Genomic DNA, 509,592 nt, shown 5'->3' on the forward strand with positions numbered 1-509,592 from the left:
TATAGTGGCACACACCTAAAATCCCATTGCTCACTAGAATGAGAGAGGAATATTACAAGTTGAAAGGCAATCTGGGCTCCAGAGTGAGTCTGTGTCTCAATAAAGTAACAACCGGAAAAATGAGATTGCTAGTAACATTTGGATAAACTGAGGTGGCAAACTGGAGTATTTAGTAATATAGCCATCAACTCATCATTCAATGTTTCTGAGGTTCTTTTCCTAAATACGAAATGAAAATAATAATACTGCCTGATCAGTTTCAGGGGATTACAATAAATTCCAACAAATAATTTGTTTTCTCTATTTTTTATTCATGAATTATATTTTCCTTTTATTTTTGAGATTATTATATACTTAGACCAGTTCTTTTTCCCCTTCCTCCCTCCAAACTCTCCCATCCATAGTCTCACCAACATGACCACCAAAGCATGAACTGAAGAAGGACCACAATAGACATGCCGAAGGAGACAGGGGAAAGACCATGAAGCCTCAGCCCTACACAGAACCGCCGGCAACTACAGAATGCTGAGCGTGGCTTGCTAAGAAATTTTATAACCTAAGCATCTCTAACAACTGAAGCTTTGAGTATGACATGCAATTTCACGTTAGTCTTTGGTATTTCCGCCAGTGTGATTATGCAAGTCATACAAGGGGTATTGAATCCAAGGGAAGAGAAGAAAACAGTTCATACTATTGTATTATTCTGCTAGCCTCTTCTCAGCTATGTGACAATATTAATTAATCGGCTATACTATATGCATGCCACATTTCATGTATTCATTATGTTAAAGATTTTGTGGTTCTCTACTTTGTTTCATTTTTCAAGAATGGACACTCCAAGGATAATCCTTATAACAGCAGATGACTGAAAAATAGCCACATTCCAAAATCACCATGATGTGCTTAGGTAATTATTTTATAGATTGAATGTTCTGCAGACTTATGATATAGCCCATTAAAAGCTTATGCAGATCCAGGAAAGGCGCAAAGCTATACAGAGAAACCCTGTCTCGAAAAACCAAAAAAAAAAAAAAAAGCTTATGCAGAATTATGGTTCGGCATGAGTGCACGTGGGAAAAAAACACATGGCTGTGGTTGTTCACAAACATAATTTATGTTCATGGTAAATTTGGCTGCCATAAAAAGTATAGTCTTCAGTTCCTTTGGTGAAAGCTAGCCTATAGAACACCGAGAAAGCAGGTCATCTATACTTAACATGGGATAGATCATGCAGGACAGCTTGGACCCATTCCAAAGGTGATGCGTGCAATGATTTCTATGCCATTGGACATAGGTCATGTTCCCCAAATGGAAGTACATAGAAATATTTAGTCTAAAAAAAGATATATTATTACCTGTCTTTGCAAACCTGAAATTCTGTCACGGAGAAGATAGGTTTACATTTCCAAAATGTAAGTCAAGAATCATAATTACTGAGATGACAGTAGGCAATGGTGTGCCAAGTTCCTTTCCAGTATTCAGACTTTCCCAAATCAAACAGGGCACCTTGTGGGGCAGTGGCTCCTTGTCACTTTCAATGTTAAAGAAGCAGTTCGAGTTTTTGTGTCTGGTGGTGGGGGGGGGGACAATAAACTAGATCAGGTATTTCCCAATTATGACCTACAGTATCTAAGGAAGACCCAAAGATGGCTGTGGGAGTGATGTAGAACAGGACAGCATGGGATGCTCAGTGGTCTCAGGGGCTCTAAGCCCTCATCCTTGACTCAAGTGGAGCAGTCTGGCTTCTGTCTGTTGCTGAGTTCCTGTTGTCATTGTGTGTGTGTGTGTGTGTGTGTGTGTGTGTGTGTGTGTGTGTGTGTGTGCGCGCGCGCGCGCGTGCGCACGCGCCTGCATGCCTGCCTGTGTGTTTGCTTGTTTATTTAATGTAAGGGCTCTGTATGGTTTTAATTTTGGCAAAAAAAAAAAAAAATGGGATAGAGAAGTTCTACCAGGCAATTTATTTAAAACCACAGACATCAAATCTTCTTCTCCTGCCAGGTTTCCACAAGGATGTGATTTGAAGTCCGAAGAGTGATACACTGTGCTCAAACATCCCTGTGGCTCAACTTGAAAATAATTCCTCAAGTATCCATCTCCTTTCCAACACTGTCTGCTAATGTTCTTTTCTACATGTGACAACAGAAGTCATTCCAAGGATTTAAGATACCAAACACTTGATTAAGAAAATAAGCCATTAAGAATACAGCAAGTTTTATACAAAATACAGTTCAGAAAATCAATATAGGTGACTATGTTTTACTGATTTTTTAAACTTTAAAACTAAATATTAAAATGAAATTTTTTCTATGGACCTTATTTTAAATTTGGGATTTCATTAAATTTTCCTCCAAGGAGCCTCACAAGCTGAATATTCTCTATTTGATTGATCCTGTGTATAGATATAGCATCTATGACATATTTTGCTTATTTATGATGTCCTTAATGTCATTGTAGTCTTAATAATTTTTAGCAAGATTATTTTTTGAGACAGGATTTCACTGTATAGCCTTGGCTGTCCTGGAACTCACTCTGTAGACCAGGCTGGCCTTGAACTCACAGAGATCTGCCTGCCTTTGTCTCCTGAGTGCTGAGATTAAAGGTATGTGCCACTACCATCCAGCATTTAACAAGTATTTTTAAACAATCAGATTCTGAGGTTTTGGGGGTTCACTGAAAAGTAGAGATGGAATGTGAATTCATCAGATGTTCGAGAATATTGAATGTCATTAGAAAAACAGGAAGAATAATTTACACATAAAACTTATTTCAGTCCTATTAAGATATAAATATGTATGTCTCCTAGGATCTCTCTCTCTCTCTCTCTCTCTCTCTCTATATATATATATATATATATATATATATATATTCTGTCTATCCATCATCGATCTATTATCTCTATCATTTTTATAGCTTTGAAGGAAAAATACAAGTATTATCAAGCAGGCATAGAAAACAGAATCTTTGTGGATTGCTGGTGGGAGTGTAAAGTGTTGTGACCACTATAGAAAATAGTTTGGCAATTCTGCAAAAAGTTCCACATAGAGTTACTATATGACCCACAAATTCTACTCCTCAGTATATATGCAAGAGAATGAAAACCAGAGTCTTAAATAAAACCACCAGGCAGTTTTCATAGTAGCCAATGTGTAAAAACAACTCAAATGTCCTGCAGTGAATGAACCTACCAGTGAGCTGCTATTGCAGAAGGTAGGGATGAATGCAGAGACTCATCGTCGGTCAAAGCGCAGAAGCTATGTGACTGTGAGTGCTCAGTCCTAAAGGGGAACTCTCAGAAGTGTGGGCAATGTAAGTGCTGCATGATAGGGAAGCAAGCTTGTGAGATGCTGGTCTCTGGACATGGCATGGCTGCTACATGCTGAACTCATAGCAGCTTGTGGTCAACTCCACACAATCAAGCTACTTAAAGATCTAGCATGAAGGGGGAGGGGTATCCTAATGTTCCTACCCATAGTGAAGGAGCTAATGGCAACTGATGGTTGCTGAAGCAAGGTGAGTCACTTTTCTTTGGGTTGGGGGAGGCGCAGTCATTGGTTTTTGCCAATGTCCCAGTGGGTGACCCGATACCCATGCATATGAGCATCAGTAACAGGACTCAATGAGTTATTTAAAAGAAAAAGAGGACATTAAGTTGGGAGGGAGACATGCTGGGAGAGGTGCAGGGGAAGTTGGAGGGAAGGAATAGTGGGTAGATATGACCAAAATACATTGTATATTCATATGCAGATTTCAAAAAAAATTACTGAAGGCAAAGGCTTGGTAAATGTTCACTGAATTATTTTAAGAAAATTCTATGAAAAAATTAGAGAATTCAATCATGTAAGGAGGGAGAAACAACTCACGCTATAACTTATAATAAGTCCAAAAACATGATGTTAATTTAAATAAAACAAAACAAAAAACACCAACCCACCCAATATCAATCAAAACAAAACAAAATGAACAAATGAACATACACACAACTGTAAAAAACAATTATATATTGAAAGATATAGAATTGGTACAGACAGGAATTACAGTGGTAACTGCTAGGGGCTTGGAAGAGGAGGAGGAGGAAGAGGAGGAGGAGGAGGAAGAGCACCATAACTGGAATGGGCATGGGCACTCTTTGGGAATGATGAGAATGTTTTAGAATTAGACATAGGTAGTAGGCATATAACACATATGTTTCAATGGTTTCTAAACTGTTTATAATGATTAATTTTCATTTGGGAATTTCATGCCAATTAAAGAGCCATGCAGAGGAAATTAATTTTGTGAATCACCTCTGGGAATAAAATATTAAATATCCTTAGCTGTTGAAAACATGACAAAAGGTAGTTTTATCTTAAATTTAATATTAAAAAATGTTTCACCTCAGCTTCCCTGCTCAGAGGTGGCTTCTGTAGATTGCGATTTGTTCATCTCTATTTTATGAAATATTTGAGACAGTGTTTTGCTATGCATCCCATACTGCCTTGAACTTACTATACAGCCTAGGGCAGCATTGAATTTATGATTCTCCATCCAGTTTCTGAGATTATATAAACATAGTACCATACCAAGAAGCACTGGCTAGTTTTTAAGTGACATTGTTCAGGAGGAATGCTATGACTTATCAGCATGTACACATCAATTCCTGCTGTGGAATAATCCTTTTGTATGCTATGAAGATTCGTCTCTGTGATTAGTTTAATAAAAAGCTGACTGGCCTATAGCTGAACAGGACAAAGTTAGGCAGGAGAGCTAGACTAAGAATGGTGGGAGGAAGAAGGGTAGAGTTTGAAGCTGCCAGCAGATGTGGAGGGAGCAGGAGATGAACATGCCATGCTAAAAGTATGGTACCATCATGTGGCAAAGTGAAAATAAGAAATATAGGTTAATTTAAAAATGTAAGAACCAGTTAGTAATAAGCCTGAGCTATCAGCTGAGCATTTATAATTAATATATAAGTCTCTGTGTTGGTTATTTGGGAGCAGGCATTTGGGACTGGGAGTCTCTCATTGAGAGGAGAAACTTCCACCTACAAATCCCTCAGTCACTGAGTCAAATGTACAGTTAGGCCCTGGAAACCACTTCTCATCTGTTGTGTTGGTAACTGAAGGAACCTTCAGTTCATTTTAGAAGACCAGACTCACTCCAAGAGAAATGCATTATCCTTCTTGACCCAATGTTCTGATTTCCAGTAGCACCCAACATATCAAATCTCGACCCAAGTTCTAGAAGGGACAAACCATATATAGCTGTAGAAAGACTTTTCATTTTTATTTGAAATGACAAGTAAAACGTAGAAACTATCTGAGTTCACTTAGACTTGTGAATTGCTTAGTAGAAGAGAAAGGCGCTCACAAATCTCGGTCCATTTTAGACGAAATGTATAGGAAGCACAGCATAACTTGCCTTCTCAACAAGAAACTCCAAACTCTTCCATATTTCTCAGACCTCTCAGATCAGGGGTACATTTCACATGAAATTCCAGAAGAGAGTCTCTATACATTAGGCAGTAGTTATTTAATAACTAATTTAGAGCTCAACATCTTTCCTCCCCAAGCTTGTTGTCATGGGCAAGACTATGTGCCAATGACAGCCAGACATTGTTCATCACAGGGCTGGAACCTACAGCTTTTCTCCCTTTGGTGGTTCACCAGAACCAGAGTCTGGCAGGTTGTAAAGCCTGGTGCACAGTCTGTTTGTTTCCATAACCTTTTAATTAAAATTTTACCTGGAGCTTCTAATTGAATTTTATGTTGCAGACAGGCAACTTCTCCTGTGCTAACGACCCTGCTACTGTGTAACATCAGCACCACCATCCTTGAATGTACACATTTCTAAACTATGTGAGTCAGAAGCCAAATGGCTGGAGGAATTCTGTAGCTCTGTAGAAGTAAGAGGGGAATCACGTTTGTCAACTGGGCACAGCCTGCCTACCTTTCTCAATGGAAATTGTTTTCTTCTTTCTCTTCAAAATATTTATTGAATACCAAAATTTCCTTTTTTCTCTTTTCTTAGGAAAAAACACACAAACAAAAAAAAACTAATTCTCAATCCAGAACAAAGACTGTCAATAGAAAAATATCAGAGAATTTGGGCGCAAACTTCTGACAGCATTGAGTTTTTCATATTGACAGGCTACGCTTTCCAAAATAACATGATGGTGTAATCAGTATTTCAATTCAGTCAGCGTGAATGCAGCCCAGGTCTTTCTCTGTTCTTATCTTTTTTTTTTATTAATGCCATGAAAAGAAAGTCATTTTTTTTTTTTTTTTTTTTGCTTTATTTCAAATTCAACAAACCACTAATCTAAGGAAAGGGGACTCGATCTTCTTTCTCAAACCCAGGGTAACCTTGGCAGCACACAAGCCCCCATCAAAGGCAAACATGGCTGTAAATACCAATCATTTCCTATTCATAAAAGCTGCCCTTGACAGTCCAAGAAATAACAAATTACAAGTGAATAGTTCCCGAGAGCTTCCGAAGCACTTTAATCACCCTGAATCTGTTTTGATGTTGTTTCTTTGGAGGGGGATTATTAACAGCTTTGAGTAAGTACAGCCCAGCTTGTGATTTCTGGGTGTTCTACCTGAGCCGAGAGTTGGAGGCAGAAAAATTCACTGTCCATTATTGTTATTCTGCCTCGAAGACTAAGACATTCAAGATATTTGAATGCCATCTGTTCAGAAATCCCATCTCCTTTCTTTATATTTGCACCATAAAAGGGTGCTAATGAAATGCATGGCCTCCTTTCAGGATGATGACCTACAGGCAACTACAGTTCATTCTTTCTTTTGATTCCCAGGCTCTTCATTTCCCGGGCCTAATGAGTTCTTACAGTGTTGATGTTGGATTGGGAATACAGCGGAGGTGAAGGCATTTTGATGGAGTAGAGAATGAGACTAAATCTGCATGCGAAGGGCTATTGACCCCCGAGCCTGTGAGGCGAGGACTGAAGGTACAGTAGAAAGGGGTCTCAGCATCCTTCAGAGTTGAAGTTGTCCTCATGGGAAGAGGCCCTTCCTAGTTACAGAATTCTTTTCTTCCAGTCCTAGTAACCCACTGTTCATACAACAGGAACCATTGCCATCACTTCCAGGCAGGTGCTGTTAAGGATGCTAAAATAGGACTAGATGATAAGGATGGAGCAGGGATTAGTCATGTGAGCAGCTCACACAATGCACAATCAAAGAGCATCCAATTGTGAAGACTCTTGAACTATATAATGAGTTTTCTATTCTGTTTTGATATAATAACAAAGTCCTTAAATGGAATTATACTTAAGACTGAGAAGAGCCAGCTGGTGGTAATGTCGTATAATTCCATCAAGAAATTCAGCTAGCTCTCTAATGTTAAAGTAGATGCTTAGGTGATTTGATTTGTATATGCTTATCTACTATTTCCAGAAAATGACAATTTCTATAATCGTTTGAAAAATAATTCCTACAGTTTCTTCCCATGAACGAGGTTCTTTATTCCAAATCACGGTCTGACCTCAATTTTATTTTGTCATGCATATCTTATTACAGAAATGGAAAGTGAACTAGCTGGTCTATTCCAAAATTGTGTCTGTTGTCAAGTGCTGTGGTTCAAAAGATACATTTACAAGGTAACACAGCTCTGCTACATCACTGCCTTCTGTCAGTGAGACAAGAGTTTCACCTGTAGGAAAATCAGAGCTACTTCTGCCAGAGGCACCGGATGAGAATCTGACAGTTCAAGCAGCTTCATGCTTATACTTCAAGATTGGCAGTGATTTCATTTTCATATACGAGACACATTTGGGTGCATGGGCATGGACTGTGTATGTGTGTGTACAGTATATGTATGATATATACATGTATACCAGCATGCATGCATGTGTGTTGTATGTGGTGATATCCATGTCTATGTGCATGCATGTGAGTGTGTGTATTGTATATGGGAAATGTACACATATACATACATGTGTGCGTGCGTGCGTGCGTGCGTGCGTGCGTGCGTGCGTGTGTGTGTGTGTGTGTATACCTGTGGAGACCAGAGATCAACCTTAGCTATCATTCCTCAGGAGCTAGCTACCTTGTTTTATGAGACAGGGCTTCTTAATGGCCTGGAACTTGCAGGGTAGACTAGGCTGGCCGGCGGGCAAGCCCCAGGGACCAGCCTGTCTCTGCCTCCCCTGTGCTAGGTGGCACCATCACCTCTAGATTTTTAATTGTGGGTTCTGGGGATTGAACTCAGATCCTCATGCTTATATGGCAAACACTCTACTGAGCGACTTATCACCTTCTCTGGGGAGCACTTCAGTGTTGTAGTGCAGTCAAAGAGCTAACCAGAAAATTCTAGAAAGGCTTTGTCTTTCTCTTGGATTTTTCCAGAATAGTAAAGAAACACTACAGATCTAGGAATTTGTGACTCATGCATAATTACAAGGGAATATGGGCTCGAGACTGATAGTCTGACACCATTTCCTTTTCTAAGAAGAAAATATAAAGGATTTATTTAGGCATTATTAATAAAAATCACTGTGGCATTCATTATTCCTTATGGTTTAAATAATAATTACTGTAGGAAATTAAAATTCAACTAGACAGTGATGTTCAATATAACCACTGGTAATTGATTTCAATGTCATAAAATCTCCATTTTTACAGATCAAAAAACCTTGGATATTGGCATTTCATACAACTCAATCATTTAGCTGGATTTAGAAAAACTTTTCCACATGACTTCATAAAATATAACTGCAGCCACACTAATTTATTTCTTAATTGAATATTTAATTTATCCATGTTGCAGATTTTTTTCCCTAAAGGATATGGTTCATTACCAAAGTCTTCAATAAGTAACTTTATGTAGACTATGGATATATTTGCATGACTGTACACTAGTAATTCCATTTTTTTCTTCTAGGACTAGAGGAATGCTCACAAATATTAACATTTACAGGACTATTTTTTGAAATTTCTATCAGTTCTGAGACATCAAGTGTAAAAGTAATGTCCTTTCATAGAGAGCTTCATTGTTTGATGAAGAAAAGTCCTCAAAGAGAATTTATTTAATTCTGGGACTCTTGATATTTAATTTGCTTCAGTCTATGGACAGCCATTTTGAATACCCATGGTGTGTCTGTTGCAAGAATGTCTATTAGTTCCTGTAGTGCTCAACACATGGAACACATTCAAAGAACATTTTGGATCTCAAACTGAAGCATTGGGAAGCCTTCTGAAAACCCCTCAATGCCTGCTGTGGAGTTCACTTAGATTAAACATGCTATTCTTTAGTTTGGTAGCAGAGGAGAGGTAATGCTAGGAAGCACAGCCATACCTTACTTGTGGGAGTAGATTCTGCCATTAGAGTCAGCTAGAATAGACTGTATTTTCTGAGTTATCATGCTTTAGAGTAGAAAGAAGGAAAGAGAAACTTATCATGCTCCCCTGGGCTCTACTATGAAGACACAAAATGCCACTCAAAAGCTACAGACAGAAGAAATCATTGCAGGGTAAGCTCCAGGGAGAGGCCGCCAGTTTTATGTTCTTTGGAAACCCACAAAGACATCAGTGTTGTGTTTAAGTCTAGTCAGACATCCTTCCAGGCTGGGACATACCAAGTGACTCAGTCTGCCCCTAGGTACTCATGGGTCACAGGGGAAGGAAAGCCACCCTGGGGACTCTGTGCAAAGGCCTTGGCCATTTTCCAATTCCAAGAAAGCTAAGAGTGATTGTGACCAACTGAGTGGGAGGTGGAAGCTGAGTGAGGGGAATGGGGGAAGGGAGGTGGTGAACAATGAGGCTCCTTCCATGCCAGTGGCTTCAAAGTTTCCTCAAGATTCACAACATAAACAATCTTACTGTTGACACTGTGTTGTAAAAAAAAAAAAAAGCGAAACATAATAAATTTGTGTTAAAATAAACAAGTAAAAATTCAGACCCCAAAGATAGTCACCTGTGCTTCTTTCGATGTCTTTTGAGGTGTGCCTACTTACACTTTATACTGAAAATTCCATTCTTCCTGAAAAAGCATGAATTTCCATTTTTCAACTAAAATACCTATATCAAGACAATACTGTTCACAAGGGGCTGTTGGTAGACTCATCAGCGGAATAGATGTCAGAGAAAGGCGATATGTTTATGGTTTATTTTTTATTTTTAATGAATAACATATTCAATACACAATAGAATGAGTTTCATTGTGACATCTTCATACATCACTTCATCATTACAATTCTCTGCACTGTATATCAAATACAGTAGAAGCCCCATATCACAGGCTCCAAAGGAGGTGGGTGGCTCACAGTGGGTAAATACAGTGTGCCCACAGTGTAGTTGACCAGGGCACAGAAATTTTGATGGTAGGAGTTGATGTATTTGGTCACAAAATTAAATTAGTTTAATGGTAGAAGTAAAGCAGTGTTTTGTCCCTTCTACTAATAGTCTAACTGAGGAGTATCTGGGATGAGGAGCTTTCTGCTGGTGCAGATTCAGCTAGAATCAAGTTTTCGGGGACAGATGTACAAATGCTGTGTCACTGGTTATGAAGCAAAGATATTACACATGACTTTTTAATATCTCCTTAGAGGGATATAATAAAGAAAATGCATTAGCTTTCTAAGAAAACATATCAAATAAGGTGGATGATTCAATATATAAGAAAAATTTCCATTAATATTTTTCATAAAAAGCCTATATGTGAAGATAATTTTTCACTCAAACAGATTCACTCTTTGATGCTAATAGACTTAGCTGCTCAAATTAATTTTACATTTTGCAAAAACTGAAATATTATCTTTCTTACAATCTATGTGATTATTTTTTAATATTTCTTTGTACCCTCAAGCAATTTAAAATCTGCCAAGTAATATGTTCTTCCATAGGTAACAATCATTGGCCATCCTGAAACCTTAATTTTTATATTAAAGAAAAGTGTTAGGCTTAAGTTTATCAAGGCAACAAAATGAAACACACTTGTTTTAAAATATTGCCAGTAAGTAATAAAATATTTAGAGATGATTTAACTGTTTTTAGTTTTAAAAAGTTATTTTTAATATTTTTTTTGTAGGTGTAGTGTGAGTAGTGAAAATTAAAGCCATTGGTAGCTCAAATATGTTGCAATCAAAATTAAAACCTACAAATTAAGTATGTAAAGTCACTTCTAATGTACTTTTTGCTTATTTCAAACAAGGGGGATTATATGTCATCACCAAAGTAAGTTATTGTAAAATCATAGCAATCTCTGAAGTATTTTCGGCTCCTATTTAAACTTTATCAGCATTCACAGAGTTACAAAATTCAACACCAAATTCCATTAGACAGTTCTAGAATCATGCAAAGTCTTCTACATAAATGGAAAAAAAATTAGTGAATATATTTGGCACAAAGAAAACACTATCAAATGTCTCATCATTAATAATTTTTAATCTGAAATCCTAGACTCTGACCAGTTTCCAAATTTACTTTTTGAGTTTAATGGAAGGAACAGAGACTACTTTATTTATTAAATACTCTTCAATGTAAATACAAACTTAAAACTCTAAGGGGAACCACAATAAGGACAATCATGACAAGATATTCATAAGGTGCACTAAGTAGCATTTACATGTTGGTTATAACCAACGGCTATCTGATTGGATTAAGATCCTTGTAATCAGAAGGAAATGATACCTGGTACTAGAAAGCTACCCAACTTCTCAGTGCTAGTGAGGACATGGATCTTAAAAGACCAGCATCATTCCTAACTATATTTCAAATCTTGTCTTTGTATCCTCAACTAAGTGCAACCCTCACTCCCTCATCAAAGAATCTCCTCTTTAAGCAAATGGAGTCAATCACAGAAATCACAACTGATCCCCAATGCTGAGCCTCCCAGGGATACATTTACATCACAGCTCCTGCATATATGGCTCAGGGAACATCTCAGAAGAGGGGGCAGAAAGTATTAGAGCCAGAATACCAGGAAGTATTCCGCGAAACAGACTCTCCTAGATATGCTGCATAAATGAGACCTGAACAATGGCAGTATCAAGAGACGTGCTAAAGCAGAAGGAAAAATCATATGGGGTCTCACCCTTAGACAAAGAACTGCCGGCAATTAATGACTGCTGAGAGAGGGAGAAATAGTCTTTCTCAGGGATGAACTTCCTAATTGGTTATCCACTACAAAGTGGTGAGTCCTGAAACCATATACATACAAACAACACAAACAGACCCAGCAGGATGTATTTATATATTTGTGCATACTTATATATACATTATATATATATGTATATATACATATACACACACATATATATATATTTATATATAACAAAAATAATCAAAGAGGCTATCAATTTAAGGGTGTATGTGAGGAGTTGGAATGAGAAAATTGGGATGGGCTGGATGGACAAAAGAGAAGGTGGAAAGCGATGTAATTATATTTTAGTTAAACATGTATTTTAAAATTTTAAAAACCCCAAGGAGATTAAACAGTGACTTCATTTACTTAATATTGTTGTGACAATTAAAAAAAATATAAATTTTTGTGGGTTTCCACCCATAGCTGGTTCATCTCCAACACAATCCCTACACTTAAGGCTAGGACACAGGGTGCAGGAAGATTCTGAGACCCAGAAGTCTAGGACATCCATCTGCTGTGAGACTGTGTCTTCTATGCCTGACATGAAGTGGCACCCATGGAGTCTCACCAAAATGGTTGCCTGAACAAGATCAGCATAATGACAATATCAGTTGACATGACAATTTGGACTGGGAAATTTTACATGGTCCCACCCCCACACACGAAGAGCTATCTATATATGGTCAATGATTGTGAAGAGAGGGAGAATCAGTATCCTCCAAGGACAGATATCCACATATGCTAACTAACCCCAACTCGTCAGCCCTGAAAACATGACCATATTAGGAAACTAAAGAGACTGAATAGGTTATATATGTGTGTGTGTGTGTGTGTGTGTGTGTGTGTGTATGTATATACATATTGTATATATATGTATATATGTGTGTGTATGCTTGTACATATGTACACATATACACACACAAAAGAGTAATAAAGAAGATATCCTGAATTTAGGAGAGGGCAAGGGAGGACTCGGAGGCAGAGATGGAGAAGCAGGAGTGATATAGATGAAATTCTCAAAATATCAAAATAATTACAAAGTAATTGCATAGACAATTACCATTAGCTTTGTTATAGCATAAATTCCATTAGCATAAGGACATATGGTAGCCTATTCTGAGGGGTCTCTTTGGTAGCTTAGTATTGTTCATAACTGATCTCTTTTGTTTGTTCGTTTTGTTTTTTGAGATAGGATTTCTCTGTGTAGTTTTGGTGCCTGTCCTGGATCTCGCTCTGTAGACCAGGCTGGCCTTGAACTCACAGAGATTCACCTGGCTCTGTCTCCTGAGTGCTGGGATTAAAGGTTTGCACCACTGCCGCCCAGCCATAACTGATCTTCAAATGTCTTATCTAGGCTGGCAAAACGACTCAGTAAGTAAACGCACTCGCTGCCAAGCCTGACCTCTGAGTTCGATTCCTGGAAACATGCATGGTAAAAGGGGTGAACCAACTCCTTAATTTTGTCTTCTGACTTCTATAAGTGCATAGTGACTCTCCCTCTCTCTCAAAATAAATGTAAAAAAAATACGCCATATTTGTGGAATTTCCAAAATAGTGCATCTATGAAAATATACTTGAGTTTCTTTTAGCCTGATAAATTTAGCTTTTCTAAAGGAAACGATAGTAGTTTATTATAATATGAAATCTGAATTCCGTGATTATAGTTCATTCCCCAGTAAAGCAACTTTTAAAATGCATTGTACTTAAGATTGAGTATTCAAAGATATATTTACAGAATAGGCAAGTAAACCATGGAATATATTACAGCCCATTTTTAGGAAACTTTATATGTTATATGCATGCATATTTATACTTCAAATAGTGAGTGGTTTACCTATAATATATAGTTATATCATCTCACTGGAAGAATTTTATAGTGTTGGTCATGAGTAGAACTTTATGTATGGTATGTATTTTAGTTGAATTGAATATGATTAAAAATAAGTATACTTAGAAATTACCACAGATAAATCACTAAATTGCAGACAAATGTATAATTTTAAATATTGTTGAAACTTGGTTTTATACAACAAGAAGACCATGTCGTTGAGAGGTACAAAGATAATTCTGGAGCAAATCAGAAAGCCAGGCTGCATGCTCTCTATGGTCCTTCGTAGGTCTAATATCATACATTCCTTTTTGACCTTCCCTAGAGATCATTGGCATATTTAATATCTACTTACTTTTTTTCTGATAGAACTTCTGAGAGTTAACGTTTGAGTTGCCAAAAATTACCAAAGGAATGGAGAAAGGAAAAGTTCACCAAACATAGAGAAGTTACAGTTGAATAAGCAAAAAATTGTCATAAAGACTTGTTTGACCCCTTGTCTTCCAAAGATCTACACATACGTATTTTTCAAGCTGTGCTACATGATCTTAAAGAGACAGAATGGGGCTGGGGAGATGGCTCAGTCTGTAAGGCACTTGCTATGCATGTGTGAGGATCTGAGTTTGAAGCCTCAGAACCCACATACATCACCAGGCATATGGCACATTCCTGTCGCCCTAGCACTGGCAAGGAGTAGGGAACAGAATAGAAGCCCATTTGCCAGCCAGCCTAGCTAAATTGAAGAGATTCAGGCTCTCTGAGAAATCCTGTCTCAAAAAATAAAAAAGGAGAATGATTGAAAAAAGGCACGACATCTATCTCTGAAACACACACACACACACACACACACACACAAGAACGCACATGTACATGCACCCATGCACATTCAGTAACATGCACTTACATGCACACACATGTACCTGCTCTAACAAATGTGTACACACCATACATAGAACAAGGTTCACGGGATGGTTATTGATTAAAAAAAACCAAAAAACCCAGTTGTGTTTGAGTTAGACGATTTTAGAAATCTTGACCCCTAGTCTAAGGGATCTGAACTGTGGGGTATTTTGAATATGCTAGAGTGTTCAGTGAAGAGAGAAGAACACTCAAAGAAGAACACCATTTGAAGGAAGGAGGGAGAAATTAAAACATAAAATTAGTCAAGCCATAAAAAATATAATTAAAAAGTCCTCTGAGGCATTCTGTCATGATTAGCATGGAAAGTTACAACATTTTCAATTTTAAAAGGAGGTATTCCATTATAAAATGAAAGGTAGGCCTCCCTGAGTGTTATTTCATGTAAGTCCTTTCAAAGATCACCAGAATAGTTAGTTTAAATGAACGTGAATAAATATTTTGTAATATCTGGATGTTACGTTCAAACTGTGGAATGTAATTGGAAGACATTACCATTAATTATTAGGCTAACTCAGAAAAGGAAATGCGGAAACCATTTGCTGCAATCAGTTATTTGGGGGGAGCAGGTAGTGAAGAGGTGTCAGAACACAGTCTAAGAATGGAGTCATATGAGGAGAATTTTGATTGCTTGTGAGAAAACTCCAAGGAAACACAATAAGAGTTTTGTGACCTCAGTTTCTTCAGAGCATGAATTACTCTTAGAATGTGTTTTTGTGCTCTGCCCAGGTGTAGCAGACAGGAGTGAGTTTACTTCAGATTATTCATTACAATTGGCTATTGTTATCTGTTTTTATGCCTCTATGGAAAAACATGTTTTTGCCCTATGTAGCTTGTGCATCACATGTGGCTTGTCTTTGTGATTGTACACTTTACTCCTGTGACTCTCCTTAATCTCAGAGTATAAACTGTCTGATGCTCTGAATAAAGCTGGCTACTACATCAGACGTTAGTCTGCCTCATTTATCGCTTCCATCCCCCCAGGCCCCACCACCTCAGGAGTGGTACACAAATAGGTACTGAATATAGCTGATATTTCACACCTCTTAAACAGGAAGCCAGGAATTTTGACAAAGTCCAAACCTGCAAGAACTGACTTGACATACATTTTTGGCATGTCTTTTACATAGTAGGTCCTTAATAGAATGGTATGGAGTTCTTAGACCTTAAGAACTACCCTTGGCTCATCATTAATTTAGCAGCAGCTGACTTCTCTAAGTCAGCAAGTATAACATGAATTTGGCCCACACAGGCTAAATGGTGCTAGACTCATGCCTGTAGGTCAGGAATTATCTGAAGTGTTAACTTGCTAACATTTACAGATCTTCATGGAGGGACACTTGCTATGGAGTGACTCTCAAATAGAATTGTTTAGTGTCTTTCACAATATCTTACTGAACCACTGCTTTGCCCAGGTTGCTTTAGAAATGTGCTTCTCAATGAGCGAATGTCTTACTAATCTAGCCCATGTCCATTGTTCCCTTCATGCCAGGGGAGTCTTTCTCTGCAACCCTCACATTAGCCTGTGCTGATTAAAGGCACAATCTCCCTGAAAACATCCTCACATGTTTTAATGTATTTTCTTCTCAATTTCTGTGTAATGAGTTGGTCACTTACGAGCCCAAGGCAGTGACCTGCTTGGTGTAGAGAGGCCTATAGGGTTATGTTAGCGGAATAACAATGGCGGTGTGTGTGTGTGTGTGTGTGTGTGTGTGTGTGTGTGTGTGTGTGTGAGAGAGAGAGAGAGAGAGAGAGAGAGAGAGAGAGAGAGAGAGAGAGAGAGAGAAAGTGTCTGTAATCAGCCTTTGATGACTAAACACAATCTTTGAGTTAAGCCAATAATTCTTAGGTCAGCGCTGATGAGAAAAGAATATTCTGAAGCCTTACTTGCTTTCCTTCAGAATAAAACCAGTTTGGTTACTAGTTCTTGGAATTTACCATACACTAGGACTAGAGAGACCCCAGAGTATGAGGAAGCAAGTAAAAGACAAAAGTAGAAGACCATTCCCAAAGGACTGTGAGGAGGGGACAGAGAAGCTATCTTCTCTGCTTGCCCTACACCATAATCTCAATGACAAGAGTGTTGCACTGATTTGAGGGTAAAAGGTTTAATATCTCGCATACTTTGGGGCATTCGGGAAAGTGTTTTGAAGGGGTTCAGGATGTGCAGTTGGCTGATACAGCAGGGAACCAAAAGCCTCCAACAAACCTGTCAATCTAGTTGAGCCGCCCTGTGTAGATGCCCTGGCCGTCTGCGCCTCATCAACATTGACTGGCAACCCCCCAAGCCTACCTGTCCCTGTAGTCTGAATGCAGGGTAACCTTGCCAGCTGGAGGACAAATGCACTCTAGCCAAACCTTAGGAGGGACGTATCAAGAGAAGAGGGGTAAACCACAGTTCACTGCAGGAATCTGGGACCCACACACAAATCTTGACCTAGTTCAGGGAGGTCTCAGGAGTGTGTATCTATGACCCAGCGGGGCACCGAGAGATGATGCCTCAAGCACCCTCCTGTGCCTAGGCAGACTATCATGGAAGCTATAGGACAACTGATTCTCTTAGTCAGAACCCTTAGGGAGGTGAACCTCTAAATTTTAATTTACTTTTGTAATGGAAGAAGACCATTTACGTAAGAGTCTGAGATCAAGGAAGTCATCAGCAAATCCAGGTTTCCCTGCTTGATGAATCGAGAGTTCACAAAGATCAGCTCAGCTCTAGAAATATTGAGTTGTGCTTTTTTTTCCTACACAATGAACAATGCGCAAATTTCAATACTACCTATCCTCCAATTCTCCCAAGACATCTGATTTCTACACCGTGTCTAAGAATCCATTTTGCATTGTGATCATTTCCATTTTTTAAGGCTGACATTTCCTATGACCTCTTCTTTGGTATTGTAGTTTCAAAAGGACAAGGCTACATACATTGCAGTTCTCATTATCAGTACAATACAGACTTAGTTACTAAAGTGAAGAGATTAATCACAAGGCTTCTCAAGATTCAGGACAATTTTTCATCACACTTGGTCATATTTGGATTATATGATAAATGCTATGTAGCAAAATGAATGTAATGTAATTAAAAATTTAATGTTGAAGAATTATAATATCTCTTAGTTAATGATATTGCACATGAATTTTCAAGCAACACAGAAAGGAATGTTGTACAACTATCACTCATATAATCATGTAGAAATCTGGCATGGTCATTAAATGATGTAGATGGTTACGTTGGCATTTTCTAGTATGACAAATAAGGATATTTGAAATGAACTCACAGGCAGAGATTCGACTGCATCTGATTGCAAAGTGGAAGCCATTCATAATAGAAATCACATGGAATAAATCATGAAATCTACATTAAAAATAGACTCTCTTACATTAAGTATTTTCTAGTTCCTTTTATAGTGAACATAAAGCCAAGCTACTTCGTCAGATCTGACCTTTCTGCATGGCTTACCTGAATAAGATGAAAAGAATTTAAAAATAACAAAGGAAGATCTCATACCCAAACAGAGTTACAGATTAGAACCACAGCACCTTTGTATGACTGCCGCCTGAGCAAACTGGATGGAGTTAAACACACTGTGTTTGTTCATGCCTTGGTCCCCCCCTCCATACCCACCCCACCCCCGTCAATGGAGAGGTATAAATACGTAGCCTCTGGCCTTTTCAAACCTACACCACCATATTTCATTTATGGCATGCAATAAGGTCAAAGGCAAAGAATAAAAAGTATCCACAAGGGCTAACTTTGTCAATTTAAAATGTGGCTCACCGTCTGGCTCATTGTTAAGCAAGCTGTTCAAATAACGTCTTGGTTCACATGTCTGTGGGGCTCTGATAGGCTTCAAAGTCTCTGGGAAAGCCCATGCAAGTTTGAAATCTAACCCCCTTCACCTTGCCATCTTTTTCTCTCCCCTTTTCTGATCTCTTTAATCCAGAATCTTTAATAGAAAAATTCCACTGAAAGACTGGAAACAGCAGGCGCTCAGAATCCCATTACATGTTATTTAAAGCAACATCTGTAGTCTTTTGAACATGTCAAGAGCAACTTAGGTGACCTCTGGGGACTCTTCTTCAAACATGTCCTATTAAACACACACAAACACAAGTAAAATGTATTTTAAGGTCTGATTATAGAAAAATCCTCTCCAGAAACCAAGCTAGCACTAAACGTTTCAATGAAACCCTGTTCAAGAAAAACAAACAAGAGCCCCAAATCCTACCTTGATCTCTGATTCATTAATTAATGTAAGAGCAAGGTTGTTTTGCTTGTTTTGGATGAGGAACGTGAAGGAGCAGATTCTAGAATATAGCCGAACCAAGTCCAGTGCTTTTAAGGAGCAACTGTGTCTACTAGAACCAATACCCTAAATGATGTAAGAAAGCCATATACATGTGACTCTTCTTCTTCCTCAACCAGAAGACAACACTGACAGCATTTTCTATGTCCAGAAAGTGGAAGTGTCCACTCTCAGAAACAAAACAAAGCCACCCCTACATCACTTACGTTCTACTGTGATATGTATAAGTCAGAGAGGACCCAGGTTTCCTTTTTTTTCTTGTTATTTCTTTTCTGTGTTATGCTCCAGTCATTCTTTGAAGGGAGAGATCTTAGCATTAATGTTAACATCTAGAAAAATACCAATTCCTGTCATTAACTTGCAGAAAGAAATCTATAACCCAATGCATATGTGATTATAACTAGAGAGATAGGAACATACCGGATTTTGTAGCTTAATAGAAATGTTGTAATACAGTAGAACTTAATGATTATGGGTAGTCCCTCTAGACCCCCAATACTGTACAGATAAAGTCATTGTGTATGGGAGGAGGAGACCAGAGGATGACAGAGAGAGTGTGATAGGAACACAGCCATTACAGCAGAACAACACGCTCCCATAAGTAGCAAAACCTTAAATAAAACACCTCCCTCTGGAGTTTTATGGTTTTATAATAATTGGGATGGGAGACATTTAGAAAAGTCCAATGACAGCAGAAAGAAGTTCAGAAAAATAAGAAAAGAAAATCCACTTAAAAAGAATGTCTGGAAGGCAACTTTCATCAACACTTAATCAGCCGCTGGGCCTTCTTCCAGAAGTAAGAACCGAGTGAGCGACAGCTCCCGACAACGATCCCCCAAAACCAAAATCCCTCTAAAACAGATTTAACACACACCAGCAGCCCACTACAAAGCAACTCGTGTTTTCCACTTCGTGTTTTCGTTCTCACAGGCGCTTCTCATGTAGCCTTGGAGCCACACCGGGTCCCACAACAAAGCGAACACTTACCCGACAGATCAATACTCCCCGAAGCAACGAAGAAGAAATACCACTTACCTAGGAAAAGAAGAGAGAAATAGAGATTAAGATGCTGTCATTTCAAGACAATTATAGCAGTTCTCAGATGATCTGAGTCCCTGGCTGCTGGTATTTTCATAGTGAGCATCATTAAGGTTTTTTGGGGGGAGTGGGAGGTGGCAAAATTGAGTTTATTTGTACATGAAGGGAAGTTGGTGAGGAATAAGGAGGGTTTCCACTGTTGTATTGTCCGGAAACCCACTGTGAGTTAATTTCACTCTAAATCAAGGTGATGTGTTACCACAGGTGGGCTAAAGCAGGAGTTGTTAGCAGGAATCCGAAAGGAATGGAAATACACTTTAGCTGTTTCCAGGCAGAGGAAAAGATGGCCAGAGTCAAACCCCAGACAGGTCTGTACAATGAATCTCTGTCCAGTTACTAAAGATTCTGCTTCCCCGAACCAGGGCTCTCCATTCTCCGCACGCATTAGACTGGCCAAGTAGTTCCTAGGGCCAAAGTCAGAGGTTTTGAGGAAGAAGCAATAACCATAGCTTATTGCCTTCCAAGTCCTCAGATTTGCGACCATGAAATAACCACTATGACTTTCAGCTAACTGTTTTGACATATTTCAAATGACAAAGATTCAAAATGTGAATAATAATTTATATGAAACTTCTCATTTCAGTTTCTAATTTTTTTATAATGAAAAACTATGCCTCAGCTACCCACTAGGTAACAAGACAAGGCAACAGACACCGTGCACTAGAAATTAGCCCATATTTAAAACAGTGTGCAGCAATAGTCTACAGTACATAAATAACTACTTCAGTTGTCCTATTCTTATATTTATAATATGGAATAGTCTTTCTTCTAAAGCCTGAAGTCTTGTGACTATTAAAAAAGGAATTTATAATGAAATAACAGAATAGGAAACATAGCTGAGAGTGACATGCCACCCCCCCTCCCCCCCACCCATCCCCCGCTGCCAAAAAAAAGTCAAGGAAATAGTTTATAGGCCTAAGTTACTTTTGCATCTCCAAAATTATTCATAGCTGCTTCGTTCATTTATTCAGGAGATATCTATTGAATGCTTTATGTATATAAAAGTTGATCATAGACATTACACAGATATCAACTACTTATGAAAGCAGCATTGATGCTACCAACAACCTCACAGTTCAGGGGAAATGGATGTTTTTGTAGATATCAAGATGGTGGAAGGGAATTGTGGACCAAAGTCTTTACCAGCATGTAAAGGAGCTCGGACAACAGTGTGGCTGCTTACTCTTGTACTCCCTGTTGTATTGTGTCTGATATGGGACAGATTCTCCAGAGTGCAACTCTTATGTGCTTACAGGGACATGAAGGTTGGTGTGTATCGTCTCAATGATCCCCATACACAGGTCTTGGAGGATGGGGCCCATGTGCCTGCTCCTTTCACTTGGCCAATGCTACTCAGGTGTTGCATCTTCATATCTACAACATCTAATTCCCATCAATTCCTCTCCTACACAGCTACTAACCATCACTTTATAGGGAAGTTTCATTATTCAATGAATGACCTTTTACCAAATCCCTCACATCAGTTCCAAAGAACTCACCATCTTGGATAAGTGATATTTTTGTCTGTGACTTGGTCATATTTAATTCTTTGAAATAAATTTCAGACGAGTATATGGTATATATTTATGCATGGGTAAATACTCTTTGGAGGTTAAAAGTCTTTAAGAATAGGAATGGTTGTTCAATATAATTTAGTTCCTGTGTATAAGACTTGTACAGGGAATATTCAATGGGAGCAAAGAGCTAAAGATGGGAAACATGGGTCTATAAGCTAAGGATTGCGGTGATTGTCACTATCACAAGAAACCAAGAAGAACCACGAAGCAGACTTGTCCTAGTGAGGATTTCTATTGCTATGACAAAACACCATGACTAAAACACCTCGGGATCAAAGGGTGTCTTTGGCTTACGCTTACACAGCACTGTTCATCACTGAAGGAAGTCAGGGCAGGAACTTAAGCAGGCCAGGAACCTGGAGGGAGGAGCCATGAGAGATGTTGCTTGCTCTGGCTTGCTTGCTTATAGAACTCAAGACTACTAGCCCTGATGACACCACCCACAACAGGCTGGGCCCTCCCCCCCACCCCATCAATCACTAATTTAGAAAATGCCTTACATGCTTGCCTACATCCCGGTCTTATGGGGGCATTTTTTTTTCTCACTTGAGGTTCCCTCCTTTTATATAACTCTGTCTTGTATATAAAACTATCCAGCAAGCACACTTTCAAAGCGTGTCCAGGGGAACAAATCCTGTCAAGATTTTAGTTTTGTATTTCTAGCTACAAGAACGGAAGGCCGTCAAAACTTCTGCTATTTACACACCTTTGTCTGTGGTACTTTCCTGAAGCAAATCTAGAAAATGAGCATCCCTTTGTGAAAACAGAAAGGAAAAACCCCTGAGAATGCCCATGAGAATAGTCGGTCATTTTTACGGATGTGAATTTGTCTTAGTTTGGGTATTCTGATGACAGAGATGCTAAGGTAGGAAGCAATATGCATGGACTCTCTTATGATGTTCACCAAAGGATATAGTGAGGAAACAGGTGGACAGGAGAGAGATAGGAAGCTGGGGAGAAGTGGATGACACTTCTGAGAGGTGGAAAGGCCACTATAGAGTCCTTAGTCTCCCCCTAGAAGTAGCATCCTTGTCTCCACACTCAGCCAATGAGCAGCCAGAGTCAGGCTTGGATCATGACCTTTAAGGCTACTCTTCTTCTCTATCAGGTCAGCCAGATACATCCTGATGGCCTCCAAGCAATCAGATATCCAGAGCAAGGAGACAGAAGAGCGAGGTTGGACTAGTAGGACCAAGTGGTTAATGCACCATGATGTGAGACTGGTTTTGACATAAGCAGAGGTTTTAGCCTCTGGTGCACATTCAGAGTGTTGGAATGGACAGTCAGGAGTCTGTTTAGGTGAGAGGATGCAGGTGGAGATTTCTTAGGCCTCTGAACAAAAGTCTCAGTCCTAGGAGATCGTGACAGGTCAGAGTACAACTAGAAAGGAGAGAAAACCCCCACAAAAGACACAAGCATGATACAGTGGAGAGGGGGAGGGACAGAAAGAGACCCCAAATCAATGGAATTTGCAGAAGAGCATGGTGGGGGCCAGCTGAGGTGGAGCTGCAGGGTCTGGGGAGCCCAGGGAGGAGCTGGATGGGCTGGGTGAAGGACTGCAGGGCCATCAGGGAAGATGAGCACCGAGGAGGCAGGAAGCTCTTTCCACTGAGAGCATTTTATCAAGGTGACTGAGTGGAAGCCTGGTCTCAAGGGAAAAGCAATGAGTCATGGGAGATTAGGGTCAGGACCAGCAGGTGCTGGCTCTCTATTTCCTGCTTTTCTCATGATGGCAAGGACAGAGACAGGATATAAAAGACAGAAAAGCTCAGACTAACCGAAGGAACAGCATTAGGTTTTGAAGATGAACACGGAAACTTACTAGCAAATAAAATAACATTATAGCTCCTCCTGTGTTCTCTGATCCTAACTTATCTACAAGATGTTAAGGTTTCTGTTCTGGAATTTGTATTCCCAAATTGATGAAGCAATAGACAGATGCATCTGTGGGATTTAAGCCTCTCTGTACTTCGAAGTTATGCTATTTCCATTTACCACGCCTCCCCCTTTCACCAGACAAGAGAATCGATCTCCAACTGATTGTAATCAGGAGGAGAGAGCAGTCCAGTGTTCCTTCTTTCTTCCCCCTAATTGGGAATTCTCAGAGCAAGCCCGTTAGCATTCCATGGTTACCAGACTAAGGCTGTAGCTGCAGATTTTCCACAGGGAGCTTTTAGCCAACAACTAACAGATCAATGCCTGTGCTTTGTAGGAGATGAGGTGTTCCCATAGCCACCACACTGACCTCTTCATTGCTCACAGCTGGAGGGACTTCCCTACAGTCCCAACCCTCTGCCTACTCTTTGCTGATCATGGCAAGGTTAATAGGAAGCTATGCAAAGCATTTAGTCACACAGACATCACGATGGCTAAAGATCAAGTCAAACGGGTCATGTGACTATGTCCTGTTTACATTTGCTTTTATTTCACATTTTCTCAGGAATCTAATAGTGCTCAGATGAGACTCAGGGCAAGAAAGATCCTCTTCAAATGAGAAACTCCTGAACCCAGAGCAATTTCGTCCTGGTTTTTTGTTATCACGCCTATCAGTAAATACCACACATCAGTAAATGTCCCCAGTAAGAAAACTACATACACGTGAATGTGTGCACACGCACACACACAATCAATTGATTTGAGCTTGTTATGTTGCATTCCAAGGTACTATGTTTATGTCAGTTAATACTTTTCAGAAATATTTTATTTTTGTTTCGTAGGTTTTTACACTGAAGTAACTGTTCTCCGTGGGTTGCTTTGTATTGCAAACTAAATGAACTGAATCACAACCACCACCAGGCTAAAGCCAAGCAGACTGTTTTGAAGTGTTCATGTGGTTAACATTCCTATGTTTTTCTCTCACAAATGCTAATTTTCTATGAAAGGACCGGATAGCGCGTACCTCAAATGACTCTGTTTCAGTATGAGTTATTCCAGTGCTTGTGTGCTCAGACGAAATCGAAGCTGACAAAGGCTGCCACGCTATTAACTCACAACTTACTGTTACACAGGCAGGCATGTTTGGAATTCCAGTGCCAGCAAGGGCTCTAGCTACCCAGAGCCAAGCCCTCCAGAGGGGAAATCTGCCAGAGCCCTTTTAACCACATGCCTGTAGGAATTTGTGCACTTAATTAAATGCACAGACCAAGCAAGCAGCGGAGGGGTGTTTATTCACACACATGTCACGGGATCAGCAGATGGCATTGCATTAGAGACTGAAATTCCCTGATGGCATGCTACACATCCTGCAGAACACATCAGACCCAGGTATCTAGTGCCTCTAATATTTTTTTTATATAGGAAGAGGAAAATAACATACATAACTGTAAGTGGGAGGAAAAGCCTGTATGATGTTTCAGTCACCAAATTTGCAAAATATAGTTTGCAGCCATCAGTAGAGCAAGGCCTGCAAAAAAATGTTTTGGCAAAAATGTGAGTCATCCTACACCTTTTGACCACAAGATGAGGCATGATGTACAGTGCATAATATTTGGTGGTCTCTCAGGGCTGTGTCCTGGAAAAATTTTGATTCCTAGGATTTTCCTAAGATCGAAGTTGCTTCTGAACAGCAAACAATGCATTGTACTGGGGAGATGCTCTGTAGCCACATTCACACTCACAGTGAGAACAAGCAGGGAGACCTGTAGCAGATCAGCAGTGGGGAACACACTTACAGGGAATTCAGCTTCTGGTATTCATACCCTTGAGTGTGACTTCAAACCCACAGGACATGAAAGGTATATGACTCTCTCGGTTAGGTAATGAAAGGCCCCGTCTTGCTAGCATACTTCATGTGTGTATGCGTATGCACGGGTCACTGTGTGCACGTGTGTGCTGCTGGCTTTGAAGATATAACTTTCCATGAATTGTAGAATTGTAAAGTGAGGTCCATAGATAGGACCATGAAAGCTAATTGCCAGAAAGACCATGCCTCAGCTAAAGGGTCATAACTTCCATGCCACCTACTGTCTCATGCTCCAATGTCAGTTTGCACAAAGAGAAGAGGAACAGAGGACTGAGTCAAAACCAGTGGGTAATATTTAAATCAGCCCTGCTTCTATAATGATACTTCCATAAGCTCCTTAAACAGAGGGATAAGTCTTCAGAATTGGTTCACATATCAAGGTAGTGGGAATAGGCATGCTTAGAGAAGGTATGGGAACTCCCTAATCATTGCACCATACCTCGACCATTTATCTGCTCTTGGGTTAGAGTATTTAAAATAAACCATTGATAGTAATCAAAGTATCTTCCTGAGTTCTGCAAGCCATTTTAGCCATTGAGAAGCTTTGACCTGGAAGTACTACCCCCATTGAGGCTTCCGATAACTGTCATGCCTACGAGACAAGGCCAAGACAGGAGCCCTTAAGACCTGAGATCCAGAGTGCCAGCTCTCTTGGTTCCTGGATCCTGGATGCTGGAGGTAGACCAAGCAGAGTTCTCCAGAGAACACCGATGGACTGCGCTTCACCTTTCCCAGACCCTGCAACCTATCCCTTTACTTGCAAGTTACCCCACAAAATAAACCTTCCTTTTAACTATGTAGAGTTGCCTTAATACTTCCACCAATAGAGAAGAAAGTTATAGGAGTCCCAGATTCTGCAGGAGAGTCAACCAGATGTGTGGGCACCCTGGGTACCCAACTCCTAGGATTGACATCTGCTGAGGATATGGGGCTTGTGAGATTGACATCTTAACCTGGGGAAATTGTTTCAGAATTTAACTGAATTATTGTACAACTAATCAGTTGGGATCCAAAGAGTTGGAGAAATCATTTGGGATGAAGAAAATCATGCATTCTTTGGAGCCAGAATGCTGAGAGGAAAAACAGTTTATGTCAGGTCAAATACTTCTCCTTTACTGAATCCAGGTCCTGTCTACTCAGTTGAAGCAACCCACTCTAATATATCAGCATTTAATTTCCCACCCCAATCCTAAATGAAAAGGAAGAGATTCTGAATTACTACTTGGTGTCTTAATGAGTAACCATCTATTATTTAATAGGTTCATCAGCACAAAATAGATATTCGATAAATATTCATTGAGTGAATAAAAAGAATTATTTTGGCCTTTGACATTTCCTTTAATAACAGCAGTAATTAAAGTTCTTTAATGGAAGTATTAACAACAAATGTTTCTTTCATGGTCTTCAAAAGCACTAGGTGGATAACTAAGAGACCAAAGCTTTGCTGAACATAGATTAGTGAGGAGTAGGACTGATCTGCTCCTCCCATTGCATGCATGCTCACTAATGTAGATTAATCTCCCACTTTAAGCCAGTATTTCCTAGAATGGAACACAAGGCATAGGTTCATTGACGACTCAATCACCTCTTGAATTACAAAGAATTTTCACTCTGCTTGGAGCTCTACTATTATTCATAAATGACTCAACTTAACCAGCCATGAATTTTCCCATGGAAAAAGTCCTAACTGTTATAAAGTGTTTCAGAGAGCTGGAAGTACTATTCCCCATGAGTACTGTGCATGTTTAAGCATATATATACTAACTTTAAGTTTTCATTTTTTAAACTAAGAAATCTACCTGAGAAAACTCCTAGGCAATTTCTAATTTATAAGAAATATAGGCCAGTGTTAACCCTTAAATCCTCCTATAGACTTTTGGTCCACAAAATCACAGACTCAGAATGGTTTAGCCCTCTGGTTATTAATAATATCACTTGATGCTTTCCTGAAAATAATCCTATGTTCACTCTAACTTCAGTTTAAATCCTTCCACTTTGATGTATAGTTCATTATCCTGAGTCCAGCTGCATTATTGTGAAGTAATGGTACACTTTTCCTGCTTCCAAGGCTAAGGAAAGTGCCAGTGTCTGATAGTGACTTTCTGCACAGTCTTCTTCCATAAGCCTAATTCAGGAAAGCAGTAGATAGCCCTTAAGGATGGTTAGCTCTCTCTGTTATAGATCATGTACCCTTGCTTGCTAAGAGACTTGAGTTTCTTTGTATCTTGATAATCTCTAGACTTTATCCCCTCTACCAGGAAGTGTTACTAGAGTTTTCCTGCCTTGCCCACAATCAGGACAAATCTTTGTCACCCACCAGTCCCACAGCCGCTCAGACCCAAACAAGTAAACACAGAGACTTATATTGCTTACAAACTGTATGGCTGTGGCAGGCTTCTTGCTAACTGTTCTTTTATCTTAAATTAACCCATTTCTATAAATCTATACCTTGCCACGTGGCTGGTGGCTTACCGGCGTCTTTACATGCTGCTTGTCCCGGCAGTGGCTGCAGTGTCTCTCCTCCTTCTTCCTGTTTCCCCAATTCTCCTCTCTCTTTGTCCCGCCTATACTTCCTGCCTGGTCACTGACCATCACTTTATAAATAATATAAGCGTCTGAGTGATTATTTTATACATGGATTGTGGGACTGCGGGGCTTGGTGGAACCTGGAGAGAAGCCCTCCAGCAACAAGGAAGTGTCATCTATTTGAATATGGCTGATTGAATTTCAAAAGAAAAGGAAACTGGGGGTTTATCTGAAGGTCTTCTAATGCTATTGTCAGCAAAAATCCCTTAGTCTTTATCCAGTAGGGTTTAGATGGCAGAGACAGAGCTGAGTTGATGGCGTATGGCTGTTGGCCATGACGAGCCAGTTGTTCAGTTCCCAAGGACATATTAGCAGTTTAGTTCTGTATTCCTGTCTTCGTGTGTGTCTCTGGAAAGCTGGACCTGCTTTTTTGTCGGTTTTATCTTTCTGTGTCTCCCCACCTTCCTTCTCCAACACACATGCACAGGCTATGACAATGTTTATGACTGCTGTGTGGAGACATGAATTCTGGGATCATGGAAAGTGTAGCAAGGGGCGGGGGAAAGAGCTGTCCTGTGGTCTCAGAAATATTTTCACCTAAGTGAAAAATATCTTTGCAGCTTATTTTGGCAAAGAACCTGGAAGTGATGAATGGAAGGCAAGGGAGAAAGTAGAGGGCAATGAATTGCTTCTTGACCCTGGATGTCTCCTCTTTCTACTTGTGATAAAGCTGCTATGAAAAAAAAATCATCTCAATTTAACCTTTATCATAGAGGTCATGATCAGACTAGGGAGGCTAATGGACTAAGAAGAGTTAGATGGCCCAAGAGCCTTTCAAACTCTGTCTTGTGTTCCTCTAATTATGGCTGTTTTTCTCCTGCTTAGAGAAATGGCTGGTGTCTGTGACTTTACTCCGTCTTGTATCTTCTTCCAGATGTCACTAGGTCTCCTCTTAAGTGCCTGATCTGACAAGAATGGTGGTAGTAAGTAGTGCAGTGATACAGAATCTTCCCAGTGGATGGGGCGCTTTCAGTTTTAAATCTTATAAACTTACTTGTTCTTACTTGTTACCCTTTCTCTGTTTCCTAATTCTGAGGGAAAACTTGAGTGGGCTTTGAGATTGCTAACGATGTCAGACTCCAGGATGTAGAAACATAGGCTTTGGCTCTGGCATATTACCTGGAATATGTCTTGCCAGTTTGCTCTCCCCTGGCTTACAAAGGATGGCAAGCTGTGCAAAACCCAGGAAATATTTGCCAAGGTTGTCCCGTTGGCAGAGTGGTCTATTATAGAATCATGTATTTGAGTTCCTAATTTGGTATCTCTTTCCCTTAAAAAAATATAGGAGGATTTTTTATACCTATTAATATTGTCAAAAGAATGTTTTTCCATGAGGATAAAAATATTTTGAGTCTGTTTCAGGAGATATTTCCCCAAGAGGCTAATTTCTATGCTGTTAGTCAGCATAGAAATCTTGTCCAACTTGTCCAACCTTATGTAGCATGCCAGCTTAAATCTTCCTTCTTTATGTCTATTTCACACTAGGAGGAAGAGCTGTAGTGTTTGATGTCTGTAGTTGGTTGTTCTTTACTCTTATTACTATTTGGCGGCCTGCTACCCAGGTCCCAAATAAATCACCCTATTCTTCTTTCTTATGAATGCCAGGCCTTAGCTTGGCTTATTTCTAGCCAGCTTTCCTTAACTTAAATTATCCCATCTACCTTTTGCTCTGGGATTTTTATCTTTCCCTATTCGATATACCTTTGTTTCCTTCTTACTCTGTTGCTGATTGTGTAGCTGGGTGGCTGGCCCCTGATGTCCTCCTCTCCTCTTTTCTTGCTCTTCAATCTTCTCTTCCCAGATTTCTCTTCCTATTAATTCTCTCTGCCTGCCTACCCCACATATCCTTTCTCCTGCCCAGCTATTGACCACTCAGCTCTTTATTACACCAATCAGGTGTTTTAGACAGGCAAAGTAACACAGCTTCACAGAGTTAAAAAATTCAACATAAAAGAATACAACACATCTTTGTATCATTACACAAATGTTCCATAGCATAAACAAATGTAACATCTCTTCAATTGATAGTCCAAAATGGATGTCAAGTTCTTATTGATCACTGGTGAAACAGTCACCTAGAGGCCAGGGAAAGGCTCATTTAGTAAAGCGCTTGTCACACAAGCCTGTGGGGCTCATGCTTGGATCCTCAGCACCCACATGCTGCCAGGTGCTGCATCAGGTACCTGAAATCCCACCACTGAGAGGAAGAGACAAGAGCATTCTTAGGGCTTGTTGCTTAGTCAGTCTAGTGAATTGGTAAGATCTAGTTTTGGTGTGGGGGTGGGGACCTTTCCTCAAAACAGAAATCAAAGAAGACACCTGACATGGACACATACACACCCATTCCCACACGTATTTGTATATATAAAAACACAGACACACAACAGTAATCAATGAAGATTGACTTGTTTCTTTAATGCCATAAGACACCCCTGCAAAAGAGTAATTTGGCATCGACACTATGCTTGTTTTATCAAAGAATTGCATTAGACACGATTTCTCAGACTGCAGATGTAGAATGCTCAGATCTGTAAATCTGTTTGCAAAGAAGTGGGTGTGGAGGGAGAATAAGACAGAGAGGACCCTCTCTTTGAATCCTACTCATTTTTTGAATCTTGCCCTCCCCAAGAGCTATTAACTTTCCATAGGTCCTCATGGTGGAGTAGTAATGCCTATCCCCCACCCCTCGATCTGTAACGGAACATTGGAGGTCTTATGCAGGTAACCACAGCTACTGTGATTTTATGAGTGCAATGGCCATGCCATGTCTTTGGTCAGGTTTCTATTGCTGTGATAAAATGCCATGTTCTTTGAAGGAGGGTAGCAAAGTTTCCCTGCAGAACTAGCAGACAGGAAGCCTGGGGCCCCTGATCTCCAGGTTGGCCTTTTGTCCTCATAGCTATGAGAATTTGCTTTTCAGCACGGGCAGCACAGAGCTACCCAAAACTTCTCTCTGCCTGCTGAGGTCTTAGAAACTCTCCAGGTCCTCAGATTCTTTCTAGAGGACTTAATTGTAGTACAGGGATATACATCTCCTTGCCTCCCAGGCCAAGCTGATCAGGCTAACACCCAAGAGCATCATCAGATAGACTTTACCAAAGCCACTCACCCAAGGGGAATGGGTTGTCCCATTTCATAAACATTTTGGTTTTTCGAGATACAAATTCTGAAATTTAATTTTCTTCAAGATATGTGTATATGTGTGTATCTGTATGCACATATGAGTGCAGTTTCCCATGAAGGCTAGAAGAGGGTGTTGGATCCCTGGAGCTAGAATGTGATCTGAATGGAGCTAGTTGTGATCTGTCCAACATGGGTGTGGGGAACCGAACTTGAGTCATTAACAAGAATGTTATGTTCTCCTAACCTCTGAGCCATCTCTCCAGGCCCTGAGATCCCATATTTGATTCAATAAATATCTGCATAAAACTTCCTTTGGAAAAAATATACAACCCTTGTACATCTACAGCGAAAAATACACCATGTTCAAATTGAGACCTACCATGGTTGGTTTCCCAAAGAAGAGTTTACTTTAGATGACTATTTATACCTTCCTCCCAGTCTGTTTCCCTTCCTGCTTTATTTCCCACCACATCATCTTCAGATGACAGACTATATGGAATGAGGTTATTTATTTGTTTATTGCCTGCTTCTTCCAGGTCAAACAGCTATACATGAAGGCAAAGAGTTTTGTTCACTTTGTTAATTTCTCTTAGCACCAATACTCAGAACGATCAGTGGAACATAGTGACTAAAAAAATATCCATTAAACAAATGACCTGGATGAGAAGATCATGCTGTCCATTATAGGGCAGGCTTGTTTTGTGAGTGAGAAGGAGTGAGAAGGCTGGGGGATGCAGCAGGTTATACTAAAGACAACAGAAGGATCCAAAGGAGAACAGGAAGGGAAGGATAACTATAAGCAGGTGATGAGGGGGTACATTGTAACTTAAGGCATCAAGCAAAATGCAGAGGAGGTGTCTAATATGGCCTGGAGCTTCCTTCATTTACATCCCTGTTTTTAGCCACATTGACCGCCCCCCCCCCATCCCCCATAAGGCCATATGATGCCACTATGAAGTTTGGCTATTAGCATTGTCATGTATGAGTGAGCTTGAGAGGCAAGAATATGTAGGAGCACCAAGTCAAGCTCTGCCATGTCCCCATGGCATACCTGGCCCCATCATAAACTCATGCAAAGCAAGGTTTGCATTTGTCTATTCCAATCCTGGAATAGTCCAGTTATAAGAGAGATAACTCAGGGTGTGTGTGTGTGTGTGTGTGTGTGTGTGTGTGTGTGTGTGTGTAAAAGCACATATTACATTATAATCTAAAACCACTAAAAAGCAGTATCTTAGGTGTTCATGATACCATCACTGCCTTGACGTGTGTTTTCAAGCAAGTACAAGCCCCTTGAAATTTAGTTATACCCTTTTACCTTTGGCCTCAGTAGGACTTCCCACCCCTGTATGACTGTTTTCAATTCAGCAGATTTGTTCCTCCCCTCAAACCCCCAAACCCCCAGACATCCCAATGTCTGGTACTGATAACAAAACCTAATGCTCAAGACCAGAGTCATGTGGATAAGTTCCAACCTTCGCTCTTTTGTTCTTTAGACTAGCCAACCTGCAAATTGGTATGTGAGAGCCCGAGAGACAATGCCCATACCATAAAAAAAGCATGTTCCCAAAGCATCTCTCCGCTGCTGTCTCTATCACCACCCCCTATTTTGTCATTCATTGGTTGAACCTCTTGTTACCTCTAGACTTTGCTGAGCACCTCTGAAATAGGGGACTCACTTCTCTCTGGGCACTGGACAGTGTTAAACATTATAAACTATCTCTTTAAATTGCTGTTTTGGTTAATGGATAGTTCTTTCAGTTTATATTGTAAACACCCCTTCTAATGTTCCTTTCGTATATAGAAGCGAAGATATTAGCGATGGGACAATTTGACTCCCTGTTGAGGCAGTTGCTGTACTCTCTTGCAGCCTGGGCTGCCTTGAGCAAAAGGACTATCAGTTAAACTTCCAGCTGGACCATGCTTATGCCAGCAGCAGCTCTCTCCAGCACTCCATGGGTTCCTGGAGACAACTGCACAGAGACTGCAGCTCTGTGCCTGGGCTCCTGAGTGCACATCTGCAGCCAGCACTGTTTGAAAGTGTGTGCAGAATTTTTGCTATAGGGAGCCTCAATGAACTGTTTCTATGTTGGCCAGAGGGGGCGCCCTTCTCTTGATGGAGGGATTCCTTGTGTCTGGTACTAGGAGACAAGGCTAATAGATTGTTGCTGTTGAGGCCAAGTTGTGATTTGGTCCAGAGACGATGGCTGTAATTGGTCCAAACACCCCTTCCCTGGCTTTTAAGCAAGCTGCTAAGGCTCCTTCAATGAATTAGCTGGGAAACATTCTCTTGTTCTGCTTCCCCTAGGGGTGTAACACCAGTGCCAATAACAGCTTCTCTCGAGTGGTCTTTTCTTGCTACATTTGGCAGCATGGTCTGAACTGGTAACATTCAGAGTACAGGGGCAGTAAGCAGGACCCTTGGTGGCTTGGCCCACTCTCCTCAAAGGTGGTCTCAAAGGCTCACTATTGGACTCTGATTCCTGTCGGTAGACCCCTGAGCAGTCAAGCTCTCATCCTCCAGCAACCAGTGTGGAAACCTCAAGCCATGGCTTCCAAGAACAGTCTCCAGCCAACTGAAGCTTGAGAGATGAAGATGCAGTGGATCACCTGCTCGCCAGGAATCATATCCACCTACTCAGATTCTGCCCACCGCAGACACCCATGCCTGAATGATCCTGGTCAGTCTTGGCACCCAGATCCTTAGTTGTTCATCATAAGTCCAGGCTCTCAAGAAGTGCCAGGTGGCCTGTCTTGCACCCTGGCTCCTGAATAGGATCCCAGCAGAGGCAGGTACCCTGAGTTATCCAAGTAGCAGCCACTGGGTTGTAGAAGAAAGTGAAGAGGGAGAGCAATACTTTGAGAGCAGTCGGGGCAGGAAACAGGAGGGAAGCCAAAGGAGAGACATACTAAGAAAGTGGAGAGTTGATGAAGGATCACAAAGAACTAGAAAAAAGAACTTTGAGGCCATCCATCAGGAGAGATTGGAGAACTGCCAAGTCTTCAGAGCCAAGGGCCTAAAGACTCTTGCCTGACACCTGGAATACTGGCTTTGCCAAGGGCCCAGGGTCCTTACTTCCAAGACCTGCTTGTTTGGAAACTGTAACACTAGAGGTTACCACTTGTCACTGCATCTACCTTGCCTACTGTTGGCTACCAGGTATAGAGAGATAAAAGCACTGGAGACTTCTGATTTCCATCTGGAAGGATTCTAAGCCAGCTGACTTAACACCCATCAGCACCTTTAACCTGTCTGGAACTATGACCTATTCTTTGGTTTTACTTCTTTATTTTAGCTCACCTGTATCCCCTTTCCCAAAGGAAACCTTCCTTCTGGTCAGAGGTCTCTTCGACAATGGCTAGCCTGACTTGAAGACATTCACAAAAGAGACCTCACAATCAATAGAATTCGTAAAAGGCACAATGTTCACTCAAAGGCTGCTGAGCATCCTCTGTTGCTGGAACCAGAGAGCTTGCCCTAGTTTCACTTATTTTTATGATGAAACGCATTAACCAAAAGCAACCCAGGAAGAAGGATTTATTTGGCTCACAATCCCAGATCATAGTTCATCATTGCAGGGAAGTCACAGAGGCAGAAGCCTGGAGCTTGAAGCTTGATGATGTCATACCACATTCATAGCCGAGAGCACAGAGAAATCAAGGCACCCATGCTGTCAGCTTGCTGCTTTTGCCCTATTATTACACAGTTCAGGGGTCCCTGCCTAGGGAATGATGCCACCCATAGTGTTCTGGGTCTTCTCACATCAACCACTAATTACAATAATCCCCACAGACATCCCCACCGGCCAACATGATGCAGACACTTCTTCAATTAAGAGTCTCTTCTCAGCTGATTGTAGGTGCGGCAAGTTGATGTTGAAGAGCTGACCATTATGGAGACAGGGCATGACTGGTACACTCTACAAAGAGTTCAGTGTTTTCAAAGCTATAATATTTTACTGCACAGCTAATGTTTCTAGCTTTCTGGAAAATTCCATTTCTAGAATGACTTCTGTATTAGTTTCTTCTCCTGTTGCTATGACGTAATATCCCAACAAAAGCAACATAAGGGAGAAAGGGTTTATTTTGGCTTACACTTCCAGAGAAATACAATCCATCATGATGGGGAAAAGGCGGCACTGGACAGGGAAGGGATGGTGCCAGGTCAGGAGGCTGGCTGGCCACACTGCACTCACACTCAGGAAGTTGGACATGCATAGGAAGAGGAACCAACCCATAATGCCTCAGGGCCCACCACCAGTGATCCACTTCCTCCAGCAAGGCTGCACCTCTTAAAGATTCCACAGTCTTCCAAACCAGCACCAGCATCTGGGCAGCAAGTGTTCAAACATGAGCCTATGGGGGCCATTTCACAGTCAAACCACAACGAACTCATCCCTTATCAGTGCAAATAGCGAAGCTGTACATCAAAATGTTCTTTTCTGTTTCCTTTCCCCCATTATCTTTAACATGCTATGCTTACGATCCAAGAGTGAATGTGTTTCCCACCACACTCAGAGTAGGTAAGGGCATTGTGCACCCTGCCTCATCAGAGGGTGTATTTTATGGGGAAGAAGTAAATCAGAGGCATATATTAGGAAGCGCCCATGGGCACACCCACAGCACTGACCTTTAAAGGGCAGTATTAAGTACCGTGAGAGCAAAACCAGTAAGTGAATGATCTATGAAAGGTCATTTGCAACCAAGCAATATTTCCTCTCTCAGCACATAACCTGCTGCCTTTTGACACCTTTCCTTTGGGGTGATGTGGTTCCTGAAACATGGACCAGGCATATTTTCTCTGCTTTATAACGAATAATCTCAACTTGAGCTCATGGTAGAACTGGTGTCCTTAAGTAGTTCTTGTAATTTCTGTCGCTTTTAATGTTGGGTGTAACAAAGTGACATTTACATTTCTCTGGGTTATTCTGAGGTGCCATGGAAGTTTATGTTGTTTAGAATTACAAAGGGCCTCTGAAAACCCTAAAGAGAACTAATTTTAGAGAGAATAGTGATTTGCCTGACATTAGACAGCAGGGAAGGGTGTCTCAGCTCCAGGTCCCTCATCTGCTGCAATCTCCATCCTAAATATTAAGCAGCATGGGATGTGAAGTTCCTTATTTAGGAGTCTTTCTACAGCAACACAGTTATTTTTTATATCCATTTGCAACTCCCCCAATAAATTCCAAAGACTCCCAACTTTGCTCTTCCTTCATTCCATCCTTCTCCATATCAATTCCACATATGTGTTGGAAGGTCACCACCAATTTTACCTTCCAATCTGAATGAACAGACTCTGCTTTCATATTCTCCACTCTAGCTTCATGACCGTGACTTGCCAAATATTGTGTCTAAGGTGATTTTTGGTACTTCTCATTCTTCTGTGTGTCCACTGTCCCAAAGGAGAAAGAGATCTGAAGCAACCATGTAAGCTCATATGGCCCTGTGCCTGGTTAGAGACATAGGCACTCACTGAAGGGCTGACTCCTGTTGTCCTGGTACGGGTCTTGTTCAGCTTTTGCCTCCCTAGAAGTATGTCTACTCTTTTTATAATGTGAAATATAAAAGGGTGATTTGGTGACATCACAGTGATTTTTGTCACAGAAACAAGTTAAAACACAGCAGTCAGCCGGGCGGTGGTGGCACACGCCTTTAATCCCAGCACTCGGGAGGCAGAGGCAGGCGGATCTCTGTGAGTTCGAGGCCAGCCTGGACTATCAAGTGAGTTCCAGGAAAGGCGCAAAGCTACACAGAGAAACCCTGTGTCAAGAAAAACAAAACAAAACAAAACAAAACAAAACAAAACACAGCAGTCACTGGATAGTCATCTACATTATGTTGAACAACGGCATCCGCAGCCTCTGTCGGGGTGTGTACTGTGGACACACACCAACATTCTATGTCTGGGTGTGTACTGTAAATGCACACCAACATTCTCTGAGGCTAAGTGCAGCTGGTGGGGTGGGTATGGTATGTACATTTTCCCTAAGATTAACTTCATCCTGCCCCATCCCAGTGTATACACACACACACACACACACACACACACACACACACACACACACAAACACTACACTCTATAAAATCTGCTACAACTCTGCTTTCACTTCAAGAAGAAATAGAGGGAGCTGGATGTGGTCCAATATTCCTAAACTACAACATAAGGCTAAGGCATGAGAATCCCAAACGTAAGGCTAGTCTGGGCTACACAGTAAGACTTTGTTTAAAGAAAAAAAAAGATACAATAGAAAGACAATTTTATTATCTATGTGACTGAAGTGTTATTTTCTAGTTGTTAGCTAGGAAAAGTAAAATTTCCCAAAGACTTCTAATGACATACCTGCTTGTCATTCTGTGAGTATTTGAATAAAACTCACACTCCTGGATGCTGTGGGTGAGACCACTTGCATATGAGTCAAGTTCAGGATAGTCAACAGGGCTTGACTTGGATTATTCCCATCTGACCACCCTAGATTCCAGCTCCCTGACACGAACCTGTCTTCACTGAAGTATTTGGTGTTGCCTACCAACACCTCTGTGCTCCATTTTGCTCACTTATAAGACAGAAATGCTGCTATTCTCCTAGTCTACAAATACACCATATATAATGCTAAAACAAGGCAATGGAAAAGTGATTTTAACATTCCAGAAGAAAGAGACTAATTCAATGCTATTATAAAAAAATCACATTATTGCATTTTTCTATCTCTTTATGTAAAATAGAAATGAAAGATAGATGTGGAGGACTGCTCTGGAAAACATTTAGAACACAAACAAAGTGTTGCTTTAAGGTGTCTTTTCATTAAAAAATGCCAGGAAAAATACTATGCATGTTGAACTGTATATTTTTATGTGATATATCACTGCATCATTGAATATTTTTGATATGCAAATGCTGATGAATCCAAATATGAAAGTCTCTCACATTGATTGCCATGGGCTTTTGTACAATAAAGAGAAATGCACAGTAAAATTGGAATTCAAAGAACATTCTTATCAGCAACAACAGACTGGCAGTCTGCTTCTTTGCTCTGAAGCACAATAAAAACTTTTATGACATTCTGTAAGTTGAATATGAATTTATTGATTTTTTTCCATTTCTTGTTCAGAAACACATGGCATCAAACAAAGAAGTGACTTTGTCAATGCAATTCAAACAATCCAAATACTAATTTCTACAGTGTTCATTTTGAGATTCAACAAGATGATATCGAATAGGTACGGTAAAATTGTGAGGGAGCTAGCTTGTCCGGCAGAGCCTTGTATTTTGGATCCGTGTTCTACTGAGCATAGGCTCTACAAAGGAGGAAAGAAAAATTCTATCTGTAGTAAATAATTTTGAAAACTGAGACGAAATAAAATATAAATACAAAGTCTATGTGTGTTTGGTGCTGGATGGTCACAAAAAGGAGAGGCTCTGATTTCATCTGAGGCAAGAGAATCATCACGTCCCATTTTTCTTATAATAAAGCCATATTTTGTTTTTATTCAAATATTTATTTTTATTCTTTTTAAGTTATGTGTATTTATGTGTGTGTGTGTGTGTGTGTGCCTGTGAGTTTGCATGTGTATATGAGTACAGAAGTGGGAGGAGTCTAGAAGAGGGACTTGAATCCCTGGAGCTACAGTTCTAGGCAGTTGTGAACCACCTGATGTGGGTGCTGGGAACTGAACTCAGGTCCTCTACAAGACCAGTGCATATTCTTAACCAATGAGTTCTCCCTTTAGCTCCTCAACCCTGAACCCAAACCATCTACATACTTAAGCCATCACACAGTATTCTCAAAGGATAAGAAAGAACAGATAAATTTATGATCACATTCTGTCTCACACAGAACACCCTTCTGCACCAGGAAGAACGAAAGCTTCCTCCTCACATGAGCAGAAAGTTCTTCTCCTCCTACTGATCACAACAGGAAGCAGTATGACCTTAGAACAGGTTCTCTCTAAGAGAGCTAATACCTCCCAGGATAAGTTTTTGAAAAGTGTGGGGGCACTGTCTTGTTTCATCAAATGACGGGGGTCTCCACTGTCATAGGCCGCTTCCAAAGATGCTCATGCATTCCATAGTGTGCATCAGAGCTCCCCACAGCAATGAACTGACTTTCATGTAGCTGGTGTCCTTCTGGGCATCTGTGAAAGTGAAATCAGTTTATGATTTCCTGACCCCACAACTGAGCTTGGCTTCTGTATGCCAGCCTCACCCTAATGAGATAATCCAGCCCTGGAGCAAGCATGCTAACTAGCGGCTAGTTGTAGACACAGGTTTCTCAACCTCTCCGAATTAGTTCTCTCATCTACAGAATGTGAGTAACATCTGCCCTGACCTACTCCTATCTAAACAAAAAATGCAATAGCAAAGCCTTCCATCAACTGTGCAGTGCTGAATGAACCCAGTCTTAAATAGTTTCTTTCTTCAGTCATCCAAATGCACAGGACATAGCAAGGCCTTGGCACCCTCATTGATTATCTCAACATGATTATGATAATTGGTGATTTTCTATTGACAAGCCCATAATTACCCCAAATTGATTGGCAATGATGTGGCGTATACACAGAAATAACCATCTAATCCTATGCTAAAATTCAAGGCCCCACAGACAAACAAAACAATGAAGTGTATTTGTTCAGCATATCAACTCAATGATTATATACCCACGGTATTCGGATTTGTACTTCATACAAATCCACAAGCTGGAGCTTCCTATTAGATACAATTTGTTTAAGCTTGCCTGTTGTTTTCCTTGGGCTGGAACACCCCACACACAACGTTCGAGACAGGCAGTAACTCCAGTTTGTTCCTCTACTGGCTTGTTTGCATGTTGGATTTTTTTTTTTTATCATCGTTACTTTGCGATTTAACAGTAGGTGGCTAATGGAAATGTTGTTCTCGGCGGTAGCAGACTAAATCAGTGGGAAGTGAGGGGGTGGGTGGGGCGAGGTAGGGGAGAGGAAGAAATGTGTTTATACTTGAAGATGTCACATGAGGCAGCTGGAACCCCCCAGCCCTTGATGTTGGGATGGCCATGAGCTTTGCAGAACTCATCTACATTATTACCCGCTCTTTCACACTTAGGAATCTATTAATTTACAATTAGTTGTATGGATTTTCTAGTAGATTTGTAATTTCTGTAATAATTTACAGAGCACTGAAGAAATTAACTATGCCCCTTGGAAAGATAAGCATTACTGAAAGAGGAGATCCCAGCACGAGTTATTGAACACATCATTGAACGTCTGGGTTTTTAGCTTTAAATTCTAATTTAATTACAGCAGAACTGATTGGAGAACTCTATTTTACTATCTGAAAAAATATCCTTATTCACTTAGCTCACCCTACCCACACTCATAGTCATAAGATTTTTGTTTTTAATTTTATTTTTCCAAGACAGGGTTTCTCTGTGTAGTTTTTGGTACCTGTCCTGAATCTTGCTCTGTAGATCAGGCTGCCCTCAAACTCACAGAGATCTGCCTGGCTCTGCCTCCCGAGTGCTGGCCATAAGATTTTAATAAGAAACTTGAGATACAGATTATATATATTTGAGAATTTGAAAGGGGGCAGACTCATCTTTAGCCTAAAAACAAAACTGGAGAACTTTTCTCCTAATAATACACACATACCCAAACTCTCTTTCCCCAACATGACAAAAAATATAACAATAGCATCATACAAAAATGCATACAAATGACTGCAACTATTTAAATTATTGCAGTTTCCTTAGACATTGCAGGGAGAGAGAGAGTCTATGGGAGGAGGGAGGCAGGGTGACCAAGAAGCAACATTAGCCCCATTCTGAATGCTGTGCCAAAGATAAGGGCAGGGCACCGAAGAATTCTGGGGGGCGGGGGCGCAGCAAATAGGTGTAACTAGGACATTCTAGGAGACATGGATCTACTCACAGGAAACAAATGGGAAGGAAAACACAATTGTTTGTTACTGGGGATGGAGCCTAGAGCCTTGTTCACATGAAGCCAGTTCTCTACGACTGAGCCACACCACAGTCCATGCTATTATTCTGTTTTATAATTTCTTTCACACATTTGTTGTTATAATTGTGTGTATGTGTGTATGTGTGTGTGTGTGTTAGCCTTCTCCTTTTTGTTCCAGAAAAGTGTCCTGGAACAAACAACAGAATAGAGTGTATAAGAAGCTCCAGGGATGCTTTGCTCTCTGATTGCAATTTCTTGTTAGTTTACCCATCTGGGCACTAGCTAATAGATTATTTTCTTACTCTAGACTAGTGGTCACCTCAGAAGAGCTGCAATAAATATGTCATTAACAATTATTAAAATTTGGGTTGCCTGAACTCTGGAGTTGAATCAACTCAGGTCTTAGATTTTAAAAGTATTTTCTGGTTTCTTCTATCTGTAAACATTTATAGAGGAGATAAAAGCACAGTGGCTCTCCCAGCTGTCGGGGGTAAGATAGATTTTTAGTTCTGAGCCTGGCTAACTCATTGCTGCACGCCTATTATGTTTTCTTATTGTTCCCAAGAAGACACACTACTCCGGGACTTGAGCTGTCCATCACGGTGCCGCCCTCCTGGATGTGACAAGGGAAAGAAAACACACTCTGGATCCAAACTATCCTTGCTCACTTTCTTCCTGTTACCAGTGCCAGCTCCATGGAGTGCAAATACTGTTGAGGGAAATTTGAGTGGAAAGTTCTGGAGCTGACAGCCTATTCAATTACATACTACTAATAATTTGCCTCAAGTGATTTTTACATTCAAAGAGATGGTGAACATTAAATCTAATTATAAAAGACTAAATAACGGCTATAAAAGGATTTAGTGAAAAATCATGCATAATACTAAAAATAAGAGCCCTCCACAGGGGGCACTGGGTCCTCAGTGCGATCCTGACTGTCACTAACCATCAACCCCTGTGAGGTCACCCCACCTCTCCCGTCTCAAAAGACAACGGCTAAGACAATCTCTTCAGTTTTTCTTTAGCTGTGAAATTGTACAGTTTCAAATACCTTCAAAAACACTTCTGAAGTTAAAGTAGAGTGCAAAGGAAATCCAGGAACACATTTTAGAAGTCAGGACACAAAAGGCCCTGCTGTGTTCAATCCCAAGCACCACAAGTAGTGAGTAAATAAATAAACAAAATAAAAGCCAACTTTAAAATTGGAAATTTATAATTCACATTGAATCAGAAAATATAGTCAAGTCTTTCCAAAGGGAAAGCGTTACTTTTTTTTCTCTTCAAAGAACTAAAAGGAGATATTTAAGATGAAAGAGCAGCGACACATGAATATTCAGAATGCTAATGCCAATGAATATTTGCTGTGTGCCAGGGTTATAAATCTCATTCTCTTTCCCTGCCATAAATCAGTGGGATACGGTGACACTTACTGCCTTCTGGTGTTTGTTTCTGTTAGGTCTTGGAGAATTTAACTTCAGGGACATGATTACTCACTTCAAATCTTAAAAAACATTATGGCCCAGAAGTTATAACTCACATTCTAAAAGAACACAGGGACCTTACCATGACAAAAAAAGATCTCTGTGGAAACATAGCTCACAGCCTTACTCCCTATCTAAGGTCTTAGATCTTGGGGTGGTGTACACACTTGGATCAGTGAACACATATTAGTAACCAGTAGTTTTAGAAGATGCTATGCCTTGGTAGGCTTCCTTCTTGGCCATTAGATGGATGAGTAAATGAGCAACTTAGATCACTTTGTCAAAGGTCAGGCACAGCACCTGATTAGTTTTGTTTTTCCCACCTTTGGACTAGAATGTGGGTTGCCCTTAATTCAGTTCAACTCTGGGCTCACTACATGCTAATTGTTTACAGTTATAAAACACACTGTTTTCTTGGAGCTTTCAGATTGTCCTAAAATAAAAAAAATGGTTACCGTTAGCAAAGCTGTTCCATAGAAGATAATCTGAGTATGATTCCATGTGGATCAGAAATCAATCATTTATGGAACATCTACTGTGTAGTCTTGGGCACTTTGCCAATCATGTGACATACATTGCCTTCTCCTCAGGAGAAGGCAAAGTGATGTTCTTCCTTAACCAGTGAGAGGACAGAAGTTAAGAGGACTAGGTTATGCAGCTAGCATTTGGTAGATCAGAATCAAGCTTACTTGTCTTTTAAAAAACCTTTTTCACTTCGTTTCAGTTAGAAATAATTTTAAATTGACAGAAAAAATGCAAAATAAGATTCACTTCATGTGTCCTATCTACTATCTCACTTTCATAATATCCCTTGTCTTGTTATAAAGACAAAACTTAAATACCATTGTGGTTCTAGAATCATTTGAAGGTCCATAGTACATCATAATCCTTTGCCTGGGGAAGACATGAACAAATGACCGTTCACCCCAGACAGGGCATCAACAAAAGACTAATTAATGGAACTACTCTGTACCACCCCCAGCTTGGTGAACCAGTGTGTTCATTTGCCTACTTACAGGAACATAGATGACTCAAAACTAACAGACTCACTGAAAAGCCCTGCTCTCCTTTACTTCTTGGTGCCTGTGACAACTAGCTATTATGAACAAAAGCAACTTTAGTGGAAAGTGGGGGTCTCTTTGACTTACAAGTCACAGTCCATCCTGGAAGGAGGCTGAGGCAGAAATGCAAGGCTGGAACCTGGAGGCAGGAACTGAACCAGAGACCATGGAAGAATGGTGCTTACTGGATTGCACCTAGGTTTGCTCAGCCTGCTTTCTTTTGCAATCCAGAACCATCTGTGAAGGAGTGGCATCATCCACCAAGGGTTGAGTCCTTCCATATCAGTCACTAATTAAGAAATGCTCTCTACATATTCCTACAGGCTGGTCTGATGGTGGCAATTCTTCAACTGAGGCTTCCTCTTTCTCAGGTGACTCCAATTTTAGTCAAGTTGGCTAAAAGTAGCCAGCATCACCCCACCTCATTTTGGTAAATACCTCACTGATGTCACATCATAGAATTCCACCTGTGTATGCCTGCAGCTGGCAACAGGAGGAAGTGATGGCTGAGATCCAAAGTGATAGTTCTCAGACCCTCCTCCCTCTTCTAGAGATTGTTAAGAGCCCATTTCAATTACCATAGGCCTAGCTATCATTATATTGTTCTGCTTATTTTGTTACCATGACTACTGGACCAAGGTTATCTTTGCTCTATGATGGCAAGGAGACTCTTAGGGAAAGAGCAATACTTCAACAGTATATGACAATGTATCTCATGAGACTAGACTGTGTTCTTACTAAAAAAAAAAAAAAAGAGCTTTCAATATATTTAACATTGGTACAAAATTCTTCTCTATTGTCTTTGTTCCAATTTTCTTAATTGCTCAATTATGCCATTTATAAAGTTTCTTTCCCCCATGTTACTGGATCTAGTTAACGGGATACAGCCCCAGTTGCCTCATTTAAAGATAGAGCTAGGATGGGGTAGTAAGTAAGAAATCTTATATGTGTGAGCACCTTGTTTACACACACATTTTTCATCCATAAATAAACACTTTCTCATTTGTTTTTTGGAGTGGCTTTTTAATAGGATTTCACTAAAAGAACAAAGAAGTGACCGCGTTCCCACTTTCAAATGGAAGCATCAAGAGGCCTTGAATATTTTCTTCACTCACTCCTTGAACTGTGTCACTATCACATGGGAAAAACCTGGCCAAACATAGTACATCACAAGAAAGATGTCCCAGTCTCATCATCCTCCTCAACCATCAATCACCAAATTAAGTGAATGAGATCCTTCCAAGTCATCAGAACCGATGATGGGGGATGCATGGCTAGACCACCTGAGATCAGCCACTCACCTGACACATGTGCTCACGAACAGCGTCTCAGCATTATCCCAGGTCACCACATCCTGGGGATGGTTTGTTACACAGAACAGAAGTGGTACGACAGAAGTCATGTCACCAGGAGAAGGTGACTCCATACATCTTCAAACATGCATAATAAAAGGAGGATTTTCACCAACAGAAAGGCATTCCCTAAGAAAGCTGATGTTGGAGTCTCCAAGGGGAAGGGCTGACTGGAAGTGGCAGAGCTATTTTGCTGCTTAGGTCACAGTAGTAGTGGAGCCTCACTTGGGTGCCAGTTTGAGCTCTATGACGATCAGTGACATCCTACTGGTTGGTGTCTGGGCTGCTGTGCGTTGGCTTGTAAGGGAAGCAGAGGACTGCAAAGTCCACTCCTAGACCACTTGTTAGCTGATATGCTCGTCTCATTCAGAAGGCCTGCCATTTGGCTAGGTTGACGCACAGACCCTTGTTTTTAAAGGCAATTGAGGCAGCCAGACAAGAAATCAGGCCAGGAGGATTCTGTACAATGATGACCTTGTCTGTACCATGAGATGCTGTTTTACTCATGAGGCCATGTGGTCAAAAACATCCAAAGGAAACTCCCTGCCCCCTCCTTAGGGACCTTTTAAGAGAAGGAGATCGAGAATAAATTCTGCAGTTTTGTCTTCCATAAGCATTTCTGTTCAGTCACACAGAAGCCTTGAAGAAACAATTTTGCCCTAGGCAACAGGTTACATCAACGATGTATAATGTTCACCTACCATGAAGGAGATTGTATAACATTTGACAGAACATTCCATTTTTTTTTAAAAAGAAAACATCACCAAGAGATAAATTCTGTCTCTGAAAATATGACTAGCATTGACAATTAGTACCATCTGTGCCAAAGAGGCACAGAAAAGATTCACGTTTTATGCACTAGAATGTTGAGCATACTAATAAATGAAGATATAATTATGAAATCTGTTTGTAAAACTGATATTTCTACAAAGAAAATTTAATGGCGTATTAATTATCTGTAATTTTGTTGTATTGGTGGAAGAAAACTTCTTTTTCTATTTTTTTAAATGCAAATAGATTGGCCTGCACAAATCACCCAGCTTCATTTATCTCTATAGCACTGCCTGGAGAATTTAAAATAAATGACCTCATTGGCTTAGCACCCTGTGCATGAGCAGACCTGGAAATCGCTTTTTTTACTTACTTACATGAGATCTTACAAGCAATACAAGCTTTATAAGGGAGCTCTCTGTGAGTGTATTTCAACTTCTCTTTCTGTGAGTCCTAAGTCTTCCTTTGGTGACATTTTTTTTTTACCCACCTACCCAGCAATAATTAGAGTCACCACCACGAGAATGGCTGGGGGCAGGGAGAGAACACAGAAGCAGGCAGCAGGAGGTAGGGACAGCAGGACTCCAGCAGAACAGGAAGTTTCCTTCTCACACACTCTGACTCCTCCTTTCAACAATCCCTCAGCCAATAATAGCAGGGGGACTTTCTGAGACATCTCCTCCCCCAAACAGCACTTGCCAATTACCACCTAATTGCCAGTGGGGAGGGAGAAAGAAGTTTGAGCAAAATCATCCAACTGATGGGAACTGAGCACAGCTCAGAGATAGCATTCATTCTGAGAAACTGGTTCCTGCCATCCGAGGGAATATCTGTTACTTAAATGGGACACGTGCAGTGACAAAGAACTTAAAAAGAGACCTGTTGATCACACTTGTTTTTATTCTACCAGGAAATGGTCCTGGAGGGATTGGATAGTACCTTCCTGGAGTCCTATGGGAGAAAATAGAATCCCATCAAAGAGTCTACTTTTCTACAAAGATATCACTACACAACAAAATGATAGAGGGCTAAATACATCCACATGGAGGTAACAGATGTTCTATTACAATGGGCTCTGGGTCCACATCATCACTGGGCAAGTTCCTTGGATGCATCATGAGCTGGCTTCCTCACTTCAGGCTGAATGGGCAGACCTGGGGGACCTGTGTCTTGAGTCTTGGTTGGCAAACTTCCTGTAAACACCCAGATAGTAGTAAGCACTGCAGGCTTTTAGGGCCATAAGGTTCATGTCACAACTAGTCAACGTTACAGTGTGAAAACGGTACAGACCATATGGGAACAAATAAAGGTGGCCCTTCCAGTAAGACTGTATCTACAAGAACAGCTGGAGCATGAGACAGTTTGCCAGTACTAGTTCACTTATTTCCCACTAGTGATGTCATATTTAATTTCTTTGAGTCTGTCTTCTAATGTGCCAAGTAAGGATCCCTACCATCCATATCTTGGCCTCGCTCTTTTTCTTGGATACCATGCAGACCTTCAGGGGTGAAGTTGCACATGAATATAATGGGCTTGCATTCCAGTGAGACTGTGCAGTACTGACTTAGGTTTAGTGTAGATTCTTCTAGGATTTGGGTGTACAAAGTGGCCTGTAAGATTCAAATAAACCCAGATTGATGGGGTTCTGGGCCACCCACAGCAAGGCCCAGTGCTGAGGAATGTCTAGCACAGGCCTGTTCTGCATCTGGTATTGACAGTATACACTTTTCATTCTCAGGATTGCCCCAGCCCTGCTGCGCAGCAATAACTAGAATAGATTTCTCTTCCTTGGCCCAAGGGTTTGAATTGTGCAAACATATCCCAGGACCCTTTCTATAGTCATGCCACATCAATGACCCTTTCCTACTATTTTGTCCTTTTTCAATCTGCCTCCATTGGGTTCCCTCTAGATATATGCACAAATGTATGTCTAGACAAGTCTATATGAATATATGTAAGATGTACATATTTCTCCTTCCCTGCAACAACGTGGTACTATCCCACATGGAGACTCAGTGTTCCATCTCATGACAGATTAACTCAATGGCCAGTGAATCAGGAGAGGAAAGTAAATCTCAATAGACACCACATGAAGTTCACTACAGTTGAAGAAATAGTAATAAAAATCAAACCAATTACATCCTACCACAAAACCAGTCTTCACAGCCGGTCTTGTCTGTAGCATGAGATTTTCTAGAGTCTTCAACAAGCACACACCCATCTTTGCATTTCATGTTATAGGATTGGTCCAGTCTGGCCTCTGCCCACATCTGCACAGGGTGTGGATCCCACCCCAGGGGAAAAGTTATTATCAGAAATTTTGAAACAAGTACTTGCTAAATAGAGGGCTGATAATGGAGCCAAAGTCAGCAGTCGCCCGCTGCTCTGTTTTGCGCTGCCTATGAAGGAGTGTAGAAACATTTTAAGCAGCTTAGGGGCAGAAATAATGGAAAACTAGTGATTTTGGTAATTTACATATTTATAGAGACTGTAGGGATTTTAGTCAGGAAACAATGAGGAAAACAAAGTTGTCAGTGATCAAATGCTGCCTGCCACGCAGAGCTAAAACCAGCAATTTATGGCTAAGCTCAGTTACACCTTTGAAATTACTGCAAAAAGAAAAAGAAAATACCAAAAATGTGCATTTTGGTTCAGGTTATCAGCTTTAGAGCTCTATTAAATGGATGGATCTGAGCATGTGACATTTCATATAGTTCGAGAGAGAAAGAGAGAGAGTGAGAGTGAGAGAGAGAGAGAGAGAGAGAGGAAGAAAGAGAGGGAGAGAGAGAGAGAGTACATTATAGAGAATAAGAAGACAACTAAAACCAAACTGTGCACATGGAAAAGATTTCATATGTTGTTCTCTTTGGAATATCTGCTTTTATAGGAACAAAGGCTTTCAGTCAAAGGAATAACTCTTAGTATCACAAAATCCAAGGTGTCATTTACAGTGGAAAGATCTTTCCCATCACATTCTATCCCTGATGAGACTTGGTGATGTCTTCACCAACTCTCTGATCAGGACTTGGTCACTGATGCTTATAGCACCCATTTTCTCCACATGTCTGCTCTGCAATGAGTTAAAACTTTCACATTACCCACAGGTCACAGTGTCCACGTAGGCATAAGACCTCATACAATCTACATGCAGGCCAGTTACTGATGTTCAATAGCAATTGCTCAGCCTAGACAAAGAGAAAAGAAGAGACACTAGTTCTTTGGTACTCACAATAGCCTTATGAGGCACATGTTATGATCTCCATGTCAGACTAGGAAAGCAGGGCATAGTGTTTAGGGAGCTTGCTCATCAAGGCAATTTACAGCAGATGAGTGAGGATGCTAATGTCAATCAAGGTCATACTCTTAATGCCTCACCAGGGTCCACCTCTTCAACTGTCTGCAACGGGGACTGCACCTTTAGTGATGTAGAGGTTCCCACCAGATTGCACTGAAAATCTGTTTCCTGATATGGGAGTTGACTTAAGGCTCTCTACATAAAAACATCAGTGGAAGGCTTGTGGGAAAATAAACCACAGCAATTACTAAGTCGGGAAAGGAAGCCTTATCATGTGTTTTATGTCTTTGGACCACTTGTTCCAGTTTCATACAGCACCCGGCCTTTGTTTCCTGGGCGCTGTGTCAATTAGTTATACTACTAATTTGATATACTAATGTGTAGATCAGTAAATACTATAAGCAGCCTTTGATTGGCTGGAGATTGGTTAAATAATTAATCCACGATAATGGTTTCCTTCATACTGTCATAGGAAGGGAGAGGATGATGACTCCTTTAGATCGAGGAAGAAGGAAACAGGAGGAAGGAGAAGAGAAGTGAGGGAGGAAGATAGAGAAAGGAAGTAAGGGAGGATAACAAGGAAGGAGAAAGGAGGAGGAAAAGAAAGAGAAGAGGGAGGAGAGGGAAAGACGGAGGTGGTCCCTCCATACACTGAGGGGTGACTCAGACACTTCTCTCACAAGCAGCAGTGTGCATGGCCTATGTGTCAAATGAGCCCAGACTGAAGAGGGTGGGATGGCTGGGGCTTCTGAACCCCATTTTCAGCCAGCCCATTTCAGTGGGCCAGTTTCCCACACCATTGTTCTACCTGACCCTGGGTAGGAGGTAAGGAAGGGCCATCTCACCTAGGCTCGGGTCTCCTATGTTCTTGACAGGCTTGAGCGACACCAGCCCTTACGAGAGAGCTGGCTAGCCTCAGCGTTTGGAAAGATGCCCAGGAAGATCCAAGCAGAATCTTTCAAACCTCGCTTAACCACGGGCACCCATTCCCATCTCTACCTATTCCTACCAATGCCGGCAGAAATAAAGGTTTTTACTAGAAAAACTTAAAAAACGTGCAGGGAAGGGCTGAGACACATGCCATGAGTGAGTGCCAAACTGATTCACCTGGCCCCTGGGCTCCCTTGCTTCAGGGTAGACTAAGGACTTTGGTTTCATCTAGGCTGTTCAGTGGGAAACCAGTCCAGATGCAGAGTGGAGTCTGTCCCTGGAGACTGGTTCTTTGAGTGAAAAGCAATTTGGGGACAGGCAGAAACTTCAGGGGAGGCACTTTCTCTTTTCCTCTCAATTTCTGTGAATTCGGCATCCAATTATGATGCGAAAGGAGGATGAATCAGATGTAGACAAGCCTAAACACATCAAATGTTCTGGCGGAGAGAGGCAGCCACTGTGCTGGCTATTACACACAGATAACTTTGAAAAAACTCTTAGCTGGGACAAAGACACCTCAGTCCCCAGACTGCAGCTGACAGCCTAAGCCTTTTTTTTTTAAAAAACAATCATTTCTGCTGAAGTGATGGCTGGACTCCTGTGGAATGTCAAAAGAAATCCGTTGTATCAATGTTAGAAGAAAGACTTAAATGTTACCTTTAGAAAGACTTCCCTGGATGTCTGCATAGCATGTTGTTAGATTCTAAAGACCAAGTAAGGATTCTGTGCAAGTATGTATACTTATCTCACTGATGCCTGCCAGGCAGGACTTGCAGAACGCTCTACCCACTGCACTTCCCAGCCACCATGCTGCAGCCAAGCACCAGCAAGGAACCTGTTCTTCCAAGAGTGATTTGCTGCCCCAGGCACCTGTCAACAAACTCACGAGATGAATTGCTTCTCAGCTCTGGCTCTTTCCCCTTGAAACGTTTAAGGGATGTTAGTTTGGCCAGAGAGAGGATCTGTGGATTCTGGAGTGCAAAAGCTGGAAGTAGAGAAAGGCAGAGGCCATTGACCTCAGCCCCCTTATTTCACCAGTGAAGAATGGAAGGCTTGGACATGGATGAGAAAATGAATGTAACTTCACAATTACAAGTGAAAATCAATGTGAATCTGAACTTCCAGCCTGTGCATGGCCTCCGGGCCCTACCAAGGCTTCCAGAAGGCAGAAAAAGAAATCAAAAGGAATCAAAACAGGAAAAAAAAAATGTGTTTGCTGAGAAGTAAGAATAATTCCAGTGGAAACCCTCCAGAAAAGACTCTTTCATTGTCATTAAAATACATCCCCAAATCTCTTGCAGTTCCACACAGGATGCTGTGACTGCCTCTCTCAGAAACACTTGAGGACAGGCTTTGCAGATGGTTCTGGCTGAAGTCGTCGTTTAAACACATCTTTACACATTCACAAAGCAATTCCTGAGCTCTTACTGTATACTAGGCACAGGGATATAAAGTGAATAAAGGCCATGCCATGCTTGAATTGTTCAGAACTTAATGGGTTTCAAAGAAGGGGCTTTCAGAGAGCACTTGAAATCATTATATACTGCTTTGGTCCAATAAGAAGAAGAAAGTCCAGCTGATGGAAGCCCAGGGTGTGGTCAGATCTAGTGAAAAATCCATAGGAAAAGCATCTGGCAGGCCCACATACTTAAGGAACTTATCTAAGGTTTATGTATTTTATCCTTTGACTTTAAATGGGGTTTTGGGTTCATATTTCATTCATGAGGGAATTACCCAACTGTGCCTTTAAGGAGACCAGGATTTTCATTTTTCAACTTGGCAACTTTAAACCAAACCTGGGACGGTGGTTACCCCTGGATGGTGACATTAGAGCTGATTTTTTTTTTCAGTTTCACTCACCTATATTTTATAAAATTTCTTCCAAAATTGACTTTCGGAATACAAATATTCATAAATCGTGTTTTCAAAATCATAGTGTGGTTTTAAATTAAGTGCTAATGAAGAATATGTATCTATGGGTGATGTATCTATAGGTTAGTCCAAAATGTAAAATTTCTTTCAAGCTCATTGTATTTGATGGAGAGAAGGTCTGTATATGGCAGAGTTGTGTAAAATAGAATAAGCTATCCAGTCAGTCCTAGGTTCATTATCTTAATTTATAGGGGACTATGAAGATGTAATTAGAAACAGAGGATTAGTCCAGGCAATCAGTAGTAGGCGAGTCAATGAAATGTGAAAGTCTCCATCTTATAGCACTACCTTGGCAATCCACAATGCCTATCAATATATTAAGTGATCTTAGAATTTTTAAAAAAAGGGTTTAGTGTGTGTGTGTGTGTGTGTGTGTGTGTGTGTGTGTGTGTGTGTGCAGTTGCCCACAAAAATCAGAAGAGGGCATCAGATTCCCTGCAGTTGGGGTTACAAGGACTTGTCCAGTGTGGATAATAGAAACTGAAGTCTGGTCTTCTGCAAGAGTAGCAAGTGCTCTTAACACATGGAGCCAATCCTAACCTTTATAACAAATAGATCTAATATCCATAGGATGTGGCTAAGTTCTTCTCATTTCTTGTATTCATGTGCCAGCAAATAAGATTCCATATTTGTAGGCTTATCCAGCACATTGAAAGAGTTGCTGAACTATGCTGCTGGCTATGCATTTCTCAATTTTCAGCAAAGTACATATTTAGCCTAAATATGCCCTTCTTTAGTTTTCATCAGAAGATCTCTTCACTCTGTTCGACATTGGGTAGGGTGAGTTTTTATTTTGTTTTATCATTGCTATAGATGATGACCTTGAGGTAATAAATCAGATCAAGTTTTTACATCTTCTTTCCCCATCCATAAAACAAGGGCCAGAATATTGACCTATCTTGTAATGCATTTTACAAAATCAACATAAAGGTTTATAGTAATGATATTAATCAAATTAGCTATCAAATGACTAATAAGTAATTATCCACGGAACAGTGGCTCTATTATAATTGTATGCTCAAGATTTGCCGCTCCTCCAGAAGGTCTGACCCCATAGAGAAAATAATTAACACTAGTCCTTACCCTTTGATGTTATGGATGGCAAATAAGGTTATGGCCTTAAAGATCATTTCTAGAAAATGAATCCTTAGAAGTATTATAGAGCTAATGCTTTGCAATTTAGCCAAAATACTTTCTAATTTAAAAAGTACTACATTTATTTGTGTGTGTATGTGTGCATGTGTGTGCGTGCACGCACAGGCATGCATGTGTGCATACCTATGTGGCATGTTATGCATGTGGAAGTTAGAGGACAACTTGGGGGAGTTAATTCTCTCTTTCCACCATATGGCTCAATCACTATGCTTGGAGACAAGCATCTTTACCTATTATCCCATCTTACCAGTTCCCCAAGTATTTATGTATTTATTTATTATTTATTTATTTATTTGTTTGTTTGTTTGTTTGTTCGTTCATTTGTTTGTTTTTTATGACAGGGTTTCTCCGTATAGTTTTGGTGCATGTCCTGGATATCACTCTACAGACCAGGCTGGCCTCGAACTCACAGAGATCACCCTAGCTCTGCCTCCTGAGTGCTGGGATTAAAGGCATGCACCACTGCCGCCCAGCTCCCCCAAGTATTTATAAGCACATCTTTTAAACTAGCTTTATGGGGAGTCCTGTGAAAAATTTTGCATAATTTCTGTCTTCCAATAACATATATGTACACACATAATTTTGATAAAAATCAGGATTTGATGGGACAGTTTCTAGAAATTTCCTTTGAAAGGTATATAGGGAGAGTAGCAGAAAAGTATAAGTAGAATTTGAGACTTTTTTTTTAAGGAATGGCTAAGAATTCATCATTCAAGACACCACACACTTTGGTTACAGAACATGGAAATTTCAAGCTAGTATTGATAAGGAAGCTTCCTCCCGATTACATAGCTTTTACAGCACCACAAGGTACTATCCTGGCTGACTGGGGAGAAAAGTCCTCAACTATCTCACCTAGATGTGAAACTTGTAAGTTATAACAAACCTTACAAGCTTAGTAAACTAGAGGGGCCTGATAAGATAGGCCCATGCGTGTAATAGTGGCACAAATGTTAGGGGGACAACCAACTATGCTCTGATTGGATTTAAGGGCCCATTCAGGAGAAAACATAAGCCTGGTATGGTAAATATGGCCAAGAACCCATGACTGGGCAGCTCATAGGACCTAGGAGTGAACCTACTATTATTTAAATAAATAGACATACTATCAAACTTTCTTCTAAATATAACGATGACCCCTTATAGTCTTTTCCTAGGGTTCCAGAAGAGATGCTACCAGTGGCAAAGATTAATCCAAGGGATCTTGAATGAATCTAAATACACTGAGCTCTTTAGTTCATTCACTTTATTCTTCTAAGTCAACATCTCCCCATGCTGTGGGGGTATCAGTGTATAAATACTTACAAACAATAATACTTGGACAATGTAATGCGAGGTTTTCCGGGTCATAAGATACACACAAAGAGCAGTCATTGTCAGCTTCATTTGCAACCCAAAAGGGGAGTGATTAAAGGAGATGGGGTCAACTAAGGGTTAAAATCAGTTAATAAATCAGAAAGGAAAATTTATGTGCTCAAACTGTATTCTTAGAAATGGTTAGGTAAAAGTGTTAGGATTTTTATGTCACTAAGTCATGGGCAAAATAAAACTACCTTTTTTTTTTTCCCCCTTTGGAGCTGTATTTATCTCAGTCTAATTCCAATTGCACTGTTTTCTGGCAGGGCAGGGGTAGCCAGGCAGCCTGTGTCACAGCTTGATGTACCTGGTATGTTCAAAGCCCTTTTGTCCTTAGTTAATTGTTAAAGGGGAAGTCTAGAGATACCACTTGGGCTATGGGAGAAAGGAGGATTTAAGCTTAATTTGCACAAGAAACAAGGCTTTGTACCTAATATCCACCTGGCCTTGGTGGCTGTCTCTGTATGGATATTTACCTTACTTTCAGGAGACTAGCAGGTGGGCTGGATGCTTATCTATCTGCAGTTTTTCTTTGGATGTTTGAGAGCTATCTCAGATAAAATGTTTTTGTCCGGAGATGCTCCTGGCCCTGGATACTTGCTAAAGGAGATATCTGATTTTAATGCTAAAAAGGGGAGACAGAAGCTTGGAAAAAAAAGAAGTATTGCCTGTGTGACTGTTGTCAACACACTTGGGGGAAGTTTTCCAAATACCTTAATTGTACAGGGATCAATCACACCACTGGAAGTTCTTAGAATCAAATGGGAAAGCTATAATAGCACATATGAAATTTATAGCAGGAAACGGCTAATATTCAAAAGCCAATATCACCAAGACTCTTTAAGTCTTGGCTTTATCCTCTGGGGGAGCGCTTGGCTTCTTCCAGGTTTAGCTTTGTCATAGTCAGCTGAACTCCTACTTCATATTTCTGTGTCCTGCAGCATAAATATGTATCTCTGTATACATAAACTAGTCCAGTTCCCAGTCCCCATCAAAGAAGTTTCTTTGTGCTGTGGACAGTGGTTAATGAAAAAACCCACAACTGGTCAAAACACAGAAAATAAATGTCTTTGGAGTTACCAGCCACAAATGGGACATCTATAGGCTTACTAATCCCACAAAGGCTCAGGGAACATCATGGAAGAGGGAGCAGCAAGATTGTAGTCAGGGATCAACTAAGATTGGTATAAAATAGTGTCTTCTGGTTGTGCTAAGACTCACGAACTCACAGGAATCTGCAGTCTGCGGAAGGCTTGTACAAGACCAAACCAGTCAACATTCCAGCACGCAGTGGGTTGGGGCTCATGAGGTCTCAACCATTGACAGGTGATATCTGTTAGTTATCTTTAGCACTGTAGCTCCAGTAGGTTGCCTATGCTCCGGTGAGTGTCTCTAAATCCACACATATATTGCCAGTATGAACTGGACTCAGTTGTTTATAAAGAAACAAGAGGACATGCATGTGGTAGGTGTGGGTGGGAGAGTAGGAGGTAGGAGAGTAGGTTGAATAAGGTTGAAATACATTGTATGAGAGCAAGAGATTCTAGTGCTAATAAATATTATGTTTTAGAAAGCAAGTCATCCTTCAAGATTGGGGTGCTGTATAAGAAATACAAGACCACACAATTTTTTCTCACAATTAGAATCATATTAACAGAAGAAAGAATTCTTTCATTCGCATGAATCATTGATGACAGCTACAAGGAAAAGGAGCCAACCCTTCAGGTCAGTTTTCCCAAAGTGTTTGCACATCCTTTGTTTGCTGACAGGTTAATGTGGGCTCTGAGAAGAAAAAGGTTCCCACGGTCAAAAAGTAAGTCAGGAAGTAAGAGGTTAAAGCCAGTTAAGCCTGCACCATTACTGTATGCTGCCCATAGAACAAGGCTCTGCAAATGATATCTGTGGTTCTCCATGAGACGGAGCGGCAGCAGAGAATTCTGTAAAGCTGTGTCAAGGTCTACATGTTCTCAGAGAATGTTCATGTATAATACCTTAGGGATGGATTAGAGTTCATTGTTCATCTGGTTTTTGTAAAGTATCTTTGATACATAGGTATTCATTCATGCATGCACACATATGCAGAGATGCACCCATGCTTCTGCACATGGGTGTGCATGTGTGTGGAGATCAAGGGACAACCTCAGGTGTCAATCTTCAGTATCCATGGTGACTTGTCCCAAAACAAACAAAAGGTAATTCACACGAATAAGAGATTTTTTTTTAATAGTCTACCTGTAGCAGGAATGATGTGGGGTCTAATGCCTCCTAGTACTGCCTGGAGAATAAAAGCTGAATACACAGACAATCACATTGTCTTCCATTCTTGGGGTCAGTTTTAGGTTCATTTTCACTCTTTTAAACACAAGTGTCAAACCTCTCGGTTCCTGGGCTTGGCAGAAGATTCTCAGTATCCTCAGGAGAGCAGAAAGGGTCCCGCAACATGGTAAACACTATCTATTTATTCTAGACTGGAAGGGAATCATAACAGAATGAGCACCATCTCTTATCCTATTACAACAAGTGATCAGAATGAGCTTAAGCAGCGGAGGGAACAATGCAAGTTCTGTAACCACAGAACAGTCGCTCCTGGGTCCCGAAGGAGTGGTAGTTGACACGCTGCCCTATCTGTATAGAACTGCTGTCCACTCATTAAAAGGTGAGACAAGCATGCTCTAGATAATGCACTCTATCAATTAACTATCACACTTCTATGAACACATGGGTATATACAGATGAAAACATGAATAAACCAATATTAGCCGACAAATACTGAGTGGGCACTCTGGACCAGGCACTGTTCCTTCTAAAACTTCCATTCATTCTTTACTTTTTCTTTTCTTGACAGTGTCTCCTGTAGTACAGGCTGGCCTTGAACAACTATGTACCCCTGGGTAGTCTTGAACTTCTGGTCTTTCTGTCTCTCTCTACTAAGTGCTGAGATTATGCGTGTGCCACCACACCTGTTTATGTAGAGACTGAACCCATGTCTTTGCACATGCTAGACTGGTACTTTATATCTTTAACCCATTAAGATTATGTTTTTTAAGTAAAAGGAGACAAAATTGGGTGGGTAGGGAAGGGGTGGAGGGAAGGAACTGCAGGTTAATATGACCAAAACACAGTATATAATGCTCTCAAAGAAGTAATACAAATTTATAGAAGTTCTTAATATATATGCAAACATACATAATGGTTTAATTTTCCTATCTCTTTGAGATTGAGTGTTATTATCCCATTTCCCAGACAGGGAAACTGAGGAACAGAGCTATTAAGAGACTCAATCAGAATGATACAGTTAGCAGTTAGTGAAGCTATGCTTTGAATCCTGCCATCATAGCTGGGGAAATAGCACTATTTGTTCTATGAGTACAGTAATATGCCTCTTTAAAAAAAAACTAGGTTTTGATCACTCAGCTATCCTACCTAGGTATGAACAACAAATTAACAGATATATATGAAAAATATTCTTTGTTTACTTTCATCAAAAAGAAAATTAGATTAGGCAAAATATTTGTACAGAATAATAACTTCCTTAGAGACCATCTATTAATTTTATCCTTTAAAAATATTAATAGTGAATGGCATGGCATTTCTAGCTAACCCAGGAAATCACCTGGCCCTGGCCTTCCTTGGGTCTTCCAGGAAGAGGTTGGCATGCTGTGTTAGAGTAGGCAGGCTGCCTGCATTTAGAATGGCGTGAATCACTGGCATGATTAGTGAGGAAAATAGAGAGTCTCTGCTTTTCCAGAATTGTCTAGGAAACGACTCCAGTTCCTCATTTCCCTCTGGCAGGTGACCTGCTGACCAAGCCCCCATTAGACACCTTTCTCATATGTCACCTACTTCCACATCACATCCCAGGGCCACAATGTTCATTACAAGGGCTGGTTTTACCGCTGCGTGCGGCTCATTATGAATGACCTGTGTGCGTGAATGTACATCAGCAGTGAAATGACAAAAGGCAAAATAGCAGAATTGGCTCATTTCCCAGGGAGCTTTTGCAAATTCCTTGTGAGTCTCAGAGAATGTATTGTGGCTTATGAGCCCTTATCAACTCAACATCAGGGAAGTAGTCATAATCTCTGGTTGGTGTGAGCCATTTTGGTGTATTGTAGCAATGTCACCTCCTTCTAACTCCTTTTGATATCTTTGGAAGCCTGGCAGATATGGTCCTTTCTCTGAACTCATCCTATGCACTCACAATGGTTACATGGAGCTTTGGGGAAATGCTGATTAGGACATAGTTGTCTAGACTTCAGGGGTGATGAGACTGTCTTAAAGACATGAATGCCAACACTGTTATCAAACAGATACTGTCTGCTTTATGGGCACTCACTGGTCTTCTCGATTCCATTGTTCTTTCTCCAAAACTCTTCACTGTCCCATAAGAAGAGACATCAGTCTCCCTTGAGCACTTCAGAAATGTCTACCAGAACTCTACCCAAATCAACAATGCAGCAATTTGAATTTGGTGGGAATAATTTACCTGTACCAAGAGTGTGAGGTTGTCTACTTAACGGTGGTACCTTGGCTATTAAACATTAATCTGAACTTCCAGAGAGTGAACAGAAGGGGTTTTTGAAAGGGAAGACTTTTGTGAAACTCTTACAACCATTCCAAACCCAGAGGAGACTGTTCAAATGACTATGAATGCCAGTGTGTAGAGACAGAGAAAGACAAGAGGAAGTGCGGAGGCCTGGGGTACACTGGAGAACTTACATGTCTCTAAAGACTTTATTGTTGCTGCAGAGCAAGAACATAAAAATCCCCAAATTTATGAAGCTATTGCTTATTTAAGGACAAAACTTACAAACTGTATGAAAGACTCTGTATGCAAAACTAGCCTTGTCAAACATGCTATTTTAAAATACAAATGTTTAAAAATGTACTTTGGTGACTTCTCAGATTTAAATGTTAGCAATGAATTAAACATCTACACATATTCTGTAAGCCTTACATACACAGTATAGGGCCCAAACATTTCCAGAGACATAAGGTTTCAGGCATCTACCTTGAGTAGTCTCCACTCCAGCTCAGCTTACCTACATTCCGACAACTGGTATACTTTCAGGCTGTATGAATAGCCCCCAATTGGATCTAGTCCAGAGCTGGCCATTAACACCTTGTATGAGGACATGATTTATAGCTTTCAATGCAATGTATGGTTAACAGACATTATCTTATATGATTTTCATACTTATTAATCAGTGTGCTTTTATGATTAGATGTAGGGTGACATTATTTGCTTAATTATAATGGTATATGCATATAGGATAGGAATGTATATATGTACATGTTCCTAAAGATCAACTATAGCCTTTTCATTGGCTAAGACCAGATGATTCAAAAAGAAAACTTGGAGCTAAAATATTTTCTGAGTTATATATTAAAGGAGAGAGAAAAGGCTAAGGTATAATATGAAATATGAAGAAGTTAGTATAAACAGATACTAATCTTTAATAGTTGCATCACTGGTGAGTTTGATAAAAAACAGTCCTATCTCAAAACTCTTGTCCCTTCTAGGTATTTCTAGAGGACAAAGACCAACCTAACAGTCCAACAGTCCTGGATTCTGCCTTCCTAGAGGTGGACAGATAATCAGAAATGGAACCCACAGCAAGACACTATTGTGATTTAGCTAAATGTGTGTGATGTGACACTCAAGTTGTCTTCTAAATATTTGTGTTTATGCCATAGGTGACTGCCACTGACCACTCTGATTACAGAGACTTCTGTCTTCAGTGAGTTTCAATTATTGTAGAGACTTACAACTGACATGTTACCCCTTTTAAGGCTCAAAGAACATCATAAAAGGGGGTAGAAAGAATGGAGGAGCTGGACGAGGGGCGATGGGTTATGGAACCCTCTCTCCTGGGCATGATATGGTTATTTCACTCATAAACTCACAGAGCTGTGATTATTTACCTGCATGTGACTTGTGGAACACTGGGCTTATCTACATCCTGTTGTGGAGTAGGAAGGAGCTTATGAGGCTCCACCTCTTTCTAAGCATCTCTTCAGTGGTTCCTAGACTTCCTAATGCTGCGGCATTTTAATTCAGTTCCTCATGTTGTGGTGACCCCCAACTATGGAATTATTTTGTTGTTGTTTTTTGCTACTGTTGTGAATTATAATGTAAATATCTGATATGCAGGATAGCTGATATGTAGCCCCCAAAAGGATTATGACCCACGGGTTGAGAACCATTGGTCTATAGGCAGTTAATTCTGGAGGAGTGACTAACATTTTCTTCAGTGGTGTAGACATTAGTTTTTTTGGGGGGTGGGTAGGTTTTGAGACAGGGTCTTCCTTGCAGCCTTGGCTGTCCAGGAACTCACGTTGTAGACCAGGCTGGCCTTGAATACGCAGGGATCCACCTGCCTCTGCCTCCAGAGTGCTGAGATTAAAGGCCTGTGCCACTGCCACCCAGCTGTGTAGACACTGTTAAGCTGTCCATTGTCCTATAAGTAACCGTTCACCCATATGCCTGTAAGTTTTTTTTATAATTTAGATAACTCACTTTAGATAATTTAGATAACCTTCCTGGGTTGTTCCCAAACTGAACTTTAAGGGAAGCCAGATATAATTCTTGGAATTCTCCACCAGCCTTAGTTCCCTGAATAGCTGTTGGTCCCCGTCCCCACAAGCTGCCCAAAGGACATTTTCCCTGTTTAAACAAGTGCAAAAAATGGTCAGGTATGACTATTCCAACTGTGACTCCAGGGCAAGCCTTGAACACAGAGTGCTGTGCAAAGAGTGCTGATAAGTGCTGGTATAGGGCAGAGATCACAGCCATGACCTGAGTCAGCTGCCTACTCATAGTGTGCCTTGTGGCCAATCCCCCTGGGGCCTTGGTGTCTTCTCTAGTAAATGGGAAATTGGATTATGAGGAAGTGGCTTTGGTAGGATTGTGGGAGTGGCACAGATGTGTAAGGTGTGCCACTTTTGATGAGGTGACTGGGTGACTGGGAAACGGGTCCAGCTGAGAGCCCTGTCTGTGGATCATTCGTTCATCCACAGTTGCAGACGCTCTTAGAGCTAACCTCTTGGTGGAAGCCGAGATACAACTCCCATGGTACTTGATACAATTTCTCCTATCCAGTGTACCCATTCCCTTTACAAAAATCTAAATCCCATCCCTCATTATAGACTGAAAGTTGGTTGGTTAGTTTTGAATCACAAGATTTCAATGTGAGTTTATTTATTTATTTTTCCCTTTGTCAACCAATGAGTTCAAGTAGGGTTACTAAAAGGAACATGGGTGAGGGGTTAGTTATTTATAGAGACAACAATTTATCAGGAGTTACACCACACAAGAAAACGGTTTTCTCTCCCCTAGCAACCATTAACTGCCCATAGCTCTTCAGGAAGAGATGGAGCCTCATGAGCTCCTCCCTCTTCCTTGATAGGATATGGATGTCTTGTGCAGGAAATCACCGCTGATTTTTCATATACAACATATGACATGTGGTCCTTTGTGAGTGGCCTCCTAACTTGAGCATTGTGTTGCTGAGGGTCACCCAAGCCATGTTGTAACAACTAACAGTGTTTCTTTACTGGTGCTATGAATATTTGGTTGTGGCTAAAAATCTCCTAGTACAAACTGATGACAGATTCATGTTTTTTAATAATAATATAAAAGGCATTATATTCGTCGTGATTTTTCTTGACAGAAAGGCTGTATCATAGTATCTTATCCAGGAGAATACTTATTTCTCTCACTTTAATGGAAGCAACACTACTGATTTGGAAACCACAACTTGTTGTCCTTTCTTTTATCAGTTTAATTTTTATGTAATTCTTCCCTGCATTCTTTCTTTCTTCTCCCCAGCCAGGCTGTTTCCACCATCCTGCTGAGACTCCTGCTCTGTAGGCATGCACACTGAGGTCAACCTGGTTGGCACCATGGAACCTTCCTTCAAGTCAACAGGCAACATGAATGGTCCCATCTTTGAGCACCCTCTACCCAGTACCTTCAGACTTGACTTTGGGAATTCGACTTATTACTGGAGTGTCTCCGTGGTGATTAGGAGCAACAGGGAGTTCACTTTATCTCTCACACACTCCCACCCACCACACTGCAACTCAGTAAATGTGTTATAGATGGATTTCTGTTGTTGAGGTCCACAAAATGATATGTAAACTACAGCACCTTGGTGTGTCCACACTACATGAAGCTTCCTTCTGAAGTTTCCCTATTTATCTGAAGATTAGGTCTCCCAGAAGACAGCTATCCTGTTTTCTAACTGAAAGCTCATTAACCAAGGGAAAATAAACTCATGCCCAGACCATTGTTCTTCCAAGATCTCTCTAGAAATCATTTATTACTCTTTTAAATTGCCTTTGCCCTTCTTTTCCTGCTTTCCTATATATGTTTATGAACTTCCTCTTCCTATGATGCCTCCACACAAATATGTTCCCTCTTTTATGGCCTAAGAACAGTTTACTTTAGTAGATTTACCCCTTCAAACTTCAGAGGAGGAGGAAGGAATCCTCTTACCCTTGTATGTTAGCTGTGTTTCTCACTGTTATGATCAAAATACTTGGCAAGAGCAACTTAAGGGGGGAAGATTTGACTTTGGCCTATAGCTCTGCAGCCTACAATGGCAGGGCAACCACAGTGATAGCACAAGACAGCTGGTCGTATGACAGCCACGATCAGGAGGCAGAGAGAGATGAACGCTGGTGCTCAGTTAGCCACCTCGTGTTCAATATGTTCCACAGCCACAGCCCACAGCGTGGTGCGATGCACATTCAGAGTGGGACTCCCACCGCCCTGAACCTAATCTAGATAACCTTTCACGGATATGCCTAGAGGTTTGTCTTCTGCACAGTACTAGATCCTATCAGGTTGTCAATCAATATTAACCCTCACATCTTTTTGGACTTATTTGGGAATTTAGTCACAGGAAAATAGCAAAGTTCCTCAGCGCCCCGAGGAGGTTGGATTATATAGATAACCTCTGTTCATTCCAGAGAGGTGACATAGACTCAAGAGAAACTCTCTAAGATAGAATAGATGTCTTAATGCCATACTTGACATATTCCTTATGGCTATTGCTAATGAAATCCAAGTGCTGATTGGCTACTGTCCTTACAAATCTCCTTGACAGTTGGGTGCTGTTTGCAGTTCAGTTTTCCCCGGATATGGCTGATTTGGTGTTGTTTCTCTGTCCACTTGCAGGAGCTTGTATCTGATTACTATGAGAACCCTTTCAGGTGATCTGATTTTCTCTCCTAGCCTAAGTTAAATTAGCTGGTAAACTTTTCCTGGTTTTGCATCTCCCCTGTTCAGGCACCATGTGCTTTTATTATTCTTTTGAGACGTATGAGTGGTGGCCAGGCCAAGGCAGGGTAATGGGATCACTCCTCTCATTACTCTCATTGGCTCGGCTTGTGGCATCTGAGCAGTAGCAGGGATGAGAGGGGAAGCCGCAGATGCCACCTGCGGGTCCCCTGTCCTGGGCCCACTGCTCGGACTGCCTGCTTCGTTCTGAATTCCTCCGGCGAGTGTGTCAGCCCCTGATGCCGCTTCCATTTTCATTCTCATATTTCACTCTGTGAGCCTGCTACATGGCTAGACCTGACAAGAATAAATTTATAAGGATGCCAGCTACAGAAAGCCTTGAATACATTCCAGGGAAAGGTCCATAGGGGCAACAAAGAAATCATCTCTAACTCATTTTTGGAGCACTGTAACAAGGGCATTTTCCAGGAGAGAAAAATCATATTTTATTGTTGCACTTGTAATGTTCACAGCTGTTAAGGACTTTGCCACCTCTAAATGACAATATATTATGGATAGTATTCCAGCAGCTGTAAGGGAAAGCAGGGCCCATGCTTAGGGCTGGCCTGGGCTATTCCTGGCAGCTTCTTTTTTTTTTTTCCCCCAAACAAAACCAATTACTATATTGATGCTGGAATTGGGTAACTGGTTTTAAATGAACGACTCAGGCTTGGTATCAATTCATTCCCCTCCCACAGAAATAATTTTTTAATCATGAGAAGTGAGATGAAAAAAAAAATAGAAATAACATGTCACCTTGACCCTGTCACCTTGACCAGCCTGCCTCCACAGTGCTGGGGTTCTATCCTAGCCTCTGTGCTTGGACTGCATGTGGGTGATAGGAACCTGCACTCAATTGTCACGCTTTCTCAGCAAACCCTTTCCCACGACGCTACCACCCCAGCCCCACAGCTAGTACACATTTGATCCCACGGTAACGATGTGGGGTTAAATCATATGTTTTTCATAGTCATTTGCACAATGAAAATAGTGGGATTGGAGGGTTGCTGAGTGAACAGAAACAGTTACTTTTCTTGCATAGGACCTGGGATGGGGCCCCAGCTCCCACATGGTGGCTCACAACTATCTGTAACTTTATTTCCAGGGGATCTGACATTCTCTTCTGACCTCCATGGGCACCAGACAACATACACTCAGTACACTAACATACACGCAGGCCAAACACTCATACCCAGAAAAGAAATCTTAAAAGAGTTTTAAAAATAATTGTGAGGCAGCTGAGTGGTTACGAGCAGGAGTTCTATAGAAAGACTCTGTCTCCATGTTCTTGCTTCATGATTGGCTCCATGGCTTTGGACAAGTTTCTCAAATGCTCTAACCCTCCCATCTCTCCTCTGTCAGATGGAGACAATGTCATCCATCTCACAGCGGGGATGTGAGAATGTGAAATACTAACCACAGTTTCTAACACATATTCGGTACTTCAAAGACGTGAATTACTGTTAAAAAAAAACAGCAGTGGCCAAGAATAATGCCTTCAGAAGCCTTAAGAGGAGCATCATGGGAAAAAGACTAAAGCAGAAGTCTAGGGAACACTAAACCCATCAAAAAGTAGTGTGAAGTGTCGTGCATGCCTCTGAGAGTGGCTATCCCAGATCTGTCCCTATTGTATTAAAACAGCATCTTTTTTTAAAAAAGAAAATATTATTTATTTTTATTTAGTGCATTGATATTTTACCTACATGTATGTCTGTGTGAGGGTGTTTGATCCACTGGAACTGGAGTTAAGGACAGTTGTGAGCTGCTATGTGGGTGCTGGGAATTGAACCTGCATCTTCTGGAAGAGCAGCCAGTGCTCTTAACCTCTGCACCATCTCTCCAGCCCTCCTATCCCATCGTATTCCAAGTCTCTGGTCATTAGTTTTTAATAAATTGGCAAATGGACTACTGAAGCCATCGTCTAAGGAAATATTATCTGAGAGTATCCCAGGGATTATGATTCTACTCCTGAGTGTTGGGGTTACAGGGATGTGCCACCATGGTCCAGTGTGTGTAGTGCTGGAGACCAAAATCAGAGCTTTGTGCATGCCAGGCAAGGACTCTACCAAATGAGCTCCAGCCTGAGCCCTGCCCAAGCATCTGAGAGATGGGGGAAAGGTCACATTCAAAGAGGGAACTCAGTTAGGGCCTTTGGGAAGTTGAACTCCCAATCTAACATTTAGATTTACAGGTACCTAAGATGATCTTTGTCAATGCAAGCAAAACTCTATCCAGAGAGTGTAATTCACACTAAGTAAATTTCTGAGGGCTTGATTTATAAGCCAAACTGTTCAATCATTTGCCTTGCATGTTTACAAGTAAGTTTATAAGCCAGTTGGTCAGAATATATTCTCCACAACAGAAAGTCAGATTTGACACTGATAAGTTCCATTCTGGAAAACCAGATGAAGGGTGAGGGAACTGTAGCCATGATGTTTTTCCCCTTGTTAAAACTGGCCAGTGTAAAATGTTGACAAGAGTAACTTCTCAATAAACTATTGTTGAGTTGGAGAAAAGAATAAAGTAACAAAGAACAGGAGAGAGAGCAAAGGGAGGAATGAGGCGGGAGAGAGGGTGGTGGCTGACTATCAACACTCCAGGAGGACCTGAGCCCTGGTCACAATTATGCTGGGGCTCCCAGACATGCACCCGGACTTGCTGTTAAGGGCTTACTTGGTGTACTTGACCACAGTCAGGGGTGCTGACCCACCCACAAATCTTTGCTTAAAGAAATATTGCAGAAGAATTCAGAATTTGATTTTTATTTTACAATTAGCATGTGTGTGTGTGTGTGTGTGTGTGTGTGTGTGTGTGTGTGCGCGCGTGCGTGCGTGCGTGCGTGCGTGTGTGTGTGTGTGTGTGTGTGTGTGTGTGTGTATGTGTGTACGAACATGTGAATCCCATGTATGGTGAAAAAGAAAGATAACGTACAGAAGTCGGTTGTCTCCTACCCGTTAGGACCTAGGGATAGGACTCAGGTCCTCAGCCTTGGTGGCAAGTGCTTTTACCCACTGAGTTATTTTGTTGTCACAAAATGCAGAATTTTTGAAATTTTTGAATATCTGAGAGCAGGCTGGAGCCAGGAGAAATGGGACGTGGTAGAAGGCTAGTCTTCTTTCTCCTTTCGCCAGGCTCCAATGGTGAGATTTTACTTCCCCACAAAACCCTTCAGTGTTTTACTCTAATGTAAGTCCTGTCACTGTGGAAAGGCCTGCATATTTACAAGAGATGAGCTTTCAGCCTCATATCTAAGGAGAAAGCTTAAATGAGTTCAGAAATGGATTTCTTCTTTTTAAAAACCTCCATTTCCTTACATTAGATCTTATGGTATTGCCTGTCTGTCTTTAACAATAAGCTGCAGGCTTGAGAGCTCTTCCTCCTTCCTCAAATGGAATTGCTTTGGTTACACCTCTAATCTCATCATTCACTCCAGTACACACAGCAGGATGAATAATGATAGACGCCACCCTTAAAATTCTATTATGTCCCCTACATCCCAAGGCCCTCTCCAGAACAGACCAGGAATGTGTAAACCAACTCTCCATATTCCACATGACAAATCCCAAAACTGTATGGTATTCCTTTTATTGTCTTATTGACTGTATTTTGGATTCCTTCTTTGTTGTGGCATTTAATTCTTCCACATTTTATTTTCATAATTACACACAAAGTACGATGGTTTTCCCTTACCCACACAAAATACATTCAAGATCTCAAGTGGATGCCAGAAAACTATGGAGAATGTTAGATCCTGTATATGCCATGCCACATCCTCTTCATACATCCCTATGATAATGTTTAATTTATGAATCAGACACAGGAAGAGGTTAACAATTACTAATGGTGAAACAATGATTAAAATATACTATCATAGACGTTATATTAGTTTAGTCTCTCAACATTCCTAGGGTACTTGCAATGACATGAGATGGCTCTTGATGAATTGTCATCATTCACTACTCTTGTGAGTTGATTTATCAAAGTACTATGACCTGCTGGTGTCAGTGTAATAACACACACAGCTACTAGGGAGTCAACAGGCAGGTAGTGTACATACTGTAGATACCAAACTGAAAAAGATGGTCCACATATGAAGTGGGAGGGAGCGGAATGACATTAGACTCCACTACACTCCTCAGAACAGTGTGTAACTTAAAATTTATAGAACTGGGTACACTGATCCATGACTGCCATCCCAGTTGAGACAGGAGGATCTTGAGCTTGATGCCAGACTGGGACCAGGAGGACTCTTCAGGACCAGGAGGAGTGCTTCAGTGTAGCATCTTCTGGACGCAAAAAGGATATGGAATGCTGGAACTTAGCAGCTGAGGTTGTCTGCACAAGACCACTCCAGTCAACATTGCATCATAGATGAGAAGAGAGCTCACAAGTCTCCAATCCTAGCTGAGGAGACACAGTGGTCAATGGCTGCTAAGGGAGGGTCAGTTTTCTTCAGAGACAAGTCCTCTTATAGGTTCCCCATGGCCTCCAGTGGTCAGCTCTACACACAGCCATATATGGGCCACACTAATTGGACTCAGTAGGTTACACACACACACACACACACACACACAGGACATGAAGGGGAATATTCATTTCACTCCTATATGAAATTCTTAAAAGAAGAAAACTAGTATTCCATTTGGAAAACAAACAAACATACATTTAGGGGTTTTTTTTTTAGAATATTCTGGATTATTTATTTATTTGTTATTTAATTTTTGAGACAGAGTTTCATGCATCCTGGGTTGAATTCAGTAAGTAGCGAAGGATAACCATAAGCCTACTTGTACCTCCTGAGTACTAGGATTACAAGTGTGCAGTACCACACCCAGTTTATGTGATGCTGGGCATTGAACTCAGGACTCTGTGCATGCTAGGCAAGCACTCTTCCAACTGAGCGACACCCCCAGAACCGACATGGATGGTTTATTCTTGAACTTAAAGCAATATGGAAGTCATAGAAATATAAAAGCTTCTCTTGGGTCCACTCCACATCTCCTTGCTTCTCCCAGTGGTAATTTTGGTTCAGCACAGAATCCATAGCCTTCCTATCGTTCATTTTTTTATCTTCCTATAGCTCAAAAGAAAAAAAAAAACTAAACCAAAAAACAAAACAACAAAAACAAAAAATATTTACTCATACGGAAAGTTATTTTTTAAAAACGTAAGTAGGATCTTACTGTATGTAAGACTATCATTTTGCACTTAATAATATGTTTTGGAAATATCTATGTCAAATTGCATAGGGCTAACCATAGCAATTTGATAATTGCATAGCTTTCTATGATATGCACCAGACCATAGTGTGTTATGCCATTCTTTATTGTTGGCCACTGATGTTCCCCTATTTTTGTCCCCAACTTTATTTTCAGGGAAAGCAAATTTGAAAATTTTTATGCATGATATGAAAAAAGGTATAAGTAAATTAGGACAGCCACAAGAATTGGAAAGGCTGAGTTAAAGGACAAACATATCTAATATCTTAGTGATAATTGCCTAAATTTCCTTCAAGGCTATCCAAATATGCACTGATATCCATGATCCTCAAGAATCTCTATTTCTGTATGCTTCATGTACATTCCCTTTGTGACTCTTAGCTCAAGTGTAAGTGTGTATGCATTTTAATCATGCCTATTTGTCTGTGAATTTGACTACTATTATGAAGTGTTATGCATTTTTCTTGATAATTTATATTTTAAATAATATAATTTCTTCTATACATGGAATAGCTTTTTCTCCTGGTCTCACATTTGGTTTTATAAACACTTATGGTGTTTTCTTTCCTCTAATTTAGAAATTTTCAATTTATTTATTTATTATCTATCTATCTATCTAGCTATTTATTTATTTGTGAGTGAATGTGTATGGGTGTGAGTTGTGTGCAGATGTGTCATGCAGAAGTCATAGGAGGATGCTGGTTATCCCATAATATCATTCTTCATCTTATTCTCACAAAACAAGGTTTCCCCCTGAATCTTGAGCTAGACTGACAGCCATGAAGCCTCTGGAACCTTCCAGTCTCTGACCTCCATAGCCTTGGGATTACAGTAGTATGTGATGCTTGGACTAATGTTTTTTTTTTTATGTGGGTGCTGAGACTGTGAACTGGGGTCCTTAGGCATGTATAGCTAGCACTCTTATTCACTGAGCAATCTCCTTAGCCCTGGCTTGGAAAACAAGCAACCAACCAACCAAACAAGCCCACATTTAACTGTTACATTATTAAAGGTAAGTAAGCTATGATTATCCAATTTTCCTGCCTAGAGATAGGTTCTAAAGTCTGCTATAGGGATATCAAATAGAAACTGGCAATCCACCCAATTTAAGTTTACAGAATTTGGAGTCTAGGAATGGCAAGGCAGGTGTACTTGATGGCAGCATTTCAAAGAGTAAAAAGAAACACAGAGAAAGCTCCCAAGATCTGCAAGGGCTCCCACTGAAAATACAGCAGAGTCTCAATAGACAAAGAGTATGAGCAAAATAATCAAGGCCAGAGAAAGGACCAGAAGCAATCCCTAGTCTAGAACAGTATGTATTCTTCATAGTCAGATTATATCGGGATTGTAGTTGGCTCATGATCTCTGAGTATGTTTAGGACAAAAAGAGAAATCTTCCTTCAGGAAAGGAGGAAAATCCTTTGACCCACATTTGATGATAGAACAAAGCGGAATATAGGAACATAAAAATCTAGCCACCAATAAGGTAAAATTAAAAATGTCTGGTATCTAATAATACCTGACCCAGAAATAAAACAGATGATAGAATTAGCAGAGAGAGAGAGAGAGACATGGAAACAGTTATTACAGCTTAATTATGTGTGTTCAAGAAGCCAAAGGGAGCATGGGACATGTTATGCAGAGACATGGGACATACCAGAAAAAGCCAAGTCAAAGTTTCTAAAGGTTAAAAATAAGATAAGGATAAAAAAGATTACCAGTGGGATTAATGTCAAATTAGACATTATAGACACACAAAAACAGGAGAGCAAGAAGAAATTGCAACAGAAAATGTTTAGACCAAAACACAGAAAGCAATATAAGTGGTATATTTTGGGGATCAATTTTGTGCCCTGGGGTTCATGTTTAGAGGCTTGGTCCAAAGATAACCAGGGTACTGAGAATATTTAAACTTTGGGCTCTATATAGGCTTCAGGTATATCAAATTCGTTCCTTTCCCTGGCTTTGGTAATGTTGGGAGATGTGGAACATTTAAGAAGGGGCTCTAGGGGGAAAAGGCCAGATCATCAGGATATCACCCCTAGAAGGGGTTAACTAGGGCACTCAAATTGATCCCCACGGGGGTAGGTTGTTAGAGAAGATCCATCAGGCCCTTCTCTGTGCTCCGATTTCCTTTCGCTCACTCCCGCGTGCATTCCTGCCTGAAGACCATCTGTTAGAACATGTTCAACCAAGGAACCCTCACTGGAGGGTAAACCAATGGGGCCACTGACCTTGGACTTTCATTTTCCACACATAAATATGAAGTTTTGGTAAATACCCATTCTCTGGCATTTTGTTATAGCAATGGTAAATGTACTATTATAAACAGTGAACTAGAAATAACAGACCAAATATAAAAGTAACTGGAGTACACACAGGGAAAGAAGTAAAAAAGAAATGAAAAACATGTGAAGAAAACCAAAACGTTTCCAAATTAGATAAAAAAACATTTATTTCACTGACTATAGATTCAAGAAGGTGAAAAAACTATAAGCACGAGAAATTCATGAAGAAAAACTACAATGATATACATCATTGTCAATTTGCTTAAGCAGACATGAAAAGAAATCTCACAACTATCTATTGTTCAAAAGGACACAATATACCAGGAACAAAGAGAAGTATGACAACTGGTGTCCCTCTGGGTTCAAGCTGCAGGAGCTCACCAGCAGACCTACAAAGTGTATTACAAAAATAATAAAGTATTTCAAATACATAGTCACTAGTAATGGATGGAACATTTGGCCTGTATGAATTGATAAAGACTACTAGAGAAAAAAAAAATTGTGAACTTGAGTAATGCAAAGATAGTCTAGATAGATAAAAATCTCCCTGAAGATGATTCATTTAAAAAAATTAATTTCAACCAAATTAAGAACTTCCTCTTTTTGAAAGGCTCTGACAAGAAAATGAAAGAAAGTCCACAAATAGGAGCCGATATTTGCCAAACTATTAAAAAAAAAAACTCTCAAAAAATGAGCAGTAATTTACAATTCAATATAAAACAGATCAAAAGAAATTAAAAGAGACATTTTACAAAAGAAGATACATGGATGAAGAATAAGATCATGATAAAATGTTTACCATCATTAGTAATGAGGGATATGCAAATTAAAATCACCAGAGATGCTACACATACACATATGTAGAATGTACATTCCAGAACATCTGATCAGAGAGATATGACAGGATGTAGAGGAAAGGAAATTCTCTCATACTGCCTATGAAAATGTAAAATGATGCAATAATTTTTTATGTTTAAAAAAATCTGCCTTTTTTTTTTTTTTGGCTTTTTTGGTTTTTTAGAGACAGGGTTTATCTGTGTAGTTTTGGAGCTTGTCCTGGATCTTGCTCTGTAGACCAGGCTGGCCTCGAACTCACAGAAATCCACCTACCTCTGCTTCATGAGTGCTGGGATTAAAGGTGTTACCCACCACTGCCTGGTGAAAAAAAATTTGTCATTTTTTTAATATTTGAATATCTAGAACATGGATCTCACTTATTCTGTGCCTACTTATTCTTCCCAGACAAAGGAATACATGTGTTTACATAAAAGCTTGTTACAGGACAATCTTTTTGTACACTGTAAAGATGTTTCTCTGCTAGGGCACCTTCTGATTGGTTTAATAAAGTAGCTGAATGGCCAATAGCTAGGCAGGAGAAGATAGGCAGGAGAGGATATGCAGGAGAGGATAGGCAGGACTTCCGGGCAGAGATAGGAACTCTTGGAAGAAGAGAGGTGAGATTCTCCAGCCAGACACAGAGGAAGTGGGACACAGGGCACTGAGCAAAGGTAATGAGCCACGTGGCAGAATATAGATTAATATAAATGGGTAAATTCAAGCTATAAGAGCTAGTTGGAAACAAGCCTAAGCTAAGGCCAAGCTTTCATAATTAATAATGTTTCTGTGTCATTATTTGGGAGCTGGTGGTCCAAAGAAAGACCTGATTACAAAGACTTGTATACCTATGCTCAGAGTTGTTTGTTACATAAAACATATGAAAACTCACCGGGCGGTGGTGGCACATGCCTTTAATCCCAGCACTCGGAGGTAGAGCCAGGCAAATTTTTGTGAGTTTGAGGCCAGCCTGGTCTACAGAGTGAGTTCCAGGAAAGGCACAAAGCTACACAGAGAAACCCTGTCTTGAAAAACAAAAAACAAACAAACAAACAAAAAAAAACCACCAAAAAATTATGAAAACTTAATAGACAAAAAACAAATTGTATTTTTCCTATAGAATCCACCACCACTCAACAAAATCGAGTAAACCATTAATATATGTTTTTACAGGACTGACTCTCAGAATGATTATAATGAGGGGGGGAAAGACAAAAAATGATTCAAGAATATTCTGGATATATTAGCATTATTTATTTTGCTTATTTTTGAGATTGTATTTCATTGATAACATGTATCCCTTCTTTTTCCTCCCTCTAAATCCTTCTACAACCTCTACTCTCCTTTAAATTCATGGCCTCTTTTTTCATTAATTATTATTGGGTGCATGTATGTATTTGTATATACATATATATTCCTAAATATAACCTTTTGAGTCTGTATAATGTTACCTACAAGCGTTATTTTTATTGCTGTTGTTTTGAAATCAGGGCTCACTCTGTAGGCCTGATGTCACTATGTAGTTCATCCTAGCTTTAAACAATCCTTCTGCCTCAGCTTCCTAAGTAGCAGGGTTACGGGTGGGATCCACAATACCTGTCCATTCTGGAATTCTCAAAGACACAGATTCAGACTAACTGATAATCACAGGAAGTAAATAGCCATCCCCTGGCAATGAGGATCAGGAGTGGAGTCACAAAGAGCCCTGGGAAACATGAATGTGATTAGTCACTGTACTGCTCTCATACACGAACATATATGTCAGAATTTATCAAATTGCTATTTGAAATATGGCCCGTTGCATGTCAATGAACCCTTTACATTACAGCATTAAAAACTTAAATGTTAAAAAGAAAGTGTTGATAATAAGTTCTATTATTCATTGTTCATTTATTACTGTAAACTTTTTAAAAACTTTAGTCTGAAGCGACCAAACACAGTCACTTCCTCAGAGTTTCTGTGGGCTCATCTGGGTTCTCTGTATCAAGATTGCAGGAGTTATCATCAGGTGAACCCTCGGCTACATGCCCACTTCCTAATTCAATTGGAAGAGAATCTACAATCCATGCTCGCTGAAGATGCTGGCAGGCTTTCTTCCTTCTTTGCTGTCAGGATAAATGCTTCAGAATTTTTGCCTTGTTGTTGAATACAGTATTCTTTCTGTGACTGGATATCAACCTCAGGTTTCTTGTCATTTAGCTCCCTTAGTGTAACTTTATAATTCAGCATCTGGCTTTCTGTCAGTAGGAGGATGAGAAAAGAAAGAACAAAACAACAACAACAAAAAAAAAAAAAAAAAAAAAAAACATGCTGGCAAGATGGAGTCTTATGTAGCTCAGTAAGTCCAGGAGTGCTGTCCCATTATTTCTGTTGGCTGGAAGCCACAAGTCCCTATATTCAAGAAGAGATTCCACAGGGCCAGGTCCACCAAAATACAGAGTCATCTTAGTGTCATGTACCATGGAGACTTTTCTTTTCTTAGTAACATGAGTGATAAACTGTCAACATCACATGCTTGGTTGTGATACACACCTGTATTAATCAGGTCCTTTTCAAGTCCGAGTGTATGCTGAGAACTATTTTCTTCTGTTTGTGCATCCACAAAAATGAGCACATGGCATATATGTGTATATATATATATATATATATATATATATATATATATATATATATATAGTTTTCTCAATTTTTTTACATATATATGTATAGTTTTTTTCAATTTATTTAATGTGTCATTAATTTCTAATGTACTACAATGTAGTGAATAACTAATGATAAGTCATAGTTGTATTCCTTTGAAACATGTTTTTAAGTGTATTTCTGGATTTATTTGTATTTTACTTAATCAGTTTTGTTGCATCTAAATTTAGAAATAAGTTTAGCCTACAGCTTTCAATTCACTTTCTGGAATTTTGCTGTTCTAGCCTTAAGGAGTAAGATAGGAAACTCTAACACTTCATTTTCTTTGGAATTATTTATGCAACATGGGAATCATACCCTCTTTAAACATATAGTAGAATTTCTCCATAAAACCAGATACTCTGTTGCTGCCCATAGAGCAACAGAAGTTAGAGGAAAAAAAGGGCTCCTTGGCTGGGCAGCTCCAGGGCTTCTGTGTAGTCCCCAAGGCCATTGCTCAGAGGCCTTTCCCACTTCTGTATTTATTGTTCTGGAGCTTGGAAAGCCCACTGGACATACCCATCCCACCACCAATCCTTCCCTGTATTTTATCTGGGCAGTATTAAGAGTAGATGTGTATGTGTTTTGTGACTTTTGTTGTTATTATTCTATGCTTTGTTTTAAGCATCTCCTTCCCAGTGGGTCGGATCTGGTTTGCTTTCGAGGAAAGCTGAGGTTCACCTAAGTTTCTAATTATCTCATGTGTGTTGGTCTACCATAAAGATGTATGGAAGTGTTTTCCCGACACCACAGGGCCATTGTATACATCAACTCACAGTGTCTGTCACCCACAGGACTCGAACAAGATGAAGGCAGTCCAAATTCCAATATCCATTAAGGAGGGTCTCACAGAGTCCTACCCCTAGCTGAGGATCTATTGACAATGGATGGTTACCGGGTCTGGAAGAGTCAGTTTTCTTTGGGTAGCTCTACACACATGCATATGCTGGTAGCACTAAGTGAACTGGCTTTTCAAAAGAACACATGAGGTTGGCAGGGAAGAGTGGTGTGGTGAGAGTGTTGGAGGAATTGACAGGGGTAAGGTACAGTGTATTTAATCAAAGAAGAGTTTATTCACGTATGAAATTCTCAACAAGTTTTAAAAGATGATTCTTACACATTTCATTTTGAAGGAACTAGGTGAGACTATAAACCAAATATTGGTTATGTTTGCCATCTTGACACAGCTTTATTTTATTTTTAGGGAAAGGAGAGTTGAGTCAAACTTAGATGTGGAAATTTGTTAAGTAACATTACCCGAATCTCGGAGCATGTGCACCTGAACTTGGGGGAAATTTCCTGGGGTTGTACAACATTCGAAAGACTGTCTCGGAAGCCAACTGAGAGTCAAAACTAATATTGGCAGTGCAGTAGACTTTTAGAAAGCAGAGTGTTCATAATCAGACTTATGAAATTAATTGGAGCAGAACATGATTTTAAAGCTTTAAAAAATGTGATTCAACATCTCCCAATCCTAAGGAATTAGATTGGGGCTTTGTAGCAGGATTGGAAGCAGCATCTTCTAAGGTGGAAATGGCTTCTATCTTATTAATAAATAAAGCTATAGTGAAAACATGTTTCAAGTTTCTGTACTTTCCAAGATGATAACTCCTCAATAATGCAAATCCTGTGATAGACAGTTAAGCCATGCATTCATATTTAGATGTTGTCATTCGACTGAACATTTGATGGATAACACTGACTGCCACAGAATTAAATGGATTCAGGTAATTACTGTTTGTATAATTACCACGGACAATACAAAGCAATTAAATTGAAATAAGATGAGACAAACAAAAGCTGAGGAAAGTAAACAGGAGCTTAGAAGGTTTTTAAAAAATTATCTGATACCCTTTTTTTTCTATTTCAAAGTCTATTGCAATGTCTCATTAACACATTCAAGAGTTCCTTTCACTTTGGAGGACTTGAGATGAGTTTAAAACTAATTTGTGATAAGAAAGATGATATCAATTATGATGGGTATAAAGAATCTGAAGCAGGTAACTAATTGAACACTCAGAGACTAGAGCATGTGGGTCCTCGAATGTGAAAATGTAGCCCTTTCCAAAATACTGAATGTGCAGGTGTTCTGGGAAATCCTGTTTAATTCTCCTTGGCTGGGGACAGGGGGGTGGGGGGATGCTGCCTTGGCTCCCTACGTGTCTCACTGGGAAGCTTTTGAGAAAGCAGTACTTTTGTGGATCCCAAAGGGACATGTTCCACGCTCACAGGTGTCCTCTTCACCTTGGACCAACAGCAATTTCAATGTGCCAACCTGGAGAAGGGTAAACTCTTTGCCAGCTAATCTTATCTTGGGCAAGATGCCTGTGTTCTTCCAGGCTGCCGTCAGGATAAACTTCAATGTTATTCCCCAAGGTAACCAAAGGGAAGAAAAAACTGGAAACAAAGGAAGAATAGTGGCTACAGAAAAAAAAAATGTGCTAAAAAAAATATAACTATGCTCAAGAAGATACCACAAATACCACAAAGAGGAGCTGAGAGCTCAGAGACTTGAAGCTTAGAAGTGGCTGTCTTCTGTGAAGCCAAGCCTGTAAGCCACAAACTTCCATTAATGTACAGCATTTAATAATGCAGACATAATATGATTAATAACAACAATGTCTTTGCTTGTAGTTTGGAAAGAATCAAGTGTCCATATGCCTTTTCACATTTTAATGATCTTCATGATTCCATTATCAATGATGGGAACAATAAAATTAAAACATTAAAACCCAAACCGTTGCTTTCACTCCAGCTACCGATTAATGCAGACATGACACATCTCCTTCACTGCCACCAAATGAAAACCAGAGCTGGCTATTACTTTGGAAGTTTTCAATGCTGCAAACAGAAGAAACTGAATTAATCGATACCTTTATAATCCCTGGGATTTTCCAATGTCCTATCCATTTTTTAAAATGTCTAGCTAATCTCAGAGATGAAGGAATGAAGAAATGAAAATGATTTCTTGAACAATCTTCTACACAGGAAGGGCATACTCCACTCTGAACTGTCCTTGTGAGGGAAAGGAGGGGGTGTTTGAGGTTCTGAAGTCAACAGAATTCTGAGCATTTCTTATGTTTTGTCCTTAGAATGCAGTCTTTATGGCCTGTATCTTTAGAGCATCGCAAGGCCAGAATTACATGACTCAGATCTGCTCAAACCCACTCCGAGGGGCAGCCCTGAAATAAAATTAGAAATGGCACAGTAATCCTCGGCTTTTTATTATAATTTTATTTTATTTTTAAGCATCACTTACATTATAGCAAAATGCCCCTTGTGTCTGCTAGACTTGGGTACAAATGAAGTAGAAATTAGATACACAAGCATGCGTACGACATTCAATCATGGAAAAACCTTCATCCCTGTGTAAATTAAAATGATCCTCCGCACAGATGCGAGAGAGCTCCTCCAAGTAAAAACATTTACATGTAATTTACAGAATGTTTTCTCCCTGGGAAGCAATTGCTTCCCCCAGAATCATAAAAACCTACACTTTAAATGTTGACTAATGCTCAAAGACCCTGAACCAAGCTAATAAACTCTACAAACGGAAAGAGATCCAAATGGGAAAATGGGAAATAACCATGTATTTTGATCTTCTTGAGAAATGTTTATCTGATAGTAATTTTAGGTACTGTATTAAGCAAATTGCTTAAATTATAATTACTCATTTTATAAGTTTTTGCTCCCTAATGGTAGGGCAAGATATATATATATATATATATATGTATATATATATATATATATATATGTGTGTGTGTGTGTGTATTTATGTGTATATATGTATGTATACATGTATACACACATGCACACACTAGCTATGTATCTTCTAATGTGGATGTTCAAATTTAATGGTGAGGTTTTATCTTTCATATTTTTCCCAGCCCTCATATTGGCATGTTCATAACAGTGACTTATCCGTCATAAGAAGAGGTGATTTGCTGAGCCAGAGGCCCATCAACACAGTGAGTGACTTGGCTAGAGCTACCCAACATTGAAACACACAAGAGGATTTTGCTTAGCACTTGTACAATTCTTCCATCCCTGTGTTCATTGCTTGTAACTTTGGTTAGTAGGGGCTAATCACACCCTTGTTCCTTGTTTTCCATATCTATGAAATGAAAATAATAAATAGATACTGCTAGTCGTGGTTCTGAGGATAAACAAGATACTTCTAGTTCTGTGTCTAGGGAAATGTCCAGGAACGAGGGGATAAAAATTGGGGATAATTAGATCCTAAGATCTAGGATGCTGCTGTAAGCTGAGATGTGTGGACTTTTGCACCTCTGGCCAAAAGAGAATTGTGGCGCAGAAAGAGTTCTCAGTGTCGTATACACAGACGTGCCCCCGTCCAACAGGAGAAAACATTCACTGAGCATGGCCCTTCAAGAGAATTCACTCTTCCTTTTAGAAGATGAGGTATCCAAAGTAATGGGTGGGACATCCCTGACTGAGACCACCTCCAGGTCTTCGGAACTCTTGGAAAGCAATAGCATTTTTTTTTTTTTTTTAAATATGGCAAATTCTCAAGGCCCAGGGCATTATGCTGAATCCAAACTCCCCGAGGGTTCAACTGAGCGTCTGAAGTTACACGTCTTGGTCCCGGACTTCTGGTGGTCAGATCTGAGAGCGGTAAGCAATTTCGGCAAGGGGCTGCTATTCTCGCAGGTCTCTTGGACTATTGCTGTGTGCTCCAATCTGATGGGAGCAGACACGTAGGGATTGAGACACAGAGCCCAGCCAGCAGCTATTGTGGGCTGTGGCAGCCAAAAGAACTCAAGCGGTGTAGTCTCTGACTAGCAGGACTCAAGCTGGCACTTTGTTATGAAAATCAGGTGCTAGAGGGATATCTCCCCTGTGTGGAGGCCCAGTATAAGATGACAGGTAAGCAGAGATGTTCTTGGATTCTGTGTCTAGTCCTCAGGGAGAATATGACAAGGCCACTGAGGAAGGTGAGGGTCTGATATACCATTTATCTATCCCTGCCACAGGGACCCCTGACAGGGGGGTCGGAGTAAGCCTCATTTTGAGCACAGCAGTGTCAAACTGGATGCCTTCTTTGCTCAAACTCCTTGTGGATAATGAACTGCCTCACCTTGTTGCATTGCCGTGTATCACACTTGCTCAGAATATTAAGAGTTCCTGACCAAAACCAAACCAACCAACCAAGATCTTGGTTTTCCTGTAAAGACAGCAGGGCTGTCATTTCTGAGAATTAGCAGCCCATGGTTTTCCTCCCTGTTAGGGCCCCTCCTGGGTTGAACTGGGTCATCCATATGGAAGAGGGGCTCATCATGTGTGCGCTATGACAGGTAGATACACAGCTCGCTTCCTCTGTAACCTGTGTCAAACTGCTCTAGTAAAAACTTTAGAGGGAGAATAGATCTAGCCAGGGCCTAGGCTGTTCAAGACTAAGATCTGAATCCTTGGAAGATCAGGCCCCTGAAAATGAGAAGGATCTGAAGCTACAAGCCTTATTTAAAAAATTACATAAATGTAGTATAAAGGTTCCTCTGGTCCCACCCAGCCCTGCAGTTGGGACAAATCTCTCTTACCTGTGCCCTGCAGGTGCTTGGTCCCAAGTAAACACACAGAGGCTTATATTATTTACAAACTGTATGGCCTATGGCAGGTCTCTTGCTAGCTAGCTCTTATAACTTAAATGAACCCATTTCTATCCATCTATGTTTTGCCACGTGTTCTGTGGCTTACCAGCCTGCAGGCATGTTGGTCCTTGGGCGACAGGCTAGCTTCTCTCTAGACTCAGCCTTTCTCCTTCCTTTCTCTCTCCTTGAATTTCCCGCCTGCCTCTAAGCTGCCTTGTGATAGGCCAAAGAGGCTTATTTATTAACCAATGATAACAGCATATATTCACAGCATACAGAAAGACATCCCCTAGCACATAAAATATGCACATATGGTATCTAATATATTACATACAATTATGTTTTATATGTAAGTAATCTGGTATACTCCCAAGAATCTCACCCACATTTTGACTCTATTCTAGAACTGCCTTCTAGAAAGCCCCTGTTTAGCCAGTGGAGTGATAGCAAGCATGCAGAATGTCAGGGCTCGGCAGCATTGAAGAGCTGCAGAGACAGTGGGCAACAGTTGGAAGAGAAGCTGGGATGTGAAACCAGAGGCTGGGCTGGAAACAACAGGCCCCAGTGAGGGACTATCTGAAGGGCACAAGGAAACTCCATCACCAAACCACAATTCCAACTGTTTGAGAATCAATTTACTTACGAAGCAATCCTTTTTAAGCACTACCCTGTCTCTCTCTGACCTTCTGCATTACAATGACCAGCATAGGTAGCCTATGTTAAGTCCCTATTAATTGAATATGAATGAGTTTGAACATGACTGAGTTCATCAGAGGCTTTTGCCCCCAAATAACAGATGCCTAGAAGAAGGTAAGTGGGGCAGAGGGGTTGAGTTGTACTTTATCTACTAGACCCTCTGAGATGGGTTACTTGATATCTTAAACTCAGTTTCTTCTGAGAAGAAGGAGATAGCAATATTCTTCCCCCACATTCACGGAGTTTTATGAAGATTAAGTTAACAAGTAGATTAAGTCAAGGCAAGCACGTGGCCCGCAGGAGACGGTCCATAAACAGTTTATTAGCTGTATTGGTTTTGCGACTTCATGACTTTCTTTGAGTTGCCTAAAGAGCAACAGAGGAGGGTAAGGCCGTGGGATGGCTAGATAGAGCTGGGATGAGAGGAATTTCCATTTTCCTTCTCGCCGGGTCCTGTGTTGCACAAAAAGAAAGCTAGTGCCTCTCGGTGTCCAACACCATGGGGTAGAACACGCTAATTTCTATTTACATATCGTGTGCTGTCGGGAAACCCGAATCCAGTTGGTGTCTAGGAGTACTTGCTTATTGGCACACCATTATTCTTTAAACATGTGCCGAGAGCTAGCTGGTAAACGGTCCTGCAGGACAGGCTTTTAGGCAAACAATCCCCCATTGCTTTTTGCTCACTGTTTTCAAAAGCCTCTGTTAATGACTGCATTTCGATCAGATCTCTGAGCACAAATGAACCTCCCATCAAAACTCTAAGGGCAACCCATGATATTATCTTTGCCAATTGAAATTCTCAAGGTGAAATACATATGTGCTGTAATTGGCACCTTTGAAACATCATTTTCCCATGGAAAGCTTTCAAAGCTGCCGCCAGCAAATGCAGCCTGGCAGGTCCGGAAAGGCCAGGTCTGAGTATGAATGCTTCATTACCAGCAGGGCTTTACCCAGGTGACAGAGTTTCAGCTCCCTGTCAATCACGCCCATTGCTGGTCTCGAAGGAGTCCATAGGCACTAAGCCAGAGGCATCAGCCTGTGCAGACAAATAATTACCCAAGCTGAGCCATTTTACGGAGAGGCAAAACTCTTTATCAATATTGCGTGCCCAGAAGCAGTAGTGAAATCCGCAGCTTCTTCAGTATAGCTTGGAGAGCAGAGTGATACAGACAAGGAAAACACGGGCCACAGGCAGTCCTTGTTAATCTGCACATTCTTGGATTTCCATTATTGTAAAAGTTGCTTCATGTGATACCACAGTGAAGACTTAATGTACAGATTCTCCCCTTCCTTAGAGTAACTTCATGCCAAAACACTCAGTTTGGTGAGTCAAATGCTCTAGGCGATGTTTGTGTCTCACCAATATCATGTGATAGTGAAATCCTAACAGGTCTTTACTTAGGTTGTACTGTTAGACTTCTACAGAGAAACTGGACCAATTAACAAAATCTATATTTGCATCTATCTATCAGTCATCTATCTTTCTGTTGCTGCTGGAGTATATATACATAGCATTTATATATCCATTTACATATTGTTGTTGCCATACATTCATATATACTTATATAAATATATCTCACTTATTTTTGTTTGGCTTCTGTTAAATTTTCATAGTTCTTAAGTTTAAATTTTTCTTGGTAGTCCACAATTAATTCTAGAATTGGTCACATAATTTGTTCTAGACACCATGGACTAGGACTTTTCAGTGATTAAGTATAAATTATATATATATATATATACTTGCATATATATTTATGTATTATGAAGTTCTCCACCTTCAATAAACAGCCATGGGAAGTCAGTGAAATGCAGACTCCTGGCACCAGCCCCTCAAGACTGTGATTCATCCTAGTGACTAAGGAATCTAAGTTTTCACTAAATGTTTTTTTGCATAAAATGTTCACAGGCATTTTTGGGGAAATAGGTAATGCCAAACTCAAGACTGTGAGGATGTAGCAAGGCTGAGGGAGGGGAGGGAAGGGGGGGAGGGATGGAGGAAGAGAGAGAGAAAGGGGGAGGGGTTTTCTTCTTAAAGGGAACAGAGGATGGCATCAGGAGGACTCCAGGCGGATCCCCAAGGGGCGGGTCAGAATACTAACAATGTGAATGGACAATCCATGATTTAAAAACAAAATAGCATGGATAGAATAGGCAGAAGAGTTCATTTCATATCATGTGGGCATTTTCTCAGAGTGAGGTGGACCGGCCTCTCAGGAAACTGACATGAAGATAATGAGGCCATTTTCAAAGTCTTGCCCCAATTTCACTGACTGAACCTGTCATAGCAAACACATCCAACCCTAAATGTTGAGTATTATCAATTTCATTTTTGTTAAAAGTCCGAGTGTCCACACTGACCCTTCCCACACCCGGACAATTCTTGGCCTATATTTTCCAAAGTTGTGATGCTCTGAGTGTGGACTGGAAGTACTGAGCGCTTCTTCAGAGACAAACTTTCTCCTGGCGTCAGTATTTCTGCCTCTTTCTTTAGAATCCAAATTAGGACACAAAGCTGGTCCTTTGCTGAGGACTTCATAGCAGGGGCAATGAATAGTGGGCCCAATGCCCCAGCTTCTGTGGCCAGCTGTCTGCAAAGTGGGGCCGGCTGTCCCAAGCAAATACTCTCAGACCTCACTGCCGGCTCATCAACATGCTTTTCAGCCAGCTCACAAAAGGTTCCATTTAATGTGGGCTGTAAAGCTAGCTTGACAATAAATACAAGAAAAGGTCATTTGAGATTGAACACAGCTTTTCAATAATAGGAATTATGGGATGCAACACATCGCATGTTCCTCCTTTGCCCCAGAGAGCTGGAGACATTTTAGATCAGTGTTAAGGATGAGGAAATCTAAGATCGAATATGGAATGAATGAAGATCTTAACCTACAGGAGGTGATGGTAAGTCAAACAATCAGGACATTTGCTCACCCTAGGAAAAGATGTCCATTCTTGCCCTATATTTGTTTGTTTGCTTATTCATTTTAGCAGCTAAGTTAATGTGATGCCCTTCTTCACTGGTAGAAGACAGCAACTGAGGATTTCCTTTCTATAGGTGACATGCCTTACTTCTTCAAAGGTATTCACTTTCCATGACTTGTTCTCTAGAGATACGCCATATCAAGCAATTCACTGACTCAGCCTGCCTCTTCTCTAAGCCTACTGTTAGTCTGGGGATTTTGAAATAACACTGGTGATGCAACATAAAACACACCCTAACCTTCCAGAAGGTCTACAGGACATTAAGTAATGCATCTAGTTAAATTAATAAGGAAATAAAGACAAATCTGATAAAAGAAAGTATTGGATTTGTAATGACAGAGAAAGGATGGGAAATTAAATAGTAATTCATTATCTACCCCAGGTACTCCAGAATTCCTCTACTTATAAAACTAGAAGGATTTAATAGAAAATTTATACTTTTAATGAACAATCAATTAAAATAACTAAGTACTACTAGCATTAGTATAATTTTTTAACAAAGGAAAGTATGTGTATATGTTTGGGTTATTCATTTCCCTCTGTACAAAACTCACCACAATGTCTAGCAACATTAAAACATCAACTAGCAATGTAATGAGAAAAGAAAGCACATGAAGACTTCGTCTGTTCACATATACTTTATATAAGTAGTTTTAAAAAATCTTTAGGAGTGCAGCTATTAATGAGATTACTACAAAGTCAGATATCAGCCCCCTAAAATATTTGATGGTCGAATAATCCATGGAAGAAACTATTTCTATCCTTGTGGCTCATTTTGCAAAGTACATTAAGGGAAGTTTAAAAATTAGGCCTAACTCCTGTCCCACACACCTACTTAAGAAATGTGTCAAGGAAGCAGAATTTCCATTCTGAGCTAGTTTTTTTTTTTTTTTCTTCCAATATATCCATTGGCATGTCCATTCATTGTCATTGTTGGACCTCTCATGACAGTGTTCTGAACTGTCACTAGATTGAAGGTACAGGGTAAAAAAGAGGCTTTCTTCATGTCTATTCCAAGGACCATGGCATCCCCTCTAAAGGACCCTCCTTCCATAGTTAATTAGGGGAAAGTAACATAGTAGAGTGACTCACGCTCACTCATGTTCAAACTCAGACTCAATCTCTTTCCAGTAGAACTATGGAGAAGTAACCCAGACCTCTGATACATTGTTTTATTTGTAGAATGAGGATTAGAGCATTCTCAGATCGATGTGCTGTAATGGTTTGAATCTGGAACATTCCTAAAAGCCTACCTATGCATTGAAGGCTTGGCCTTCAGCTAGGCATGCCTTAGGAAGGTAGTAGACACTATAGCAAATGCCGTTCTACTAGGTCACTGGGGTCATGCCCCTGAAGGGTATCTTTTGTCTAGTCTTTTGTATGCTGGTTATCTCCTCCACTGCCCTCCTCCTGGTTGCCATGAAGTGAACAGCTTTTCCGAACCAGGCATTGCCTGCCAGGATGCTCTGCTTTACCATAGGTCCAGAAAAAAAAAAAAATGGAGCCAAGTACCAAAGCACATACACTTCTGAAATGCTAAGCCAAATGTACATCGTCTCCAAGTTGATTTCCATAGATTTTTTTTTCAGAGCCACATAAAGCATTCTAGCACAGATGCTGTAAAGGTTCAATTAATTAATTCAGGTAAAGCACATTTACCAACAGTGACTGTGGCCATTCATCAGAATAAACCCATTGCAAAGCTGAGAAACAAATGCAAAACAAACATGATACTTTGCAGAAAGTAGTACCATTCTCTTTTCTTAATTGAAAACATTTGATTTTTGAATTAAAATAACTTCCCTTATATGTACTTAAACATTTTTCTTATAGTGATATTTCTCTTTGTTATTTAGGGGAAGCAGTTATGGGTCTAATTCACTGTATGAGAAACAGTTGGTTGGCATTATGAAAACAAGTTTTGGAACTGGGAAGGAATTTCAATAGGAGATGAAAGACTAATAAAATTTGAAAAAGAAGACGAACAGTGTTTTGAACGATATGATCAAATATGCATTTTTGGTGTGTGCACATACGTGTGTGTGTGTGTGTGTGTGTGTGTGTGTGTGTGTGTGTGTGTTTTATGTTTGCAGCTCCACCTGTATGCACATGCATGTGGATGAGGCCAGTGGACAACCTTGAATATCCTTCCTCAGGACCCATCCATCTTGTTTTTTGAGACAAGATCTCTCACTGGCCCAGGCTAGTCTGGATGCTAAGCGAGCCCCACAGATCCATCTATCCACCTTCCCAGTGCCAGGATCACAAGTGAAAACCATTGACAGACTTTTTTTTTTTTTAAATGTGGGTCTGGTGATTGAAATCAGGTCCTCGTGTAAGCTAAGACTTGAGAACTAAGCTGTCTACCCAGCCCCAAATATGCCCATTCTTACAATTGCCTTGTTGGTCTTTCTACCAGGGCAAAGAAAAGGAGCCTGGTGAATTGTTCAGGGTTTTAGATGCCAATAATAAATAACGACCTCCTGGTAGTACCCAAGGAACAGCAGCCACCATATTGTAGGGTTTCCTCTGCTGGTAAACTGAACACAAAAGACAAATAAAATTCCTAACTTTCCTCACTTTTATATCTCGCTTTCTTCCACGTCTATTATTTTGAGGTCCTGCTGGGTAATCCTTAAAACTCGGTTGAATTTTAGAGATTTGTCCTGTCAAGTTTATTGTTTCACTGGGAAAATCAGCCTCAAACAGCACTCTAATAGCACAGGGCACAGCTTCATGTAGGTGTGGATAGTTCTCACTAGTCTAGCCTTAAGCTTAAATGTACTCCTTTTTATATTCATGATTTTTAAAAGATAAACCATTTTTAAAATGTCCTATTTAACTTGAAATTATTGGTTGATTTTCATATGCTTTTCCTCCATTAAATCATTATTGAATCTATCAAAAATAGATTTCTAATTCAATTATCTGAACATTGTTGAAAAATGTTTAAGTTAAATCTGTATGATTGGTAAATTGATCTAAGGAGAACATTCTGGAGTATGTACGTATTGTGTCTCAGTGTCTTATTTTCTAATAAAGGAAATAGTTATATGTGGTGATATATTGTGTACCCCCATATATTGTGTACCCTAATAAACTTATCTAGGGATCAGAGGACAGAGCCAGCCACTAGATTAGACTTAGAGGCCAGACAGTGGTGGCACACATCTTTAATCCTATCACTTGGGAGGCAGAGATCCTTCTGGATCTCTGTGAGTTCAAGGCCACACCCGGAACAGAGCCAGGAGTGGTGGCACATGCCTTTAATCCCAGCACTTGAGATCTCGTTTTTTTGCTTGGGAAGCACACACACCTTTAATCCTAGGAAGAGACATGGCTGGGTAGAGAATGATGAGGAGACAGGAATTAAGCAGCAGTTCAACTGAGACCCTCAGGGGTGAGGACTCAGAGACTGTCAGTCTGAGGATTGGTGGAAACAGAATTGGCTGAGGAGTTGGCGAGGAGAGGTTGGCTGTGGCTTGTTATGTTTCTCCGATCTTTCAGCTTTCACCCCAAAGTCTGGCTTCAGGTTTTATTTATTTATTTATTTATTTATTTATTTATTTATTTATTAAGACCTTTTAAGATTCACGTTACAGTTATACAAAAACAAGGTCAAATATTGCTTTCATCAACCTCACAAGAGATGACTGACGCAAATATTTCCACCTTCGCCCCCGTTTCCAAACTGTATTTCCCGTAACAAGGGAAGGCGGAAAAGCAGGGAAAGCCTCTCAGAATGTGAAGTGAAAACACAACAGATGGGCGAGCAGGAATCTTCTTTATAAAAAGTACCTGCTTTGTTTTGTTCAACTAAATTTAACCGGAAGCTGCCTCTGTAAGTAGCAAACTGTATCCTAACACAGGAATCTATTCCTATAACAAATAGAGCTTCAGCCTATCACAGTAGCTGAGCTCTAGCCGATCACAGGCTGCCATATGATCAGGCTATATCCATACAGGCAAACATCAAGCTCTAACCAACCAAGCCTTTTCTAACTATGAATGCCACCTGTTCTGGTGGCTGTGTGACATTCTCCGAACGGTTTCTGCTTCTGAGGGCTGCAACATTCATGGGCTGTTTTCTTGCACAAACAGAATCTGCCAAATTCAATTTAATCAAAGATGTTCTTCTAACGATGTCTTCCAAGTGCGGTTCCAGGCTCATGCACTGCGTTAGGTGCTACCTCGGTGTCTTTGCCGTTCTTGGGAATACCAGTTGCCATTATGTTGCTCATTATCCAGAATGTGCTAAGATGGTGCCCACTTGTCACCGGGAGCCACGGGACACTCAAAATGGGTTGTAGCAGCTAATTTTGGTTGTCAACTTGTCTAGATCTGGAATCAACTAAAAGGCAGGCTGCTGGGAACTCCTGTGAGGAATTATCTTGACCAGATTATTCGAAATGAGAAATTCACCCTGAATGTCAGTTCAGGTGGCTGTCCAGCAAAAGGAAAAAGAAGAAGGAAAGTGGACCACTTTTTGCCTGCTTGCCTTTACTCTTGTAGGCAGATTCACCTACCTCGATTTTTACTGTTCCTGCCTTCCTATTTTGATATCAGCACTGAGCTTCAGGTTTCCAAGGTGAATTGAAGACCAGCAGCTCTCTAGGGATCCTCCTGGGCTTCAGTGTAACAGCCTGGGGACTTCTGAGATACTTAGCTTCATGGACTGAGCAACTACTGGGCTCTTAGCTCTTAGCTTCTCCCACCACGTGAGAGAGAGAGAGAGAGAGAGAGAGAGAGAGAGAGAGAGAGAGAGAGAGAGAGAGAGCCATTGTTGGTTTTTTTTTTTTTTTTTTTGGTTTTTTCAAGACAGGTTTTCTCTGTGTAGCTTTGTGCCTGTCCTGGAGCTCACTTGGTAGCCCAGGCTGGCCTGGAACTCACAGGGATCCTCCTGCCTCTGCCTCCCGAGTGCTGGGATTAAAGGCGTGCGCCACCACTGCCCAGCTGAGAGAGCCATTGTTGAGTACCTAGATCATATTATGTAAGCTAACCTAATACATCACCTTTTAATACACATCATTCTGTATATTTTGTTCCTCTAGAGAACCAGAACTAACACAACTGGACTGGCCAAGTTAAGATGTGTTGTGAAAAACATGCAATAGATTTTGCAGAATTTGTAGAGGAAAAAAAAAAACCCACAAAATATTGGGTTAATAGTTCTTATACTGATCACAAGTACAAAGAGTCATTTGACCATATCAAATCAAATGCATGCTTTTGAACGTAATCACATTTTACCTGTTTCTACTCACTTCCAAAAATGTGGCCGCAAGAAAATATCACATGGGGCTGGTTCTTCTGCTGGGTGGTATTCATTTGACCCTTCTCAGCTTTACAGAGGTCAGCTACACACCTCCCCCCTCATCCTCTTAAGGGGCTCCTCAAATGAGAAACACATGCTGACCTGGCATGACCATGGTAGCTTTGGAAGGCCAAGACCTGGATTCTGTGTCCACAACTGACAGAGTATCTTCCCACCGTCTGGGAGGCGGTGTACACACAGATGGGAGGGGATGTCTTACTAGCAACATGCAGGATTTTGGGCTCCCAGAGCACAGATGCTCCCTGCGGGGCCCATGGTCTGATGCTGCCTGTCATGGTACGAGGAGACCCCACGATCAGCCAACTTGACCCCCCATTTAAAGCTTTCAGAGTGTGCTCAGTTCCCTTGTAATTGGTTCGCCCAGCACAACATTCTTAAGAGGAAGAAACTCTCAGGATGAAAAATGAAGCGAACACCCGGCCTTCTTCAGTTTACCGCGATGGTCACTTCCCCCACCCACGGCGTAGCCATCACCATCTGTTTCCTGTGATCTAATTACAAATGGAATAAGCTCTTGATTCCCCTTTTCCATCATCTGAACATGTATGACATGAAAATGTCTCCGAGGACTGCAGGAGTCCTCATTTTTGTCACGTCTTCCAAACAACTTACGGGGGCACCGTTATTTGTTTGTGTAGAAATAAATTTCACTGAGAGCTGTTTACATGACAGAGATTGATATGTGGCCTGTGTCTGTGCGCTGCCTGTTTCTTCAATTTGTTTACTGAAGACTATCTTAGGAAAACAGGGAAGACATGTATTTAACAGGAAGTTAAAGGGTTCGGTTTCTTTTTGTTGTTGTTTTTGTTGTTGTTTTTGTTTGTAAGAACCATGTAAAATTCTCATTCTTTAAAAAGTAATTACCACCCACTGGAGAGCCTCCTCCACCAAATGTTTCTGGATGCATAATTTGGTTTCAGGTTTCCTGTGCACCACAGAAAGGCTTTTCTTTCTGTCATAGCTGATCTTCACCCTTTCCCATCTGGGGAATTTGAACTCTATTTTTAGCCATTTCATGAGTTGCCAATTTAATGCATCTAAAAGAGTGCAGAGCAGATGTCTAAAACATTGAAGGTAATTAATTAAGTCCCACAATTTCCAGACTACACAAAAACAATTTGCTATTGCCTGTAAAATGGTATAATTGAGTATTATAAATGTTTCCAGGCCAAGTCTTGCTATGAACTATTTAGTGCATCTGTCCTAATTAAAGACCTATTGGAAGATTAATGTCTCGTAACCTGACAAACTACTTTACTTAGTAACAAATTATCCATATAATGACCTCAAACTAAATTTATATAACCCAAGAAGCCACCAGAAAGAACTTAACATGCACACGTCAATAGAAGAATTTTCCTCCGTGTATTCCTATCATCTGCCTAATGGTTTCCCAGCTCTGAACAGGTGTAATGAATATTGATCTGACCCCAAATCAGTTTTCCAAGGACATACCTAACTCTGGTCGAAATCCTATCAAAATACATAATTTCCACCCCCCCCCTCCAGCCTCCTTGCTGAACCCAACATATAATTCGCACTCAAGACAAAGACAGGTGAATTCTTTGTTGGGATCAAATTGGGAAACAAACTATTGGGAAACAAACTAATGGAGGAAGGCTTTATTCTGATTTCTAGTTTTAAAAAGGATACAGCCCATCATAATGGGAAAAGTATTATGGCAGCAGTATGACTTTTCCTGCCTAAAACTCTTGATTGGTCTAATAAGGACCTGAATGGCCAATAGCTAGGCAGAAGAGGGATAGGTGGGGCTGTGAGGCAGAGAGAATAAATCGAAGGAGAAAAAGAGCTGGGAGGAGGGAGAAAAGGAGAAGGAGAGGGGGACACCAGGGGCCAACCACACAGTCAGCCATGGGGTAAGAAGGAAAGGAACGATATACAGAAATAGAGAAAGGTAAAATCTCAGAGGCAAAAGCTAGATGGGATAATTTAAGTTAAGAAAAGCTGGCTAGAAAACCATGCTAAGGCTTGGCATTCATATATAAGAATAAGCTTTTGTGCATTTATTTTGGAACTGGGTGTTGGGCCCCTAAAGAGTAAAAAAAAAAAAAAAAAAAAAAAAGCCGCAAACTCAACTACGGTTTCATCATCAGGAAACGGGAAATGAACAAGTGGGTCAGTCTACAAAACTCCCCAGCACTGCTCCACAGGACATACTTCCTCTAGAAAGGCCCCACCCCCTAAAGGCTCCATAATCTCCCCAAAAAGCAACACCATGGGGGAACCAGGTATTCAAACACATGAACTTCCACCTGGCATTTCACAACCCAACTTCAATTCCTGATACTAACTACTAAATATTTTTCTTTCTAATAATTCAAGTTGCAGGCTTGCACAATTACTCTAAAGGGAATGTCATTATTTTTACAGAGTAGTATAGACACCAAATACTCAGTGAACAAAGTGTTAGGACACTGTTCTGCAGGGATAAACCTCAGGGTATCGCACAGAATTATAGTACCGAGATCATTCCAACCTAAAAAGCAAGCTAGAGGGACTGATCCTCCTTGGGCATTAGGGACATAATGTGAATCACATATCATGACACTTCTGTAAAAGTCAATGGCACAGTATCTATCTGATGGGCAACAGAGGGGTACTTTTGGCCTGTGTGGACTACACCTATGACATATCCTCATTTGTTGATGTTGTTGTTTTGCTTTTCAAGACAGGGCTTCTCTGTGTAGCCCTGGCTGATCTTGAAACTCTGTCTGTAGACCAGGCTGGTCTCAAACTCAGGGATTCATCTGCTTCTGCTGGGATTAAGGTATGTGCCACCACACCCAACCATATTCTCATTTTAAAAGTGGAAAAGCTTTTCTCTTTCTTGACAAATATACTGCCCTCACAAACTTCTTTAAAGAGCATTTTGATATGATTTCTAAAGCTTTCCAAGAAATGCTTTCTACCCAGGAAAGATTCACAAGAGATTTTCAAAATGTTCAGCATTTCTAAAGATCTCCCTCTAATGCACACACACACACACACACACACACACACACACACACACACACACACACACACACATATAGGTGACCATATTTTACAGCCTAAAATATAAAAATGCCAATGTTAAATAAAAAGTAATTATCAAATATTTCAAAATATGGTCAATTGGCCACAACTGTGAAAAATACATAAAACACATTAAGTAACATATATATGCATATGTGTTTTATATAAAATATATACATATACTGTTATGAATATATTATATATACACAGTAATACATATTATTAATATATGTACAATAGTAGCAGGCAGCCATATATATTGTGCTTGAAAGAAATATTTAGCAAGGTTTTTTTAGTGTGATAAGTACAATGGAAATTTGTTTATAAAATATAATTCACTCTCATGTGCACAGGATGCTAATAGTTCACAATTTTCTCTCCCCCAGCTTGTATGACAGCATTCATAAAATGAAAGCTGTGAAGCATTCCTTCTTCACAACTTTCCATACAGACTTCCTCACACAGGATACTAACTCAATTTCTTTTTCTTTTTTTTTTTTTTTTTACCAGCCTCTCATGAACTATGTATTTCAACAGAAATTCATGTTCTATACTTTTATGGGAAATAAGCCCAATAACATCAAATTGATAGAGTGCCCCCTCTTTCCTCTACTGCACCCACAGAGGATTTGATGTTCTCTTAAAATGACTTTTGTCAGAGTATATGGCATGGACAAGGTGCGCAGGGGTCTCCAGGTATACACTCTATGGGCTCAAGGTTTCCTTGTCTATTTAGAAAATGCTGGCAGTGAAACTGTGTGAGGAAAGACGGCGCCTTGTATTCATTCTTTCAAAACATTTCCTCATTGTAGGAATCTGGACCTAAGGAAAGTATAGTAAACATTTAAATTGTCTCGAGCCCCAGAAAGGCAATGGTGATCTCAGCATTTTGTCCTATCTTCTTTTATTTAAAGCTACTTACTGGACACTTGAGTTGTTTTTCAGAGTCCTCTAACTCATGCCCTACTTTCACTGACGGTGGGAACTTCCCAGTGGTCCTCACATGATAAAACTTTCCTATGGGAGGTGTCTCTTCTCCCTTGTAATCATACATGTCATTGGCATAAAGCTGTAGACCTGTGTCCTTCCCATGCAATTAAATTCCAGACTTCTCAGAAGTGGCAACTCAAGAAAAGTATGCTAACCTACTCGCTGACACATCTGCTCAGTGCTGAGTGAGTTGAATTGTCCACTGATCAACAGAGGACAGATCCACGTCTGTTTGCATGGATGCATGTGTGCATATTATCGAAGTAGTTAATTAGCAAAGAAATTCAAGCTCAGTAAGAAGATATGGTGATAGGTCAAATAATAAATGCTCAAATAATGTATTTTATAAATCTCACCCAGTTCATTTAATTTAACAGGCATAAATGATTTTTAATAAAAAAATCAGAGGCATAACAATTGGTTATATCTTTAAAATGCAGTTTTGTATTACACATATTCAACTGTGTATTTTAAAGATCGATGTTATTTTAAATTATGTGTATGTGTGTATGTGTGTGGGGGGGTGTTTGTGTATGGGAGTGTATTTGCACATGGATACTTGTGCCTGTGGCCAGAAGAGGAAGTCAGATCCCCTGCAGCTGGAGTTACAGATGTTTTTGAGCCACCCTCCAAGGGTGCTGGGAACTGAACTCAGGCCCCCTAGAAGAGTAGAAGGCAGCTGCTAAGCCAGCTCTATAGCCTTCGCAAATATGTTTTGGAGATTGTTTATTATTATTAGATGACTATGTCATTGACAGGTAAACATGAATTAATTGCTCAGAGCAGGCGATCTGTTATTTACTCATCTATTTAAAATTGATTTGAAACTAAAAACATATTAGGCTTTAGCAAAACACAATGAAACAATTTTCTCGTTCTTTTGCCTTAGACTAGCCCTCAGAGAGCAAAACTGCAGTCTTAGTTTCACAAATATTCAAGCTCATTATCCTTAGTTGGCATCTATGGCACCCGGAAGATCAACTCTGAATTGAAACCACTTAGAAAATATATCAGGAAACTATGCACACAAAAAGAGAATCTTTGAGGCATCTCTTCATGCATATATTAATTCACCCAACAATGATTAATATCAGGCTCTAGAATGCAGAAGCAGCTAACAATAATGTAACAGGGAAAGGAAAGTGCAAACATATGTTCCATCAATGCAGTCCAGGTATTGCATGATTCCTAGGTTCAAGTGACCACGTGAACTGACCTCAGGAGATCAGTCTTCCATCATCTGGTCTTCCTCCTGTTCTCTCTATCTCTTTCTGTTTCTCTCTATTTCATACCACACATATGTGCATACATACACACAGAGACACACATGTCTGAGTCTCTGTATCCCATACCACACATATGTGCATACATATGCACACACAGGCACACATGTCTGAGTCTGTGTCCATAGTGCATTATGATGCAATCCTTGGTGTAAATAAGTCGCATTGTACCCACTAACCAGTCTCTAGCTCACTGTAAAGCAAGAGGAAAATGTGATGCACAAAGATCTGAACTTGGAAGATGCCAGCCCCACAAATGGTTCCCTGGTGAAAAAAGTTCAGAAAGAAATAGGTTTTCCTCCCCTGGTGTAGTTTTATGATACAGATTAGCACAGGGAAGACTCTGAAGGAAGTCCTGAAATAAAGAAACCTGCTTTAAAGTTGTTTTCCTCAACTGTTTTAGCTTGGAAGCATTTGTTGCTCGGCTATACATTATCAGCCATAGGGAATAGGCAGTGACGCATAGCACAGCACACCTTAGGATTGAAATATTTGGACTAGACACATGGGATGCAATGAAAGTCATAACATATCCATCTTTCTCCCAGGACTCCTCCAGCTTGTTTTATAAAGAACTACATAATCTGAAAAGTTTCAATATAAAGCCAATGTGTTCACACAATAAAATAAGCAAATTAATTAAATGAAGTAAAATTAACCTTTGGCTTTCTTGTGTTGCAGCAAAATCTCCTTTACAGACCTCTGATATAACAGCCTTTGTTTCTTTTAAACATGGGATTCTATGATCTTGCAAAAATAATTCATGGAAGATGCATCCCATTTCTAATGCTTCTCTGGGTATTACAGTATAAAGCCCCATTCAGAGATATAGCACAAATAGCAGGCTCAACAACTGCCTTTATTTATCAACAAAACCATCCCTTAATATTTAAAATAGTCTTAAAGGAAAATGGGAAAAGCTTTGTTAAAGCTAGTACCATCCACTTCCAGAACACATAGGGGCCATTTTTTTTTCTCTTAAGAATTCTCCAACAGTGAAATTGACTTTTTTTCCCCTCCAAGTTCTTTAGAATGAAAGATAAGAGGATATTCCCCCAGGCAGGGAAATTCAAGGAACTCAGCATGCGTGGGTGACAATGATGTTTATGCTGTTGGGTGGCAGTTCTCTGTGTAAAACCCTTTAAAGGAAGAGAGAAATCAGAGCGGGACACTGAAAGGAAATGAGAAGGTGGCTACTTGTCTACTACCAATGACAGATGAAACCTAATAGCCGGAAGGTAGGTTGGGCAGCTCAAATAGTGACAGGTGAACAGTCAAAGGGAAGACCTGGGGTCCTGTTTGGCACGATGACATATGTGCTACCTATAAATCTCCCTACAGAAGAAAAATGCCATAAAAATGGGAACAAAGAGGGTGAGAAAGATATTGCTCAACTTTATCCTCAACACCATTTTACAACTCCCCAATAAACAACTGGCTTCTTAAGCTTTTGCTTCAGTGGCTTTTATAATAGGTGATAAAATATTTTGCTTCACTTCATCATCTGAGGCAATTTGATGTGCTCTCTAAGTAGATATTAGGTGTTTTGTGATTCCGTTATGACTTATGGTCTTATCTATTTATATGTTATGACCATCAATCTTCATTGACTGTGTTTGGAACAAGGTAGGTTTATTGGAGGAAAGAAAACACATCCTGCATGAAGATACTATCCAATGGGCTGGGGTCCCAGGTTGAATGGACAGGGGAAGAGGAGAAGGTGAGGTGAACATTATTTATTAGCATTTATCTCCCTCTCTCTGCATCTTGAATGGAGACGTAATGGGAGCAGCCACTTCATACTCCCACTTTATGATTTTCCCATACCTTCCCTTAGTTGTTTTTGTCAAAGCAACCAGGAAAGCCATCAATATATACAATTGGTGCCAAGAAGTGAGGTGTTGCTGTGACTATCTGGCCTTTTGGGGGAAGAATTTGAAACAGTGTGAGCCTGTGGGCTAGGGAAGCTGAAGCCATAGGATGCTGAAAGCAGACCCTCATGTGTTATGGTGGTAGGAGTATAGATGATCGGGAATTCTGCTGTTAGGGAAGATGGTGAGGACTGTGCTCTTGAGATTATAAAGGCGAATAGCAATTTTACTGGGAATTGGACTAGAAAGGCCCTTCACATTGTACTCTGGCTAAAACAATATGAACAACAGAATTCTGCCTACATCTTTAGAACCGGAAAAGCATGAGTTCAAAAGCAAGTGGCTGAGCTGTGTAGCAGAGGAAAAGTCAACATGGTAAAATACCCAGACTGTGCCATGGTTACTGCTCACTGTCCTTTGTCAGATCTACAATGAGAGGGAGGAGCAGGAAGATAGAGAAAACGTGCAGTTTAGTGAAAGGACCATAATCATGTTGACGGTAGCAGGGGAGAAGAAAGCAGTTGTAAGTGTTAGACATCAGTGCCCTTGAAGAATAACCTTGTGTTCTGTACTGAGTCGAGAGGACAGGCATCAGGAGGGAAGACCATGCCCATCAAACACAACAGCCTGTGAATATGCAAATTCATTGGAGAAAATCTGAAATGAGAATGGTGCTGACAAGTTTTTCTGCTCAAAAACGACTGCCCAGAGAAGTGCTTTCCTGGGTTTGGATGCCAAGATGCACAATGACAACTATATCTCAAGAAGATGAGGATCTGACTACATTTCAAAATAGGAGCAGAACAAGGAAGCCCCATTCAATGTGGTAGTGGTTTTCCTGGGCACGTCAAACTAAGAGTCATAAAGACTTATCCTGAAATTTCAGAAAGTCACTGAGGCCTGGGAATGTGTGTCCGAGAGAAATTTATTGGGAGGGGATCCTTAGAAGCCACTGTGTGAAGTTGTAAATGTGAGTACACATCTCAGCCAGAACTGTTGGATGTTGGAGGCACCAGGTCTTTGAGATGTCCATCAAGGAATGTTGCAAGTACTGAGTTTTCCCATGGGCTTACATGTGTGGTAGGTGTCTAAGCTAGAGGTGCAGTGCTAGCCAAGGTCACTGGAGCTCAGATGATCCTATCACAAGTTCTAGAGAGCAGACAAGGAGCCCCAGGGCTTGGTGCTTTTGTTAACTAGGACTCGCTGATTTTGGTTCTTATTTTGATCTGATCTTTCCAAATGTGAATGTTTAGGTTGTTGTATATTAGAAGCATGTAAGTTAGTTTTTGACTTTACAGAAACTCAGAGTTATGAGATTGCCCTGATGGGGGCTAGAGAGATGGCTCAGTGGTTTTGAGCACTGGCTGCTCCTCCAGAGGACCTGGGTTCAATTCCCAGAACCCACATGGCAGCTCACAACTGTCTATAACTCCAGTTCTAGGGAATCTGGCTCCCTTACACAGACACACATGCAGACAAAACACCAATGCATATAAAATTAAAGTAAATAAATCTGAGAGAGAGAGAGAGAGAGAGAGAGAGAGAGAGAGAGAGAGAGAGAGAGAGAGAGAGAGAGAGAGGATGCCCTGAGTATTAGGAGAGATTTGATTTTTGAATTGTTTTGACACTATTAAAACTGTGGGTACTTTTGAAGTTGGAATGAATATGTTTTACATTATGAGCAAAATATACGATTTTTAAAAATCAAGGTTGGAATGTTAAGGCTTAAAAATTAAGTCTGGGTGTCAAGTTGGCAAGGGGTAGAATTGCAATAGTCAATCTTTATTGTCAATTTGGACTAAATTAGGGTTTACCCAGGAGCTATGTCTCTGGGCTTGTCTTAGCGGAGGTTTCCAGAGAGGTTCAACTGAGAAAGGAAGGCCCAACATGAATGTGTTTTCACCAACTCAATGGTTATTGCCCAAGATGTCTAAAACGACAAAAAAGGAAAGAGACTGAGTTGAACGCTAACATTCATTTCTCTCTGCTTCCTGGCTGTGGATGAATGTGACCAGCTGCCTCCTGTTTCCACCGCCATGACTTCCAGCCATGATGGACTGTATCCCTTCTAAGTATGAGCCAAGAGCCATGGTTCTTCTTTCAGCTGCCATTGTCAAAGCAATGGGAAAATGAGCAAATCTAGATCAAGTCAGCTGTAATATACCCGTGAGGGATTCTTATTTGGGTCAACCCTCTCCCCTAGTAGTTCATCTTTACTAATATGAATAAATTTTAAAGTGATATTTCTGAGGGGGCTATAAAAGCTTAGGTTGCTAAATCTCAAAATGAGTTCAGAGAATGTGGTGAAAAGTTTTAAAAATGTTCAGTCTATATGGATTTCAATTAGTATTGTTTCTAGAATTATAGACTCACATCTCTTAATAGGGTCAAATTGTAAAGAGAAGTCATTTAAAAAGAGGCTACGACCTGCTATGGCTTCTTAGCCCCTCATATCTACTGCTTGTCATTGTCCCTAAGCTATGGAGTACCTTTAGCAATGCTCTTCAAAGCCAAGCCAATGGTCATAAGCACATTCAGTACAATGGGAAGCTTTTAAACAGGTACTTGCCCTTTAAGTCAGACTAGAACTGACCAGAAAGGGCTCCTTTCTAGGCAACCTATACCACTTTATGTAAAAATACACAACCCAGCAATTTCACATTTGCAGTCTCAAAGAGGCTGTTCTGAAAAGTGACAATAAAAGAGAGTTATGAATTTTGCTTACCATAAAATGTTGTTTAATGTTTACCTTCACATGTGAGCTCAATTTGATAACATAAAAATGCTACATTTATTTTAGGGTAAATGTGTTATATGGCTGTATTTGATATCAGAAAATAAATTCTGAGTAGTGAGCAACTGTTCTCCCCTCGTCTCTGGGTCTGCAAACCCCACCCCAGCTTCCAGGGTGTAAGCAAGATTTCTGAGATGCCAGAAGCAGTGGGATGTGGGTAGAGATTCCAACACCTTGCCAGGACCTTTTGTCTTCCTAGAAAGTACATATTTTTAGAAAACTGAAGAAGTGAAGGGAAAACAAAGAGGATGAGCCTCAGTGGAAAGAAGTGACCATTTCCAGAAAAGCAGAAGTCATCCATGAATAGTATTCTTCAGCAGCTCTGAACCCTGGAAGTGAAATACCAGCAAGAGTTCAGCTTTCATCCACTCATCTGCTAGGCATCAGAAACAGATTATCAGGAGAAAATGGCAATAAAATCCCACTTCTAATAGTCCAGTTCTCCAGAGCACTGAGGGATCATAAAATATTATATATATATATATATATATATATGAGCTCACATGTGAAGGTAAACATTAAGCAAATGTTATGGTAAGCAAAATATATATTAACAACAAACAGGCTATCCCATCTCTTTTCTGATTTGTATGTAATAAGTAATGGCCTTAGGGTGTCTTTTCTGAACAATTCTGTATTTAGTAAACTCTAACCTAGGGAGGGTCCAGGACTCCTCTGAGAACCCTCGGCAAGGATGCTTTGAAGATCCACACTAGCCCTCTCTCTTCTGAGCCGTTGTCTCCATCACCAAGTATGGGTGTGTCTGTTTGCAGGGCTGCATGCTCCATTGGGCTGCTCTGCATTTAACTGTCATTGAAGAACAGCTGCTGTCATGGACCAGGAAGAACATTCCCAAGTTCACGCAGCAGGTGTCCCTGAGAGTGTGTGCTTCACAGGATTTAGTTTTTAGCCCATTTTCCCTTTGGGTCTGTCCATGGTCAGGGACTGTCAGGGTTTAGAAGTGAACCCTAAGAGGGGGGAGTTCAGGCTGAAACTCAGGCCACCACCTCAATGTTTTCTACAGACACTCCTCAAAGTCCCACGAAAATCTTCATTTCTTTTTGGTTGTTTATATGATGTTTAATATAGAGTCTCTGAGTCACAAATCCAGAATTAATGCAAAAGAGTTTGCCATGTCCCAGTTGATTCAGACAGTGAGTATAGGCAGATGTGTGGGACAGTAAGGCAGGGAAAGCTGAGGCTGTGACTGACCAGGCAACTTCCGGAAGTAGTGATGGCCACTGACAGAAATGGAGAGAGAGTTTTTATTCTTTTCAAAATATATGTTTGTTTTTCATTAAACTGTTAATTGTAGATATCATTAGGATTTGGTGTCATAATTTCATACCTGTATACAGCGTGCCTGAACAGATACAACCTCCTTTTATCTACCGTCCCACTTAAGTTTGTTTGCTGGAAATACAACCTTGAACTTCCCACATGCTCCTGGATGGCTCTACCTCTGAGCTACATCCCTAGCCCCAGAGAAGGCTACACCCACTCTACATACTTCTAGAGTGGGAAAGAAGGGAAGACCAGAGATATGATTAATACTGTCACCCCGAAAGGCAATTGACCATTACACTGGAAAGAAAAACGTCAACTTCTACATAACCATACAGAAGTTTTCAAGATCTCAAGCATTACCTGCATTTTCTGGTCTCCTCTTAATTACTGTAGCATGTTGAGAAGTAAAGATATGAATCAGTTCATTCAAATGATTAATTTTATTCATCTTGAAATCATATATTTGTATATTCATTTTAAAAGTTTAAGATTTGACAAAGCAAGACAGTAAAACACTATGGGTGGTTTATTGAGGAAAGCTACCTCACAGTCCTATAGTAGAAGCAGATGCTGGTTCAGCTTCAGGCATTTACATAGCTACATTCTTTTCCAATGTATCCAAAGTACAAGTACAGATAAGACCAACTAGAGGAATTATTGCTCCCAAATCTATTGCTGGCTGTTGTGAATTATTGACCATTTAGATAAGCACCAGCATTTCTATGTTTGAAGGGATTCACAGTAAAGAATCATCTTTATGAATAACTATGAATGGGTATCTTCAAACATTTAACCCTTTCAGAACTTGAAAAAAAGACAGTGGGATATGAAGTGGAGTATGCTCAAAGTGCATTACATATATGCATGAAGATGGCTTTCTGCAACCAACCATAATTTAAAAAACAATACTAATTAACTAAAATCCTTGCAACAGTTTTGTGATAAATAGGATCATTGTCTAAGATGCTAGTTGTTTTGAGTTGAATTGCATCCCCACAAAAGATATGATGTCGCCCTAATATCTGTATCAGTGCCTGTGAGTATGACCTTATCTGCAAATTCTTGCGGGTGTATTTTAATTAAAGTGAAGCCTTATAGGATTAGGGTTGTGTCTACTTTACCATTACAGGTATAACGTAGGAAGAAGACAGAACATCTAGGGAGGATGTCATGAACACAATATGTAGAGATTGGATGGATGCATCTTGAAGTCAAAACAATGGAAAAGACTTCTAACAATACCAGAAGAAAAGAGAAAACAGGAAAGGATCCTCTGCCCAGAGTCTCAGATAATGTGCCCCCCCAATCTTGGTTTCATATTTCTAGAGTCCAAAATTTATGAGACAATAAGGTACTATTGTTCTAAACGACGTAGTTTTTGTTAGGTAATCTCTATGAAAGCAAAATGTTAGATTAGGCTTTTTTGAGATGAGGACCTAGAGAGATAGCTCTGTTGGTAACGTTCTTGTCGTGCAAGCATGAGAATCTGAGTTTGACTGAGCATTCATGCAAGAGTCAGATGTAGTCATGGGTGTCTTTAATTCTCAGTCTGGGAAGGCAGAGACAGGAGGGTCCCTGGAAGTCACTAGCCAACTAGTCTTGCCTAATCAGCAAGTTTCAGGTTCAGTGAGAGATTCAGCATCCAAAAATAAAGTGGGGAGTGATAGAGGCCAGCATTGGCCTTTGACTTCTACAAACACACATGAGAACCCATGTACATGCATACATCACACGTGCACAGATGCACACATGCACATGTCCATACACACAATTCAAATCAAATATGATTATTATTTTTCATCACAGAAAACTTTCTTATGAATGCTTGATATCAATAATATCAACTGTATTTAAATCTAAATAGAACTGTTGTTCTGTTCTTATATAATTATTTTAAATTTCAGTAACTGAATACTGGAGACAAACTTTTAGCAGTTTTGTAAGGAAACAAAAAATTAACAAATAAAACAAAATTAGAACTAATTAGAATGTGGCAACAAAATCACGGGAACAGACACTGGGGTATAGACACAGGCCTAATGAAAACATGCTTTCCAGTGTGTTGTTTTATTGATTAATTATCAACAGCAGTTCTCTTGTTGGGCAGCTATTAGTGAAAGCCAAAGGTAAATGAATATTTATGAACTTTATTTCAAAATCAGATAACTGTGTTATCTTTTAGCCACCGATGTGTTGTCTACTCTTGCATCAACGTATAAAGGAAGTCAAGCAGATTCATATCCCCAGGTTGTCTTTCCTTACAAACAGCTTTCTGCCACACAATAGGCATCACTATTTCAAATGAGCTGTGTCAGACATTTTTACCTATCACTTCCACATAAGGAACTAGAGGCCGTTCAAGAGAAATTTGGTTCTATTTCTTTGTTGTGCTTCTCTTTTAGATTACTTTTAGTTGTGGATATCTTACTTCATTTTCTAAAGCTATACCAAAATGTTTGTTTTCTACTAGAAGCTGGGAAATCCAAGACAATGTTACCGGTGCCTGCAAGGTCTCAAGGAGGGTCTTCTTGCCACATCATAGCACGAAGAAGTGAATGGGAGTGTATGGGGGAGACAGTACATAATTCAGGTCTCTTTGTCTGTTGCAAAGCCACTGATACTACAATAAGGGCAGACTTGACCTTCATAGCCTTTTCCAATCCCAGTTACCCCCTTAAAGCCTCACTTACGACATCCCATTTTGGGGATTCAGTTCCTCACACAAGGACTTTTGCTTCATAGTCAAAGCCCACAGCACATGCAGAATCAAATGTTTCAGCCCTATGGAAAGCAAATGAACCAGAAAGTTCAATCTTACCATGATAAGAGTTCTGGGGAGCTAGGTGGTAAATGCTTCTCTTTGTGCCTGCAGCTCAGAATGTACACTGGAGCTCCAAGAGGATTCTGGAGCAGACCTCAGGAGCACGCTGGTAGAGAGTCATGAAGTCTGCTGCCTGTATAACTCCAGCAGGCTGTTTCCCTCCTGAATCTCCTTCTCAGTGAGGCTCACCTCAGCCTTGATTGAGGTTTCAATATCTTTGCTTGATTTTGTTTTTTCCTTCTTGAAACATATCTACAAGGTTCAGTTTTACTAAAACACACTCTATTATTGATTTTCCTCCCACTGGAATGTAAATGCTAAAGAGGATGTTCCACTATATGGTTTACAGCTGTATCATCAAAGAATTGCATCTGGCACTTGGTAATCTCCCAATGGATACTATAAAAGTACATTACCAAGAAGAATTTTTGTGCTCACCATCACTGTGAAACACAGGAAGTTCTTAGTGGACACCACAAGTTCTGACCAATTTATGACTCGATGATTTTAGTTCTCACTTGTGCTTAAATATTTCCAAGGCATCACGGGGGATTGATTCAGTAAGCAATAGACTGATGGGAATTGCTTCTCTAGGTGCCCAAGTCCTCAGTCTATCATCAACTCTACATGGTAAGCGATGTATTATTTTTGAGAATTGATTATCTCCCACTGCTAAAGCTCCTGCTTGCATAATCACTTCAGAAGCATTTACAAGTACATGAAATCTGGGGGCTTCATAAATCTGCTGGAGGAGGATTTAGGTACCTCCAGTGCCCCTAAACTGACACAATGAATTGCTTAAAAAACAAAACAAAACAGAACAATAGTGCTCCAATCAAACAATACCTACTAAAAGCAACAGAGAGAAATGTCTGAAGAGGACCCAAGAGCTAGAACAACCATGGGGAGTGAATTAAAAGTCTGAATCCAATCTGATCTGCTAGCCATGTGTTGCCAACTGACCAATGGCAACTTGGCTAGGCAACTTGGATCCAACTCGTTTCTGAAAATACCCGTATGGTCAACATCACAGCTAGGGGCAGGTTGGTGGTCTGTGTACTCCCTCCACTCGACACCTGCTGCCCTGCAACTCATGGATGCCTACCCCCAAATTCTGCCAAAGGGTCATTGCTTTGTTAGCCAGCAGGCATAGGAAGCCTGAGAGAACACTGCATGAAAGATTCACCCCAAGGCACAGGGGTGGGAGGAGCCAGTTTTTCATCAGAGCAGAACAGAGTTGAGGAAGGTATTCAGGTGAATCTAGAGAACTCTACACTTCAAAAACTGCATTACAGGTATTTGGTTTGTGGCTTGCTTGGCCTAAAAAGACTGGTATCGTAATCTGCTGTGCTATGCACATCAATGAAAATTAATATTATAACATATAAATTATACATAAGTAATATAAAATATTTAGCATCATATATTATTAGTAATAATAACATGATAATAAATACAAATGTATTGCCATAATATAAAAGTCATATCATATATAATTAGCTCTTAGTATATATTTTGATAAATATAAAATGTATAATCCATCTATAGGATTAATTCCCATTAAATTTACTTTAAATAGTAAAAAGAGAAACCAAGCTACTTTGAGTTTCTTTTCTTTTCATTCTTTCTTGTTTTTTTTTTTTTTTTTTTTCAAGACAGGGTTTCTCTGTGTAGCTTTGGTACCTGTCTTGGAACTTGCTCTTTAAAACAGGCTGGCCTCAAACTCACAGAGATCCACCTGGCTCTGCCTCCTGAGTGCTGGGATTAAAGGCGTGCACCATGGCTGCCCGGGTACTTTGAGGTTTAAAGTCCATTTACATTCACACACATGACATAACTTAAATGCAGGAAACTTATCTGTGACCTTAGAAGTGGGGTCTGAGAAACTGAGTGTGTGAAAACCACAGTTGCATTACTCTTAGGTGAACAAGGTGGTTGATATGAGCCTGTGTAGCTGGTGGCTGGGAATTCTGGGATTCTGTCATCCTGACCCAATTCTGTCATGTTCCCTGCCATGCTTTGTACCATTGGGTAGTGGCCATTTGCTCTGCTTTAATCATCAGTGGCTGGAATCTCCTGGTAAGGTACATGCTGGTGACATCTATTTATCTCGCTTCCTTTGCCGTCTCCCTCTACCCTGCAGAAATTAGAGTGAGACTGGATGGGAAACAAGAAGCTAGCCACTGGCTCTTAATTCTCATTAATGTAGAATGTTGAAAATGTCTTTGTTATTAACCCAGTTATCCAATAGGAGTGGGTTTTGGGAAACATCACTGAGAGGAGCACACTTGAATCTCAGATGGTGTAGTTGTTAAAAGGAGCCAGGAGGGAGGTAGATGACTTCATAGACTAGGCTTTAGAAGTCCAGCTTTGCCTCCTGTGGCTCAGGAATCACAGCCAGGGTGGGCATTTACAGGAGAATGGCTAGGTCAAATGATAGGTGTGTTTAAGTTTTTGAAGAAATTGCCAGACTATTTTCTAAAGTGGCTGTTCTGCGTTTTATCTGTCAACTTGAGAAGAGCTGATGTAACAACCTGGCCCATGAATCCATCTACTTATATTTAGGTTATTTTCTCTCAGTAGTGTTCCATCATTTTTATAATTTGTACACTTCAAAAATTTAAAATTCATTTCTATTTATGTGTCTGTGCATCTGTGAGTGCCTGGTTGTCTGCAGAGGCCAGAAGATACATCAGGTACCCAGGAACTAGAGTTACAAGTGGTTGTGAGCTGCCTGATAAGGATGCTCAGGTTTGAATCTTAGTCCTCTGCAACAGCAGCAAGTGCTCTTAACTGTCTGAGCCATCTCTCCAGCCATCATCCCCCTTTAAATATTTTTAAAATTTTATTTGTAATCCGCAAATGTTTTAGATTGTATCTAATTTATTTACATTTGTACACTATTTATCTTGGTATTTTTTAAAGTTTGATTGTTCAGTGCCTACATTCAGACAAATAATAGAATATTTTGTGTTGAGCATGTACTCTGCAGTATCATCAGACTCATTTTACATTTCAAGTAGTAATTCTGTCGATTCCATTAAAAACTGGGGAGACAATTGATGAGCAAAGACAATTATACTACTTCCTTTCTAATTTGGATTCTGTTTATTTACAGCTAGTTGGATTACATTGGGTAGAAGCTGGAATGGAAGGTTGAATGGACACAAGGATGGAGAATACAGATCCTGACTTCATCCTAGGAATAAAAAGTTTAGTTTTATTTACTTTTAAGTATAATTTTAGCTGCAGATTTTTTTTTTGTCATACAGATTGTTAGGCAGGGGACATTCTCCTTTATTTCTAGTTTGCTCTTGAGCTTTTAAAAATTAGATTCAGATGAACTTTAGCAACTGCTTTTTCTGTCTGATTGAGATTCTGATCATCTGAATGATATGATCATGTGGGTTTTTTTTTCTATTTTAAGTTTGCTACTCTGGTGAATTACACAAATTAGTTTTCAGAAGTTGAATAAGCCTTACATTCCCCATGTAAATCCCACTGGCTGTGATGTATCTGTCTTTGGAAAATATTGTTAAAATCCATTTGCTAAAATTTGTGTTTAAAAAATTTTGCACAGTGGCTCATGAGCAACATGCAAACATGCATGCACAGCTTGTGCACATACACATGCAAAAAAGAGAATAAGGAAGAGGAAAAGGAAAAGAGATGGAGAGAAGGAGAAGAAGAGAAGGAAGACGAGGAGGAAAAAGAGTAGGAAGGAAGAGAGTAAGACTAGGTTAGACCCTGGCTCACAGTAAAGAAGAGTTGAAGTACACTTTGAAGATCAACTGTCAAATACTTTGATTCTTAAAACTCCCCTAGAACATTCTCATCAGGGGAAGCCTCTAAACAAAAACCAAAAGTGAAAAAGAAAAAGTGTAGTAGCCATGGGTATCATTTCAGTTTCCAGCTGTTCTCTTTGTCATATCATCTTGAACATAGTTCACCTTCCTGGAAAGTCATAGAATTTTCAAATACTTCATCAGATATTTGAAGATAATTAATTGCTTAATCCTTGGGCTCTCTACACAAGACATTTTTTTGCTGGCTCTGCCAGCCTCAAAGATAAAGTCTTCATTCTGGTGTCAGAGGCACCTATGTGTGTTTGTGTTTACATATGTATGTCTTTTCTCATTTGAAATATCTTGTTTTCTACTATCATTCTATATCAAACTTTACCCATGTTCCAAGCAAAGTTTATGATGGATTTAATCCATTTATTCTTTAATCATGTATAGATGGAGTATCTACAAGGTACAGTATATTCCTATACTGTAGGACCAAATATTCATTGAAAATCCTTGAGGAGCAAAACAAAATGTTTCCTTCATCTCCCTGAAGTCTTTATTACTTACTTAGGTTTTCAAAATTTATTTCCTGAATTCTGAAAGTATTTGTAATGTGTATTATATGTCAGTAAGAAACTGTACACCATTAATTCAATTGGGTGACTATGTTTTCTCAGTCTTGCTATGTTACTTGTATATTTCCATTGTGAGTGGAAGACAGTAAGTACAACCACTGTTGAGTTAACTAATTCAGATCTATTAAGTGAATATGAATATTTTTTAAAGGCACTTAGTAATAACCACCATCTTCATGATTTTTTTATATCTATTTCTGTAGTACTAAGAATTGAGCCCTTTAAATGCTTGTAAATAAAGGACATTATTTTTTACTTTCTGGACGTAAAATTACCATGACAATTATAAACATTGTTGACAACATTAAAAAATATGTTCAAGGTAGGTGTGGTGACACATTTCTGCAGTACCTGGAAGGCCTAGTCATGAGGATCAGTAGAGACCAGCCTGGGTTACATAGTTAGATGTAGTATTAAAAAATGAATGAATGGATGAATGAATGAATGAATGAATATGATGTGTATTCAGAGATGCTGGGTACAGCGAATAGAGAGGGTCTGGGGCAGTGATAATATGTCATCATTGGGCACCTCAATGATACTAAGCCGGTCAATAAAAAGTGCTTACTCTTGAGTTCACACCCACTATACACACTTTCCTTTTCAAATGCAGGTCACTTCATATCCTATTTACTGCCTTTGAATGTTAAGACACAATGGTTCTCTTTAGCCAGATGAATGGAACTCAGTGCTTCTGCATGGTTTTAAGATTTCTTTTCTGTGTAGTTCTAGTCAAACCTTCCTGGCTCCCCTCCTTTCCTAACCTTCCAAGGAGTAGATGGGCTAGTTTTATCCAGGTGGGCTGTATGACAGAATTCCTTATTACTTCTCATATACCACTCTTCCTAATCTTAACCCTCCAGGGAATATCATCTACCTTTTCCAGGACTATTTTCCTTCCAAGGAATAACCAGGCTCAATCCTGTCTAGCTCATGAGACCACCAGAACCAGGTACATTTTGTGAGCTATGGCCATAATCTTCTTAAGAGCCTTCCACCCCATGAATGGCCCCGACCCTCCTCTCAGACTCAGATATCCTGGGCAGTGATTTCTCAACCTGAGCCACACATTAGAATCACTAGAGAGGTTTAAAAAAAATACCAATACCTAGACTCATTATTCTCAGTCAGAAAAATGCATGGTGCAGAATAGGCTCTTAATGAGTATTTTTAAGCAATTACCTATTCAGTAGAAATGAGAATTGATTTTTTTTTTTAAAAAAAGCAGTAATGGAATGCACCTTAAGAACATGTAGAATAGTTTTGATATGGACTCGTATTCTTTGTTCCCAATAGTACAGGCTACTAATGACAATCGGGCAACATTATTCTTGTTCAACTGAAAGTGATTGTTATGTGGAAAATTTTCCTAAACATAATATATACGCAGTGGTAACTTCAAAGATAGGAATCATTAGAATGTATATCTGAGAGGGCAAAGGTTTTCTTTGGTAGAAAATTAATGAATAAGACTTTTGGAAGAAAACATTAACTGATATATAAAACAACTTTTATGATCTTTAAAAGGTAATTCATTTTTTGAAAGTAAAATTGGCTATGGAAATGTGCTAGTCAGTAAGGCCTTTGACAGGAAGTCCTGAAGACCTGGGTTTGGATACCAGAAGTCACGTAAGATGAGTGTAGTGTCATGCACCTGCAAGAGGCTAGATGGCAGGAACCCTGGGGCTTCCTGGCCACCAAGTTTATCCAAATCAATGAGTTCTAGGTTCAATGAGAAATGTCATCTGAAAACTATTGAGAGTGGTCGTGAAAGACACTCAGCATTGAAGTGTGTCATGCACATGTGATCACACGTACATGATCGCATACACCCACACACAAAAGATACAGCTAAGGTATTTTGGATCTTTCTAGTTCTCTTTTTAAAAGATGTTTAAGTTCTTTGAGACTCTCATCCAATAATTTGGTCATATTCACCCCCTCTCCCCTAGCCAGATCTACTCTCTGACCCTTTCTCCACCAATGTCCTCTTATTATTAAAACCCTATCGAGTCCAGTTTGGCTAACCACATACTTTCAGATGTGAGACCATCCACTGGAATGTGGTTGACCTACCAAGGGTTTTGCCCTTAAAGAAAATTGATCCTTTCTGTCTCAGCAGCTGTCAACTGTCAACAGCCCTTCAGCTAGTTGCAACACTTCCTACTGGGTCTTTGTCTGGCTTGAGGTTGCCCAGGTCTTGTGCAGGATGTCACAACTGCTGTGAGTTCACACATTTATCTGCCCTGTTGTGTCTGGAAAACACCTTCTTTGTAGTTGTCCACCACCTCTAGATTATACACTCTTCAGCCTTCTCCTCTGCAATGATCCTCAAGCCCTGGGAGGAGGGGTTATGGTATAGACATCCCATTTATGGAAGAGCATTCCACAGTCTCTCTTTCTCTGTCCCTTGTCCAGGTGTGAGTTTCTATGTCAGTCACCATCTACTGCAAATATAATTTTTTCTGATCGGTGTTGGGATATGTACTAGCCTATGGGTGTACGGGTAAATCATTGGGAGTCAGTTTAATACTGTGTCCACTTAGCAGTGAATTCTCACCAAGGGTCTATCCTCTTTCTGGCTGTAGATTCTTGGCCCCTACAGTGATATCAAGTAAAAAATTTTCTACTTCTCTTAATTTAATCTTTTGTATATCTGACAAGAGCAAATATGTATACATAAAGATATTACAGTGAACACCATTAATATGTCCAATGACTACACGCTAATAAAAAAGGGAAATGCAAAGTAGTGGATGTAGCTCAATGATAGGGTGATTGGTCTGGCATGTATGAGGCCCTGGGTTTGAACTGCATAGATTGGGTGTGGTGGTATGTGCCTGTAATTCCAGCACTGAGACTAATTGAAGCAGGAGGATCAGAAGTTCAAAGTCATCCTAGGTACATAGCAAATTTGAGGTTACCTTGGGGTACATAAGACTCGGTTTAAAAAAAAATAATTTAATTTAAATTCAGAGATACATGGTAAGGTAGACAAATTCTTTTTTGAAATTCTATCAGGGAATAATTTAACAAGCTTTCTCAGTTGGTCTGGATGAAATTATACCTAGGTGCTCCATGCTTGGGGTTTATGTCATGTTGTGCTGTGGTCCACAGGCTCACATTCCTGGGTTTCACTTCCCAAGGAGTCTCCTAAGTGTATGTGGTAAAGAGAGTGTTACACCCAGAATTCTTCACAGGGCTTTCTCTCTTTTTTTTTTTTGAAAAGCAGCTGCTTCTATGTCGGGGACAGGGGATGTTCTAGGGCAGAGAATGGGGGCAAAGAGGCCATGAGAGACATTTGCTGCACAAGGCATTGATTTAGCCGACTGACTTGAACAGCTTTGATCTGTCAGAGAGCATTGTTTCAAATCTGTGCCTGCTTTTGAAGGCAGCCAAAAGAGACATCAGGATCGGTGCACGCTCACAAACTTTGAATTAAACTTTAGGATGTGTATTCTTTGTGTTACAGACTCTTGACTGGTGAACTGAAAATGAGTCACCTTTTTCAATGAAGAAGAAACAAGGAACATGAAGGGATATTTTTAGGGGCCCATGAGAAACGTAGATGTTGGGCTGGCAAACAGGTAAAGCGCTTGCTGCCCAAATATGAGGATCAGAGTTCAGATCCCTGGCACTCATGGAAAAGCTGAACAAGATAGCATGTGTCTGTAACTCACTCCAGCACCAAGTGGGTGGTGGGTAGGGAGACAGGTGGATCTGGCTAGCCACCAGAGTGGACGTCAGGAGAGACCCTTTCTTGCAACATAAGGTAGAAAGCAACAAAGGTCGTGGCTTCCAGGGACACAGGCACTAGTGTGTGCACCCACACACGTGCCCGCACACACAAGAAGAGTAGATGCTGTACATGACTCTTATGCTTTAAACTATTCCATAAAATTATTGACATTAGCTATACAGGGACACAGATGACTAGGAGTGTGGGGGTGGGTCTACAGCCACAGAAACAGCAATGTGTTGATTCAGGACTAGAGTTAGGTTTTTTTTTTTTTTTTTTGCCTATCAACTCATCAGCATTTTTAATGCAAGAGGTTGGTTGTCTTCCATGCTCACTGTGAGTGCTGCTCTTCTGTTGTGTGCCATAGTGATAAAATAACCAGGAAAATGGATAGAGTGTGAAGCTAGTCTGCGGGTAGTTTTCAATTAAAACGTGCTTCTCATCTTACTGTGAAGTACCGTTACTTGCAGCTTTGGTCGATTTACATATTTCAATTTACATATATCACTTCAGTCTTAAAGGTACAGCTTCCAGATGTCTGGTTCCTTTTTAGGTGGGATTTTATGGTTTTGGAAATGGGATACCAAGAATTTCATTGAAAATACTAGGAATGTGTCCATAATATAATATGCAATGTGCATTCAAAAAAATGCCACATAATTATTCTTGGGTTTTCAAGTGTTTCTCACACTATATAAATAGAAAGAGACTGATGCTCTTAATTAGTCACATTTTAAAGATTTCCTGGTATTATTATTTATAGTGCTGGCTTACAGGCTCCACAGACACCATACGTTACCTCAAATTGTAATGTACAGTGTATACAAATACAGTAAATCTGTAGCATGTAAAAGCAGATACAAAGGTACACTGTATCTCTGTGTGCCAGATAAACAAATATTGCACATCATGAACACTGACAATATTTATGAGCTGTGAAAATGAGTATTATATTTCTCTATAAATTTCAGGCCTTTCTAAGGGAAATGCTGTTAGATATGAAAGTATGGTACTTGAATAACCACTTTAGGAGTTTTATAATGTTAGACAAATGTCATTTGACTAGAGATTGTATTTTGGATTATAAGCAGCTATTGGTTTAATCCAGAAGAATAAATGCATACACATGAAACTCACCATGATTTGGAAAAACACTTACATGTTGACCATTTTTTTCTTTCCTGACACAACTTCAGTGAGTCTTTCATAATACAAAAATCTGGGGTTTCTTTCCCTTATATGCTGTATTGAGAGAGTTAGACTCACATGGTCTGTCTGAGTGGGGAAGGTTAGGTAGGTAGAGCTGATGCTATTTAATTCTTAGGAGTTTCAGAATAGTGACTATCCTCCCCTCAACCCCTAAAAAGCAGGGCCAAACAGATGGCTCAGTGGTCTAAAATTGCTTTTCATGCAAGCCTGGCAACTCACATTTGAGATTTAGATCCCAAAGGTAGGAAAAGACCAACTTCCAAAGGTTGTTCTTTGACCTTCACAGGTACTTATGGTCACACATACACAGAGAATAATAATTAATAAATAAATAGTAAAAAAGTAAAAATAATGTAAGACTTGTTGTGGAATAATCTTTTTTGTACACTGTGAAGATTTGTTACTTGGATTAGTTTAATAAAAAGCTGAATGGGCCATAGCTAGATGGGATTTTGGGGGCAGAGAGGACACTGGGAAGAAGAAGGGCAGAGATGCAAGAGCCACCAGCCAGATGCAGAACAAGCAGCATGGACAGCATATATATGAGGTAAATGAGCTTCAGGGCAGCACATAGATGAATAGAAATGGGTTGATTTCAGTTATAGAGCTAGTTAGAAACAAGCCTAAGCTATCAACTGAGCTTCCATAATTAATAAGAAGTCTCCATGTGGTTATTTAGGAGCTGGCAGGCAGGACAGAAAAATTTGCCAATAAAGACTAAACCATTCCTTGATTGTTTGTCATTTTTTCTAATGTGTAGACTAGGTGGGTCCATACCTTGAAGCTCTGCTTTCCAGATAATAAATGTCTGTAGTTGAAAGTTTTCTCCGGGGCCCACCAAGCCCTGAAATCCTGTGGCCCACTTACAAAATAATCAAACAGAGGCTTAATATTAATTATAACCGCTCGACCATTAGCTCAGGCTTATTACTGACTAGCTCTTATACTTAAATCAACTCATAATTCTTATCTATGTTTAGCCAAATGGCTTGGTACCTTTTTTCAGTTCTGCCTTGGCATCTTGCTTCCTCTGTGCCTTGTTGGTGACTCCTGATTCAGCCTTCCTCTTCCCAGAATTCTCCTTGTCTGCTTATCCCGCCTATACTTCCTGCCTTGCTACTGGCCAATCTGCATTTTATTTATCAACCAATCAGAGCAACACACATTCGCAGCCTACAGAATGACATCACCATCAATTGTCGCTCATGATGATTCAGTGGAATGTTCCGGAATTCAGACTACAGCACAACTTTATAAACTTTATTAAAACAAGTGCAAACTGAATTTAGGATTAAATCATGAACACACTATTTTTCTTTTCTTCCTTATCGCAAAGTACCTACTTGCTAACAATGTATGGCTGCAGTATTTCTGATGTTATTATTGAAATATTAACTTTCTATAACTAAAAGTTCCTTTTAAGGGACTGGAGAGACGGTTCAGCAGTTAAAAGTACTGGCTGCTCTTCCAGAGCGCTGGAGTTCAGTTCCCAGCACCCACATGGTGGCTCACAACCACCTGGACCTCCAGTTCCAGAGGATCTGATGTCCTCTGCTAACCTTCTCAAATACTGCACTCATATGTACATACAACATACACACTTACACATGAATAAAATAAATCTTTTTTAATTAATTTTTTAAATTTATTTTACATACCAACCACAGTTTCCCCTCCCTCCTCTCCTTTCATTCCCTCCTCCCACCTCCCGTTTACCCTCCTACCACCCACTCCTCCTTTGTTCTGAAAGGGGCAAGCCTCCCATGGGAGTCAACAAAGTTGAGGCAGGACCAAGCTCTTCTTCCTGCATCAAGACTGGGCGAGGCATCCCAGCATGGGGAATAGGTTCCCAAATGCCAGCTCAAGCGCCAGGGACAGGTCCTGATCCCATTGCTAGGGGCACCACAAACAGAGCAGGCTACACAATTGTCACCCACTTATAAAGAGTTTTTTTTTCTTTTAAATTCCATTTAAAACAGGACTCATATGTGATTTTATTTTCCATAGTAAAAACAAGTTTAATTTTAAATATAGGCATTGACTGCCTAATTTGCCAAAACAAAACAAAATAGTTTTCATCTCTAGCAAGTCATAGGTTTTATACATTTGTCACAGTATATGTGTGTATGTGTGTAATATATGTATATTTGGGCTTATATATTAATATATATGTGTATATGCATATATATATTCACGTGTAAGTATGTGTAAAGGTGTGTGTGTGTGTGTGTGTGTGTGTGTGTGTGTGTGTGTGTGTGTGTGTGTGTATGTGTTATTCTGGGCTGTATTTGTAATAAACTGCCTCAGTATGGTATCATTTCATTAACTTGTAATAAGTATGTCACATTGTCCATTCAAAGTCAGAAAACATAAAGCTTGCTGGGTTGGCCCATGTGTTTTCCCAAGATTCCAGATTCCTCCAATGGCACTCTTGACACTCTTGACACTCTGTGTCACTCTGAGATTTGGCATAAAGCCAAGTCACATTTAAACAAACCCACTAACACCATCACACAAAAGACACCAAGCATATTCAACTGTCTCGTGCCACATTCCTTTCTTCCCCTCACTTTCCTCACAACACATCTTGTTACTGAAAACATATCACTTTTATTTTTCAATACTGCCTTTGCCACTGTGTGTCAGACCCTCACTAAAATTTGATAGCTGCAATGTAGATATTGTCTTGACATGTCATGCAGCATATCAAATATTGACCCTTGCCTCCAGCCTGGGTCTAGCCCTTGCCTGGACAAAGGACTCCAATGATGGGCTGTGTTTCATTCCAGAGACCGTGGCTGGGAACACACTTTCAGCACCAAGTTAGCGTATAGTGTCATTCTTTCTCACACACTTAGGCTTGCCTTGAACTAATTTGCACAATTAATCCTAAAGTTGCAGAGATCAGCAATAATCCACCATAAGTGCTAAATCAGGATACAAAAAAATAAATAAATAAAACTCAACATCCATTAAGCACTTTAGTGCCTACATAATACAGTACTAATAGTATTAAAATGTGACCTTGAATGTTACTTCTGAATAAATCAAAATCCATGCACAAAAGCCATCTGGTGGAAGTATATATATATATATATATATATATTTATAAAATCCTACAGCAAACAATGAGCAAAACTGTCCTCTCTGATATTTACTAATAAAATATAACATCCAGAGGTAATAAAAGAAATTTTTTGACACAATATCTTCTATATTCAACAACATTTTATTTACTTCTCTTAACCATATCTAACACATAAATTTCTCCTTGGACATTTTTTTTTCAAGATTTCAAAAATTACTTTTTCAATATGAAGTTGCTTTTTAAAAGATATTTTAAGGAAGGATTTGCTTTTAGTTGATCACTGATATGCAGCACATTAAAATGTATCAAGCTGAACACATCTTTGACTTATCAAAAGAAACTACCATAGAGATTTCTAAATTATGCAAAAGATGAGGATTTTTTTAAAACTATACAAGCAACAGTATGGACTTTTTGGCTAGCAAAGTCTAAAATAGTTATTATCTGGTCCTTTAGAGATAATTTGCCAAACCTTGATCTTAAAGAATTCAGAAATAGGCAACACTTCTGATTCTCTCTTCCATATATATGTATATACATATAATAACATACATATATAAAATTCAGGGTCTAGAGAGATGGCTCAGTGGTTAAGAGCAACTCTTTCTCTTACAGAGGACCCAGGTTCAATTCCCAGCACCATCTATAACTCCAGTTCCAGGGTATCTGACATATCTCTTTACTTTAGCAGGACACCAAGTATGCATGTGGTGCGCATACCTACATCCAGGCCAAACACTTATTAAACATAAACATAAAATAAATAAATCTAAAAAAAATCCATTTAAAGCTAAATATTTAGAGAGATTGAGTCATGCTACATAGAAATGGAATAGCCCCAAACAGAGGAAATATGGATGAGCCCCATTAACATGCTGGTGTGAGTTGTTGACCAAGTTGTATGGTCAAGAGCTGCTTGGTTTTCCCACAATGTGTGGCGATTTATGTCTGAAACACTTTCCTACAGCTCATGGCCAATGGGAGCTGATCGATCACAGCCCTTGGGAGCAACCTGTGCAATGTGACAGGCCAGTGGCATTCAGTGGCTAAGGGCTTGAGAGCTGAATGCTTCAAGTCCTGTCTCTACCATTTATTAGCTGAATACAACACGTGAGTTTGTTGACCTTTGAACCTCAGGTTCTCCATGGATTTAAAGTGAGGATATTGCAAAGAACAGCTCCTTCCTCAACGAGTTGCTTCAAGGATTAAGTGAGCTCAGACGTGTGAAGCAACATCATGTTGCAATGTCACAAGGGGCTGGACGCACCTGGTTGGGCACACAACTGTGTGTGGTAACACGATATTTGACAGTAATTCGGAACACCCACAAATGGTTTATATATTTACGCACTATAGTTTTTATTGTGACTGTACACACACGGGAGAAAACTAAGAAAGCCTAAAAGAGGCAGCCCCTTCAGGATTCCAGCGAAGGCATGTGATCACAAGAGGTCACTGCTCCAGGGGACAAGGTGTGGAAACAGAAGATAGTTGACAGTAACAAGCCTAAACTTATGCAGGCCTAAGCTAATGTGGGTATTTGTGTCTAAATTTTTCAACAACAGAAAAGCTTATGGTGCTAAATCTGTTTCAATAGAAAAAAAAAAAAAACTTATTGTTGTGGTTTGGATAGGGAATGTCTGTCAAAGACTCATGCGATGATGAAGGTTGGATCCTCAGACGGTGGAACTATTGAGGGGTAACTGAACCAGGAGAGCATTAACCTCATTTGTGGAAATCCACTGAGCAGTTCATAACTGAATGGGCTAATAAGGAATGGGCCCATCTGGAGGGAATGGGTCACTGGAGGCTTGGCTTGGAAGAACTCCTGTCATGTTCAGCAAGAAGTCAGCAGTACCCTCTGCCATACACCCCTACCGCCATGAGGTCTGCCTTGGTCAAGACCAGAGTAACGGAGTGGCTGACCCTGGGCTGAAACCTCTGAATCCATGAGCCAACACAGTCCTCCACTCCTGAGCACTGATTTCTTTTAGATAGTCTGTCCCAGTGACAAAAGCTGATTAACATACTCACATAATGAGAGAAAGAAAAAAAAATGACCTAGCCTTGTAGCTACATTGTAGAGCATTAATTACTCTGCTGTATTTTTACTGCACATTTTTCTGTGCAGGTAAACAAGCAGCATTCTTTTACAACAGCCTACAGTGTTCAGTTTATGACATGCTGTACATATTTGGGGAATATTTACTCTACATGCAGAGAGGATGGACACATTGGTTTTAAGTATCTAGCACAGAACTTAGATCCTTGTCTATGCTTGGCAAGTACTCTACCACTAAGCTAATATCCTTAATACTTCAATGAATTTTGAGATAAGGTCTTGATAAGTTACCCAAGATGGCCTAGAATTTGCAATCCTCCTGACTTAGCCTCCCGAGTTTCTGGGATCACAGGCATGCATACCTACCTCTGCGCAGTTTTAAATATAGTCAGGCATGACTTAATGGTGTGAATATTTTCTGAGGAATGCACTATAAGGCAATTTCATTTTCATGTGAACGTTGGAAACTTGTACTTAAGGAAGCCTAGACAGTACAGAGCCTTACACATTTGGATGTGAATGTGTGTGTGTATTTGTGTGTGGTGTGCACATGTTAGTGTGTATGTGTATTTGTATGCATGGATTTCAAACAGAACTAATTTCTACTTAGATCTTACTGCTTCTTTCAACATGAGATTCAAGAAGCAGAGCTTTCTGAAGCTGCTCTTACAGAAGCCACACACACAAGCCTGTCTAATAGACAGGACAATTTTCCTCTAATGAAATGAAAGGGGGTTTAAAGGAAGGAAGAAAGGGAGGGAGGAGGCAGGCTAGCTTTGGCTGCCCCGGCTCAAGCCCCAGTGGAAGTGTCAATACCAAATAAATGAGCTTGCTTTTCCTTGTTCCTGTGTGTCTTGCAGCAACATGGGTTTGCATTAAGCAGAAGAGCTCAGTTTTAACTCTTTGGTGCCCATTGACCAGGTGATCCCATATCTGCATCTGGAGTTTATTTATAATGGGAGCTTCAAGCAAGTGTTCCTAAACTTTTACCTTACTTAATGTCAGGGGCCATTTGGTAGTCTGGCAGTAGCCATCCTGAAACTTACATTGTTTGGATTGTTGTTGTTGTTTTTTTAATCATCTTCCCCTTTCAATTGTGTGTGTGTGTGTGTGTGTGTGTGTGTGTGTGTGTGTGTGTGTGTCTGTGTGTCTGTGTCTGTGTTTATGTGTGGTGTGTATATCTATCTGTTCATGTGGGTATGTATGTATATGTTTGAATATGTGTAATGTTGCATGTAGAGGCTGGAGATGGATATTCACTGTCTTTCTTGATCTCTTTCCATGTTATTATTTTGAGGCAAGTGTCTCACTAGACTTAGAACTCATCAATTCAGCTAGGCTGGCCCGCCAACGAGCTTCAGGGATCCACCTGTCTCAGGCTCCCCAGTGCTGAGAGTGCAGATGTATGCTGCCATACTTGCTTTGGTTGAAATGTAGAAACTAGAGATTGATTTTAGGTTCTCATGCTTTGTGAGGTCAGCACTTCATTGACTAATTTATCCCCTCAGCTCTGTTATTTTTGCCATTTAAAAAGCATTCTACTTTGCAATAATGCTAGGTTCACAAGAAGTTGCAAATCCATGTATCCACCCACCCACCCATCCATCTATCCACCCATCCATAGAGATGAAAGTTTCTACACCATTTCCCAGGCTTTCCCAGTGTTGGCTTCTACACTATGAAAACCAGGGGATTGACTAAAAGCATCGTTAATGAGTAGAATTAAACAGTGTGTGTTCAGTTATGTAAGAAACTGCTGAATTACTTGGCAGAGCGGTTGACATTGGCCTGTCCCAATAGCCCTGTAGGAGTTAGTGCTCTACCCCAGTCCCCAGCCCCACATCTCCACCAGCACTCACTGCCATGTTTTCAGCCATTTTGATCAGTGTGCAGTAGCTCACACTTTGGTTTTAATTTACAATTCCCTCATGAATTGTGACATTGAACATTTAAAGTGATTATCTGCCATCTATATCTATTTTTGGTGAAATTGATTGTGAATTTTTGTTGTTTCTTTCCATTATTAAAATTTTAGAGTTCCTTATATAGTCTAGAAACAAGTGTTTTTTTTCAGATATTAAATTAATGAATGATTTCTCTATTTTATGGTTGTCTTTTTATCTTCCTACCAAGTGTTACACAGAGAAAGATTTTTAATTTTAATGCAGTATAACTTAATCATTCCCTTTATAGATTACTTTAGTGTCATTTTTAATAACTTTGCCCAAACCCTAGATACTGAATATCTTTTTTTCTAAATATTTTATAATTTCAAGTTTTACATTTAGGTCTTTGAATTAATTTTGTACCACGTTATTAAAATACTTTTGAAGCATGAAATAAGATTAGAAACAAAACTAAGTTTATTGAAATTGTTATCATTCTTCTTCTTCTTCTTCTTCTTTTTTTTTTTTTAAAGAAAACCTTTGCCAGCTGGAGAGAGGGCTCAGTTGATAATTGCCTGATGTGCAAGCATGAGGTCATGAGTTCAGGTCCCCAAAAGGTCTGTGAAAACTGTGTGTGGCAGAATCTGCCTGTACCCCAGTGCTAGGAGAAAAGTGGACACGTAGTGCTCATTGGCCAGTCACTGTAGCTGAATCACTGAGCTTCATGGTCAGTGAGAGACTCCATCTTAAAAAAAAATGAGATGGAAAAGAATGGAGGAACATACCTGACGTCAATCTCTGGTCTCCACATACACATGCATACACACCTTTACATGCCTGCACACACTCAAAGGAGCATGGATATAGACTACTCAAATACCTTCATACTCTTACGAAATAACACATTATGACATTTTGACACATTAAATGGTACATGACAGTATAGCAAGAACTATGATCAATTCACAAAGCGATGGGTATGAAAACCTCTTCCAAGGTATGCAAAACACTAAAAAAAAAAAAATTCCATTGAAAAATGTGTGGTTTCTATTGCTCTCAATGCCACAGGCACTGTGGGCCCTGCTATCCTTTCCGGCTCCATTTATAATCAAAGCACATTCTAATGCTTTGAAAAATGTTACAGTGAATAAAGAAACATCTTCCCCATGCCATCCAGCTTCAAGATCCCATGTTAAGACTCCCTAATTTAGAAGTAGGAGTGGGCTTGTTCCATATGGTTCCCGAGATAAGAAACCCATGATCAGCTGCCAGATACCACATAGCATATCCCTAACACATGCTTTCTACCTCCACATAAATCATAAACGCGCATTAAATATTAGCTATTTATAAATGCCCCACTGCTGCCTACTAAGTAAATACTTTTCCTTATCTAGAAAATTCTGCAAGTGTGTGAAAGCCTTTCCCAGGAGCAATGGGAAAGGCTGTGGAAGACAACAGCTAAGACTCCCGTCCTTGAGCCACGGGGCTCTGTGTTGGGGAGAAAGGATGCCAGGTCCCCCCACTTACAGACCTTGTTCAGAGACCTATCACCTTAACCAGAACCAATCAGAAAACGATTCCCTATGCTGTCTACTGCTGAGCTCTGTAGTGAAAGGTGTTTCAAAGTGGTTGTTCATTTTCCCCCTCCCCCCTCCCCCCTGTTCTTCACCTCCTCACCCCTACCCATTCTCCAAAGCATGCCATAGAATGCTGACTGGTCAGTATCAGGGCACTGTGCTGTTTTCCTTATTACATGTAAATTAATCTACTGAAAAGAGAAAACGCAAGTGTTTAGCAGCACAAGGTTGTCCTGTTTTGACAGCATTTTAGTTATAGGTTCAAGAGTAATTACTGAAATAAATCATCAATAGGTGGTGGTGGCATTGATTTTATGTCAGCGCCCGAGTAAACTATAACCCAGCCTCGGTGTGGAGCCCTGTTCATTGTCTTTTCTGCTTTATTTTTGAATTGCTGTCAAAAAAAAAAAAAAAAAAAAAAAAAAAAAAAAAAAAAAAAAAAAAAACCTTTTTAGCTTCCACATGAAATTGCCTACTGAGGTGCTTTTCCCAGGAACCTTCCTACCTGCATCACCTCTTGCTCCCTGGCTCCCCGGTGCTCACCCTGCACAGTCTCCCTGGACTGCTTTACCTGTTCTCCTAACTAGTGTGAAATGCTAATGCGGATCTCCGTGATTTTCCAACAAAGCGAAAGGAAAATGTGATTACTGGTCAAAGGGTTTCATATTAACACTTGCTTCTGCTAATTTAAAAACAGGTTGGACTGCCGTGCAGGAAAACCAATTTCCTCCCTTAGCATTAGTTTCTTCTGCTACACTGTGCTTAATAAATATCCTCTGGGTCTAAACTAATGTGAATAGGGAGAAGGGAGCTGAGCTCTCATTCTATTAAATGCAAAGCTTGACATCGAGCTTGGATTTAATATTCCTCAGGACCGCTTTAAACTTGATCTTTAGAAACCAAAATAAACCACCTTCCATGGCTTTATGTATTTATTTATTTAGTTGTTTTCTTCTTCTTCTTCTTTTTTTTTTTTTGCTGGCTGGCTCAGGTGGAAAAATGGTCTTTGATGCTCTGAGTTTATTAAAAGTGAGTTAGGGAACTTTGAATGGTGGGCACTGAATCAGGATAATCAAACCTTAAATCAGGTCAGATGCAATGGTTCTTCATACCAAGAAAATGGTCATCCGACTGTTAACACAGGCAGATAGTGAGGCAGAAATAAAGACAAAACAAAAACACAGAGCTTCTACACATCTGTCCTGTTTCATCGGAACTTAAGAGATGCCCCCCCCCATTTCTCTTTAAATGTGCCGAGTGTCGTGCATTCTTTACTTTTCTAGTTCAAAACCAGACTCCCTTTCCACCCTCCAGACATTACTCCACTTCAGTCGATGGTGATGGTGACATCTCAACCAAGCTCTCCTACCTCCCAGCTCTACCGTGTATTCCAGGCTAGCATCTGCCAGGCACTCAGTCCACTTCACTGTGCATTTCCTTCTGTTCATTTCCACGGTTGTTAAAACATCAAAAAAAGTTTATACGAAGTACCAGTAACTTTATCTTTCTAGCATTCATAAATTATATATATATATATTAAAATCAGATTCTTAGTATCACATTTGAAAGAATTATCAACCTCTGTATTTTATGAGTAAGGAAACTGAGTTTTAAAAAACTATGGTATGTCTGAAGCAAGGAGCACAGGCCTGCAACTTGAGCTACTCAGGAGGCTGAGGCAGGAGCTTCTGAAATTCAAGGCCAGTCTGGGCTACAGAGTGTGTTCAATGCCAACATGAGCAATTCAGCAAAAGCCAGTCTCAAAATCAAAAAGAAAAATGAAAGTTAGCAACATAGGTCAGTGACAGAGTCCATATCTAGTATGGGCAAACTCCTAGGTTAAAAGCTAAGGGCTAAAAGAACCAGTATTAAGTCACGGGTTTAGGATTAAACATTTCCGAAACAGCAAGCATAGGTCTTGAATTCTATTCCATATCCCCTACTATTTCATCACATGGGCAAAGGACTAAAGATGGTCCTGTTGTTGTTGTTATTGTGTTTTCCCAGTTTCTTTAATTCCATTTTTATTATTCCTTTTAATTTTTCTCTTTCCCATGTCCTAACTGTCTGTGTTTGGGTCGCTAGCGGTATATCTGGTACTCACAGGTCAACCCCACCACGTAGCTACACTGCTAGAACAGTCTCTTAAGAACGGTTGGTCACCCTGTAGTGGGTGGTCTCTGGAGCTGCACTAGCAAGATCTTCTATGTTTCACCCAAGCACCGTGCCTTGAACAGAGTATACATTCAAAAGATGTTTGTGGAATGAACCAGTGAATATACATTTAGAAATTTCTGACATGCCATCAAAACATTTCCAAGCCTTCTCTTGGGGATGTCAGGCTAATGTAAATGTGAACGGGAAACTCAGCAAATGTCAACAGGCTATAGATAATCACTCTGTCTATCAGTGCAGGGAATTTACATAAACAGACATTTCCTTTGATGAGTGTTAAAGCTCATAACGAAAGGGAACACGTATTTTGAAAAATTAAACATCAGAATTCATACAGTGAAAATGTGTGGGCTTCCCATCAAAGACCTGGCTCCCCCTTTAATCCTCTGTCACCTTTCTTAGGTTAGTGAACACATCTGAGTCTGGTTTCTTTTTCTTTCTTTCTTTCTTTCTTTCTTTCTTTCTTTCTTTCTTTCTTTCTTTCTTTCTTTCTTTCTTTCTTTCTTTCTTTCTTTCTTTCTCTCTCTCTCCCTCTCCCCCTCCCTCCCTCCATCCATCCCTCTCTCCCTCCCTCCCTCTCTCTCCCTTCTTTCTCCTCTTTTTAAACAGCAAGCACAATGACACCTCCCTCATTTGACATTTGTGAGGGTCAACTGAGATCACATCAGCCAAGTGCCTGTGGGCACACAGTAGGTACTTCATACAGTTTATTTCTGTCCTTTTCTTTCCCTACTAAAACATGAGGGCAGAGGTTATATATCCCGAGAACCACAAGATGAAATGTATCACTTCAGTATCACCCCTTGAATATTATGCTGGTCTTTACCCTCCAGGAAATTATAATCTGTTGAAGGAGATGATTTTAAAAAATAGGAGGAAAACATCCAAGTTTTCCTTGTTAAGAATTGACAAGACACTGAATTGATCTAGATGTGAGAGTTTCTGTGAGCAGATTATAAATTTGAAAACTACAAACATGGTTTTCTTTTTATTGTTGTTTGGGTGCTAGGGACTGAGTCCAAGATGCCACACACACAAGACAAGTGTGTATCAAGCTACTCTTGTTATCTACCATGTTTTAGGCAACATTTTGTAAAATTGTACATGTACAGTCTCAACAAATTCCTACAATGGCATGGGAAGTGCCACTGTGCCTAGCTATTCAATCCTGTGATGAACACCCGACAGGAACAATTTAGAGGTGAGAAGGTGTATTTTGGCTCGTGGTGTAGAGGCCTCTGTCTGTGCTCTGCTGGTACTTTGCTTTTTGGACAATGATAAAATGGAAACAAAAGCTTGACAACGTTGGAATGCATTATAACGCTGGTGTTGGGCAGACGAAAACTGGCAGATACCTTGACAATATTGGAATGCATTATAACGCTGGTCTTGGGCAGATGAAAACTGGCAGATACCTTACAATGTTGGAATGCATTATAACACCGGTGTTGAGCAGACGAAAACAGGCAGATATCTTGACAATGTTGGAATGCATTATAACACCGGTGTTGGGCAGACAGACGAAAACAGGCAGATACCTTGGAGTTTTCTGACAAGCCTGCCTACTCTGGTTGCTGAATCTCAGGCCAGCGGAGGACCCTGTTTCAGAAACCAGGTGAATAGCACCTGAGGAAGGACACCTGAGGTTGACTTCTGACCTCCATATGTATGTCTACATGTGTACACCCACCTGCACACACATATGCAACCACAGGAACTCCTCCACAAATATGCAAAAAGGACCACTGAATTAATTAATACTTTTAGTAGCTGAAATATGAGTTTATCTCTAGGATGCACATTCAACAAACTATTGACATGGATGAATATTTTTGGTATTTGCCTGTTTATAAACAGTCAAATTCTCTCAAGGTTCTAAAAAATTTCTTGTGCATTCTCCTCCTTTCCTGTCCCCTGCTCTCCCCTCCCCTCCCCTCTCCTCCCTTCCCCCCCTCTCTCCTCTCCTCCCCTGTCCTCTCTTCTCCTCCCTTCCCCTCTTTTCTCCTTTCCTCCCCTCTTTTCTCCTCTCTTTCCCTCCCCTCTCCTCTCCTCCCCTCTCCTCCCCTCCCCTCTCTTCTCCTCTCTTCCCTTCCCCTCTCCTCCCTTACCCCTTCTTCTTCCTCCTCTTTGTTTCTTTCTTTGATTCTCCACAATCATAGCAATATTATTAAGAGAGGAGCATTGGTAATAGTTCTGCATTTATTTACTTAACACACATACCTGTGTGTTTGTGTATGTCCCTCTGTGTGTCTTACACACACTTGCACGAAATGGCTCACATGTGGAGGTCACAAAAGGACTTTCAGAGGTTGGCTCTCTCTTTTTAGCATGTCGGTCTTGGTACTGGACCCAGGAGATCAGGCTTGGTGGCAAGTGCCTTTTCACTGGCTCACCTCACCAAGCCCAGAGGTGCTTTTTATACAAACTATATTTTGGGTTTGAGAGTCTATCCAGAGGGAACTGGAGTCAAAGAGGACCAGAAGCAACTTCTGAAGATGGTGCCTGAGGCAAGGCAAGGGAAACAAATACACATATATATTCATGTGTATATATATGTATATGTATAGGATTTTTGCTAAGTTTAAGGAGAGAGAATAGATAGAGTGATTGAGCTTAAGGAGTTTATTGTTTAGTAATCTGGGAGATTGTGTTTCCAAATATTAGATTTAAATTGCCACACATCTTATTTTAAGAACAAAGAGTTATAGAAGTATGCAAGTAGATAAATAATTTCTGGACTGTTCACTAGACAGGAAAAAATTGAGATAGTAATTTCTGTGCATCTTCAAACTAACCAATTAAAAACTGAGCATATTATATTCCCTGGGAAATGAGATAGTTGGCTCTGGCTTGATGAGAAATTGTGGCATTATCTTGCTCTGAGAACAGGATGGAGGGAGCGTTTGTGATGCAGTCATGTACACAAGCTTCCAGTAGGGAAACAAAAATCATTCCTTGCATTGAACATGAGTGAATCCAAAGCAAGGACTTCTTTACACAGGCAACGGAAGAACTCAGAAGTCAAACACAGGGCAGCGATGCTAACTGTGGGGAGCAGAGCAGGCCACTGTGACCTTTCAGAAAGAGAGAAAGGGCGGATGTGAGTGTGCTCATCGGTGTGCTCTCTTGGTCACTATCATGAAATATCCACACTCTGGAGGCAATCAATTTATAAAGAATAAAAGGCTGCTTGGGCTCATAATTCTAGAGATTTCGAGTTTAGGTGGTCTCACTGCTTTGGGTCTCTGAGGAGGGAAACACAGGCTGGTGGGAGCCCACAGAAGGGTGAACTGCTGTATGACAAGCGAAGAAACACCAAGACAGGGAGAGAAAGAGACCAAGGTCTGATAATCTCCATTGAGAGTGTTCCCTGAATGGCCTAAGGACCCTATCAAGTCTCATTGCCCAAATGTTCTGCCATGTCCCAAAAAGGTTACTCTATGGGCTAGGTCTTCCACACAAGGATAGACATTTGGGGGGCATTTAACATGTACAGTGTGGGTAAAAGAGACCAAAGGACTTGGCTACCTAGCAAAATCTAAAACATTGGAGAGTGTGTCCAGGGGGAACTGGAATCACACAAGACAACAAGAAGCAACTTTTCAAGACGATGCCCGGGGCAAGGGGAGGGAGAAATGCCCACTGACTCCCATTGCAACCCACGTCCCTTGCTCCCCTTCATCAGTGAAACCTTCCCAAAGCCCAGCTGATTCAGGGTCCTGCAATATGTGGTGGCTGATCTTGGTTGTCAACTCGACCACATCTGGAATCAACTAAGATCAACTAAGACTCAAGTTGCTGGGCACTCCTGGGAGGGATTTTCTTCTTTTCTTTTATTGAATATATATATATATATATATATATATATATATATATATATATATATGTATGTATGTATTTTTTTCATGCACTATATTCTGATTAAGGTTCTTTTTCCTTCTACTCCTCCCAGTTTCTCCCCACCTCCTCCCCCTTCCAGATCGACACCCTTTTGGTCTCTCATTAGAAAACTGGCATCTAAGGAATAATAACAAAATATAGTCAGATAAATAAAAAAAAACAAACAAATCAGAACATGGCAAATCAAACAAGAAAAAGAACCAAAGAAAGAGTACAGGAAATGCATATAGATGCAGACACACACACACCTTTTCATACACAGCAATCTCATAAAACAAACAAACAAACCCAAATGCTGGGCAATGGCGGTGGACGCCTTTAATCCCAGCACTTGGGAGGCAGAGGCAGGCAGATCTCTGTGAGCTTGAGCCCAGCCTGGTCTACAGAGATCCATGACAGGCACCAAAACTACATGGAGCAACCCTGTCTCAAAAAACAAACGAACAACCAACCCAAACAAAAGTCATAATATGCACACAATAGACTGGTAGGATAAGAAAAAAAAGAAGCCCTGGCAACATTATGAGAAAAAGAACCCCCCAAATGCCTTGAGTTTGTTTTGTGTTGTTCACCTAATGCTGGCATGAGGCATGCCCTTAAGAGTGGTTTGTTTCCCTAATGAGATTTCCTTGGAGAAAATTATTTTTTCTATGGTGGCTCTGAATTGAATGTAGCTTCTGGGTTAGGCATGGGAGCATGTATCCACTTCTCCTTTCAGCTCTAGGACCCCATCTGGTGCAGACCTATGTAGGCCCTGTGTGCTGCCTCAGTCTCTGTGAGTTCATAGGTATTCCAGTTCTGTCGTGTCTAGAAGGCCTTGGATCTTTAATGTCTTTCATGCCCTCTGGTTAGTATATTCTTTTTTGCCTCCTCTTCCTCAAAGTTCTCTGATCTCTGAAGGGAGGGATTAGATGGGGACATCCCCTTTAGGGCTGAGTGTCCCATGGTCTTTGTGAGAGATTTTCTTTTCTTTATTTATTTGATTTAAAAAAATATTTATATACCAACCACAGTTCCTTCTCCCTCCCTTCTCTAGCTCTGCTCACCTTTGATCAGAATGCTGTGGATGTCTTTCTGTATTGGTTGATAAATAAAGCTGTTTGGCCTATGGCAAGGCAGCTTAGAGGCAGGCAGGAAACCCATATGGATAGACAGGAAGAGAAAGGAGATGCAAGAGAGATGCTGCTAGCCGCTGCCAGGAGAAGCAAGGTGTAAAGTGTCGGTAAGCCATGAGCTATGTGGCAATGTATAGATTAATAGAAATGGGTTAATTTAAGATATAAGAGCTAGCTAGAAAGAAGCCTGCCATTACCATAGTTTAAAAATAATATAAGCTTCTGTATGTTTATTTGGGTCTGAGTGGCTACAGGACTGGGCAGGACATAGGAATACTTTCAATTACAGAATAGGCATGCTGTATCTGGGTCCCACTTTCTGATGACAAAATAAATCAAAGGACATGGAAGAAAGAAACATTGCATTTTGCCTGCTTGCCTGCACTCTTGCTGGCAACTTCACCTGCCCTGTTGCTTCTGTTATTCTTCCTGCTATTAGAACCTATTGCTTCCACTCCTAATGTAGACTGAAGATCAGCATCTCTCTCGGAGTCTTCCAGGCCTCCAGGGTCAGATTGGGATTGCTGAGCCATCCAGTCCCCTAGACTGAACAATTACTGTATCCTCAGCCTTCTCTAGCATGAGACAGCCATGGTTAGATTGCACAGGCTGCATTCTATAAGCCAATCTCATGTATTTTTATCAGTTTCTTTAGAGAACTTCAACTAAGACAACTTCTAGGGAAAGTGTCATGAAGATTCTGCCAATAGGATCTCCTGTGATGGGTGACAGTGGCTACCTGGTAATTATGAAGAGGTTGAAGGCAGACATGAGGCATTCTGATGTATGTGAGCCGGGGTGAGGTAGGATGCTCTAGAGAAAAAGCATTCTCAGTGACTGCTGAAAACGAAGCGGCACCTGAGCGAGCCAATGTCCCTTCTGAGTGGATGACTGTCACGATGAGACAGCATGCAGTCAGGGCCAGGAGTCTGACCGCTTCTCAAAGGAACCAGGCAACAGAACCAGTCCAAACATTACATGCTCCTCTACACTCTCTACCTCGAGGTCAGCCAAATCATTTCTCATATGTGCCAAACAGAACAACACATAGGTTATACATTTAACCACGTAGCTGAGGCATGCTGGTGAGGTGGCATTTCCAGTTTACTCGTCACTTTTCCAATTGATTCAAAACAATGACTACATTTCTCACATCGGCCATAATTACAGATCGCAACTGCAGCCTCCAACCTGGTAACTCAACCCACGTCTGTGACAACAACTGAAATAGCCGAACTTGAAAGGCCACACAGGACTGTCTCATTCTGGCCATGTTTTGATGAAAATGGATGCTATGGACACAACGGTGGGGATGGAATAAGGAGAGCAGATGATGCAGTTCCAAGAAGACAGCCCTAGGGAATATGAACAAGTTCACACAACAGTCCGAACAGCTGTGTGCCTCCTCATCCCTGTCTCCACCCGATCGCTTGGGATTTTAGCACTCTGCTGACTTTTAGCTTCATCTTAAAGAGTATTAAGTTTCCACAGATTCTTTCAAATCACTACACTTACTATAATGTTTTCAGGAAGGAATTTGCTATGGCTGCTCAACAATAACACAACTTGCCAGGATGATTTTTAACTACCTACTAACTGATCAGTCATATGACTGACTACACACCCTAACTCACCTTGTATGTCAGTAAAATAAAGAGAAATGCAGAAGGAGCCTGCGATGTATATAGCGTATGTCACGACTCACAAGAAATGAAAGCCCTGTTTATTCATCTTTTTTAGGAACATGCGTTTCTAAGTTGTCTGCTCTGAGCTTTATAAATTATTTTAAACTGTTATGCCACTGTTGAAAAATACAAATGTGTGTTAATATTGTAGAGTAGGACTCAGCTGCTGATAATACAAGGGAAATTTAACTAGCTTATAAATGTTAAAATGTAAAAGCAAAGGAAGTCTCGCTATTCATCTTCTCTGCAATATTCAGACACTCATGAAATTGAAAGTTAATGTACCAGGGACTTTCATTATCTGACCCATTCCATCCTATCTATTAGATTCTCAAAGCACTGGAGACAGAGGACCAATATGTCACCAACACAGGACTGGAAAGGTCAGAAAAACGAAGCATCAATAAAGCACTTCTGAATTAAATTTCACAGAGCTCAGCAGAAAATATGCTCTCTGGACCAAGAGTATTTGTAAGAGTGGGACTGATGGCTAAATTTCAACTTCAGAAAAATAGAAACGTAGTTTCGATTTTAAAAATTATGTGAAAACGGTGTTTGTAAACACAGAGTAATGTGATTTTAGGCACTTCATTAGAACAATAATAAAACTACACTGCCACCACTAACTAGGTTTACAGGCACAGGATTGACCTGCAGATGCTCTACAATCCCCACACCCAGTCCCCACCACCCCAAGCACTGAGTAGACAGCTAAGACTTGTAAAATCAATGCGACTTCTCAACACCTTCTCATAAATCATGACATGATGTAACATCAGAAGAGTTTATTACAGTCACTGCTGATCTTTTTGTCTGAAATACTTACTTGTGATAAACTTGCTTAATCGGCCCAAATCCATGATTTCTCTGAGTTTCCCAAATTTAGACTCATTCTGCTTAATTAATTATGCAACAAACCCACTTTTGAGATTTGCTGTCAGTGTTCAATTATAATTAGGCACCATGAATTAGCGATTAAACAAGGCTTTCCTATAAACTGGCTGCAGACACAAGAAATCATACAAAAGTGTAAGAGGCAACACAGTGTGGCTGAGTAGCCGGAGGTGGCCGTGAGAACTGGGAGGTGGTGAGATGGGTAAGTGCCAAGTTAGTCCCTTGTTTCCAAGTTCCTTTGGGGAGTGATCAACAAGTGGTTTCCGGTTCCAAAGGATTTGAAGGGTGGACACCAAGTTTCCTATTTTACCCAGAAAACTCAAAAACAATTCTACAATGTAAAAACTGCTACGACTTTATTTCTAAAAGCGCCATTGTAACACTTAACATTGGAGTGACTACTATCTGAGAATAAATATTGTCAAGTGACATGAGCCCAGTGGCTAGCTTACTACAGCACTGTCACTTTTCCATTTGGGGGAACTTCCTTTATGGGTGAGAATGTGGGAGTGTTATGTTAATCTTAAGTGTGAAGTGAGATCTCCAGCGAAGGAGTGATACAAGACAGCTCTTCAAGGAACACAGAGGAAGTAGCTCCCACTGGTGTGATTATATATACATATTTTCCATATATATATATGGAAAAATATTTGTTGCACAAGGGACATCAAGAATGCAAAGGGTTCTAGTCTGGGATGGGTTGTGGCTTAGCCCGGGTGTCATAAGCAGGAGCTTTGTGGTAGAAAGAGGCTGTGAGACCAGAGATGATGAATGTGACAGCCACTCAGGAGGGGGCCTGATGGCCAAGACAGCTTTATGTTCTGGAATATTGGGGGAATTCTCCTAAATGCACTTTTGCCACTAAAATCAATTGGAGTTAAGTCCACATAAAAAGACGAGGAAATCCATTTGGCCTTTTTTTTTTTTTTTTTTTTTTTTTTTTTTTTTTTTTTTTTTTTTTTAAACATCTCTATCCTTAAAAGGAAATATATTTCAGTCTATGTAATTATATAAGGAAGTTAGCAATCACTTACTGTTCCTAACAGCAGAGAATATGATGAACATTAAAATGAAAAAAAAAAAAAAAGAAACACATTCAGGAAACTGAGGAAAATATTTATGAGAAAATTAAATTTACTTTGTGGTTTGAGATCAAAACTTACATAGGCCAGACTGGGGCCAAACTCCTCCCCATATAGCTGAGGACCCTCTTGATTCTACTTTACAGGGAAAATTTACTTTGATCTCTAAAGTATATCTTGTAAGTCTCCCCATTATTTTTCATCAATTACAGCTTTGATCTAATTATTTTTTCTCTGTTTTCTCTACTAGATCACACAATCCGACAATGAAGATTTTACTAAAATGTTACAAGTTTTCTTTAAGCCCCAAATAAAACTTCTTGAACAAATATGGCATATAATTATTTCTGGATTTTAATGAAAGGAGGTTAATATCCTAGTCCTTGACAATAAGGAAATATCCAGATATTTCCAACAGCCCATCATCACAGGTGATGTGATTCCTCAGACATCTTGGCACAATGAATTAAAAAGAATGAATGAATGAATGAATGAATGAATGAATGAATTCATCTGGAAGTTCAGTGGGCTCATTGAGTAAACACAGTTCTGAGTGCTTTCTGCTCCTTTCCTGACTGTACAGCTGTTGAAGCCACTGTGCTTCCCACATCTGGCCTTGGGAATGAAGATCTTGTAGGATATTTTCAAAACAAGTCTTTCTTGTTTCTCAGAGCACAAGTCAGTTGCCTCTCCCAAGCCTCCAGTTCTGTTTTGAATTCAAATGGAATCCGAGGATCTTGACAGAAGGGACCCCAGAGAGGACTTGTCCAATTGACAGCAGAGAATCCAATAAGTCTTTTCATCTTAAGCTGTGCGGTGTTACGTGGGGAGGAGAGTGAGAGCAGAAGGAATGCTAATAACCCGAGCAGGTTTGCGGGAGAAGTCTCCTCTGCTCCTTGCGGGTTACAGGCACCCATGTTTACCAATGAGAGCTTAAAATGAGCAAGTGCGGTAGTGCCAGAGATGTGAAGAATCGCTGGAATTTAACAACTTATTCCACTGGATTACAACATGGATATATTTCTTTCATAAGTATTTATATTTTTAATTCTTGAGAATTCTGTACAAACACACACATACACATACACATGAAACAAAATAGGATTATACTCACTCTTCATTTCCTGCCCCAAACTCTCTATGTCCCCCATAATAAATATTTTTAATACAGAAATAATTTGCACTTTACCCCTTAACATCTCTTGTGCTATACAGATGTTCTTTTAAAGGCAAGGTATTCTAGCCAGACCTACATATTCTTAACATCCTATTCACAGCATATCAAAAGAGGGAATTTCTTCCATGTCCACAGGAGCCTGTACTCCTTTTACATGTGCCAGGAGGTAAAGCTTTTGCATCCAGCAGATGTGCATAACTTCAAAAACTCTCTGCTATATACATTGTATGTTCCACTGAGCCAAGTGTATTGTAAAGGTTTTGAGTAACAATAGGAGAAAAAAAAATTGCCTAGCAAGAAGTGATTTAACATGTTTCCTGTTGCTATTCTCAGTGACTGCTATTATGGTTTAATTAGATCCTCCTGACAAAATTCATTATAGAAAATCCTTGGCTTAGTGAAGAAATAATAAACTCAGCTCATTCATAACCTATTAGTTATTCTACTTTTAAGGAATGGGAGTGATTTTTCCCCCTTTTCTTTTCCTATATCAAGGAAGCAAAAAAAAAAAAAAAAAAAAAAAAAAAAAAGAATTCTACAAGTAAGGGAAGCCGATGAAGTGAGGTGGTGGATGATAAGTAAGATCCATCAATCGTCCTGTCGCTCATTCACTACTTAATGAGATAGAAATGTAAATGGAAGTAGTTTATTAGGAAGGGGAAGAATAGAAAAATTGCATAAAAGTTCTTGTCTCCTTCAGTCAGTCCTGTTGCTATTACTACTGTTGGAAAGTGAGAGGCTCTCCTTGTCCCCTCCTCCCCCGGCTCCACTACTAAGTCATTTCTAAACAAACATATTTCTGGTTGCATTCTTGTACATAGTCTGCATCCCACACAGTTTCCAAAGTGAACCTCCTCAATTAAAGGTTCATTATCTTTCTTTCACATTTAGAACTCATCAATAGTACCCTATCACCTCTAAAATTTTATATATATATATATGTGTGTGTGTATACATATATGTATGTATGTATGTATGTATGTATAATTCAGCAAGTGAGGGTCCTCACTGTGTGGCAGTGATGATTCCTCACCTTCATCTTCTTGGCACAGTCCCCTCCAACCTCCAGCATTTACTCCACCCAAATAGAACCTTAGGATAAATGCCTCTCAGGTAATTTCATACCTGTGGGCATTAATTCATATTGGCCTTTACCTGAACTATCCTCATTTTTGTCCTAAACAGCTAAAAGCATATGGAGAGCAGGGTGGGCCACCAGAATGTGTTGCTGTGTTTAGAATGTGCATGAACATATGCCATCATATATTTGCACATATTCATATATGTGCTAGTGTCTCTTTCCTTCCTAGGAGGAAATGTAAGATCTGACACTGTAGTGGGGTCATGTCACGCATCAAGTCTATTATTTGTGGACTCGGGGACCACGAGTCTATCCAAGCTGTACAATGACACACCAGCGAGAGGGGCAGGATCTGAGCATTGTAAGGGTCCCATCCCCATTTCAGATACAGTTGCCAGGTCACACATGGAAACCATGGGAGGCATGAGCCTACTGCATTCACCTCCATGGGTTTATTTGACTCCCTTGAAGACCCGCTTCACATAGTAAGCACTTCTTCCTTTTGGCCTCCATTCACTTCCCTAAACTTGTAGGGCAAGTTGGTGCCTTTGTACAAACTTTCATTGTAGAATTAGTGGATAAATTGCTGTTTACTATACTCATGGTCTGGGTGGCCTTCTGATCTCAATCTTCATAGTGAGGGGCTAGAACCCTGATAGTTGAACCTGTCCTGTTCTGCTGTGTCTGGTGGACTTTAGTTCAATGGAACATTGTACTTTTTTTTTTCTTTTATATCTGCCTTGCATTTTTAAGTGCTTCATTGTCAATTGAATTTATATTTCAGTGGCCAAAATATTTAGGTGTGTTTGAATTCCAAACTTTTGTCCAAGTGGAAAGCCCTGGCTTGCTAAAGGTTAACACCCCTAATCGCTCAGAGCATGTCCTTGGCATTTTAGGGGAAGAATCTACATTTCCATCGAGTTCACTCAATATACAATTGGTTGGGCATTGGCCATGAGCTCTCATCATTATATTTGAAAAACAGTTAGGAGGTGTCATTCCATAAGCTTAATAAATACTCATGTTTAGGCTGGAGTACTAACACTGAGAAGGATCTAGGAAATCAGCTGTTCGAAGAGTTGCAAAACTTTCTAGCATCCAGAAAGCATTTTCTTCAGTAGCTCATGAGACTGCTCAGCAGGCTGAGTGGCTCCAGTCCATGCATGCTTTTCTGGAGGTGAAGCCCTTCCTGTGAGACTTCATGACATCTACAAATATGTGCACAGAACGAAGAGATTTTAAAATCGGCTCAGACACACTAATTTTCAGAAAGGCAACTGAGGAGGCAAACCATGGCTACAGCTGAGTTTGAAGACCAAGATAGTCCTATTCCTGATACAGTACAGATGCCATTACAACACTCTACTCTCCTCTTGTTGAAAATTATTGATACTATGTGGTCATCCTTTTAGTGCCGTTGTAGACTGACTTATAGAATATGTCAATTCACTGGGTTCTATTTATCCTCTCTCCTTTACTTTCTCTAATATAAGCATAAAAGATATGACTTTTCCATGCCATCTTGTATTTGTTTAACTTTTCAAACCCTTACGTTGGCAGAAGCATGGCCTCGGGCTCCTCAGTTACGCTTCCACTCCATCAAATGAATCAATCCCCATTTATTCTCAGGCTTCACTTGTCATAAATGCATTCTGAATGCATTCTCTTGTTCCAATTCCCTTAGCCCACCTCATTTTGCTACATTCCTTTTCCTGACCAAGGGAGATGATCTGATTAGGGTTTATGCTGAAAGCAGCCTCATGATCTTTCCAAGTCCCTCTGATGCCCTCGTATGTGGAGGATAACTGGTATCAATAATAGCTTCTGTCTGGATGCGAAGCAGCCACTGAGGCCGATACAAACACTACTGTTGCCTCTTTTGAGGTATGCCAAGAGACAGCTATGTGCCAGCATGTAAAGCCAGGTTCTGATGGATGAGAAAGCATGTAACAGCTGATAAAACCATAATCATAGGATAATGACGAGCCTGGACTATCTGATGAGGGACAATGGCACATTCTTCCAGTGTGACGCTAGCTATGAATGTAATATGACACATATGAATGATGAGCAAGGAAAGAGCTTGGGTCATTTTAATTTAAGAGTTGTCAACATTTTTTACACTCAAAGTTAATTTAAGAGATAAAGAGACTAGACACTGAATCAAAAATATAAAAACTAATTCTCACCTTATCTTCATGGCACATTGTTATTGGAGCCCATAGCCTCCTTTAGAGGAAGCATATGTGAGAGAGTGGAGGAGCCATTAGTTGGATATTGTGTGGTATTAGAGGCCCCAGGATTGATGTTGTCCATTAGAAAGGGAGCCAGTCAGACTTGGCCAGACATTTGTTACATGGATTTTCCTCCCAATTTTGCAGTATCACAAATTATCATTCTGCTAATGCTGGCCATTGAGGAGACCTTTCCATACTCTAGGGGGAGGGTCCCAGGAAGGGGGGGTGGTAAGGGGGAAAAGAGACTAAAAATTGCTCTAATTTCCTAGTCCAATGCATGGGAGCTACTGAACCCAATAGGAAACTATTCAGTGGAAACAAGAAAGGCATTGCTGCCCACCATGGGGCCACCTGCATTTCTAACACGCATATTAAGTACAGCAGCGTCACAACTATCAATGCACATATTTAAAAGAGACTCCTGGCATATTCTGCTCAAGTTCTATGTTCCCTGAACAAAAATGTTGCCATGGAAACCTCTACCATAAGACAGGTGTAGTTCTGCAAAGGACTCTGGGCTATGAAAGGCAGGTTCCCATGGCAACATTTTTGTTCAAAGCCTGAAGAATCTTAAATACATGTGCCAATACATATTATTACCCAGCAGGATACACAGGTGGGATTAATAAAGTTCAATATTTGTTCAACTAAAAGTTGTAATCATGGTAAAAATAAATGAATTAAAACTAGTTCCTATGGATAGCTTATATAAACAGAACTTAGAGTTGTAACACCATGCCACACGAATAAGTAAATATATGTATAGTATGAACAGATTACTTTTCTTTCACAAAATTCAGAAGGCAGGGAAATCGTCAGGAAAATTATGAATATATTTTAATCTTTGGAATTTATCTTCAACTCATAATTCATTGGTGATATTAAATCACCCAGACTTAGTATGGTAAATTAAGTGCATACTGCCCACCTGTAATAGAACCAATTATTATGGTGACCAAAGAGCTTAAGGAAAAAAAATGTCAGGTTGATTCATCTGTGTTATGGAAGCTCATGTTAATAAAAAATGCCAGTTGAGATATTTATGATAATTGCCATTTCCAGAGCCACAAAATATCCATATAGATATAGCAAGAGCCAAGGTAAGAAATCCTTTCCTTTTATCTTTTACAAATAATCCAGAAAATAATACACACCCCAAAGCAAATATTCATTTTTTTAAATGGATTACTGCCTTGTTCATTCTCATTTCACAAACCCTAGTCCCTACAGCTCCACAATAAAACTAATAAATACTGATATATCTCTTAAGAGGTTAGAAGCTCTGTTTTGTTGTTGTGTCTAGAATACAGATCATTTGATAGATACACAGTGAGTGAATGAATGAATGCATGAATGAATGAATGAATGAATGAAGTACATAAGCCGTCTGGGTAAGAAAGAAGCTTACATTTGCAATGCTGTCTCTTACAGAATTACCTAAGTTTGAAAAGGGTGTTGCAAGAGAAATTTTCTATTTTGAATTCAGATATGCATATCACTCTTTTTGATTGTTTCATAATTAGTATTGATTCCCAAAGCTTTTGCATTTTCCCTCTTCTTTTTGTCCCTAGCCATTTAATCAAGTGGTTAATGATCTACGATCAAATATTAAATGTACCAGGAGAGCCGAGCACATAAAGGAGCCCTGGGGACCTAATTTTAGAAAGTAAAGATTCCATTTTTTTTAAAAAATGCAATTAGTCAGCTGCTAATTTATCTGTTTTGTGAGTTATTTTCCCTACCTTAGGTTTTATTTGTCAGAGTGTCATGCCTGGGAACCTTGCATATTGAGTTCTGATTTCACCTTGAAAAAATAATTCAACCAAATTTTACAGATTTTCTTAAAAGTTGAGAATGTGACCACAGTTATCAAATTCATTTCCAAAATGTCCATCCGCTACAAGTAGATTCTTTAAGAGATACCAGTTTACCACAACCTTCCAAAGCAATATATCTGCTAAGTTTCAAGACAACAAAACTTCCAAGTGAGAAGATAATTCAGAGGTACCAACAGCTTAGCTTGAATGTATATTAAGGATGACAGGCTCTGGCTGAGCAGCAAGGAAATCAGTCCAGCTCTGATGACACTGTATCCCACCCCAGCATCCCTCCTCTGCTGAAAGGTTGTGCCAACTCAATCTCCTCCTTGGGCCTCAGCTTTTTCAAGCTCTTTCAAATGGCAGTCCTAGAATCCCCATTCAGATGGATTTTGTGAGCATGTTATTTACCTGTGAAGATATACAAATATGTGAGCTAACATCACTCTGTTGTTTTATTTAAAGTCTCTCAGAATTAAATAAAGTAAGAAAAAATATAGTTCTCATAGTTGAGAGAGAGAGAAAGAAAGAAAGAAAGAAAGAAAGAAAGAAAGAAAGAAAGAAAGAAAGAAAGAAAGAAAGAAAGAGAGGAAGGTGGGAAGTGCATTTAGCAGCCAGCCTACATCTGCTTCTCTGCATCATCAAATTCACTTCTTCCAAAAGGGAGAACTCAGGTATGGGACAGCCACTTAAGCCCTGAAGAGCTATGATGTCTACACTAAGATTTGTGTTTCTTTGCGCTCTCTCTCTCTCTCTCTCTCTCTCTCTCTCTCTCTCTCTCTCTCTCTCTCTCTCTCTCTGGGGAAATCTGAGTTGGAATAAAAATATGAAACCTGAAGAAACAGAAAGTTTAAGTTCGTCAAAGCTTACTAGAAGTAAATGTGCTTAATAATTTTCAGAAGTCCTCTAAGGAAACGAGCACTTTAGACATGTCAGAATTTTAGTATTTCCATGCAATCAGAGGGAAACTAGCAAGCACAACAATGCATCAAGCACAGACACAGTTGTTATGTTGCGTATGAAGCATCTTCCCCGTGAGGCCACATTCATGGTTTCTTGTTTGCCCACTCAAAAAATGTTCACTGCAGGTGTTTATACTTTGGAGGAAGCATGGAGACATGACTGCTTGTTTTACAAACCTTGGGTAAAAATCATAATCCTGTGGCATGGGGATGACTTGTCATAACCAAGATGTTACAAGATTCTCCAAAGTTTCCCCAGAGTGGGGATGGGGAGGAAACTCATGAGAGAGTTGAACCCTCCCCAGGTGAAAGGAACATAAGAACTTGGAACATCTTGCAGTGGGTATGAGTACCATATTCAAGAAGGGCCCCGGATGCATATCCACACTTCCTGTTTCCTTTGCAGTAAGAGGAACTGCAATAAATACGTAATTGGGGATTTTCCTTGTGTGATATTTGGAGGTGCTCCATTAAGTCAATCAACTTGATAAAGCAAATGGTGGTATAAATTTATGTTTGAGGCCTGAAGATGGCTTAGCAAGGAAAGGTGATTGAGAGCAGCCTGATGACATGAGTTTGATCCCTGAAATTCACATTGTGAACAGAGAGTACTGACTCTCACAGTTGTTCACTCGACCTACACACACACACACACACACACACACACACAGAGAGAGACATACTACATAAATTTAATACAAAATTTAAATTTATGTTCACTGTTAAAAGGAATATGAACCAACAAGATAATTAAAATTGTCCATTGTGCCGGGCGGTGGTGGCACATGCCTTTAATTCCAGCACTCTGGAGGCAGAACCAGGCATTTCTCTGCAAGTTTGAGGCCAGCCTGGTCTACAGTGCAAGATCCAGGACAGGCACCAAAACTATATGAAGAAACTCCATCTTGAAACCCCCCCCCAAAAAAAAATTGTCCATTGTGTTCAAAACTGTTAAGACTCAAATTAGTGAGAATAAAATGAAAATTTTATTTTTTTGCTTTAGAAAGGTTTATTATTTTTAATTATGCATACATGCATGTGACTATGGGAAGTAGTACATACTTATATGTGGGTACCTGCACAGGCCAGAGGTACTGGATCCCCTTGGAGCTGGAGTTACGGGTAGTTGAGAGTAACTTGATGTGGATGCTTGGAACTAAACTCAGGTCCTCTGGAAGAACAGTCCATTCTCTTAACTGTTGAACCACCTTCCCAGTTTCAATAGAAACATAATTTTAAACATCCATAAATGTTAAGCCAGTTTCAATACAACAGGATCACCTGATACGTGAAGTTAACACATTTGGTGCAAATTAAATTGATTAATAAATGGATGCACATTTAACAGATTAATAAATGGGTTGGTCTTACTGTGTAAGAGATTTGCGTAGAAGACTTCAGGCAGACAGCGAGTGTAGATATGGGATCCAAATGCAAAGCAATATGACCAGAAAATGTGCTTTGATCTGACACTGAAGACCTTCAACATTTCTTCTCTTTTAACTTTAAAAAGCACAGTTTCTATGACTTCATTTTGACGATTAACTAGAAGCACTGCTGGGTCCCGGAGAGACAAAAGCCTACAACATCTGCACAGACTTCTGTGCAGACAGATGGTCTGGGGACAGAGATGGAGTATCTAATGTAAGATACCATGGGAGTGGGTGGGGGGCACTGGACTCGCCAAGAGGAAAGGGCCACACTCGCCCCTTTGCCTTTCACAGCACCAAGAGGACCGACGATAATACGTTTCCTACAAGGTCTTGACAAGAATACCTCGAGGTAACTTTCATGATCGTCTTCTGTTTTACTAGAAAACTGTAGTGAAAATTGCAATCTGTCTGCTGTAGAACACACGGGAGCATGATCTCAAACTGATTACAGACTTGTAGAATCGTATCAGCATCGATTTATAAGGCAGAACCTGCAGCATGTCAGTGTGGCGCGGCTTTGTAAATGCAGCAGGCAGCTTCTGTGCCTGAGTCTAGGTGATCCCAGGAGAGCTGCTACAAGCGCCTTCAGGAAAACCGGGTTGCTGCTGGGAACCTTCGGAGAGCTCTTCAAAACCGCAAAGCGGGGGACTTGTAGGATCCTGGAGTTCTTCAAAAATGCATCCAACAACTGCCTAAAATTCAAACTTTTCTTTCTAACGTTGTGATGCCAGACCCTAACTTTTAGCCCCCTCACGGCAGATGTTAATTTTGTGTCACACGATAGGGACTGCATACGTGGGGAGCTACAGCTGGACATGCACGCACCACTACTTCCGACTGTGGACACCGCGACCAGCTGTTTTGGCCTCTTGTTTCTCTGTCTTCTCCACCTCTTTCCTTCCTTAAATTGCTTTGGTCTGTGTATTTTTTCATCGCAAGAGGAATAGGAGAGAATAAAAAGAGGCTTCGAGGTGAGGGAGAGTGGTATACAACAGAGCAGGCGTGATATGAAAGTGGAATGCTGGGTCAGAAAGGCACGGCGGGGCAAGGGGTGGTGGTGGAGAGAAACAGGCTGGAGGAATCCATCAAAACCCCGAATGTGTGAGAGTGACATCAGGAACCCATCACAATGCATGCTGATTGAAAAATAGAACAGGGCAGGCAAGAGGACTCAGGGAGCAAAGACACTTGCTGCCGAGCCTGACTACCAACACCTGAGTTTGATCTTCTAAACCCACACGCTGGAAGTAAAGAACAAACACCTGAAAGTGATGAAATGACCTCCACAAATACACCCTGGCATGAGTGTATCCACACACGTCCATACATACACCCTGGCATGTGTGTATCCACATACATCCATGCATACACCCTGGCATGCGTGTATCTACACACATCCATACATATATTCTGGCATGCATGTAACTATACACATCCATACATATACCCTGGCATGCATGTATCTATACACATCCATACATACACCCTGGCATTTGTGTACCCACACATCCATCCATACACACACACAATAAATAAATGTAAAAACGTGTTAAAAAAATATTGTTAAAGAAGAACAGCTCCCAGAAACCTCTTGCTGTTTTTCAAATAAATCAGCTAAGAGTTGGAAAACTTCCTCAGCTTTTAGTTAGCTGGCAGGGACAGAGGCAGCAGGAAGCAACCTGTTATGAAGCTCTTCATACTTCAACACAACAGAGGAAAGGTCCCCTGTTTTTTCATCCTTGCATCCAGGTTAACAAGGTAACTACCCCACCCAGCCGTAGTCCAGGCCTCCACCCTCACCTTGTATCATTCAGAAGCAAACTCACTGTTGCCCAACTTGGTCACATGCAAGTGGGTTTTGTACAGTAGCCATCCTTTTGTTCTGACTACGATGGGCTCCTATGGACTAATTTTTTTCTTTTTTCATTTTTTTTATAGTTAATAGACTGGGGATGGATTTTGAATTTCACACACACACATCCACAAAAGCCTCATTGCTATTGGCAATTGTGCATGGCTAACAAACATTATCAGAAGCTCCCTCAAACCATTAAAGCCAAAAGGAAAGAGAAAGAGAGGAAGAAAGAAAGGGAACAGAGACGAGAAAAGCCTATGATGTAAAGCCCATTTAGTATGGATTCAAGTTAATTATAATGGGATAGTTCAACCTATAAAGAAGAGCTGATTTCCCTTTTCAGATCTTCAGAAAGGTTGATATGATCAGTTCAATTCTAAAGTTCTTTTAAACATTGGAGTGTTAGGTTGCTCCTTTGTCAAACACGCACTTCTGAAAAATAAGTCCGTGCAGGAAATATGGATTCCGATCAGAACTGAAACAGGATTCCAGCAAGGGAATAAAAGTGATGAGCACGGGGTGGGGGGGGGGTGCAGAGAAAAATTCTTTGTATCTCATCTCCACTGTTCAGTTGCAAAGACATCCTTACCCAACTGTGTATGTCCTGAGACACTGGTAACTCCCCATATTGCACATCCTACACTCTCGGTCCATATTGTGATCACTTAGCCATCAGCCTTCTTGGTTTGTGTGCGTGCATCTTTCTTTCCCTCTTCCCTTCCCCTCTTCCCTCTCTTTCCCCATCCTCCTCCCCCTCTCCCAATGGGGGTCTCAGGTTTTGCCTTAAACTCACCACATAGACAGGAAGGGTGTTTGAAGATTCTCCTGCCTCACCAGTCACCATGGCATACTAGATAAGCACTTGGTTACCTGGGAAATATCCTTAGATCATGGATCTCCTTTTTCTCCTCACCTGTGTACTGGGATATGGGACATTAGGAGAGTGAGAAAGTCTCCACCCCTTACCATGCCTGTGAGGATTTGCTGATGGACATCTCTGGGTCTCAGGTCCTTTCCCTACATGCTTTGCTAACTCTTGACCCTCATCCTGACCCTACCCTTAGGTGTGGACCTTCTCCAAAGGCCAGAGCCAAAGTATTGGGGGCTCTGTCCAGCTCCCTAAGTCGGGAAGGTAGAGAACGGGATTTGTGATGGCCACCTCTTCTCATTTCTCTGTCGTGTGGCTTTTCCACAGATACCACTGATCTTCATTGAAATTCACTGGAATTTATTCACCCTTTTTCTTTCTCCTGTTCCTACAATTCTGTCTCTGTGTTTGCTATGACAGCAAGAAAAGGCGCTATTGAAGAAACAGCTAAAAGTAACTGAATACGGGCTGTACATGTTTGGAGACATCAGACTAAGGTGGGAAGATGTGGGAATGAGGTTTCCTAAGGGCTAACCACAATGTGCTTGCCTTCTCAATCGGGATTCTGGACCATAATCAAGTTTCTAACTCTCTCAGTGATGGGCCCCTAGCTATTTATTTCCAGGCCAGTCACAGGTTCAGGCGAGTGGCGAGCTCTCCTGGGTGAACAGTGGGTAAACACGTGGTTAGTACTACACTCGCTCACCATCTTCCATCATTCTAGCTTTCTGAAAGAATGGTGCATGGTGAGAAAAATGGCGTCTGCTGGATTCAGCACCTTGACATGGATGTTTGTTAAGTCTCACAACTCACCATCAGAGGTGTGCACAGGGGCAGTCTAGCCCAGCACACCACACGTGCTCTTTATTAGTGACGACCCAGGCAATAAGCGCATGCATCGAAAATAGGCAATTTGCTAAGTATTTCCTTATGTATGTCTCTATAAAGCATTGCCATAGCCAAGACGGAATACATATGTGTCGTTCTCCGATTTCCTCATGCCCCTTTGCCTAGCACTTTGGACATTTTGAGCATTAGCTGAATGGAAAAGAACTAACATTGGCTTCATTCTCCAAAAGATCCCACAGTATGCATGGCACCACCTTTATTAGAAGGTCTTGAGGGAAGACCTCAAATTTCTAATTATCTAATGGCTTTGCCCATCCATTTGGTCCTAGGCAGGCACTGTGCATGCCTGCTCCCTGTCCACGTCCCCTCGTGTGTGTGTGTGTGTGTGTGTGTGTGTGTGTGTGTGTGTGTGTGTGTTCTCCCCCCCACACACACCTCCATGTACTGCCCACTAAAAGCAGTTTTTTTTTTCTCCCACAAACTAGGCTGCATGTTGAACTGAAGTGAATTTGGGGTATGATTTCTTTTTAGTGAAATGTATCTTTTTTTCACCAGATGGAGCAATGGAACAAACCTTTCTGGCACGTTCTAGTCATGGGCTCTGAAACTCGATGATTAGAACTCCAACTAGCACTGTGATTATTATGTAAAGGAGTCAACTGCATGCAGTTGGAAGGACACAAACTGGCTCCAAACAATTAGCTCTTGTCACTCTTACTGTGTGAAAATTGTATGATAACGCTCCCGCCAGGGGCACAGAGCCCTGTGAACAGGGAGCCTGAATGTTGCGAGTCACATAGTTCCTGGATGCTCCATAAAGCCAAGCTCCTTTGGAAACTAATACTCTGAATGAATCCATTGCTTTGTGTGAATTATCTTTTTTTTTGTAAGCATACAACTATGATATAATAGGAAGAATTTTCTGCCTTTTCATATTGCTGAGATGATTTCCTCTGAATTACAGATAGTATGGCCTTGGCTGATAGGTAAGGATGTTTGCTAGGGAAAAGATACCACTATGGCAAATGCCAGAAGCCACTGATTTTACGAAGGACCAAGAATCTTCTCTTGCCATATGGCAACTGGAAGAAGCATTAATTGTCGATCAATACTCACTGAGATAAGATGTAGCTACTTTCCCTCATTATGTCCTTCTCAGATTTGTAAAAGGAACAATTTGCTTGAACATTCATGAATGACTTTCTGGGTGATTCTGTTCACAGCCTCACACAATACTAGACCTTTACTGGACCCATGAATACATAAAGATTTTATAGTATGTTCAAGGAGTTATGGTGTACATAAATGTTATTATGATATCATATGGCCTTCAGGGAGCTTCCATCATGACAGGAACATATACAGCACTCAAAAGATGGAGGATGGTGATGTTATAGCAAGCCTGGAGTCTAGGCATTTAGAGCCAAGGGAATTTGGAGTTATTTAGGCTTGGTTCCCATTTTACCACCATTATTTATAACCTGTTCAGACAGCCTTTATTATAACTATAAGTAGTTCAAGGATATTACTATATGCTTATCTCTTTCTTGAACTCCTCTAGAGGCCCTTTGAAACAACAGACAGACCTATCTTGGTATTAGCACACAGTAGGTGTTTGCGTTGTTGATAAAGGAATGGAGGAGGAGAAATTGTATCTTCAGTGCATGAGTTTGGGGCAAGTCTGCTTATAGAAGTGTGTCCTCCAGAGACAGTTAACAGTGTCTCCTCTGTCCTTTCTTCAGAGATGACTCAATTTGCTACCTTCAGTGTGCTCCCTACAGGAAGAATTACAAAACGAATATACAATTCTGAAAACATGCAGAAAACTATTAAAAGTGAATTTCTTTTACACAACTTTGTCCAAAATAAGCATCATTAATAGTTTTGTCCATTTTATCACCTTTTGTATGTAATAATATTACATTGCTCTTCTGTCTAAAATTGCCATTATGTGTTTCACATTTAACATTTATACCACTCTTTAAAATACATTTTATGTATATATTTGAGATTCCCAACATGGCATTATGGGACACATACAGCTATTAAAATACAATGAATCAAATTAGCATATCCACCGCCTCACATATTTTGTATGTGTGCATTAAGAGCAATGGAAACCTATTTATTTAACAAAAATCTTTGATAGGGCACATTTTCATTAACTTTGACCCTGGGAAGTAGAAGGGAGACATCACAACCCCAGATAAGCTCTTCCTACAAATCTGCCACTTTATGTTCTTTGAAGAATCCCTACCTGAAGCCCACCCCCACTCCTACCAAAGGAAAAAGTAGTTTAACTTTTATATCTGCGTATTTTAGCTCCTTGTATAAAACAATTACATATAAATAAAATTATGCAATGTTTAACTTTCTGGGTTTGAATTATTACACACACACACACACACACACACACACACACACACACATGCTTTTATACAGATAAATGACTACAAATAGATGAGTTTGTTTTATTTTTATGTGAAGCTCAGTTGTAGTTTATTAACAAAAGGCTTTACTGTGGAATTAAGCATGGGCATGAAGAGGGGAGAAGGGACAATAAGAGAGACAGCCATCTATGCCCTACAGTGGGCACAGGCTTCTTGAGAGACAGTTCCTCAGAAAAAAGTTTAATCAATAATCTAATCCACTTCTTTGTTCTTCTTTTGATATCATTAGTACCAGTCTAATTGTGTAAACAAGAAGTGCATGATAATCTTCTAAAGCCCATCCTTCAGTGTGGGATGGAATGTTCCATTAAGTTTTATTTTGGGGCTAAGTCATGTGAATCTGCCTCAGCATTTCCAGCCCTCACCTGGGTCCTGGAAGGTGGCCTGTAGAACTAGAATGATGTCACCACCTTCATGCCATTTGGTATTTTTAGTGACTCCTAAAGATCCAGGCCTGGGAAAGCTTGAGTACTCTGTCAAAACACACAGTCACTACACAGACAAAATATTTGACATGACTTCCATGCCTTCCCTACAAGTCTTCCCATGCCTCTTCCAACTCCAGGCCCCTTCTAGAGCAGCTTTCCCACCATGTCTGCCTCAGGCACTACCTGATGGCTACTTGTCGTAGAATATTATTTTAAGATGTGTTACATTTGTTTATGCTATGGAATATTTGTTCAACGATGCAAAGATGTGTTGCATTCTTTTATGTTGTGTTTGTTTGACTCTGTAAAGCTGTGTTACTTTGCCGGTCTAAAACACATGATTGGTCTAACAAAGAGCTGCCTTGGTCAATAGCAAGACAGGAGAAAAGATAGCCAGGGCTGGCAGGTGAAGAGAATAAATAGAAGGAGAGATTTTGGAGGAGAGATGAAGGAACAAGACAAGAAGGGGCCAGCCACACAGCTACACAGTCAGCCACACAGCCACTCAGTCAGCCACATAGCCACACAGTCAGCCTTGGGGTAAGAAGGAAAGAAAAGATACACAGAAATAGAGGAGGCAAAAGCCCAGAGGTAAAAGGTAGATGGGATAATTTAAGTCAAGAAAAGCCGGCAAGAAACAAGCCAAGCTAAGGCCGAGTATTTCTAAGTAAGAATTAAATCTCCATGCATGATTATTTGGGAGCTGGGTGGCGGGCCTCCCAAGGAGCCAAAAGAGTAAACAACCAATGATGCCACTTCTCCTTAATGTGTATTGGGCCTTCCCTTCCTATCGACTTTTCTATTCCTATGCGGCCCAAAGATCCCAGATGTCTTCGATAAGTGGCAGTGGTCCCGAATTATAAAAGAAGTGGAGAATCCTCAATGCCTTGTGACATCTCCATCCCCTATATGTCCCAGTGCTTTTCTCAAAAACTCGTGGAAAGGCTTGTGTGAATCCAACTCCTGCCCATCAAGTATATAGAGTGTGGAGTATTGATAATGATGACAAACGACCGTTCCTGATTCATTTATTACTGCATCATACTTCTAATTGTTATTTCAGAGAATGTTCCTTCCTGCAAAGAGCACAAAGTGTCCAGGAAAAAGCCTGCTGAATTATACAAATAGCATTGTGCCTTACTTATTCAGGTTTACCACAACTTTTGATTGTATGAAGAAACCATGTGGGCACTTGAGTCCAGGAGTTTGAGACCAGCCTGTGTAACACAATGATAACCCTTCTTAATAGTTTTTTTTTTTTTAAAGAATAAATAAGCAGGATGTGTTGACTCATTGACATTTGCCATATAAGTTTGTGCCACTAACCAACACACATGCTTTAAGTGCCATTTGAGTTCTGATTATTTTCAAACTCTCATTGACCAAGACAGCACCCACACTCAGCAGGTACAATGTATGCTTCTCAAGTGAAGCGGTAAGTGAATTAGTATACTTTAGGTTGGGTTCACTGACCTGGGAGAAGGTCGTAGTTGTAAGCCTTGGCCTGGGATCTCACTTCACTGTCTCACCATGGGTCCTGACACTATATCACAACCCCATTATGTTCTTCTAAACCAGTAACCATGCCAGGAATTGGCTTGCTGGATAGGCAGCCAGCCTCTAAACGTACCTTTTGCTGCAGTCTGGCATATGTGAAGAAGCATGTGCTCAGTGCTTGGCTTGTTCCTCACAGGGGATCCCTCAGTCTCGCTCTCATCTTAAAATTATGTTTAAATTGTTAGGGATCAAACCCAGGCCCAAATACGAAGCAAGAGATCCGCCCTCATGCCAGACCTTCCCTTTTTATGACTTTTCCCATGTCCCCCAGATACTCAAAATTTGGGAAGAATGATTAAGCCTTCCTTATTTGCCAACTACATCTCCCTCTGGCCTACTCATTGCTAAACACTGGTGTTCTCAGGGAAAGGGAACGGTTTTACCAGAATAAAAGAGGCCAAAGGAAATTTGCATGGCAAAGGTACACAAATCATTTTAGGCATGCAAATTATTGTTTTTAGGAGAATAAAAGGCTGTAAATATTTTGAAAAGTGGGCCCCTAGTGCCTCTTAAGTATTCTAAACTACACTGTGTGCTTCATAATTATGTAATATATAGAATACCAGCTGCTTTGAATAGTACTCCAGAGGTTTGGATGGCACAGGAAAGCTCTGCTCCCCCAGTGAGAGCCATAATCAAGCCAGCATACCGTGAAGCCACATCCAATTGACATTGAGTTGCTGGATTTTAACACACTTTGAAACAGATGTTAAGCCCGTGTGGTGTGGCTGCATAGGAGCATATTTTTTGCTTAAAAAAAGTAGTTTTATGAAGGTGTATACCTGTAAAGTCTTTTCATATTTATCATCTCATTAATATCTGTGTAAAGGGATATAGAGATTGCATTGGTGGATTGTGAGTATACTTATATATTACATATTTAAATATTTATACCTGTGCATTCAAATGTGTACATATATTTAGTTAAAAGACAAAACCTGGGATGTCTCTTTCAACTTTGGCAAAGAGCAGAGATGCAGGAAAGCCTCTGGAGAAGAAAATAAGGTACATTAATGCTCTTCCTTGGAATCTATGTCTGACACAACCAATAGCTTCTTTTGGGTTACTCTAGAAAGGAATGAGTTAATTATTTATAATCTGAAGGGTCCACCTTCCATTGCATAGACCCTGAGCAGCACCACTTGTGGGCACTCTGAAGTAATAAATAATAAGCAAAGAATCTGAGCATACATGTAACGTCTCTTTCTAGGATTTTAAGGCCAAGGGAAAAAAAGGCAACTTAACAAAATGACTTCAACCAGAGAGGAAAATAAAAAGTGGAATGGGCCTTATTCTTCACAATTAAAAGTTTAGGCACAGATTCACACGTTTCTTTGGAAATCACTGGGATTGAGTTCAGAGAATTTCTTCTGCAATTTCTAGAGAACTAGAAAGCCTTGGCTGTCCCCACGGGCTGTAGTCAAAGAGAGCCCAGTTATTTCAGGAAGAAAAGATGAATTTTGCTCCAGAGGCTCAGCAGAACAAATCCCTCTGAACTTCATTGGGCCGTCATGCTTCTAGACCAGCGGTTCTCAACATGTGGGTCACAACCCCTTCAGCAAACCGCTATCTCCAAAAAGTATTTATGTTACGATTTATAACAGTAGCAAAATTACAGTTACGAAGTAGCAGCGAAAATAATTTTATGGCTGGGGAGGTGGGCACCTGAACATGAGGAACTGTATTAAGGGGTCACAGCGTTAGGAAGGTTGAGAAACATGGCTGTAGACATAGGCACTGGAGTCAGACTGCACACAGCACACTAAGTATAGGGCCGTCCACTGGCCTCTCACCTGGTCTGTGGGCCAGCTTTCTCACCAGTCAATGCACAATGATGATTACAATGAAGACAGATGTCCTGATGTGACACTTGCATCTTAAGGGGAAGAGGACACAAGGTCCTCGAAAGCCTTTGCTCCACACTCTCAACTCAGAGCTCACTTTCAGTAATTAAGCAATCTGTATGTCTAGTGTTAAACAAACTATGATTTCCACTCTGTTGAGTCTGAGCAGAAACAACCGTCCTTAGGATAAAGGGGGACAGAGATATAGGAGGAGATAATTCATAGGAAGAAAACCTGGAGAGAATCACGAATGGAAATAATCTCTGTAATCATAGGTTTAGCCTCCACTTATCTCCTTCACCCGGGCTTGTGTTTCAGGTGAAGCCCAGGCCTGGACTTCAATAACACAAGTGGAGAAGTTGGGCAATTTAAAAAGTGCGTTGTGAAGGACTGGCGAGGTTTGCTTATTTACTGTCCTGCTAACGTCACTTTTGAAGCTCCACTCAGCGCCGATTTTCGGTGTTGCTCATGTAATAACAATTGCACATTGATCTTTGCTCCACTGCCACGGTCAGTTATCAGTGGTCTGAAGGGAACCACACAAATAGGTAACGAGGAGCCTTGCATTGGCAGGGAAACAAAAGCAATGGCCATTTTCTTTTTTCTTTCTTTTTTTTTTTTTTTTGTTTTTTGTTTTGGTTTTTCGAGACAGGGTTTCTCTGTGTAGCTTTGCGCCTTTCCTGGAGCTCACTTGGTAGCCCAGGCTGGCCTCGAACTCACAGAGATCCGCCTGGCTCTGCCTCCCGAGTGCTGGGATTAAAGGCGTGCGCCACCAACGCCCAGCTACAATGGCCATTTTCAATAGAAATGTTTCATAGTTTAATTTACAGGCATCCTTTTAACCGCCCTTTATATTTCTATTTATGATATTGTAGGTGCATTAACTTAGAGCCAGGCATTTCGTCCTACCTAAAACTAATCCTCTCATATCTTAATCCTCTTTTAAGGAGCAGTCAGCTAATAATGGAGAAAACCACACAGGACTCTGAGTTTACTCTCTCTTCCTCTTCAGTGAGAACCTTTGAAAGCCCACTGCCTAGGCCAGAATAGCAAACTATACAGCATCAAGGCTATGCTCACCTGAAGCTATATTTTATTTGAGTTGAGCTAGGTTTTAAAAAGAATTTGAGTCAAGGATTTAGGACATGCAAATTTCACATTAAAAAAATAAAAGTAGAACATAGATCCTTTAAGAAATCAAAACTGCTGGTAATTTGGGCTCCCATTTCCACATGGCAAAACTCAACAGGAGCTGCCTTGTTCACACACTCACAACACATGCTATTTTTTAAAGACTAACTACTTAGGGTGGAGTTCACCAAGGCTAGCACTCGATCTAGCTGCCCGTGTGGCATATGTCCACTGCTAGCTTTCCACTCACTTCATCCCTTACTCCCCACAGTGCTTCAAAGAGAACATCTTTAAAAGAAAAGTATTCCAATCAAACCCCATGATGAGCCCCTGTGGTGCATCTCTAGGCTCCCTAAAATCCCTGGGTACCGGGACCAGCTGATTTTTGGACTCACTGGTACTCCAGCGTTTCCTCGACTCTCTTCTGGTTCTCCTTCCCCTGTTCCTTCTACATCTTTTCTCCATCTCTTGGCTCATCCTTGCTGTACTTCCACCCTCTTTCCTTCACCCAGAGGATGTCTTCTGTGTTTTCTTTAGTTCCTAATCCCACCTGAGCACGGACAGTATCTCTCTCTCCAGCCCAGATTTCTGTCTTAAAAGGAGATCTGTTTATTGTGCTTACGCAGACAGATGGTTCTACTGACTTAAGGTATCAAAAGCAGACTCATTATAAATCCCTGCAGCTTCTAGCTGAGTCTACTGGCTTCTCATCACTATACGGTTTACATTTTTCTAAGGAACAGTTTCCTCACACACTTCCATGACTCCAATTAATTGACTCTCCCCTTCCAGGCCACGCATATAAGTGAATGCCGTCATTCCCTTCTGTGTGCTCCAGTCTAATTATCACCTAAGCTTCTGGAAGCCTATCTTTCCTTCTCAAGTACACTTTGCATATCAACAGCAGGCAAATCTTCCAGAAGTACTTTTATCTTCCAGTTAAAAGCCTACCCATGGTTTCAGAGTATCCAGTGGTCTTGGTTGGAAGACCACAGGATGCTCTGTCTCCAGAACCAAACTTCTTATCTTTTATTCTGAATGCTCCGTCATACCACTATGTTCTCTAAAATAGCCCTGGGTCTGGGCTATGCCTTTATTTATATTGTTTGTCCCATTTCTTACTATGTTCTTAGTTGTGTTATTTTCTCCCCAGATTTCCCATCTATTGCCACATTCTATGATAGCTTCTTTATCCTCTCATTTCAGCTGGGAGGGGTGGGGTCAGCATACCAGGCTGTAGCAGCTAAAAGGCTGTCATTTGTCTCAGATTGTCTGTGTAAGACTTCATGAACACAGCAAAGAAAAATCACAGTTTTCAGTGGTAGAAACACCTTTTCCTATACGGAAATGAACAATAGAAGAAACACCATACGCTGAAGAAGTAAAATATGAGCTTTGTTTTGACAAATGATTAAAAACAAACAAACAAAACAAACAAACAAAAAAAAACAAAGTTAAACATGGGCTTCTGAGACAGATCAGTGATTTGGGTGCTAAGTGCCAATTTTTGGTTAAATTCTGTTTTTTTTTTTTATTTTATCTTTCTTTGCCACAGCTCATTATATATGCAACCCAAGGTCCACTAAAAGAAGTCTTAATAGCATAAACTTCACTTCTGCTCATAAGCATAAAAATTGTTGGGTCAATTCTTTCAAGAGGTCTGATTTATTTGAATGAATTAGCTTGGGCCACCTATTTTCTCAAAGAAATCAGGCCACGCCTGCTGCCGCCCCCACATGTATGCCAGCACAGCCATAGCTCTGTCTTCATATGGCGACAGACGCCGGGCTGCTTCAAACCTAGAGATGACAGGCTGAGATGCAGCTGGTGATGTAACATTAAAGTAAGTAACATAATTTGATATTCAATTTACATTTTGACTGGTTTTTAGGTGCTGTGACCAAAAGCATTTTGGGGAGGAAAGGTTTGATTTCAACTTACAGATTTCAGGTCACACTAAGTCAGGATAGGAACTCAATGCAGGAACCTGAAGAAGGAGCTATGCTGCTCACTGGCTTGCTCCCCATGGCTTGCTTAGCCTGATTTCTTATAGCACCCCAGACCACCAGCCCTGGAGTGGCACCACCCACAGTGAGCTGCAGCTTCTCATGCCCATCACGAACAAAGAACATTTCCTACTGACAAACTTGCATACAGAGTGGGGTAGTTGGAGGGTAATTGGCCCCCATAATCCCATAATCTCAGGGAGTGGCACTATTAGGAGGTGTGGCTTTGTTGGAGTGGGTGTGGCCTTTTTAAAAGGAAGTGTGTCACTGTGGGGGGCGGGCTTTGAGGCTTATTATGCTCAGCATACTGCCCTGTAAGTCAGTCGACTTCCTGTTGCCTGCAAGATGTAGCACTCTCAGCTCCAGCATCACCTCTGCCTGCATGCTGCCATGCTCCCTGACTTGAGGATAATTGACTGAACTTCTAAAACTGTAAGTGAGCCACCACAATTAAACGTTTTCTTTATAAGAGTTGCTGTGGTCATGGTGTCTCTTCACAGCAATAGAAACCCTAACTAAGACACAGAGCCATTTTATAAAGGCATTTTCTCACATAAGAGTCCCTCTTCTCAGATACGTCTAGGTTTATGTCCCATTCACAAAAACTAACCAGCATACCTAGAAAAATAAAATAGCCCAAACTACACTTTAAATAACCAGCTTTTCAAAAGGCCAATTTTATAGATAGAAAGTCAACTCTTACAGTCCTTAGGAAGATAACCTCTGGCTCTTAGGGGCATGCTAAGTTATGACTCACATAGCAAGAACTCACAAGATGTGAGGATCTGAATCAACAGCCATGATTCTGAGCAGCTGGCCCCATGGGTGGAGGTGGCTCCTTCCCATGGAACTGGCATGTCACACTTTTCCAAAGGATGACATGAGACTTAGCCGCCCTTTGTTATTAATCCTTTCAATAGAACTGCCTCTGTTTTTGAGCAAACATTCAAGGTAGCTGAGGGGGTAAAGAACAATGACATGTGATTTCTATTTTCTTGCTTGTATACCTCAGTTTCAGCAAAAAAAAAAATGGCAAAGCATAATCACAGTGAAATGTATTCACATATTTTCAACAGGGAGGTACTTTATGAGGAATGTGTTAACTCGGTGACCATTTTGTGTGTGAACATCAGATTTACCCAAACATATGACAGTATAGTTATCAGCTTCTCATTTTGTGGGTGGCAACCACATTGGAGCTGTGAAACTGATTATGGGGGTCCAAAATAATTAGGCAACTGTTGTTGGTCATTTTGCACAATGACCGAAAGTCAATTCCAACTCAAACATGCAATGACCTGTGTTGATTCTAGCAGCACTCACCCCTGAGCACTGTGGCAGCCCTGATTTGGAACAGACAGTCTGGGTGCTTTGTACTATGCATGCTATCATACCACACATGCCAATTAAGGCTGCTGAGACACCTTGCCTCGGATTTAGATGACTGTTTGTTATGAATTGTGGTGGTTTTTCTGCACAAACAGAGTTTAGTGTTCTTATAGAAACGTAATGGTTCAGTTATGGAAAGCAGATTTTTTTTTTCTTCTCTTGTGTTTCATTTGGCAAAATTCTGAAAACAAAATATAACAGGGCCTAACAAAGTTTGTTTTAGAGCTGTAAATGTTGGGACTGGGGCAATGACTCAGTGGGAACAGTGCTTGCCATGAACCTGAGTTCACATTCCAGCAGACACTGGAAGGCACACATGGTAGTCCACATCTGTAACCCCAGCACAGGGGGGGGGGGGGGGGATTGAGACAGAAAGATCCCTGAGGCTCATTGATCAGCTAATACAGAAAAACCAACAAGCTCAAGATTGAGGGATAGACTCTAGAATGATTGGACCTTGACCTCTGTCCATCACACACACAGGTACATGTAAACTCAAATAGCACCCAATGAATATGTAACACACACACACACACACACACACACACACACACACACACACACACACACTTTGTTTTTAGATACTGTGGATACACACATGGGAGGATTTTTGGCTCACATGATACATCCTTAAATCACTTGAGGAACTCTACAGATTTTCTTTCTAATGGCTACACCAATTTCTAATTCTTTCTAGTAGAACCTAATGGCCTCTTTTCTACAAATCCTCACCACAGGGTATCATTCAGATTTTCAGTAAAGCCATTGTAACACACATGAAAGGTTCCCTCATTCAAACTTTAATTTTCTATCTCACTGATGATTAGTATCTTAGTTAGGGTTTCTATTGCTGTGAAGAGGCACCATGACCACACCAACTCTTATAAAGGAAAGCATTTAATTGAGGTGCCAACTTACAGTTTCAGAGGTTCAGTCCATTATCATCATGGCAGGGAGCTTGGTGGGATGCAGGCAGACATGGTGCTGGATGAGGAGCTGCTACATGTTGATATGCAGGCACCAGGAAGTAGATTGTCACACTACATGGTATCTTGAGCATAGAAGGCCTCAAAGCCCACCCCCACAGTGACATACTATAAGGTCACACCTACTTCATCAAAGGCACACCTCCTAATAGTGCCACTCCTTTTGAGATTATGGGGTCCAATTAAATTCAAACTACCACAATCAGTGAGGGTGGAAATTTTTAACATACATGTGGCCATTTATATGTCCTTTCATAAATGATTATACAGATACTTTGCTGTATTTAATAATCAAGCTATTTGCTTTCTTGCTATTTATTTTAGTTATATATTTTTTGAATATTTATATCTATTTTTTGGTTTTTTGAGACAGGGTTTTTCTGTGTAGTTTTAGTGCCTTTCCTGGATCTTACTCTGTAGACCAAGCTGGCCTTGAACTCACAGAGACCTGCCTAGCTCTGCCTCCCGAGTGCTGGGATTAAAGGTGTGCACCACCGCTGCCCAGCTTCTATCTTATAAAATGAACAGTTAAAATGTATTTATTCTTCTTATCTGTAATTTTTCTACTCTGTTTCATACTTTTATTGTTGTGTGGATGTTTTTATATTTGCTGTAATCTCATTTTTTTCTAGTTGTGTTAGGGTTTGTGCACAGGAGATATTTCCTTGACGTCTGAGATCTTCCACTAGAAAAAACATTTTTCTTGGGTCAACACTGAGCATGTATATGAGCATGTATATCATATATGATTATACACATTATAATATATATCTACAATACACACATGCACACACACACATATATATTAGTATATCATTTGATTATATAGTGTCAGAATGATTGATTTTAAAAAATGCAGTTTGAGTTGCTGACTTGGGTTTCATAAAACATTTTTAAATGAATCTTGGCTTGGGATTAAGATAGAGTTTTCAACAACTTCCAAAATATCTTCAAACACACTTTTGCTGTTGTGTTTCATATATGCTTTGTGATTGTATTCTCAGCATTTACAATTATAAAATCAAAATATTGATCACCCCCACCCCAAGCTGAGGAGCCATTGGCAGCTAATGGAGGTTGCAGGAAGTATAATCAATTTTCACTGAGGCTGTAGCCATCGGTAGGTTGCTCAGGTCTCAGTGCATGGCCCCACATCCATGAACATAGGGGTATCACTAACTGAAGGCTGTGGTCTTAAAAAACAAAAGAGACATGAAGGTGGTGGGTGGGCGCATGAAGAGGTTGTAAATGGGGAGTTGTAAATTTAAATAAGGCTGAACACCATCATAATACACTGTTTACATGTATGAAAGTTTCAAAGAATAAAATAATTAAGATATCTGCTAACACAGAAAAATAGTGAAAGTGCTCTGTTGACGATCCTCCAGTGTCAAATAATCAGCCAAGATTTAATTCTTTATGTAAAAGTAAATAAACACATTCATCTCATTAGTATGCAAATTTTGTTTAATATTTAATGAATAGCAATATTATATGTATACTAAAGGATTATTTTTCAGCAAAGTTCTTTATGATTTATTATCAGTAAATATTTGACATGTTTATCTATCTGCACAACCAGAGTCATGTGAAAATTTCTCGGGCAAAATGGGATCACAAGTTGAAAACAGGGTTTAAGATGCTCACTATAGCCCATTGTAGGTGAAAATATCACCTACATAACCATATGCCTATTGCACTCTCTATCTATCTATCTATCTATCTATCTATCTATCTATCTATCTATCTATCTATCTATCTATCTGCATATATATGTATATTATAGCTATATCAGATATCACAAGCAGCATTGAAATATTCATGTTTCTAAACATATAACAATGTTTCTAAACAAGTATAGCAAAAACACTAGGGAATAAATATTTTCAGTTACATTAATCTTATGAGACCACATGGTGGGGTCCATCACTGAGAGAAATGTTGTTACATGGTAATCTGTATTACTTATTAAAATCCTCATGTGTCTGCTACACAGTTGAGGGTCTCATTTCAAAGACTCAGTAGACTAAGTTTTACAGTCTATTGATAGAGATGTAGCTATATTCCCATCCTCTTATTCAAATGCATTTACATATATAAGAAATATGTCTTATGGATGTACCTAAAGTACAAAAATATTCTAAATGTAGGATGTATATCATCATTAAGGTGGCAGCCCTGATCATCCTACCCACAAGTACAATGAATAATTGAAACCTTATCTCAACTTGAGAAATAGGAAGTTAGTATAGCAACGAGAGAGAAATATCCAATTTTTAATGGACTAGTGTATAGTAACAAGAGCAAGTACTTTTTTAGCACAATGGGGTAATATACACAATTAGATTAGAAAACAAAGTACTTATATTCTGAGTCCTTTTATACATTTATACACTGCTTGCTGTGCTAGTGTGCTTGTGTTAATATAGCAAAAATACTGTAGACTGTGTGGCTGAAACAACAAACTCATTTTTCATAATTGTGGATGTTGGAGAGTCTAAGCTATGGTCCCAGGAAGGGCCCTTTAACTAGCTTGCGGTTAGCTGTGTTCTGGTTGTTTACTCACGTGGAAGAGAGAACCTCCTTAAGATCCCTTGCCCAGGTACCAACAGGACTTTAATATATGAATGTTGTAGAGATAAGTTCAGTTCATAGAACTTGCTGAGTGCATTGCATGGTGTTTAGCAGGGAAGTGCCTTAAAAATCCTCCTAGGTTAGGGGCACAAAAACACTAAGACCAAAGAAACATGGGGAAGAGAGTGGGCCGGAAGTCAACAGTCAAGAAGGATGCAGCTAAGCAACGTATGATGCGTGTCAGGTGCGTGTTTCCACAGATGAAACCTGCATCCAGCAGAGCTCAGAGCATCCTGGGGAGGCCAAGTTCATCAAGCTGGCAGGAACAGGTTCCAAAGTCAAAATGAGCCAAAACAGAGACACAAGGTCCCACCACAAAGATGGGACAGTGGCAGTTGCTCCATCAGGCACCGGTGATCAGGCTGGAAGGGTTTAAGTCAAAACAGCAGCAAATGCATTGCAATGAATGTGTGTTTGAGTAGGTGTATGTGAGCTCATTAAAAAGTTTATCATAAATAAATAAATGAAGAGCATACTGCTTTCTACTTTTACTAGAGTGAATTTCCCTTGGTGACCTAAGCTGTTGATCTAGCAGCATGGGTTATTGATATTGCCAAAGGATTTCTCATTGGCATATGCACACCACAATGATTCACATAGCAGCCTGAGAGATGTGTGAAAAAGCCAGTATGTTGGCACCATGCTTCTGTCTTCCTTGGTGATCTGGCTCCATGCCTAGCCCTACCTGTGGCTCTTCCTGACTCCCCTCCCTTGGATGTTGTCAAGACCTACCACACAGATGGTCTCTTACATGCCCTAATCTCTTAGCAAATGCTCCTGTAGCAGACCAGAAGGATGAAACCAAGACTGTTCCATGTGTTCCAAGGGTTTTGAAAACCTATTCTTTCCCTGGTAAATTCTAGAACTCTAAGAGGGTTTATTAGTTCATGTCTTTTGTTTGCTTTTTTGAAGGGTGGCATCTGAACTGAGTTTTTCTTCTATAATTTTTCTCTTTTTGCATTGTACCTGAGAAGTAAGTCTTGGAGGTTCTGAGATCTCAGTCAATACTCCTCAGTTCTTAGCCAATGAGCTTATGGGATGAATTTGCCCCCCCACCCCCCTTTTTTTTTTTTTTTTTTTTTTTTTTTTTTTTTTTTGGTTTTTCGAGACAAAGTTTCTCTGTGTAGCTTTGCGCCTTTCCTGGAACTCCTTTGGAGACCAGGCTGGCCCCGAACTCACAGAGATCCACTTGCCTCTGCCTCCCGAGTGCTGGGATTAAAGGCGTGCGCCACCACTGCCTGGCCGAATTTGCCCATTTTTGTCTGTGTACTCACATAGTCTTCAGGGTCTAACATAAACCTAAGAGATCAAGTTCGATATTCAGGAAATGCTTGTTGGTTAGACACAATGTATTTCAAAAATTATTTTTCTTTCCTTATTTTCTCTCAGCCCTTAGTTTTAATGCTCAGCTTTTCCCTTTACTGGATCTGTTCAATTTAGATCACTGTTTTGTGGTGGCTTGAATGAGCACGGCCTCCAAAGGCTCATATATGCAAACACTTTGCCCCTGGTGGAACTGTTTTGGATAAGAACTAGGAGGTTTGGTCTTGTTGGAGGTTTGTCACTGGGACTGGGCTTTAAGATTTCAAAAAGATGGCTCCATAGTGCAATGGATAGTGCATTGGACTTGAGGTGACAAAAATGATTTCAAAAGCCTATGCCAGGCCCAGCCGGCTCTCTGCCCTCTCTGTCTCCCTGCTTCCTGCCTGTCGATCAGGATGGATGCTCTCAGCTACCGCTCCTGTGCCATGCCTGCCTGCCCGTTTTCAAGTTTCCTGCCATGATGTGCATGGACTAATCCTCTGAAACTGGAAGCGAGCCTCCAATTAAATGTTTTCTTTATACATTGCTTAAAGAAGTAAAAAAAAAAAAAAAAAAAAAAAAAAAAGCTAGACTCTTACTGGTATAAGATAACATCATAAACAGAAGAAAGTGATGTGTCTTATGTGTAAGAACAGCTGAGATCAGGTGACCAATGGGCATCATGGAAAAAGATCCCACTGTGGTTACTGACATTGGAAGTGCAAGACTCCTTACTGCACGTGGGCATTTATAAGCTGCCACTGTTCATGCTTGATGCTTCTAGCTGAAATTCACATGACCAGAAGTGCAGGAATTTCATCTTAATAATTATCATACAAGTAGACACTTAAAACCGTGACTCTGATACCACTGGCTAGAAATTAATTATGATAGTGACATTCAAACGCCTCTCCTTTGCAATAAACCCACAAAAAGGAGTGATTACCATGGGTGTGATTAAACAGCACTGAGGCCTGTTTTAGTACCTTTAAGATTGCAAGTATTTTATTGAATTTCTACATTCACTGATGGAAAGACTATTTTAATACACTGTAGGTAGTTACTAAATACATCTTTTTAATCTCAGCTCCTTGTTTATGACAATTCTTTCTTTTTCATTTCCCTCTAATCAGATATGCCATTCAAGGTCTTGAATTTTATAGAGACATAACAGTACTTATTTATATGCTGGGAGCAATCCGTTTTCTCAACAGCTGGCAGAGCGGCTTAATATCTTAGCCAATCATTTTAAGCTCTAAAAAATTCAGCATTCTACAGCATGGTGAAGGAGTGACCTCAGAATGTTAGTGAGCCTGGAAAGCAAGAGACTCCTGCAAAGCTCCTTTTTTTTTTGACATTTCAGTTTTTTTCTGATGAACTTGAAACCATTTGATTATCAGATGACAGACTGTTTATACCGTAGGAGAGCAAAATCAGGGAGAGGAAAGTTGGTGTAGGTTGGCAGACAAACATTCATTAACAAACAATTGCTCTGAAGTATCTTTGGGGAAACAATTGGGAGGGGCAGCCTTTGTTCCAGAGGGACTGCAGCAAGCAATGTAGAACATACAACCCTGTCTTTAAAGAAACGACAGGGGTAAGAAGGGACTATACACAACATGCGGTAGCTGACAGAAGCTATGAGTGAATGACTCTGGAGGAGCCTGGGAGAAGTGGCCCCAATGACGATGAGACACTGGAGTGGAATTGGAATAGGGAGCAATCTGCAAGCTCAGAGGGAGCAGTCTGCAGGGAGCCACTGGAACAAAAGGGATTGTGAAAACAAGGAACACACGGATGCTTGTTTCTTGCTGAAGGCAGGTACCCAGGGCTGGCTGTGGAGTTAAGTCTAGGCAAGGATGGCTGGAGCTGACTCCAAATAGTGAAAACATGAGTGCAGGTGTACCTGTCCTGAGGAGTCAGACAACAGATATCCTAGTCCTGACTCTGTTACTTCCGAGTGTTGTCTACTTGTGTGAGCTGTTCAATAATTCCATTAATATCTTATCCACGTACTCAAGGTAGGTGACTGTCCTCACTTCAGGGGGTTGTAACGAAGACTGAAGATGATTTCCACCATAACACATGCACATACATTTCTAGCATGTTTTAAAACTATCTTTATTTTAAATGTCATTAAATGCCATGCAGTATGGGCATTTGGACAGTGGGAACCACTTAAGGGTTTGAACACAGTGAGTTCGGTTCAGCCTGAGAATATATTAGTTGAAAGAACTAATTGGGCATGGTGGCTCAGTCATGAGGTAGATGAAGGAGGATCGGGATTTTGAGGCCAGTCTGAACTACATATTGAAAATCTGCCTCAAACAGGAACAAAAAAAAATCAATTAATCATATAAACAAAAGAATAGGCCAGACCATGGATATTAGAGGAACAATGTGATGACTGGGTAAGAAGATGATGACCAAGGACAATAAGGGAAGTGGTGAGGGAGTAGCTTAGGGACATACTGAGTCAGTACTGGACCTGCAAACTGGCTGAATTTGATATTCCCCCCCAAAAATCAAAGATTTATACAACTATCAATAAAGAAATATTATAATCTACCTCACAGTGTATGAAGTAGCTTATTAAGTACAGTATGCATAACACACTCACCACGCATCACACACCACACACACACACACACACACACACACACACACACACACACACACACACACACACACACATGCGACATAAGACCCCAAAGCCTTATATTTCGTAGGGAGAGGGGTTGTTTCAAATATGTAATTTATCAACACCTGCTAAATACTTTTCTATTAAAGTGCAAGTTATATACAGTGCAATTAGCAGATCTTAAAATATTCAGTGCATTTCAGTGAATGCTGTATTTGTATCATATATGCTCAGTCAAGATATGGATGTCCCCGGAAAATTCTTCTAGACCTTTTCCTAGTCCACTGATGAGAAATCACTCATATAATATATATAACAACTAAAAAGTTTTGCTTTCTCTAGCACTTTATGTACACTAAATTGTATAGTATACAGGAATTTTTTATTTTTATTTTGAGTCAGGGTTTCTCAGTGTAGCACTGGCTGTCCTCGAACTCACACTGTAGACCAGGCTAGCCTCAAACTCACAGCAATCCTTCTGCCTCTGCCTCCCAAGTTCTAGGATTAAAGGTGTGCACCTTTTAGACACCTAGTATATACAGGACTTTTATAGTGAGGTTCATACTTATTTTTGAGATTCTTCTTTGTATTGTGTGTATTTGATTGTATGACAATATCACAAGTAGTCTGTTCATTCTCTATTTGATGCTGTATGGTGGTTTGAATGAGAATGCCCCAGTACGCTCAGATACCTTATTACCTGGGCCCTAGTTAGTGGTGCTATCTGGAAATTTCAAATAAGCCACTGAAGGTGGGCTTTAAGAGTTTAAAAACAGAACATTTTGATTTAATTCTGTCCATTTCATGCTTATGATTCAAGGTCTAAGTCCTCGGCTTCCTCTTCCTGACATCACACCTCAGTGCCTGCATCAAGGACTCTAATCCTTCAGAACCAAAAGCCCAAATTAACTTTTTAGAAGGAAGTTGCCTTGGTCATGGCATGTTATCACAGCAATAGAAAAGTAATAATGCAGACTGTTTTTTTTTTTTTTTTTTTTTTTCCTTTTTTTCTCAGACTCACATGAAGACTGTTTCCATGCAGGTCTCTGGGCAAATCTTTTGTCAACATATGTCTTTTCTTCTTTTCAATATGAGAGACTGAATTGCTGATTCCCACGCCTTCCAGATTGGCTACACCATTTTGTACTCACATAGCCAATTTCTAAAGACTCAGTTGGATCATATGCCTGCCAACATTTCAAGCTGTCAATCTTTTTAATTTCAGGGAGCTTAATATTTTTTTATAGTGGTGTTCATTTGGTTTCATCTTGAATTTCCTAGATGATCAATAATACTGAATATTTTTATGTGTAATTGCTATGCATTTGCATATTTTCTGATTGTTAAGTTTCTCTTTAATATTTTGCCTGTTTATATTAAAAATGGGCATTTTATCTTTAAACAGCTCGATTCTAGCAGTTTGTTTATACATTGTAGATACAAGTCCCTTGACAAATATGTGTATTATAAACTTTTTTATCTCAGTATGTGGCTTGCCTATTCATTTCCTAATTGGGTCTTCTAATGAACAGAAGTATTCAATTTTAATAAAATCCAGTTTACCAGTTTTCTGCGTAATGTTTAGTAATTCTACATCCTAGGAAGCCTTTGTGTTTTCAAGGTCATGAGGACAGTCTTTTTTTTCTACTAGATGCTTTATAGTTACAGCTTTTATGCTTATGCTTATGATTCATCTCAGATTAATTTTGATATACAGCATGAGATAGGGATCAAGGCTGCTTTTTCCATATGGATACTAGCAATGCCAACATCACTGATTGAAAAGATTCTCTCCTTTCTTCATTGAAGTTGTCTGTTAACTTGCCAAACATTAATTGACCATATGTGTATGGGTCTAATTCTGTCTTTTTCTATTCTGTGCCATTGATTTGTTTAACTACTCTGATGCCAGTAACACAGGTTCCTCTCTCTTTGGGCTCCACATCCCTGGATGTGATAGAGAGCCTAGACAGAAATCCTTGGTGAATGTAGAATTGCCCTTCTCAGAGTGGATGGTGTCTATGTGTTGCCCAATATATGAAAAACAGTTGGAGTGCCTGGCACCAGCCTCAAAGCTGGGGTGGCGTTTAACCCTTCCAAAGGTTTCAGCATCCCCAGTTTCCCATTTCCCTCCCTTCATTCTAGTATTGTCCAGTTACACCCCACAAGAGAAAGGGGTCTTAGTTCTTGAGTTGGCTTTATGCTTACTGCTGTCATTATTGGTAATATAGAACTTTCAATCTCTGTTTTAATTGTTGTCCCACCACTAGACATAAATACCTTAAAGCATTTATATTTGCATATATTGCACCAATCGGACTGCCTGGCACATGTAGAAGAAATTAAAGATATGGCTGTTTCGTGGGTGATTAAAATCATTTAAATGATTTCACAGTCATAAAATTAAAACTTCAAAAGTAAAAACATTTATTTGCCTCAAATATATGATTTATCAGACTTTTAATAATGACAGATATGTGGCAATATGAACAATTATACTTATGTTATGGTTCATTTTGAATATCATCTGGAAGAGTATCATATGTGGGGAGAGATAAGCTTCTTTCTATTAGTTCTATTAAATATAGGTATAGAATTTTCATAATCTTATATTAATAGTAATAAATATTTATTTTTAAAGATTTATTTATTTTTATGTTTTGTATGTGTGAGTACATGCATGTATATATGTGCAGCGGGCACATACATGGTACCTGCAGAGGCCAGAAGAGGGAGTCAGATTCCTTGGAACTAGAGATACAAACAGTTTGTGACTCATCATGTGGCTGCTGAGAGCTAAGCCTGGGAACTCTGTAAGAGCGATACAAGGGCTCTCAACTACTGAGCCATATTTCCAAACCTCCAAATATGTATTTTAATGGGATTTAATATGCAAATAAGTGAACACAAATCTGTTTAGTTATAAACATTTAAAAATTCACCATATAAATCAAATTTTAACCTAATCTGATTAGATTTGGTTAGAAAATTTTGTTCTTTCATCTTATAAAAAGATGAATGTTTTTACAATAATGTACAAATTTCATTTAGACATTGTAACTCCCGACCAACAAGTTATAAATGCTATTTATTGATTTGATTCATGATAAGAGGTACTATGATTAGTGCTGTTTTAAACATTAATAACTGAAACTTTTAACACTAACCTTCACCCACTAACAGAGTCATATCCAATAATTACTCTGACAAGAATATTTTGAGATCCTCTTTTTAAAAAGGAATTTGAGGCATAACGTATGTGAGTTTGCTTTCTTTTGAGTCATATAACTAGGGATGTGGCATAGAGGTGAAAGCTTTGGTATTACACAGATCACATCGACAGGTTTATCTAGTCTACAGATTCAAATTACCAAGCAAGGCAGAGACTCTAAGAAGTTCTCAACACTCATAATCCTAACATATTTTAAAGTGTTTACATAATTTCAGAGTTGTGCCTTTAATAACAATGGAATACTTTCTCACAATCCATTAACTTTAACAGTACAAATGTTTAATGTATCTGTGGGTGGAATTAAATGCATTTACATGGCAATGGGGCTTTTATGTAATGTTGTAACATGCTTTTAAAAAGCATATGAAATTAAACAATGGTTCCAGAAATGATATATCTTGAGCAGACTATTATGTAAGGTTAAATGCTTTTTAATTTTTTTAAATAGCAAAATGGGTTAAATATAAGATTAAGTAATATTTATTGAATACTTTCAAATCTTTAAATATTTTAAAATCTTACTAGTTTTCTAACCTAACAAGCAATTCAGGGTATAGGTGTCATGACCACTATGCAGTACAATGGTTCTCCACCTGTAGGTTATGACTTTGGGGGTCACATAGCAGGTATCCTGCATGCGAGAAATTTACCTTAAGATTCGTAACAGTAGCAAAATTACAGTTATGTAGTAGCAACGAAAATAATTTTATGGTTGGGGGTCACTACAACATGAGGAAGTATATTAAAGATTTGCAGCATTAGAAAGGTTGAGCACTATTAATGTAGTGTAATGTTTATTCAGGAATAATAGAATTTAAATATTTAAATATTCAACTTGACATATTAAAATAAATACTGGGCATTAAAGAAAACACCTTGGGAGAATGAATAATATTTTTCAATAATTCTGTAATAGCTCAAATATTTTGAAGATGGACACCCTACCTAAGAGCCAGTTTTAGAAAGTGGATTTGAATTGTTTGAACAGAAAACAAGTGCTGAGAGCCAAGTATAATAATTGAGAAGGAATCCTGACTAGTGGGTGATTTTATAGCTATCCACAAACTCTAAAATTCATTTGCACAGGCAGAAGGATGGTAACAGGCAACACAACCCTGAAGAAAACCAAGTTGGAGGACTGACTGTGCTACACCATTTTAGCATTTATTGTGAAGGTACAGTGCCCCAGACAATGTGGCACATGGAAAGGAATAAAACAGAGGACGGAATTGAGAGTCCAAATGCAGACTTGCAAAATATCTTGAAGGCTATTTTTGTGTAAATACATGGAATCAATATTGTCTAATTGTCTCAAAATACAGAACTAACTTAAATGGAGAATCAAAGTGTCTGTTTCCTTGCACTTTCTACTAGCCTCTGCATTAGAACATGAATTACCAGCACCCAGACTTGAATGTACACATACCTGTATATATTCTTATATATGCAAATACATTTTTAAAAATTCACTTCACTCAAATGTCTTTGAGTTTAACTTACTGTCCACTTTTTGGTTCCAGGTTCATCAAGTACAACAGCGATTGAATTATCATGTACCTTTGGGTGCTTTTGGCTATAAGAGTTTCTCATGTTTTACATCATTTGATGGATGACCTTCACAGTTTTAAGGTGTATTGCTTGAGCATCTGTACACATGCTAAGTTCAGTCTCGTCTCATACATGACATCTGCATTGCTAATCTGCCAGCCAATGGATCATTCTAGCTTTCTCCTCTTGCTTCCCTGTAAAGCATTACTCCAACAGGCAAGCAAAAATCTGGCCAGCCTGCCCCTGCCAGTCACCATTCATTTGCATAATTGTTCTATTTTAGTACATGAGGACAGTAGTTTCAAATGCAACAGAAAGCTCATGTACTGTTCAGTTTGCATTTAGTTTTATCATCTCCACTCATCCCTAAGTTATGTAGGCTGGCAACTTTCCCTACTGCTTACATCTGTAAGATTATATAATACATTTGAAAAAAAATCCTTCATCAATCTGCATTTCATCCTGAGGTTCCCTAATCTTCTAAACGATTTTTACATTTGCATATATCAGGAGTCATTGTGCTTTAAGATTGTATAGGTTTTGGCAAATGCCTAAAGTCATGTACAGTACCCTACCCAGTAGTTTTACTGCCCTAAAATCCTATATGATTCTTCTATACAGCTCTATGCTCTCTTCAAATCCTTTTTACTATCTTGATAATTAGGATGATTAGAATTCATATAAAATAAAGCCAGTTTAGACGAGTTTCTTTTACTTAGTAATAAGCATTCAGAGTCCTTCAAACCCTTCACATTCCTAGTCAATATGTCACATCACTGCTACAAAGTGAGGGCACTGCATTAGAAACTCTTATTCTAAAACTATATGAAGGCTTTTATCCAACAAAAGGATACAAATTTCTATGAGTTAAACACTGATGTGCTCTATTAATACAAATCCCCATATTTGGGAGTCATATTTGGATAAGAAAAGTAACTCCAAGCATTTCATCATTAATTTGATAGCCAGCATTCATTGCTTTCTCAAGATCTGATTCTGGATTCATATATGTTAATTTTTACTCTTCAGGAGTATCTTTTTTTTTTTTAGCATTTTTTAACATTTTATGGGTATCATAAATAAACTCTCTCCATTTTTGTTATCAATTTCCAAAATAATTTAGGTAGCCTTAATCATAATGTTAATGTATTAAATATCCACAGGGTTCTGTTTTAATATAAACACTACACCATAAATATTTTGAAAACAAAGGATTTAGAAATGTAAACCTTTAGGGCAGACATCTGTCACTTTATTGTCTGGCATTTCCAATAAACTCATCCATGCAGTTTTGATTCCTTCATCAAAGAGGAAGCTGAGCTGTTTGGGTTGACATCCAAACATACTTTTTTTTCCAAATTACTGCCTCCTCACACTGAAAGAAAAGCCTTATTCGACATTCATCGAATACTAATGCAGCCCTTGGTATAAGCCAAACATGTTTCTCTTTGATAGCTAGGGAAGAAACATATAAGGTGCGTTTAAATCACCAAATGAGCTATGTAGCTGGTGGCCCTTAACTTACTCGGCCTTCATTGTAAAAACCTCTGTAAGGGTGCTGTGACCACTGTGCAACCCAATGCCTGTGTGTCCTGTCTTCTTGTTGCTTCAGAGGGGGTCTTCCAGGCTTGGTCAGGCAGCAGGGGAGGGGGGATGATCATGAGTTTTGAGTCAATCAGAAGCAAGCACAAGGCTTTCATATATATATGATATATATATGATATGCATATATATATGCAATGCACACACACATATACACATATGTATCTATATGAACATATAAAATATACTTATATATTTGCCTCATGAAAACACTTCATATTCATATAAATTGGTCACAATCGTTATTGCAGAAAATTGCCCTCTGTTTGCTGCCACCATGGGAGACCATCATTCGTGATGAGACTGAGAAACTCATCAATGACAACTGAAGACTCACTCTAGTTGTGGTAACCATGCACAGTGTAAGCGATTTTTCTTTTCTTAGCTGTATTTGTGCTTCTCATCAATACTTATATCACTAGTCTTTGGCTTACAAGAAATTCAATGCAACAGTGGATGATTTAGCTCTGTGGTGGTTCGAATAAGAATGGTTCCCATAGACTTATGTATTTGAAGTCCTAATTACCCAGGAGTGGGACTGTTTGAAGGGATTAGAAGGATTTGGAGGTGAGGTTTGTTGGAGAAAGTTTGCCACTGGGGATGGGCTTTAAGGTTTCAATAGCCCAAGCCAGGCCCAGTCTCTCTCTCTCTCTCTCTCTCTCTCTCTCTCTCTCTCTCTCTCTCTCTCTCTCTCTCTCTCTCTCTGCCTATGGATCAGGATGTAGCTCTCAACTACTGCTCTAGCACCTGCCTGCATGCCGTCATGCTCCCCACCATGATGATAATGGACTAAACCTCTGAAACTATAGGCAAGCCTACAATTAAATAATTTTTCTTACAAGAGTTGCCTTAGTCATGGTGTCTCTTCACAGCAATAGAGCACCAAATAAGGTAAGTTCTACATATGTTGATTTCAGAGATCATCAAAACCCAGAATTTACAGTCATTTTTAGAAATTTCCTCATGTTACCCTAGGTGAGAAAAGTCCTTCTTCTGCATGAAAGATAACTATTCCTTTTCAAGTCCATGAGACCTAATTCCATTTTCATAGTCTATTGGCAAGAATAATTAGCAATGCCATTGAGATATTTTTGTAACAAAACTCCTATGGATTCTGTTCATGCCACAGATTGCAGGTCATTTCACTGAACATGAAAATACACTTTTCAGAATAATTTTTAAGGTTACTTGTTTAAGATTACATCATAATTTCTGGCTAAACTGTTATGCTTGTAGGTTTCCTGTCATTAATTAATCTTTTCTCCCTCTAGTATACTTTCAGGAAATTACTTAATTCTGTCTGCATGGAATATAACCAAGATTGGAGACAAACATCCTTGCAAATATTTTATTTTAAAACACTTTGACTTTTATTTTATGTGTATTTTGCCTGTGGTATCTATGCACCACTTGTATTCAGTTCCTGTGGTGGCCAGGAGAGGGAGTCAGATCCCATGTTACTGGAACAACAGACAATAGTCAGCCACCATGTGGGTCCTGGGAATCAAGCCCAGGTCTTCTGGAAGGATAGCCAGGGCTCTTAACTGCGTAGTTAACTCTCTAGCTCCAATGTAAATACTATAAATGTTGGGAACTGGAAAACATAGTATGAGTGAATCTGTAAAGTTTATCATGCCTTGTAGCTAAACTATTAAGTCAAAAATATAGAGTATTCTAGGCCAGTTGATGCTTAAAGGCAAGAATTCCCCCTCTACCTCTTGCTTCAGAGGAGATTTAAAATGAGAGTAACCTCAAAACAAAATAAAAAACAAATAAACAAACACTAACAGCAGCATGGATCACATTAGAATGAGTCTGATTCACATAATTTGGAACACAGAAATGAAGCCATGTCACTCGTATGCTAACAATCAGCTGACTTGTACACCTGTGAAAACTTTCCACATCTGCCCCTCTCCTTTAAGTAGGTTTAAAGCCAAGGCAAATGCATGGTTTGCCTGATGAAATTCAGAAACAACAGTCTTGCTTCCAGGCCTCTTAGCTAGGTATGCATGATCTATTCTGGAGAAGTGAGAATATTCATTTAACTCTTCCACAAGGGAGCATACGAGCTTATATTTGCTGCACACAATAAAGTTTTGAGTTTCTGCAAGAATAAATTAGACTGCAGATTGCTATATTCATCCATATGAAAATAACATAACCATAATACAAGCTTCCAATTTAAAAAATTAGTGTTTTTTCAAGGATAATAGATTCGTATGGAATATTTACAATTAAGTAAACAAAAGCATGCGCAGTATATTACAGGTATTTCAAAGTTTAGTTGTTTTAAATCTTATAAGGCCATTGAAACTGGCTAAAACAAAAGGGAATGCCTGAGCAAGGAAGCTGAGATAAACAGGTTTAGAAGACATTGAACAAAATCCAAATATCTTTGTTTCTTAAAATTTGAGAGTCCAAAGCAAGCTGAACCTATAATTTAAAAAGTGAGTGTACATTCTGGATGGAATCACAGAGTCAATTTGTTTGGCTAGAAGGGATTAGGCAGTCTTGGAAAGCGGCCAGGGTGCATACCTCCTCCTCACTATCATTTTAAGAGCTGTCAGGAGAATTCCATGTCCTGTAGACTATAATTATGCGGCTAAATCAAGAAGTAGTTATTTGAAATCCTTGACACAGAAATGAAGAATTTATCAAAGGTTGTTCTTGGGCAGAAATCAAATGAACAATCTCTTGGGACTTCCCTGTGAGAACACTGTTAAGAACTAATGTTTATTTTCTTCACCTTGTGCATTAGTATCACAAGAAATACCTCAACACCATCTTTTACACATTTTTTTACTTATTATATTCATTAATTATTCTCTCAAATGCTACCATACTGTGTAGCTAACACTGTCTAAGAGTTTGTGCATAGATGAAAAACATGCATGCAAAATCTACAATCTTCCTTCCCATCCAATTCTCAACATAAAGGGATGGTTAAGCCTTAAATGCCAGGATGTTGAGACAGGTGGAACGTCAATATAAGGCTGAGTGAAATTTGGCTATGATGGCAGGATTTGAAAAACAGGCAGACTTATGGAGGTCTGGAAAGGAAGCCAGGTGTCTGCCTTCACCCCAATAAGAAATGGTTCCTACCAATGAAGGTCCAAGTAAGACAGGGCAGCAGAGACCAGTGTTAGACAAGGCACAGCGTCTAAGACATCCAGAGCTAGAAGTGGATCTTGAGACAAGAATAAGGAATTTGAGGCAGGAATCCATTTCTGAGACAAGTGAGGTGGGCAAGGAAAGCAGACTCTTGGCACAGGGAGCCCAACACATCATTCCTTTAATTCTCCAAGTCACACAACTCCAGAACTGGATCTGAGGGAGAGCACAGAGCTTAAAGATTTGGGGATATTAGGAAGGGAAAGATGACAATCAGTGTGTTTGAACTTCCTTATTACAGAACTAGGTAGGTATAATCAGGGCATACCTACGAAGCAAGAGAGACCTCATTCTCAAATTGTTTGGGGCAATAACTTTGTAATGTAACTGAACAATCTATTGAAAAACCACTATGGTGACTTAAATTTTACAATCATTTGGATGAAAGAAAGTAGTTAAAAAGGAAGCAGATTCTATCTTTATTACGTTCATTTCAGATGTGTATAGTCATGTGGACAATGAAGTTTTCTTTAGCCAGAGCTATGGACTTGACATTATCAGACTGTGATTAATTTGATTTAATGAACTTCAAGAGGTTGGGAGACTAGATTTTCATTACCAATCCTCTTCGGTGTGTAAAAGAAAAGCAACCACCTCATACACTTTGTACTTATTGGAAAGGACTTGGCCCCTGGCTACTTATCCCCAGCATTAGATGGTATCATTTGTATTGTCTGGAAGGAAAAATCCAGGGCATGCCTCCGAAATGCAATTCACTGTGATAATGACCTCATCTGCAAACTTACCAGGCAGCTTAATACAAAATCTATCAATGAAATTAGTAGAGCCCAGCAGTAAACAAAACATACATTCGGATGTCACAGGGGTTAATAAGAAAATTTTCAGCTTTTCTGGGAAATCAAAGCAAAGGTAAGATTGCATTGTTTGGAAAGATAACCTGATGAAGCCACAAGTGGCTTGGAATAATCTTCCAGGTGTGTTTTATGGAATGATCGCAGCAGCAGAGGGAAGCTGGTTATGGAAAGGGAAAGTGCCCACATCATCTACCCAGCCACTGTTAATTATTAGTACAGAAGATCCTATCCTTCTGTGTTCCCCATGGTCAAGGAAAGAACATTAACATTTTACAAGTTAGAATCGCTTCAATTTAAGAAAGTTAATGCTACTTCATACGAAAATAACTTTGAAATAGTTTTTCTCTTCTATGGCTTGCAGGGTAGATGGGAGATGTATTCTGGGAAGGTTGAGCAAGACATGAAAAGTGTTGGGTAGAAATGAGTGCCTTTCTCAGCCACACCATTGGGCCCTATGCCATTTCTTCCCTCATTCTGAAACTGGATTCCCATCGCAGCCCCATGCTCTGCCCGAGGACTCCAGCAATGACTCAAGGCAGGTGGAGGAGAGGCTGCAACAAGATTTTATTCTAGATTTGATCTCTTAATCCTTTAGTTCGCTATTGATAAGAGTTGTTTAGTAGCTATCTAGAGAAAACCAGGTGATTTCTAATCCTAATTTTTTTTTTCAAAGAACACATGGAAAACAGATCTTAATAAAATTTCCCCATAATTAGCTGGGTGATGGTGATGCACTCTAATCCCAGCACTTGGGTAGCAGAGACAAGCAGATTTCTGAGTTTGAGGCCAGCCTAGTCTACAGAGAGAAGATGTAACACAGGTCTTCATATTAATGTTTGAGCCAGTGAATGGAGCAGTAACGGTGGCATTTTGTGTGTTTCAAACTTTACTTGGTGGCAGTTACAAAAACCACATACTCTACATATGAAATTGAAAAAGTCTTGGGAGATAGCCACTAGTTCCAGGATGAGCAAGGCTACACAGAGAAACCCTGTCTTGACCCCACCCTCCACCTTCCCAAATTTCCCATAATTAATTAAATCTGTCAGTTAATCAGAAAGTGCAATAGGGGAATACTATGATTATTTTTAAAATGAAAGACTTCACAAACTGGTGTGTGTTAGTTTGTGTTTGGTGTATTTTGAGGTTCAATGCTGGCATTCTCTGTTAGTGTTCCTGCATGCCAATATCCGAGACACTCTTTTAATGCCAACAGGAGCAATTGTGGCTAGCTCCCAAGACCTTTTCAATTTCATATGCAGAGTATATGGTTTAGTAACTGCCACCAAGTAATGCTTGAAACACACAAAATGTCACAGTTACTGTTCCATTCACTGACTCAAACAATAATATGAAGACCTGTATAGCACATACACACTGAAATATCATGGAAACCCCATACAATAAGAAGTCCCCAGGTATGGCAAGAAATACATATTTTAACCTTATTTTTAATTTTTTATACAATCAAATAAAAATGACTCTATATTATATATAATCAGTTTCTCTCCTTCTCCCCCTCCCCCTGTCTCTCTCACACCTCCCTAAGTAATCATCTATCATAAAGCAGCTCCAGCAGACCCTGGATTAAGGGGCCGCCCTATCATAATGGCGGTATGTTAGCAGAACATGATTGCTAATTTAATGAGAGTTCAGAATTTGTTAGTAAGGGGCCATTCGGTGGATGAAGATTCTAAATTTTGCATAAAAAGCACTTTCCTATCAATGGCCTGCTATCTTTCAGATTCTCTTTCTTAAGCTCTTGGAGGTCAGGGCACATTTTTTTTTTTTTTAAATAAACCCTTTGCTCTATGTCATTAATCTTTTCTGAGTAAGCAAATAAATAATCCTTTTAATCGCCAGGGCTGATACCACCCTGTTGGTGAGACATCAGATAGTCCCCTGCCGATTCCAGCAGAATAATTTCCACAGCCAGCAAGGAGTGCAGGGTAAGCATCTCCATATAGGATGCCATAGTTGAATTAAAAGGTGCTATGTTAGGAGAAGGGATGGATTATGATTTTATTGCATTATAATCCGTGGCATCATTAACTTGGATGGTGTGTCTATACAAGCATATCTCCTCTACTAGCTGTGGCTGTGTGCAGATAACTAGCACCATTTATGTGGCTCCATGAGAATGAAGAAAGACCACATCTGAACACAACTTTTAAGCATGAAATACTGTGCCTGCCATAAAGTGTTGGGACTTTGTCATATTCTCTAAATGGAGCCATTAAAATTAATCTTTTTCAACCTTTAGGCCTGGTGCTGAACATATTTATTTTCTTTGACCTCTCACAATGCGTGACTTCTGGCCATTTATTCTTTAGAGCTGATTTTTTTTTTAACCTTATCTCAAAAAGCTCAGTGGGATTTTATAAAATAGAATTATTAGACTTGAACACATTCTATCAACAGCTCTTAGGGCAGTTTCTGAAAAAACGTGCATACATATGTTTTTTGCAGTAATATTAAGCCTCTCTTCCTATTCACATTGCCTCTTGTCTTCCATGTCGTTGTGTCAGATAGAAAAATAAGGATGGGGTGTTCTTATGCATTCCTTTCTGATACCATGGGAGATAGTATGATCATTGTTATCACTACCTTCACCATCAATGTCACAGCTAATACTCCAGTGAGTATATGAAGAATGGCAGGTTCTATTTCCATGACATATATACATTTGTATGCAACTTACATATATTTTGCATAAATTACAATTCTACAGCAGAAGCGTAATTAATATCTTACGCATACATTAGTTCAATTCTAACTATCCCATGGCAGTCCTTCTGTCATATTCCTTATTTATACATGAGTGAACTGAAACACAGAGAAGTCAGTTTTTGGTCCAAGGTCACAGAACTAGCAAGTGGCAGAAGCGGACAGGGACAGAGCTCTGTCCACAGTGGCATCATGAGCTGAGACCTTGGGGACTTGGTTTCAGAGTGAGACCACACTAATGTAAAGATGCCACCAGAAGCCTTTCAGATAGGATTCAGTATCACAATGTGTCCAGCTTGAAATTAAATAAGAAAATTTGCTCCTGAGGTCTCAGAGGCAATATCATTCAGCACACCTGAAACAAGTATTTGTCATTGCTTAATATTGGTGCTTTCAGTGCTTATATTAATATAAGTGATTTACAAATCAGGAAACTACAAACACATTAAGGTCTGTAACACAGGTTGCCCTACTTCTATAGACCGCATTGGATAACTTGAGCTGAGCTTGAATTGCATTTGTTATCTTTTCATTGAACAACATGAATTATCATCTTATATTTAATACGGCTAAGAGATTTTATGAAGAACAACGGATTGAGAAACAAAAATAGCATGTCAGATTCGCAAGGCTGGAAGACTGCAAAGCTCATTAAAATAGGCCGACAAGTTTTTAAAAGTTTAACAAACTGGCTGTCCTAGTTTGTCTCTGAATGGTTTCTACTTTTTAAGAGGAAGTTACTATTAGTTGAATAAGTTAATTATTTTAAGATTTTAGTAGCTAATATGCTATGGAAAAAGAAGTAAAAATCCATCTAAATATGAAATTTCTCTGTTTCATTAGTGTGAATATTTTAATAATTCCTCAACAATCACTAATTTACAATGCTTTGTTAGAAAAAAAAACGAGTCCATACCTGACTTTGAGAATATTTATATAAACATAAAAGACATAATTCAAGTATTAAATCATGGCCAGGCTTCATAGCTCACACCTTTAGTCCTTGCAGTGAGAAGCCAGAGGCAGGTGGATCTCTGTGAGTTTGAGTCCAATCTGGCCTATACAGCAAGTTCCAGACCAGCCAAGGCTGCACAGTAAGCTCTAGGCTCAGAGAAAGAAAGAAAGAAAGAAAGAAAGAAAGAAAGAAAGAAAGAAAGGAAGGAAGGAAGGAAGGAAGGAAGGAAGGAAGGAAGGAAGGAAGGAAGGAGAGAGGGAGGGAGGGAGGAAGGAAAGAGAGAGAAGAAGAAGACGAAGAAGAAGAATGAAGAGGAGGAGGAGGAGGAGAGAGAGAGAGAGAAAAGCGTTAAGTTCTGAACTGGTGGTAACACTAGCAGAATTTAAGACACCCTGACCTAACAGGAAGTGAATGTAAAACAGGTAAAGGTTACAGAGTCCTAGCTGGATGCCCAGCTCAGTTTCTGTTCAACTAAAAAGAATGTCTTGTTCTTGCTTTATCTACCATCACAGGTCAGTGACGATGTGTCACAGAAGCTAATATGCATAATGCCATGGAAGTGGGATGAGGATTACTGCAGAAGCATGTGAGTGTCTTTGTTTAGAATTGGCCTTAGGAGCTGTTGATACCATGGGCTCATAATTCTCAGTGACTGAACAGTTGGCGTTTAGAAGCTAAGTTTAAAATGAATAAGGCCCCAAATATGTTTCTGCCTTCCCCATTATTCTTTCTTCTACAGCAATTCACGTAGAAATAAATGTAAGAGTCCTAACAGTAACCACTGCCTGACAATTAAATGACGGCCATGCTTGCCTATGATCCCTGGTCTCTTCTCCATGGGGTCAGGAAGAAATGAAATGTGATTCTCACTACATCATGTCACAAATGCCACAAAGCCGGTAAATGCCGGACCTTGAGCCCATATCTATTTTCTCCTTTCTCCACAGCTTTCTTTACTCAGAAGTTGCTTACTTTCTGTTAAAGAAAAAGAGGATGAAGAGCTTCCAAGGCATCACTCTGCCTTCAAGGAGCTTGGAATTTGACGGACTCTCTAGCCCCGAGTATCATTTAGATAATTCTATAGTAAATAATATAATTACTTATCACTCACTTGCCATTAATATTTTCATGATACAATTCATTTCAGTGTGTTCCTCTTTCTTAATAAAGCCAACTAAGAGTGGTGGCTAAAAAGATAACTGTGCACAGGAAGAGCCTCAGTGAAGGAGGGTCCCCTAAAACTAAGCCTAGACCCAGCCAGGTCATGTATATTAACTACAGCAGCAGTACCCGGTCAGCTAGGCAGCTTAGAAGGAAGGCCTCTAACACTTTAAGTCCAAATAGGCATATTCTATTCATAGAGTAAAATGAAATTTATCTAAGAAGGCCACTTTTCCTGAAAGAAAGTCAAGGCACATTTACCGTTTTTACTTCTTTTCATGCATTTTGATTTCATTGCTTGCTCAGGGGCAGACACTGTATCTTCTTCCACTTTCTCTTCAATACTTTATTTGATAATTTTCTATGGAATCAGTACTATTCAAGGAAAGGGCTCAAACCACTAAACAAATAAGTCTAGCTATAGATCAGGGAGCGAAACTCAAACAAATGCACACAGGATCCTGCTCTGGAGAACAGAGTGACCGAGGAGCTTGGGGTGAGGCACAGGGGCTATTTCACATGAAATGCTAGCCGGGCAGATAGCATTTGAGCCAAGACCCACCCAAGGTTCTGGCTTTGTTCAAAAATGACAGCAAACAGAATTTGCTGGTGGATGTCGAGAGCAAGTGAAACCGCAAAGGATGAATCCCAGATCTGGAGCATGCAAAGCGGTAGAACAGAATCATGCTGTATGCCATTGGCAGATAAAGGCTTATTTGGCAGAAAGAAGCCTGTGGTTGGAAAGGAGAAGAAGAACATGGCACACAGATTCAGCTTTGGACATTTTGCTGTTGACCTGCCCACCAGGCAATGATATACAATGAGCGTTGTGCGTAGGGGAGCTTGGGATGATAGAGTCACTGCAGCGTATCCCCAGCATTAAAGTCAGAGGTGGGAAGGGCTGACCATAGAGGAGAAGCTGATGAGGAAGGAAAGACACAGATGCTAAGTTATTAGGTGTCTCAGTGATGACAAGATGGAAATGACAATGAAATGTCCCCTGGTACCTGTTAGGTGGCATCTATAAAAAGACAAATGAGAAGTACTGTGTTGATGTGAAAGGAAACTGGAATCCTTCTGCTCTGATGGTGAGAATGTCAAACGGTATAGAAGCCACTGTGGAAATTGTTCTGTGGTTTCTTAAACAGCTTTCTAGGTGAAGGAAGAAGGGAATTGGGGACGTTGCTTAGTGGTACAGAAGTTGTATTTTGAATAATTAAACGATTTGGAAGTAAACTGTGGCAACGGCCATGAAGCATTATTGGTGCATTTAAAACTTTATTTTTGTTATTCCTAGTTTTAAAATTGTGTGTGTGTGTGTGTGTGTGCGCGTGCGCGCGCGCATGTGTCTACACACATATACTCATATGTGAATATGAGTACATAAGTGCAAGCCAGAGATAACAGATCCCTTTGAGCTAGAGTTACAAACTACTATGAGTCACCTGATGCGAGTGCTAAGAACCAAACCTGGGTACACTGAGTGTATTCAAACCAGTACGCTGTACAATGGCAATGGAAAACTTCTTGTTGTGTATACTTGGCCTTTAAAAGACAAGGAACAGGTGAGACTAAGACATGATTGAGAAGGTAGAAAGAGAAGTCAGAGAGAGTGGAGGCCAAGCAAATAGCATGGTTATGGAAAAGGAAGTAATTCTTTTGACCTCACATGGTGGCATTTGGGAGGCTGAGGTGAGGTAACTGAGCTATTCTGGACCACATAGTGAGACCCAAGTCAAAGAAAGGAAGGAAGGAGAGAAGAGAGGGGAAGGGAGGGGAGGGGAGAGGAGGGGAGGGAAGAGAAGGGGAGGGGAGGAGAATGGAGGGGGAGGGGAAGGAGTATTTTGGTTAGAGCCTATGGAGAGGTTGAAGAAGTGAAGGCAGGCAAAGATGAGCAGGTCATAAAACCCTACATTATTAACATAATTGAAACAGTCTTCTCACTGGAAGTCCCATTCAGTTTCCTCTAATGTTGTCAGAGTGAATATCAGTATTATCGCAACATGGTCTAAGTTTTAAATACTTGCTTTAGGACACCAGGACGCTCTAAAGGAAACCAGAGTAAACTAAACAACAGCCAGAGGGACTCAAGTCCTATGGCAGACACCTTCCCTCCTCCCCTGGGCCTAAAACCCATGCTTTTATTCCCTGACCTCATAAGTATGGAATTAATCTATTTTAAAAGAAAATAGGGGACAGGGTGCTGATTGAAAGTAATCAATCAGGCAGGGGGTGATTAATAGAAGGCAGTCTTGCATGTGCTAGAGGCGGATCTACAATACAGGTTGAGAAGTGGTCGTTTTATAGTTCATTACATATCTGGGTGATGTTATTTATTGTTTACTTAAGCAATAGCAATTGAAGCACAGGCCAATTCCTGGGAATTAATGACCCACTGGGAGAGGCCATTACCTCTGGACATTAAACCCCAGTCAGCTCAGTTTTTTCCAGGAAGCGTCCTTTGGAGAACTCCTAGTTCTCTGTCTCTTGTCGCCACAGTTAGAAATAAGACTTTAAATATTTCTTTAATGGAAAACCATTAAACTATACTGACAGTTCCACATCATTCAAAGCAATAGTTTCTTTAAATGAGAGGAATTGGAGAGGCTAAAAAGGCCTCCTCCTGAAGGTCTTTCTGAGTTCAGTCCCTATTGTAGACAGCAATCTATGGGACATAAAAGTGCCAGTTAAGATACTCTGAATGCTTCACTGGGGCTCATTTTGAAGTAAACGTTTTGATTTCAAACTTTCTAGACTCTCATTTATCTCCCAACCAGAGTATGAAGGGGCTCATGACTCTAGATCTTTCTCTTCATGAATGTACAGAGGAAAAGAAAATTATAGACAATGTTAATAAAAAATATGTGATCAAAGTAAGTCCTGGCTCAGTCAGTCACTTAATCTGGGTGGCAGCAGTGTGGCCCCAGACCCACAGGCTAGGGTTTCACTTGCAAAACAGAAATTCCACTAACAGGCTTATGTTTTCAGAACAACAAACGACCAATATTTTCTGAATGAGAAGTAATATTGATATTGCCAGGGGGCAAGGGTTCCAAGAATGTCACAGCCCCAAACGTCCTTCGTGATCCCAGGGAAAGAAAAATAGCATCACTTGCTCAAAAGAACATGGACCTTCTCAGTTCCTGGAGTTACTTAAGATGAAAACTTAAAATACTATAGATAACATCTACAGTACACATCTAATACACACAAACACATAGACACACAGAGAGAGACACACACAAACACAGATACAGTTACTCACAGACATAGACATGCAAACACAGACACACCAAGAGACACACAGACACACACAAACACAAAGATACACACAGATACCAACACAGACAGACACACACTCAGACACACACTCATAGACACACACAGATACATATAGATACATACACAGACATACAGACACAAATATGCACACACACACTAAGCCAAGTGCTTTGCTCAGATCATATTTTGCTCACAATCACATTGTACTCTAGGCACTCCTATTCACACTCCCATTTCATAGACAAGGAGATGGACGAACAAAAATATCAAACAACTTGTCCAATGTCACTCAGCCGATAAGTGGAAGAAACAAAGGCTGAACCCCAGACAACAGGTCTGCCGTCTAGTCCTTTAACAGTGTGCTACCAGGTGTTGGGGAGAAAATCAGCAGCAGTTTGTTTCTATACGTGAACTGTATTCATGGTTGGCCTACTATATAGGACCATTCTAAATGTCTTCTAAATATTAACTCAGGTCCTCCTAACTCTATGAAATGTTATTACCACAACTCTTAATTTGTAGAGAAGAAAACTAAGGCAGAGAAAGGTAATAAGTTATCCTGAATTTCTCTCAACCTGGGAAACATCATGAACAAGAGCTTTTACACTCAGTCCAGCTCGGGCAGGTAAGCTTGTCAGTACAGTGGCTGCTTCTTTCTAGAATTCCCAAACACGCCGACCAATGGACTTGGATTATATCCTCTGTCCTTCCTTCTTCCAGCCCACATGATTCCTGATTCTCTTTCCATACGTCATCACCCATTGACCAAAGGAGGCAAAGAGCATGGGGTCATTTCTGATTTATATTGGTTCAACCTATGGAAGGAATTTCTACTAAGTCTATGACACACATAAGATACAGTTAGAGATACAATAAGAGACAAGGAGACACATGAGAGGAGCCAGGGAAGAGAAAGTGAGATGAGAAAAGAAATACAGCTCCAGTACCAACTCCAATGGGGATGTCAATAGTGTACACACACACACACACACACACACACACACACACACACACACACAAACACACACACACACACAAACATTGTTTCACATTGCCTATGTGTATATCCCTCCTCAACAAACTTACCCTGGCATTATATGTAAAAACACTTTTCATTCATATAGATAATAACAGGTAATTTTCACTATAACACTTTGGAGAAGACACTATTTAATTTCTCATTTCAGAAGAGAAAATAGAGGCTTAGCTAGGTTAATTAACATGCCATTCTCTAACCCAGAAGAGGGCAGACAGGATTTGAGCCCGTATTGTCAGACTCCAAAGTCTGTGATCTGTACCAGTGTATACCTGGCTTACTGAGAACTCATTCAAGGCTTAGATCTACACAGTGAGCCTGTGGGACAAACACTTACCTACCCAATGTCCTTCCAAAGACTGTTCCCTTCCAGATCTACTTCTGACACACCCCAATACTCGCTGGGTAAAAAAGTGTCATTGCTTGGCTCTGTTTAGAGATAATTGTTGGAAACAACGTTCCATAATCCCAAGGAACCCATGGGAAAAAAAAAGAACCTTTCATGTTGGATGTTCTCAGGCTTATGACAATGCTATTTTTAACCATGTTTATTTGAACATAAGGAGTACTTTGATTCAATTTCAAGAATAAAATTGCAAAAAAAAAAAAAAGTCAACAAAAACAACTTTTATTGGACTCTTGAATGCTAGGCCCTTCATACATGTTCCCTTCCTTGGTTTTACTGAAATAGACTGAATGTTCCTGGCTATGTTGTGTGCCTCATTTCCCAACCACCATTCATGTATTGAAGTCCTAATCTTGTATGATATAAAGAGAGTGGGCCTCTATGAATGAGTATAGCATAGCTATTTCTTCTGAATGCATTCTTCTGAACGGAAGAGGGAGACCCAAGATTCAGGAAGCTCAGAAAACTTAAACAATGTCGAAGTTCACGAAACTTACAAGACTCATGAGGCCTGTGGAGGCCCAAATCACTCAAGGTCAGAGAATCTGAACTTGCTTTACCCAGCAGGGTTGCACAAGGGGATAATTTGACCACGGGCATGATTATCAGGTGTTTGGAAGGGTCTGCACTTGGCTGTATCTAGAAAGGGGGAGGTCTTTGGCCTTGCTCCTTGGCATTGTTATAAAAAGCCCTTTGAATAAAGGTCTGAGCCGTTGGGTATTGACCCAGGTCCTCCAGAAGCTATCCTGTGTTTCCATCTTTCCTCTTGTTGGCTAGGCCTATCATTCTATCTGATATTTTTTTATCCCTCTCTCCTCAAGAGTACCTAGGGTAAGGTGGGGGCAGGACCCCCCCAGAGGCCCATGTTTGGGGAGGTTAGGTAAAGAGAGAATAACAAGGAGTAGGTAATTTGGCAGAACTGTCTGCAAGCTATGCTGGGAGCTGTAGCGATAAACCTTTTGAGCGCTGTCACACATGCTGGGGCTTTCCAGCCACAGCGATGGGGCTGCCTCCGAGTCAGCTAAGCCCTCACCCACACTCCTGCAAGTAGCGTTAACGAACTCATCGGTTCGTTAAACTAGCCTTCCGTGGGGTCCTTCCTGTGATCTCTTGTTGGTGCCCTACTGGAGTGTATAGACGTTGGCTCACATCTCCTGAGAAGAAGCATGGAACACAGGGGACGTGCTCTTTAGAGAGAGGAACCCAAGGTCCGGGAGATGGCTTGGTGAGTAAGAGCACCTGCTGGGCAGGGATGAGGGCCTCAGCCATCACGTGTAAGGCTGGGCATGGCCATGCACATCTATACCCCCAGTGCTTTGCGATGGCAGAAGTGGGGCATCACCTGGGCTTGCTCTCTTGCCAGCCTACTTCCAGGTTCAATGACAGACCCTGTCTCGAAGAAATAAAGCTGAGAGGGCTAGAGTAGGACAATCCCCTCTAGCCTCTGCACATGTGTGCAAGGGTGTGGGCATGTGTGTCTACACCACACACACTCACACACACCCAACCCACAAGCGTACACCACCCACAGATAGACAACAACACAAGAAAAGGAACTGTAGGCTGTCTCAACACTCCTACCTTCTGAGGTCACAGCATGAGTTGTTCTGTGATTCAGAGGCATCACGTGGGCCCTCACCAGACACAGGGGCAGCTGGAACCTTAATCCTAGATTTTCCAGCTTCTCAAACTGTAGAAAATAAATGCCTGTTGTTTGTAAACCACCTTTTTTTTTGTTTTAGTTTGTTTGCTTTTTGTTTTTTGTTTGTGGTTATCTGTTAAAGTGGACCCAAATGAACTAAGAAATCTTTCTGGACTCGGTCATTCTCTTTTCTCCTCTTTATAGAGGAGAGCACATGATTGAGAGCTGGACAGTGACTCTCCTAAGTTATACCAACTGTATCTCATAGGGCTGTGTTCTCACTCAGCCTTTCTATCTTGACTTTCAAATATAATGTGTGGGCTTTCTGGCATCTGAGAAAAAAACCCACTGTGACTAGAATTTGCTGGCATTTGTATGGTATCCTCCTTAAAATTCCACATATACAGTCCATCTGTCCAAAAAATGCCTCTCTGAACCTTCAACACAGTGGGGTGAGTGGTACTCATGAGTTACAGGAGGGAAGGGCTGTGGCCTAAGTGGAGAAATGACCAGTAGATAAGAGTACTTGTCTCGGAAACAATTCATCCCACTCACCTGGAACACCTGCCACGTGTCACAGGCATCTCCCCAGTGACAGCCACACTAACATACGTCTTTCCACCAAGGCAGGTCCAAACACAGCATGGTGAGTACGCCATACTTGCCTGCTGATCAAATCAATTGTTTCCAAGACAACGTCTGGCTTAGACACTGTTCTTTGATGAATTCTTGTCCCTGCAAAGTAATACATTGAAGCCCTAATCCCTATTACCTGGGAATGTAGCTGTGTTTGGAAGTAGGGACTTTAAAAGACCATTAAGGTCAAATGGGGTCCTGAGGATGGGCTTTGACAAAATCCAATGGGCATCTTTAGAAGAAGAGGGGGTTTTGGATCCACACAGATAACAGTATGCAAGCACACAGAAGGGAGACCTTGTAAAGATCCTGGGAGAATGGGGATGTTGGAAGAAACCAGGACCATCGATGTGCTTTCTTGAGACATGTAGCCTCTAAAATTCTGGGAAAATAAATTTCTGTTGTTTAGTCTCCAGTCGGTGGTATTTCATTATGGCTCCCCAACCAGACTAACACAAACACCACACGTAGCAATCTCAAGGTTTGCGTTTAATGTTTGTCTAAAGCTTAAGCATTTGAGCCAAGTGTGTGAAATAAATATTTTTTTTTGCTCTATCACCATTTAGAATAGAGATTCTTCCCTGTCCTTCATTAAAGTTCTGAGCATCTCATTTGTCCACTTGACTTCTAAAAGTTGTACAGTGTGTCCCGTTCCGTTTGCTTGTAGACTAAGCTTTTCCCCCAGGAAGGCTTTTAAATTAAATACCTTCCAACGTTACCTGGAGTATTCCCAAATAACGCATTTGACATTTCAATGCAAATGACAAGTGAATATTGAGCAGCGGATCCCGTATCCCACAACTCAATTACTGTCCTGTGAAGGGGAAGGAGACCTGGAGTACCTCAGGCCAGTGAAAGGAGAATGGAGTTTTGAGTCTCTGTGACAGTGTGCCCCGCTCAACTCCTTCTCAGATCTAAACTTTCACCTGCCTAAGTCAAAAGTAGTCCTTTAGAAAAAGAGTAACAGAGCACTTAGCATGTGCTAGCACAGGTACATAAAATATGCTTATGTACCCACTATGGAATTGGGGTGTTGGGATTAGGAAAATTCATAATAATAATAGAGTTATTTTTATCAGAAATTAAATATTGCATTTTAAAAATAATCTAAGAATGCTAGCTGTAGACAGTCTACTCCTGTGCTATGCTTTGGCAAACGCCAAGATGAAGAGGCACCCATGTCTTGGGGATGGAGCGAAGTTAAGGGGTACAGGGTCTTTGACAGGAATGGGGAACAGACCAGAATTCCAGTCAGAACTGTTTTCCTACATTTGAGCATTTAGTGGTATGAAACTTCACAATTGGGCTCAATTTACACAAAGTAGCCCATATTAGAACTCTCCGCTGAGATCTAGTACGAATTATACTGAAAATAAGTGAAAGTTTGAATTAGAAGTGTCTCCCCCAGGCTCACTTGATGAGGGCTTGGACACCAGTGGTGTTATTTAGAGGTTAGTGGAACACAAAGTCCCTGGCCTAATCAATGGTCTATTGATAGGTTCACGATTTAATGGATTATTGAGAGTTGGTTGAGTCTGTGGAAGGTAGGCCTGTCTGGATGCCCTCTGGCAACACACTTTGAGTGGTGGTTAGTCTTCTTGGCCTCTTCTATCTGTCTCTGCTCCCCAGCCACCATGAGGTGAGACGCTGCCTCTGTCACATGTCCCTTCTGTCTTGATTCACTGCCTCATCACAGGTCTTTGTTAATGGAGCCTCGGAAACCATAGGCCAACACCATTGTTCTTTTCTTTTAGTTGATCATCCCGAGTATTTAGTCACAGTTGGGTGGAAGTTGATGGAGACTTCCGCTGTATGCCATGAAAACTCCAGGAACTGGAGAGATGTTGTCACTGTATGAATCCACCCATTTGACAGGAACAAATCAATTCTAATTGAAATAAGAAAAGAGGGAGAGGGAGGGAGAATGTGAAGTGATCTACAAGATGCCACCACCTGGGTTGTTCATTCCGTTTTACAACCAGAGGAGAAGGAGGCCCTTTTGGAAGTGAGAATGGATAGCATAGGGGTGACAGATGCAGCACCCCACATTCTCCAGGAGGGGTAAGACTGAGTCAGCCTGGACATGCACCGTACATGTACCTTACACTGAAGCTAGAAAGAGGTAGAAGAGCATTTAGACCACATCCTGGAGAGCCAGCCCTGACAGGTTCAGGGATGTGTTCTTCAGGTAGTTGCCACAAATGACAGCCTTTCGACCCTAGCCTACCATTTTCCCCACGTTTTAGAGGCAGTAAGCACCATGTGAAGCCCTGATGTATCCTCAAGGGGTTCACCTGATAAAAAAGGTCATATGGAAAATATGCTTACTAACATTCCCCCTCCAGAAAGAGCTGCTGACTTCAGGTAATTTGGAGATCCCAGAAAGTATAATTTCCTACATTCTCCAAGTCTGCGGTTCCTGGGTGTTTATAATCAGTGTTTTAAGAACCACTGCTGAATGAGCTTCATCAGCAATCACGAAGGAAATTCCCTCTCTTGTAACATACACCAGTTGGCTTCTAAGGCGTGTACATTTCTTCCTAGCCCCTTAAGTTGTCTGATATATGAAATCAACTTTTAAAAGGGCATTCATTCACAGGTGGTGCGAGGTAGCAAACACGTGGGGGTTTAAGTGAGGACGGGGAGAAGGCGATGGGATAGAACGAGGTGGGGAGGAGAGTCTACCAAACTAAATATGCATGAAGATGTAACAGGAAATGCTAAATAAAAACTAAAATTAAGGGGAAAAACCTATAAAAATGTGGACCGAATCACAGAAGTTGTGGAGGGCGATAGATGTGGAGGGAGAGGGTCATTTCTCAAAAAAAGTTATAGCCGTTAAAATCCTATTATTTTTTAAAGCAAATCTTCTGCCAGACGTGGTGGCTCATACATTTGATGCTGGCGTTTGGGAAGCTGAGGCAGGAGAATCACCAATTTGAGTCCAAACTGGGTTACATATGAAATGGTTCCTCAAAACAAAATAAACAAGCAAAAATTATCAAACGAAGTAAAACCACTTCCTCCCTGAAAAACAGCAAATCATGTTAGAATTGACAGTAAGTCTCTTAATTTTTTTCTTACAGTTTACTCCACCAATATATTCCACTTGCCAAAGCAAAACAAAAAACCAAAACCCTCAAAGTAGTCATCAAATTTATTTCAAACAAACTAAGAGCTCACATCAGCCACATTTCATATCAGAGTTGGGATTAACATTGGCCTAGAGAACAGAGAATAAAATAATTGTGGTTTTATGGTTAACACAATTAGTCAATTAGTGTTAAAAGTCTCAGATACCCTGAGTTGCACTTCCCTGACTTAAATCACACGGATAGTCATAAATTCCTAAAGACTTACCAGAGATTGTTCCTTGGCACAGTTCTATGCTCCAGATCTTTTATCACCTTCGCTATATGGGAAGGTAATTTTCCTTTGCTATAAGACCTCAATCTAAATGGAGAACAGGGATTTTAAAGAGCCCAAGTCCAGCCGGCAGTGATAGGAAACCACAGAGAATAAGATAACCCCAAAGGCTGCTAATCCAAAATGCATTCGGCTTTGGCTAAATGGAGATTTAAAATGGATAAGCTGAGGACTGATCCGATCATAATCCCCAGCTTCATAACCATGCATTTCTTTTTCAATCTGAAAATCATCTCTTGGTTCTGGCTAAGGAACTGAAGGAAAGCCAGTGAGAGCTCAGCCTAATGGATTCACAAGAAAAGGTGCCAGCCACTGACTGACACCAGGTGTCGGTGACTTTCGTCCTCACATGTCACAGTGTTTCCCTCCACTCTCTACTTCCTCAAAATTTTCAGCCCAATTTACTTTTCTGAGACATATTAAGTAGACCAAAGTCAGGCAGGTGACATTTAAATACTGACACACACCAGGGAAACAAACATACTGGCCAAACGCCACTAACCCTTTCTGATCCTCTAAACTCCGTCACAGAGTGGAGGGTTAAGCACAGCAAACAGAAGTGAATACCTCTCTGCTCCATACATGGGCCAAACTGTGCAAATATCATCACTTGAACATCGAGAACACATCACTGTCATGAGCTATAAAAGGTTACGAAGATATTTTCTTTCAGCCAAAGAAAGCAAATATGTACAAATGATCATAATTTATTAATCTTGTTTTCTCTTCCAAAAGTTAAGGCAGAAGAGGACAGCACCATTATACCTGATTTGAAAGCCAGGGAATAATAAAGTTTGTCTGCAAGTGTGTGCCTGTGTGTGTGTGTGTGTGTGTGTGTGTGTGTGTCTGTGTGTAAGGGAGTGGGGCAGGAAAAATGGAGCACAGTAAAAATTCATAATTGATTGAATTTTGTATATTTATTTCTATATTCAAAAAAGGAAGGGGAACTTCCTCTCTCTCTTCTATTCTCTTTCTCTCTCTCCATTCACACAAGGTGTACACACACATCTGCTTTCTCTCCCTTCTCTTTCTTCCTTGTTTCCCTCTTCCTGTGTTTCTCTTCACTTCTCTATTATAATAAACTTTCCACGTGGAAAAAAAAGGAAGGGGAAGACTAAATACACAAAAAGATGAGGGATTTAAACAGGAAAATGCCAAAATCGAAAAGGAACAATGGAGCTTCATTCTTAGAGAAGCCAAATAGTTCTTGATCCTTTGCAAACGTGCTTTTTCAGACTCCTGGGATGATGGTTAATACTTACTGAACACTTGCAAGGGGGCAGGCACCAACTTTATGCTTTATGCATCTGAATTCACAGCGGTGGGTCATGTTGTTTTGTAAAGGCTACTTTCCAGAGGCATAGTGTCTTTAAGAGTCATGCTCCAGGAGCTGAGTATAGTGATTCATATATAAGGAGAAAGAGTCAGGAACATCATGCATGAGTCTGAGGCCAGCCTGAGATAAGAAGTGAGTGAGTTCCAGGCAGCCAAACCAACCAGGGATACATAGCAGGGCTCTGTGTGTACAATATAATAAGATTATAGTTAGTAACAATTTTCACTGGAAAAAGAGGATCAGAAAACAGCCTGGCTCCAAGGCTCACTGATGTCCAGCCACAGCCTGTTTTTAGCTCATTTGGGATAAATTGGAGAATTCCTATGCAGACCTAATATGGGATGTTTATTAAAGTGCTATTAATCTCTAATATACAACCAGAATGTTGTAAAGCAAGATATGATTTTAAAAATTGCAGCTTCCAGACAGTCTTCAGCATCCAAGTTTTAGGACGCTCTATGTTGGAGGAAAGGACATGTGGGTAAATATATTATAGAATCATTTTTGAGACACTGAGTACAGGAATATGAGTGTACTGCTCTTTCAAGGCACAGTGGTTAAGAAGCCAAGCTCTGGCTTTAGACCTAAAATCAAACAGCAGTTCTGCCACACATTGCCTACTTTGACCTTGAGCAATCAATGCAACTTTCTCAAGTACCAGTGACGGTGGTGATGCCCACTTTGCTGGGTAATGGGAGAGAAACTGAAATTATGTTTGGAAGTCATTTAGCATGGGATTCAGCCCAGTTCAGAGGTCAACACTGGGTTGTCTTCCTGAATCACTTTCCACCTTATTTTTTGTGACATGGTCTCTCATTGAGTCAGAAGCTCAACAATTCAGCCAGGCAGGCTGACCACAAAGTCCCAGGGACCCTCTGTCCCTGCCTCTCCAGCACTGGGATTATGGGTGTTCATGGTTATACCCCAGATTTTTCCATGGATGCTGGGAATCAGATCCTCAAGCTTGCATGGCAAACAAACATTGTGTTGATTGAGTCATAGTCACAGTGCCTCACTATTCATTTTTACTGTCTCTTAATGTTGAATTTAAAAAGGTACTGGACTAATTACTATAAATTAAATTGGTACTATACTTAAAACTTTGTGTGCATAGCTGATCTGTTTTATCTATAATTAATCCTTAAAATTAATAATGAATTTTATCAATGCTATATGTATAGGTAGCTGAAATCAGTATGTTAAATCACACACACACACACACACACACACACACACACATATATATATATATATATATATATATATATATATATATATATATATATAAAATCTCCATTCTATATTTTTTTCTCTTCTCCATGTGGCCAGTGTTCATGTACTTTACCAGATAAAAATATTTTAGCCATATTCTATGTCATTTACTTCCATATTTCTGGATCTGGGCATCTTCAAGGAAGTCATTATGGATCAAACGTTTTCTTTCCTCCCAAATTCATGTGCTGAAGACCTTAATCCCTAATATGAAGTTAATAAGCCCTTTGGAGGTTAACATGCTAATATTTGTTTTTTATTTAACCATTTTAAGTAGGAAATGTTCTATGTTCCACCCAGGCTCCCCACTTTGGACTAATGCATCAATTCCTCAGCTGCTGGAGGGGCTGGTGTTTATTATCTACCAGCTGAGTCTCAGAATGCCCTTCAGTCATAAAGAACTGCCTTGCCCAAGGTCATGATCCTTCCTGACCTAGACTGAGCTGCTTCAACAAAATCTCATAGGGTGGGTAGCTCAATCAACAGACTTCGATTAAGGTGCTCGTGGACTCAGTTCCTGGTGCCAACTCTCTTCTTGGCATGCAGATGTCTACCCACTTGCAATGGAAACTGCAGCCTCTCATTCTAAGGACATTTGACTACTTCATGGGAGTCCCATCCTCATGACCTCACATAACCCTAAGTCCCCCACAGAATTTACCTTCAAATAACTTCACATTGGGGATAAAGGTCATTTCATGGTTTCCCTGGTTGGTCATTCTACCCTCTGAAGGTTCTACAGAAATGGACTCTGCTTGGACTGTCAACTATCATCTGCTTTCTTGCTTTAGCAATATGTTAATGGATGTTGTACTTACTGCCTTCCTCTTCCTCCTTTAGTTCCTTTGCATTGGTACCATTTTGGATATGATCTCTTAGCACCCTTTCATTGGATTTTAGGCAGGGAAAATTTCATATGTGGGAACATGGTCATTTTAAATAGAAGCCCTGTAATATGTCTTATTTCTAAAAAAATGCCTTTAAAAATTGAGGAATTGTGATGAATTAAGAGTAATTTTTAAAACAAAAAATTTGGCTTCTATGTGAGATGAGATTCTTCATTCACTGAATTCAAGACTGTGTTTTATTTATTATGCAGAATCCACAAAGGAGAGTTCATACTTGCAAAACAGAAAAGCAAGACATGCTTCAAAGGTAGAGAGTCATAGTTTTATTATAAAATTCAGTGAGATTTTTTAAAATGAGTTCATAAATATCACATTATTTATATAGCCATTTAGTGAAACTTTTAGGTAAAAGTATACATTGTGGATTTAGTACAGAACGGATAACATTAGGCAGGAAATCTTATGTATTGTCTTTGTTCTCAAAAGAGGTATTAGAAACCAGAATGCTACCATTCTATGCAAACTCTGTGCCAGTGAATAGAATGATGATATGAAATCACTATGCATTCAAAAGAAGGCAAAAGGCTAATCTCAACATCAGAGAAAGACAGCAAACAAAGTACTGGACATAATAGGTACAGGGAATTAGGCCATATGATGAACAGAATCTTTGGAAATTTTGCTCAAAATATTACTTTACTTTATATATAAGGAAAATGGTCATAAGAGAAACTCAAATGAGAAGATTAAAGAATATGGCATGTGTGTGGAATGTTCAAGCCATTTCTGGCAGGGTAACTACTCATCCTGGCATAATGACTTCTATAAATTATTGAAACTTCTAGCCTTGTAGTAATGATTTGGTAATAAGTCCAAATGCATTGGGGCATGAGAGAATATCAAAACATTATACTGAGTGTTAAATGTTATTGCCAGATCCAGACATTATTTCAATAAGTAACATTTGGTAAAATAATTACCCACATTTAAATTATAGAATGATGAGGTATTCTGGAAGAGACAATACAACATCCATACTTACTTGTTATAAGAATCAAAGAATAATCTTTAAAGTAAGATAGGGATGCTACTAGCTGTGTTATGCTGAAGGTTAGACCCATCTATGATTTCTAGCTTGTCACGTGTATGTCTTCATTTTATTAAACTGGCATGAAGCCTGACTGGAGAGCTCAGATAATTATATGCACTATGGTGAATTTTCACATATTTATAGTAAGAAATATTCAGCTTCATCCACATCTACCAGGCAATATACCCACATTTTGAAATGTGCTCCTAGTTTTCATAGAACCTAGAATCACATTTTTACCTAGAAAATTTATCCCAAGTATTTTTGGGGATAAAAATAGGTAAAGGTACATCTCTTAGAGACAAATTAAAGTGCTCTATATATGACATCCATGTGTTGTGTGTACCTAAATCAGGTCTAAGGGGAGACAGGTAGGCCACTGATTTCAAGTGAAAATCTGAAGAGATGTCAAATATTTCAGTTATCACAGTAGACACTATTCTAGAAATGCTTTAAAGTTAGTATTATAACTATCTATGTGGCACATCAAATAAAGGTAAAATATTCTAGACAAGATTTTGGAACAGAAGAAAGATATTAGATAAAGTGATGTCAGTCAAGTATAAACTTTAGTTAATAAATCCACAAGGAACAAAATATCAAAAACTTCAAATCAGGACAATTGATGTCACTGATTCTTTGCTTTTGTAAATATGCCCGTATGGCTTGTCACAGCACTGACTTGTGCTCACATATTCTTTCTTTCTTTCTTTCTTTCTTTCTTTCTTTCTTTCTTTCTTTCTTTCTTTCTTTCTTTCTTTCTTTCTTTCTTTCTTTCTCTCTCTCTCTCTCTCTCTCTCTCTCTCTCTCTCTGTCTCTCTCTCTCTCTCTCCTTCCTTCCTTTCTTTCTTTCTTTGCTTATTTATTGGTTTTGTTGTATAAAAAAATGTAGCCACAACAACTAATGCTGATATAATGTAAAAGCTACTAAATCTTACCAAGAAATACTATTATTTGTCAAAGTATTTTAAAGATTTCTCAGTTAGTGGTCATATCCCCTATACACAGGAAATAGTTCACATTTTATCATACTCACAATATTCTCTAAAATTTTGATATTTTATATGGTTACTAAGTATTTACATGTTAAGTACTGATATGTGGAGTGTGGTCAGCCAGAAATAGGAGTCCTGATTTCTACTTCCGGTATTGCTCTTGTCCTGAGCAAGACAGTCCACCTCGCTTTTCCATGTAAAGTTGGCCAGCCTAGGGGACCTGTTATTAAGAGTTACAGGTTTGTGTTCTGCATATGCTTCTATTCTTTAGCACTGACTTCAAAGATATAGTAAGCAAAGCATTATAGCATAAAATTATAAAAGAATTGGCTTATCCCGTCACTTGATCTAATCAAAAGAGCAAATTAAGGTGCTGAAGAGATGGCTCAGTGGTTACACTGCTCTCACAGAGGACCTGGGATTCATGTTCAGCACCCACACAATGATTCAAAACCGCCTGTAACTCCAGTGCTAGGGAATCTGATGTTCTCCTCTGTCCTGCATTGGTAGAGGCATGCGCGTAGTACAGACATGCATGCAGGTAACACACTCATGCATATAAACTAAAGTAAATGAACAAAGGGGGAATTAAGTGGAGTATATGTGAGCTTTCAGCAGCCAACGTCTGACTACTACCATGAAAACACAAAGGGAAGGTCTTCAGGGAACAAACATAAAACCCAGCAAATGAAATATACATACACAGTATATTCCAGAATGCTAAATTCACACTGTTGATGACATTTCTCATTAAAATACGTAAAAACATGGGAACTTGGGAGTAGAGCACTGGTTTATCTCACACAAAGCCTGTACACAATCCCAGCCCTGTCTGAAAGTTGAAAAGGTAGTTGTTTTATTACTACAGTCCACAAAAGAACACATTTAAACTGTTTGATGTGATACAAACTTAAAGCATCCAACACATTTGTAATGATAAAAACAATTCAAAACTATTCACAACAGGCAGCTCCTACAAAGGTTTTACACACGGTTGTAAAATGTAACCAGAACTATTTACCCAAAGACTCTACCTGTTTTCTACACTAAGGTTTCCTTGATTTTCATTTACCTAGTAGTGATGTTTTGGGCTAAAATAATCCCTGTTTAGGGATTTCTAAATAAAGCAACATAAAAGACAAACTGCCTCCCATCATGTCTAACAAGCCCACAGCATTTTACTAAGCTAATAGTCAACGTTCAATAGCACGTGGCTTGCAGGACATATGCAAATAGTTCTTGTGATGGATTAACTTAGATTTCTTTCAACTTTGTGATAGTTCAAAAGTGATTAGTATTCTGTAGGAACCTTATGTTAATTTTTGATCCTTTCCCTGGATGGTGCTTTGTGGCACAATTTTCTCTATCCCTCTGGATGCTAGGCAGTTGCAGCCAGCCACACGCCTCAGGCAGCCACATGGTCACAAAAGGGAGCACTTGACACCACTCTACAGTGAGTGGCTTTGTCAGAGATCTTTTTTTTGTCCAAAATTAAATACAACATGTGAGCAATTCAATACTTTATTGTTCACTCAACTCTGGGTGAAAGTCTGCATGCGGAGAACCCTTAATGCAGGTCAGGTAAGCTCCTGTGTTTGGAAGATGAGGATGATCAAATTTTTTTTGATGTAAAATAGATTCAGTGAACAATAGGTTTATGGGGACATACCTTCATCATAAGCTAGGATACATTCATATTCACTCAGGAGTTGTGGCATGAAGGGCCAAGGTAACTAAAAATTAAGTTATTTTTAAATTTCTTCCCTCTTAAAAATGTGCAAAAGAAAAGATCTAAAGGATTTTATTTAGATGTTATTAAGAAATTATTCATGGATAGGATTGATGTTAAAAGAGTTTAAAATGAACCATTAATTTCTTATGTAGAGAGGAAAAATGTTATTTTTAAAAATTTTGAACTCAAAGTCATATTTGGCAAACCTTTACCTCCCTCCTCCAAACAAGGTTAAATATATCTCTAGAATTTCTTAATAAATGCTGACGAAGTAGAGGTCAATAAAAGTCTATAAAAATTGTGAAGCATGTCTATTAGAATAGATGTCAAGTAAATTGGGTACACATTTTGGCCAAGTCCAGTCATCACAGAATATTCTAGACATTGAGATGCTGTCTCTACTTATCTATACTTAGACCTTATAAGGAGTGAGAAACAACCAACCACTTAGATACAATATCAGTATGTTTATTATTATAAATACAAGGACTTGTACAGTACTTAAAATGACAGTTAGGTAGTTCTTATTGACACTGGTTCAAGTTGTTTCATGTATGTTCTTTTCTGGAACTTGCTCTGTAGACCAGGCTGGCCTTGAACTCACAGAGATCCACCTGCCTCTGCCTCCTGAGTGCTGGGATTAAAGGTGTGCCCCACCACTGCCCAGTGTATGTTATTTTCTTTAATTTTATGTTTTTAAAATGTTGTTACAATGCTAAATAGCATGCCATTTTTAAGACAGTAAACAAAAAGAACAAATAAATCCAATAAGCCTTTGAAGTGGTGTGGTAGTTTCATTGAAGCTATCATGCCTCATAAAAAGCTATAAGAAGGCATCCAGACATACACCTTGCCTTTCTCTTGCAACTAGGAAGACAGAAGTAGGAGACTGTTGTTTAAGTAGGATACCATTTTATCAATAGGTCCATTGTTTACAAAGAAAACCAAGCTACAACCTGATCCTTGCTTTCAGGCTTATGATATGAAAAATGATCTTTTAGTCTATGTAGCCACAAATAGGTTCCTTTTTCTAATTCTGTGTATTCAGCTGAAAAGCAAATGTATCATTTGTAATTGAGCCATGCAGAAAGGTTAGATATAACCCTGTTGATTTTTCTCCAATTTTGAGCTATAATTTAGACAATTTATTCATAGGGAAGAGTACAGAAATGGAATTTTCATGAAGTTATATTCCATTCAGGAAGAATGATGCTTCAAAAACCCACGTGTTCTGCATAATGCAATGTTGAAAAAAATTAAATTGCATTTGAATTTGTTTTCTTTCTAAGCTCCATTTGTGCTTTGATCCTAAAGAAAGATGGTACTGAGTCCTTGGAAATAATCCATGTAGAATACACTGATGAATCCATTTGGAAGCCACACTGCCAAATGCTGACTTCCCTTCATTGACTCTACACAATTCTCCCATCACTCCCAACTTGAGAACTGACTGAGAGAAAAAGTTGTTTTTGATGAGAGTTGGCAGTTTGTACTTTTGATTAAAAAAATATCTATCTGTCATTTACTTACCTACCTATCTATCATCTGTCTATCACTTACTTATCAATCTGTCATCCCACCAATAAGAACACCTTCTTTTGATATGCTAATGTGGTCAGACCATTGTCAAAATCAAACAAGAGTCCCTGGCCAAAAACTATGTGACCAGGCCTGCACTGGGCACAGCTGCAGCTTAGTTGGCCCTGAAACCAGGTCCCATCTGTAAGGGTTGGATGCTCAGTGACACTGGCCAGTCTGAAGCCAATTTAAAGAAGGCTGAGAAAGCTAGGCAGACAGATGGCAAAGCAATACAGTAATGAGGAAAATTTAGCGTATGTTGATAATGCATTTCTCTTTCCAAGAGGATGTCACAACTATCAAGTAACACTCCATAATGGAGCATCGATCACTCACAGGCCCGCAAACATTGGTGCTAAGCACAAAATATCAGTCAAGGTGTTCGTAAATATCTCCATATGTAAACAGAACACAACAGTCTGTTAATACAATTAGCAATATGCATCTCATAACACAATTAGAGCTTCCAATTCCATTGGCTTAGCTCTTACCTCATTACTCTCATAAGACCGTCTCATTATTGTTAGTTTTGGTTTTGATTTTTGCTATGGGACTCAGCTCAAGTGAAGCTAAAAGTATTAGAAATAATGGGTTGAACCAAATGTGAAGTATCATTATGGCTTTGGTACCCCCGTGAAGGAGGAAAGACCTGAAGGAAGGCTAGAACAGAGGTGCACAGGGAGGATGCAGGAGGGAGGAGCTGGATTTCATCCCAATACAACTGTACCATACTAATGGGTTCTGATTAGGAGAAATGTCTGCCTCCATTTATATTCTTAGCCCATCCTTCTGCTTGCTGGGTGGAGAGTGGACTGGAAGAGACCATAACAGAAAACAGATTAGGGGACTGTTGCACTTTCCTGTGAAATGAACAGGCTGGTTTGGAGCTGAAATATACAGACATTTGCAGTGTGGCTTATAGGAAGGATGGATGGACAGAAAAGCACCAGCTCTGGTTGTTGCCTTTCCCTGGTACCCCTTTTTTCTTTATAAAGTTGCTTTTTGTGCCTTAAATCTCCGTGCCATTATGATTTATGGCCGCATGAAATCTTTTAAATTAAGATTTGTTTGATTGTCTGTTTCTATTAAGGTGACTATAATAGCAATTTTCCTTTTCCAAACAAATGTTTTGCCACGCACCACAAGTCAAGAGCCTGTGCATGGATCCTGACTGTGATTAATTTCTGCCTCGAATTCTTTATTTTCTATAACTAATTTAAGATAGCTGCCACTTTTTAATAACTAAAGGACATAAATCCAGGGGGATATTTTTCCTTAGGTAATTGATATAACATCTTCATATAAGTGACTATAAATTATGGCTGTGTTACACCATTCTGTCACCCTGCAAGGCTGCTCAAAGTGTGCACAATCCAGCCCGCCAGTTGTGCAGTGGTGCATACGATTTATCCCAAACCAAACAACAAATCATAGAGCCAAATGCTGTCTAAACCAATCATTTACCTAGAATTTCATTCAGCCAAATGAAAACCTCACTGGCACTCTGGTGCTCCCTTATTTGGATTTTTTTAAAAGGTTAATGATAACTAACAAAAGGAACCCACTCTCTTATAGAATTGATATTCATGTGGGCGAGGGGGCTACCATGCATCTATATTAGCTTACCAAAAAATGCTAAGTAAATAGATAAAATTAATATATAAGGAAAAAGAATCCCTCCAGATTTCTGACTAGCACATTTCCAGTCCAAATGATTTGTTTCTCTCAAGTGGATGCAATTTCTCTAAGTGTATTCAAATGCCACTTCTCTAAAGACAAGGCCACCGATATTTGTGACTCTTGAGCAGAATCCCTTTCTGTGACACAAACACCAGCAGAAAGCTGAAGCCTGAGGTTGGCCAAATGTAGAAATGGGCTTTGGATTACATTGGTGCTGGCTTATACGTAACATAATTTTGTCTCTTAACCAAATCGTGGGGGAAGGTTTCCAACCAGATTCAAAATGGCATCCAAACCACTCAGAGAGAATGAGGACATCTGTGCATATTTATACCCACAAAAACACGCAGTACATTCTTACATCAAGGGATCCCAGCTGCGAATGAATGGTGGCCCTCTGATCTGATGCTATCAACCTCTCTCAGCCACCCACAGCAAGGACATCCTGACAGTAGCTCCCTGAATGCTCATACACAAATGTAATTGATTCCATTTAACTTCATATGATTTGTAGATGAACGATGGCTGCTTGTTTATGCAAAGCATCTCTGTGAAGAAATGAAGCTAATTTTCTTCTTGAATAACCCGTGAAGGAGAAGAGCAATCACATGGCTGCAAGAACACATGGCAACATGTTTCAGTGAGGAGCAGGGTTCCCAAGTTCAGCCAGTCAACTGCCACATGGTAACAGCTGCAGTGGGGACTTCTTGGTATCTGAACAAAAATGGGTGATGATTTGAAGCAAAGAATAATTAATGTAGAATTTAGAGAGGTGAATTCCTAGCATATGCCCCTACTAAAATAAGCTAAGAATGAAAGTGAGCCAACAGCTACAATTTGGCTACCAACAAATCATTTCAGAAAGCTACTGTGCTATATTTATGTTTACTATGGAAGGCAATTATCGATCTGGTCAGTCTCTGAGAACCATTCATTAAAAATGTTGAGCATGCCAAAGATTTCTACCAAGTAGTTAAGAGCCAAATGCTGGCTAATGATTTTATTCAAGGAAAGAAAAAGAACTGCAGCATGATATGTTTGAAAAGGACATTGATATCCATTCGGTACCACCTGAACTTTTTACTGGTAAAGAAACATTAGACACAAATCACATGCCTCTCTAAACTGTAAAATTCAAATGAGCTTCATAAGAAAATGTTCTGGAAAGATTATGCTGTGCATGGGTGGCATGAAAACCACTGAGGTGGATCATTTCTTCACCTCCAAAGAAGAGGTTAAGCCCACTTAATAAATACTTAATTATTTCTTTAATATAATCTAGATAAAAATTGGTTAGTGGTAGGACTGGAGAGATGGTTCTGCACTTAAGAGTATTTGCTGTATTTCAGAAGGACCTGATTTTGGCTCCCCGGTTCCCATACTAGGTGGCTTACAACTATCTGAAATTCCAGTTCCAAGACTCCGATGATTTTGGCCTCCAAGGGCACCTGCGCTCATGTGCACATACCCATATGCACGCACGCGTGCGCCCGCACGCACGCGCGCACACACACACACATACCAACATGTAATTTAAAATAATAAAAATCAATCTGAAAATGATCAACTGCTTTATTATAAAAATGTCAACCTCCTGTAGATGAAGAACAACAGGAAGTATATGTATAGAATTACAATAATATCCCATATTTGTTTATGATATCTGGCTGTACTGAGGCAGCAAATTATAATTTATCTTATCTTGCATATTGTGAGACATGGCACCTACTTTCTTTATCCATCGAGATGCTAAAACCATTCTTAAACACTAGAAGAATTCTGTATGACACAGAAAAAAGCATCAGCTAAGACCAGTGGAATCATCTTTCTTACAGTAATTTTTTAGTTAAAAATACTTTGTTAAGGGCATAAATATGGGAAGGGGACATAGATGGGAGTCTGGGAGGAGATGAAGAGGGTGGGAAACAGAAGTGGTTAGAATATATTAATGTGTATGAAATTCTCAAAGTGTAAAATAAAATATACATATTTAAAAAGATTCAGGGAGTAAACATCTCAGAAGTCTCAGGAATTCCCTGAAGTTTACCAGCATCACAAGGCTCTGCCCTCCCCAAGTCTGTATAAGGAAGGAGTAAGGGCTGCTGAAGAGAGAAGACTCTCCAATCTGTAGAGCTGCCTGTAAGTCATTCAGAGAGCTCCAAGGTTCTGGCTTTAGCTCTGGGTGGGGCTTTTCAGTAATGCTTTGAGTCACTGAGCTCTCATAAGGACCACCTTTCCCAGATGCCTATAAGAAACTCCAATAAATGCATTTGTTCATCAAAAAAAAAAAAATGCTTGGTTTTATTCCAATCTGATAATCATCTCTTTAATTGCAGATCTTACTCACTAGACTTGGCTCCCTGTTGTTTTTGGTTGTTTATAAAATCCTGGCAAAAGATAACTTTTATTTTCCATTAAAAACACTCAACAGACACCTAAGAATTGGTCTCTAGATACATTTTTATCATCTGCTATAGGGGACCACTTTGAAAATGGGAAACATTCTCTAGAGAAGTTTTGCAGAGTCTGTTTTGAAAGTCAATAATAAAATCTGTCTTTCTTTATATCAGTTCTAGGTCTATAGCTTAATTATAAACATGGAAGCACTATATTTCCTTTTGTGATTCCCACTGTCCCTGGCAAAAGGCTACATTCCATGTACAGGCTGAAAATGGTTAGGGTTACTGACATAACTCTTGTGGCTGTAGGTCTATTCCCCAAATCTAGAACCTCAGGAGATGCATACCAAGAGTGAGAAAGTCAGTACTAAAATGCTACTGGGCCCACCAGGCATCCTGCAGGATGGAGAATGGGGAATCTAGAGCTGAATGGCATGGAAACTTCCACAGTGGTAGCCGGAAATCTTTTCTACTTTGGAGGAGTAATTTTGTATACATTATCACTTTTCTAATTATATAATACTTGAGCACATATACATACATGCACATACACACACACATATATATGTATACAGATATAACTACATACATAAATATACACATACATACATGCAAAGAAAGATGTGATTGCTGCACACACACACACACACATAACTAGTGACTGAGTTTGCCGCTAATACTTTCTTCTTAAACATTGCTTTTATGCCCCTAACCATATTCTTGACCATCAAACATATTGTACTAATGAGAACAAAACAGTTCCATCACAGTTCAGGGGATATGTGATTTGCCCACTATCTTGCGATAGTGTTAGTGCCATGGTGCATCTGGATGGTCCTCTCTCCTAACCTGGGGTCCCTTCTGTGAACCCTGACTTTCTTCATGCCACAGCAGAGGAACACAACACTGGCTTTCTGAGTGTCAGAATCAACAGCGAGTGGTGTTAGTTAAGTAAATGCACTGAGTGCTATGTTTCTCTTCCAAAACTACATGAGTCAGATTCCTTGAAAGATCAAATGAAACATACATGCATCACATTCCAATTCTGTTGTCGTCTGACAGTTCATTGCTACAGGGAAGTGAGGCAAAAATAAATGCAGGAACCCATAAATTGCTTCCAATTGTCTGTGAACTCCTTAAGTACACAGTAAGTCATTCTAAAAGCAGAATCTAGATTCCAAACAGACTCCAATATGCTTTCAAGCACCTCTTAACATATTTCTTTGTGGAACTGCCTAAGTGCCGAATGCTGAACTCTGCTTTGGTTGGCACAGCTTCCTTGTGTTCATCCTGTCCTAATGGAACCACCATGTGGCCAGATCCCACAAGTGTGTCACCAGAGGACCCTCCATGATGTCACCCTCAGTGCCACTATATGTAAATGTGACACAATTTCAGGGAAATATGACATAATGAGAGGCTATTATTATGCAGCTTTCTATAAGCCCTAATTTGCATGTTTCCAATAAAGGTACACAGCTCATAGTTAGCACACACAAGCTGTCATTTTTTCCAATACTATAATTATTACTTGTGAGCCTTGAGATAATATCTCTATCAATTTCAGAGATTACCACAAGGACGATGGGATGATTAACATTTCTTTCTGCCTTCCAAAAATCTTCTATCATGGCAATATATTGGAAAACTTCATAAGTCTATAGATCCGGGATAAAAATTCATATTATTAGGCTTAAACTTCAGGAGTTTAAAAAAAGTACCAAGAATGATTGAGAACTAATATAGCAATAAAAAGGGATTCCACTATGGGAAAGTTGGCAGCCATCTCTCGTGTTTTTGATGGAGACATTAGTTAAAAGGCAGAAGTGGTATGAGAGAGATTATACACTTGTCAGAAAGGCATTACTGGAGAGACCGTATAGCTAGACAAGGTCAGGATGCATAGTTTCAGTTTTACCTCAGAAATAATGAATAATAATGCCGATACATCCTTGCCCTCTACAGATATTTCATTCTGTCTTATGAGCAAGTTAAAGCTCAGCACCAAGGGGTTAGCTGGTTATGAAATAGGGCTGTACCATTCTAACCAAATCCAAGCAACTGATATTTAGTATGCTGTGATATGTCCAACTGCTAGTTGTCATTCCTAAATTGCCACACCACCAGATTTTCATGTTATCATTCGTTGTCCATCTTCTATCTATTAGATGTGTTATATTTGCTTTAAGTTAGTTCAGACCTCTTCTGGGGGGTGTATGATCCTTAATATGAGCAAAGGAAAAAAAGAAAAAAATATGAAAAGCTCTGAGAAGAAGAAAGTTAGCATTTGACCAACAGAAAGTGAACAATTTCATCTCCAGTAGAAGTGGGGAGCCAGGACTTGGTTATATTTTGTGCTCTGATCAGTTTTCTTATGAAGAGTAAACATCAGCTATCTCACAGCCAAATTTTGAAAGATAAAGTTTCCCTCCCAAGTTCTAACATTGTGGCCATCCATGACTAACTGTGTTTTCTAGTCTCCATAGGTCTTCTACAACTCCTTGATGACCTTTTACCTACCTTAGTCATTCATTCACTTAACAAATATTTGCTGAAGCTGACAGTATATCAGGATCTACTCAATGTACTGAAGCTGTAACAGAAACCCAGGCACCAAATATCAACAAGCCACCCATTCTGGCAGGGAAGCAAGTGGGAAAAACATAACACTATGCTGTGGGATGTTCTGTATGTGCTGTGGGAGCCCGTTCTCGGGTTCCTCATGGCTTTACCCAGCAGGCCCGCATAGAGGATGATTAGGACCACGGGCCTGAGTGCAGGCGTCTGAGATGGTCTGCACTTGGCTGTGCTGGGGGATGGTCTGTATGTCAAGTTGCTCTGATTGGTCAATAAATAAAACCTGATTGGCTAGGCAGGAAGTATAGGCGGGACTAACAGAGAGGAGAAATAAAAGAACAGGACAAGCCACATGTGAAGATGCCGGTAAGATGCCAGTAAGCCACGAGTCACATGGCAAGGTATAGATTTATGGAAATGGATTAATTTAAGCTATAAGAACAGTTAGCAAGCAGCCTGCCACAGCCATACAGTTTGTAAGCAATATAAGTCTCTGTGTTTACTTGGTTGGGTCTGAGCGGCTGTGGGACTGGCGGAAGACAAAGATTTGTCCTGACTGTGGGCCAGGCAGGAAAACTCTAGCTACAACACTATAACAAAACGACATAAAAATGTTCCATGGATCAGGCATGCATGGAGACAAAACATATGGAGAAGGACAAGAAATACTATTTATTAGTCAAAAAGGAGTTGTAATTTGAGATCAATAGTCAGAGAAACAGTATTATTCTCCTTGGAGGAGAACATTCAAGAAAATAACTGAACTTTGCAGGCTGTGGACAAAGCAAGTGAAAAAGGCCCTGGGGTAGGAGAGATGTTTGCTCTAGGGAGAGAATGGAGGCGGTGCGCTGGGGCAGAGGAATGGACTTATCACCAATAGCAGCTGTATCTGAGTGTTGGCCAGTAATGCAAGTATTATTACCTTGTCATCAAACGGGCTAGGGACTCTATCGGCTCCCTCCCCTCTCCTGCTGTTCAGATTCTCACCACGCCCAGAGAATCCTGGGTCTGTGACCACGTGAGCATGAGGAACGGGTGCAGAGATGGCATTAGAGAAGAAAGGGGGTCATACATTCTTATTCTGAGTGAGTATGGATGTCAGCAAAAATAAGTAAGCAAAAAAATAAACAAATAAAGGAGAAAAACCTATAAAATTAGGACCTGAGTTGGGATGACGGAGTCAACTAAATAACCAAATTACATTATTTTCCACAAAATTTATGTTCATATATGCGTTCATCTAACAAGCACATTTTAAATACTCACCCATTATTCATGGCAGAATTCCCATAAAATTTACACACATGCATCTGCCTCTACTTCTTGTCTATATTTTGACTTGTAACGGGTAGCTTTTTGTTCGAGAAAAAAAAAATGTCGCCCTCGATATGTTGACACTGAGCTGGTAAGACCTGTTTTGTATACATTCTATAAAATAAGTAATTTTATGACTACTGCAGCATAGCACCAGGTGTGCCAGGAGACTCAATGCATTTTTTGTTTGTTTTGTTTTATATCACATCATGAACCAGATCCTATCCAGTGAGAGGTGTGCAGACAGTAAGATATGGAGAAAGAGACAGAAAGGAATACATTTTTTTTAAAGTCTGAACAATAAGCCTAAAACAGTTTATACCATGTAAGATTTTATGTAAGAAAACTGTGATTTAATTGCTGTTTGTATACATACACTTGCAAGCACACACATAAACGAGTTTAAGAGTAAAACATAAAGTAACTTTCTTTGTTAAGATTGTAACTTCCCTTATGTTACTCAAGAAAAAAATGGGTGCCAAGACACCCTCTCAAGTCATTCCTCCTTTTCATGCTCAGAGCCTATATACACACACTTATATAGAGGTTAAATTGTCTTTCATGTCTTCGACATTCATGGTTTTCATGTACTTTGTATATGGTCATATGAATAAACCTTTTGGTGTGAACTAATAGGGAGTAATTTTTGTTTATTGACACATGTTTTCTGAATGCTTATGTTAAAATTCTCCATCCCCCCAAAAGATCCTTTTGCCCACTTACAGAATTTTTTCAACTAATACAAATTATTCATGAATAAACATGATTTCCCCTCAAAAACTTGAGTTGCATAGATGGGTCTCACAGGAACATCAAAGAGATGTTCATCATCAAGATATCAGCCGGTTGAGATCATTAGCATAAAAATATCGTTAACTATCATTAACTAAAACACAGCTTAGATCGCAGGAAAACCACAGCCTTTAAATCAACAGAAGTCAATAAATGGAAAGTAGCTTAGCAGCCATGCAGTGACTTAAGTGTATGGTCAGATCAAACTACCGATTATCTGGACCATCCCCCAGGTTCTGTCCCGGATGGATTCTTCAGACTTGAATTTACAATGATGAATCGATGGCTGTTTGCTCTGTTTTTGCTGGGGAATCATTGCCTATTGATGTTGCAATGTCTGGATGTCCTGGTAGAGATGGAGCAGAACATCTTATCATCTTTTTTTCCCGTCTCTTTCTCTCCTCCCTTCCCTTTCTTGTATACCAAATGGCATATGGCTACCCTGCCAACTCAGCAAACAGGTTAAGGAGGATTTTGTCTGTCTCTAGTGTTTCCCCCAAGGAAACACTCTCTATCGATCTAGGAACCACATGAGTAATAATTCTTTCAAAACTGCTCACTTAACATCTGCCTCCCAAGCAATTTTCTGTTTGTTTATATGTAAGTCATTCAAACATCATGACCACAGGGGTCTCTGTTAACTATTGCCAGTGTTTAGGGAAGGAAACCAAGACACAGGTCACATGGCTACTTAATGGTAGAAAATTATTCTAATCCCAACCATCTGTTCCTTTATATAGTAAATGTATATCTGGCCTTCATCATGCAAGTACAAGGGGACCAACTGGTCTTCCAGAATAATGATTCTCCCATTATAATATTTATCCTCTGTCATGTGTGAACTCCATTTTCAAACCTTATATCCAGGCTTGAATATATATATGATATATATGCATATGTATGTGTCTCTTTCTGTATATTTCAACACTTGTGGTACTGTTGTTTACATTATTACTTGTTGCTTTGCGTAGATAAGAGCAGGCTCAAAAAATCATGATACAAGGAAAAGTAACCACCTGGAAGATATCAATCAGGACTTAGAAGAATAAATCATATTTAATTGGGTAAAATACAAAATCAATTTAATTTATGATATATAATTAACCAGTAGTCCCTTATAGGGCACCTCTTCCATCTATTTACATGGACTGTCACTCAGGAATACCTTTACCACCTCTGGGCTAGATCACCATTGTATGAACTTCAGTCTCACAGAACACTCAGGTATGGTTTCACTCCTGCCATGGTCTTCCCTGCACTTCCAAAAATAAACCAAAGCTAGAGCAACTCCTCTCCCAGGACTCAGTGTCATGAAACACTGCTCAGTGTCCCACTAGCAGCTTCTCATCTCACCAAACGTCTCAGATTTGCTGTACTTCATGAATTTAAATTTCTCCACTTCACATCATCTCAGAGTGAGCACTGGTTGCCTGGAGCAGGAGGAAGTGTCTTTGGTGAGACAGCCAATAAACTATGACTACCCATGGGCCAAGTGGCTAAACTGGAGGGTGTGGGCATGTGAGCGATGTAAACCACTGAAATCCTGGTGGTATATGTGTTGGGGTCCCACTACCTACTCTGGCAATAACACCATGAATTAATGAGTCTAATGTCAGAGGACTTTCTCTCAGTGGATCCAGGATGCCCCCTAGAAATCCCTGCCTTCTCCCTAGAAGCTGATGACAGGTGCCTGTCCTTGTTCTAGGACAATGTGAGACTATTTAGGATGTGCTCCAGTTTCTAACCCTTACCTTTAATGACTTATGAACATCAAAAGTCTCCGAGACATTCTGCCACACTTTCAAGATCCAAGTGACAATGAAAACATACCTCCAAGTTCTTTTTATAGCTTTCTGACTTGTTCAACTAGATTGATGGTCTCTTTCATATTTTGATCATATCTGGCTTCTATTTTAGACATGACTATTCCAGTATTTCCAGACTAGTGATGAGTTTGACAAAGTCTATAAAAACAAGCTGAAAAGTTACAAATCATAAGACCTTAACTTGGTCTTGAGTGTGTGTGTGTGTGTGTGTGTGTGTGTGTGTGTGTGTGTGTGTTCTATATGTGTATATGTGTGAGTGTGTGTCTATGAGAATGTGTGTCTGTGTATGTATGTGGGTGTGTGAGTGTGTGACTGTGTATGTGTGAGTGCATGTGTCTGTGTGTATGTGGGTGTGTGAGTGTGTGTATATGTTGTGTGTGCATGTGTGTGTGAGTGTGTGTCTATGGGGGTGTGAATGGGGGGGTGTGTCCAACACACACAGGAGAGCAAAGCAGCCCAAGTGGTTTTACCAACTTCTTGCTCACACTCTATTGCTTCTCCCTGAACAATGTAACCTGAGGTCTTGGGAATCAGGGAGATTAAGGGAACCACTACCATTTTTTTGAAATAATTTGAAAATTTGAAAATTTGAGGGAGGCAACAGAAAGGACTCTTTGCTCAGAATTCACCCTGTAAAGATACAGAGCAGCATGCCCTCTCCCAAAGTTACATGATTTCCAGTCACTGACCATCCAATGACCAAAGACTATGCTATGTGAGTATGAAACTCAGACATACTTCACAGAGTTGCCATAAAGATTCGATGAGATTATTTACTCTGAATATCAGACTTTCTTATCCATTATAATAATGATGAGAGTAGCGTTTGCACCAAAACTTTATCATTTTTATTATGAAAAATTTCAAACACATATGGTGGTAAAAAGATGACCATAATAATCTTCATTTGCCCAGATCTGTTTCCATGTTTTTAAGCCTTGAGCAATCATTTCTTATATCTGCAGTCACACATATACTACTCTTGGAGATATTTTAAATATACTTCCAGATATAATATCATATCTAAATACTAGTGTGTATATATCTCAAAATAGACACACTCCTGACAAATCACAACTGGAATGCCATCATCACACCTACAGTTTTAACGGTATTCACTTAAGATTATCCAACATACCAACGAATGTCTCTGTGTCTCTGCTGGACCATTATTTCTTTGCATTTTAGGTTGGAGGCCACCATGTTCACACTGTGCTCTTTCTCTGTCTCGACTGTTTGTGCTCTGTGGCTGCCCCCCCCCTCTTCTCCTTTTGCCCCTCCCCATTTTTGTTGTTATTGAAGAAACTAGGTCATTGTTTTTTCACTTGGCACAATTTCCCACAGAATTCTGTTGAGTTATATATTAAAACAAAACTTCCTTTCGCTATAATCAACCTGACCTTTCTCTGTCCATCTCAAGGGTTCTAATTTATAACAGTCATATCTTTCCTCCAAAGAATTCACTCCAGAAATATGTATATGTGTGTTTTTCTTAAATACTGATTTACTCTAGCAATTACCGTGTGTCAAGAATTACTCTACAGTCATCACAAATATTACTTCATCTAACTGTAAGAATAATGCTTGTTATTGAATTTACAAATGTGATGCCTACAGCATCTAAAGAGAGAGGCCAAGTGACCATCACTTTGGGTCACAGCTAGTTAAGTATGCAGATAGTTTTACACAGAGATGAAAGCTGGGAGAACATTAAGTGTTAAGTTAATCTAACCATTTTTAAGTTAGTGTTCTCAGCTGAAACAGTACTGGACCTGGGTGTTGACAAAGTATATTTCACTTGTAAGTTATGACTCTGAGCAGTATACCTAAGAAACATTAACATGAACCCATCCAGTAAAGAATGACAAGAACTGGGGAAATGCTTGTGATGGATTCACCTTGAGGGCTGGAGAGATCGCTCAGTAGTTAAAGCACTGACTGAGCTTCCAGAGGACCTGGGTTCTATTCCCAGCACCCACATGGTGACTTACAATCATCTGTAACTTCATTGGTTCTAAGGTTTTTGTCTGGCCTCTGCAATTACCAGTGACATGTATGTGGTACACAGATACACATGTAGGTAAAACACCCCCACACATAAAAAGTTAATAATGATTTCTACCTTGTAATAAGTCCTACCAGTTATGAATGTAGGACAGTGGTTCTTGATTTTCCAAATGCCTCGACCCTTTAATACATTTCCTCCTGTTGTGGTGACCATTAACCATAAAATTATTTTTGTTGCTACTTTATAACTGTAATTTGCTACTGTTTTGAGTTGTAATGTAAATATCTGATATGCAGTATATTTGATATGTAACCCCTGTGAAAGTGTCATTCAACCCCCAAAGGGGTCGTGATCCACAGGTTGAGAACAACAGATAGGCCATAAACTGTGATAAGTACCATATCTTAGGAGCAGTTATACTCCAGTAATTAGATATCAGTATTATAAATCATTAAATATTTACTAAGTTGGGACTCTGAATTACAACTAAAATGTTCAACATGAATTAATTGAAGGATGGGTTTCTTAAAGGAGAGCAACTGTCATTTTATTTAAATGCATAAAACACTATCAAAATAGTTGATATGAAAAAGCAATCAATATCAGTCATGATCATATGGATTCGCTTGTCATAAAATGATTGAACCTTAGAAGATAAGTTTTCAATTTAGTGCATTTAATAAATGTCACCTAAGTTGTGAACAGACGAGGAGTGAGTTAAAAAGACAAGATTAAAGTTAAACCATAACCCCCAATTCAAGTATAAACTGACTATTGATCTTATTGAGCCTGAGCGTTAGCATTCCCAGAACAATCATCTCTAATAAATTAGAGCGTGTGCTCAGACTACACTTGTAAGTTGATGAATTGCCAAAATAATAGAATATGTGGGACTCTTCACAATTCCCTTCAAATTTAGTTTTACATTAAATTTAGAGAGCAATAATCTTGTAACTTCACATTTTAGGATTTATTTAAAATATACATTCCCAAATGTGCAAACATCAATACCATGGCATCCTGTACTCAAAACATGTCAAATGAACCAAAGTTGGTTTGTACTTTCAAAAAGTTCTTTGTTTAAACAGGGAAATGCTTTTAGTTGCATACCTGTCACTTAAAAAGACCCTGTGGAGGTGTTTAGGGACAAGGCTCATCATCTTGATCCTTTGGAAGCTCCTGTTGTATTCCAGAGGTGACTGTCCTGCTCTGTCACACTGCAGAAGCAATTGTCCTATCAGCTCCCACTGGGTAAAGTCTCCCTTTACCCCCACCCTGGAAAGCAGAGACAAGAAGCTTTCTTCACAGCCAATCTGAGTGTTCTCTCAGATCGATAGACTATGGAGCAAGAAAAGTTAAAGGCCAATATGACTTAAGAAATGTAAGGTTTTCCCAATAAGAATGTTTTAATGAAATTATAGTTATATCACTCCCTCCCTTCTTCTGTCCAACCCTTCCCATGCCCCCACAACTCCCTTCCAAATTCACAGTCTTTTATTCTTTGTTACATGTGTGTATGTGTGTGGGGGTTATGAGTGGGTGTGTAGACAAATAAATATATAACTGCAACCTGTTGCTTGTATGTATGTGATTTTAGGGCTGACCACTTGGTATCAGATTAGGGGACTCATTCCTACAGAAGACTAATTCTTCCTCTTTCAATAGTTGTTGGTAATTGTCTGAAGCTTTTCATCTAGGGGTGGGGCTCCATGAGATCCTCCTCCCCCCATCCATATTGGCATGTCAGTCGATGTCATTATACAGGTCTTGTTTAGGTAGCCATACTATTGAGAGTGCACAGGTGTGGCTTCCCTGTAGATACAATCCCACAGCAAATGTCTTGATCTTCTGGCTCTTAAAGTCTTTCCCTGCTCTCTTCCCTAGGGTCTTTGGTACAGGTTTATACTGTAGGGTCAAGACCTGCCTTTGCCTTTCCCAACCCCTCGGTAAGAAGTTTTTCATCGGTCATTTTCTTAAACCATAAAAACTGTACAATAGGCACCTCATACATGAAGAACCCTAGGATAGTTTCCTGAAAGCACATAACATGAAAAATGTTATTGTATAGACCCACAATTCAACACTTAGAGGATAATGATACCTAAAGTGATTCAGAGGTCTACGGCAGGTAGCCTCTATTTGCTCAAGTTGAAGGAAGTACATATGAGCACACACACACACACACACACACACACACACACACACACACACCAGTGAACAAACTCAGAGAAGGATGACAAAAGACCACTCATTCCAGACAAAACCAACCTATAGTTCCTTCGTAATGCCACTATAATTCTGTTATTGTATTTACCCAAGAAATATTTTATTGACATAATTGTGCCTATTTATGGGATACTATATAATAACTTGGTAAGTGTATATAACATGTAATTATCAGAACAAGGTAATTAGTACTTCTACCTCCTTAAACATTTGTATTAGGATGCTGATAGTAAATTTGTTGCCTATTAAAAAGCATAGTATTTTTAAAAGGAAATTTTGGAAATAAAAGGCCATAGTCATTCACTAGATTTTTTTTCTTATGTGTTACATGTTTCAATAATGTTTTCAGACTATAATTTATGTAGGCTGCAGAATGGTGATTGGGAAGCCTTTTATTTGTTTCCTACAGAAACAGATTCATGTTCACACACAGAGGGAACAGTCAGGATCTTATTTTGAACATAAAACTTTTCAGTCTCCTCAAAGAACTGCTAGAATGATGAGCTCTGAATCTATAAAAGAACACAGAAAGAGAAAGGCAGGATACACATGGCCCCGCCTTAAGAGTTCTGGATCAAAGAAAGTATGCCCTCTGGCCGGACCACTCACATGGTTAAAGTTCTTAATAATTCCTCTTCCATAGAACCAGGATCAGGCACTCCTGGGCTGCTCAGACCCCCGGGCACAGAACATGGGACTCCTGTCAATAACTCAGGAGTGTCACTAAAGAATCCCTTTCTGTTTGTATTTTCTACTAATGTTCTTCCAATGCACTTTGAAAGTAGGTAGATTTTGATAGTCCAGAATATATTAATATGGATAACATTAATACGTTTCATGTTGAAGGAAGTGTTCTGTTCTGTAAAAGTCTTAGATCTCTGAGTGCAAATAGAAAACACAAGAGAACATTGGAAACATATTTAGTGAAAGACTTTTTTAAAATTATCATTGACCCCTGCAATAGTTAAAATCTAAAGTGTTCCCTAAATACTCATGTGTTGAAGGGTTGGTTACCATCCTGTAGTGGCTATTGAGCGATGGGAAGACCTTTAGAAGGGAGAGCCTCATGGAAGGAAATCAGGTCATTGGAGGCATGTCTTGAATGGGATGTTGGGGCCTTGGTCTGTCTGTCTGTAGGTCTGTCTGTCTCTATCTGTTCTGTCTCTATCTGTTTCTCTATATCTCTGTCTCTCTAATGGTGTGTGTGTCTCTCTCTTTCTCTTTCCCTCTTTCTCTCTTAAGCTACCATGAGGTAAGCAGGCCTCTCCACTGTGTGCTCCCACCATGATGTACTGCTGCACCAGCCATGAGCTTAAAACAACAATACCCAACAACAATGGGCTGAAATCTCTGAGCCTGTGAGGCAACATAAATCTCCGCCTTATAAGATGATTAGCTTAGATATGCTGTCATAGTTGGAATCTGACAAACACAATGCCAAAGAAGCAAAGAATGAAAATATTCTGGGAGAGGGTGGGTGGTCCAAGGCATCAACATTACCTCACCAGCTTTAGGGATTTTGTGCAGTGGGCCAACTCCCAGACAGCTTGCTTAAAAGTTGTCAATCTCTTGTCTTCTACAAAATGTAATCTCTATGTATCCATGGTCCTAATGTAGTTTGTAGCATCCCCAAAAACTCATATTGAGGTTTCATCCCCAAAGTGATACTGCTGAAGGAAGGTAAACTTTAAGGGAGAGAAATAAAGCTTGAGGACCCCTCTCCTGGAAAACGTTAAAGTAGTTCTTGCAGGATGAGTTCATTCCTATCAGAGAATGTTGTCACAAATGAGGGATGCTGGCCCTTCCTTAGGATCTTGCTACCCCCAGGCCTCTAACAAGATCTCTTGCAGATATTTCTGCTAAGTAATACCATTTACCATGAAGTCCAGTGTAGTGTTCCTGGACCTCCAACACTGTGAGCTAAATAGACCTATTTTATTGATAAAGTATCCAGCAATAGATACCTTGTTACAATGATTCTGAACTGACTAAGATAATATATTCTACCAGAAAAGTGCCTTATGATCAATCTCCTCTATTAAAACAGAACCTAATACCATAAACTGCATTCCACAGTGAACATGGAACCGAAGACACAAATCTCTCATTTTAAAAACGAAACACACTTAACAGCCAATTTTAAAACTCAGGACCTCCTACCAGCTTCTACTAGTTGTTCTTAGGAGGCCCAACCTCCTAAGAACATAGATTACACCTTTACCACATGGACTTTGGGAGGACATGTAAGATCTGAATGGTAGCACAAGGGACCAAAACGCGCGCGCACGCGCGCGCGCGCACGCGCACACACACACACACACACACACACACACACACACACGAAACTCCACTAGCCTACAGATGAAGAAAACCATGATGCCTTTCCTCTGAGCACTAATCTGAACAGCCAGAGGTTTTCAATAATCAGGGGACCATCCAAAGAACCCACTGCAGACCCTAGCTTCCTCGCTAGTACTTTCTCATAGCCCACATGCTGAGTTTGCCATTCTCCTGAGACTTACCCTGCCAGGTTGCCACAGCCTGTGGGTGGGGTGTGTGTGATGTGCTTAATCATAGTGTATAAAAGAAAAGGTTTCTAATGATGCCCCAGAAACTTAAAATTAAGTTGTTTCATGTATAAACATCTTGACCAATAGCTTTCTTTAGAGATTAGAACTTCTAACGAGTCTGGGCCACCAGCCATTGGGATGCCTTTGGTGCCAGTCTGTCATGCTTCACTGTAGACTTTGAGTTCAGGACCTTGTATAAATTGTTCCATTCTCTACTGTAGAGAAATGTTCATAATGGCAACATCATTAACTACACGTAAGATGTGAAAGTTCACAGTAAAATCTCAAAACGTTTTATAGCGATTCCTCTTCACTTTTACAATTACACAGTTCCTATCCCCATATTTTACTTTTTTCTAGCTTAGAAATATCAGTTATCTTGGTTGTTTGTTTTTTTAGTTTCTTCTCCTGTTGTTGTGATAAAATACTCTGACAAAAGCAACTTCACGTAGAAAGTTTTTTTTTTTTTTTTTTTTTTTTTTTTTAAGCTCATTGTTCAAGGTAGAATTAAATTTATGATTTGGGGGAAGCTGAGTCTGCAGGAGTGTGAGATAGCCGATCACATCACAGCCACAATCAGGAAACAAATGCATCCCGAGACCCATTTCTCCCTCTCCATTTCATGCAGTCCAGAGTCTCTTGCACAGAGAATGGGACCATTTACAACTTTTACAACTCAGATGTGTCTTCCCAATCAGGTAAGATGGCTCAGCGGGCAAAGGAGCTTGCAACCAGATGTGATGATGTGAGTTTGATCCCTGGGAGCCACATGTGGAAGGAGAGAACTGATGCCTACAAGCTACCCTCTGGCCTCCATACATGTTCTGTGATTTGTCCCCACCCCCGAAATAAACAAAGGCTAAAAAAAAGCTTGTAAAACAAAGGTAATCAAGATTACCATATGCATGCCCAGAGTCCTTTCTCACAGGTGGTTCTAGATTCGGTCAAATTGACTTTTAACTTTAACTTTCAAGTACATGAAGTAAGAGTCTACATTTATAAGTATCTGGATAATATGGGTGCCATATGGAATCTGTATACGCATCCTACAGTATGGGAATGGCTGGGTGGGAGAATTCTGTTTGTGAACACTCTACTCTCTTCCAGCTAAGAGACACAAAGAATTCTACTTCAGCTCCAGGCCACCTTGGTTTCCACCATCAAACTATATCTTTATTTTAAAACGTTAGCTCTACAGATATTCACTGAAACAGGCAACCTTAATTTAACATTGTCCTAAAAGGAAGAACTGGGTTGTTTGTTTGGATGGATGGCTGCAATACAAACATCACCTTCAGCATTCCAGCAAAATAACACAAGAGGAAACAAAATATTCCAGAGAAGTGTCGCCACATCTTCTCATTGTCACCATGCCATAGCATGGGATTGAGATGATGAAAGTCACAGCTCCAATAGACAGTGTGCAGACCACTTCTTGAAGGGAGCCACATAATAATACCTGGAGCGTAAAAAGAGAAGATGAAGTTTAATTAAGTGTTGCCGCTGAAATCATATTGAAAAATCACAATGAAAGGAGAGAATAGGAAGAGCAGCTTCCCCAAGAATGGGGAGAATGTGCTGCCAACTATAAAATGATGACTTTAAAATTATGTTATTTATTAAAATAGGATGTATGTTGAGCATGATAATATATACTGCATCTAACAGGATGTAGTACCTATAATAGATGTGTTCCAAGGCTAACCCTTCTGAGAAATCAACTTTCTTTTTTTAAAAATATTGATTGAATCATTTGTCTTTCAAAAAAAATTAGAGTATTTGTATAAAAGAGTTCAAAATTCATAAAGATCTGGCATATATTTTAAAGTTAGTAAATCGAAAGACCTTTAAATACATCTAGCTTTAAATCCATTAGCAATATAAAAGTGAGTTGAAGGGCAGGTTGCAGATTAAAATTTGCATATTCAGTGAGGATAACATGAATTAAGAAAGAAAATGAGATATGAGGGGAAAAACTAGTTTTAAACCTAAATACTAAGACACATGCCTAAAAATTAGGGTTTTTTAAATTATTTTTATTTTTATTTATTTATTTATTTATTTGGTTTTTTGAGACACGGTTTCTCTGTGTAGCTTTGTGCCTGTCCTGGAACTCACTCTGTAGCCCAGGCTGGCCTTGAACTCACAGAGATCTGCCTGCCTCTGCCTCCTGAGTGCTGGGATTAAAGGCGTGCGCCACCGCCGCCCGGCAAGATTAGGTTTTTAAACATAATATTCTTGGGCTTCCTTTGGTCAGAATAAGAAAATTTCAGTTTCCTGTCTGAAAGGGACTTGCAAGCTATTGTTCTTAAGACGTGGGTGCTAAGACATGGCATATCACTATCCCATTGGTGTCTACATTGGTCCCTCTGCTGCTGTGCCCACCATTCCAGGTCCTGTCTCTTTGGAGTGTCTCTGAACTCAGTAGCTGTCCCATGAGTGCAAACTGTGTAGATTCTATCACCATGGAAACAAGACGTTTCCCCCTCACTGACCACATTTCAGATACTCAGATCAAGTTCAGGAGGTGATATTGTGTTGATACCATCTGTCCATGTTCAAATGAGTGAAGTAAAGCATGTCGATGACTCTCCCTTGCTTAGCACTCACATTTATATTAATAGTAGCAAGCACTTCATATATAGCATGTACGATGCATCAAACCTTGTTCTCATCAGCAACATGCGCCAACTCTTCCTACAACCCTGCATGAAAGTGACAGAAGTGGAGTCCTCATCTATTGATGCGCTGATGAGGAAAACAAGATGCTGGGGTGTTACACAGCTTCTCAGTGTCTCTCTGCTTCCAGGTGGCACTGCCTGGATTTGAAAGGAAATACTCCTTCCAGGGTCTTATTAAGAGAATGGGGTGCCAATTTTGTAACAGAAATTTCATAAACTGACCTCAAACCTCACAGCCACCCATCTGTTAAAACACAGCAATCACAATTTTAAAGAAGAGGGAATCAGTTTTAAAATGAGGCACTGTGGTGGTTAGAAGGAAAATGGTCCCCATAGCATTATTAGGAGGTGTGGCCTTGTTGGAGTAGGTGTGGCCTTGTTGGAGGAGGTGTGGCCTTGTTGGAGGAAGTGTGTCACTGTTGGGGTGGGCTTTGAGGTCTCCTATGCTCAAGCTACATCCACTACCACAGTTCACTTCCTGTTGCCTGCTGATCAAGAGGTAGAACTCTCAGCTCCTTTTCCAGCACCGTGTCTGCTTGTGTGCCACTATGCTTCTTGCTGTGATGATAATGGACTAAATCTCTGGAACTATAAGTCAGTCCCAATTAAATGTTTTCCTTTATAAGAGTTTCTGTGGTCATGGTATCTCTTTACAGCAATATAAAACCCTAATTAAAGCAAGGCCTGAGGTTGTACTGAAGGGGATCATGCGTTAAACCCAAGATACAAAGCGAGGCCTAGCTAAATCCAGTACCTGCACACTAGGACATACAAGAACATAGGCAAATAGGGCAGAGAATTTCCAGTTAAAGGAAAGCATCTGTTACCTGATCTTTCTAGAAAATACATCAGATCTACAGTGGCAACCCAGTGGACCACCCTGTAGATGATGATGCACTTCGAAAACCCAAGGAAGCTCTCCTTGAATGAAGAGTAATATCTCCCCCCAATGTTAAAATAGATTGTATATCTGATAGTTTTAAAGTTTTATGTATTCTGTAAGTTTTAATTGAACCAATGATGCTTCCATCAGTCACATTTAGCACTGAGTTTTGTGGAAACTTTAACATCTCTACTTAGATTGCACAGCCACCACCCCCTCTAGACATTAGATACATTCAAGGATCCTAGCTGAGCTCTCAGCTTCTGAAGTCAGAGGACATTGAACAGTAATAGAAATCAAGCATCACATCACAGAAGGGAGAAGTTATTTTTTGATATCAATCAAAAGCTACACCACCACCAACAAAAGACCCTCTTCTCACATCCTGTACCATTATACCAGCTGTCTTTGACAACTAAATATCAAGTAATCAAAACAAGCGTTAATTAGCACCAAGCATTTACTATTCATTCAGACAGGCCATCATCTCTTAATTATCAGACCAATAACAGAGTATTGATCACAATTTGTCAACCTGGGAGTAATTGAAACCAGTGAAAGAAGAGTGGAATCTCTGCGTAAACAATAGGCTTTTGGTTCAGAAACGCTTATTCAGCTCTTCTATCCTACCCCTCCATCGATAAATGCTTTTCATACAATTGTCCCTCTTTCAATTGTGCTGCTTTTTTTTTTTAAAGAAAATCATGTGATCTGGTAAGAACATATTAGGCACATATATCATTTTGGCAGCCAATACCAAGCCGTGATGGAATTAAGAGAGTTAATGCCTTGCAGAAGCACAGAGTAGGTACGTCTACCTACATGCCTTACCTTAGAATAATGCTAGTTAACTTTCATTTCTCATCTTTTTAAACCCAGTTACAGAAGGTCTATACTGGGATTCCTGGCTTTAGTTACTCGGATAGTTGTATTTGTCTTCTACATCTTAATATCCAAGGTGGAGACTCACAAAGTTGTTATCTCCACAAGGAGAAGCAAAAGCGCATTATTGCTGTTGCCTGATTGCCTTCATCAACGTAAGGCAGCAGTTCTCACTCTTCCTAATGCTGCGACCCTTTAATGCAGTCCCTGATGTGTTGGTGACCCCCAACCATACAATTATTTTCATTGCTATTCATAACTATAATTTTGCTACTGTTATGAATCATAATGTCAATATCTGACATGTAGGATATCTGATATGTGACCCCTGTGAAAGGCCATTCAGCCTCCAAAGGGGTCATGTCCCACAGGTTGAGAACCATTGAAGGAAAAAAAAAACAGTTCTACTGGAATCTGAAACTTATTCCTTAGCATGTCATTCCTTCTTCAGTAATTATTTCTTCAAAAACAAAATCTTCACAATAATTTTGGCAAAGAAAGACGTGATGTGTTAAAGAATATACACTCAAAGGGGGAGAGTGTGGTGAAGATCTTAGGAAAAGTAACTCTCATTGTGGAGTCTACCACACTTCTAGTTGTCCCATGTTTACCTCAAAACAAAAACAGCACCATTTTAGCCACAGTGTATGTTTAAAACGCCTAACTTTATCCTGATTTCAGACCCTCTCCATTCTAAAGGGTGAAAACAGAGTACAAATAAGTTCAAATGTCAAGGAACCAGAGACTAACTTAATTCACTCAATTACCATTGTCTAAAGGAACCCTCCCTGCCCCCGACACTTCAGGGAAGGTGTTCTAACTGTGCAAAATCTTAACAGCTCACCTGAGGACTGGTGCTCAAAAAGCTTTTCCATAATAACTATTTGTGCCTATTTTCTGCCTGAAGAATTTCCATAATTTCAAATCCTAGAAAAACATGACTCCTAATGGCAGTGTTGACAGAACAGGATCTCTAGCGAGCCTTGCATAAAGGAAGAGCACACAGTCATTACCGTAATTCTCAGACTCCTACCTGGAGACCCGGCTGGCTAAGTGGATTAGCCTTTGACTTACCACCCCAGAGACTGTTCTTGGATTCAAGTCCTGACTGCAGTGACTGAAAAATCATTCTGACCACTGATGTGCAAAAGGCCAAGGTGAAGTGAGAATGGTGGTCTCGGGCCAGTTATTACAGCGCTCTATTCCCCAGTCCCCATAGCACAGCAAATGCATTCACTTTGCCCAGGACTCACACAAAACCCATGGTTCTAGGCAAAGGTAACAAGACAAAATCTAATATTGGTAATTTAAGAATTGCACATATACATCGCCCAAGTAAAACAGTACTAGGGAGATGTCCCAGTGAGGAGAGTGCTTACTGTGCAGGCATGGGGACCTGCTTTGAGATCTCCAGCATCCACAAGATAGGCAGGTGTGGAGGCACATGTATGTACCCCCAGAGCAGGGGTAAGAGAGAGAGAGGGGCAGATCCCAATATCCTGTGGGCTAGTTGGTCTAGCCAAAACATCTGTCTCCAGGTTTATTGACAGACAGACCCTGTCTCAAAAGGATAAGAGACTGAGCAATAGATGAACAGAGCTGGTACAGGCCTCTGACCTCCACATACCTATACATGTGCAAGCTCTCACACATGTGTACACCACACACAAGAGAGAGAGAGAGAGAGAGAGAGAGAGAGAGAGAGAGAGAGAGAGAGAGAGAAGAGAGAGACCTTGATTGTTTAATCACTGACTTCCTTTTAACCTCTATGGTATAATAAATTAATACCTTTGTCATTGTGTACTTAACCCAAGAAAAGTATGAATGTGCTAAAGTTTTTAAACACAATATTTTCATTTCTGAGTAGGATCCGACTACAAAGGAAACAAAACCTAGAAACGTTTGAATAGAAATAGCCTCTTAGATCTAGCCACAAACGAGAAGTAACCAGCCAACCTCTAAAGAAATGCACACATGCACCCAGGAACGCTATGGCCCTCCTTAATAAATGAAAGAGTTAACAGGGCTAGTGGGGGTGTCAAGAAAACCACCCTGTTAAATTACAAATTACAGCCAGCTCTGAGTTTCATTTAAAGTGAATAATTCATTTGTACCTTAAATTTCATCTGTATATCTGATTTAAAACACTGCCTCCAACAACAGGTGCATATCCATATAAATGACTTCGCTGATTCTGGGGAGGAAGGTTGATTGCAAGCAGAGAGGAAGGGAAAGAGATTTTGCTTTTTATGTCAGAGCCGGAGCTCTCTTTGCAGGATTCCCCAAACAAATACCTTTGCAAAAAATATTATGATACTGGGAAAAACAAGATCTATTCTGCTAGAAATAAATCTGAAATAATATCATATTCATTTCTCATAGTGAGTTAGATACAATACCCCAGTCTCATCATTTGAAACTATGTAAGGAGCCAAGCTCTCACCTGAACAGAATTCTGTGGGTTGCTTTCTGAGAAAATTCGGGCTTCATATAAAGGGGCAGCAACTTAAGAACCACTGCCACTTTCTGGGGATGGTATTACTGACGCCCCTATTTCAACTGCCATATTTGATTTAATTTGATTAGAGAAGTATTAATGAACTGGAAACACTAACTCATAGCAATCATGCATGAGAAAATTTGCCCAACTGGCTGGCAAGCCCTGTGCATGGGGCAGACTTTCAAGACTGCTCCCTTTAAGATGTCTGATTAAGCGACTATGATTGCAATCACTAATAACTCAAGGGTCACAGGACTGCTCAGAGGAGCTGGGGAGCTCAATTACACAGCAAAATGAGGGACACCAGCTGATGGTCCCACTCCTCTTTACAACACACTGCCTGCCAATAATTGCTTTTCATCAGTTCTCTATTTAATAGTAATATTGTATGATTTTGTATTTTCATTTGGAAAAAAAAATCTCTTTTGTCCACAAGGCATTTGGCTGTTTGAGTTTTCACATCGCTGAAAGTCTTGTTGTCTAGCTCCCAAACCTTAGAACTCAAAAAGACATCAAACACCCTGGCAGATCTTCTCTTTGTAGTTACATGTTTAAGTTCAGGGTCACAGGTCTGGCTTGTTATCACGCTACCCTTTAGAAGAGGAATCACAGAAAATGAACCAATGAGAGCAAGGCCCTCTCCATTCTTCTGATTGTTACACTGCTGGAGCTCTGATGAGAAAGAAAGAAAGAGAGAGAGAGAGAGAGAGAGAGAGAGAGAGAGAGAGAGAGAGAAAGAAAGAAAGAAAGAAAGAAAGAAAGAGAGAAAGAAAGAAAGAGAGAGAGAAAGGGAAGAAGGGAGGGGGAAAGAGAATGAAAGAAGAAAGGGAAGGAGAGGGGAACAGAGGGAAAGAAGAAAGAAAGGAAGGAGGAAATAAAAAAAAGTACCTTAGCAATATATACCAATAAATCTTTTCCCAATCATTAGAGATGAGAAAGAAAACAGAAATTCCAATTTTGTGTTATTCACCAGGCAACTAACGAAGCCAGAGTTCAGGATGGCAGAGGAAATGGAATGAAGAAGAAAGGAAATAAATTCTCCAAGATTCCTACAGTCCATTTTGCATCTTTTTTTTTCCTTAAACACTAAAAAAAGAAAGAAAGAAAAGAGGCTTGTGTTTTCTATCCCAACTGCTCAGGAGCATTCTTCTCTGGGTCAGTAGAAGGACCACAGTAGCATGTTTGTAAATACGAAGCTTCTGAAACCATCACCGTTCCAAGCTCTCCTGACTCACCAATGACATTCCCTTTCCAGTGGCATTTTATTTTTTATCATAAAAGCATGACATAAAATAGAGATCGATGTGGGGAGACTGCAGAGTTAGGATGCTGGAGCTCTAGGTCTGAATCCTGCTTGCAAGCTGTGTGATGAACAGCAAACTCTTCTTTCTTGTGACTCAGTTTATGCATCTGTAAAATGGTGATACGGATGTCCTTTGCAGAGTAGGAAGAGTCCTGGGGATGCTTAGAAGAGCCATGTCTGTCACAGACTCGACGCTTGCTATTTATCTCTTACGATTGTTGTTGCCTTTCTATACAGATGGAACCCATACACAACCAGAGGCAACCTGAGCCCACCAAATAAAACTCCCAAATAATAAACCCTGTTTCATCTTCTCTCCTTCTGCTATAAATGAGTTGGCAACGTAACATACACATATTCAGTGTCGTTCCCCCCCCCCTCAAATCCAACTTATTTTTCACCTATTGCAATCAGTGTTTTGCAGCCATCTTCATTAAAACTTAAACTCACCAGACCCCACACGTTGCTGGCACCAAAGATGAATTCAGAGCCCTCAGATCATTGATATGACAACACATGTGAGGTCCCCTGCCCTCCTTAAAACCTTTGTCTGCCTTTTGGCAGGTGGCTGTGTTCATTATCACTGCTTTCTCCCACCAGCTCTTTCCTTGGGTCTATCTCCCTTGACACTGGAATGTCTGGTGGCTCAGTTCTCACGTCTCCTCTCTTTCCTGGCTCTCTGTGTCCTTCGGAATTCTGCCCTGCCTCATGGGTTTGCCTATCATTCACATGAAGGCAGTCTCTTGGACGGCTTCCCTGTCCTTCAAAGCTAAACTAGCCAATGCAGCATGCCTGAAACCAACTCCTCCTACATGGAAGCCTTGGAAACCATTTCTTTATGCAGTGGTTCAGGCGTAAACCTCAGAGCATCCTGATTTCTACCACTTGGCCCCACCTTAAAAACCTATCCAGAATCCAAGCACCCACAACCTGTGTTACTGGAGGAAGCAATTTCTGGTTCTTAGGTTATTGCAGGAGCCCTCTGCTCTTCTCTCTATTTTCAGCCTTGTCCCAAGTATGTCAGGCATGCGAAAGAGTCCCCTGCTCGGAATCCTCTTGCAGCCATGTTCAACCTTTTACTACTGTGACAAGACGCTCCACAAGACTAGTGTCTTATGAACAGTACATGGACAGGAGGGCATGTGGGGACACGGAGAATGGGATGCCATATGCAAACCAAGGGGAGAGGAATCTGAAGAAAGATGGCATCCTGGCAGCTTCAGGGCAGACAAGCAGCCACTAGGACTGTGAGAAAATAAACAACAGTAGTCCAGTCTGCACAATCTACAAAGCTATGCCTAAGGGGCACGCAATTTAATAATAATAATAATAATAATAATAATAATAATAATTAAAAATATACTAAAGAAGAAAACACAGACCCACATGGTGTTTCAAGTAAGTTTATTATTTTGTGTTGGGCCACATCCACAGCTGTCTTGGGCTGCATGTGGTCTGTGAGTCATGTGTAGAACAATCCTCCTTGAGAGAAAAAGCCAAAGCCCTTGGCATGAGTTAGAGAGCCTATCCTGACCTACTCTTCTCTCCGTCTTACCCACTCTGTTCTGGTCGGGCTGGCTTCCTTGCTATTCCTGAAACACAGCCGGCTCCTCATAACTGATAACGCTGTTGCCCCTGTTGGGAATGCTGGCTGCCCAACTGCCCACGTGGTTCAGTTTCGCTCCCTAGATCTTCCCATGCAGTCTCTGTCTGGTGTCTTTTCTACTGCCTCCTTCTATTCCCCAACATAATCACCACATAAAACACAGTCCATTTTACTATTGTGTTTACTCTGCGCTTCCCAGTTAGACTCCAGGAAAAGCAGAACTGAACGTATTTTGTTCAACATTGAATCTCCCGTACCCTGATCAATTCCTGGCTCATGGAGGGCAGCCCATAAATGAGTGTGAAATGGAAAAACTTCTCTACTAGAATACTTTTTAACAGAATATTTATCCAGGTCAGTTTGTAGTAGGCAGTAATAAAATCATAGAGGAAAATTTGGTCCTTGGTATGAACTGACTTACATCTTCCACAAGCTCAAATGCAGAAGTTCTAACTGCCTCTGCCACTGTATTTGTAGGTGGGCCTTTAAAGAAACAGTTAAGGTTAAATGATATGCCACGTCAGTATCCTTAACCCCAAAAGACTGGTATCTCTTAAGGAGAGGGCCACAGGAAAGGTCCCGTGGGACACAGAGAATAGGATATTCTATGCAACCAAGCAGGCCTCAGGAGAACAGGACCCCCTGCCTGCCCCACACAATGCAGCTTTAGCATAGCCACCAGGACTGTGAGAAAATAAATGACAATGGCCCGGTCGCCCCTGTCCCTGATGTGCTGTTAGCACAACTCTAGCAGACCGTTAGAGCCTTCTGTGCTTATTATTTTAAGGGACAGCTCTTTGTACTTATTTTTAAACAAGACACAGGTACAGTGCACCACACCAAACAGAACACTATCCCATCCCTCCAAACGAACGTGCATTTCATTTTTTTCTGCACAAAGGATGACTGACTAGTTATCCTTGGTTTTGTGATAATAGTCTGGTTGCTAGGCACACTCAGAATTATTAACTCCTTCGTGGTTCAAATGATGCTGAACTAACTCCACCTTTTAATCGTCATGTGCTGAGTAGAATATCAGTGTGAAGGAACAGCTCTCTGCTCTCCTGGTTGGCTCCCCATTGACGCAGCTCAGAGAGAAATGCTCAGGGAAATGCTAGGTTCTTCCACTTACCAGTTCCCATTTTCTGAATTAGTTCCCTGTCACACATTAGGATGAGATCAATTAGTGGCTGGTATGGAATAATAGAATTACTACCTATTCTCTTCAAGTTTCTTCCTCATGATTTGAACATGGGAACACAGACGACTCCTTCATTAGTTGAGGCAGCCAAAAGTGGATACATGTACACACACACACACACACACACACACACACACACACTCCCTTCTGAATTCTAGAAATGCCTCTCTGTCCTTATGTGAAAGGACAGCTGGAGACAGATGACCTTAGTTTGAGACTACAGAGTCTAAGTGCAATGATACAGAGAGAGGAGAAGCTAGTTTAGAAAAATTAATTGTGAATGTCAGGTGAGAACATAGCATAGCTCTCCTGTAGCAGTCACAGGGAGTCATGTGTTGACTAAGCACCCCACTCATCTCTTGGCATCCTTGATACGACAACACAGGGTTGGAACCCAACTTTCCCCACTTAGATGAGGGTTCCTAGGCGAGCAGCAGCAGGTGTGGGATGTGCTCAGAGAAACACAGCTTTGCCCAGACTATTGCCAAGATTCAATTTCGATATGCAAGACCAGTAATGCCTCTACCACATGCAAGTGGGCAGAATGGATGGATGTCGTTCAGGGGCCAAGGCAACCAGTCAGGCCCCACAGCTCTGTCTAACATGGCTGGCTGCTATCCATGAGCTGCAGATTAAACAAAGACCCCACTACCACCACCAAAACAAAAGGAGTCTAAAATTATTTTTGCTAGGTTATTCTAAGGAATGAAATAATAAGTGTAAATTGGATATGAAATGGGAGGTACAGAGGAAACACAAGAACTGGGTAATTATATGATTATAGTTTATCTGCTATTCTTTTGTTAGTCCATATAAGAGATACCTGCTACACAGGAAATATAGGGGAAAGCCAGGAAGAGACAGGAGTAGGTGGTGTTTAGGAGACAGAAGGGGTTTATTTCTGGTTCTTTTTCATTTGTGAAAAGTGTTTTTGAAGCAGTGTCCACATTCTATTTTTTTTTTTTTATTTCTTATACTTTTGGGCAAATATTTTTTTCTCCTGTATGTGTAGTGAAGTTGTAAATCTTACACATAAAATATATTAATATGCAGAAAAAGAGGGCCTTTAGGTTATCAGCAGCAGCTGCCTTTTTCTCTCTAGCTCTACTCTGTGAGTTAATAGTGTAAGATGTTTTACATCCTCATCCAACTGAAGGCTTAGTCTGATTACATTTCAGGTAATACCGAGTCTCTCAATGAAAACTCACAATGAAACTAACTGAGGTCTTTCACAACATTTTCTCCTTCTGCTCTTTCTTCTTACTAAGTCAGCGTCCAGGTGTGTGTTTCTAGTCAGAATAAAAGACACTGAAGAGCCAGGAGACAGTAAGGCCTCCCTCCCTCTCCTCCCATATCCAGCTCTGTGCAGGGACCACAGAGATGGCTGCTCCTCACTCCCAGACATCTGGAGATGGATTTATTCTTCTGAGCTCTCTACTTGGTCTAGTTTTCCTTTATATATTGGGTTATGGGTATCATACCAGTTTAAACTCCAGTGAGCCTTTGAAGCCAAAAGAGACCCAGTGACCTCTCCACCAGCCAGCTAATACTGCATCCCTTAAATTCTCCACACATACAGCCATTGTGCACTGCACAAGCCCCATTTAAAACCATGCTAAACTTTCTGTGCAGTTTATCACGACGCCTTGGCAACGATTCATCAATGGGACAGAGAAGAGCTAAACTTTAGAAAGAAAACTAAATAAACTGAGGTCAAGTTCATCTATCAGTAAAACTATGGCAGGTTTGGAAGGCTCTGATAGTAGTTGTGTATATATAACAAGATGTTCTGGGAGGAACTTAGATTTAGCTAGCTCTTTTCTTGAAGCAGGACTATATATGCATGTTTGTCTGAAATTAGCAATAAACTTTAAATCATCGAACTCTCAGGTTTGGGTCTGACATTTATAGGATATGGGAAGTCTTTAAGAAACGCTTTATTTCTAAGTCAATATCTTGCTTGGTAGTTTCATCTTTTGAAGATGAAAATTGATTTTTCTCAGCACTGCAAATAGCCTCGTCCCCTCCCCCATTGCTGCGAAGAGCCAGGCATACAGAGAGGACAATTTGTGGAGCCTAGAGCATGACTCCAGCAGCCCCACGCCATTCCAGCATGGCCCGTCTCCTCAGAAGAGGAGGATTAAGTGACTCTCTCAATGTTGCACATTTAGCAGGCATTTTCTTCCCTTTATTAGTGACAAAAAATCAGAGTTCAATAGTAGTCTTGTTGTCAGCCATCATAAGTATTCACTTTAATTTTATTTCAGGCAATGGTACAAAGGATTGGCTCAGATACATCTTCAAAAGAACCCCATAAGTTGATTCATGTCCAGGTCTTTTCTCCACAAGGATAGGATTAATCACTGGTTAAGGCTTGAAGTGCTCTGCATTTAATGAATCCTGAAAAATAGGCCAAGACAATCTGAAGCATTTTGACTAACCACCCCTTTCTCATTGGAGAAACTGTGGAGACATTTAAGAGAATGGTTCAAGTACAGGAAGAGGTAGATACAACCTTCAAAGGCCCTAGTGACTTCCTTTCTCTCCTCAGGTACTGTCTCTGAAAGGGTCTCTAGCTTTCCAACCAGCACCAAAAATGTTCCAAACATAAGCCTGTGGGGACATTTCAGTCTAAAACCATCACAGATACAGACAGACAAATAGTCCTTCTATTGACAGCTCTCCCTGGAAAAGGAAAGAAGCATCCATTTATGATTTTTTAAAAAGATGACTTTTATTTTTAATTTGTTTGTAGGTTTATGTCTATGGATGAAATGTCACTTGTGTGAGTTCCCACAGAGGCCAGAGAGAATATACCATCCTCTAGAGCAGGAGTTACAGGTGGTGGTTAGCTACCCAACAAGGGTGCTGGGAACTTAGGTCTTCTCAAAATGGAGCAAGCATTTTCACCACTGAGCTGTGTCTTCAGCACCAATTTCATCGTTCTTAAAGACTGTGCATGTGCTAGCATGACAGTTGGGAACAACCAGGAGCTCCAGGCATGAAGAAGACACATACTCATAGTATAATTACGCTCAAGATTGAAATAAGAGAAAAACACAGAGCCATGGCACACTGCTGGGTCAACTGATGGACTGCCAGTTGGGGACAACACTAAAGAGCTTCCACCTTCCCAGAGGCTCCCTTACTTAGAGGAGAAGACATAAGCTACTTAGGGGAAATCAGAAAATTTTCTCATCATATGGCAGACTAAAAAAGCCTACGGTTATGAGGGAAGGGTAGAAACAAAGGCCCTTTGTCCTGGGCAGAGGGACAAGGAAACTCTCATGAGCCCCAAATCCTGCAAAGAGACCAAGAACACATATGGCATTGCTTAAAAGAGGAATGGAAGAGGCTGGAGATGTCTGTCTGCTCAAAATTGACTGGCAATGTCAAGGGAAGGAAGGAAAGAATGAAGATGTTGAAACGCCCTACCTGCTGGGGGCTGGAGAGACTGCTCAGTGGTTGAGAGCACTGGTTGCTCTTCCAGAGGACAGGTTCTATTTTCCCAAGCACCCCCATGGCAGCTCACAATGTCAGTACCTCCAGCTCCAGGGGATCCAACACCCTCTTCTGGCCCTTGCAGGCACCAGGCACACATGTGGTGGACGGACATGCATACAGACAAAAAACATTCATACTTATCAAATAATAAATCATTTTTAAAAAGAAAAGAAAACCCCTACTTGCAAAGCCCATGTTTGCAGGACCTGCCGAAGACTACAGATGGACCACGAGAACTGGGGAACTCTCTCCGCTGGAGTGGCCGGCTCTTATGGTTTGAATATGAAACCATATGAAAGGCCCCACACAAGCTTATGTGTTTGGATACTTGAAATCCATCTGACAGTGACGTTTTGGGATGTTACAGGACTTTTGAGGTGAGAGATATGGTACTATGTACCAGCCTCTAAGAGATAGAACCTAATCTGATTGCAACTCTGTTTTCTGCCTAATGCCATGAAGTGACTAACACAAGTTCCCACTTCCATAGACAGCATTACTGAGGTCACTGTCCCTGTCCCTTCCTCATCATGATGGACCGTACCTTCTAATCATAAGCCAATATAAACTTTTCCTTTAGGTTACTTCTGTCTTTAGTGTGACACAGTGGTGAGAAAGGTAACTAATATAAGCTTAGGACATAATAATGAAGGCGAGCAATCAACTTCTTGAAACTTTTATAAAGAATGTATTTGCTATTATTACAAACTTGTCTCTGTGATGTGTGTAAATGCAGCCATCTACATGACATAGCAATCTGTGTGGAGATCATAGGAAAACTTCTAGAAGTTGGCTTTCCCCTTCTGCTCTATGTGCTTGGGGGATCTAATGAAGGCTGTTAGGCTTGTGTGGCGATTACTATAACTCACACTCAGCTGTCTCCCCAGCCCAGGAATCAACTTCTAGAATAAGGATGAGAACAAAATAAATGTGCAGGTATCGCTAACATCTAAAGGTGGATTAAGAGCATGAGTCATCTTATAGCATTCAAGATCCATACTAAGTGCCAGGCAAGAACAGCCCACAATTGGAGGAATTTAACTAAAAACTATCCCAACCCAGCCTAAACCACAGGCCCTACAGTAATGGCCTCAACAAACAATGCACATGGCCATTTCTGTTTGTTAAATCACAGTTAATTCAATGTTTTCTGTTCTTTCACACACAATGTCTGACCCTTAATCTAAAATAACAAGGCACGTATAAAAGCAAACCAAATATTCCTATAGAAGTCTGCATCTTTACTGAGTCTCTCTGAAGGAAGATCAAATGCTATATAATAGCTAAAATGGACTATCAAGAAGACTTACATTAGAAATATTTTGATGGGTAACAGCAATATGGCATAGGTAGAATAAGAAATTGTTTCTGCCCGGAGGGAGCATCATGGACAGCAAATGAGAGCTGTTCAAAGAGTGAGTCTGAGGACAAAGGGGAAAAGCGTTGCAGTAGAGGAGCTGCTGATACAAAGGCATGGATAGATGAAAAAGGCACAAAAATATTGACAAATTTACGGTAAAACCGATAGGGCCTTGGGGGAAGAACAGTTCTCTCATTGTTCGGTGCTTTTTCCATGATATCTTCGAATGTGTATCCGTATACAATGCTAATTATTCTCAAATCAAAAGAAGATCATTGACTGCATGCTGGAGGTAAATTGACTCATTACCGTAGTTGCCCCTGGAAGACTGTTTCCTCAGAATTATGGCACTCAGTCATACGCAAGTATTGGCAAGATTGAGCTGTCATGATGTTGTGACCATTGATGAGCACTTTAAAGGAAACTCCTAGTACAAAGACACCGATTGTGTATCCCAAAAAGAATATCGGTATGCATTTCCATGTGTGCTTCCATTGACAGGAAATGATATCAAACATGCTTTTCTTGTGTTTGTTTTACACAAAAGTCGAATTATAAAAACTAAGACTTTTAACATTTCTTGCTGATGGTAAACAATTTCTGCATCTGAACCACACCATAAAGACTCACATATGTGTTCTAATGAGATATACAAATTATAAACTTTTGGAAATCATCCCAAATGAAGGTGAATGACAGGAGCTTTGACATATAAAGTATATTGAAGAGAACTGAAGTTACATAACACTTCCCAAAGGTTTGAATTGATTTCCATTACAGAAATATATGTGGTTAGCACAGTGTGTTTACTGAGTGCCACTGAGGACCAAGGAAGAGGGAGTAAGTATGGAAAACTAATCTTTACTTTTCTTTTCATTTTTGTAAGGAAGACAACTCCCTTTGTGTTGTTTCAACACACCATAGGGTTAAATGTGGAGGCTCCACTGTGGGGGAATCTGTTGAAACTACCATTGGAGTCTATGATCTTCACCTAGATGGGGAGTGATGAGACGCTTCAGACAGTCAATTGTTCTCATTTGAATATGGCTGCCATCAAACTCATGAAGAATGAATCTCTGGTGTCATTAGGTGAATATCTTCATCTGCCAAATATTCCTCACCAAGATGAACTGCCTCATCATAGATCCAAAAGCAACAGGTCCAAATTACCATAGTCTAAAAACATGAGCCAAAATAAACCTTTCTTCCCTTATAAATGGAGCAGCTCAGGTACTTTGTCATAGTAACAAAATGCTGATAAGGACAAGCTCTGTTCTTTCTCGGCTCAGTAAACCATGGTGCTTCTTTAACCCTGAAATAGAAATTCTCGGGAGGTGGTAAAGGCAAATAACCATTTAGAGACATCCCTGAAGGACACACTTTGGCGGTCTTCCTGTTCTTTCTCCTAACTTTCTTGCATTTAACCCAGCACACCACAAACCCACAAAAGCAATCTCTTTAACTGTGAAGGAGCCTCCAGAGACGTGCCCAGTTTTCATGTGCAGTGCATGACTTCGGCGGTTTTCCACACACACTTAGCAGGGGATGTGTGTATCTTCCCTTCAATGCTCGGCTTGGTAGACAATAAATAAACCACTCCAGCAAATTACCTCTTCCCATGTACTAAACGATACCCTGGTGCCCTCTAAGACTTCATTTCCATCACTGTAAAAATTAATTCACCTCATATAGTAAGCTATGTACTTCTTGAGAGTAATTTTGTTATAGGATCAAAGCCAGCATGCTTCTAAAAGGAGAAATTCCACAGAGAGCCAGCCCATGAACATAAATCTTAGAGTAGGATGTTCTTTGCTTTTACTCAGGATGCTGTTTGGAAAATGACAGATTTCCCAATATTTACTAGCAAGGAAATGACGTAAATATTGAAAGACTCTTGGTATACTTCTCTCATTACAATGAGTCATAATGGTTGATAGGAACTATCAAGAAGGCTTCAAACGAGGGACTCAGAAGTGAAAGCCCAACTGTGGGTAGCTGATGACCTGAACTACAGTGAAAGCATCATGAAGTCACTCAGCTGAAACCTTCCATTCAAAAAAATCAAAGGACACTTAGAAGATACAAGATGTGGAGATAGTATTGTGCTTTGGCTAAACATAATGACCATGGAATTTTATTGTGCATTTTAATAACTGGTATTTAAAGCATAGCTCTTAGAGTTTGTAGACTCTAATCAGCTGAGAGCTATTTTCTTCAAACAGTGTTCTTGCTGTTCCAGTAATGCCTCTTGGGTGTCTATATGAAAATGTTGTATTGTCCCAAGATATCAAATCTACGTCTTAGCTTACAAGGTGGCTGCTGTAGACCTCTGGGTGTAAGCCCCGGGTGTTTACATAAATAGGGCTTTCGATTGGTAAGCAATTAGCCATTCGTGACATTTGACACTGTTATGAATGCCATCAGAGTATCTAATTAAGTGTACTTATGCACATCACACTCCATGATGCAAGGGACCCAAACACACACACACACACACACACACACACACACACACACACACACACACAGTTCCTGCTTCCTGATGCTGCAAAGCCAGTAACAGGAGGCCAGGAATTCATTACAGCCTGATTATGAATTCAGCCATGATTCCTTTCGAAGAATGCAGACCACTGGTTTTCCAAGGTATTTATTCTGGCATTCTTAGCCTTTTCTTCACTCTCTGCAATATTTTCTGCATTCTCAGTCGAATGAATCAGCTCTGCCACAGTTGATAGCTTGCAATGATTAACAAAAATAGGCCAATGGGTTCGGTTAGGGCTGATTTCTATTTCAGCCTCAGAGTGTGGGAAGTATTGGGTAATGAACAAGAGCTGAAAGTAAGCTCTGCTTGACTTCACAAAAATGTCAGGTCCCTTCTCTCCATATCCTTTTCCTCCTTCCAGTACTTTCCAATATTTCTCCCTCTCTTTCTACCTACCTTTCCCCTTCTCTTTTTCCCTTCCTCTTTTTCTTCTTCTCCTTCCTTACTTTTCATGTTTTAGGCACTAATTAGGTATCTGCCATCTATCTGTCTATCTATCCTCTATTTTCCTCCCTTCCTCTCTCCCTCCCTCCCTTCTTCCCTCCCTCCCCTAGCTGGCCCTAGACATCTTTCCTACCTAGCAACTGCTTACTGTCCACTGAAATAAATAAACCCTTCCTAAAATAATACATTTTGGAGTGTGTAAATGGGATGGTAGAAAAACTATTTAAAAGTAGCATTAGATCAATTTCCAGAGTAGGAAGAGCCTAGGTTGAGTTGATGGAGAAAGAATGAGGTAACTAGCTGGAGGATAACGTAAGAGAGGGAGAACTTGTATACAGCAACACATGGAAAGCCTGGCACGCAGAATTTTTATCTGCCTAGCAGAAGGGCACAAAATAAAAGCTACAGCAAATGAATTTGGAGGTGGATGGAGGCCAGATTCTGAAGTCCTCTGAAGATTTGGTAGAAAGGTTTAAACTTTATCCGAAGGTCACCGGAGGCAACTGTAATGTTCTAGGCAGAAAAGAAGGGTTTAGAACAACAATTTAGGAAGGTGGGGGGTTGTCAAAATAGTAAAACCATTTATGAGGCTTTTTGAATTTCTACAGGGAAAGAATCGAGGGAGTTGGACTCAGAGTCCTTAAAAGTTTTATTATCTCTTCTTAAACCTGAGAACAGCTCTCGGAACTTCTGGAAGTTTCTGGCTAATCAAATAGGCATACCACACATCTTTCCACCATCCTTGGTGTTAACAGTTGATAAGTAAAAGTACCAGCTCTAAAACCACACACACACACACACACACACACACACACACACACACAAGCTATAAAAGTTAATCATTGCTATACAAAACCACTTCTCCACACTGAACTGATTCTCCCTAAGTATGGCCCCTATAATTAATTTTATTATTAATGCTGTTTGTAGAATTTTTCCATTGCTGTCATTTTTGAGATGTCTCATGTATTTAAAAATTGCCTCGAACTTGCTATGTAGCTGAGGCTGTCCTTGAACTCTGAAGTGTTGAAAAGAATATGCCCCCACCAAAGCAGGTGAAGTACAAAATAGTTAATGAACTCCAATATCCAAAACCAAGAAATTTGCCAGCCTGGCATTTTAATAAGATATTCAGGCATTTAAAAAGTAATTACTCTAAATTGTAATTTCACCCAACTTGGAAATATAAAAATGTATTCTTTGAAGTTATAACATAAGAAAAAAGAATCTTACAGTTAGTCATATTAAAAAAATACCTGTAGTGGTTTGAATAGAAAGGTGCTCCTGTGTTTGAATACAGTGTCCCTTGCTGATGGAATTGTTTGGGGAAAGATGAGGAAATGGGACCTTGGAGGAGGCGAACTGCAAGCCTCCCACCATCTCCAGTGATCTCTCTGCCTCCTGCTTGTGGCTCAAGATGTAAGCTTGCAGCAGCTGCTCCAGCCACCTACCACTGCTGCCTCCATCTACCATCATGGGCTCTAACCCTCCAAAACTGTAAGTCCAAATAAATTCTTCTTTCTATAAGTGGTCTTAGTCATGGTATCTTATTGAAGCAATAGAAAAATGACTAAGACAATATCTTACAAAGAAAAGAACTCTCTACAGTTAACAGTGGTAGCTCAGCATGGAGAGCTCATGTTTAAAAACAAACTCCAGGTGCATGCAAACACAGCTCTGGCTGACTTTTCCCAAGAAGGGCACAAGAGAATAGCAAAAAACCATCATTTTACCAGTGACTTCACAGCTTCTCTTTGCCAGAAAGCAGTGAACTGTAAAACTAATGCAGTGAAACCAGATGCATGTGGGCACTACTACGTAGCATGTTTTAAACCAAGCATTCAGTATGCAGAGGCCCTGTGAGCTTTATGCTTCCATGTCTTAAATGCTTCTGTGAGGCTCATTTGTTACCATTTGGGCTCATTTATCATCCTAAAGGGACAATTACAAAAGAAAACATATTTGATCAAGCATGGCGCTTGAACAAGGAGAAACATCTATGAATGATCTTCATAAATCACATCACTCACATAGGTCTTCTTCATTACTCTACATAGGCCTTAAGAATAGAAACATCTTTCCAAAAATATTTCCCTTCTTTTATCATTTTCAAATGCTGGCTGTCTTTATATATCATAAGCCCCTCATGAATAGAATCTAATATTATTCCAACAAAACTATGAGATAGACCACATGAATTTACTCAGGCTACTGTAACAAAGTACCACAGGCTGAATGGCTTAAACAACAGAAATTTCTCATGCACCTGGAGGCTGAACTAGGATGAGGGCTGTGAGGTTCCAAGGGCTGTGAGGTTCATTAACTGTTTGGGTCTTCCCTCCTTTGTTAGTACACTGCTCCTCTTTCCCAGTGCTTTAAAGGCACTGATTCATCTTCTGTTCATCTGAATGCCCTCTTTCTTATAAAGACACCAATTTTACTGGTTTAGGACATGGTCTAAGGATCTCACTTTGGTGCTCATAAGGGAACTATTAATCAGAAGTTCAACATAAGAACTGGGGAGGGGGGATAATTCACATCAGCATATACTATATTATAATTCCATTTTACAGATGGGAGAGTTCCAAGCTAGAGAGAGAGTAAATTGTGAAGTGAATATCATCAGGAGTCTATCTGGTTTGAAAGGTCTTATTCACCACCTTAAACTGCGCTCTAGCCCCGACCTTTCATCCCATACACAACCCTTCATCCTACCAGTCAAATGAATAAGAATCAGCTGACGAAGAAACACAAACATTGTTTTTGCCCCAGAGGCCAGGAGAAGCACAAACACAGCGCTCTGCAAGCTTTTGTTCGGTATCTCCACGATATGGGATTGCAATCAGCGTCTCAGACACAGAGCATAAGAGAACTTGACTATGAATGCCAGGAGCTTTCAATTAATGCTGGAAAACACCAGTGCAAACAAGTTCAAAAGACAAAAGATAAACTTTAAATGACTGTCTCCATTAACTGGATAATGAGAGGTTTTACAATTAAACACTTGCAAGAAGATAAGAAATGCAGGAAGGAAGCAGAGGGCGTTTTGAATTTAGATCAGGCTGGCCTAATATGTAGGAAATCTACAGGGGACTTCCTGTTATTGCAGAACAGCTGGGAAAGGAGTTTCAGGAGCCTTGGGGCACAGCTCAGTAATGATCAAGTAATTCTTTTTCAACCACCATGGCTTTTAAATATTCTGTCCACCTCCACTTTCAGCAATGTATTACAAAAACAGTTTCTATAAACAAAATGTGTAGACACTCCAGAAAGGGCAGATTAAGGAAATGACTAGAGACAGGAGATAGATCAAAGTGAAAAGAAAATTCAGAAGCTATTTGGATTCTTAAGGTCTGAGTAGATCTGGAAAGGAAGCTACGAAGAAGATGCAGAGCCATTTCTTTTGGTTTAAATCAGACCCTATTCAACCATAAGCATTCGGATGTTCAGACAAAATTGTATATTCAAAGGAATTTTTAATTACTGAAGTCAAAAAGTCTAAGATCAACTCTTTTGAAAGTTTAGTTCTGTATGAAATGTCAAAATTAACTAACGAGGCATATTATCAAGTTTCTCAATCATGTAAGAGCAAGTCAGAAAACAAGAGGAAATCAGAAGAAATGTGAAATATTTTTGATATATAAATTGCAGAAAATGATCATCATAGATATTGTAGGTCCATGAGTAACCCTCTGTGTTAATTGTAACTTTTCTCCTCAAAGGACACATTAGCTACAACTTTCTAAGAGAACTTGACTCCACCTGACCTTTGGATATAATCAAGTAGAGACCATTCGTTCATACTTAAACAGTAGGAAGTAGTTTGGACAAGACTTTCTAAAAGTCAACAGATCACACACATCTCAGCACAGTTAGGAAATGTGTAGTGCGAACAATCTCAGTCCCCTTGTGGAGACAGCACCTAGGCTATGCGGACCAGAGGAAGGTTACCTTTCAGGATTGTCCCGACAAATGAATGACCTTAGAATCCCCAATTAAAGCTTCTGGCTTTAGAGACAAAGGATTTAAATCTTTTGTTGTTGTTATTTTGGTTTCCTTTCTCACGTAAAGATTTGTCCAAAGATGTAATGGCTAGTCATGACTGTCAATTTCATTGGATCTGGGATGAACTAAGAAATGGTGCCTCTGGGCAGGACTGTGAAGTTCTTTCTTGGAAGGACTAACTTTAGAGGAACACCCCACCACCACCACCACACACACACCCAGAGTGAGCAGCACCTTCTGGTGGAAAAAAAAAAAAAAAAACAGATATAAAGAACCAGGCTACTTTTGCATAATTGTCCTTTCTTCCAGATAGTCGGTGCATCTACCTTTTTGCTATTGGTACTACTCTTCTCCTTCATTGATCTCAGCCTACCAGTGCAGACTGAAGAGCATCAGCTCGCCAAGAATCCTCTAGGCCTTCGTGGCCAGGCTCAGACTGCTGAGACATCCAGCCTCATAGACTGGGGAGTTACTAGGTCCTGAGTTTTTCCAGGCTAAGAGAGTCGTTGTTGGACCTCTGTCTTAGTGTTCTATTGCTGTGAAGAGGCACCATGACCAAGGCAACTCTTATAAGATAAAGCATGTAATTGGGGTTGGCGTGCAGTTTCAGAGGGCTAGTCCATTATCATCACAGTATGGAGTACAGCAGCACACAGGCAGACATGGTGTTGGAGAGGCAGCTGAAAGTCCTATGTCTGGATCCCCAGGCAGCAAGAAGAAAGAGATACTTGGCCTAGCTTGGGATTTTGAAATTTATATTCCCCCCCCCCCCATGACACACTTTCTCCAACAGGGCCACACCACCTAATCCTTCTCAAGTAGTGCCATTCCCTGATGACTAAGTTTTCAATTCTATGAGCCTTTGGGGACCATTATTATTTAAACTACCACAACCATGCAGACCATATTGTGTAAACCAATCTAATAAATTCCTATGTAATATATATTCATTGTGTCCATTCTATTCATCTAGGAAACCCCAACTTAAAAGAAAAAACATTGTTTACATAAGCCACAATTATTACCAAATAAGTTTTACAATGTAAAACACATTTCCCCTCCCAATGCATATTTGAGTATATTTAGACCTAGGAAGAGGCTAAAAGTTCAAGTATGTAAAGCAATACAATATATAGCCACAGGCTATTAACAGAACAGAACAGAGAAATAAATTATCCAATAGCCATCTTTTCCTTGACTATGAGTGAGGTGATAGCCAGTGAAAAATTTGACCACTGAATGGTTTAACAATAGGTCCTTATCTTTGGAAACCATAGTGCTGCCCTAGCATAGAAGTATATTTTCAGCATTGCTCCTAATCCCACTGAAAAGCACAGTGACACAATGCCAATGCATATGTAAATAATTACCAAGTGGCAGATAATTATGCTGAAATCAATAGCTGGACAGCTGGGTTACTCTATGTCAAAACCTAGGCAATTCAATGAAAGCTCCCCTAAGGAATATTCCCAGTTGTTATGGTAAATTTCCCTGTTACTTCTGCATTTTGATTGATTAATACACAATGCACCTTGACGTGTTTTCTACTTGTGATGCAAAATGCTCAGGACTCGTGAGAAGACAGTTGGGTTCTCCTACGATTTCTTAATGGAATTTTGCTTTAATCTTTTAGAAACACAGCAGATATTTTAAATTCTTCCTGTAGCTTTAAAGAGACTTCACTTCAATATTCCAAAGATGATATGATAGCCTTAAGCAGGATGGCTGTTTGAATAGATAGATACATCAGGAAGTTTCCTGTAAATTATTCCTTTTATAATTTCACAGGCAGACATCGATAGGAATATTCGGAGATGTCTAAATCTGACACTATAAAGTATACATTACTGCTAGCATGTCTCTATGCATTCATGAAAACAACATTTTCTTTATTAAGATAGGACATGTAATATTAACTTAGGGCAGGGTTTTTTTTTCTGTAGAAGGAAAATAAGACAAATATCATAGGATAACAGTGAAATTCTATTTCCAGTCCATCTTCCTATTCCACATGGTTCATCTCCACCTCACTGGTCCAATGGGAAGGATTTTAACACCCTCCATACACACAAGTGTTGCAATTCTCTCCTAAATCCATCTTCACAATTCCCCTCATGGTGCTCAGTGCTGACAGCCATCTTTACTGGTGACAAAGTGTGTTTCATGCTGGGTACCTCACAGGGGTGACAAGTTTGCATTGAACTGAGGTGCTGTGTCAGCCAGACAGAGGGATGTGATCTATAGAGGTAACCTGGGATCTGTCAGTGGATCCCCAGAGAAACAGGACAGGCTCAACCATAAGCGCATGGTGACATTGGCATTTTCATTCTGGTTTTCTTTTCTTTTTCTTTTTCCACAAGTCCTTTCTTTCCCTGTTAGCTGCCAGTTGAAAGTATGGACCACATGTCTTCTGGCCCTTTCTGTTGGTGGGAACTGGCTGTCTTTTCTTACAAAACCACTTGTAATACAAGACAATGCTTCTTCCCATCCCCCCATGCCCACACCACAACCTGTCACAGCCCATTGTTCTGATTTGCATTGGAAATATAATTTGTAATTGCCTATAAATTAACTATAGGATTTAAATTTCTCTTCCGGGATTACTAGAGTAGTCCAATCTATTTTGCATCAGTTTCTATTTGACACGAATATTTAAATGTAATTTTTTCATTAAAGAGATGATGAGTGAAGAACATAATTTAATGGAATTGTGCCTAATAAAATGAGAAGGGTTTGGGCAATAATTGGAAGGTTTTTTTTTTTTCTGGAAATTAAATGTTCAGTTTCTCTACATACTCTTTTGTAGGCATGAACCTCGACTATCCTATGAGTTTTTGCTCATAAAATATTAAGATGTTCTTGAAGCATTGAAATTACCATGGAACTTCCATGTACATGGATGGATGTCTGCAGTTAAGGATATATTTTTCTATCCAGGGCTGCCTATGTGATACACAATGAAGGACAGCACAATGAAGACAGGAGTATTCACCTGGCATTTGGAATGAACTTCACTTCAACAGTATCTCTACACTTAAAATATTTGCTTAGATATGTGTGTGTATGTGTGTGCGCATGTGTGAGTGTGCATGTACGTGTGCATGTGCGTGCGTGCCTGTGTGTGTGTGTGTGTGTGTGTGTGTGTGTGTGTGTGTGTGCATTCTCTACTTGCAAGAAAAGATATTATGATTTGGACTTTGTAGCTCAAATGTTCTGCCCACTCACAGCTCTTGAATACAGGAAATAAGGCTGAAATAATTAGGTAACATTTGAACCATTATTTTCTAGGCCTTGAGATTTTAATTGCTAAAGTGCCTGTGTAGAAATGTGTTTCCTCATTGACAAACATCTTTTTATTTTCATTTATTTAGTTTGTGTGTATACATGGGGAGGAGATGTACACTCATGCTATGACATGCAACATGCATGTGAACGTCAGAGGACAACTTGCTATCATTCTTTCTACCACTTGGGGCCCTGGGATTGAACTCAAGTTGCCAAGCTTGGTGGCAAGTGCCTTTACCCTCTGAGCCTTATTTCTGGCCCTGTTTGATAAACATCTCCAACAATCAGATCTTCTTTTACTTTAGCAAACAATGAAAAAAGCATGAGATGCAAACTGTCAAAGCTGGGTTCAAGATGAAACATCCCAGGTACAAGTGAGTCAAAGGGCATCCTATAATGTGTCTGGGTTGAAACAGAAAATGGAGAGGTTGGCCCCTGCAATTGGACCCATACTGAGTTTTTCATCTTCTATTTCTGGGTACTTGGCCCAGGAATCAGGTTCCTGGGATCCTAGTCATTAAAATGGAAAGAGAACCAGCTGTATATAGATTGTGTGGGAAACAGACATACACACAACACAAGCAAATTATTCAATGTTTCACACAAGCACAAATGAGTTCTGTTGCTTCTGACCTTGAACATATCAGAGACCAGCCGCTGCATTGTAAGAGCACTCACTGGGACCAAACCGGTACATTGAGCACCGTGAGTGGCAAGACAGCTTTCACTCAACCAAGCTGATATTAACTATTAAACATCTGACCGGAAAATGGTAGTATTTTCTCTTATTAAAACATAAACTATGAAGTTCCCTAGCTTCTCAGATTTTTATTAACCTCAACATCCTTCAGCAATGACCTTCACACAGCATAATTTTCATTAGCATGCTTATCTCCTAACTCTGAAAAAAACCTCTTCTCATCACCATGGAACCATCACCTCTCCTTATGAATCAATTCCAAAATGTCATCTCTCACCTGAAATTCTGCTTATGCACAAATGCTCCCCATCCTCCCTAAATGATCCATGGCTTACCATATACAGTGCCAAAGCTTTGCACAGCTTTGGGGCCCTTCTTTTTTTTCCAAATCTTTAGTCAAATGCCTAATGTCCAGTAACAATTTTAAACAAGCATCTAAGGAAAGATGTGTTTTAAAAATATTTACATGTTTTTTTATCATTTAGTCTTTGGATATATTTATTTCTATTTTTTTAAACCTCAAGCTCTGGTTTATTCAAAGTCAGCAGGGTAAATCAATTTATTTTTAATAAGTTATATTCCAGAGCATCTTAATTTGATTACCTTAAAATTTTATAAATGATCACAACCAAATAAATGACTCTATTTTATCATGTTGTTTAGTTTTTAATATATTTTGTATCTTCTATATACTTATGTCTTCACTAATGTGGGTAGACACGTTCACATATTGTGCTTATAACTGTTTATAATGTTCATAACTGTTACACATCATGTTTGCAGTATCACTTATCACTTTTCTCTAATCATATCCTTAGAGAGGATATAGAGATAGTATCCAGGGTCCCTTCGTGTTTAATTATAATTATTCTGTGACCTAACCCTCCTGTGTAGGAGGCCTACGAAGCAGGTGTCAATGTACTATATGGAAAACAAACGGTTTTTTTGTTTGTAGCTGAAAATGTAAGGTTCAAGCTATTTTTCTTCCAGCTGAAACAATTATAATCAGGCCCATTACCATGACTCCTCCTTCCACCCTGGCCTGCCTTTCTCTTCCATCAGATAGCTGTTATTTAATGTGCAAGACTGGGTTCTGCAGGCACTCGATCTGCTCTGTAGCAAGAACATGATTCAATCTGTGCTTTCAATTTCCCACCAGCAGATCCCACTCAGCATTATCTACTTTCTTAATAACACTTTAAAAATATGCCAGTTTTTTCTGTGCTCTGGGAAATCATGGGGCTGAAATGAGGTCTTTCTCCTTGGAGACTGAGGCCCAGACTCTAATACAGACCCACATGGACCTCCACTGGTTAACACGTGGGCACCAGTGACAATGCGCAGGATGAGGCTTTGCTCAGTCTGTGTAAAACCCAAGGGGTAGGGAGTACAGTGCAAACCTATGAGGCCAGCTCACATGACACAACACACGTGACATGGAAGTTCAGAATGTCACAGAAACAAGAGAAATGGACCTCAATTTCTGGACTTTAAACAACAACAACAACAACAAAAATCAAATCAAATCAAATTAAACAAACAAACCCTTCCGGCTTGAAGATGGTGTGGGTGAAGGCACATCTCACCTGAGCTTGGCCACTTGAGTTTTGTGTCCCAACCCCACATAAAGGTGAAGGAGAGAGGCAATCTCACAAAGTCACAAGGTTGGAAGTCACAACAAGCAAGGAGGCAGCTCCTTCCTTCTACTGATGGTTCCCCGGAATCGAACTTAGGCAGCCAGGAGGGCTTTGCACACAGAGTTGTTACTTTCTGAGTAACCTCGCCTGACCCATTTTGAACAATCTTATGTGTCAATGAGAAAGAAAATAAAGATTGGGAATAAGAAAGCAAAGTAGGTTTATTGTTGTTGTTCGTTTGTTTGTCGAAACAAATAACATTCTCTACTTCAAACAGAGGACTAAACTGACTTCCAGAGCTGAGGCCCGAAACCTCCCCCTCCAAAGAATAGATTACCACACTCTTGGTGTTTGGCAGTGAACTTGGAAGGGCAGCTTATTTCCTGTAATTAGTACTGCCTATCAGCAGCAGTGACGAATTTCAATCTTGCTTTGATTCAATATAAAACGTTTAATTCAACTATTAGTCAAACACAGATAACACAAACTTCCGTTCAGATCCATGTGTGACTTGCCTCTGCTGACCTCAGACAGCATGGGAGCCCTGGGTCTTGCTAATCTGAGTCATATAAATTATACCCTGAAATGTTTTTTAAAGAATTTGCAACTTGCCGGTTAATAACTAGCTAACAATACACACCGTGTTTATTCTAGAATTACTGCCGACAGAGGAATAGGTTACAGCCCCATTCATGCTGACTCTCTCCCTCGTGAATAAAACGTTTCACACTCAAACGTTTAGTGTTTAAAGACGGGGCTTGTTAGTTAAATGAATTAATCTGGTGTGAAAACTATTTGCATTTTTAACATCATCAGAGTTTCTTTCACCCCCAACTGTTTAGTTCACTGCTAGTATGATTATAATTAGCAAGAGGGGGAAAAAGCATTTTATTAAATGCTAACTGGCATTCAAGAATTCTCAAACAACTTCTAAGACCTTCTAAAGCTACCAAGTAAGTGGGCGGGGTGAAGGAGACTCTCAGCACTCTTTCTGCAAGAAGAACAGTTTCTTCCTTCTGCAGCTGGAGTCATTTCCTCACATGTGTCTGTCTGCCATGCGTGTAGCTCGTGCAGACGTACAAATAACATGGACTGAGTGCTTGTTTTGTGGTAGGCATTGTGGTAGGTCCTGAGGACTATCCAGTCGCAGACAGTGGGGATTCTGGCTGAAGGATGGAGTCAGGAGAGTGCAGTCCTCTAAATCAGATGAGAAGCCATTTCTCTAAGCCGAATGTGGTTGATCACAACTCTACTCTCAGCCCCTGAGAGAATGAAATAGATTTACAGGTTTGAAACTAGCCTCAACTGCATGTGTGCTGATGGTGCATGGGTGCCTCGTAGATATGAATTTGTTAACTGCCAGGATAAATGAATGAAATAATTGTCCTATGGCCAGCTGCTGCCACGTCAAAAGTGTGCTCAGCATACCGGGGCCGTGACTAATAGAAGCCTATATTAGACTCTTGAGACTGAACGTTCCAGAGTACGTCACCTTTGAGTGATGGCAAAAGGAGAAGGTGAAGTGGGCAAGGCCATGGGGGACAAAGAAGAATGTGGTGCTTTGATTATGAAATGCCATGGCTCCGACCGGCTCCAGGATTACTGCCCACTGAGATGTTCAGTCCTGCTTCAGGCCCATGTCAATGGAACGAACCCCTGTGTACCAAAAGCTCTGACACTGTGAGCCAAGATAAACCTTTCCCCCTTACATTGTTTGTCCTAGGAGAACATCATAGTGACAAGCCTAACTAATGCAAAGAACAGAGACTATTTACTGTCCTAGACTGAATGAATCCCCAGAAACCTGATGTTGGAACTCCTACCCACAAAATGACTAGATTAGGAGGTAAGGCCTTTGAGACATGGCTATGTCCTGAGGTGGAATATTCATGAATGGGTTTGGTGTCCTTCTAGAATACACCTTGAGAGAACACTATGATCATGGGTAATGACCATCGAAAAACCAAGAAGGGAGTTCCATCAGACATCAGATCTGCCAGCTTCCTGGGGTTAGACTTCCCAAGCTTTACAGCTGTAAGAAATAAATTGTTGTTGTTTTCCTACTCAGTCTATGGTGATTTGTTACAGCAGCCTTCACTGAGACAAGTCTATGTATATATGATGAGCGTGTATATATAACTCATTCACATATAAAGGCATAAAAGCACACAGGCTATTTACTTTGAGCTAAGTTATTTATTCAGAGAACTTTTCCCTCTTTCTCAATCTCTGTCCCACTGGTCTTCCTGCATGCTAAAATACAAACAGTGGTGGGACTCCTAAATAGGATACAGCCATATGAAAAGATATGCTAGGCCTTGTACGGGCATCCATCCATAGAATCCGATCTACTTTATAGCTCCATGAAATGGGCATTGAGATACAATAATGTAAACAAATTCCTAAAGTCACATAGCTAACAGAAGAAAAACAGATTTCCCCTGTAGGTTAGACACATGGTCGAAACCCACAGCTCTATGCTACAGAGCTAGACAGCCCCCTCTTATCTTAGGGGATACTGGAGATTCCTATAAAATGGCACAGTGTTACAGGGAGAGATGAGGATTGGAATCTCCAGCTGCTATATGGGGGTCAAACACAATGCAGGAATAGGTAACAGGAGCCCTGACTCATCGGTATAATCGGGCTTTTGGCAGCCAATGAGGCCTGGATGGCGTCATCATAGAGGATTGCCTCAGATGTTACCTGAATGTGTATTCAGAGTGCCTGAGCAAATACAGCTCTTTGCCTCTCTCCTGAATTCCCTTTCTTCTTCCATCATTCTTTTTATCCACCCCTTCCTGGCTCCCTTCCTTCTTTCATTCTATCTTCCTTCTAGGTGCTGAGGATAAACTCACACATGCCAGTCTAAACAGTTATCACTGAGGGACATCTCCACTCTAACCTTTCCATTTCCCATGTCAATTGTCTTAGGAAGATATGAAAATGATGAACATTGCAGTTTGGAAGTGAAATGTCTCCCACAGGCTCATGTGTTTGAACACTTTCTCTCCAGCTGATGATGCTGTTTTGAGAAGCTGTGGGACCTTCAGAATGTGGGGGTCTCACTGGATAGGGGGGTTACTGAGAGAAGGCCTTATAGATTATGCATGACCCTAGTTCTGGACAAGCTCCTTCTATTTCCTGAGTGCATACTGCCTTGCCTAGAGATGTAACAAGCCATAACAGGTTTACACTATCATGTTTTCCTTGCTAAGATAGATTCTATCCCCCTAATCCATAAGCCAAAATAATAAAACCTTTCTCTCTTAAGTCACCTCTTTTTGGTATTTCATCTTAACCATGAGTTAAATAATAGATACAACTAACATTAAGTATCATATATATATATATATATATATATATATATATATATATATATATATTTGATTAAGATCCACCCTATTAAACACAATTGAAATGAGTATTCAGGAGAGAAGAATGTAGAAGCCCACAGGTTACATGGTGAAGGAAGAAGTAAGCAGGGACAAGGTTAGACCATAGAAGGGATGGGATGGGTGCAAGCCGGGTAACAGATAGCATGAGTAAGGGAAGTGGTCAGCATAGACAACATGGAAAAACTAGGTTCCTCCTTCGTGAATGACATGAGGAGGGAGAGCCAGTCTATTTGCCTCTTCCCACGGGATTCCCCCAGGCAGCCCATCTGAGCCATAGCTGGTTGTAGTTGGCTGTGGTTTTGTTTTGTTTTGACATTTCTGGCTCTTTTGTCTTTAGGGGCCTGCTACCCCACTCCCCAGTAAATCACACAGGGAGGCTTATTCTTTCATATCAATGCCCTGCTTTTGCCTGACTTGTTGCTAGCCAGCTTTTCTTAAATTATCCACTCTACCTTTTGCCTCTGGGCTTTTATCTTTCTCTATTCTATATACCTTTCTTTACTTCTTACTACGTGGCTGGCTGTGTTGCTGGGTGGCTGGCCCCTAACGTCTTCCTCCTCTTCTCTTTCTGCTCCTCAATCTCTTCCTCCTAGATTTCCTTTCATATTTATTCTTTCTACCTGCCAGCTCCACCTATTCTTTCTCCTGCCTTAGTATTGGCCGTTCAGCTCCTTATCAGACCAATCACATGTTTTAGACAGGCAAAGTAACACAGCTTCACAGAGTCAAACAAATACAACATAAAAGAATGCGACGCATCTTTGCATCATTAAAGAAGTGTTCCATAGCATAAACAAATGTAACACATCTTAAAAGAATTTTCCACAGCAGTTGGGTGCAGACATGCCAGGGGGAAACACTCTGAGTTCTCTCTCCTGGGAGATGTTCATTTGATCATGCACAGATGATCTGAAAGATAAGAAATGAATTAAGGGGAAGATAAAATTTGCTCTGTTCTAGCTACTTTTGGAATGTCCATAAAATTCAAAGAATTAAAAAATGTGTACACACAGAGAGAAGTACATGCTTTGTCAGTCTTCTTAATGTCCCTGGTGTGCAAAAGGCAAAAGGTAGATTGGGTAATTTAAGAAAAAATTTTAAACTTCTTTTCTGGCCTTTCCTTACATGTGAAGAGCATATGCATCTTTCATCCCCTAAGACAAAGTCCCAGCCCTTCCTAGTCTGTATTCTAGTTACCTAGCACAATACTTAGCATATAGAAGACTTTGAAAATTCTGGATGAAGAAAGGAACAGAAGCATACATATAGTTATAGCCATGATACACATGGGAAGGAAAGAATAATCCTATTATGACTATCTACTGCAATAACTTTAATTATCAATTTCATACAATGATAGCCAATTAATGTCCTGATCCATGTGTTTGCCCTGTATCCCACAGCTGGCAAAGAGTAAAAGCCATGTTGAAATATAAATAGTCACTCCAAAATGAGGAGCACTCTAAACACATATGTACAGCTAGTTTAAGAACAACCAGAATTTTTTTATTTTTGGAATTTTATGGGAAAAATCATAGAAACTCAGAGTAAAAAAAATCCCAACTGACAAATTTATCTGTGATAATATCAACTAACTGATGGCAAAACAAAGATACTTGAACAAATACAGCACGAAAACATCTGTTCATCGTCCAAAGAGAACGGTGAGCACTTTCTTTATTTAAATGCCCGTGATTCCGTGAGCTGTGAGTCTCTTCAAGTTACCTAAAAGAGAAATGCCTGGTATGGAAGTGAGAGGTTCCCAGCCCTCCACAACTAAACTGTGGCATGTTGTTAAGCCGTTTCTGTATCATAGACTGTCATTTGTTATTGCTGATTTCTGTCTTTCAAAATCACCTTCAAAGCTATCCCTATAAATCTCTTACAACTAAAATGCCTTTTATTTGCTACTGACACAGAGTTTCAAAATTCCCAGGAAGTCACCATTTAAAGTCTAATTTCATGGCTCTGATGTAATGTGTTTTTAAATGGATCTTCTATCACATATAAAATAGCACAGCTTATGTTGAATAAAATAAACCACACACACACACACACACACACACACACACACCTGGAAAACAAAACACAACCTCTCCTGAGACAGGGTCTCATGTATCACAGGCTGGTTTTGAACTCACTATGTAGCTGAAGATGATGTCAGACATCTGATCCTTCACCTCTGCCTTTAGAGTACAGGATCTTTCAGACACTTCCATCACATATGACTTGTGTGGGGCTGGAAGTCTAACCCTGGGCCTCCTGCACGCTAGGCAATCACTGTACCACCTGAGCTATGCCATTGCATTCCACTCCCGGAATTTCATGTTTGATATAGAATCCTTAGCTGTCACCGTCATGGAGGCAAGACTACTACCAAACTCTCACCATCTATAAGCAGGATGATAAACATTTGGGGAAATAAACTCCTATAAGTTTCAGACAGATTGCGGCGGTCATGAGGGGGATATTTCACAGTGAAAAAATCACTTGAAAGATTTTATCCATCACCTTTCATGATCAATCTACCTGGTGAAATTGAAAGAGGTCTGCGTGCGAGCTAGGAACCGTGGGTTAATTGTTACTGCATTGCACTTTGACAACACTATCCCACCTGGCACACCTTAGCAGATGCTGCCTAAGCAGACTGTCACAAGTGAACAAAGAACTTCAATTTGCACGGGAGCCACTGTCACACGGTATTAATAAAGTCCCTTCTTGTTGTCTCAATAATGAGCTGTCAGGTGGCTTGCTTTGATTAAAAACAACAACAAACTTCCTGGTAGAAATAGACTTGTTTCGTGTGACATTCCTTCCCTCCCCTGGGATGGGATCCTCCGAGCTGCAGAGTCACCTCTCACATTGCTGTGGTCCATGGCGGTAAGGATTTAGTGCTAAAATCACGCCAATGGAGTGAGAGGCTAAGAAGCCAGAGAGCCCCAGTGATCGGCCCATCACTCTTCCCCCTTGTGTTGGGATTGCAAGTGTGTGCCACCACAGCTTCTAGCTTTAATTTTCCACAGGACTCTTGGGGGTTGAATTCAAGTTCTTACGGTAGAGTACCAAGAACTTGACCAACTAGACCATCTTCCCAGCACGCCAACACTGAAGTCTTTAAAAGCCACTCCTCTGGTAGCGAGAATCCATGGCCTGTGCGGAACAAAAGTCTTCATCATGCCGTGTTATAAATAGATTATTATTTATCAAGATCATATTTCTATCCCCTATGGATGCCTTCTCTTTCTCTTTCATTCGATCCGTGCCCTTTGTTGCCCCTGGGGCAGGACACGGGCTTCCGCAGCCCATTGCCTCTGAATCTTCCCCTAGAATCCAATTATCTGGCCCCCAGCAGCCCTGTCAGTGTTCTGACAGCTGCACGCTGCATGCCGGCCGGGCTGTCAGAGGTGAGAGACTACAAGGCTCCCATCAATTCCTCCCCGATTCCCACCACCGCACGGAAGGGAAGAGGTGCGCGAGGTCTGTTGAAGGGAGTTGGTTAGGGATGCCGGGGAGGTCAACGCCAGCGTGGAAGAAAAGGCTGAGGTGAAAATTAAAAAAAGGAAAAGTGCCAATACCATCCAGACAGGCGCTGCTGCTTTTTCCATCCAGAACAGCAAGATTCTTCTCCCAGCCCCGGCTCAGCCTTTGTGGGAGACAGAGCACACACTCAGACTGATTTTAATTGAGATCAATTTAATGAGTGCCATCTTCCACAAGGTCCTCCAATTGATTGAAAACCAAAGGAAGCTCTTCTAAGTGGCGTCAGGTTTTTCTGTTGTTCCCCGCCCCCTCTCCAGAGCAGTGATTATCTGAATTTTGGGAGGTTATTCACTAAAAGAAACAGCATTTATTCCAGGCCTGCCTTAACATATTCTTTAAAATGGGGAGTATTTCAGCTGAATTTTTGTGATCCTCTGACCTCCAATTATTTGCCAACAAGCAAGTACTTATTAGTGGCCCAGAATTGCAAACAGCCCCTAAAATCTACCTGTTGCATAGACAGCAACCCTCCCATCTCATGGATTCCATTGTGGGAAGCTCGGGGCCAACACTTGGGTAACTGGCTGCCTCTATCTCCTGAGGTACACTTGCAGTGAGGAGTTCCAGTTTCAAGAATGGATTTGAAAAAAAAAAAATGTGCAGCCAGTGAGAGAAGTCCTGAGTGAATGTGTGTTGTTGACATGGACACAGTCACATCGAGGTCCCTGGTGCCTCAGCCCCATGGGAGTGGCAAACCTTCCTTGGATTAAGGACAGAGGAATGGCAAAGCCTTCTTTGGGTCCAACTGCTAATGTCGACAGCCTGTACAAAAAGTGTTCGCTGTAGCTTTCTACCTGCCAACCATGTTTATAGCCCGAGACTGCTCCCCTACAGAGACCGTTCCTATCAAGATGAACTAAATCTGTCTCCTTGTTCGGCTGTGTGCAGTAAACGCACTGAGCTTCCAGGGTACTGTGGCTTCTCCATCCAAGAGTCCAAATCACCTGATTCCAGCTTTACTGGAATGTGTCTTTGTGTCTGTCCTTTCTTTATTACCTTCTAGCCCCAGTTGTATCAGTTCCAGGAGTCATTCAGAATGCAGCAGTAAATGGTCATCTACGTCATAATGGTGACCTGTTGGCTATCGTAAAGCCAAAACTTTCTTCATGTTTATCATACCTTATATAAGATCACACACACACACACACACACACACACACACACACACACACACACACACAGTGGACCCAGACCACCCTAGTAACAAAACTGCAAAATAAATGATGACTGTAATTACAGACAGAATAGAATCTTGCGATGAGAAAAAACACACACTTCAGAGAATTTTATGTGTGGTGGGAAACAGTTCCTCATATCAAAATCATGATAAGAAGAATGTATCTACTTGAAAGTGCTGTAGTGGGTTTCAAATTTATAATTCAAATGGATTACTTTTTATTAAGAGCCCTACAAAATGAAATATCACACTGAAGAAAGTCAAAGCCTTTCTTCTCTAGAACGATCATATCATACTACATTAGCATTTCAGTGTTATCAAATAGTGCCTGAAATCATTACTGTGGAATTAAATGAGACAATGTAGGTAATTAATAAATGTTTCTGATATTTAGTAATGTACATGTGTATGATGCATATCAGAAATGTAGTTTGTATAACTAAGGTTGTATACATAAAGGAGGCTCTAATTGTTCAAACTTTTGAATTCTCTCTGAATTCTTTTTCAGAGCCATCATCACATTCTCCTTAGAAGGATTTACAAAATACTATCTACAAAGACCAATTCAGATGGCAAACCCTTCCTGTGACATTGAACTTGATTTCTGGACAATGATGTCATTCCAATATGAAAGGAACAAAGGAGTCCCCAGCAACCAACCCACAAATTGTCCTGTCAGGTGACAGTTTCTTGGGTGGCTCCATGCCTAAGCCTAAAGGCAGCTCCCACAGAGGAGCTGTGGAGCCTTGAGTAATGGCAGTCTTGGTGGGTAAATGGGTAGTGTCCCCAGGAACTACATTAAAATCCCATACCTGTGTGGCCATGCAGACCTGGAGGGTTGGTTAACTACATACTTCCTTTACATGATCATCAAACTTTGCTCTTATTGGTGATGAATGTGGAACTTACCAGTAACTCAGAATGCACTACAACTAACAAAATATTAATAGTAAGTGCTGAGTGTATGCTTTTCGGATTGGGGAACACAATGAGTTTTTTATTAATTAGCATATCAAAAACGGGGAAAAATGGAACTAACTCTTCCTATTCCAAATTTGACTAGACTTTGTTGTTCAACAGGTCAGGTCTAATGAACATATAAACATGTTAAAGGTTTTAGTAAATACACAGCTATGCATCACTTTAAACCCCTTTAGACCAATGACATAATGGTGTAACACTGGTAGGATGTCCCCACAGGAACTGGTCTCTGGACATGGAGCTTCCCAAGCCTTTCCTCTTCTATTCTATCCCCTACTCCCCAGAAATTCCTTCCTTAGCAATGTGGCTTCCTGGGGACTGCCTCCCACATGTAAGAGAATTCTCTTAGCAGCCTATGAGAAGAGTCCACTGAAATTCTCTCTCTTGACAATTTTTTTAAACAAGTTTATCATTGTCATCTGGGCCTAGATAAAAAAAGAATCTTTTTTCATCAATTACAAGAAATTTATTGAAAACTTTTTGTACAAAAAGTTTATTAAATGTTTTTATTAAGGGGTTTGTAATGTGACTTAGAGGATATGGGTGATTGCTGTCAAGCCTGATGCCCTGAGTTTGATACCTGGAACCCAGATGGTGGAAGGACCATCTGACCTATGACCTATACATGTGCTGTGGTAACCCACTACACATGCACACATGCACACACACACACACACACACACACACACACACACACACACCAGATACAATTTTTTTCTATTAAAATCCAAAATCCCCCCTTAAACCCAAAAGAACTACTTATAGTACTTTATTTTTACTTCTAAGATGTTTGTGCCTCAGCTTTTGACATAGGTCAGTATTAGTTTCACAACAAATTAAACAGACTTGATTATAACCCAAATATCACAAAGTGGTACAAATAGCTAAATAAACTGATACATTTTAAAAATAATAACTTCACCATGAAAGGTGCCCCAGAATACAGCATCATGTAGATATGAATTTGGATAACCTAGATTTTTCCTTGTTATCAGATGACTCAGTTCCTATTACTTAGAAATGTAATGTGTTTATTTATATCATAATAGGCACCCAACAGTACCTTGGTTCATACCTGTGCACCTTTGGTGTGTTTTTAAATCATGGCATGGGGGCAATTCTTAAACAGCGAGGTATTTTATTTTAAAATTTCTCTAAAGCATTATCCTAGGCCCTGGTGCGGTTTGAATCTGAAATGTCCCCAGGCTCATGCTGTAGGTGCTCCTCCAGGCTGTGAAGCTAGTTCGAAGGCTGCAGAACCTTCTGGAGGTGGACCCTAGCTAGCAGAAGTACCTCACTAGAAGCGGTCTTTGAAGGTAACCCCTTCCTCTGGCTCTAGCCTGCTATCTCTGCTTCTTGGTCAGCCATCATGTAGGGACTCTGCTATAGCCCCCCCCCACCATACACTGTCATTAATGTGATGGTTTCTGGCTTTATGCTCATAGATCATTAATTAATTTAATTAATAGATCAAAAGTTAATATTGTGAAAATGACCATCCTACCAGAAGCTATCTACAGATTCAACCCCAATCAAAATGCTAGCGCTGTTCTTCACGGCAACAGAAAACAAAACTGAAAATTCATAGGAAAACACCAAGGACTCTGGGGAGCCATAAGGAACCCCAAGGAACAAGATTGTGCTGGAGGTAGCACACCTGATTTCAAGGAATACTACAGAGCCGTAGTGCTGTGGGCACCACGGTACTGGCACAGCACTGTGTGATTCCATATCGTGGCAGTCAGGACGGCTGCCATCAAGAAATTAAACACAAATACTGGTGCGGATCTGAACTGTTGGGGGGGGGGACATGTGAACTGGTGCTGCTATGATGAAAATCAATGTGACTGCTTCTCAGAAAACTAGAAGTAGAGCTACCATGTGACCCATCTGTGCCGCTACCGAGTATACACCCAAAGGACACTATTTCCCTGCACTAGGATGCCTCCACATGCATGTTCGTTGCTGCTCTATTCACACACACACACACACACACACACACACACACACACACACACACACATAAGCTAGGAAGTAGAACCAGCCTACAAGTCCATCAACTGATGAATGGATAGGAATGGATAATGAAAATGTGGCACATATGCACAATTTGGGTTCTCTTCAGCACTTAAAAAAAAAAAAAAGTGAAATTGTACAGGAAAACGCATGGTCCTAGAGGTTGTGTACTGAGCGAGGTATCCCGGCCCAGAAGAACAAACTCCATGCAGTACATTCTCTCTCACATGTAGATCTTAGCTTCCGTGGTTAGAGTTCTGTGTTTACGTTGGAGTGACTGCCCATAGAAGCCAAGAAACAGGAAGGCAACCATAAGAAGGAGAGAGATGGAGTGACCCTGAAATACATGATGTAAAAGCAGAAGGGGGCACACAGGTTTAAACGGGGATGGATTGAAGGATACAGGAAAGAGGGAAGTTGGAGGCAGTGTCAGCCCAAACTAGGATTTTATGAAATAACATATAGAAACCTACTACGTCATACATTTACTAAAAGGGTTTTTTTCTAAAAGGAGCTTGAATGGAGGTCAGCTACTTGAGTAGATAATGCTGCTCCCAGAAGAAAAAAAGTTCTTAGATGAAAGCCCAGTGCCAGGTACAGGGTACCTGCTATGAGCTGCTGGCTCTAGATCCCTCAGGACTCCACTAAACAAACAATGCATGCAACTGCTGTTGCTCTTGGTTGCCCATAGGATCTTGATGGTTAGACTATATTACAGAACACAGAGAAATCAAGCTGGAACTGAGCTGAAAGCCACCCCCCACCCAAGTCCTCTGCTGGCTAGTGTCCACACTAGCAGAAAGTGTCAAGCAAGGTGTTGGGGAGAGAAAACTCATCAGTGGTCTCACTACCCACCTGTGGACATGCGTGCCACAATACTGTCCCCCAGGGCAAGCTATGCCTGCTGGTGCCACAGTGGCGAGATTCATCCGCGGGTCACTGACAGCTTTATCATTGTATCTGAGACCCAATGCGTGGATGGGAATACATGTTTGGTATTATATAACTCATCAAAATGTCACCCATAGCTGGGATAATGCAGGCCTTAGAGGGATCAGGTGCTACTGATGTTTTGCAAAGTGAATGTGGTGTTTATGCTTATACTAACAGACTAATGCTACTTCCATCCCAGGTCGTAGATGCTTCCTTTTGCAGTTAGCAACTGTGAGTGTAGAGACTCAGGACTGGTTAACACACTAAGAATGAAGTGCCTGCTAGGTACTCAGCCCTAAATAAGTCATCTATAACATACCCTTCAGCTCAGAGGATATCCTGGAAGTGGGGGTGGAGGTATTAAATCAGAAAAGGCGGTGGAAGGCTGATGGAACTCCATATTCTGGATATGGCACAGCCCTTACAGTTATGAGTGCATAGCAGCCATGATGAACTTCACCAGGAGAAGGACACAAAAGTGAGAGAAAGACAAGTTGGGGAAAAGGGGGGATTCAGCAGGATTGGGTTGGGCATAAGAGAGGGAAACAGACGGTGAAGAAGATCATAGTATATTGTATATATGTGTGAAATTGTCAAAATAAAAACAATACTTAAAAAGGAAATCTTATCACTTGGATATGACAAACTTTGATCAACCATACCAAGGTTTTCCTAGTCGTTGAACAAAATGATGGTCATTATCCCATAAAAAGGTAATCATGGGATGCACCAAAATGTAAGAGATGTAGCCAGATTGCTGATCAGTTTTTAAAATACTGATGTTTGTGATATTTCTCAGCTATTTAATTTGTCATATATGGTTGTCATTTCTTATTGTAAATAAATTCTTGTGTTCAAAAAACAAGAGAGAAAAAGAAGGATGGATGGGAGGGAGAGTGATGGATGGATAAATGATAGATGTATGGATTAATGATAGATAGGTAGATAGATGCCAGATAGATAGATAGATAGATAGATAGATAGATAGATAGATAGATAGATAGATAGATAACAGACAAGACTCCTGGTGATAGCAGTCTGTTATCTATTTATCTGTAATCTGTTATCTATTAACAAATTAATAACAAATTAATTTGTTGCAGACACACTAACTCACTTGGAACAACTGGAAACTGCACCCCCAAATTTTTTCAAGTGTTCCAATCTTAAAGAAGAGTGATGACAAATGCTGGATTCTGAGCCCACCAGGTTTCACTCACATCTTTCCCCAGCAGAGGCTCTACTCTAGGCAAAAAAACTGAAGAGAGACCAGGAGCCACAGGTTAACCCTAAATTCCAAATAAGTTCCTCTTAACTAAAGGAGTCCCATCAACTAGGTCTTCATTAGGGCAACAGTATCTTGACTCCTAGTTCGTCTAATTACAGAAATCAGTTCAGTGAGATAAGAATTCTGAATACACAATGTGTGACACTGTAGCATTTAAAAAATAAAAGAGAATATTTATAAATTTGAAATTGGCCATTTTGTCTCAGACACAAACATAAAAAACATCAACTATTGTGATGGTTTGAATGAGAAATGCCTTCCATAGGCTTGGGTATTTAAACACTGGTCCCCTGCTGGTGACACTCTTTTGGGAGACGGTGCAGTCTTGTTGGGGGGAAAAGAAGTTACCTCAATAGGGATTTGAGAGTGTACAGCCTCATTGCACTTCCAGTTCATTCTGTCCATTTCATGTCTGCAGGTTTGTGGATGAAGATGCAATCTCTCAGTTCCCTGTTCCTCCCACCAGACCTGCCCCTTTGCTGCCATGGTGGAGTCTCATCAGCCCAGAACCATAAGCCAAAACCAACTCTGTTCCTGAAGTTGCCTTGGTCATGCTGTTGTCTCAAAATGGCAGGAAAGCCATACAGCTTTAAGTGCATATTTGACAGTTTGGACCATAGGACTTTGAAAGACGATAGAGAGGCAGTTCACAATGTCTGAGGAGTTATCTGCAGTGCATAACCAGAGAAATATAATTGTCAGAGTGCCTCAAGATTCCTATAGATCAGTAAGATCGTGGCCTATTTAAGAAGGGTGAAAAGATACAGACAATCACACCACAGAGAGCACATCCTGGTGAGCAACAAATACTGGGAGTTCCCAGTTTTCATGGCTGTGATTTCCATGAATTTCACCAGTCACCTAACAGGACTCAATTTTCCATTGCTGTAGTGTAATTAAAATTGTGTGAAATATAAAAAATGTGAACAGCTCTTGAGCCCACAAGTCACTGAGCAAATAATAGCTGTGCAAGATGATCAATGACCAGTTATATCACGCCGTTCAAAGTCTGTCCGTGATTGGTCACTGCATACCTGTTATTTAGTTCATACCAGACAATAAAGCAGGAAGTTTTGTTGCCTAATTATATCCCAGGGATGAACCCATATGATGTTTGGAATGGATTATCTACAGAGAGCACTGGTGAAAAAGATATAAGCTAAAGATTAAGACAAGAGGAGGCGAGAGGGCTCAGTGGGCAAAGCACTTGCTGTGAAAGTGTGGGGACCTGAGTTCGAATCCCTAGAGGCCATGTATAACTGAGTACTATAACAAGCACTAGCATGTTCCCACCTTGAGAGGGGAGGCTGAGAGAGGAGACCTTCTAGAAACTTGTGGGCCAGCTAGCCTAGTACACATAGAGGCAAACAACAAAGAGACCCTATCTCAAACATGGAGGGAGGCGAGGATTAACACGCGTGAGGTTGTCTATGACTTCCACCTACCTGCATTCACACACACACACACACACACACACACACACTTGCGCACGCACGCACACGCACACAGACACACACACACATACCCACACACACACAAGCATACACACACACAAGCATATACGCACAGACATCACAAACATATATAAAACTTTATGAGGAAAACATTCAAAAGAACGACACTATATGTGAAGTTGGTGTTTAATATAAATAGACTTAGAGGGAAAAAACACCTGGACAACCTTATGTGACACCATTGTCACTTGAAATGTGGTTCATTGGCAGAGGAATCCAGTGAGGTAGAGCTAACCAGACACCCAGGGAAAGTTCTGGGCATGCTAAAGGATGAGGACATCACATAAGAAGTGACTGCTGCAAAATATTTCAGCTCAAAAAGATATTCAGCTATTTCACAGCACTGGCAGCACCAGGGATCACTGCTGGAAGCCAGTCCACACTTATTGAAGAGGGCAGCAATTCTCCAAGGCAAAGAGAAGAGGCTTCTCCCCATTGTGAGGTATACAATGGGAGCACTGTCTAAGCTACTCTTATATACTTCTGTAAAAACAACATAAACCACGTTAGTTCTCGATGCTTCCAATGCTTTACCTTACAAGGAGGTAAACTGGTTTTAGTTATACTATTGTTCCTCTCCTCTATACATTTATAACCCAACAACAAGAGAACGTTCAAAACTATTCTGACAAAAACATTTTAAAGACTCCAATGTAAAGGTACCGTTTGCCACATTGATCAATGAGGAGTTGTCTTTGCATGATTTCGTTACGGGGGATCATCCCTTGCAGCCTTGCAGCCTTGCAGCCTTGCAGCCCTGTGCAAAGTGAGGATGACTTGTGCAGGAAAAGGGTGTTCCATGCTTATTAATCAGTCTCTGGGGGAATGACAGGGAAAACACAACTCTACATTGCCAGATGCTTAAAGGAAGAAGGAATGGTAATGCTAAATGTTACCTCAGGCAGGAACTTGAATTCCCAGGCACTGTAGGTGACTCTGTAAATGGGTTTTAAGATTCTGATAACCACGCTTCTGTCCCTATCCCTTCAGCTACTGCTCTTCATAGAGGAACAGCTAACAGATCTCATCCTCATGTCTTATACATAGTCCTGACCATACGGTGGTGACGCTAAAGATTATCAAAGACGCCACTATGTTCTAGTCCAAGATCCTGGGCAGGAAAGTTATAACTATCAATGGGAGACCAGAGAGTACTTGGTCTTGGAGACTGGAAATTTAACCAACAGAAGGTGGGAAAGGGATTTGATGCCCAAGCAGCTCACCTGGAAGGTTCCTGGGACAAATGTGTAACCACAGAAGTTCCTTTGAAGAAGGTAATCAAGCCCCTCAGGGTTGTGATTTCCCTGTTGAAAAGGACCCAGTTGGCAGAATAGGAGCAAAGGGCCTATCATGTTCATCTTTACTGCTGAGATCCTGATAGAAATCTGATTGAGGTATGTCTCATCGTGACTGGCACTGGCCTTCCTCATGAATCCATGAAAGAACTAATAGTGGAAGCCGAGCAGTGGTGGCGCACGCCTTTAATCCCAGCACTCGGGAGGCAGAGCCAGGTGGATCTCTGTGAGTTCGAGACCAGCCTAGTTACAGGATAGCTAGATCTGTTACACAGAGAAACCTTGTCTCGAAAAACTAAAACAAACAAACAAACAAACAAAAAGAACTAATGGTGAACAAATAATCTACTCAGGGAAGGAGAGAGCAAAAAATGTTAATCCAGGGCTTCTGTGATGTGACTTATGTTCTCTGTGTGGTCAGAACAGTGAGGGACCTGGGAGTATTTGCTGATCAAGCTGCATGCTTCATATCTGTCTATTTTTCTGACTAGACACTATACTTTAACAAAAAGTTAGAAGTGAAAGTAAAGACTATTGTTTTATTATATGCTATAAGCATTTGTAATGGTTTCATTGAAGTATTAGCAAAGGTGATCTCAGAAATGATCTCAGAAACTCTGGAGCAACTCCTGGGTGTCCACAAGGTTAAATGTATTTTTAAAATAATATTTGAACACTATGTACCTCTGCCATTAGGTTGTAATTGACTGCAGAAAAGCAATGGCTAGAAGAGCAAAGCCTTCCATGTAGGAATTTAGTGGTGCCATGGAGCTGGGCTGGTGTCCATTGTCTGTCCCTCTGCCATGCACTCCCTCACTAGAGGAGAAGAAAAGGAGTGAGCGGGGAGGGGGAGGAGGGGGAGAAACAATTTCCCTTAAGAATAATTGATGAAGCATCTAAAATTAGCATGCAATACATTTATTGCCAAATGAATAAATACATACTGCCAACGTCTCTGGGTGTTCATTTCTCATACAGCAAACAGCAGCACGTCATGAGTGACAGGGGGAAAAGCTCTTCAGGGCCCTCAACAGCGTTTAAGAGGAAAAGGAGCCTCTAACAGGAAAAAGTTTTGAGAATCCCTCTTAGGAAATGTAGGGTCTCCAATTATTTTACCACTGTCTCGCCTACATGTAAATAAGCCCTTTTCTGGCATTTGAAAACTTTAGAAGTAGTTAAAATATTCATCATGCAATCAATTCTGTTGGCAAGTTTTATTCTAACAGGCAGACTCCTCCAGTGACAGGCAGTGTTCAAAACTGGCCTCTGCCTCAACCATCTTTTCCCAGTGACCAAACAGAGGAGGGACAGACAGCAAGATTACTGCTGTCAGCGTATTCAGTCAGTGAACGATGGTACAATCTGGCAGAGGGACGAGGAAGCAGCTACTTCTTATTCAGAATAAACCTTTGGTCATAATAGAATTTCAAAGTTGAACAAAATGTGCTTTTTCATTGTATTGTTTTATGTACTTTTCTATTAAAGGTATTATATAAAGTAAGATGTACCCATGAGGATACAGGACTTAATAAGAATTTATTCAGTGTCTCAAAATATACAAATAGGAAATCATAGCTACTATTTTATCAATTCGTTGAAGTGGTAAAAATACTAAATATAATTTCAAAAACCTGAAGGCCCATCAGGGCAATGTTCTTATCGTCTCAGGACCTATTTCAGAATGTGTTGCTCAATTAATGTGATTGGTCTTTTGTAAACTAAAAATAAAGTCATGATCTGATTCAGACTTTTAAATACACATATATTCACTAAAAATAAAATTATCACCCTTAGCTACCACAGAAGTGCAGATTAAAACTACTTTGGCAATCCATCTTACTCCAATCGGAATGGCTAAGATTAAAAAAAAGAATGACAACAAATGTTGGCATGGATGTGGAGAAAGAAGAATATCTATTCACTATTGATGGGAATGAAAACTGGTTCAACCACTATGGAAATAAGTGTGCAAGTTCCTCAAGAAGCTACAGTTAGACCTGCCACACGATCCAGCCATGGGAATATGCACTACTGGCACATTACCAAAACCCTCCATGTCCTACTAATAGATACTTGCTCATTCATGTTCATTTCTGTGCTAATTCACAATAGCCAGGAAATGGAAACAGCTTCGTTGGCCATCAAATGATGAATGGATAATGAAAGTAGGATATGTGTACACAGCGAGGTTATTATTCACCTATAAATAAAAATGAACTTTGAAAGTAAGTGGATGGAGCTTTAAATAATCATTCTGAGTGAGGCAACCCACATTCAGAAAGACAAACATCACATACTCTGTCTCATGGGTGGAGGCTAGCATTGAGTCTTTGTACATGTGTGTTTAAATTGGAGTAGCCAGAGAAGGTAGGAAACTAGTAAGGGGTCATGGGGGGGGGGATGTGAAGAGAAGGGCATTGAACAAAGGTAGGATGAAGGGGGGAAGGGAAATGATGGGATTGGTCAGGATAATGAGGTAGGGGATGGGAGTGTCCAGTAGAGGAGGAAGTATGGGGATGGATAAATTAACAATAGAGGCTATTGAAAATGTCATTTGGAAACTTACTACTGTAGAAGCTTACACACATGCGCGCGCGCGCGCGCGCGCGCGCACACACACACACACACACACACACACACAAGGAGTTTAAGTGGAGTTACTCAATAAAAGGGAAACAAGGTTTCTCTGAGTCATGAATCGAAGAGGCGGGGACTAGGTGGGGCCCATTGAGCACCATAAGTGGGAGAGCTGCAAAAAAGAATCCACTGAGGCATTTATAGATGGAGATTTCAAATTAGTACCACAGCGGGAAGATCTATATTGAAAACAAGCTCAGAAAATTTGCCGGGGTGCCCGAATAGTCCTTTACTGTGTAGCAATGGGCACCTGCCTGAAACTGAGTTACACAGGGCGAGGACATCAGGTCACCCTGGGGGACCAGCCAGACAGGACACCATACAGTTCAGGGGTCAAGGCACAATGTCTGACAGTTGATGAAATATTTATCAGATATGCAAAGAAGCAAGAAAACAAAAGGCTTGTCACCAGGAGCAAAATTATGCAGAATCAACATGGAAACAACACAGGTGATGGAATTAGCAGCAGAGATGTTGCAAACGATCCAACTCTCCTCAGTTGATACGATAAGGCAGGGAGCAGAAGAGTGGATTAAACGGAGGCAGGGACGATGTATAAGAGTCCCCAGATCAAACCTTAAAGTGAAATCATGACATTTCACATGGCATCACACTGAATACAGTTAACAGCAAAATGAATACAGTTAACAGAAAGTTAGTTCTTGTAGAAGAAAGATGTGAAATCCAAATCAGTCCCAGGCATTTTTTTTTTTTAAGAAAAAATAAGGTATACTCAGAGATCTCTACCTCCAAATTCAACATTCACTCTATGTATGAGGCAAGCACTACTCTGATCCCAAAACCTTAAAAAAAAGTACTGAAGGAAAACCACAGACAAATTTTCCCCCTGGACACAAATACAAGACCCCTTAACAAATCTTCATCTAATCAAATACAAAAATGCAAAAAATATGGGTAATATAGTAGGGGCACATGGAATTTATTCCAGGAATGGAAACAAACTCCAGTTTTAATGAATGTAATTCCCCTTTTTAACAGACTACCAAAACATATATATCCTTATGATGCAGTCAGAAAAAGTAATAGAAAAAAAATAAGCAAATTTCCAAAGGAAATGTCCTCAGCTTGATAGAGGTAATCCCTGAAAACCTAAAACTGACCTTCTCTGTAATGATGATAGACTCAACAGTTTTTACCCAAGCAGGAAATGAGGCAGGGATGTCTATCACATGGACTAGCACTACAAAGGAGGTCCTAAGACGTACCACAACAGCAAGCAAATAAAGAAACACATGTTGTCCAGAATGGGAGAGAAGAGAAACTGATATTGTTTGCAGCCCCTGTGCCACTTAAGCATCAAAGCATAAGGCCATCTGCCAACCAGACCAACTATTCAAGCTTTGTAATTTGCATAATGTATGATGAGGTATGATAAGCATAAAAATCATTGTATCACTGTATACTGTCAATGAGTAAACAATTGAAATAAAATTGATATCTAAGACTCAAAAAATTTTGGAGTTCAAGATCTTCACGTTTAAATGTGCAAAATACCCTCACAATAGACGGTTGGCAGTGGTCGAGAGACAGCCAAAACTGACCTACTCTGGTGATGGGATGGCCCAACACCCTAATAGTCATGCCAGAAACTCCAGCTAAGGACTGAGGAATCTGGATGCAGAGATCCACGGCTAGGCCCTGGGTGGAGCTCTGGAAGTCTAATTATCAAGAAAGAGGAGGGTTTATATGAGTGAGAATTGTTGAAACCAAGGTTGGATAAAGCACAGGGACAAATAGCCAAACGAGTGGAAACACATGAACTATGAACCAAAGGCTGAGGGGCCCCCAACTGGATCAGGCCCTCTGAATAGGTGAGACAGTCGATTGGCTTGATCTGTTTGGGAGGCATCTAGGCAGTGGTACCAGGTCCTGTGCTCATTGCATGAGTTGGCTGTTTGAAACCTGGGGCTTATGCAGGGACGCTTGGCTCAGTCTGGGAGGAGAGGACTGGACCTGCCTGGACTGAGTCTACCAGGTCGATCTCAGTCCTCAGGGGAGGCTTTTCCCTGGAGGCGGTGGGAATGGGGGGTGGGCTGGGGGAAAGAGGAGGGAGGCAGGAGGGGGGAGAACAAGGGAATCCGTGGCTGATATGTGGAACTGAATGGTACTGTAAAATAAAATAAAAGAAAAAAATGTGCAAAATACTGTTGGAATGACAGCTGAAGACCCAAATAAATGAAGATGTGTATAGTTATGGATCTGAAGCATTGGTATTATTAAGAAAATAGTTCTTCCAAAGTAAACCTATAGATTCCTTATAGCCTTAAATAAAATGTACATGTAAACAGGGTGGGTGACGAAAAATTCTTTTGAATAAACTCTTTATATTTAATTAGGTTCCAAAAAATAATAAAATTTACATGTAAACATAAAAGACCCCTGAGGCAGGTGGGAGAGCTGGCCCTGAGGTCAGAGGGGCAGGAGAACTGCCCGCCACCAGCTGCAACATTCAGGAGAGCAGGCACTGCACCTCACTTGGGCAGCACACTAGAGCCAACCCCATTGGCAGAGGTGTGGGCAAGCCAACCCCGATATTGTGAGCATGGAAGAGCTGTCCCCATTACTCACCTGTCATGTGGTGGCATGAGCAGGAGAGAGATGTGTCTCCCCCGCCCCCCCATCAATGCCCAGCCCAAGGCAGGTGGGAAGGCTGGTCCTGAGGTCATAAGACCGGGAGATCTAGCACTCAGGAGAGTGGCTCCTATGCCACACCTGGGTAGCATGGTAGAGCTGGCCCTGAAGATGTAGGTGTGGGAGATCTGACCCTGAGGGTATGAAAGCAGAACTGCCTGCCTCTCTCCAGCACATCACTACAAAGGGTGAACTCGCCAAGACAATGCAAGAGCCCTCACCCTAGTGGTGAGGACAAGGGAGAGCTGGAAAACTGACCAACCCTGAAACGACCCAGGCCAGAGCCAGGGTATTGTGTTGGTCCACCCCAATATCCACCTCATCTGTGATCTACTGGAGCTGATAAAGAGACCCGTCTTGTAGACCCAAAGCTGCAGGATTTCCACAACACAGGGCAACATCAGGATAACCAAGAGGAGTCCCAGTGAGGGCCCAGCATCAAAAGTGTAAAAGAAACCAGAGGTCTCGAACCAGACCAATGACTCTTTGCAATGAACACTTGCAAGTAAAGACATATGGACAAAAGGATTTACTGTGTGACTCACCATGTCACACTACAGCTTCCATGACGAGATTCTCCCCATCCCCTTCTCTTTTTCCTTGGGTTTTTTTCTCTTGAAATTTTATTTGGGGGAGCTGCAAGGGCAGAGAGTGGATACTCAGGGATGGGAGATGAATGGGATAGAGATGCATGATATGAAAGACACAAAGATTAAACAAAAAGAAAGTTAAAAAAAAAACATAAAAGACCTAGAAAATCCAAAGTAACTTTAAGACGCAGAACAAAGAGTTCTACCATTTGATTTTAAGACTGATTACAGCTGACAGTAATCAACACTGTATTGTAGTGCCTTTCAGATGGGCAGATAGATTGATGAAACAGTGAAGACTACAGAAGCAACCTTTTGTAAAGGTTCAGAATCAATCCATTCAAGAAGGAAACATCTTGTCAACAAATGCTGCTCAAGCAGGTGCCCTCCACACTCGGACTTCTTTGTGTGCAACTTGTATGATACAATAATTGATTCCAAATCCAACTTCAAGGGCTAGGGAGATGCCTCAGCGCTAAGAGTTTTTGCTGTGTGAGCAGGAGGACCTGAGTTTGAGTTCTCAGCATCCATATAAAAGCAAGCCGTAGCTCCTGTGCATGTCTGTAACCCAGTGTTGGCAAACAGACCGGGCAGGTCCCACAAGTTCATTGAACAGTCAGCCTCGCTGAAAATGGTGAGCTTACGTTTCGCGGAGAAACCCGGCCTTGAGGGAAGAAGATGGACAGCAACAGAGAAATACACTTGACATTTTACCCTGGCCTTTTCATGCACATGTACCAATGCACACACATGTACATACATTCGCACACACATGTATGCACCACACACACAATAAGATGTGCTTGAAAAAGACTTTTATCTAAAATACATACAAAATTTTTGAAGCTTAATAACACACAAACAACTACAAACTGAAAGTAGAGAAAATATTGGAACACATTTCATCCAAAGACAGATGAAAATAAACACACAAAGAGTTGTTCAGTATCATCGGTCATGAGAAATTAAAACTCTAAGAATATTCTCCTGAAAATCTATTTTTGAGTTTTTGAAATTAAAAAGTCTAACTACCCCAAGTTCTGGTTAGGATGGGGAACAAATTGAACTCTCACAGACTGCCAGGATGGACAGAAAATGACATGACTACCATGGAAACCAGCTCAGGTGTATTTTACAGAGACCTAGACCCACTATTTGGACCAGCCATTCTACTCTCAGCAAAGATGAGCAAATGTTTCTCTAAAATCATGTAGATTAATATTATTTTTAATCTCTCATATTTTGTGCATACATGCATGGCATGTGTATGTGTGTATGTATGTGAATGACTATGCCACAGTACATGTATGGAGGTCAGAGAGGAACTTCTTGTGTCAATCCTTGCTTTCTATCCTGTTTGAGACAGGCTCTCTGTTGTTCTACTCTGTGATCCAGGCTACCTGGCCTGTGGCTTTCTGGAGATTCTCCTGTTTCCACCTCCCATCTCAAGGTAGGAACACTGGGATTGCAGATGCATGTTTTTGTGCCTGGCTTTACCCGGTTATGAGACTTGCAATGCTCTTCACACTTGCACAACTAGCCCTTGACCTACTCAGCCATCCTCTGGAATCCCACTCATTTGTTTTTTTGTAAAGCTTTATCAGTAACAGCAACAAACTGAAAACAATTCCAATACGGGACAGGAGAAGCAGTGTGTGTGCGCGCTCATAAAATTATAGTGTATGTAGTCATAAAACTTTGGTATATACATAACTACACATTAGCACACAATCCCCCTGCTGAATACACTCATCCACAGAAAGCCACTAAGATCTTTGGAGGCAGCTGTGGTGATGGTTTCTCGGGAGTATCATGGTCAAAACATACTTTAACTGTGTGCAGTCTACAACGGGCCAAACATAACTCACTAAAGGTATTCAAAGAATTAAAGAGTCCAGACACCATGCCATCATGCCAATAACATATCAAAGCAGCATTCATGGACTGTACTTCTCCTACTCCCTGACCTCTGGCTGTTCTTTCAAGGTTTCCCCATAGCATGTAGTACTCATCACTTTTGTGTTTGATTTTGAATAAGACTAACGAAGAGAGCAGAGGGCAAGAACGGATTTTATTCCTGTATTTTTTGCCCACCAGAAAAGAGAGCTTTGGTAGACTTAAAAAAATATATGAACAAGACCTTAAAAAGGAAGAAAATAATCCTGATTTATTACTGACGTTACTGGGAGCGATCTGGCAGGAAACAAAACCAGCAGTTAATCTGCCAAGCAGAAAAAATGCAACCCCTTTGCTGGTTGTTACACAGCGTTCGGCTGTTTTATAGTGGGAGTCTATCAAATCCAATACATTTTACATGATTGCAAATTCCTTAAAATCCAAAGACGCTGCAACAGTGTAGCAGTGAGAGAATGGGGTACTTTGCAATAACAAATTTGGTTATTCTTTATAAATTCTACTGTTTTATTTTTTAATAGTAACAAGACACAAAATGCTATCAATGTTACTTTAATACAAATGAATATGTGTGCTTTAATGTGCATATGAAAAGATAAGAATTGCTCTGCCTCTGTACTCAGCCATATAAAATAACAATAAGACAATCTTATGGGTAAAATGCATCTATAAATATCTGGATAATATTCCATAAATTACATATTATTCTGGCCCGCCTCCATCCTTGGTGGAGTAAATGCCCTTAACCAAAGATACAGGCTGGGAAGAGATGATGCTCTTTATCTTTTCTGCTTAAGCTCTAGTAAATGCAATCCTAAGTGGGCAGCTATTTGCAGAGTAATATGAGATGACACCTGGGACAACCCAGAAGTGTTTCAATTGTCAGTGAGGAGCCTAGCCTGAAAGTGGATTGCTTGCTCAATTTTTGGTTGGGCCTATAAGGTAACAATCTTCGAGCCCCCTTGCTGAATGTGATCTACCCCACCCATACCCCTTATGACCTCTAAGAGCTTCTTCAGTGCTGATGTCTTCCTGGTCTCAATCCTTAGCCATCTGCCATGCCTAAGCACCCTCCCTGTTTCTTCTATGACATTGATCCTGACCCAGAGGGTCTCTGCCACCCAAGCACATCTCATCTCAATATGAGGATCCCTTTTGCTCTGGGAGTATCCATCTCATTCCCTATGTGTTTGTGATACTCACCCATAGAACCAAAATTTGCTTTCATTTTCCTCATTCCCTAAATCTAGCTTAGTTACTCAAGATCAAAGCCTTTTTCTCCCACTCTGGGGCCATGGACAGGAGGCTCTTGTTCTCTTGTCCCCCAGCCACTGCCTTCCAATCTTCAGGCCTGTCCTGCTGAAGTTCATGGCACCTAAGGCCCCATTTCCCTTTTCTGCACCTCCTTCAGAAGTTTCAGAGCTCACTGTGTCGTTGTTCTTAGAACCTTCCTCATCGTTCACCATGGCAACCTCTCTAACATCTGGTACTTCCTAAACTTGTCCCTAGGTCTAGGCCAGTTCAGGGAGGTCCATGTTCCCAGAGTCTGAGAACTTGCTAACCTCAGATGACAACTCACTAGTCACCTCTGCTGCCTCTTCTGTTAATTTTCAGCTGTTAATATTTCTAGTTGCTTTGAAGATTTGGTTTATGAGACTAAGTCATAAAAATCAGAAAATAGCCATTATCTTTATGGAATGAAAAATTCCCCCTTTGATTAAGGCAAGCCCATTTTGAATGCCACTTTCTATTTTTAATCTGTTCCTTCATCAACTGACCCTACCTCCTTCTTGTCAGGCTTCCCCATCTCTCCCCCAAGCCTGAATCTCCTCTCCATCCCATACCTTGTTCTTTAGGCAATCCTAGGCCATCTTGCCTCCCTGGAAATGCGTCTTTGCAATAGTGACCTCTATTCCAGAAAGCTGCACCTCTCCTCCACATTTGTATTCCTTCTTCAAGGTGGAATTCAAATGGCTCTTTCTCTGAATGCATTTCCTACCAGCCTTAGCATGATTCATTCCCATGTGTATCATTGACTACTCACTATATGCCAGCCATGACTTAGGATCTACAGATCTATCAGTGAGTAGAAGAGATGGAAATACCTACCCTTGTGGAACTCCCCTTTCAATGAGAGGACGGTGGTAAGAAACTAGCAAGATGATAAGCAGAATTATCTATTAATAAAAGTACAAAAGACCAGGATGGAAAAGTAGCAAGGACTGGGAGGGGAAAGAGAAGTTGCACTGTTGACTGAGGTGGTCTAAGACAGTCCTACATACAAGATGACCTGAGCAAGCTCCTGAAGAAGCTGAGTGGAGCTAGCACACAGGAGCTGTATGAATGTGTTCACATGGTGTCCAGTAGAACTGAAAAATTCTGTGAGAACATGTCTGATGCATATTTGTGTCTCCAGCTCCCAGAATGATTCCCAGGATCTGGCAGAAGTTGTAATAACTTTATGTGTAAATTGAAAATAAAGCTGACAGCATGTCTGGGTACACTTCACATTCTCAGGTGACTTTTTTCAGGGGTAACACTACCAATAGATAACAGAATGAAAGATGGCAAACCTCAATTACCATAAAAGCAACATGTTCCTGCATTCAGAGCTTGTAAAATAAGTAGTTAAAAGGTAATTGTCCTTGGTGTAATATAGTAAAGCTTAAACTAAATTCTTAGCATTTTCCAATCCATTTATGAGTCTAAAATGCAAAGAAGTTTAATTTTTGCTTGTTATTTTATTAACCTAAATGACCAGAAGTGTCATGCAATTTGTAATCAGAACTACAGTGATTCACTACAGCTCTCTGAAAGGAAATTTATTGCTATTTCATCCGAAATAAATTCTTTGAAGATATTGCAACTTCCCCCTTGTTAAAAAATGGTAATCTAAAAGTAGCTGGAAACCTATACTTAAATTATATTACTGGACCAACAAATGTTACATCAAAGGAAACAATTTCAGAGAGACCACATGATGTATACTGTGTATAAGTCCCAACCAGAATAAATCAGAAGCTAGAAACTAACTGGAAGCCTCTACATTTAGACCTTTCAGAAAATGAGTTAGGTTGACTCAAGAAAAGAACTGAGTTAGGCTTAAGCTTATTGAGATTTCATCACTGGAGGGTCAAGCTATCTCTGGTGCATCTCTTTCCTTTTGTTCTTTTATAGTGTGGACACATATGTGGCTCTCACTTGGCATGATGGACTCAAGAGTAAGCCTAAAGCAACAGGTTCAAAAGGTATCTTTCATGTTTCAGACCTGAGATTACAATTTTAAAGAAAGCCCACGAATAAAGGCTAGAACTATACTTTGGTCTTCATTGAAACATTTAGTCTGCTTGTTAGAATGATAGCTGATCAATAAAACTGAAGAGAAAAAGAGTGTTTGATGTATGATAATCTGTTATACTCTGAATAAAATATCTTCATATGGTTTTTATGAGGGTCTCTGAGGGTCTCTCTCTCTCTCTCTCTCTCTCTCTCTCTCTCTCTCTCTCTCTCTCTCTCTCTCTCCTTCCCCAAAATTATGCAGCAACACACAAGGTTGTTTTGTTAACAAGCCAGTTTCAATCAACTAATTGATCACTGTACTGAGAAGAAGGCAGGCCAAATCAGCTATCAGCAGGCAAGAGTGCAGTGATCAATTATTGATGTCTGCATGGGCAAGAGTTAGTGTTTTCACATATGCTGTTCTTGGCTTCAAAGGATGATAACACCCTGCTTCATGGAATAGACGTGTGATGTAGGAGAAAACTTAGCTTGAGATCTGGAAAGGGGGAGAAACAGTGGGGAGAAGATAGGCAGCTGCTGCATTCAGCTGTCTCTCTTTGCAGATTCTCTTTTTGCTAAAATCTTACATTTACATCTTTTATTTAATAAGGCAAGCAAGTCATTCAAAGAGTACAAACTAGTTGTCTCCCAGGACCATAATAAATGAGAGCATGATGCTGTATCTGTTGGGGGTTGGACAGGAAAGCAGAATCCACTCTCTTTCAAGTGGGAAAAGATTTTATCCAGAGCTCTAGCAGAACACAGAAATGGAATCATGAACATGAAGCTGGAGCAATCTGTTCTCACAAACCCTCAGTGGAGTATGTAGGGGAGGACTCAGAGATTGTCATCTGATCTGGGATCAATTAAAAGAGAGATGGGAAGGGCCTTCGGCACTGAATTGAGCTTGCAGGTTGGAGATGTAGGGAATGGGTCAGTTTTAAGCTTGAGAAACAATTGATGAGGCCACGTAAGAATCAGCTCTGCAAGGCAGCTTCTGAAAGATGCTCCTTGCTGTGACAGACAGTCTGGGTGTCAGCACTTGTCTGCCTTCCTCCAATTCACTCCATCTCTATCACCTAGGAAAATCTCAGTTTCCTTGCCTTTCCTTCCAAACCCTGCAAGGCTCTCCAGGGATATGGAGCACTTAGAAATCGACACTTTATCACAGCCATTGTCCCCATTTTCTCTTTTACTCAGAAGACACATGAAAGAAAGGGGCACAAAAGAATGGCTTTCTGTGAATATTTACAGCACAATATTATGTCATTAGAGAATGCACCGAACAATGGTGATTAAATACCAAGTTGTACTTACTGATAATCATTTCTAATAATTACAGAGCTTAAAATTACCTTGTACAATATAATCATTTTACTCATTACCCAAGAATCTGAAGATCGTTACCTATTATCCCTTTTTTTTTCGTAACAAATTAACCTCCAGTTTCTTTTAAAAACCTGTCTCAATATAGACCAAGCAAGCCAGCCCTCCTCCCCCCTCTGCTTCCCCCCCCCCCACCCCGCTCTGCTGTGCTGGCAACTCCACGGATGGAGCTGAGTAATAATGGCAAATGCTTTTATCTTCTCCTTCCGTTTTGCCTCTCATTGATTCCACACAGCAGAGTTTGAAAAACCATACAATTAGCATTTAACAATAGTTATGTCACTGAATCCTCTTCTGGTTGAGCCATATAAATTTGAGATTATGAAAAAAAAAATAGAAATTTTCCATTGAAGTAATACTTTTCAAAAGAAATAATCTAAAAGATTATGTTATAGAAGTCTTTTGTTCTTTGCTATTACAATGATCTAGGTGGGATCCGGTGACATGGCTCATTGGGTAAAGTGTTTGCTGTGCAAGTGAGAGCATGAATCCAGATTACCAGCACCTCGTAAAATCTGGGCATAGCAGTACACACTTGGAACCTCAACAGTGGGTAGAAGAAGAGGGGAACACGGAGACCGTCAAAACTCAGATTTGCTGGCCAGCCAGGCCAGCCTAAAGAGCAAGCTCCAGGTCAGTGAGCAGACCTGTCTCAAAAAACAAATGGAGAAAGCAATGAGGAAGACATCACAATGCACACCTGTGGCCTTCACACATTTCTGCACTGGCAAGTACAGGGACACACACACACACACACACACACACACCAAATAAATAAATAATCTTCCAGGTTGAAACTTTTAAATATAGATTTCTAAACAATTGATATTCAAGGAACCTATGCAAAAGCAAAAAATAATAATAATCAAAATTATTGTTTCTATATAATTCTGCTCTAGAAGTCTTAAGCAATAAGATAATGAGTGAGACACTTTAGGAAGAGAAAAAGCAAGGCTATCATATGTCTAGAAAATCCAAGACAAAAATTAAATCATGAAATGCCTCTTGCCCAGCAAAAAGCAATGTTGAACAGTTATTAGAGTACCGGAAGTGGTCATTGACTTAAAACAAATGAACTGAGAGAAAATGAAAGAGCAAAAGAGAAATGTTGGGGAAAGCCAGTCTCCACATGCACAAAAGGTAGGCAGGCAATCAACACATGCAACGTCCATAATTTTATATATCAGACAAAAAGCCAATTTAAAAAGGGAAGAACAGTATAATCAGAACAGAAATATAAAGAGGAATTCCTGAGGGGAGGGAGGCATTTAAAATGCTTAAAATGGTGTCCTCTGGGGTAGGGAATGAGGAGGAAACGGCTGCAAAGAGACTGGATTTATCTGAGTACTATTTCTTTTGGGGGGTATTTAGCTACTTATATATGCATTTTATGTATAAAATAAAGTAATGAATTTTTATTAAAAAGGTTTCTCAAAAGAATAAGACACACACACACACACACACATATATATATATATATATATATATACATACACACACACACACACATATATATATATATATATACATACACACACACACACACACGCATATATGCTCCATGTTGATGTATGGGAATATATATATATATATATATATATATATATATATATATGTATAACAAGTCACCTGTCAATCATCAGGGGAAGGATTGCAAACTCTGTAGCTGTAAAAACATATGGAAAAAAGTCTCTAAAGGTACCCTGAAAGTGAAAAGAACAAATTACAGAACAACATGTAAATTTGGCACATGAAAATGGGTCTAACATGTTTCAAGTAAACACCACATTCCTGATTAACCAGTAAAAGGGATGGAGGAGTGTGTTCTTTTTTATTTTGCAAATTTAGACTTTGGAAACTTTACTTTAACAAGTATAATTTTATAATTTGAAAAAGAATTTCTAAGTCTATATGAATCTAATGTAAAACTAAATGATAACACACCAAAAATAATCACAAAACAGGACAGGTGCACAAAACCCAGAAGTTCCCATGTATTCCAAATAACCCTAAGGCCATACAATGTGAGATTTTTTTTCTCACCATGGTGACAAAAGAATAAGACACTGGTTAATACAACAAATGACAAATGTACTTACACCATAATATTGTAATAAAAGCCACAAATAAAAAAGCCTGTAACTGGAGAGGTTAACCATGCTCCTAACTGGAAAACTCAATATTATAAACATGTAAACTCGCCTAAATTGAATTTGTAGATTTAATGCAGGCTGTTACAAAGTCCCCAGGAGAATTTCTCAGGCTGATCCATCTGGAGTAAAGACTGTGCAAGATTAGCTGGGAAAATTCTGAAAAAAGAAACTTAGACTGGGCTTCATCTATCAGAAAGAAGATGCCTTGCACATTTCTAGTCATTTCCAAAGTGAAATGGCATTAGAGGAGGTACAAATAGGGAGATAAAGCAAACAGGAAGGAAGATAAATGGGCCATTCACATTCTAAAATGTGATAGATACATACAATGATATTACAGTTCCCCGACATAAGAAAAGGAAGCAAACTTACCCTAACACTGGGAGACAAGGAGAACCATGTTGGCTTGTGCTACAGCTGGGCAGGACTTGATAGGAATCCTATGTGCTAAAAACCTTTACCCAGAAACTTTGCTTTGGAATTCTATCCAATGGGTATCTTCGTATGTACAATAACATTGCCCCCAAAGCACACAAGTCACCTGTCACCTGTCACCCATCAGAGGAAGACTGCAAACCTAGTAGCTATAAAAACATTGTGCATCCACATGGAAAAAAAAATCTCTAAAGATACCCTGAAAGTGAAAAGAACAAATTACAGGACAATATGAACATGCAGTACATGTAAATTTTAACCTACAGATGTACACACGCGTATAAATACAGAGAAAAAAAAGGCAGGCAAGAATGTATATAAAATGTTTAACAAAACGTTCTTCTTAAAAGGAATTAGAGTAGCTGAAGAATAAAAGCCAAAATTAATATCATACCAACACATTCTAGTATAAGTTGCTTTGGGTAGAAATTCTTGCATATCTGCAGTTAGACATTTAATAATTTAATATTTAAAACTTATTAAACCAACCTATCAAAGAACAAAGTGTTATAGCAAGTACATCTTTATCACTCTGTCATACTTGATTTAAAAAAGAAAAACTTTTTGTAAAAAAAAAATCAGAACAGACTTAAATAACTCTTCCCTTTTGGTTTCATCATCATTTCCTCTTTCATTTGTCCCCCTTTAATACTGTGCTATTTTAAGTTTTGTTTGTTTGTGTGAAAAGGAGACTGGGAAGAAGGATAAAGAGAGATGACATAGGAATATTTACAGAAGACATGTGAAGTCAAATCGTATCCCTACTGCATGAGGTAGTCACCTACCTACAGGGGGCTCTGAAAGTAGCCTTTCTCCACAGGGGTCTGGGCTGGTGTAGGTACTGGTGAAGGAAAGCATTGGCCACCTACATGGTACTGGAACCCAAGCCCCAAAGGGAGCTGCTCCACATAGCCTCCTCTTAGTCTTTCAAATTTTGTTTTCAATGGGCTCCAGCCCAGGCTTTGCCATTATGTCTCTCTTACTGTTATATTCTGGTGCCTTTTTTGCAAAACTGCAAATCGCTGTACGAATTGTTCGATGGGATTATTACCAGTTCTCGCAAATTACTTTTTAATGCCTTGCTTCCTTTCCCTAATCAGCACCTCACAATAAAAATAAATACATGTTGGGAATTCAAATTAAATGACAACAATAATGCTGTACCTACAGCCTAATGTGTGCAAAATTCTAAACAATACGCTGTGGGGAAATGAAGGATGAATAAGGCCCGGGCCTCATCCTTATCTCTAAGTTCCTACTAATGTAAGAGTGAGGGCTGATATGTAAACAGGCGCTTTCGTTCCCGGGTGGATTAAATAGAGGCTTTAATAACTGGTCTGTTTTTGTAGGAGAGGCTGATTTGGACAGGATGGGCCCTAGGAAATGTCACATGGGAAATGATGAGTCACCTGGCTTCTGAACAAAGCAGGGAAGGGTGCCATCCAGAAACAATCCCAGGGCATGGAAGGTTTAAGGGTGAGAACCACCAGCAAGTTTGATGGAAGGGGACAAGGCAGGAAAAGGGAAAAGATTTAATTGAGGAAATCCTTCTGGTGGGGCAGAGCAGGAGGGGGAAAGCCGGGTCTTCCACCTCCGGATGAGGATGAGGATTGAACAGATTTGGGAGGCAGACGTCACATGAGGGCTTCCCTGTGTTTTGCTAACATGGGTCTTCAGAATCAGGTACAAAATAGTGTGCTTCCCAAATCATTTCATTTCTTACTAATCACACACACAAAGAAGAGCAAATTCACATTTCTGGACACAGTGGAAGCCTGTGGCTTGATGAGGCCACCAGGGAGACTAGTTCTATCCTCTTCTACTTTCAAAAAAAAAAGTTGAAAACCAGGAGACCCTGAAGCAATCTCTGATCAGGGATCTGAGGAGGAGGGGCCTGAAGCTGTAAGCGCCAATGGGAAATCTGAAATGGGCTGTTCAGATTCTGAGTGAGGGCGTTTTGGCGCCATTTGACACTATCTTCAACCTTGGTCCGAAAATCTCTTTTTTGCCGTGGGCACACAATGCTGAGGATAAGGGACTATTGAATACGCAGCCATAAATAAGACTTCTGTACCCCACCTTCCACCTCCGGGCTCAGGGAAGATCCTGGAAGAGGGAAGTGGAAAGACTTTGAGGGTGAGCTAGAGCTCCGTTTGAAGCATGCCATCGCCCTTGCACTCTTGACCTCACAGCGGTTGTGTTTACTGACACAAAACCTGTGCTAGCTTGGGGCTCTCGACACCCTGTCATCGGAGAAGGCCCACCCTGGGACCCGTACACAGATAAATGTTAATGAGAGAGGAGAGACCCACCAGTTCCCACCCACTCCCTCGTGAGGATCTATAGGCAATCAAGGCTTGCTCGGGGAGGGAGAATTCCTTTCTTCAGTGCTGTGGCCATTGGTAAGGAGCCCGTGCTCCTGTAAATAACCCTCACACTCATGCTCCTGTAAGCAACCCTAATGAAACTGACTGTGCAATTCAAGCCAAGAAAGAAAGAGAGATAGGTGAGTGGAGGGAAGGAAAGAAGGAAGGAGAGGGAGGGTGGGAGGGAAGAAGGAAAGAAGGAAAAGAGAGAGGGAGGGAGGAAAGGAGGGAGAGAGGGAGGGAGGGAGGGAGGGAGGGAGGGAGGAAGAAAATGGAGAAATCAGGGATAGGAACTAAGTGGGAAGGAAATAGGGATTAGCAGGAATGTGTGGAGCATTAGAGAGAGTAATGGGGATGAATATGATCAAATACATTATATACATATATAAAATGCCATAAGGAAACTCTCATTATGTATAATTAACACTTGCTAATAGTTTTTAAAGGTTTCTTTTAAAGGTTTCTTCCTTAAATACCCACCTATATCTCTGTAAGTTGTAATATACCCTGTACTATATAGGTTCATGGTTTTGGACAAAGTAAGGAATTTTACTAAACCATTCAGTAATGATAGCAAGAAATTCTAAAATGTACCTATTGTGGTTGATTTTAATATCAACTTGCCACAAATTAGAATATCCTAAATAGGAAATCTCACCTGAAGAATTGTCCTGATTGCCTTGGTTGGTGTGGGCAGCCTATGCTGGGTGCGGGCAATCCTCTAGCTAGCAGCACAGATGAAAAGTGTATTTCAAAAGGAAGTTTATCGTGCCTGTTTCTCATTTGACCTTCCCCCTTGTCCCAAGTTGATTGACTCCATTGCTGCTGCTGCTGCTGCTGGTTCCCACTCTGATAGCAGAACCAGCATTCCCAAGCTTTCGTTGTGGAATGCCAACCTGTGGATCTCCGGGAGCTTTTCAGGCTTCCAGTGCCAGACTGGGACCACTGAGATACCCTGCCTTGTGGAGTAAATAATGGTGGATCCTTGCACCCCACCCCACTCAGTGAGACAGCTCTGACCACTGAAGCTACATCCTCAAGAAAGAGTGCCAGGTTCTCCGACTCACAGGTGTGATTTGGTCTTCATTATTATTTTAAAGGTCACCTAATAAATTCTGGTATATACTTAATAAATACTAGTACACACACACACACACACACACACACACACACACACACACACACACACCTCCCCTTGGTTCTGTTCTTCTACAGAACAGACTGAAATGATACCCACTCATGAAACTTCATGGCAATACAATATTTCTTGGAAACTGCATGGGCCTTTTGTAGTGTCAGCTCATAAGCCCCTATGAGGCCTGAAGCAGCACAGAAGGAAAGACACACTATTGGATTAATTTCTAGGTTTCACAGGAAACTTAGATGGTGGAACAGATCCCTTAGTAGAGCCTGAAAAGACTGCCAACCCGGAGCCATTACCTCCATCACAGAACAATGCCACATCAAGGATTCCTATGGAAAAAAAAATTCAGTTGACATTTCAGAGACCCTTGTGATGGAGACAGTTACTGTGGCTGGTGGGAGAGGCAGATACAAAAGCCGTGGGAAGTCACCCTCTAATTACATCAGGCAGGAATCTTGACCATGGAGTTAATTAGTGAAAAGTACGCGGCAGGGATTCCATGAACACTATTGGCATTAGACATCACTGACCTGATGTCTAAGCTGGGTTCTTTCTCCCTCCTAATTATAAAAGGGCTTAATTGTTAATGTCAATGTACAAAAGCACTCAAAAAAAGGAAATAGAACCCACACATAATCACATTGCGTGGCTCATAACAACTTTCTGTTTTGATTTTACCCCTATTTTTTTCCTGAAGCTATTCCATTTTTAAAATATTAATATAGACTTCACAGGGTTTATCTGGTAGAGGTACATAAAAAGGTAAGAGTCTGATGCATGAAAAGGGAAAACAGGGGCTTACTTGCAAAACTACACAAACTGCATTAAACTGTACTCAGAGGTTCCATTGCCTAAATTTGTCTGCAAATGCAATAAAAGCAACACTGTAGAGAATACAATGAAAACATTCTTTTAGGGAAAAATCTTCATTACCAAAACCATGTTCCCGAGTCACAGCACAGACATTTATTCTGGTTAAACAAGGTTGACTGATTCTGCACTCGCTTCTCTGCAATTCTGGGACACGATGTAGACATTGTTACCTCAGTCAATTTTGTAAAAGCTGTAATAGACCCAACACAGAGAACAAAGAAGACAACAATCACTATTCCAAGCGGAAGGGAAAAGCGATGTGATGCCATAGATGCTCACGTCAGACTGTAGTTTTCCTTTCACGGGATTTAGGAAAGTCTTTCTCATGGCAAGCACATAAATTTTAAAAGTCCATGTGCTTCCTGACTTCATGCTTATGAGTGTGATATACATATTAAATATAAGTTTGATTTTTCAATCAATTGTGCAAATATCCAACACAATCGTGAGGGATTAGAATGAAAAATCCAATTAAATCTACAGGCAGTGTTCAATATTTCTGGGCCTGCGTTTTTATTTATTTGCATTTTGTGAGGATCATCACCTCTTGTGCATTTGCATACATGTTTTTTTTTTAAAGGGCCATCAGGAAACACATTTGTCCTGTTTCACTGTGTGATATAGGGACATTTTTCTATAAATGGATCATATGCAAGTCCAGTTTGGGCATCAGTAAGAAACTGGGATCCAGACAATCTATCTGCCAAGTACTTGGGTCTTAAAAGTCTAAGGACAAGTTTGGCCCACTCAGAAGATGCCTTATAGTATACTTATCTCTGTTGGTCCCCTGGAGTTGTAATGATTGCTGTCAGCAGGGGTACCCTTTCCTCTGACAGAGCTGACACTGCTGAGTACAAATTAAAGCCAAATCAGATTTTTAGGCTATGAAAGGGCTGTGGTCATGGAGGAGGGGCAGAATGTCCCTCTCAGAGCTGTCTTCTCACTGTTTGGAATTAGTCAAGGAAACCCAGCACCAGAAGACTAAACAGAGATGATGTAGATGAAAGGGAGACATTTTTGTTGTCAAGTGCAGGTACAATGAGAAAAATATTGATGAGAAATTGTCAGTGGTCCTTACTGTTTACCTACCCATGACAAAATCAAAGATGAACCCTGGTCCTTCTTGGCTTGACTTTGTTTATTATCTAACACCCACAGAAAAAGCAAGCCATGCTGAGGGGTTGGGAGACAGGTAGATCCTTGGAAGATTCAAAATGGAGAGTGACTATGACTCAGAACTAACATAAAGAGTAATTGGGGAAGATACCCAAGTCTACCTCTGTCTCCTACACACACATGCAAGAACATATAGGAAGATACCCAAGGCCACCTGTGTCCTGTACATACACATGCAAGCACATATAGGCATACACTGCGCGCGCGCGCGCGCGCGCGCACACACACACACACACACACACACACACACACACACACACCCCTATAAAAATATGGAAAATTCTTGTATTAAAGCTTTCAAGCCTTCCCAATGCCATAAATAATGAAATGTCTTCAATCACCAAGGAAAAGCCTAACAAACACAATACTATTATTAATGCTAATACTTGCATTTCTCTCTAGCTGCATGGTAATTCACACCAAAAATGAAAGCCAGCCCCTGTCTACTAAAGGCTTAATTGCATAGAGGTATGTTAATCTAGTAATGACAGATTATCAGATGTCATCACTTTCATAAAATATCCTACAAGACAGTTACTGCTACCCTGTGAAATATTAATAATTAAAACTGAATCGCACTTGTCAAAATAAATACATTTGTCTATTATAATATTCCCCTTTCTTTCCTTGTACTTGTTTTCAGAAGTGGCAGGTGTCAAAGTGGATCTTTTTGTTGCAGTACATGTATCCAATTATGCACATGGCTTGGAGACGAGCTGACAGCAGATTGAAATGATTAAATGCATGCAAAAGAGTACCGCAGCAAAGAGGAGAGCTCTATGGAATTCATGTTCCGGGACAATCAAAGACAACAGGCTGGGCCCCACATTGGACTCTCTCAGTGACAGCAAACCAAAGCCTTTCTGCATGGACAGTCTCACCCCCAGTACAGAGCATGGTGTGAGGGGTCCCAGCATATTCGTGTACACCTATCAACTAGTTGATGGGTACCAAGACTTCCAGAGGGGTTGCATTTATTATATAGTTTACTGAATAACACAGTGACCAGATCCCTCTGTTTCCTATGTAAATTTCAAGCCTTTCAATAATTCACATATTGAATTAGAAGCGCTCTACCTCTTTCTGTCCCCATGTGTTCGGTTTCTCATTCATTGTCAATTTAAAAAATAAACCAGTTGTCCTGCTCGGATGAGGCTGTCCATGGCCAAGACGAACAAGGTGTCCCTGAGGGCTGCCAGGAGCAGCCTTCTCTGAAAAGAGATACTTACAACCTCACTTGTTCTCTGTCCCCAAAGCTTGATAAATTACACATTGGATGAATTTCAAGTGTTTAACTGAGAAACGTGTGTAAGGTCATAAAATACTCAACTTGTTTTATTCTTTGCTACACTCAGATCACAGTGTCAGGGCCAAACTACACAGCCATAGCATGCTTAGCCCCATCAATCCCATTGTCTGACCACCCCAGTGGTGTGTGCACTATCCACCATTTAATGCTTTCTCTCCACCTTTGTGAGTATGGCATAAATGAGAGAGAGGATGGATCATGGGAGACCTTTCACGGATCATGGAAATGGGGAAACCATGCTCTCAGATGAATGGCAAACATCCAGGTCCACCTAAGAAGCAGAGATGCTCTGTGATCTTAGGCCTCACAATCCGTGTATGTGTGTGTGTGTGTGTGTGTGTGTGTGTGTGTGTGTGTGTGTGTGTGTGTGTTGGGGGGGCAGGTCGTCTTGCTTGAGAATAGTGACTAATTTTGTGATTATTAATGTCTTCTAAGGTCACAGGATGCCCCTCCACTTCTAAGATGTTTATGAACTGTTTCAAAGAAAACCTTTGTCTTAAAATTTAAGAGATATTGTCCTCCATCACAATGCCATGAGTAATTTTAATCTCTAAAGACAGCAGGTGTGCTTTCCGAAATATTTCATGCATTTGCTTCCTTCACATGGAAAACAACCTCCTCCTGCTTTAATTTACTCTTTGACAAAAGCCTGTGAAAGTAAGGCTCTCAAATGATTTTTGCTGTTTTTGTTATTGTTGTTTAAGGGTCTTGCTATGTAGACGAAGCTGGCCTTGAATGTGGCAATGCTCCTGCCTCAGCTTCTTGAGTACTGGGGTTGTTAAGTATACATGCCGCCATGCAAATACTAATTGCAAATACTTCTTAGAGGTGAAGATTATGAAAATCCCAAGAGCCTAGCCTGCTTTTTTGGTTGTTCTTTTACTGGGGAAGTTTTTAAAACAATTGCTAAGCTCTGTTCATGAAAGGAATATGCACATGCAACTGCCTGGTGTCATGCAGAACACTAGCATTTGTAGCCAGTCTGAAACTTTTTCATCTGATCCCCTATGTGACAGAGAAATGTGTAGAGATTTCTTAAGGACTTTGAAAAAAAGTGAGTCCATCTAAAAATGAAACCTAGCAGATCACTCTTAAAACAGGATCCCAAAGAAACTTGGGCCCGACTTCAGATATTCCCATAAAATCATAAAACCCATGGGGCTTCCAGGACCACAAGGCAGTGCTACAATTTGGGAATACCTATTTTTTTTTTTTCAAGATAGAGGGTGCAGGTCTGGGGAAGGAGAGGATGTGCAAGATATTTCCAAATGCAATGTCCTAGGACGTGCTCAACTTCAGGTTTAGTACAATCTATCTGTAGCCATGATTAGAGACAACAGTGACTGCATCACACTTGCAAGCAGCATATTGTAAAATAGGGGAGAGACACATAGACAAAGTAATTTAGACATTCACACGTGTACGGTTCCAGTTCTTGCGTGAACATCCTCAGAAGGCACTGGGCCTTTTTTGGCATGTCATAGAGGCAGGCAGATGTCTAATTCAAAGCTCTCAAGACCTATCAGCTCTGCAGCAACCTCAACGCTTCCTGTCAAAGTTGTAAATGGCAAAGCAAAGTGCGTGAGCATCTTCGGCCAGGGTGTTTCTAATAGCATCGTGATTGTGAAGTGATTGAGGACAATCATAGGGAGAAGACAGAAAATGGCCTATTAGGACTTTGTGGCTACCTCCCTTCCTCCCCACAGAGCAGCTTTCTTTCTGCAGGCACAATAGGGCAGCGACCTATAAGGGCCAGGGGATAGCTTTCTGTCAATCTATTCAGCTACAACTTAAAAAAAATCTAATGGGAGGTAGTATCTAGAATGGGGAAGCTTAATGTTATAAATATATACTGCATTGCTAGATATTTCCAAAGAATTGCTTCGTACAGCTCAACCCTTAGACTGTAGCTGCACCTTCTCTCGTTTTGTTTAATAAAAAGCAATTTCACAAAAGTCCCCTCACAGAATACATTCCTTTCAGTACTGTGGGGAAATAATGGGAAAAATTATGTTTCATTCTTTTCCTGATCACATTCAAGAATCTGCTGTGTGTCTACAAACTGCCCCCTTTCCACCCAAACAGCATAGCTGGATCCACCAGAGGCTGGGCTCCTGGAGAAAGTGAAAGTTGGTACCCAACAATACAGACACAAATTATGCTGGCTTTGTTCTCTTCTGAGGCTCTGATCTTTTAGTGAATTTAGCAGGACCCCACTGATAAGCTTTGTTGAAAACAAAACAATGAATGGCAAAGAAATTCACAGGACTGGAGAGATTTTTAAAAAAAAAGATGCCAGTTATGTTCCCAGGACGGATGATGTGGAAATTACGTTTTAAACATCCTGTTTCCCAATCTTATTTGATTAGGAGACTCACTTCCCCCAAAGAATGCCCATTAACCTATTAACAACTCACAGCACACAACTGCCACCTGCCAATTATAAAGCAGTTGGGAGCATGTTCGTCTCAATGTTTTCTTCTGCTCATTCGGTCTGCGGACATCTACAGCGTATGCATAAAAGAGTTTGCCTTAGAGATGGCATCTTTAAACTCCATCATCTATTCGCCATTAGATGCCTTTAATCTCAGAGTCGATCTGCCTTAGTGACTCAGGCTAAGGAGTGCTCACCCTCCGTAAGCTGAGTAAATCATATCTCTGTGATTGTTTTCTCATCTCTAAAACAAATGAACATGTAGCTGAGCAGTGCTTAATGATGGAGCTACCTTCTGAGAAAAGCATGACCAGGCAGTTTCATTGTTGTGTGAATCTCACAGAAGGCACCGAGGCATAAAAGGGACACACATTCTTGATGCAGCCCAAAGATACATTGAGCATGAGTGGACTAGGCTACAGCCAGACAGACACAGAAGACTCTTTGTCAGTAAGCCCCCCCCCTTTTAATAAGTAGAGGGTTTGACTTAGAATAAAGATAAAAAGTAAAATATATTGCATGCCTAAACCAGGGAGTGATATGATCATTTTTCATCATCAAACACCATTTGTACAGGTAGCACAGTAGAATTCTTTCCATCAGCCTCACCATAAACATGTCTGTAGTGTGCTGTGACAGCATCATGATATCTATGATGTCATTAGGCAACAGAGATATCCAGCTTATAGTAATCCTGTGGGACCACCTATATAAATGCAATCTATGGTTGAGTACAAGAGAAGCATGTTCTCATTCATTTCTAAACCAATCTGACCTTCATTCTGTATGCTCACAGAATGCTCTCCTCCACCCTCATGCTGACTGGACAGGGAACAACTCAAGGGAATGGCAATTTGTTCCTTAGTCTCCTACCACCTCAATTAAGAAAATCTTTTTAAGGACATAAACATCACAAATCTGTGCTGAGTCCTCACACAACTACAATTTTGGCTTTCCCATTGAGATTTCCCACATTTTGAGATGAATGGTAGCAATTGTCTCAGTTGCTAAGTCAAGCGTAATATTGCAGAAAAAGATTTCCTAGAGGCAATTCCACATCTAACTGTGGTCTTACATCTTGGTCACTTCTGGTTTTGTTGGCTTTAAGTAGCGTGACAAAAAAGAACGATGAAATATATAATACTGGTTCCTAGACTATGTCACATTAGTGTTCTCTAGATTAAATGGAACAGTCTCCCTGGACTGGTTAGAACACTGGAGGAGCATCTAGAGAAGGTTCTTGTACTGAATTGAGACCATAAAATGTCAGATTTATGTGGAACCTTGGAAGGAAGTGACAGGTACTATTTTTGACAATTGTACAAGCCTTCTTTGGACATGTGAAAGAAGGCTATTTCCTCCCATTAATAACGACCTCTTATTTACTTTACACTGTTGCCCAAGACAAATATAGAACAAATGGTGCTCATCTACCTTTGGACTGTGGAGGATGCTCATCTACCTTTGGACCAGTGGTGAAGACTGAATGTTTTCTTCTCCCCAAATTCATACATGGACACCTCAGTTTCCAAAGTGATATTGAAAGATGAGATCTTTGGGTTGTAAGTAGGTCATAAAAGTGAAACCCTCATGGGTAGGATTGTGTCCTTATAGAAGAGACTCTCGAGAATTGCCCTATCTCTTCCATCATCTGAAGCAAGGAAATGATGATGTATAAGCCAGCAAGCCCTTACTAGATACCACATCTGCTCATGCTTTGATCTAGAACTTTCCAGCATCCAGACAATGGGAAGCAAATCTCTGTTCTTCATAAACTACTTGATTTGTGGTATTTTATCATGGTGGTCTAAAGTGACAAAGACAAGGAGATGTGCTCAGTTTTTACTGGATTACTTTGTTATTTGAACACTTTCTCCTCTACTGCCCTTCCTTATCTTTCTTTCTTTTTCTGAGCCACTTGAAATGCCCACATCTCCCTTTGTCCATATATTTTGTTTTCCAAGAATAGGGATCTTCTCTTACATTACTGTACCATAGTTATCAACTTCAGTAAATTTAATAGGAAGGTAGTAATTTTATCTGCTCTATAAGTAGTATTCCAAGTTCTATCAATTGTCCCAAGTATGTTTTGCTATGGGATGCTCTGTGTGCTGTGAATGTGTGCTCTGGTTGATAAATAAAAAGCTGATTGGCCAGTAGCCAGGCAAGAAGTAAAGGCAGGATAAGCAGACAAGGAGAATTCTGGGAAGGGGAAGGCTGAGTCAGGAGACACCAGCCCACTGGCCAAGGAGCAGCATGTAATGACACATAGGTAAAGCCACAGAAAACGTGGCGATTTATAGATTAACAGAAATGGATTGATTTGAAGTGTAGGAGCTAGTCAATGGTAGGCATGAGCTAATGGCTGAACAGTTTTAATTAATATAAGCCTCTGTGTGTTTACTTGGATCTGAGTGGCTGAGGACCAGGCAGGACACAGAAAAACTTCAGCTATAGTAATTTTTTTTTCTAGTTTTCTAGTTCTTTTTAACCATCTGGTATGGTTCAGGCATTTCCTCTCTCCTATCTAGGCAGTCTGTAATCTGGGTCATCCCATCATCTTTTCTAGTATCTTTCAATGTCTTTTATAGGACTGACATGTGTGAGGGAAATAGTTTCCCCACATTTATGTGGTATTGATTTTAACAGGGCATTGCTCATTTCAGGTTGCACAGAAGTCGATGGATTAAATTCAAGTGTCCATTGAGACTGGAATCCCTCACAGGTGATGCCTCTTTCTCCAAGTGTGTGAGTTAATGATGTGCAATGTCTTTCTCATCCTCATTAGTGATGCTGAGTTTGATCATCTGGTCAAAGAATTGCCTAATTAGCTGCACAATTAATAAGCAGTCTATGAGAAAAAACAATTTAAGAACATCCGGTTGCCTACTCATTATCTTCAAAGCGTCTCCCTAAGTTTAACATCACTTGATAATTCTTGCTTGGTCTCATGTTTATTATTCTTTCCAAACTCCCATGCTCCCTTCATCTTCCATATCTTCTTTAGCTTCTACCATTCTCCAGTAAGCAAGACCTTCCTTTCTCTTCATTTATTACTATCTCTTATTATTCTTTCTCTGTCCTGGCCTCAGAATTCCAAGTGATTTTTGATGGATTAAATTCATTATCAGACATCATTCTGGCACTTCAGTTGGCCAAGATCTAACTAAGGGTAGACCCTTCATGATAGTTGTCATATTCTGAAGCATGTTACCATCATTTGTCATATCTCCTTTTGTAACATAATAAGAAAATTTAGGACATTTTAACAACCCCCCTCAACCCTGAAATCAGGTACTTCTATGGTCTTTTTAAGAATAATGAGTGTTATTAGAGATCAAGATACAGACATGAGGGAGAGACAATGCTACTGGGTGTCTTTCCTTCCTTCTTGATGTGTCCAGTAAACAAAGATCAGAAATACATAAGAATATATATATATATAATGTGTATATACAGATATATATAAATACATATATATGTGTGTGTTATATCATAAGACCACTAAGATACTTGAAGTCCATGTGCTTTTCCTGTTTTCTGCTTCCATATTTAGGTGTGATTCCATGCTGAATCCTGTCATCATCCTGGATTCCAACAATCACAAACACATCTATGCATTTGCTCAGTTTTGTTATGGATCTAAAGTTGTATCTAGGTTAAATTGACTTTGAAAATGTTTTATTCATATTATAAGCACACTTAAGAAAAGAGTTGGGATTGGTTTGCCACTGTTACTCTAGTCTTGAGTCTGAGGAGATGCATGGTTGAATTCTGTTCAAATGTACTTAGATCTTTCTTTCTTTTGTTCCTTCTAGCCTTCCTCCCTTCTTTTCCTTCCTTCCTTTATTTTCAATGTAGTTAAAATAATCATTATGCAATACAGCTCATTTGTGCTATCTTCTGGCCCTTACTGATATAATTGTATTTTTTTAAAATGTATATATCAACATAAAAGTCAAAAGGACATGCAAATATTTACTCTAAAGTATCATTCCTTTGCCTTCCATTCCCTACCTACTTTTCAGTAAACAATTTGTTTTCTGATTTAGTCTTCCTACATACTTCTTAGTGAGAATAAGAAGACATTTGCATATTTTCAAATTTTTATTTCATATATATAAGAAGGCATACTAATATATTCTGTTGTGTACAGTGTTGTCATTTAAGCATATGTCCTAGAAGTACTCTATTACAGAGGCTTCCTCATAACTATTTTATAGCTTTGTCATGCCTAATGAGACTCTAATAGTATAGTTTATGCAATCAATCAATATATTTTGACATTTAAGAAGTTTCCAGTGTTTTTTTTTTTTTTTTTTGTTTTTCGAGACAGGGTTTCTCTGTGTAGCTTTGCGCCTTTCCTGGGACTCACTTGGTAGCCCAGGCTGGCCTCGAACTCACAGAGATCCGCCTGCCTCTGCCTCCCAAGTGCTGGGATTAAAGGCGTGCGCCACCACCGCCCGGCTCCAGTGTTTTTTTACTTAACACTTTAATGAATACATTTTGTGTATATATGAGGGAGATAGAGAGATAGATAAATAAAAATTTATCTTCAGAGTACATTCTGAGACTGGGGTTGTAAGCTTTACACACAAGTGCACTTGTAGCTGGGTAGATATTGTCAGTTCCTCCTGCTTAGGAAAAGTGTCCTTTGCTGTTAATACCAGTAGTGTAGGAAAATATTACCTGTCCAGAGCTTTCTCAACAGAATTCAGCCTCAGACTTCAACGCTTGCCTTTCTGATGGATGAGAAAGGGTATCAATGTTGGTTCCATTTGCATTTTCCGATTGTTCATGGATTTAAATATCTTTCCCATGTTCTTTCTGTGAATCGCTCATTCAAGTCTTCTGACTGTAGTTTTATAGGAATCTTGCTCATTTCCTCCTTCCTTTTGAAAACATGTTGACACATTACGGTGCTAGGTTTTTATTGCTGATGTGCACTGGGAACATTTTCTCCTCCTGGCTCATGGCTACTGTCTTTCAATTTCTTTCCTTGTGATGTTTACCTTCCTGGTGTTTGTGATTGTTTGGTTTTTCAATGTTTTTTTTATTGGTTGGTTGGATTTTTGGTTTTTGTTTGTTTGTTTAGTGGGAGATGTTGGTTGTTTTGGATAGGATTTTTGTTTGTTTGGTTGGTTGGTTTGGTTTGAACATACAGGATTTTATTTTTAGGAAGCCAAATTAGTTTTTTTTTCTAAATGATAAATAGCATTTTTCTATACCCATGATATGAAAGGATTCAGATGTTTCTTGGTTTCTATGTTTTTTTTTTTCATTTAAATCTATTATGTAGTTAGAGGGTTTTTTTCTGTATGATGTGAAGAATGAATTAATTTTGTCTTTTAAAAATGCTATTTCAAGCCAAATTTGGTGGTATAAGCTTGTAATCCTAGATACTTGGGAGGCTGAGGCAGGAGTATCCTAAGTTCGAGGTCATCCTGGGAAATTTATTGAGACTCTTTCTCATGATAAAAAAAAATACGAAATGGGCTGGAGCTACAGCTCAGTGATGTAGTCCTTATTCAGCATGTGCAAGGCTCTGGGTTCAAGCTCAAGTGTCACATATAAAAAAAATTGTTACTCATTTACCCAAAAAGTTAAAAAATATTTCTGTCTATAGTACATTTTATATGGAATTGAATCATTCTAGAGCTTGCATTTTATTTCTTCCCTTTCTGTTTCAAATGAGGAGTTAACTGTGCACACACATTCATTACTATATTACCACTTCCCTGTAAAATTTGGCTTGTAACGCCAAAGAGTGTTTTTCTTAATTTTTAATACTTTTTGGTATGAAGTCCACTGTGATATTTGCATTTATTCAACTTTGTATGTCACACTCACCATGATTTACACGTTTTGGTGGTGACCAATGCAGCTCTGCCCTAAAAAGGTACGATGAAAGGCCATTTCTTGGATGTGTAATACAAAGCACTTTACAACACTGGTATTTTCTTAACAAGGGTTCCAGAGAATGAATAGATGTGGAAATTGATAAAATACATAAGTTTTTTTCATCTTCTGTGCTGGTTATGGAAACATGGAGAAAGAATTGATTATGTTACACAGGTTATTATGACTAGCCACTCGGGATATCTTTGTGTAGAGACATGTCTTCCTGTTCATTCAGCAATATTGTAGTTTTGAGAAATTTAAATAACTTACAGGGAACCAGGAACTCAGATGAATATATATATATATATATATATATATATATATATATATATATATACTAGTTAATGTTTTAGAAGAAAAAAAATCAAATTTAATGGGTAAAAGTTGAATGCATGTGACAGAAATAGGCCCTAATAGATGAAGTCACTTGTTAAATTCCTCACAGTTGGTGCAAAGTCATTCCTCTGGCATGGGTACTCGGCAACTAATTAAGTGTTCCTTTTTGCACTTACTATTCAGGCAATTCTATATGATTCTGTGGAAACCAAAGTGCATTCTTCATTTCGCAAGTGCTTTGGGGAAGTGCAAATGTGTATGTCCACGTGGGACCATGTGTATACCACCATACATTCACTTTATCCTTGTTTTCAGAGCATGTGCATGAGGAAAGCTACACAGACGTGAACCAGTTGGCTCCTCAGGAAACCATGGAAAGGACAGGGGAAGGCACTGTGGCACTCTTTGGCATTTCAGTGCTAGAAAGACAAATGGATGGGCGTCCAGGACAGTGATGACTAAGCACACGTGCTGAGGGCCAATTGTGGTCCTGATCCTTCGCTCTGCTTGGCAGTTTCAAAGACTCCTGATGGGATGGCCGCTAAGATCCAGGCTGACACAGATGCCTCTACTAACTTGCGTAGGACAATGGATGACAAACCGACAAGATCAAATGTCAAAAGTGTTGCACCAGGGAGTCGGGGGAAGAGTACTTTGCGTCTCCTGGGTGGTTTTAGATTTTGTTTTAGAATAACACACATATACCATTTTTTTTTTAAAGAAAAAATTTTAAAGAAAAAAAAATCAAGCCAGCTAGGCAGGAGAAAGTCACTGTGATATAAGAGCTGTCAGGAGTTCTGGAGGAGCAAGCCTCCCACATGCTGGAGCATGCTGCTGCTCGTTCACAGGCATACCCATCAGTGCAGCAGCAGGCATGGAAATCAGAGGCTAATCAGCAGAGAAAAATGTTCCGCAAGCCCTGGAATGAAGCAGCGTAGAGTCCCTCGAAAGGAGAGCACATGTTTTGGATCAAAAAATAAACTAGATAGCAATGGAGGATTTCCGTCCCTCAGGGTCTCTGAAATTCTTGAGTGTCTCCTTTTACCCTCCTTGTGGGTCTTAGGTCCCCAAGGGAGTTCTTTGTGCAGACATGACTTCTCAGTCTATCACACAGGTAAACGCATGCTCTGGTGGAAAGGAATGTGATCATGGCACATTTATGTGTAAAGGAGGAAGAAGGTATCTCCTTGTCTCTCCGTTTTCCAAAGAGAATTCTAAACATTGTCACTTCACCACCTACAGACCAGGACAATGCCTTTCAGAGAAATAAACATTGTTCCTTTCGTGATTTTTAGAACTGCGATGCAGAAGTCAATTGTTTTCCAACCCCAAGCAGTGACTTCACTGAACACAGTGAAAGAAATGGTAAATGCTACCGAAAGGCTCATTATGGACTGCTCAGTGTCAAGGGATGCGGTTCTCAACTGTGGATTGCATTCTTCTCATCCTTCTCCAAGGCACCTTCCAGGCTGTGACTAGTGCCATAAGTGTAGGAGGGTTATGAAGTCTCACAGACAGTTGCTTCTCTCTTCCCCATCCATGGAGCTATAGGGAGCTCACAATGGGCTAATCAGAGCCCCTGACTTTTGATTTCAAAGATGAAGAGTTCACCAATTAGCAGAGTAACAAGAAAGCAGGAAGCAGTTTCACAGCAAAAGAGAGAAGGCCTGCAATTTGCAATTGTCCAAGAAATTCTTGGAATATCAGTAAATAATGAGAAGAAATGAAAATTTCAAAACAGGCTAGTGCATCTTTGAAACTGGTATTTTTTTTTTAACCAGAGAAATAATTCTAGACGGACAATTTCACACATACAGAACACAGGGATATTTCCATAGAATCCATTGTACCCAATATTTCTGCCTAATTACAAGTCTTTGAACCAGACAATAGCACTTGAATGATCAATGCCCAGCTTCACAAAGCATAATAAAGCATAAAGCATAATTAAGAGGACTGCTCCATGAAACCATGGATACAGGCATAGAGATATGTGATGTCTTCACATGTATACACTTTATATATGTAATATGTACAGTTGAGGCACATATCTCTCTTGTCCTAATTGTCTCTGGTTGCCATTTGTAAGTGAAAATGAAATTAAAACTAATATTACAGCTTTAGATGACTTCCATATTTGAATGTATTTACTGTGAGGCAATTCAATTTTATTGTATCTAGGACTATTCATTTATTTCTGGATCTACATTATTTTTCATTTAGGTGAAATGTTTATACATTTCTAGGAAATGTGGACTTTAAAACATGGGTCATAATTACTCAATTTATTTCTCACTTTCTGATGTTCCACAAATATGGCAACATATTGCTGTTTTGGGTGACTTGGAAGCAGCACTGATTTTTAAGAAAATAACTTGGTAGTATATGTATATAAGTACATACACTATATGCATGAACTCAGAGGAGATTCTTAATCTCTGGGAGGCAAACACATGGAAGTGGCTGGGAATGTGTATTCTCAGTGCTCAGGGGAGGCAGAGCTAATGTGTGTGAGAGATGACAGACAAAAAAAAAGCCTCTAAGACTGTGGCTGGCACTAAGTAAATAAATAATAAAAAGTAAATTAATGTTGCCACATAAACTGACAGAATCCAGCAACACATTAGATAGGATAAGAAAAAGTGTGGGGTGTCAAAGCTGTGAGAAAATGAAAATAGATGTCATGGCTGAAGGGTAATAGGCAGGAAGTACTGCAGGAGGCTATAAAAATGATAGTCAAACAGCAGTCAGCCGGGAGTCGACAGTGACCATGGATTGGGATTCCAGAAACATGGTGCTCGACAGTGCCTTATCTTGCCTCCTACTGAGCCATGGCCATATCAATGCCTAGCTCTGTTCTCTCCATAAGCTTGTGTTGAAAAGCATTATGGAAATGAAAGAGAAGGAAATTAGAGAGACCCTTCTAATCTCTATTTAAAAGTTCAAACTGACAAAGCCTATGTGTTTGTTACAGAGAGGATGGCAATTATAACACATTGATAAAAATTTCAAAGCTCACTCTGAAAAGACTTCAACAAATGAACTTTTAAAATCTCTTATTTATTAAGCCTGATGCAAAACTGAGATGTTCCAATGAAACCAAGTGGCCTTTAGTTCAAGCAAGTTAAGGACACATGACCAGAAGTCCAACACACTTCATATGTTTGAATCAAAGGAGAAAATGAAAATGCACGTTCATCTCCTAACATTTCTGCCCTGGCGTTTTGACTAACATGTTTATTTATTAGTATTTTATATCTGCAAATGATTGATGGGTAGGAAAAAAAGAAAAGGAACAAAAGGAGGGAAGGTGGGGCAGAGGGAGTGAAGAGGAAAGGAGAGGGGGAAATGGGGAAAGGAAAGAGCAAGGAAGATGGAGAGAAAGGAGGGGGAGGGGAGGGGGGAAGGAGGAAGACAAGGAAGGAAGGAGAGACGAAGGAAATAGACTTTATTAGATGATAAACGTGTGGCTGGTTATCTCTTAATTCAGTGGTCCTACACCTTCCTAATGCTGCGACCCTTTAATACAGATCCTCATGTTGTGGTGACCTCCAACTAAATTATTTTTGTTGCTGCTTCATTGTACTAATTTTGTTACTGTTATGAATTGTAATGTAAATATCCGATATGCAGGATATCTGATATGTGACCCCTGTGAAAGGGTCATTCAACCCCCAAAGAGGTAAGTAACCCACAGGTTGAGACTCACCACCTTACTTTAACAGGGTCCTGGGCTGAGAAGTGGCCTTTATAGGCATGTGTATGATCTTAAAAAAGACACTGCATTGCTCTGGAATTCAGTTGCTATGTTTGAAAATGGTTGTATTTGGATAAAGAAATCCTAAAGTTATAGTGCACGTGTTCTTTGAATTATCTCCTTCTAATTTGATTTGATTTTTTTTTTCATACAACAGTTGGACACTAGTGTTTCTACTATTTGGTGGTGGTTTTTAAACAGCACCCCAAATTCATTTTTTACAGCTCTAGAAATCAGCCCATCTAAGAGCAGAGTGCCAACTGGGTTGGGTTATGAGGAAAGTCTGCTTTAAGACTACAGCAGTCTGCTCCTTGGTTTGTCCTCCTGTGGTAGAAAGGACCAGTGAGTGAGACCCCTGGGCACTGATCCCCCTTCTAAAAGCTCTGACTTTCACGCTGCTAATCATTTCTCCACAAAGGCTCCAACTCTTAATGGTATTACTTTGGGGGTTAGGATTTTAACATATCAATTTGGAGATTGACACCTAAGCAGAGGAGGAGTCAGGAGGAGAAATTGTATGTAAGCATCAGCAATAGTGAAAGACGCAGTCCCTATAAAGCCTTGAGATCATGGATGCCAAGGAACTGACAGCTTCCTGCTTCCACAAGGCAGGCTGGACTGTAAACATTTGGGATGTTTAACAAGAGTGCTTTAATCAAGTCTCTCTGCTTTGAAAGAGAAAAAGCAGGGACTTTTCTAAATTTGATTTTTGGCTAAAACTCTCCTCGTCAATTCCTTTGAACAATAAATTCTGAATAGTGTGGTATTTTATGGCTCCCAGACAAATGTTTCTTTCATGAAAATAGGTGGGGGTGGATGAATTTCAAAATGTCATAATTTTAGCAACCATTTATTCTACTCTATTACAAATTCAATAACCTTGAACCAGAGTTAATAGAAATTCATGATAAGTAATAAAACTCCAGCTGGCCTCCAATTCCCTGACTTCAAATACCATCTTTAAACTACCAATCCCTCAGTCAGTCTCACTTAGTTCTCCCCTGAGTTCCTGCCAAATCACTCAGGTAGACATCCCCACATAGATGTCTCCTTAGAGCATCAAACTAGACATTTAAACTCTATACTCTGGTCCCTGTCATCCAAGTCAACACTTCCCTGAGTATCCTGTGTCTCTGTGAAGGATTCCTCCATCCAGCCTGGCTCCTGGGGTGGGCTCCATGGTAACCTTCTTTCCTTTGTCTCAAAAGCTGTTGGTGCAACCTCTGGAATTTCATCAGACGAACCCTAACCTTTCCCATGAATAGCATCTTCACTCAGGATGATGTCTGGCTGGGCATGGTGGTGTCAACCTATAATCCCAGTGCTTTGGAGGATGAGGCATTACAGAGAGTTCAAAGAACACGTGATCCATATAGAAACCCTAGTTCAAAATCAATAGAGGAATAAACAATAAATTAATCAAGAATAAAATGTAATCGTAATTATTTTACAGCCTATAATATGCCAGTGTCTTTAGAGTAAAACTCAGTTTCTCTTGCAGAGCACCGAAGATGGTTCCTAACCAAGTTGTTGATTACATGTCCAGCCTCATTGACAGCCACTCCCATGATTTGTACCGAAGATCCTGGCCATTTGCTGGCTCATTGTAAGCACTTCTCAGTTTCTCAGAACTCTATACATTTTCTTGGTCTATGTAGTCTCTGTATATATCATTCTTTCTTACAGGGGAATGTCTTTCATTCTCACTTTTAGGTGTCATCTTGGAATATGCTCAGTCTTCTTCTACCATGATCCTCAGTGCAGGGCACTTTGGTTGCTGTTGGATTATGTGAACACTTGACAGTAACCTTGGCTTCATTTACTTTATGATCGGTACTTGGCAAATAATGAATGTTCAGTCAACGTATAATAAATTAACATGTGTAGTAAGAGTATTTGAGAATGGAGCTCTTAGTCTAAGGATCCAGGGACAATCTTGTGCATACTTGTCCTAACCTGACTATTAAAACTCCCTACCTTTATTCTCCAAATGTCAAGGGCAATACTTTTTCAGTCATTGTCTATGAGGTAATGCACAAGATAATTTTATGGACTATTTGATAGTATAGCATTTCAAAGCTGCAGCTATATGTTCACAGAGAGATTTGGGATGGATGATATTGCTCAACTAGGAAAACCTCCAGTGATGTCCCCTCCCACTCCTATCTGTACTTTAATTAACTGACTTTCTTGTTTTCCTTGAACATATGGCACTTGTACAAAGTAAAGCTGGTTTTTGAAAAAGTCACAATATAATTCATTTCATGTGAATTTTCTAGAATATTCAGTTTTATCTTTAGAGCTACAGAACATGCCAACATTCTCCACATTGAAAGTCAGCTTAGTAAATGGCAAGATGATTCCATCATGGAGATAAAAGACATCTGAAATTTGTGGTTACATTCACAGATATGTTACCCAAACCCTTATTCCATGAAAAATGAAACCAAACGCAACTCAAATAAACAGTTCTAGCGGACAGGATACCGGACTAGGCAGACATTTGTTTTGAAAGGTCTAGACTTCCACAGCTGCTGAGGAGAATGAATGTGCAGACCAAACTTTCACACAGCAACGGCATATGGAAAATGTTAGATGGAACATAAACACTGCTAATCAGAATCCAGCAGAGGTAATCCGGAAAATGTCCTCATGTGTGAATGTTCTTCCACACTCAGCTCTTCTTTGCAAACTAATGCATTTCATGAGTTCGAATGACTAAAGCTTAATGGGATGTTGGTGTGGAGGAAAAGCAATCACGTCTCCGATCAAGTTTTTGGAGTGATTAAATGTGTGGCGTGAAGCATCCTTGGCCAGTCACTTTTAACTTGTACTTAAATATAGAAGTTATAAGTACATTCGTGATTGAGTCAGTTTCAAATAAAGTTCCGGACCAATTACTTTTACTTACTTTCTCTGTTTTTCTTGCTGACTTGCAGATGCAGCCAAAAGAGAACAAACACATCTGTTCTGCCTGAACGGGGATATTTAAAATAAATCATCTCCATGTCGGAGGATTCCGATTGGAGGCTGTGGCTCACATATCTCCCAGAGTCTTCTATTTCTGACATAATTCTGATGACTTACAAAGTCTTGAACCTCAGCTTAAAGGAAGAGACAGTGGGGAGCTGTCAGAGGGCCCGACTCCCCGCCCCCCAGGGAGGAAGGTCTGTGGGTAGACTCTACAAATGATAGCTGACTTGAGGAGGAAGTCTGTTCCCTAACCAGGATGAGGATAACTAGTGAATTGTGAAACCACAGCCTAGAGATTTAAGTTCAAATGCCGCCTTGGGTCTTTGGTTGGTCTGCTGTAGCTCCTAATGCAGTCCAATGGAGATTGGGTTCTAGGGAACATCAACACTCATCACCTACACCCCAAAGAATCAGTGTCCTAAGATGAGTTCAGAGAAGACATTTTCAGAAGTACAGATTAGACAGAGAAAAACGAATGTTTCTCAACTCCTCAACAACTTTCCTCTTGGGAGAAGGGACCATGATGGTGATGGTGGAAACAGAGCCTCTGTGCAAAGTGATATTCTTCCAGCACACGAGGAAGGTGAAGGTTGTCCTTAGCAACTCATCACACTGGAGATGAATTTCTTTTGTAGAGTGTGCTTCCTCTTAACACATACCCCACATGGCAATTCATCCCTTTCCCGGCTCTCCAGCAGTATCTATCTGTCCAGCTCCGGTCACTCACTTCACAGGCCACCAGGCATCTCAGATTTCTGAGCTTTTCCACTCGAGTGTCATGTTGGCATCTCAGAGTCAACACATCCAATCCTTATCTCTCTATCCATCACCAGTTTCAGTATTTTGGTCTTTGGGAATGGTTTCATCATCTTTCCTAGCAAAAGTCTACCAGAAATTTTAATCTCATCTTGGTAGACAATGTTCCTTCAATACACAAAATAAAATTTACATTTAAAAAGATTCCCATGTCAGTCACAAACAAAAATAAAACCATAAAAAAAAACACATAAACATCAAAAAACAAACTAAGGAAGCAATTTTCCACAAGGACTGTAGAATCCTCAAAAACAAAAACAAAAACCTTAAAAGCAAACATTCCACTTCTTCTAGACAGCTCTGTATCTATGCTATGTTGTTCTGTGCTCTTTTTAATTTTTCTTAACAATATATCCTAATATCTATTATGGCTTCCTATATTCTCTTTACATCTAGACAGTGTCCTATTTGCATCCACCACCATTTATTTAAGCTGGTCTCTATGGATGGATGTTTTTGTCCTGCTAATGTTGTAGCAAATAACTGTGGACATACGTACAAAATTATATATCTAAAAATACATTCCTGGAAGTGAATTGCTGGGGTAAAGGCAAGCACATTGGTAATCTTAATGTTTGTGTTGCCCAATTTCTCTCCATGGGACTTATTGTTGTCTTTTGAACTCCCACCCCAGAATACCTGTAAACTGGCTTCTTCAGACTTTTTCAAGAAAGCTGTCAAACTTCTGGAGGATTTTGCCGACAGGAAAAAAAAAACCACATTATTCTAGTGTTCTTCTATTATTTTAATTATGAGTCAAGTTGGATGTATGCCATTTGTGTGAGTTCTAAAGTTTTTGTTTATGACTCCTCACCTTTGTTTATCTTCTCCCTTCCTCACCCTCTGCATTCGCTATCATCTCTGGTCTGTTCTTTAATGTGACTGTCCCCTGCATCATTTACTGCCAACATCACTGTCTTGTTGCAGATCCTATCATCTCTTACAGAATGCTCCAGTTTGCTTCCTAACCACCACCCTGGATGCACGATCACTATCATAATTGACCTCTCCAAATCGGGAAACAGAAAATGGCCAGAGGAATTATCCTAAAACTCAAAGCAGTGAGCCATTCCCCAGTAAAACATCTTTGGGAACCCCTGCTCCTTCATCTCTGATTTCTCTGATTCCTACCATTTATGCCTAGAAGACTAAATGTCCTCACATTGCCCTGTACACTTGCCCTATTCCTGTACATCTCTTAAACTCTTGGTCAGAATCACGTGCTCGATGTCCTCTTCTGTTGTGTCCTTCTAAAACACTTTGTCTTTATCCTAGTTGGCTGTACTTAGCTAAACAGACCATAGGTTTTGTGGATTTCTCTTGTTCTTCATTGGAGCTCCAGAGCCTTACGCAGCAAGTTTGGTATTAAGATTTTTCTCTCTCCTACAAACGGCTACTAACCGCCACATGGGCTATCCAACTGCTCTGGATGATGACATTGTTCCACAAAGCCATGATGAATATAAAGGAGCGCATACAGAAGAAATACCTGGCTCGGAGCTTGACGTGTAGTAAGCCATTGTAATGACCCTGGTGTACTGCAAACTACCACCCGAGGGGCAATTCTGGCCGGTGAGTGTGTTTTATCTGGCTCAAGGTTCTATTTAAGATAGAGAAGTTTCGCCTACAAACGCTGAGCTTAAATTCATTATGAAAACACGTCTTAAAATCTGATAACACTGGGCCTGTATTCCTCATGCAGTCAGCATCTCGAGCCAAGTAGTACCTGCTTCCCTTGGGTGAAACAAGAAGCCCCGTTATCTCACTATGGCATCAGCCCTTACGCTCTCAGCCCTGGCCTGCCTCAAGTTCCTTCCAGCCTGTCACCCTGCCTTATTCAGGATGAACTAATGGAAATACCTCTCTGTCTCTGTCTGTCTCTGTGTGTGTGTGTACATGTGAACACAGGCGTGCACATACTTGTGAAAGCTCAAGATTAACTTCAGGTGTCTTTAATGTGCCATCTACCTTTGCTTTCTTTTATTTATTTCATTTATTTAGAGATAGAGTCTCCCACTTGTCTGGGACTTATCAGGTAGGTTATGCTGGCTGACCAGTGAGCCCCAGGATTCCATCTGGCTTTGCCTCTCCAGGACTGATTGACAAATGTGTGTCATCAAACTTGTATTTTTTTTTTTACATGAATTCTTCGAGTTGAACTTGGGTTCTCTACTGGCTGAGGTATCTCTCTAGCCCCCAAATTTGTAGAAACTCTTTTTAGGCACACATGTGCAAGATCACATGAAGAACTGTCTAAGTCCATGTAATCTGATCTTCCCTCCGAGGACCTGCATGTTATAAATCTCTTATCTATAGAAAAACTCTGATCCTAACATGGAAGTCAGAACCATCAGAGGATATCTGCCATTGTTCTTTTTATTTTCCTTCCAGAAATATAGCATGAATTGACTATTTACCTCACATAGCCTAGGGGAGCAGGCCTGTGCTTCTTAAAAGGAAGATGGAAAGATAAGGGACCCCCAACTGGGGATTGCTGTCCCCCCTTGCACATACCACCAGCTGCTGGTGACATTTTTTCAAATCAGTGAGGTGTCCCGTTGTGTGGGGAGCCTCAGCCTTCAAGCCCCATGGGGCCTCTGATTATGGCATTCCTTGTTAAATTCTCTGCACGCTGATGTCCCCATCCTAAGAAAGGGACTTCCCACGGGGCCTCTGATGTTCTGTTCTGCGACATCTTTTCACAGAGTACAAAAACCCAACTCTGAGCATCTTGACCTCCAGTTCTATTCAGATCAAACCACAAGCAGCATGCTTCAACAGCAGCTCAGAATTCAGCATTGCTGGTGAACTCTCATTCTAAACTTGATCCTAATTTATTGTGTGACCCTGGGCTAGCCAAAGCGCTCATGAATCCCAATCTTGTGATGATTTGGAGAATTATTAAATCGAAATATATATCATACTTGGCATACGCATGCACACACAAAATGATTTATAAAAGCATGCCCTATAAATGTTCTCACTACCACCCAATTGAATAAAAGGATTACAAAGCAAAGTAGCCATGAAAAAAATCAGTATTTCTAATCAATAGAAGGATTTGGTAATTTTCTATAAAGACAATTTCTATAGAGACCTATCTATTTTCTAATCAAATTCTTAGGTTCTTTAAGTCCTAAGTACACACTGAAATGTTGTGTAGAAATAACATTCTCTTTAATAGCCTACAGGTGTGATTGTGTTTATTCCTATGAAAGTACTAAGATTAGGAAAGGGTGTGTAGGATCAACATTGGGGAGTTTTAATAATGTAAAACATTGTAAGAGGAGTTTTACATTGATTTACAGGCATTAAACATGCCCCAATGCATGAATAAAAGGACTTTGTCTACAAGTCATTAGTGATGCTTGAAATGTACTGCCACGTCCCTCCCACATCACTAACCCTAAGGAGATATAGGAAGTAAAACCCATTTACTATTTATTTACTTACTTGTTATTTATTTTAGCAGAACTGAGGTTTGAACCTCCAACCCTCATGTGCCATGCAAGCACTCTACGACTGAGCCCCAGCGCAAGATCTTGCAACTTGACATTTTCAAGGCCCAGGGATAGAATTGATGGCTTTCCTCTGACTGGATGCCTCTTTGCCTTATTTTATGTAAAGAGGAAAAACACTTGAGGACATAGCACACATAGGTTTGGTATCCATTATCTTACAGCCTGCAAGCAATGTCATTTATAAACTCATAGAAGGTAAAACATCTCACCAAGGATAAATGTCCATCAATAATGAATCAACACACAGTCTCCTCTGTCCCCATTTGCTTGCCAATAGGGATCCAGGCTTCCTACTTGCCCTTATATGTGACATTTAAACCCAGTTACTTTGGACCATAGCCTTAGCTAAGCCCAGGCAAGTTAAGATCCTAAACAAAAGCTTGTTAATATATCAGTACTGGGGACTTTATTTTTATTTCCCCTCTTTTCTTCCATCTCTCCCTTTTCTTCAATTCCCATCTCTTCTCCCTCCCTCTTTCTTAAATAGTTTCCTATAAACTATGGCACTATTTTGTACAATAGAAGGCTTCAGGTCACACACTTCACTGGTGCAGGAAAACATAACATAACATGACTTCTAACTTGGTAAAGAATGACTAATCTACTGACTGGGGATGAGTTTTTATCTCAATTGTGGATTGTGTGTTTATTTCCTGCAAATGTTACTGTTCAGCAAAATAAGTCAAACTTGACTGAGACTAGTGGTCAACAGATATCTCATACCAGAATCAAAAGAGTAAATAGAATTGCTACAGAGTTGAATAAAATGATCTTTACTGTGTGTGTACTAGTCAAGCTTGTCTGAGATTCCAACTAATTAAAAAAAAAAAAAAAAGAATCTGCTCCTATGATTAAAAGGACTGCAGAAGGCACAATGTAAATTACAGACTTACATCAGAACTAGTAATACATGGAATGGAACAGTCTCCATAACTTGTCAACAATTCCATATGCCCTTCAAGATGAGATTTCTCAATATCAAGTAGAGTATGCTGGAGTCTGCAAGAAATAGTTATGTCTCAAAAAGTGTTCTTTAACAAGGTCAATAATTAATACGAGTGTTTTAATACAGTGTGAGTGGTGAGTTTGATACATTTTTGCATCTAGGGAAGGAACTATTGCTGTCAGAGAATTCAGCGTGCCTAAATGTCACCTGCTTTCTTTTTCAGTGATTTTATTCTAGAAATGATGATAATGCAGACAGCAGCCAACTAACCCACTCATGTTAACACTGAGGCCCTGCAGCCCAGACTGGCAAGAAAAACAAGTCCTCAGTTTGCTGAAGAATGTTTACGGAAGGGCTGGAGCAATGGTACAGCAGTTAGGAGCACTTGCTGCTTCTGCAGAGACATGGGTTTGATTCCTAGCCCTCACTTGGCATCCCATGACTATGGGCAACTCTAGTCCCAGGGAATCCAACAACTTCTTGGCAGCTGAACATACCCGGCACACATGTGGTGCACACACATACAGACAGACAATGCATCCATACACATAAAATAAGAATAAACATATCTTTAAAACAAGAAAACGAATGTCAATAGAATTTGCTTCGAGGCTGCAGACTGGATGGAGGTTGTTTGATGTGCTAGTTGCACGGCTGTTGGAAAGAGAACAAAAGATTCCTTTCTTTGTACGTAACATGGATGTTTCAACAAAACACTCTCTCCTTTTTCTTACCCATACAATGACAGGGTTGGGTTAGATGGTCACTGGCACTAAAGAACTGGAAGAAAGGGTGCTGCCACAGGAAGTACACAGAGGCCACCTCTGCAGTTTGAATGTAAACGTCACCATGCATGAGCATGGTAATCCAGTAACTACTGCAACTTAACCTTTTTTGCTACCATGCTTCAAGAGACCACTGGGATAATCTAATATAAATCCAATATTGTACAAACAAGGAAACTGAGGTATTCTGTCACTGGGGACCTTACCAAAGCTATTTTTAGAACCCTTTCTGTATGGAATTAAATGCATGAAGATCATTGAGTTCAATGACGAGAGATAAAACTTTACAAAAATTATTAATTTTTTCAATATGAAAATGCTACAAAGGAAGTCAATTCTTTAAACTATGAAACAATTATGAAAGTGATGTAGATTCTTGCAATCTGCAATCTAGCTCATTATTTTCTTACAAAGGAAAAGAAAAAATTATATAACTTGTGTATAATAACCCCATTGTTCACTTTTGCATTAAACAAAAGGGAAAGTTTTAACAAAGGCAAAAATGCATTATTTCTGAATTGGTAAGAATTAAAACAGAAACAGTAACATTGGAAAACAAGTCAAACATCTTTATGCTAGAAAGTCAATCTTATAAGACAGTAAAAACCAAGCATTCTAAGAGTAACATTTTCTTCTAATTATTTTATAATGGATATAATTATAGAAAAATACATCATCCGTTCAGACTATATTGAAAGACATAAAAAGCTCACTTCCAAACTTTAAAAGTTAGGTTAATCCAAGCTTGTAGGTAAAATTAATAGATTATGCATTCCTTGCCTCCCACCAAACACTAAAAATGTAACTTCAAAAATCTCACAACAGTGGGTAGGGCAGAATACCAAAAGAAAGCTCGCAGCAGGGTTTCCAGACAGCTGGGAGTTAATCAAGTACAAACTCTCCAGAAGTTAGGATCTGAATCATCATTTAAACAAAAGTCCTTTATAGACAATTTATGATGAGAGTCTAGCCATCCAACTGCTAAAACTTTTAGAAAAAAAAATTTACTTTAAAAGAGAAAGAAGACACTAACAAGTTTTATCACACAAAAGCCAAGTTGGAAAAGGCCTGTAGAAATTCTAAACTGTGTTCCTGCTTCTTCTGTGGCTCTTTGAACATGATCGTTCTACCATATGCACAAAGGGTGACTTGCTCTTAGCACACATGGTGACAAGGGACCACTGATATCCTTACAGCCAGTGCCTGTTAGCACATAGCTAACATAGAGCCTCGCCATATGCTCCCAAAACGTATATATGGGTGGTGGAAATGGGAAAGGAAAAGGCAGCTCTTGCAGTGTTGGAGGCTGTCTGTCACCCACGGCACAGCTAGGGCTCAGGTGAAGGAGCCGGGCTTCTCAGATCCTGAATCCAACCTCACCCAACAGAGTAATCAGCATCCATCACCGGCCAGCCATTATTAACGTTGGCTGACGGTAAAGCAAATTTACAGAGGATTAAGGAGCCCAAACATACTATTATGCCACTTTAAAGTGTCCACCAGTGTCGGGGAATCTTCAAAGGGAATTCGGAGAAGGGTAGGACACAGAACAAGGGAAGCCAGCATTAAATTAAAAAATACTTAACTGCTAAGCAACAAGATAACCATCTGTATGCTCATAAACACAAAGTCCCCGGATCTGACTTTGAAGGTCAGAACACTGATGCACCCACCACCTTGCAAAGCCTGTGGCCTTTGGGGTGAGCAACATTTCAAGGCATGTTACAATTTTGTTTTAGGGATACAGCATCCAAAGAGCGTACTTCTTTGTTGAGGGTACTTCCCAGTTAACCTCTTTTAAATGAGATTGGACACAATACCACTGTCTTATTTAGGTAAATGTATAAGTTAATATTATACCCTTCTTAAAGATGTGAGAAAATTCGTAGCATTTAACCATTTTTTAGGGTTCCCTTTCAGATCTTGGCTAGATTGTCCAGAGCTCTGCTTCATTTTTATTCCAACTTTGACCATTGACCTTTAGCCATAATGTTTGTGGCATCAGCTGAAGAATACAAATGGTCAATTATTCTCTCGGCCCATCTCTGTCCTTAGAAAACAGCCTACAGAGTTTTTTTCCCCTTCTTACTCAGCAGCAGTATTTACTAATACTGTCATTGTTCCTACATGGCTATCAAAGCTTACCTATGACAGGTACATACAGTGATGGTCCCCTGCAATCCCATGCAGTCACATGGTTGAGGCGAGAGGATTGGAAATTTGAGAGCAGGTTGAAAAACTTAGCAAGAAGTTGTCTCAAAATTCAAATAAGAGTTTGGGGTGTATCTGAATGAGTGATTCCTTGGCTAGAATTCATAAGGCCTTAAATTTAATCTCTAATACTGCAAAATTAATTAACTAATTAAATAATTTTTAAAAACTGAAGACATAGCTCAGCAGCAGAGGTTTAATGGTATACCAAAGGCCAGAGATTCAATCCCCAGTACAAAAAATGAAAATAGAAAAGAAAGGATCTATTGTGAATAGACTTAGTTTTCAAATAAAAACAAGACGACTCAAATTGGTTTACAGTACACTCAGGAGTCTAGCTTGGCAGTAGAGTACTTATCAAGCACGTTCAAGGCCCAGCATTCTAGTCTCAGTGCTCTGGCAGAAACTTTGCTGAAGATATTTACATATAGGTTGTCAACCCAAACAGAACAGTGACTCAAACTGACAAGGTGAACAACCGATCTTATGACTTACCCATAGACATCTTAGCAGGAAAAGACACAAAGGGAGAGTTTCCCAGCACTTTCCCCAACTCTTCTATTCAGGAAGGCCTACGAGAACAGAATTAGGCAATCCCCTGCTCTTGAGTGTCCTCCAGATTGGAGGCTGACAAAAGGGATGAGCATCGCTGGTACAGGGGAGACAGTAGACTTATACCTTCCATGAGCCTACTGAGCTGGGTTGAGCCATGATCCTTGAGGACCTCAAACAGGAGCTGGCCCCTCTGTTGGTCTTTGAGGGGTCATTGAGGCTAGTGATAGAGCTGCAGTAACTTTGTCTTGGAAATATAGCTACTTTCAAAGATAAATAGAAACAGATTTTTTTTTTTTTAAATCAGCAACTTCATTAAATGTGGCTTGTATTGAGCTAATTGTTGCAATGGCAGCCTTAGTTTTGGACTGGAATTGTAGTCATATCCAAGCTAGACATTCTAGCTTCCTTGCATAATTTGTGAAATTAGGAAAAAAAATGTAAAAATGCTTAGTTAGAATCTAAATAACTCCATTTGCCACATACTTACAACTTAACATATTAAAGAAAACACTTTGCTTTATCTCTCTTTGGAAGCATAACATACAGTGCAATGTCTGGCCCAGAACTTGCCCAGATGAGCTAAAATATTAGTACATCTATCCTAACTAGCCCACCTAAATGAAAAAATAAGCCATGTGTGCTCTGACACAAGAATTTGAAAGCACTAGGTTACTACACCACTATTTAGTAAAAGAATGTTTTAGTACTATTTTGTCAAAATAGATATGAAGATTGTCTGGAATAAGTGTAATGATAGGGTCCTAAAGTTCTAGAAAGTCATCATCTAAGAATAAAAATACTGAAATTGACAGACTTAGGAAGGATAAAATATGCATTTAATTTATTCCATATTAAGGTATGAAAATATAAGGCCCTCCATGTTCATTTGTAAGAAAATAACTTGACTAACAGTTACTCAAGCTCACCTGTCTCAAAATGATACCACTAAGCCCTGGGCCAGCCCTGCTGGGCAGACCAAGTCTCAAACCGCGATTACATACTAGATACCAGTGTCTTTCTTCCCTCATTATGATTTTCAAAGGCATTCCCAAAGGGCCTGTGATTTACAGAATGGATGGAGACAATGTAATTATGCTACTTTAAAACAAAATCAAATTGCTAAAGTATGCATCTAGGGAGAAAAGTATCTTTATGTAATTCTTTTGAAGCCTTTGGTGAGCAAGAAGATTTTCAGAAATGTAGATAAATGGACTAATGTTCCTAGCTGACAAATAATAAGTGAGTTATGTGCGTCTCCCTCATCGTGCTTCATATTAAGAAGTGATACATTTTCAGAAAGAGCCACTTCATAAAAAACCACCTCAAATGGCTTTTCCTTTGCATTATGCTAGATTTTCCCCCAACTATCTGCTAAGGGGAAGAGGAGGGAGGGAGGCAGAGAGAGGAAGAGTACACATGCACACACAAACACACACACACACACACACACACACACACACACACAATGGAGCAAGTAGGTATGAATGGCAAAGCTTCCCTCTGTAGCCTCTATTACTATTAAGGAGTATAATTGAATGTATTAGCGGGTCTCTGTAGGAATGCAATACGCTAACACACTCTAATTTTCATTAGTTTCTCAAAACTGTCATGTGAGGAATTTGAAATATGTGCAGGAGAGAAATTAATAATGGCTGGTCTGAACAAAAGTATTAAATTGGTTTAAAATGGAAGAAAAGAAGCAGAACTTGCTTATAAGAAGAAAGATGCTTAAATCACACCCAGGAAAGCGTTCCACTGACAGAGTAGCATTTATTATCCTCAAGGAGCAGCTGTGCAGAGGAGCGAGAGTGAACATAAGTCCTCCCATCCCCACCACAGCAAAAACCATTCCATTGCACAAAGGTGGGCTCAGAGAAGCTAAAATTGTGTAGGAGACAAAGGGTTTCTTTTTATTTTTCAAAAAGAAAAGTCTTGTCAGTGGGGCTGCATGTTTTTCTAAGAAAAGACAGAATACCTTGCAAATACCTGGATGTATTTGGAGGGTAACAAGATAATTACAGCTCTCCAGCCTGCAACCTTATATGTCAAATAAGCAAAATAGGGTTAAAGTCAGCTTAGTTCATTCATCTCTGAAACTACCCTGAGGGCAATGACTTGGTACTGTTATTTCTACTTTAGAGACCAGAAACTGGAGATTGGCAGAGACTCTCAGGCTCAGCAGAGCTGGGATGAGGCTATTCCATTAAATGCAAGGTTTAATGAGAACTGATGTGCCACTGAGCTGAACAGGAGCAGGTACCCCCATCTATTAGTATTTCCCATCATGCTCTGCATACAGCACTCTAGAGCTTCCCTAGCCCACATCTTCAAGCTCTTCCACATTCTTCACACAAACCAGCTCCAAAGTCCTAAGAACCACATGGTCAGGTCTGGGGGAAGTCATCAACGGCACTACGCTAGCACCATGTTTTTAATTTGTTTTCTTATTGCTCTGCCCAATACTAGACGCAAGCAACTCAAAGGAGAGATTTCTTCTGGCTCACAATCTCAGAAGTTTCCATCCATCCCTGCAGGACAGATACGGCTAATGGTGTCAATAATGTACAGCAAGGGATTTTACAGCACAATGGTCCAGGAAACAGAACAGGAGAGGTGCTTAAACCTTCAAAGCCTATCTCCCTTCAACAGTGGCCTATTTCCACCAGGGAGGCCTGCCTTCTGAAAGTTCCAAGCTTCCAAAATAGTTCTAGCAACTAGGAAACAAGTGTTTGAAGCACAAGACTGTGGGGGGATATTTCAGATGTGTGCCGTAGCTTGTACATACTTGTTTGGAATCGTCTTTTTCATGCTACTCATGGAAGGCAAGTCGATGTGTATAAGCACATATAAGTCTTTGCCTACGTGCTCCCACTATTCTGTTGGCTGAAGCCAGTCACGTACAACCACATTAATGGCATAATTAAAGTACCCGTCATAGTAAGAAGAACGTTGATTTATTATATGCAAACATTTTGCTAATAATTATTCGAATAATCATAATAGTAAAAACAATGTGAAGTCCAAATAAACAGAAATAAGGCTAAGAGTTTGAGATTTACAGCTTACTTTAGGAGAGCATATGGACATCAGAGCCAATCAAACATAGTTCTAAATACAGTATCACTTTTCTCATACATGAATCTGGGAAACATTAGCACCATCACTCACCTGTTTTCACAGAGTGCTATAAGCACCAAGACATGGATGTCTTTCATGACCGTCTAATATATGTTACCAATGATTATTGTGGTCTCTGGTGACAACAGTGATGGGGTGGATAAAGATGGTAACAAACTATCAAAATTTCAATGACTTAACTGATTTTATGTCAGATTTCAATAACTTCAGGATATATATATACGCTAAAGAAACAAGACACTATATACACAGCGGTCCACTCCACCCCAAAAAAATCATAGATTTTATTATCTGTGATTACTATCCTAAAATGCTGGCTCTTACACAGCCTTAAGGTGACCCCACTTGTCAAGCTATTCATCAGACTCCCCCACAGTGATCTGATAAGGAGAAGTGTTTGTGTCCTTGTTCTGTTTTTTCTGGTTCAATGTCATGACCATTTCATCCTGTACAATAAACCACTTCTCTCATTCCATCCCATCTTCTCCCCACCTAACCTATTTGTGAGGGAGTTTTCTGATGAGGTTAATTGAGATGGGAAGACCCACCGTAGTAAGAGTGGTACCCTTCCATAGGCAGGCGCTCTGAATTCAATGAAAGGAAAGGGGAGGCTGAGCATCAGAATTCATCTATCTCTGCTCCTTCATTGCAGGGCAGTGTGCCCTGCTACCTCATACTCCTGTGACCACACCCTCCTTGCCTGCCACGGTGGACTGTACCTTCAAATGCTAAGCCAAGGCAAAAGGAGCAAATTAACATTTTTGAGCACAGGAAACATAAAATGCAAGATGCAAAAAGAGAAAATCAGCAGCATTCCCTCGATGGCTCAAATTGAAAAAAAACCATTGTCTACAATTTTTTTTTAATCATCTGTGTAAGATTCCAGAGAGAGTCCAGCCCTTTCACAGGAACTACTGTCTGCTAGCCTCCACGGGAAGTCCCCTCCACACTAATGTCAAGAGTTTTCTTTAATGGAAAAACAGTTGTCAGCCCCGGAGGTGTAAGCGTCCTCCCTAAGGCCGTCTCTAGACCATGCCAGGCTGCAGGCACAGGAGTGAGCAAGGATGCCCACGTCATGCTCGGTCCTTAGCAACCGAGTGAGTTGGTAGGTGTCATTGCTGCTTTCCCTCCTGGTGTCAGAGGAATAAGAAATCACAACCTGAAGGAGCCCTGCAGCCCGGAAACCTCACCAAAAGCAAGTGACAGCAGGACTTGCCAGCTGGAGTTCCCCCTCTTTTCAACACAAGTACCGGGTAACCATGGCGAAAGCCTATTGCTGATAATTACTACAGTTTCACAGCTAAAAGGCCGGGAGGTTGGCCTCTAACACACTGTAGCCCGTGCATGTGGCCCTCAGCATGGAATGGGCTGCACTCTGTTTTTGTGTATTCCCTAAAAAAAAAAAAAATTTAAAAATCAGAAATGCCAATTAAAATTAACCTCTATGTCTTCTTTTTTTTTTTTTCAGTTTGCTTTGCTGAGGTAAGATGTGCTACGGGCCCAGGCTAACCTGGAATGTGCGTTCCTCCAGCAGCTACCTCAGTACTGGGATCATGAGTCTGCACTTCTGGACCGAGTGACCACTATCAGCTCATTCGACTTGTCTTGTCATCCAGAGGTCAGCACAAATCGGAGACGTGTTATTATGTCTTTCTTGTGCAGTACCTTTGGCACGGGAGGTGCTTAGTCATCGAGAAAGTGAGCAGACAGCAGAAAATAAGGGAGGAGGAAAGGGAGGCTAGAAGGTGGCTATGCACGTGGGAAGACAAGAACGGGGAATGATGGGAAGAACAGTGGTACTGAGAGTACCGATAAGATATTATAATGAGACTTTCCATGTAAAAATTCTGTCTTGATAGCTTGTTAAAATTTATGATGTAAGTAGAACTTACTCTACACCTGTTACATCCACTTGTAAAGAGTATTTATTCTGTGACTTATTATTTATAAAAGAGCACTAACCATCAGCACATGGTCCAAGAATGGTGTGAGGAGATTTCTGAATACTTGTGAGAAAACTTTAAGGAAACAAGACACAAATCTTGCGACCTCAGTTTCTTCAAAACACGGAATCGTTCTGGGAGTGTGGTTTCATGTTCCTCCCAGGTGTAGCACATAGGAGTAAGTTTACTTTGGCTGTTACTATTCATATATCTCTGTGCTAGACAGTTTTATGTCAACTTGACATAAACTAAAGTTATTTGAAAGGAGGGATCCTCAATTAAGAAAATGCCTGCATAAGATCAGGCCATAGGCAAGCCTACAGGCCATTTTCTTAACCATTGATTGATAGTGGGGAGAACCCAGCCCACTGTAGGTGAGGACACCTCTGGGCTGGTGGTCCTGGGTTCTATAAGAGAGCAGGCTGAACAAGCCATGGGGAGGAAGCCAGTACACAGCAATCCTCGTGGCCTCTGTATCAGCTCCTGCCTCCAGCTTTCTGCCCTGCTTGATGTCCTGTCCTGACTTCCTCCAATGAAGGACTATGATCTGGAAGTGTAAGTCAAATAAAACCTTCCTTACCCAACTTGCTTTTTAGTCATAGTGCTTTGTTGCAGCAATAGAAACCCTAACTAAGACAAACTCTGTGGGAAAACATGGTTTTGCCATGTGTGCCTTGTCCTGGTGCACTGGTGCACTGGTGCACTGAATAAAGTCTGTTTCATAAGACCTCATTTTTAGGCTCCATTCTCCTAGGTCATGCTGCCAACTAGAGTGGTAAGCAACCAACCCTTACTGCATACTTCCAAGTTTGGTCACTTAACCCAACGTTGGAAAATTGTCAAATAGCCCTGCAGTTTGTCATCACTAGATTCTCCAGTCCCACAGTCCAAACCATCTCTGGCCCTTTAATCATTTCTTTTATTAAATAAAAAAAAATAAAACTATTTTGTCTTAAGAAAAGCCAACAATCACGGCTGAAATCACTTATGTCCTGCCGAGCGCACCCCATTTCTGGGCTTTATTTCTTAGGTGCTGATGAGAGAGGCTGGAGGAGGATTCCTGATGAGTCAAAGCCATGGGTAGTGAAATAAGAGAAACAGCCTCTGAGGGGATACTCAGTGATACTTATCAACATGCTAAGGACAGTAGTTCGGTGAGCCTTGGCACTCAAAGGATGGAAGAGCATCTATTTCACTACCCTGTATTTTCATCCATGACTAGTATGCCCCTTAAAGTCACCTAGAAATGCCAAGCCTGTTTCACCTGGGCTGCTAAATTACATCCCGACTTGAATATGTATGACTTGATTTATTGACCTAAAGGTGGAGCTTTCTGTCTAGTCCCATTTAATTTCATCTTATTGGATTTCCTTGTCATTCACTCTACCCTTCTGAGATGTCTTTGAGCCTTCTTCGGCCTTCCAATATACTAATATCTCCCCAGCTTTCTGTCAGAAATTAGATCACCAGTATTGTTATCCATGTGATGCATTTTAAAAATAAGAAATAAGAGAAATAGAAGGCTGTGGGGTTTGCCTGGAGCACGTGAACTGAATTGTCATCCATGAACTAATGCTCTCTTCTTGGGTGTGGTCACTTCATTGATTATAGGCATTCTGTCACATGGGCCTGTGTTTTCCTACTCAATGCCACAGGGTATTCCATAAACTGGAGGAGACAGGGAGAAGATTCTGGGGGTGAGGGTGGGGTGGGGGAATGTGTCTCTCCTCTTCCTAGGATATATTTGTATTTTCCTTTGCTTCTTTATTTTGGTTGGGGAGGGGAAATCACATCCATTTCTCCATTTATGTTTGTTTGAAAAGTCCTGAGTGCTCAACAAGTCTTTGAAAACCGTAGACTGAAGCCAAGTTTGTCTACTTTCTATACTCCCATCCTAAAATCCTTTGACAAATGCCCTTGAAATTCAGACCCATTGCAGTGATCTTCCTCTCAGACGTACTACACTTGCTCATTTCATTGTCAACTTGATTAGGCTAAGAAATACATATGGTATCAATGAGGCCCACGTTGTGGTATGCCTGTAAGGGGGTTTCCCTAGAGATTTAACTGAGCGAGGCAGGGCCACCCTGAATGTGGGCCGCACCATCACCCCATGTGCCAGGGTCCCAGCCTCAACTGATGTTCCCTGGTTAGTGCTATGGTCTAAGCTGTAACCCCTGTCATGCTTCTGACCAGGATAGATTGCATTCTACTGAACAATGAGCCCCAATAATACTTTCTCCCCTTAAATTGCTTCTTGCCACCAACAAAAAACCAGTCACTAATACACAGTATTCCCAACCAGAAGGAAAATAATCTTAGAAAATCTTCATGACTCCACAATGCTTCTTCATTTTATTTCAGTTCTCAATATATCTTCATATTCTCCCTTTCGCTGCTCTGGAATGGAAGCAAATTTTTCATTTCTTAGATTTATTTTTTAATTTTTTTTCAGTTGTAGATATGCCTGTGTGTGGGTATATGCACATGATTGTACATGCTTGCAGAGGCCAGGAAAGGCCATCCCACATCCTGGAGCAGAGGTTATAGGCAGTTGTGCACTGCCTGAATTGGGTGCTGGGAACTGAATTCAGGTCCTCTGAAAGGGCAGTACATACTCTTAACCACTAAGTCATCTCTCCAGCCCCAAGTTTATCCTTTTTGAGACTGCATTTGACAAACTGTGGAAATCATTGTGGGTTTTTTTTTTTCCATCTACAAATATGTCACAATGATCAATAATAACAAAGGAAATGACTTTCAAATTCTTTTTGAGATATTAGACAACAATTCATTTCTATTAAGATGTTGAATCAGATGGTACTGTAATCCCTTTCTGTTGGGACTTTCCCCCTACCTAAAACCCATGACCAGAGTTAAGAAACTCCATTAGCTTCAGAGAAAACACAGCACAATGGGTAGCAAGCAAGCCTGCCGGCAGCATCCTTGGTCCACAACTCACATGTTTTCATCTAGAGGAACCATGCATGTATTAGAGACTAACAATATTTACTAGACTTTGCACTCAGTATTTGGTAGCTCTGTGGAGCAACTCCTGGGCACTGGGATACAATGGGTAGCATTATTAATCTTTTTACACAGAGAGATATAAAACAATGTGCTCCAGTGGAAGTCAACATCTATAACACAAAGTAAAATATCAGTGGAGTGTGAATAGTATTTTTGAAACTCTGATAAAATTTCATATTTTTGCCAGTAGCCTATGTTCACTTTGAGACAAATTTCATCCAGGTTGAAGGCTGGCAATATTTTAGGCTGTCATCCAAATACAAAATTTTTTCCTGCAGATTTAGTAGATAGCCCTGCAAACTCTAGACTGGGCGTCATAAAGAACACAGGAGAAAAAGGATAATTATGTAAAGCCAACATTTGAATGCATTGTGTGTGGCTGGCAGCCTTCTTCTGCCTCGCATTAATATTCACACCGGGCACTGTTTAATGACGCCATTCAGTGTGGGGATGTGGAGCAGGAAGAGGAATAGAGGCAATCAAAAAATAATTTATTGCAATAGAAATATTCCTCCTTTTGAGGCATCATCGGAAAAAAAAATAAAAAGAGGCACTTTTCCCCCAGTTCCTAATTTCACTAAATAGATTCTCTTTCCTGTCAAATCCCTACGGTTTCTTTATGAGAAATATGAAATTGGTCTGATAAAAATTCCTACCCCACACGTATTCCACTCAGGTGCCTCCTGCAGAAAAATCCTAAATCTACCAACTGCCTCCAATAAGCCAGCACATTCCCCGGATCACCTGTCACTCTTCTCTGTGGTTCTGTGGCTTTGCCAGGTACCTGAAACACTGAAAGAAAGGACATGCTTCCTCTGCTGTCTTTGCATTCCCCGTCTCCCTTTGTCCACTTTCAGCTGAATTATACTGAGAAGGAGGAGACCTCAGTTGCTTTTCTCATGGAATTTGAGGTTAAGTCTTACTTCCCTGAGGCAGTAATGGGGGGTGGGGGGTGCATGACAACGACATTCTCTTCAGTGGTGAGGCTCCTGGTAAGTGGACTGTGCCAACTGTGCTCCTGTAGGTAACCCCAATGAAACTCTCTGGTTCACCAGGCTTACACACACACACACACACACACACACACACACACACACACACACACGAGGGTGGGGGTGGAAAACTAGTTAACAAGGGTGTCTGGGGGACTAGTTAAGGAGGACATTGGAGTGGGGGGGAAGGACAAGAAAGGGAAATATTTATATGTATGAAATGAAACTCATCACTGTGTGTAATTAATGTATGCTAATAAGGAACTTAAAAAAAAAACCGCTAAGCCTTCCAAGGCCATTGATGTCCCACCGTTAGGGCACATATATAATAAAGCGTGTTGTTTTATTAAACAGCCCATAAGGGGCTGAGGAGGAGGGAGGGCCAAGAGGGGACGGGCAAGCACAGAACAGTTTCAAAAACCACAAGGACCTTATGAGGTGTGTGCTGTTATCAATCCCACCTCAGAAACCCACAAACTGAAATGTTACATGAATGCCAAGGTTGATCTAAAATACATACAGATCATTTAGTAACAAAGCTAAGCCTGTGTGCATATATAGCAAGGAACAGAAGCAAGTGCAGATAAAAATGTAGCTCAGAAAATGTCCAGTAACTTTTGGCTGACCTGAAGAGAGTTCTGAGGAAAAAGACCCTGGACATAATTTAAATGTCAAGGCTAAACGGGGTCCATCAGTAAGAAGATATTTGAGTACAGATTACAGATAAAAGAGTTACAGAGACTTCAGTAAAGTGGTATTTGATTTTCTTACACGCAGCAAGACATCTTGAGAGAGCCAGTTACTGGCACTGATTTGATAATGTTAAGAATGATGACATGGAAATCTTCTGGCCATTTACTTCACAGTAATAAAAACAGCTGCTGTGACTCCAGCAATCATACCACGAAGATGTGAGGTGAGAGAGGCCCAGTGAACAATCAAAATTCTAGAGCTTTCTCCAGACCACCCCACTGCCCTCCTTAGATCTCCAGTTAGGTCTCATAGTTGAGACCTCAGTCACAGGCAACCACTGACAACAAAGCAAGCTAAGGAATATGCAATAGGGTTGTCAGAACTGGACATGAACCACAGTGCGGATGGAGCTGAGCCCCTGCGATCTAGAACTGAGACGGGATTCTGCGATTCAACTGGCAAATAGATGAGGGTTTGCCATGGCTGCCATGGGGCCTTATGTCAGCAAACTTCCAGAGACAACCAGACAAGTATACATTTTAAGTTCTGAAGGCCACAGGCAGTCACTGCTACATATTAATCTTGGCGGGGGGGGGGGGGGGGAGTAGAGAGGGGGAAGAGAGAGAGAGGAGAGAGAATTCATGTACTTACTGCCTCTAAAAATGGTTTGTGGGTTATCTTAAAACGGGGCAGGAGTGTCTCTGCTCCAGAGTTTGTCACCATGCAGGACAGGGTGCAGCTATGGGCCCCTAACCCTGCACGGAAGGGATGCATGAAACCCACTGTCTCATTATTTCTCTACAGCTGCACGTTTACTTTCTCCAAAGAAGTGAGACCAGAAATTAGGAGAGCCAGGTTCTTCCCCCAGCTTTCCCCAGTCACCAAAAGACTTAATAACTAAAGAAAGTAGCAATAGGCATGATTTTATCCTTTGCAGTTCCAGAGTGTCAGAGGAGAGGAAACATGGTCCCCTCTAACACCGACACACAGTGGCTGTGACATTACAAATGCGGACAAATCGGGGCCATAGAGATGGATGGATAGGGGCGCTTGCCGTGCAAGTGTGAAGACCAGAGTTCAAATCTCAAGAAAGCATGTAAAAGTCAGATACATAACTCAAGCACCTGAAATCCCAGTGTTCCAATGGGGAGATCAGAACTGAGGCAGGAGAATCTCCAGTTCTCACAGTGATGAACGACAAAGAGAGCCGACCTCAGAATATGAAAGGTCAGGACTGACTGACACCCGAGGTTGTTCTCTGACCTACATAGGTACACCACGGCATGTGGGATGTACCCCAACACACACATCCCTACACACACCCACAACTGCTACTGCTACCACATGTGGGTTTGCCAATTTTAAAACTCTTCCTGCATCCTCTCCATAGCCTAGCCTATTGGTGGAATTATTAAGGCCATTAAACAAAAGTGATGCTGAAGGTCTGGGGCCTGTGTGTGTGCTGGAAGATGCTTGATACCTCAGGGTGCAGGATGGGGTAGGGTGGGCATGCACACTGAGCCAGGACCTCCAGTAAGCCTGTTGGAGACCCTGATTCGGCTGGATCACCTCTTAAGTTAGTTGTACATCTAGCTTGGATGGCTAGACTCTTACTCTAATTTCCAGAGTTATAGAAGTTAAAAATGCAAAACAAATTTACCTAAGAAGTCAGTAACATCAAAAAAAAAAATCAAATGAGTTAGCCAGGCCTCCGTTAAATTTCAACCTAATTAAAACACCATAATAGACAGCTTCCATTTACTGATTCTTTACCTTTCTAATGCATTCCATTTTAGTTGAATTCACTGGCCCTTTGAGAGCTTCGGTTTTCAGATACTCCGGGCACAGTGCCATCGAAGTTACAAGGCCCAGGCTTTATTTCCCACTCCATACTTTGTTTTGTCAGAAGAATTGTTGCAGGCAAGTACAGAGTTATATGATTTCCTCCAGTGAACATGGTCTAACAGGAAGATCAGTCATGGAAATAGCAAAGATGCTATCAGGCCCCTCCATCTCCACTGCCTGGAGCAGACTCTGCAGGGGAAGGGCAAGACCCTGTGAATTTACTACAGTTCAAAGCACGCCATATGTCCCCAAATCTGGAAAGGCATTGTTTTTATTAAAGTCCTTTGACATTTGAATAATGATTTTAGCATTGAAGGTGTTTGTCATGTGTGGCTAGTTATTCAGCAAGACCCACTTATGTCAAAAGGGAAAAAGCTGTATGAAGTGATCGAGGTCAGAGATATGTTCTAGAGTTTCTGTGAGGCACACAAGGACCCCTCCTGATTGTTATTCTCCCCTTCCCCAGCTCCATGTTTATAAAAAGTCCTGGGTGGCTCATTAAGCAGACCAGATTGCCTATTTAAGAATGTGGGCCCAGATCCAAGTAACCTGGGGTGCGGGTGGGCTTCCGGAACAAGAGGTGTGGTTGGACAGTCCTCTTCCTGCTCTGTCTTCTGAGAAGTAGAGGAAGAGTTGCTACCAGGAATGGGAAGTAATATAGCATTCTCTCAGCCTTGGCAATCCTGGAGGGCAACCCTTTCAGAGACCCACTGCCTTCGCACCCTTAGCCTGAGGCTTGTATTCTCTGTGATATGCATAGAGAAGACTGGGTAGTAAGAACCCTTCCCATCCTGGGAGATGTTACTACTAGGAGAGGAAGGGGAAAAGGTAAGAGTGCATTTTGAGTATTCTCATCACAAAAAGGGGCTGAGTTGGTGAGGAGATGAGTGGGTTAAGTAGCTTGAATTAATAATTCTATGTGGGATTCATAAGCAATAACATTTTATACACCATAAACTTAGATGATAAAGCCTACATGACTAGAAAAAATAGGGTAAATGTTATTGATCCTGTGTCTTCAGCCTGAAGCTCCCCAATCTGCAACAATGTCTCTCTCCTCCTTTCTCCTATTCTTGTGAGCTGTTTTTATTAGATCTGATATGTCTGGCTGTAAGCAACCGAACACTAACAGAAAACACACCTGTAGCCTCTCTGTGGCATGGTTTACCAATTCCGGGTTCCATGCTGCATCCCAAACCAACAATGCCCTGACTTCAGATTAGTTTCTTCATGAGGCTCTTGAAATCCTCTTTGTGGACCAAAGAGGCCTGCCCCCACCTCAGGCAAGAAACCAGCATCCATCAGAGCTACCTTTTATCTACTTTCTTTTATTCAGGAGCCCCCCCCCCCCGTTGCCTTGTATGTATGTGGTGGGTGCAGGGTATGAGTATGCATGCATTTAGGGGCCAGAAGAATGGTTCAGGTGTCCTTCCTCAAGTGCTAGCCACCTTGTTTTTTGAGACAGGGTTTCTCACTGGGCTGGGACTCAACAAGTAGACTAAGCTAGCTGGCTTCGTGTCTCCGCCTCCTAAGCACTGGAATTGCAAGTGTGCACTACCCCTTCTGGCTTTTTATAAAACACAGGTTCTGGGAATCAGACTCAGGTCCTTGTACTGGCAAGGCTAGCTATCTCAGGGCCCCAGCTGACTTCTTTTTATAGAGCTTGTTAAGGAGAACTAGGTCATTCCTCTCCTCAGACTCTTACTGATGGGCTCAAGCCAATCCTAAGTCATTCAGTGGAGCCAGGAAATGGCTTTGACTCAGCAAGACAGAGGGAGGATGTCACTTGGCCATTATAAGCATTCTCCCAGCCGCCAGGCTCAACCTCACTCTCTCTATTGTCCTGCCTCCTTCTTGACTGGTGCATTGCTTCCTTCCTCTTGTATCAAGTCCCATGATTGTGTGAAATACCTCACCCCCCCACCCTCCCACGCCCTGCTTGTGATCCTCCCGGTCTTGTGATCTCATGTTGCTGTCTTATTGCATGTCTGCTTCTTACTTGTGAAACTTTGAAAATGTCCCCTGAGGTCTTCTCATCACCACACCTCCTCTCCTTGTGGCCCGAGAAGGACGTAGGTCTGTCTCTAAATCTCTGCTGAGATGACATCCTTCTGTTTTGCTTCTGACATGTGAACTGACTCCTCCAACTTGAGAGTAAGATTCACACTCATTAGCTCGACATCAGAGACTATGTGTGGTGTCAAACCAACCCACCTTTCCTAGTGCCTACTGGTAAGTGGGCTCATTTCCTACTGTTCTCCGCACATGTGGGGGAGGACAGAGGGGGAGACAGAAGGAGGGGAGAGGGAGAGCCTTGATTCATTTTCTATCTTACCATTTCTCCTCATTTTATCTTCTACTTCTTTTGAGTTTTGCTGTTGTTTTGTTTTAAGACAGGATATTACTATATAACCAAGACTGATCTTGAACTGGTAGCAATTCTCCTGCCTCTGTCGCCTAAGTGCTGGGACTATAATCATAAAACCACCACACTTCACTCCTTGTGTATCCCTTCTAACTTCACACACACAATTGCAATGGCTACATCTCATCCTTCGATTAGAAAGTATTCTTCCTGTCTCCATAGCAGGCAATCCACAGAGGGAATGCTGTTCTTAGCACAACCCACCAAGATAAAGTTCAAAGCCAGCCAAGTCCCTCCAGTGAGCTGCTTGCCAAAGGGACAGCCATGAAATTCTCCACTATCCAGCACACTGGTGAGAAAGCTGTGCTCAGAACTGTAGCTAGAGTTTTCCTGCCTTGCCCACAGTCAGGACAAATCTCTGTCACCTGCCAGTCCCACAGCCGCTCAGACCCAACCACGTAAACACAAAGACTTATATTGCTTACAAACTGTATGGCCATGGCAGGCTTCTTGCTAACTGTTCTTATAGATTAAATTAATCCATTTCTATAAATCTATACCTTGCCACGTGGCTTGTGGCTTACTGGCATCTTCACATGCTGCTTGTCATGGTGGCAGCTGGCAGTGTCTCCTCCCACCTTCCTGTTCTCTCAATTCTCCTCTCTGTTAGTCCCACCTATACTTCCTGCATGGCCACTGGCCAATCAGTGTTTTATTTATTGACCAATCAGAGTAATTTGACATACAGACCATCCCACAGCACAGAACAGTCTCCTTCATGCTATCTCCTCATGTCCTCTGTGTGGTCCTCCCTTAGTAATTCATCTCATGCATTTGATATGATGGCCTTGAAGCAGAATTAGCTATACCTGGCTCTTATCTCTCCCTCTCTATATAGTCATTGAAGGCCATGTTTTTACATGAAGTAAATATGAGTTTAAAACAAAACGAAACAAAAAACAACAACAACAAAACACAAGAGTGCAAACTAGCTACTGTGAAGTACAGTTCTCATTCTGACCGCTGAGCTCAGGCAAGGGGTCATGGTCAGCCTGCTGAAGAGTCCTTCAGGAATAAGATGGAGATGAGATTGAATTGATGAGGGGTGTTTCCTGGACAGGGAGATGGGGCAGAAGTGAATGAGAACAGGGTATGCAAGGCATTGCTCAACCAGTACAAGCAGATCAAAAAGTGATGGTGTGGAGGAAGGGTTAGTGCATGGTAAGGAGGAGAGAAGAAGGGAGGGGAGAGAAGGGGTGGGGAGGGAGGGTAAGGAAGAGAAGGGGAGGGGAGTAAGAAGGGAAGGGATGCACAGGGCTGCCCTGAACTGGGCACGAGAACCATGGTGCTGAGAAAGAACAATGTGGCTGCTCTTTCCAGTGAGGGCTACACATGGTTCCCAAGGCCAAACACCATTGTTCAATATATTTTGACTCAATACTTTAAACTTCCTATAGAAAATGTAACAATTCAAATGGCGATAGTGTGTCTCTTAACCATTAAATTAGAAAAGTATGCCATCGAACTAGAAACCAAGCCTCCCACTGTCTACCAGGACTCCACAGAGAGGGCAGGGGGCCTAGCTTCAGAGAGAGAGATGGGTAGAGCACAGAGGACTTGAGATGAGGTCATGGGGTAATCGCCACTTGGTGGCAATCTCCCTTGTTTGGTAGGCCCCTGTCTCCCTGTGCCAGCCTTTCCAGACACTGGGAAAAGAAGATGCTCCCCAGGTCCGAGGTGGCTGACTGGACAAATGGAGCACCCCAATCCTTCTGCCACATGCTCCCTGAGAATTATTGGAGAAATTATTTTGGCCACTCCACATAGTTAAAAGGATATTTATTTAATGGTGTAACTCACAAATTAAGTGAAAGGTAGGTCGCAGGGTCTGGGGAAGGTATATTGCAGTCCAGCGGTGTTCTCCGGAGCTCTGCTCAGTTCACCTCCACCGTTCAGCATCCCGGCACAGAGAGAGAGCACAGAGAGTGCGCTGGCCCATTCAGCTCTCGGGTCTCCTGGCGCCTCTCCTCGCCCCGCCTCATAGGTGTGACAGTTGCCAGAGTCTCAATGGGGGTTGGAACTTCCAGATCCAAGCTGGAATGGCTACCCACTACAGAGAATGGTCTCTTTTGTAAGTCATTCTGAAGGGACAGTTCTTGGAAACCACAGAGGGCAGAAAGGGGACCATTTTCAGCCTAATAACATTTATCAAGGACAGAAAGTGAGGAGCTTTTCTTATATTCATCTATGACTTCCACAGTGCCTGGGAGGCACTTACATGAATATGTTTTATAAATGGTCTATCTACGCAGGATTTGAACACAGAACTCAGAACTCAGCATCACCCCAGATCAAGGAGTGCTTCAATTCTGTCAAGATATGAAAACCAAATGACCCAATGCATTTACCTTTTACCTTGGCTACTAGGAAATGAGAGATACCCGCCATATTCTGTAAGTATTTAATTCATTCCAAGTACGTAGTAACTTTCTAGTTCTTTTCATTTTAGAGTTCATATTTTATATTTTTAAAAAGATATGGAGCTGGGTGTGGTGGCACACAGCTTTAATCCCAGCATTCATGAGGCAGAGGTGGAAGGATCTCTGTGAGTTTGAGGCCAGCATGTCTATAACGTGAGATCCAGGATAGCCAGTGATACACAGAGAAACCCTGTCTCAAACAAACAGACAAATAAAAACTACCACCAACAAAAAGATATGGATGAGGAAGACTTCATTTTCTTAATCATTTGATAGTGTATATTGTAATTTTTAAGTTTATTTTTAACAGTGTCATACATGTATATAATGAACTTTAATCATTCTACCCCCAAATCCCCACTCTCAGCAACCCCTTCATTCTCCTGCAGAAGCTCCTCTTCCCAACACGTCCTCTACCTTCATGTCTTTTGTACGCATGAGCCTCTGAGTCTAATTAGGGTTGATAAGTAAGCTTGGATGGGAAGTTTACCGGGGCCTGGGCTACTTATCAGTGGCTACATCACTCAAGAAAGAGACACTTGTCCTCCCAGACACTGTTCCCTGTCACTTTCCTAGAGATACTTTCTCTTTGAAAGATGAAGGAACATTAAAACATGAATAATACAATCAACTGGACCAAAGATGTACAGTTCTTTGAAGAGATAATTCCATGGGTCCAAGCATGTGGCTCAAGTGATTTAGCAGTCAAGAAGAACAAGCTTGGACAGTTTCTCTAACTATCTTTACTGTGTGTGGTAACATGGGTAGATTAGAAATGGGTTCCAGACTTTAGCGGCTGCTCAAGCTGATGAGATAACCATTAAGCACTGATTGTTGATGGGACTGACGGGTTGTATTAGTTACTTTTATTGTTGCTATGACAAAGTACCTGTCAGAAAGCAGCTTAAGGAAGGAAGTTTGTATCTTGGCTCAAGGTTTGAAGACACAGTCCATCATGACAGGGAAGACATGGCGGCTGGCTGGGTTCCATCTGCAGTCAGGAAGTGTGGAGATGACTCCGAGCCTCAGTTCACTTTCTCCTTTGTTCCTTTTATTCTGCCACAGCCCAGCATGAGAGATGGCGCCATGTCCAGGTGAGCTTTTCATTAAAGCTCCCTGTAAACACCCTCAGCCACACACCCAGAGGTTAATCTTCTAGGTGACTCTAAACCCCTTCATGTCAACAACTGACAATTAACCATTACAGAGCTCTTCACAACATGGCTGCCTGGAGGGTACATTTCCCCTGAGTTTCTGTGCTCGCTCTCCTGACTCTGGCAGTCCAGCTCCAGTTTTTATTTTGACATCCCTGGACCACAACTCCAGATGCTCCTGCAGGTCCAACCAGCATCCTGGGAAAGCCCCAGACCCCAATAGTTCCACCTGCCTCCTGGTCCCTGGGAACCTCACCCCACCACTACCTCTTTAAGGGCTACATATATCCCTTCATGGGACAGCTCCAGCACTGAGCCATTTTAAACCCATCTTTGGGCTTAAACAAAGGCATATTGATAGCTCTATCTTTTTCCACACTCCTCCTGTGCTCTGATGTCTGAGTGCCAGGTCATAACTGAGAAATCTGTGTGTTCTCATTCTGCAGCCAAGTGCCTAGAACATTCCTAGCACTCAACAAATACCTAGGAAGTTGGTTGTTGTTTGTTTTACCTTTCAGCCTTAGTAACAGCAGTATGTCACCTATAAAATAGAGATTATAGAGCTATTGGGAAGATTTGGTAAGTTTAAACACTATGTCCTGCCGTATTCTAAGCACTTGATACAATTTAAGAGATGTCTGTCTGTCTGTCGACTGACTAAATGAGTATTGGTGTAATGATAGACTCAGTATTAAAGATTAAATGAATCACTTACCTAGTGAGGTTTTTTCTTCTAAAAATTTTTACATTAAATCCATACCAAGTCTGTGTGGTAGTTATGGAAAACAGACATCGTTATTGCACAAGGCACCTGCCAGTCACAGTCAGACCTATGACATCACTAGATATATGTCATGTATGGAGGGCAGGAGCCAAACTCCCCTCCCGCTGGCCCTATTCCCCCTCCTAGAACCCAGGGCAGCAGAGTGATTTTGGAAGGGATGTGGAGAAAGTGACCCCACGAGCAAATGTACCCCAGCATCTGCTTCTGGCATCTGCCAGAGCAATTTCAATTAGCTTCCAGAACAGATACCACCACGGCGCTGATGCTGCACTTTCCATTTAAAGCACTGTGGGGCGATTTCATTTCATAAAGCTATCCCTGCAGCTCAGATTGGAGAGTCTGCCACATTTGTGGAGATGAAAATGACATCATTATGTTCTAAGAAGAGTCTATGAGTTACAAACCAATTCCAAAGGCCAATGAATCAGAAAAGTTGCTTTTTTTAAAATTCGTCCAGGCTGGCTCTTGCAGTTATCTGGGGCCTATTCATGAACCTCACGAGAGGTCCTGCTTTCATGGAAGTTTCTGAGCATTTTCCACCAGCCTGTCAAGATGAGCAACCTTGTGGAAAAATAACCATTCCTGCTATCCCAGTGACTATGCAAATCTCCTATTCAGGGAATGCCATCCTTTCCAAGAATAAGATTCCCTGCTAAATGACTGTCTATCCCCTCAAGTAGCTGAGATAGACCAATGCTGAGAAAAAGAGACTTGCTGGAGGTGTGGTACAGTGCGTGAGTGATGGTCTAGTATAGTTTAAGGTCTGGGTTCCATCCCTACATCTGCAAAAAGAAAAAGAACAAGAAAATCCCCAGGCTGGAAGATGTAGATTCCTACAGATAAATCACTTGGGTAATTTTAATTAGCTCTATCCAATAGTAAAGGAAAAAACAGTAAATAAATAAAACAAAACATTACTACCACCACTCCCCGCTTACCACACGGTATATTCTGTTACATCTGACATACGTGAACAGAATTGTTCAAGCCAAAAGGCAACAGTGTATGTGTGCTGTCATTGCTTGTGTCTAGGAGAGCCCTGGAAAGGAGGAGGGGAGGGGAGCCATGCGTGAGCACCTGTCATGTGCCAGACCCAGATTCCCGGCTTTGATCATTCTGTCCCCACGGGACTGCACACTGCCACAGTCACTAGCAGCTCCCCTGAGGAGACCAAGCCCTGGAAAGATCAAGGTGAAAGTCCAGCATCACACAGTCCCCTAGGACACAAGGCTTGACCTCAACCAGCTCCTCAGTCACCAGCCTTTGCAGCATTTTCTCTTAAAGTCAAGCAAGGATGAAATGTGTGTCCTCTCATCTGCGATCGTGGAGTTCTGTGAAGATAATGGGCGCTCTGGGATGGTACATCCTAATAGTGAATAGTTATCGATTTAAAAAAAAACATCCAACTGCAGACACAGTTTACACACACACACACACACACACACACACACACACACACACACTATGCATCATAGCCAATGTTTTCATCTCACTCTACTGTCACACATTTTTGGCATATTTGGAAGAACTAAAAACATCTGTCAATATTTGGATTTTGCTAACATAGTATGCATTCAACTACTTCCTTTATTTCTGAAAGACTTTAATAAACAAGTTCACAGTCATGGATAGAATAATGAATCCCCCCCCATCTGATATTTTTTCTCAACTTATTTTGATGTAAATAAAAACGAACACTTTACCCCAAGTCCTAGAAAACAGGCAACCAAAAGGCATGAGATAAACATTATCATTGATCTATTTTTAAGTTAATAAATATTTAAAGGCACACATTTGTTGAATCTAATCTTAAAAATCAGAGCTCTAATGTATTCCCATGGTGTGGGTGAAACCTAATTTTAAATCTCAACCAGCATTTAAAATCCAGAAATATAAATTGTAAAATCAGAACCAGAGGCTGCTCTGCTTTATTTAACTGCATTCTAACAGACTGATTTACAAGTACACTTTCATACTGCTTAGCTTTTTAAAATAATATATGTAAATATTAAAGTGTAAAAATCTTAAGTACACAGTTTGATGAGTTACTATATATGCACATATCCATACATTCAATATCCAAGTCCACACATAGGAAACATACAACATTCCACAAAGTTCTCTATGGCTCTTCTTCAGACAACATTAGCGCATCAAGACTTCTAACATATTTTCTTTCTTTCTTTTTTTTTTCCTCTTCACGGTCATGAGATCATGAGAATGCCTGTTTTTCATTTGACTTCATCTGCCCAGTAGATTTTCTGATATCCCTCTGTGTTTCTTCAGGTACTGATGCTCACTGATTTTTTTTTCCTTAGCCTTCTAAAGGCTGTCCTGCCTGTCACCAGCCCATTTTCCTTGGCTCACAAACCTCTCTAGGCACACCTGCCACCTCCTCAGACCAAACTGTGAACATCAATTTTCACTCTGCCTCTTGAATGTGTTGCGGGTTCTAGGAAGGAAGCGTTGAGTGTCAATACCTCCATCCTACACAGCCACTGATTTCCAGAACATAGGGAGCAGAGAAGACAGGCAGCTGGTCACGTGATGGATGAGTACAAACGAGAAGCAGACATGGAAGATGGATCTAGAGAAAAAATGATGAAGACAAAGACATCCACACAAATCCCTTCTCCTCATTTCTACTTTTTTTAAAATTTTATTTTACAATACTATTCAGTTCTACATAACAGCCACAGATTCCCTTGTTCTCCCCCTTCCTGCCCCCCTCCCCTTCCCCCCAGCCTACCTCCCATTTCCACCTCCTCCAGATCAAGGCTTCCCCCGAGGACTGAGATCGACCTGATAGACTCAGTCCAGGCAGGTCCAGTCCCCTCCTCCCAGACTGAGCCAAGCGTCCCTGCATTAAGTCCCAGGTTTCAAACAGCTAACTCATGCAATGAGCACAGGACCTGGTACCACTATTTAGACGCCTCCCAAACAGATCAAGCCAATCAACTGTCTCACCTATTCAGAGGGCCTGATCCAGTTGGGGGCCCCTCAGCCTTTGGTTCATAGTTCATGTGTTTCCATTCGTTTGGCTATTTGTCCCTGTGCTTTATCCAACCTTGGTTTCAACAATTCTCGCTCATATAAACCCTCCTCTTTATTGCTAATTAGACTCCCAGAGCTTCACCCGGGGACTAGCCGTGGATCTCTGCATCCAGATTCCTCAGTCCTTGGATGGGGTTTCTGGCCCAACTATTAGGGTGTTTGGCCATCCCATCACCAGAGTAGGTCAGTCCCGGCTGTCTCTCAGCCATTGCCAGCAGTCTTTTGTGGGGGTATCTTTGTGGATTTCTGTGGCCCTCTTTAGCACTTTGTTTCTTCCTGTTCTCATGTGGTCTTCATTTACCATGGTCTCCTATTCCTTGTTCTCCCTCTCTGTTCTATCTTAGGAGGATACTAGATGTGGAACAAGGATGACTGGACTGCTACTCACATCACCAGTGAGGCTACCTGGAAAACAGGACCCCAAGAAAGACACAGGGATCACTCAATGACAGAGATGGATCAGATCTACATGAACAGCCTGGACATGAGTGGGAGCAATGAAGGGCGAGGGTCGAGGGAAAGAGAGCAGGAGATCCCAGCTGGATCAAGAACAGAGAGGGAGAACATTTCTACTTCTTCTTTGCTGGTTTTCATCTACCCTTCCAACTCTGCCCTTCATCTTTCTCCCCCATCTGGTTCCACCTCTCATCCTCTACATCTCTCAACTTCATCCTTTGCTTCCTTCTCCTGGGAGGTTCCTATTTTTCTCTTCTTGGGTTAGCTAATCCACTTGACAAGCACTTAACAGAATTCCAGGCTTCTGAGTTTCCATAAAAATCAGTTTACCCTCCACCTGAACAGCAGGTGGTGTGACTGCATAGATCCGGAGAGGAGAAAATGGGGGCCCTCCGCCACAGCTGCAGAAAAGAAGAGCTATGGGGGTGGATGGTCCTATGTTGATGACTTGAAGGTGAAATGTCTCCCACAGGATCTGGTGTTCAAGCATTTGGTCCCCAGGTTTCAAAACCATCTGCCATGAATGAGATTCCAGCCATAGATTTTAATAACCAAGCTGTAGTTCTTCAGGTAACTCCAGGGGGTGTTGTCTCTATTCAACAACAAAATCAAATTGCAGACAGGCTGGAGGTCACGGCTATTGCTCCTTGCATTCCTTGGTGGCTTCTGACCAGCATTCACTTGACTTTGATTCCCAGTCGTCCTTTCAGATCCCTTGCCTTGCATCTTCCCTCTGAGGGTTTGTATCCATCACTCCAGAGCCACGTCTGCCGGCTTCTGAGTAAACGCCACAATGTCTGTGGATCCCAGACACTCTCTCATCCAATTCTTTCCGGTGGCTCTCATTCCTGAGCATCCTCTGAGATCTCCTCAAAACCTGATCAGAATTTCTATAACCATGAAGGAATGGAGGGATGACTCTGCTACAATGTGAACTCCAGAATTTGGTCTGTCTCCTGGGAATGAGGCTGCTCAGAGGCTCTAGGAGGGCTTGAGGTCGGATTTAAAGCAATGGTTTGGTGTTAGAATTTCCAACATGCTCTGTTAGAATGTTGGAATATCCAGCTAAGCATGGACTCAAAAACTAATGGTAAGGATACAAATTTCAATTCTAATTTTACAGGAAATATACTGTGTAACAGGCAGCCATGGGAAGGATGTTAGTGAATTGCATCCCTGAGTATAGCTCATTCAACACTCTCCAGTGTGACAAGTGTCCCCAAGAGCATAGTCACTGCCCCAAAGCCTGTCATGTCTTTGAACACAGTCTTTTTTGAGCGGAGATTTTTTTCCCCTATTATTTTCCTTCAAAGAGGTAATCAGCTAAGAAACAAAGAAATTGTAATGGACTGAAGGCTTCAGTTACACGATCTGTTTCCTTCTGTTCTACGTGTTTATCAGACAGCCTGGATGCTTTGCACATACAAATGGAAATGTGGACCTGAACATGAACAATGTATGGTGTATAAAAAGATATTTGTGCCTAGCATGGTAACTTTTTCATATGTGAGAAAAATGATGCTCCTAGTGTATAGACTCCAGCATGCAGGTTAGTGTATATCCTCCTGCTTCGTGGGAGTGCCTTCCCAACCACAGAAGGAACATGCAAAGAGTCACAGCTGTGCTCTTAAAACTAAACTGTCAGAAAAACTTAATTCTAAGATACCTTAGGAAAATAACCATTTTATATAAAGCAAGTACCCCCACCCACAATGTACTCAAGATGTTCTTCTCTATGCAGCCTAGCACACATACAGGGTTCTCTATGCAGACTAGCACACACAGGGTTCTGTATGCAGTCTAGCACAGAGAGAGAATTCTCTTTGAAGTCTAGCACACATACACAGTTCTCTAAGCAATCTAGCACACATACAGAATTTTCTATGTAGTCTACCACACATAGAGTTCTCTATGAAGTCTAGCACACATACACAGTTCTCTATGCAGTCTAGCACACACATGGACTTCCCTGTGCAGTCTAGTAAACATACAGAGTTCTGTCTTCTGAATTTTCTAGGGCTGTTTTCCAGAATATTAACCTCAGGCAGGATAGCTACAACAACAGAAATGGAATGTCTCACCATGAGAAAGCCAAGTCCAATACCAAGGTTAGCAAACCTGGATCCTCTTGGGGGATATTAGGGAAGGACATGTTCCATGCCCCTCTCCATGGTCAGAACATGAGCAGATATTTTTCAAGTTCAGTGTCCTCCCTGTGAGCACATTTATCTGCAAATTTCCTTGATTTATATGGACCCAAGTCATTTTTTATTAAAATGAGCTCACTTAAATTTGATATCTTCTTAAAGACTAGGTTGGAATAAGGCTGTAATCTGAGGTACTGGGGTTCACAGTTTAACATATAAACGTACTGTAGGGAGAGGCACAGATAAAGCCTTAACAGGAAGTTTAAAACATAATAGCTTTTAGAAGAAGCTATGCTTGATGATGCACAGATTTAGTCACCAAACTTTGGAAGGCAGAAGGAGATGGATCTGTGTGGGTTCCAGGCCAGCCTGGTTGGTCCACAGAGTGAGTTCTGGGCCAGCCAGAGCTATATAATGAGACCCTGTCTCAAGGAGGGAAATTGCTTACCAATTTGCTAAAGGAAAAATACATATTATTTAGAAAGTGTCTGTTTCCTGCTTCCAAAAGACTTTTGGAATTCATCAGAGTAAGGAAAACAATTCTGGAAACTTGGGATTTATAAGACTTCATATGTAAGGTAACAACCACATCTGGCCACAACTGCTAACCACTGCCTGAAGCCTGGAGTTAGACTTGCCAGTTAAGTGGGGACCTCATAAGTGAAATTTTGTTTAGTTAAAACAAGAATGAATCTGAATGTATCTGGAGACCATGGCTTTTTAATTTTTCTGCCTTGAAAACATGTGATACTCACAAAGGGATACATTTGGGAGCTATCTACAAGGACTCTATCCCAGTTTCACTACTCTATCACCTTGTGAAAAAAGTTTCCTAGTGCCACTGTTCCTCAGTTTTCCCATCTGTAAAGTGGGGCAAACAAATATAATGTAAGGAGTGCACGACAGTGGGTATATGTATTTATGTTAAATACATACAGTTTTGTGTATTGCTTACAACAATGTTCAGCTTAGGTAGTACTTTGTACATTTTACCTTTCATAGTCTATACTCTGATTCTTCTCAATCATCCACTAACTAGGCTCTTTGAAAATAATAAGTTGCTCTAATAGAAAGTCAGAGGCCACTTAAACACCTAAATGAATAAATACAAACAAGCCCTAAAATGCTGTGAAAACAAGGGCATCTTGTACCATCTGTCCATTATGAGTATCATGCTCACAGGTTTTCCTGGAGCCACTGGGGCTGGGTAACCACACCCACGCATGTTTTGTTTTAAGTCCTAGGAAACCACTGTAATCTCTAGGACTGTGAAAAAAAAAAGAAAGAAAAGAAAAGAAAGAAAATCCAGGAGGTATTGAGACACTCAAGATGAGTTAAGTCTTGCCAAAACAAAAGAGCCACAAATGTCACCTGACCTAATTTTCTATACCCATGGCCACAGAGCCAACCAATCCATGTCCCACAGCCAAACCCTTGTGCAGAGGCCCATCAGCCTCCAGAGAGCTTCATAGTAGAAGCTTCTTCATTTGACTGTACAATTCTGTCTGTGGAACCGAACAGAACCTACCTGATTCCTCTTTCAAATGATTTCAAAATCAGCTGATTACTCACACCTCTGACTAGTAGACCCCACTCCAGGCTTACTGGGTCTTTATTCTCATATCCCCACCATCAGGCTCACATACCCCTTTTGTTCCTCCCCTCCATTCACTGTATACACACCCCTCACAGGAACAGTATCTCTGCAAGCTATGTCGTATGGGCTTTGATTCTTACAAGTGGAAATTTCTTCCCTTTGAGATGCATTGCCCAGGGCCACAGATCACCTTCATGGTCACTTTCCTTATTTGGGGGTTTTGATTCTCTTTCCACCTTAGGTTCTTAGGTTACTGAATGATAGTCTTTCAAAATGCTGAACTCCAGTGGTTCTCAGCCTTCCTAATGCTGCGACCCTTCAATATGGTTCCTCATATTGTGGTGACCCCCAACCATAAAATGATTTTTGTTTTTACCTCATAACTGTAATTTTGCTACTGTTATGAACCATAATGTAAATATCTGATGTACAGGATATCTGATATGCAAGCCCCTGTGAAAGGGTCTTTGACCCCAAGGAGGTCACAACTCTCAGGTTGAGAACCACTGCTACAGTCTATCTGTAAATTCTATTGAATTCAGGAAGACATAAAATTGTAAATGGTTTGTTTTCATGGTATTTCAATAGATTTTTTTTTAAAAGTGGATTGGCACTTCTAAATAATATTTTATTATTTCTTAAGAATTCCATATATGCTGCTGGGTAGTGGTGGCACTCAGCTATAATCCCAGCACTCAGGAGACAGAGGCAGGTGGTAAGTTTGAGGCCAGCCTGGTCTATAGAGTAAGTTCCAGGACAAGCTCCAAAGCTACATAGAGAAACCCTGTCTCAAAACAAATAAACAAACAAAAAGAATTTAGTATATGCATATATGTGTTGATGATATATACCCAACTCCTGTGGTGTTATTGTGTTCCCCAAAACATTGTGCACCCTAATAAACTAATCTGGTGTCAGAAAAAGAACAGCCACTAGATACAAAGGCCAGAAAACAGTGGCACATACGCCTTTAATCCTAGCATTCCAGAGGCAGAAATCCATGCGTTCAAGGATACAGCCAAACATGGTGACTCACGCCTTTAATCCCAGGGAGTGATGGTAGAAAGGAAAGATATATAAGGCGTGAAGACCAGAAACTAGAAGCATTTGGCCTGGTTAAGCATTTGGCTGGTTAAGCTTTTAGGTTTTGAGCAGCACAGTTCAGCTGAGAGGCATTCGGATATGAGGACACAGAGGCTTCCAGTCTGAGGAAACAACATCAGCTGAGAAGTTGACCAGGTGAGGTTAGCTGTGGCTTGTTCTGGTTCTCTGATCTTCCAGTGTTCACCCCCAATAACTGGCCTCAGGTTTGATTTTATTAATAAGAACTTTTAAGACTCCTGCTACAAACTCCTTCCCATAATTCCTCCTAAATCTACCCCTGACTCCCAGTGAGTGTGGTCAACCTATCAAGGCCCTTCAAAAAAAATTGACTCTCCCTCTCTCAGAAGCAACTGTTGGTGCCTCTCAAATAGGGTTGGGAGCTCTTGAGGCCCACACCCAGTACTAGGATGCTGAGTGGCTTGGTCTTTTGTGGTAACACAACTGCTGTAAATTCACAGGTGTATCAAGTCCAGAAAACACACCTCCTCCACCTCAGACTCTTACAATCTTTCTACATGCTTCCGTTTTCCATGGCTGACTCCCACCCTTAGAATGAAGAGTGTGATTGAGATGTCCCATTTGTTGTTGAGTGCTCCACAGCACTGTGCACTTGGACTAGTCCTGTGTCTCTGTGTTCACTGGTACCCATCACACAGAAAAAACTGCTCTGATTAAGTCTGAGAGTTGCATTGACCTATGGGTAGAGATACAAATTTAAACGGGAGTTTGATATGATGCCCAATTAACAAAATAATAATAGTAGCTTCACCCATGGGGCCTAAACTGCCCCAATCATGGAGTCTTGGTTCTCAAGGATTGTCAAGTTTACAGTGCCAGGCATGCATTTCCTCTAGGGAGTGGCCCATAAAGCCAACAGGGTTTTAAAGTGGATTAATGTTGTCAAAGACAGAGCTGGGGAAATGGCTTAGTCTATAAAGATCTTGCTTTATAAGAATAAGATCTGACAGGCAGTGGTGGTGCACGCCTTTAATCCCAGCACATGGGAAGTAGAGGAAGCAGATCTCAGTGAATTTGAGGCCAACCTGGCCTTCAAAGTGAGTGTTGGAACTGTTACATAAAGAAATCCTGTCTCAAAAAGAAAAAAAGAAAGAAAAAGAAAAAAGAAGACCTGAGTTCATATCTCCAGAACCCATGTAAGAAGCCAAGTATGGCAGTATTTAACTACAACCCAGAAAGAAAGAAAAGAGCAGACAGGATAGACAAGCCTAGAACTTCACCTGAAATTCTAAGCTAATGAGAGACCTTGTTTCAAACACAAAGTAGAAGGCACTTGAGGAACAATACACACACACACACACACACACACACACACACACACACACACACATACATACACACGTACACACACATGTACACACATATACAAATACATGCATATTAAACACACATGTACACATATATGCATGTATGCACACATATATACACATGCACACACATATATGTCTATATACACACATACACATATACATGCATAGAAACACACAAACATACACACCTACATACACATACATATATTCATGAACATAAACACACACCCATATATAAGCATACACACACTTAGATACACATACACATGTACACACATGCATGCTCACACACATACACATTCAGGCATACACACACACACACAAGCAAGCATGCACACACACATTAAAATCATCCACACACATGAACACAACACATGCACACACAGAGACACAAGAACAAAAATATTTTTGGAGAGATTCCTTCCATCCACCTCATTTTCTGTCCATTCTTTTGCTTATGTGAATGCCTTAAGATACTTACTTTCCAAGTAACTTGAATGATGCTTCTAAGGCTATTCCTTGCCATATTTCTTGCCAGTACATCTTTATAAGGTTAAAATGCTGCTAAAGACAGTAATGTGAGCGTGACATTGACCTAGTCCTGAACACAACACAGAAAACAGTCAAAGACAGCCGGTAGAAATACCACCACATGGGTCTTCATTACCTCTCATTAACAAAGACAGCTCCCCTGTTCTCAAGTTCCAGTTCCCCCACAAGACACACCAAGAAGTTTCATGAGCATCAGTACAGGCTTTCGAGGAGACCTCTCTGGGGAGTAATCTCTACTGTAATAACATAGGACGTGTCCACATTTGGTGAATGTGCCAGCCCAGCCTCACCAATCCCTTAAAGCTGGAGCTTCATCAAGTCAATGCATAAGTGAAATCCAAAGAATTCTTCCAACCAAGCTGAGAAAAAGATCTTGGGCATTTCAAGGAAAGATGAGTCAAAGCTAGCTCCCTGCCTGAAAACCAGAGTTGAAATTGGATCTCCCTCTAATGCTGCTGGCACAGATTTGGGAGTTAAGAACTCTCCAGAACTGCCAACCGTGTGATCACATAGCATTTAACCTAATAGGGAAACTATCTCCTGGCTGGGGCTTGTGTGGTGGAGTAAAGGGCACACACAGTCCCCTCACGGTCCCATAACGGTGGCCGAAATGAATGACCCTATTGCTATCCTTTACATGTTCTTCAGAACTGCTGGGACTCTCAACTAGGAAAAATAAAAGGCAGCACTAAAAGTGAGAGTTTTCACTGACCTAAGCACTAACTCAAGCCATATGTCCTGATGTTTAAGTATTATTTAAAAGAAGAATGTCTTGGTCAGTGTTCTATTTCTGTGAAGAGACACCATGACCGCAGCAATTCTTAAAAAAGAAAGCATTTAATTGGGGCTTGCTTATAGCTTCAAAAGTTTAGTCCATTGTCATCATGGCAGGGAGCATGGTGGAATGCAGACAGACATGGTGCTGGAGAAGCAGCTGAGAGTTCCACATCTAAATCCACAGGCAGCAGGAAAAGAGAGACTCTGGGCCTGTCTTGGGCTCTTGAAATCTTAAAGCCTACCTGCCCCCTCACTCCCCAGGGACACACTTCTTCCAACAAGGCCATGCCTCCTATCCATCTTAAGCAGTTTCACTCCCTAGTGACTAAGTATTCAAATATATAAGCCTAGGAGGGTCATTCTTATTCCAACCACCACACGGTGGTGGTGGTGGGAGTACCTACGTTTATATAGAAAAGAAATCAATCTGCACAACTCACTTTGGTAATTTTGTAAATCTGCAGTTTCTGTAGTTGTGTCTGGATTAGCAATAAAACATTATTTTCTAATAATACTAAATCTGTATTTTAGATGAAAAACCAAGGTTGTTACATTCAAAATTAAGTATCTTAAACCAACTGCTATGGCCAATATATGTGCTGGGGAGATGGCTAAGAGGGTAAAGGATTCACTATGCAAGCCTAAGGACCTGAGATTGGATCCCGAGCATCAACATAAAAAGCTAGTGTAGTGGTGCACATTGCTCACTCCAGTTCCAGGAGACAGATACAGAGGCCGGCCAGCCTAGTCAATTGGTGAATTTCAAGTTCTATGAGAAACCCTGTTTCAGAAAAAAAGGGAGAGAGCAACAGAGGAAGACAGCCACTGCTGACCTTGGGCCTCTACACACACATGCAGAGGTGCATGCAAACCACCCCCCCCCATAGACACATATAACACACACACAAAAAAAACATACAAACAAATAAACCTTGAAAGTATTTGTGTATCTTCGTATGCTAATGTATCTAGAACAATTACTAGACAACAGCAACTCCTAAACTCAGAAATGCAAAGATGCATCCTGCCGAGAGGACAGTTCCTTCATCCACCCTCCACCTCCCAGCAAGGGAAATTGTTGTAACCAATGGGCTTGTTTCACTCATAAGCATACGAAAGGTCAATTTACCTGGACTCACAGTGACGTCTTCATGGAAAGGAACTGATCAAGGAACTGGGAGACTCTGGCTTGAGACCCGGAATTACCTGTAACTAGCCATGGGACCCTGAGCAAGTGACATTCTCTGACTGGGCTGCCAAATAACCAGTGTGAAGAGGGCAGGCCCTGGTTCTGGGGGGATGCAGCCAGGGAGATCCAGTGTGCTACCTGCTCACCCCTCTTCAACTCAATGTATTATTGTCAAGTTCTAAGGAGAGAAAATTTAAACACTAGCCCTACAGCTTAAAGGAAGGGTCGCCTTGGGAGAATCAAAGACTCTGAAACGACATCAGGTTAAAATGAGAAATCCAATGAAAAAGATCTGTTTGTCAATAGAGACCCAGATTAACATCTACGGACACCTCCAAGCTCACAAAAATCATCATACTAAAAATGTTACACTCACCCAGATAACACATCTGAGGCCCTCAAATGTTAAATGAACTAGCAACAGCCGGCTTTGTTTTATTAATAAACGCTCAAAAGTCAGCTTCATTTCTGTTGCAACCACCCAGCGGTAACTTCAGGGGCTGTTTGTGATATCGTTCCAAAGATGGGTAATGCATGCATTGGTTTCTTTATCCTTTTGGTTTCATTTCTACCTTCCCTCAGCTTTGAAACTAGCACAGCGAGGTGTGGAGTCTGGACATGTGTTCACGTTCCAGCCATCTTAGTCGATGCAATTCTGCCTCAAGTGTCTCCCGGCTTTCATGAATTCGGTTCTATCACCGGGCCCCTAACCTCCTAATTGACGCACTATATTTTAGCCCTAAGTATTTCTCTCTTCTGTCTCCATTTTTAGTCATCTCACTCCTACTCTATTGAATGAGAAGATTTTGTAGCTGTATTTGCTTTGCACAGCATCACTTTTAGACATTTCTAAAATACAATACAATACATGATAGGTAAATTTTTTTTAAAGTCATGTGATTTTTGGTGTGTGTGTGTGTGTGTGTGTGTGTGTGTGTGTGTGTGTGTGTTCGTATGTGCTCATGAATGTAAGGAGCCAGTGATTTTCTTTTTCACTCTGTATTTTATTTTTTCTTAAGATTTATTTATATTTGTGTGTATGTGTGAGTGTCTGCCTGTGTGTATATGTGCCATGTGAATACTTGGTGTCTGAGGATGCCAGAAGTGGGCATCAGGTTTCCTGGAGCTAGAGTTACAGATAGTTGTGAACCACAATGTCAGTGAGAAGAGGGAAACCTAGATCCTCTGTAAGAGTAACGAGTGCTCTTAACCACTGAACCTTCTCTGTAGCCGTGATATCTTAAGTTTGAAACAGGGTCTCTCACTAAACTTGGACCCTAATGTTTCAGCTAGACTGCTGGCCAGGAATCTCCAGGAACCCACGTGTCTCCACCCCTACAGTCCTGGGAATACAGACGGTTGCTGCCACCCCAGGCTTTTTCAGGGGTGCTGGGGATGCGAACTCAGGTCCTCATGCTTGTGTGCTGACTACTTTATCCACTGAGCCCCCACCCCTCCATCCCCTGATGTAGTTTTAAAGAAAGACCTAATGGCTTTACCTACAACCATCAACTTTTCCAGTATAGCTATTCTGCTCAGAATTGAAAATATTATGTCAAAAATGATGTAGTTTCATAAAAAAAAATTCTTTTTAATGTGTCTGCAATCTTTAGCCTGTCCAATCTCAGATGCGAGTGGATGATATTTAAGGTGAGAGATTTTTACCAGTTTTTCAAGCTGTTACACAGTTCTCAATCTGTACTGAGACATTTATAAAATGTAAAATGTACTGTCGCTGACAAAGTTAGAGAGAAAGTGGGGAGGGAGGGGAGAGGGGGGCCGTAATGATGGGTGGTGTGGGCAGCTGCTACAGTCCCGGGGAGGTGGCATACCCGTTCCATTCTGCCTGGTCTACAGCCCTTCCTTGAGCATCATTGAGTGCTAATTCAAGTGAATGAGGCAATGGACCAACATGGTTTTCATAAAATATGAATGCTCCCAAGCACACATTTCTTCTGGCAGCTGCTTCTTCAGGACAGGACGTAATTGCATTCACACTGAAGTAAGCTGTGTCAAGTGTATCCACTGGCCCACGGCAAGCCATGATTAACCCTTTAGTCCCACTGCAGACAAGAAAAACAGTAGTCCTTGCCAGAAATAATGCCTCCACTTGTTTATTTTCTTCATATTTCATGTCTTTTGTAGCATATGTTCCAATACATGACCACAGTTGAGGATTGTTATCTAGAGTATGCTTGTCTTCAAATAATATAAGCTTATGGTCATTTACAGAAGCTTGAAGAGTGTACCCGCAAGGCCTACCAAATTTCTACAGCAGTGCTTCCCAACCTTCCTAATGCTACGACTCTTGAACACAGTTCCTCATGCTGTGTTGACCCCCCCCAACTATAAAATTATTTTCATTTTTACTTTATAATTGTAGTTTTGCTACTGTTATGAATCATAATGTAAATATGTGATATGTACAGTATCTGATATGCAACTCCCAAGGGGGTCATGACCCATAAGTTGAGAACTGATTTTTTAGAGCAACATTAGGCACCTATATGATTAAAAACAGGAGTCACGAGTTAGTAAACTGCTAATCTTCCACTAAAGTAAATAAGTTTAGCAAGAATTAAAGAGTTCTTCTGACAGGGGTGGTAGTGTTTGACTCTGATCTCAGCACTTAAGAAGTAGGAGATGGCAGATTTCTGTGAGCCCAAGGGTAGCCTGGTCTACACAGTGACTTTCATTCTATGCTATATGGTGAGGTCTTGTCTCAAAAATCAGTAAACAAGTAAATAAAATTAAAATATTGTTCTGAACATGAAGAAACATGATGCTTTAAAATCAGAATAAAATAGTTGCCAGTATCCCCCAAAAAAGATATGATTGATGCTTGGTATATACAAAATAATGGGAATTTATAGCCTGCAAGTTCATTCAGCAGACATGGGAAGGATTCCATGATTTATTTAGTTTTGGATTCTCATTTCCTAGTGAACGGCTGCCAACTTGCCTGTTATACACATTGGTCCAGAATAAAAGACAGATCGCAGGCAAGAAGTCCCACCGGAAGAGGGGGTAAGCAGCCTCATCTGCCTGGGGTCAGTTTGTACATTCCACAAGAAACCCACGGCAGGTTGATAATGGTGTCAGCAGACTCTGTCGCTCAGACAATCTTAGTTCAGCCTGCCTTCCTTCCTTCCTTCCTTCCTTCCTTCCTTCCTTCCTTCCTTCCTCCCTCCCTCCCTCCCCCCTCTCTCCTCTCCCTTCCTCCCTCCCTCCCTCTGTCCCTCCCTTCCTTCCTTTCTTTTTTATTTGTTTTTTTATTTCCCTGTGTAGCCCTGGCTGTCCTGGAACTCGTTCTGTAGACTAGGCTTAATCATAAGAAAAACTCACATTCATGTTTTGAAGACGCCACTACTGCAAACATCTCGTTCTAACACATGTGTTCAAAAACACAGTCAAGGGTAGAATTGTGTTGGTGGTGTCTGATTTCCCTAAGAAATTCCCTTTCTGGGTAGGCTCACCTCACCTCTGCCGCCCTCAACCACAAGAAGCTGTGATTTGTTTTCACACGTCTTGGTTCCTCCACATCTTTCAAAGATGTCCTATTACCATCCAACAGAACATAGAGACCCGTGATCAAGCCTTGACAAGCCCCATCTCATTAATGCCTTTCTTAATCATCAAGGGTGACAACCCATGATAAATTATGTCAAAACACAGGAGTCTAAATGAGGAGAGGGAAAGTGGGGAGAAAGTGACGCACGCACTCTGAGAATAGATAATGTTGCTTTGCCTAATTTTGAAATGAAGAGAAAGAAAGGCAAGCTGAGGGCAGAGAGGGCTCTGATCTGGAGAGAGAGCAGAGTCCCAAGAAGAAATGAAGTGGGATACTGGTTATTTCTCAGTTTTGTTTGTTTGTTTGTTTGTTTTTTGCCTATCTTTATATAGCAAGAACAAAGAACTTGTCTGAATCCCAAATTTTATATTTATATATTTATATATATATAATATGTGTGTGTAAATATATGTAATATCATATATGTGGATAAGTCTGGCATCTCAAACTCTACACAACTGTTGTTATGGTCATCACTATACCAGCAAAGCAGATGCAGCATCCCAAGCCCTGGGTACCTAGTCATTCTTTATCCACAAACCTGTTGACGCCCAGTGAACTCTGTAGAACTGAACTGAGGTGAACACAGAAATACGTGGAAGAGGAGGAATCAAGGAGAACACTACAGGAGTCATTACAGCCCATCATCAAAAGGTACATTCACCGTCATAAGGAAGCATCTTCCACACCTGTTCCACCCTCAGGAGCCTCTCTGCAACCCAGAGCTAAAGACACAACTGCTATTCTTGCCCTGCTATGAAGAATATCTACGTGCCTGCTGGCCTGACTTGTGTTCTCTGCTGATAAGCAGATTTATTGCCCTACTAACAGAAAGTTCCAGAAACACTAGATAATGAAGAGCATAGAGTGGAAGCCCTGAGCAGGACATAGAACTCCTGGTCTAAGTATCTCTCAGAGGCCCAGCAATGATGAGGCTCGGCTAGTTCAACAAAACACATGTAAAGTTCTTCATTAATGAAGAACGTTTGGAGATTACTAAGAAAATGTCGCCAGGTGTCAGTGATGCATGCCTTTAATCCCAGCACTTGGGAGGCAGAGCCAGGCTGATCTCTGTGAGTTCAAGGCCAGCCTGGTCTACAGAACGAGCTCCAGAATAGGCACCAAAACTACACAGAGAAACCCTGTCTCAAAAACACAAAAAAAAAGAAAAGAAAATGTCAGTAAATATCTAAGCATGTGCTTTAGGCAAGAGGGAAAGAGACACTCAAGAGAAGGACAGTAGTACCCACCCTAGAGTAGGTGGGGGCTTCTTACATGAGGAGGGAGAGTCACTATTTAAGGCTTTAAGTGAACAAGTGAAAGAAACATCTAAAACCCAGTTTGGTGTATGCACTGGTGTCTTGGGCTTTGCCTAGCAGTCAGGCAAAGCCAGGCTTGGTTTTTCAAATCTCCAGTGACAAGAAACAGAACTGAGCCAGCAGCTCACAATAGGTTCTTCTTACTGCCAGGTCTAACTCAGGAGAAAAATCTCCAAGTGGAACATGGAGGCCTCGAAGATGTTCACAGTGAAGTGTTCGGATTTGCACTTCTTGCCACCCCCCAAGTATTTCACTAATTGAAATATCGGGTTTATTTTAGAAAAAGAGATAAAATGAATCTTCCCTAACTCTGATGAACTCTGTATTTATGTTAGATTAAGTTTGTTTATTTATTTATTTATTTATTTATTTATTTATTTATTTATTTACTTACTTACTTATTTTTTGGTTTTTCGAGACAGGGTTTCTCTGTGTAGCTTTGCACCTTTCCTGGAACTCACTCTGTAGCCCAGGCTGGCCTCGAACTCACAGAGATCCACCTGCCTCTGCCTCCCAAGTGCTGGGATTAAAGGCGAGCGCCACCACTGCCCAGCTTAGATTAAATTTATATCTTCCCTGATAATTAATACTGAGGTAATCAATGAATATTTATATAACTTCAGAAACCTATTGCATTGCAAATTCCTAACTGCTGGGCTAAGCAAACTCATCTAGAACTTACCACAAGATGCCCAGCCTTCTCCATCAGAAAATATGAGCTTTATTAACTCTGTTGCCACTGTTAACACCTTCTCTGCAGAATCAGGCCGCTTTTAAGAAACCCCATGACCTTCCTCTTATTCACTCCTCAATCTATAGCAACTGGGCATTCCTTGCCACAACATTATCAAAAACACCAGTGTCTGGGCCTTGCCCAATCAGAGAGACACATGGAGCCTTTTGACAAAAAAAAAAAAAAAACCCTTGGGATGTGCCCATGTCTGGGCCACCCAACTCTCTGCGATTCTGTCCCATGACAGAATGTCCTTCTTCCCTGCTTCCCTGCTGACCACATCTCCTTTTCTGTGTTCTTCACTGACATCACTCTTCTTCCCTCTGCTGAACAGTCTTTATCCGTATAGATCCACCTTAGGCATCCTCTTCATTTTTACATGTTCATTCTGGCAGTCCAAATGTATCTATCGCCATGACCTACCACACAGGCATCTTTTCTGCTTCTGGTTCATTTGCCTCCCATGATACAGCTGGGACACTTCTCTGGAATATGAGTCAACCCAGTTTTGAGTGAGAGAAACATAGTTGATTCAGGCTACCCGGACAAGGAACAGGTGCTCTGGACAGATGTGCAGAAGAGAATATTGCTAACTTTTCGGGGCCCTAGAAAATGGGCTCCAGGAGCAGGATAAAATGCTTGGGTCATGGCAAGTCTCCCAAACGCAGTATCACACAGCTGTCCAGCAAAGACGGTGTCCTCATCCCTGTAAATGCATTGAAACACTGGGTAGATGGATGCTTCAATCACAGTTTCTCTATTTCCAAAGTCTCTGTGGTTTGTTGCTATAGCATACCTCCCCAACACCATCCCTCATGTATTCTCCAAAGCAACAACAACAATGTGGTAGAGAGAATTCTTCACTCTTACTTTAGAAAAGAATTTCTGACAACTTTGTTTACCTGCAGGATCCACCACATCAGCGGTGGGATAAGACTGCATGCTGTGGGATAATCTTTGTGATGATGTGTCTTTTCCAAGGGGCCTTCTGATTGGTTTAACAAAGAGCCAAATGGCCAATAGTTAGGCAGGAAGAGGTTATGTGGAACTTCTGGACAGAGAAAGCAGAAGAGTAGATGAATCCAGGTGTGGGAGAGAGAGACGTCAAGAGGACATGGAGAGGAAGCAGGAGGTGCAAGATGGAAGAGAGGTTAAAAAGCCACAAGGCAAACATAGATGAATATAAATGGGTTAATTTAAGTTATAAGAGCGAGTGGGACAAGACTAAGCTATAGGCTGAGCTTTCATAATTAATAATAAGTCTCTGTGTCATTTTTTTGTGAGCTGGCGGCCCGAAAACAAATCCGTCTACAACTGCATCTGGGGAGGTGGAAGACATATGACATAATCCAGGTAAAGTAATGTGGTTGCCTAGGAGACAGCAGGAACAGTGGCCCCAGGGAAGAGGCCCCACCTCAGCAGCATCTGAGTGACCAAGGGACAGGGCTGCTCAGCCACGCCTAGAGGAGGAAGTCACCTGGAAGGTACTAGACAATGACTCCTTAGGGATTCCCAGAGAGAGTTAGGGAAGGACTGTCCAGGGGACCCACGGCTCCTGTAGGTTCAAAGCCAGAGCCCAGGTAAAGGCAGGCTACCCTTGGTATGTTCTGAGACAAAGCCCTCTAGGTAGCTCTGGAATTCCTCTATGTACATCAGGCTAGCCTCCAGCTGGTGGTAATCTTCTTGCCTCTGCCTCCCAAATGCTAGGATTACAGGTATGTACCATCACACCTGGTGCCCCTGAAAGTTTTGCCCTAGAAAGTAATAATTCTCACAGAAGTTATGGAATTTGTATGAATGAAAATATTGGTATAATTTTCTTACTTTATCACAGTAAATAAATCATATTTTATCACATGATGACTCCTCTCTTTTCAGCTACAATGTACTTAATTTTTTAAGTACACATTCTAAGATAGTGAGGGAATACATCTGGAAAGCTAATAAGATTTTATCTAACATATCTATCAGTTCAGAGTGAAGTATGTCACACATGTGAGTGAGAAGGATTACCTGAAATAATTACAAATAGATTTTGCTCATGGCAAACTCACAACAGGGCTCTCTTATAAATAGTCTCTTTTTACGATAAAGTTGACTAGGTGAGAGGGATTAATTCATGATCTGAAAACACATCCTAACAGCTCAGGGGACAGTATCCCAACAGACATCTGGAGAAACCCCTGATTAATTAATAAATTAATTAACCAGACAGCTGTACTCTTAGGAGAGAATTTAATTGTTTGGATTAATAACCCTAGTAATTAATCCTAAAAACCACCAGCCTTACAGTTGAGAAAATGCCTATTTGGTAAAGTGGCATCTAGATGATCAACGTTCTAAAACACGCTTTGGCTGACACAGCATTTGCAACCCAGGACATTGGGGCTGCCGTGAATCAGGTGATGCCCCAGCTGGCCATGATGACCTAGCACCTCCACATCTTGACCCCTGACCTTCCACCATGATGAACAGCACTGTGAACACTCAGCACAGAGTTCTCAAACATGATTCATCAAGATGGTGAAACTTCAAAACTGAAGCCTTGAAGAAAGGTTCTAAACAAGAGTAAAGATGTGTGACCATCTCCTGGTACAGTGGGTTCACAAGGCACATCTCACATAAAGTCAGAGATCCACAGACCCTCTCCTCTAGCACCTGCTTAGCAGGTGGTGGACACACACACACACACACACACACACACACACACACACACACACACACACACACGTAAGCAAAGAGTGTGTTTGCCAAGTGTACGAAATCATTTTAACAAGAAATGCTGCTGGGGTGGATGGCTCAGTGGGTGTGGCAGGGACGAAGTTCTTGTCATGCGAGCTTGAGGGATGGAGTTCAGATCCTCAGCACGTATGTGAATGTTGGATGGTATGGCATGCATGTTGTCACAGCATGCAGAAGGGGAAGGCAGTTGAACCCCTGAACTAGCCCAGTCTGCAAGCTCTGAGTCTGAGGAAGAGACTCTCTCTCACTTATATAAGGTGGAGCGCAGTCACAGAAGACACACAGCATCAACCTCCGGCCTCCACACACATGTACACACTTATGCACCCCACCCCAACACCATCCCCAATCCCCACACAAATGTGCAGAAAGAGAGACAAAAGCTAATGAAAGGTAAAGAAAGTAAACCAAACACGGTTTACAAACCCTTCTTAAACCTTCACAAAGTCCTTCTTAACAACTCATTAATGATCAGGAGATATTATGATGTTTAATAAATCAATATTCAAATCAGACTTTTAAAATGGCACTCTTAGGGCAAACAGGCAATCCTATTTTTCCAGAAAATATATTGTTATAGAATGAACATTAGTTTCTGATAACCATTTGTATATGCAGAAACCAAAATTCTGCTAGAGTATCAATTAAGACCTCAGCCACAGACTTGTGGGTTTAATAAATCTTAAACTGGAAATAAGCTTTTACTCCATTGCTAAATAATACAAAGTTGAAACTTTAACTATTGTACAAGAGCTACTACACTGAATGCACAGTGGGTAGGTGACACAGATGTGGCCCTAAGTCTGTCCACACTATGATACATTGCATGATAAAAGTTATAGGGACTGTTAATAAAAAGAAAACCTTGGAGGAAAATACATAAACAAAACCACAACCCTAGCCAAGAGCAAAAAATTCAGGAGGATAAAAGAAATGCCAAATCATCTTGTTTTCTAAACAATTTTCAATTAATTTTACATGGTTGTGAGTATTGTACTTAACTATGAACCTGGCAATGATCGGAGAGGTTAGAGCTAGAACACATAATGAAGAGCACCCCAAACATGTTTTTCTTTGCTCACTTTGGCCAGCATAAATAGACGCTGCTAAACAGCAGAGGCACATTCACTTGTGTCTGGATACTGAGATCCTGATAGGACTGGGGGATAGGTAGAGTGCCTAAGAAGCAGGTACAAGACCATGGGGTTGGTCCCCCTGTTACAAAAATGAACAAGCAATTTAAGGTTAACTCTAGGCTGAATATAGAGTACATGTTACTGTTTTCCAGATAAGAAACCTGAGGGCGAGGAATGTGGATGGCTTGGTCATGAATAACTTTGTACTTTAGTCCCTTCTCCTGACAGGTGGTGATTGGGGGTGAGGCAGGGGGGCAGGGAGGGGCTGGGGAGCATAGAACACCTTAGTTCTGAGGGGCATGGAATATCAAGTTGAAGAAGACTGGAGTTAAAATCTGCCTGTTACTAATTCTTAGGGAAGTTACTCCAAGGTTCTGACTGCTAAAAGGAGGAAATAAAGGGCACATGCTATTTCCCCATGCAATCCTAAAATCAACAATGTTCATTCCGGTCATTTTGGTTGAAAAATCAATCCCATAGAAGGGTCAATCACTTCAAACATGTCGGAAAACGTTTTAAAGGGCTGCTTGGTGGAGCAAGCCTCAAGGCCATCTCAATTCTCATGGTGACCTAATCCACAGCGGTCTTCAGCAGTAGAGCAGTTATGTCGAAGGTGGTTTAGGAAAATTATCCCACCATAGAGAATTAACAATTTCTCTAAGCTTTACCATCAGAGTTGAGGTCAAGTCAGACTTAGGGCTGGAAAAGCAAGCGCTGGCTGAGTAAGTATTACAGAAAACCACCACCTTTTGAAGAAAACAGGCATCAAATACTTAACAGAGTGCCACCCAACACCAAAAGTTATGCCAGATTTCCTTGGGAGTTTTCAAGGAGGTGGCAGAAAAGACCCCCAGTTTTCTCCATTTGAGCAAAGTTTGGAGAGATGCTACCTGGAGACCACTTTGCTGATTTTCCCTGAAGACAGTTCAAGATTTCTTTTCCTACAACCAGCTGTCCTTTGGATGGACCCTGGACTGGCCTCTGCTTCATTATCCTTTGTTTCCCTTTGTTTATTTGCAGTTCTGGGGACCAAGCCCAGGACTCCACACATGACAGGTAAGTATCCTACCACAGAGCTACAACCCCAGCCCTGTTATACACTGCTGGAAAGAGTCACCCATTATCCTAAGTCTACTGTCTGTTTAGTAATTCCCCTTCGAGTGAAAACAGATATTAGCAATACATGCCTTTGTAGCAGAATGGATTCGATGAGAACTTGTCATAGAAACTCCATCCCACTTAGCTCTGCCGCTCAGAACTTGGCATAATTAAAATAAGTGACATCTGTAAACTTCATTATAATCTCATTTTACTTTCGCTATTCCAGGCCACCAAAACCTTTGGCAAGATGTATTAATAAGGAGAGTGGGGACGACTGCATTCTCCTCTTTCTGCTCTTTCCTAACCTCTGGTCGTGTCTTAACAAGTAGAGAAATGAGCAAGAGAGGAGCGAGGGAGGGGGGACTAGACCCGAGAGCACAGCTAATTCATACACAGTCTAATTAAGTTGTAATGAAAGTGCTCCATGTGGCGCTTTCCTCCTTCCCTCCTGTTGCTTTTTATTGCAGACTCGTGGGACGAGTTTGTGAAGAAAGTGAGCAGGCCTTCTGCAATGGTTGCTTCCCCTAACCTTCAGACGTAGAAGGAATGCCAGTTCAGGGGATGCCGATGGAAAGAGCACAATGCGGTCGAATATGGAATGCACGCTTTTGTGGGTTTAATTCTTATGAAATCTGTGTTTGGGCTTTGTCAGCCTCGGAAAGACCTTCAGGTAAGACAGCCTGAAAAATACTGCTACTCAGCCAAGCGCAGATGATGAGTGGCCGATGCTGCTACACAGCTCTGGGGCACTCGTTGGTATTTTGAGCACATTTGTTGTAAAGAACATACCGAATGTATTAAGCAAGCATTTTGTAGCATGGGTAAAGATCTGCTGAACTGATAATTCTGGGAGCAGGGAGCTTTTCTTGGTCCTTTGGATTAAACTAGATTCCTTGCCCCTCTTGCTTAATCACCTTCTTTAACTTAGTGTATTGATCACCTGGTCATTTGAGTAGTTATTGGTATGTTTTCTGCCTCTCTGCTGAGCTGGCAGTTTTGTTGAGACTGGAAGCCATCGGATTTGTTTGGCACTATAAATCCAAGTAATTTCCTAGAGTATGAGATGGAGTACACATTACTTTTAAATGCTCAAGAAAATGAATAAATTGATCAGTGAATGATCAATAGGCAGACAGACAGGCAGATGAACACACGAGTCCTGGATTCCATGTCCAGATGCTAACTTCTGGTGTGCCCCATCAAAGTCACTGAGCTATACAACATTTCTGTTCTGCAACATGAACTCAAGCCCAACTGCACACAGCTTTAATTGTCCCCACAATACTTCAGGACTGTACTGTACAGTTTTTTAAAATATTAACCTTGGTTGAAGAAGGTTCAAGGCCTCAGCAATAGATGGGTCTGATGGATCCTGGGCACAGTGTGAGGAAAGAGAGTGACAATAACACTTATTACAACATCTGTGATGGCCCATTTTGTGGCCGCTTACAAGGCTGGGAACTTTGCTCGCATTCACTCTTATGTCTCAAGCAACCCTTCAGTGTAGGTGTTCCTGGCTGTCTTACAGATAGATATACAGGCAGGTACACAGAAGAGCTTTACGCAGTTGTTATCACCATCATCTGGTGGCTGGGTACCACTAATTCGTGCATTCAAGCTTTGGCAACTTAAAGAACAGAAGGGATTATCTGTTGGCCCCATTCACTGAGAGAAGAATGCAGGGCTTGCAGCTCAGGACCTGTCTGAGCACACGAACTTTATCAATCAGAAAGTAGAGGAAGGTAGAGATCAAGAAGACCCAAAATGTGTGAAGAGGTGGTGATTCGTGTGGGAAGCTGGGTACGAGCCAAGTGAGAAACAAGTATAGAAATATGGATGGGAAATGAGTTGAGTGAATCTGGACTTCATTTTTCACACTAACAGGAGAAATTCTCCTGTTTGGGGCTGTACTTTCAGCTTGTCTTGCATGCCTTCTCCTCCAGGAACACCTTGTGAGCTTCCAGATAAGTCAGGAAGTGTGCTTCTCCCAAGCCCGCACAGTGGACCTTGCCCCATTAGATCTACCTATTTATCATATGGCAGGAGGGAAACATGGAGCCCTGTATCCAAGACTGGCGAGAAGCTGGGGGAGAAGGGCAAGTCCTGGTCATGGAGTGGGGCTGTGTTTGGGAATAATCTGGGTACTTTGAATTCAAACAGGGAGACATTCCTGAGTCAAGAGAAAGAGACAGAGAGACAGACAGAGAAAGATAGGCGACAGAGAGACAGAGGGAGAGGCAGAGAGATGCCAACTTTCTGGTCATGACTTCTCTAAGGGCTCCTCAAGTCACAGAACTGGTGCTTGAGGAGGGGACGGACCTGCTCAGAGGTGGCCCAGTGACTAAGTTTCACACTCATGGAGCAGGGGCTGGGTAGAGGTGGGAGAGATCTATGCAAAGGCAGGCACTTTCTCACTGCAGTTAAGTCACTTTCCAAAGATATCACAGCAGTCCTTCTATTCTTATTCTAAGCATAATAAGTCAAATTAGTGAGAATGACCTATTTTTAAATTAATACCGTTAATATTTCCATGGAAAACTGAGCAGCACATCACATTCAGCTATTTCACCCAGAATGCCTATCTTCACATCACAGACATTCAGTTACACACTGATCAGAAAGAAATGCTCATAACTATGCACAAAGTGTCAAGAAGGCTTCTTATTACTGAATATTTTCTAGTAAACATGGAGAGAGAGAGAGAGAGGAGAGAGAGAGAGAGAGAGAGAGAGAGAGAGAGAGAGAGAGAGAGAGAGAGAGAGAGAGATCTAAATTCAAGCCTGGGTTGATCTCTGCTGTGTAGGGTGACCCTCAGTTCAGCTCACATTGCCTACGATTCTCATCGAGTCTTTCATTCATGTGAGACTCTCAAAGGATGTAGGACAATCAAATAGCTATCCACTGGAGAGTTCATTCTGCATAGGAGTTATGCCTTCTTGTTAAGCTTTTCTTTTTCTCTTAAGTTAGTAAAATATATCCTAATCCATTTGGGGAAACAGTCTGGCCCATTTAAAGATAAAAAGTCCCTTTGTGGATTTCTGTGGGCCTCTCTAGCACTTTGTTTCTTCCTTTTCTCGTGTGGTCTTCATTTACCATGATCTCCTATTCCTTGTTCTCCCTCTCTGTTCTTGATACAGCTGGGATCTCCCGCTCCCACAGGCTCTCCTTCCCTTGACCCTCGCCCTTCATTACTCCCACTCATGTCCAGCTGTTCATGTAGATCTCATCCATTTCTCCGTCATTGGGTGATCCCTGTGTCTTTCTTGGGGTCCTGTTTTCCAGGTAGCCTCCCTGGTGATGTGAGTAGCAGTCCAGTCATCCTTGTTCCACATCTAGTATCCTCCTATGAGTGAGTACATACCATATTTGTCTTTCTGAGTCTGGGTTACCTCACTCAGGATGATTTTTTCTAGACCATTCCATTTGCCTGAAAACCTCATGATGTCATTGTTTTTCTCTGCTGAGCAGTATTCCATTGTGTATATGTGCCACATTTTATTTATTCATTCTTCAGTTGAAGGGCATCTAGGTTGTTTCCAGGTTTGGGCTATTACAAACAATGCTGATATGAACATAGCTGAGCAAGTGCTCTTGTGGTATGATTGAGCATTCCTTGGTTTTTTGCCCAAGAGTGGTATAGCTGGATCTTGGGGGAGATTGATTCCCAATTTTCTAAGAAAGCACCATATTGATTTCCAAAGTGGTTGTACAAGCTTGCATTCTCACCAGCAGTGGAGAAGAGTTCCCCTAGTTCCACATCCTCTCCAGCACCACAATAGACTGCTGGCAATGGTCGAGAGACAGCCGGAACTGACCCACTCTGGTGATAGGATGGCCAAACACCCCAATAGTCATGCTAGAAACCCCATCCAATGACTGAGGGATCTGGATGCAGAGATCCACAGCTAGGCCCCGGGTGGAGCTCTGGGAGTCTAATTAGTGAGAAAGAGGAGGGTTTATATGAGCGAGAATTGTTGAAACCAAGGTTGGATAAAGCACAGGGACAAATAGCCAAATGAATGGAAACACATGAACTATGAACCAAAGGCTGAGGGGCCCCCAACTGGATCAGGCCCTCTGAATAGGTGAGACAGTTGATTGGCTTAATCTGTTTGGGAGGCATCTAGGCAGTGGTACCAGGTCCCATGCTCATTGAATGAGTTGGCTGTTTGAACTCTGGGGCTTATGCAGGGACTCTTGGCTCAGGCTGGGAGGAGGGGACTGGGCTTGCCTGGACTGAGTCTACCAGGTGGATCCCAGTCCTCAGGGGAGGCTTTGCCCTGGAGGAGGTGGGAATGGGGGGTGGGATGGGGGGAGGGGGAGAGGGCAGGAGGGGGGAGAACAAGGGAATTCGTGGCTGATAAGTAGAACTGAACAGTATTGTAAAATAAAATAAAAGGAAAAAGAAAAGAAAAAAAGTCTCTCTCCTGAAAAAAAAGAAAAACATAATATTTGCAACCATTAAACCATTGTAGTTATGGCTCTCACTTCAAATAAACAGGATAACTACACTGTGCCTTCTCCATGTTTCCAATTTAGCAACGCCTTTATATACAGCCTCTAAAAGCACGTGAAGTTCATATTTGCATCTTATTGGAAATGTGCTGGCACTCTGCTAGATCTCTCACTGCATTCTGGCATCCCGTGCAGTCTCTCTGAAGACAGAAAGCAGGGTTGGCTCTGCGTTTCTAATTCCGATTCCCCACAGACATAGACATACATATCCATGCGCCGTTTTAGAACGCCCATGATGCACACATTATTGCTGGCATTTGGATGGGACACAACCCAGAGACATGCCAGGTAAATACCCAAGATCTCATTTGCTGAGTACTGACTACATGCTAAACACTGACATTTATACTATATTTAATGCCCAGAGTTCTAATAGCAGTTGCTAACATTGACAGGGTATTTTCCATGTGCTGAACTTTATTCTAAGAACTTTCATATGTGCCAAATCACACAACTTTTCCAGAGCCTACAATCAGAATGGAGCTGGGAATTCTTCCTCATACAGTTGTGCGTTGGAGGGTAGGCCTGCCCTACTGCCTTTCCAGGAACTACCAGTGCTGCCAGGGACAGATGAGGACACAGGGCTTGGAGAGGCTGAATAGCTCACACAAGGTCACATAGCCAATAAATGCCCAAGCTGGTATTTGGACCCACGTGTCTGGCTCAGTTCCTGGCCCTTCATGTTTCACCGTGGCTGTGTTAGTCCTATCGGCTTCGAAGACAAGCAAGGGTGGGCGAACTAGAGAGAAGCCAGGCAAAAGAATTTCAAACTGTATGGACAGTGTTCTGAATTCCAAGGGTGGACTGACCATAGACATGAGTGTACTCACTTCTGTGACTGGAAGCAGTGGCCCTGCGCAACTGACATAAACTAAAAATGCAGAATTAAGTCAGGGAACTCTAGTATAATGTCATGCCCACACTTCAGTGAAGCCAAGTACTAGAAGAAAGTACTAAAACTGAGTACTCAATCCCAAGCCAAGCTTCCCTACACTAAGTGATCCCCTTTGGTAGCCACGATGTTACATTGATGCACAGACTGTTTGAGCAGTAGACTTCCATGAGCTATTTCTACATGGCATCATTCATAGAATAAGAAAACAAATTCATTCAGGAGATGGAAATGAGTCATTGAAAGTGGGCAATGTGATTCATAGTGTGCATGCATATAAATATTTGAAAGTAAATTAGATGCATATCTGTGTTCTCACCAAGAGTTGTTTATTATCATTTGACTGCTGCTGAGAATAAACATGGGAAACTGAAAGCAGCTTCTTCATATTTCAGACTTTGCCCCCTGACCTTTGATAGTCTCACATTATTGCTCACTTCCTCTTCCTTTGCTTCTGTTTTATAAACTTCAGGGGCGGGGGGAGTATCTCTCATCCTAAAAAGTTCATGTACAAAGTTCTAAATCTAGGAAGTCCACAACTCAGTTTATTTTTAAAAAAAAAAAAAGAAAATGCAGCACTACTTAGCATCACACATTTACAGAGAGTGTGGAGCACCCTTCAGAAAAAGCAGCTCCTTATAGTCCTGCCCTGGCACTACAAATTTAGTTGTGAAATGGAGGAGAGGGGGTAAGTTCAAACCTGGCTGATATGCCAGGAATAAGCAACTGCTTTGATAGACAGAGGACACACTGTGACAGAGAATGAGAAATCTCGGAAGAAGAGAAGTGCTATCAACTCTTATGGTTCCAGAACTCAGGTTGAAATTTGATTCAGTACAACCGTGCTAAAGGTGGCAATGCCTTAAGAGACGATGGGGTCATGATGGATCCAGAGCCAGCGTGAACTAATGTCTTTCTGGAGAGACTGTGTTAGGTCTCACAGGAGGGAGTTGGGTCTTGCAGGTCTGGACTCATTACCTCTGAGAGCGAGTTGTTATAAAGTGGGCCTACCATCATCATCTCTTGGTCTTTTTGGGAGAGTCTCACCAGAAACCAAGTAGATACTAGTGTATGCTGTTAGATTTGTAGAACTGCTACCCAGCAAACCTGCTGTCTCTATGTTACCAGCCTCAGGTAGGCTGTCACAGTGATACAAAATGGACTAAGACTCAGATCTTGAAAATACAAAGGGAGAAAAGGTAAATAACTCTGTGGTCAATTTAGTACCAGAAAGCACACTCCTATTCATATATTAACAATCATATTTATATATTACAATCAAGATAATAGTTATAATTATTCATATATAACAATCTTATCCCTACATTATCTTTTTTACATGATTGCAGATAATCTTATTTATGCTGGGAAATTTTAGATTTATTATGCAAGATATTTTACAGACGATATGTCATTAATGACCTTTAGAGCTTATATTTGCTGTAGACACTGGAAATACAGTGTTGAAGAAGACACTTACTCTCTTAAAGTCTTTAGTAAAGCAGGGAAGACAAGGCTAAATAAATAATCACACAAGTAAATAAATACTCAAAAGCTCCATAGTGAAACTGAGCAGGAAATGCCTTCTGGTTTTAGCTACAGGATTTACAATTAACTTTGCAGGAAAGAAGGCATTTTTCAAAGCTCAAAATAACACACAATACAGAATAATAAAGACAGAGTCTGTGTTGATGTTGTGTGCTAATAACTATTTACTATCACCTGTTATCCTGAATTCTGTTCTTAAAGATAGACAAGGAGCAAGAAAAATGGAAGAAAGCCAATGTATGTCTTCAGTCTTGCTTTTATTGCATTAAGTGGCCTTCACTGTATGTTATTTTTGATGTTGTAGGCTTTCTTATATAGTCTATACATCTCTATGTAATCTGTAATATAAATTCTAATAGCCAATGCTTGAATCCCAAGATCATGAGAGAATGCATAAGAGATTATAATTTGGGAGAAAAAAATTCTTGGCAATTGGACTTAAAGAAAGATCATGGTGTAGCTGGATATGGTGACACATGCCTATAATCCCAGCATTTGGATTGTGAATTGGGAGGGTGAAGCAGGATGATTATGATTTTGAGGTGAGGCTAAGAATGATACCCTGTTTAGAATAAAATAAAATTACAAGATAAAATAAAATAGAGAGCATGGTCATATTTATTAGTTCACATGTGAAGTGCAGAGAGAAAGAATTTAGATTTTCCATGTAGGAATTTTGTGTTAACACCTATAGATTTCATTTTTATTAATATTATTTCTTCTCTAATTTTTCTTTATGTAAGACATGGGCATTTTATTAAATATTTACCTAACAGTGAAGTTTCATAAGATTTGGTGTTTTTGAATGTATGTTCAGTAGCTTTTGCTTCCAACTCATTTGAAATAAGTAAAATATTTCTGTCTCCGTAGCTTTCCAAATACACACTCTTGACAAATTGGTTAGTTATGATATGAGACTAGGCAGTTTGCCCATAATTGAAGACATTTTGCCAACAAGCCACAGGCTGCCAGGGGAAGCTGTGCTGTGCTCAGAATATGAGAAGATGATCCCTCTGTAAATATCCAGGCTCTCTGCCCTTTCAAAGCAATGATTCCAAGCCACATGATTGGCAGATGCCTTAATTAATCATGACACCAGATGATGGCCACGCTTAAGGATGACAGCTAACTCAGATCTGAACTCACACTCTTGCCTTCCGATTCTTTATTGTGACCCATTTCTTTTTGTCGTGACCATATTACTCAGAATGGAAACACAAAGAGTTTTGATTTCATTCACAACTCATTTCTCCTGCAGTCCATTGACTAAATTGTTTTACTGTTTCCCTAGCTGTGTTTAGCCTTCATGATATGAATGTATACATATGAATGAATATGTAAAGGGATAGCATTAGAATTTCAGAAAACCAGAGGTCTACAGAAATTCATGAAATACTATTTGTGAACCAAACTAAGAAAGCTTTTACAATGGACAAACAGCTTTTGTTTTGTTTTGTTTTGTTTTGTTTTGTTTTGTTTTGTTTTAATATCGTAGGAAGTTCCTGGTCTAGCTGAGAGTAAATTCTTACTCCTTGGGAACACTTTCTTCAGGCTTTTTAGTAGTGATTTGATTTCTTATGCTAGAGTTGTAATTTAATAAATGAATTCCTAGTGGTATGAGTCCACTCATGCAGCTACTGAGTAAGAGCACTTGGTTGCTTCTCATTATGAGCTCCTGCACATTACATAAAGTCCACCAGAGGCCCACCACAGCTCTTAAGACCAAAATATTACTCTCTTTGGTAAGATGAATTATTGACTTTGGGGGCCTATTTGCTAACTTAGCAGTCACTAGGAAAGCATTTGTGCTCTAAGTCCTCTGGCCTCATCCTTCTCCACCTACACAGAGTTATCTCTATGGTTCTGCATTTGAACCTATTAAAGCTTAAAACCCCTTCACTGGCCTCCATCCCTCTCTAGAGAATCTTCCATCTAGGCACAGCTGTGACAGTCTCCGTGTTTTCATGTCACAACCAATGGTTCTCGGTCTGTCATCTGCCTCAACACATATCTCATAAATCAGAGCAGCTTACTCAAATTCCTGGAACTTTGGGGGTTGAGAGCTAGCATAGGAAACAGGATTACGTACAAGACTTAAATGCTCTTCCTTCTTCCAAATCCATCCTGAGTACTCACAAAGTCAAGTACTCTAAAGTATTAAGAGCCATTGGATGGTTACATCTATTTTTAGCAGCAGGTGCCTTTATGAAGTCACAATGATTTTCCTCTCATGGTTTCCTCCTTTCCAGTCACATTTTGTAATAATGCTTTTATAGCTGGGATCATATCTGCCAAGAATAACACACAGGTACATCTTGCTAGGCACTTGCTGATCTAAACCAATTATTTCCCTGAAACACTTCAAAGAGAAATGCAGGTCTCCCTATTTACTTTTTCTATGAAGGCTTATCATGCTAACAAAATACGGACACAATTTTAATGGGACAATTAATTCATAGTGATGAAAGGCTGTGTAGAATCAAGGGAACGTGGACTCCCGACAAGGCAAGAGAACATGCAAAAGTGGGGGAGGGCCAAGGGAGTGGGGAACATCAGAAATGACACTGTCCAGGACTCCAGGGCTAGGGACCTTGAGAGGGAAGATGTATGGAGATGAGTTACAGAGCACTGATCAAGCTACAGGAAGCAGTGAAGGGATTCCCTTATCTGTATAGTATCATGTCAAAGAAAAAAAGCTGAAGGATGTGCATGAACCCTGCACTTAAGGGCTGTTTGCTTGCTGCCTTGTGTTTTCAAGATCATGGAAGTAATACCCAAGGAATGCCAGCCCTCCATAATAAAGGATTCCATAATAAAACAGCTGCATGATGCCAGTTAGAAAATAGAATTGCCAGGCTGCCACATTTAACTTCCCAATGTTTTCTAACTGTATTTATCTACAATAAAACCAATACTCCCTAAAAGAAGAGTACTTTAAAGCTTTTTAAAACTTTGCAATATAAATGAATAGTTTAAGAATGTTTCTGGAGTGGGGGAACATTCAACAGAAATTATCTTGTGTAAAAACATCTAGTTTTCTTTTCCCCTAATAATTTGTGTGTATGTTCATGTGTGTATATGCCTGTGTGTACATGTGTTGGGGGTGTCTGTCTGTCTGTCTGTCTGGAGGGACAGGAGGTAAATGTTGTGCATCTTCCTGAATTGTGCTCCATCTTTCTTTTTGTATCATGAGCTCTTGTTGAATCTGAGCTCACTGCTTTGACTAGACTAGCTGGCCAAAAAGACCCAGGGATGTTCCTGTCTCGGTCTCCCTGGAGCTGGGATTGAGATGTAAGCTGCATTTTTTGGTGCCGTTGATCTGAACTCAGGTCTTCATATTTTGAACAGCCAGCACTTTACCGAATGAGCCACCTCTCCATCCCCACTAATAAACCATTTAGGTAAATTGCCAAGCGTTTCTTTGTATATGTATGCATGTTTTAAATTCCATTTTAAACATGATCTCCAAGTATAACATTCTAAACCAAAGAAATCCCTCCATAAATTCCACCCACCCACTATTTGCCACTGTGGGGCCGAAGGGCAAGATGTTATGACATGGCTGGTAAGCAGCTTTTTATCTCAGCATAGAAGGTTCCTATACAGAACCACCTGCAACTTGCTGGGCCCTTCACTCAGACAGGATACTTCTAATTGAATATGCTGGCCCAGGCACATTGGAGTCAGCTAAGAATATGTATCATGTATTGTCAGCTCTTTCTCATAAATGATAATGTTGTACTTTGACTCTCTGAACAATTGGCTGCCACAATGACAACTGATTATAGCAAAAACAAAGAGGTTTTTTTTTCTCTGTGTGTGATGGGTCCTTAATAGGTTTTAAATAATAAAAATCACAATGTGGCAAGCTCAGAAGCACAGCAATTACATTTCCCTTGTTTAGAATGTAATCCAAGTTCCCACATTAATTCCATGCTGGGTGTTTAAATTTTAGCTCACTGAGGCTTACTGATTAGAGCAGATACATCGTGTAGTCTTTCCTTCAATATCTAGCTAACTATGGCTTAGGATTTAGCAACAATTCCCTTCAGAGCCTGATGTGGCATCTGGAGAAACAGCTGCTCAGCTTCGTATTAGAGAAATATTCATGCAAGGAAATGTGTATCTTTAAAACTAGATATGGATATTATACATCCTATTGTTGCTTAATGAAAAGGCACATGACTTTAAGAAATCATTAAGTATTCTAGTGTTTAGTTACATTTTCATTTTGCATAACAAGACTTCCTCAGACATTGATAGCACTCACATCCTACCACACAGCATGCCTGAGGCATATGTGTCTTTTCCAGCACCTGCGAAGGTCATGTATCAGCTGCATAGGGTGGCAGGCAAGCGTCTCACACACACCCGGCTCCACACAAGCAGATGTTGCTAACCACAGAAGGCTGGACCTGTGATCACATCTGGGCCAATCACAAGCCTCACTCACTGCTCAGGACTAGGTACATAAGACAATCAAGGACATGTTTTCACAGGGCTTGTTTAAAATTAGAACTGTGTGCCCGTGATACAAACGGCAAGGGGGAAAACGTCAAAACAGTTGCTATGCTTGCTTTCTGCCCTAGATTAGCTAAAGGTGATGCCTAAAGTTCCTTTTTATGGCAGATCTAACAAACTGCTACCAAGACCATTTATAGAGGACACAGGGCAGGTTACTCTGCCATAGGGATACACCAACCAGATGCTCAAATGACTTGAATGGGAAATCTCTTTACAAGGACATTTGTACTCATTCACATTAAAAGTCACTTGAAGAATCCTGGGTATAAAGGTGGTTTGGGTAAAGGACAGCACAGACAGCACCTTTCTCAACTGCTGTCTACTGAACCTGTTGACAGCGTCAGCCACACCCACCTTTTCCACCTTAAACGGTACAACCGCCCGCTTTTCTGCCCAAGTCTGGGATCTTCCTAGTCTATCTAAAATATCCAAAATCTGGTGTTCTTTCTTTCTTGGTGGTTGGTCTCTTAATGATTGACTCACCCCTGCATCTTGAACCTTAGTCTACCAGCCCCTGCCCTTGACTCCTATACTTACATTCAACCCAGTCAACCTTATACAAAGTTCTGCACCCATCATCCCTCAACCCCTCTCCAGCTGGAGCTGTTCCAGGTCTTTGCCTGCATAGTCAGACGTGTTCTGAGACACAGTCTTTATTTCTTCACCTTCCACCCACCCAGGAAAGCCTGGACACCCGCTGTCACTGCTCTCTCCGAGGCCTCTAGTTTTCATGAACTCCATATAATGTATACTTTACTGCCTTCCTGTGTCTTGACCTTACATGATCTATGACCTGTGACACAGTTGACTGTCCTTTATTTGGGGTTTGTTTTCATGACTGCCATATATATCTTGGTTTGGGTCCATCTCTATCCTATAAGTATTATTGCTAGGGACCATTATATCTCTTCCTGTGGTTTCAATTACTCCTTGTCTATGGATCCCCAACACACACACACACACACACACACACACACACACACACACACACACAGAGAGAGAGAGAGAGAGAGAGAGAGAGAGAGAGAGAGAGAGAGAATCATTCTCTAGAAATACAGATATTTAAGCCATGTCTCCCCATAAAGAGCTCAAACTCAACATGTTCAAAACTGAGCTTGTGTCCTCCTCACATGCACAATTTATGACAGAGCAGCACTGTCGTAGAGTGGCCTGTGCCATATGTCTGTTTTCTCTCTCCTTACCTACATGTCCACTGTCCAACAGGAGCCTGTGAGGAAGAAAGGTACCACTTGTCAGTCCTGGTTCTCTAAAAACCAGAGCTTCTCCTCCATCCTCAAGTCTGTAACCTGGGAATCCCATTTGGGGAAGAGAGGGGGGGAAAAGTAGGAAGAACTATTATCTCTCTGGGTTGGAGAATGCCAAGAGGTGGAGTAACCAAAAGCCAGAGCAGGGATTTAGTCTCAACCAGAGCATCCTTTCCTGACCTCTTCTACAACCTACAAAGAGCAAATGGTATGGCCACATCTCACTCCTAGATCTAATACAGAATTGGAAAAATATCAATTTGGGGCCAGATGTGGTGGTGTATACCTGCAGTCCCAGCACTCGGGAGGCTAGTCTGATATATAGTAAATTCTAAATTATGTAGGGTGCTTCTGCTGTAAAAGAATAAAATAAAATAAAAAAATTCATATCTCGGTGCAGAAAAGAATTTCTCATATTTTAAGAACTAGAATAATTGGATATAAGAACTCACCAGGCATATGGTTTTCAAGGAAATAGAATATGCACTGAACTTGAACTTGATACTTTCTATGAACATCTAGACCTGTGCAGTCTCATACATAACCATTGGAACACATGGCTACTTGAATCAACTAAAATTTAAAATCTGATTTTGCAGTCACAAGAGCAACAAAGTGCTTAGTGGCCGGACATGCCAACCATAATAGATAGTGCAGAGTATGGCATTCTGACCACTGTAAAAAGTCCTACTTGGCAGTGCTGGCCTAGAGCAGGGTCAATACAGAAATCAGGAGAAGAGCAATTAGTACAAAGAGAGGAACATTGTAAGAAGAGAAGAAAAAGCCAGTGGTGAGCTTGCAGAGAAACAGCTGATTTGGGGACTACTTTATGGTATAATGGATGAGCTCACAAAGAAGTTAGAAGAGGTCTCAGCAAATGCAGCCAATCACAGACCAGTGTGAGCATGGAATTCTGAGACATCTGCACGAGATGAGCCTTCATGTTAGCACCCTCGCATCCCTTCCTAAATGATACCATGTTCCTCCCCACTGCTGGGGATCAGACAATCAGAAGAGTTACAAACCAAGAATTTTTATAGAGGTCATTTGTAAATGATCTACTCTTCTGTGAAGTAGGCTCTCCCTGTCATATCAGATGACCACAGACTTGCATTCTGAGATGCCTTCATGAGAAGAGAAAGCAACATGGCAGATGCAAGATGTCATTTTTCTTTTAATACGTATGGCGGTGCCCGGCATACTCATCACATGAAAATATACTGGTTCCGTGAATGTCATCAGTCATAAACCTGAGGACAGTTTGGAAATATGCAGTCCCTAAAATTCGATTTTCCCCCTTTACTATACCATTTAAGAATCTGAATCCTGCTTCTAATTGGATGGCAGACATGATCCTTTTTCTTCATTGGTTTATTCTTGGTGCAGAGCCATCAACAATGAAACACTGTGCACTCCTGACCAGGGCACAGCACCTCGTCTGGGAACCCTTCCTTCCTGCACTTTTACACTTTATTCCCACCTCCCAGTGGTCACAATTCTCCCTGCTATGTAAGAGTGTTTTATCTAGATGACACACCACTTTACTTTCCCAGCACATATCACATATTTGTTTGGCATGAACATCACGCCAACCTGATGGAGACTGCCTTCTCTGAATGTCTATCTCCTCCTATACACAGCTGTCTGCTTTTACCTCCTCTACTGTTCCCTCTGAGCCCACTGCAATTCCAGCAATGTACACACTCCAAGAAATTCTTCTCAATGCTTGGTTTTTAGGTAGGAATTGGAGGTGGTTCTTAAATCATCACGCAGTCTCGGAAGCACATGTATCAAATATTGAAATGAGTATTATGGTAGTAGCAAATATTTACTTGACACTTAATATATAGACAAAGCTAGGCAAAGTATTCATGTAGACCTAAAACACGTGAGTTAGGTAACCCAAGGCAAGTCAGGGTGGAATATCTAATACTTTTCTTCCTTTTTATTGATGTACTATGTTTTGTCATCTTTAATAAGTTTGGTCTAGGTTTATACAACATTGTATATATTATTCTTGATGCTATATATAAAATATCAAGGATTACTACCCATAAAACTTTCTGCTTCTGTCATATATTCCCCTATAATTTTTAATTCCCAGCTGTTTTGGAAACATAGTGCCTATTATGAGCTACAACCTATTCATATTTATGATTTTTCATGTCTACTAGCACCAACTCATCCATCAAAGGGAAATTATATTAATTTTTTTGTGAAAGTAGATGATTTCTCAGAATTATATTTTTATCACAGAATAAACTCATTTGAAGAACAGTGTCATAGAATATTATTTTAAGGTGTGTTACTTTTGTTTATGTTGCATTTGTTTAACTCTGTGAAGTGTGTTACTTTGGCTGTCTAAAACACCTGATTGGTCTAATAAAGAGCTGAATGGCCAATAGTGAAGCAGGAGAAAGGATAATCAGGGCTAGAAGGCAGAGAGAATATATAGGAGAAATCTTGGAGAAAAAAAGGAATGAGAGAGGAAAGAGGAGGACTTCAGGGGCCAGCCACCCAGCCACACAGCCAGACACAGAGTAAGAAGGAAAGAAAAGGTATACAGAAATAGAGAAAGAAAAAAGCCCCAAGGCCAAAGATAGATGGGATAATTTGAAGTTAAGAAAAGCTGGCAAGAAACAAACTAAGCTAAGGCAGGACATTTATAAATAAAAATAAGCCCCCTTGTATTTATTTGGGAGCTGGGTAGCTGGTCCCACAAAGACCTGAAAGAGTAAAGCAAACAACAGAAAAGTCCTCTCATTGATCAAGATCTGATGCAGCTGTATTTAAAGAGAGAGGAAGAGGAAGTGTTGAGGGAATTACTCAATGGGTAGAGTCCTTATACAACCATGAGAGACTGAGTTTGGATGCTGGGCACCTACACAAAAGTTAAGCATGCCAATACATATCAGTGCTGGGAGGTGGGGACCTAGAGTTTAATGGCCAGTCTGTCTAGCCAATTACTGAGCTCCAGGTTCAGTGAGAGACCCTGTCTTACACTGGGCCTGCACAAGAATGGACCCATCAACAGTCAAGAAGCATGGATAGTGGAGGGCCTCAGAGGCCCTTTTCCTCACTACTGACCTACTTAGTTTTTATAGAATCAGAAAGACAGACAGAGTCTTTATGTTCAGTAGTGAGCTCTAATGGGTAGTTTCAATCTAATTATCATGCAGAAGAGCCTTGTTAAAAATAAATGGGTTACAAAACAAATCAAATGTCATGAATCTGGGAAAGGGACAGGTAGGAAGGAGTGGGGATTGATTGGGATGGAGGAGATAAGCTGTTGGGGAGACAGGAATCAGAATGTACTTTTTATGGATATGAGTTCCCAAAAACAAAACCTAATTAGAAAAATAATAAAGTCATATGTAAATCAAATAATTATTCTAACTCTGATTTGAATACAAAAGTGCCCCAATATTATTTGTGATTTTAAAAATCTGATTAAATATAACTATATGTTCAAGTTACTATGACTTCAAATTTTACTTTATTATTGTGCGTGGAAAAAGTGATCAAAGGCATTTGAACTCTAACAAAAATGTCACTTTTCAAATGAAAAATTGTCATTCATTTTTGTTTCTTAGATACCTCATCTCATTAAACAAATTAATATATATATAGCAGAGAACAAACTGAAGTCGCCCAACTTCCACTCTCACATACTCACACACATGCGCACATGTAACACCCACAGAGAGAAAAGAAAATCCATCCTTTATTATAAAGATTTTTTCTCATGAAACTTATTATGACTGAGTTAAAAGCTCCATTATGATCTACAAAGGCAAAACCAGGAGCATCTGCAAAGCAAGCTGCTATTGAAACCTAAGCAGCATTTTCTTCGAGGAAAGAATGGAAATGGGTACATATATCATGTATACATGCATGCACATATGTGTATAGAAATATAAAACCGATTTTTGTATTTCATTGATTATAACATAGGTGGAGAGGTATGAGTTGTCCTAACAATACAACTAGGCAGGCTTCATATCAAAATAAGGATTAAACAATGAATAATCACAGGGAAAAAATTCAAAGACAGAACTCCAAAAACCTTATAAAATCAAGAGAAAATTCTGAGAAATAGGACATTAAATACAGAGCTCTTTCTGGGTCTACTCTATTTCTCCACCAATACCTTCCCTCAACTGAGCTTTGTAAATGCATTTCCAACTCTCTCCTTTGTTTGGGAGTATAAGAAAGTTCCCTTTGTTCTCAAAATTGCATTTAGCACATCTACTGCTTTGATAGACTGGACCTTTGTAATAGCATACTTGATGCTAGATTATAGTTTTCATCAACTTATTCTTTTCCAATTATTGGTTGAGATTACACTCTGGCCTATATTATGGATGTACTGTACATTAGATTTACATATATAGTCAGTTGCTACAGCTTTTCTAAAACACAATTGTCAAAATCACATACAATTTAGCTGTTTCCTATATTGAAAATGGTTACTTTGGCTCACATCAATTTTTTTTTTCTCTGTGGATTTTAAATGTAAATATAGACTTAATTTTTCATTCAAAACTCACTTTTTTTTGGCCAACCCTTACTTTATACCTCCCAAATCAGGAACTATGCCAATGTTTTAGAAAGCATGCTTGCTTACTCTTCAAATGTGCTTGGAAGGAGATTAAAGCATGGCAAAAGAAGAGCCGACAAAGAAGATTTGTAGGCTAAACGAGAGACATTCGATGCATTTCACTGTCAATTCCAAAAAAAGTTTAAAAAGAGAACAAGAAAGGAAGGAGGGCAAACATCAGGCAGGAATGCTAAAAACCTTGAGGCAATAATTTCAACGTTCTTCGCATCTAAGCCTTAATTATACTTATTAAATTATTGCATTAACATCTAACATGTAATGTTACTGCGCTCTGAATGTGATGCGTGCCATGATACAAATGGCTCTCTGAAAATAGTACCTCCACGGTAGCATTGAGGCGGACCAGGTTAAGAACCACTGGGGTCACAGTTTGTTAAGGAGCCAACTGAGGGCTGACTGGTTCAGAAAAGGATGGAGGACATTAAGATGCTTCCTTCACAGCCCCACTGAAAACACCTGATCACTATCACCACACTCTTCCTCCACATGGGCTGCCCGGAGGATACCGTAGGCGCGAGGAAACCTCGGGCACCAGTAGCAAACTATCTTTTGGTTTTTCTCTCCTTGAAAATATTTCTGCCAGGTGTGGTGGTGCTCATCTTTAATCCCAGCACTTGGGAGGCAGAGGGGAGCAGATCTCTGTGAGTTCAAGGCCAGCCTGGGCTACACAGTGAGATATGTCAGACCCTGTCTCTCTCCCCCTTCCTTCTTCCCCTTTCATTCATATGTATTCATTCATGTTGTATGTATTATTAATCGGTATAATAGAGAGAATGAAATTGTATAATAGAAAATTACTTGCTGGGCTTAAAATTCTCCCCAAAATTATTTTTCTCTCAGAATTGGTATGGCGCCATTTCAAATGGGGATTTAACAACATTCCTTAGAGAATAGGGGAGAAAAGCAGTTAAAAACGGTCTCATAATTGAGATTCCATTTCAGTCACCAGTCAGATTCAGTGTGCTTTAGAATACAGCAATCCCAGCAAGGCTGCTTCTTAAAAACCTACAGACATCAAGACTGAGAGAGGTGAAATCACTTCTCTAGGACTTAAACTCTGTGCCTTCATCTTCTCACCCACACAAGAGCTTGGTAAATCCCATTATTTTATTTTGTTGTTAGAAGATTTAAATGGATTCTGTAGGTAGCTTAGTCTTAATAGTAAAACACCATTCCCTTCCACTTCAAACACATAGAATAAAGAGTTCAAGACCTTTTCTCCCTTGTTTCATGACCCCCACCCTTGTTCCAATATCCCACATATTCTGAGTTTAACAAACAGAAAACTTAATGTTTCCAAAGATGTTTTAAAACTTTAAAATGTTTTAACAGAACTTTAGTATTTAAAGTCAACGTAGTAAATTTTGAGCTTCTACTTGGAAAATGCATTATATATATATATATATATATATAGATAGATAGATAGATAGATAGATATATGTGTGTGTGTATGTGTGTGTGTAACATATTATGCATATCATACATATATATTAATTACATTTGTTATATATCATAATTATATATTAATCACACACACACACACACACACACACACACACACACACACACACCCTGAATGAATAGTGAGAGCAAATCTCTGCTTTAGACAATGAGCAAGTATACAAGTATTAGAGGGCCCAGCTATTATTGGACATTGTCATTAAAAACAAAAACACTCAAGTAAGAAGTTATTGTTATTCCATAGGGGGAAGTGTTAAATTCTATAAAGTGATATTTAAATCACTGTTTAAGGACTCTCTATGAACCAGGGATCTCCATAAAACACAGAAGCAGGGCAGTGAGCCAAATTTTACCAAATATAGATTATACCACTATGGGGTAAATCATGCCTGGGACCCACTGGAGATTGTTAGCACAGGCTCAACTACAAACAGAATCCAAAAAAAATTATTTGAAGCCCAAGGCAAGATTATGAATACATCTTCTTGGCATAGACAAGGGTGAGTGGTTAAAATCAAACAGTTGGTCAAAATTCCTTGTAACGTAACAGACAAGGGTACTGTGGAATTATTTTGTTTGTGCTCTAATAAATAAATCTTGCCTGGAGATCAGAGTGTGGAGCAAGTACTAGAGGCCAAGCAATAGTGGCATACACCTTTAATCCCAGCATTTGGGAGGAGGAAACAGGAAGTGATATGGCTGGGTGGAGAGAAGAAGTGATAAGATGGGGTGGAGACAGGAGCTCAGCCCTTTCTTTCTGGTCTGAGGATTCTACAGAGCTAAGAAGTCTCTCTAGTAGCTGGCTCCTTAACTTCTCTGATCTTTCAGCATTTACCCCAATTTCTGACTCCAGGTTTTTATTAAGACCAATTAGAATTTGTGCTACAGGGTACCTTATTGCTTTGAATGTACACACTTCTACATTTTAAATGTGTGAACCAAGGATGAAGAATGAACCACAGTCATTTCCTTATGTATTGGGAATTAAGTACAAGGTCCTGTGCATGTTACATAGGCAGGCTGCCACTGAGCCATGCATCTCTAGCACAACATAGTCAGTTTTAAATATCGGCTCACCGTATGCATATGTCACAAAGTGGCTGCCATTCCTGGTGATTCAACTGCAGAGCCACAAGCCCATAACACTTTACCCAACAAGTCATTTAGTGGCCATTTGAAGGAAAAATGGGTTGCTGTTCAAGAATCTTCTACCAACAACCCTGAGAAAGATCAAGAAAGTTCCAGCACCTAAACTCAAAAGGGTCAGGGTTAAATTCAGAGGCCAGACTCTCATAAGTGTTCTGTAATGGCATACCTGAAGGTCAGACAACTTTTGAGGCTGATGGGATCACAGTTGAACATGAGCCAAAAGTACTGGACACATGTCTGTCTACAAAAATGTTTACAGAATCATCATGTGTTTACTTAGTATTATTTTTGTTAGTGTTTGTACATAACCAGTCTAGGAGGAAAACCAAGGATAGGATCTCCTACTCAGAAAGGCTAAAATACAAGTCCATGAAAGTTGGTTGTCTGGATCCTTGAGCATCCAGTCCTTGAACCAGTATGTCCAGACAGTAGAACATATCATCTAAAAAGATAATTCTATTGCCTTAAGATTTAATGTTTGCCTTATTGTGTTTGGACTTCATTGAGAACCTGTAACTCTTTTCTCCTTTGATATTGTTTCCTTTTAGAATGGGGATATCATTCTGTAGTAGTTTGAATCAGAATGACCCCCATAGCCTCACATATTTGAATGTTTGGTTCCCAATTGGTGGACTCTTCAGAGTTTTTAGAGGTATGCCTTGTCACTGATGGTGGGCTTTGAGCCTTCAAAGGCCCATGACAGGCCCGGTCTCACTCTTTCTCTGCCTGTATCTTGTAAATAAGACGTAGGTTCTCAGCTACTGGTCCAATGTCACGCCTGTGTGCCTGCCTGCCTGCCTCCATGTTCCCTGTCATGATGTTCATGGATAAATGTTCTGAAGCTGTAAGCAATTAATAATTAATGTAAAAATTAATATTTTCTTTTAGAAGTTGCCTTGGTCATGGTGTCTCTTCACAGCAAGAGAACAGTGACTAAGACACTCTCGTATTCCTGTCTTACCATTGACTTTTGGAAATACACGTTTTATATCAAGTTTACAATTTGGGAGCAACTGGTCTTGGGATGAAGCCCATCTTTGACTCTCATATCTGACTAAAATGATGGAAGGGAATCCAGACTTAAGACTTTTAAGTTGATACTAGGATGGGTTAAGACTATAAGAGCTGCTGGGATGGAATGAATATATTTCTTATAAACTGGTTTAGGAGAACTCATGTGATTTGAACATACTCCCTCCAAAACTCATATGCCAAGATAATTGTATCAAGAGGTGAGAACTTTTAGAAGAAACTGTGTCTAGGGGGCTCAGCCATTTTGAATGAGATTAAGACCATCCCAAAGGAGGTTTCACATCTCATTTGCTCTTTCCATTCTGCCTTTAGCCATGTGAGGTCATGGCATTTCTCAGCATCCCTACAGAGGGTGCATCTCTCACCAGCAATTAAACCTGCCAACACTTTATTCTTGGCTTTCCGAACTTCCAGAGTGTAAAAAATAACTGAGGCTTGAGTGTTCTTTTATAGCACAACTGCACTAGACACCATCTTCAGCTGATCTTCTCACACCTGCAGCACCCCCTCTTTTCTGATAACTCTTGCCAATCTGCTCTCCTGGGCTTCTTGATAGATGTCTGTATATTTGATTCTGGCAGTAATTTTGACTTCCAGGCACACATAAAGGTTAAAAAAGTAGGCTTAAAGTAACACTATTGGTACTCAAATTCCAGATCCTTGGTTTTTGGCTATGAGACTTTGGATTAAGTTCCCAAAACCTCAACTTTATCTCAGTTTCTTTAACAATGGAATGGTAATAATTCATAGATGAAATATGAATTTCATATTTCACATAGTTAATATGGAGATTATGTCAATGGTTTAATTGCTTGGTATGCATTAAATGTCCTTTTAACATTGTTCTGCAATGGATTCATGAATATAAGCATTTTCTGTAATATATTTTGAAACAGTTTTTAGTTCATAGGTTACAAACTTCCCTTTCAGGATACCTGCCTCAGTGCCTTCTATCAGCAAACAATGTCTATCTGTTATATAGTAAGGATATATCTTCCCTCAACATAAGATCTTCTACCAGTTGTACCAATTGGCTTGTATGGTATTGTAAAGGCATGCCCCGACTTTCAAGTGACAGAACAGACTTAGTAGCTTGTGTGAGGTCCCGCAGCCAAGTGTGGGCAGCTGGAATTCATGTCCAGGTTTGTGAGTCTAACAGCTTCCTGTCCCTCCTTTTTTTTTTTTTTTTTTTTTTTTTTTCATGTAATCTGTGCCTATCAGAGGAAGGAAAGAAAAAAGCCATATAATCACTGCAGGGAGCCATGATCCCTTTGAGGTGAAGCAATCCTAATCCTCAACAGCTCTGAGGGCCTCGAACCCAGGTCAGAACAACCTTGCACTATTCCTAAATACTCACCTTTCTACTTGTAGGAGGCAGAAGTAACCTTAGAGAAAAAATAATTTCTTAAAGGGACAAAGTCATGGAGCACAAATTTCACATTAATTATGCCAACGCAGAGTATGTCCAAAATGCTAAGAAGAAGTTTATCCTTCAAAATATCTTTATATTTTGTCTGTCAGAAACCATATATTAACATGTAACAGGCAAGTTCATTGACCATAGTGTGACCAGCTTTCATTGCAGGAATAGATGGATACTCATAGTTTTAGTTGCAGGAATAGAAGACATTCCTTTGACAATTCAAAATAGAAAAATACAATGAAAAGAAAAATCTTGATTACAATAGAGTCATTTTATTACTTGATGTGACTTCATCAATCATTTAATACATAGAGTACATAGAATTTTATTTGATTTTATACAAAAGAAAACAGGAAATCTAGAAGATCTGCATAACAACAAAACCATGAAAGGTAGATGCCTAACAATGAGAAATGTGGTTGTCCGTGTCTGGAGGTCAAGGGCATGCTGTCCTAGGAACACAGAAGCCACAGTGTTCTGCACATTCCTTGAAAACAGGAAATGCCCTCATAGAACCAACTTCCAGATCTTGGAGTTTAGTTTCCTTCAGCATAAGCGTTCATTCAACCCTTCATTCATTCACTCAGCAACATTACCAAGAGCCTACTGGGTGCTGAACAATATGCCAGGAATTGAGGAAGTACCAAGTGGGAGCAAGCTTAGGGTGAGCAAAACAAACATGCTCCTGGCCTGGTGGAGGTCATCAAAGACCTCAGGCAATGTCACTTGGAGGTTTTGTCCTATAGACATGCTGTTACTCACAGACCATCTGTTTCTCCAACCTTCCCCAGAGTGTGCTTGGCAGTTCTGTTCCCTGAATGCTTTCACAGATGGGAGATGGAAGGCGTAAGAGGAAGCGACTTAGACAGCTCTACTCACCAAGAAAGCCAAGGCTGGATTCGGGTTTCTGATTCACAAAGATTTAGGACAAAATTAAATGTTTATTCTTCATTCCAAGTGGCTATTTTTGTGGATGCTGCTGGGTAGATTGAAGAACTTCCAGAAAGGAGTTGAAGTTAAATTGATTGAGCTGATAGGGATGTGAAGGCATGCATCCTGAGTACACAGAGCTCATAACCAGTACTCATTACTCAACCAAGATGCTGATGAGACCACACAGCCATCTTGTTTGTGGTGCAAGAATGTATTCTGAAGTAGAAAATGCTAGCCAAAAAAAAAAAAAAAGCGTCCATAATTACAGGAATCTACTCTGTCCTCAGGGGATGAGTCCAGGAGGGAGCAAGGAGTAACTTCTTCATTTAAAATTGTTTAAGAATTCTCTTTTAAATTAACAAAAATTCTCAGCGGGGCACCAGATGGCCTGGAATGGAACTAGGGCCACTCATTATCCAGATTCAGATGAAAGACATTTTAGAAGCTGCCTGATGTGAGCTGATTTTTGCTAATGACATAAACCATCTATTCTCTAAAAATGCATATCGGTGAGCTCTGCTGCCTGCATATTACCTCCCTAGCTTAAATTAAAAAAAAAAAAAGTGTTTCAATGCTATCTCTCAAGACCATGAACTTTACTAAAAATGCTTTGAGTTCAAGGAAGATATGGAGGTGAAATATTGGGTTTCATAGCCTGGTCCTGGTCCTTGGAGGCCCCTGGGACTACATGGATGAGTGCCAAGGCTAAATCATGAACTGACTAAGTTCAAAATCAGTGCACTCTAGAAAGAGAAGACTTTTTTTTCCTTTTAAGATGTCGTAGCACTCTTTAAGTATATATACTGGAAAAAAAAAAACAAGAGTAGGGGTCATGTGGAAAAAAAAACAACTACATCTTCATTTTAAATTTACATTCATCTCATATTCAATGTGAACAAAAACAATCACTAGAAATTATCATAGTGCACAAAGCATCATCACCAAACTTCAAACTAATATTTTAGGACTATGATAAGCAAATAAAATGATTCTTCGACTTTTCTAGGGTCCTCAAATTCCAAATCAATTATATTCAGGTTTGAGTTCAGGACTCGGACTGATAATCTCTAAGACATAGCCTTTCTACAGACGAATTACAACAATCCTCAAGTGGATGCAGTGCTGTGGGAGCCACAGCAGACACACATGTAGAGAAACTGCTACAAGAACCCTTCCCACCAACCAACACACCCCACCGCTCCTGCTGTGTAAGCCACTGTCACTGGGCAGACTCACACAAGGGAAGGTCACTTGGTTCATGTATAACCTTGACATACATCCACTCCAGTGTGTATGATGGACTTACACGTACATGCAGTGTCGGAGATGTTCTTTGCAGTTGGAACTCAGATTCTCCATGCTGACCATTTAGCTACCATGTCATGAACATGCATAGATTACCAGTTCAAACAATGCTCATACTGCTGCCTTCATCAGAATGTAAAAGATTACAAAAGAGACCAAGGTGGAACCGCTGTGAAAGCCGTGACATTTATTGAAGGGGAAACATATGTTTGCAAATCACAATGCTGCATACATGACATGGCTTACAACAATGTCCCGATTTGGCTTTTCACAGGCTCACCACATATAGTCCCTCCATAAGAAAGAAAGAAAAAAAAACCCTGAAAGGGGGAAAACATTATTTTGCCATTATGTTTACAAATCCAAATGGTGGTTTCGATCAGAAAATCTATGCTTGACCACTAGGAAAGACTCATGTGGACTTCTCAGCCCCATATACAAACCTCTATTGGGAGACAATTTTTGAGTAAATGGCTTTAATAACCCAACTTGTATCTCATAACATGCCCAGCCAACAGCTGCAAGTGAATGGTAGACTGTCTAACATCTGTCTCATTCAACATGCCACCTTGTTTTGGAGAGTCAATACAGTTTTTCAGTTTTTCATTTTTGGAGTAAGAAAAAATTCATCTAATGAAACACATTATACAGAATATATCTATAAAAATGTCCAGTTTGAATGTTCAGATTTTAGCTAATTGGATTTGGCCCAGTGAAAGAAATTTAAAGAAAACTGTAAAAAAATAAAAAATAGAAATAAAGAAATAGGAAAAAAAAAAGTCACACAGCTCTTACTGTAGAATTTAAACACCCATTTTCCTAAAAGGTATCTTGAACAGTAAACATAAAATATAAAATTTTATTTCCAGAACTTAGACAACTTAAAAGAGGAAAATACCTATTTTGGTGAGTAGAAAGAGAAAGGTAAGTTCAATCATTTTCCTAAGCTACCTGACTCTTTTCTCCCTTCACATTTAATAGAAATATCTAAACTAATGATTAGTGTTTGTGCAAGGGAGTCACTGGATTTTATGTCATTAGAAATTAAGAATGTGAAGCTGCAGCAGATTTTAAAATCAAGAATCTAATACTGTAGCTTATCTGATACAGGAATATATAATTAAAGATAAGACCCATTATAAGTGTAAAATCAGAAAGTTCTAGAAACCAAAAAAAAAAGCCTAACTTGCTTTGCTCTTAGCAGCCTGATGTTACTCAGTAAATCATCCATGTACACACCCCTATGGGTTTCTTCTACATTACCAGCTTATCTCATGGAAAAATTTTCCAAGTCTTGCCACTTGGTTGGGACTAAGACTTGGCGATTGATTGGAAGTTGGGTCTTCATTTTTATGTCCCTGGCTCCGGTACTCTCCTCTCATTCCCTTCCATCCTGGAAAGTGTGGCATAGTTCATCTACCTGGACAAGCTATTTTCATAACTACTTAGATATCACTTATATTAGATATGAGTACAGCATTTCCCCCCACATTTTAACTTCGCTAACTTCCCTTTTGGTTGTTCGTGAACCCCACTTACTCAAGTGAACTGCTTACGATACCCAGGCTCTAAAACAATAAACTATTCAGACATGCTGGTGCCAATTCTCTATCTGCTCACTGGTATGACTGGCTTCTCTTTAACGCTTACAAAAGGGCTGGTTGGCTCCTCATCATCCGTGTCATTCTTTGGCTGGATTCACCACAGCTGCAGCATTGAGGGGAAGCCACTTGAACTTACTGTGCAACATAGTCATGAAACCAGGAACACATACATATGCCATGCTCACTCCCCAAATTTATATACCTGATGCTGTTATAAACACAGGAATGCCAATAAAATATTTACATGTGTGCCCATATGGCAGTTTCTCCAGGTGAAAAAAAGAGCTGGCCTTTATGAACTTGATCCCTTTTGTGTGTGTGTGTGTGTGTGTGTGTTGGTGCAGGTGTGTATGCAGGCCAAAGGTCAACCTCAGATATTGTCCCTCAGATGCCATCCTCCTTATGTGTGTGTGAGAGAAAGACAGGGTCTCTCACTGACTTGGAGCTCACCAAGTAGGCCAGTCTAGCTCCAGGTATCCAACTGTTCCCACCTCCCCATCACTGGATTACAAGTACTTGTCCTTTTTAAATGAGGATTCTGGGGTCTAACTCAGTCCTGTGTACTTGAAAGGGTGGCATCTTACTGACTGAGCCATCTCCTCAGACTATTGTTAAGTCAAATTCTCTGCATTCAGTCACTAATCATTCACTGAATTCCTAGTGTGATAGCACAGGGTAGCTATTCTGAGCCCTTAAGGGGCGGGGGGGGGGCTTATTTAATGAACAGCAGCAGGACATGTCAATATATACTTGAATTCTCTGGTTGGTTTGAAGGTAATCTCTTCCACATAAGAAGAAATGAAGAAAATAACTGAAATTCAGTAAGGGGGTAGGGAAAGAGACAGTCAGTGCCTGCTGATGCCGTGCCTGAGCCAAAGACTGAGAAGAGATATAAGCTGTAACTCTTAAGCCTCTTAAGCGGAGGAGAGACTTATTTTTGCCATTTTATGGACGAGAGAAAAGAGGCTTTCATTTCAGAATTATTTGCAATGATTCCTCAAGATACTTTGGAGCTTGTGCACCTAGGAGAGTCACCACAGGAAAACACTACTGGGATCATTCTAGAATTTGAACTATAATTTGAGTAATTTCAAGGGAAAAACTTAATGCTCACTGTCATCCTGTAGTTCAAATTACCAACCATGATGCAAATGTCTCTGATCTAAGAAACTACTTGATCCTCTGGATTGAGAAACTACCACCTTGAATAGCTATAAATTATGTTTCTTCTGAGATTTTTGGCTTTATTCTTTAAATAGTTATTTTTCCCTATGTCCAGAAATATCTCTCTTTCCCTCCCTCCTCCTTTTCCTCACTCACTAATTGTGTTTCCCTGTGTGTGTGTGTGTGTGTGTGTATGTGCATGTGTGTGCTCACACATGCACACTAATGCATACTCATGTGGAGGCCAGAAGTCAGCTTCAGATGTCCCTCTGTAGGCACACTTCCTTTAGTTTTTCTGTTTTGATTGTATGCTTTGACACAGAGTCCTCATTGGCCTATGACTCACCAAGTAGGCTAGGCTGACCAGCCAGCAAGCCCCAGCGGTCTGCTGCTGTCCAGTCCTACCCAGTGCTGGCAATATAAGTGCATACTGCCACACCTGACTTTTTTACCTGGTAGATTCTAGGGCTCAAACCCTGATCCTCATGTTTGTGTGGCACAAACTGGACTAACTGGGCTGTATCCGTAGTCCCTTCTATTTTATTTTATTTTGTTCTGATGTGTTTATTGAGACAGAATCTCCTTACATAGCTCAGGCTAGCCTTGGACTTGGAATTCTGCTGGGATTACATATATGTGCTGTCAACATTTTGCATGATTAAGATTTCTTCGTACATTCCCTAATTTTTTTAAGATGAAAAAAATTGCTATTATTCTCTATACCTCTCAATATTACGAAATAAGACCCTGTCACTTATGACTTATTTGAGGGGAGAACTATGAATTGACATAATCAAGACATGAGTCTTGCTGTCTTGTTTTCATCTTTTACATTTAGATATTGAGGAAATCACCAGTGTTTAGATAAAAGGAAAAGGCACAGTGAGAAATTGACTCTTCCTAAAGATTAGTCCCAAAAGATACAATTCAAGGTCAGAATTCCTTTGATATGCTGTTTTAGCTCATCTTGACTTAATGCACAGGCGTTAGCAAGCTTCTTTTCACTGATTCTTTTCACAGGGTTTTATTCTTCTACCTTTACCTAAGAAGTCTTTCAGACCCACTGGCGAGTCTACCATTTTAAATTGTGACTCATAATTAAGGTAGGTTATTGTTAATTTCAAATTCCAATAGTGGCATAGGGACAAGATTTAAATTTAGCCAAATAATTGAAGTTGGACATCATTCAAGTGGAAAATAAAACTTGAAAAGACATGAGAGCCCTTTTTTGGTTGTAGCGGATTCGATTCTTTTTGCCTCTAGGGTAAATAATAGATTTTTTTCAGAAAATGGGTCCTTGCTAGCCATAGCTCAACAAATGCATGCAAATGTACATCTGTGAAATAAATCTGTCACAGATGTGGCACCTGGAAATGAGGTCTCAACCAGGAAGCCATTCATTATCACAATAAATCGTATCAGTAATCTATGCAGACACCCATACCTCTTATATATATAAAAAAAAGTCTAACAGGTATTTTAAAGACCAGCTTATATGAAAAGGTGATGAGTGTTTGATTGTATGTAGCACAGAAGGACCAACTCGCACATACTCTTAGAAGCTAATTTCCTTACATTTGTGTTTAATCTGGAGAAAGGCTTTGCATGGTACCCAAATTTTATGTCTGATGGCAGCTCAAGTGTTTGAACTTCATATTTTAAAAACAGTATTGTGAGCTGGGCGGTGGTGGCACACGCCCTTAATCCCAACACTCGAGAGGCAGAGCCAGGAGGATCTCTGTGAGTTCGAGGCCAGCCTGGGCTACCAAGTGAGCTCCAGGAAAGGCGCAAAGCTACACAGAGAAACCCTGTCTCGAAAAAACAAAAAACAAACAAACAAAAAAAAGAAAACAGTATTGTGCCATGAAGGCCTTTGGACCTCCCCGCCCTTCCAATTGCCTGCCTATTCCCAGAGACAAGGTGACTGTCAGTCTCTTGCCTCTAAAAGTTTCCTGTTCTTGTCCATAATTACAGTGACATAAGCTTGCATCTTTGATGTCCTTCTGGGTAGCGAAGGGACGATTCTGCAATACAGAACAGCTGGCAGGCTCTCTACACTGGCCAGCCCCAGAAGCCTGAAGCATTGTTAAACCTCCCATAGCCCTCTCTCCCCTAAGTTCAGGCTCCATCATCACTGTGGCATTTCCAACACCCAAGGGAAATAATGACGAGAAGGAAAAAAAAATCTCTAGAGTCATCCTAATTTTCTTACTCCCACTCCGTTTCCTCTGTCCTCCTCCAGTCCAGGTCCATGGACCAGTCCTCTTACCTATTGCCACCATCCACTTCTCTGCCCCCAAACTGGTGTCAGAAGCCTACCAAAGAGAGGGAGACAAGGCATCTTGGGAAGGGGGAGGCTGGAGAAGTCTCCAGGCAAGGAAGAATAAAACAGCTGACATGTCTTCAATGTCATGTCAGGACATGGTACTCTTAACAACGACAGCCACACCTCCACCACATTCAATTTTAAAAGTCAGAAAATAATTTCTTCCTTAATATGTCAGTGTTGTGGTTATACTCATATGTGAAATTACTATATAAAGCACCTAAAATAAGAGTTCCTTCACCAAACTACTTTATATAAAATTAAATGAAATATCATAGCTTAATGAAAACAGAGCCCTATGCAAAGTAAAATAACATGTATGTTAAAATATAAGATGAAAGTTACTGTTCTTGAGATAGAGGCTAATTTGAAAGTGGTATAATTAATTAGCTATTGTAAGAAACCTACTTTTGTATAATATACTCAAATTTAGTAATTACCCACAAGCCTTAATCAACCCCATCTAGTATGATGAAAAATTCAAAGAGCAAAGGAGAGAAATTCCAAGAGATGTATCAGACTTCTTCCCGCATGGAGTATCCTTTTAAAACCAAGTTCAGTATCTTTTCATGGGCAGTATGTTGCTGCCTTATTCCTAGCTACAAGTAAGGGATTCAGCTTACTAAGTTGATTATTCCAGAATTTTCCAAGCAAGAAATTTAAGCTGATGAGTGTTTCCAGAGTCACCATCCAGTTCCCTTTGTGAAAGAAGATTCTAAATATGCCCTTTTCAGTCTTCAGCACCTCATCAGTCCTCCACGGGCTCTCAAAAATGATATCTAGCGGTTCTGTGATGACTTCGGCCAATTCATTAAGTACTCTAGGATGCCAGCCATTGGGACCTGTGGATTTGAACATATCTGGGTTACTGAGGTTCTGTTTTACCCATCCTTCCCCTAGTCCATCACGGATGCCTGTTTCTGTCCTCAAATCAGGCTTGTACCTTTCTGGTTACCATGTAGACTTTTGAAAAACAGCATTCAATGCTTCTGCTTCTCACACATTCATTTTCTCTTTTAAGATAATAAATGGAAAATGCTTTATATTCTTCTGAAGCCTTTGGTTTATTTTTAAATGTTCCAATTTTTTTTCTTACATGTCCCTTGTAAGAAAAGGAAAATGAAAACCTCAAATCTACCTTGTAGTAGTTCCAATTTCTCAGTCACATTGTTCAATGCACGCATTAGCAACTTTTAATCACAGAGCCTAAGTTGACATCCTGAAGATGCTCCAAATGCTAATGGTTGGTTGCCTGTCTCACATGCAAAGGGAACTTTTGTATTCAACTTGTAACCGTAGATGCTAGTGCTAGTTCAGAGTGAATGCATCTTCCAAAATAGAGACGATTCACAATCATCTTTAATCATCGTTTGTATGCATAAACAATGACTTCTTCTGCAAGGCATTTCAGAAGTGTGAGCTGGAGGTATATAAATAAGGATTTCTGTGAAAGCAATAGCCTAGCAGAATGCATTTCCTGTGTGGTCATCGGCTTCTAGGGCCTCAGGTTTACATTACATGAATCATCTCCAAGTTCTGACAGGTGTTGACACTCTTCACCCCTTTATTGTCACACTGACTCCCCTGAAACTGAAAGACAGCCGCTGATGGTAGCTTTCTGCCCATCCATAACACTCTGTCATGTGCTGAGATGCCCCTGCAGGCCCAGGATGGACAAAGGAGAAGAAGAAAGGAGCAGTTAAAGGGACAAAGGAACCTGAGACTTGTCCCTGGTTTGGGGGTTTCTTGGGTCTGACTGTTTGGTTTTGGGTTTTTTGTTTCGGGTTTGTTGTTGTTGTTTGTTAGAAAAAATGTTCTTTGGGGGAAGGTTGTATATATTGTCTTTTCCCACTCTGTCTCGCTCCACCCTTATACTGAAGTTTATTCTTTGAAACTTAGCCATGCCCCCGAAATGCAAGTCATATTGCAGATTCCATGAAGACTCCTTTAAAGACCAATTCTACACATCTACGATTTTTCTCAGAGCATGACATTCTCCCCCTTGCTCTACAGTGGCCACCTGTAGCTAATATGTCCTTATCTGTGAGTCTGAGAGACACCATCAGGCAACTTAAGCTGATAGGAAGTATTACTGACCAAGCTTAATCATTCTCCTTTCCAGAGAGAAAACTATTTATAGTCCTGTGATTTTGTATTTGGCTCTAACTCTAAGAAAATCTTACTAATAATTATTATATTCAAAAAGTCACCTTTTAAATATCTAGTCTAATTTAATACCTCTATTAAAATCACTTCCTGTTGCAATCTGTGGTGGAGTAATCTTTAATCTATCTTGACAAGCGAAGTTGTTGGGACGGTCGGGAGGGAGGGGGGTAAGGTGAAGTCCTAGAGAAGGGAGATCATTGAAACACAGGAGGAGTTGTTTTTATCATTTTGTGATGCTGGAGTAAACAAACAAATGACAAGATATTAACAACACCTATTATATTTACTGTGTGGCACAGACAGCTTGGCTGTTGGTATCAGGAAGAAGAGCAAGTATCAGAAAGAGCCTTAAGTGGGGATGTTAACAGTCACTAGGAAGAAGACAGATGCTGGCTGAGAAAGAACAAGTCCCTTATCCACCTGCCCCAGACAAGGTAGAACACTGGATGAAGTTAGCCAACCAGCCTTCACGGTCTCACGTGTTCCAGGAACATATGAAGAGAATAGATGCCTTGGACAAGCTATCAACCTTCAAGTTTTGACAGTCTCACATTAAACTTATTTGGAGACTGGGAGGGAACATGAAGTCATTTCACAAATCTAACCACAAGCCAATAGCCTTTAAAATTTCTCTTGCCTTTGGTTCCACAAATGCAAAGCAAATTCATTCCGCAAGCTGAGTCTTGCAATTTGATAGTTTTCCTTCCTGAGGGAAGAGGGTGGGAGGCTGACAAACAGGATTTCCACAGCTAGGTCATGGAGAGCTTCAAGTTGGGAGAGCAGCCACAGAGAGCAGTTATTAGCAGAGCCCATGTTGCATCATGACTTGGGAAATGTTAATATTTTCCCTGTTACCAATGCCCTTAGTGCTCTGATGGCTGAGACACATTGTAACATCCCACGGCCTAGTCCTCACAGGTCCCACTCAAATGCGCAGACTCAGAATCCTGACTAGCTAGGCAAACAATGAAGACATCTTAATGGCAAACATGCATTCAGTAGTACAGTTCTCATACCTTGCATTTTTTTTTTCATTGTTCATTTTCCATCTCAACTACCTGGCATTCTCCTACAATGAAAAATGGGTCTCTCTTCATTCCACCTAGCAAAGTATCAATACATTTGATTGATATATATTGATATCATCTCATATAAATCATAGTCCTTTGTGTCTTTTTCCTTGGTTATAGTGAGCAAGGTTGACTTTAACAGTCATGAAAGTGAGATGAAGATGTATCTCCATGGTAGAGTGCTCACCTAACATTATCAGGTATGGACTTAATTCTCCATATTACAAGAAGCGTTAGGTGGGGAAGAGGAGAAAAAAAGAAATGAAGAATCATGAATGTAATCTTGTATCTAGTATGTTGTCAAATTTCTTCAAATCCAACTTCAGGAAGAATGAATACCGCATTGTTTTCCGGTCTTAATACACAGGACAATCCAAGATGAATTTGAAGGAAGGGAGGGAGGGAACAAGGGGGGGAGGGAGAGGGGGAAAAAGAGGGAGAAGGAGAGGGAGAGGGAGGGAGGGAGGATGGAGAGAGAGAGGGGAGAGAGAGAGAGAGAGAGAGAGAGAGAGAGAGAGAGAGAGAGAATATTAAATTTCCTGTGGGGTGAAGTAATACATATCTGTTATCCTAGCACTTGGGAAATAGAGGCAGACTGGTCTCTATAACAGAGACCAGCCTGGTCTACGTAGTAAGTTCTAGACTAGCCAAGGCTGTGAAGTGAGCCTCTGCCTTAAAAAAAATAAGATAAATTTAAAATTTCATCCTAACAATTTTAAAAGATGGCCAGCAGCTTGTTTCCAGCCGGTTGGATTATCATTTCTAAATCACTAGGCCAGAACTGCTGAATGGTAACATCCTAGTGGGTCAGTTCTGTTTCTCTCCTCCCTGACTTGGAGAGCATGTCTCAGTCTTCACAGGAGAGACCTCCAGGCCTAGTTCTCGGGCTACACTGGCTCTTTCTCAGTCATATCTGTTCTAGGTTTGAGTGGGGGCTCCTTCTTCGAGAATCTGGCTGTTATTGCCTCTGCATCTCTACCAATGCTTTAAAAGTAGTCTGAGAAACAGAGCGCATGCTTGGGCCATGGGGGAGGGGTGGGACACCGGACAGGATGGCGACAGGAAACACAGCTGAACCCAGAAAGAAACCACTGTTCTGTACTTAAAAATCAAGATAAGCTGAGATCTGATTTTTCCCACTTTGATTATTCTGATTTTTAGCCAATTTCAAGTAGTCTGTTACTCTTTTGAGCTTGAGGTTCTTCCCCTAATTACAGGCAATCAGAGCTCTGTGCAAGCTAACCCAGCCTGAGAAGTTAGTCTCAACTTTGACAGTACTCTGAAGAAACAACCACAGATGCAAATCCAATAGACACACACACACACACACACACACACACACACACACACACACTCCATATTTAGCTACTCAAATTAAAAAAAAAGTGGTCTTCCTGAACAATTATCTTTTCTGTCATGGGGGGGGGGGTGGAATGGGGTGTCGCTGTTAATACTGTCTCCTAGATGATAACAGACGAAGACCAAAGTTGAAAATCTAAATGGTTGGTGACAATTTTTGTTTTGTTTTGTTTTGAACTTTGTGACCTAACTAAAGCTAAGGTGTTTTTGATATTCAGTCATGGCATACTGGCCGTTATTACTGGACTGAAGAAGGTAGGACTCTCCTTCAAGAGGAGACGAGTACAGCTTGGTTTTCACTGTAGAGCTCTCTGAGCACAGAACCTACATTTCAGACTTCCGTCTTTCTCCCGCAGGAATGCTGTCCCTCTTGATTGTCTGCTGTTATGATCTCACTATGACCATCTATATTATCATTCTTACATACAAGTTCTCATCGAAACAAGCTCCTGTTGTAGAATTTGAACCTAGTAAGTCAGATGGGATTCCATTTTCCTTCATCTGCACAGAGAAAAAGTGATGTGGATCCACATCGTGGGTCTTGCTGGTCATTTTTGGTTCCCTTTGGCGTTCTGCTTGGGGATGCTCAGGCTGGCCTCTGGCCCCAACAGAAAAGAAGATGGGATGTGATGTTGTAAAAGACCTGCCATATAAAACGCTTTCACCAGTCTTTTATACTAGGGACTCTTACAGAGTAGATTTCCTCAGATTCTATAGACTAGAAGAATCAATTTTGTTTTTCTTTAGAAACAAACACCTAACTGTCCTCAGTCAAATGATGAACAGTTCCTGATGATTATCCAATCTGTCTCCATCTTTATGTGCTGGAGGGGGGGTGACTTAATGTTTCCTTTCTGGAACAAATTAAACGGATTAGAAGCAACTGCCTCTCCATGCCTCCTCTGGACATGAGCATTTCTAATCTTCACTCCCTGACTTACCTACAGATCTTCAGCAAATGCAACTATAGTACAGAGGCTGCCTGGGACTTTTCCTTCCCACTTATTATTCATAAAACTCGCAGAAACACACACAGAGGTTAAAAAGCAAAACCATCTTTGTCTATGCTATCCTCGGGGCATTAACTGATGTTATAATTTTTCCAGCTGAATAGTAATGTAAATTCCCAACTTGTTCAGAAGCTTAGAAGGCCGCTTTACAGCCCTGAGCACGTGGAGTGAGATGACTTCCTCCACACACACAGTACAACCTGCAGGACTGTGGCCAGCCAGGGACAGCCAGTACTGCAGGAGGTCCTCCAGGCCTGGAGTCCGAGCCTCACCTGTCTCCTCCATCAGTAGCAAAGGCTCAGGAATTTAACTGCGGGGGATTCCACATCAGGCTTTCTGTTGTTTTGGAATAATTAACAGCCAGCCAGTCAGAACAGGAACCCAAGGTTAGGTCATCTCTCTTTTCAAAATTGTAATAATATGGCCGAGGAAGCGGAATGGTAGTGAGCTTTGAACAGACAAGGAGCTTGGCCACAGTTCCAGACTGAGTGAAGAGATTCCCTGGAGTCCACACAGGTGATTAAGGGCCGTGAGGACTGCTGAGGTCAAGAGTGATAACCAGTGGAGGGGTAGTCATAGAGGGAAGAGGGACCATGCTTCAAGAAGACTCAGAGACAACTGACCAGAAAGGCTCAGACCCCAGCACAACTGAGGTCAGGAGGATGGCAGCTCCCCTCCTGAGCAAGGCACTCATTCCTTCTTCAGCAGTGACCGGCCAAGGCTGGCTACAGGATGGGCAGTGAGGTCAGAACTCTAAGGAGAAGGCACATGACTTAGATGAAAAGCCCTTGGTGACTTTGATGTCTACTCGGTGTTCTGGGCCACTCACTTAGGGTCCTGTTACTCGACTTGCCCTGTCCCTGTCTCATTTTCCTACCTGTAGCAATATCAACTATTACTATTAACAATCTTTGAAATCACCATTAACCTTAGGGTTTGTTTGCTCTTACTCCACTGATCACTAGAATATTTGTCATCACAGTAGGTGTCTAATGCATACTATGATGATTATTACCCACTGCCCCGTGATAGTAAAGACACTATTACTATTTACTGAGGGAAATCTTTCTAAGGCAGGCACCATGTTGAGAATGTGTGCTTGCATATAATCTCTCCTCCTCACCCCACACCAACTTGGTAGTGAGCCAGAACCTGATTAATAAATAAATGGAGAAGCTAAGGCTTTGAGATGCAGATGAGCTACTCTGGGAAAGCTGATAATCTAGGGCAGAACAGTTCTGCCCTTTGGCAAGTTCCACCTTATCAAATTACATCTATTCAGGGCAGTCAAGTTTGATGTGCAATCTGTAGTAGTTGAGCAGTAGCCCAAGAATTTGAAAAAACGGAACCTCAGTTGGAAACAGGGTATTTTCAGTGGGAATTTGCCATAGATCGGCGTTAAAAATCACAGGAGATGTTAGATGGCCCTAAACCCAATGCCTGGTGTCCTTGTTTGAAGAAGAGATGAAGTAGAGTCATACTAAGGAGACCAGCTGAAGGGAAAAGTCGAGACAGGTGTGAACCACCATAAGCCCAGAGAGCCTAGAGTCACCAGAGGGTCCAGGACAAGGAAGGATGCTCCCTTCTGAGTCTTTAGAGGAACCCAGTCCTCCTGACACCATGGTCCTTTACTTCAAGCCTCCAGAAGCAGGATGGAAAAACTCTATTGTTTTAAGCCCCACAGCTTGTGATAGCTGTCACCACATCCTAAGGTAACAAACGCAGAGCACTTTCACCAACACATATAATTCGTCGAATGCTCTTAGGGATAGTTTTAATTGCTTTGTTGTTTTTAGAAAGTACATGCAAAGGTGATTTTTAGTGGAAGGGAATTTTATTTTCACACAGAGCATTCAATGTTATGCAAAATGTTTATTTAGGTATTGTGCAAAATGCTTATTTCGATTTTGTTTATATCATATCGCTCATGATACATATGAAAAAGCTTGCCCTCTTCCTATTCTATATATAACATAGATTGCTTGGGTTATATAAAACATAATTTATAAAAATATATTAAGGACTATACATTAAGGACTATAATATATTTATTCGTGTATGTATTATATATAAAACACAGATTTATGAATACATACATCCACTAGCACATCCCATTAAAGAAAAGGAAGCAATAGGAACTGTCAAGAGGCAGAGTTTTCTAGATTTCTATTTTCCCCTTAAACATGCACACTTCATCATTAACAATAAATATTACCTGTTGTCTTTCTTAAAATACTGGGTTCAAGTGCTACAGAGATGACTCAGCACTTAAGAGCTCCAGCTGTCTTGTGGAAGATCTAAGTTCAGGTCCCTCTATCCACATGGCAGCTCACAACAGCCTGTTACTCCAGCTCCAGGGACTCTGATGCCCTCTTCACGACTCTGTGGACACCTGCACACATATGCTTACACACACACACACACACACACACACACACACACACACAATTTCTTACAAATATGTTTTTTAAAAAGAAAAGGAAAATACTGAATTCACTTTATCTATTTTCAAGAAATCTTCCCAATACCCCAGTCTGAATATTCATGGCTTGCTCCACCACAGCAGCTCTCTCTGGAGGGAAAATACTGCTACACAGAGAAACATGTTCCATTAACAGGGCAACAGACAACATCAATGTCTGCCACGGAAGCAGGGTCATTCACACTTCCAGTGGCCACAGAAGAGTGCCACGTACTTCCATTTTGTCACACGGAATTCAGAGTGGGGAAGAAAAAAAAAAGTCCACCAAGGCGGAGATTAAATGAACGCTTTACTAATTCTATTTCTTCATCATCAAGGCTGTTATGACAGAGAATGGTACCTTTGGGTTTGTGGCAGTGTGGTGTGGGGGAAAGTCTAGAAACGGTATTGCTGTGCCAGCGCTGGTACCTATCATTGCTTTTCTGACAGTGCACCTATCTACTCAGTGAAAACGCTGATAATGACACGGCATTCTTGTGACATTTTATCTCAAAGTCTCCTGGAGAGAACCCTTGAGAGTCTTCAGACCACACTTTGTGACCCACTGTGCTATTTCATTTCTAGACACCGCACACCACAGAGACCAGAAAATCAGCCAGTCTCAGACCAAGTCTTCAGTGTGGGATATATTACACCTTGCCCTTTCACACGACAACACCTTCCAAACAGTCACTCCACGCTTACCCTTCTGGCCTCCCATCTGGCTTCGTCCCGCAGACCGGGGACCTTCCTGTCTTACAGAGGAGATGCCCTTTCCTGTCTGGTGAGAGGATTTGCAAAGATGGCTGGGCCGCTCACAAATGCATGCTTCTCTTGGGGGCTTAGCTTGCCAGCTTTGAAAATAGCAAGAGCTTTTGAAGTGACTGGGGCATTTTTGAACACACACAGCCTGCTTTATCAAAATTACCCATGCTCTCTTAGCATCCGTACTCAGCCCCCAAATACTGAAGCGTGGCCTCTACTGGGCCTTGACCTCACCTGCCAAATTGAAATGGGCAGGGAAGCAAGACAAGTGTCATAATCCTCTTTAGCAATTCCATCCAGGGCATATTTGCATGGTTAGTGGCAGCCCGAAGGGAGGGTTCAGGGGAGTTGTATTATTTTCCATTGCTCTCTTTGTCTCTGATTTTGGCAGGGGAAATAGGGAGCCTTCAGACAGTATCACGTTCTCATGGACTAGCAGCTCAGGGCTTTAAAGGAGCAGCATGTACAAAGTCAACAGACCAACTCTCAAGAGGCTGACCTCACCTACATGAACTTTGAGGAGGTGTGAACGGGTTGCCTGCAGCAGCCAGACATGTAAAGCGGGCCACCTTTCATCATATCCTGGAGTCTGCATCCGGCCACACTTGCTGTTAGGCAGTGCTGGTACCAAGAGAAGATGTAGGAGCAGAGCGTGAAATAGGCAGCTTCCCAGAGAGCTCGAGTCTCAGTGTCCACTGCGGGGATAAGTGTGGATATGTATGTGTGGATATGATTTGAAGTGAATGGGGATGTGGAAGCAGGCTGGTCAGAGGAGGAGGCAGAGTGGTTTGAAACGGACAGTCAGCCTCTAGATAGCTCTGGAATCTTCTTATCCTTTCCTTCAAGGGCAGCTGTGGAAATCACTGGTGAGAGTAGCACAAGGCTGGATTCACCCCCAAGCCTGTCACTTCCTAGATGAATTTCTGTGTCCATCTGACCTCACTACTGCTTCAGCTTACCCTCTGTCAAATACGAACACCACCATGAACCACATCTCTGAGGACTGTGGCAAGTATTGTTTGGAGCAATACCTGGCATCGAGTAAGCATCCACCCTACATAGAGACATGAAATTACACATTTTTTGTTCAGTCACCGAGGAATGTAAACTCACCCCTAAGGAGGCATAGATTCTCAGGCATATCTTCTGAACAAAACCATAATGGGTGCGCAGCAGCATTATTGAGTTAGTCACCCACAATGTTATTAAAATAGATCGTGAGTAATGTGTATGCTTTAAGCACTGTTTAGCCATTAACTTTAAAAAAAATTTCATTTAGCTTTGTGAAGCATGCCCTATAGAACGTAGCTGTCACAGATGTGGTCCTCAGCTTGTTGAGGCATAAAGATCTCTTTGTTTTAAAAACGTAGACTTTCCCTCCAGGTACTGGTGTACGTGCACATGCGCACATACACATTGTAACAGTATGTGTTTATTTCTTTCCTACTGTCTTTCACTGAGGAAAACATTGCTTTGAAAGTGACCAGGAATTCAAGAACTTCAAGTACATTTACATAAAACATGCCATTTGTGGAGCGAGTTGGTGCTGAAGAGGTTGAGATCTCTTGCCTTAATTTAAGGATCTGCCGTCTTTAGATTGGGAACGCTTTCCCAGTGCAGTATCATCATCATAATTTTTTTTTAATTGACAAACGGGCTAAGTGAGCAAAAGCCAAGTCTCAGAGTTGTAACTTCACATGTGACTGAGCGCTCTCTCTATGTTTGTGCTGGGCAGTGTCTATCGGGTTAGAAGAGACTGCAGCGACATTATTATTTCGCTTAACTCGGAGTAGCTGGTTTGTTCCCACTCATTCTTCCACAGCTGGGTCTTGAAATACCACTGTTCCCTTCCTCGGTAATCCACCCCAGTGCAGCAAAGACATTAAACAGACACACAGATAATCCCTGATAGTTTCTTCAGAAACTGAGATTCCAGAGATGAAACAGAAAATACCCGCATTTCCTGTAACTAATAGCAGAACCATGGAAACATCCCTAAGCAAAAACACAGCCCACTGGGTTGGATATTTTTCAGCAAATTTACAGTAGGATAAAAGGATTTTAGAATCTCCCTTGTCTGTGGGATACAGGACAAAATCCCAAGCACTGGCCTTTGTCCATCAGAAATGCATGTGTGCACTCACAGACACACACACACACACACACACACATACACACACACACACACACACACACACACACACACACGCTGTGATCACATGTATTAATGTTTTACTTCTATATTTCTCATTCCCACTGAAACTAAATATAAAGTAACCCTTTCACATTAAAGAAGCTGTTTTTATTTTCAGAGTAATGTGCGAAAAACCATGCTACTTAACACTACATTACATTCACAGATCATGCAAGTTAAATAAAGACACCTTGCAGGTTTCTTAATATAGACTCGGCTAAGATTAGTTATGCATCTGCCACCTTCACATTCAGATTTTGGGGGCAGGAAAAAAAAAGCCGTAGTTAGAAATCACACTTGCAGTGTAAGTGCTTAGGATTTCATGGTTCATTTAAGAGCATCACAATCAAGAATTTAATTATGTCAAAAAGGGAACTACATCTTTCCAACAGTTAAGATTATATCACTCTTTATGCCTCTCCCGTAAATCACAAAATATACCAATTCCTTTACCCTCTATGGACCTGTTTTTTGATAGATGACATAAAGAGGTTGGCTGGATGATTTGAAGATACTCTGTCCTACTGAGTTGTGATTTTGAGATTTGCAAGGACAGACTGAAGAGGAAGTAGAGGAGTACCAGAGCCAAGGAACTATTGGAATATAGTCAACTCAATTCCCAAACAAAACAGCATTTGCGCCGGGCGTTGGTGGCACACGCCTTTAATCCCAGCACTCGGGAGGCAGAGCCAGGCGGATCTCTGTGAGTTCGAGGCCAGCCTGGGCTACCAAGTGAGTCCCAGGAAAGGCGCAAAGCTACACAGAGAAACCCTGTCTCGAAAAACCAAAAAAAGAAAAAAAAAAAAAAAAAAAAACAGCATTTGCTCTGATCCACCTCCCCTCACCACCACCCCCGCAAAAAAAACTGTCCTGCAAGGCACTGTAGTGGACTGGTAACTCCAAGCTGAAGAGCAGCCAAGTATTTGAAGGTAACAGCGCTGTCCAAACCCGCATTGTGCTCTAACACTTCAGATTTTTCTGTCAATATTATGTTCAAAAACCCAGTCTCATAATCTATAGATTTGGGCTGGGAATGTAGCTCAGTTGGTACAATTCTTAGAATGCACTAAATGCACGGTTCAGTCCCCAACACTGCATAAATCTGGGTACAATGCCATACACTATAACCCCAGTACTTGGGCAGTAAAAGAAGAAACCCAAAGTTCAAAGTTATTATAGGCTACATAACCTGTTCAAGACCTCACCCCATCATAGAAAACCAGCAACTCAAACCAGCAAACATAGATTCCATCCAACTAAAACTGATGTGCTATGTCATGAGTATACACTACGAACTAATATCCTCGGGAAGATAGACTTGCTACATGCCTGGGGCTGGGGAGTGACTTATGTTGGGATCAACTCATATGATGAAAATAACTTTTCTAATGTGACTGACAGAGTCGTCACATTTTGAAGTTACTGCAAATATATAGCATGACCACTTACATAGCAGAATTATGTAAATAATTCACTGTGGTGGTAGATGATGCTTTGCCTGGTTCAGCTGAAGACTAACAGATGATGAATCTTATTCCTCCAGGAAGCAAAGGCCGAGACAAAGGCCCCCAGGCTCCTATTCGTTTAGGGATACAATTCCTGAACATAGCAGGGGGAAGAAAAGAATGAAACAATGGAGAAAAAAGCCAGTGCAGAATACACAATGGAATTCTCCACTCAGCCATGTGTTGCTCAATCACATGTTGCTTTCCCAGGAGCCTTAGGAAACATGTCTCAGAATCTTGCATGAAGAAAGCAAGGAGGGAAACATTTCTCTGTCGGCTCCCATTAGCCACTTGTCAAAGCCATTTCCTAGTACTTCCTGTTTGTCCATGTGAGTGCTTAGTCAGCTCCAGTAGGGAGCACCTGACAGAGTGAGCGAAGATGCTGGAGAGAAAGCGTCAAGCCAGCACGGGCCTAAACCAATGAGCTGTCAACTCACACCTAGGTGATGTCAGCTGAAGTCTGTGTGGGATCGCTTGCTCAGCAGTGGCTAGAACAAGACTTAAGGCCAAGGTCTTCTGGAGTGATGCACACAAGAGCCAGGCCATCTGTATCAGTCAGGAGGGCCCAATTATGCTGCAGTAACAAATGACCCAGCATTTCAATAGCTTGCTGCAAAGGCTTATTTCTCACTCATATTAGTTCTCACAAGTCTACCAGGGGTCAGCTATAGTTCCATGCCATTTTCTTTGCTGAGGTACAGAGTTGACCAAACCACCTCTCTCAGGAATATTGCCAGGACTGAGAATAAGGGGAAAAGTTTGAATTATAAACTTTTCATGGGTTTGTAAAGATGCTGCTCAGAATAAACCCACATCAGTCCTCCTGAGCTTTCCTGGACCGAAGCCTGTCATAGTTTAAAGGGCAGGGGTACTTAATATGCCTTCAAGGAGAGGCAGTGCAGGAGGTTATCGGAGTGCAGTGATAGAGGTCTGGAGAGGTGGCTCCATGGATGAGCTGCTTGATGGACAAGCATGAGGACCTGATCCCCAGCATCCACTTGAAAAGCTGGCCGTGTGGAGCTTGTCTGCAAACCCAGTACTGGAGGACACAAACAGGCAGATCTTGGGGGCTCACTGGAGCCTATCCAGCTGAAATACCAAACACCAGGTTCCAAGAGAGACGCTACCTCAAAATAGAAGGTGGAGAAAAAAATAGAGAAGACTGCCTGAAACATGTGTGGGCATATGTGGGCAAGCACATACTTGCATGTACATGCAAACACACACATACACACACACACACACACACACACACACACACACACACACGGAATGTGCCATACGTTTGGAGGCGGAAAGCAATTCACTCTGGGCTCCCTGTGCAAGCTTGTTGATGATGATACCATGTCCCAAAGAAATGTTTGATCACATGTCCCAAAGAAATGTTTTTAATTTAGCAATTAAACAATTTCTAAAACCCAAATGTTCTAGAAACATTAACTCCCAATGGAAGAAAGCAGATCAGTTCCTGTAGATTTTGTTTCCAATGAGAAAATAAGGCATGGTTACACCTTTGAAGGGTACCTGGTCTTGTTTTAGTTCTATATGTGAATTTATCCATGTTATAGCTGCTCTGATGGACTCAGTTCTCAGAAATCATCGATGAAGTGACATCTAAGCAAGTTAAGAACAGAACTCAGACAGGAATTGAAGCTCTGTATTCCCTCCTAGGGTAAGGATGCTAGCAGATATACTGCTTATCATTTTATATTCTAGTTTAAATGTAGACAACAAGCAATTAGACATGTCAGTAACCGAGATAACTTCAAACTCTGTCATATTCTGTAAAAATAGTAAGGAAGTAATGTGACAGGGAGGGGTGATGTGTCAGTTCACAAGTGATGATCTCTCCGAGGAGGTAATATGTAAGAAAATCATTAAGCCCCACGTGTAAAATCAAAACATGGCTTTTAATAACAGTTAGCAGCAGCATCCTCCACTCTAGGGGGTATCACTACTCTATGGTGATGTCACCCTCTGCATTTTCTTTACTTCCTATTCCTTGTCAAATCAATCTCTTTTAATTTCATATACACAAACACATATATTATTGTGTATATACATATATATATATACATATAATAGGTACTCATTAAGTGAAGTTTTAAAGCTATGCAAATTATTTTTTATATGGCCATTATCTGTTTCTTGTTGAATTTTGTTGAGGGTGTGTGTTTATTTTCTTGGTTTTGGAGAGTTTTGCTTTGGCTTGATTTGGATTGGGTTTTGGTTTTTCTGTGGACCCTCCCAAAAAATTCATCCTTTCTCCTGATTAACTCCAGACACCCTCACAACTAATTTTTGTTGAATAATTACTTCTTCAATCTGCTCTTAGGTCTTAGGTAGAAACACTGAGCAATATGCCCTTCCTACCTCGTCCTGAAAACATGTGTGGTGGATAGAGTTCCCAGAAGGAACCTGTGATTCTCTCTCTTGAAGAACTTGCCCTTCCTAAGTCAGTGTGAGAGGAACTTGTGACTACATGATGAGGCATATGCCCAGAAGGTTGGGGACAGTGTATGACAGCAGGAAAATCAGAAGGGTTAGCCTCATCTAACACTGCTAACACTTGAAAGCATGATGTTCCTCTCACTAGAAGATGAGAAATTCAAGAGATGTGAAGCTTGGAAAGGCAATTTACCATTGCTACTTGGAACTGAGTAGGAGCCATGGGAAAAGGAGGGGAGGCAGCTGCATGATCAGAGAGAATGGACTATGGCTACCGGCCACCATAACATGGAGACCTCACCTCTACAGCAGCAATGAGCCGAGTTTATCGGAAAACCTAAATGAGTTTGGAAACACAGCTTTCTTCAGCACTCAGATCCAGCTGATACTGTGAATCTGGCTTTGAGCAGGGAACTCGATCAAGCCCATAGTTTTAACCTACGAAACTAGGAGATGATGAATGGGTATTATTTTTAGCCACTAAGTTTGTGGTAATTAATTATGCAGTAATAGAAAACTAATACAACATGTAACTGGATTTATCAACTTCAGTGTTCTGTTAAACGGCTAAATAATGACTCTTTCCCATCTTTCGAATGTGCACCATTAATTCTCCTGAAAGGAAGGAATTCACCTGGGACAGAGTAAGGAGGTCAGTGATGGAGAGGCTGGGCCCAACGTGGGACAGACTAATTGGAAACATCATCAGCCCACTGAGCAAGGTAGGCTTAGGGGACGCAACCAATGACTGTAAAGGAAGTAAGAGTCAAAAAGACCAGGATAAATGACCATATACTGAACCACAGTGATAGGAATCTGGGTAAAACCAACTGATTTTCTTTTCATTAATTAGCATGTGGGTCAGGAGTAGCAGGGAGATCATGAAATAAAGATGTCACATATTCATGATACTTTTTTCGTTGTGAATTCATGAGATCATAGGCTGATATTTCAGAATCATTTACATAATGTAGGACATGAAAAATCGTGTCCATCTGATGCTTTTTCATTTCTCCTTTCTCTAATACCAAGAAAGGTTTTAGTCTCCAGTTCCCAGCATCACTTACCAGTAGATGGAGGCCCATGAATGGAGTTAGTGTCCCGGGATAGAGTCAGAAATAACCAGTCACATCCAGTCTCACTCTTAAAAAAATACCATTAGCCAATGTTTCTGGAGAATGCATTGTTGAGATAAGTCACAAGAGAAAGGGAACATGGGTCCCTTAGTCACAAGATGGAAGAAAGCTTTCAGAGATACCACCGTAGGACTCTGTTTAGCCTTAAATGATTGAATAGCTGACAAGTTACAGTTTTGAGTTAGAGATGGGAGGACTGGGTATTTTCACATTGAAGCACAACCTGACTTATCCTGAATGTTCATAAGTCTTCTCAACTGTGTCCTCCACAGCTTGATAGAGCCTGGCTTCCTAGGATCTTTTTCTTCATTTAGTATAATACTAAACATCACACAGGAACTCATATGTCAAATTTAGTTAATGCTACAAGAAATGTATGTTCTAGGCCAAGCATGATGATGCACACCTTTAATCCCAGCAAAACTGGGAGACAGAGGCAGGTAGATCTTTGTGAGTTTGAGACCAGCTTAGTCTACAGAGTGAGTCCCGGGAGTTCCTATTTTGCTCCATCCTTATACCTATAGTGAATTATTTCTTATATCAAACTCTAGGGAGCATAAATCCTAATTTTCATATATGCCATATATAAACACACCTATGTACATGCAAATCTATACATTATCACTATGGATAAGAATAATGACAAGCTTCCTCCAGCAAAAGCAAATAAATGTACTTAATCCTAAGTATGTTTCTACCTTCCACCGACCCCTCCCCCAGTCAGAGGAGCCCACCTCTCTGGTCTTCTCAGTCTCATTTAAGGAATGTCAACCTGGAAGTATGACAAATCATAACGAAGAGCAGCACTTGCTTAGCGTGGTAAAGACACATGGAGAGAGGTTAAAAATGCTTTGAACATCCACAAAGCAAGTTCACTATTTGCCACTCTCACACCTCTCCCATTCACTTGAAATGGATTTCAAAAGACCTAAGAAGAGACAAAGGGCTAATACGCATTCTTTAATGTACAAGATTATAATTAACCTAACGTCTGTTTCAAATTTACTATTATCTATTAAGAAATAAATAATTTTACAGCCTCTAATGTAGCTCTTAAGCCTTAAATCACTGACCATAACTAATAAGCAACTTAATAGCGAGACTACCCTACATAGAGCCACAGACCACAGCTTCACTGGGCATAAATCATCATCATTTTTAATGCAGAGGCAACAGCAAATCTCTGTAATTACTGGGTGCATTTTGAATCATTTTTATTATTACTGCGCTGGCCCCATTAAAAATCCAAAACACTGAACTGCATGGAATATAAAACTGGAATTATGATACACTACAAACTCTAATTGAAATCCATAAATTTCCTACTAGTATTCAGAATTATTTTGTTGCCAAAAGAATTTCAGTTCTGCCAAATTAAAGAATTAACCTTGAAAGCATTTGCTCTGTCTATAACAATGAGTAAGAATATTTCACACTGTAAGATTGGGGGAGCCGATTTTGGAGCAAAGAAAAAATTATGAGGGCTGTTTCCGATTCACTGAGGATTTTATATTTCTAAAACCATCAGTACTATGCAAAAAATAGAATTAAAAGAACTTCATAGAATACATTATATGCATCCCAGGTCACCAACAAACCCACCTTGCCCATCACAGGTAACTCTAAAAGATCCTATAATATCAGCATCAAAATTTTCTCTGTGAAAATAGCAAAAGCATGGAGCTAAATCTCCAAAAAGAGAACAAACACAGAATGGCATCACTCTTATTTATGTGAAAATCATAAATGAGCATGCAGTGTGAGTGGTGAAGCCATTGTGATGGGTGGCCATACCTCGAATATAACTTTAATGGCTAATAACAATAACAACCTCATAAAGTATTAAAGTATTGTAATACTCCTCTGATAAGCATTTTTGATAACTATAGTCCAAGTTGTTTCACTAGGAATATGAATTTGTATAAGTAAGTCTCTCTCCACAGAACTGTTGATTAGGCAGAGAAAACTGGTGTCTCCAAACTGGATAACCCTTGTCCAGTTTTGCTTTGGACCCAGTTTCAGATTGGGAAATTTGAAACATTTGCATATCCAGGATGAGCTACCTTGATGAAGGGACCAAGACCTGAGTTTAGAACTACACAGGAAGTTTATTTGCTTTGCACATACATGTCACATACACCACCTGAAGGAAACTTCATCCAATAATAGCCTTGCATATTTCTCACATGAAATAGTTTTATAATGTGGAAGTTTATACTTCTCCTGTTGCTCAAAAAACCTTCTGACTTGGGAGCAGTTTGGGCCTTAGATTTTTGGGTGGCAGATGCTCAACCTGCTATTTTTAGACATATAGATAAATATTCCTAAATGCTAGAATTTGCATAAGTGTATGTGCATATATTATTTCTACCATGTGACTGACTGATCATGACATACAATTCGTATTTTTTTTTTTTTTTTTTTGGTTTTTCGAGACAGGGTTTCTCTGTGTAGCTTTGCGCCTTTCCTGGAACTCACTTGGTAGCCCAGGCTGGCCTCGAACTCACAGAGATCCGCCTGGCTCTGCCTCCCGAGTGCTGGGATTAAAGGCATGCGCCACCACCGCCCGGCTACAATTCGTATTTTTAAAACTCCAGCTTCCTAGCCAGGTGTAGTGGCATATACCTGTGATCCCAAACACCTGAGAGGAAGAGCCAGAAGGGTTGGATGTTCAAAGCAATTCTTAGTTCATGACCAGCCTGAACTACATGGGACCCTGACTCAAACAAAGCAAGACAAAAATAACAATAGAAGTTGGAAGGATAGCTCCATTTGGAAAGTGTTTGCATCCTCCTTACTCTCATTTCTTAGTATATTCAGTCATCAGACAGATTTCTCAAATTCACTACCTTAAGTTGATCTCAACTCATGCATTAAATATTTCACGAATTCCTATCTTTTCTTATCAACTGTCAGTTCACCATGGAGTCATCCTTAGTGTCAGGAATCATAAAGAAAATTGTGCATAATTGTAAGTGCTTATCTATCGTTTGTATATTGTCAAAACTACATGTCCTTCCTCAAGTTACCGAAACTTCAATATTGTGAGTTCTGATAATTATGCTCAAGTTTGCTTCAAGCACTTCAAACACATCAGCCCTAATATGAACAATCTGGACATTTCAATACTGAATTTTCTGAATGTTAAAATTTTCTCACCTCTACATAAATTAAGCTAAGTTCTAATTCTGACTTCACTATCATGAGAAATTTCCTAAGCAAAGAACCCTTGACTACTTCATGCTATTGTTTTAAGCTGTATAAATATTTCTAGAGGTTAGGGGCCTCTGTTTAAGTGAACCAATAGCACAGAAGAGCAAAACTACAGGCTTTGAAAAGAAAAATGACTTCAAGTCTTAATTTTTGTCATCCCATGATCTTGAGACAGTCATTTGTTCAGTGATGTGGGATAAGAACGACACTCTCCAGTGGTTTTCAGGCCAGACAACGGCTCAAGGGAGCTGTTCTTTTCTGTTTTCCCCAAACATTCATTTAGATGAACAGCTGTTAACTGCTGGGGGAGGTCAGATTTCTCAGTGCTATATTTTTTCCAAAGGAGTTATATAAGGGAAAATAATAACAAAACACTTAGTCCTTTTGCCTCTGGCAGGGTAGTTCTCTGAAAATGTTCCCACTTTATGCAGGACAATTCAGGCTTGAAAGAGAAAAAGTCATCTCTTCCTCCAGACTCAAAACTAAAGCAGCTAAGGACAGAGTGAAAATGTCAGTCCCTAATTCAACTGCTGCCCCCATACAATCATTTTAGGAGTCAGAAGTTGTCTCCACACTGTGTCAGGTGGTGACCCGCTCCTGTAAGACCTCTCATGGCCAAGGCCGTGATCGTAGATTTTGTTAACCTAGACATCCCTATGAAATAATGTCAATGTGATCAGCATGTCAACAGTGCGTTTTGGTTGATTCTTTGTGTTGTTTTGACTGATTCTCTCCACAGCTCCTGTGCCTTCTCATCTCCCTGGCCCTCACGCTACTGCATCCCTAGAGCCCCCTTTATTTCCTCTTCTTCCCTCATACCATATGTATTTGACTTCCTTACTGTAGGAAAATGCTAGAAGGAAATCTGATACTTTGTATTCTGACTGAAAAGAAAAGAAAAAACAAATTTTAAGTGTTGGGGATGTAGCCCAGTGGCAGAGTGCTTGCTCAGGACCCACAAGACACTGGCTTCACTCGCCAGTACAGGGAAGGAGGAGAGAGAATGTAAGTCACTATATTTGAGTCAAGTAATTATCCTGCTTAATGTAGTAATATGAATGGGCTTCATCCAATCAATTGAAGGCTTTAGAGAAGACATTAAAGTTCCCTATGAAAGAGGGAACTCTGCTCCCAGGCTGTCTTCAGACTCAACACTGTACCAGCTTTTCCTTGAATCTCAGTCTGGTCTAGCCTTCAGATCACCGGGCCTACAAAGGTGATGCAATCCATTGGGGGGTGGGGGGGAGGGCGGGAGAGACACAGACATTCTCTGGTTCAGCTTACGTAAAACAGTGTTCTTTATCCTGCCAGAATTTGGTGACCCTCCTCTTGTTGCCTCTTGTCACTACTGATGATCAAACCCTGTTATCTACCTTCATGACAAAAAGCTGTAAGCATGGATTTCTTCAATGCTCTCTTTGCTGATAGAAGGCTGAGCTACTATGAAGTTTAAGTCTCATGGTCTATTGCCTAAATCCTTTAACTTTTACTCCTTTTCCCTAAGGTTTTGTTTTGTTTTGACTTTTCAAGACAAGATTTCCCTATGTAGACCAGGCTGGCCTCGAACTCATAGAGATCTGCCTGCCTCTGCTTCTGAAGTACTGGAATTATAAGCATATGTCACTATTGCCTGGCGCCCAAATGTTTTTAAATATTATGTCCCAGAATCCTGTTTTTGTTTTGTTTTGTTTTGTTTTTGTTTTTGTTTTTGTTTTCTTTGTTGGCTCAATAGATTGGTCTGGTCTGTGTCCAAGTACCACGTGTGAAATCCCCAAATGCTGCCAAGGCCTTTTTCTGTCCACAAACTGTACTACTAACTTCCAGATCCAGGTTGCATTCCTTCTTTAAAGTTTGATGACCAAGAAGTCTAATGCAGTAACCATCTCAACATCAACACTGGTGTGTGTGTGTGTGTGTGTGTGTGTGTGTGTGTGTGTGTGTGTGTGTGTGTGTTTACTCCCTTGGTGAGCAAAGTTGACCCTCCCATTCAGGGCTGTGTTCACTAAGTGCCCACCAGGCCTCGTCTTGGGTTCAGTGGACAGCATGACTAAGTTATGGGGACCTGCCTTCACATCTTATGGAAATAAGAAGACTTAAAACAGCAATTATCCTGATAATAATCTAAGATTACAATTAAACACTGTCATTTCAGGCAGGGTTTTTTAAATGCCTAGCTAGATTCCATCCTACAATTTACATAATCACAACTGATCATTATGGCTTTAGTGTAATTTCATATGTGGACTGGACTTGATTCACATAAACAAGAATAAAGCATTCTTCCGAAAAATTAGAAAAAAAACTAACAACACCCTGAAGCCTAAAAAAAATTCTCTTAATTCTAACATTGGACAGAAATGAAAAAGAAACTATTATTTTTAAATCCTCAGAGGTTTAAATGTTCTGCAATAAATGAAGTTGCCACTCTGGCTTTATTATACGGACCTCTCAAGCCAGAAAGGATCTAGGAGAAGGCAGCCTGGGTTTTATAAACAGGACAGTATTTCATAAGCTAGAGTCAAGACAGTAGTTTACATTTTTAAACAAGGCTAATTCTAAATGAAACCGGGTCAAGTTCAGAGGTTAACTTGGATTAACTTGGATCTGCATTTCATGATTTTGTAGTTCTCAGAATAGCACATTAAGACATCAAATAGAAACCACAGAGAAGGATGATTATGCAAAACGCCTCAGGCTCAGCACCCAGGATATGCCTGCTCTGCCACTGGGAGCCACTGGTCTGGCCAGACTAATTCATCAACTCCACTCCCATGAGGCTCAGTGAGCCTGCTCACTTCCTTTCAGCTGGTGTCTTTTTAGCAATTATAAGACTCTCCCATCTGCAAGGTTTGCCTCTTACTGCTGTCCTGCTTATTAAATTAATTGCACAGATCTCTATAAGGGCTACAAGACACAAAACAAAACCAACTGCAGCCAGTTTGCAAGTGGGGAGGCAGGGGTTGGGCCGGATGCCTTGTCTCTGGGATGCCAGGGGATGGAAGGAGCTGGCTGCCCCAGAAGGCACAGCAGGCTGCCTTCTTCTTACTATTCAGCTGAGGGGAAATGAGAAGTGACATGCCCTATCACTAAAGGGTAAAAATCCTTCTGCACCTGCCTCCTGAAGGCTGCACACAGACCTTGCTCCTCCAAGGAAAATTCTAATAATACGTGCAGGAACATGTACTCTATGTGCCTTTCGTATGGATGCATACTTGCACAGCATGGTAGTGTTTTACTGTGCCACCAAAATGCATTCGTCCTAGGGCTCCTGTCCATATTGCCCTTATTTTATAATTAAAAGTGCAAGGTTAATTATTGCTGATCAGAAATTGCCAATACCAATAATTTCCTTACTGAGGTAAAACCTAATATAAATATTTGATAGTTCTGTGGCTAGTCTGGAAAACATAATCTTGGTATCAGAAAATTAGTTTCCCCATACAGTAAGGGCTAAGTCATTTTGAAGGAAACAGTATAGCCATTCTAAGAAAAAGTGGCTTCAGAATCTTAGCAGTACACATTTTTAAACGTCCTCCCAAACCAGATCTAAAATTGGAAATCATTTTTACTAACTTTATTCTTTTATATTTCTAAGATTTATGTTTATGTATATGTTTGTGTGTACGTGTGCACATATGTGTAGTTACCTGCAGAGGCCAGAAGCTGGAGTTACAAACAGGTAATTGTGAGTCACCTGACATGAGTGAGGGGAATTGAACCTGGGTCCTTTGCAAGAGCAGTAAGTCATCTAACCACTGAGCCATCTCTCCAAGTCCATAAGTTCATTCTTTTAAACATACTATGCAAGCAAGTGTATTTCAGTAACATTATATAAACTGAGGAAAGTCTGAAATTATTATAACAACATTTTTAAAATGCTGTGCATTACACAATATTTCAAAGAACCCAAACCAATTTTATTGAATTATTTCCAGACTTCGAAATTTTAATTTCTGTGTATATGTGTGTGTGCATATGTGTGTACCAGTGCTTACAGAGGCCAGACAAAGGTGTCAGATCCACAGGAGCTGGAGTGATGTGAGCTACCTGATGTGAATGCTGGGAACAGACCTCACATCTTCTGTAAGAGCAGCAAATTTTTTTTCTTTTTTTTAGTTTTTCGAGACAGGGTTTCTTTGTGTAGCCCTGGCTGTCCTGGAACTTACTTTGTAGACCAGGCTGGCCTCAAACTCACAGAGATCTGCCGGCCTCTGCCTCTGAAGTGCTAGGATTAAAGGCGTGCACCACCACTGCCTGGCTAGCAGATACAGAGTCATCTCTCCTGTTCCTTGCTGAATATTTTTTTCATGTCCTGAAATGAGCATTAAACTAGCAAAATAACTGTGTGAAAGCATCAGTGGGAAGCTGGCTGCTTTTCTCTGAAGTAAGATGGAGACAGAAACCAAAGAAGTTTACTCAGTATTTTCTACAACTGGTATGCTTCTTTTATGTAAATATTCTGTCAGGCTTCCTATGAATCTATCTATAATGAAATGATAATGGTGTCCAGTTGCCCTATATCTGAACAAGACAAAGAGTTTATTTGCATCATAAAGTCAATAGGTTTGGGTAACTCTTCAGATCAATATATCTGACAAGTGCTGAGGTCTTAGAATAAATTCCAAACTCATTAAGACTACAAAGAGGTCCCTCAACAGCCTACCTCTCATACAGTTGGACCAAATTCTCATGTTAAAGGTTTGGTCCCTTGCTAGGACAACTGGTGCTATTAGGAGGTGGTTAGAACTTTAGGAGGTGGGATCTGGAAGAACTGGTCACCGGTGGCATGTATCTGAGGGCTATGTTGGGACCCTGTCTCTTTCTTCTCACTTCTCATCCTAGCAGGGATGATGCCAGCAGGTCTTAACTATCATGAGCTTCCTCTGTGATGCTTTACTTCACCATATACTCAAGGAAACAAGGCCCAGTGAGCATGGATTGAAACCTCTGAAATCATGGGCTGAAATCAACGGCCCCTCTGTTTACATTATTTGTCTCAAACATCTTGGCCCATTGATAGACACATTGGGCACATAATCCAAATCTGTGCTTCGTCTCATATCAAACAGCCATTGAGCTTCACCACCAACCCAAAGGAGGTCACTCACCTTTCTAAGTCCTGGATTTGCTACCTCATATACGCACTCATGGAACAAACATTTTCTGCAAGGTGCTGAGTACACAAAAGCTCATAAAATGGACAAGAGCTGCATGCAATCCACAGGCTTGCAGTTCCTGGAAGTTTCCAGTGCTTAGTCACACAGCAGCTCCAGTTCCCCTAGTGAGATCCATTGCCTAATCTCTACATTACAGTTACTCCCCAAAGTTTCTTCAAATTGCAGTCAAAATGAACAAGTCTCTCCTTGGCAGTCCCATAGAACTCTGTTTATATTTCTTGGCATTCACATTACACTAAAATGGCATATATACTTACATGTTTATAAATGGATGAATTTATACATGTGCATGTCTATATATGCATATCCTCCTCCAGATTATAAATTCTCTTAGGGAAAAGTTAAACCATAGCCATCTTCGAGTTCTTCCATATGACACCTAACAGTGCTTTGCATATTGAAATATAATAAATATGCATATATATGCTGAATATAACCATCAACACTAATAATCAGCAGATAGCATGTTAAGAGCAGTCCTAAGCAGAAGTAGGCAACCCATCAGATCTAAGCCTTAAGAACACTACCCTTGTACAATGCTTTCCCTGGATCACACTTGTCCCTGTGCCCTCTGCGCACGTCCATGCTTTTTAACTGAATAGCCACAAATCTTGTTCCCTATCCAAGCCCTGGTCCAGGGGTGACTTTCTGACAGTCCATTTGAAGGGGGTACATGAGTGACAGTGATAGAGTGCCCAGAGGCTGTCAGCTGTTGTCTCTGTGGTATATCCAATGATCATGTAGATCTGTCCCCAAATTGGGAACTTAAGATTGGATTAAAGATAATGTCTTACAACCACCAAAATGGAGATAAACCTTTTATCTCCATTTCCAGGAGACAGGTTGGCTTTCTCAGAGGTGTTTTTCTACCTGCATATGGTCAACAGACTAATCCTGCTTAAGAGGCAGGATCTGTCCAGCACAATACGGGGTGTATGCAGTAAACAGTGCTTTTCTCGGGCTTCTTCATCAGATTGCAATACAGACATTGCCAATATTGACCACACAGTAACCAGCCACATGGTTTATGCCTTAATTAAAATCGGCATGAAACTCTTTTTTTTGGGGGGGGGGCGTTTCGAGACAGGGTTTCTCTGTGAAGCTTTGCGCCTTTCCTGGAACTCACTTGGTAGTCCAGGCTGGCCTCGAACTCATAGAGATCCGCCTGCCTCTGCCTCCCGAGTGCTGGGATTAAAGGCGTGCGCCACCACCGCCCGGCCTGCATGAAACTCTTTAGAAGGCTTTGGTTTATTATTGTCGGCCTTCCACAATGCCAAAACACAAATGGGGAAAAAACTAGAATCACATCCTTTGTGTTCTGTGGCTATCAATATACCGATTCCATGTAAGTTTTCCCCTTATGTATTAGTGTCACGTGGATGTTTATTGTTGCTCTTTTTTATTCTTTGATAGTTACACACACACACACACACACACACACACACACACACACACACACGATGAATATATATCACTTCCTCTAATTCCATCTCATCCTCCCCCAACCCTGTCTTCCACTGAAAACCTTCTCCCCAAGTCCCCTTCCAAATTTCATGTCTTGTGTGTGAGAGCAGAATTTAAACATGGTTGTGTGCATGGGCCTGGGAGGTTATTTACTGAAGTGTGGGTAACTTAACCATAGTTATACCACAGAAGAAAGTGGTATCCCTGCCCCCAGTTCCATACACACAAGCAGCCACCATGAACTGCCAGTAGTCCCGGAGCCTTCCCCCTTCCTTGGTGAAATGTTGATGGGCTCAGCATTGTGCAGGTAACCACAGCTGCAGGGATTCACTAGTGAATGTGTTGATATATTGTGCACCCCAATAAAACTTATCTGGGGCTCAGAGGACAGAGCCATCCACTGGATTAGACACAAAGGCCAGACAGTGATGGCACACACCCTTCATCTTATTACTCAGGAGACCGAGATCCCTCTGGATCTCTGTGAGTTCAAGGCCACACTGGGAACAGAGCCAGACATGGTGGCACACACCTTTAATCCCAACACTTGAGATCTCATGCCTTAGCTTGGGAAGCACACATGCCTTTAATCCCAGGAAGTAAGATGGCAGGCCAGAAAAAGGTATATAAGGTGTGAGGAAACAGGAACTCACTCTCTGGAGACTGGGGATTTCCTAGAGGTAAGAACTTGTGGCCGTCTTGTTCTGTTTCTCTGATCTTTCAACTTTCACCCCAATATCTGGCTCTGGGTTTTTTTTTAACAAGACCTTTTAAGGTTCATGTTACAAGTGAATGCATGAGTGTTCTGGCCATGCCATGTCCTAAAGACACTCCCTTAGAGCAGTCCTTCTCAACCTCTGACTCTGCCATCTGTTCCACACTGTTCCTGGAGCCTTGTGGGAGAGGGGTCTCTATGGACTTCCACCCCAAGAACCCCTTGTCTGCAAGATATCTCTCTCTCTCTCTCTCTCTCTCTCTCTCTCTCTCTCTCTCTCTCTCTCTCTCTCTTTCCCCTCCCCCTCCCCCTTTCCCTCTCCCTCCTCTCCCTCTCTCTCTCCCTCTCTCTCTCTGAGATGTAATGTCACTTATCACCTTCTCCAAAATCTTCCTCTCTGACTTTAGTGGACGCTTTAGTCTGTGGATCCCATACCTGGTCCATAAGCCTACTCAGAGGGCTTATCAGAGTAGATGTAGTGCCTATGAAATTGTCTGTTTCCACAGTGAGTTCATGAGGGCATAGACCGAGCATTGAACTTCATAGCAACTCTATTACATCATAACATAACATAACACAACTAGAAAGGATGCTAACAAGAACTTTTGAATGAAGGCAGAAATGAGACCATGCAGCAACATAAACATCAATTTTAAAATCAAATGGTAACTTTTTCCAAGTTCTTTTCTGCAGGGACTCAATAGTATATAGTGATACAACACACCTGCCTTTTGTCCAACAGAGAAATTAAAGCAATTTCAATATGACTATACATTATTTGAGTACTTATTGTATCCTAGGCATTTTTAGGTGCTTCATACAAGATGGCATTGCTATCTTACTTTATATATGAGGAAACAAAGGCATCGAGAAAGTGTCCAGTGCTAATAGACAGCACAGTATGGTTATAAACATAATTAATGTTTTTTTTTAATTTCATTTTAATTAGAGATTTTTATGATGGTTTCTATATGTTCTTCTATAGCTTAATAAAGCTTTATACAGGCTTTTTTAAAAAAACCTATGCATAATTGATTATTTTTTAAAAACAAAGTTGAACAAATGCATGTGATCATATAACCATGACCATAATCAAGATATGTGCCACTGTCATCTCAAATGTTTGCCTTGGGCCCCTTTGGAGTCAATCCCTTCCTTCTATTCCAGTCCAGGACAATCATTGCTCAACTATCAGTACAGTTTGTCTTGCTTAGAACACCACAGAAATGAAGTCAGACACAATCTTTTGTGTCTAGCTTATTTCATTTGGTGCCATGACTCTGAGGTTTATCCCCATTGTTGGAAATACGGGCAGTGTTATTAGTGTTGCTGAGTTTACTCCACACCATGAATATGTGACTATTTCTTTGTTTTCATTATTGAGTAGGTGAGCATTTGTGTTGATTCCACTTTGGACATATTTTAAGTAAAGCTGCTGTGCATATTCATACCTCGATCTCTATAAGCCTCTGTTTCGATGGCCCTTGAGTAAATGACTAAGAATGGGGTACAGATTGGTTTCTTGGGGAGTTTATGCTCAACTTTGTAAGAATTCTCACATTATCCTCCAAAATGGTTGCACCATCTCTTCCTTCCCCAGAATCTTTAAGAATTCCACTTGTAGGTTCCTGATAGTCGTTGGTTCTAATGGAATTTTTTTTTTTTTTTTTTTTTTTTTGGTTTTTTTTTCGAGACAGGGTTTCTCTGTGTAGCTTTGTGCCTTTCCTGGATCTCGCTCTGTAGACCAGACTGGCCTCTAACTCACAAAGATCTGCCTGGGATTAAATGGGAATTTTAATTATAGCCATCCTAATTGTGCCATGTCTCATTGTGCTTTACTTTGCCTTTCTCTAATGACCAATGATGTTATCATTAAGTATATTTTCATGTACATAATTTTCATCCATATATATTCTGTGGTGAAGGTCCAAATATTTGTCAATTTTTTCTTTAATTTTCTTGTGTATGAGTGTTTTGCCTACATGTATTTACGTGCACCACTTGTAGACATCTCCTGCAAAGGCCAGAAAAGGGCACCGGACTTCCCTGGAATTGGAGTTACAGATGGTTGTGAGCCACCATATACGTGCTGGGAACTATGTGATTATTGGGAGTGCCCGGTAGAGAGTTCACAGTCAAAACTTTAATGGTAGTCTAGCCCGATTTCCATGAAAACACACACTTTCACAGATAAAATACAGGAAAGTCTTATCAGAGCTATTTAATATAACAACTAGAAACTTGGTCTAGTTTAAATGTCTCTTACTCAAGAGCGAGGAGGAGGGAGTCCATTTTCCAAAGTTTCCAAAAATGTTCTAATAGAATTTCAAATATTTACTGGGAAGACTATTCAAATACATGGCTATATAAATGAGCTGCTTACTAGAAACTTTTAGCTATATTTTAAGCAGCTGAATAAAAACATGTATGCCAAGATATATCTTTAAAAGCAATTATTGCTTATGAGATCTCTTACTTATGTCAACAGTGAAGCTACCCATAGGAACAAAGCAAAAGTCCCTTGTACATGTCCACTCCTCATAAAACCAGATGACAATTTGCAACCAGGCCTTTATTTTATTGTTTAATTGTTGGGATTTGGATCTAACAATGAGACTACCCAATTGCTAATTTCTCTACCAAAATGACTATTCACTGTTTCCAAATTCTACCTCAGATGCCAAACAGCCATTATAGATACTCAAAAATATAGATACTGTGGCTTATATCAACAGCCCAATTTATGTCTATGATTGGCCTACAAAATGAACCATCTGATTAAATGGTTGCTGCCGTTATATTGTTCTCTATATTGTCAAAAGGAAGGAGAGCCATGGATCCTAAGAGTGTATTAACAACTAAGCTAGAAAAGCATGGATTTAGTAGTCTTTGGAATGATCAGAACTCCCACAGCCCTGAACTTTCCTAAGAGAGCTTATGCTTGCTCTATGTTTAACAGTCATTGCCATACATAGGTAGTGGGACTAACTCTTCTTGCTATAACCAGACATGGAATAAGACCATGGATACCCAAGTTTAATAGGAACTTTACTTATAAGATTTCTATGATTTGACTTATATGTTATCATTTGTCCATCTTTCTATTATCTATCATAGTTAAAACATATTTTGTAACAATGAAAGAACCATTTGCTAAGTCAAATATGGTACATTCTACTATACCATTGAAATTTAATTAGTATACTATACTAAGCTTCTTATTAAAAACACTAAAAACTATAGGTTATATCCAATCCCCTTCCCATACCTATTTGTCACAATAAGCAGAGATCACTGTCAAATCCCACAATGCACTGTTTTTAGGCAGAATCGCAACCATGGGCTTTGGTGTCAGTACATGTAGATATTGCTAATTTTTTTTTAACTTTTTCATAATTCACCCAAACTCTTTAAGCTTCACTTCCCTCATCTATGAAATAGAAACAATCAAAATAACCTCTCCCTCAGAGGCTGTCATGATATTTGAATGAAATGGTACCCTATAGTTCTGCCCTGGATAACAACAACTACACTCATGTTCCAGTTGTGATCTGGCTTAGCCTGGTCCACTGTCTTGCACAAGACTGACTTACAAAACAGATCGAGGTGAGAATTGAAAACAGTATTCTATTTTTCCAAATTCATGAGGCAAGAGAGGAAAGGAACACAAACTAAGACTTTCCCTCCAGATGTGAGGAGGAAAACCAAACATGTTCATAACTGATTAACATATGGTCAAATGAAGACTAAGTCTAATTATCACAATTAATAAAATGAAATCCCAGTGAAAACACCTTCAGTGAACTGGCAAGCTCTTGCTTTTCAATACACCAGCTTACGAAAAGCACCATCGCCTCCTCCCTTCCTTCTAAAATCGTTTTTTAATATAATTCAACATATGGCTCCCAACCCAGCTTTGTTAGGGTGACTAAGAATATCATAATTGTTGTTTTGTTTTATTTCTGGAGACAGGGTCTCTTGTAGCCCAGGCTAGCCTTGAACTTGTTACATAGCTAAGGATAATGGTGAACTCCTGATTCTCCGTTCTCTACCTCCCAAATACTGGATTATAAGCACCCCCACCCACCCACAAGAAGCTGAGGGTTAAACCTAGACAGGCACTCTACCAACTGAGCTACATCTCCAGTCCTGGGGAGTATACTTCTCAGAAAGCAGGCCTCATATGGCCCAGCACTTCAGGGGAGTCATAGCCACCATGTTTTCATAAGTGATCAGAAGATAGACGATTCAATTCAGCACATTGCTAGGGTAAGTATATCCATTCAAGGACCCCATTAACAGAGATCTTGCTCTGGTCCAAATTGCTATGCCAAAAGCAGCAGTAAAAAGTCTGATTTAAAATGACACAGCAATAAAACTGAGCGTGAACGTAGCCAATCTAACGGCAACTCTCCACCACCTCTCTGTAATGAAGTAGGTCTCCAAGAGTAATTACTTTGCATACCCTCTGGCTCCATTCTAATGTATAATGGATGCAGGAGGCATCTCCTGACTTGTTTCCTAGTGCACAAACCTAAGCAAGTAGTGATACAGTGCATCTGTCATCCCAGGTGGCGACTAATCCCATTCTCTCTTCAGATGCCTTCAGATGATGGGGTCTTGGATGTAATTAACGACTTATCAAATTATCAGCTTTCACATTAGGTGGAGCCACTTGGCACCTTAACCTAATCCTGTAGGAAGCACATCCTAAGAACTGCTCTGGGGGGGTTTATGTCAAATATTTTCTTTTCACGGAGCTCATCTATAGCTTTATTACTTTCTGGCCATGAAAATATTGCTACTACTTAAAGCAGTACTATTTTTGTCAATCAAGAGCTTCCCGGAGGAGTGCTTCATAATACAGCGGGGTTGCATTCTGCGTTGATACATGGGTCCTTTAAAGTGGCTCTATCTTTATTGCGTGATTGATAGCTAGCTTGGGGAGTGTTGGGTGTATCCATTTTTGCAAACTCAGCTGACTTCAGCACCTGATTTACACATCTTCTCCGCAAACACACTATTCCTAAGCTCCATTTTTAATCCTTGCTTCGCTGACTTTTTTTTTTTTTTAATTTTTAAAAAGTCTACATCTACTTGACCTTTCAGTGAAAGTTTAAATATAAATTGAGGTTTGTTAAATTAGTATTCCTTGTAGAGTTTTCCAATTTTACCTTTGTTACCCATTGAGCTGTTACTACGACGCAAAGCCAAATATTTAAATGAAAATGAATGCCACTTCAATTTTTCTTACAAGGGTTTTCAGTTTGACATAGCATCTGGCAAGAAGCCTCCAGCCTGTGTCTTCCACTGAAAGGTCTGGGAGTTGGCTGGAAACAGGAAAAGGGTGGAGCATGGGAGGGAAGGACAGAGTGGGCAAGTGAGAGGATGAAGGAGGATCTTTTCCAGAGCCTGGGAGGAATTTCCTTAACTACACAGAGCAAAAAGGAAAAAAAAAATCCTTCCTTGCTATGAAAAACTATCTACTGCCTCCCACAGCGTCTCTGCTTTGGGATTCAAATCAAGACTGCTATGGAAGCCAAGAACAGTTCATTATCACCTATACCCCCTAAACAGATATCACTATTTTATAAAAAAATATTGTCATAAGGCCAAATATAACAACATCATGACAATGACTGGTGAAGACATCAAATGACTGAGGGTGAACGCCTAGCATTACTCACAAAATAAAAGACACAATGGAAAAAATGTGGTAAGGATTGGATAACAAGATTCTTATTCATTCTTTATCTCATACCCTGGTTGCTTCAAAAGACAATTTCATTCTTACTCAACAAGCTATGTAAGAATGCTTCCATATTGGGAAGTCTGTTAGTTCAATACTCTCTCAACATGGAGCTCAATAAGAAAAACCTTTAACTATTTTTAATTTTACATATTTATTAGGCGTGTGTGTGTGTGTGTGTGCGCGCGCGTGCACGCACACACACACACACACACAAGCCTGAAGTGCATAATCATTCACCATGGCACACAAAAAGGATCAAGGGACAAAATGTAGGAATCAGTTGTATCCTTCCACCACGGGGATCCTGGGGATTAGACTTGGGCTGTCATTCTTGGCAACATGACTCTTGACCCACTGAGCCATCTTGACAACCAAGAACTCGGCTATTTTTAAGTTGTTGAAATATGTTTAATGACATTTAATATCTATTCCTAATAAAGAAAAAAACTATTCCAAAGTTAGAAAAGGAAGGATGCTTTCTTAACACCATGAAGGCCTAAACTTTGAGCCAATGGCACAATAAGAGTTAAAACAAAAATCCTTACAATTTTACATTAAAATTTGGAATTGAATGAGGGTGCCTGATTGCAATAACTATTTAATCCTGTTTTATAAACTGAGCCCAATGCAATAACAGTAGAAAAAGAAATGAGAAATTTAATTTCAGTAAATAGGGGGGACATAATGTGTCTAACATAATTATGAACAGCATTAGCATATGATATAATATCATGTACCAAAATAAAATTCAGACAAATTAGATGGTTAAATTTTTAAAGGAAATAAAGAAAGATATTTATATGAATATTAACTGGCAATAGACTTGAACAGGGGTTTATAAGGACACAAACAATCTCTAAAATCAAGATAGGTTCTTCTTACTCATGTAAGGGAAAGTATAAAAGGCAAAGAAAAATTCAAGTAGGTTAATATTTTTAACAGTTATAACAGGTTCAAAAAGTTCTTGTTTGTTTGGCTTGATTTTTGGTTTGGTTTGGTTTGGTTTGAGTTTGGGGGCTATTTCTCTGGGATTTTTATTTGTTCATTTTGTTTTGTTTGAGACTGGGTCTCACGTACCCAGGGATGGCCTAGAACACTCTTTACAGTGAGACTGACTTTGAACTCCTGATCTTCCTGCTTCCAATGCCCAAGCAGTTGGATTCTAGCTGGCTACTGGATCTCGTTATGTTTCTGAGGCTAACTTGGAACTCACTATGCAGCCCAGGCTGGACTTGAACTTACATTCTCCCCTTGTAAACCTCCTAAGAGCTGGATTACATCACGGGACATCATATCCAGCAAGTGGTTGTGTTTGTTAGAGTTTTTATTAACTTTTTAAAATTAATTTTATCTATGAACAGATGATCTTTTCACAACGGAATAGCAAAGAGATAAATAACTGGAGAGATGACCTTCAGATTAAGAATAATTTACAATCATTAAGTTATATATAATATCAAAACATTAGTCAGATGTTTTGAATGACAACTATGCTAGGTATTATATAAGGCCCTTCTCACATAGTATCTCATTCATTCATCACAGAAGCTTAAGAAATGGATGAGATTATAGCCGTTTTGTAAATGAGGTTCAGTGAGATGAAACCACTTCTCCAAATAAATAACAAATGAAATCCCAACGTCATTCTACTTGAATATCTACCACCTGCATTCATCCAGCTTAGAAGAAATAGATTAAAAATTACTGATAAAGTATAACACATAAGAAACTTAAGTCTACGGACATTAAAAAATTCATAAAGTTCTAAACTAACACATTCTTATATTTGCAAAAATCTTTGCACCCTCTATTAAAATATGATTAACATCCTTAATACATAGAAAGCATTGGCCAAACAAACAGCAGAGGGCAATGAACAGGCAGGGAAAAGTATCATGAGTAGGAAAAACACAACTGTAATTTTAAGAAAACCACAAACATAAAGGGGTATAATCTGTAACTGAAGAAAATGTAGCTTAGAGAGTGGGAAAATGGCATTTTCAAATAACAAAGATTATAAAAACCAGTAACGATGTGGGTAGGTTTCAGCCCAGTGAGAGAATGCTGAAACCGAGTGAGACCTGATGAGACAGAATACGACTTAGTATTAAAATCACTTTTGAAGCGGGGTGTAATTGGGAACGTATTGGTGAAAGGGTATGATGCTCCAATTAGGATAAATTGTGGAGATCCATTATGCAGTACAGTGATTAGAGTTCATATTAATGTTTTGTACATGTAATAATTGCCAGGAGATTAGACCTCCAATGTTTTTAGCACAAAGACAACATGATAAATATCTGAGTAAACTAATGACTGAGTCATTTCACAACGAACTCATATATAAAAATATCACACTGTACACTGTGTTCAAGTCTGTCAACTGTATCTTCACAATGCTGAGGAAAATCAGTTTTAAAATGATACTTGCTAACATAGGCCCAGCTTTGTGGAGCTATATAGACCAGGTGTTTTTCCACATATATGGTTTTTAACATGAAATTTAAAATTTTTTCACACAGTGTCATGCTAGAAACTTCAATATAGGCTATTTAAAATTTCCCTTGATCCACCTCATGCATCTCCAAATTTCTTCAGTGCACTAGCTCTACTCTTCAATTTAAAAAAAAAAATGATATAAGCCTAATGATTTTCACTGTCAATAAGAACACCTTAAATCTGGAAAGCTCATTAATATTTACAAAGTAGCTTCACATATATCATTGAGCTCATATTGCATGTCTATGAGATGGATGTAGGCATTGTTTTACACAGAGAAAATTCGCCTAAAATCATCAGGGTTTTGTGTTTTACACTAACAGGAAAGTGTATCTCAACTGCTACCTATAGAAGTCATTAAGAACAAAATGACTTCTTATTAAGCATATGCCCCATGGGAACTCAAGAGGCGACTCTGAGGGTAATAGCACTTGCTGAACAAGAAGGCCCGAGTTCATATCCCCAGCACTCATAGAAAATGCCAAGCACAGCCCCACACACCTGTAAGGCCAGCAGTGGGGAGGACAGACAGGAGGATCACTGGCAAGTGTTTGCCACTAGCCTAGCTCTGGGTTCAGTAAGAGACTCTGTCTCAAAGGAGCAAAGCAAGAGAGGTAGATTAGGACACTCATGGCCTCCTCTGGCTTTCATAGGCATAACATGTATGTTTACATCACACACACACACACACACACACACACACACACACACACACACACACACCCCACATATATACCTACACAGAAAAGCACTAGCCCTATCAACAATTCTCAACAATATCAGTGATGAGATATTTCTTTTGGGCGGGGTTGGGCGGTTCTGCTGAACTTCCAAGGGACAGCATAAACTTTAGATTTACAACTCTTAGCGCCTGTTGCTGGTAAGTGCTGTGGTCTACATGGATGGTAACACAGACATTTCCAATTGCATGGTTGACCCCACACACACAGAAGTGGCTCCAAGAGTCCTTTTAATAGAGTAAACTTGGGATGCCACACCTGCACTGTAGTATCATATAGTCCCAAGAGAAGCAGTCAATCTGAACCAAATAACAATGGCATCATGATTTGTAAAAGCAACACAATCACACGTGGGATACCTCAATTCTAATATTCATCTGTGACCACTTGGAGTTCATTTTTTTTTAAAGATTTTTAAGTGCAAGGAAAAATATCTAGGTGAAAATTCTATTCAATAAATGACAGGTTTCCATTAAATTTGAACACTTTAAAATTATCTCATTTTAATTAATTGTTTTAAACAGAATGAATAAAATAATAATAGTGAATTATTGCATGACTCTTAAAATAATTTGTCAAATAGAGATGAGATATTGAATAATGATGTACTTGATGTCAGGCAAGGTAGGTACATCTTTAGTCTTACTGTGTTCATAGAAGAAAAAATCTTAGAATTTGTCTCATCTGTTTATTATGAGTTTGGTTAGCAGAGAATATATACCAATTATTTTTCTTCTCCTTTTAACCTGTTCCATATGAAGCAGATCTTATTTTGTTTATATTTGTAACATTATGGAAATTTAACAGCGAGATTTTTAGAGATCTTCGGACCATTTATTTCAATTAGAAGTGGTAATGAGATCTCTTTAAACTATTAGCTGTCACTTAGTCTTTATGGAAGACAAATTGTATGCTTAATGCCTCTTGGCATAAGCCAGTCATTCGTCTTTAATAGTTTTTATATCGACTGAAAACAAATATTGTCTTTTTTCTTCTTCTAGTTCTCCTCCCCAAGCTGAAGTCAGTAATCAATTCAAATAGCATTATTTCATAAAAATAGGAAAGGCCTGATAAAACCATTTCACCTCAATCCTAGAAGTGGTAATAAGAAGTCTGCCCCAGCCAAGGAATACATGTTGCTTGGAACTTTATCCAGGCTATGAGCTCAAGAAACTATGAGCACCACAGTTCCTAGTGCATTATCTTCCACCTCAGAAATGCTCTTCCAAGTACCCCAGAACAGCACTTGGCTATCTTAAGAGCCATCCCTAGTCTTCACGTGACTGACCTGCAGAAAAATTCGCTTCATAGCATGCCTTACCACGCAAGAGCAGACACAAATCTCATTTTGTCACAGGGCACCCTTGATTATGGACCTGCTTTAGTGTTGCTGTTGTTTTTCCCCACTCAAGCGAAGGAACATGTTGAAAACTGTTAAGACTTGACCTGGAAGCATCCGGAAGGAATTTGCAAGAACATAAGGAGAAGCAAATGCCAAGCCCTAAGGATACTGTGACACCATCTGAATGCTGAGCAACCTATCGAGTGAAGCACAGTTAATGGATGTCCCCCGCAGTCTACCTAAGTCCTCCCCAGTATGCCGCAGACACCTTCACCATAATTGCCAGAGATCAGTACTGGTGCTTCGTTATTTGAAAATACCGTGGACCTGACTGTTGTAGGTTACAGATTTCTTTGGGCAAGTTTCCACGTTGGCAAACATGTTTCTTATTGTTGTAAAAATACAAAAAGGATTATAAATACCACACAGCATAAAAACCACTCTATACATTACAACAGAATTACATCACTCCTCTTAATTACCTGATTGGGTTTAAATTATAGTAGATGTTTATCCCAAATTAGATCTACCTGAGAAGAATCAGAGCTTGACATCATGGAAGACCATCCAAAAACATCTTTGTATGTGTGAAGTTCAAGAAATGCTTCAAATATCAGCAATACTAAAATTTTATAAGTAAATAGTTTAAAGATCACAATGTAATTTTGAAATAGCTCTATTATTATTATTATTATTATTATTATTATTATTATTATTATTATTTGAGACAGGGTTTATCTGTGTAGTTTTGGTGCCTGTCCTGGATATCGCTTTATAGACCAGGCTGGCCTCAAACTCACAGAGATCTGCCTGCCTCTGCCTTCCAAGTGCTGGAATTAAAGGTATGCACCACCACTACCCAGCCAAAATAGCTATATTTTTAAGAAATAATTTTCATTATCACAATTTTCATTGCAGAGAATTGATTAGACATCATTTGTATGAAAAGTCTACCATGGGTTTATTACCAAATAAATGGGTATTACCAAATCCCCCTACCATTGGTGCCAGGAGGCCATTCTACATCCAGTGCTTCTGCATTCAGCTGCTTATAGCTGTGTGTGTGTGTGTGTGTGTGTGTGTGTGTGTGTGTGTGTGTGTTGCATAGCATATGGAGCTGAGGTACCTGAGCAAGCCTCCATGTAAGAGCAACTGGGGATAACCTAGCCAAGCACTTACCATAAGCCAGACTGTATCTGCCAAGTGCTCCTCCAGAATGCCTGGTAATACAGCTCACCAGAAGCCTTTTGCTTTCAGCTAGCAACTCCAGCAGTGCATCTCCCTGCCTGACCTTAAATGTGTGTATCATCTCTAGCCAGATTTGACAGGTCATGCCTATAATCCCAGCACTGAAGACATGGAAGCAGACAGGTTTTCTCTGAGTTCTAGGCTGTCTTGAGCTACAGAACATCCCTTCTCAAAAAATATATGCATGCATGTACACACACATACACACACACACACACACACACACACACATACACACACACACACACACACACACACACACACACACACACACACACACATACACACACATACGCCACATCTCCATCTATATACCTCACACTGGTCCCAGACATTGATGGTTTGGGCAAGTGAGCAAGAGGAAACAATTACTCCAGTCCTCCTGGTAATACTTTTGCAGGTGAGAAGGTGAGGAACAAATCTGACAAAAATTTGGAAGGCTTCTACCTTTGGGGATTTTCAGGTGTCCAGTTGTTTGGGGTGGTGTGCAATGCAATACCTCTTCCAAGGTGGAGGGTAAGTTGTAGCAGCTTTCTTCCTCCCACACTGAGAAAGAGGGACAGTGTCCAAGGTGCTTCTCTGCACTTGAGAGGCAACATATTCCTCCTTGAGTGCGCTACTCTGGCCTGTTAGCATGTAACCCAAGAAGCTGCTAGTTTGGAGTAAGTCCCCAAACAACAGAAGAACTGCAACCGCTCCAGGCTACAGCTAAGCCACTCAGTCACTTGGGCCATATGAGTCTGTGGATTCAGTGGTGCTTGTGGTGTTCAGGAAAGACAAAAGGAAGCTGTTTGGAGTCCTTGGCAAGACCCTGTTAGGTGAATCATACAAAAAGCCCTTAGGATTTTCAAGCAAGGTCTTGCTAGTTCCTTAATCTTGGACTTGTAGCCTCCAGAAATGGTAGAGAACAAATTTAAATGCCTAACAGCCTGTGTGTGGTTCTTGTTGAAACAGCTCTAGACTGACATGATTTTGATCTCCTAAGTTCAGGAGTGTGAACTCATCTAACCCATGTAGCAACCCTATGAGGTAGTCACTCAGGTTGTCTTTTTCTGCGATGCTGTCAAAGGTGACCTAGCTTAGTCACAGAATATAGATGGGACTTAAATTTAGCATCTCGTCTGAGCCTGTGCCCATAACCATTACACTACAGTGTCTTCAGAGGGAGGGATAGGAAGGCATGGTGCTTTTCTTACCTGGGGAACTTCTGAGAACCATGTAACTCACAGAAACCATATGCTGGTGAAGTTTGGGAGAGCATCGGCAACCCTGCTCTCAGCACATTACTTCCAGAGTAGCTAATAAGTGGAGAAAGACAAAAGCCATGCTTATGATGCCTACTCACACTTGATAGTTCAAAGGAGTTTATTCTGATCCTGGCTGTTACTCCAGGAGGACTCTGAAAATGAGCACCTCTTTAAACCAAACACCCTGAGCACCCCACTGACTCCCTCACAGCAAAGGTCTTTTTCTGAGTGTCCTACAGGGCCAGAATTTTAATTCTTGAGCCTTCTTCAGCAACTCTTAAGGGATAAATTCTTTTTTTTTAAATGTCATTTCATCACAATTGATCCTTTTTGTCACTAAAATAAACACAAGGGAAAACTTCTCTGACATCTAATGTTTATAAAAATCACATTGACCTTTGATATGCTACAACTACCATATGTCAGGTACTAGGCTAGGCTGTCCAGCTACAAGCAAAGATCATGTCTGCATAGCATGCTATAATCCAACTCCTAGGGCCTAATCCATGATAGACACTCACTATTGGTTAAACGGGACATAAGATGGGCAGGTGGGTGGGTCAACAGATGAACATCTATGCAGGTAGCTTAAAGGAAACAAGAATGGGTGGATGCAAAGAAGGATGGATGGATGGATATGACAAATAAACACGTTGGTGGACAGCAGAGGGTCCACTTACATGGAAACTCTACAGATCACAAACTGTCGAGAACATCAGCTCTTGTTTCCTCCCATTTCTTCTCCCCAGTGTTCCACCTGGACCCAAACCAAAAAAAGCCTAGAAGGAGCTAGAGTGAGGATATTGGTTGAACTGGAGAAACTGAAGTTTGCCAGCTTCCAATCTGTCCTGGTAATGTCACACAGGCAGAAGAGATTCTTGGGAGGAATAATATTTATTGTCATGCTAGCTTCTGCCAAGACCCCAGGCAAAATTCCAAAGGCCACAGCATGTCTTTGCCAGGATCTCTTCCTTTCTAAGGCTCTGTGCCTTCCACGCAGAGCAGCTTTCAAAGAAACTTCATCTCTCCAAATTCCTTCATCTTGGGCTATCTCCTCATAGCCTTATTACCGTGGAGCCTCGTTAATTTAATTTATACTAATGTGTGAATGACAGTTAACATTCCTATAGCATTATTAAATAAAGCTATAGCATTTCAAATAGCTCCCACTGGTAGAGAAGCAAGGAGACATTTTCCAGGGAAGAACTCCAGAAGTCTGTCCAGAAGATGGCCCAGCAGGTGTGAGAGGTCACTGGGCAAACCTGATGACCTACACTCAAACCCAAATAAAAGCTGAAGAGGAGAATCAACTCCACAAAGGTGTCTTCTGATCTTCACACATAGTACATGCAACATCCCCTTATACACGCATATCACCCACAGAGCGATGACAATAAACAAATTAAAATTTTCAAGGACTTTATAAATGCACCCCATTAATGTCCTACTTGGCCACAATGTGACTTCTTGAACAGTTTCTCTTCTCTGCCTCACCATCCCCACTGTGGCCATCCTAGGCATTGAAATATCATGGCTTCTAATGGCTTCCAGAATTCTACTTCCTCCTAACATGCCCCATTCTCCCAGTTCCCTGTAAAAAAAAAAGTTGGATGCAACTGTTCATGGTATCCTATGCTTCCCATCAAGGCAACGCCACACGGGGTCACCACTATAGATTCTATCTAGATCTTCCCCGCTAGACCTCACAATCTCTGAGGGCAGGATACCTGCCTGCATCCTGCCAACCACAGTAGGCTGGAGCCTAAAGAAGGTATTGCGTGGAGAAGCTCAGTCATAAAAAGTTATACACACAAAAAAGTATATGAAAATTATATACATTTATGTTTGTATGTATGTGCATATAAGTATGGCCCATTACAGAAGTAGAAATTGTAGCCATGGAAAAACCTAAAAAGAGCAGCCATGGGGTCATCTGTGCTCTTGGCTTGAAGCCTGGCCTTCCCAAGCTCTTGGTTTTCCAAATGAAGAAAACACAGGAGAAGCTGTTCTTCTTCTTCTTTTTTCTTTTTTCTTTTTTTTCTTTTCTCTTGAAGCTCACTGATCTAGAAACCTGGGCTTTTTTACTGATGCAAATTTTACAACCCTTTCAGGTCATCAAATTTTTTCCTTGGAAAAAAAATTACTCAGTTCAGACTTCTCTGCAAGAGGCTCACCATCCCCACTGCAGCCATCCTGGGCTTGATCACCTCCAAGCCACACAGTGTTCTCATTGCAGTACAAAATCCCAAGGATGGACCATGCTAATGACTGCCAGGGAGAGGGAGCCTGCTCTACCAAGCTGAATTCCAAATCAGTACAATGAACAGTGCACATTCTGACCATGACTGTGACAGAACCAAGGAAATCATGAAAATCAGAACTAGAATGTGGTCACATTTTAAAGAAAAAGACCCAGCACTGTCTGTGGGAGAGAGAACTGTTATCAGAAAACAAACTCCCACACAACTGAAACTCTAGAACTTAAGAGGCCATCATTTATCAACAGCAAATTCCAAAGGAGCAATGTGATTTGCTACTTCATAATTGTATGCTTAGTTTTATATCCATCAATTACATTTTTAAATCCTATGTCTATATGTGCTTTTCTTTCTTACAATTAAGTTTTCCAGCTCCATTCTTTCAGTCCCCAGGAGGAGCTTCCTGACAGAGGTAATGAGACCATTAACTGTCCCCATTTGAGTCTTCTATCAGTTAGAGAAGGAAAAGTAAATACATACAGAAAACAAAAATGGCCAGGCGGTGGTGGCTCAGGCCTCTACTCCCAACACTCAGGAGTCAGATACAGGCAGATCTCTGTAAATTGGAGGCCAACCTTGTCTACAGAGCTAGTTCCAGGATAGTCAGGGCTACACAGAGAAGAAAGCCTGTCTAGAAAAACAAAACGACAACAACAACAAAAACCAAAACAAAACAAAATAGAAAGTAAAAGTAGACGGGTTTTATCATTAAGCATTACTGTTAAAAGATATTTAGGTAAAAGTAAATTTGGAAGTGATGCATGTCTGTCCATGCCTATAATCCCAACACTTGGGGAAGCTGGGATAGGAGGGTCATGAGTTTGAGAACAGTTTAGATGACACAGCTTAATTAAAGTTGACAGAAGTAATTCTTTACATGGGAAGTAAATAGTATCACAATGCAAGTTGAATTTTTAATTTTTATTTTTTTATTATTATTATTATTATTATTATTATTGGTTTTTCAAAAGCCCTGGCTTTCTTGGAACTCACTCTGAAAGTCAGGCTGGCCTTGAACTCAGAACTCAGAAATCGGCCTGCCTCTGCCTCCCAAGTGCTAGGATTAAAGGCATATATCACCACTGCCTGGCCCCTGAAAACTGATTGTTTTTATACAAATCTGACTTACAAAAATATACTGTCATTAGGTGTGATGGTCACTCCTGTGATCTCAGAACTCGAGACAGAGGTAGGAGGATCTGGAGTTCAAGACCAGCCTCAGCTCTACAGTGAGTTCCAAAGCTACAAGAAAGAGATCTTGCCAGAAGAAAGAAAGGGAAATGCATTTGCCATGTTACTTACTGCTGTAAGCAGGACTCACAGCTCAGAGCCTCTGCTTAAACATTGCACCTGTCCCTTTAACGCTTTCCAGCTTGGAAATTGGAAGTTTAGGCTTGTTTTTGTTTGTTTGTTTGTTTTTTGGTTTTGTGCTTTATAACAATGGAACCAAAGCGCATTACTTTATGCCATCCACTCTCATCCCCAGCCCATGCCTCCCATCCTCTCAGCCACATCTCACGATAGCTGTCCTGGAGATCCAACTGGTCCTCGCTTGGCTCTTGGCGGCGCAACCTCACTTTCCTTCCTGGGATATTAGTAACAAACATGGAGCTGGGCTCCTGCTTCTTTAGTCCTGGACCGAGTATATGGTCTGCTGACCATGGTCCTTCTAACCACACTGGACACCCTATAAGGCTAGCCGCCAGTGATGCATGTGATTGCGCCTCTCCATTCCTCATCCCAGCACACATCAATGGTACCGTCAGAGCAGGTGGCTGGCACACGTGTTTGAGACAAACCTTCCTCCACCTATCCTTACAAAAGCAATGTACGTTCTCAGACAGGTGATCTCAATTGCCTCCCCTACCTGCAAGATAACAGGTGGATAATAATAAACCTTCATTTCCTTTTACTGTACCTACTTTTTGCATCGCTGACCCTTGAGCTTGCCTCCATTAGGCCGTTATTACCTTCCCTTGAGGCTACAGAGCACCTCGAGGGTTGGTGCCGCCCACAGGATAATTAGACCAGGGCATTTCCTCCTGCAGTGTTAACACTCCTGGCCAGCTACGCTTTCTTGCCAGGGCTTTTCAACTGGGCTTCTCTAGGCCCTTCCTTCCAGGCTAAGATGTTCATTTTCCTGTGAGTTCCAGGCAAACCCAGGCATTAACCTGTGCTCTCAGCGTCTCTGCCACAAACCAACTGGATTACCTAAACCAAGCCAGTTGGCGCTAGAGGCAGCACTCTGGTGTGAAAATGCACTTTCTGGTACTTAATTGTTCAACACCCCACCCCCACTCACACACACTCCACATGACAGCGTGTCTCACAGAGCAACTGTGAGAACTTATAGCCTGGCCTCACGTGCAAGAATTCCTTTCTGGGAACTGAAATGCTGCTTCCTTCTGTCCTTTCCCAAACAGATCCACTATAGACTTTCTAGAAGGATCTACCTTCCTTTCGTCTGGATCAATGAGTCAAACTTGTTATACCACAGATCCCAAAAGCATACTCTGAAGTCCAGTTACCTCGTTTGTTCGGTACCCCACCATCCCGGAATACTTCAGCCAAAGGAACCTGTCTCATGTGAATAGGCACCTGCTTTGTTTTTAATTCCCCAACTCTTACCCCCAGGTTAATCATACACGTTTCAGTAGCAGGGTACTGAGACCAGCAGGACCTGAATTTCCCTTCTCCTTCGGAATAGCCACCTATTCCTCTTGAAGTTTCTCAAAACTCGGGGGGGGGGGGAAGTAAAGAAAAAGAAAAAAGAAGGTTGAAAATAAAGCAGACGTAACCCATCTTTTTGGTATTCTTCAAATGCAAACACTGCTAGAGGCATTTGGATTTTCCAGTGGTCACCAAAAGCAAGCACCCATTCCTTGCCCAGGACCTAACCATTGAGCCCACATACAACAGGGTGCCGTGTGCCTGGCTCAGAGTTGTCTAGAGGCAGAATCTGACTGACCAGCTATTAGTGACGCCAGGACGGACAGAATACACAGATAACGCAGAAAATAGAAGAGTCCCAGACACCCCAAACACCCTGGCCTCTCAGTTGTCACCTAGACTATCTGCTGAGCCGCTGCAGAAGCGCCAGGCCTGGTCCCCCTCCCGCCGCGCCCCCAGGGCCGCCCCGGCGGCAGCGCCTCCTTACCTTGCGCGAGTACGGGGGCTTGCTCAGGTGGATGCCATCGCGGACCAGCTTATCCCGGATCATGATCTTCAGCTTCAGCTTGGGGTAGCTCACCAGCTCCCTGCTGCGGGGAGCGCTCGCCTGGCCACGGGGGTCCCCGCGAGTACCCTGGGCCGAGCCGCCACATGGCTCCCCCCGGCGGCCTGGGGGCACCGCGTCCACCTGCGGTGCGGGTGGCACCGGCTGAGGCTCGAGCGTGAAGTAGAGGCCGGCGGCGGCCGCGTCCTGTTCCCGCAGCCGGCGCACAGCCTCCAGGATGCGCCGGCGGTGCGCGGGAGCCAGCACCCCGATGGCGTCCAGGTCCGGGTCTCCGATCTGCTTGCACACTTCCAGGTCATCGTAGCCATTATCCACGAAGGACTCGGCGTACTGCGGGAGCTGTAACGCTTTCAGCCACTCGTAAACTATGTTGGTGCACATGGCTGAGACTCGGAACTCGCCGGCGAGTACCCAAGTGGCACTGGCGGCACCAGTTCTTGGAACTTTTAATCCTCTCCTGGAAGGGGGTGGGGAGAAGAGACAGCTGGAAAAGTTTCTTGGTTAGTGGCTAGGCTCCGGCCGCAGAGCAAAAGCCATGGGAAGCAGCCTGGGAGAGAGCAAGCGGGAGCGAGAAGCGTCTAGCAGCAGCGAAGTGGATTCCCCGAGCAGGCGCGGCGCTCGCGGGCACTGGCGGCTGGGCGAGCGGCTCGGCTCCGCGCCGCCCCTGGATGAGCGGCCTCCGCGGGGAGGGGCGCGCGGGCGGGGCCGGGCACACCCCTCGCACCCGCGCGGGTCACCGTCGCGCCGCGCCGCCCAGGAGTTTCCCCAGCCCGGACAGTCCGGAGGCTGCCCGCTGCATGTCGCTTTCTGGCCCCCGCCGTGGGCGTCTGCACCCGCGTCCCACGCGGGGGAGATGGCTCCGGCCTGCAGACCCGCGGATGCCGGCGAGCTCCTGGTCTGCGCGCGTGTCAGTCACTTGTCGTTCCCGGGGTCACAGTGACCAGGCGGTTATTAAGCTTCCTGACTCCGGTGGCTACCTTTGATATCTTTCGACATTTCTGTTGAATCCGACTTCTCTAAACCCTTAGATTTCTCTTCGCTCAGTTCCCAAGCCTACAGTGACTCTCGCCGGCGCGTCCAAGGGCAGGTCCCCCACCCCCCCGCCACCTCATTGGGCTGAGCGAAGCTGTTAAGTCCAGTGTCCCTTTTCCCTTCTCAATGCACGTAGAATGTCCCTTCCAAGGAGCCTGCTGCCAGTCTCGAGTCGCACGGTGTGTCTGCCTCTGTGATCCCGCGCTCTGTGCCCTGAGCAGCAGCGTTTCGGCAGCAGGGTGGGCGCAACGTGGGGACCGTCCAGCCTGATGGGCGCGCGGCCCCTCCTCTCTACAGCTAGTCACGCTGGGTGCGCATCGGGAGGGGCACCGCTGCTCCTGGTTGCCTTGCCCTTCCAGGACCATCAGATCTGCGAAAGTTTGGGATGGGGTTGTTACTTTCTCCTTGGCCAGCGCATCCCTACCTGGTCTCCATAACCCACCCACCTCCCATCCTGCCACACACACACACCGCCTTGTGTCAGACCCCCTCGATCTCGCCTGCCTTCTGCTTTTTCCCCCACCTCTCATCACAATCATTCTGCCCCCCCCCGGGGGGTGGCTGCATGCCCAGGGACACCTGAGGTTTTCTGCCTCGGAGACAGGGATCACAGCAGACTCTTCCTTCTCTGCCCCAGGATCGCGTGTTAATCGATACACCACCATGCAGCTTGCTTTAAAAAGAACGCTAGGGCATCTAGCACTTTCTGTCTAGATGAGAGTAACAAAATCAACCGAGATTCCCCCTGGTGCCAATGTCCCAGCTTTGGAGGTGTGGGTCGGGGGACCCGAGTTCCTGGACAGCGTTTCCCTGGCTCTGATCTTTTGGGGAAAAGATAAAACCTTAGGAAGCCTTACAGGTGGCAACAATTTCCTCCCTTTTCACAGAAGTAAGAGCCAGGTTCACTCTTGAGCTAGTGCTTGAAGACCAGACCCATACCTTTTTTCCTGGAGTCCTCATGGGGCCGTGACTGTCTCTTGCCATGACACTGATGAGTGGGAACTAGTGGTTTTAGTGTCATTTCCCTATCTTCAGGGCCTTAGGTTGTGGGGAAGGGATTTTCTGTGTTTCTCTTCCTCTAAATTAGCGTAGCCCCCTTGGAACATGCACACTGAGAATCAGATGATATTTTTACGGTCTGGAAAATACCTGTTATAGTTGCACCCAAAATGCTCCCATATTTCTACAGTTGCGGGGGGTGGGGGTGGGGGTGGGGTGGGGGGTGGCTGGGTGTCTCTGTTCCCAAGCTTCTGGACCCAAGAATCTCACATTGAAAAAGAGCTACCAGAAAGGACCTTATATTTGGGGAGAGGAGAAAGACAACGCGGGTAGTTGTGGAGCTGTGTCTGTCCCTAGCCCTAGATCACCTGAGTTGCCCTTTCCAGAGCCTGGATTAAGGTCCTCGTCCAGTGCAATGCTCTGGGTAGCACCCGACCCTCCCTATCTAACACAGATCTCAGCTAGCCTTCTGTGCCTTGCCAAAGCAAGCTCACAGTGCCCCCTCGTGTCCAAGTGCTGGAATTTTAAGGCGTTGCCCAAGTCCCAAACTTGTTTTGTTCAGAGGAAGGAAGAGGGCTTTGTGGTTCCTAGTCACCTTAAATTACAGGTGATGTCCTCACGGATACCTCCGCATCTCAGTGCTTTGTCAGGAAAACTTTTGTGTTTTTCGAGAGGCGAATATTCCAGTCGTTTCAAAATAATTCTGCTGCAAGGGAACAGAAGCGATCAGCAGATAACCATTTGGAAGTTGGTATCGTATGCCAGGCATCTCCATGTATGTCTAAACATATGTGGTACATAATAGCACTATCCGCTAGCTTCCAGAAAAAGATGATACATCTCTGAAACATTCACTCCGAATTTGTTCACTATAGAGTCAGGGAGTAGAGAACTATGAAGAGGGAAACTCAGGGCCAGGCTTCCAGTTACTGGACTTCGAGATCCCCAACTGCGCCTAGAGTAACAAGCAGAAAACATTGGGCTAGTTGTAAAAGCTTAGTCTCTTATTTATTTTTGATGTTTGTTTTTTTAAAAAGGAAGCTTAAAGCTTTTGAGCTTATTGCCATGGTTTTTCTTTCCCAAGTTGTGTGAAAAGTCCAATAACATTACTTAATGGTCCTTCACCTTCTCAAACACAGCCTCTTCCCCTCAGGGAGCTTCAGGACATTCATTTTGTCTCGTTAATCTTCAGCAAGCCAGTGAGTATTTTTATTTCCATTTTACAATTAGGGAAACTGTATTGGAGGAAGATGAATGGCTTGCCCAAGGTCATGTGGTAAATCAGGATAGAGACAAGAACAAGCCGGTCTTGTCGAAAGCCTCTCCTTCTCCATAGGCAGCAGGAATTCTCCCTTATTTATGTTCAGGGCACTGCCCAATTGGGAAATAAAGCATCTCTCTCAGGAGGGGATGGCTTTTATGAATTAATCATTTGTTAATCAGTCATAAATAAAATCTCCTGGCTTTTGACTTCTCGCTTTCCTCTTTTGCACACTTTTCCCGTGCTTGCTCGAGTCTCTGTGAGAAGCTGAGGGAATTCTATGCCTCTGCTGCTGCCACAGAGAGACTCTTGATAGACTTTATTATTTCTGAAGTCACACATGCAAAACTTCTGCACCCTGTGCTTGTCTCTACTTCCCTTGGAGGCACCTAGTCCAGAATGAAAAGGCAAATGATAGGGGGTGGCGAGAAGATGGCTCAATGAACAGAGTAACTCGCTGCAGGGAGTCCCTATCCTGTGTCTAGATCCTTCTGTACCTAACTAAGAAGAGTTAGGCTGGGTGCAGGGGCATGGGCATGGGCCTGGAATGCCAGTGCTGGGGGGAGGGGAGGAGTCAGAGACAGGTAGATCCCAGGGATACTTGAGAGCAGAAATGGGAAGGTCCAGGTTCACTGAGACCCTTTCATAAAAATAAGGTTGATCGTGAGCTGGGAAGTTTTCAGAGGCTGACTTACGGCCTCAGACATGCACATACAGGCAATCACCATGTGCACACATGCAGAGAAGTAACCGATTTTAAGGTTTAGAGGCCTTCAGGAGCTAAAAGCCAATTCCTTAGCCACTGCAGCACCCAAATTCACACCGAGGAAGTAGAAGTCTAGGGAACTCAGGTCTCCTATTGAAGTTCACACACATGTGACAGACCCCATTTCTCTCCCCCCTGGCCCTGTACAACACTACCTACTTTTACCTGGTTATTGTCAAAAGCATATTTATTCATCATTGTTTATAGAGTAGACAGTACAGGACACCAAAGCAAAAACCAAACAGTCTTTTCTTCATTAGTGGGAACTGGAGAGATTTCACCATATAGAAACTTAACTGGTATGGTTTTTTGTTTGTTTGTTTGTTTTTGTTTTTGTTTTTTAATATGTGCTCTCCCATCCAAGTACCAACCACATCTAACCTGGATCAGCTTCCAAGATCAGGCACACCAAGGGATGTGTAGCTGTAGACCTGTGGATTTTGGAAATCATGCTGTACTGGCAGGTACTGTCTACCTGGCACAGCTAGAATCATCAGAGGGAGGAGCCTCCATTGAGGAAATGCCTCCATGAGATCCAGCTGTAAAGCATTTTCTCAATTAGTGATCAATGGCGGAGGGCCCAGCCCATGGTGGGTAGTGCCATCCCTGGGCAGTGCCATCCCTGGGCTGCTGGTCCTAGCTTCTATAAGAAAGAAGACTGAGCAAGTCATGGGAAGCAAGTCAGTAAGCAGCTCCCCTCCATGGCCTCTGCATCAGCTTCTGCCTCCTTGTTCCAGCCCTGCTTGAGTTCCTGCCCTGAATTCATATAATAATGGACTATGGTCTGGAAGTGTAAACCAAATAAACCCTTTCCTACCCAACTTGCTTTTCGGTCATGGTGTTTTGTCGCAGCAGTGAAAACCCTAGCACATACTTAATAGTGTCTGGTTAATACCAGATTTTGAAATTGAACCTTGACTTTCAGGACCCCTCACACACACTTTCAAGTGTCTCTCATGATCCTGCTCACAGCCTTAAAACACCAAGATAATTTACCCCACACACCTTGTCAAGTACCTTTACTTTTTTACTAGGTATTTTTGATGGATAATGCTTTATCCATCTTAGAGTTTTTTCATTAAAGAAAAATTAAAAACCAATGCTGGTTGTTATTTAATACACTGAGGTGTGGGCTCTTTTCATTTGATTGATTCCTTGATTTAACTGGGCTTTGTTGTATTTGCAACAGTGACTCTTCTTTAAATGAAAATCCCTGGGAAAGTAGATTGCGGAGAAAGTTTCTATTTAAATACCATTTCAGAACTATTTTGCAATGATAATAACTATGGAACATGCAAAGTTAACACTGACATTCTCAGTGTAATTAATGATAATTATATTCAGGTTTTAAAGTCTAAATATCAGAAAGCAGCTTTTCTGCTCAGGAACTCGATTCGGGGTTGCCAGATGAAAAAAAAATAATTTGTTTTGAAATTTTCCTGGTGTTCCGTAAGGTTCCATACTACTTTATTTAGAAGATAAATGTTCATACCTAGTGTGTATAAAAATTAAATTCCATTAGCATCTATTAAACGTCAGTCCCCTGGGTATCTAGCCTTGTAAAAGTGGAGCATATATAATATTAATCTTAAAATGCTAAATATGTCTCGCCTCTGTTTAAACCACAAGCAGAAAGCATCTGAAAGGGCTGTAAGCCACAGAGAGAAAGGGGAGTAACGGGCTTGAGTGATGTAACAGGCAATCTGTTCTTCAGTGGTTGGGAGTGAGGGGTGGGGCAGGCACCTTAATTGGGGGCAGGCTGGGTAGGGGTTTCTGTTAATGGCCTTGGGCTCTGGATGTTATATTTATGTGTGACAACATATTTGAAAGTGGGAGAGGCAAGGGGCAGTGGGGAGTACCAGCAGGAAGCCATGAGATTATGGCTTGCTATTATCTAGCAGGCCTTTCTTTTTTAAAGGCAGGCACAAAGCAGGTGAAGAATGTTCTAGAAGTCTTTGGCTTAGAGGTCGCCAAGAGGAGAACAAGAGACTATATTCGTGATAGAGAATAAAACGAAACCCACGAGAGAACACTCTTGTTCCATTATCTCTGCTCATCTCCAAACTATATTTGAAATGCACCCCAAAGATGAACCCAGCATTTCCTGAGGTAAAAATAGGGGGTGCGGGGCTCTGCTAGGTAGCGCGGGCAACACTTGGGAATACCCCTTTTTCTTTTCTGTTTCAGTCTGAGAAAAGCTAACTTAGCACTTAAACGCTAGGTTATGTAATTTCCAACAAGTGAAATGATATTGATTTAAAAAAGCTCTTTTAGGCAAGTGAAAAATGAGTTAAATATGTCATCACAACAATGAAATCCTTGGACTTCAGCAGAGAACAGCTGCTCCCAGGTGAGGGTTTACTTCCAGGCAGGAGTTAGGACAAATGACTCCTGACTCCAAGGCCCCTGTGGTTCCTGAGGACTGGGAGGCTGCTGATAATCTGTTTTTGAGGGTAAAGGAGCCTTATGTTTTTGCAGGAACATTTTATTCCTTCTTATACGGAGTGAAGAACATAGGCCCTGGTCTCACTAGTGGTTTCCCCCTCTGGTTTTGCATTTGACTCCTTAGCCACCTTGGATTTTAAGAACAGGACCGATGGCACTCGCCTTTAATCCCAGCACTTGTGAGGCAGAGGCAGGTGGATATCTGTGAGTTGGAGGCCAGCCTGGTCTACAGAGTGAGTTCCAGGAGAGGTACACTGAGAAATCCTGTCTCAGAAAAAAAAAAAAAAAAAAAAAAAAAAAAAAGAATAGGACCGATGGATGAACGTCTGTATGACAAAAATTAGAAACTGCCGACAACCACTGGGCCAGCAGCCTGCAGGGCAGACTGCTCCTAACTGAGGGCCGTTATCCATGATGGCAGATCACACCCTTGAGCAAGAACAATCAGATCCTAAGAACCAGATTGTTCCCTACAAGAGGTAACCATGATAACAACTTCTACAGAACCAGAAGTGAGACAGTAATCACCGGACTCTGCTAGACCAGGACTGCTTAATTATGCCGACCTCTTATGCTCCCTGCCTCAGCTCTTCCTCTACTGAAACCTAAAGCTCCTGTCAGTCAAAGAAGGACTTGTGATGATGGCCCCTTATCTTTTCCACCCACAATGACCACATTGGTTAAATCACCTCTCTCTGCTTTTCCTTATTGCTTATCTCTTTAACTAGGGTGTTAGGAATGAGTGGCGGACCTACCCTGTTGGTATTACCAGAACTATTAGGGTCACAGCCTGCAGTGGCAGCCCTGACAGCCTGCCTAGCCACCTGCCCTTAATAGACCGATTTAACTGAAGAGAGAGAAAGACAGAGAGACAGAGACCTAGACAGAGAGAGACAGAGACAGGAACAGAGACAAACTGTCCTCTGACCTTAACACACAAGCCATGACATGTGCATACCCACTCCCACAGATAAATAAATGAATAAAATTCAAAATACAACAAAATAGAGAAGCAGAGGCTCAAACTATTAGGACAAACCTATTGATGTCTGTCAAATTCTCAAAAATTCAGAAGTTTAGCAACAAACTCTTTGGCAAGGTGATAAGTGCAGAGCTATTCTCACAAACTAAGTGTTGGAAAAAGAAAAAGAAAATGAGTGTGGCCTGCTGGCACAAGACAGTAATCCCAGCTCCTTGGGGTACCAAGGCAGAGGGTAGCCTGGGCTACAGAGTCAAGACCAGCTTGGACAAATTGTGAGGTACTGTCTAAATATAAATGGTGAAAAAAGAGCTTCAATTCTAGGCACTAACTTCAGTGAGTCCCCAAGCAGCCCAGCACAATAGTGTGAGGATTACCAACAAGGATGATAAGCATGATGGACCGAAGTTCATTGAATATGGGATCCTGTACTGGTTTAATAAAACCTAAATTAGCTAAGAGAACGTTGCTGATATTAAGACAAAATTCTTCAGGCCAGACCCAGACCATTTTATAGCTGAGAAACAATGAAGGAAAGGGCCCATGCCTGCCTGTCTGAGGTAATCACCATTTCAAGTGAGGCAGAGAAGCATAGGAAATAGTTTAGTAACTGTGGACGCCTCTTGGCTTGGGCTATGCACAAACCCCTCTTTTAACAATGCACTTGATAGCTTAGATTCTTCACTAGCATGTACCGTGCATACACACTCTTTCCTATACAATGTCTTTAGCAACCTGTTAGCAACCTGGGATCCCTGTCTGGATGCACACCCCTTTTCCTCCCCTTGTCAACAATGAAACCAAGATTCTGTCCAACTGTACTCTCCTTTGGTATGGGTACAAGACCAGAACATGACAGCATTTTATAGCATTTGTTACAAGTGATGTTTTAAAAAATATATGAATAAAACATCACACAAGATAGCTGGGAGAAGAATGCAGAGCAGCCCAGACTAAGCTTGGTGTATTTGGAAAGCCTGTGAGCTGGAACACGGTGAGACTGGGGAGGAGACAATTGCCTGGGATAGAAAGAGGGGGCAGGGCCAAGTCCCTGAAGGCTCTAGGGCTTGCTGCATGTGTGTTGTTGGAGCTCCTGAAGGTCTAGTCACAGGGGCAGTCAGAGCCGATCCAACGTTTAGCGGGACCTTTCTGAATGTTTCAAGGAGCAGGAGAAGCCCCAGCGGCTAAGAGTTGGAGCAGTAAGACCAGTTAGGAATCAAGTTCATAGGCCCAGAAAGAAAAGAGCCACTTGAACTTAGGCACGACAAAGATGGCAAGAAGCCTGTGGAATTTGCGGTGTTTACTGGAAACAGCCAGTGAGAAAAAAGGCGACTCAAGGATGACTCTTGAGCGTGAGCACTTCGGTGAATGGGTTGTTACCTTCTGTTGGTTAATCTCGGTTCTTGAGTTCTTTGCATCTGGACCCAACTGAGAGGAAAGCTGCTGGGCACCCATGTGAGGGATGCTTTTGATCAGGTTACTTGACGAGGAAAGAGCTGCCGCCCTCAGTATGGGTGGGACCTTCAGGTGACAGCCAGATAAGAGGTCTGAGGAAAGGGGCTTGGCTCTGTGCCTGCGTGTGTGCACATCTCAATGGTGAGTTAGTTCATTTACTGTTAGCGCCTCTGTCTAGGTGCTTCGTTGTCTCACCTACCCTCTTGTTGCTACAGCCTCGACTGCTGAAGCCACCACTGTGTTCCTTACCTGGTATCAGAAACCAGCTTCTTTGAGTTTCCAAGATGGACTGAAGACCGGGGGCTCTCCAAGAATCCTGCAGGTCTTCAGCACTGGGTTAAGATTGTTAATGTGCCCAGTCTTGGGTAATGAGTGTCTACTTGCAGGAGTAGTTCTCAACCTGTGGGTCCTGACCCCCCCCACGGGGCTCGCATATCAGATCTATATTTATATTACATTATGACTCATAACAGTAGCAAAAATACAGTTATGAAGTAGCAAAGAAACAATTTTATGGCTGGGGGTCACCACAACATGAGGAACTGTATTAAAGGGTCGCAGCGTAAGGAAGGTTGAGAATCTTTGGTCTACTTGGTTCTCAGCCTCTTCCGCGTAAAAACAGTCATTGCTGGCCTACCCAGACAGACATAAGTGAGTCTAATAAATCTCCTTTTACCACAAGTACGTCACAAATTCTGCAGGTTTCTTCCCTCTGGGCTATGGTCCTGGGCTGCGTTAGATAGCAAGACGTGGGGAGCAAGCTGGTAACTCCAGTGTCTCTGCTTTGGTTCCTGTTTTGAGTTCCTGCCCTCACTTCCTTTCCGGAGGAACTGGAAGCCGGAAGCTGAAATAAACTCTTTCCTCTCCGAGTTGTTTTTGATCATTGTGTTTTTATCCCAGCAACAGACACCTAAGTAGGACACAAGGTGATAATTTTTGAAAGGCCTTGTTTAGATAAATCATCTAGAGAAGCCATACTGGTAACCTTGGTGGTCAAGAAGGGAAGGTGTCACTTGATACAAGTTACAATCACTTACACAACAGTTACAGTACCGTGAAGGAGGTGCCAGCCCTGACATCGGAGAAACAAGGGCCGGTTAAGCCCTGATGGAATTCCAGAGAAGGAAACTTTCACAACCTGCCTTAACATAACCCGCCATCCGACAAACACTGCAGGAGCAGAAATTACAGGTCTTAGAAGTCTTTTCCCGGGGCCTGAGATCAGTGGTGTCGATGAGCGAAGACAATTTACAAGTCACTAACTGGGCACAGAGACATAAATCCCAGGGACAAAAGAAATAAAAGAAAAAGGAGCGCAGAGGCTGGATGAAAGCGAGACTTTCTTAACTTTTATTGCATTAATTTAATTCTATTCCTGGAAATAATAGAAAATGACTTAAGGCAATTTCTTTTTTCTTTCCAGAAAATCCAAAAGAATTTTGCTTTTGATTGGTAAAAGGAAGGTGAGAATAACTCATGAGAATCACCACGAGGGGTTTATAAAATATAAAAGCTGTAAAGTAGACTTTTTCCTGAAGAGGTAAAAATTTAAGATCTTTGCAAAAACTATGCTCTCCAGAAGCCCCACTAGATTAATGGAGAAGGGGGATTTTTATTATTTTTTGACAAAAAACTTAGAGTGTGCATTAAAATGGAAATCCAACGAGGAAGACACTAGATGATAAATAAGAACGTAATGATAGATTATGTAACCTTGAATGAATATATGTTCATATATCTTTTAGTTCCTTGTGGAATTGTGAGGTGGGGGAGGCAGATTCTTTGAAATAAATGATGTCAGTGTGAGTATGTGGTGGAAATTCTGTGCCTTTCCTTAAAATATGTGCATCTTCTAAAGAGAAACACACACATGACTCCTCTGTTCAGAGAAACTTATGTAATATGAGGAGCCAAAGGAATTAGCTAACATTAATAGTAAGCCTCGGGGTGGGGGTGGGGGTGGGGGTGTTGGATAGATGGCTTAGTGGTTAAGAGCCAGCCCTGCTTTTCAGAGGACCCAGGTTTGGTTTCCAGAACCCACAGTGACTGAATTACAACCACCTGTTAATTCCAGTTCCAGGGGATCTGACTCCTCTGTCCTCTGTGGGTACCCACACTCACATTTTTTTTAAAAAATGCTTGATCAGTACAGAGAAATCTATAAGCAAAATATTTTAATATAACTGGTTTTAGAGAAAATCTGTTTTTCATACAGCTATTGGATTCTGAATTGTATTTTCCCCTCTACAAGTATTGCAATACAACGAAGGTAAAACAATTGGGAAGTAGGGAATGTTTTCAATAATTAAAAGAAAAAAAATGTTATACATTTGTCGTAATAGCATGCATTAACAGGACACATTGACGATGTCCGATTCTGCAACCTCTGGTTTCATGCTGACCTTGTGGTACTGGACACTGGTTTCTCCCGCTATGTAACCCCCTTGTTGGGATGACAAGCCACTGATTGTCCTCCCCAGCTTTTCCTTTCTGAGCCTCTTCTTTTGGCCCTCTCTGGTAGAAAACCATCCCAATTTCCATAGTTCTCTCGGTATGCTTCTTCCCCATGCAACTCATGGACTCTCTGTGAATGACTCAGAAGCCACTCTGTCTCCAAAACTGTTGTGGTATACTATTTTAACTGTGTAAAGATGTGTTACATTTGTTTGTGCTGCGGAATATTACCTTAACTGTGTAAAGGAGTGTTACATTTGTTTATGCTGCATTCGTTTATGAAAAGATGTGTTGCTGTTTCACCTTGCCTGCCTAAGGTACCTGATTGGTTTAATAAAAAGCTGAATGGCCAACAGCTAGGCAGAAGAGGGATAGGCAGGGCTGGTGGGCAGAAAGAATAAATAGAAGAAATCTAGGAATGAGGGAAAAGGACAACGAGGGAGAAAGAAAAGGGAGAGGCCTGGGGCCAGCCAGGCAGCTGCCAGCCAGCAGACATGGAGTAGTACATAAAGAAAGAAAGATAAAAAGCCCCAAAGCAAAATGTAGATGAAGAGCAACAGGTTAATTCAAGTTAAAGAAAAAAAACTAGCCAGAAATGAGCATAAACGAAAGCCAAGAATTCGTAACTAATAATAAGTCTCTGTTTCATGGTTTGGAAGTTGGTTGGTGGCCCCCAAGAGAAAGCCCAGGACACAAAATATCTCTTTCATTTTAAATCCAAAGTTCTGGGTTTCCCATGGAACAAAGAAACACAAACATCTCACTATTAATTAAATTTCTTATCTAGGTCCACACACCAAAATTAAAATCTGCTTCTCTTTCAAACAGTTCTTCTGTATTCTATATATTCAAGTCATGGACCAAGTGCCCCTATGCTGTGCACAGGGATGAACTCTCTTGATATTAAAAGATGAGGTTGCTTATTCACTGCTCCTGAGAACTTGGGATCCAAGAGGAATCACAAATATCTAAATACCAAAGATAAGACAATGAGGATGTGCTTAGCTAGCTCTAAGAATGAAGAGCTCACTGGGTGTGAAGGTACACTCCTTTAATGTTACCATTTGAGAGGCAAAGGAAGGTGGATCCCTGTGAATTCTAAAACCAGCCCAGTCTGCATAGTGAGTTCCAGGCTAGCTAGGACTATATAGTGATATCCTGTCTTAAAACTAAAATAAAAAATAATAATGAAGAGCTGATGATGAATGAATGAAGAGCAATGGATGATGGATACCCAGCTATTGACATGCTTAGCATTTTGGTCTGCAGCTTGGATGTAGTGATGAACGATCTGAGTGGTTTTAGCCTAGATACATTAATGACTGTGAGGAAAATGTTGTAAAATTACTGTGGTAAGTATAATGATATGACAAATATAATGTATGTATTATATTTGTTAAGCATATAGGTATGTATGTTGATAGAGAGGAGACAATGCACCACTGGGCTGTGAAATCAAGGCTGGCTGACAGGTTCAACAATTCTACTGTAGTATGTACATCCTTCCAAAATTCATCCGAAAAGGGTATAAAAATATTGACTGTCATGTCACTTACAGCGATAGGACCTTGGAAGGCACTCATCATTCAACCCTTGGAGAATGGACAAGTAAAATCATGGCATGGAAGAGTATGCAGTGTGCCGGAGAGCACACACAAAAAAAAAGAATTCAGGGGCTCATGACCTCCTGTTCAGAGTACATGCCACAGACGGTATGGAGGAAAGAGAAGAACAAGTCAGCTTGACATCTCTAGTCTGTGCTTAAGACAGATGTGTGGAGAGATGGAAGCTGTGTTTCCACTGGACCCTCCATTTGGGAGAGTTACCAAGAAACCAGAGCAAGCCACGGCTCTGTATCTACAACTGAGACTCACTCGGAAGGGTTTTAATGTCTCCTCTCCCTGTGATCATGAAACCCTGTTCATCATCACAAACCCAGGTCTTGGAGAAAGCCTCTCTCATATCCACCATCTTCACAGTGTTTTAGGATGCACCCTCAGCCTACCCGTGTACCTACTGGAGGCTTTGAGAAATGTTGAAACTGGTTTGAGTATTTGCACTCTTAGTAACACATTCAGGCCTGGTGACTCTAAATCTCTGCAGTTGTATGGCCCAGGGCAAGCTATTGAACCTTGCAAGCCAGGGAATTTCCTCTTTCAAATGAGCTGGATGCTTGTAGTACGATGCTTCACAGGCCTGCTGGAAGGATGAAATTAGATAGCATGATTAAAGCACATGGCTTCATAAATCTCAGTGAATATTATTACTAAGTATCTTGCGACACACACTAGACTGGTATAGCTTTTTACTTAAGAGTGCTAAGCTGAGCCCACTTAGTGCTTATCGATGAAGATAACAGGGATTTGTAGATGATGCTTCCCCCACCACACACAATATAGCATAGTTATAGAACTAATGGAGCCTTAATAAAAAGTCAACCAGTGAATCATATGCCATTTTCTGTTCATTGACCTTTTGGTCCATGCACTAACCTTCATGGTTTCTCTATTCTCAAATATCTTAGCAACAGGTATAACCTGGTCACCTGAAAAGTTAGGAATGAATGATAGCTTTCCTTTTAATTAATTTTAGTACCTATAGTACCATGTTAATCATTAATTTTAAATGTTTAGTCATGTATTTATTTATTGTTAAATCATAACTTTAAATCATATGATTTAAGAATCATACATATGTATTTATGGAACACAGTGTAACATTTTAAAGTGCATACATAATAGATGTATAATATCTGGGGCAGAGTTACAGGTATGTCCATTTCCTCAAATATTTACCATTTCTTTACAAATACAAACTTTTAATAGATTATGACATAAACCAAATTTTGGGTCTCTCTATTTTATACACATACTTAAATATCACATGGTACCCTGTAGTATGTATAGCTATTACATACAAATAAAAAATTAATATGTAGATATAGATTTAAAGTAGGTGATTTTCTGGAAAGAGTCAGCTGGTAAATGTTTCCGGCCTTGTGTTCTGTAGAAACACATGGACATGCTCAGCTAGTGATCCCACAGAGTTCAGTAGATAGTCCTTTAAAAAGATAGACAGTTTTATTATGTGCTGCACATAAGAATATTCGTGCAAATACAGTGAAGTTTGTTCAGACGTTTCTGCAATCCAAAGACAACCCCCTTGGGATGAAGCTACAAGACAGTTTACTGGGGTCCACCATGAAGATCGGAGTCTTTCAAGATCTTTGCATATTTGAGGATTTCTTTCACGAACCCTAGGGCTGTAGCCAATTTGCCTTATGAGACCGCTGGCCCCATTCCTTGTGTAAGTGAATTTGGTGTGAGGGTTACTAACCCCGCATGGAGCTCACTGAGACTGTGATGACCAAGGAAGACTTGGGACAAACAAGGCAGGATACAGGACTCCTTTTCCTCTTTGCTGCTGAGCGGTGCTGATGAGATAATTGGAACTAAACCCAGGAAAGGTTGAAAAAAGATGAGAATCAGAGGCACAAGCAGAGTACACACTGTTGGTCTTTAGAAGCATTGGTGACAAACCTTGGGACTTTCTACACTTGAAGCTTTGTGATCTCCCTTTGAACATAATCAGTTCCTTAAGCCTTTGATAAAGATAAATGGGGGTAAGGGAACGTGATTTCCATGAAGACAGTTTTCTGGCTACAAGCAGGGCTATTATTGGCCTTTTGGCCATTCAGCTATTCTAGAATCCACGAACAGCCAAGTTCAAGCTTGCAGCACAGCAGTTTCTTGATGGCAAAAGGTGTAGCAAAAACAACACTGCTCTCCTAAAGAATGCAGAATTGCGGACTTTTCAAAGGTGCATCAGCATCTGTCTCAGCTAACTTTCCGTCGCTGTGATAAATGCCATAACCAAAAGCAGCTTGGGATGGAAAGGGTTTTGTTGGCTTCCATATCCCAATTATAGTCTATCATTGAGGGAAGCCAAAGAAAGAAACTAGATTCAGGAACTGGAGCAGAAACCACGGAGGAGTGCTGCTTACTGGCTGGCTCTGCTTTGCCTGCATAGCCTGCTTTCCTAGACCACCAGGATCACTTGCCCTGGGGTGGCACCACTCTGAATGGGTTGAACCCTGCCACATCAATTATTCATCAGGAAATGCCCTAGAGACTCTCCTGCAGGTAATCTGATGGAGGCATTCTCTCAGTTGAGGCTCTTCTTCTCAAGTTGGCAAAAGAACTAACAAGGACAGTTTCTGTGACGCCATGTATCTTAATCAGTGTGCTGTTGCTGTGAAGAGACACCATGACCAAGGCAACTCTTATAAAAGAAAGCATTTAATTGGGGGCTTCCTTACAGTTCAGAGGTTTAGTCCATTATCATCATGGTGGGGAGCATGGCGGCACACAGGTAGGAATAGTGTTAATGAAGTAGCTAAGAGCAATATCCTGATGTGATGACTGAGAGAGACTCAGAATTTGGCATAGGCTTTTGAAATCTTAAAGCCTGCCCCAGAGACATACTTTCTACAACAAGGCCACACCTCTTAGTCCTAATCCTTTCAAATAGTACCACTCTCTAGTAACTAAGCACTCAAATATATGAGCCTATGCGGACGATTCTTATTCAAATCACTACATTCCACTCCCTGGCATCCAAAGGCTTGTAGCCATATCATAATAAAAAAAAAATCATTCAGTACAACTTAAGAAGTCCCCATAGTCTATAATAGTTTCAACAGTGTTTAAAAGTTCAAAATTCGGGGTTGGGGATTTAGTTCAGTGGTAGAGCACTTGCCTAGCAAGCACAAGGCCCTGGGTTGGGTCCTCAGCTCCGGGGGAAAAAAAGTTCAAAATTCAAATTCTCTTCTGATACTCACAGCAATCTCTTATCTGTAACCTCCTTAAAATCAAAATCAAAGTGCAGATCACAAACCTCCAACATACTATGGCACAGAACACACATTACCATTCCAAGAGTGGAGAAAAGAAGCACAGTGAGGAAATACTGAACCAAAGCAAGACTGAAAACCAGCTGGGAAAACTCTAAACTCTCCATCTCCTGTCTGATGTCAAAATGCTCCCCAGATCTCCAACATCTTTCAGCTTTGTTGACTGCAACACACTTCTTTCTCTTGGGCTGGCTGTCCTCCCAGTTAGCAACTTTCCTTAGCAGGTATTGAACAGCTCTGGCATCTCGAACATCTGGGGTCAACAACATGATGTAGGCTTCACCTTCATAGCTTCATGCAATGACCTCTCTGGGCCTCCATGCAGGGACATCCCTGACACACAGCTGGCCCCAGCAGCTTTCCTTAGCCTTGGAAACAACCCTTTTCTTATAGTTTTGCTGCTAAAGCTAGGACTGCATGGCCAAAGCTGCCAAGTTCTGCTGCTTGATGGGACTGGAACTCGGCCTCTTGTTATTCAATTACATTTGCATCAGATTTATGCTGTTTATTTCTTTCACAACTTAATTCCTTTTCACAAATTGGAAGCTTCGCTGGGTGGGGTCTTTCCCCAAGGTCACCGCTTCCTTTGTTCCAGTTAATATCAGGCTTTTCTTTAACGTTTTATCTTCTTGAACACAAGACTAAGCTCTACCACTCTTCCTGGTGCTCCCTTTTTCCTGAAACTGTACGTGTTGTATTTTTCCTTGCTCATCTTGCTCCTTTTCGTTATAAACCTGCATAAGAGAGGCCACTAATAACTACACTATGCTGCCAATACTAGACTGTCTTGAAATCTCCCCTGCCAATGTCATTAATCCAAAATTCTTCAATTTAGACTCAGACAGATTTTTAGGACAAGGGCACAAAGCAGACACATTCTTTGCCAAAATATCACAAGAATGTTCTCTAGGCCACTTACTAATATCCTTCCCCTATGAAACTTCTTGAGCTGGGCCCCACAGTTCACATCTCCCTGAGCACTACTGTCCATACTCCTGCTAAGATGTTCTCCTTAAGCCTCACTGTGGTAGTTTGAATGTAATTGGTCCCCATAATCTCATAGGGAGTGGCACTATTAGGAGGTGTGGCTTTGTTGGAGTGGGTATGGCCTAGCTGGAGGAAGTGTGTCACTGTGGGGGTGGGCTCTGAAGTTTCCTATGCTCAGGATACTGCCCAGTGTTTTAGTCAACTACCTGTTACTGCAAGATGTAGGGCTCTCAGCTACTACTCCAGCACCACATCTACCTACATGCTGCTATGCTCACCATCCTGATGATAATGGACTGAACCTCTGAAACTGTAAGCCACCGCAATTAAATGTTTTCCTTATAATAGAAACCCTAACTGAGACACCTACTTAACGAGTTTTAATTTGTTTTTAGTCCCAAAGTCTTCCATATTTCTCATAGGCATGGTCAGGCCTATCACAGCAATGTCCTGCTTCCTGGTACCAACTTCTGTCTCAGTCACTGTTCTATTGCTGTGAAGAGACACCATGACCAAAGCAACTCTTATTTTTTTTTTAAAGAAAAAAAAGCATTTAATTGGGGGCTGCCTTACATTTCAGAGGCTTAGTCTGTTATCATGAAGCATGGCAGTGTGTAGGCAGATACTGGAGAAGTAGCTGCGAGCAACAACTTGATCTACTGGCTGGGGAGAGAGACTCTGGGCCTGGTTTGGGCTTTTGAAGCCTCAAAGCCTACCCCCAGTGACACATTTCCTTCAACAAAGCCATACCTCCTAATCCTTCTAATCCTTTGAAATGGTGTCACCCTCTGGCTAAGCATTCATATATATCAGCCTATGGGGGAAGCCTTCTTATTCAAACCACCACACTATGCTTCAAACTGCAGGATAGCCTGGAATCAGCACCAGAGCTGGGAAGAAAACTTGGCTCCAAATGTTGGCTTTTTTCCATTTAAAGTTTAAAAATAACAATGAGGACCAATAAGATGGCTCAGCAGGTAAATATGATTGCCCAGGAAGCCTGGTGACCGGAGTTCAGTCCTTGAAACTCCCATAAAGGTGCAATTCGAGAACTGTCTCCACAAAGTTACCTTCTCTCTGTCTCTCTGTCTCTGTCTCTCTCTTGCACACACACACACAGTCATACTCACACATACACTCACACACACCACACATATCAGGCACTCTTACACATCCAAATAAATAAATACATTTAAAAATAATAATATGAAGTGATTAACAGTACAAATATTTCATTAAAAATACACATACTTAAAAATAGCTGGAGTTCACACGCACACACACGAATCTATGTTGCCATTTTTTAATAATTTATTTTTCCTAATGATCAAACTCACCTAGAGATAAAGTAACATAAATGTTAACAATGTTTACTTTGGATGGCAAGATAGTTAATTTTAATTTTTGTTTTATACATTTCAATTGTTTACTATTACCATATCTGTGCCTGTGGCCATAAACAGTAATAAACAGATGCTCAGTATTCATGCTGTCTGGCATGATCTTTCTCAGGAAAGGTTCCTCCTGTCTCATCCCCAACAGCAGACTCTGGTCTCCTGTTCCCAGAGGACAATTCGCAGGGGACACAGCAGTAGAGCAGACAGTCACATCTTTAGAGGGGCTGGAGAAATGTCTCCACAATAAAAAGCACTGGCTGCTTTTCTGGAGGAGCCAAGGAAATATTAGTACTCTTTTCATTTTATGTTAATGTTTGAAAATGTATTTATTTATATGTGTGTGCCCGTGTGTCTGCATGCATGTGTATGTGTGTGTCTGTAAAGATAATCTTGTGAGGACAGGTCTCTCATTCCACCTCCAGGTGCAATTCCCAGCCCCCACATGGTGGCTCACAACTATCTGTAACTCCAATTCCCACCATCTTCTGACCTCCATTGGCACCAGGCATAGGTATGGTGGACAGACACAGGTGCAGATGACGAAAGACTTGTGCTTATTAGAATAAGCAAAGAAACAAGAGTGAATTCTTCAGATAAGAACTGGAAGCTGAGCAGGGTTGGCCTAGATCCCATCAGGCGAGGGGCTTCCATTTTTTCTCTCCTTGTTTTCCCTTTTTTGGTCCTTCCTAATGGTTGGCATTCCTGGGAAGGGCTGTGCTGTTGGGAGTCAACCACTGCCAATTACTCTTCTTTACTTCCTGTTTGTGGGGTGGTGGGGCCAGTCAGTCCCCAGAGCTAACTTTCTGTTTAACACTACCACACTGCTTTTCTGAATCTGGACTTGAGATCACACCCGAAGCACCTGCCTCTTTTGACATTTCAAGACTGACAGCCATCAAGCCTTGAACATTCCTCATCCTTTTGGGCGGAACTGGATTTGCCTGGTAAGAAACCTCACCTGTGTTCTTCTGTTCTCTCTTTAGAATCCAGCTAGAGCTTCAAGCCCAGTCCCACCCCTCACCACAATGAAAGCCTAGAGCCAGCCTCCTTTCCTAGCTCTGCCAAGCCACTGGGGACCTGGTACAAGCGACATAATGCTAGGCCTTATCCTAGAGACCACAATCATATGAACAGTAAGGCTTCCCACAGTCTCCAGGGGTATGTGGCACCTCACTCTTGATATCACCGACCTGAGAAGGGGCCCCTTCTGCTTTTTCCAGAGTAGCCACAGAGGAGGATGTTCTTATTCCGCAGTCCCGTAACAACAACAATGGCGACCTTTGTCGTTACACTTGTTAAACTCTGCATTACCCACTTACCTGGCTATAGGCCCGACTCCCACTCCCTAAGACCCTAAGACCTGTTTAAGAACAGACGCTTTTTGCTGTTCATTTTTTCCCTCTGTACGGGAAGGTGGTGAGCATTTGTATACATGCAACAGTTAGGAATTGCTCCACAGGTTTCAAGAATGTGAAGCATCATTTCTTCATTTTCCTAAACAGATTTAAGTCAAATCTGTCTACCTTCAAGTTGCAATGCCTAGAATCTTCCTCAAATGAGGAAATCAGATAAAGGAAAGAGGAAAAGCTAAAGGTTTTGGTTAACCTTGGCTGGATTTTTTTTTTTTTTTTTTTTTTTGTCTAAGCCCTTTGGGACCTGATGTGATATGGTTCTGCTGAGAAGCTCTCTAATGCCATGTAAGTCTCAATGAACTCAGGCTCCAGGCAAACACAAAACCTCCTCCAAATCAAGACCCTTACCTTTTTATTTATAAGAGCTTGAATTCTTAAATATGGACAGACTCTGCCACAGGCACCCATGTATCCCATCCCCCTCCCTACCTCCATACCCATTTCTTTTGTTATACTGCATTATGGACAGAATATATTTTTTTCTTTCAAAAATGCATATGTGAAAATCTCAAGACCCATGTGCTTTGACATAGGCCTTTAACAAGCTAATTCACATGAAATAAGATCCTCAATGTAATAGAATTAGCCTAATCGGAAGAGATACTGATGCTCAGTGAGGAATATGTCTGTGATTCCCAGCACTTGGGAGGTGGAAGCAGGGGGATCTGGGGTATAGAGTGAGTTCAGACCAAACTGGTTTACATGAAACTTTGTCTTAAAATGGGGGTGGTGGTAATCAGAGGGCCTATTATCTATCTATCTATCTATCTATCTATCTATCTATCTATCTATCTATCTATCTATATCCATCCACCTATCTATGTATTATCTATTTGTCCATCCATCCATCCATCCATCCATCCATCCACCCACCCATCCATCTATCTATCTATCTATCTATCTATCTATCTATCTATCTATCTATCCTAAAATGTCAGATCTGTTGTGGCTAGCTACTTTCACAGAGTAAAATACATTGTCAATTCATCCATGTTGTCGGGATTTGTAATCACTAGCTATGAATTGAATGAGGGTATTCAACTACAAGAATATACCAACATTTGTCAATAGCTAATGGAAATTTAGGGTCTTTTTGATTCTTGGCTTTAGTGAACATCTGAATGTAAGTCTCTGTGGTTTGATGTTACATTTTAATTTTTCTCAGGTAAACCCCTGTGGGTGTAATGATATCTATAGGACCTCTATAAAAATCCCCTGAAATATTTTCAAGAGGTTCTAATGATTTACATTTGCCCAGTAAGTAAAAGAATTTGATACTTTGGTTTGAATGAAACACATCCCACAAGCCCATGTATTAAAGGCTTGGTTCTCAGTTGGTGATGCTATTGAGAGATGAGTTTATCAAGAATGTTCTAAATTCAACAATGGATTGATCCATTGATAAACTGATAGGTGGATGGACAATTAAAATATAGAATCTACTTGGAAGTAGTAGGTCAGTGTGTGTGTGTGTGTGTGTGTGTGTGTGTGTGTGTGTGTGGCTTGCAGCTTACCTTTATATTACTTTAATAAACACCATGATCAAAAGCAACTTGGAGGAAAAAAAAAGGTTTATTTTAGCTTGCAGGTTATAGTCCATCATCAAGGGAAGCCAAGGCTTGATGTTAAGGCAGGGACCTGGACCAAACCTTGGAGGAATGCTGCTTACCATCTTACTTCCTCTGACTTGCTTAGCTACCTTATTTATAGAGCCAAGGCCCATGGACCGATGGATGGAATTGCACATGGTGGAGTGGGTCCCCCTATATCAATTATCAATTAAGAAAACGTCCCAGTCCCATAGACACGGCCACAGGCCAATCCAAACCAGAAAGTTCATTACTGAGGCCCCTTCTTCTCAAGCGATTCTAGGCATGCCAACTTGGTGGAAGCTAACTGTGGTTACTGTCCTGTGGCTGTGATCAAACACCTTGGCCAAGGCAACTTGAGGAAGGAAGAGTTTATCTGAGTTCGTGGTTTACTGTGGTGGTAGAGAAAGTGGGACATCGGTACAGGCGGAGCAGCTAGAGCAGGAAGCTGACAGCTCGTTAGCTTCCGTTGCTAGCATAAAGCAGAGAGAAAGAACTGGAAATGGCCAGGGTGTGTAAACTGTTCAAAGCCCACGTCCTCTGAAGTACTTCCTCCAACAAGGCCGTTCCTCCTAAACCTCCTGAAACAGCACCACCTACTGGGGACTTGGTGTTCAAAAACAAGAGCCTGTGGGGGACATTCTCATTCAAACCACTACAGGGGCATGCCTTTGAAGGATATGTCTCACCCCAGGACTCTTTTGTCTGCCATGAAGTGAACCAGTTTATTCCACCTTGTGCTCTTCACCCCGATGTTCTGCCTCACAACAATGAAGCCAACTAACCACCCACACACTAAAAGCTCTGTAACTAGGGTTTAATATAAATCCCATTCTCTTAACTTGTTTTCCTGGCAGTTGGTCACTGTGAGGCAAAGCTGTCTCACACAGCTATAATCTTCCATAGTATTTGTCATAGTCCCTTTACTTTTATCCAGATGTGCTAATAACTCACTAAAATTTTAATGTATTTCCCTAGTGAGTAATGATATCGACCATGTTTTCCTGTGTTTAAATCTTTTTTATAAAGCACTGACTTTCTGTCCATCCTGTAAAGTAAGAAATCCTCAGGAGTCTGCTTAAGGAGTATTGGGGTATTTATTAGGATATAAATTGAGGAAATACACTCAGTCATGAATACAGAATTGAGTAGACAGCTGAAGTCATCCTCTGATCTGACCGGGAGTGAATCCACCTGGCAGTTGAATCACATCAGGAAGCAGGAAGCAGGAAGCAGGAAGCAGGGAGAAGGGACCTCTTGACCCTTCTCCCTTTCCTTTTAAGAAGGGCAAGAAGCACCGCCTCCTTAGGGCCATATAACCCAAGGTCATGGGCGGAGCAAATACCACTACAATCTTGATTAATTAAGTTACTTTTATGTGGCATAGAGAGCTCTATAAAATCTAGATCCAGATGCATCTCTGCATTTATTTGAATTTTCTTGAACTTTCATTGTCAATGTGTTTAGCTTTTGATGTATAGGTTTTAAAAACTTTTATAAATTTACTTCTGATTATTTAATGCTAGTGTTATTTTATTGTAAATGTTTTGATTCTATTTTATAATCATTGTTGACACACGAAAGAAATAGAATCTTTTTTTTTTTTTAATTGACTGGCTAGCCTGTGAGCCTATGACCTTGCCAAATTCACTTATTAGTTCAAGAAGCTTGCGTATTTTTTTTTTTATAGGTTTCCCAAGATTTTTACATGGGTGATTTTGATACCTATGACTAAGCCAGGCTGTAGAAGTAAGTATAAGTATTTCCTTTCTTTTTCTGGCATGATTGTTCAGGGACAGGATCTCTAGTGCACGGCCGAATATACGTGGGAAGAGCAGACATCTTGGCTCTTCTGCCTGCTGTGGAAGGCCAGCACAGGCCTAATTCCCCTGCATCTCTGCAACTGGGTTCAGTTTCTTTGCAGGTTCCTCTTTCTCCTCCCACCTTAGAATAACAGGCAATTCTGAACTTCACGCTCATGCCCACCACCTTATCTCTGTCTCTTTGAGTGGTGCTGAGGACAGCACCCCACACTGCTTCTTACACTTTCTAATAACATCAGAGCCACAATTCTGGGTGGATCCTCCATCCAGTGACCGAAATAACAGCCCTCTTGCTTCCATATTTATCCTTGTGCAGCGTCAGAAATGGTCCTGTTATGATGTGGCCTCCCATCTCCCTTCTCTTCAGTGTTCTCTGGTTCCCTCCTCACCTTTTCTTTTAGTGAAGAAACTGGTGTGGACTTTTGGATTTTTTTAAGACGTCATCACGTCCACTACCCCTTCCAGCTTCCTCTCTTCACGTAAGGACTCATGGAGCATCTCCCTGAAGTTGTTCAACCATGAGAGGCATGCATACACTTATCAGAACCCTTGCACTTGCTACTCCTTTGTCTGGAATAGTCTTCCCCCAGCTATCCATTGAGCTTTCTGCCTTCAAAACTTTTCTTCCGTGGTATTTTTTCCCACCCTAATTATATCATTAAACAAATAAAAAAATACATAAATTTTACTTGCTTCTCAGCTTTGATTGTTTTTCTCCCATAACTTATTATTACTCAACATAACACTGAATGGAAGTGAGTAGACATTTAGGGGAACTAAGGGAGAAAAAATGGTCATTTTGTGTGCTGTTGTAGCCTTGAACACTGATACATGGCAAGTGTTTCATGGGTCATTTAGGAGTAAATGAAGGGATAACAAATAATAATGGGTTTGTCTTTTGTTTGATTTGCAAGTTTGAGAGAAAGCCTTGCTGTAGAGAGCAGGGTGGCTTTGAACTCCTGATCTTCTTGCCTCCGCTGGCCAAGTGCTGGGACTCTAGGCCTGTCCACATCAGACTTGTCAGTGAATTTTCATTTTGTTTTTGTCTTCTGTTGTTTTTAAAGAGCAGTGGTGACATGTCTGACAGACAAATTTGCAAGGTATTTCTAGGCATACCAAACTTATACTAAAGAGTTTGCACAATTTTGGCAAGATTTTGGTAAAGGAAATAGTCTGTTAAGTGCATCAATAGCATCATACCATAATCATTTGGAAATCCACATACAATAGAATTTTTAAAACATTGGGATTTTTAAAGGGCTCTATTTAAGCTATTTGGTGGTCTTGGTCTGTTCAGCAGGATTTCTTTACTTATATTTTGAACATTCAGTGGCTCTTATGTTCAGAGATTTACAACAGAATAATGATTGTAGCAGCCTCACCGTACTGTGTGATACCAGGAAAAGTGCTCTCATTCTAACTAACTCTTTGTCACAATTTTTCTAATTTATCTCTGTCATTTCTTCGTTCCTACTTTAGCGTTCCACATTTCACACTCTTCTGCCTAGAACTGCAACTGGACCCTATAGATAAACTGGCAAAGAAAGAGGCACTTCGGCGTGGGCTCCAGAGGATGGTTGCGTAGAGGCTTCAGCATAAACTTAGAATATTAACAAAGACAAAATAGCAGATTCAATTATAGATGTGGAAGCCCGCTGAGACAGTGGAGGAAGGGAAGACAAAGAGACATTAAGTCTTAAAATAATAAGAGTAGGAGCATTTCACAGTACAAAGCGCTGTGGAGAACTTTATCTTTTGTAAGCCTTATTCACTGGCTTTGAAATAAGCATTTCCCCTCTTTGAAGATATGGAAACCATGGCTCAGAAGAGCCGCCAATCAGCTGCGGCCATATACCCACAACGTACCGCAGGAGCAGCCTGTTTTCCACGGCTCTAAATTCTATGTTGCTCTGGCTGTGTTGAGTTAATGTGCTAACTGGTTCTTGATCAGAAATTATCAATCCACTTGAAACAAAAGGACTTTGCAAAATATTCCAAAGGCTCAGCTATAAAGAAAAGAACAACAAACACCCAAAAATGGGAGCCATTCCATAATGCTTTTGAGCGAAAGGAAGAGGTGGAGATGGCAGAGAGAAAACCAAAAGCCATTGTCAAAATAAATAAATAATTTTTAACTATGTTTTCTTAAAGTTTCGCCGGTTGTGGTGGTGCACGCCGGTAGGATTTGCTGAAGGAGGCGGAGGCAGGAGGATCACTAGTTCGAGGCCAGCCTGGGCTACACATTTTCTTAAAGTTTCATTTACGTGTTTATTTGTGGGGGAAGGTGTGGATGTCAAAACACACGTGTGAAGGTCAGAGGACAACCTCCAGGAGTCTGTTCTCCCCTTCCATTGTGTGGGTCCTGAGGATGGAACTCAAGAATTCAAGCATTCAGCCGAGCGGTGGTGGCCCATGCCTTTAATCCCAGCACTCGGGAGGCAGAGCCAAGTGGATCTCTGTGAGTTCAAGGCCAGCCTGGTCTAAAGAGCGAGCTTCAGGACAGGCACCAAAACTACACAGAAAAACCCTGTCTCAAGAAAGAGAAAAAAAAAAAGCCGGGCGGTGGTGGCGCACGCCTTTAATCCCAGCACTCGGGAGGCAGAGGCAGGCGGATCTCTGTGAGTTCGAGGCCAGCCTGGGCTACCAAGTGAGTTCCAGGAAAGGCGCAAAGCTACACAGAAAAACCCTGTCTCGAAAAAAACCAAAAAAAAAAAAAAAAAAAAAAAAAAAAAAGAATTCAAGTATTCAGACTTGGTGGCAAGCTCCTTAGTCTGCTGAGCCATCTTGCCAGCCCCATTGGCAAATTCTTAAAAAGTCAGCCTAAAGTAGGAATGGAGGCATGGAAGAAGCAGAGGAGGAAGAGAAGAAAACAAATGCACTGACTCCTCAAGTGCGATTGGTGTGGGTGAACGGAGTTCTACTAGGGTGAAGAACTTTGCCTGTACTCAAAAGGGTTGGTCTTGTAAGGAGTTTAAAATTAAAGGAGATCTTCTTGGTGTTCAGTTGTTGAACAGTCCTGATGATATTGTAATTCATTACACTGTTTCTTTAAAGCAGTCTTGTAAACTATTTCAGAATTTATGTTTTACATTAAAAAGATATTTCCTTGCTTTTTGGCTACCCACCTAAGGTCCATACTCAAGGAAATATTTGACAGCGATTATAAATTCAGACACAACTAGAATTTTAAAAATGAAGCCAGTTCCTAGATACTGTAGGAATATTTCATGAATAAATACCTTGTGAATTTTTAAAAGTACAAGAAAATTAATATCTTATAAAAAATAAACGAGCAGATCCTACTGTGGTAGTTAAGTCATATACACGACAGAGCAGCTTACTTCTTTAATATTTCAGTGGACAAACCATTCTAGAAGATAGTCATGAAAATTAAATTAAATATAATATTGTGTTGTGAAGCCATTTGTAATAAAAATGAGGTCTTAGAATATATATGGAAGAAGAACTGAGTTTCAAAGCAGAGCCATATAAGTCAATTATATTTTAGGATAAATTAATCATTTGTATTCTAGTCATCTACTTTTTTTAAACAACCTGATTAGATTCTAATTATGAGTTTTAAGCTAGACAATCTAGAAAATGGTAGAGTTATAAAACGTAAACTGTTTAAAGAATTTTTCTTTTTCTTTTTCTTTTTCTTTTTCTTTTTCTTTTTCTTTTTTTTTCCAGAGCTGAGGATCAAACCCAGGGCCTTGTACTTGCTAGGCAAGCACTCTACTACTGAGCTAAATCCCCAACCCCAAAGAATTTTTCTTAAATATTTGGTTCACAGACTTAATTTACAACAAGGTATTTTAGTCAGCATAATTTATAGACCCCAACATAATGTTTATAAATGTTTACAAGTCATTTGAGTATGTTATCCATTCACATCTAATGGTTGCATGTCTGCTAGGAAAACAAGATCTCTTTTAAACATAACAAAAATGTGAAGTTATTTTCAAGGTTCAAAGTGAAAAATTCGATTTTGTAATGAATATTTATGTCTTAAAATGACATACAGAAAAATGAAGTTCTTACATCTGTATGTTCTGGCTCTCCTATACTTTTATCTATAGGCAATCATTCTTGTTTTATTGATCCAATGCATCTAGCATTATCAGGAGACATCTTCAAATAGCCCTGCCAGAGGGCCTCAGGACCTGAAACACTACAGCTTTCCTCTCACGGCCTCTCATATTTTTTAAGGATGAACAAGTTCTTCTAAAACCACCTTGGAAAAATGAAACGATGAACTTTTCTTTTTCTCAAAACAGTCATAATCTCCAAGGAAAGCAAAATAGGTCTTTTAAGATTTTTATATTCAGGAGAGCCTGTTGGACAAATTCACAGACTTGCCCAGAATGTCCTTTAGGTATTGACCACAACTCATTTAAAGGCATTTTTTTTTCTTTAATTCAAACAGTCATAGACCATCATTTCATATTGTTTATAAAGATCCTGCTATTGGAGTAATGTATCCTAGAGGCAAACTAATTAAGTGCCTTTTTGATTTTCAGCAAAGTGAGAACAGTTAAAAGGCTACAGTCTAATTTGTTTGTAAAGTTAATGGAGTGCCAGGCTGCTGGGAAGTGAGGTGCTGAAGGAGAAAGTCAGTGAGGACAGAGAACAAAAAGATCCCCTCCCCCAAATTGGGCTACTTCCTTTGTCAGAGGGGAACTCTTGTTGATTAGGAAATGCTCATAAATCTGCCTCAACTTAAGTGCCCAGTAGCCCAGGATAATGGAATGAAAACCAATTTAAATCACATTAGTAGCAAGGAACTGAATAATGGATTCTGTGCCATCTCTGTGTGTTTCATTATTTCAAGGCTATGACTGGCCCCTGCGTCTTCAGACAGCAGAACAGAAACACTTGGCTTACAACTGTTTTCACCTCAAGTCTCTCAGCAACAGACAGCATTTCCTACAGGAAAACGCTCCCTTTCCGATGCTCGCTACTGGTTTATGGTTTGATTTTTGAAGGGTGTTAAAAAGGTTGAATCTGGTGTGTGTGTGTGTGTGTGTGTGTGTGTGTGTGTGTGTGTGTATCAGAATTTTCGATACAGTTTTGCGGTCTATGATCAACAAAACAACTCTTTCGAAGAAACCCAAATGATGTCTTAAAACAAACAAATGTATGAAATACTTTCAAATCTAAAACTGTTATTTTACCCCTGGGTTCTATTAGAATCAGAATAAAGAGAAACAAAAACAAAACAAAACAAAAAACCCCACCAAACGTTTGGTGTAGTTGCTTGTACAATATTTTAAAGGAGCATTTAAATGGTCACCAGTCACATGCATACCCCACTCAGGTATCTGAACTCTTACTTTCTAAGCGAGAATAAACAAACCATGCCGGTCCAAGAAAACAAAACCAAGCTTTGGAGCAGAACCAATTCAGTCTTCGAAGTTAAAGGTGGAGAGATGTCGACGGGCTTCCCCAGAGTGACAACATGGTACAGACAGATGTAAAAATCATCCTGAAAGTGATTACTAACAATGAAGGATGCTGCACAGTTAGGAATCGCTCACCTAGAATCATGGACATGTGTGTAGCGGAAAGGGCCACTGAGATCATTAAGTCTGAAGTTTAGAAGGAAGGGAGAGAATAAAACACTCACCAAAGGTCATGCTGCTAAAACCAGTATCAAATCCTGAGTTCTCTAATTTCAGTGGGGGAATGGAATAAAAGATATGCATTAAATTTCATAGCAGATAACACTATCGAATAAATGTTTAAAAGAAAGAATTGCTGTAAAAAAAAAAAAGGAAGTGTGTTACAACATACACTTGAGCTGGTAAGGACAAAATTATAAGGAAATGCAAAAGAGAGCATCATGGGAATGTAAAGACATTGTGGTTTTGTCAATCTCTGGAATTCATAGTGTCGGGATCTAAAAAGCCACATGTAAGTATCTGGAACTTAACCAGAGTGAGCATTTAGAGAATGAACCCTCAGATAAACTGAAACTAACAAAATACTATGACCTCAGAAGTGGGGTAGAGTAGTTACACCTGTGTCACCGTGGCTGCTGTGTGTGACAGAAACACTGTAAGGGAGAAATTATTCTGACTCATGATTTGGAAGGTCTCAATCACCATAGGGAAGGCGTGGCCCAGCAGCTCAGTGCATGGCGGTGGGAGCAAAAAAACAGACTGTTCTTTTCATGGTAAATCAGAAAACAGACAGAAAGGTCAGAGCCAGAGCCTGGGTGTAAATCTCAAAGGCTGGCTCCAGATGGCCTACTTCTGTGTGCTTGGCCATATCCCCTAAAGGTTCCACAACCTCCCAACCTGGTCAGCAGGAAACTAAGTGTTCAAACACATGAGCCTGTGGAAACAAGTCAGACTAAAGCCATAACATAGGGTAAAACAGAGTGCGTCAGCAGAGTGACAATTACTTCATCTTGTTTCAAGTTGGGTTCTGACTGGCAAGAGGAAACACAATTATTCTTGCAAGTGTCCTATTAAGAAATTAGTATTAAGGGAAGGACAAAACCAATACTTCTGATGTAGCAGGAAGCAAAATGAAACAACAAATATGTGCCTAAGAACTTAGTTCTAACTGGCTATGGCTTGACAGTTTCCCTAAGGTCCTGGCAGCCACAAACTCACGTCTCCCATGAACACCTTCAAATTAAGCCTGATACAAGTTCTGCAATTAAAGCCCTAAGAGAGGAGATGGAGGATGAAGGTAAGTTCTGAATAGGATTAGTCTGGATGCAACTTGTTTGTTATTATGTTAATAAAAGACTGTTTTTAAAGATAGTTATCTATTTAGAGCAAAATTTAAAAAAATAATACAAAGATTTTCCCCATGTGCTGGCCCAATATACTTCACTTCCTTCATTATCAATGCTCTGCTCACTATCAGAGTTGAACATTTGTTACAACTGATGAGCCTATATGGATACACCATTGTCACCAAAGTCCACGGTTTACATTAGGATCTGTTTTGGGCTGTGCAAATTCTGCAGGTTTGAGCAAATATCTACATGTAGCCACCCTTAAGTATCACGAGAAGTATTCCCACTGCCCTAGAAGTCCCCCACATTTTTCCTATTCATCCCTCCCTTCCCTAACCCCTATCAACCACTGATCTTTTTACTGTCTCCAGAATGTTGTATGGTAGGAATAATGCACTACATTCCCTTCTCATATTGCTTCTTCTTCTTTTTTCTTTTCCTTTTAGTAATGTGTCTAAAGTTTCCACTATGACTTCCATGGTTTAACAGCTCATCTCTTCTCAGTGCTGAATGCTATGGCATTGTGTGGGTGGATGCCCCATAGTCCATCATTTGACTATTAAAACGTATCTTGGTTGCTGTTATGTTTGGCAGCTGAAAATAGAACTCCAACCTATCTTGTATGAGTTTTCAACAGGAGTTTTTGACTCACTTGTGTAAATACCAAGTAATAAAATTTCTCAAGTATAGAATAAGATATATTTTGTTTTATAAGAAACCACCAAACGACGAAAGTTATTTTTGCCTCACATCCTCCTCATTGTTTGCTGTTGTGAATTTGAGCTGCTTATGTAGGTGTGTGGTGGTATCTTAATTGTTTCTGTCTACACTTCCCTTGTGACTTACAATGTAGTCATTTTTTTCCCTGTGCTTATCTTCTTTCCTGTCTTTTTTTTTTTTTTGGTTTTTCGAGACAGGGTTTCTCTGCGTAGCTTTGCGCCTTTCCTGGAGCTCACTTGGTAGCCCAGGCTGGCCTCGAACTCACAGAGATCCGCCTGTCTCTGCCTCCCGAGTGCTGGGATTAAAGGCGTGCACCACCACCGCCCGGCTTTGGATCATTAAAAAAAAAAGTTGTGAATTTTCCTCTTGTTGAGTTTTCGGTGTTCTTTGGAATAGTTTGAATGACAGGCAATGATTTTTCTGAGTTTTGTGGCTGTCTTTTATTCTCTCCACAGCGTCTCCCATAGAACGGAGTATTGTGATGTTAATGAAGTCTAATACCATTGCTTCCTTTTGTAGGTTGTGCCTTTCATATTGCATGTGAGTCATTGCCAACCCCAATACCATTTATGATTCCTGCTATGGTATCTTCTAGGAGTTTCGTAGCTTTTATTTTATATTTAAATTCGTGATATGATCATTTTGTGCTAATGAAAGTTACTTAGAAGAAACAACAGTGGATGTACTAGGAATATGAAAATAAGATTTTAGGGGATGAAATACAATTAAATCCACTAGTTGTAGTGTACAATATAACAATTCAATTAAGAAACATTGTCTATATAATAGTTTGAATAAATATTTAACACCCATAAAATCTATATTCTGAAAACCATAAAGTTTAAACCAGTTAAAGAGCTAATCACAGGGAAAAATATTCCCTGTTCATGAATCAGAAGACCTAATGCTGTTAAGGTAAAACTATTTCCCCCATGTCAATCTGCAAATTCTCCACAATGCCTATTAAAACTGTAGATAATTTGTTTGCAAAAAAATTCCAAAATTCATGTGTAAATTCAAGGACATAACAATAGGCAAAAGAAAAAGAAAGGAAGGAAAGAAGGGAAAAAAGAAAGGTGGCAAACTGATAAGGAGAATAATGTTGAAGAGTTCTAACTTCCAGATTTCCAAGTCACTATGAAGTTTCAATGCAAGGGTGTTATGATTTGGACTGACACAAGAATGAGCATGAGCCTGCTTTACAATGATTTAGCATCTAGTAGAATGCTCAAAATAAAAGATGATTAAAAATAACTGCATGAGTTAAATGCATTAAAGATTCCCCACACAGGGCACCAAAATGCAGTTGGTTTGAATGTATTAAATAATAAACTCTGACTCACCAATAATGTGTTGCATTAAGGAAAGAAATCACAGCATTTCCCCTTGGTATCATTTAACCAAGCTCAAGCTTCGATTTGATTTCATTACCTCACTCGCTATGTCTTCTGCTCTCCATCCTCCATCTGCTGTATGAGTCTGAATCTGCCTGCCTGCCTGAAGGCTGTCTTGTGAATCTGTCCCTGTCCCTGTCCCTGTCTGAGTGCATCCTCCATCCCTAACAAAGATCCTTGTTCCTCATTTGTTGGGTAGCACTCAAAGCATCCCATGGGGAGGGGAGGGGAGAAACTTTACAGAAATCTTTACAGAGTTTTTCATGGGATTAAGTCACTGACTCCAACTGACCCCAACAGACCTAGATAGCAGACAGTACTACAATCCTCACTGTTCATCGAGCAATATCCAAATGTTGGTTCAAAATCTGCCATGGATAGTCATTTGTAAGGTTGCTTTCAACTCCTGTTTTTACTGTTTCCAGCAAGTGACTCCTAGAACACACATGTATTACTCTGGGTCAAAGGCATGGAAGAATACATAATGAGATTAGAGCTATGCATTAGGTTAGGCTGTAAGAGTTGACTGCATGGGAAGTGCATAGTAAGTAAGATTTTTGGTACACTGTTCCCTTAAGAACAGGTTAAACAAACAAGCTGAGCACCCAGCTGGCTAGCAGTCTTAAGTGCTGTCGAGGTACAATATGCAACTCTGGCTATGAGGTCCAGCAAAAGTTCCAGGCTCTTAGAACGTAAGAAATATTTTTATCATGTTACCTTGCCACAATAACAAGTGTTGGCAAGAATATGGAGATGTTGGAACATAGATCCAGTGTCAGTAAGAGGAAACCATGTACCCACATCAGCAGTTTCTCCAAATGTTAACATAAAATTACTATATGACCCAGCAACTCACTTGTGGGCATACATATATGAAAACATGTATCAACACACAAGACTTACTACACACCAGCATTATTCTTAATATTAAATGCATAGAGGCAACCCAAATTTCCATCAAATGTTGAATAAATACAGAGAAGTAAGCCTGCGTAGTAAAATAGCAGTTGGCAACAATTGAAGTATGGCTATACGTTACAACATGAATAGCATTTAAGCATACTATGACCATAAAAAAACAAATCCCAATTTCTAAATATCACATTGTATGACTGAATGCAATTAAACCTCCAATACACAAGTCTATAAAGCCAGAAAGTAGATTAATTGTTTTCTGGAGCTGGAGATACAGAAGTTAGAGGGAGTAAGAAATGACTGAAAATGGGCCTATTCTTTGATGTGTGCGGGGGGGGGGGGTCTGAAAATGTCCTAAAATTAATTAATTATAGGGGTGGTGACACAACTTTTGAATATTCTGAAACCCACTGAATGAAACACTTTAAATAGATGAATTTTATGTTATGTGAATTATTTATCAACAGAGCTCTTTTAAAAAAATTAGTAGATGTGGGAAGGTAAGAAAAGTTGATAATAGAATAAATCTTGCCATTTTCTCCATTCAGGGATTGCAACCACTCTGAAAACTGGAAAATTTATCAGAATCATAAAATGATCAAGTTGAGATTTTAAAACTGAAAAATAAAATAATCAAAATCAGGAATGAGTAAAAGATGTCACATCTTACCATTTTCACTAACTATAGAAATGGAAGTTTAAGTCAGTTCAAAAAGGTAAGATATTGATAGATGATAGATAGATGGATGAATGGATGGATGGATGGACAGACAGACAGCTAATAGTAGATGGTAGGTGCATGGGTTAGAGATAATAGATGACTAACTGGAAAGGAAGAAATAAGATTGTCCTTATTTTCAGAAAAAGATGATCGTCTACAATGTAGATTCTACATGAACCAAAATCCTAGGAATACACTGAAGACTTCTAATATGAAAATGAGACTTTTAATTTGCTTTCTGTTGCTGTGATAAACACCATGACTAAAGGGACTTGAGAATAAACAGTTTATTTGGCTTATACTTCTAGGTAACAGTCCATCTTTGAAGGAATTCAAGGCAGGACCTTAGTCAGAAAATGAAGCAGACATCATGAAGGAACTCTGTTTACTGACTGGATCTCTGGCTCATGCTTAACTAGCCCCTATACAGACCAAGCCCACTTGTCTAAGAGATGGTCATACGCACAGTGGACTTGGCTCTCCTATGTCAATCATCAGTCAAGAAAATCTCTTGTAGACATGACCACTGGCTAATCTAATCTGAGAAATTCTTCAGTCAAGGCTCCTTCTTCCCAGGTAACTCTAGGTTGTGTAAAGCTGACAATAAAACTAACCAACGTAGGGAGACTGATTGAAAGTCACAGGTTAGGGCATATAGTCAACACACAAACACCAGCCATATTTAAATGTGGTCAGAATGTACTGAAAATTCTTTTTAAAGTCTTGTTCATAATAATTATGAGAAAGAGAAAATTTAGGTAATAGTTCCAATGAAGCATACACAGGATGTATATGCTAAACTCAACAAAACCCTGGAATAATATGATAGAGAGATTTTATTTCATTAAAGAAAGGATGCAGATGGAAAATAAACCCATAAAAAATCTTCAAATGAATGAGTAGTTAGAGATATGTAAGTTAAAAAGACCAAAATAGTATCACCCACTACCAGGGTAGCTAAAATTAAAAAATAACTGGTAACACCAAATGCCAACAAAGACAGGGAGCTGAGAGTAATATAATATCTACCGCCTCTTTGAATAAAACTTTGACAGGTGTCTTGGTTCAGGTTGCTGTAACAAATATGGCACAGACACGGACTTAATAAATAAAATATCTACTTCTCACCATTCCAGAAGCTGGCACATTGAAGAACAAGGTAGTAACCAAGTCTGTGCACTTCAAATACCATTGTGTTAAGGATTAGGCTTAGCATGGGGCTTTATGAAGGTTATGCACTGTGTTTGTCAGGATTCAGGGGAGAAGCAGACCACAGGTACAGCAGAAATGGCTCAGTGGGTAAAGATGCTTGCAGCCAAGCTGGAGGACCTGAGTTTGAGCCCCAGCCAAGAGAAAAATGGACTCCTATAAGTTGTTATCTGACCTTCACACACTTGCCATGGTGTAGCTGGAGTTTTCTCCAGTCCACCAGGCTCCTGCAGCCACTCAGACCCAAGTAAACACACAGAGACTTATATTACTTATAAACTGTATGGCTGTGACAGGCTTCTTGCTATCTAGTTCTTATATCTTAAATTAACCCATTTTTATTAATCTATAAGTTTCCAGGTGGCTTGTGGCTTACCAGTACTTTACATCTTACTTCTCATGGTGGCAGCTGGCAGTGTTTCCTGACTCAGCCTTCCACTTCCCAGAATTCTCCTCTCTGCTTGTCCTGCCTATACTATACTTCCTGCCTGGCTACTGGCCAATCAGTGTTTTATTTACCAATCAATCAGAGCAACACATTCCCAGAATACAAAAAGACATCCCCAACACCGTGGTTATGATGCACAATTGTTCTCCTTCTTTTCCCCTTTCTCTAAAATAAATAAAATATAGTTCAGAGAGACAGGCCACAGTCAAGTGAACATTAGAAGACCTATCATATAAACATGGAGTTCACAGCAATGGGTTATGACAAAATTGAAAAGACAATCATTTTGCAAAGCAAAAATCCCAGCCAACGTCACAAAGTACTGTTCTCTATAAATACAATTTCCCAGGCCAGCAGCCAGATCTCATCAATATCCACAGAAAGGAAAAACAAATAACGGGACAGAAAGTTGGGTTCATTCTCAGCTGTAGTCCCAAGGATGACTTCCCAACTTAATTTAGCAAAGCCGCTTTCCCTCCAGAGGGGCTAACATAATGCATGGATGATATGAATGCTGGGAACTGCTGATTATTGTATGTCCCACTGTGCTGCAAACATCACACTGTGCACTTTGTTACCGCATTGCTTGTCAGGATGTTTGCCTGGTGACTTTTGGGTGAACTGATTAAACCATTCCAAAACCAAAAGGATTAAAGAACAGAAAAACAGAAATTTGAAGTGTGACAGGCACAATCTAACAGCCTGTTAGACTAAGCCACTGCCCTCTAAGGTCAGAGGGTTACTGGAGCTGTTACGAATTAGAGCCTGGGCCCTGACAGCCCCAGTAAACCAGGTTTTTGCCATTAATAAGCCAATTAAATAAAGAAGTGTCAGTAAAATGCAAGAAAAGGAGGTTTATTCGAGGTGGCCATGTTGGGAAGAAGGACAGAGACCCAGCAACTTTCTGCATCTCCACCTTCAGAGATTGAACATAAGGGTAAAGTTTAAACAGAAGGCAAGAGAGATGCATAATTAAGCGGTGTGGTCAAATTGTGGTTCTGCCCATCATTGACATCGTCTCTGCTCCTGCAAGGTGGTCTGGCAAGTTGTCAAAATGATAAAGGCTTTAGCATTTTCCTTGTCGTGGGATGAGAGTCCTGGAGAAAAATCAGTTCCTTGGGGACCTTGGTTCATTGGTTCAGAGAGCAGATCCCAGGGATACAAGTGTCCCATTCCTTGCAAGCATGTGAGCTGCACTATTGTGTCTCAGACCTTTAATTCTATTGGTTGCAGTATAGACTTTACATTTTGAAAGAAAACTGCTAAGTCAAATTAATCAGTGTTGGGTAATTGACTAAGTGCCCATAAAATATAAAAATATGTCAATGTATTGCTTGCACCTAAGCTGTATACTTACTTGTAAAGACAGTGTGGTGGTTTGAATGGGATGCCCGTAGGGTCTGATCATTTGAATACTTGGTACCTAGTTGTTTCCTGTTTGGGGAGGCTTAGGAGGTGTGGCCTCCTGGAGGAAATAGGTCACTGGGTTTTAAGAGCTTAAAGTCCTGTGCCATTTCAAGTCTGTGGAGTCTATTTCTTGCTTACAGTTCAAGATGTGAGCTCTCAGCTATTTTTACCTACACAGTCAGTGCTTCCCTGCCATGATGGTGACCAACTCTTGTCCCTCTGGAATTGTAAACCCCAAATAAACTCTTCCTTCTATAAGTTGCTGGGTCATGGTGTTTTATCACAGTAACAGAAGAATAACCAGTACACACAGATTTTATATATATATATATATATATATATATATATATAATATACTATGATATATAATATAATATAATATATAATATGTTGGTATTATAATTAGCAGCATGTAGGTGAGACTTCCTTGTGGGGAAGTCTAGGGCCTTGCAAAGATTTGATATAGTGGAAACAATTGATTCATCATCTATTTGGTATTGGAATTGCCGTAAGAAGCATATTTCCATAGCCACTTATCCTCCTTAGGTTTCTGTTTCCTCACCTTCCAGATTTGAACTATAATCCCACTGAGGTCACACCTGCCTGGAGTAGAGTGCAGCATGTTCCTTCCAATAAGCTATTGTCTCAGCAGGCCGGAATCCCACTGCTGTGATTTCTAAGTCCCATGGGAGCTGTAAGGTGTCAGCACTGGGCACAGGTGTCCTTGGCTTCTTCCACAGCAATACTCCGGCTCTCACTGAGTAGTTGTTCAGACAGAAAATCCCATAGCCTCTCGTAGAGATTTTTGATTTTGTAAATTGAGCTGGAGAATCACACTTGGTATGAACACTCCAGGTAATTATGCTGTCGGTAAGCTGGTGGACATACACTGAGATGTCAAGATTAATAATGCTGTAAGTCAGGGTTTGGGCTCACTGCCCAAACATGAAGACCTGAATTTGACCCCTAGCATCCACGTAAAAAGATGGATGTGGCTGTACATGGCCTGTAATCCCAGGGACTCTTTGGTCCCCCAGTCTACTCTAACAAGCCCCAGGTCCCAGTGAGAGAATCTGTATCATAAGAGAAGGCAGGCCACTCCTAAGGAATAACATTTGTGGTTGACCTCTGGTCTCCACACACACAAATAATGCCACACACTGGCTGCATTAGTGTAGACTAGGGAGATCATCCATGTCACAGCACTGAATCTTTTGTTGTGAAAAACAGTCAAAGAAAATCTTTATGCAAGGGAGTTTGAGCCTTTGGGTTTATTTAGAAAAGCTTCTGGGGAAGGGATTGGGTACAAGACTTTTACATAGATTTTTTTTCCCCAAGCTTATTTCATTCTGTGGGTGTTCCCCTCAAACTAGGAAATATGCCTCCTAGGCTGCAAATTCCTGAACTTAAGCTGATTATGTTTTCTAATTAGACCAGAGGCAGCTCTCCTGTATTACTATGGAGACTGGCTGAAAAACAGGAACAGCTGTGGAAAAAAAAAATCCATGATTCACAAGTAGGAAGAGGAATTAGAAGCTAGTCAGTGGTAGCTTGAACCCAACTCAGAGATCAGAGAGGTTCGTCTTGCAACGGGAATGGATCTGCTTATTGTGAATTCAGATGTGTTCTTTGAGATAAACCATGGAGACAATGACCTTGTGGGGACTGAAATATGCCCAAGGCTTTTGGATGTGAGCCTAGCTCTCGCGTTTCCTGGCTGCAGAAAGCAGCTTCACTCATTCTCAGCTTTCCCAGTCTCAGCTCCGAGACCACATCCCAGGGAGTCACAGAGTGGATGTGAGGCATAGAATACGGTCCAAATGCTTCCATGGGGCTGTACATTCACATGCGAAATAAACTAGTCATCAGGAAGGTGAGAACCACACACTAGGGGTAACATGTAATAGAGAATGTGCCGTAATCTCCTGCTACATGCATGACTTATAAAAGTCCCACTCTTTGGGGGGGGGGGCGCATTGAACTGCTAACCTTTCTCCCAGATCTGCTCACTTCTTCCCTTGAAAATGTATTTTTTTTTAAGTTTCACTTACTTATTTATTCATTCTTCTCTCATATGTCACATCCCGACAGCAGCTTCCTGTTCTGCAGTTTCCTGTTCTTTCTCCCCAAGCCCCCACCCTCACTCCCACCCCTCCAAACCCACCCCCCACACACACACCGACCAGTCCCAGATCTGCTTCTCCTCTGTTTCCTCTTCAGAAAAGAGCAGGCCTCCCAGGAATATCAATCAAACATGCATGACAAGTTACAATAAGACTAGGTACATACCTCATATCGAGAATGAATGAGAAAACCCAGTAGGAGGAAAGGGTCCCAAAAGCAGGCAAAGAGTCAGAGATATAGCCCCTGCTCTCACTGTTAGGCATCACACAAACACACCGAGCTACACAACCATAACATATATGCAGAGGACCTAGGTCAGACCCATACAGTCTCCGAGGTTGTTGCTTCAGTCTCTGTGAGTCCCTAAACTGTTTTCATTACTACCTGTGTGTCTTGGTCCAAATACTTGTTTGGGGGATACAAGAACCCAGAACCCCAGTGATTGCTCACCAGACCTAGAAAGCATATTTGCTGTGAAAATTAGGAAGATACATGAGTATAGCTCACTGTAAGTTGAAGAAATTCACAATTCATCCTACATAAAATAATGAGATCCAGCCAGCGGTGGTGGCGCACGCCTTTAATCCCAACACTTGGGAGGCAGAGGCAGGTAGATCTCTGTGAGTTCAAAGCCAGCCTGGTCTACAAAGTGAGTTCCAGGACAGACAGGGCTGTTCACAGAGAAACTCTGCCTCGAAAAACAAAGCAAAAACAAAATAAAACAAAAAATGAGATCCTATTTCCCTATAACTATGACAAGAAGCATGCTGGAACTTGAATGAAACCACTAATTCTAGAAACCAATGGAAGATTTTGCTCCACTTAAATCTGAAAATGTAGGCGCTGAACAACGGAGCAGACAAGGTGAGAATGTTCATGCAATACACTTTTGTTGATGACTTGGTTAAAAATAATGAAATTTTTTTTCTTTGAAGCAATATTCAAAACAAAACCACACATTCTGTAAGTAAATAAAGATTCAAAAGTTTCTGAGAAGCAATTAAAGCTGAGCACTCAGCAGGTACCAAGGATGAGCACGCCAGGTATTTTTTAATGAGCTTAGTAGATGGACCAACTTTCTAGTCACCCTTCTCAGTGTCAGCCAGGGCCATTCCATCTTGAAAAGTTCCTCCAGTTTGGTTGAACTTCGACAATTCCTGAAAGTATATGCATTTAGATTCCAAAACTAAAGCAAGCAGTTTCAATAAATTTGCAACCTGTCTACCCTCATAGTGGCTCAGAGAGCCTGAGTGCAAGCATGTACTATGCGCCCCTCAACCACATCATGGCTCTTCCCTTCCCTCTGATACCTGTAAGAACGGTCCTCCACTCTGCCACGTGGGTCTGAGCTCAGAAGCCCTGCCACTCCATTGTCTGCACATCTGTTTTTGTTCTAATAAGCCTCTCGTGCAATAAGATAATCTGCCTCCGTGACTTGGTGTAGAATATTAGTTGAAGATGTGTTACATGTGTTTACACTGTGGAACATTTGTTTAATGAAGCAAAGACCTGTTGTCTTCTTTTATGTTGCATTTGTCTAACTCTGTGAAACTGTGTTGCTTTGCCTGTCTAAAACTACTGATTGGTCTAATAAAGAGCTGAACAGCCAATAGTGAGGGAGGAGAAAGGATAGGCGTGGTTGGCAGGCAGAGAGAATAAGTAGAAGGAGAAATCTGGAAGGAAGAGAAGAAGAATAAACAAGGAGAGGAGGATGCCAGGGGTCAACCACCCAGCCACACAGCCAGCCATGGAATAATAGTGAAAGTAAGATATACGGAAGTAAGAAAAGGAAAAAGCCCGGAGGCAAAAGGTCGATGGGATAATTTAAGTTAAAAAAAAGTTGGCAAAAGCAAGTCAAGCTAAGGCCTGGCATTTATAATTAAGAATAAGTCTCCTTGTGTGATTTATTTGGGAGCTGCCCCCGGCGCCCCCCCCCCCCCGCAAAAAAAGAGCAAAAACAATCAACAACAGTGGCTAACTTGAACTTCAACCAAAAACCTTTCAATCAGAAAGGCCAAATCTCAGCAGAGCTTTCAAAGACTTACTCTGGAGAAGAAACTTTCTATTTGACCTCAGAGTATCCTCATTCTATGGAGCTTTTATAGTGTCATGGAATACATTATCTGCTCAACCTTTTTATTACTGGGAGAAAGGCTTTTGTCTATGATTCATTGAGGAAGTTTTGAGACTTCATCATAGTACACTGAGATTAATTTTCAGTGTTGGCAGCAGAGGGTGCGAGGTTGTTCAGATAAAGTGAAAAGTCCAGGGGAATCACTAATGGGAAGTGTGGGTGCATAGGAAAGGAGACATTGGGCAGAGGGTGACAGCCAGGTGTCTGTGAAAGAGACACTGTGTGCTAGTGTATCCAGTTATTGAACCCCTATGGACTTAGAAACATCCTCATGTAGGCAATGAATTTTAGGTCACTTTATAGCTAGATCCAATTGGAATTATGAGGTCTCTCTGGCTATGAAGTGAGTGTTAAGGGTAAAAGCCTGATTGTAGTGGCACAAACCGGATAGGCTTGGCTACCTGTCCCCAGCATGCCAAATAAAGAGGACAGTAGCAGGGGGAAAAATCAGAGCTATTTATTTGATGTGGTCCTATTGATAAGTCTAATGCATAAAGGGCAGTGGTGCTAGCATGACGTCATTGATGCCATCACTCCTCTTTGCTGTCATCAAAGCTACATGAGTTTATGAATGTGTAATCATTGCTGTACCACGTGTCCACACATTGACTGCTATTTCCTCTTCTCTTCTGGCTGAAGTGTTCTGGGTGGTGCCATTACAGCAGTAAAGGAATGCCTTGGACTCTTGTTGTTTGCAGCTGAGAGAAATAGTTTCTGGATTCAATATTATCACAAAAGCTCCACTCTTGCCCTCTGATTTAAGATTCCCTATCAACGAGTTCATACTTTTAAAGCATACTTTTAACCTCAAAAAGTCTACAAAAATCAAAGATAGGTTTTGGGAGTGAACTTTGTCAACTAATATGCAAGTATTTTTTGTATTTTTGTTGTTTGTTTTTCTTGCTGTTGTTTACAATTACAAAGCAGAACAATGAGCTTGGGTCATAGGTAAGTGCTAGAGTGTTGTTGGTTGTTTTTTCTTTTTTACTCTTTTGGGGGCCTGCCACCCAGCTCCCAAATAAATACACAGGCAGAGGTTTATTCTTAATTATGAATGCCCAGCCTTAGCTGGGCTTGTTGCTAGCCATCTTTTCTTAAGTTAAATTATCCCATCTACCTTTTGCCTCTGGGCTTTTATCTTTCTTTTACTTTTGTATATCATATTTTCACTCTTACTCCATGGTTGACTGTGTGGCTGACTGGCTAACCCCTTCTTTTCTTGCTCCTTCCTTCCTCTTCTGCTCCTTTTTTTTTCCTCCATATTTCTTCTTCTATTTATTCTCTCTACCTGCCAGCCCCGCCTATCCTTTCTCCTGCCTTGCTATTGGCTGTTCAGCTCTTTATTAGACCATTGGGTGTTTTAGGCAGGCAAAGTAACACATCTTCAAAGAATTAAACAAATGCAACATAAAAGAATACATCACATCTTAGCATCATTAAACAAATTTTCCACAGCATCAAAGAATGTAACACAAATTAAAATAATATTCTACAACAGGTAATCTACATAAAAAGAAGTATTCTTTTCTAAACAAATACAAAAAGGAGGTTTTAAAAAAATATATCACTAAGTTGCCATTACTTGCTTAGATCACATTTTCATATTTAGGTAGGATCTACTGTGATCCTGTTATTCTTTCACTGTCTCTTTCTCTCCTCCTCCTCCTCTCTTGCAATTTTTGTTATTTTATTCTTTTCATATGTATCAAGAACTGTGAAGAACCAGAGTTTTCCTCATATGCATATTAATAACTGAGGGAAGACACCAGGATCCTGGGCCAGAATCATGGTCAGCACCAGGCCAAGGCATTTTTTTTCCCTCAGTTACAGATGCCCTCAGGTCCCACACAGGGAATCCATTTGGGCCCAGATAGACACCTATGTATCCATGAGTTTCATCATGGGAGAGGAGCAATGATTTCAGACATTTGTGATCTTCTCTAATGAGCAATAAGTACTATACTTTTACATTTACATCTTTTGCATCCCCCGATTTTTTAATATTTTGTAGAATGTTACCTTGTGAAACGTCTCTCAATTTGGATTTAACATATTTTTTCTTGATTTTGCATTTTCCCCCTCACAAATGATGTTTGATCACTTTGATAAAATGTTAGTATTCAACAGTCAGACTTCAGTCAACTGAAGTTATTGTTTTAAAATTTTCACTTAATAAAGAATTTATGGGAATATAGTCTGATGAAAAATTTTCTCCTCTTCAAACTTGGACTTACTACTTTAAATATCCACTGACACTTCCTGATGGAATCCATCTTTATTATGATGGGTGTCTTAGTCAGTGTTCTATTACTGTGAAGAGACAGCATGACCAAGGCAACTCTTATATAAAGAAGGCATTTAATTGGTGGCTTGCTTAATGCTTCTTAGTCCATTATCATCATGATGGGTAGCATGGTGGCAGGCATGTAGGCATGGTGCTGGAGCTTTAGCAGAGACCTACATCCTTACCCAAAGGGAGTATCCAGAGTGGGTGGGTTGGAGAGAGTAGGCCTGGTGTGGAGTTTGGAAACCTCAAAGTTCACCCCAGTGACACACTGCCTCCAACAAAGTCATACCTCCCAATCCTTTCCAAATAGTTCCATTGAGTGGAGATCAAGTGTTCAAACGTAAGAGCCTATGGATGTCATTCTCATTCAAACCACCACCTTCCAGCCCCTGTCCCCCATAAACTTATAGCCATATCATAATGCAAAAATGTAATTAGTGCAACTTCTGAAGTCCCCATAGCCTGTCACAATCTCAAGACTGTTTAAAAGTTCAAAGTCTCTTCTGAGACTCAAGGCAATCTCTTAACTGTAACCCCCTTATGGAAGCAAAAAGCAAATCACATACTTCCCACATAGAATGGCAGAGAATATACATTGCCATTCCAAAAGGGAGAAAAGGGAGTATAGTGAGGAAACACTGGACCAAAGCAAGAATGAAGCCAGCAGGTCAAACTCCGAAGTCTGCAATCCCATGTCTGATGTTAAAGAGCTTATTAGACGGTTCTTCCTTCTAGGCTTGCTGGTTATAACATACTTCTCTTTCTTGAGCTGGTTCCATACCCTGAAGCTCTCCTTAGCAAGTATCCCATGGCTCTGGTGTCTCCAACACCTTGGGGTCTCCAACACAATTCACTCTTCACCTTCACCCCCTCATGCAATGGCCATTACAGATCTACAAGCAGGAATACCCCTGACACACACTTGGCCTTGGCAGCAACCCTTAATCCCAGAGGAAGATTCCACAACCCCCTTCTTGTACCTTTTTGACTCTGACCAGAACCACGTGGCTACAGTGGTCAAGTTCTTCAGCTAGCTAGGACTGGAATCTGGTTCCCTCTTTGAATCACATTTTCATATGCTTCCCCTTGTTAGTGGTTTCCTTTGCTGCTTAAGCTTTCCTTTAATTCCTTTCCACAAGGTGGAAGTTTAGCTGGGTGAGTCTTGCCCTGAGAGCACTACTCCCTTTATTCTGTTTTGAATCAGGCCTTTCTTGAAATGTTACATTTGCCTGAGCTCCAACACTGCATTTCCCTGGGCTCTATTTCTCCTCAGACTGTACATATTGTATTTCCTTTGGCCTTCCCTGTTCTTTCTCATTGTAGATGTGCAGAAGAGTGATCACTAACAATCACATGACACAGCCAATACAAGACTATCTTGAAATCTCTGCTGATGAAGTTATTCCAAAACTCTTCAATTTAGCCTTGGGCAGAATTTTACGGCAAGGATGAAAAGCAGCCATTTTCTTTGCCAAAATATCACAAACATGGTTGCTGTGTCAGCTGCTAATATTTTTCATTCCAAAAACCTCTTGAGCTGGGCCCATACAGTTCCAATCACCCTTAACATCACTGTCTTCCATGCTTCTACTAGAATGGCCCATAAAGACCCACTTAAAGGGTTCAAATGCTTTTCTAGTTCCAAGTCCCAAAGCCTTCCATATACTTCCAAACAACAGCATGGTCAGGTCTGTCACAGCAATGCCCCACTCCCAATACCAACATCTGTCTTAATCACTGTTCTATTGCTGTGAAGAGACACTGTGCAAGGCAACTCTTACAAAAGAGTTTAGTTGGGGGGCTTACTTACAGCTTCAGAGGATTACTTATCATTACGGGAGCGAGTGTGGCAGCAGGCAGGTGGGCATATTTCTGGAAAAGTGGCTGAGAGCTTCATCCTGATCCAACAGGCAGAAAGAAAAGACAGAGGCTGGGTCTGGTGTGGGGTTTTGAAACCTCAAAGCCCACCCACAGTGACACAATGCCTCCCTAAAGGCCAAACCACCTCCAACAAGGCCACACCTCCTAATCCTTCCCAAACAGCTCCACTAAATGGGGACCAAACATTCAAATGTATGAGACTATGGAGGCCACTTACATTAAAACCACCACAGTGAGTATCAAAGGATGAACTTCTAATTCTACCATTTCTCCTGCATGTTTTCATTGATAACAAAGAGCTTCAATAATGAGAGCTTTTGTCTTCCTCAATAGACCTACTTATTTATTACTTATGTCAATATTCACTTGTGGTTCTTATTTTAATAACTTTCACTGCATTCATTTATGGAGTGCAGGTTATAGCATGCATGTGCATGTCAGAGGACAATGTGTGGGAGTCAGTTCCTTCTTTCTGCCACATGAGTCCAGGGATTAAATTCAGGACATCCAGCATGGCGGCAAATGTCTTTCTCCACTGACCCATCAATGGTACATTATTCCCTATTTTATTCCAAGGCAAATAAGCTATTACCAACTTGAGCCACCAGACACCACCTTCTAGAGGCACAAGCTGGGAATTGAGCATTCCTAGTATAATTCTGCTAGGGACATTTGAAGTTCAAATCAAAACATTCCATCTCTGGACCACAGAGGGCTCATGGCAATGTCATAATCCAAAATGAATTCAGCTCAGCTTTAAGACTTCTCATGGTCTTAAGAACATGGACCATGTTCAAAAGTCCAAAGTCTATTCCAAGATTCAAGTTAGAATCCTGATTGTGAGACCCTATAAAATAAAAAAGAAAGTTATTATTTCCAATATACAGTGTCAGGGGATAAATATTCCTACTCCAAAGAAGAAGAACGGAGACAGATAAGGAAAGACTATGTCAATGCTATGGCCAGACACCAGACAGAAACAGCATGAAAGAGGGCATGATTCTTTTGTTTCAGTTTCTAGGAGATCTCAGCACATCTCCACAGGAAACCACAGTAGTGGTTTTATTCATGGCAGTGAAGGTATATGGCAGCAGTATTACATGGCTTGGGCCAGGAAACAGAATGCAAGCTAGAAAGTGGAGCAAGTAAATCCTTCATAGTCTTTCCCCTCATGGTTTATTTCCTCTAGACAGGCTCCTCCTCCTAAAGTCTCCACAGCTTTTGGGACAGCACCACAATCTGAGGACCAACCATTCAAAACAGGAGCCTTTGGAAAGCATTCTAGATTCAAATATAGCTAGTTCAAGGCTCTGTGTGTCAGACAGAGACAGACAATACTCCGAGTGCATTTCTATATACCATTTCCCACTGTACCAAGACCTCTCCCAAGGTAGGTATTAGTGTATTGTACTCAAATTTCTCCCCTCTTTTCTTCCCTGCTTGTCTCAGACGATTGCTACACTTAACCTTTTAAATACAATGCACATTCTAATACTTTCCTAAGCTGTGGAGGGGGAACTATCTGAGCTCATTTTGTACATTGTATACAAAAGTTCTCATCAAGTAAATACAGTGTTTCAGTTCATTCAGATGGAACCCCTGCCACTGTCAGGAGAGTTTAAGTCATCTGGTACCAGGGAATGTCAATTATTCACAATAGAGCATCCAGGACCAGCTTCCCCTGGAGATACCATGCTATTTATAATAGCACTCAGCAATACCTGAAAGGGCGAGATGGAAATAGACTCCGGGTATGCTGCATTCATAATTGATCAAAATATCTGCTGCAATTGTTTTCAGAGATCTGCTGACAAGTTGGTGATGACCAACATGGTTATAACAATCCATTTGGTTTTGTTACAAGCTGGTTATGAATATGTAACACGGCCTTCTTTGAGATCCTTGGGTGGGATTGGTCCGGACTGCTGGGAAGAAACATTCTAAAGACCAGCAACAGCAACCAGTCTCAGATTTGTCAATGAATGTTTAAGGACTCACTGTCTTTTCAGATGGAATGAGTAATGACATCCATTTAGTCGCAGGTCCAAGTGGAAGTTTGTTTGATGGAGAAATATCAAGTACCCCAGAACACCTGATCAAGTAGGGATACCTCAACAGTCCCCTACACTGGGCTCATCTGTGTTGGTAGCAGCAATGTGGAATCAATAGCAGGCTACTTATACTGACAATACTGTGGGCAGCCTTGTTTAGCCTCTGAACTTAGATTCTGTCATTATAATTGATGTCTCTAATGAGAAAAAAAGTGTTAGAAAATACCCATTGGAGACTGGGATTCTATCTGAGTTCATTTGGTTTGATATATTAAAAATGAGTACCTTAAACACATTTATTTTTCATTTTTAGAGGTCCAAGATTAAGCTGACTATAGGAGCATAAGTTCTGGTGAGGGTCATTCTCTTTGTTTACAGGGAATGACCTTGTATACTCACATGCTGCTGAGAAAAAGAGCTCTAATCCCTTTCCCTCTCCTTCTAAAGCCACTGTTATTGTGGAAATACCACACTTATAACACCACCTAAACCCAATTGCTTCTAATGGCTGTGTCTCCAAATTCATCACATTGTGGGTGATGGTTTCAGTACATGGATTTAGGGATAACATAATACATATTCCATAACAGATCCCTGGCTCAAGGAATCATGTAATGAAGCTCCTTTAGATCTCATCAAACTATCAACTAATAAAAAAGCCTGTAGGGGGCTGAAGAAGCTCAGTGAGTAAAGCGTCTGTCAACAAGTATGAAGACCAGAGTTCAAATCTCCGGGATGCCCATAAAGCCAGTTTGAGTAGCATGCATCTACAATCCCAGTACTCCTTTCGATAGCAGGGAGGTAGAGGCAGAAGAATCTCTGGAAGCTTGCAGATCAGCTAGCCTGATTCTCAGCAGCAAACTACAAAAATACCCAAGATACCTTGACTCAAACAAAATAGAAAACAATATCCGATGTCCTCTGACCTCCAAAGGCATGCTGTGGCACATGTGCAACTGTGAACACACACACACACACACACACACACACACACACACACACACACACACACACACACGGAAAAGCCTTTAGGTGTGAAACTGTAAAAAAAAATTTTCAATTAAAAACATAAATGTTGATCTGGGTTTTGGCAACTGTTTAATTGGGAGAGGATGAAGAGATAAACAGCTGGACACACCTGGATAGTGAAGAAAAGACTCATAAAATGTCACTCCTGGGAAAACATCCTGTGTGGTCTAAAGATGATGGATATAGAGTATGCTTCCCAGCTGAGTATTCCTTCTTGCTGCACACAACTGATAATCCATGGCTGCCCATGAACACCTTCTATCTGTACACAGCTGATAATCCATACCTGCCCATGAGCATTCCTTCTTGCTGCACACAGCTAATGATCCATGTCTGCCCATGAACACCTTCTATCTGTACACAGCTGATGATCCATGGCTGCCCGTGAGCATTTCTTGCTGCACACAGCTGATAATCCATGTCTGCCCATGGGCATTTCTTCTTGCTGAACAGAGCTGATAATTCATGGCTGCCCAGGAGCATTTCTTCTTGCTGCACACAGCAGATAATCCATGGCTGCCCAGGAGCATTCCTTCTTCCTGCACACAGCTGATAATCCATGCCTGCCCAAGAGCATTCCTTCTTGCTGCACACAGCTGATAGTCCATGCCTGCCCATTTGGGAAGGACAACCTGAGAACCTCAATGCTTTTCCTTTTTCTGAGCATGTGCCATCGTCCAACAGGTACTAGATCACAGAGCATTCCCTTCACCTGAAGAACACATTTCTGTTTCTCCTGTTGTTTAGCTCAAGGTAATTGCGTCCTTAATTAGGCTTTCAATTGAGTGACTTACATTGGTTATTTCTAAGCATGAATAAAAAACTTCCTTACATGATTATTGAGATTTTTAAACTGAATAATGTACAGAAAATTTCAGGCCTAGAGCCCAGCCTACCAGGTGTGACTAATGGATAGTGTTTTCAATATTGAACTTCATCATAAAAATATTAAAATGTCTGGAGAGAAAAACAAAAAAAAATCAATCTTAGGTTTATGAAAAATTTTGTTTGCTCTTACAAAGAAGGTGTTTAGCTGGAGGCCTGGCCCTGGCAAACTCACTGGGCAGAGTTCCTGACCTTGCTACCATGAAGACTGAAATGCTGTTTCAAGTCTCAAAGGGTCAAACCCGGTCCCTTCTGACATCGTGCATTAGTCTTGCTGCTTTAGTTCCCAGCATTCGCTGGGCCTGCTTGAGCTCTGGTGGCATAGAAAAACATATTACATAAGCTAAAAAAGATCCTAAATGGTTCATTTCTGGGCTTCCTTTGGGGAACACAGCTTTAGCTTCAAACAACCTTTGTCAGAGAAGAAAATTTACAGGTGAGAATTAGAGCCATTTAAAACATATCTTTTTGTTGTTTTTTCATTTGTTTGTTTGTTTGTTTGTTTGTTTGTTTTTCAAGACAGGGTTTCTCTTTGTAACAGCCCTTGCAGTCCTGGATCTCACTCAGAAGACCAGGCTGGCCTCAAACTTGAACTCACAGAGATCCACCTGCCTCTGCCTCCTCAGTGCTGGAATTAAAGGCGTGTGCCACCACTGCCCGGCAATTTTAAAAGTATCTTAAGGGGCCGAGGACACCCAAGACAAACTAAGAGAAAGCAAGCTCATTAACTGAACAGATATTTATTGAAACTACCAATAATTTTAGTGGATGAGATATTAGAGACAGTCTCTCCCCTCAAGTGATGGTTAGTGACAAAGTAAAGTGTGAGCTGGTAGAGTTTATAACATAGACTATAAGGAGGGCAGGGAAAGATTGGCAGACAAACATCCAGGACATCCCAAAGTTGAGTGGAGCAAAGGGAGCAGAAGTCATCACTTGAGAGCGTTGGCAGAAGCGCATCGTCTTCCAGGGCTTTAGTTAGAATAAAAGTGAAGGGACCATTCAAAGGAGCCATGATTGTGATCACAGTGTGCTTTGCTGATGGTGGTTGTGAGTTCCAAAACAGACAGACACTGAAACAGTTTAGGAAACTAGATTCACGAGAGGTGAGATCATCATGTCCTTTTTACACTGTACATTGCTATTGTACATGAGTACATTTTTATTTTTTTAATAAAAGAGTAGTAAATAAATAATACTGCTAGAATTACGTTTAAAATGTATGTGTGTGTGATATGTATGCAGACTGTGTGCGTGGCATGTGTTCATGTCTGCACTGTGTGTGATATGCTTATGATACATGTGGTGTCATGTGTGTATAACATGTAGTGTGTGTGGAATAGTATAGTGTGGCATATGTATGTAGTGTAATGTGTATGGTGAGATATATACATGTATGGTAAATGAGTAGGGTGTGATATATGTGTATGGTTTATGTATGTATGTATGTATATGGGTTTCCTAATTACATTTTTTTGTCAAATCAACACAGTCTAGTGTCATCTGTGAAGGGAGCCTCAAATGAGAGACTTCCCAGATTAGATTGGGCATGTCTGTGGCGCATCATCTTGATTGTTTACAGATATAGAAGGGCCCAGCACCCATAGGCAGCACTATTCCCTAGGCAAGTGGTCCTGGGCTGTCTAAGAAAGCTAGCAAACAAAGCATGAGTCTGTGAGCCAGCTGTCGAGGAGCCTCCTCTATGGTTTCTGCTATACTTCTTGACTGTGAAGAGAGCTTCTTGGTGAGATGTCCAACTGTGTAGAATAGCAAGGAGTCCTACCTTCAAGTTCTTCCTGGCCTGCCTTCTCCCAAAGATGGACCATAACCTGTAATCCAAAATAAACCTTTTCTTCCTCTAAGTTGCTTTTAGTCAGAGGATTTCATCACAGCCATATAGAGGAATCTAGAAGAGTGGTGTAGTGTGTACAGATAAATATAAATGTAATATACATGTGTAAACATACAAATGTAGATATATGAGTATGTCGGTATGATAATGCGTATGTGCTATTTCATAGATGGTGAGGGGTATATTATATGTGGTATAGTGTGTTTGGTGTGGTGCTTATGTGTGGTGTATGGTATGTGTACGTGTATGGTGTAGTTTGTGCATGGTGTGCACAGTGTATAGATGTATATATATATATATGTGATATGGATTGTATTGTATGGTATATGTACACAGTGAAAAGGTATGACATGGTATCTATATCTATATCTGTATATCAATACTACATATGTAGTATAGTATGGTATATGTTTCATGTGGTGTACACTGTGGTGTGTGTGCACACATATGTGTATGGCACATGCATGTGGTGTATATATACATAGCATAATCGGAGTGCTTGTGTTTCTTCAACAATCATATGTTGAAAATGTGCTCCCAAAGTGGTGGCATTAGGATATAGTGCCTTTGGGAGGCAATTAGGTAACAGGGCCATGACCAAATGAAGGGGACAACAACCTCCCCCTCTACCCTGTGAGGTCACAGTGAGGATACAGCCTCTTAAAAGGAAACAGGAACCCACCAAATATAGATAACTCATCAGCCAGCATTTTGACTTGAAAGACTGCTAGATCACAGAACTGTATTTTTGATGTTTAAAGTCATCCAGTCAATAGTAATTTGTTATAATAGCCCAAACTAGGATACTGTGTAAATATGCACATATTTATGTTGATATATATGCTTGGTTGGGATATGACTCATATTATCTGTGTGGGTCACAGCTTGAAGAAGGGCAGTGCAGTCATATGGCAATGAGGGTTGGGATTCAATGAACTTGCAAAAATCACAAAATGAGAACGTGATGAGGACCACACCATACCACACAATGCATACTCACCCCATGGCAGCCTCTTGTGAAGCTACGAGAGACAAGGAGGCCAGACTTCCATACCTACCACTTATACAGTGGAAAGAACTCAAGCCTGAGGAGAATCTGCCAAGTACTGTGAACCAAACTACCCGGATAAAGAGTTCTCTGTAATGAAAGGCTGCTAGCCAGAAAAGAACAGGGTCCTTGGACATGTTCTGCTCTCATCAACCATAAAACTAGACAACAATTGGAAATAGAACCACAAGACCTAAAAGCCAAGAGCATTTTGATAATGAAAGTTGGGGAAGGATGATTCAGATTGAATTTACACTGGCTGCAGGTAAGAGCCACAGGTGGGAAAGCTTTGGGACAGGAGGGCAGTTCATAGGGGAACAATTACAGCTTTTGAACTCATGGGGTGGTCCATGAACTTTGCACTTGGTAAGCAGAGGCAGGAAGATATATGAGTTCCAGGAAAGGGTGAGCTAAACTATAAGATACTATCTCAAAATAATGACAATAAGTCCCTTAAGTTGATTTGGAAGACAGACAGGCTTTCCCTGGGGTCAACCACGGAGATCCTAAGTCAAGTTTTCAATATATATTCAAGAATGTGCAACTCTATTTTCCTAGTTTGTTCTAAAGCTACCAGCCGATCGTCTCCCATACCTGTATCCTCTGCCTTAGGGATCTCAGAGTTTTTCATTTATCAGTAACAACACCAAAGGAGAAGAAAACAGAGAGCTAGGATAACTAGATTTCAGGCTGGATTTAAGACAGGAGACTGTGGGTCATGGAGGGTCCTTATGTCAGCAAACTGAGTGTGTCTTGGGGGTGGCTTGCGTGTACTCTGGGACAATTCTGACTCTCATCTTCAGCATGGGATGGCATGTACAATCTTGGGAAGTTGCTCCATGTTCTGGAACTATCCCTGCAGTAGCAATAGGCAACACTCCCAGATTCTAGAAATTTGGGTTTTCTTTATCTTTAGTTAGACAACAGAAGGAAAATGTTGGCATCCAAGTTTCCTCCCAACTGTCCTGATCCTACATACCTCTTCTACTTGCTCTCTAATCTGGACATGTTCAGATGCCTTCCACTGTATACAGGAAGGCGAGAGGCTGGCTTAAGTCACATGAAACTCCAAATGGCACACCAAAAACAGGCACTCTAAAGCAATGAGTTGAGAACAGAAAAAGGAACAAAACAGAAGTCAAGATACACAGCCCAGCCACACGAGGCATTTAGCCCTTTTTGAGGCCCACAGAAAATTCAGGCTCTGCTTTTGTGTTTTGAATTACATATTCTATTTCCATATGCAAATGAAGTCATTTTAGGACCCTTCTTAGCGAGCTTTTATAACCTCGGACCACGCACTTGTATTTTCAGTCTGATTAAACATTACACTTCTGGTCTGGGAAGGCCCAGTCTTCTCCCCACTGTCTCCCATTAGAAGATGCATTGTACTGTGTGTTTCTGTTCTCGCTAAAGGCCCACCCCCCACCAGAAACAATGGTATATATCAGTAAATATATAGTAGACATATATTACGTATATAATAATCAGTAAATATATAAATGTATAATGTAAAATCAGCTTTAGACTAAGGTTTGGATTTATTTCCTTGTTCAAAGTAAGTGAAATTGCTTTACAGTGCCTGTAACCTGCCATGTTGTTAAGCGATTTTGCTAAGCACCAATCCATTTAGACATTTCAAATGGAACAGGTAGGATGCTTTTGTCTAAAGAGAGATTTTTCTGAAGTTCCCTATTTTGTCCCTTTTGCTCTTTCTGGATTCTTATATTGGCAAATGTATCCATTGTAAGAACTGTGGAGAATTCATATGATTTCAACAGGTAGGCATGATCTTTAAGATTTTTTTAAAAATTACATTTGTGTGTGTGTGTGTGTGTGTGTGTATGTGTGTGTGTGCATGTGTGCATGCCATGGTGAATGAGAGGTGGTTATAGGACAACACATGGTAGTTAGTTTTCTTCTGCTGCTATGTGAAACCCAGGTAATGAACTCAGGCCATCAGGTTTTGCAGCAAGCACCTTTAGCCACTGAGACATCTCACAGGCTCCTGTATTTTAAGATTTTTAAGCAAGAAAATTTCAGTGGGTAAGGAGGTCTTTTTGATATAGGGAATTTAATTTTTTCATTCAAGAGTGTCATTGGGGTTATCATGTCCATACTTAGGGTCATTTGACAGAGCATCTATGAGGAAGTCCCACATCTGAAGTGATGGATGGCTTGCTCAGGCCTGGGAAGAGGGGGAGCAGAATGCTCTTCAGGGCTTTTCTGTTCCTGAGACTGCAATCTGGTAACAGTGTGTGCAGTACTGCAACATCACTGAAGACCCGCTCAGAGTTCAGCCAGACTGTGGAGCATGGTAGGGAGCCTCCAAGGTCTCAGAACAGATCCATTTCTGGTTCTGTGTTCTGTGTGTTTTGATTCAACACAGCAGAAAGGCTTCTCAGTATATAGATGCAGATTGTGATGGGTGACTCTGGCTCCCAACATTCTTCAAAACTTGCCTCTTTAGTTTAAAGTTTGAATTCATTTCCTCACCCCAAATAAATGAAAGTAGCTTTATAGTGTTTTTTACCACCTTGCGACCTTTTCCCAAACAGTTGTTTCCAGACACTGTGTCTGAGTGAGCTGAATCTGGAAAAGGCCGCTTTCTACTCGTGGGCTGGTTTCTCATGGCTCAGCACAGACTGAGCCAGGTCTGGCTTCTGGGACCATCAAAGCACAAGATGCTAGCAAGATGCCAAACAAGAAACCAGAAGGAGCAATACACATCCTCTTTCTAGACTAAACAAGCCTCCTCCCAGCAATATCTACCCACCCTTGTGACTTCCATTCCTCCAAGTAATAACTGGTATCTTTGTCATCTAAACCAGCTGAAGGATATGGCTGGATGCCACCGTTTATGAATTTTAAATCATCTTAAGTCCTTTATCTTTTAATACTTTTTAACTTCTGTTTTTCATTTTGGTATTGTACCTTTTTCAAATCTTTTAGTACAGAGTTGGTAGAAAGGGAAAACCTCTCAAGTAAAGTCCATATGGATTTCTTGCCTGCCCCCTCACTCCACCTTTCAGGACCCTAACGTAAGCCTCCCGATTCCCTCCCAAACTGTCTCTTAGGAAAGATTCTCAGCAGGGCCTAGAAAGTGTCGGAGCCCAGGGGCTAAGTCCAGCTGGAGAAGAAGTGGAAAAGACAAAAGGAAGACTTACAAGGCTCACATGACATGTAGACTGAACTCCACAGGAACTGCAGAAATAGCATGACCCTAGGCTTGCTGGGCAGCTGCAGATGGGTTCAGGAAGAGACCCTGTCGCAAAAACCGCAGCGCAGAGCATCGGAGGAAGACAGCCATCTTCAACTTCTGATCTTCACACACATGAACACATAAATACATGAGAGGAAGGAAGGAAAGAAGGGAGGGAGGGAGGGAGACGGAAAGGGAGGGAGGAAGAGAAAGAAAGAAAAGAGAAAAAAAAGAAAGGAAGACCCCGCCTGATCCCTGGAGAATGTCCATTATCATACTGACCACCAAGCTCTCGCTATGACCTGATGAACTAATGGGGCTCAAATGGAGATGTCTGCAATAATCGAAGTGTGGTCATCTTTCCAGAGTTAGTAACAAACTAGGCAGATGACCAAAGTTTGCCTGGTTTCTCTTAGAGATGAATAGTAAGGGTTCATTGCACAAACAGTTTTCCAGTCTGACCCTACAATTCCAAGACCCTTGAGCCTGGCAATGCATCCTGGGAGTAGCTGAAACTCAGAACTAACAGGTTGGTAGGGGGCCTCAGATATACTGTATCTTTATACAAACCCTGAAGGTGATTCTCTGGCAAAGTTTAGAGACCACCCCTCCAATAAAAGAATCTGCTAATTATTCCATTGTGCTAAAGGGAAAAAAAGCCCATGGCTAGTTTCTGGAATCTGTCATAGAACAAATATGACATTTACCATCAATCCTACGTGATATGACAGGTGTGTCATGGGCCAGAGAAAAAGCTTAAATAATTTCCCTTGGGTTATAAGCATGTGAATGTCAAAGCTAGAATTCGTATTCTCTGAATTTCGATCCCGTTTCATGTTGAGGGTTACTGTCGTGCTTCATACCAACTCCAACACCATCAAGTGGAGCGAGAGGACAAGAGACACAAACAGCCTGTGGGAAGTCTGTGCCTTTAACTTTCCATTCAGGATCCAGGCTCTGCCTTCTGTGAATGAGGAGGGCCATGCAGCGTGTGTGCACATGCGTATGCGTGTCTAGGCCAGAGGACAACTAAGGTATGTTCCTCAGGCATTACATCTGCCTTGTCATTTTTTATTTTTTACCTTGAACTCACCAAATAGGCTCGTCTGCTTCCCCTGCACTAGGAGTAAAGCATGCACCAACACACCTGACTTGTTTTTACGTGGATTCTGGGGAATGGACTCAGGTCCCATGCTTACCACAAGCACTTTACGGACTGAACTGTCTCCGCAGCCTGAGATTCTCTTTTGTTTGTTTGTTTGAGACAGGGTCTCTCTCTATAGCCCTGGCTATCCTGAAACTCGATATGTAGATCAGCCTGACCTGGCACTTGCAGAGATCCACATTCCTGTGCCTGTGCCTTGCAAGTGTTGCAGTTAAATGCATGTGTCGCCATGCCTCTCTCAGCCCGAGGTTCTTAAATTCACAGTCAAACTGCAACTAAAATGATGAATTAAAAAATTGCAGTATAATTAGACTGTATGATGTAGTCTTACCTACTTGAGAGGCTGAGGCAGGAGGATTCCAAGTTCAAAGCCTGCCTAGACAACTTAGTGAAACCTGGTTTTAGAAAAAATAAAAATAAATAAGGGAAGGGTCTAAAACTCACTAGTAAAGTGCTTTTCCAGCATGAATAAGGCCCTAGGTTCAGTCCTAGCATGGAAAAAAAAACCTATACAACACATAGATGCCTAAAATATAAACAGATATCATTTGACAATAAAACAGGAAAGGCTATAGAAAAGTACACAATGTAAATGTAATCACTAGGTACAATTATTATCCCAAGAACAAAATTACTTTGGTTTGTGTAAAGAAAAGAAAATTAGCCTCTGGAAATGTGAGTCAACAGAAGAGACCTTCCTTCCTCAGCATATCAGTGCCAGCCTCTTTGTCATGCTCCTTTTGCCTTATTTATGTTTATATTCTTCATTTATTCTATAAAAATATTCATTTAAAAGCTATCCTCCGATATATTTTCGGAGTCGATTCAAGATGGCGGAGACAAGCAGACGCAGGTAGGCCTGTGGCGGCGGCCCACGGAGGTGGATGGGCCCGGTGGCAGCGGCCAACAGGGACATTTAGGCTCGGCAGCAGCTGGCGGAGACGTTCGAGCCCAGCGGCGGCCCACAGAGGTGGACAGGCCCTGTGGCAGAGATAAGCAGACGGAGGTGGCAGGACCGGCGGCGGCAGCCGACAGAGACATTCAGGCCCACAGAGGTAGAAAGGCCACGTGGCGGAGACGGGTGGACGCCGGTCGGGGACCCGTGGAGGTGGACGGGCCCGGTGGCAGCGGCCGACAGGGACATACAGGCCCAGCGGCAGCTGGCAGAGACATACAGGCCTGGTGGCAGCCTGCAGAGGTGGATGGGCCCGGCAGCAGTGACGGGCAGGGGTAGGTAGGCCCGCCGCGGCAGCCGGCAGAGACATACAGGCCCGTTGGCGGCCCGCAGAGGTGGACAGACCCAGCGGCAGCTGACAGGGACATACAGGCCTGGCAGCAGAGACAAGTGGACGCAGGTGGGCCTGTGGCGGCGGGCCACAGAGGTGGACAGGCCCAGGGACGGAGAGGGGCGGACACAGCTTGGAGCGGGGACGCCCCTGGCCCCAGCACCTGGGGAAGAGGCTATCTCCGTGGGTCGGAACCAGGGCGAGTCTGGGCATTCCGTCTGGGGACATCCCAGGGCCCAACTGCTGATCCTGTGAAACCCAACAACTTGGAGGTGTTGGTGAGACTACCCTGCTCAGCTGAAACCCATCTGGGAGAGGATTCAGATGCCTACAGTTTGAAGTCTGAAGAAACGAGATCAGCTGAGGAGTTGATAAATGAACAAAACGTGACCTGGGAACACAGAAGAAGGCGCTACCCAGCCACTAAACCAGATCACCAGAATCATAAGTATATAATTCACCGACTGAAATCAGCTGTCCCTGAAGAAACAGCCCAATAGCACCAATTTAACCAAGAACCCCTACTAAACCAAGACTAAAAATTAGAACAAGAGAGGCACTCTCAGACACAGACACCACCTGCACCGCACAGAGGAAGAGATGAGTAGACGCCAGAGCAAAAATACAGGCAACAACATAAAGACCTATATGGCAACATCAGAACCTAGTGATTCTACACCTGCAAGACCTAAACATACCATGACAGAAGAAACAGAAGAAATCAACCCTAAAAGTGACTTTAAGAAGATGATAGAGGCCCTTAAAGAAGAAATAAAACATTCCCTCAATGAGGAAATAAAAACTTTCCTTAAAGAGGAAATGAAAAACTACCTTAAAGAGGAAATAAAAACTTTCCTTAAAGAGGAAATGAAAAACTCTCTTAAAGAGGAAATAAAAACTTCCCTTAAAGAGGAAATGAAAAACTCCATTAAAGGGGAAATAAAAAACTCCCTTAAAGAAATGGAAGAAAAAATGAACAAAAAATGGGAAGAAATCAAATCAAGCCAAGAAAAAGCAATTAAACAGATGAAAGAAACATTCCAAGATCTGAAAAATGAATTTGAGACAATAAAGAAAACACATGCTGAGGGAATGCTGGAAATAGAAATCCTGACTAAACGAACAGGAACTACAGAAACAAGCATAACCAACCGATTGCAAGAGATGGAACAGAGAATCTCTGACACTGAAGACACGATAGAGAAAATAGATTCGTCAGTCAAAGAAAACACTAAAGACAAAAAAGTCGTAATACAAAACGTCCAGGAAATTTGGGACACCATGAAAAGACCAAACCTAAGAATAATAGGGGTAGAAGAAGGAGAAGAATACCAACTCAAAGGCACAGAAAATATATTCAACAAAATCATAGAAGAAAACTTTCCTAACCTAAAGAAAGAAATACCTATGAAGATACAAGAAGCTTACAGAACACCGAATAGGCTGGATCCAAAAAAAAAGTCCCCTCGCCACATAATAATCAAAACACTAAACACACAGAACAAAGAAAAAATATTAAGAGCCGCAAAGGAAAAAGACCAAGTAACATATAAAGGTAAACCCATCAGAATAACACCAGACTACTCAATAGAGACTATGAAAGCTAGAAGATCATGGACAAATCTCATGCAGACACTAAGAGACCACGGATGCCAACCCAGATTATTATACCCAGCAAAACTCTTAATCACCATAGGCGGAGTAAACAAAATATTCCAGGATAAAACCAGATTTAATCAATACCTGTCTACAAATCCAGCCCTACAGAAAGCACTAGAAGGGAAAATTCAACCCAAAGAAGCTAAACACATCCATGAAAAATCAAGCAATAGATAATCCCACACCAACATACACCACAGAAGGACAATACAACACAACCACAAAAAATAACAGGAATTAACAATCACTGGTCATTAATATCCATCAACATCAATAGTCTCAACTCACCTATACCTGGCGATCTCTGAGCAGGCTTCAGATTTTGACAGTTGATGAAAGATACGACAAGCATTAATGTGTGGGTGAAAAGCTTGGTGAAATTCTGAGTGAAGTTTTAGTTAAAGTTGGTTGAACTTGGGATTGACTGGGAGGCCAAAGATTTAAAAAGCAGAAGATTCTCTCAAGACACAAGTTGTGTGATAATAGTGTGTTTTGTGTGTGTGAATGAGAATTTGTAAATGTTGAATTCTAGGCTTCGACAATCATTGTCAGTGCAGATCAAGCTGTAAGTATTTATGTTTTAAAACTTAAATTATAAAGCTAGTTACGTCTTTCTAACAACTAGCTTTAATGTTTATGAGCATATTTTACCTACATTACCTTTTCAGGATGTTGAGAAAGATGTATCACAAGCACAGGCTGGAGGCTGGGGGCTAGATGGTTTTGAGGAAGAGGTCTTGGTGGACTCTTTCATAGAGCAAAGGGAAGCAATGCCTTCTGGGAAATGAGCTAAGTTTTAATCTAGTCTTTAAGATTAGAAGTCAAAAACAAAAATATTAAGGAAAGGAAAACCTAATTGATCTTTGAAGTATTGTTATGTGGAATTAAGTGGGACTTTTGAGGCCTTTCTTCCAGAAAACAAGGACTTGGTTGTCAGGCCTATATTAGGCCTAAACCTTGGTGCCATGTAGTTGTACTTAAATCATTTCAATGGAAAGTGTCTTAGTGATTGGAACTTCTAGTGCAGTTTGGAGTTCTTCCATTTGAAAAATGTGATATTTGCATGGGATTGTTTGAATCTTGTTTTCTAGTCCCTCCCCATCACCACCCTCATAGTCTGAAGGTAGATTTTTCTCTTGATAAAGGAACAAAAAAAGTGAACATCTTGTTTGTAAATAGGTATCTAGTAACTAGTGGTAAACTTGAAATGGTAGAATTCTTTAAAGCCTAATTCTAGGTAGCCTTAAGAAAATGTATCTTAATTATTTTTGAACCTGTATTCACCTTGTTTTTTTCAAATATCTTAAGTTATATTTTCTTTTTCAGAGCTGTTTCTTATTTGGGGCTACTTTTTTTTTTTTTTTAATTGAGGCGTAATTCATAAAAGGGTATATTGTTTTGATGAGACTTTTTACAACTGTGGCTGGATGTCTTTCTTTAGTCTTCCAAGAAGGGCCATTTTACTTTTTTAGAGTTACTTTTTAAAGTCATGAGATCAACAACTTGGACTACTATGCATGTAAGTGCTAATGCAAATTAAAGCCCAAGTTGACCTCCAGCAGCAGTTCATTCTATGTTGACAGTGAGAGAACACTTTGCCTGTTAGGATACTGTTACTCGTGAACTGAAATGCTGAAGAAACCCCTCCCCTATTTTGTTTTTTGCAAAAATCAAGGTATATTCTAGGGTTTCCTGGTTGACCTCAACAGATAAACTGAGATGATAGTCTTAGTTCAGAAATGATCTGAATGTAGATTTACAGTCTACGTGTACAGCTGGCTAAGTGAGATCGCTTTCACAGTTCTGCATGTATCCCATCGGCTCCCCATTAGTCACTGAACTCTTAAAACTGGTATTGTAACATTATCACAATGTTTTGCGCCAATTTTATAAACTTTACAGTGCAATATGTGTTCCTTTTCTGAGGCAAACCAAAGGTATATTTTTCAAGGTTCTGCTGCTATCAGCAGCGTTGATGGAGGATTTTTTATACATTTGTAATAGATAGAAATAAACCAGAAAAAAAAGAAGAAAAAAAAAAAGTGGTGGAGGAAAAGGTGAACACTGCAAGAATACTCAAAAGGGCTGAGAGTTGCAAACGCCAAAAATGGCTTTGCATAGTAAATGGAATAGAACAGCTCTGAACTATAGCTTACTTTTCCTGGTTTGGTCTGACAGAATGATTGAATGCTTTTGTACAAAAATCAGAGCCTTAAAAATAAGGATTTGGTGAGATTGTAAAATGGTGTGCCACTTTGGAAAAACAGTTTGGTGGTTGGTCAAAATGCAAAACATTGTTACTCTGTTACTCAACAATTCTACCCTTAGGAATATATCCTCAAACTACTGAAAATGTGCACCTATGAAATATGTACATGAAGGTTTACAGCAGTGTGTTGCTAATAGTAAAAAAGTTAAAACAACTCAAATAGCTATCAAATACTGGAGAAATATAAAATGTGGCTTATTCATACAATAGAATATTATTAAGACATAAAAATGAATGAGAAACTGACAGATTAAATGACTTTGGTGAACCTTCATAAAAAAAAAAAAAAAAAAGAAAAGAAAATTATATGAAGAAAGTTTACAAGGCTAGTTATCTAAACCTGATCCAATTTGGAAAAGGGTGGCTCTGTTCTATTACCTGCCAATATGAACAATCAACACACTAAACCATCGGCGTTTGCACATACATTTGTGTGAACACATGCATCATGTTCACACGTAAGTAGGTAAACAGAAAGAGTCTGGACTGAATTGTACAGCTGGGATTATCCAAGATACTTAAAGTGACTTTAACTATGAAACAAATTAAAACTGTAGATGAGGGGGATAGAGCTAGCAGACCTGACCCTTGACTTGGGGACTTGGTGTTCCTATACAAAAGGAAGTTAGGGTACTAGTTGTGGAAGCAAGCATGGGTCTAAAGGTCTTGCAGGAAAGAAAGAAGGGCTTCTGACCCAGAGTGAAAAACTAGCCACATAGCAGGGGCCGCTTCCACGAGACTTCCTGAAACAATGGGAAAATGAAGCAAGTGCACTCTGACCGGGTCAGTCCTCTGCCCTTATCAGACGGTTTCTTGTTCTAGATTCATTCCAAGGATTATTTTGCTCATTCTGGAAATACTTTTCAGACAGGCAGGGATAATCCCTTGGTGTTGACAGCTCTGAATTCCAGAGACTTATAAGCTTGGACCTCCAAACCCAGAGGCTTAGATCACGAGGCCTTGAGAGTTAGAGGCTCTTGGATTCAAGCTTCAAGCTTTTTGCTCTAGGTGCCCAAAGCAGAGCTTATTGCTCTGAGCTCAGAGTGCCAAAATTTAGTGGCTACAGTTAAAGCCTTTGAGTCTCGGGTATTTAACTATTGGTGGCTCTTCTGGGTTCTACCAGTGGTCCAGGACTTAAACTCTTCATAGTCTTGGCTCTTGCCCTCAGCTCTTATGGACCCCCACCTTCCACAGTCTACCTTCTTCACCGTCTTTTGCTTTCTCATTACTCCTGATATGCTTCATAGACTTAGCATCCTGTAGTCTCTGTCCTCCAACACTCTCTGGAGCACTTCTGCATCAGCCTAGTGTTATAGCTCAGAACTTTGGGTATCAGGATCCCTTAGCTCTAGAGCTGTGCTTCTCAACCTTCCTAATGCTGTGACCCTTTAATACAGTTCCTCACGTTGTGGTGACCCCCAACCATAAAATTATTTTCATTGCTACTTCATAAGTGTAATTTTGCTACTGTTGTGAATCATAATGTAAACATCTGATATGCAGGATATCTGATACGTGACCCCTATGAAGGGGTCATCCAACACCCCCATGGGAGTTGCGACCCACGGGTTGAGAAATGCTACTGTTTTGTTTTGTTTTTCTAGAACTTTTCAGCCTCCTCCTCAGTGCCACTGCCACTGCTGGGGCTGGAAGTCCTGGGTGTCTCACCCACTCTTCGTACTAGTTCATCCCATTCACTCTACCTGTGAAGAAGACTGCAAGTATACAGAAGAAGACCATGCAGAGAAGCTGATGTTCGAACATGATGTTGCAATACCAAGGGAGGAGGGTGTGTACACAGAAGAGAAGTCTCCTAAATCTACCCTGGGAAATAGCCTGTTCATATAGCTTGAAAGGAGGTGTGGATTTCTGTATTTCTGTCAATCAAAGCAGTACAGGCAAACAGATTCCAGTTCTAACGCATTATGGTCCTTCTGTTGAGTCTCCGAGGTGGTCACTGCACTGGATGAGAATAGCTGCACGGTAAGGAGGGTTATCTGGATCTTACAGAGGGTTGTCTTGCTCGGAACGGGTCTTTGCAGTCAGGTCTGAGGTGCTGGCAGTAGTCTTGACTACAGCAAGTCTTTGGGAAGTGGGAGTTGCAGTTGTAGCAGCAGCCCGACCGCAGTGGTCTTTGCAGTTAGAGTGGAGATGCTTGAGAGGAACTATGACATTCTCAAAGCAGCAATATGTCACTCTAGCGGTGGAGCCGAGTGACAGGAGAAGGGCTACTCAGTTGACAGCTCTGGCTTAAGGCAGCTAGGCAGAAAGGAAGGATCTGACAGCTGTCAATCAGAGGCCCAAGTCATCTCCTCTCCCATATGTAGCTTAGCTTATTTGAAAGAAAAGTAAACATTAAAGGAAGCTTATAAGATGGCGCTAATATAAAAATGAATTTAAAATTTTAGTATTTCTTTTCACTTTGAAAGTTTTATACATTTATACAAGGTATTGTATACATGAATTTTTGAACAGTCTTATTAAATAAGAAACACAGAGCCAAATAAAGAGGTAACAGTCGAAGAGATCAGAGAAATAGCCACAAGTAGCCTTAACTTACCACCATGCTGTAGCTTTCCCAGAGAAAGCTTCTTCTTGTCTAACCTGCGCTTTTATTGCCTTCCTGTTCTGCCTTCTCATTGGCTCTAAGCCCAGCCACATCACTTCCTCGACACTGCCTGTCTATACAACCTCTCTATGGTTGGTACTGGAAATAAAGGCATGTGTCACCATGCTTGGCTGTGTCCTTGACCACACAGAGCCTGTGTGATCAGATTAAGGACATGTGCTACCACCACCTGACTTCTGTTTATGACTTGCTTTGACCTCTGATCTCCAGGCAACTTTATTTATTAACATACAAATAAAATATCACATTTCAGCACAAATAAAATATCACCATAGTATTGTTCATTTCCATGCATAACCTCTCTACAATTCTCCATAGAGCCCCATTCCATCTCCCTCCCAACTTCAAGTCTTTTTTTAAATATATTGTTAATACTCCTCTGGGTCCAGTTAGTACTGGCCATACTGCATGGGTGTGTGGCCATCCATTGCAGCATGAGCAACCTACCAATGGCCATGTCCTCAAAGGAGAGTGACTCTCTCTTCCTCAGCATTCTCCAGCTGCCAATAACTCTTATGATAGAGGCAGGCCATGGAGCCTCTCCTCCATAACACTGTTTCATTCCCAGCGAAATATCCCTAGAGAGGACGGCGTTTTCCTGGTTTGTCTCAGGAAGAAGTCAGAGAGCTTGCATTGAAGAGCATGCGCACATGTGGACATCCAACGCAGCTCTGGAGACATCAATGGATTTGAGCACCGCTCCGGTTCCCTGGTATGTGGAAATCCGGAAGGAACAAAAGCAGAGCAAATGCTTTCTTCCTACCCCAGTACACTTCTAAGAAGTTAAAAGCCGCTGGTGTGGATCCCACACAGGAAAACAGTGCTTTAGGAGAAAGAAATGAAGGGATAAAGAGATGAATTCAGTCGGGTATGTGAGGAAGCTGGCTTCAGAGAAGGATAGAAATTTGTAACAGAAGAAGATTCAAACAGGCACACTGAAGACAAAGAATGCAGCCTAACACAGTAGTCCCAGGCCTGGATCAACAAAAGGAAAATACATAAGCTAGATTCAGGCTTTGGGAGGAAAAACACACTCCATCCTCTTATGCTTGAACCTAGTCTGCGCTGGTAGCACTGTTTAGGAGTCTGCAGAAACAGGAACCTGGCACCTAGCTGGTGGAGGCCAGTCACTAGCTCCAGGCTTTAGGAAAGTACTCAGCTTCCCATTCAACCTGAGCTCTCTGTGACCTGGTTTCTGTTGTGGATAAGGAGCTTCTGCCCCGTGTTTCTGGAGAATGGGTAGTGCTGAGACTGTATGTGCATGCTGGGGACCCAGCAGAGCTTGCCACACACATTTTCAATCCTAACCCACTGGCCTAAGAACGCAAAGGGCAAAAAAGTGGCAAGAAGATTGCTGTTGCAGTCCACGTGGGTCCAACAGAAATCTCCTCTGACTTTGCATTTCTTTTCTTCTGAGGGCTTTTGTTGGTTGCATGGGGCTCACCCAGATCAAGGAGGACAGGGTACCTCTACGCACATCATCAGCTTCAAATGCTTATCTCATCCAAAATACATGGAATTGTGCCTGATCCAATATCTGGATGCACCATGGTCTAGTCAAGTTGATGTAAAAAATCAATTGTCACAGCGGTGTCTCGCCAGACCACTGCATCCTTTTGGAATAGATGAGTGATAAGGATACATTGAAACCACTGTCACAAAATGAGTTGCCCAGTGAGTAACAAAACAAAACATGAAACTCAGAAGTTAGCATGAATGCAATTACATTTTGTTTATATTTATTTTGGAACACGCTATTATAAAGTAAATCATACGTTTCCGTGGGCAGAGGCAGAAGTGAATTATAGTATTCGACAAGAATTCTATTGGACCACAGTCATAACAGGGGCAAAGTACAATTTGTGCTTTTTGCTCCTGTGGCAGCTCCATTAGAAAGAGACCCATCCATCAGTGGCAGGAACGCAGGAAGTCAGCAGAACAGAGTCTCAGCTGAGAGATTTGGGGGCTCGACAGTTTATAATAGATGTAAGAATCATGGAGAGGCACCGGCAGCCACTAACATGCATCTAATAAAGGAGATATTTTTAAAGGAATAGATGTCATCCCAGAAGATAAATGAAGATTGTGTACTTTTATGGAAAGAGAATTACAGACACATTTATCTTCATTTGTTAGCTGGAACTTGAAATACTTTTTCATTATCACTTAGTACAAAATATACTTTCTGTGTTTTTAAAGGTGTGAAGCACATTCAGCTAAATTAATATTCAGCTTATGTGGGTGATTAAAGAATTTAAGAATTTTTCTTTTCCCAAAAGAAATTCAAATTAATAGTTACAAGAATTCTTAGGTTTCATAGGTTTGAGGATTTATTTTCTGTATTAGAAATAAAGTACTATAAAATGTCATGAAGCACATTCTTTTATTTTATGGCAAAACATCACATAGTATGACTTGGAGTCACCATAGACAGTGGTTGGGGGAAAAAATCCTTTGTCTGAGAGTCTCACTCCTGTCTATTGTTTCCTCAGTACATCTTTTAGAATCTAGCTGGTATTTTCACATCTCACACATCAACTGGATGTTCTGACACGTCCTCATGCAGGCTTCAGATTGGTGCCTGAAATAGGCATATTAGTATTTCCATCCTTTTATTAATGAACCAACTGAGCCTCGGGGAGAGAAACGATGTCATAGGACAGGTAGCTGGAAGCCACACAAAGGACAATCAGCCCATTCTATTGACTCTAATCCAGTGGTGCTGTGGGATGTCTTTCTGTATACTGTGAATATATGCTCTTCTCATTGGTTAGTAAGTAAAGCTGTTTCAGCCTATGCCAAGAAAGCTTGCAGCTAGGCAGGAAATCCAAGTAGAGATACAGAGAGAAGAAGGGCAGAGTGAGGGGGACACCAGCCTCCGCCCAAGGAGCAGCAAGATGCCAGCAGACTGGTAATGCCATGGTAACGTGGCAACTTATAGATAAATAGAAATGGGTTAAGTTATAAGCTCTGGATAGCAAGAAGCTAGAGCCATAGGCCATCCAGTTCATAATTAATAAAGCCTCTGAGTGATTATTTTATAAATGGCTATGGGTCGCGGGCAAGAGAGATTTGTCCCAAGCGGGACACAGGAAAATTTCCAGCTACATAGTGTCCTTTTAATAACCTTTCATGAGGGAGGGCAAACATTTAGTTGGGCAGACTTAGCTATACTTTGATATCTTTTAACTGCTACTACAGTACTAATTTCTTCAGTATTAAGATTTGAGTAAGGCCTTTAATTTTTGCAAGAGCAGCTAGTTTTTAATGCTTGAACTGAGTAACTAAGATGTCAAGAATGTTGAAGATAGACTAAGATGGATAAATTGGGTGGAGTGCCTGGTTAAACTTTGCAATGGATTACCAAAGGAACCACAATCAGTTCCTTTATACTGGACTTGAAATGGTGATGATGGTATTGACAAAGGGTTTTAGTGACGAGGCAACATGATATATTTCTTCCTCTCAGTTTTTGTCAATGTTAATCTTATTCAGATTTTTTAAATCATAAGGCAATAATGCTGGGCACAGCTAGTACAATATAAAGAGTAACCATGCCCAGTCTCAAGTGAATTTTTCTACAGTCTTTCGTCCATGATCACAAAGATATGAGCACATGTGTTTTGTGTATCTGGGGTTTTGCCCAAGTAGATTCATACTATAATTTGATTTATATATGACCTTTTTTAAAAAAGAGCATGCGCATGAGTGTGTGTGTGTGTGTGTGTGTGTGTGTGTGTGTGTGTGTGTACAAGCATGAGTGTACACACCCATGTGCAGGCACATGCCTGGAAGTCAGAGGAGAACTCCAAGTGTCTTCCTGTGTTGCTCTCTGCCTTATTCCCTTGAGACATGGTCTCTCATTGAACCTGGAGATCATTGTCTGGCCATCGAGGCCCTGGGATCTGCCTGTCGCTACCCCTGGGATTACAGACATGTAAAGCAACAGCCAGCTGTCATGTGGATGTGGGGCATCTGAATTCAGATCTTCATACTTGTTCAGCAAGCACTCATATCTGTGGAGCCATCTCCCAGACTCTGTTTAACAACCCCTCCCCCACAGGCATTCCTTCAAGTTAATCAGGGATACAAATGTCTTGTTTGGTTTAATTTCTTCTAAAATGTGTACATTTTACGAAAACATAACACTATCGTGTTGTTAAGTTTGATCTTTTTCTCTCTTTACTTTTCATTCTCTACTCTAAACTCAATGCCCTCCGACTTGTATCAGGATGCTAGTGAGACTTTCTCTCTTTTTCTCCAGCCTGTAAGATATGCATACATGGTGTATTACATCAAATCTGAGATGTAATTATTTTCCCATTTTAACATCTCTGAAACTGCCATATGTCTTACAGCCTGAGATTTAATGAAATATGGCATGCAGATGTGTGTGGTGACCTTTTCCTTCATTCTTTGCTTTACAAAAAAAAAGATCATGTTTTACATATTTCCCTGCATCTTACTTTGTGATTCGCTTGTGGGATCCCTCCCAGAGAGCTGATACCACTTGAACCTTTCTTTACTATGTGCTGCACCTATATATATATATGTATTCAATATTCTCTAGTGATGGGCCTCTTGCTTTTTTCTTTTCTGCAAAAGCAACAGTGCATATTTTATGCTTCCTCTCCTATTTTATGGACTGATGCTTTGAATTTGCTGGGACAGATTCCAAGAAGTGGTATTTCAGGTTTGAAGGGTGTTATATTAATTTTTTGTTTGTTCTGGTAGTACTACCACATTACTTTACATACTGGTCACAGCGATTTTCTCCTGTTTCTGTTTCTTCATAAACTACCTCAAATGCAATGATTAAAGTCAACAGTCCTAATGACTCTGCACTTTGGGCACAGCGCGGTGGGGAATGCTGAGGTTTCTGCTGCCCTGGGCGTCAAGGCCCGCAGCTCAGATGCCATGGATGGCTGTGAGCTGGCCTGGCAGCTCATGACCTGTTTTTGCATTCTCGGGGCATCTGTCTCATTTTCAAAATAGAGGTTTCTCCAGCATGACGCCTCCATACTTTAGGAGGAAGCATCTAGTGCTTGTGAACTTAGTCTCCTGGATCCACAGGTAGTCAGTTCCTCTGCATTCTGTCCAGGAAGTCATATAGGTCCATCCCAGAATCCAGGGGAGGAGGAACAGCTCAACTACACAACGACAAAGTTCTCTGGCAGTGAGCAGACTCCTTGCTTGTTTCCTGGGCCTTTCTCAGCTTGGGTATCTCTTTAAAACTCGATGAACGATTTTTCTGGCCTCAGTCTCAAAAGTGCTGGACTTACAGGTATGTGCCATAATGCCTAACTCAAAGAAGTATCTGCTAAGAACAGTTAGGACTCCCTTGGACTTGGCAAGATGTGATGGCTTATGACCATGGACTAGAGTAGTTTTAGAAGAAGTGATTTTTTTTTTTTTAAAGAAAATAATGTATTGAGGCCATAACTTTGGATAACTCAGTTGTTCTGCTGTGAAATGAGGGTGTTATAGGAGGGGATATCCTGGGCTCAAGGGAGCATCTTTTATAAATATAGGAATTCCTAGAGTCTGTTGTGAACAGAAAACAAGGATCCAGAAGAGAGAGAGACATTGTCATAGAAGAGAGAAGAAAACACTGCTTGAAATGTCCTGTGGATGTGTAAGAGAAAGATCTGGCAGCTGGTGGAAGTTACAACACTTTTGTAACCCTTTGGGGATAAGAAGGACAGGTGGATGTCAGGTACAGATAGACAGGTTCACTTTCATGGTGTTAGGATGAAATTCTCATCCGATTGTTGCTTGAATTCTTCAAGGAAAGCAAAATTGATGGGATGCCTGCTCTTTGCTGGGCTTAGACATGTGGATACCAGAAGAAAGGACTGTCACATCAAAAGTTGGAGCAAGAAGTGTCACAGTGAGAACAATAAAGTGAAGGAAGTGAGCCACAGAGTAGAAGGATGGTGTGCTAATGACAGTGAGTTTTAAGGGAGAGAGAAGAAACTGTGAGGAATGTGTGTATGCTGGGGGTGGAAGAAGGTGTCTGTGGAAGGAAAGAGGGACAGAGAATGAGAAGAGTATCCTGGTGATGATGAGGACTTATCATTATTAATTTATTTTGTGTATGTGTATGAGAGAGAGATCGGGGTGAGGGGTGCAGACAAGGTCTCATTATGTAGCCTTGGCGGGCCTGGAGATCCCTCTGTAGACCAGGCTGACCTCAAACTCATGGAGATCTGCCCACCCCTGCCACCCAAGTGCAGGGATTAAAGGCCTAGATCACCCTGCCCACCATAGAGACCTGGTTTTGACACTGCATGGGACGGAAGCAATAGAACAGGGCTGGAGATTGTTGAGATGGATTTGTCCTAAGAGAGTTACCCCAAGGCTGACTATCAGTTAGTCTCCACTTGGGGACTTTAAACTCAAGAGGAGATCTGCTGAATAGAATCATGCCCTGCTGGAAATGTGGGAAGCGAGCAGGTCTTCTGGAGCTCACAGTACAAACTGAGACACCTCCTTGTGGTAGGCTCCCCAGTTATAATGAGGAGGATGACCTGTCATATTTTTCCTATTTCTAGAATTAATACTGTAACCCATTCTTTATGAAGGGACCATCTCTGTGAGCCAGAATGCTGCACAGAGTCTTCTAGAAGCTGCCAGCAGAATGTTTTTTAAGACATTATTATTATTTGAAATTTAATTTTGCTCATGTAACTGATGCTATAGGGGAAAGGCTGTGGAGTGTGGGGATCATGTAGACATATGTCCAAATCTAAACTGTCCCTTATTAGCCATGTACTGGGAAATCAATAAACCTTTTCCTCTACATATCACACCTTCCCATTCACTCATTAACTTCCTTCTTATGAAATGGGAAGATATGGATTGGTAACACTGGTTGGCACCTGGCATTTAGTAGCAGAATGGAAGTCTAAAGAGACGGGATGAAAATAACAGGGCATATAGAGTAGTGTCTTTTAGAGCCTTTGGTCTGTTCTGAAATGGGGTTTAAAAGGAAGAGTCGCACTCTCGGACTGCTGCCAGGACAGAGGTAGGAGGATGAGTAATAGGCCCAGGCAAGCATGAAGGGAGAGGCACTGAAGAGGTAATTGTGCAGAGGAAGCTAAACACACACATATATTTCAAATCACAGCAATTCATTTGAGAAAGTGAAATTGAAGCTGGGTCTATCTGAGCCATTAAGGCTGATGTACCCACACGAGGAGGGGAGGTTTGATACGGCTATAACCCTAGACTGGGGTTCAAAGTCAGAGTGACTCATGCAAGAGGGGACAATTAGGAGGAAGCTGAGAGCAAGGCAAATGGGAAGATCTGCTGTCAGCTGAGGGAGACCAAGGGTGTGTCTGCTCTGTTCAATGGTGTAGCTAGAATGTATCACATCAGCATAGTGAGTAAGCTTAGAGAAGCTTGCCAGTAACTGATCTGACCATTACAAATTAGGGCATGGCTTCCAGTTCATCTTTTAAAGTGACAAGTTATTCTGATGGCCGTGGCTCTTGGATTTGACCCCATCAGAGCCCTATGAGCATCAGTCAGAACCCATGAACCTCACTGCTGTCCAAGTGTTTGGGTCTAAAAGAGGAACACAAATCTTGTTGAGTCGTCCTTCCCATCTCAAAGATGAAAGCATGAAGCAGAGTGGGCACGCAAACCTTCTGGCTCACTGGCTTCACATCCCAGAGAGCGCTTAATGAGGTAGAGTGGACGGAGCCTTGGAAAAAAGACAGTGCCCACTGCCAGTGCAAAAATAACTACCGGAATGAAGAGTATGGGCTAGCAAGGGGCTGCTTCCTCCTCCTCTTCCTCTTCCTTCTCTTCCTCCTCCTCTTCCTCCTGCTCCTCCTTCTCCTGCTCCTCCTCCACCCCCTCGTGTGTGTGTGTGTGTGTGTGTGTGTGTGTGTGTATGTGTGTGTGTGTGTGTGTGTGTGTGTGTGTGTGTGTGTGCGCGCGCATTACTGGAGATTTTACAAAGAGCTTTGTGCACGTTACAAAAGTTCTCTACAACCTAGCTACACTCCATACCCTTTTAAGAAGGGTATCTCAATCGAAGATAGTGTCTTACTAACTCACCTGGGCTGGCTACAAATTTGCTCAGTAGCCCAGGCAGGCATTGAGCTTGTGATACCCCTGCCTTAGACCCTCTAGTAGGTAGGGTTTCAAGACTGCATCGCCAGGCCTGGGTATTCAAAGAACATCTCTAGAGCAAGATGGCTAACCTGCCCCAAGCGTTTGCCACATCCTTTGCCCTGAACATGCCGGGAGGCAGCCAGCAGCTGTCTTTCCTGATGTGAAGTCACAGAACTCTTGCTCTTTACAAGGATTGTTACAAAAGGAAGCACAAGCTTCAAGTCAGAGGACTGATTATGATCCTCTAGGGTGTGTCAATGAATACCAGGAAGAAAAATAGTAAGATTTGAGGGGCAGAATGGACACAATTGCTGATAAGAGAAAGGAAGGGATAACAATGAGATGGACGGCCCAGAGGGACTTTGTCCTAGCTCTAAGGATGGTGTCTGAACCTGCACCTGTGATTGTGGATACCAGAAGTGCCGTAGGACTCAGGGTGAGGGAGCCTCTGGCCTTATGGCAATGTGTAGTACCATGATGCAGCAAGAGCGACAGCCCCACCTCTGCCCAGATTCTGGCAAAGGCATCAGCACTTTGGAGATCACCGGAGTCATCTTAGAGCTCTGGCTAGCTGTTGTGGGAAAGGAGAGGTTAGAGGGAACACCATCAAGATAACCATGTGAAAGAAGCCAGTCCCCTGCCCTGGCCTACAGACAACACAGAGAACCCGAGAGAATGCCTCTTCCCTGCTCACAGCCCACGCCCATTATCAGGACTACTTTCTCTTTCTTAATAAAACTGTCTCTGTTTCTAACCATGTGTTCCCAGTACAATTCCTTGTCCACAGGACGCTGACAACTTTGCAGGGTGACCCTTCCCCATTCATGCACTCAGACCCACGCCTCCTGTAGCACGGCTTCAGGAGGAAGCTCACTGTGCACTGTTTGCACACTTCTACAATCAGTCAAGTGAAATTACTGAAAATTTATTGACCCTCCCCCCCCAGGAGGTCACATGACTGATTTTGAGGTACTATTGGTTCCTCCAAATATAGAGCAAAGGAAGAATGAATTTCCCAGTGACCTAGAAGTTCCCACTATGCTGTCAGAGGCAAGTAAATAATTGGGTGAGTGGGCATTTCCTGTTTTGCTTTAAGCTATATTTTCTTAACAAACAAACAAAAAAACCCAAACAAAACAAAACACCAAACAACAACAAAGCAGGTTATGGGGCCCTATTTAATGACATCACTGTACTGGAAATATTTCTTTCATTCCTTTTTTAAACCTTTTTAAATTAAATTAAATTATTATATATATATATATATATATTGGAAAACAGTGTCTCTTGTATCCCAGGTTGGCCTGGGACTCAAAATGTATCAGCGGATTACCCCTGATTCCCGCCCCGCCCCCACCTCTGAAGAGCTGGCATTTCAGGAATGTGCCACCATGCCTTGTTTACCGGGCTTTGTGCATGCTAGGCAGTTAGTTACTCTACCAGCAAGCTGCATGCCCATGTCAGGAGATACCTCTTTTCTGGCCAGAATTCTTATGGGAGAGCCACTTTAACCAATGAGCAGAAGAGCACACCGTTCTGGAAGAAGGGCCCGGGAAACAAATCATCTCTTGGGTCCAGAGGGACGCTGCATTCGGTCTCTGAAGGAGGGGAGGATTGTGTGTGTGTGTGTGTCAATCCAGCTATGGGAGAACAGTTTCACACTGTAAAAAAATAACAGTGAAGGGACGCTATGCAGTCACTCCAGGCACTATCAAGTGGGTGATGAATGATGTTAGTGGTAGCCTCGGTGGCTTCTTTACTGGTGAAGAGGGGACGGTCACGTGACCAAACAGGCTAGCATTACTGTGAACAATTTAGTGAATTCATTGTTCTTATGTGGCTCAGGTTGTTTCTGTCAATCAGAATTCTGCTATTTATACCTCCAACGAACTTTTGCTATTATGTACTTTAGCTCTTAAACTGTCATTTTTATTACTTATGTTTTAACACCTGTACGAAAATTACTTTTCATATCTTCAACAATAATGAAAATTGGTGTTATCTTGAAGTTGGTACCCACTGATTTCCTTTTCAAGGTTTTACTAGATCTTTCTATGACATGCAATTTTGGTTTGTATTTTACACACACAATTAGGATTTTTATTTATCTGTGTGTATCTGTGCACATGTGTGCAGGTGTTCAGGAAGGCCAGAAGAAGGCATTGGATCCCCTGGAGCTGTAGTTACAGGCAGCTATGAGCTACCTGATGTGGATGCTGAGAACTGAATGCTGGTCCCCTACAAAGGTAGACGGTGCTCTAAACCACTGAGCCATCTCTCCAACCTCTGCTTTAGGAATTTTGAGTAAGACTTGGGTCTTTTTATAAAACCCATGGACATTTGAATATTTTTGTTGTCACAACCAATTGACTGGGATAGGTGTGAGCTGCAGTTCCATCCTACTCTTTCTGGTCTGTGGTTCTAATGCCAGCTAGATTTCTAGAGTAATCTATGTGTACGGCTGTTCTTTCTGGAAACTGGCCAGTAGTTCAACTGTTTATCACATCCTCAACGTTTTCTTTTGGCTAATTATGATTAGATTCATGCATGTGTGTTCAGAGACAAGGCGAGAGCTTGTAAACAAATTTCCAGGGTTGCTTTTCTGAGCTTCTCCCTTTCTGGCACTTTCTGAGTTTCTGGGGCAGCTCCATTTGGCTCCCACAGCCCGAGAGCTGGAACTTTAACCTACTTTTCCACAAACTTCTATAATTGCATCCACATCTGGGGTCAAGTGGTAGGAGGGTGGGGGGAAGAGGAGGATGCTGGGTTCTTGGCTTGAAGGTTTCCCTTCTTCCAAGGGAAACCTTGAAGGTTTCCCTTCAAGGCATCTTTTGTTGCAGCTTCTGCTGTTAATACCACCCCAGTATTTCTTTCAGGCTGCAGAACAAGAGGACAAACAATAAGGGGTAGCTGTGCCTTCTTTCCGCATTTCAAATACCTTTCCCAGCCCAGGCTGCTGCAAAAGTCCCTTCTGCCTTGATCCAATGCATCTAGGTCTCAGGAGGTGCAAGCAGAGGTGGGGTGCCAGAACAATTGTGCTTTGGATTCCATTCTTCTCCCATAATCTGATTGCTCTTATTAAATTTTCAGGGCTCTCTCTGCCGTTCTACGCATCCCATACTTTTTGACATTTGTATTTAATTAGACAGAAAAAGGAGTACACATACTCCATTTCCCAGCACCGCAGCACAAAATTATCTCTTAGGCTCTGGAAAAAAAAAAAAAAAAAAAAAAAAAAAAAAACTGCACTAGCAACTCTGGGCCAGTCTCGGAATTTGGAAACCCATCTCCAGGACTGTTTCCCTGAATTTCTCCCTCTTTCCATGCATCCTTTTCTTGGGCAGCTCTGTTTGGCCTCTAGCCAGAAAGCTGTTCAAGGAAAAATAACTGGTGCCAGATTTACTTTTATTTTCATTTTTATAATTTCCAGGGCTCTTTAATTTTTGTGCAGACACAACTTTACGTTAGATAATTGACTCCTCGTGAAAACGTGTAAATTTTTGTTCAGTACAATTTTGCAGGAAATGACTTTTCTCAGTTTTTGTTAGTCTGTACTGTAGATTCTACAGAATTATTTCTTTTGTATTTTGGGAGGCATTTTTACATCTTTTTCTTTTTGTTTTTAGTTTGGGCAATTTCTGTTTACCTATCTCTAAGATTTTGTCCCCCTGAGCTGCATAGATTCTCCTGATGAGCCCCTGGAAGCCAGTAGGCATCTGTTCCTGTGTTCTGGATTATTTCTTTTTCTTTCCAACTTTGTGGGGAAATAATTGGCAAATAAAATTGCAGATATTTAAGGTTTGGAAGGTAATGACTCACTATATAAAATAGTGTGAAACAATTAGCACAACCAAGCTAATTAACATACCTGTGTGTGTGTGTGTGTGTGTGTGTGTGAGAGAGAGAGAGAGAAAGAGAGAGAGAGAGAGAGAAAGAGAGAGAGAGAGAGAGAGAGAGAGAGAGAGAGAGAGAGAGAAAGAGAGAGAGAGAGAGAACATTTAAGATCTATTTGTTAGCAGAATCAAATATATAATGAATCACTTTGGGTATGGTCATCACACTGTATTTTCAGAATATTGATGGTTGTGATTTGGGTGTGAGATGTTTCCCACAGCCTCCCATGTTTTGATGATAGATCTCCAGCCAGTGGCACTTTATGGGGAAGCCTTGGAAGTTTCCAGACATCTGTCCTAGCTAGTGGAGGTGGATTGCTGGCCTGGAGCTCCAGTGTCTATCTGCTCCTGATTATATCTTGAGCTCTCTGCTTCTTGATTATCAAGGTCTGGGATGTGCTTTCAGGCTTCTGCCATCCTGTACTCTGCGATGCCTTCCTTCCTGCAATGAAACTGTGAGCTATTTCCATCGGATATTCTGCCACAGCCATGGGAATGTCACTAGTGAGTTCATTTTGCATCACAGAAACTTTGTGTTTTTGATCAACATTCTCCATCTCCCAGCCCAACTTGCCCATACACTTATTATTCTACTTTCTGCTCTTATAAGTTCAAGTTTTTTAACTTCCACATATAAGTGAGATCTGGAAATAGTTTGTCTTCCTGAGCTTGGCTCATTTCACCTAGAATAATGTTTTTCAAGTTCATCCCCTAACTCCCTCTGTCTAGATTTTTGAACAAAGACCTCACTCTTTAACTGATTCATGACTCTGCATGCATGGATTCTCTTCCTTTTTATGGCTGGGAAATATTCTCCTCTGTGTGTTTCTTTATCTATTCTGCCACTGGTGGATGCTTAGGTTTACTAAGGCTGAATCCAAATCTTGGCCATCATGAGGAACGCTGCAGTGAAAATGGAAGAGCACATATATCTTTGACACAGCGTTTATTTCCAGTGGAAATACATCTAATAACAGAATGGCTGAATCACACAGTAGTCATATTTTCAGTATTTTAGGGAACTTTCATACAGTTTTCCATGTCTGCATCAATTTATATTCTCTACATCTTTGATAACCTCTCTTTCTTTAATGACTATGAAGTGTTAACTCATTATAGTTTTGCTTTGTGTGTCTCTGATGATAATGATGTTGATTTTTTTTTCATATACTTGCTTATTTCTGTTTCTTTTTATATAAGTTTGTGTGAGGCTTTGTTCACTTCTCCTTTGGTTTTTGGCTTTTGCTGTCCTGTGCCATGAGTTCTGTACATCTTTCTGGATAAGGAGTCTCTAGTTGGTCTGTGCTTTGCAGAATTTCCTCCTTTAGTACATTGCCTCTCCCCTTTTCTGAAGGTTTATTTTCTGTGTACAGAAACTTTAGTGTGGAATACAATCCCATTTGTACAGGTTTGGTTCTGTTGACTGTATTTTGGTCTTATTTCCAAAGAAATCATTGCCCAGCTGAATATCAACATTTTCAGTTTTTTTTTTTTTTTTCATCTGCAGGTTTTTTTTTTTCTTTCCTCAGTCCTGTGTAAGTCTCTAATTCATTTTGGGGTGGTTTTGTTTATGTGAAGGTTTACCAATTAGTTGCATCTTCTACATGTGGACATCCCATTTCTTTTCTAGAACTATTTATTGAAAAATAAAATGCATAACCTTTTCCTATTATGTATCCTTGGTATGTTTATTGAAAATCGGTTGGCAGAAAATTGGTGATTTAATTTCTGGTATTTTTATTTTCTTCCACTGGCTTATAGAAGAGACTGATGATCTTTATTTTTCTCAGTACCATTGTGTTATTATAGATTTTTTTGAAACCAGCCATCTGCCCTCCCCTCACACACATTATTTGGTTATTTGAGGCAGAATCTCATTTGTGTGTTCTGATGGCCTTTGAACTGTCTAATGTAGCCTATGCTGGCTTTGACTCCTGATTCTCTTGCCTCTGCATCCCAAGAGCTGACATCATAGGCATACACCACTGTGCCTGGCTGGATTTTGTATATTTTGAAGTCATGATGACATAGTGTGATGCCTCCAGCTTCATCCATGTTCAAGATTGCTTTGGCTACTTAGAATCTTTAATGGTTCTACAATTTTCCTTGATTTTAAATCTTTGAGACTTTCATACTTGAGTACCGTATTTACATAATTCCCACCCCATCTTCCTATCCAATTCCTTCCATGTGCCCCCTACTCCCTTTCCAATTATTGACCATTTCTTCTTTAATTATTATTGCTACATATTATTGTCTGACACATTCCTCTGAATTCCAAAATTCCTTCCAAATTGAAACAATTGCTCCAGCAGGAAGGTGAGGCTTGAAGTCTCAGGAGATAATCAAAAGGTTACATATGCCAGAGAACAAAGAAAAATTGGAAGAATCTTGAGGGCCCAACCTTAATAGTAAGTGACTTAGTTAGGGTTTCTGTTGCTGTGAAGAGACACCATGATGACAGCCACTCTTATAAGGGAAAACCTTTCATTGGGCTGGCTTCCAGTTCAGAGGTTCAGTCCATTATCATCATGGTGGGTCATGGTGGTGTGCAGGCAGACATGGTGCTGGAGAAGTAGCTGAGTGTCCCACATCTTGCAAGCAACAGCAAGTGAACGGAGGCACTGGGCAGTATCTTGAGCACATATGAGACCTCAAAGCCCACATCCACAGTGACACACTTCCCCAGTAAGGCCACATCTCCCAATGGAACCACTATTTTGGGGGACCATTTTCTTTTAAGCCATCACAGTATAAAAGGGAACAAACGATTGCTGAGGGTGGAGTCTCTGAGTAGCCAAAGTGTGGAAAGGAGCTCTGAGTGTGGAGCCTCCTGGAAGCTGCCCACAGATCCCCAGTGCTGTAGTTTTTTTTTGGAGTCCTCACCCATGTTGGGATGGGCTTTTGGGGGATGTAGCTGCTTTTGAGTTATCCCTCATCCCGGCAAGTTACCTCCTCACCCATACTCCTGTGAGTAAGCCAAATAATAAAAGACACTAGTTCACCAAAGTGAATGTTGGTGCAATTGTTACTTTGGTCTGTCCTGGGCTCCCTTTCTCAGGTGAGTAACGATGAATGTGTTATGTCTCCCCAGAATATGTCTGCCACTGTATGTGAAATTTTATATATATACATAATATTATATAATATATATATAAAATTTCACACACATGTATACATACATATAAGCATACATACATTTATATAACCCGCTGAGTTCATTTTAGTTATGCTCATATGTATTTGTGTTTGGGGCTGGGATTAGATAACCTGTGGGAGGCTTGTTACTAGAGAAGACTGACCTCATCTCTTGGCAGCCATTAATTGCCTGTAGCTCTTCATCTAGGGTTGGGGCACTATAAGATTTCCCCCCCCCCCCATGTCAGCATGTCAAATGGTTGTCATTGTGCAGACCTTGTTTAGGCAACCATATTATTGAGATTTTATGAGTACAGCTTCCTGGTCATATATAGAAGACACTATCCCACAGCAACCTTCCTGGTCCTCTGGTTCTTCCAATCTTTCTTCTGCCTTCTGTTTCAGGAAGTTCCTGAGACTTAGGTGTTGATGTTGCATTGTAGATGTATCAGTTGGTGATGGGAACCCCAAGAGTTGACTGTTCTCTACATTTTTAACCAGTTGTGAATTTTTGTAGTGGTATTCATCTGCTGAAAACAGAAGCCTCTTTGGTGAGGAGTAAGTTTTACACTTTTGTGTAGTTGTAAGGATAAATGCTCAGGAAGCAATTAGAAAAATTGCACTAGTTTGGGAAGTTGCAGTTGTAGGTTCTCCTCTAGGGCTCATGACATCACCAGCTGCCTGTAGTTGAAACAATCAAGCCAAGCTTACATTGTTATTTTTTTAAAAAAATATAACTGTCACAGTTCACTTTCGCTGTCAACTGACACAACCCAGAGTCACCTGGGAAGCTGAAATCTCACCTGAGGAACTGCAAGATCACACTGACCTGCAGCATGTCTGTGATGAATTCTCTGAGTTGCTAACTGAGGCAGGAAGTTCCCCAGTCCACTTTGGGCAGCACCATACCTAGTTTAGTGGAGTTTTGCTGCATAAGAAAGGTATCTGAACAGGCCAGAGGGAGCAAGTAAGTGGGCAGCATTTCTCTATGACCTCGGCTTTAGTTTGTGCCTCCAGGTTCCTGTCTTAAGCACCTGACCCAGCTTCCCTTGATGATTGACTGTTACCTCCAAGGCAAATAAGACTCTCCTCTCCAAGTTGATTTTGGTCAATGTTTTCACCACAGGAACAAAATGCAAATGAGAACAATAATGTACCTTTCCATAACCTGTTTCTTTTGGAGTGAATTTTAGTGTATTTATACATTTTTTTACAATTATAACGACAATTTAATTTTAAAACATTTAATCATTTCCCAAAGGAGCCCTTACCTGTTACCAATCACTCTGTATGATTCCTTCCACTGGTATCTAGTAAACATTGATACATATTCCATATGAGTTTGTTGTTTGAATTATAATTTATAAGTGAGATAACATGACTTTTTCTGTCCAACATGTTCTTTTTGGCATAATACTGTTAAGGTTCATAGATGTCATTTATCATTTTCCCATTTTTACTGGCAAATCCTTCACTGTATGAATACATCATATAAGGATTATCTATTCTTCAGTTGTCAGGACCTTAGATTTTTCAACTTTTTAGATACCGTACTATCAATGCTTCTACAAGTTTTTGTGTGAACATATTTTATAAAATATGTATTTTTACTTACTGGTGTGTGTGTGTGTGTGTGTGTGTGTGTGTGTGTGTGTGTATTTGTTTGTGAGAATATGTGATAGGTATGTTGATGCCCATGAAGGCCATAAGAGAGCGTCAGATCCCATCAAGCTGATGTTATAAGCAGCTGTAAGCCACCTGACATGAGTGCTGGGAACTGAACTCGGGTCCTCCAGAGGAGCAGCAATTGCCCCTAACTGCTGAGCCGTCTCTCTAGCCCCTGGACACGTTTTCACTTCTCTTCATGTTACATGTAGAATCCTTAGGTGATGGGTTAATGCTGCTTAAAGCTTTGTGAAACTCCATTTTTTTTTAAGTGCCCACACCAGTTCCAACACACCTGACAGCAAAATTTGGAGTTCTCGGTTATTCTATGTCCCTGTCAACTTGTTGCTGTCAACATTTTTTTTAAAAAAACTCAAGTCCATTCTAATGAATTTAGTCTGTTTGTCTTTTTCTAGTTTTGTAAAGTGGAATGTTGGGGTGTTAGTCAAATTCTCTAAGTTTGGTATATTTATGTTTTAAGGATTTTCTATTTTCCACTTTGATTCAATGGGGCTTTTTTACACTATTTAACATACGGATTATCTTAAAGAATGTTCCCTGTGGGTCTGGAAGCATGTGCATTATACTAACCCTACGTAGAATGTTCTGTGTTTGTCTGCTTCCATCATGGAACTATCATAATTCTTCTTTTGCCATATATAGCTGTTATATCCATTATTCAAAGTTGATATCAACATCTTTTATTGTTGAATTGTCTTATTACTCCATCAATTGTTTTGCAGAATCAATGAAACAAGAATCCAACTCCAAACTTTTGGTCACATGAAAACTTGTAGCATGGGTTTCTAAAGAGCTCAGAATCACAAGTTTCTCTCAACTGAAGGATGGATAAACATCGTATGATATATCGATACAGTGAAGCACGTGCTAATTAAAACAGGCTAATGATGAGCTGTACAACATGTGTGAACCTTGACAATATTATGCCAAATAGAAGATGCTAGAAAAAAAAGAAGCCCAGAGCAATTAGGGGTAGGTTACAAGGCCAGGAAGAATACGGAGAAAGCCAAGCCAGGCTGAGCCATCCCTGGAAGCCCAGCCAGCACTGGTGAAGCTGAGGGTGGGGGACCAGCATTTTGAGGCTAGCCTTTGCTACACAGAGAGATCCTTTCTCAAAGAGTGCTAGCTGTCACCAATGCTTTATCAAGACTCCTTCCTGCAGCCTACTGATTGCCTCTCACATCCCAGTCTCTCCTTGCCCCTGACATCCACCTTTTATTCTGCCCACATGGGACTGGTCTCTTCCTTCCCTCTTCAGTCCCCTTCTTTCAGTTTTCCTGGGTGCCATTTTTATCTTGTTTACGGTGACAGGTCCCTGTCGTGTCCCCCCCCCCCCCCCCGGCTATTCACAAGTTCTCATCCTGAACTGTATTCTGCAGCAACTCACGTTTGAATTACCACACTTAAAAAATATTTATTATCGTGAATTTTGGAAGCACATTTCCAATGCAATTTTGCATAATGTAAACAAAAAAGTCATATCCTCTTCTTGTGATTAATTTCTAGTGACCACTTCTTACCTTTTCTCTTTAGTCTAAGACAGTGGGTTCTCAACGTGTGAGTCGTGACCGCTTCGGGGGTCGAATGGCCCTTTCACAGGCGTCGCCTAAGACAATCTGCATATCAGACATGTACGCTACAATTCACAAAAGTAGCAAAAGTTATGAAGGAGGAACAAAAATAATTTTACAGTTAGGGGTCACCCCAACCTGAGGGACCGTGTTAAGGGGCTGCAGCATTAGGAAGGTTGAGAACCACTGCTCTCGGACTTATGCATTCCAAATTCTATACTAATGTGCTCTTACAGGTGGCTGAGGAGGAGCTCTCAGTCAGGGCTCAGGAGATTACCAAATTGGGGAGGGAAGGGGGCGTGCACTGTTCTGAGCTGCTGTAGTCACAGGAGTACAGACGACCCTTCAACACTAGGGGTCAGTCTTCCAGAAAGAAATGATGTTCCTGTTTCACTCATTCTGGGAATCAACGCGTGAGGGCTAAAAAATAAGGACATAGGGAAGAAAGGCGTCTGGGAGAGGAAGAATAGGAGAGTCGGGAGAAGGATAAAGACTGCTCTTGATCTCAGCTTTGAAAAGGAGCAATTTACAATTGCAGTAGTTTATATACTCCTTAAACATCTAGAAACACCCAAGGGTGCATCATAAAGCTTTGCTCCTGGCCCTCGCTCCAGCAGTGAGGAAAGAAATGAGAGGTCATCTTTGAGCACAAAGCCTTGAGCCTCTCTCTGGCTAAAGAGCATGTTGAGTTCCAAACCTATGTGAGTCTCACCCTGGACTCACCGGGGAAGCGTTGGCCTTTGAGCAGATGGGGAGTGGGTGTGGCCAGCTTGGCATGTGGAGCCAGAGGAAGTCTGGGTGGGCCAGATGTGGCAAGAGGGAGCCTTTGCCATTCCTGGACATGAAGGCCTGGGCTGCTTAATACTTACTTGTTCAGGGCTTGTGGTGGATGCAGATTTTTTTCCTCCTCGTGTGCTCTAGCAGCAGAATGCCCTGGCATATTGAAAGCACAGCCATCTACACAACTAGCCAGACCTGCAGCTGGCAAGCGTTGTCTCTGGGACATCTTTGAATGCCAAGCCCTGGATATCCCTGCTTGGAATAAGAGCAGATCGGGCTGATCCTAGGATTCACAAGCACATTGAAGAGATTCCCCGGGAATATTTATGAGGACAAACTCTAGACAGACAACTTAAGGCTGAAGGAATTATGCCAGTGTTCGGTCCTGTGCTGAGGAAGCAGGTTCTGCTCACAGTCAAGTGTCTGCTGGCACAGCTGGCTGGCGTTCATGATGAGCTTCTCTGTCATCTTAAAGTGGGTGGTGACCCCACTGACCAGCTGTACAGCTTTTAGATATGATCTAAGAAGAATTCAACTCTTCCTCCTACATATTGAAGGTCTTGTCTCTCCATCCATGCCTTGCATGATTTCTAGTTCAGCATACGAATTGACCACAGGTATTAATTAGCTAAGACAATCGGTCCAGGAGGCATCACTTGTAGTGGACACAAACAAGAGGAAGCATTCAGGTTCCTTATCAAAACCGAGACAGTTAAAAACTCTCTAACAAGCCGGGCGGTGGTGGCTCATGCCTTTAATCTGAGCACTCAGAAGGCAGAGGCAGGAGGATCTATCTCTGAGTTTGAGGCCAGCCTGGTTTACAAAGCAACTTGACGGACAGCCAGAGCTGTTACATGGAGAAACCGTATCTCGAAAAACAAACAAGTCTAACCACAGTATTTTATATAGTATACTGGTATATTGTATACAGTATAATAGTGTCCTAGAGTATAACTATTGGTTCATCTCTTTAATTTTATGGACAAGGACACTGGGAACACAGAGACCAATTTTCCTAGTGTGGCTTTTTTGCAGAGGGGGCATATTTCTGCTTATAAATCATTTACTTTTTGTATGTATTATTTACTTTCCCTCTCCGCAGCCTCATAGGAGGAATCATCTTCCCTGCTCCAAGAGTGAGGGCATTAAGGATAGTGTCATCTTTGACTTGCTAAAACTCAAAGCTCCTTTGAATTTTAACGCTCTTTTCTCCATCCCAGTTAAACTGGATCATGTCTCAGGAGACCCGGGTCCACTCAATAACTAATGGGTATCTGGCCGCATTCTGGCTTTACGAATACAGCAGGCAACAAAAGACTTTTAGACAATTATTTTTAATTTTATGTTTCACATGGGGGTGCAGAATCAAACTTGGGTCCCCATGCATGCAAAACAAGCCCCTTACCAACTGAGCTATCTCCCACATTCCAATAAAGGCTTCTTGGACAAGGGGACATTTAAACTGAGTTCTGAAAGATGAGAAAGAGTCAAACATGTAAGGACACGGGAAACCTGGAGTGTTTGACTAGGAGGAGGCACAGCATTAAAAAGGAAGCATATTGTGGGAGAGGAGAAATAAGCCTTGGGCAGGAAGAGGCCCTTCCTGCGTGGGGAGCCTGGAGCTGTTGCCATTTTGGATTTTTCTCTAAGCACCTTTAATCTTAGCTATGTGGGTATCTACCTCCGTGAATCTGAGCATGGGGCTTGGCTCTGGGACGCCAGTGGTTTTCCATTTGGAGGCTTGGCGTCCCATCCCCTTATCGGGTTGCTCGGTGATTTTTTGTTCTTGCAGCAATGAAGTGACATCTTTAAACAATTTCACTGAGGGGCCGGAAAAACGAGCCGGCTCCGTGGTTAAGAGTGCATACTGCTCTTGAGGACTGGACTTTGGTCCCCAGAATCCACTCTGGGTAGCGCACATCCTCATTTAACTCCACGGGATCAGGCGCCATCTTCTGGCCTCCGCTGGCACTGCACTCCCATGCACAGAGAGGCACACACACCATTAAAAGTAAAAATAATTCTTTTTATAGATTTCACTTAGTATCAATTATAGTCACAAATAAAATTTACAATATTATGTGTGGAGACGAACCATGAGTTAAGAAACTATGACTAATGATACTGAGTATGAAAAAATAGTCTACCCAGCCCAAATGACGTTATAATTAGGACTCTCCCCCACCGCCCAGCGAGCAACACAGTTTAGTCTAGTTGTTCGGTGTGGCAGTTTGAATGATACATGCGCCCCCACAGGCTCATGCATTTGAACACCTGTTCCCCAGTTGGCGGCGCTGTCGGGGAGGTTTAGGAGTGAGGCCTTGATGGAAGAAGTGTGTCCGTAGGGGTGGGTTCTGAGAGTTCATAGCCTTGACCTGTTTGCAGTTTCCTATCTCCGCTTCACGTTTTTAGTTTAACATGTGGTCTCTGCGCTTCCTGCTCTTGCCGCTTGCGGCCATGCCTCCCCTGTTATGCCGGAGTCTCCTCTCTCTGGAACCACAAGACCAAATGAACTCTCTCTCTCTCTCTCTCTCTCTCTCTCTCTCTCTCTCTCTCTCTCTCTCTCTCTCTCTCTCTCTCTCCTATACGTTTCTACGGTCAAGGTGTTTTATCACGGTGTCAAGGAACAAACTGATACACTCAGAGAGTGATAGCTTGCTAAGAACTAGCAATGCCTTTATCCCAGGACCCGAAACCCATTTCTTACTGGTTTCATGATTTTAGTTTCTATTTTTGCCTTACACTGAAATCTTCGATGAAAATCTCAGGCGTTTCCAGGTGATACGAGTCTGAAGACAGGACAAAGGAAAAAGGCAAGAGTAATATGATTCTCCTGTGGGTGGCATTTTTAGACCCACATCTATAGAGCTGCCCTTAATTGTTCTTCTCAAAGATACCGAACAGTGCTCATGAAATAGGATGTGAGTCTGATAGCCTAAGGGGGACATTGGCATTCAAACCACCCCAGAATGTGAGTCTGAAAGTATGTCTAACCATCATGTTACCTGGCTCAGCATTGCCTAGTTTCAGGCCTATGACTCATAGATTTGGATTATATCTCACTAAACACAGAGGCAATTTTATCTAATGGCACATTAAATATAGATAGACAATACAGAATATGAAGTAGTATAGCTTGCTTCAGAATAGGGGGCTTGGGGAAGATTTTTGGGATCTAGGAAAAGTTACTACTTGAAAAAAAATTGGTTCATTTATCCCAAGTCCGAGGAACAAATAAGGTCCAGGTAGATGGAATTCAAGTCTCAGAGAACACAAGGAAGGTTATTTCTTAGGTAACATAGTTGTGCAACTTGTCACACAGTTATCTTAATATTTCTTATAACTCAATCTTCTCTCTCCCACCTCAGAATTGAAAACAGATCCCAGTCATGTTAAATGCATGGTACATCAGTAGCAGAGCTACAGCCCCAGACTCAGAAAAGCTGCTTTTCTCTGCTCTTGAACATCTGCAATGGCCTTTTAAATTCTTTTTAAGGCAACAGAAAATGCCAGGAACACAAATAAAGAAATCAAATAGCATGATAAAAACATACCTGGACACTAAAGCCCCACAGTACTTGAATACACACACACACACACACACACACACACACACACACACCATGTGTGTGTCCTCAGCTAGGTTCTGCAGCGAGTCCACAGGTGTGCTTTATAGTGTGTCTGCAGGGTTTAGATCAGTACCTGTGGGAAACATTAGCGTCTCTCAAACCACTTCCTTCATTGGTAAATACTGTGATATTTCATTAGCTTCCATGAAAAGGGCAGGTCAAACACGCACGGAGTTAGCAATTTTGATCTCTTCGTGATGTATCGTCTTATAAATGTAGGTCTTGTCAGGTTCATGGCAAAGCCTTGCGTCATTCATCCTGATAAGCACCTCATCGACTCCGAAGATGGACCGCAAGGGCTGGGCAGAGCTGCTAGCAGGCTTTATTCGGTTTCACATCAGGCTCCAGTGAGACTCCATGATCACACAGTTCACTCTGAACAGGAGAAATTCTTCAAGGAATTTACTTTCTTCCCTGGCTTTTCATTTATGTCTATCTAATTTCCTGTATTTGACCTTAAAGCATCCCTCT

At 40.8% G+C, this 509,592-nt stretch overlaps 1 protein-coding gene across 2 annotated transcripts; it reads right to left on the bottom strand.

The window, feature by feature from the left end:
* Nucleotides 1–17,676: 17,676 nt before the first annotated feature.
* On the bottom strand, nt 17,677–423,183 carry Samd5 (sterile alpha motif domain containing 5). 2 transcript variants are annotated; one of them, XM_028861640.2, is made up of 2 exons: nt 421,646–423,183; nt 17,677–20,169 (listed from the first exon to the last, which is right to left on the bottom strand). In XM_028861640.2, the coding sequence occupies exons 1-2, from the start codon at nt 422,102–422,104 to the stop codon at nt 20,059–20,061; spliced, it is 570 nt and encodes a 189-aa protein (XP_028717473.1). In that variant the 5' UTR covers nt 422,105–423,183; the 3' UTR covers nt 17,677–20,058. The 2 variants fall into 2 exon arrangements, with proteins under 2 accessions (XP_028717473.1, XP_028717478.1); XM_028861645.2 differs by lacking the exon at nt 17,677–20,169 and adding an exon at nt 376,179–377,561 and having other exon boundaries at nt 421,646–423,178.
* Nucleotides 423,184–509,592: the final 86,409 nt, after the last annotated feature.

This window comes from Peromyscus leucopus, chromosome 8a, assembly GCF_004664715.2.
Source record: "Peromyscus leucopus breed LL Stock chromosome 8a, UCI_PerLeu_2.1, whole genome shotgun sequence".
In the NCBI taxonomy this organism is placed as follows: domain Eukaryota; kingdom Metazoa; phylum Chordata; class Mammalia; order Rodentia; family Cricetidae; genus Peromyscus; species Peromyscus leucopus.

Coding starts and splice junctions, on each gene's coding strand:
- Samd5 (XM_028861640.2), bottom strand. CDS start 422,104: ATGTGCACCAACATAGTTTACGAGTGGCTGAAAGCGTTACAGCTCCCG. Junction 20,170..421,645: donor AGCCCCCGTACTCGCGCAAG/GTAAGGAGGCGC, acceptor TTCTTTTCCTAG/GTAAGTGGTATTTCTTCTTC.